The sequence below is a fragment of the Acanthopagrus latus genome, chromosome 12, assembly GCF_904848185.1.
Source record: "Acanthopagrus latus isolate v.2019 chromosome 12, fAcaLat1.1, whole genome shotgun sequence".
In the NCBI taxonomy this organism is placed as follows: domain Eukaryota; kingdom Metazoa; phylum Chordata; class Actinopteri; order Spariformes; family Sparidae; genus Acanthopagrus; species Acanthopagrus latus.
The window spans coordinates 10,097,743-10,630,996 of record NC_051050.1 but is presented as its reverse complement, the minus strand read 5'-3'; the positions used below and the strand labels follow the sequence as shown (position 1 = coordinate 10,630,996).

The following is a 533,254-nucleotide window of genomic DNA, read 5'->3' as shown; positions in this document are numbered from 1 at the left end:
TAACATTTGCACAATATGGAATAACCTCCCCACTGACATCTGATAATCTGACTCTACTGAGACTTTTAAATCCAAACTTCCAGCTCATTCATTCAACTTTTAATCGTCAGCCCTCACACACTGTTTTTCCGATGGGTCTGTCTCAGTCTGGATGAATCTCTTAACTTAGTGTTCAGAGTTCATGTCCTGCAGACAAGAAAAACATAGCAATCTATGAACTTCTGATAACCACTGCATTTCTTTAACTTGTTGTTTTTGTTTTCTGCTCCCTCAAGCTGCAAGCGGTGTGCTTCTCCTGTTCTCTCTCACACTCGCTTTCTCCTCCTCCTCTCTTTTCACTCAGGCTCCTCTCAGCTGGACCATCAACACCCCACCCGCATGAATCATTGCTCACTACTGTTCTTCAGTCTTCTTTTAATCTGTACTTTCCAAAATCAAAATTCTTACATTCTGATTCTGCAGAATTACACATTCTTCAAATATATTTTATTTAATCTACCTGTATCTGATATTTTGTGACTGTGAACTGTAAACACGACTACATATTTATTACCTGACTGTCATTTTGGGTGGTGGAGGAGATGGTGGCGGAGAGGTGGTCAAGTCAGTGACTGCCATCCAAACTCTTGTGTGTGAAAGTGTGAAACCACCAGATAGTTTAAAGGGACCTCTGGGAAAGGAATATGTGGCAACAGTAAAAGGTATTTTGAGCCAAGACATCATCTTTTCCAAACCTTGTCCCAAGTGTTTTTTTGTGCCCGAATTGAAATAGAACAAAGATTATGATATGGTGATGCAAAACCAAAATAGAAGAACTGTTATATATAAGAAAAATAAAGGACAGCACTCCCATCAAACTGTTTATTCTTGCCACACTGACGTTTCAGCGTGTATGCTGGCAAAAATACAGAAAAATTGTACAGCTGTTATATATGAAATACCACTATTGACAATGTACATGTAGTTCAGTGTAAATTAAAGACAAGAATATATTATGGTTGAGACATGTGTGGCACTCACAGAGACTCCCTCATACCTTCCTTTTGGTACTGTGTGAATATTAGAAATGCTTATTACAATATTGAAAGACAGATTTAAAAAAACGTGTCCTTTCAAAGTGTTGAAAAATTTAAGGTGCGCAGCTGGATGTCAAATTCTGCTTTGCTCGTCATTAGTTTGCAAGAAGCTTGTATTGCAAAAGTGTAAAAGCAAAGGAGCCACGAGCCCCTGAGAAAATGGAACACATAATGATATACTAGGAGGACAGTAACAGAGAAAAACAATTTCACAAGGTACTGTGCAAAATCACACAGCATCCACAAACTGAGGATCCCTGTGTTTGTCTTAATTTGCCCTATTGCGTGTGTGTGTATACTGACTAGAATTACATACATAAAAAAGGAAAATAGTATATTCACATAGATAAGACTCATAATTCCTACAGGAGGGCTTTGTCACTTGACATCAAACGTCACATATTCTGAAAAACACATTTTCCGTGGTCTCTACATATATAAACTGGTCTTTCCTGAGCCAAGAAACCGCCAGAATGAGGAAAGCAAGCGATTCCTGCATGGTCTGTGCAGCCCACCCACTGGTAAAATGGCGCTCCTTTCGTTACGTAATGAAAGGAGTCATTTACATAGACAGGCGTCCTCTGCGCGGTGAGACAACAGTGTTCCACAATGTTGTCACTCAGAGCTGGACACGCAAATTGCTCTGTTGTTGGTTGTAAAAATCAACATCAGTGCCTATATTCTGTCCCAGCTACAGAACAAGAGAAGAGAGAGTGGTTGTGTTTCATATTTTAAGACAGCGTGCCGGCTGCGGCTCATGTTAACTTGTATGTGTGTGCTAACCAATTCACATCGGACTGCTTCAGTAACGAGGGTCAGTACAAAGCTGGCTTTTCCTCAACACTGACCCTCGTAAAAGGATCAGTCCCACTCATACTGGACCCAGCAACTACACCCGAGCCACAGGTAAGTGTCGCCACATTTTATAAGTTACCTTTACTGTCAGCAGCATTAGCTACATAGTAGTAACTGTAACAACACATACAAACAAACTAAGCAACATATTCAGACACACTAACCATTCTGAAACATCCTGCTGCAGCCGTGGAGTCTGTACTTCTTCAGGAGCCTCTCCCTCTGGGTCTGATTTTGGGTCAAACTGGTATGGCGAGTCATAGCGATACATCCACCGTAAACATTAGCGCATGCTACCGCTAGCATAAGTGAAATCCTCTCACTCACGCAGTAATGCTTTCCAATCCAGAATGTACATTTTTATGTACTAACAGTACCAGTACGGTGCAAACTGGTTAATACACGCATACCTGTAGGAAATACGAAAGTTACAATCCGCAGACATACAAAGAATTTATAGGAACCAGATAGTGGAAGTTATAAGGTAACAGCATAAGAACCCATATTTACCAGAGGCCATCTTTATTCAGCTGACCACCACTCCACAGTGTCATACAGTCTTCAAATTATGCACAGGGGCTGACACTCTTCACTGCTGTATTTTTTTCTCCTTCTATTGTAGCGTGGAACTGTGATCCGAACACCCCTGCAGTGATGGATTCTGAAGGCTTTATTTCTCTCTCATGAACGCTGCTCATTTAAGTCAATCTAGGCAATTGCTTTTTTATGTCAGAACCCCAGGGGGACCTTCTTAACACAATCATTATCCTATATAGAAAATTGTATGAGTCATTTTCTTGCTCTCATTTTTGTCCTGAACAATATTGCTAGACTCTCTCCTTTTTTTTTCCTCTCAACTACGGTCAGTGGAGAGTCTGTCTGCTTGATTCAACTCGAATAAAATTAGAAAAAAAACAAAATGACAGTATTTGTATTCATGTCTGAGTGTATTAATCTCAGCCTGTGGTCTCATGTCAAACTGACATTGCTTCTCCTCCGTGGCAAATACAGGAACCATGCAGGATTCATGAGGGATTTTACAGGGAACCACAGGAGCAGCAGCAGCAGCAGCAGGTTCTACTGTATACACAACACCTCCAGTGTTGTGTATACAGCAAGACAATAAGAGATCGTATCATTTCAGCCTCAGGAAAAAAAAAACAAAAAAAAACATTGTCAATCACCATCACATACTATAGTGCCAACCCAAAGTTCTAAGTAGTTCATCCAACTCTGTGTATAAAAAGTTGCTCAGTAAATTAACAACTGCATAACTCCACCAGAAGTCAAAACTCTCCCAACTCTAATAAATCAAACACTATTGTACATAAATTTGAATATTATTCTTAGTGTGCATGAATTCAGGAGCTGATTCCTGACACTAGGAGTTTTGCTTTCAACAATAATCCTTTGAGCGGACCCATCATCCTTGTTGTCCTTACCAGAAAATCCAGTGTGCAGATTTCAATCATATATCACAGATGATGTTCAATGAACAATTATGTATTTGTAGTTATCTGCATGCAGTAATTTTATTTTCTCCCCAAAGCAACTTATTTTAAAGACCTAGTATGTTTTGTTTTTGGATGATTTTTTTTTTCCTTCAGTGTTTCGTACAGATTCTTGTGCATATTTTTAGCACAGCTGCTCTGTTGTTCATTATAGTTCATTATAGTGTGAAACAAATGTGTTTTTTGAGCATAAAAGCAAGAAAACCTCCTCTAGTAGCAGCCCAAAATAAAAATGCTAAACTTGAAAATAAGCACAATATGTCTCCTTTCTGTCCCCTAAAGGTTGGATGTTTTGTTTTTTTCTGAGTGATCGGTAAGGTCACACATTCTGGTTTCGTTTCTGTATCAGGTCTTGCTTATACCAATACTTTTCATAAATGGAACGTTTAACGTTTTATACGGTGATGTAATGAAAGGGAGGATTTTCTGTTATTCAAAAAATACAACATTTCAGAAAAGGCTGATGTTGTATTCCGCTAATAATCAAAATAATAGCAAATAATAATAAAGCTGGACTCCAAAAGCTGATAATACAGTGCATTAGTACCTGACAAAGACTGTTTTATGTGGCCCGTATGGACAGTCACTGCAACTCTGAAAGGCATCCATCAGTGAAATTTGTTTTGGTCACCGGGGCTTCCTCCTTTATCCTTCCTCTTTTGTTGCCGCTCTGCGTGCTCTGTGTCCTGATTAATTCGGAGGCTGTTCTTTTACCTACATTTGTGTGTGTGTGTGTGTGTGTGTGTGTGTGTGTGTGTGTGTGTGTGTTTGTGTGTGTCGTAGTGGACAGATTCCTGAAAAATGTCACGGTCGGGGATATTTTCATTTACAGGAGAGGGTAAAAAGACATTTCCAAATTATACAACACTTTGGCTCAGCAAGTCTGAAGGCTGACGGCTGGGAATTATATCCAGGTGAGGCAGATCTCTCTCAGGGCAGTGGGTGCAGATAAAGCCGTGGCACAGTCGCAATTAAGATGTAAATGGACAAAAATAATGACTGTTACAAAGCCACTGGAACATAAATATTCATTGTGTCAAAGTCATGTAGTGTGAGGATGAACAGAGAGGTATGTGTTTACAAAAAGGCTGAGGTAAAAAGCCATCATTTTCATGAGCCTCATGAACGCTGGCACAAAGAAGTGTGGTCTCTTACTATCTACGCACATCTTGTGAACTTGAACCACAAAGGTCCTGCACACACGTACCTGAGCCTGCTGCGTTAAGATTAGGGCTGTAGTGGAGGACATAAACACGCCCTCTCAGATTCTGAGATAGCATTTTATACAACTCAAACCGGGGTCTCTGCCTCCAACAACACCCGGTCATATAAAAGATTATGAGCCACACAAGTGACGCCAACTTTTTTAGTAATCCAGTTTATCCAGAGGCCACTGTAGCTGAATGTAAAATCATAATTCTCAGTTGTTCCCCCCCCACCCCCTTCACCCCGATGCTATCCTCTCATGCTCACTCACTTTGCCACGCACCAGGTGTTGGGCAGGGTGCCGCGGTGCCAGATTGAGTGGTTGCTGTTTTTAAATGCCGAGGCACTAAAAGCTTTGACTTTCTGACTTCTGTCTAAAAAATGATGTTCAACATCCACTTGCAGAGGGCCCACTTCAACGCAGCACGATCTGTAAAATGCGAAACATCAAATTATTTTTTAAAAGTGAGAGTCTAAAATGGTGCTCCAGACTGCACCATACATCTGTGCATGAATGCAATTATGCAAAAGGATTCATGGAAATCTGTTTTTTTTTATCATATTTTCCAATGTCTTCTTCAAGAAATGTAATAAAGGGCACATTTGGACTGTAGACTGAGCGATCATTCTCTATAAAACCATCATGAAAAAGTGGCACTATGACAATTTCACAGTCTTTATTGGGAAGTTAACTTGGACAGTTGAGTAAGAGAGGGTAGCCAAATGTCAAGACTTGTAAAGCTGAGCTAGTTTGCTTGCTTATGCTTGAGGTATTTAGCTGAATGTTTTCTTTTCGTTTGTTTGTTTTTTCTTTTTTTTTCTTTTTTTAGAGAAGCACCACTCTTTATGTGAGGCTCTGGCCCAATCTTAAACTGATTTTTGAATGCATAACACATTTCATTTTATTGTCTTCACTGGGTTGACATGTATGAACGTTTGCATGTTCGTTCACCCTGATTTGGAGTTTTGATTCTGTGTCACAAGTAAACAATATACCAAAAATGTTGACAAAGAAAAAGGTTTTATGTACTAATGTTACAGAGAACACTTTAAAGTACAGCAGGAGTAGTTGTGTGTGCATGCGTGTGCGTATTTTCTTTTTATGGAGAACATTTAGGGGGGAACTGATGTTGTGTTCACGTTGCAGGAAGCACACAGACACCGATGTGCCCACTGTCACTGATGGTGGCGATGATGACAGTGGTCATGATGTGACCCCTAATGAAAGAAATTACACTTTTTCAGAGGGAACCTGAGTAAGTTGCTGAATTGTTATCGCTATTACAACAGTATTAACCAGTATTCTCTGCTCTTAGCTGACTCCCACAGAGACGGGCTTCTGGTCACAGTATCCTGGTGGAACTATTGATCTCAAAGCCATTTTACCAAACTGCGCTCTGTCCTCTAATGGTTTCCTCTCAGTGGGCTTCCTTTTTCCAGCGGAAGCATGCAGTCTCACTCTGTGTACGATAACAGCCAAGGCATATTGAGCACTGGCTATCTTGATATCTATGACACTGGACTGTATGATTTATTCATATTTGATGAATTATTATTCAAACTACTAAAATATGCTTGGATCAGGTCTTACACGTTTCTTTTTCCGTGTGAGTCAAGATCTCAGAAGCTAGGTCAAATGCGTCGGATGGAGCTGTCAGAGGGTTTAAGCGTGACTCAAAGACATGCTTGTGAAGTTCACCAGTGGTGTTGGCTCTTTTGAAGAGGGATTGGATACAGGTGGCCCTGAGGCGAGAATTCCTCATGCTTCTGACAAGTCGTTTTGAGGATCACCCCATTTCTGATGGACCTCCAGAGAGCAGCTACCGCCTGTACAGTTCCAGTGGAATTTGTTTGGGTGGTGTATTTCAAGTCAATTTAATTAGTGATTTATTTACCATTTAAAAAAGTTTCCAAATCCTTTAATTGTCTGGTGAAGCACACGTTGGACCAGCTTGGCTTCAACACATTGGTAGTAGATGAGGAATTAGGGACAGTTCTGCGTGAGGTAGGCAGACAGATTGGATGTTTGAACAACATTAAATTGCCTCAAAGCCAAAATGCACTTTGTAAGAACACTGGTTTATACAGCTCTGTTGTCATTACTAATTCTATGCACAAATATTGCTGGTAATATTCATCAGTTGCTCCCGAAAGCTAAGTATGAAGAATACTGTTTTTTCTTCTTCCTGATTCGCTCTGATTTCGAGCAAAACTTTAGCAAAATAACCTTTGTTCAGAGTTGTTTAGTGCTACATGTGTGGACTATGAGAGTGAGAGAATGGGGGAAAAAAACACTGTAAATATCCTCCATGACTTGCTATGGTCAGCCACTGATGTATAAAATACAAGACATTTGTGAAAGAATGGGCCGCTCTCAGGAGCTCAGTGAATTCCAGCGTGGAACTGTCATAGGATGCCACTTGTGCAACAAATCCAGTCGTGAAATTTCCTCGCTCCTAAATATTCCACAGTCAACTGTCAGCTCTATTATAACAAAATGGAAGCGTTTGGGAACAACAGCAACTCAGCCACGAAGTGGTAGGCCACGTAAAGTGACGGAGAGGGGTCAGCGGATGCTGAAGCGCATAGTGCAAAGAGGTCGGCGACTTTCTGCACAGTCAATTGCTAGAGAGCTACAAACTTCATGTGACCTTCAGATTAGCCCAAGTACAGTACGCAGAGAGCTTCATGGAATGGGTTTCCATGGCCGAGCAGCTGCAGCCAAGCCACACATCACCAAGTGCAATGCAAGGCGTCGGATGCAATGGTGTAAAGCACGCCGTCACTGGCCTCTAGAGCAGTGGAGACGCGTTCTCTGGAGTGATGAATCACGCTTTTCCATCTGGCAATCTGATGGACGAGTCTGGGTTTGGAGGTTGCCAGGAGAACGGTACATTTCAGATTGCATTGTGCCAACTGTGAAATTTGGTGGAGGAGGAATTATGGTATGGGGTTGTTTTTCAGGAGCTGGGCTTGGCCCCTTAGTTCCAGTGAAAGGAACATTGAATGCTTCAGGATACCAAAACATTTTGGACAATTCCATGCTCCCAACCTTGTGGGAACAGTTTGGAGCGGGCCCCTTCCTCTTCCAACATGACTGTGCACCAGTGCACAAAGCAAGGTCCATAAAGACGTGGATGACAGAGTCTGGTGTGGATGAACTTGACTGGCCTGCACAGAGTCCTGACCTGAACCCGATAGAACACCTTTGGGATGAATTAGAGCGGAGACTGAGAGCCAGGCCTTCTCGACCAACATCAGTGTGTGACCTCACCAATGCGCTTTTGGAAGAATGGTCAAAAATTCCTATAAACACTCTCCTCAACCTTGTGGACAGTCTTCCCAGCTACTTAGCTATCTAACCAAAAGTTTGATCGAAGCTCTGTATCACTAGAATATTAAGTAGAGAGAATATCATTCAAAACACGGAGAGCTCCAGACCGAATGAGCATTAGATTCTGTTTTTCTGTGGGATATTTGTCAGAGAGAAAATTTTCTTTTATTATTTTTCAGATTCAAAATCCAACATCCCTGGAGTCTCAGCAAGATCTTACTTTGGAGCAGATGCACACGATTTGTTATATCTGCTCCTTGAACATTTTCTCTTTCGTAGTAACCTGCTGTCTGCCTCAGAGCTGCTGTCTCTCTCCCTCTCCTTGTCATGAGTGGCTGTCTGCAGGTGAGCCCGAGTCAGGGAGGAGCTGCACCTGCACTTCAACAACAGAATCAAGACAGAATCAAGACCCTGTTCAGCCATCGCCACCCTGCCGGTTCCTTGTTGCTTCCACAGGCAGGCACGTGCGAGCCATTTTTGCTATCGTGATTTTTCTTTTGTCTGCAAATAACCCTGTTTTTTTTTTTGCTTCTGCTGCTCCGAGCACTGCCTCCCTGACTCCAGCCATGCCTAATCCTCCTTTCCAGCCAATCCTGCTCTTCATTCGCTTTACTATTTCCTGACCCCACTAACATTTCCTCTCTTTGTCCTTTTTCCCACTCTTTTTGCTCCTCACCTGTGTTCAATTGGTAATCACCAAAGGTATTTAAGTCCTTGTCTTAAGTAGTATTTCAGTTCTGTTTGCCATGCATCTCCTGTTCCTCTTCATACCGTTGCTGTTTCCAGCTCTATCCGTTTGGTTTTCATATTTTTTGGCTTTTCATTCCTGGATTTGGCTTGCCTGCTTTTAATACAATTTGTATCTCACAATTTGGATTTTTTTTATCAACATATTACTTAAGCTTCCTTTTTGTTTCTACATTTTTGTGTCTTGCGTTTAGGTCCCTTGTTGTTTATACCTTATTAGTATTCAACCATGTGAGTGTGTGTGTGTGTGTGTGTGTGTGTGTGTGTGTGTGTGTGTGTGTGTGTGTGTGTGTTTTCATGTAATAGATGTATCATTTAACACTAAATAATAATGTGCTTTCCTCGTGTGCTAGCCCCCATCCTATACTGGGACAAGAAGCTGACTGACTCTTAAAACCAGGGGTCTCATTTCACTTAGGATCCATACTAAAAGTGTCTGTGGGCCCAACAATAGCAATTTCCTTACATAAATCCCAAGTCAACCTGGAAATATGCGCACATGGCTATGCCTCATATACCACCCTTTCCATACCCACAGTGCATTTATTCTGTTATGCACAAAATAATACCTCTCACGTTTGCCTCTAAAACATTCCAGTGCGTGGCTCAGAGTTTGCTTACAGGCGTGCACATTCTCCCATCAAGTTTGTTCTTATAGATCACAATTTTTGCGTGGGAAGTGGCGTCGGCCGTTTTCAGGCCCCATTTTGTGTGTACACAATGTTTTTAAATGAGATCCCTGAACTAAGTCCAGCGGGCAATGACAGACAGGGGGAAGGAAACCGCTTGGATTTGGAGCAGATAACCTTCTTGATCTCTAATAGACACAGGGAAGAGCAAGAGGGGCCTCGGCAGAGAGGCCTGAGAGAGAGAAGTCCTCAGTTCAAGATAAGAGAACTCAAGTTGAATGAAATTTGGGCAACAGACATCATTAATCATGGCTTGTCCTGAGGAGAGGCTGGAGAAAGAGTCAGACCAGTTCTGAGTCTGAGCATCTATTGTGGGACTTTTTTCAGAACGAGAATAGGTTGGTCACAAAGTTACTGTATGCCAGCGTGTATTTCAGCTTTACTGTATTGACAAGTTGGCAGAACAAACTCTGTCCACTAATGCAGTTATTTAATCACTCCCATTTAATTAGTCATGCCATTTTTTTCATGCTAGTAGCCTTTACTTGATAAAATCTACTGACTGCCCCCACTGGTGGCAGAGGAAGGATCTTCAGTGCTGAACCAGCAGGCTGTCATGGTGGCTAACAGTACGATCAGACTGCATGTAATCCAGACAGAAGTGACTGCAGATCAGAGCGCATTTAGAAATATCAACGGACTGTTGAGTCTTCACACAAAACCATGTCTGAATGAAACAGCTGTCCAGAGACTCATTCAAATTAAACTCCACAGCATTACACAACTGGGATAATTTGCTTTGTGAATTTGCTTGGTTCTTAGTGAACAATGGAGCTTGAAACCGAGGGGGCACCACATATTTATTAATATGGATGAATTAGGCTTCAGCCTCTCTTAAATGAGGAGATGTAGGAAGAGCATCTTCGGGCAAAGAGCCACTATTACAGATCCAGATGAGATGGATGCATATACCACCATGTGGGCTGCTGCATCCAATGGTGTTGTCCTTTGACACATACCAATTATCAGCCAATACAATGTAGAACATTTCTTGATGCACTTAATGAAGGGCTGGTTCCACCTAAAGAGAAAGGGCTGCTGATGCCTCTCATGACTGTATGTCATTATTTGGAACATTGTTGCCTTCCACCGCTCATGCCTTATTAATGAATGTTGTGCACTGTTGTTTATTTCCCACATAATATCCTTTTCTGAACAAAGGAGGAATTCTTCTCTGACAGAGATGGGAGGTATGAACACCATCCATATGACTAAATGTCCTTCCTGGAGCCATTGATTGCTGGTTGCTTGGCAATAGGTGCCTAGGACTGCCAGGGACATATACACAACACAAGGAAGTTTTCCCTTTGTACTAACATCCAACACGATGCCTGACTGTCAGGAAACGAAAGGACTAAATGTGGTTTCCTAAGTATTTCAACTCTTTATTTTGTTTTTTAAGAGTATAAGGCTTCTTTCATAAATTTGGTGTAAATGGTGAAGGGAGCCATTTCACAAAGTTGTTGAAGTTCCTCCTCATGCCACAACTCTTGAAATTACTCTAGTTGTCGGTTTGCCGTGACTAATGACTGCACTTAATTATGTGCTCTGTGTCCATGACTTTCGCTTTCACACACACACACGCACACACACACACACACACAGAGACAGACCACCTTGAATCAATCATGTCAAGTAGATCAAAACAAGAGTTAGGCTTTCTAACTTTGGACATTCCATTTAAGTATAATTAATACACAATTTTTTTGGGCTTGTGCGTATTAGACTCATCCTTCGGACTATACCGTGCGGTGACATAGCTCATGTGTTTGCTCACTCGCAACTTTCATGGAGAATTGTCCATGAAATTCACCTCATTTCTTCAGCAGTTTCATTATACTTATCAGAGACAGAGCACTGCAGACTGTTTGCTTGGTTGCCGAGCTGGCAAACTGCATCGCCAGCGAAAGGTAAGCAAAGCCTCTATCGCAGCACATCAATGAAGTACCTTCACATAGCCCGTATCAGTGGCTTGCTTGCCACTGAAAACCTGTCTGCACAACTCAGATAACTTGAAACTCTGTAGAAATACCTACAGACCAAGTGCTCTTGGCTCCCAACCCAAACATACTCTGCTGAGGGGCTGAGAATGGAAAAGTCTCAAGATGGGCAGAGTCAGACAATCTAAATAAGGCAAACCTTCAGGGATCATTGACGGTGTTTTAAAAAAGCTTTAAGGCTAACTGTCTTGCAGTTTAAATGTACGTAAAAACAGCAACATTAAATGTTAGAAACAATACAGCCCACTAGCCAGCATATAATCTTGGCATTGTACATGTCTACAAACCATCTGTACCTTTCATACTTATCATGTTAATCCTCCCACATTTGTGCCATAGGTTCATTTTACATTTACTTGAGCTGTCCAATGAACAAGAGGATTGTGGTGATGTAACAGCTAGGACAGACCACTGTTTTAGACTGTGTTTCAACATTTGTATGTGAAAAACCACTGGATATTTTTAAGGAGACACTGGGACAACTTTCAGCTGTTTGTGGTGACAGAACTAGGTAAACCAGAACATGATCTATTCCTGACCTTAGTCAAGGATTAAGGTAAATTTAAAAACAATATAAGTGTAAGGCCATGGCTGACTGACATCTACAACCAAAACTGCTCCTTTTCCAGTGTGTGTCCCTGTACCGTCGATGCCTTTCCTGTTCCTAAGCCAATGTCTCTTTCTGAGCCATCGACCTTGGTTTCCTATCGTTGGCCCAGGCAGACACCTGCGATTTGATTCCCACCAGCAATTCGGCTGACACTCGTTCTTGGTTTCCCGTTGGCGGTTTGGCCAGCAGCACCCACTCCTGGTTCTTGCCAGCTCCAGCCCGACCACCACAGGGATTGCAGCTGTACTGCTTACCTGCAGGGGGGTGACGTCTTTATTTCTGGCCTCCTGCAAAGTCCATCAGAGAACTCCTGTCTACTGAGGAGTTACATCCAACTTTTTTGCCTCCGAGTCACCCCTTAGATCTGCCTCCCCCTTAGTTCTTGCCTGACAGTCATCCTCCTGATGCTCCACTTCTGTCCAGCTCTCCTTTCTTCTGCTGACTGGCTACTTGCCCCTAAGTTACATTGCTGTTCTTTAGCATTCAACCTAACTCACCTCTGTAGGGGTGTTTACACTTTTGATTAAAGTTCTCCAGAGTTCACAAATGCTCCTTGAGCTGTGCACATGGTTTATCCGCCCCCTTTGTAAGATGAAGTCTATGATCAAGGCTCTCTGTGGGGGGGAACTCCCCCGCCACAGGAAGATTAGTGGCGGCCAGCTAAGTGAGAAGATGAATCAGCTTTTTGGTGTAAACTGGTGAGACCAACTGCTGTTTGTTTGAGTGTGTGTGAAGGAGGGCTACATTCATACAACAGCTTCAAAGAAAGCCTGAGCACAGCACGACAGGGCCACCCCAAGGGAAGCTTGCTCCTTATCAGAGCAGCTTCTCTGTGGAGGATATATATATATTCAGTGTGCATGTTAGCTGTTTTGTGTGCACTGTGTGTGTTTCTGAAAAGGAATGGGACTTGCCCTTAATTGAGACCATTTCTTTCAGCAGAGGACTATTGTCTGCGTCCACAGGATACATCTCTTAAGCGTAAAAAACAGAAAACCTCCTTCGCCGTTCAGTATAATCACATCGTGAATCAATGAGGCAGACAAGGCAGCCAGTTGAATTTGAGCAAATATTCAGGGTTAATTGTTATTAGCGGATGTTTGACACTGATATGCCGGATGAAGGGGGAGTGCATAAAACACGTGCTGGCAAGAGAACAACAGGAGAGAGCTCAGCCAATGAGAGCAGGCAGACAATTTGTGCACATGCAGAAAGAGCTCAGCGTGTGGCGAGAAGGAATCTGAGCACACAGATTTATTTTGTCATTGTGTCACATGAAAACAAAGAGATTTGAGAGTGCGAGCGCGCGAAAATGTCTGGGAGCATGTAAAATGATCCTGTCTGGTTAATCGTCTGACTCTTGACACTCGAGCAACATCACATAAATGCCATGCTTCATTACTGTCACGGCGACAGCTCGTCTTTGTACACCGTTGTTTTTTGTGTCCATTATTTGTGTCTGTCAGCTCTAACATGCGCCGCCATTTCACGTCCTGCCATTCTGTCTCATCCCAAGGTCCCAAGCTCTCCCGGCTGCTCCCCATTTCCCAATCATCACCTGCCAGTACACCTGCCCCTCATTCCCCTTAATCGACTACTATATATATCTGCCTGCAAACACACTTCCTCTGCCAGATATTAATATTGTGCCACATTAGCTGCTGTGCACAGCCTTCATCCTATTCACATGCATACCTGCTGCCTTTTTATGGACTATTTTTTCCTTGCTGATTGCCAGCCTGTTGCTGGTGTTCTTTAAAAATAAAACATTTGTTGTGTTCTGCATTTGAGTCTAATTATGGTCTTACATAAAAGAGCAAAATCTTCAGTTTCATCCTCATTATTCCCTGACCTGTATCAGAATCACATTGTGCATCTCGCTGCGCTTTCAAAGGGCCGAAGATGGCTCTAGAGGGGCTCATCTTAGAAGACCATCGCTGCTGACAGTCACCATGCCCAAGAAAATAACAACACAACATAACTACGTAAGAGTGTTTGTTGAGGAACTTTGGACAGGTACATTTACCTTCCACTTCCATCTCTTGAGTACAAATTGGCCAGGGGATACCTGGTTAGCATGCTAGCATCAACATATATTTCATCATCTCGTCAGACAAGTGTAGTCGTCATGGACGATATCCTTTTAATGTTTGCTTCCAGTACAATCTGGAGTAGTACAATCTGGAATACACCTGGATGACAGGGATAATGTGAGCAGGTAAAACCCTCCTTGCTCTTGTTTTCAAATTTGGATAGACCTAAACCTGAGAGGACCACAAAATCATCCTCACTGGCTGCCGTTGTTGCATAATGTCAATTTCTTGCAATGAATAGAATAATAACACATCATTCTCAGTGTGCAAGGTTTCTGTGCGTCAAGACGTTTACAGATAAAGGATTAAAAACATAATAAAATGGACTGGAATGTCAAGCCCTGCAGATATATTTAGCACAGCTGAGGTACTGTATGTTGGCACAGAGATTCTGTCATAGAATGTGGTTGTGATTCACTAGAGGTAACCTGCATCATAAACCTGAAACCTGAAATAGTTAAGAAATAATAAAGAACACATTAAACATTAACAAGAAGCATAATATAGCTATAGGAATGAGAGAGAACATTTGAAGTTTCTCTATTCACATCTGAAAGGGAGATCACTTTTGATTAAACGATGTAGATTTTTGTACCCAAGCCTTACAGCAACAGTTAATCTGTCAAAACGAGGGGATGGTGGAATGTCTTATTTATATTTCCCCACATAAAATTAAATAGACTGTTTCCTGCAGAGGGCCAGCTTGGTTAAAATGCTGTCAATAAAGATTTGTTTCACAGCAGAGCTTTTAATTCCAGAGTGCAGACACTTGTGTTGCATTGATCTTTTATATGTTACACCTGAGCCACGGAGGTTTACCCAGGCCAGTGCGCTTAGATAGCTGGCCCATTATCTCACTGCAAATAGATGGCTCCAAACTTTAGTCTGGATTAGTGCAAGGACGCTTTGGAAATCACATCCAAGTGTCCTTGTACTTATATTATTTGTTTACAGGGAGATAAGTTGAGTGTAAAAGCACAGAAAATATATGACTCCATATTGTGTATGGTGATCTGTCAATTCAGTGGCTCTCAGCATTACAGCTGCAAATAACACAGACCTTTTGGTTCAAAAGTAGTTTGTAGTTTTGCAGGGAAGTCATTACTTCTCATAAATCTCGCTTAAACTTAAAAGATCAAAAGAATGACATGAATAAATGATGTTTTACAACTAACAGTATCCAGTCATCAGGCTACGGCTCGTCTCCCTGGTGCCTTGATTATCCAGGGGTAAAACTAGGCCTTCGCTGTGTTCAGCATCGGCGCCAATATGAGCAAACACTCACACCCAAACTCTGCCTGCTGCTGTCTTCTGTGACTAACTCGACTCTCCAGCGTGTCTTTCCAAACAGGAGTCAATTAAATATAGAGCCACTGGAGGAAGTAATTGCATCCTATTCTCCACTTACATGATGTAGTGTGATGTATATCTGCTTTTGTGCTTTGTTGCCAACTCTACAGTATGTCTATAGTTAGCTCAGCACTTTTTCATCTCAAACTGTTTTAAAATACCTCACTTCTCACAGTTCAATTTGAATGTATTGCAACTAAATTACCGTTCTTTTTTGGAAATTGGGTTTTAACATTTTTGATCATCAAGATAATCACGTAGGTATTGTTAACCAGCAACTTTAAAACTTTAAAAGCTTTATACAGTATATATATATATATATATATATATATATATATATATATATATATATATATATATTTTTTTTTTTTTTTTTTTATTATTATTATTTTTTTTTATTTATATATATATTTATTTATATGTATACATTTTTTAAAAAAAGAAATCTAAATGGGATTGTCTTTTATTCTTGAAACACTGAATGCCAAAAATAGGAAACAGGCACCACACGCCAAACAAGCAAGCTTATTTACTCCTTAAATTTAGGGCACCAAAATTCATTTGACTTAGAGGAAACATGTTCTGGTACGGCTGGCTGAGTTTCCAGCTCACATAAGCTTCATCATTTTAGGACTGTGGGAGGAAACTGGAGCCCCTGCAGTGAAACCTGCGTGAAGACGAGAAGAACATGCAAACCCAGGATGCTCATGCTGTGAGAAAAACGCTAACCAATGAACCACCGTGCCACAGTCCGCAAACAACAGAGAATCATGCCAACCACAGGAAACAAACAAACAAACAAATCAATGCAAGCATTAAAGGAACTTGGGAGAGGCTCTTGTCGAAGTCAATGTGAGCATTGTTGCAGCTTTCTGAGAGTCAATCAGAAAAGGTGAGAATCTATCGTTCCTATTATAGAGTATCTGAGATTTGAATACGACCCCTACGTGCGCTGTGACGTTAGTACAGCTTGGATGAAGGTTGGGACTGTGAGCTTTTAACACAGCAGCAGCAGCATGCTGTGACTTCTTAATGAAAGTCTTCGATGTACGCCAGGCCACAGCGTGCTAAGACGTGTTGTGTGAGTTGGGAGGACAGGCTTTTAAACTCTGTAGCCAGACCCAGGTGTACAGTTCAGGCGCAGGCAGAAGTGTATTTGCATTTGTTCATGATGTTATAGTTAAAAAAAAAGTGCACTTAAGAGCTGAATAGGATAATAAAATGACTTTCCCATTGAGTTGATATACTGTGTGAGCCTTTAACAACAGGTTCATAACAAATATTCTCCTCCCCGCCAGGAGGCATTTCAAAATAATCTGTTTAAACAGCCCATCAGATACCTGCGGTGAATTGACCACAATAAGCATTCATATCAACTGAGATCATAAGCTAATATCCACTCGGAAACCTGCTGAGTAAATAGCCCGCTTCAAAGATAGTCTAGCCCACAGAAGCTTTGTGTGGCATTTAAGATCAGATAAAACGTCTACTTCAGAACTGGATGGGGTTGTGAAGCACACCACACTGCCATTTTAACTGCAGGTGTGTGTGGTAATTGCTGCTGAGGCGTAGGTCTGCCCCGACCGGATTTACAACACTTAAATCGATTGGCATATTATGCACCTAATTAGGAATTTTGTTTGTTTGCATATCCCTCCGAGACAACCCGAGCAGCTCTACTGCAGCGTGAAGTTAAGCTCGGAGTGTCTGACACAAAGGCTTGCTTTCAGCGCACTCTCTCCATCAACTCCCACCCTGCTGCGAGAAAAACAAAGGGGAGCTGCACCGCCTGCTTTTTTAGAATATATTATATCCTCATAAGTAATTACATTTCAGATGAAAGCGACTAACAGACACTTTCTGAACTACAGACAATTTTGTGGTCTATTTTTCGTGGCCCTGTAGCCACCGATCACCTCAAGGGATCCACGAACAGTGTCGTGTGTGTCTTGTGTCTTGTCAGTGAAGAATTGGGCCAGTCAAGCGAAATGTTGCATCTGTGTTGACACAACTGCTAATTGGTCGGAGCACATCCTAAAATATACTAAGGAAACAATTCTAATTAGAATGTACAGAAAGATTTGCAGATCATTTAGATAAGTTAAGTCCATGCAGGTAAACACTGGATACACCTCTGAACACACACTCCCCAAAACACACATTTGTCCTCATCTGACCAGCTGACTACACTGTGAACAAGGCAATATCAGTTAAATGGAAAAATGGGAAAACAGATAATCTCAAAATTACCAAGTACTTCAGTGTAGTATTCTTATTACTCTGTAATTCTGAGGTAATCAGTTTTTTATGTAAATTCAGCTTTTAAAATTGACAGTGTAGCTCACTGGTAAAGTCATTATTTAATGATTATTAATATATAACCATATTAATATTATTATTATTGTTTAAAATTCAAATGTCAAACGATGGTTTGACATTTAACAATAGATGTATAATTCATTGATTGTAATAATTAATTCAACATACCATGGGGAGTAATTATGTGGTCACGGTGTTGACGATATTGTATAACTGCAGGAGTCCATTAACTATTGAACACGTTTAAAGAATATTATTATAGTGTTAAAAGGGCTAAACGAGTATTTCACAGTTGTTTGGTTGTAGTTGTGAAGTTTCGTCCAAATTTTATATATGCTATTTAGTGCCAAAGGGGCTGCGGAGTAAAAATAAGTAAGACACAGTAATCAGTTATAATAAGTCTGATGGTTATAACCTTTATATACATCTTTTACTCACAGTTTTCATTCATTATCCCCCCACTCTCTGATGCCTGACAGGTTTATGTATTTTACGGGATTTACAAAAAGCGAAATTCTAAAACTTAAAGCGTTATTATGTAGAAATTGGCATTTTTACCCGATGTGGCACCCCCCCACAGTTTCAGAGTCCAACACCACTGTCCTAAATAAAAATCTCAGGTCTGCAACAATACCAATAACAATTCACAGTACCATCAAATTAATTTCAAAGCTGTTAGACAGATACATACTGGGTGCGGTCTAATGGATGATTTTAACGTTTATTTCTCTCTCTTATTACTATTTTCGCATTCTCTGACCCCCCCAACACATTTTTGTGTTTCATGGGATTGGTAAAGAGAAATTATAAAACTTAAAGGGTAACTCCACCTATTTTACACATGAACTGTGTTTCCATGTCTTGAGGAGTACTGCTGCATACCTGAAAAAAAACATTATAAAGCCTTTTGTGGCTCCAGAGGAAACTGCATGCAATCTGATAAATTGCCTCATTTGGTAGCTTAGTTCCATTATGGCTAACAAAGGTTACAGGTTCTGAAAAAGAAGAAGAATGTGTGGAATATAAAATGCGGTATCTGGTCCATCCTATCGGTTTTAATCATTTCTTTTTAATGAGTCCTTCGGTGTTAGAGGAGTGTACTGCTTGAACATTTGACTACAATTGAACCAGGTGCCTACGTGACCCACAGTGCAATTTACCCACTGGCTTATAACCACTAGAGGCAATTTATCAATTTATCAGATTACATGCAGCTTTCTCTTTAGCCACAAAAGATTTGATACTATTGTTTTCACATATGCAGTAGAGCCACTCAGGACCCGTCAACTCACATTAATGTGAAATATTTGTGGCGTTTCCCTTTAATTTAATTTCAGATCTGTTAAAAACTGCTAATAGTGACACTTGATCAGCTTGAAGACTGATGTAGCCCAGGGACTTAATTTATAATAGGATCAACACGGGCAACTATCTCATTCTAACCATGTTCTAATGATTAATTCCAATTCCAATTAGCCGGAGTGCCTGTTTATCCTCGTATTACGTGCTCTTTGCAGTATTAACCAAAATGAAGTTTCCAATTAAATATTTCTGATGATAAATCAATTTCTGGCCGGAGTCAAAGAAATTCATTTAGCAAGGTGACAAAGACATTTTCAAAACAGACTGTCAGAACACTCACCGTACGCACAAACACACATCTCCCCTCAGCCAACCAAACTAAATTAGAAGTAAAAGCAGAGGACCTGGTTTAAAGTGTGGCCAAAGGTCTCCAGGTCCTCTGATCTGTTAATCACTTTTGGCAACATCTTTTCATCTACTGGACTAAAGCATCTCACAGTCTTGTTAAAAAACTTAAGTTACTTACTGCCACATAAATGCATCACACAATTAAAAAAAAAAAAAAAAAAAAAAAAAAAACTATATTAGAGAATCAAATCTTCTCAAGTGTCGAGCGGTAATCATCAGGTTTTAAAGGAAGGTTGCGGTGTGTCATGGTCCTGCTTTGCAACCGATTCATATCCAATTTTCTCTCTACGTGTTTCATGCTGCCTTTTTCTGTCATAAAGGCCCTGAACTGGCTGCTTTTAGACTTCCATCACTATTACTGTAACATAATGACTTTTTTGAATTGTGTTATAACTGTGGCTTTTTAGCTTAGATAAGCAGTTCCAGATCAAAGAGAGCAAGGGAATTGAAACTCTGATAGCAACGAGTCATGTCCAACAAAAACTTGCAAAACAAAAAGAAATGATGAGCCAGTTATCCCTCCAAACAGCTGATAAAGACAGCCATTAAACTGAGTCGGAGTGGTTTTATTCAGTCCACCAATCTGAACCTCTTATTATTTTACAGTTTACTACACGGATCTGTTCATTTGTCATCAGAGACCGTTACGTACGTTTGGGTCTCAAGGCACTTTCAGATTTTGCATCAGTAAGATAAAATACCTTTTGAGCAGGTCAGGCCAAACTAAAGATCTTGGCAATATTCATTGGCAGTCCATCCTCAAGTTTAAGATGGGGAATGAATGCAGCTGAGGTTGCCTAAGATTAAACACACATGCAGACTCTTTTGTGGGGAAAACTGTCGTCATCCCCTGTCCATTCGAATGCTTCACAAGACTTTTCATTCTCCACCTCTTGGCACTGAATGAATCATGACTGTCCTGTATCTGAAACAAAGAAGGATATAATGTGACCTTGTTCCAGCACTGCAGAGCTGGGAGCATGTAAGCTGTAAGTGTCTCAGATCCAGATAAAATCTAGGAAGTAGAAGTGTTGACTGAGGGGTCTCACAGGGTGACTTTCAGGAATCCCACTCTCTTCTTCACTCTCTGTAAAGCAACAGCTTCAACTTGGTATGAACACTGGCAAACCTGTAGGTAGACTCATCCTTTCAGATGACTCAACTTCAGCAACTTGACAGACTGACGACGGGAGCTGCAAGCTGGTTGTGCGCATATAGAAGAGCAGCTTCACATGCTGCCTCTCATCTGACAGGAAGTCTGTGATCTGACTGCAGGGGAGGTCAGGCACACCCAGCTACTGGAGCTCGGATGATGGTTTTAGAGAGACAGAGGAAAAACACGGCTAATTTCATTATTACTTCAGCCAGTCTGACCGGGGATGGATAGGATGGTCCAATGAGTCGCTGATGTGGTGTCATTTGTTTGGTTGGAATGCCTCTAAAACCATTCCGCAAGCGGATTTCAGACTTCAAATGCATTTACACATAGCTAATTTGTAAGATCCGATAGCTATTTCCCTAAGTGTTTATGAGGTCTACAGTAAGTGTCAGAACTTCAGATGGGGGAGAGAGCAGTTATCATCCCATCTGCTATCAGACTGCTCCCACGTCATAGCCAAGCAGTTTGATTGGATGTGGATAACCAAACCTTATTCATTACACTGGCAGATCAGAAGCAGGAATAGTTGAGTCCTGAGTCCTGTGTACTAACACACAGACTATTCCGTCACATATGTATGAGGACATATTGCTGTGGGTAAGGATCAGTTATCTCCCTCTTTTTTTTTTCTTTCTGATCAGTCTACACACCCCGGGTCATGTGTGCTTCACGCTTGATTCTATAGCCGCCAATATAATCTGACAAGTATGATTGGCTGTCGGGAGGTGGGGGGCCGCTGGCCGACACTGCTGGGTTGATAACTGCAGCCCGGGGGCGTGAATTGATTTCGGAAAGAGTGACAGATGTACACTCGTTTGATTGAAGATTGCATGGATGTGTATTTTTCCCACATGCAGGTGTGTTGATTGCATTTCAAAGGTTGGCGAAATGAAACCAACTGGTTCATCCTTTGCAAGCTGAGATCCTTTGTGATTTGGTGTTTCCTCAAGTACAATAACTGCACTTTTGTTATTTTTGCTTTGAGGGCAGTTGACTGATAGAAGTGATGGACAAAACCCCCCCAAAAAGATAACAATTTTGTTGGTGTGCACAGGACACGAGGTACAGCATGTTGCCACCCAGGGTTCATGGCTCATGGGGCAATTGTAGTCAGCTGTGTTGGTACACCTCTTCCACATGCAAGGACAAATCAGAGGGAAATCATTCTGATGTGCATTTGGAACCTGGAAGGTATTTATGCAGATGTCCCTTGAAAGCTATCCGACTTTTCTCAGTGGCACTTGATGGCCCCACAAAGATGGAAGGCATGTGAGGACTAACATGAACATGTATCTGTTGTGCATGAGATATAGATGAATCTACAGCTGTGTTTCAATGAGAGTGAGATGTATGTAGAGGGACAAATTGTCCTACTCAAGAATGTGTTATATATCTATATATCTTATTGTGAGTTCTGAATTACAGAAATCTGCTCATGTTTGTGTAATTTCTGAGCTCGAAATAAAGATTATATCCCTGTTATGTGCTTTTAGCAATAGTTCAGCTTTATTGGAATTATGTTTAATTGCTGAGTGTAAGATGCCTGACAGCACCACTTTATCTTTTTACAGCGTATTTTGTTCTTGTATAGATTAAACAAAGAAGATATTTATGCATTAGTTCAACATTTTATTGTTTTGTTTTCAACCTTTCGGGCAGATTCAGGCTAGAAGTTTTTATGCGTCAAGTCTTCATGCCAAGCTAAGCTAACCATGGGTCACCATATCTTCAAACCTTCAAGCTTAATGTTCACCAGAAGTTCATGCACGTGCACGCATACGCTCTAATGTGTTGACCACAGCCATTTTAATCAGGCTTGGGGGCAAGTACTTCAGCGCTAAGCACACCTAATGCCATAAACGTAGCATTTTCATGGACCGCTTCTTTATGAAGGGAGGAGCTATCCTCCTGGAGCTATTTAGAAAAGGCTGACTTGGTCTTCTGCATAACAGCTAACTGTTTGCATACAGACACGTTCTGCAGAAAAAGCCACAAGCATTGTACGCTAGTTTATGACTCCTAGGCTACCAAAAGCCTTGACACAACACATTAGTTGAGACAAATCGTGCCACAGTACAATATTATTACTATTTTGTTAATTGTGGTGAAAATCAGTACAGTTTGGTGGCATATTTTAAAACCGAGACATTTTATGTTTTATAGATACTTCTATAAACCATGACAGTCCCAGGCAAACTTAATGTAAAAACTTGAGAGCAGTGTTGGTCTTTCTGTCTAACTTTCAGCAAGAAAATGAATAAGCATATCCCCTAAAGAGTCAAACTACCCTTTTTTCTACAAGATTATGTTGAAAGTCAAGAATAACTTGAGAGATCAACACTTTTTGAGTGAGAGTTTGGGTCGGAGCAGGAAGTAAGTCTCATCAATGATTCGCAGGAAATACTGAAGAAACTAATTTATACAACATACAGTGGAATGTTTACCAGCTGCGTCAGCAAGGCTGTTATTATTTTCCCCTTGTGAATGTGTGTGTGTGTGTGTGTGTGTGTGTGTGTGTGTGTGTGTACCTGTATAGCTATCTTTGTGAGAACCATTTTGTGTTAAGACCTTGGAAGTAACTTTCTGTCAAAATATGTGAAGTTTTCATTATATGTTATGCTATGGGGTAACACACATGAGCATGCTGCAGACTGCAGCAAGACTATAGTATATACATACATACATACATGGGTTAATAACCATTACTATTAATCAGCTATATCAGAATATTTAGCTATACGTTCATAAATTCTGTCTGAAGTGGTGAAAGCATCAAGCTGTCTTTCAGAAAATAGCTAGATTAGTAGCTTCATTACTGGGTGTAATTACACTTGAGTCTGAAGGACAGCTTGGATGCTGCTTTCACCCTGTCAGGCAGAATTCATGACCACAGAGCTACACATTCAGTTAACTCAGTTAGCTCCTAATGGCTAGACATACAAGGCTCTCTCCGCCATCACCACTCGGAGCAGGGTGTCTGTGTCTCTGTTTGTGCTGGTTCTTGTGAAGTGACGGACAGACAGTGAGAGCCCACACCATCCCCTATTCAGGACAGGCTCCAACACAGATCTCTGTTCAGGATTGGGAATAGGGATACATTACATGTTAACAGACAGACTAGATGCACAGTTGGGGGAAAATATCATTCACTTTAAATGTCCAACAGCCCATCAAGATTTTAGTCCCGTCCTGTCTCATCACTGAGAAAACAAAACATGCATTTCTTTAGCTCATCATCGCCGGTGTTACACCCATTGGTTTCTACTTTTTTAACTAAACTGCAGTTTACAAAGTGACGAGTGTTGTTGTGTTTTGGTTGTCCACTCCACACTGATGTCGCCTCTGATTTTGCATGCTGAACACACACTGGAACCTGAATGGAGGTGTGGGGGAGTGAGTGCACTTGATTGATGTCGGTGCGATGTATGGGCGAAGACACAGAAAAATGCGCTAACAGCTCAGCGTAGGAGGAAAGTTGGAAACAACATGCTGTATGCAGCTCTCATAACAAGGTGAGTGGGATGCACTGATGAACATGCAAACCTGTAAGTGTGAATACATTATTTGTATCAAAATGAAAAGAAAAAAACATGTCTGTGTGCACATAGGACAAACTGAATGTGGTGCAGGGAAAAAAAGAAAAAAGTGGCGCTACCCTAATGCATGCGATATTGGAGAGCCAATCAGAAACATTAGACACTGTTTTTGGTTAGTCAGTAGAGCTCGTCTCCTATAGGGAAATAGAACTCAGCAAGCCAGAGTCATCATTTTCACACTAGATTTTTTTTTTCTTCTCTCACTTATGCTTCTCATCGTGCTGTTGAGTAGATTAGGATTTACTGACACATGCTGAAACTCTTTTCCACTGTGCACATAGGTGCCATGAAGACAGATGAGGGAAAGAATGGGAAAGGAGTTAAAAGCTACGAGGTGGGGAGGGAAAGAATTCAGAGTATTTGCTTGTGTTTTTTAGCCTAATGTAGTACTTTGTTGAATGGAGTTTTGTTTGAATGGGATCAAGCAGGGAAAGCTGTTACCCTAAAAGCTGTATCTATCAAGCGCTGCGCCCTCACGCTCTGCTGGGATACCGTGTACAATGATGCACTTACTTTACTGAGAATTGTGCCTCCTTAACTCATGAATCCTTCAGAACTGTGGCAGCTAAAGGAGAAAAAGTGGCTTTAAATATTGCAGTTACAAAGATATTGTTCTCACATAAGCAAAAAAGAAAAAACACAGACCAAAACAGCAGAGTTCCCCCCAAATATTAACAGCAAACTTTATAAAAATGTATCACTGTCAGCCACAGTTAAGCAGTCACGAACTAATTTAACAGTAGCAATTGTGTCTTCTCTGTGACAGATCACAGGTCAGTAAACATCCTCCACAGCTGTCACAGGGATGAATAGACGCCAGTGATGAGAACGTAAACACTCATGGATCAGCAAGCGCTAATGGCCATAACTTTGTTTAAGAGATTGCCTCAGCAAGCAGCATTCAGCATTAATTGGCACACACTGTTGGAGTTCTGACTTTGTGTCGGTGGATGTGGCTCAAAGTCACAAACCAGGCGGCCTCTGGAATATCCTCCAATAATGTTTCTTTGTGTCATCTAGTGTAACACCTACAGGAGCTACAGGAACACAATATAGGCTAGGGAGGTATAATAGAATACAGCACAAACACTGGCATGAGGGGTTGTTGGCTGGTTTGAGAAATAATACAAACAAAGCTAGGCTAGTAGGCTAACTCCTCAGCTTATGTGTATTGTATGCAGACCATTTCAAAATAAAGCAGCGTCAGGCAGGTGCAGACAACATAAAACAAATCAAACTGGCTGATAAACGAGCATGTGGCAACATTTGGCAGTTCCGGGTGTTTTAGTTGTGTATTAAAATCCAACAAAAGCTGTCCTCTCTTATTCCCAAATGCCCAATGGATTCACCCCAGATGCGCCAATAAAATTTCAACTCTGTGAATATATTATTTAAATGGACTTTAAAGCCCTGTGTTTGGAAATATTCCAAGTACTTTGAGGTCACAAAATGCCATTTTTCATCACGGGCACCTGGATATTTAATCAGAAAAACACATGTTAAGTATCTTGCTCATTTTCTCTCATTTTCAGCGATTATTAAATTTGTAATTTGATTGTGTAAGACTATATTAGGCAGACCCCTTGTGTTTTTCAGGTGGTACTATTGTCAGCTGAGCAAAGACAACAGCATTGTTTCTGTTTCCTCAAAGCAGCAACCACCAACAACACAGGATAAAATGTGAATTGTTCATTCATTTAGTCTGTAATGGAGAGGTAAAAGCAGATAGAAGCGGTGCCAAGTCGACAGCCTGACTGGATACCCAGTCAGGCTTAATTTTCCCAGGAGGTTTTGTGCCTAGTCGCAGACTAAATTGCGTTGTGAAAGCGAGGTTGATAGGGAACTGAAATCTAAATGATGATGGCGTCATTGTTCTACAGCCATTGCAATGAGCATTTACTTCACAATGACACGTTAAAACAAAACAACTTGTCAGTATAAGTTTTAACTTGACACTATACTCCTGTGTTTATGCAAGAAGTGAAGAGTTTGCTGCTACGTTCCTCTGAAATGCCACCCACCCACATTCATCTTTGAAAAAAGAGGTCCTTGTAATAATGAGCACCATGACAATTAAGTTTTACCCGGTTGTTGAAAAAAAAAAAAAAACAGTGAATTAAATTAAAGTACTATTACCATTCATGAGAATAAGAGACACAATAAACACCTAATATCCTGCTGCTGAAAGGTGGTGTTGGAGATTAGTTTTAATCAACATACTGAGGAAACATCATATTAATGGATCCATTTATTGCACATAATAACTTATCGGAAAATACAAACAATCAGAATAATTTGGAAAAAAAAACCCAATAACAATAATAATTATTGGACACATCAAATAGATACAGAAAGATTTAACCACTGATCAAAAAACGGGAATGAGATTAAATATAGAACCAAAACATAAAACAAAATGTGCCTAACGACAAAAGTGGCTATGTGACACCCACAACAATTCCTGCTCCTGTGAGACTCATCAGTCCCTCTCCCACACTGACTTCCACCCTGTCAACCACACTCCCCGGGGGACATGTGTCCCCCTGGAGCTCCATCACAGTCAGCCGGAGACAAAACAAGCTGAAACCAGACACCAAAACCCAACAGCCACTGGGGAACGTACCCCCTAACACGGAGTCTGGGGATGTCAGACTTTCCTCTACTTTTCATAAAACAATGCTAACCGTGAGTCAAGCTGGTGTCATCTCCCAGTAACTATGGTTTTTTGGTGAACTCCAGAGACACCTGTGTGTGTGAGATAAAACTGAGACTATTTTGGATTAAGGTTTTTTTTCAGATATGTATCAATGGACGGTGACATTTTTAATTAAATACGTGCGATTCAAAACATATTTAAACTTCACAAAGACGCTCTGACCCAGGCTTGGATTTGGAAGAACAAACACTCTTTTGTTGTTTGGCAAAAGGGATTCAATCTATTTATCAACTGATGAAAGATTCTCAGTAATGTCACAAATGTGGCCCTGACAATTATCTGCTCTTCCTAGATATTCAAAGATAAATATTTTAAGCATTTCAGATGTTTCTGAAACACTTTCTCAACTGGACACACACATACGGTCTGGTGAAACAGTCACATCAAAAACGTGGAGCTGCTTTGATAATTAGACGCACAGTTAAATTAGAAAAACAGGAGCTTGGCCCTTTTAATTAACATTATAAAAGCCCAGTAACACACAAGTTTGTCGAAGAGCTTATCTTGTCTTTTACTTGTATGAGCAATTAACACAAGGGGAGGTTATAATTGAAACTTAAATAATTTCAATTAACAGAACACATACTAATGAAAATAAGTAGATGTTAAGATAAGAAAATGTTATTAAGCATTTGAGGCCAGATTCCATCAAAATAGAAAAATGGGTCGCACTTTATACTTTGTCTTGAATGAACACGCTGTCACACCTGAGCAGAGAAGGCAGACCAGAATGCGGTGAACAGCAGGCAGGGAGATCAGTCGATGATTTATTCGGGATGAAGGCAACACAAGGAAGAGGCAAACTCGACAGCAGGATCTGAAAACACAACGGGATCAGGGAAACATGGTTGACTCCACAAAGGCTGAACTAAAGACAACTTAAATACAAGTTTATAATGAGGGGATGAGGTGCAGGTTGTGAAGAGCGAAGAGGTGGGGGGGATGAGTGGAAGAACACCAGGAACAGGGACGATGCTGATAGGCAGGAAACACACTAGGAACACACAGAACACAAATGAAATGAAACTGAAATGCTAGTACCATGAATCTTGTTTGGTATTTCTAGTTAGTTAGTCATTAGTTAACAGCTATTTCAGCCTTAACAACAATGCAATGCATTATAAACAATTTAAGATGTTTAAACAAATAATGTTAATAGATGAACTACACAGCAAATACTAACCATTGTTAAGCAAGTAAGGGTTGCTTGATAAAGATTTTTTTTTTATTTTCATTGTTTGCAGTAAAATAACTATTAACTTATGTTTAATTAAGTATAAATTTATTACATAATCATCTAATGGTGGTTTTTATGAAGTCTTACCCAAGAAGGAGATCCACATTAGCCAGGCGTTACACTCCACATAAATCTGTGAGTAATAAAAGAAACAGCCTGTACAGATGGGAGATCCACAGTCTGCTGCTAAAAAGAGCTCACTTTATATCTGTAAGACAGCAGACTTCCATTCTCCTCGCTCCGTCAAAAATAAATGACTTTCCGGGCGGCACAGGTGGGAGTCGTAATAGAATGTAGACACAGTAATGGAACATAGTAATGTGAAATGGTTCTATTTCATAACAATGCTGCCCAGCCCCTTATGAATAAGTCTAAAGTGAAGAGGATAGAAGGCAAGGATTTTCAGCCTGAGCTTAGCAGATGAGCAGGCTTATTGAAAGTAATAACCGTGTGAGTGAAAGGTCCAATGAAAATGGCCGATATCCAACTAAATTACTAATTTCATCAGCTCCTTCAGGTGAGAGTTCTTTTTCTGAGCGCAAATGGACTGGGATAGAAGCGGCGGCCATCCCTGTGTCATCTGAATGGGGATTCTGCAGCTAACTAATACAAAGGCATAATGTAGACTGCATGGAAATATGCCTCACATCATGATTTTAACTATAGAGGCTTTCTCCTCCTGAGGGCCAGAGCCCTCCATGTGTGAGTGCGATTCTCACCCTGCGACTACCGTTGCTCGCCAATTTCAAAGAAACAGGGCTGTAATGGCCTTCATTTATGACTCACAGGGGTTCAGGTAAAGGTGGAGCTGAAGACAGTCAAACTGGGAGATGTCAATCTTGTTATTTTTCAGCATCATTTTGAAACTGAGGCTCCTGCTATGACACACAAAGGTCGACTGACCACCATGGTGGAACGGGTCGCGGTGGTCAACACCTTTTTTCTTTGCAACTGTTAAGGTTTGGGTTGAGTGTGTGTAGAAGGTGGCAAAAAAATAACAGCACGTAAATATTGGTACACACAGTGAGATGTAAGTGGATTCCATACCTTATATAAGTTTGGATCGCGGAGAGGGCCGAGGAGCGCAGATAGGCCCATTTATCAAACAGGAAAATGATTTCAGCTAAAAGTCCAAGAGCATGTTTACCCCTGATAAAACTCAACAATTTGGGCTGGATGGGTGTAAACACACTGCAGGAAACAGTCCTTAATGCCAACAAGAAAACTCTACAAGAGGAAGAAAAATAAGTTGGAAGACATAACATACAGCTAAGAATATGCAGAATTAGGTTTGAGACAACAGAAATGAGAAAGTGTAGAAATGTCCATGGACAAAATAAAGCAATAAGCTGGCATCCCATGTTAACAACATATTGTATGGTTGCTGTTTCGCAGCATATACAAAAACAACTTCACTTTGAGCTCTTTGCAGTTTTCTTATGTTGACTGTGATGATGCTGACTCAAAAATACACATGGGATGAAAATCCATGCAAAAGTAATGCTCAATAATTCATTATTCCTCTCCCCCGTGCTTTCATTGATGGATCGCTGTCATTACCTGGATAGGACAGAGAAGAGAAGTAACCTCCAGAAGAGGATATATTCTTCTTCAGGACTTCGAGCATGAATAATAGATAATGACCTTTTTCTATGCACTTGCTTTATCTGCAGGTGTCCAACTTTAACCAAATGCATCTGAGGTTTGGGCTGTAAAAACACAGATCTGGACATAAAAAGAGCATTTCCACACAGATAAATAATCCAGTCATTACTAAAACTCAGTGGAGAACAAGCTGTGCGCTTATGAATTTATAATGCGGACGAGGACCGGGCCAACATATCCATGTTAGCCCCACATGGGTTAGTGAAAGGCTGGCAGCTTGGCAGCCCCACATCCAGCGTTTTCCTCTTGAACTCTGACACAGAGAATTAAAGTTTCATACAAAGTTTCATACAGACTGACTGTAAACAATGGATCAAAACAATTTCCTATCAGTCGTACATGATTGATGGTTCCAATAAAGTCTCAGACTTGATCCAGTCAAGGTCCATATCGGGCGATGCACTCTTGTTTTGGGTCTATAAAGTAAAGTAAAGCCTTAAATTTTGCCAACCCAATGGATAGTATATAATGTTTGCAGTTTAGGTTTCTGCTAACCAAGCATATTTTAAAACTTTACATTTCTTGGTGTTGCATCTTGATTTTTCTTTATGTTTAATCTGGTTATGTTCAGGCACAGAAAAACAGGTAGCTTCGTCGATGGCCTTGACTTCAAACTCTTACGTGCTCTGCCCACCCAAGCACATTAGCAATATGATGTTATATGCAGCTATAGGTTAGAATTTCAAAATATAGGCTGAGCAGTCAAGTTAGCAAACTAACAGCCACTAAATGTGGAATCCCCAACATTTTATACCAGTCAGTGGGGTGAATTTTGCTGGACATTCGATCTCTGATGACAAAATACTTGATGTTATACATGATAAAATATGGATTATATGAATCGCATATTGCACGCTTTAGTGGAAAAAAACATTTGCATTGTATTCGAAAGTGTGCATGTTTTTCCACATCTTTAAATGTTTCCAAATTAAAAAACCATAGAGTTACATTTATTATTAATAATTAACACACTACAACATGAATGGTGAGCAGCATTACATCTTATAGACATTGGCTGTTAAGTTTAAAGCAATTATACTTTTTTAAAATATGCTCAGAATTTCCATATCTGCAGTAAAAGCACACATAATGTGTCCGTTCATCTGTGTGTGCAGTTGCAATTCCTGGCTGGAACTTGAAGAGCTTTTGATTTTCACAGCGACGTGGCCTCAACATGTCGGCTCGTGTTACTGCGGGAAGTCTGTGGCGCTGAAGAATTAATCGTAGCATTTTCCTTAACAGCGAAGATCAAGACACTCAACCACCGGTGAGAGTGTCTGACATTAGGGAGGACATGAAAAATTCATGAACTCTCATCTCCCTGTTGGACCCTTGGCATTTTGCTGGCAATTCAGTGCCCTCGAAAAGTAAGATGAAAGAAAGTTCTTATGTCTCTGTTTTTTTTTTCCCACTCCAATTTAAACTCTGACATGTAAACAAAACTATCAAATATTTCAAATGATCTGAATCACCACAGAAGCTGTGAGGAAGACGAGGGTGTGGGATCAGCATGCGTCAGCTGATTTACACTATAAGGTAACCTCGAGAACTTGACTGTTTGACATTCCAGTGTTGTTGTAGACTTTCACCGACTCTCAGAACATTCCTCAGCAATTAAGTCCTTCAGAACATTAAGAACATGTGTCTCTTAGGTGGGAGTGCTAATTTCAAACCATACATATGTCACTTTCTAACTGGAGTAGACACTGGAGCAAGAGGAAGTCCAAGAGTCCCCCGTGAGGTGCTTTCTTCATGTTGTGACAGGCAGAGTTTGATGCCGTCCCCTGGGTGCTCATGGTGAAATGCGGGAACCAACGTCAGCCCACGAGATGATGGAAATTCAGCCCCTTTTAAATCCCAGGGGTTTTCTAAAGATATGCATCTAAAGTGTCTGAATGTAAATATGTGCCGACACAATTTGGATGAAAGTCCTCTCCTCGGTATGACATCCTGCTGCGGTCCTCATAGTCTGAGAGTAACCAACAAAGCCGTCCAGTCATTACTTATGCATGCTGGCATGTGCAGTCCCTTTGCGAATGAGGTACAAGCCTTTAATGTTCGCATCTATGAGATGATGTTATGAAGTTAAGTCATACAGCCGGATTTAGTCAGATGAATTTGTGTACATGCTCTTTGTGCTGTAGTTGGTGTGTGTAAAATACTCATTGAGACACACTCGAGTTTAAATACTGTACATCTTTTGACTAATATTTCAGACTTGTAATTATTTGTTATTTGTCTTTTTTTCCATCTGCCCTTTTCTCTATCCTTGCAAATGTCCCTTTGTTTCTGTTTGTTACTCTCTTTTAGTGCTTTTATTCCCTTTTGATTGTTATATGATATTGATATCCAAACCCAATCATCAGAATAAATGTTGGCATTGGATCTTTCTGCAGAGCAGAGACACAGACAACTTTGTCAATCATTCATACTCACCAAAAGTTTTGGAATCAGTCCATCAGATCACTCTGTTGGGAGCTATGGTTGCAATGGCTGTAATGTAATCCTTTGGGGCAACTTATATTGTCAAAATTACATCCACTGACAGGTCGAGGTATTTATTTAAGTCTATGACAAAGTTGTGGTCCAATTATTTAAAAAACAAAGCTGGTCTGTCTCTGTAGGAATCATCTCCATAATGTTGTCAGACACTTAGGTTGCAATTTAGGTTGAGGCACAATAGCCAGTTGGTGAAGGTTAATAGAAGATCATGTTCTCACTTAAAATACCCAATTTTGCCACAAACATGGCTGAAATATGTCCAGATGTTGTCAAACAATCCAGTCTTATCGGTTGACAGGGGAAGCAAACCTTAGTCTCTAACCCCGAGATTCCACCAGATACGTGGCCGCCGTGTTGCGGCTCCAATCCGGTTTTGCTCTGTCGTCCGGCAACCTCCAACATTTGCATTTAAGTCTCCCGCGGCGCAGTACGGTACAACAACAGGAAGTGTTCTTGCTCCAGCATCTGCCAGAAATAGAGGTCCTGGCCTGTGTTTCCTGTCATCTTCATTCCTTACCTCACCACTGTTCTGTTTTGTTTTTTAATTGTAGGCCATTATTTGCGTGATGATGGTGCAATGAGTAAGAACTTGCTCCATGCCAGATTCATAGTCATAGTAAAGGTCTCTTTATTCAGAAGTGCTAACCAGGGGCAGTTACATAATTCTTTGGCAACAAGTCAAATAGATGCTTGTCAAGCAAGCAACCTGTAGCAACCCACACAGGTACAATTCATCATTTATCACCAGATTGAGCCAAGAAAGTATTGGACAGTGGCATTTTGTCCATGGTTTGAACATTAATATAACATTAATTGGATTTAGTCAGTACTGTGATTGTACCTATGAAGTGTAATACTTATTAAATATACATTGCTTTGTGTTTTTATTATTTCCCACAGACACAGATGACATTTCCACCACCCACAAGGAAGTAACAAAGGGATGACATATGCTTATAAATCAAAGCGAGGCCTTCCTCCGAGAACCTTTACATCATTCTTCTTCTTTTGCATGCAGGTAACACATGTACCTGCCCTTGTGCCTAGTCTTGCTTGAGGGTGTCGTCAGTCAAGGGGATAAGAAAAGAGGAGGGCAAAGATAGCGATCAGGTCGAACATATTTCTTTCGTAGAACAAAATAGTGAGTCAGGCAAAAAACTGCTTCACTGAGTCTTCACATCTCTAACCTGGTGGTCAGTTCAAGTCAAATGAATGAAATATGTGTTCTGTGTAAGATACATGTTACTGAATAAGATAACTGAATAAGAATTTGAGGATCCTGCCACACATTTTTTTTTCCCATCATGTCTGTCTTCTATTCTACCTTCAAACAAAAAATACTAGAAGGATAGCAGTGTAGGAAATGAAAGTGATTACTGTGATTACTCATTTAATCAAAATGTAACACAAAAAGGACTTTGATGTGTTTGAAACCGAAGACGGAAAATCTTTTTTTGCTTGCAGTATCTTTCTTTGGATACAATTTTCAAGCAGCCAGAGCTGTTTCACAGGCTTGTCTAGGTTTGTAACTTCCAGGCATATAAATGTCTGCATTTGTTTGCATATCCTTAGCCCACCGTTTCACATCACACAAAACAGATTAGGTTGAATACATTTACCCATGTCTAAATAGTTGATTTCGCAATTCAGCCGAACATCTCAGGGATCCTTTTTTTTTTTTTTTTGAATGAGACCTCTGTGCAAATGGAAACATTAATACCACCATCCCCGTGCCGTTTCCTGTTAGTCCCGGTTACAAAGAACCTAAATACCTAGCCCAGCTTTCCTCTCAACAATAAGCTTGCACCGCTGCAAGCTTTGCTGCAAGTCCCAAGTGAGTGCTAGAATCATAAGCTTTTAAAATGTCATCCTGTTGGCTAATCATCAGTGCACCTTAATGAAGGGAAAGAACAGGCTTTGCTGTAGTTTTTCGTAAAGTAATCATAGTAATTATGTTGTGTGCTAGAGATAATACATTCATTACACATACGGTATGTAACATTTTCTTTATTGAAAATAAACAGAAGATGTTTGCTGAGTGTAATTACAGCTGCTGCTCAGAGCCAGCTAGCTTTGAAGGAGAGAGCCGGTTGCAGAGCCAGACCTTCTGGAGGAATAAACACCCAGAGTCAACCAGACTGCAGCAGCAATCTGCAGAGGTGACCGCACTGAGTGTTCCGGAGTCTCAGGTGAGTGCTGACTTCACTGATTGACCTGTGTGCAAACAAACAGATACACTTACCCTCTGTGTGTCATTGCTTGCTATCTTGCAGCTAACGTGCAGTGAGGTAATCTGGCTGTTAAGGGTGATGACAAAGGACTTCCTTCCTCACTAGATACCAGAAGTTATAGTGACGGGCTACCAACTGAAACTCACCCTTACTTTGAGCAAACATTTCTCTGAATATGAACATTTTTGAAAATATGTTTAATACCGTGAGCACACAACTTATCAAAATGACAAAGGCCTAGTTTTAATGCAGAGTTATTACATATTATATGTATACATTATTACATTATGTAAGAGTTTGTCAGATGTAATGTGCTGACTGCAAACAAAGATAATTACATCATAGCAATATAATGTCATGAAGTCAACTGTATGTAATGCTGTGATTGGAGGGGAGACACTACTCACGCTATTACAGGACACTGTACTATCAACATGATTTTAAGTTAAGATGATTTAAACATTATATTTGTTGCTTTCATTGTAGAGTTTGTAAGAAAAATAATTAACAGGTTAAATGCACCCTTTTTTTCAGGAGTTTACAATAGAAAGTAAGATGGGAGGGGTAAAACAATCAGCTGGTGTGGTTACACTTTCTGTTAAGAGCTAAAGCACTAGACAGTGGCAAAAACACAGGGAAACTTTGAAGTCTTTCTTTGATCACAGCTAATACGTTGCTAAGAGGATTAAACTGTCTTATTAGATAGATTTTCCTCCGAGGGGATAAATATAAATCCCCCAAGTCTCAGCAGAGAAATCTGCAACCTTTTTGCAACCTGCCACACATGGCAGCATTGATGAAAAATGCAAACCCTGCGCATTAGGTGTGCCATTGCTTGTCATGCATTATACAGCATGTCAGAATTCACCGGTGACAAGAGAGCCGAGGATCTATAGTCCTGCCAAAAGTATTTGATATTAATATTTCATGTTTGCACAAAAGTGAATGTATTGTTCAAACGTGTCAGACGAGAATTGGGTTGTTTCAGTGAAACCTCCCTGACAAGCCAGTGCACACAGCTGTGTATATTTGACTCTTCTCACCTGCTTTAATATCCATTGTTGGAGGGAGATTTGACAAAAAAATCTAATCTCCAAAATGGAAGCCAAAATCGACCATAAAGTGCTCGGGTACACAATTTTAATTTGTTTATCTACAACTCCATAATGACTCGCAAACTCCATCTGCTGATAAACATTATGTGACACAATCACAAACTCCAGCACAGCTACTAAATGAACCTTGAAGAGAGAATAAGTCGACTTGTGTTTCTAATATCGGGAAAGAACTTTGTGATATCTTAACAAGACTAGCTTTTCTGTTCCCTTTGGGAGGCACAAAGAAGACTTTACAACTTAAACACCAGTCATTTCCACATGTCTATATATATATTCATTCTGTCTTACTTTTTACAATGACATCAAAGAAAGTACTTGATCAAACGTCAAACAGTAATCATTGATCAGGCTATGTCTGTCATGGCATAACATGGTGGCTGAGTCGGAAACATTCTCCTAACTTCTGAAAATTTCTCAGTAAAATGTGTTTACAGAAACGTTTAAGTCAGCAGTAGTTTGTTTGCATAGTTTATAGGAGTTTCCAGAAACAGTAAGTTGCATTAGATGTCCCTGAATTCCCCAACTTGAGGAGCAGACCATGCGACACCTTGTCTGTCAAAGTACAATGTCACGCAAACAAAAGGCATAGCAAGGCTACTTATAACTACATTGAATGAAAAAGGTAGGAATGACAGTTCTTGTGGAAACTTACCATCAGTCAGATCCACTCAGGATATCCTCCCCAGATCCACGCTCTCTTACAAATATGGTCACTTTTCTGGCTCTCAAAAAAAACAAGATGTCAAGACTTGTGGTTTAATGAAGGTGGTCAAAAAAAACAAAAATTGTTCTTGGCCCCTAGAAATTAGTGCTTGTCCAGCTCCCCTGTGTTGGCCGGTAAGCTTATATTGCAGCCCAAACAGACGTGCCCCTCTGTGAGTGACAGGCTGAGGGAGACGGGGCAACATGGACACGTGTCTTGTTGCTCCAGGTGTCATTATTATTTAGTTAGACAGTTCAGGTTGGGAGGCGAGTGGATTTTGCTGGGATTAGTCTGAGGTTTAATGAACCTCCTGGGTTCCTGTGATTATTTCACAGAGAGATCTCATTGTACCAACTCAGGTTAAACAATGTGTGAAATTAATGTATAAATATTAATGACCCTCCTAATGGAACCCCACTAATCCACCTGGATTTTGTTTGCGGGGTCGGCGTAGATTAGATCTCCTTTAGGCTGTGTCCCAGGTGTTCATTAGGAGCAGCTGATCGATGCATTGATTAAATCTCACAACAGATATATTTCAGATTCTTATCAGCCTCTTGTCACTGCCATCGAGGCCTTTGGTTCCATCTCTAAATGAGGTATAATTACATACACACAGGGGGAGAATGATCCACAGATGCAGGAGAGGTTGACTAATAATCACAGCTGAGTGTACCACCAACCAGTCTCAGGGCCAAGGCCTGGTCACAGGGGACTGCTTTTTCAGACTTCTGGCTAATTGGTGAAGAAGGATTATACACAAAATTCATGTAAACAACACAATGTGCAGGTACTTCTTCCTTTTCTTGAACCCATTAAGTCTCAGCAAGACTTTGCAATCTTCACTTTTATTTTGCTGCCGTCATCACAACTATTTAAAGGTAACCATTATAATAATCAGCAGGGCATACCACTGACTATTTGGACCTTTTCCTGTGGCCTTTTCCCATGAAGAATTGAAATGCTGTGAGACAGCAGCTCTTAGCAGGATTAAATTGGTGCTGAGCAAAGCCCATTTTATCCTGACCACTGCCTCAGGATGTATAGATGCCGCCATGAAGGCCAGACTTGGCATTTTTTTTCCCCTGAGCTGCAGGTCGAAGATCTTTCATCACGGCAAACATTAGTGAGCGCACGGACGACGGGAGCACTTTTACCTCCGCTTTTTAAATGGGAGGAAAATTTGGTTATTTCACGAAATGGCGAGCAACGATGTCACGATAGATGCTCTGTAATTACAGTGCGGCTATGCCATGTTATTGATTTTCCATTTGCATGAATGCTTCCAGCAGCATAATTTGGAGACATAAATAGAGGCAAAAGGGAAATGAGAAATAAACAGCGACAGAAATGCAAACACAGAGTCAAACCAACAATACAAAGAGACAACAGACGAATGGACCAGCGGATGAATAGAGACAGATAGCAGACTGGTATATAGGGAAACATTGTTGTCTTTTAGAAGACAGGCTCTGATTGGGTATCATTGTATTAATGATATATACGACAGTTTGGTAGCATTGACTGAATGTGGTCAGGGCGCAGCAAAGATCTCATTTTTTATCTTAAACTGGTTGGAGCGAAATGGAGCGGCATCTTAACAGACTCAGACAGACCACGCTGCATGGCAGCACGGTGACATATTTCAAACACTGGACACCGCCGAGGGTAATTCAGTCATTCTGTTTTATTCTCTCCAACATTTATGACTGGAGGCAGAACTCGACTTGGTGGCCTGATGACTTGTTCAATAGCAATAAATCGTCGGTTCGAATCGAGCGGGAGCCGCGGTTTCGAGGAGAGGCTTTAAACTTGCGTAATATAATCCAATTGGTCACAATAACACATTTGAGAATGTGGGACAGGTCATTTAGAATGTCCATTAGTTTAATCGCAGATTTTGCAGCGTCGGAGACATCTCCCTGAGTAATGGTAACAGGACGTGTAATTTTGAGTTTATGAATCGCCAAACTCCAGAGGGGACAAATGGTAGTGAGTTGGACCAATCGCAGACATCGTTAAGACTAAAATAGGGAGAGTAGTTTGGAGTAAAAGTTTTTTCAAAGAGATGTGATAAAAGTTCAGGATTATTTCTCCCCAGGTGCCATATTTCATCCACAGTCAGCACGATGTGATTATTCATACATTTACACTTATCATATTTCACAGTCCATATCCAATAAGTGATGATATGAAAATGCAATATTGCTTGAGAAATGGCACTGCTGGTACAGCGCAGAGCGCAGAGACAGACGGACGGACGGACACGAAAAAAATGGTGTTTTGACTGTGTCAGCCTTCCCGGCTTTCGCGGGAGCGTCCCTGTTTTTATCCCTTTCTCCCACTGTGCTCCCCATTGGTTATTTTCTCCCGTTAATCTCCCAATTTCATAGCGATACATATCAAATGAGTGTTTCTCAGTTTCTGTGTGGGATACGTATTGTGGTACCTGGCAATCCAACCCACAGGTGATCATGCAGGAATGACCCAGCTCGTGTGTGTCGATGCTAGCTGCAGTCCCTCAGGTTGTCTGCTCCACTCAGTTTGTGGCTGAAAAGGGATCAAACAGGACCCACAAAGAAGAAATATGCTTCTTTATATCCATAAAATAACCAATGAGCATGGTTTACGGTGAACAGATATCCCACCTTTAAAGCTCACCACACATTGAAACTGACTGAATTCAACCACTCCTGCGGTCGCCTCTCATTAAGACAGCTACGAAATAAGACCTCTGCAGCCCTTTTGACTCTCAAAAGATAGATTTTGTTTCGACTATCACTTTAACCTCATGAAAGATGATTTATCGTCTTGCACCCACACTCCATTACATTGTTTGTACAAAGCAGTCAGCATATGCTGCACAGCTGCTGCTGTTGGGAATATTCAGCTGAGGAATTCATTTACCACTTCGGTTCAACTCCCTGTGACAGGCGTGAAAGCTTGTTTTGTTCCCCGAGTGTAAAAGCGATGGAGGCGAAGTTCGGCTGCCATGCTCTGTGGCAAATTGATTATATATGAGCTGCAATGAGGCACCTGTTCAGAGTATCGATTGGGAGACAATTGCCCCGCTCAGTCCAAGGTAAGCAGGCGACCCGTCTTTGCTTTAATGAAGTGACAAACATTTTGAGCTTGAGCCCTGAATCCCAAATCAACCTCGAGGCTGCGAGTGGGAAAGCGGCGCAGGAGGTCAGGTGGACTGTCTTTAACTGCCCACCACTGGCCACATATTGCTTCCTCTGTCCTTCTTCTTGTTTTTTTTTTTAATTCCGCCTACAGAGCAAATTGGAGCTTGGTGTTCCAAGGTAATTTGGTGGGCTAATCTGCAATGTGGCTCTTTGAATCTCATTTTAAGGTCTCCCGGTCTGTTGAACTAACATGCTTTGTCATAGAAATAATGTCACCGAATTGCTTCTGTAATTTGTTGTGCGCTGCAATTTGTTTGTCGCCCAGCTTTGTGGCCGAGGCGTGCACATTACTCCTCACCCTCTGTTTCGGTGAAGACTCTGACAGGCACAGATGTGAGATACATCGAGAGCATTACGCTGCCAGCCCCGCTCTTTTTTTTTTTTTTTTTTCCCCCCTCTTCCTCCTCTACCTCCACCAGCAGCTTGTGAGGAATGATCACTTGTGTGGATTGGCGCGGGGTGCTGCAAGGCGTCATATAGACAGGCCAGTAATGAGGATATGATTCCACAGTCCACCATCTGGACTGAAAGAGGATGGGAAGGAGGAGAGGAGAAAATGAAGAGGTGAACGGGCGGGGTAGGGTGGGGAGGGGGACAGGGATGTGAAGATGAGAGGAGAAGTGAAGGAGGATTTAATGGTGTTTGTGTAGAGCCACGGTCCCCTGGCTCTGTCTGGACCCTGAGGCCACAGAGGCAGCATCTGCTCCCGGCAACAAAGGAGTAGGAGAGGCAGAATATCATTCAGAGGAGAAGAACACTATTGATTAAAACCATCTCTTCATCCTGTTTTTCCTTCTATCATCTTACCTTCACAGCAGTGATTGCGATTCAGATGGAGGCAAGAGGGAAGGGGGAAAGAAGAAAAAGACATACGTGATGGGTAATGCACTACCAAAGTACCGTGTTTTATATTGCTCCAAGCAGCAACAGAGTAATATAACACATTTCTCACAGGATTTGCAGTAATATTGTGACAGTTACTTAGTGCAGAATGTTACCATCTGGAACATTCAAAGCGGCTCATAATGATATAAATGTTTGAACTTTTGTCAATATGGACATGCTTTACCTAGTAAGATCTGTTAGATCCTCTGCAATTGAGTCTTTCAGTTCATATGACCGAAACCATAAAAACTGACGAATGAGCCATTTATTGATTTGATTTGCCGTCGTGATAAGCCAAAGAGACACATGAACGTTTCCCTACGTTTGAAGCGCTCATCCAGTTGTAATTTGCATTCATGCTTTAATAATTTATGTTTCTTTGATCCGTAGTGGTCCACTGATAAAAAGAGTCAAAGAGGCTTTTACATTTGAATGAAACCAAGTTGTGAATACTGTCATGTGAAGTCCATCGCTCACTGTGTGCCAGTTTTGTCCGTGCAGTCTTGTATCACTGTACCTTTTTTCTGTGTCATTTTCGCTACATGACAGCCCCCGGAGTCCAGCAAGCGCTCCCTGTTTGCAAGGCCATATATATATATATAAGTTATGAATGATGGTAAATGATGGGTTTTGTAGTCAGCAGAGACAAGGTTCATCTAAAGCCAACCATCCTTCCACAGTTATAATAATGAAAGTCATGCAAAGGTAGTGTCTACATTACTCCGCACATACAGTAATATTATAAAGAATTCTACTACCGTACTTTTAAGTGATAGTAACTAGTTATATGTAACTCATTACAATTTAGAAGTAACTTGCCCTGCGCTGATGATATAGTAGAACACAACAGAGCCACACTGCAACAAAACAAGCTTTGGTTTCTATTACTTTGTGCATTAATATGCAGCTACAGCAACCTTCAGTCATGCAGTAAAGCGCTCCACAAGATTTTGAAGGCTTAATTTCAGCCACAAGAGCATTAACGAGGTCTAGCACTGATGTCCGGTTCATTTCAAAAGCAATGGAGGCGGTGGAGGTCAGAGGTCTGCCCAAGCTCGTCAAGTTCTTCTACACAGAAATTGCATGGTTACCAGGGTAACCTCGGTTCCCTGAAAACCAAGTATCAACCACTGATTGATTGATGATCATTACAGGTAGGTGATAGGTTTTCGATTTGGCGCCTGAAAATGTTGAATTGACACTGAAAGTGTCACCGAAACGCCAAAGCTAATGACAAGAGCACACACCTAGCATACAGTATTCTCCCAAACAGCAGGTATGAGTAGTCTTGTTCTCTGCACTAAAACCAGGCTGGGTCAAAGGTAACGTCAGGTAAGGTAACATTAGCTGAGGTTAGCGCATGTCAGCCATCATTTGGCTCTAACAAAGAACAAAGGCCAAGTCAGCATTCTGGCTCTGCGCTGCACTTGAAAATCTTTTATTCATGCAAGGTGCAAGTACATACACCTATATACCATGTGGAGGTGGATGAAATGCTACACAGCTCTCATCACAGCACAGAGCAGCAGCTGGAGCAGCCCAACAATGGCTGAGTTATGTGTCTTTTAAATGGCATGTCAGAGAGACTGGTTCACTGAAAGGTGTGCAGTATAGGAGAGCAATTAGCTTGAGCCGAGGAGAGCTTTCTGACTGAACCACTGGACGCAGAGTGAATTCCAGAGATGTTGGATGTGCGTTGAACAGGCCATACTGGCTGGCAAACTGTGAACGAAGGGTCATAAATTGCAATGCAGACTCATTGTAAAAGTAGAATTATTTTCCTTTTTACATATATCTTTATCTGAATATGAAGATGAAATGTCTTACCTTGTTTTTAGCGTCTTGAGCCTGTCCGATACAAAGTTGTGAATGACAATAAAAGTAATCTTGAATGTAAAAGTAAATCTCTTATTGTTGTTTGGGAGATCGTTTTTGTCCATCAGCTGTTTTTTGCCCATGTGTGGCACAGAAAATCATTGTGAACGCTTAAGTAGACGCAAAAAGATTCACCCTTCAACACGAGAAACGACTGGTAGAACATTTTTTCGAAACATAGTAGGCGGTGCCTGCTCAGGACTGTGAGAGTTGACCAATCAGAAAGAGAGGGGTTTTAAAGAGACAGGCACTAAAACAAAGAGATAGGCTTTAAAACAGAGTGCTCAGATAAAGGGCATTTCATGTTTTTTAAACATTAAAGCACATAAACATTTTCTAATAGACGCTTAGTATAAAAGCACCACACTGAAAATGGCCGCATTGCAGGACATTTAGATTAAGAGCCTATTTGTCATCTGTGTTGGTCTTGCAATGATAAAGTGTTCATAGCAAGTGACCATATGAGAGAGTGAGCAAACATTGGAAATACTGTAATCACCAGTGCCTACAGGGAGCAAATCAGTCAGCAACTCCTGAGCCTAGCGTAAGCAGCAATAGGCGAAATTAATCATCTGGAATAAAGTAAGGTGTGAAATTTCAATTTTTCATTTTTAAACACGACACAAAGAAAACAAGAGCAGCAGTGATGATTAAGCACACAGTATCTGACAGCTAATACATTTGAGATCTGATGTATGTTCCAGAGAGGGGGCCGAGTGGGCAGACAAATAAACTGCTTCCATCCATGGTTGGTGCTCAACAAACGAAGAATGACGCCAGAAGGCAGGCAAAGTCGTGATCTCTGTTACTGTAGTGTTAAACCATGACAACAGCTATGAATACACATGCTTCACATGCTACACACTCTCTCATATTCTTTTTGGTTTAGTTGTATCATTCATATCTGCCCGCTGACTACATGGCAGCTGCCCCTGTCAGATACTGATTTATGACTTCATTCTGTTGTCACTGATTCGAAAAGACACAGCTCTTGTGACGGGAGCTGTAGAGCAGACTTTTAATTGCTTTTGATTGCAGTGTAATTAAATCATTAAAACTGCAAAATGTTACAATGCAAGCGGAAATCACTGAACACATGACACACTGGCACTTCGGTCGATGTTTCTAACAACGCGGGCAGGCAGGCGAGCGAGCGCCGACAAATTGCAAACCAAAAAGTTGCGATGCTAGCATCGGCTAAATGACAGAAGCATCTATCACGAAGCGTTATAAAGGAGCCGCACATGTGCGCTGTCTGTCTCGGGCACACAAACACTCATTGACGCGCACAAAGACCTGTGCACTTTGCTCAGCCATTGTGTTAATCCCAAATGTTGTTTCTGAAGAGGACATAAAAACCCATAACACCAGCAGCTGTTCTCTGACAATTTGTCCTTTGACTCTGACATGACCTGCTGTCTAGTAAGTATGACTAGATCTGCATGTATGTGTCTGTGAGAGAGAGAGAGAGAGAGAGAGAGAGAGAGAGAGAGAGAGAGAGAGAGAGAATCTGATAACTGAACTTTATAGTCAAAAACCCAGTCCTGATCTGATACCAGTGTATTCAAAAACATACGATATTATTATTATTATTATTACTATTACTAACAGCTGCATCATGATTAACCCAGGCATGTCACAAGTCACTTGCCATTTAGATATATAATACGTAGGAACTCTGCTTTTAAAATGTAAAGCAAATAGATCTTACATTATCCCAGACGTTTCCAACAATGTTCAAACAAAGAGAAGTTGACTTAACTTTATGGTCACCTGACACTAGGCCTACTTCCTGGATAGGGAAATCTGCCAATGAGATTAAACTGAACATAGATAAGAATAAATAGAATATTTAACAAATAGTTAACATTTTTGTGATGGTGTAAATGTTTGTAAATAGACCCAAAAGGAACAACCACGATGGAGAAGGTTTAAAGGTGATTTATCTGACAATTGATGAATATAGTGCGGTTCAGGGGTAGCTCGTTGAAGTGAGGAGAGGAGAGGGGTTACCCCAAGCTCAGGAAACTCCAGGGAATGCAAAAACGTGCAGTGGCAGGGTGGTGGTGCTGCGGTGTTACCAGTGGGTGGCTGAGGTCCTGGAGAAGTTTCAGCTCAGGGAGTCCCAGAGGGAGTGTGGCTGCTGTCAGAGGTGTGTAGACAGGAGGCTGGTAGGTGGAGACTGTGGTGAGGCCAACACTGGCGGAGACATGGAGAAATGGGATTAATTCAAGTCAAGACACAAAATAGCAACTAGGTAAAAACACTTGAATCAAGGCTCGAAGGTAAACTAACACAGTGTGGCGTTGGAAACAATCTGGCAGCAAATGAGTGAATGAATGAATCATGGTATTTAACCAGGAGAGATGAGGATATTCGCTGCAGGTGTGTGTGACAAGCTCCAGCCCTCTAGGGAAGACAAACCCAGCCTCCACTGCACCCTCCGAAGCACACAAAAACACAGCAAGTGCAGAAAGTCTACCCGAAAACAGTGGTGGTTGATTAATGGTGTGGTCACAGCAAGCATAGCAATCATTTGTGTTCATTCCACTTGCTCAGGTAGTGATTATCTGTCCCAAACAGCCAGATTACTTTAGTGTACGTTTGCGAGTTACAGTACATTTACCCGCAGGCTCAACGTTACAGTACAGAAACACTTGTCAGTGGAGGTCACCTCTGCGGATCACTGCTGCAGTCAGGTTGATTAACAGGAATGAGGATAAATAAACTTTTTACTCCCAAAAGTTAGGCAGTAGTCTCAGCGCTGTCTTTCAGCCCTAGATCAGATTAGAAATAGTAGTAGAAGTTGTATTGTACCCTTCTGTTAATATGCATACAGATGTTGGGGATGCTGCTTGGAAGGTTCCATTTCTAAAAGGTAAATGAGCTAATAAGTGCATATCGCACTCAGTCTGCTCCCTCTGTAGACATAAAAAAGCTCATTCCAAGGTTAAAGAAAAAAGAACAACTTCAGGTGATTATAGACAAGAATAACTTTATGAATATTATGTTACATTCTAGTTTAGTCTGCCCTGACTGTCAGGGAAGGGTTTAAAAGGGAAAACTATGGAAGGGGAGGTGGACCCAAATGCAGTTACCGGAGGCCAGATCAAGAAAACAAATGGCGAGCTTTATTGAAAAGCTGATTGCAAAAACATGAGAAGACAAAACAGGGCAAAGTAGCAAAACAAAATCAACAAGGCAAAGTAACAACAAAACATCCAAACAAAGTACCAAAATAAAGCAGTTCGACAAAGTGTAAAAGAAAAAGGCAAAGTACAAATCAAACATGAAAATCTTGAGACCAAAAACATACCAAACGGGACAGGAGCCTGGACTGGACAGGAGCATGAACATGAACATGAACATGAACATGGACATGGACATGGACATGGACATGGACATGAACATGAACATGAACATGAACATGGACATGGACATGGACATGGACATGGACATGAACATGAACATGGACATGGACATGGACATGGACATGGACAAGAGCGTGGACAAGAGACAGAAAACAGCAAACAATGACCGGGCGAGGAGTGAGGGGAACACAGAGACTAAATACACAGACACTAAAGACATGACGAGGAACAGGTGAGGAGAGAGGAGGAAGGAAGCCAGGTGTGATAATGAGGGGGAGGAGCACAGAGGAACAGACCAAGAGTGAACAAGACAACAGACAGAGGGAGCCAGAGGGGAGAACACAGGAGAACTTAAAGGACGCATGAGGGCATGGAAAAATCAAAACATGAGACACAAGACATGGAAAAAACAAAACACAGAACACAAGACAGAAAAAAGGACATGAATCAAAACCCAAAAACCAAAACCCAGAAACAAAGAACAACACAAACAGGAGTCATGACACTGACAAGAAATGCATTGCTTCCATGTTTTCAGGCAGATTTCATGAGGCATTTAATGGCAACCCTGAAAAACAGTCAAATTCTTTTTGAAAGAGCTCAAAAAGCTGAATTTTAACTTTTAATGAGCACTTTAAATTTTTTAAATGTGACAGCATGACTCATTCAGATCCCACTGGGCTACATATCAGGTGCTTGTTCCAAGTCCTGATGTCTTCAGTGACGTCTCAATTCAAACATAATAAACATGTCTCATGGTGAGCGTGCATACTGGCAGTTACATAAGAAGAACGTTCTTTCAGCTTTAAACAGTTTTAAAAATGCATTTTGGTCTAAAAGCAATAGGATGGCAGGTCATTGTTTGTAGCCTGACAATCATTAACACGCACTCACGCTCTACTGGTGAATTAAGGACAAGCAGGACTTCAGTTTTAAATATGAAGCTAGAAAGTTAAAAAAGACTTAATTTAAGGTTATTTGGACCGATTTTGCAACATAGGAATAGACTTATTTATTAAAAGGAAAAGACTTACAAAGCCCACACTGAGCAGAGCATATTAAGATTGTAAGTCATGTACAGCAACTTTCTTACGATCGCCAAGCAATAATTGAGGACACCTAATGGCCTTGTGGTTGTAGAAAATGTTCATGCATAGAGAGGCATTACTGAGTGCTTTATAAGGACTAGAAAAGGGACAACGTGCAGCCAATTTGCGTGCTAATAATCAACTAGCAGTGGTGAATATTTGTATCTTACTATTATGCGCAACTGAAAGCTCTGCTTGGCATGTTTGCGGTGTTGGTTTGACTGAAGGGCAACATTTTAGACACACTACAGTACTGTATGTGCATGTCACACACATATCCAGGAATACACTAGTGCCTTTACAGTGCACGCAGCCGGCTGTCAGCTTCGAGTGAGGTTTTGTAGTATGTAAGATTCAGGGGACTGCGCACTTCAGGCAGCATCTCTCCTTTACAGTGCTGGCATCTGAGGATCATTTCAAACGCCAGATGCTGCAACTGAGACATGAAACAGACAGACCTGAAAAAGACATAAAACTGCTCCGTGTCAGCCGGCTGTCAGATAAGATGGAGAGAGAAGCCTTTGCTTTTCCGTGAGGTTTTTTTTTTTTCTTTTTTTTTTTCCCTTGCCCCACAAACTGTCGGTTGTGAAAAGTTTCGGTACGATCCAGCAAACTTTGGTCTCCTGAATGTTGTTTCTGCATGTGCAGACGGCTTCTTCTTCTGTCTTTATCAGAGCATCTATCATCAATCTTACGCCAAAACAATGGAACAAAATGTGGATAAAGACGTGCAGATGGATATTATGGTTGCATTCTCTTCACATTGTGCAGGGAAACAGAAGGTAGTGGATGAGGGAGAAGAAGAAGCGACATATAACACTTGAATATATATATATATATATATATATATATATATATATATATATATATATATATATATATATATATATATATACTGATTATAACCCAACTAAGTTCAAATAACCAGTGTTTTTTGGCCTTGACAGCAGCCTGTGAAGCGGGGCTGTGAAGTTGCCAGAAATCCCTCCACAGGGATCTTGGTTGCCGCTGGTCTGATAGCATCACTCATTTCCCTACAGAACATCTCAGTGATGCATTTATGCTGTGAAAATCCTCCACCACTTCATCACAAGGATGCTGTATCCACTCGAGATCCGTCCTTGTCATGTTCTTTGAACCACTGAAAGCTGGGTAACATGGAGAATTATTCCTCCGCACACATTCCACCGAGAGAAGAAATATTTGACCGGGCAGGTGGGAACGCGGCTTGTCAGAAATAATGTTCGACATCTCGCATTCAGACGATGTTTAGCTGCTGAAGTCAGTCAACGGAAAAATCTGTGGTTTCACGCCACCAACCTCGGCCTTCGCTGTTCACACAAGGCAGGTTAGATTCATGAATTCACGCTGTGTCCGCCAGATTGTACCACTGCCGACAGCAGGCTGCAAGAGACCAAAACCAGGGTTCCGTAGATTAAGAGTGGGTGGAAATACTTTGTGCACATCCAAAAAGTTATATTCTGATAAATCCCTTTGCATCTTATTTGATGGCTTTTTTGTATGTGTGTGTGTCCATGTAAACAGTCAAAGTTCCTGTTAGTAGGAATACTGATGCTTTGGGATTGTAGGTCAGGTCAGTCGCCACCCGAAAATGTCAGTGTTTGATGAGTAGGGAAAGACAATCAGCAATCTTACTAACGGGAGCTTCAAGTCGGAATCTCTGACATGTTGTGAATTGTTTGCTTTCCAGTGTAGAGTTAGACTGATACCACTGTTCTGTCTGTACAGTGATCAAGTGTAAGTCTACTGAATCTGCATTAGACCCCTTTTATGACACTAAATTACAAGTTAACCCGCAACTCTTTAAAGGCACCACTCAGCCTTAATACAACTGAATTACAAGTTCATTGAGTAATGTCTTGCTCTCTGTGTGTCTAGCCCATTTGTGTGTGCTGCTAGTTTTTTTCTCTCTCCCACACACACACTTTTGTTTAAATGAGGTTAAATGCTGTTTAAATGTCAATAATGTTAAATTAAATTCCCACCCCTAAATGCCGGTTCAGCGATGCCAAATAGCATCTGACCTGTTTTCAACCCCAATCTGATCGACCACCGACGCACATTTAACCCCCGGCACCGTCGGGTCTGAGCAGAATTTTCTTCTGCCTCGTTTTTCCTCTCTTTTGTTTGCATCTCTTTCTCTCTTTAAATGTTACTTATTCTCTGCTGAGCTCCCATCTGTCTCTCTCTCTCTCGCTCTGTACTTTTACACAATGTTCTGTGCGCATTTCCTAAAGTGTTACATAAGAAAAGATAAAAAAGATCATCCTTGACTAAAAATAGCCTTCGTCTCAAAGCCTCCTGATGGTCTTTATTAAGTCGCTCCAGTGTTTGATCTCAGCATATCCAGATACTGTCACCCACATCTCAGTTTCTACATCATGTCCTCCTGATGACATACCAGTTAGGAGACGAGGTGCAACAGTCATAATTTCTTGGTGGCATTCCCTCCATCTTTCTTTTTTCTGGGATCCCTCAGGCGGATCGCTAATGGGTTTTTCTTCGATAAACATTATTAATATATGGTAGTACTGAAGCACTGGCACATAAATTAGCATTAAACTTGTCCCACTTTTCTTTGCCAGTTGTTTGTTTTATCTGAATTTTTCGTCAAATTAATGTTTTAATGTCCAACCAGCTGTTGGTGATGGTGTTAATTCAGTCAACACATGAATGCATCCAGTGCTTCCTTGGCAGCATGTCACTGCTGGTTTATGAGTAAGAGACTGCTCAGCTCAACTTATACTCAACCTCAGTGGCCTTTATACAGAACTCTAAAGTCCTAGTCACATAAGTGACTTCTGCTGAGTCACAGTTCCCCACATTTGTTAGATGAACATTTATCAAACTTGTCACAAATAAAGGACCAGATAATACAAGACAATGCTGCTCATCCATTTCACTGTTTTTTGTTGAAACCATGATAACAAAAGTCCCCTAAACTTAATGAGGTGGTCATTTTAACCCAGACCTATGTTATGCCCACATCAGTCAGGAGCACAACAAAGAAGGGAAGTCCTCACAGTAACCATTTAAGTAAGCAATCATCATTAAAGATAACTCAACAGAAGCAAACTATGAGGTGCAAGGTCAGTGGTGAAAGATGGCCGTTAGGTGCAATGAAACTGAGTTTCTGAGTAAACTATGTAACAGCTATGTAAACATTATCACAACCAAAACAAGACCATAGGGAGTGCCCAAAACAGTACCAGTCTTCCAGGTGACATAATCCCTCAAAGAGGTGGGCGGGGCCAGACCATCAGGAAGGATCTGAAAAGAGGTGACGTCTGTTAATATATTCACGCCAATTGCTTCAGTGTTTTGTTCATGTTGCTGTTTTTGCAATTCGGAATATCACTCACATTTCACTGTTTTAAGGTCACAACACCACGTCCTGTGGGTTACTCCCTTCAGTCTGCAGAGACCAGACAGTCATCAGAGGCTTGCCATTTTCACAAACAAAGTGGAATTATAGGGCGGGAGCAGGCTGCTGATTAGGATTGGTATCGCAGGAATTACAAAAAGTGTTATCACTGGCAGGCTGTGGAAAGGGCAGTAAAGATAAAGATGTCCACTGGGCAGCAGCGTCTGCAAAAAATCTGAATATGGGGAACAGGCCAGCACATTGTGACATCACTGGGTTGACAGCTCCTTTTGTCACAAAGGCAACCAGACTGGAAATTTCTAAAGAGAAGCTTGAACATTTCTGCATCTGAGTCTGCCAAACCAAATGAAGTTCAAACTGTCTACTTAGAGAATTACATAATCTACTTTCAAAAATGCCTGAAAAAGTAAGAGTAAAATGAAATAAAATAAAAACATATTCTGGAGCGCACAGATAGTAGCTTCAGTGATATGAAAATAAGTGTGAATTTAATGACAGGCATCAGAAGAATAAAGAGAAGAGAAGGTTTTTATTTGAACCTATTGAGTCTCAACACAACTCCTCCATGCTGTGCTGCTCCAACAATGTTCAGCCACAATGTTTTCCTAAAATAACACTGTGACTTCAACTTGGACAGAGACAGGATGATTGATTAGTCAGGCTGTATCCGTCATCCTGAGTATGAACATGACTTATTATAATGAAGCAGACAGGTCATCTTGAGTGTGAATTCAGCAGACACTCAGGCTAATAATAACATGCCTGTGTCTGATGTTGGTGTTTCCCTGCTGTTGCAACTGCTGTTGGTGCTGCTTTTTCTCGCATGGGTGACTTGCGAGTCTGCGATCACATGGCTGCTTAGAGCACCTCTTGAGGTAAAGGTCACATTTTTTATGAATATTCATGACAACACCGACCTGCAACTCCTGGCACAAGGTGCTTTTGCTTCGCCACAAAGGTTTATCAGTTAACACAGTTGGCCTGTATATTGGATTCTTATGTTGCTGTATATCAAAGCCACAGTCAGAGTACAATCATTTCAGTTACATACATATTCAAACTTGAGGAGTTGTTTCTATGGGAGTTAAAGCTTATAGCTTTGGGGACTAGCGGCACAGATGAATACATCTTACTTCAAAATCTATAATACTCAAACGCCTCCATTACCATTATTCTGCTCATGCAATCCATTTCAAGATAAAACGAGGAAGGTAACATCAACAAACTAGCATGTACAAAGTTTGAGCCACTCACTGTTGATGCATCTGAGTGTTTCAGTAGTATCACAATTCAACAAAAGCTGTCTTGTCTTCTTTCTAAATGTCCAGTAGATCCATTTCAGTGAACAGTTTCCCATGCATAAATGGTAAGAAAATGGCGATTGCAGATGCATTAAATTGTTTTTATCTGTGATAAACTACAATCAAACTGCAACACAGAGTTACATTAGTTGGCCACTGAACCCCAATCTATTGATTGGCACCTCATTTGACCAGTAGGGGGCTTCTATGCAATTCCTGTAGCCTGCAACAGCCAACGAGTGATCTGGAGGCCAAAAGGCCCACTCGGTCTTCCTTCTCCTGTCTCTTGAGCAACTTTCACACCAGCCTCCAGGTAACTAATGCATCATGTAGCCAATGAAATATATTGAACGGGTGTTAAAGCCCTAAGCTTCAGTGATGTTGTAATTACATCTGAACTTGGGCCAGGTAAGGCTAACTTGCACTAAAAAAATCAGCAGAGAAATAAATAATCTGTGTTCAGACGTCTATAGATCAATGACAGAAGCACTTACGGAGCTTCTGATTCTTTGTGGAGAAAATCAGACTGTAACCTTTCAATAGCGCTGAGCACCAATACCTGTCCTCCAAATGGTTCAGGAACAGCTTTTAATTGACTTTGGTCTAGACTGGTAGAGGCGTTGGGTATAACTTTACATACATTTTGAGGCCTGGTAAGATGTTTAAGCATTTTGGTGTCCATTTTCCATGTACTAATAAATACCAATTCTGCCTACTGTTTTTTTAGTAACTAGTGTGAGATTTAATCCAGGTGAACCCAGTGTACTGGTCCTTTTATGTCATAACAAAGCCAACACGAAGCCTGTTTCCCCCTGTTGTTCTGAGAGTGTGGAATTTGTGTTGCCATCACTCTCTGTCACTTTATGCAATCTACATTTTAACAAGGGAAATAACTTGTCTTGCAGTAATGTCCCACATCCTAAATGTGTTCACATTAAATATATTCAGAACAACTTTTGTCAGCGCAGATGTGACGGTAAATATCTGAAAATGAATAAAATCTGTCTGCTTGTGAGGATCAAATTACATCTAAACCGCCTAGGTGGAGGAGAATGGGGAAATGAAATATAGAAAGCAGGAGAACAGAGGGAATCTTAAATAGAAGCTGAGGAAGGTAACGAGATAAGAAGACAGATGAAGACAGAGCGAGGGAAAGACTTGAGGAAAGAAAAGATGCAGTGAGTTTCCATTTACTTAGGGGGGAAAAAACTGATAAAGAAAGATTAATGTGAGGGGGCTGTTGATTCTTGTTCCTCGGCTTATTATATCCTTAATTAAATAAAAGTTGAAATTGTGTGCCATTATTGCAGCACTCATTACACACTAATTCTAGATTCTAGAGATACGCTGTGCTTATGGTCTGCTTGGGTTAAGAAATGGAGTTGAACTGCAGCCGCCTGCATGGCGGCCTTGTGGCCTGTGATAGCAGCACCACCATGCCCTCCATCTCCAGATTAGAAAGTCAGCTGACTTCAACATGATGGAAGGCACGCCGAAGTGTCCTTTGACCAAACTGCTCCTGATGCGTTGGACGGCACCTTGCATGGCAGCCACCGCCATCGGTGTATGTATGAATTGCGAAATGAACGACAGGTTGCTAATCCATAATCTCAGCAAGTACTACCAGACATCTGGATTATTGTGATGGAGCCTGGATAAAATCAGGTTTCACCATGTTTTTAGGTGAGCTGTCTCTGTACTAAGAAGAAGCAGTGGGGTCAAGGGGAGGACATCATTTAACCTGCGTAGGTGGGCGTGTGTGGATTTTACAGGTGTGTGTCAGACTCAGTGTGTCGCTGTAGAATTGGCCGTTTTCTGATGATCATGCGGCTTCATTCACAGAGAGACAGAGTGACAGTGCTGGCTGGGAACCAGTGACACTGTGTGTTGAAAAATGACTTGTAATAGGCTCTTACTGCGCAAGAACTCCTTGTCTCCAGCAGTCTGCCTCTGGGCCCTTCAGAGCTACCGGTGAGAATACAAAACAGAGAGAGGTATAGAGAGCAACAGATTGAGATTGATTGACTGGCAGAGAGAGGTAAAGATGCCAGGAATCAGAGCTGGACAGAAAAGGGCTCCAGAGAGACGATGCCAGTTAGAGGGAGTTAGAGCGATCACTTCACCTTTAAAGGGGAAGAGAGACGAAAGATCATTCTTGGACTCACTTCACCACGCTCACCATGTTCCAGAGGGATGAATTCATAAAGTTTACTTAAACTGGTTATCTGGAATGAAATTTAAAAATGATTTTCCCCAAACTTTGGATAGAAGCCCCTTAAGAATACCTTGTTTAAAAACAAATTTAAAGAGTGCACACTTAATTCTTTTTCAGACATGGAGGATACTTCTGACAGTGAAAGTGTACAGAATAAGATGGATTTTCCCGCTCGTGGTACAGACATATGAAGTGATTTCTTGGGTTATTAACTTCCTAACAGAAAACAAACAGTTAGAAACTAATTATATTCATTACAAATATTCTACATATACGAAGTGGAAATGAAAGTTTTATCCGACTTCAAAGCTGAAAAGAACATTTGAGGGATATATTTAGAGTGTTAAAGTTAAGAGGCTGAAAGAACATCAATCCTTAGGAACAAGATCAACATGAGCTAAAGGTTATTCTCCATTTCAGCCTCAGAGACACTTCTGTCAATAAACTGAAACTGAAAACTAGAAAATGGCTCTAGAAGGAGGGCGGCTGTAGGTCAGCGGGTAGAGCGGGTCAGCTAGTGATTGGAAGATTGCTGATTCAAATCCCAGCTCCGGGCTGACCTGAGCCGCATGTCGAAGTGTCCTTGAGCAAAATACTGAACCCCAAATTGCTCCTGATGTCTGGTTGGCACCTTGCATGGCGGCCTCTGCCATCAGTGAGGGCCCTGCGATGAGCTGGCGACTTGTCCAGGGAGTACCCTGCCAAATGGATGGTTATAGAGTTAGATTTGACAGAAACATATCTTTGAGAGCATTGCCAAAGAAATGTAGTCAACAAGCAACATATAGACAGGAAGCCTCACAGGAAGCCACACCCCAGTATTAGTTTTGAAATATATATATTTGCATTTTGCAATCACTGATCTGAAATGTACAGTATATCATTTCCATAATTATTATAAATCAATTACTGATGGGAGGAGATCAGAGGTTAATTTTTACCTTTTGGCATTAATAAGCAGATGTGTCTTATCTGCCACGTTACTGACACATTGACTCCTGACTGGAGCTGACGAATGTTGAGCAAAAGCTGCATTTTACACTTTTGATAACAATCAGCAGCTTAAATTGATCTAGTTGTGGGTTCTGGGTCATTTTTGGATAATTTCAGTAAATTTGATACCATGTTGTTGTTTTTTTTCACGCTGCTGTTTTAAATTCACATCAGCTCTGAACCTTGCCCCTGTCTGGCTACTTCTCCATAGCAACAACAGTGGCATGGGTACGATTCTTCAATAAAGAATCTGAAATCATTAAAACCAGAGGTCATAAGATAACCTTTGATCATTGTTATCCAGGAAAGTCCTGTGTTGAGGAGCATTCAGGAAATAAGTACAGGAGAACTTGGAAAATATCAGTTTACTGAACCACCACATTGCTCCAAGTCTTTGCACTTTGAGAACTTTCCTGTAATCTCAGGACAGTTGTTAAAAGTTCAAGCTCTTTCAGCGTCCTGTCCGATTGTTTGCAAATAGAGCCCCAGGTGAATTAAAGAGACTGCTGTGTGTGTGTGTGTGTGTGTGTGTGTGTGTGTGTGTGTGTGTGTGTGTGTGTGTGTGTGTGTGTGTGCGTGCGTGTGCGATGGGAAATAAAGTTCGGGGCAGCGCACAGAGTAATAACGAGAGCACGGACTCTCTGGTGCTTGAAGTGAGCATCTTCTGTGAGCCTGCTCTGTGTAATGTGGGTTTAACAGCCCTCCACAAAGCGCACGATTTTTCACGTCTGACTTCTACCGATCTTAATAGAAAATTGTTTTTGTACAGAGGAGCTCCTGTGCCACAACACTTCTCTGTCTCTCTCTGATAGAAACAGAACCAAAAGGATCCCATACTGGGAGACGAAATGTGAGCAGTCAAAAGGCCCAATCCACAAATGGATCTGACTGGCTGAGTCCCATCTGGACACCACTCAGAGACAATAAAGCTTTGATGGGGAGAACTTTTGTCTTCTCACATTTCTATGTATTTATATTGTTTTTACCTTATTTCATGTGTATATTACAGTAGAATAGCCCCACTTATTTTAAGCAATTATTGGTAAGTACTGAGTTTGAATTTTTTGCAAATTATCCTTGCCTTTTTTCTTAGCTCTAAGATACTTTAAAGGTGCACTATGACATTTTGGGGAAGAAAGAAGAGAAAGATCATCATTGACTGATTAAACTAAATAAACAAACTCTTCTTTTTCATGACTGAATAAGGTGCGTAGACACGCTGAACTTAAAGGACAACACAATTTCATACTGATTTAGTTTGTATGGACCCTGCCACCTTTCTGCCGACAGTGTGAGGACCTTATTTTCCTCTGAGAACAGCTTGTTTATTCAGCAATGGAAACATAAAAAAGAGAAAAGAGAAAAATCAAATTTCTTCTCCAAAACTAAGTTTTGCTCAACAGTACAAATATTCTGCTTGGACTATTAATATGTGACCTATAATCATATCATATAATATCCTCATGTACACTCTTATAGCTGTTAGTGTCATATTACTCTTACGTATAACTACAGTTTGCTGAACAGTATTGCACTGTTAGTTTGAGTGCAGCACCAGTGCTGTTCCCTAATTGCTATTGGTTTTTCAAGTTGAATTGCTTCGTTTTGTCTCTATCTTGATTTTTTTTTATTCTTGCTTTATTTACTTGAATAATCTATTATTTATAAGTTCTCTGTTTATCTCTTCTCATTTCTGTCTCTGTGCTGTTGTAATACCTGAAGGATTATTTTTTCCAAGTTTCCTTTTCATGCATTAAATTGAGCAATCCACATCTACCATATGCAGCCAACCCACCTCATTATGGAGTAATACAGTATATAAGTGCATCATATATATGTAAAACAAAAAAAGAAATGTAAAACTAGCTTTTAGTACATCAGTTCACATCTGACAAAGAAAGAACTAAATGTTTTTTATAACATTTGCCCAATTAACAGAACGGCACAAATACTGACATTTTTTGTAGACAGTGTTTCACAAAGTTTCAGTTTCTCCACAATCTTTAAAATCACACAATCTGTCAGGGAGTCTGGTGATCATTTGGTCACTATTTACTTTTTATCATTGTGTGATCGGATCTGAAATACATCTCAAATACAGCCTTGACCGTCTCAGAGGTGTTCACACTTGTACATAGAGCTGTCCACTTGAGATCAGATCACTCAGGGATAATACTGATACCAAGTGTGAACAGGGTCAGGGTTAAAACGTTAAAACACATCACTGTGTTCATCATTTTACTGACCCTCCTCAGTCCACGGCCATGCATGCCATGTGATGTGGACAGTCCACAGCGTTCACAGGTGTGTCTGTGCGTGCATTAACCTTTCGATAAACGAGTGGCCTTTCACACAGACCCCTGCTGGGATCAGCTCCAGCTCCTCGCGGTCATTAACAGGACAGAGCGATGGAACATTTTTTAACCAACTTTTCCGATATTTGTGCCGTTGATCCATGGTGATCATTAAAAATAAAATCATCTCGGAGCCATTCACAGTGAGCAGCGTTCTTCCGCCTCAAACAGAGAGTCTGTCCCGCGGTGCCTGTAAATGCCAGCTGCAGTACAAGTGGGCTTCCTAATGGCAAACCCTCAGAAACAGCCCAGATTGAGGCTTTTTCTTTTTTGTACCTGGAATTTAGCATAAGATGCCTTCAGACTGTTTTTGAGGCTTGAGAGTAAATAACTTGGTAAGTACTTTGGTACTGGATGTACATCTTTAGATCTTAACTATGTACAAAACGACCTTCCTCAGTTCTGGAAAAAGAAACTAAATAGCAAAATGAAAGTAAAGAACTTTAACAATTTACAACAATGTGTTTCATGCAGCAATTACTGATTATTAAGAACATTCTGATTTATGTTCCTCCAGTGTGTGATATACATGTCGCAAAGAACAAAAAAACCTTCCGCTCATGATTTCTGCCATATGTCTTCATACATTGCTTTATAGGGCAGTAATAGCAACACATAAAAAGGGCACTACCGCATATTCCCAAAAGACATCATTACCTGACATCTGAAATGATGGAAATGATTCATGTCAGACGTGTTTCCTTTCTTATATGTGATGAATGTTTCATGTGTGGAAGAGAAGAACGAAATGGATGTTTCTTTAAAGGCTCAAGGAAGTGTTTGGGAACTAGAACCAGCAGTGGCTCATAGACATCTAGGGCCTCATTAAAATTCTCTGCATAGAATTCTCACTAGATGAGACACAAATGATGAAATGCACATACGCTAAATGATACGCTGATTTATATTACCTTGTGTACTGCCTGCCAGTCTGGCTTGTTGGTGATGTGTTTTTCTTTACATGCCTCCAGCTCAACCAGCTGAATTAAGGCGTTCACCCTTTTAACCACTGTGGGCTTTCAAACTTCAGCACTGACCTTTCACTGCTGCTGTTATCTGTAACCTCTGGATCTCATGCCTCTACTGAGCAGGTCCCACTGCACATCTCATCTATCAAGATGTTCATCCCTTCACCACTATCACTGCCACCGTCTCGGCTCCATCAGGGGGCCATTCCTGTTCAGCTCATGGTGTGACTGTCCCTGTCACTTCACAATGGGGTAATGGTCAAAGGTTCCTTATCCTCACTTTTTCTTTTTCAGTTTTGACGTTATACATAAAAGATCTATGAATTGTCTTGACACAAAAAATGTAAAGAAATCCAGTGCAAAAATCAAACTCTGAGGCTGCTAGCTCTAAGCCACAGCCACAGTTAGTGATGATCATCTGGTGATATGCTGTCCCCTATATTTTTGGAGCCATCTTCATACCCTTAAACCAGTGATGCTCTGACAGTTTAATACAAAACCATGATGTTTCAGGTTAATGTTACAGAACTTACCTAGAGTTTTTTCAGTTTCACTATATTCATGAGGACTTCTGGTTTCACTGTGGAAACATCCTGGGTCCTGTGCTAGTTTTACCTAACCATCCATCCACAACTTCCTCCCTACGTGGACCTTGTTGCTCTTTATACTTCTTCACTTGACATCCTCTTTTGCTTCTTCCAGAATTACTACGACCAGTGGAGGTCGCCACCAAACAAGAAACCTGAATAAGGGTATGTTTAGACTGGCTGAATATGCATTTAAATGTGACAAATTATTTGCATCTGTGACCTTCAGTCTTTCAAAAGGAATCTTATTTTTCACAGTGGCACAGGCAAAATTACAGTTCCATAAATCAAGTACTAATGCAGGCAGTTCACTTTCTTTCCCTGGGGCATCTGTCATTTGGACAACTAACACCTTGGCCAGTGTTTTCCACAAAAGTGGCATATATCTGATCACCAAGAAACTGCGTCTGGCATGAATGTGTAATACTCAATGTTTAGACGGAGAGGTAAATAAAAGCGATGATGAATGAGGCTGCTGTAATCAGTCGCTCATCTGACATTTCGCAGTAGAGAAACTCACAGAGTTCGTGGAGGACTAACTTAAGTGTTGTGGTGACGGGGCTTGTTTTACGTCACATCATCTTTCTTCCACATCGCGAGCAGGAGGAGTGAGAGAAAGAGCGCACCAATTAGCACCACTCAGAACACTGCAGGACTAAGTGATGTTAATTGAGATGAATTATGTGCACAGCATCTTAAAAAACAATCCATCTGGAAAGTAAATCCACAGATGGCGCATGGCATGCCTTACCCCCGTCTCCTGCACTAACCAGCCTCATGAACATACTCATTATTTACTGAGCCTGACACCCGAGATGACCTCAGGAGGGGAGAGCACTGACTCAACAGTGGAATGGGCTGAGGAATGAAGAATATGAAGAGCCGCTGATGATTTACTGCTAAAAAGTATTGTGATTTAAAATGTCATGCGTTATTATTGGAAAATATCAGTAAAGGCCAAAGAAGAAAATTCTTCATCATCTTGAAGCTGTATGACTCCATGAATGCTACTGAGATTGCACCCGTGTACACACTCTCCATCCACAGGTTTGTGTGTTTACCTACTCACTTCATACACTTTTCACTGGAGGAAGCATGTGCCCAACACACATGATGTCGCCCGCCTTTTCTCTTTTGTGGTAAAAAGAGCTCCACCAGGAGAGTGCAAGACGCCATGCTGGCATCCCAGGGGAGCAAGAGCAGAACAGTATCCTGAGGGATTAGGTCCATATTGAACAATTCTGCAAGTCCTCACACAAGAAATCAAGAGTTTTCTTACCTAAAATTAAAGTTTTAATCCTAAAATGGGACTATGTAGTTTCAAATGAACAATTTTAACATAAAGGCAATAATTCAAACTCAAAAATATGTATTGTTTCTGTACCTAAAAATGTAAACAATTCTCAGAGGACAATGGGACCCCCAGAACACTGCTTGAAGCTAAGAAAAAAAAAAATAGTGTGTCAGAGTCCGTCAAATATAAACAAACTGGGTTTAATGTCAGTTTGTTTATTTAGTTTCTTTAGGCATATAAAAATCAGTCACTGAAGGTCTTTCTCATCTGATTACAATTTCTTCCCTAAAACTTCATAGTGCACCTTTTCACAGTTCTATTGAACCAAACCCCATTTTTGACACTGGTTGGTGTTTGCATTCTGTAGTTATATCTCAATATACAGATTTTACTGGTTGTTGCAAAGTTGCACATAATCTCTATGAGCAGTTTCCGAATTTTAGTATCAGAAATTTGTTGATGTCTGTTTGGTCGGGATTTGGTTGCATGAGGTAACAGAGTGTGGAGATCGACAGAGGCTGGACGCGTGAAACAAAGTTCAGTTTCGGAAGCCATCATTCTCATCGTGTGATGACAACCGGGTGTATGTATCTGCCTTTGTATGCAGATGTGTATCTGAAATCTGATTAGCTGAAATGTAGATCCCTGAGTCTTAAACTGGTAAACAGACTGTAAACGATGACCAGGACATACAGTATAATCTGTAAAATCTGGTCTGGATATCCATTATTTTTTTATCCAGATATGCTGGTTACACCAGAAGTCCTTAAACATTAGCTATTGCCCATAGAGGCTCAACCACTCTCAGACAATAGACAATGTGTTCCCAGATTAGCGTTCACGCATCCAGCAGAAATTGTCAGTTACCACTGATGCAAACAGACCATGCATTTTATTGTGAAGCAGCCACAGGAAATCCAATGTGTTTGTCGGTGTGTTTAGCGACGACCACCCTTGTGTCCAAAAATTGCACCTACAGTCACTGAAGACTTTTTTTCTTCAGTGAATAATTTTAAACTTTTGCAAGAGTAACAGAAAAGGGTGGGAAAGCTCTTGTGAGCTGTTCGGTGAAGAACTGTAGGCGACAGGCTGCACATCACCTAACTCCTCAGTAAGCAGCAGTGAGAAATAAGATTTCAGTTGCAGATACTATTGACTGACTTCTGTCTTAAAACAATGTGAGTTTATTCGGTTGTGCTGTAAACGGACACACTGACTGCTCTTCTGTTGCATTTCTGAAAAATAGCTACTGGAGGAGTGTTTGCTGTATTAAACTACATCAGATGTTATCACAGTGAGCACAGACATCGCCAAACAACCCACTATCACAGGACTTTGTAAAATAGTAATGGCATTTAATCTTTAGGATTTGTATACTTAAATAAAAATGTAACAGACAGCGCAAGTTTAAAAATGGTGCCAATACTTCATGAACAGATGTTTTATTCCCTAACCATAAAGGTCCAATTTTTTTATTTTGAGTCTTTTTTTTATTTTGAGTTTTTATTTTGTGTTAGTATTTGACAAGTTGAGAATGAAACTCAGGTAATCAGCTTTATTACAAATTGATCTTAACCAATGTGTTTTTGTTGCCTAAGCCTAACCATAGAGTGGAGTGGATGTGAAACCTGGATTCCGGTTAGAAAGTCCTGAACTTTATACTGCCCTCTGTCCATCACACCAATCTCCCTGCGATGCCAGCGCAGTACATAATCATTTGAGTTATACTGAGTCAGAGAAACCTGGTGCAGTCAAGACAGATAGTCGTGCCAAGGGTTACCATAACAATTTAAGATTTTGTGCCCATGTACACAAATCCTGGAGATTTTCATGACAATTTCACAAAGGTCAGTCATACTGTGTTGCACCAAAACAGACTGACTGAAATAATTAGGACTACAATTATAAACTGTACTGAATCATCGCTTCTGGGTTGGTTGACTATTCCCTCTTCCAACAGGCGAGGCAGCTCGTCTGTGATTTTTATCTGAAAAGTTATGCTGTATGTCACTGACTTTACACCACGAATGTGCCAGAAACAGTTGTACCAGAAAAGAGAACAACAACAGACCCAATGTAAAAGTCTGTAAAATGGTGGATAAATTATTTTGAGTGCCACAACCCCTGCAAAATGACTCGTTTGACTGTCAAAACTTGAGCCATTTGGTCCAATAATATTTGGAAAAACTCTAGAGGAGCCACACAAACAAATTTATCCACCTTCAAGTCTGCCAGGTGCTAAACCATAAGTTGGCCAGCACGGACCAGGACCAGGTAAGCTGAGCTGAACGGGAATGAACGGAGCTCCACCTCCAACAAACGTCCTTAAAAGGCCGCATCCCAAGTTCCTTCCTAATTTACGTGCCACCATCGGATATTGATAACACGTCAGACCCAGATCTTATATTTCGATTGGAACCGAGCTGAGCTGAGGTGTTTGAAACCCGGGTCTACTGCAGAGTCAACTGACCCTAGTGTAAATGCCAAGTTTGCATGTTCCCATTGCACACAAAAGCCGAAATCTTAGCAGGTTTAAGAGTTGAGAGAAAGAAAGACAGGAAAGAGAGAGAGAAAGGTCGTCAGTCATCACTTTAAGATGGCGGGGGTGGCGGTGTGTGCAGGTGCTGGTGCAGGTGTTTCAAGAGAAGTGCTGTGGTCCCCCTGGCTTGGACCCTGGGGCTGGTGCCTCTTGGAAAGGTGAGGTGCCAAGGCCGGGCTCCTTTAGCCGGGAGGAGACATTGGATCAAGCAACAGCGAGCACACTGCTGCGAACACAACCGCGATCCCCACAGCGGTACACTGTCGTCAAAGAAGGAAGCCGACTAAAGCTGGTGCCCTAAACGCAGTGGTGTAGCCAAAACCTGGTGCTGTGCAAGCCCATTTGAAACAAGGGCAGAATAATTCACAACACAGCAGAGTGTATTCTTGTTTACTTTGCTGTATTTATGCAATATACACCGACTTATCAAGGCAACCCACTGATGCATGAAAGCTGAAATGAATGTTCGGCCTCTATGTACCCTCTCGACACTTGTTTCGGAGGCGTTTTACTTTCAGTGATCTCTAATTGTTTTGTTTTAGCTGCATTCATATCGAGGCAATTCAAAACTCTCCTGTTGCCGTCAAGGATGTCAAAAGACTATGACAGAAATGGGCATAAAACAGCTCTTGCCAGCTGAAAGTTTACCATTTCCATCTGGCTATAGACACACTGTTATGTAACAGATAATCCCTGCATTTAACCTAACATTACTCTTAGTGCAGTTTTTAAGAGATGCAATGTGGAGTCCTCGTGAAATCTTTCAGAGTGCAGCGACCCGCGAAACTCCGTTCCAAAAAGAAGGCACACAACAGGCTGGCTGAAGTGACTGTGACGAAACCTGTCTGCCAACATTCAGAAAATCTGTCCATGTTAGTGGGAGAGCAGAGGCACAAAACGACGCCACAGCCCTGTCAATTCATGTAATGATGGTAAACAAACTGAAAATGGCAGCCTGTCTTCTGTCAGTGTCTTGGAATTAGAACCCACGAGGAGTGATACACTCTCCCTGCTCTCTGACTATCTGTGACTTCTCCTCTGCTCAGTTATTTTTATTCTCATAATGATGAGGGATGTGTCATGTGTGCGCCTATGTCTGCATTTCAGCAAGTTGGGTAAAACTTCCCCACCAATACTTTGCTGGGGAAAAATCCAAGTAATTCAATTTGCTGACATGGATTGGGCGCATGTTGGCAATGTTTCCGCGAAACACAGATATGTTGTAACTTAATATTTATATTGCATTGTCATGTGTCTTAAAGTTCCATTTTTGCGCTTATGATCAGGTTAGGTTTAGGCAAAAACAAACACTTGGTTAGGGTTAGGAAAAGATCATGTGTTGGCACAAAATACCTGTTTAAGCTGCATTTTCATCACCACAGTTCATTTGAAGAAGTTCCACCGTAGATTAGCGCAGTGCTCACTCCAAGGCATGTTCGAGTTTCTGATTTATGACCTCTGATTGATTAAATTGTGCGCGTTGAAAAGCCAGTAAAACTGTATATTGTAATATAGGTTCTCAGTTATAACCAAATGAGAACTCTGTCCAAGTGTTTTTTGCCTCGAGAAAGTTTTGCGCTCCTGGATGATTCTGAGTCTTTGCACGCCAACACCACCTTTCCCCACATCCACCCTTTTTGTCATTCTGCACTTCAGGTTACTTCATCCTGATCTGCATGAAAAAACAACCGAGTTAGACTGACAGTTATTGATAGGAAGAGGGAGGCGAGCGAGGGGGGCAGAGACAGACACCGAGAGGGTGAATCCATGGAATAGAGTTCACATTTGAATACGAACAGCAGTATATAATGTGTCTAAAACTGGAAAATGAACCATGTGTTTTGGATCACTGCTGTAGATGCTTATAGCTGGGGGGGGGGGGGTTCGTGCTGAGCTGATGGAGGCGGGGTAGTCAGCAACCAGCAGAGAGCCAGCCAGAAACACCACAGGGACTGAAGAGAGAGCTGCAATCAATCTGGAAGAATCACTGACAACAAAAGCAGGAGTAGCAATAATATGTTCGGAACAGTACGCATTAATTTGTCAACATCTGGGGTAGTCTACAATTAAGAGCCATACGTGAATACGGCACATACGGTGTGAGAACAATCAATGACACCAGAAAATGTCTGAGCCACAGTATGTATCAGGAAAGAGCTGTTTTCTTTAGTTTTTATTTTTTGTTACGTCTTGAGTCCCATGGGTTTATGGAAGAGTGCTAATTGTTTTTGTTATGTAATTCTTTCTTGAACGTTTCAACAAAAAAGTTCCCTGCAGCATTGTCCCTTTCCACACATCATGACGAAACTTGTTGAGAGGAGTTTCATGGAGGAAATGTTTTCCACTACATCTGCCAACCATATCACCACGCAGATCATCTAGTCATAGACTCTTGACAGCAAGATTATTCAGCAAAAAAAAAAAAAAGGACCCAAGCACAAGACACCTTGGCAGGCAGTCTGAAAACAAAGAGCAAGATTTAAAATAAAATGTAAAAAAAACTGGGATCAACAAACAAAAAGGCAGGCATAAAAGGCTGGCAACAAAACAGGAATACAAGAGATCAAAAATCCAAATACACCATCACACACCAGGGAGACACAAGGAACACTAGCAGCAATGGATGTAAAACTTGAGGAAGGCAACATGACTCGGGGTCAGACATGAAAATGCAGATGAACCAACAAAGAGTGAGAGAAAACACTGAGTTAAATACACAGGGGCTGTTTACCTGAACAGAAAAGGGCGGGGAAAAGACAAAGACAGGAAGTATGGAACAATACACATGAGAAACCTACATAATAAAACCGGAAATTGCAAACTATAAAACCAAACCATGACATGTGGATGTAAACATAAATGGTGTCCTCCTTGGCAGGGCTGTAATGTCAGCTAGCTTGCCTAGCTCGGCTAGCCTTTCATCTATGAGCAGATGCACCTTCTGTGTTTTTTAATTTGGGCTGAATTATCCCTTTAAGTGCTGTGTGGTTACAGTCATGATTATCCTGCTAGTTAATTAACTAGCTAATAAATGGTCAGGTTTAGGTACTAAAACTACATGGTCAGGTATAGGAAAATATTGTGGTTTGGGTTGAAATCACCACTTCCCTAACTTGGATTGCAAATGTACCTATGTTATGTAAAAACATTACATTACCCGCCCGTACCTTTATTACTACGGGGAGTTAACGTAACTCACTGTTGACTTCTGGATTCACACGGTGCACAAACAGCTGTCAGCTGAATGAAAGTCCTGTGCTTGTTGAACCTGACCATCCATGCCTGTCCACCTCCCTGTAAGGACTTTTCTCTCTTTATGCTACATCTCTACCTGCTTCTTTGCAGCTATGATCATTATTACAGCTGGCAGAGGTCATCACCTTCAAACAAATGTAAATACGGATGTAATCAGCTGCTTTCATAGTCAACCTGTTTGGCTGTATTTTCTTTTTAAGACAGCTTGTTTCTAGTATATGTGGGCATCATGCTGCGTAGGTGCTAAATTCAAGGAACGTGTTTAACTGCTTCAGGAAACAGGGTTGTGTAAACAAACTTTTCAAGCTGGTGGACTTTTAGAACACATTGTGTCTAGTATAGGATAGAGACAGACAAAGAGAGGAGAATTATCGATATTTGCACTGTTTTCCCCATAGGCAACCGAGCTGTGCTGCAATTTATCTTCATGTGTCTTTTTACTCATCCTCTCTGCGGCCCTCGCTCTGCTTAACTTGATGTTTCTGTGTCTGTTGTTTATCTCCTTATTCTTCACCCCCCCTCCCCCCACCCGCACACCCTTGTGTAACACATCGGGTTATATTTCTCCATCCATTGCTCTTTCCCTCCTCAATTATTTTAATGGCTGAACCTTTTTGTATTCTCTTATAGTCTTTCTCTCTGACTCTGCCTTCCTGTCCTCACCCCCGCCCCCACCAGCAGCCCTCCTGACAAAATGAGTAGATAATGAGACACGCTGTGCCAGGGTTGGACACTGTGTCACTGTCTTCTTCCTGTCTACTCAGCGTTTGGGATTATGTTAATTGCAATGCCGCCTCTGCGTCCGATTCCAATGTAAGACACGCGCACGGCATAAACACTGACACTCTAGAAAATGCCATCACATCCACATATCAAAAAACATCTGTTGTGAGTGACATTTCAAAAGAGAAGCCATATTGATTCAGATTAAGTGAGCAGCAAGTGGGTAGGTGACCCAACAGAAATGGTTGCAGATTGTTTATTTGCTGAAAGTGCAATCGCCGTGTGCGTCCCTGAAGCTAACCGTCACTCCCATGGGGTCACTAATGCGCCTGCAAGATCTGATCTGTGCATTCTGTTTCACTCAAGGCGACAGTTTACCCAGTATTTACAATGCCGTCTTACCTTGACTTGCTTTCTCTCCGTCTCGCTGTTTTCTCTGTTTTTCTCTCTGTCACTTAAACACAGATGATAGAACAGTTGTCAGCACTGGTGCAGTGTGTGTGTGTGTGTGTGTGTGTGTGTGTGTGACAGTTGTGTGTGCGGTGTGTGTTCAGCGTCTCCTCTGCACTCGCAGAAAACTTCATATTCAGGTGTGGAAATCGAAATCAATGCGCGTAGGACTGCATGTGATTGGCTGCTCAACTCAACCCTAGAAGAAAATGCTGGAGGTGTATGTTTTTGTAAACCAGAGATGAGTTGAAACTCTACATTTCTTAATGTTGCACATTTACATTTCTTTAGAAACAATTTGGTGAGGGTTAGGAAAAGATCATGTTTTGGCATACCTTGATTTCTATTAGAAAACTGTTTGATGTTTAGACTGAATGTCATCTTGTTGCCTTCTTTTCAACCAGCTGAGATGCGGTTATAGCATCAATGTGTCAGGAAACACACATTTTTGTAATTATTTTGATGATTTACTCATTGAAAGAGAGATAAAATTGACTAATGTGAAGGTGTTACAAAGTCTTAATTGATTGGTGAAATGTGATCTACATGAAGACATAATTTCAATAAGTTTGAATGTTTCATATAAAATGTCATAAATATGGAACAATATAGGCTGTGAGCTGACAACAAGAAGCTTCTAGGACATCTTAATGGACACATTTCTATATGTTCAAGTAGTCAAACTATGCTTATTTTCAGGTTTAATTTTATTTTGGATACTAGTGCATTTTTCTATGCTTCAGTAGAGAAACACACACTAGTTTTCTCATACTGTTCAGTGCTGCAGCACCATATTCGCTCTCTGTCTGAAACACTCCGTTTTAGCTCCTGTCTCTGTTAGGATCCCTCTTAATACCCACTTTGCTCTGATTGGTCAGCTCACACATGCCTGAGCCAGCACCGCTAACAGACCAGCTGTGCTAAATCAATCTTATGTGTCGAACTAGCTGCTAGGCTTATACTGGGCAAATGTGTGACAAGGTGAGGTAGTGTGATGTCACAAAGTCATGGAATTTAAGGTAAGACTGCTGGTGTTTCAGGGGCAGTGTTCTCTGAGGGGAGCTTCTGTTGGCGCAGACTTTGACCTTTTCAAGACCTTTCAGATTCAGAACAACATAAATAAAACACTGAGAGAAAGAGGGGAAATGAAAAGCATAATAGGTCTACTTTAATATGAAATAAGACATTGTGCTTATTGATTTACTGCTCATGTGCAAGTACATAAAAAGTTACAAATCTGACCACTTGAACCAAGAAATTCACAGCCTGAAAAAGCCAGGTTCACACTCTGAAGAACATTCAGTAAGTGGTCAAAAGACCATCTATGATCAGAGGATGGATGACTCGATTCCTTGATCCCTGCAATTCGGTTTGATTTTGCAGGAACTGCTATAAAAAACAGTTGAACGGCGGTGTTGCTTGGCAGCCGTTTCCAACTCCTGTCATGAGAATCAGCTCATACTGTAAAGCCTACATGTAATGTGAACATGAACATGACATGACACATACTGTAGAAATGTTAATAAGATATGTGAGACATGTACAAACTCAAACGTATCCATTGTTCGCAGACAGGTAGAATAGCAACATTTTGTCCTGGAGACAGGGCTCCGCTGCTTTTACCTGCCAAGACACACACAGACAGGAAATAGATGACACATGATATGAAAAGCACCTACAGACTATACTGCACTGCCTTATGCCAAAGCATTCAGCATCTGCTCCTGCCAACTTAAACACAGACGAGTACTTTTTGTCTCTCGGGGAACCCCTTCCTGTTTTATCTTAATCTCTGTCTCTCTGCCTTTTTATTGTATTTTTTTTTTTTCTATCAATTTCTGTGTTCAAATATAACCACCCCTCCCTTCCCAGCCTCCATCCCCACCACACACAAGGGAACTGGGGGAATTATTTCTTGTCCGGGCCAAGTGTGTTATGTACACAAACACTCTCTCCGCTCCCACAGACAGCAATGGGGATAAGGAGGCTTTGCGAAGGTATTATCATATATTACCACACCGGCTGCTGGGCTGTGAAGATGACACTGTTTCACCCCAATAGTCAGGCATAAATGGATGGATGGGTGGGTTTTGATGAAAGTCATATTCTTGAGATCCTCTTAGATATTTATCTGTGGGTATTGTTTAAACTGTTCATTCAGTAACCAGGACATGCAACATGTTTTTGTTTTCTTTTTTTACTATACTAGTAAAGTTACTTTACTTTACAAGTTGACAACTAGTTCTAAGAGGTATTTATCCAAGAAAAGGGCCTGGAGTTTGCTTTAAACCGTGTCAGGCAGCAAATAAACAAATGAAACCATACCAAATGTTGGAAGTATTACTTTTCTCACAAGGTGCTGGTTTATGACATGCTGCACACTTATTCAAATACCAAGCGTAACATATTTAAAAATCGATAAAGCTCTTAAAATGACACTTTTGAGAATATAGTCGCATCCCAGGAAACAGATCAACACAAACACAAAACACGATAGCATTTGACTGATAACAAAAAAAAAAAACACATTTCACAAAACAATCAAGCAAGTAAGAAAAGTCACCAGTGTTTCACAAAATTACATCAGGGAGACACGTTGACATTTTAGAAAACATTTGCCAGAAAATATCAGTTAATACGATTTTGAAAATGCCTGATGTAGCGGAGCGTATGACAGAACACCTTCATCTGAAGACACCAGCGGCTGCAGAGGAAAGATGAAAAGGTTTCCACGCATGGCTTCCTGCGGTGCGCGCACTGCTGTGATTGACAGCCGTGAAATTTTGATCTCAGCAGATAATTGGCGGCGGCGTCCTGCGGAGACCCACGGTCAGCGATTCAAATGTATGCATGCGTGCATATGTCTGAAAATATCCAAACGAGCCTTTACTGTGTTTGGTTATAAATTAATAGAATACTGTGTAGAAATGTACAGCTGGGTATCATGATGAGGTGCTGTACAGATTCCCTCAGAGCTCACTTGTGGCTCTTATGGATGCAGAGTGAGTTGAAGGACAACGAAAACATAGTGACTACATTCTGTCCTAGAACGTCTTTTATTCAAAGTCGCTTGTAATTCTAAGGCCATGTGATGTAGCAATATGAGGAGCATTTTCATAGAGTATAAGAGTGAAAGTGGTTTCCAGTGAAACGGCTGGTGGAGTGCTTTGCTTACACTCATGGGGAACATAGTTGGACCGTGATGGAACAACCCGGCCACCGAGAACAGGTTAGTTTGACAACAAAAAATACAGTTCCAAGGTTGCTTTCTTGCCGAGTTTGGCTCCTCAAACATAGAGGGAAGAGTCAGCAAATAGGACTGCAAACAAACTAATAGGTTAGCGATCACTTTGCCAACAAACTTTGAGAAATAAGTCAATTAAGTCCATTAGGAAAATCACCTCAGTACGGTAACTTGTCTTCATTGTTCTGGGAGGCTGCTGGGTAGCTGTCCAGCATTGAGGCAGGAGGACAGCAGACAATACTTTTTCCATAAAATATTGTCCGGTTATACCAGAATCAGTGAAAAAAAGTTTTTAAAAATAAGTTATAAAGTTGTATTTTTGCACAGCAGTCTCTGAAGTCTGTTCCCCGGAAGCTGTCAGCTGGTGATGATTTTCTCATCCATCCCTCCACCATGATGTCGTAAAAATAAAAATCATACATTTGCCTTATTGGAAGCAAAATTAGCATACGCCCCTGAGCGCATGATGAGTCATCAACAATTTTTTTATCGTTTTCCATGGGAGTTACAAACTCTAAAATGCCCACCAAGCGACTTTTTTGCAGCACCACCCACGTTGTCAGCTCATAAAGAGGAGGACAGGGCTGGTCCAAAATCCAAACAAACTCCCCCCTCTAGTTGCGACTCACAAATGATGAACTTTCGGTTTCAAATATCAAACTCCAAGCCCGGTTTTGCTTTAGGATTGTTGGCAGGCATTACAAGAGCTCTGGATCCAGGCAAAACTTAGAAGTTTACAGTTGATCATTATCATACAATACAAACATTGTTACGATACAAAAGCTGCAAATTTCCCGTTTGATGCAGCTTTAACATGACTTAACAGTTCTGGTGTCCTGAAGCGGCCTGGAGACGACGGTTTATTATCTGAACGCCTCGCCGTGACAGTAGCTACGGCAGCCTGTGAACCGTGCCCAACTGATACCAGACACACACTTTACATGCCTGCACCGTTAAGATGCACATGCACCGAGGCAGAAAATTGGCAGGAATGTGAGGGGGTTTGCTCCGATTTGATCTATGAGATGAAGCAGTGAAGCTTGTCACTGGATATAATCCGACATGACAGCATCGTCTCCAGCCAACTCTAATCTGTTAATCACACAAACACGCGGTGTTAAACGCCCCAAACGTGCACATCCGCATAAACAAAGAGGCGTACGTAAAGGTCACTCAAGTGAGACCTGATATCAACTGAACTTTTTTTTCTTTCAGTTAAGTTAAGCAATTGAACCGCTGAACCGTTACCTGAGAGAAAAATGTTTATTTGAACATTACAGGGTCACCTTTTACCAAGTTTACATAAGTATGTATTTGCCACGTTGATCTGTTTGCACCTGAGCCGTGAAATACACCTCAATTTGTTGGAAATGATTGCATAATTGACCCAAATCCTTCTACCAACACAACCCTACAGTTACTAAATTATGCAAATGACTAGCTGCCAATTCCCAGTGGACATTTGTGTGCTAAAAAGAAGCAGAGGTGAGAGAGCGAATTTCAAAGATGGCATGACTGCAAAGAAGACCTCGACAGGAAGTCACAGACGGACACAGAAGGACGCAGATTCGTCCCCGTCCCAGTGAATTCAAAAAAACGCTTCAGCTCGAGCATAAATGCGCACTTATCCTTCATCCCTCATGAAACCCGAGGAGATAAAATTGGAGGGAGAGGAGTTTGAACTAGCCTTGAGCAGTTCCCGTAAAGGGGCTAAGGCAGGCCACATCTGAGGATTGATGGCTGTTGCATCATTCGTCGAACAGATGCAAATCCGCTCCGTAAGCCCTGCCTGGGGCTGGCAAACTACGGCTATCGCAGCCGCAGCTTAAAAAGATAACGCCATCATCTACGTTTTTCCTCTCAGCTGGCAGACAGAGAGGTGTTGACCGCTGGATTCTTCACTTTGCTGAAGCGGCGGGATTGAAACTCAGAGGGGGCTCAGGCCGAAAGGAGGTAACGCATCTCGTTCTGCTGAGTAGGGCTCGCACAGGTTTGATCGTTAGATGACGGCAAGTTTTCCGGTTCTGCAGCAGTAATGGGATTCACTTTTGAAAACGGGGGAACGAGGACTCAGGGTTGAAGTTTCATCTGCATTTGACTGCCGTTGCTTTAACAAGCGAGCCCTGGTGAGCATCTTCAGAACTGAAGAGACGGTTGTCAAACCTTGGAGATGGGGCAGGCTATTAATGAGAAGACGAGGCAGGAGTTTTACATTCTTTGGAATCTCCTCCTTTCTGAAACGAGGCGACGGCTTCAGAGGGCTTTTTTAGAATGGGAAACCTTCACTGTCATTGTACAGAGTACAAAGAAATTAGTGCAGTAAAAAGACAACACTGACGAAAACAAAGCAAGCAAACACCGACAACCAGCGCAGAGCAAGTCTTTGTGGGTGTTACGACAAAACATAACAAATCAACACAAAGGCACCAAATTCATCCACGCTCGCCGCCATCTCTGCCTGATTTTCCGCTCCAGCGCAAAAAGACTTTTCCACATGAGAAAAAATGAAGTGTCACTCAGGGCCCTGTTCAAACAATCTATGGCGCACGGTCTAAAGCACATAGATTATTTAAAACTCCTGTTCAGTTGGTATTCCACGTCTATTTTCTGTGTTCTACATAATAGAGGGTCACACACACACACACTCCAGATTTGTGAGTGAAATTGTTTGGCAGCAGTCAGCAGTCCTCCTGATGAATCCTGTCACAAAAGAAAAATAATTATTTCAGAGGGTAAAAACGTAATTCTCTTTCCTCTGGAGACTTTCCGCTGCCCTGTCAAGTTTAGACTGGAACTACAGCTCTTAGTTTAGCTGCTGAAATGTGACATTTGTGGAATAGTATCTCTCTAATGAGGCAGACTTTAAATCGCAGGTTTTTGGTCGATGGCGGAGTCAGTTTCGGCTCCCTCAAGATAGCATTAGAGCGCCTGATTCCACCTCCTTTTAAGACCAACACTCGCAGAGACACACAGATCGGTGTGAAAATGACAACTGCGTCCGTCTGCAACTGGCGATGAGACTTGTGGTGCGCGACGGTTTGCACCAGGTATGAAATAGACCCCTTAATGTCTTTTCAGAGCAGTTAAAAAACATATCTTTTCTAAGAAGAGAAGGGGAGGGAGGATGACCTCATATCCAGTTCACTCATTTAAGCATAATTTTGCAGTAAAATAAACATTCATGGTCTTCCAAACAGCTAATGGGGATCTTCGGATCCCCCACAACCACAACCGCTGAATCCAAATGTGCAAACCTCCGGACTGGCAGACAGAGCCCTCGTCGACTATGGTTTTATGTATTCTGATGTTGACTGGAGTGCTCAGAATGGCTGCGTGGGTTCACAAGGGTGCAGCGGACTGAGACTGCATAAAGGAGATGAATGTGACAGCCTTTCCAATTGAATCGTTCCAACGGCAACAGCAATCCAGAATACGAGGCAGAGCATTCGGCAAACAGATACACAGTACCTGTTGTTGGGATATATGCATATCTTCATGTGCGTTGGGGAATCGATCGTATCGTTCAAGTGAAGCAGTCTGAGCAGCGTTGTTCAATGACACCCTCTGGTATTACAGAAGAACATGTTTGTCCATTTACCAGCGCTGTACGACTGAAAATGTGTGTTTTTTCTTTACATTGTTCGAGCTCACAGGCTTCAACTTTCATACCCACCTTGTGCACAATATGATTGGCATGGCTTTATCAGTAATTGTGGTCTGTCCTGTAAAATGGGGTCACAGGCAGAGTCCTGTATACCCGCCTTATCTCTGGAGCTCTCCAAGTGTATCTGTCTGTCTGTCTGGAAGCGTCAGCCTCCATTCGCAACACAGCACCGTCTGGGCCAGCGGAGGCTTTTGAATGTTTGGATTTTGGATGATTGAGGCAATCCAGTCAGTAGCACCAAACACCCCCAAATCTGTCCAGCTTTCAATGACACACTAAAGTCCCATAATTCGCTATCTGGTGCTTGTGTGTGTGCATGTATGTGTGTGTGTGTGTGTGTGGATCCCTGTGTACGACAGTGCAGTTAAATCATTTACCTACAACTGGACATTAACTAGGAGCATCCTTAAATCAAAGCTGGATTAGCATGACTCCCCTGTCCTGCCTGAGGCGGTCCGGTTGGCCACATTGGATGGACTGGTTGTTCAAACCAACATCTTGCTGGTTGGCACACCTGAACCAAGCCCTTGGCTGTCAGTTGTTCCTCTTAGGGCCCTGATGGTTCGGGCACAGGCACACAACTTGGAGCCTGGCCAGATGGTTTTGTGAGACCACAGCAATTGAGCTTGCCAGGGAATCAAACCTGGGATACGTGACGTCTTTCTCTCACCTTGAAACTGTAAAATCACGCTGGAGAATTCACTTTTTTTGATGTCTCTCCATGGATTCATGGTCTCATTCCCCACTCGTCAGATACTGATACTTTTTGGATGGCGGCCGGCCCCATCTATGACCCCGATCATCAGTATTTGACGAGTTGGGAATAAGACTGAAAAATCAACTTTTTTACAAAGTGTACCTTTCAGTACAATCATGCCAGCTCAAAATTTCGCCTTTCCATCTGGTCAAACACACGGGAGCACGCAGCGCTCACCATTCACTTCATTTTACCGTTGACCAACTCTCAGTGGATCTGTATAGTGGTATCATTGTGTTATCATTTTAGAAAGTTATCTTCCTTAAATGAATGGTTCTTTAATGTAATTCAATTTTAAAAATTAGTTATTGGAGTTGTACTATCTTATCGTCACAATACCGATTTCAGCCATATTGCCTGACCGTAATATCAAGCTCCATTATCAGGAACCCGGATCAGTCAACTCATTACGCTGCTAATAGAGGCTCTTTAATTAGCTGGTTATCAGAGCTGTAGGGGAGACAGCACGGTCCACATACAAATGCTACTTTTTATTTCGTACCAGCGGATCATGTTCCATCTCGTCCATTACCTGGTCTTTTCATGCAACTCCCGTCTCTCATGGGCTTTCTCTCACCCACCTTCCTTTTCTTTTTTTTCCTCTTTTCTCCTACACTGACACGTTAGCCACGCTGAACGGATTTAGGGAGCATTTTATCTGTGCAGACCTGTCCTCTGATCTGTCAGTTTCCAGCGTCCCGGTAGACTATTTATTCTCTGTTCCACATGAGATGATTGATTTTACCTTTTTCCCTCCGGTGGTAGTATTTTGGGGCGGGCGGTGTTGGAGTCGACTCGCATTTAAAGGGAGTTACAAAGGTTGATCGGAAACAAAATGCAAAAGTCTCCTGAACCCTAAATGAAGGAAAAATACTGGTTGCAATTACATAAAATTTCAAGTGAACATTGGCACTTATGTTTGTAACAGGGTTGTGTGTGTGTGTGTGTGTGTGTGCATGCGCAGTTTTCTTCCCTGAATTCATTATACATTTCTTGGTACTCGTGGGAGGGAGGTCAAGGCTGTCTCATTGATTTCTCCTCAGCCCTCTGTGTCTCTTGACTCACCTCAGGCCTCATGCTTCTGTCTTCCGCTGACCAGAGTTCAACGCGGGGGCCAATAAAAGAGAGAACCTTCTTGCTGTATTGACGCCAGTGATGCAAAGGTTTGAGGATTCTGTGAAGCCCTCCCCGACTGATCCTAAAAGAAAGGTTCAGTTAGACGGGGAAAGCACGAAGTTCAGCCTGAACTGGAGGCTGTTCCACATCAAACGGAGCTACAGGTGTGTGAGTGGTGCTCCGCGCTTTCTCAGACTCTTGAACCTCCGCTAAGTAGGCGACGTTTTCACCCGTGTCCTTGTGTTGGATGGTTCGCGAGCAGAGTGGCACAAAAACCATCTGACGGATCTCCATGAAACTTGGATGAAAGATGGTTCTCAGCACAAAATAGACCACATTAACTTTTGGTCCTGGTCAGATGCGGATTAAGGATGTTTGTAGAGCAGGGGCAAAAAAATAAAAAGCGCACCAGTTACACCCAAGAGGGCAGTTTATCGTGTTTATCTACCATTTGGGCTCTCGGAGTGGGGGTGGGGCCTTTTGCAGCATTTTTTTAATATGGGGTATCAAATATTTCTATCCACCTTACTCTTCTGCTCACAGCTAGGGAGGTTAGTACCATGATAAAGCATGAGAAACTGTTTAAACCGGGGGGGGGGCAGCTCTCATTTGGCAGCTCTTGCTCTGTATTAAGCAATGACAGTAATCGCTTAATATATGAAGCTGCCTGTGAAATTTATAAAGCAAAACAAAAGAAAAGAGCAGCAAATTGTTACATTTGAGACTCCGGAACTTCAGAGCCTGAACAGGGCTTGTTGGGAAAAAAAAAACAACTGTTGTAGCTGAGAGAAGTGGATGCCAGGAGGTGTTTATGTTTGCCTTGGCAGCCCCGTGATAATCACCCACAGAGACTGTGGCCCTCTGAGCCTGGATTGAACGGGGCGCACTCGACTCTACAGAGAGGCACGGGCAAGCCGGAGAGGCTTCTGCCGCCGCTGTGTTCGGGTTACATAATGTGGAACAAAAACTCCCGAGCTTTCAGAGAAATTTCTAATTCTCCCTCCAGAAATCTCAAGCGCGTCGTGCAATTTGAGACAAGTTTGGTTTCGTTATTTTCTAATCAAGTCCTCATTTCCACTTATTAGCAGATTTCTGGAGAGTTAAGAGGCTAAAGACATGCTTGTCAGGATCTATCCTCTTGAGTGATACAAGCTGTGTGTGTGTGTGTGCATGCGTGTGTGTGTGTGTGCATGAGACTGTACATGTGCATGTGGGTGCTCAGGCATGCTGTATAATCCTTCGGTAAACGTTTGTGTGGCTGACTGACGTCTCCCCTCGGCGCTCCAATAATAGCCTCGGCTTGTTTCTCTCCTTGTGTGACCCCCCTCGTCTGTCTCCCTCCGCTCAGACGCTGTCGGCTGCGTTGGGACCCATTTTGATTTACTCAGGGAGAACGGCGAACAGTGTCTGGGCAAACAGACCCACACGGGCACAACTGCTGTGTCATCCATCCATAGAAGCTGCAGTAGTAGTATAGTAAGAAAAAAAAAAGAAAGAAAGAAAATTGTCCTCTGAGGGCAAACATATCATGATGGGCTTGCCTTTATCTGTCCTTTCTATGCCACTAATGTTGTAACTAAGACATGCACAGATTAAAGATATTACATGCAACATTACCACATTAAAAATTATGTAAGAACAACTAGATATTTGCTATATACTTACTACGACTACTACTACACTACTATTACCTGTTATATATATACAGTCGTCCTCAAAATTATTCATACCCTTGTTAATTTTGTGATTTTTTTATTTTTGCGATGAAACTAATGCATTTTTGTCACGTTTGTTTATGAATTATATGTGACCAACAAGTGAAAGAACGACAACAATACACAATTCAAGAAACTCTTAAATTCATGGGTATTTTATTGTCGGATTACCAAAAAATGCCATGTTCAAAATTATTCATACCCCTGGCAATATCTCAACAAAAATGTCCCAAATGTGTTCATCTTTGTCCCAAAGTTATTTCATGATGTCTCATTGGAATGAATACCTTTTTTGTTGACCAAATGTTAAACAAGGTTAAAAAAATAGCATCTTTCCAGAAGAGTATAAATAGTGGGAAAGTGTTCAGGTCATTGTTAATCTCTGGTCATCATGGTAAAGAAGAAGGAGCTCAGTGAGGACCTGCATCAGCATCTTGTGCAGGCCCACAGTGAAGGAAAGGGTTACAAGGCCATTTCCAAGCAGTATGGTGTCCCTGTCTCAACCGTCCAGAGCATCATCAACAAGCACAAGAGGTTCAACACTGTCAAAAACCTCAGTGGGCGTGGCCGAAAGTGTAAGGTGTCCCCCAAACTTGCCAGGAGAATCTGCCGAGAGGTCAACACCAACCCACGGACCACAACCAAGGCCCTAATTCAAACCCTTGAGCAGACAGGGACAAAGGTGTCACGGTCCACCATTGAGCGAATTTTGCACAGAGGAGGTCTCCATGGACGTAAACCTCGGAAGACGCCGCTGCTCAGGAAAAAACATCTGGTAGCTCGCCTGGCCTTTTGTAGAGGTCATCTGAAGCAAGATCCCAGCTTTTGGTCAACCATCCTGTGGTCTGATGAGACAAAACTGGAGTTATTTGGCCATATGGATACCCAGTATGTCTGGAGGAAGAAAGGAGAAGCCTATAGACCAAAGAACACTGTGCCCACTGTCAAGTATGGTGGTGGAAGCATAATGCTGTGGGGATGTTTCTCTTCCAGTGGCACAGGCAATCTCGTCAAGGTCCAAGGTATCATGAAAAAGGAGGATTATATCAGGATACTTGATGAAAATGTCAAGGAATCTGCTGAAAAACTCAAGCTTGGCCAAAACTGGATGTACCAGCAAGACAATGATCCTAAACACACCGCCAAGGTAGTCAAGAAATGGTTCAAGGACAATGACATCAGTGTCCTGGAATGGCCAAGTCAAAGTCCTGACCTCAATCCAATTGAGAATTTGTGGCATCACTTGAAGACCAGAGTGATGGCGAGGAAACCAACCAACCTGACCCAGCTTGAGGCATTCGCCAAGGAAGAGTGGGCCAACATCCCACAGGAGACGTGCAAGAAGCTTGTGGACACGTACAAGAATCGTCTGGAAGCAGTCATAAAGAATAAAGGCTATGCCATTGACTATTAAATAAAGACGATGGACTAGGGTATGAATAATTTTGAACATGGCATTTTTTTTGGACTCCGTTAATAAAATACCCCAGAAATGATTTTTTAAAATTATTTTATATTGTTGTCATTCTTTCAATTGTTGGTCACATGAAGCTAAAACACAAATTTGAAAACAAGCATTTATTTCATCACTAAATGAAAAAATCACAAGAATCAGCAAGGGTATGAATAATTTTGAGGACGACTGTATATATATATGTGTATATATATATATATATATATATATGTGTATATATATATATATATATATATATATATATATATATATATATATATTATACATTTTCCTAAAAGTCATTTTGATAGATTTTCAAAAGCAATGGTGACTCTTTTTTCTGTATCTTTTTAATACATCTATAGGTACAGAATAAAAGTCACCCTTTTCCTCTAAACATGGTTTATTTGTTTTGTTTATCTCTGTCAGCTACTGACATTTGTGAGCTAATAGTTTAACTCTGTTGGTATCTGCACTTCAACACTGATCAAAAGTCTTGGTAGGGCTGTTAGCGACATTAACATTTGCTAGCATTAGCAACTTTAACATCAGTGAGCTAGCATCAGCGTCAGCAACAATAGGCAGTGCACAAACAGGCGACTGCTTGGCCGGGGAAAGATGACTCGAACACAGCAGTGTTGCGCCCCGGTTGCAACAGAAAGGGGAGATTGAATGCCACATTCAGCGGCTGGATGTTTCTGATAGCCACTTTGACTAAGTTAGCACGTTAACCGGGCCGTATTTAATTTCTGCTGCTAGGGTTCTCTCAATCAAAACAATGAAAACACAAGATATGGTTGGATGTTGTGGGATCGTGGGAGTCTTCTTGAATGTTAAATAACCAACATTGCTAATTAAAAGTTACCTGACAGAAACCTCCGCTGAACTTTTCGCATATAAGGTAATGTATCAAAGTTGAATTCAGGTTATGTTTCGTGATGTTCCCTTATGTTTTCTTCCGCACTTTGTGACATATCTGATGTTTCCTTGGATGTTCGAGTGACAAAGGACGAAATGCAGAGCTCGATTACCTCGAGTGAACCGACAAATTTCTCTGGGTTTGAACACTGCTGGAAACATTTGGGATGAATTAAGTACCCAATACAACAAATTATAACTAAGAAATATCGTGTTTTTTTAAGACATTTTACTGCACAAATGTTACATGTTATAACTTTAACCCAATTCTGGTCTTTCCCCAACCTTGACCAGGTCATGTTTGTGGCTTGGCCTAACTGTAGCCTTATGAAAGTAAAAAAAAAAAAAAACTGAGAATATAAGAAAAAATCAAATGAGGTTTCATGTTTCTAGGTACACAGTGACCAATGAAATCCTGCTGCTAAGAGCATCAGATCAGAACACACTTTTGTCCAAAAGGGTGGTAATTAATACATTTAGGTCTGATTGAACTTTAAGCAACAGATGTTACCATCAACTTCACATTTCACAACTGAAACTGAGAGCTGTCATTCAAATCCTCATTAAAGTCTAATACTTAAATTTGACTGTTTCTCTGTTGTTTCTGCTCTATTTTCTATGTATGAATATGTACGATAGTTTTTTTTTTTTTTTTTTTTTTTACTGTTCAGCACTCCAACCAGCTGTCCTTGTTTTTAAGTGTTATTTTCATTTTTGTCTTAGTGCCACATGTGCTAATTTCCCACTGTGTTTTCAGACATTCTGAAAGCTTTCTCAACCGGTGACTCTTTTTCCTTCACCTTCTTTACTTGACTGTTGAGAGTGTCTGACTCAGAGAAGAGGAGAGAGACTACAGGTTAAATAAATGGTAAAAATGTTCAAGGCCTTGTCAGTCTACACCCACTAGCTGTAATTCAATGCGCTCCACCTTGCACAGGTTTGAAGTTCAGCCCCTCATCCGAAAACGTGGTTTGTCCTGCATATTTAATGCAGGGTTTCTACTCGCCAGCGCCCACCAGAATATCCATTCATTTATCGATGATTACTGAACAGCAATTTGCAGTGTGAATTACAATGGAAACATGTGGAGGTCAAATACAAATGGATTTTTTAATCTTGCAGTTTATTAATTAGGGCCTAAGCAGGTCCCATGAGCCTCTAAGGCTCTCTGCAACATTTTGGGAAATGACCACTAGGTAGCGCTCTTTAAATTGCAGTATTTTATATTTTCATATTGGTGGGTCGGATTAACACGAAACTTTGTACAATTATTGCCAATGCCCTCCTGCGGATAACTGATCAAAGGTGTTACCAAGCCATAAAGCATCAAGTCCTTCAACTTCAACATACAATTTCCCATGTACACCACATTTATCACACATATATACGATGTCGCCCTGAACACCTCCATGCATCAATACTGTGTCATATCCATAGCGCCACCTACTGCACACAGGAATTCAGACATCCTATTAACGTGACATTTATAGCCTTTTTCCTCCATGTCATACACTACAACATGACATGCAACTAAAATGTGAGCATACACTCTGACAGCGTCGCCGCCAATCAATAAGCAAAACACAAATGTCCACAAAGTACTTTCAGGGATTTTTCATCTGTAGTCCATTTTGTATTTATGTAGGGAGTTTTTCTGACTTCAGCATACATTGTGTAATACCAGAAGGAGGAGCAGGAAACCAAAATATAAAGGAAGAAAAATGAAATACCACTTGAGGGCCAAAACGTGTTCCCACCTCTAGAAAGACAATTTCCTACAATTTACATACATTACTGTACAACTACTACATACTACAGAATAAAGCCATTTCAACAAGGAATTACATTTTTCTCTCCAATTTCTATTTTTTTTATTTTAAAAAAATGAATTGTGTGGGAACCAGAGCACCCGGAGAAAACCCACACAGGCATGTGGAGGGTGTGATAACTCCACACAGACAGCACATGTGTAGCTTGTCTTAAAGACACAGTATGGGGAGCATTTCTGATTAGCTCCTCGTACTATGGCTGCAAGAGTGTGCTGCTGTTTGGACGTAATGGTGATATAGTGCCCCCCAACATGCCCGACCACAGATGACATATGGTATCTACTGGCTGTCCGCAGTAGAGATGTTCTTGGTGTTGATGTTTGATGGCGACTGTGACAGCTTGAGTTCTTGAGGCCATCTTACTTTTCACAATCAATCCCAGAAAGTGACAGACTCTTTTCCAGGAAGACTTTTTTGGTTTGCTTGGGTGAGTCTCCATGGTGTCTTGAGTCTCAACAAGAAGCTCAAGGGCCGGGGCAGTAGTGATGGACTCCTGCTCACACGACTTCTCCTCGAGGACTTCAGCTTCCTTCAACGCCTTAAGCTCTGTGGACAGCTCAAGGTTGAGACAGATCTGAGCAGTAAGCTGAGTTTTCAGCTCCTCCAGTTGTCTCTCATAACATTCCTCCTTCTCCAGGGTCCAGGGTTGCTGGAGACTATTGATTTCCTCAGTCATCTTGTGACGGAGGTCATCCTGCTCAGCCTTCAAGTTGGTAATCACCTGCAAGTCTTTCAACACTGCGTCTGCGTGAGCCTTGACTTCTTTCTCAAGCTCCCGCTGCAGACTTTCAGCCTGCTGTCTCACAGAGATGACTTCAGATTCATACTCTTGGCTGATCCTGTCCAGTTTGTCTTGAAGAAGGTTGTTCTTCTGCTGCTCCACCTGGAGCTCAGCAGGAAACTTGTCCTGGCTGGATGTTTGGGCCATTTCCAGCTCCTTGTGTTGTTGTTGAAGGAGTTTTCTTTGCTGGGTTTCCTTCTGAAGTTCGTGTTGGAGAGTCTCAACCTGCTGTCTGACTTCAATTACGTCAGTCTCATACCTAACATGAGAATAGATAAGATGAGATTAGTATAAGCATAAACATACTACACAGTAACTACCATATGTATGTAAATAAATATGTGCAATATATGATATTTACCTGAGTCTGATCTCATTGTAGGAGACGCTGATCTGATCCAGTTCTTTCTGAAGAAGATTGTTCTTGTCCTTCTCCGCCTGGAGGTCAGCTTGATACTTCTCCTCGTTGATTAAATGGGCGACCTTCAGCTCCTCGTAATCTTTATGAAGATCCGTCTTCTTCTTCTTCTTCTGCCTGGTATTGTCCCTCACCTGAGTAGCTATCTTTCCGTTGCAGAGAGTTACATCATCGCTGTACTTTCTCAGCCGCTCCAGCTCTCTGGTGGTTTCTTTCCCCCTGTTGATGTACATTTCCTTCAGGGTTTTCTGCTTCCTCAGCTGCTCTCTGGTGTCTTCGAGCTCTTGGATAAGTCTCTCCCGAGACACGTCTGTGGGGCGCTCGCTACAGTTCTGCATTTCGTTCGGCTATTCTGTCTCAGAAAATTGCTGTTGTTGTCACTGATAAACAGATATCGTCACGTTGTTCCTCACTTTTCTTTCTCACGTCAATCATCGTTGCTTGCAGCTTTGATTTAAGATCATTCTTGTCCTCCTTCAAGACCTCTCTCAAAGGTCTCTGTCTCATTTCGGAATTGACCACATTTTTACTCTGTCAAGTCTTGGCGTCAGACAAAGAGGAACTTTGAATTTTATTAACTTGGTTTCAATCCCTCAGTGTCTTGGTCTTGATACACTGTGGTTTTGGTGATGACTTTATCTCTGTCTAGTTCAAAACATTCATGCAAACCAGAATCGTTCTGCTGTGTGTCAATCACGATCCAGTCAGCTGGCTGGATATCGCATCGGCTCTCTACTCAAGATGACGCCCTTCGAGATTTATAAAGATCAGATGTGTGAATTAAATCCAGAGTAAAGAAATCCAGAAGCAGCTACTTTCATGTTGTATCATTTGTTGATCAATCAGTCTAACATCTGATGACATCTAGAGAGATAATTCAAACTGAAATGAAAAATGTGTTTTTCAAATGTTTTATCTAAGCTTCTGTCTAAATCTTTCCTTCAGCTGTGAGGTTTCCTCTGGGTGAGAAAGAGTGCACTGCGAGGCATTAATACTGAGAAAATTCCTTCATATTTCTTCAAAAATTGCCAAATTTGGTGTGGAAAATGTTTAAATAAAAGGCATCACATGCAAACTTTCCATATTGCTGCACCGCATTTTCACATCATGCTAGTTGGAAATGGATTTAACACTGCCAAGAACATCATTGGTAACCGTCTGCCGAGCATCAGTCCCATTGGCGAAGTGAGATGTCCACGCAGAGCCACCAGACTACCGAGCAGCTTCACTCCTCAGGCTGTCAGAACTCGTCCTCCACACTCCACTCTATGAAATTGTTTATTTTTCTATGATGTAGCACCAAGGGAGCTCTCAGTTTTCGTTCTGCTTTATTGTAAAATGATAAAATAAATGGACCCTGACCCTCGATCAAGTCGATATCCTGTCTTGCAAATCCGCAGGCAGCCAAATACATCCCCTCACCAGACATTCACATATTATACTGCATGTTTACGTCCAAGAAGTTGTAGTTGCATCCGCACTGAACCTGATTTGCAAGTCGCGCAGATAAGATCCTGGACCAACCAACGCAATCTAGAGATGATGTGCGCCTACACTTTAAAGTTTGATTTTGTTTTGCCTTTAGGCGCCGGCTCAGTACACAAACTCTAAACCACAAGACATAAACAGAAAGCAGCACTGGCATGGTGATCTATAAACACAAATGAAGCTAAATTAAAGCTGCTCTCAGCTACACAATGGGGGTTAATGGGATGATGGCATTGCTATAGATTAGAATGTGGTCGGCAGCCAAACAGTCGCCATTTGCGATGTTTGCTTAGTCTTTTAATCTGGAGTAAGGCACATTACTTAATTTGCATCTTGTATGCATTTTCCTTTGCTCGTAGCCTGGTAAACAGCCCCAGGCAATTTGGCATGGACAGTAGCACGTCTCCTTCTGTCAAGTGAGATGGACTGTTTAAGTTACTCTTCAAATATTGATTCCCCCGGTAGTTTAAAACTAAAGTTCTAGCTCTCATAAATGAATTAGATCAGTGGTGCCTAATGCTTGTACTCCCATGTCTGTCTCTCGGGCATTCGTCCTGTTACAAAAGGCCTCAGAGGTTAGCATTACTTTTTAATAGCATTATTCTTCAAACTTGCCGAACTTTACAAAGCAGTGTCAAAGCAAAGGCTCCGCTTGTGCTCCTCTGCATACCAAAAGTAAAGATAGTTTCGTTTTTTGTTGTGTTTTTTTTTTTTTCTTTACGGAAGAATAAATAGAATACAAATGAGTATTACTCTGCTTTTTCCTTCCTTCCCCACCATTCATCATGAGGACATGTGTGGTGAGGAAGGACGCGGGACCCACATCTGCCCAAGACCTGGGGGATGTGCGACGCTGTCACAAGTGGTTTTGGGAATTTGTTTGGACATCGTAGTGATAGCCCTCGCAACTCTCTCCGTCTCTCTGTCCCTATCGCGCCTTGATTAATTCTCTGTGTCCATTATCTGTTTCGATCCACCTTTGCTTCTGTCCTTTCGCCTGTGGCCAAATGAATAACAGACAAGTGATAATGGTGCAGAAACGAGGGCTGATAGAAGTGAGAGCAGATATAATTAACAGGATCATTTGGGAACCTAGATAAAGCCTCAGTCTCTGTTCTTTTTGAGAAATATTATCTAAAAGAAAAGAAAAATAAACTTCTTGTTGCTTACTTGTACAGTATTCACTGGAGCAGGACTGATATATTTCCACAGGCAGATACATCACCAAATGTTGGTTTGTTGCAGATTCATCCTTGGCAAAGTACACCTGTATGTTGAGTTTGAAACTTAATTTTGGTTATCACTGATTGATCCAAATCTTTCCTCTGTAACATATACGCTAAAGCAGTTACCCTAGCGAGGGATCAGACGCCTCTAATGGCTTTTCAGGTGACGTACAAGATGATTAACTGAACGTGCTAAATAAGTTTACTTAGTACTTAACAAACCTCCCTTTTCTGTGAAATTGATGAGCCTTGGATACAGTACAAGCTTTGATCAAGGGCCTTACAGATCAGTGGACATAATTTCCCTTTAAGAGGTCCCAAGTCACAGAGTGCAGGAGTTAGATATGGATTAGGACCATGAAGAAACATGACGGCCTAATCCTCTATGAGAGGCCAAAGCAGGAGAGGTGGATGGAAACCATAATGAGCTCCTCACCCTCACTGCCAGCCCCACCCCTCCCCCAGGTAATCAGAGCATCACTTTGGGTGTTTCTTTGTGCCAAGGTTACCTGTGACACTGATCCAAGACAAGGCCGCCTCACCACACTGCGTTGAGACTAAACCGATCCAGCGTGTTTAGCATTCCGCAGAAAGCTCGGGGAGTGATCCGGAGCCTGAAGAAAACGAAAGTCTGATGGGGTTTCAGAGGGAGGCCGACTCAGTTTCAATCAGCCTCACATAACAAAAGTAAACAATTGCAATTACAGTAATTAGTGTTGGTTAAACTTCAGCTTTGCCAGACTTTCTGGCTGAAAATAGAATTGGGTTTTTTGTTTTTTTGACAATGTCAGAGGAGTTAAGACTCCTCTCACAAGACTGCCATCTAGAGTTCAAATCCTCCCCCAACCTCGACTTTGAAAGGAGATGGAGATCCCTGTGGATGTTTGTTGCTCCTATATATATATATTCCAAATCAATTGTTCATTTCAACCACTGACCTTCCAACATATAGTATTTGTGACCCTGTGTGTGTCAGACTTCCCGCCACCTGCAGTTCTCATTTCCACTCTCTTTCACTGCCCTTTTTTTTTTTTTTTTTTGGTGCTGTCACGACTGTGACCGGCGATGCTTCCAGGAGTCGATGAGGTTCATCTGCTGCAAACCTTCCTCGTCAATGTCAGTCAGTCTTGAATACCAGAGGAGCCTTGAGCCACGGTTCACGGCTTACTGTAATCATTTGCCTCAGCTGAAAATGAGAAACAGTGCTTAAAGCCTGCAGTTTCTCCTGGAGCAACTTCAAAAAAAGAGAGAAAAAAAAAAGGCTCCATCACGCTTCATGACTAAGCGCGCGCGGGTAGGAGGCTGTCTGTTTGTTTTAGAGATGCAGCCGTACCTGTTTTGGGGTCATTAATTATGACAGTCGGTTTAAAGTAATGAGATTTCAGGTCAGAGTGTCCTCTGAGGTTTCCACAGCTGGAAGTTTAAGTCTCCTGAGTGTAAGTCTGTCACACTGTGATTCAGAGCTCTAATCTGTCCATGTAGAATTGATTTGTGAATGAACTTTCCTGCAAAAGACGCTTAGGAAGTGCTGTTTTTTGCCAGATTTCTTTTTGCAATCTGTTCACAATCGATCCATGTTTGGACTGACAAGTCTCTGGAACTAACTATACATATGATTATATATGATATATTACAATAGTACAGTCTGTCGTCTGTTTTAAGCCTGTGAATAGTGCCTCACAACCACAAATGCAGACCCACACATTGGGGAAAATGCCGTTACAATGAGCTTACTCCAGTTTTGTTGACACGAGAAAGAAGCAAAATAACCAAAGAAAGAGTTGCAGAGTCATTCTGCAGGTTTTGGGTGTACAATAGATCAGGTACCTTGATTAAAAAAAAAAAAATACAACAAGCTCTAGCAGCCATGCCATGTAGTCCAGCTCTACTTTGATCATACTGATCTCCACAGGGTTTTTGTCTTGTCCTCTTAATCAAGTGTAGATAAGATAATGAGATAATGGAGATTTTTACCAACAGATTTGGGATTATTGAGGGAAACAAGATCAGTGGCAAATAAAAGTTTACTACTTTGTACTCAGCGAGATGTCCTCAACAACCTCTGTATTCTCATTCAGCCACATGTTGGCAACCACCTCTTTTAAAGACACTTGGAAGCTTTCAAATTCATGATTGGGGTATTTACTGACACACTGTAGATCGAAACATGAACGTCTCTCAAGCTTGTGTTGAACACAATCTTTATTTCAGGCACAAACCCATACACAACTTTGAGACGAGTGACAAAAATGCAAACTCATTTCCAGGTTTTAGGACTCATTCCTCCGGCACTCTATGGCTTCTCTTCCGGAATGTATTCCACAAATGATTTTGTATTGTTTGAGCAGAACAAAGCAGCGGCAGAACAAGAGACGGAGGCAATACTTTGTAGCCTTGTGACGTGAAGTAATTCTGGACGTGTCGTTCCTCCCCGTTTACGTCATAATCATCCTCCTCCAGGTTCTATTCTGCTGCTATTCATCGTCTGAAGGGGTGAACTACAATCCATTCCGACAAATCAAGGGATCTATTCATGGTGAGCTCAGGTGGAAGTGAAGCTCTTCCAGAGTGTCCCCTCATTGTCCCTCCGAAACTAACAAGAGAAAAACAGCAGAGAATTTTGTGCTTTCATTTTAAAGATGAATCAGGAGCTATTTAAACGAACAACGCTGGCTGCTTGTTATAAAAAAGTAATGAAACCAGGCGAGCCAGAAGATTGACGGAGAGAAACTCTGAGAAGCTGGAAGGAGTGAGCAGCCGTGCTTTTCTGTAGCGCCGTGTGCAACTTCTACAGTGGCAGCCTCAAACACAGAGGATTTATTAGATAAGTGATGAATAGGATCGATAACAGCACTCTGTGTCTCTCGGTTTATGGTATCTGACATATGAAACAGGCACCAGTAGAAAAGGGCAAATGTGTGGCCAGAATTTTAGTCTTAGAAACATGTGAAATGAACATTATCAACAAAAAACAACACTGACGTGATGTCAAAGATGTTTGTTTTATTGTCTTGAAGAGTTGTCTGCTGAAGTTAATATGCTAACCAGCTACCTCTGGCCCACCCTGCCTCATTATACCACTTTATACCTCATGAGGTGTGGTATAGACAGTATAGTAGTTTAGCTGGAACAGTGTAAAAAGTGTAATGAATGAGCTCACAAATAACAAGAACGTAAATATTCTTGCATCTGTGTTCCTCATTTAACAAAAAACACAACTATTAACCTTCTCAAGTCAAGCCTCTCTCATTGACCAAACACTGATGAGTTTAAAGGAGCTCTGTAACAGTGTTTATGCAACACAAATATGGATTAGTCACTATTCTATTGGCCGTATGCGATCGGACTGTATAGCGATGTGAAAAGTGATTGTTCACTGCTGCTGGACTTTGGATTTCTGCAACAGTAGCTAACTAATTAGGTTAGAAATGTAGTCCGCTAACAGAAAACTAAAGACCGGCTTCCAGCACCACACAGAAGTTCCACAGAGGCCCCAATGCCTGCCTTGTTAACGCACCATACAGCACGATTCACAGAAACTTAATATGAATAAAGTAAAAGTCATCAAAACGGGATTGTCTTGGATTGTCTTCCTACAATCACCTCTGGCTCAGTTGCCCCCCTTCATTTTTGGAGCTACGACCCTGGACAGGTGGCATCTTATACCATTAAATGAAGTCTGCAGCTGATGATTATCGCTTCATGCGGATAGCTTCCTTGAATAGCTGATCATTTATATCGATTGTAAACAAAAAGCAGGCCATCGGCGTCGGTCAAACTGATGGAGAGCACAAATGAAATGGAAAGCAGTGAAGCATTAACAGCCTTCGTCTGGTTCTTACAGGTCAACATCAAAGCTGATATCTGCCTCTGCCCCCGAGCACTGCCGGAAGACTCGAGCCAGTGTAACGTTTTGCTGATTCATTTCTCTTCTGTGCACGACATCACAGGGTAGATTCGACCATACAAGAGCCCGACTCATTTGACATTCACGTCACATTCTGATGAAGCACATGCTGAGACCTTGTGAGGTGGCCTTGCTTTTGTGACTGGCTATCTCCTTCAACAGGATATGAGTAATAGACCTGGGACTTCATTATGCTTTTTTTTTTTTCTCCTTTCTTTTTTTGGGGAGGGTTGTTGCCGGTTATTGTAGGAATTTATCGTACACGACGTGGAATAAGTGGATCTAATAGTGGGATCATAGACTAATTTCGAGCTGAGTGGGCTTTGCAGGCTCCCAGCCTAAAAAATAGATCTTGGCTGAATGAGCAGCCGTCCTTTACTTTCAGCTTGAAGAGTTCTTCAGTTGATGTGAGAGGAATCTCTAGAAAATGTTATTCTCACATTTGAGGGTTAGAAAAGGTAGAGAGGGGAGTCTCACAGCTGTTGCTGGCGATGTCTGTGAGTGCGGGGTGAGGAAGGAGCCGGCCAACAGGAGAGAGAGAGGTGTTCAGAGTCAAGGGATGCCGAGATTTGAACTTTTTTGGATGTGTCCAGAGCGAAGCACACTTCAAGAAACCCATTTGTGTGCGTCTGTGGGCCTCCAACCTCAATTTCCTGCGTGTCAGTGGTTTTGTGCCCCGCTGTGCACACAATTTAATTCACAAAACACACAATTACAAGAGTGACAGAGAAGTTAATGAGCAGTGTTGTGCTCCGCTGAAGGACTCCCAAGGGTAGATCTGATAGGCGTTAACAGCAATCAGAGTTTTTTTTTTTAATATATGCCATCAAGTGATAATGGATGTGTGATGAAATGGAGCATCCCTATGATTGTGCAACATTGCGTGAAGTGGAGAAGGGAGGTAAAATCAATGTTTCGATCGGCTTTTTAAAAAACTCTGCTTTCAGGCAAATTTCATTTTGATGACTGGTCAGCGGAGGCCGTGTTGGGCAGCAGCGCATCACTTAGCAACATGTTATAGTAACATGATTATTTGAGGGATTACAATTTGAGACGTGGGAGGCCAAGTAGCCTTACTTTTAAAATTGAAGCGTCTTATTAGCTCACTGATTGGCTTTGAACAGGACTTGAATCCTGGTCGCCCATGTAAAAGCCTCAATATTAGCTAGCCACATTTGGGCAGTATGGTGGGTGCTGGGTGCATAGTATTGTATTCCATTCTCTGCCATTTTTATGTTTTTCTTCCCCAGTCATTTCTTGCCAGTTTGGCAGCTACCAAGACTTTTTGATGCTGACGAAACACAGATACCACGCGATTGCAGTGGCGTTGTGCTGCTGGCTGACAAACCTTGTTAGAAGCTGGAACCATCTGTTTTACACAGACATGAACAAAACATTTTGGACTTGACATACATTTCAATATTATTAATTCAGGGTCATGTTTTTAAGGAAGTTGGAGATTTTAATTCTGCACATGCTGCAAGTTTTAGATGTATTATTTTGTAAAAATAATGTGTCAGTGTTATCAAGGTTATCAGTTTGACCTTTGAGCCAGCTGCTGGTAGTAAATACTTTAAATGTGTAGTGTGGCTGCTCTGTAAATACAGAATGTGCCTTGCGATGTGGCACAGTTATAGTTGTCTAAATGCACAAAACCTACGATAGTTAGATCTAACTGCTACTGATAAAAGTAGTGGTAGTGGTATTTTTTCTAATGAGTAACAAATGATATAACTGATATATCCACTGCAGCAGTTCTCAGGGGGTTCCAGAGGGCTCCCTGCCAAAGAGGGGAATCATTCATTTTCACTTTGATTCCATCAAAAAGTAAAACAACAACAGAATCCATCTCATCAGACGGGGGGTCCGTGGTCGAATTTGTAAGTTTAAGGGGTCCTTGACGCCAAAACGTTTGAGGACCACTGCTCTACTGGGTCTGTGGAGTGAATACTGCCTCAGATCACTTAACACGAGCAGGCTAATCAGAGGATCCTCGGTGCTAAATGTGAAAGTGTGGAACGGTCAAAGTAATTATCTCAAGGAAACTCATCTCCCCACACTCTCCCAAAGAGTCATTTCTCAAATCTAGTAGGTGAGATGACACGTCTGTGTTTTGACTGTTTAACTTATTACTACAGTTAATTGCTGGTTAACAATGAATCAATACACCAAATAATGATTTATGGTCAGTTAATGAGCTCACAGTTTGTGACTGATGACTCTGTTAATAAAACAAGAGTGACTGAATGCAACAGGACATGTTGTGTTAAGCATTTCATTTAGAAGTTATGTTTTAATATTCTGTTATCAAATACTGGATTTAATGTATTTATTCCTGAGCACATCCAGGCAAGTGATATTTCCCTGCTCTTAATCTGAAGTCTTTTTTTTTTTAAGATCAAGCAGTAAGTTCCTTCTTCGCCCAGTTTCTTCACTGACATTTAGGAATTACAGATAGAGAATCCATCATAAAGAAAGCAGATATATCCAATTCTCCCTCCACAATGCTGTGTGGCTGTTAAAAAAAAAAAGGTTACGCGTAGGGGCAGGATGTGCTTTATCAGGACTGGAAACTGTCGCTTTCTTGTCCACGCAACTTCTCTGTGATATGCTGGAGGTCATTTTGGGAAATACAAGAAGTCAATAACTGAGGCAGAAGTAGACACGAGATAAAAGGGATAAAACATAAACATATATTACACCACCTTATCCCAGAGGCCTCTGGAATAGTCTGGACATCGGAGATTTATTATATTTACCGCCCAGAAGACAAGCTCGGACTTTTCTATTTCCAGTCAAGCCTCAGTGGCGGTGTTGCCACGCTGCGAATCACCCCGGCAGTGTTTAGCGCCGCGCTCCCCCCACCGAGCTTTACACGATTATATCAGATCCAGCTTTTAATCATGAAAGTGGAAACGCAATTAAGCTGGATTGCACTGAGCGTAAACCTCTACCCCTGCCTGCCTGGTTAATTAGGTGGTTCATGTGAAAGGGGGCTTACGCACACTCACTCCACGGTTAGCTCCAACGCCATCGCCAAAATCAGCACATATGTCTTGTGATGGCGTTTTAATAGCCATTGGAATTTTTTCTCATTAAAAAAATAGTCAAAGGGGGAACAGGGGATGCAGCAGAGGTGTGGATATATTAAATTATGTTTGCCCTTCTCTGCCCACCTTGTGTGTGTGTGTGTGTGTGTGTGTGTGTGTGTGTGTGTGTGTGTGTGTGTGTGTGTGTGTGTGTGTGTGTGTGTGTGTGTGTGTGTGAGAGAGAGAGAGAGTAGCGTAACAGGACAACTTTAAAAAAACGGTTCAAATCCTTATCAGGCTCTGAACGATCATGCAAACACATTTATTTACATACCTGTTTCAGATGATGCAACCTTGACTTCCTCATCTTTTATCCCATAAATAATACAGTGTGAGCCTTACAATATTACAATATGTATTTTGATTCTAGTCATCTCTAGCTTTGACTTCACAGGGAGAAATCGTGACATATCGCAGCTGGACCCTTTCCCCCCGCTGGCGTCCTGCACGGCTGCTTCACAGGGGACATCATCATCTGCGATGTAAAGAAATTGCTCTCCAGCTGCCTGCCTGCCTTCTCCTGGGTGTGCCAGTCCGGGAAATCACCGCTAAGCACCGAGCCTGGCAGCAAGCATGCATTATTGATTTACACTGAAAACTGTTAACAAGAAGGGGTGTGGGCCTGGGCTACTCCACCGCTAGATCACAGAGTCAAAACTGCCAGGTGGAGAAGTTGGATTCCCTCTGGGGCCACCGCTGGCTACTGTTGATAAAAGTGTCTGGGTTATTTCGTGTTTCATTCAAACTTTTCCATATGTAACATTTATATAGCAGCTGTATAGCATATGTATATCAACAATTAATACATGGTTCATAGTACATCATTAACTACAATGTAGTACTAATATAAGTACATTCTAAAAGTTTTCAGTGATATATTTGTCAAAAGATAAAGAATCACATTTGTAAGAAAAGTTCTTTTTTAGGTCTCATTCCCCAAAGTGTACTTTTCTCACAAATGGGACCTTTAAGCAATGTATAAATATTTAATGAGTGCTTGACAGTACAGTATAATATGGCTGTAATCTAAAAGTAAATGGTTCTTCAATGGATTTAAAACTTATGACAGCAATTCCTTCCGCCCACTCACCAGAACAAATGCCGGCAGTGAATGTTTTCTGCAAATGGCAGATATGTTGCAACTTTAAAACGTCCTCTTGTTGCAACTTTTCTTTAGGTTCCTCTTTCAGTTTTATCTTTTCAGAAGACTGTGCTTATGGTCTGGTAAGGTTGAGGCACCGGAGCCACTTGGTTAGTGTCAGGAGAAGATGGTGTTCTGGATTGAAATGCCGGCTTTGGTCACCACAAACACGGCCTGAGATGTCCCGAGGTCTCCTTCAAAATATCCAGTCATATGTTGTGACGCAGTCTTGAACTGTGGTCACTGGCTTGGCAGCCTTCTGCCCGATACTCCACCATCCTCCCCTCCAACTCTGTATATAAAAGTCAAGTCATAGACATGTAACGTGACTGTGATATGACACCTGTAGAAATGTCCAAATCTTATTCAGCCTTTGACACAATTCTATATATATATGTATATATGCATATATAGAGAGAGCAAGAGAGAGAGACAGACAGAGAGAGAGAGAGATGGTTACAACAATGTTACATCTTCAAGCAATCTTCAACTTTTCTAAAATTGAACTGTTCTATTTTCATATGCTTAGAGGGGCAGTTGAAGGAGGTATTATAGCATTAAATACATTAAAACATGCTAAAAATGTCCCTCTAGCTACTTATTGCTACATTGTTGTGTGTTACATTGTGCTTATGAATATATTAACTCTAATTACACTAATCATAGTTATAAATGTTAAGAGTTGTCAAAAATAAAGTGATGTATGTGTTTTATTCACTCCGTGTGTTGCTGCTTGAGTCCTTCATCGACACCAATGCAATTCATTTTGTGCATGCTAATCATGGGATTATATTTTGATAATCTGGCGTTTTTAAAATATTTTGTTCATAAATTAAAATCATCCTTCAGTTATAAAACTGGGGTCATGCAAAGGCCTTGGATTAGTCAGTCCTAATTCCTGTAAACAAGCTTTGGATTTCATCTTTTTTCCTCCTGTTAAGAACTGCCTTTTTGAGCGACTCACGGCGTCTTGCCTCTGCTTTCCGAGACGCTCGACATCTGCTGACTGAGCCGATTCAGAGTGACATGACAAGAGATTGTCTTTGCAGAAAGGTGTGTGTCCCCCGCTCGGCCCATGCATTACAGCGACACGCCGCAAACATCTTAAGCTCCATCGCTGTTATATCCCGCAGAGGCACATTGTGTTTGGATGTTTAGGCCGGGACGAGAATTCTGGCAGAGCGAGCTGGCTGCTACATCTGTTTTAGCTTTAGTGTGGACCCAGCAGACTGCTAATTAGTAATTAGCAGCTCATTACAGTTTGGACAGAATAGCAGCCAAAAACAACCAAATTACCTGTGCAAGGCACTTTTGGTATTACCGGCCTGTATGAGGATGTGTGCATTGGCCACCCATTTACAACCTCATGATGAGACTCCTTTTGTTTATGTAGTGTGTTCCTTCATTTTTTTTGTTTTTTTTTCATAAGGGCTGAAAGAATATTGCAGCAGGAGTGGTGTTGTTCTGTGCAGCATCACTGGCGCAAAAAGAAAATAGTCTCCTTTACTGACTCACCGAGTAAACAACCTCCTGATTTGCTGACGTTGGAAATATACTGTAAGATTTATGCTCATTATTAAATGTGGATCTCTCAGAGATCCCGACTCAAGCTGAACTGAATCACGCAGAAGTGCTGATCATCACACTTCTGAAGTCTGAAGAGAAGAGAGATGAAGCACTTTTGGTCTTCAGATTCTAATGTTGCAACTACCTCTAGTGGTGGGAACAAAGAAATGCATCCAATAACAAAAGTGAAACAGAAATTAAATTCATATGAATACATTTCATAAATGCAAAGGACACACTGCCCCTGAAGAGACATATGTCTCTCTCCTTAATAAATAATGTGTGCACATGATAAATAATGTATTCTGAAGGACATCACTGAGGTGCAGTGAATGCAAGGGTGAGCTTCATGTTGAACTCCTGTGCTCAAGCCCCTGTGAAATGACTTGCATCGAGTCAAGCGATCGGCCCCAAAGACAAAAGTCTGTTTCTGCTCTGACCTCCCCTCAGAGAGATATAACTCTTCTCACAGGTTGGATGGTTTGTAAAAATCAAATGTCAGAATTTCCATATTTTCCAAATTTCTATTAGTCCCAGACGCATTACTGCAGCCTGATAGGAGCTGATACTGAATTTTGGGATTCATATCATGTGACTTCCATACGTTTGTTTTGCTGCCGGGTTGTATTGATAATGTTTTCATTTAGCTTTTAAAAAAACGGGCCGATAAACATAATCCAGTCAAATGGTTTTAATGATATTACTCCTCTTCGTCTTGTTGACATTTGGTTCAACTTTGGACCAACCTTACAGTATATTTTATTAGACAAAGAGATAGAGAAAGAGACACTGAACAGGTGTTTGACGGCAATGTTACTTAATATCGGCTAGTGAGCAAACATCCTGCCACACCTTGATGACTGTGATCCATCTGCCTTTAGGTGTGTGTGTATCTGGGATATGAGCTACACAACTTGCAGCATTCTTTGAGTTAAAACTAGATTGTGACTTTTATTTTGAAAAGCTAAACTTCACAAAAACAGTATCACATTCAGAACACTGTAAAAAGGCATTTTTGAAAAAGCTTTCAAAAAGCCCCCTGGTGAAATGATGGATGGTAGTATTGTACAATGCACCGTGAAGCTCTCACTGCATTATTAATGAAAACCAGCGCCTGCGATCGGACACACAAGCGTTTCGCTGTGTGCGTCACTCATGTGAAAAGGCCAGGCTGTTGGTACCTGAAGGATCTGAGATTCATTTCTCGGCAGAATCTCCCTCTGATAAATGATGCAGACGCAGTGATCCCTCCATGTCTTCAAGCAGACTTACTCAAATCTGAAGTGAGAAGACAGCGGTAGACTCAGGCAGTGCACACTGCAACAGAGAAGGCGGCAAGCAGATTGTAGAGCTGTAGATCTTCACCTTCAAATATGCTGTTTTTGGCTCATTCGTTCTGTAAAATAATAATTCATCTTAAAATCTCTGATCTAGGTAGCCAATAATTAAAAGGCTGAGCTTAAACTACTAAGATCATCGTCATAGCTTGCTGCTCTGCACACCTGAATCAAATGAATTTCCTTGGCCTCAGCTGTGTTCCCCCTGCCGTGATTAAGGGTCTGTCAGCGAATGCACCTTAGTTTCAGTAAGTCAGCATGTAGAGAACAAAGGTGCTCGCTTTCCTTTTTCACAGTTCATAAGGATTTTTTTTTAATGCAGGTGAGCTTTTAGTACAATGTAAGGCTTTGGGTGTGGAAAAATGACAAACTCCCCGAGCGAGTCATTTCTTGACTGCAGCCGGGATCTGTCTAAGACGGCAACAAATTACATCCGAGCGTCTTTTCGCCATCAGTGCAAAAACAAAAAACAGGATATACGAGAACAATGAGAGCATCACTGTGTATTTAAAGCATGTCGGTCTCCCCACGTGCTTCGTGCAAACAAGAGATGCCATTGTCACAAGTTGCAGATGTATAAGTACTAATGACCACTGACTTGGATTATATAAACAGTACCAAATGGCTGGCAGCTTGGTTTGGCAAGTAATGAATGTAATGACTATTGTTAAGACACTGAGACACTTTTCTCTTGGCCCACTTCAAAATACCCATCATCTGTCATCATCATCATCATCATCATAATCTATTCAATTTTTGGTCACAATGCCCACTGAACAGCAGAAAAACCGAAACTGATTTTTCCCACATTTCGACTTGATATGTTAAAGAAAACCTAACAAACAACACTAATACAGGCTGCATTCTTTTTAACTATACTAGCCATGACATTAGTGAGCCAGCACACATAACAGCATGACCCAGAAAAAAGTAGTGAAGTATCCAATTTGCCAGAATAGACTTTTATTTCACTGCAGGCATTCTAAAATGTCAAAGCAGGAAAGGCACAGGTGGAATTAATTAAATTAATGATGGATCTAAAAATGGCGGCCAAGTTGCCGCTGGCAACACGTGTAGAGCAAGACGATGTGGTACACTGAGCAGGTTAACACAAAACTACATGGTATTCTACTGTGATCGTGACAAACTGCGACTTTCTTGACTAGGGAGTTTAGTTTACATCGACAAACATCGTATGTGTAGTTCATTGCACGATTCAAATGAGACGAAAAAAGTATTTGTCTCTCACAACTGTATGTAACCGAAATTAGGTCCCATACGGTCCACCGGAAGGGGCGTGGCTTTGGCAAGTAATGATGACTAAAATGGTCATTTTAAAAAGCAGTGAGGACATTTCCCCAACCTTCCCAGTGTAAATGACACCAGTGAATTAGGCTACTTATAACTGCTACTTTAAATGTTAACTTCCTGATAATAGGCTGCACTTTCAGGACACTAGTTTAAGACTTTGTGTTATAGTTTTGAGCTTTATTCAACCAAAATAATACTTTCTGATTCATTATTTATAGTTTTAAAGGTTGATTACAACCAAATGATATTTTGATTAACTATACTTACTACCTGAGTATACTTCTTCCACTGCTTCATGTACAGTATTTGATACCACATTAAACAGAGGTCAATTGCTCCACGTTCCCGTGCTGGCTGCACATTGAGGACCACAGTTTCAGAACCCTCCTTTAATACTTTTTGTTAAAGTTTTGAATGTTTAATCCACCAAAACGATACTTTCTGATTCATTATTCATACTTTAAAGGTTGATTCCACCCAAATAATACTTGGTGACTGATTATTTATAGGCTTAATATAGGCCAACTTACACTTTGATTCCCATTACCTGTAGTGGAGTGGGCCACTGTCTGGTATTAGGCCTAATCAAATACGTGAATACTTATTCCACCGCATGTAGGCCTGCTGCAGTTATTAACACATTAAACATTGACACATTTCTCCTCCTCCTACCTGCTCTGTACCTTGGCCCTGTCGCGCGCGGAGCTCTCAGGTGAGGGAGGCTTGTTTTGCTCAGCGTGCTGTGTCGGGAACGCGCATCGTGGCCGCGCCCTTTATGATACAGGTGCGCTCGGCCCAGCCCACAGCAGCACGGGGAGGAGGAGGAGGAGGACACAGCGCAGGTAGGCGACAAGGTCGAGCCTCACCGTTAATACCGAAAGTGACCGAGGGACCGAGGTGATATGATGTCCCGCCTGTCTTTGTCGTGATGGTGAGGCGGGAGCATGGCGGCGGTCAGTGTCTCAGCAGCAGTTAGTCGCAGTTCAGAGACTGAGCAGTTAACACGGCCAGTGTACATCCAGCTAGTGTTTCTTTGTATGGCGGCAGCGTATCAAAGCGGGCTGTTGAGAGTGTATCTGAATAGTGTATATTAGTGTGGCAGGTGCTGACAGAGTTCAGACGGCTGTTTATGACGAGCTACAGGTGGCCATTTTAATGAGTTCCCTCTTTTTTTGTTTAACAGAAGCAGCAGCAGAAGCGAGGTGATATGACAGAGACACCAGAGAGCACAGTCAACATGGAGGAGTTCTTGAGCACGGTAACCTCACACACATACACACAGCCTCTGTTTGTTTATCTTTTCACATATCCAGTGGGCTGATAGTGTGTGTGTGTGTGTGTGTGTGTGTGTGTGTGTGTGTGTGTGTGTGTGTTGTAGGTGGGGGAGTTGAGAAGCCTCATTGAGAAGACATCTCGTCAGGCAGAGGAGTTGGAGAGGAGACATGGCGCCATCCTCTCTGCTCCCACCCAGGACAAGAGTGAGTGCAGAGAACTGCAGCACCGTGAACAGTGTGTCTGGATTGGAGCTGTAAACATGAGCTGAATATGTTTCTTAAGATGGCAGAAAAGGAGAAACTCGATGCCTCCCACTGTTGTGCTGATTGCTCTGAGGGGACTATCCCCTCCTTTAGGGCACTCACACACACACACACACACACACACACACACACACGCACACACTGTTGGGAAGACAAACAGTAGGTCCAAACTGCCTTCGACAAACACACCTTTGTCTGTTTGTAGAGTGTATTGGCCTTGAAAAGGATAAACCACTTCAGGACAGGTATAACCACACCACACAAAGGCGATTTTGGGGCTGAAGGGTCTGCCTCACATACCGGGATAGTGATGATGATGATGATGATGATGATGCCAATGTTACAGCCACAATCACAACATGGTTGCTTTGTTGATATGGAGAGCTACTGGTCTGTTTTGGTTGGCTAAATTCAACCTGAACTGGCTGGTCGGGGTCATCTTGAGGTAAAATAAAGCAGAGGATATTGACGCCGCTGTCAACCACCTAATAAGCCTGTTATAAATCCAGAGGTTAGGGTTATCTTTACTTTCAATGCATTTGAGGGAAGTGATCAAATATTTTTATTTTGTATCATTGCGCGCCGTCTTCCCAGCATCACAACAATCACAGCATCATCTCATTTTCTCAGTTTTCTGTGCTCGCAAAGCGTTACTAACCAAAAATGTCTGTATTTATCATCCTGGGAATGAGGCTGGACAATCAGCTGTCTTTCTGGAGCATTTATGGACAGCTGGGACAAATCCTACTCATTATACCTTTTATGTTAGTTGGTTGAAATATATATTTATGCAAGAGGTTCCTTCGGAGAGGTACTATTTGCTTTAATACTTTGAGTACAGTTCAGAGCCTGTACTTTTCTACTTTTACTTGAGTAAAAAACATGTGCCCTTTGCAAGCTCTGATTAAATCCATAAATCAGACAGAATCACAACATAAAACCTAAGCATTATGCACCTGGGTGAAATTACTTCTGCTATTAAGTCAGCTTGTTATATTGTTCTCAGGAAACAAAAAAGAGCTGGAGCAGCTGAACAATGAGACCAAGAGGAACGCCAACTTGGTCCGAGCAAAGTTAAAATGTGAGTGGGGAATTTTTTAATCTTTGTCCTTTTTGTACAGTAGATATAGATTTGACTCACACTGCAGATGCAACAGTTTTTCATTCAGTCTTTAAATTTGCAACGTCTTTTGGCTGTGGTCCATCATTGTTTGAGACGATGAGGAGGAAGAAGAACTGTGCAGCACATGGCACTTCCCCTATTTCTGGGACGGCATAGTTCATGACACAGGATTTGACTTGCAAATACAAAGGGAATAAAAGGCTGCTGAGCTCCACTGAGCATACTGTCAGATTAACAACACCCAGTTTGTAGAAAGATAAAAAAAAATGTTTTTGTTTTTATGACTGCAATCATCTTTTGTGTTCTTCCAGCAATGCAAAAGGACTTTAACGTGGACGAGAACAGTCAAAGTGCTTCAGTAATCCAGCGTATTCAGAAGAACCAGGTATGGCAGCATTTGAAGTTCCTGTAATAAGCCGAGTGCATAAAGATTGCCAGCTCTGAGTTTTATTACATCCTCCGGGGGAACAAAAATCTATAGAGCCGAATTAGTTCTTTCAAAGGGGCCTCAATCTTGACGCACTTGACGAGATCACCGCTGACAGCAGTCTGCGTCGGAGATTGATGTTTTGAATTAATTCCTTCTCATTTGTGGTGCAATAATCTGATTTGAATTTCTGCTGACTCCCCCCCTCCGTCAGCACTCCCACCTGACTCGTTGGTTTGCTGAAGTCATGAGGGGCTACCATAAGGCACAAGTCTCCTTCAGAGAGAAATGCAAAGCACAAATTCAGAGACAGCTGGAGATCGGTGAGTCGACAAAATCCAACCAAAACATTAACACTTGTTCTTCCCAACACTCTGCTCAGTGTGGCGTGAATTGACTTAAAATGGTACGCCAGGATCTTATCGTGCCAGTACAGTTTTTGTATTTTCAGGACAATGGAGCCAACTCTTTTGTTTGTTTTTTAGTTAGAACAACTGTGTTGGTGTTTATATACTAATTACTCTTCATACAGCCAGAGAAGTTTTTGTGTTTTTTATTGCCTCTTTCCTGTAACTCTGACGTAAGAATCTTGGCCTTGAATTTAAATAAGCTCTTTTCAACAACTTAATCCCTTCAGAGGGGCTGAAGACTAATTTGAAATATCAGTATCACAAAATGGCCAGTTAAGTACAATATACAAATCACACAAGCTGTATTTTTTTTGATAAAAGTAAAACATCACAACATGCCATTATGAGTGAAGCATTGTGGTGTTACACAGATGTCAAGCCTGTTATCCAGATGTAAGATAATATGTTCTGACTCCAGTACAGACCCCAGCAAAATTGCATCATCCCTGAAACTGAAATCCAAAGATGTACACAAAATTGTGACTCATATCATTAATGCAATATCTGTCAAAATAATCAGCGTTGATTTCTACCCCAGTACTCGGATAATGCTCAGGTTGTTAAATCTACAGTAAACTCAGTTGAGTTTGGTGGATGGACAGTGGCACAGCAGTAGGAAGGTGTAGAGGTGTAATAACGCCATCCTGTGGCGGACATCTGAACACACACAGGGCTTCTACCTTGGCACTTCTGCTCATTTTTTAAAGATGCAACACAAGAAAATGTTGACTGTCATTTGTGAAACCTTTCAGTGAAAATGCCGCAGTCAACAGATGTTTTTTCTCTTTATTTAATGAGATTAAGATCATCTGTTGTGTTGTTAAATGTGTCTCTCTCAGTGGATAAAGTGACTACAGATGAGGAGCTGGAGGAGATGCTGCAACGTGACAATCTTGCCATCTTCATATCTGATGTTAGTGGATTTTCCTTCAGTTCTGGGCAACACAAATGACTATGTACTAGTTGATGATGCTACTGTGACTTTGTTTTGTTAATCACTCAGATATGCAGTCACAGTGTTATTGGAAGCTGTTTCCAATGTTTGCTATAAATACAGGTGATGCACTTTTCCTTTCACAGGTCAGCTCTCAAGCTCGGATCTCAAGCCAGGCTCTGAGTGAGATTGAATCTCGTCATCAGGACATCATCTGCCTGGAGTCCAGCATCAAAGAGCTGCACGAGATATTTGTCGACACTGCCATGCTGCTGGAGATTCAGGTACGATGGCTTCCTCATTTAGATGGTTGTAAAGGGAATAAACTGAACCTGGCTGATGCTGATTATGCTTATGTTCCATCAGGGGGATCTGATCAACAACATAGAGAAGAACGTGACAAGTGCTGCAGAGTACGTAGACATTTCCAAAGATGAAACCTATAAAGCAGTCGCGTATAAGAAAAACCCCTATAAGGTAACTTCTCTCCCGAGCTTCTTTAAACCCTTCAAGAGGAAAACCACTGATAAAACTGCTACTGATCAAAACACTTCAGACTTGAGCCATGACTGAGCTCCTGAAACTGTTTGAACATTGACAGCACCAAACATTCTGATCCACATCAAAGCCTGAGCTCGCAGGAGCACACTTTGGTTAATGGTACAGTGCCTGTCTGCCCCCTCCAATGCCTTTTCTTCCAAAGGATAACGAGGACGCTGTTATTTTTAAATTTAAATAATGAATTTGAATTCAACTACTGTGATAATGACCTGTCAAATAAAAGTGGCAAGATGCTGTGGATGAGACTTGAACGCAGGCTTGCAAGGTTACTGTGGACTGCCAAAGGACAAATGCTGCATACAACATAAAAAAAAAGTTTTTGAACACTGAATAACAAAGAAAATGTTTTTTAACACACCAACCCAACCAACGTTTTCAGAAGCAAAACACTTGGTTTAATTTGTTCATACGTTCTCGTACGTTGAAGTGATGTTCCTCTTGTGGCCAGTAGGTGGCATGCCAGCCTTAGCAAAAACTGTGAACTGTCCTCCGTCCCCTCTGACTTGTTTTTGTCCCATACTGTGTGTTTTAATGATGTGCTGTATTGTGATGTCATGCTGTCTATTGCTCAGAAAGAGATGGTCGGAATGTCTACTAAAACCAAGCTTAAATTAAACCTTATTGGCCTCTGTACATGTGTTACTGCCACTTTATTCTAATGGACTGCAGTGACCTCACATACAGAATCAGTCATTGTGTGTGATGTACAAAAACGCTGTCAGAGGTCGAGAAGCTGTCTATCTGTAATGTACATGTTTTATGCTCTTTCCAAGGTAAAAGATAAAGGAATTATTCAATGTGACACTGAATGATTGAGTTATTTTTAAGCCAAGCTCTGTGTGTGTGTGTGTGTGTGTGTGTGTGTGTGTGTGTGTGTTAGTGTCAGTCCACCACTTTAATTCAAAGTGAAATATCTTCAACATCTACTGAATGAATTGCCGTGGAAAGTTGTAAATCATACCCCCTTCACAGTGAATGATTGCCTAATAAGTTTTTCACCAGGGGCCATCATCCTGTCACCTGCTGGAATAATGACCTTATTAGCATCCTCTGCTGTACTTGCTGCTCGCATGCTAACATGCTAAACTAAAAAAGTAAGGATGGTTAACTACACATGCCAAATAGCAGCATCTTAGCATTGTTATTATGAGCATTTTAGCACCTTGTGAAACATGTAATTATGAAGTATTTGACCCACACCTGGAAGTAGTATCGAAATGTCAACAAGAAAATAGCAAAGACTGTTTGAGATTGCCAGCTTTGAGAGGAAAATGCTCTCATGGAACTGTGCCACACAGAAGTCCTCCAAGTGCAGCATTAAAGAGTATTTTGTGTTGCTGCACAGACAGAGGTGAAGGAAATACTCAGAACTGTCATTTTTACTTAAAAAGTAGCAAGAGCACAGTGTTGAAATACTATCCTGTAAGTTACTCATGTATTAAAATTTTTACTTAAGCCAAAGTACAAAAGTATTAGCTTCAAAATATATTAAAGTGCCACAGTAAAAGTCATCAGATTGAGGCGATGCAGTCATTTGTTCCTTTAATGTTGAAACCATTAAAGGTGATTTAACCAGTTAATCTGCTGTGTAGCCTGGGGATCAATACAGTATTATCTGTATCAGATATATTGCATCTGATTCATTGACTGGTTGCATTATTTTGTATTAAACTAAATCTGCAAAGCAGCTGGTCACGAAAAAACTGCCTTATAAATAATAGTGAAATGAGTTCAGTAGTTGCCTCTGAATTGTTGTGGGTGCGATATATAAAGTAGCAGAACACGGAAATAATCAAGTATACCACAAAATTGTACTTGAGTGGATGTACTTAATTGCTTTTGCCCTCTGCATACAGATGGGTGACAAAGCAGAGTGAGTCCAAAGCAGAAGAGCAGCATCAGTTCTCCATGGCATCGATTTCCATAGAAGTCTCTCGAACTCTCCTTGCGGGGGAAAGACGCGCCCTTGCTCAGTGTTTTGATGCTGGTAGAGGATGTGACATCGCCTGCAGACCCATTTAACAATTCGGTGATCCTTTTGTGCTCTGTAGATAAAGCTTACGTAACAGCTTATGTATAAGTTATGATCCTCCACTCACTTATTCAGGGTTTTTCCCTTTAATTTGTCATACGTCTCTTACCAAGACCGAGATTTTATTTGATCGGGAAACAGCTTCAAATGATTCCTTCCTGGGTGTGATTCTTGGTTTGATCTGACTAGGGGGAGGAAAGGCAAAAAAAAAACAAACTTTCAGACGAGCTCCCTCCTGCATCATGGGAACGCTGCCAGGATGAACCCACTGACTTATCTCTCAGACTCTCTCTCTCTCTCTGTCTCTCTCTCCCTCTCTCTACCTCCAGGATAAGATTTCACAGCACCTTTGCACTTTGCTGAAACCACTGCTTTTCCTGCTTTTAAGGATGACAATGTAATTTGAAGACAACAAAAAAAAGGGAGACAGAGACGGAGATAAGGAGGGGAAATTAAACAGACACAGGCCTACGTAAAAACATGGTTACTTTATTGGTTGTGCCAGGGTGGTGAAGCCCTTTAAAACATTTAGGGCTCGACCACAATTTAAAAGGGCTGAGTGATGTGGGGCTGCATGAGGAGCGGAGCCCGGCTGTCTGCTTTGATCGACGGGCCATCCCTCAGTCTGTCATTTACACAAACAGAGTGTTGAAAGTGGCCCGTCACCAAAAGAACCATTAAACATTTCCCCAGTTGGAATGCACTACAAGGATGGACAAACGGTTTTGGGGGGAAAGGTGGAAGGAGAAAAAAGGTGGGGGAAGAGTCTGTCGTTCTGCCTCCTCGCGGAGCCTCCGGAGGCAGGCTTACTTCTTAGCTTTGCCCTGGGCAGCCACGGCCTCCATGGCCTTCTTCACGGTCTCCTCGTCACCGAGGAAAGACATGGGCTTCACGGGCTTCAGGTTGGCATCCAGCTCGTACACGATTGGGATTCCTGTGGGCAGGTTCAGCTCCATGATGGCCGCGTCGGACATACCTGGAAAAAAAAGACAGGCGGATCAGCAGACGGAACAGAGGGAATGTAATGGATACAGTAACAGGCTGTCTGGGGCCCAGCTAGGCAGACAGGAAGGACAGGAGTCTTACATAATAAAAGAAGTCAGCAGGGAAAATGTATTTATAACTTGACTGTATTATTTATCTTTTACTGCAATCTCTGACTTATGATCTACTCCCCCAACACCTACCAGTCCTTTCTGACATTTACCGTTGCCCTTTAGGCTCTCTGGCTCTTCCTTATCCACGTCTGGCAAGTACAACCTTTCTACATAAAGGTCGTGACTGTAACGGGAACCAAGCTCCTGACCCTCTCCCCTGTCCCTGAGCTTTAGCATGAGAGTCCCTGAGAGCTATTTCTGTCCACTGTAATCCACAACAGTGTGTGTGTGTGTGTGTGTGTGTGTGTGTGTGTGTGTGTTTAGGCAAGTGTCTGATTATTTTAGGCCTTGGCCTTGTATGCAAATGCACCGAGAGACATTTTCAAGTTGCAGTGTTCCGCACATTTCAATGGGATTGTATCTGCCTCACCTCTTCAGTTTTTAAGACTCCACCAGTTTTGCACATTAAAGTGTGTTTACAGGTCATGGGGATAATATTACATATGTGAAAAAAGCAGTATAAAACATTATGTGGCTCCAGAGGAAGCTGCGTTTAATCCGATAAATTGTGACTACGTTGCACTGTGGGTGATGTAGGCACCAGGTTTTGAACACTGCAGCTCTACAACACTTTTTTTTTCTTTCTTTTTTTTAAACTGGCACCAATATTACCCACAATGCAACTCAACTGCTGAGTGACATCACTCAGTCAATCTATCTAGCTTCCTTATGGAGCCACAAATACCTTCCTGCTACTTTTGTTTCACAGGTGCATCAGTTCTCCCCAAGTCCTTTCAACGCACTTAAATGTGTAAAAATGGTGGAGTTACCCTTTAAGTTTTCTCCCCCTCCACACGGTAAGGCTCACCCTCCAGGTGCTTGACGATTCCACGGAGGCTGTTGCCGTGGGCAGCAATGATGACGTTCTTTCCCGCCTTGATTTCAGGCGCGATGACGTCATTCCAGAAAGGCAGGGCGCGGGCGATAGTGTCCTTCAGTGACTCACACGTGGGGAGCTCACCAGGCTTCAGGTTCTTGTAGCGCCGAGACTGGAAGGCAGAGAGGAACAGAAACTGTGAGTTTACTCCCACAGCGGTAAACACAGAAGTTACATAACAGAGAGAAAAGGCAGACTCTAAATGTGTTCACGCCAGTTGTCTCACCTCGCTGATGATTTTGTGGTAAGGGTGGTCCTTGTCCATGGGTGGAGGTGGGATGTCGAAGGAGCGGCGCCAGATCTTCACCTGCTCCTCGCCGTGCTTCTCGGCCGTCTCGGCCTTGTTGAGACCGGTGAGGCCTCCGTAGTGACGCTCGTTCAGACGCCAGGTGCGGATCACAGGCAGCCACATCTGGTCTGTGCCCTCCATGATGGTCCACAGGGTCTTGACGGCGCGCTTCAGCACCGACGTGTAGCAGATGTCGAACTTGAGCCCGGCCTCCTTGATGGCCAGGGCTCCGCGCTTGGCCTCCTCCACGCCCTTCTCACTGAGGTCGGCGTCGAACCAGCCGCAGAAGCGGTTCTCCTGGTTCCAGGCGCTCTCGCCGTGGCGCACGATCACCAAACGATGGGCAGCAGCCATGCTTACAGAGTGTCTCCTGAGTGAAGCTCCAACACAGAACCCTCAGCCCTTCTAAGTTGCGCGCACACTGGCCCGACCAACAGTGAGGCCAAGCCAGCATACCACACTCTTTATATAGCAGCCCAGGCAGGGACAGCACATAGCAGACAGGCCTCCTGAGCTCCCCACCTGTGAGAAGCACTCATGCTCTGATGGGCACACAAGTCCGGCCAATGGAGCCAGACCTCCGCTGGGCCGGTTGGACATGTGGTGGCTGGGAAGGCCAGAGGTCAGATATTAAGCCAAAATAGCAACATGACTTTTAAAGTGAGATCTGTGGAACAAAAGTGTAAAGATCAGAGTTGGCTGCAGAGAGGTGCAGAGACAGTGTGGTCAGTGAGAGAGAAGCTGCAGCTCATTACTTCACATGTTTAGTAAATATCAGGGCTTTTGCTGTGTGTTGTAACAATGACAGCGAGGCTCAAACAAGTCCAGTCAGTTTTTTAACAGGAAGATCGACCGGGAACATGTTTCCAAAACACAGCTGAGCTAACAGCTGCATGCAGTGTGCATTCATGTGGTTTCTCTCACTGTGCACAGAGCTGCTGCCAGCCAAACACATGATGCAGCTATCTGACTACCACAGCTGCAGCCAGCACTCTTTCTACTGAGAATAATAAGGACTGTTAATAAGATTGAGGTAAAAAAATAAATAAATAAATAAATAAAAACAGGGTTTAAGATGCAGGAACAGCAAAGGGCACAAAAGGAGTGTATTATAGTTCTTAAGTTTTCAAAAAATAAATCCAGTCTGAAGATATTGAACACCTCTCTGATTCTTGATGTCCTGAAAAATCCCCATATCTCACCCCAAGTCTCTGTGTTAAAACTTAAACAGGCAGAGGGATTGTAAATATAAAAGTGTCGTTTCTGTCCATCACCTCTAGGAGACGCTCTCGTACCATTTAAGGGTTTTTACATGAACCATGCAACATGTGACACTGTGCTAAGTGTGTAATTTCAGTCAGAAACCATTGTCCAAATATACTGTGTTGTCAGTATATGTGTGTACGAGCACTAGGCTGATTCCAGACTGCTGCCTTCGGTAGTAGCACCACAGTAAACATCATGATTTGAGTTACTGTGGAGCCTTGAGTTGAGGAATGCCTTCAGTTCCACCCCACTGGAAATGTTCGAGACAACAAGTCGGAGCCACATCTTCTGCAGTATCCTTCATGATGGTGCTGTTGGGAAGCAGAGATGCGCTCCAGTTTACAGAATAGAGATGAAAAGCGCTGATGAAGCTTGAAAACTACGCCACAGGGCCAACGCTGAACTGTCAGACAAGCTCTCCTGCCACTCCAATCGAATTATGGATCCATATGTGGGGTGGGGGGGGGAGAGATAGAACAGTCCAAAAATATGATATTAATGTAATTCCGGGCGGAAGGCCAACAGAGAGGAAACTAACAGGGATGATGCTGCAGGGGAAAACAAAAAAACCAAAAAACACCAGATGGATCTCTGTGGTGAACTTTATGGTGACACTGATGAAAAATATAAATGAAACACAGGCTCCAGTGTTGAAATAATGGAGAGTTACTTCCCACTTCTTTGTGCTTTAGCCACGTGTTTTTGTTTTTTGGCCCATTTAACTGTTCTGCTCGGTCTCGCTGCTCTCGTCAGTCCCTTTCGGCAACCATTTTCCAGCAAAGAACGAGCTGATAAGCCAGCTGTGCGCTACGTGCCATGCACCAAACAGCTGGCGGGTGAAGACGCAGGCTGGCTGTTGGCTGTTTTCTTCAGCAGGTGGTGGAGATCAGAAAGCAGCTTTAACAAACTCTGGCCTGAAATCCAAACTCTGAGCTGGCCAAGCCTGAGATAATAAGTATGTTAAGTATGTTACCACAGCGAGTGTGTATGGGAAGCCATATAGGCCAAAACTGCATACTGCAGCTGCACATACATATAGCTATATACTGGTATGGAGCACTTGCACATACATGCATACTCTCAGTAGTGTATATGTGTGTGAGAATGCATATATGTGCAAGTATGTAAGTATGAATGTAAAAGTGAGTATGTATATATGTATGACTGAGCATGTGTTTAAATAAAAGTGAGCCAGAATTGTTATTTCTCAGACATCATGTTACACTGAGTTTGGTGCATTGCATTCAGCTGTTTTTGGACCCATGACAGATCAGTGTACCCGTACATGGGAGTTGTTTTTTTGTCCAGCTAACTGTCATGTTATATTATGAATACCTGTTAAAGAGAAATCTGACAATAAAGCTCAGCGGACTTAGATGTAATTGTGTTCTTTATGTAAATGTATGAAGCAGGCTGTGTGCGGTATTGTGGCGTCCATGTATCAGTCAACATGTTTGGATGTTTCTTCTGCCCTCTAGTGGCCAAAAGGGGAACTCACGTGCCTCTGATGTTTTGATAAATACTCACAAAGCAGGCTGTTTCACCTCCACCACAATTGCCACCACATTAAAAATTCTAAATCAAAACTGGAAATGACAACATATTAGGGCTAGAAATCAGCTCTGTAAGACTTATCGGTCTGCTTCCATCTCCTTCATTCCCCCCACCGGTCCTGTAAGCATCTTGTCTGCCTTAAAAAAAAAACAGCCCCGGTGCAGAGTGTCAGACTGCTGCTCAGGGTGGGAAAGAGAAGTGTACACAGGGGAGTTTGTGTGATCGCAACTGTTACGATGACTCAGCCTGCAGCAGAGTCCGTGCAGCTCCCACTGAAGTCCCCCACCTCTTCCTGCCTGCCTGCCTGCCTGCCTGCCTGGCCTCAGTTTGGGCTACACCACTGTCTGTGAGCACCGGGGGCCTCTGCTGCATAGGCAAATTACTAGAGCGTTAAAAGAACCGAAGGATCGTGCACATACGCTCCCATAAAAAAGCATGTGCGCAGATATTGCTGCAAAGCACCGCAATGTATGTTTATGCATGGAGCTGAAAGGCAAGATGACACACAAACACACACAGCCAATCACACAAGTAAAGAAAATGCATGTCAGCAGTTGGGTGTAATTGACCTGCCAGGGTGTCTGTGCTGCAGATGAGAGGGACTGTTTGTCTTTTTTAGAAGTGAAAGAACAACCGGACGAGAAGGCGGAAAAAACGTCTTCGTTGCTGATTCTTTCAAAAATGAAGAATACCTCTGTCTCTTTGAAAAGAGCGCAGAACATGAACAGTTGATGAGCGACGCTCGCGTTCTCCAGTGTCAAACCATAAAGGAAACATGCCTTATTTACATTTCTTGTGACACTGGCACAGTCAGTGCAGTGTTCTCATTCATTCTTGCTAAACAGCCATTTTTGTTTCCACCTGTCTATGTGAACTCAGATCATTGGTGCCTTTAGTTTTCTATAACTTCCTTCTGCAGAGTCAGAACAAAACAGACATGAAAGAACAGGCACAGAATTACACTACAAATTAACCAATCTCATAAAAAAAAAAACAGCAGAACGTCTTAATGTACAAAGTATTCCCACCTCACACACGTTTACCTGCTCCATGTTGTGACCTCTTACCTTCTGTCTGGGTGGGATTTTCACCACTGCAGGTCCTTTGAGGTCGTGGTTGCAGTTCTGCTCTCCGCCAGAGGGAGAGATGCTGTGTCACGATGGTTAAATCAGGACAACCCCCACCTTCTCCCTCTCCCTCTGTATCCCGCAGTGATGATGGCACGGCAAGTATGTTTGAGACATGTTTTTTGTCTTTTAATACACACAACACCAGATGAAACACAGCACAGCAGTTATTTGCAGAGCTGCTCTGGTCAAAGTCTACATTCGAACTGTCAGTGTCAGGACAAGAGAAACAGAGCATGGATCCTATTAAGATGTAATTTTGCCACCTCTTTTCTGCTCTCTATGTTTAACCCTCCCACTCTGGCTCCCGCGGCCCCTCTCCCTCTCATCTCTTCCCGTTGCAGTGTAAGCCCATCGAGCCTGCATTGTCAGAGTTTGGGGAAAGCGCTTGCGTCAGAGCTCGCTGTCCCGCTATAAAAGCACAGGCTGCTGCAGCAGCAGGCAGTTGAGGCTTAAACCTGAGCCCTGCATACTCCTCCCCACACACACACACACACACACACACACACACACACAGAGGAGAGGGAGAGCAGCCTGCGCTCCCAACAACAACTCAGCCATGAGTAGCCTGGGATATGACCCCTACTATTCCACTTCGTCGTACAGGCGCTGGTTTGTCGAGGCTCCCCCTCGGGTGGTGACCAGAGGGAGGACCCACTCCGTCTACTCGTCCCACGCCTCCCCGCTGTCCTCCTCCCGTCTGCAGTACTCCTCTCCCGGCCGGGTGCTGCTCTCCTCCTCCTCACAAGCCTCTTCCCTGGAGCTGGAGCTCAACCAGGCAGCCCAGATCAGCTCTGACTTCCGTGCCATCCGCACCCAGGAGCGCAGCCAGCTGCAGGAGCTCAACGACCGCTTTGCCGGCTTCATCGAGAGAGTGCGTGAGCTGGAGCAGCAGAATCGCGCTCTGGAGGCAGAGCTGCTGCTGCTGAGGCAGAGGCACAATGAGCCGTCCCGCCTGAGAGCACTGTACGAGCAGGAGGCTCGGGCCCTGAGAGCGGCTGTGGACGAGGCCAGGGCAGAGCAGCAGGCTGTCATGGGACAGAGGGAGCGTCTGGAACAAACCCTGAGTGCTCTGCAGGGTCGATATGAAGAGGAAGTGCTGGGCCGTGAGGAGGCAGAGGCCAGGCTGATGGAGGCCCGGCGCGAGGCCGACCAGGCTGCCTTAGCCAAGGCTGAGCTGGAGAAGAGCATCGAAACCCTGCTGGAGGAGCTGGCCTTCCTCAAGAGGATCCACGAGGGCGAGGTGGCCGAGCTCCAGGCCCAGGTCCAACTGGGGGTCCAGGTGGCCGTGGAGTCCGAGGCCGCAACTCCTGACCTCTCCGGTGCTCTCAGGGAAATCCGGTCCCAGTACGAACGGCTGGCAGCAAGAAACATGCAGGCAGCAGAGGAGTGGTTCAGAGGGAAGGTGGGCTCCATGACCGAGTCGGTGGCCCAGCACAGCGACGCCGTGAGGAGCTCCAAGGACGAGGCGGGAGAGTACCGACGTCAGCTCCAGACCCGCCTGCTGGAGATCGATGCGTGCAGAGGCCTCAACGAGTCCCTGGAGAAGCAGCTGCACGAGATGGAGGAGAAGCAGAGTGCTGAGATTGCTGCTATGCAGGTCAGTGGCGGCTGCAGGTGCATGAATTCTGTTACAATGTCTTATTAATTATTCAGATCTTCTTTTTTTTTAATTTCCTTATCTCCCATCTAGGACACCATCGGAGAGCTGGAGAGTGAGCTGAGGGGCACCAAACAGGAAATGGCCCGCTACCTGAAGGAGTACCAGGACCTTCTGAATGTCAAGATGGCGCTGGACATCGAGATTGCTGCGTACAGGTGAGAGGCGATGAGGAATCACACTGGATTTCCAGAGATCAAGCTTCTTACTGGTGTTGATTTAAGCATTTGGATGTGGGGCAATGATACCCAGTTGAGAGGAGACACAAGTTTAGATTTCGAGGTTGTCCACAGAAAAATATATATATATATATATATATATTTGCTAATATCTAAGAGTCTAAGAGTCAGATAAATGAGCTAAGACTTTTCCCTACCCTGTACAGGAAGCTGCTGGAGGGGGAGGAGTCTCGCTTCAGTGTGGGAGTGGCTGGGGGCGTGTCCTCCCTGTACACCCACAGCCTGTCAGCACCCTCCTACGCCCGGCCCGTCTTCTCCAGCCTGAGCTCCGGCACCACCTACCTGATGACATCACGCCTGCTCAGCTCCAGCACCACCGAGGGGATCATCTCCTCCAGCCAGGCCCAGCAGGCAGAGGCCGGCCCACCCGCAGAGGAAGAGGGGGAGCAGGAGGAGGAGGAGGAGGAGGTGAAGGAGGCAGAGGAGGAGAAGGAAGAGGAGGCAGGAGAGGAGACAGAAGAGACGAAGGAGGAGGCGGAGGAAGAGGAGAAGGGGGAGGAAGAGGAAGGAGAGGAGGAGGGAGATAAGGAGAAAGAAGATGAAGAGGAGGCTAAGGAAGGAGATGAAGAGGCTAAAGAAGGAGAAGAGGGTTAGGAGTTTTTGATTATATTCTATAATTGCTTTTTGATTGAGGTCATTGTGATAAATATCGATACAATTCTCATTTATACAGGCGGCGATGAGGAGGAGCAAAAGGAAGAGGTGACAGAGGCCGCTGAGGAAGAGGGGGAGAAAGAGGAGAAGGGAGAGGAAGAGGAGGCCGAGGTTAAAGAAGAAGCACAAGAGGAGGTGAAAGCAGAAGAGGCTGAGGGCAAGGGCGAGGACGCAAAAGTAGAAGACAAAGAGGAAGAGAAGGAAGAAGAAAAGAAAAGCGAGGAGAAGGAGGAGAAAGAGGACAAGGCTGACGCCAAGAAAGACGACAAAGCCGACGACAAGGAGGCCGCTCCGAAAACAGACGACAAGGCTGAGCCCAAAAAGGAGAAAGAGGAGGCGAAAGCAGCCAAACCGGAGGCTGCTGAAGAGAAAAGCACAAATGGTAAAAAGTAAGCCTTCAGTCAAGACTGTCCATTAGCTCAATAACCAGTAGAGGCTCCTTCGCTATCCTCTCCAATCTGCTTGTTAACATGGTGCTCAATAAAACAGTCCGACAGCCATTTACAGCAACAAATCAAGGCTAACTGCTTTCCAATACCCAAAGTACATTAAGGTCCGTGTGCACACTTCCTCAGGAGTGTAATGTGTGTAGTTGCCGAATGCAAAATGTGAGTGTGTGAGTTTTTGGTGGTGAAATAAACGCCTCTTAAAACCATGTGTGTCGTCGATTTGGATCATAAATAACTCTTTACATATCAGGTAGATGATTTACAGTAAAACCCGTTATGTTCCAAATGTCATTTGTCATTCTTTTCTTCCACCTCTCCTAGTCAATCAGGTGATTAGAATATATTTTGGATCTCCCATAGTGCTTTTATGGATGCAAATGGGAAGTATAATTGCAATTTATTCATTGAGTTAGGCTGCTGGCTAATCTTTTTAGCCTGTAATTGACAAATTGGAAGTAAAAACATGCCGAATAAGCTATTAGCAGGTGCTCCTCGTAATGTACTCACTGATTTGCTGACAAGTATCACCAGATCAGTTTGATGCTGAAGTAAATCCAAAATCGTGAACATTATCAGGCAAGTTCTGTGGCTACAAAGAGCATCTTTTTTTCTGTTACTTCTAAGTGGTTTTACAGATGTTTATTCACAGTGGACATGTATTTAAGAAACTGTGTCATGTCTCTGTTCAAATTTGACAGCGTTATGACTCCCAGAGGAGGTCCCAGAGAGCCACGTTTGACACAAACTGTGGAAACTGGCACTGAGGGTTTCTAAGTAGGCTGCTTTAATCTCCTCCTTTAGCCGTGTGTCGCAGCTGCTGCTGCTGCTGCTGCTGCAGCAGCCAATCTGCACTGACCTCTCATTGTTTTTACGCCCTTGTCTTTCAGCAAATGAAAACTTAATTGGTAAGCTGTCAAACACACCTTCACTTGGCTTAATAAAGCCAGAGGTCTTGCAGCTACAGCACTGATTTGTTTGGCGTGACTCGTAGCTAATGCTGGCTAATATAAGCATCTGCATTTATAACACCCTACCCGTCGGTGTGAAGAACTTGCAAAGCGTAGGGATAGGGCAAGGCTGAGTAGTAGTTAGGGCAGGATGTGTATTGGAATTGGGCCTTTAAGACACTGACAGAGCCTTAGACATAATCTTGTTAAAAGTTTGTTAGCTGATTTGATAGTAAGCATAATATAAATTGCTTCCATGCAACATTAACAATTTCCAAAAGAGTCATAACATCAAGTCATTTTCTGTGCAAGTTTGTTAATATTAGCTTACATTATAAACTACTGGTCATACCAGATTTATTAAGGCTATTGGTAGATCCCAAATCCCTGAGATTAGTGAATTGAGAAAGTACATTTTATTGCAACTTTTCTTTTTATGAAAGAAGGACAGAGATTTTCTTTTTTCAGGAGCGACAGTCTCAGTTCACAGTAACATGAAGGTGAAGGAAAGGTAGAACAAAGGACGAAAATGCTATTCTTCCCAACCTTTTGACCATCCATCCATCATCTGTGACAGAAACCTAGGGCCAATTAACCTTCCTGCAAGTCTTTGGACTTGGCTCTGTTGTGAGAGGAAGCCGGGGTACCCGCAGGGAGGCCACGCAGACAAAAAGGAGAACATGCAGACTCCTCACAGAAAGCCCCCAGCTGGAATTGGAACCCGGGCCCTTCTTGCTGTGAGGCAGCAGTGCTAAACGCTGCACTATCTCTGCCATTCTCATCAAACACTGCTCAGGTGTTAATGTAGCTAACATGAGACAAAGTGACAGTCACAGTATGCCATTAATGATGTATTTGCGTGCTTTCTAACAAACTGAGATAAATTATGCTGATTACTATAATGTGAGGGTGTTCTGTTTTATTACACATTTACATAACTGGCACCTGGTGAAACTGATTATACCTTCATACAATGTGACTCATAACTTTGTTGCTGCTATTACCTCAAATTACTTTTACAGAGACCAGAAGTAGCCATGTATCATCTCCTCCTCTCACAGGTACAACGTCTCTAATCCTCCCTGATGTGATAAGAAGCCGTGCACATCATCCTCTGACCCCACGGCGTCACAGCACAGCTGCTCTGTGATTTCACTCCCGTGGATAGACATTAACTGTGGACAGTCTGCAGCAGCAGCAGCAGCAGGCTCTCTGCATCAAGGCCGGAGCCCTGCTGGTGAGTTTAAAAACAACTTTAGACGTCGACGCAGCACTGTTTCTTTGCTCACAGCCTCTGTGTGATAAGGTCTTCCATCATTTATCTGGATTTATGCTCCTGCTGCTGACAAAAAAACAAGAAAAAGCCACATATTTAAACCCTTTTTGGCAAACTTGCTCAGCAGCACATCGGTCAGAAGTGAAGTCAGAGAAATGTCCCTCAGCGATACTTTAGCTGATAGGCATTGAAATTAAACTTTTCCCATCCTGTCAGCATGGTCAGTCAACACTTATCTGTATTAATATCCACAAGACTGTCATGAAAATGATTAATGGCGGCACATTACAGGAAATGAAAGAACCTTTCTAAAATGAGATGAGATAAGTCACATTCTCAGCTGATGACACGATAAGAACATTTGTGTTACGTTTAAGAGCTGCTTTTCATGATGAAGTTATTTTTGTGTGAATTTTCATTATTAATTTCTTACAGCAGACATGAATGTGACTATATGAATGTGATATCTTCAATCATTCTGTTTAATGAGATGTGTAAATTATCTGGGTGAAGGACCAGACACAACTGTTACATTTACTGTTTATCTATTACACCTTTAAATACTCAACTTAGTTATGAAATGAATGATTAAAAAATAATGAATATTATATTACATCTTTCATCCCCTGTGTAATCTAATGTGGTCAGTTAATTTCGCCATGATTATGAAAAAAACTGTATTGATACAACACTTGTGTAAACATGGTAAACAAATAACACTCAAATGTGTTCTTGATACAAACAGGGGGCATATCACTAGAGCAACCACTAACTGCTGCTAAACAACTAGTTAGCTCGGTTAGCCATGTAGTTAGTGGTCCCGCCTCAGACGCAGAGGGATGTGGGGGGGTGTTTATGTTTACACAGCTAGCTAAGAAGCTTTGATTTAGGATGGGCCGAGGCCAGCTGGTTAGCATGCTAACTTTAGTAGATATCTCTGCAACACAGTACATGAGCCTCATAATTTCACGATGTGTTGATTATTTCAGTACATTTTTTTAATGTTTTCAACGAGATCTATATTGCACCTTTAATTTCACCTTTGCTAAAAGTGATGTCATGTTTAAGAACTAATGAGAGCTTTCTAAACCATTTATTGAGCAATGTTTTACTGTAAAGCTGCAACTGATGTTCATTACAAAATGATTAATAACTAGTGTGTAGTTCATGTATATATCTATCTATATCTATCTTTACAATTGCTTAATAAATGTTTTTAAAACATTTGATTGTTAACAGTGAACTAACTAGTATCTAAAGTTTACTGTATATTATCAAGTGTGGCCTTTAATTTGTGTGAACATTTTTTTCTATTTTCTATTACGAAGATTACATAGTATAGAGGATAAAAGATGTAACTACTCTAATGTAATGTTTAATACCTTTGCAATTGCAAAACATACAATAATACTTTCGCACAAAATGACGAGACACAATCTCCTTTTTTTTTAATTCATTATGGCATTTATTGAGCAAATGCTGCTGGGAAATCGTTCATGATGAGTAAAGTCATGGGATTGCAAACAGTAGCACCTCATTTATTTCTGTATTTAAATTCAAGTCCATCCTATGCATACAAGAATGCACAAATCTGCACATTTACAGTGTTTTTGTTTGTTTTTGTTGTTTTTTTTTTCAGTTGCACTCAGGTAAACATAACAGACACTGATAAAAAGCATGTTTAAGGCTAAGAGTTTCTTCACGTTTTCGTTAAGCTTGAACTGCTTCAGTTACTGGATGTATATGGTCATGTGTTTATCATATCGCTGCCTTTCTCTTTCTTCGCTGCATGTTGTGTATTTGTCATCAGTTTTTCTTTTTGGCTCAGTAGGTATCTTCATGTGTCGAGTAAGGCTTCTTCAGTGTGGAGGACCGCTCTCCGCCCGCCCAGTCCCCCCTCCTTTTTACTTAAACTCAAAACTTTTAACAACAATCACTCTCACTCTCCCACACGCATCAAATCTAGACCCTCTACATATTTACTCTTTTTACATCGTATTTCTACCATACATACGGATAAGAGAGGATGTACTCCCCTCTCCTGAGCTAGCATGCAGAGACCCTCCCCCCCCACGCCCTCCCTCCCCGTGAGCTCACCCTTGAACTGCAGAAAAGAAAGAAAAAAGAGGATAAAACGTCTCAGTCACTCGCTCCTGACCGCGTCTGCAGCGAAGCCCCATGAAAGCTGTCACTCAACATGCATCTTTTTGAGATTCATAGCATTTAAGTTTTGGCTTCTCTCTATGATTTGTTTCGTATGTTTGAGAGTGGTTATTTTTATTACATCGCTCTAGCTGTATGATTTTTGTTATGTTAGTTCAGGATTGATTGCTTGTCTTCGCGTCCTCTCCTCGGGCCCCGCTCCTCCTCCCTCTGGATCAGGCGTGTGGAGTCAGTTGCCCTCGGTCACCTCCTTGATGGACTGGGTGGAGTGCTTCTCCGTCTTCTTGGTGGCGACCATCTTCTCGACCTCCTCCACCTCCTTCACCGTCTCGGTCACGGTGACTGACTTGGTGACATGCTTGGAGCCGTCCTCTCCGGTTGTGATCGTCTCCACGGTTTTGGTGATGACCACCTTCTGGCTGCCATCTTCCTTGACGGGGCTCTCGTCCACGCCGTTGGCGATCACGTCGGCTTCTTTCTCCTCGTCCTTCTTCTCTTTCTCCTCTGGACTCTTGTCCAAGTCGCCGTTCATGGCCACATCTTTCTTTTCTACCTTCTTGTCGTCTGCCGGCTCAGTCTTCTTCTCTGATTTCTCCTCAGCAGCCTTAGGAGCCTCAGGCTTGGCAGTCTCTCTCTTTGGAGATTCAGCTTTGGGGGATTCAGCTTTTGGGGACTGAGGTTTTGGAGATTCTGACTTAGGGGACTCAGCTTTTGGGGAGCTGGGTTTGGGGGATCCAGCCTTTGGCGAGCCTTCTTTGGGGGACTCGGACTTGGGAGATGCTGGCTTGGGAGATTCAGATTTAGGGGACTGAGGTTTGGGTGATTCGGACTTGGGGGATCCAGGCTTTGGGGACTCGGGTTTTGGGGAATCAGGTTTTGATACTTCTGTTTTGGCAGCCTCTTCCTTCTTGGGCTCAGGCTTGGCAGCTTCTGTTTTCGGAGCTTCTGTCTTGGCAATGTCCTCCTCTGATTTGTCGTCCGCTTTCTCCTCCTTCACCTTCTTCTCGTCTTTTTCACTATCGTCCTTTTTGCCTTTGTCTGCGTCCTCTATCTCATCTTTCTCATCTTTCTCATCTCCACTTTTGGATGCTTTGTCACTGCCGGCGTCTTCATCCTGATCGCCACCCTCTTCGGCAGCAGCTTCCTCCTCTCCTCCGCTGCCCTCTTTGTCTCCGGCCTTCTCTTTGTCAGGGGAGGCTTTGGACTCGGGAGCTTTGGAGCACAATACCGTCTCCTCAACTTCCTCCTCCTCCTCTGCTCCCTCTTCTCCTTCCCCCTCATCACCTCCCTCTGCGTCATCCCCTCCCTCACCTTCTTCTTCTTTCTCTGCCTCCTCACCGCCTTCTCCCTCCCCCTCGCCTTCCTCATCGCCACCCTTTCCATCCTCTTCCTCCTCCTCCTCCTCCTCCCCCTCTTTAGCGGGTGCGCTGGCACTAACTTTGGCTTCTGTGGCAGCTACGACTTCCTCCTCCTCCGCCTCGCCCTCGCCCTCTCCCTCCTCAGCCTCACCCTCTTCTTCTCCTCCCTCTCCTGCCTCTTCCGCCTCCCCTTCCTCCTCCTCTGCCTCCTCCCCTCCGTCTCCGAGCGTGGCGGACAGCTCTTGTGCAATCTCTGCCAGGGCCTCGTCAATGTCAGACTTGTCATCCTCGACCCTCGTCTCCTCGATGATCTCCTCCACGAACTTGTGCTGCACCTTCAGCTTGGTAGCTTCTGATTTGGGCTTCGAAATTTTGGTGGTGGTGACCGCCTGGCGGTACGGGAAGGTGCTAAAGTGGGTTTCCTCGCCCTCGAGGAGTTTCCTGGGGACACCAAATGTGAACATCGTTAGTTTCAAGACAGAGAAAAGTAGAAACTGTGTGAAAAATGTGAATCCTTATCCTGTCTTGGGTACCTGTATGCAGCAATCTCGATGTCCAAGGCCATCTTGACATTGAGCAAGTCCTGGTACTCGCGCAGGTGACGAGCCATCTCCCATTTCGTGCTCTTGAGCTCATTATCCAGCTGGTGAATGGTCTCCTGAGGGGCGGGGGGACACAGCACACACAACAAAAGATCGATTAAGTGTCGCAAAACTGTGCAAGGCAAAGCTTCAAAGCATCAGCGTCCAAAGATTTTGCAAACTTTTGAAAAACTAGCAGAGTTTATAAAGTCTGTTGCGCAGCGAAGGCTGTCGCTCTAATATATTCTGACGCATTCTGGTTTTCTTGAATGCCTCTGTTTTGTCAAGGGCAGCCTCCACAATTGTCAATATGCTCGCCCACCCCCACCCCCACCACCCCTAAATCTCAGTGGTGTGATGCAAGGACAGAGCCAATGAAGGCATCGACCCCGTGCCTCTGACTCAGCATCACAAAGACAGAGAGAGGGAGGGAGGGAGAGAGAGAGAGGAGAAAAAAAAGGAGACTGCTGCAGTGTCTCCCTTTAACCATTTCCTGACAACTGGAAATCTCTCAAGAAACTCTGCCCTGAGCTCTTTGTAAGCGCAGAGATGAGCTCATCGTTCAGTCGTTACGCAGCAGAAAATGTCTTGACACAGACTCTCAACCGTGACACGGACACGACAGTCTGACCCTCGTCACTGTCGTTAATTAAGTTTGCTGTTTTTCAGTCCCTCAAATAAAAACTACGTCATCAAGACATTAAAAAATATATATATTAAATATCAAGCGCATTAAATTAACTCCGTCATCGTGATAGTAAGTTGTAAACACACATAGATGTCAGTTCAGTCACAAAACATTAACTAAGTGACCGGTCTAACAGTAAACAGTCTATCCGCATCTCTTTACGCACGGCCCCGCTGCTGCGTGTCTTACCTGCAGGCTGGCCAGGTCGCTGTTGTGGCGGTCCTCGATGTCATTCAGCTGCCTCTCCAGAGAGTCTCTTGTCCCGCGGATGGACTCCAGCTCCACCGTCTTGGACTGCAGCTGGCGGCGGTAGTCGGCGATCTCGTCCCGGGCGGACTTTATGGCGTCCTTGTTCTGCTCGGCTGCCTCGGTGAGCTTGGCGTAGCGGCACATGAACCAGCCCTCCACCTGCTGCAGGTTCTGGTTGGAGTGTCCCTCCAGCTCGCAGCGGATCTCCCGCAGCGCCTCGGTGATGTTCGCCTTCTGGAGGTCTTTCCTCTCCACCGTCACCTGAGACGCCTGGATCTGAGCGATGAGCTCGCTCACCTCTTCCTCGTGGTTATTGCGGATGAAGGCGATCTCGTCCTGCAGCGACTGAACTTTCTTCTCCAACTCGGACTTCATCAACTCCGAGTCGCTGCCGTCCTTCTTCAGGACGCGGATGATCGCCTCTGTCTCCTCCCGGATGCGCGCCTCTTCGTCGAAGCGGTCCCTGAGCCGCTGGATGTCCTCCTCGATGTGGTCGGTGTCGAGCTGGATCTGCGCCTTGTCGTGGTTGATCTGCTCCAGCATGGAGCGAAGCTCCTGCAGCTCCTGGTCGTACAGGTCTCCCAGCTGGGAGCGGGACACCTGCTTCTGCCGCAGTGCCTGGATCTCCGCCTCGATCTGCTTGTTCTGCTGCTCCAGGTAGTGCACCTTGTCAATGTAAACAACAAACCGGTCGTTGAGCCCTTGGAGTTGCTCTTTCTCGTTCGATCGCTTGTAGTCTCCGTTCAGGATGGAGGTTTGGGTGTAATCAACGCTGTCGGCGGAGCTGAGCACCGTTGAGCTGTAAGCTCGGGACACCGGCATGTTCACGCTCCTCTTGTAAGAGGTGGTCATGGTGGAGCCGGGACTGGCCCGGGACCAGGACTGGGAGCGAAAGCCGCTGGAGGGGGTGCCGCTGGAGCGGCTGTAGCCGTAGCCGGTCGTCCTAGTGTCCATACTTCTCCGGAAGGGGCTCCCTATAGTGTCCACCGGGTAACTCATCCGGTCAGACTACCGTAGGGGATGTGCGCAGGAATGAAAGGGGGACGGTGCAGGAGGTGGAGGCGTGTATGTGGGTGTATATGTGTTATGTGTGTGTGTGTGTGTGCAGGTGAGGGGTGTATGGCTCTCACAGCGGCTGATCTCTTCTCCGCCCGCTCCTTTTATACTCGATGTGAGGCCGTGCCGCTCACGAGCACTTCTATTTCGTCCATTGATGGAGGAGGAGGGGAGGGAGCATCGCTGCCAGGCCGCCTGCCAGTGGTCCCGGGCCCCGTCCGGTGATGACCACGTGGGCTGGAGGCGCTGGATGGAGGTCCGATTTAATAAACAGATCTGAGATCAGATAGATAGATAGATAGATAGATAGATAGATAGATAGATAGATAGATAGATAGATAGATAGATAGATAGATAGATAGATAGATAGATAGATGTTAACTTGTCTGTCTGTATGTGTCCCGTCACTTCAGCACCACGGACAGCGACAGGTAAAATAAGTTGTCAGTTGTTTGCTGCTCTGAAAAACTATGAATGATACTATGATTCACTGAGGATTAGAAGACTTTGTCATCACTTACAAAGAGGGAGCTTATATCATATGAATAACAGCCATATGCACATGGAAACCTCCTCATTTGTGCCTTAACATGCAAAGTTCAATAAAAACAAGAAAACAAAAGTGGGACAATTCCATGTATTCATACTTGCTAATAAATTAGGATACATTATTATAAAGAAAAGAAAAAAACATTTTAATAAAAACATCTATAAAAAAAAAAGAAAAGAAAAATATTTTATTGTGCATCTGCATTTATAATTCTCACAGTTTTCCTCAAAGGGGCAATTTGTGGTTTTGGAGACGAAATTCAAGCTCAATTCAAGCTTTGAATATTTGCAATATTATCAAAGGTAAAAACACAAACTCAGAAATATTCATTTTTCTGTGACTGAATGAACAAGCTGTTCTCGGAGGAGAAAAAGGTCCCCAGAACAGTTTGAAGGTGGCAGGGTCCGCCAAATATTAGCAAGGTGAAATGAAGTGGTGTTGTCCTTCAAGGTCAGTTTGTTTATTCATTTCATTCAGTCATGAAAACAAAGAGAGTTTATTTATCTAGTTTGTTAAGATGTTGATTTAAAAAAATGAAGATCTTTTTTTAATGCTGCACTTAGGCAGGCACCAATAACGTAAATAATAATAATAATAATAATAATAATAATAATAATAATAATAATAATTAGTATGCAGGTCATTTAAAAATGTTACATTAAAATGTGTTTCTGTGTAATAAAACTCAGATCCAGTCACTGATTCACATTGTTTTCCATTTATGTGTAGAAATTGATTAGACTTTGATCATGTGTATCTTCAGTGAAATATATATAATCTATGTGAAGGTCAAGTGATGAAACACTATGAAAATGTCAAGATTTAGTAGATGATCGTTCCTGACATGAGCCAGACGTGTAATTTGTTCCGTCTACATGTGGCTGCTGTAAAACTGGGCCTTTTTCTAATCTCTCTACTGGGGGGGAGCTCATGTTCTGAATGTACACTCCTGCGCACTGTATCCTAACGTCTGTGCGCACGTCTCCACCACTGTCTGTCGGATCCTCACTATTGCCAGCGCAAGGCCACGTGGGAATTGTGGCTGATCCATCCCATTTTCCGAGACGTTGGAGAGAGACGCCTCGGCGTGGTCTGCCCGCCCGGTGGTTCCGACAGGCCATTGATCTGGTATCAATCTGGACGCTTCACTCTCATCTTGGGGTCGCCTCGGGTCAATGCGAAACGATTCCCAATGGCCGGAGGTAATGCAGCAAAAACAGCTGCATTAGTGCTTTTCGAGGATCCATTACCTAATGCATTCACATGCAGCGACAGGTGCGGCCAATAAATCCGGCCTAACGCCAGCTGATGAAGACGCTCCTGCACAGGTACCACCCTCTAAAAGTCTGCTTGTTGTGGGTGAAGTCGCGGCTGGAGGAGTTGTTCTGCTTTTCAAACACTGAAAGAGACGTTTTCCATTAATCACCTGTCCACATTTGCTCGCCCCCCTCATTGGCTTTCCAGTGCGGGCTGAAGTCAAGCAGAGCTAATGCATCAAGCGCGGCCAATTTTAGATCGCTGCAGAGACAGACAGGCAGACTGAGAGAGAGAGAGAGAGAGACTGAGAGGGAGAGAGAGAGACGGCCACAATGACTTTCTCCCCCCGCCCTGTGTGTGCGTGTGTCTACCTATTTTAAGCACTAAAATGTATCGCAAATTGTTATATACTACAGGAGCTGCGCGCACAATCGCCTGCTGACGTTACAGTGTCCTTGACCGCCGCTCCGCGGCTCTCTGCGTCCAGGCCCGTCCTTCCTGCTGGCTGCAGGGATTTAGATGCATATATTTCATTGTTGGAGCTGTTTCTCAGACCCTTTGATGTGCTTTTGGATGTCCCTATACGAGGGCGGCGGTGGTGTGATGTACACGGCAGAGTGTATGGGTGTGTGGGTTGGGCGAACAAAAAAAAAACAAAAAAAAAAACAGGGGAGTCATTCAACATCAGTGCTGGGCTCCAGCGCACTGCAGAAGGGTTGGAGTGTTTTCAAATGGCACTGCAGCAGAATACAGGCTCTCGCTGGCAGGAGAGCCCATCCCAGTCCGCCCCAGCCTCCAACATGCAGGCCCGGACCACAGAGGCAGGGCGGATATACAGTCCATTCCCTCTGAAGGAGGTCAAAGCGCGACATGTTCGAGCTGATGCAGAGAAGACAAGGACGGCGTGACCTTTAGTTCAGCTTATATACTGTTGAGTGGCACATTGTACGGAGGCCCAGAGTTGGCAACATTTTAAAAAATGATAATAAGCAAAGAGATAAAATAAATGACAGAACGAATTAATTAATATTGGAAATAAATGTAAGCATAAATTAATGTATCAAATCTGACATAAATTCATGTTACATACTTCAAATTACAGCTTCCTCATTTGTGTAGTAATGCAAGAATGTAAAAATGATTAATACACGGATAAATACAATGGAAAAGGGAAAAGGAAAGTAAATTATAATAAAGTAATAAAGAACTAGAGAAGTTTAATATTTATAAAATGAAATACATTTATGTAACATTATATAAAATAATTGATTAATTGCCACATTGATATGTTTTTTTTTATTAATTTAATGCTATATAAATCCATTCTCTTGAGCCATTTATTTGTTTTTCATTTTGGTCCTCCATACATTTCAGTAGCAGCGTTGCCATGGTTGTTGATAGAAGGATAATAAAGCATAAATATGACTCACATATTCCAAAAGCATCCATTGAGAGTCAGTAGTATCAGGGTCATGACAAAAGATTCCAGAAATGTTGACGTCATGGGACGTCTAAAAAAAATGTCTAAACTTTGGGTTGATTATTTTGAACTCGAACTTTCATTTTGAAATGAAATCATTGTATTATCACATCTATAATTATCACAGTTTTTGTAGTCAGAATCAAACATACTGAGTGGATAGCTGACTTATCCAAATAAATCACTTTTAATTGCAGAATGTAAACTCGCACAGGCTGCTCCTTATTCCCGGAAGCCAGTATGGAGGACTCGACCTCAGTCTCCTATGGACCTAAACAGTATTTGATTCTACTTAGAGTGAGGCTTTGTAACTTTAGCAGCCACTGTGTATATGACAGTACACGCTACATACTGTAGTGTAGCACAAATGGAAAAGACTCAAAGTCAGCAAGTGACTAAGTAATCTGAGTTAAAAAGTAACTTAGCAGCATTAGCTAACATCAGTCACCATTAGCTACCTGTGATATCAAACCAAACATTAAACCCACTTTTCATTTTGTTGCTCCGTCGAAGCACATTTTGTTGTGTGCATTTACTCGAGTGAAGCTTTGAATTGAACTCAGGCATCGACTTCCTCCACACCTGCTGTGATGTGTCCTGCAACTAACATGGCTGCCAGTTTCACATCTGCCCCTAATATATTCATGAGACACAGAGAACGTCACGAGCCATTGGAGAGGAACAGTGACATTGAGACTGAGAGAGAAGCGAGCGAGGGGAACTTTGATTGAGATTTACGCTGATGATGCTGAGCCATCGCTGCACTGCATGTGTGTGAGTGTGTGTGTGTGAGGCCTGAAGATTAATGGTCCGTGTCATGGGTGTTGCCAATATTGAGACTGCTACACATGTAACATGGTTTACACACAGTGTACCCAAGCGATTATAGTTCAAATCAGAACACTGTTGTTTTCTGCATAGTGACAGTATATCAATGAGTGTGGGTGGTTTTTTTTGTAAACATGGGCAAAAGTGTGTAAACGCTACACCCACACCTGACTGTTGAACACCTCGAGAGAGAGCAATTGGATCCCATTCAACCACAAGAGCATCGAAGTGGTGTATTTTATGATGCTTCTTGGTGCTCTTCCTACTCTTTCTCTGTTATAGCACTTCATGAAAAAGTCCTGTTCTGTACCACCACTCACTGCCTCTTCTTTATGGAAGACGGTGTTATCTATCTATCTCCTTCATTGGACAGTCCCCTCTGTCTGGTACAACAACTGGCCTGAAGCCACATGACTACATGAGCAGCCCGCCTTTGTAGGTGCTCCACTGGCTGATAAGTGTTTAGATGGATATGATTGGTTAACTTTTTCACCTTTTCAATTTTCTTTTCCTGTCTTCATTGCTTCATTACTGATATATGTTTCATGTTGGGGCTGATAGACACAAGCTGTTACCCAGTGGTCTCATATTATAGTTGTCAACACTCCACGCGTTGCTGGAGTTTTGACCTCTTTGTGCCCTCTTCTTATGGACTAGTTTAATGGCACCAAATGGGAAAATGATTGCCACCAGCTGTATCTCAACAAACTATCTACTGATAAGCACATAACAGTAGTATATCATATGATGTGGCATTTAGGGTTTTAGAGGGTTTAATCCCAAAACATGAAAAGCAGAAGAAGAAGAAGATGTGCCGAAGTGAGGAAAACAAAGAGGACGGTTGTTGGTGCACGCAGATGGCCAGACACAATGACTTGACACATAGACGGCCATAAATACTGAGCTGCTCAGGACACCAGTGAGGACACTGTCTACTCTTTGTCTGCCGCCACTGTTATCTGTTAAATTGGATCTTTTTCCTTATCACTGCTGCCCCTCTCTCCTCTTTCTCCATCCTGTTTTATTTCTCGATTACTTTTCTCACCAAACGTTTAATTTTTCTTTCTTCTGTGTCTTCACTTTTCTTTGCCATCTCCTCCAAGTCTGTCCATCTGTTCCCAGCAGCCCCCCGTGACTTCCTTCCTCCCTCCACTCTGTCTCCCTCCCGCCCCCTCTCTGTCTCTCCCTCCGTCACTGTCTCGTATACCCTAACGTTTGTCTCCTCTCATTTACCGTGATAACATGATCGCTTTTCTGCCCTCTGCAACACCAGCATCCATCTGTTACAACTGGCATCACTTACCATCAGTTAAGCACGAGCAGTTGTCACTGAAGTTGTCTCCCACAGGATTTACGTACATGCTGGATATCAAGGTCACGAGTGTGACCTGATGCACCACTATGCCTGAGGAAACGTCTTGCAAAACAACAGCATGAGGTTGACACGAAATGTTGACTGTTAACTAGGGATGTATACCGAGTACCGGTACTTTTTGGTACTGGTTCCTAATTGGGTTGGTACCAGGGTACTGTTAAGATTCTGGACAAACGGTACTGTTATCGGTACTTTTTTTTTCACTTTTTTTGATGATTTTTTATCGTTTTTTGACATGGGTAGTTTTTGAACATCTACAAACTGTCACATAATTACGACACTGCCGCCGTCGACAGGTGATGACACAGAGCATCGTTGGTTCACTCCAATCGATCATGTTGGCGAGGGCCAAGTGCTCGAAGGTTTGGGCACACTTTATCAAAGTAAATAACACTCGGCTTCATGCAAAGTTAGCAGCCTGGCTAATGCTAAAGACTGCAGCGCTGTGGCAGCGGCACCCAGTTTAGTTTCTGTGATGCCAAGTCACAGTAAGTTTGTTCTAAGTTTGTTGTTAAGTTTGTTGTCATTACACCATCGTTTTTATCACCACTGATATGTTACGTTAATCCTGTAAGCGGCAAGAACCAAGCAGCAGCTACCACAGCTCCGCCGGCAGTGCAGACAACCCCATTCACAACCGCCAGACAAATGAAGATGACAGCAGAAAGAATGCATGAATGCCGTAGTTCATTGTGAAGGATCTCCAGCCCTTTGCTACAGTCGAATCCAAGTGGTTTAGGTAAATAGGCAGTAGTTAGTCCACTTGATGTGAGTGTGAGCACTGTAAGCTACTGTTAATCAGATATTATCTAATTTTGTATTGCTTCTACCATGATGATGATTGTTAGGGAGATGACCAGAGCCCTTAACCCAGGTTACACCGCCCCTTCACTGTTCTGTTTGATGTATAGGTCTGTCTGTACTTACAGTCTCTTGGGTTGAACATGAAGGGGTTTTTGCCATCTCCCTAGTTTTCTTTTTTTTTCTTCTGAGAAGTATTTGTAATTGCATAACTTCTGTTCTGTTGTGGCTATATTATTACCTTGTCATAATAAAAAAAAAAGGTTGAATCTTGACATCTTGTAACGTCGTTATTTTTTAAGCAAAATTACATGTTGTAGTATAGATGAGAGTATCGATAAGTATCGGTACCTATAAGGAGTATCAGTATCAGTATCAATAAAATCCTAATGATATACTGTACATCCCTACTTTTAACTGTTTGGAAAGTTGTACAACGTTGCATATTTTGCCCTGCTTGCGTCACCGTGCTTTTGTTTGTGCAATATGTGTGCACCGCAGAGCCTTTCACACCAGAGGATTCAGATTATTGCATGTTCAGCTCCCATCTGAGGTTTGTTGTATATTGATTCACCCTTTTTTTCCCAGAGGCCTTCACAGCCCTGCTGATGCACAAGTCAGCCAAGAAATCTATATGTGGGTTGTCTTTTGGGTTGAGAAATAACTTTGCATTGAAACACCACACACTGAACCGCCAACAAACTGACATCTCAATGGCTGTGTCGTCTATGTGAGCCTGGAAATGACTGTAATATTCTCCTTTCCCCGCGGCTTAAACCTCATGGGACCTGCTGATGGGTCATCGTGCGGCCAAACGATGTGAAAACACACAGAACTCAATTTAAAATTCTAGGTGAGATCCAAAAATGTCCAAATTTCAGGAAAAAATGTTGAAGGTAATGCTCAATGTTGCATTTGATTAAATGGTAGAATATAAAAAAACACTGTCAAGACTGTTCACAAAGACAAAAAAATCACATGCATGACTTCAGTATTGTGCTGTATGATATAAATCCAATGGAAAAAATGGTAAGTAAATTTCCTAAAACAGATGAGATCTTCAGTGGTTAGCAGTGTCGCCTCACAGCAAGAGGGTCCTGGGTGGAATGGATGGAGGTAATGGATGGATGGAAGGTGGGCACATCATTTTTTTTTCTGCAAACATTTCACTACAGTCCCCACGTTCATCTCAGTGAAGGAACATGTCAATGGATCACTTACTGTATGTATATCTGGGGTGAAGATATCTCATATCCAAGATGTCAAAGGTCAACTTCACTGTGACATTATAGTAGCCAGCAACACACACCACAACTCAGGAGCAGCAACCTGACTGGTGTGTGGAGGTATACCCGCAATGCGGCAATTCTGGTTCCATATGCAACATTAAATGTCCACATTTATTTCAGAGAGAAATGTTGTACTTTCCACTCCACTTCATTTACCTGACAGCTAATTACTTTGCAGATTAAGTAATTTTACTTACAAAATACTCAACAGTGTAGAAAGAAGCTAAAAAAAAAATAGCTAGTCCAATATTGTAATTAATACATTAACATAACACTAAATTTAGCTTTTACTTTGACACTTAAAGGTGATAATGTTGAGGATGATTTTGTGGACAAATAACTTTGTAAAAACCAATACTTCTACAGAGATTGTCACAATAAAACTAAATCTCTTTTCTTTAAAAATATGAATTCCAACCATGGTTCTGGCTTCTAACAAGGTTTGTCAGCTGATAGTATAACGCTGTTGGTATGACGTGGTCTCTGAGTTTCATCAGCATCAAGAGTCTTGGTAGTTGTCAGGTTGTTGTTCTAATGTTAGCTAGCTAGTGTTAGCAACGTTAGCTAGAGCAACAATCTGGCAACAACTTGCAGGGGCGGTGTTGTAATGCATGCCATAGAAGGGGGGAATAAAATGTCACATTTGCTGCTGAATGATCTCAATAACATCTTTGGATTTAAGTTTAAGTTGCCACATTGGGGGGAGGGGGGGGGGGGGGGGTTCATGGATTGTCTTTGCTGATTTGACTTCAGACTGCAGCATCCTGCTAAAGGTCAAAGCTCCCCGTGGCTGCTGAGACGGATGGGCGAGAGGTGTAAGGTGAAGGGGATCAGATGGAGAGCTAAGCAGGGTGTGACAGGCTGTGGATAGCTGTGTGGGGTGATATTAGTGGGAGGTCTAGAGAAGGCAGTGATGATGTCATGTATAGTGGCGGGGTGAAAAAAAAAAAAGAGCAACAAGAGCGGAGGTGTGGGGGGAGGAGGAGAGGAGGAAAGGAGGGGTTATACTAGGATCTGCAGTTTATCTGCAATGCATCAGTAGCTCTCTCTCTCTCTCTCTCTCTCTCTCTCTCTCTCTCTCTCGGGCAGATGCAGCATCTCTTCTCGTAGGTGATCCTCTGTGGACGGCTAAGTAGCCACAGAAATAACACTGTTCCACATTCTCCTCGCGCAGGGAGAACGGCTGGCAAAAGCCCAATAAATAGTTATAACACACACACAACCACTGTGACAGATATACTCACACACACACACGCACACACACACACCTGCAAAGAAACAACTGGATCAGACAGATTTTAAAGGAGTATAGTTTGTGTGCACAAATTAACGGGGAAAACAAGTTGCACAAACACACAGATCAGTTGCTCCTTTGTAGAGTTTTGAAACACTTCCTGACAGTAAAGTTGTGTCTTTTAGTGGGCCGCTTCCTCAGCCGGGGTGGGGGGGGGTATCAAACTTTCAATAAAATGTCAACATTAGTTTCCATCTGTCACCTTCTAATGATGCTCTGCCACAACAACAAAAAAAGCAAAGTGGAGAGCATGATTTAAATCTGTCGTCACCCTGAGTATATGTAAGCCAAATTTAAAGCAAACACACACTTTGTATTCCACTAACTTGTTTCCTTGCGTCCCGTTGATGAATGGAAAACAGATCTGGCGCTGAATACCAAATGATTTATATTGTTGTGCCTTATGCAGCATGTGGTGCTATCTGCTGATGAATGATTCAGAGTCGAGCCTGATAATCGGACTGCTTATTCATGCGATGTGTTGATGATAATGCCTGCTCTGACCTCCAGTTGCATCACCATCGGCTTTACCCCGAGAAGCTTTGAACTGTGAGCCAGCTACTGCGCTGGTCTTTGATCACACAGGAGCATCTCCATTTCATTCCACTTCATACTTCCACTCAGCTGCAAATTCTGAAGCCAATTTTTTACTTTCCACCCACCTCACGTATTTGTGAACATTATGTAAATTCAGATTATTAATTGGAAATATAAATCTATAAATCAATGGTCATAAATCACGATGTATTGTTATGGATTAAGCTCGACAGTGTGGAAAGTAGTTTAAAATTGCCCCACCTTCACTAGCTCCAACATTAGCGATGCTTACAGATGAATGCATCAGTATTTATAAACCATTAATATAACACAGTATACGATTCTGCACAGCAAGCACTTTACGTCTGTCATTTTAAGTTTATTTTATTAATAATAACAATAATAATACTTGGGTTTTGAATGCAGGACTTTCAATTGAATCCACTCTTTTTTCACCAAAATTTCAATTTAAAGTTGACTGTCGCTATGTTAGCTTGTTAGCTCAGTTAGCCGTGCAGCTAGCCGAACTACTGGAGGAGTGCTGGTGTTTACACTGCCAGCACGGGAGCTTTGGACCAATGGGAGAAAGAGGTTTTCAAGCCCCAGGCTAGCTGGGTAGCATGCTAACTTCAGTGGATATGTCTGCAACACTATACATAGCTGTCTTTGACATAAATTTATTCATGTGTTCATTGGTTATTTCATCACATTCTGTTCATAATGTTTAGAACATTTTAAACTAAAATTCTTACATATTGTCATTTTAAAATGTTACTATAGTAAATGTATGTAGTCGCATTCCATCAATGGTCCCAACATTTCTAAAATGAGGTGTTGAACTTTTGACACACAAAATTCTGTCTGCACCTGCATTATCATGCAATAAAAATGATTGCAATAAATTATTCAATAACCTTTAATAAATTGATGGATCACCTATCTACTATTTATTAATTTTGTTTTGTTGCCATATGCAGTTGTTCCAGTTGAGAAGATTAGTAGTGCAGCAATCTTAAAATATGCATTCAAACTTGGAATTAAATCATTGAGCTATATAGTGCTACTCTACCACTAACCATTGTTCATCTTTGTATGGTAAAGGTGCTCAAACGGCATAGAAACAGTGCCTTGCCATATGTAGTATATATAGCCTGTATGGCCCTTTCGACAGCCCTCAGCATGCTTGTGTCGTTCTCTTCCTCGCAAGTTGAGCCCCTGTTGTCCCCGAACCAAGCACGTCAGCATGTATTCTGGGACTGTGTAAGTTGTCAATATGTCCCCACGCCAATGTCATCGAGACAAATCCGTTTACACATGTCGCACTTTGCAAATAAAGTGACCTGATGTCTGGGGGGGAAGATCCTGCGTTGTGCTGCTGCAGCTGCTGCAGGAGGCTGTGTGGATGCTGCTCTTCAGGGTCATTCAGAACAAAAGGAAGGATCATACAGTGTGTTGAATATGCAAACGCAGTCATATGCACAACGCGCACACGTGGTTGTGCTTCCATGTATCCTGGACACCCTAAGCATTCCCTTTCCCTATTTCACCTGTGCCCTTCCACCCTTGGGATGTACACCACCGCTCTTTTTACTTAACCTTATCCCCAAAGTTAAAGGGCCAACATGTAAGAATTTTTGCATAAATTATTCAAAAATGTACTGAAATTATCAGCAGAATGTGATGGAAAAACAATTTTGGCATAATTTCAAAGTCAACTATGTATTGTGTTGCAGAGATACCATGCTAACCAGCTAGCCTCTGGCTTAAAAACTTCTTTCTCCCAGCATACCAAAGCTCCCGTGCTAGCAGTGTAAACACCATCAATCGCCCAGCAGTCCTGCTAGCTGCATGGCCAACTGTGCTGACAAGCTGACAATAGCTACAGACATGGATGTATAAACAGAATGAGCAGCAGTTAGCAGTGACTCTGGTGATACGCTGCCCCCTATTTGTTGGGAATATGAATTTAATAGGCCGCAAATTCGTACCTATTGCACCTTTAAATCAAGTCCTCACCCTATGATTCAATTATTTATGCAACAGGGACATTCACTTTTCGTCCTGAAAAGGAAGGTGAATCCCCGCGGTGTGACCATGTGTGCAGGTTTATGTCCCCACAACATGAATAATACATTTACACACACACATGCACACACGAGTGCAAAGCAGGTCGGCTTCTTTCTATTTTTTTTACCCCCTTTCCGTCTTTCTCTCACATGCTGACAAGGTCTTCCCTGGTGACGAGCCTTAAAGGATTTAAGGCTGAAGTCAGCAGCTTTGCTTAGCTGAAGGAGGAAGTGAACCATCAGCGGAAGACAGGCGGATTGAACTGAATTACCCCCACCAAGGTTGACCCCTGTTCGATTACTTCATCAGTGTTTTTTTCCCCCCCCCCTCCTTTTCAGAAAACTAGAACATGTTCAAGCACAGTGGTGGGCTCAGGATGTTTGAGAGGCAGGGTGAAGTGATTTAATGGTGCGGGGGGGCATCAGAATGCAGAAAGTCAGATATATTGGGAAGAAGACAGGGCACTTCACCATGTGTTGTTCTCTCAAAAGGGCAAGCCTGGAGGGCACTTTATGATGTTGTATTGACCATATGGGCATCCACCACCGCTCAAGCAAACTAAACAAACTCTGTCACCTGACATTTCTAGAAAGAGAACAATCCAGTCGCCTGGTGGGTCGGCTCTAAGGTCATCAGGTCCTTGTACCCTCAGGTGCCGAATATCTGAGTCATGCACACGATGCCCTCATCACAAGGAGGTTATATAGATGCCAACTCTACTGATGAGACAAGAGCTCACTCTGTGATAAGCCTCTGTGAGCGAGAACACTGTAACTGTCAGGGAGTCTGTCTTTTTGTTTACAACTCTCTTTTCCCCTTTAATCTGTTCAAGTAAATTATGGATCCTGTCTTCTCCCACTCGGGCAAAAGCAAAAAAATGTGTCATCTTATACATATTTTGCACACTTTAGTTGTCAGTGCAACAGGAAAAAGCATCCGAGCCCCATATATCCATCTATCTCCAATATCCCGGACAATCTTCAGTGGTCTGACATCGCATTTTTTTTTAAATCTGCAGAGTCTCTCAGCGCCCTCCTTCTCTGCAACCCTCCTCCCTCCTCTGCTGTCTCCGCCTACACAGAAGCAGATTCACTGTCTCTCTTTTTATGTCTGCGTCCTCCATCATTTTTCAGACGTTTTAATGTTATGCCCTCTGTGGATTGTCTATTGGGTGCTCGGGATTCAGGAAATTACCTCAATGCGTATTTTTCTGATGCACCAGGCACAAGTATGACGAAAACCAGACTAAGAATTGCTCGAGAACATGTCTGACAGACTGTCTGTGTGGTCATATGGGGTCGTGAATGAGATGCATGACGTGAAAATATCGACCTCACAGACGCTGAACCCTGTCTTTCTGAGCACTTGTTTCATCATATTTGAACACATACTGTAGCAGATGAATAGTAGTGTTTCGGACTGACTGCACAAAGTTAAACAGCTTCTTCTGCTCGACTTGTATGACTCACCTGAAGCTAACCGATATGAGTCATCACTTGTTGTACAGCACCTGTGTGCGTTTCTGTGGGGGTGTGTGTGCACTCAGTTCACTTCGGTTTAGAGCTTTATTGCCCCAAAAGAGAAAATGCTTCATGCAGCAAGACAGCGTAACAATTTAGAGTATTAAAAGTGTGTGGACATTTACACTTCAACACCAATTCCAGTGCAGCTCTAGCCCATTCTGGTCTAGGATTTAAAAGCATCGTGAAGAAATGAATTACTGAACTTACAGACAGCAACGTGGCTCGAGGAATGGCAACCTTAGCCGATCAGTCCATCACTTTGGCCCAGATTCAAGACTGAAACGACTAATGGACAGAATGACATGAGATGTTTTTTGGCTCCCAGTGGATGAAATCTGAAGAGTTGTTGTCTGCTGCCTATTGATCAAGCTCAACCAGCAGGTCAAATGTATTCCTCATTCAGTGCAATTGAATTTGACGATGGAACCTGCAGGTCTAAAAAAGTGAAGCCAACAAGGAAATGCTTTGCAACTGAATGCTTTCGAATAGCCAGCAGGAGGCAGCTCCACTGGTTTCAAAAAGAAGTATGACTACATAGAAGTCTATGAGAGAATGACCCTACTTTTCACTTGATTTATTACCTCAGTAAACAGTTTTCTAATGAGTTTATATGTCAATCGCGAGTTTGAAGTCTTCTGCGAAACAGCATGTTCATTTTGTACATTATAATTGTTATAACATTATATGCTTTAGGGCGGGCCTATTTAACGACTTTGTTAGAAGGGCTAGATTTGTAAAAAAAAAAAAAAAAAAAAAAAAAAAGCTTGGAACATCAGTTGAACAGGTCTGCATTAGAGCCTGGCTCCTTTGTGACTCACGTCTGGCTCCACAAATCTAATATGGCGCCGGTGATCCACAAGATGGATTTTCACAAACTTTGTTACAACTATTCATCAGTCCCAGGCCATCCAGCTTAATGACTTGGTGACAGCCTGACATTTCCTCAAGCTCCACTGTGACATTTGTGGATTATCCCAAAAAATATCAACTACTGGATGTATTGCCATGAAATTTGGCCCCAGGCATTCAAGCTACCCTCAGGATGAATTGTTCTAACTAATGACATTCCCATTAAGCATCAGTTCCCCTTGATGTTATATGCTTATTGGCACATGGTAGCATGCTAACACCCAAAGCTATGATGTTAAACTTGGAAATTATTATATCAGGTTGAAAATGGTCTTGTTTCTCCTGACAGGACCACGAGTATAGTAAGCTACATAGTGTTACTCCACCTTTTAAGTTGTTGCAACTCTAAAAGCTTTGATGAAATGTTTGAGAACAAGTTGGTAACTTTTCAAATTGAAAGGTTCCATACTGAGTGACAGGCAGAAAATAACCATGTTAGAACTTGACCCCAAGATGAGAAAACTGAGAACTGCATTGGATATCAGATTCATTTCCTGGAAGAAATGGTCTCCACTGGTTACTTATAATGCATGAGAATTGTTTAATACGCCTCCCTGGAAGCCTTCGCCACAGGATTAGTGTCTTCATTGGAGGAAAAATGTGTTTCCTGCCTTCTTCTTGGCTTTCATGAACTCTTTTGCGCCTCGACCTCATAAATCACTGGAACACAGTTTTTACTTTGTTTCCTTTGAGTCGTGACAGTGGGGTGTGTTTATGTGCTGCTGTAGGACCGTTAACATTTCTTTTTCCCTCGGCGGGACAGCCGCATATTCTTTCATTTGTGCCATTTCTGTCTGATTTATGCGAAGGGCACCTCTAAAAGCTCTAATAACTGCACCAAGAAAGAATTCAACTGTCTGTGATAACACCTAATGTGTTGGTCGTAAAGAAAAAACACCATGGTATGAGTGCACGGGTGTATGAGAAAGAGAGAACGAGGAGTGTGTATGAGTAGTATACTGTAGGTCCACCCGCAGTTATTTTAAGCCGTTCCAGTATTTCTCTTAGACTCTTCAGCTAGCTGCCGGAGAGGCAGACTGGGGCGCAGAGAGAGGAAAGTGGAGTCATGCTGCAGAGGCTGAGCTGCAGAATCATGATACAGCTGAATGAGGGAGGGAGAGCGGAGGGAGGGGAGAGGAGGGGTGAGAGACAGCGAAAGAAAGAGAGAGAGAGGGAGTGGAGGGGAGAGTAAGGGAAAAGGAACGTTAAGGTTTTGAAAGGTGTTTAGTGTGTGTTGTGTGCAAACTATCCATTCGAAACTCATTATGTAGGCTGACTGTATCTGTTGCTGCAGCATCAATAAAACATTGTTGCAGTGAAGGGGATAGTCTCTGTCGGTGCTGTCGGACTGCTGCACTCAACAAGTCCTCCGATCTGAATGTCAAAATCATTTGTGACCTTCAAGATGACTCACAGGACCTTTTTCTCATCTACCACCACCGTAATTAACATCTGGTCGAATTCAGGCAACTGAAGCTGTTTGACGCAGACTATGGATATGGTAAGATGATCGTTGGTGCATTTGGACAAGGGATGGACACAGTGGTCAATGGTGTCGATGTCAGGTACTTTGTGTGCCCAACCACTCCGTGTGGGTGGGGACAGGTCGGGTATTTGGCAGATGAAAATTGTCAGCGTGTTTGGAGTGTAATTGGGCAAATCTCAGTTCTAAAGTGAAGGCTTCTATCCATCCATCCATCCATCCATCCATGCATCCATGACGATGGCATCAGGGTATGCCAGACGTCCCTTTCCCCAGCATCGATTTCCAGCTCCTCCTGGGAGATCTATACCTATCAATATATAATCCCTGCACCAAGTTCTCCTCCCAGATGCCTGGAAAACCTCTAATTGGAGGCATCCTGGAGCCACCCTAAACACACTGCCAAATCACCTCAGCTGGGTCTTTTCGATGCAAAGGAGTAGCAGCTCTACGCAGAGCTCCATCCTGGAATTAAGGTTCTGATTCAATTCTGATTCAGAGAATGGCCGGGGTTGAATGAGGGTACATTTATTTACAGACAGTAATGGGTTCAGTAGAACAGCATCAGCGTGGGGCGCCTGTGGCCAATCCTACTAAGTACCACTTAGTATTCTGAGACAGTATGTAATCCCTCAAGTCAGTGTGGCTGCCTCCAGAAGATGTGTGTGTGTGTGCATTAAGCACATGTGGCGCGACAATGTCATCAATATGCCCCAAACATCGTGTGGCAGTGGGCGACATCATGCCACCAGTGTAATAACATAACACATAACACGCCTTGTCATATCTTTGGTGTTTAGGAGATGGAGTTAGACATGAACATTTGGCTGGACCATAACAAAGCAGGGGCAGCCCACTAAACGCGGCGAAATTGGGACGCACGATCCAATATGGTTGTGTTGGTGTTGTTCCTGGAACATCCCAATTAATGTTTCTCCAGGACCATCGCTAAAACCGACCAGTCACATTTTGTATTGTCGTAGCTTAGCAAACCAAGGGGAGAAGACCAGAAAAATACAGACATGTGAGAAGTGATCCCTTCAAACACACATTTAACGTCAGAGAGTTTATTCTAAGCTAAACCATGTTTTCCTAAACCTTACCAAGTATCTTTTGTTGGTTTGGGTTAAAATGAGTGGTTCCGGTTGCACATACAAATGTAAATACGTAGTCTCACGTAGCCAGACCTAATCTCGAGAAAGATGAAGAAAAAATTGTTGCTTGTTTGAGTTCTTAAAAAGAAAAACACACATTAGTCTTTGGCACTGCACAGTCAAGGATGGAGTGACAGTTCCTCTGGAAAATAGTACTGGGGGAACTTGTTCCGCACATTTGCACTGAAAACGTTGGACAATGGCTGACAAATCACAGTCTACATCCCGTGAGCCAGAGGAGTGAACCGATCATAGAGTGTGTCATTTCCAAACAACTGGGACATTTTTTTCAGACTATTGGGGTTTCAGAAGAATGTCCTGTCACCAAGGAAGTTATCCCAACAGTCTGTCAAGTGTTCAAGCTTACCCATTGGCCTTTGCTCTTCCAAAATGAATAGGCTTTTAAGGAGAGGGATGGGCCGTCCTCAGCTTTGTCTTCAGGGGCTCCTCAGCAGCTCAGCTCATTTACTGCTCATTCCAAATCTATGCTATCCAAGAACAGAACTCAACTTAGGGTTGGGGTTAATTAATGTTTGGGATAGGGAATGTTTATGACACCAAGCATCCTCACAAGCACTGATGTACAGAGTGTGTGTGTGTGTGTGTGTGTGTGTGTGTGTGTGTGTGTGTGTGTGTGTGTGTGTGTGTGTGTGTGTGTGTGTGTGTTGAGTGCTTTAATGCCAGTGACTGACAGCTTTTCCCATGGTGACTGTGCTAAAAGCCAAAGTTGAAGTAGAAAAGTTCCTCTCCGTCTTTCTACATCCGTCTCTTCCTTCTGTGCTCTTCATCCCACTCTCTATTCTTTATTCCCTTTATATTTTTAGTTTACGATTTCCCCCATCGTTTTATGTCTGAACCAGCTCTGCTCATATGTCTTATAAATCAAGACAGTCTTAGCTCTCTCATTAAAACTATATGTGCATTGATAATGGCAGCTCGGGTTGATTTCAAAGTTAAGAAAGGCTGTCATGAGATGCAGAGTGATGACGCATTAAGGAAAAGGAGGGACGGATGGGAGGAGGACGGGAGGGTGCTTCCATAATGGAGATGACTCATGGTTGTTGGAGCCTTACATCAGCGCTGTGTCTCTGCTTTGCTCCAACATGAATCCCTTGAAGTTAGTGCAGCCCTTTCTTTGTTCTAAATGAGCTCCTGTCACCTCCCCCTTCTTCACTCGATCACACAGCCACTCCCATTTCCATTTGTACAGTTAAATGGCTTATATAAACAATGGTTTTCGTAATGATTTACACGGGTTAGTGCTTTTTTTTGGTCAGATAGATTTCCCATCAGCGACGACAAAGTCTATATGAGATTAGAACACCACAGTCTTTTATAAGCCCGCCCTCTAAATAATTATAACTACAAATTTCAAACAAGGCTGATTAGTATTGATTTGGAAGGAATCATGGGAGGAAGTTTGTTTGCACTAATCTCACCTCAAAGGCAGATTGTTGGCACTTATTTTTTTTTTTTTTATAAATTAAGACCAAGATAGAGGCTAGATTTTGTACTTTCATGTCTTCTTAATGACTTGTAGAAATCCTTGATCTTTGGAGGAACAAAAGGCAAGAAATATTAAATACAGTATGGATAATCCAGTATTGTATGAACTATACTACCAGCCTCCTGATTTTCCCTGGAGCCTCGCCTTTTCACTGCCCCCCCACCCCCACGGTGTCTTTAGCTATCACAAACTGTCATTGTGGTCAGCTGTCCACTGTGAGTCAGAGACGGACAAAGAACAGGAGAAGAGAAGTGCTCGACGAAATGTCGGAAGAATTCCCAGTCCTTACGGAAAGTTTTAAAGGAAAGGGTCATGCGTTTTGTAAAAATCTGCCGCATCAGTTCCTCTGTCCATCACGGGGGTTGTTCTGTTGTCAATCACTGCTTAAAGGCTGACAGAGACAAACACAGGGCAGCGGCGTGCACACACTCTCTGGGGCATATTGGAGGGGCGAATTATTCTGCATTCTTTTTGAAAATTCTTAGAAATTGAATTAAGAAAGTATACAAAAAAAATTGTTGCAGTGTACTTAGTTACATTCATGCTTTAAATGCGCCCTATGTAGTTTGGGAAAATAAATTCTATCTCAGAAAACTAATGTTTACGACATTATAGGTTAATAAAAACTCTGAAACACTTTGATTTATTTCCATAACTGAATAAACAAGAGGTCCTCAGACTATAATACAGTCCCCAGAACTCTGTTTGGGGCCTGGAAGTTTCCTGCAAATATTTGAATAGCATAAATTTTAAAAAATTCTCCTTTTTGTGAAAGTTTACTATTTGTTACTTTTATTCAGTCGCGAAAATCAATTAATGCATATTTCTGTCACACTGAGGTGAGGGTCATCCTGTCTTGGGTTTTCTGTCTTGTGAATTTCATGTTTTATTTTGAAAAGTAACTCTCCTCTCGTTTCAGGTCACTTGTCCTTCCTCCTGTGCCACCGGTCTGACGTCTCCCCTGATCCCTAATTGTTTCCACCTGTGTCATCCCTCCTCATGTGTATATAGTTTTTGTCCTCCCCTGTCCTCGTTGGCAGAGTATTTCGTTTGTTTGTCGTGTCGAGTACAGCCTGTTGTTTTGTCACCCATTCTGATGAGAATTGTAAGAAACATCAAAATAAAAGCCTGTCAACACCGTTCACTGCCTGCATCTGAGTCCTCCATTATATCCAGGTCTGACAATTTCTGTAAAGCTGCTGCAAGTTTTGCTGTTGGTTTAGTTAACTTCACGAGTGAGGGTCCCACTCACTCTTTTTGCGTTCAGCTGCAGACAGGACCACCTCTTTATGGAGTTCTCTGTCCTGATTGGATAAAGTTGGCAGGGATACCAGGAAAAAGTATTTTCTCTCTACTGCATGAGGGGGAGAAGAGACACGCTACAACAGTGATTACGGTTGGAATACAGACCTATTTAACACTATTAAACAACATAAAAATATATCACCAACAGCAGCTTTATATTTCTTCTCCGAGACAACACAGTGCACCTTCAACTGTCACCAGATCACAGGGAACAAAGAGGGAAACTCTTACTATGGAAGAGCCACCAGTCCTCCACACTGGTCTGGCAATCCTCCACATTTCTGAGGTTGACACGTGTGACCTGACCAAATAACTGTAGTAACTCACAGCAGGCTAATCGCTGTGGTTTGGTTGCTGCCAGTATGCAGGAAGATTCCTTCAAAAGAAACCCATGCATGTCTGAAGTCTCCCACATTCACGGCATGAGGCTGCAGTTTTTTTTCTCTCTAATCCACCAAACTCCCTTTTTCATACTACAAACTGTGCTGCGAGGCAGTCAGCCTGGCAGGGTGAGTGTAGTATCACGGTTGAGTAAGCCGTCTGTTTAGTGTGGGTCACGGAGCTCAAAGTCGCACAAACCCGACTGGTGAATGGCGATGACTGAGCTTGACATTGCATATTTCATGAGACCGACAAAGGCTGCGGAGGGCTCATGCACGCCGGCGAAATGTGGAAGTGTAGAGCCGGTGCACGTTCAGAAAAAAACGCTCTCACAGTCATCTATCCTGTGTATGAAACGACTGGACCCAACTCGGCATAAAAAAGCATTTCAAAATAAAATACATCAAATTATGAATAACACATGAATGCAGAGGCTTAAAAGTGCTTTGGAACACTTGATTGTGCAGCATGCTTACAGGTTGATCAATCCGCTGATCCCTTTAATTTATTTACTTTGCATCATCCATTTATTGAGGTTTTTTTTTTTTCTTACAGTAAGTGGCTTAAAATTTACTGGACAGCAGTCGTGTGCGGTCCAAATAACATAAATAATAACATAACATTCTGTGGGTTTTGCTGATTACAGTTCTACTAAAAAAGCACTTCAGAAAAAGCGTAGTTAGATATTCAGCTTCTCACAAACACAAACAGAGCCCACCAAACTAGGAAAGTTTTAGTATTTTAGTATTTTTGGTATTCAGTATCAGAGATACAAAAGGACAAACCTTGCAGACACACATTTTCGAGAACATTATTCTATAAGGACGAGAGAAGCAAGCAGTAAAACACCAAACACTGACAGAAAGAAAAAAATCACAGGCTCATCCTTCCCCCCCGGGTTGCCTGACTCACTCTGATGTCTCACAAGTGCCAAAATGCTTCGTCTTGAGCCATGAGAGACCTGCCAGCTTCATCAGCATATCTCATTTCCTCTGAAGAGGGAGAGGGGGGACGAGGGGGCGAGGTGTGCCTGGTGGGGTGTTTTGCATTTTGGGTGTGGCGGATTTTCCCCTGTGCATGACGAGCAAGTTTCCTTCCCAAAAATTCTTTCTTCCTTTGTGCAGCTTTGTTATTTTTGTCCCTCGTACATGCTGTTGTTTTCTGAGAATCAAAGATGAAAAGAGGCTCCAACTAGAACTCCTTGCATACAAAATATATGAAAAAAAATAATGAAAGGATGTAGAAATGTGAAAATAAACACCTTGATCCTCCAGGGAAGTAATGTCTACTTAATGTATGCATTTGTTTTCTGTGTGATTGGACACATGCCTGTACATGCGTGTGTACTGCTGTACAGTAGATGCAGTGATCTCAGTAACCGTGTTCTAGTAGTTGTCTGTATACCTCTGTGGGTGTGACGGTTAAATTACCATTCTAACCCGAGGCCACAGCGAGCCTCTGTTTAGCCTGCTGGAGATCTCATCAATATTTCAGAGGCAAATTCAGTGGTGAAGCAGGTCTGACGCAGACAGTCTTCAGTGCTGTAAACCCTGAATTGTAAATGACTGCATCAACAACACAGAGACCGGGTGAATCTTTTTGTTTCAGCCAGTGCCAACTTTACTTACTTTGCTCTAAGCAAGTTTTTCTCACAAATATAAATTTGCTGAGAGTTATTTTTGAAACGCTGACATGATACACAAGTGAAACAGTTTACTTGTAGTTGACGCAGATGTCTTATATCAGATTTCTGGTGTTTGGTCTCTGCTATGTGATACATTCACTTTTACAGTCCTGTATCACACTGTTATAGTCCTGTACGTTATAGTCCTGTACGTTATAGTCCTGTACGTTATAGTCCTGTACGTTACAGTCCTGAATGTTACATTCCTGTATGTTACAGTCCTGAATGTTACAGTCCTGTATGTTACAATCCCGTATGTTAGAGTCCTGAATGTTACATTCCTGTATGTTACAGTCCAGTATGTTACAGTCCTGTATTACACTGTTACAGTCCTGAATGTTACAGGCCTGAATGTTACAGTCCTGTATTACACTGTTACAGTCCTGTATGTTACAGTCCTGCATGTTACAGTCCTGAATGTTACAGTCCTGTGTGTTACAGTCCTGTGTGTTACAATCCTGAATGTTATGGTCCTGTATTAGACTGTTACAGTCCTGTATGTTACAGTCCTGTGTTACACTGTTACCATCCTCTATGTTACAGTCCTGTATATTACAGTCCTGTATGTTGCAGTCCTGTATTACACTGTTACAGTCCGATATATTACAGTCCGGTATGTTACCATGACTACTCACATGAGTAATTAAGACTCATGGGTATGTCCGTAGCCATCTTCATACTACCTTCAGACAGACAGACAGACATCTTGCCAAGCCTGAAAACCACTTTTGCGGTAGTTCCTGCAGCAATAGATGTCTGTGGGCTCGTGAATGGAGGCAAGGGGCATAAAGTGCATGTAAGGGGGGGCAGGCCCCTACCTCAGGCCCCCCTGCTCGGACCACACCCATCTTTGACCCAGACCTTTGTGTTTATCTCAACTGCACACCTTTAAAATTAAAGCAAAACAGCCCTCTAGTGTCAACCTCTGCACATACATCATTCTACGCATAAGGCTCAAACATTCAACAGTAGGAACACAAAGAAAAACAAACTTTTGACTTAATTATTTTAAGAAATATATAGTTTTTGTCACAAAAGTATTTACAACCAACTGAAGAACTCCAAAACTGATGGAAAGGGACAGAAATTGAAGAGACAGCAAGGTCAGTGCATACGAAGTAACATAGGGCTGAGTGGTTTACATAACAAGTAAGTGAATCATAAGAAATGTCTGATTACACACAAGCATCAACCAAAGTCATTTTGGACTTTGTTTGTTTTACACTCATGCCATTTAATCGCTCTCGGGCACGCAGTCCCCCCTGTTTCTGTCTCTGTCTCATTTCCTTTAAAAGCACACATAGCTCTCCTGATAGCAAAAGCAGCACCATTATCAATTACTCGCGTCTCCTGCACCAAATAACCCCCCCTGCAGACACAGCACATTTCCCTGGCCCAGGGAGAGGGGAAAAAAAGGGAGGACGGAGCAAAAGAGGGAGAAATGGAGCAAGAAAGACTGAGAGGAATGTAGGGAGCCTGAAAGACAGGGAGCGGAGGATAGAGAGAGAAGGAACGGAGGAGGGGAGTGGAGGAGAGGGAGGCAGAGGCAAATATAGTGTCGGGGTAAAAAAAAGAAAAACTGCTTAGAGCATTAAACATTATATTGCCGTTCTTGAAGGTGGGTTGGCTGATAAGGGAGCTACTTGCACATTATGGCTCTATAAATTAAAAGTGCGACAGCCGTGCTGAAATTTCCTGCTGCGTGTGTGCTCGGGACGTGTCCTCGTTTGAACTTGCTTGTACACTCACATGTCCTCTTTGTTGAATAATTCAGGAGACACTTAATAATCATCACTAATAAATGATAGATTTGTGGTTACTTAAACTTTATTTAATAGTTGTGTCACTGTTAGGGGACAATAAAATGCTTCGTAAACCGTCTCTAAGACATTGTAAAGGTTTGTAAACATCTGTAAAAACTATGTTACGACCATCCTAATAATAATGTTGATAGAATAAACCAAATGGTTTGTCATGGTTTGGATTTGCGTAGATTATATCCTCATATGTCATGTTTTCATTTCCATTTCCTGTCTTTGGATTTTTCCTGCCCTTTTCCCAGCTCACCATTAGTTACTAGCCCCTGTGTATCTTAGTCTTTTTTTCTGTTTTTCGTCTTTCGTTGCTCTCTTCGTCAACCAGCCTGCCTCCACGTTTTGCATTTGGGTCCTTTTTTTCTTGATCTTCATATCATTTATTAACCATTCATGAGGTATTATAAATGCCAGTCGCACCTTTATAATAAATAGTTGATTGATTAATACTTTATAAAGCATTACGTTGTTTGTTGACAGGGAAATTACTATCAACTAAAGTTTAATTAATAATAAACATACCATTTACATATTTAGCATATTTAATAGTTTGCAGCATTAATAAAGCTTGATTTATGATGTGGAGAGGGAAACCAAACTAAATATCCCAAAAGTTAAACTGACAGCATGAAGGAACCTGATACGTGAACCCGGTGACCCCACAAGCAGGAAATTCAAATTAAGCTTAATAAATGCAATAAGGCCTCATGGTTTAATGTTTTTTAAAAAAGGGTTCTGAAGAGGTGCTCTTAAAGTTTAAAAAGCAAAAGTGTTCATACTACTAAAAGTATTCATCAACAGTAAATAGCTCTTTGCTTTTACAGTGTCATATAATGATGATGATTAGTATTACTGCTGCATATTTCTTATGTACAATAATGCACCATATTTATGTTTTATAAACTATTTCATATGTTTTTGCATTATTTGTCAAATAAAGTGGTTAAAAACATGCTTAATTACTCTCCGCCACTGAATTCATAACCTCAGATATAAACCTCGCTATAACCCTGTATTTCCAGCCATGACTCAGACTTTACTCGAGTCCTTCAAGAGAAATTTTACCACTTTGGAGTCAATCTGGTCTTTCACAAAGATTCCTACTTGTTTCTGTTCTTCCTGGCATTTTGTGTTTCCTTGTGCCGAATCCTCCTCGCAACACATTTACCAGACTCCCTCTTTGCATGTCTCATTGTTTCCCCTCTCTCCTTTGCCTCTTTCTGCCTCCATCCATGGGCTAAGCCAACGCCCAGTTGCTGCAGTGCAGCTCACTTCCCCCCGTTTCCAAAAATCTCTGCACCCTCCCTCCTCTGATCTGAGAGCACCCTGTCTTTGCCTCTCCGTGTCTCTCTCTCTAGCTTTTCGCCAGTGTCTCTCTGCAGTGAGGCAGAGACGGGGCAAAAGGACAGTGAAGTGAGTTTTTTTTATATATATATATACCACTCGCCATCCCAAAACTGCACTGGCCTATAAAAATGAAGAGAGTGCATATCTACAGTTTGTAGCAAAAGTTAAGTCAATAAATATGTTGTAAATGGAGAAAAAAAAATGTGTTGAGGGATGCAGAACTCCACCCATCACTGTAAACAAGCAGTTTAATTTTTCTTTAAAAGAAACACAGCAGGATATAAAAGTCTTACTCTTATATTCCTTGTGCCTCCCTCATCTCGTCTCCTCTGTTAGCGAACTTAATGACCCCAAACAGACTCCTGCAGATCATCTAAATGTCTTCAATTTGTTTAGGGTTCAGAGCGGTTTGTGGCATTTTTTTTTCTTGTTTTTTGTCTGAGACTTTAACGACCTTAATAACTTTAATGAAACACTATTAAACTGCTTTGTATTTATCAAGTGCTCGCCCCAGAAGAAGTGTTAATGTGTCGAAACGGGGTTACGTAAGCCGGGCGCTGGGAGTAATTGCAAAGTGAGGAGGCACGAGGCTCAGACTGCATCATCTGATGAAGGACGAGGGCCTCGCAAAGAGTGATGTTGGTGGGATTAATGGTGGAAAAAGGAAGAGATGCTCCTTCAAAAGACAGAGGGCCTGATTCTGACATGATTGGCTCTGTATATCAGGGAATAACTGAAAATGAATGTAGAATTAGGAAAAATTGTGATAGGAACGTAAACATTCACTAAAGTTTTCTTTATTTGCCCTGTTGAGCAATGTGACAATCTGAAAGGATTCACATGTATAGACAAAAGATCATGGATGGTGTAGTAAACCAAAGGCCAAAGGATTCCAACCTCCTTCATGATCAACAGGTGGTGGCATTAACACTAAGAAATATAGAACACCAGTTTATACAAACACATGCATTCTGTAAGACTGGAAATGTGATTGACATGTGCCGGAAAAAAAGACTGTATTTTGCCAAGAGATATGAATATAAAATATATTGGTTTTGGGATGTTTTGTTTTTCTAAAACCATATTTACATTCAAATACTCAAAACCAAAACCTTAACTTCATTTACAGTTCATTTTAATCATTTTAATCAAAGCTGCTTGCATCTGTGAGTTTTATTAATAATCCGGTGAGATGACCGTATGTGAAAGTGGGTGTCACTCATAGCGAATAACTTGCAACAACCAAACTCAACTGTACAGCAACAGACATCAAACTGACAACATTAGCAAGTAGCTGGATAGCATAGTGGAGCAGTAAGCAGCTAACTGGGCCACAGTTCATTCTGTTCTGGTGGGCTGGATCTGGCCATAACCTGGACAGCTTCTGATTTATTTGGTTCGACCTTGGCTGACATCTGGCCATGTTATGGCTCAGATCTAGCAAATGGGAGCAGACTGTGAAGAAGTGCCATCCTTTCACGCAGTATGCAGGCCAGACAAGGATGTCTGGTACAATGTTGCCATCTGGGATGTTTCTTTTCGTCTGCTGTATGTGTAAATAGGCTGTTGTCTGCATGCTTATGATGTGTACCAGTGTACCTACAGGTTAGCTGGCCCTCATCTTCTTGCCCCCCCCCCAAGGTCTGTCTCTTCAAATCTTACCCTGTACACAATTTTCTTTTCTTTTCTTCTTCCGTCTGCATCAGGAACTTTTCCTAGATGCCTTTATTACTTTGTGTGCATTTCCATCACGTTGCAACATGTTTTTGCTTTATCCTCCACAAGGGTTCATACCCCATTGGGAACATTAAGGAGATCTTGACTTGCTCAGATTCCTGTTTGTTTTGTTGTTGTTTTTTTCTTGATTCTTGTGCTTTTACTGCTAAAGAGTAGTTTGATGTTTGTCTTGTTTTGTCTGTATTCAATTATCATTGCTGTGGTTTCACTGTAGATAGCCATGTCTGCACAGGGTGTTTTATTTAGAAAATTGACCGAATGCTCTGTGCCATTCCGCTTTCCTGTCTGGTTAAATCTGCTTCAAAATATCGTTTTTAAAAATCCATGAATGCATGTTTAAACTCAAACATAGAAACATAGAGTGTAACTGTGTCATATCTCACGATGAAATGAGGATAAACTGAATATATATTGTTACTTTAGCTCTACTTGAGTTCAGGGTCCCTTTGCTCTTGTAGTTCAGTGGGTATTGTGATAGGGTCACATCATGTGACCTTCCATTATATCATGCAATACCCCGTCCCATCCCATCATATCCATCATCTCCTATCATATCCCGTCCCAGTCCATCATGCTCTGACCCTTTCCCATCACATTATGTCACATCCCATCATGTCACGTCGTGTCGCATCGTGCTGCAGCATGACTTAAACTGACGACAGGCATTTGCTTTGTCATACTCTGGGCGGCCATTTGCAGAGGATCAGACCCCTACATCTCAGTTTCACCCCCTCCTAATCTATGGAACAAGGTATTTGCCGTTGCAGTTTGCAGGAGCGCTGCAAAGCAAACACATTTACTGTAATGTAACGCTTGTAGAAAAAAGAGGCAGAGTCGATGAGCATTGATCGGGAGCAGAGCGAGCCTTGTCCTCAAGTGCTCTTGAGCCGCTCTCCTCGGGCCGTGCCAGGTAATCCAAGCCTCAGAGGTCGGCAGATTTTCCCGGCAGAGTGAGGGAGGCGAGGCTGCGGGGTAAAAAGATGGAAAGTTAATCAACACCTCTCAATGTACCTCGTTTTTTCCCCACACGCTAACAGCAGGAATTATGCTGCTGCTGGGAGGTGCAAGTTTGAGGCACAAGAAGCAATCTAATAACGGCGTTTAAAAGCTGATAAAGATGCAAGCTGCACTATCATCAGCTGCTTACTGAAAGGGCTTTGACAATGAAAAAGGAGACTGTGTTATATGCAATGCAGAATCGCCATGCGCGCTAGTCTCCTCATCAGCATTTCGGGCCCGAAAGAGAGAAAGTTTGCATTATTCTCCCCTGACAGGAAGCTGGTCTGCAGTATTGTGGCATCTTGGCTTCCACAGGGGTGACTCTGAGATAATTTCTGGGTGTCTGCCAAGTGCTTTTCACCCGCGAGCACTTTGATTCTCACAGAGAGGGTCTGGCATGTCCAGCTCCAGTGATCAATGGTTCCTAATGGAGGAGCGGTCATGGACAGCATGAGGTTTTAGAAGGACACAGAGATTCTGGGCCTTTTTCTCAAATCAATCGCTGCAGTTTCATTTTTATGATGCATTCAGACGCACAGGGGTCATCCCGAGAATAAGTCACGGAAGTGCTTGACCGTTTTGGAATGAGTTTGTTTGCTCTCTCGTCGAGGGGTGGATGAGAAGATCAGTGTTGGAGTGTGTGGAGAGAAACGTTATGCTTAAGTTAGCATAAAGATGAGAGGCAGGGAGGAAACAGCTCGCCTGCATCCATCCAATGATGATGACAATCTGTCTCACAGTACTGACAGACGAGCTTATTAACACGTTGAAGCTCATTTGTTTAATCGGTGGCAGTAAAAGTGAAAAAAACAACAATTCGTGGATCAGGTGCTAAACTATGTCTCTAGTGTGCAGTTAGCTCCTGGAGTTGACATCATTCTTGACACCACTTTCGATGATGCCATGCCATAAATGTATTATTTAGTCCCGCTCAGTCAACGTTCAATATTGACGCACTTGTCAGGCAATATAGATGGTAAACGATACAGTTTCACAAAGTTGCACCGGCGTCCCCTTTATCGTCATCCTCCCTCCCTGTCACACCCAGTGTCCTGCCATCTCTTTCAGTTGTCCGACCCAATCAAGCCATAACAAGGCACGCTAAAAGCACATTTAATAAAAAATCTATATACCGTGGCACTTCTGTAGGACCAAAAGCCTCGACAGCTGCGTTGCCATAGCAATAGTACATGGGACCTGCAGTTACTGCAAGTTACTGTTGTTCAGGGTGTTGAGGAATTGGAAACATTACCTCTGAAGGACTATGAGTACAGTTTAAGTCAAGCATAGAGTCTGTATCATTTTCTCATGCTACATGGACTTCACTGCATCCCGCCGAAACACACATAACCTCCTTTAAAACATTACATTTTATCAATTTTCTTTTCACTTCCAGTCTTGATGCTAACTGTCTCCCGGCTGTAGCTTCATATTAAACACACAGTATGTCATTAGTAGTGTCTCTCAATTAACACAAACCATGGGACGTGTCTTCATTTACTGACTTTTTTCCTCCTGTGATTCCCTGGGAGTATTAGTGAGAGATGACCGAATGACACGCTCCGTTACCTTGACTGGAATGACAGATTTCTCTGGGTTCTAACACTGTTGGTAATATGTGGCATAATGTCCAGAACTCAAAATACAGACCAAAGATCAAGTCCTTTTAAACATTATGATGCAGAAATGTTACATATTGTATCTTTAACGAACAGAAGAATGTGACATTACTGCCAACCATACCTTAAGAACACTACTGATGAGTTTACATCACTCCTTTATTTCAAACAATGTACTGTATAATCATCATGTCATAGAATTCTATTAAGAAGTTTTTTTATTCTTTTGTTATTATATTTGTTTGTTCTTCCCTTTTTCCAGGACTAACCATGGAAGTTAATAGAGTATCAGGATGATTAACGCACCTTTCCATTCCCCTGTGGTGCAGTGTGAACTGCTGAGTTAACTCAAATGCCTTTTGTTTCACTGTTTATCTGCATTGGTGCCCTTATACAGCCTATATGTTCTGCCCTGCTGAGCAGTGTTTAATGGGGCCAGCAGCACAGTTCTTTGAAGGATTGGGCCATGGCTTATCGTGATAGGCTGCTCTATTAGAAGTGATGTTACACGTATGCCACACTATTTTGTTGTGTTTTAAGTGACAAGATGACACCCCTGCAGCAAAAAGAAAACAATAAGAGACAAAAGAGAGGAACAAGATTAAGAAAAACTCAATCAGAGGGGTTTATTTTTTTATTTATTTTTTTATCAATTCCAAGCACTGGCAGCAAAGTTCAGATATTTCACAGTGTGTGCTCCCCTATCTCCTCACTGCTTTCTCCTCAGCGTCCTGTGTGGCAGATGAATATTTTGAAACTTTGCTGACACCTACAGCTGAAAGTGTGTAAGTGTGCAGAGTTGTGCACCATCACATTAGCACAGAAAATGTCAGGCTGATTGTTTAAACCAGTGGTTTTGCACACAGCGCTGAGCATGTCGACATAATTTACCCCATGAAGCCTTATACTAACGTTAGGGGAGCAAACGTACTTGAAATCTACTCTTATGACTAGATATAGCTCCCAGAAGTCATATCTGTCTTTCTAGCAAACACATAGATGCGCACAGTGATAGAAGTTCTCACTTGTCAACATTTTGACTTGTCTAAGCAGGAGAAGCGCAGGTGGAATTCATAACATTAATGATGGCTGCATTCCACTTAGGTCAGCTACTTCCAGGGCTCTGGTACTGCGCACACTCACTGGGAATGGAGCCGTTGTTAACATCACTGGTCACACTTGTGCTTTTCCTGCAAGGTGTCTGCTGTGAAAAGGATGTATTGGCTGCAGGCATGTCCACCTGAGCTGCCCATGAATTGAATGTGTATTCCAGGAAACAGGGTGAGAGAGGGGAGCAAGGGGCCCCAGGTGGGGACTCGAGTCTGGGGCCGCTTGCTGCGAGAGGACAAAGCCTCTGCAGATGGAACGCCCTCTCTATTATCTGAGCTAATCGGCACCCCCAATGATCACTCACTAACAGGGACTTGCAATGAGCCTTTTGTACGCACATAAAAAGTCTCAGAGCTTTGACTTGGGGAGAAAAAAAAGATGTTCTGGTCATATTTTGCAGTATTAATGTGTTTGCTGAAGGTGCTGCACCTACATTTTTTGTTGAATTAACATTCTTGACAAAGCATGGAGAACAGTTCCACTCTTCTCTCTAAGGGTACAGGAGTTTGAGGTAATCACATTATCGAAAGACCCATAAGAGAACACCTGATTGATAAATCACCGGGCCTGCTGACACGTGAAGGTGACGTGACCATCACATCAAGGTGAGGAGAAGAGCACGTCCTTTGTTACAGCAACCTACACAACCTCCTTTCTTATTTCAGAGATGGCTACGGACTTCAGATTGGACACAGTGGCTCTGGCTGTCTCCCAGAATCTTTTTTTTGTGCTGAGGAAAGTGCAATTCATCATGAAGGGCAAAGACCGGTGGATACAGAGTCCCCTTTGGAGTTGGGCCAGATGGCGTGTGACACAACTGGAGAGACGCTGCAAAACAGCATAGGTCGTTTCAGGGACGGAAAACAAGCGTGTTCCCATCACGTACATGGCATAGATATTTGTGTGACAGCAACGGCAATAGTTATTAAAGTGCACAAGCCCACATTCTTGTTGTCCACTCACTTCAGCATTTTATTTTTCTCTGAAAAATTCACAAAGAAAACACTTAAAAAACATATGAAGATATACTAGATCCTTTTCAGAAAAAAAACACATGTTGATATGATATACAAAATGTAATCACAACTTTATCTTGATGTATGATTACGTGCCTTTAGATTTAATAAAACAGAAAGACTCAAATATGTTTTTCAAGCAAAATCAGGCATGAAAGGCAGGGAAAGGCTTCCGAGATCAAACTTGATGAGCGGCAATAACAGCCAGCCACCACCTGATGGTGATATAACACAGTGGAGGTGTTCAGAGCTGTTGCAGTGCAGTTTGAGGCTTTTAAACTGCAGTGATGCACTTGTTAAATCTCAGCACTGTGGAACCATGAATCACCACACAAGGCAAACAGTTTAATCTACTCAAGAATGTAGAGCGTGACACGCTAGCAATAAATATACACATTCACGCTTACACCATATGGCGACTGATGAAGCAACTAAGGGAAGAGAGAGATTACACATAATTCACTCCTGTGACCACTGCGTCAGGCACTCCCCAGGTTTTCTTTTAGATTTCATTTTTTAAGTGTTCGGCTGTTGAGTCATGGTCATGCAATAACCTTGGGAAATCGTCTGCAGCGGGCTAAATATTCCCAAAAGCACTCAGGAGAAAATTGGAAGTGCCTTTATCTATTTTGCTTATAAAATATGTAGAACACTGCCTAAAGATATCAGAGTGGCTGACACAGCAAGCTGTTTTTTAAAAAACAAAAAATAAATAAATAAATAACTTTGGTAAATCTCAACAGTCAGTGCAGTGCTTTAATTCAATTATTATTAATATCAATGATTGTTATTGAGTGCAGGCGGTTATATATTGTTAAGATGAAACGTGTCACGATTATGTCAGTTCCAAGACAGGTCTGCTCATTGAAGTCCTGTTTAAGAGAAAGGTCAAAAATAAAAAAAAAGGCTCAGCTCGTCTTCATCAAACCTTGTAATACACAGTTTTAACTAGTTTTCTGTGGCTTTGTTGAGCTCTCTCTGCCTACGCCTCATGTGATTATCAGGTCATTGCTCTACACTTTCACCACACAACATCGTCTTCAGGTAACAGGAAATGAAATGTTTTCCCTGCGTCACCACTTTCCATATTTAGCCCGCCACAGTTTGGCCAAGGAGCTGGTGGAATCAGATCTGACCCAGCGCTGGTATTGTCATTGCTTTCATCAGTGTCAGATCTTAGCACCATCTGCTCCCACTCCTTGTTTTTTTTTTTATTATAACTGTACATTACATCATCAAGACTGAAATATTCTCCACCATTGTCAGCAGAACTCCAGTGTCCTGTTGTTATCTGTGAACAAATACATGCAGACTAATGGTTTCATTTTTAAACTATTTATTTATTTACTTATTTTAGAAGTAGGCTGTAGATTAAAAGTCTTCTTGTGCCATCAGATTATGTGCACATCGCACCCATGGTTGTATCACACTTGCTGCTGCCCCACTGGTTTGTTGTGCAGTGACAGCATGACTTGTGTCATGTTTAAGGCTGCGTTCACTTGCTCCTCGGATAGCCCCACTTTCAAGTTGGTAAGCTCATGATGTGTGAGCAACGTGGACGCCAAAAGGAAGTTGTTCTCGCTCAGAGTGTTCAACAGGAAGAAAACACAGTTGCTGACATGACTTTCCGAGTTGTTGTTTGTAGCAACTTCTTACGACTTGAGATGGCAGCCGCGTAAAATTTCTCAGTTGGAAATAGGTTTTTACGATCATTCTGACGGCAAGTGAACGCACCCACAGGGCACAGCCAGTGACCTGACCTTCCGACCTTCATGGCGCCAATGGCTCTCTATGTGTTTACATCTTGTTTGGACACTCAGCTAACCTTGAATGATATACTACATTACACATTCAGGGGTTTGCGCGAAGATTGTGGTAAGCAAGTTATAATTAAATGTATTTGCATTGCCCATTGGTAATTGGTAGCTGTCATGAAAGCCTTATGCTAGCTAAAGTTAGCTCATGTTAAGCCAACATTTTATTTTTTAGTTCACAGTCTGCATAGAAAAAAGTAAAATTGTCACAAGAAACACTTAATTACTTATATAGCAAACACTGACTGTTGACACCTACATGTAACTTAGCTAAATTCTAAATTAAATTTGATCAAACTATAACTAGTCCATGTTTGTTCCTCTCATGTAAGGTTTAATAGACTGGCTAGGTAGCTAGCGTTAGCAGTTAGCTTGCGATGCTGGCTGTTTACCTTATCTTTGGCAATGCTGGAAGTTAGTCACCTCTTTCAGCTAGCCAGCAAGTTGGCAGTGAGATCTAAGTTATGTGCTAGTTAACAGTGCAAGCTAGCTACTTGCTGTAAGTTATGTTGAAGCAACTGCTAGCTGCCTAGCGTTTTTGAGCTGCATGCTTTATGGTTTACAGAACTAGTCAGTCAAGCCCCTGTCATATGTGTGGGAGGGACATTTTCATGTTAGCTTTCTTGATTTTTCAGAAGAGGCACAAAGTGTCCCAGTTTTCCATGTCAGTAAGTGAACATGCACAACACCACAGCCTGGCAACTAGCTCATCTAAATTGAATGCAGCTATCAATAACTAAATTCCACCCTTGCCTTGACGTGTCAAAATGTCCTGCCCTGAAAATAGTCCATACCAAAGCCATAATATGCTGCACTCAAAAAAATATTAGCTGCTAGCTACCTCACTCCTCGGTACCACTGCCCAAAACTGTTTGCTAATGTTATCGAAAAATATCTCTCACAATAATATGCATATTACATTTATTTCCCTGGTTGACAAGGATAAGCGGTGTGACTTTTTCCTGAAAATGTTGCTCTAGTCATGTAATCGTAACAATTAGACAGCATAGCAAACAACATGACCTCAGGCCTTGTGAAAGGAGTTAATGTGGTAATGCAAAAACATCCAAACACTGGAATGATCTTTTTATTATGGTTATTCATTCAAGTGTCTAAGTGGACTGGTCAGCTAAAAGATTCGTGCCTGCCAAAGTCCATTTGACACATTACTGAACAAACCTCTATTGGCACATCAATACTGTGCACAGAGAGCTTTCGCCTATTTAGTATTTATGATTCACGTAGGCTTGAATTGACACATGCATCTCCTGGAGGCATATTTTTGTCCAATATGGAAGAATTAGTTGAGGCCATTCTGCACTTCAAGCAAATCCAGAGCCCAGTAGACACTATTGCACTAGTCTGTGTATCGCCTCTTGATAGTAGATCCATTAGCAGCACGCAAATGAAAATGCAAAGCTGTCACTCAGATAAATGCACAGTCCACACACAGTTAGCAGAGGGCACAAGCAGTGTTAGTTAGGGGTTACGTTTTTTGGCAAAGGGAGAAAATAATCTAGTATATTCAAATAAAGCTACAATATGTTTTTTTTTTATGTCATACAAATTGGGTAGCAGTGATGAAATGGATTTGGCATTAATCTGTTGGCAGATGGCTTCTATGGATATAAAATGCATGTATTCCTAGTCTTGTCACAGGGTCTCTTTGTTGAAGGCAAGGCTGCACGTTACATTGCAACATCATTCTGCAGAAAGATGATGGTGCAGGGATGGGAGGAGGGAGTATTTCTGCATTTTCTAAAATATCAAGATGTTAACATTGAGATGATTGTAAATGCCTGATAGGTTGCATTATTGTTCTTTTGCATATGAGACATTGCCCACCTTGACAAATAATGCTTTTTGAAGGTATTGAATTAAAATGGAAACTAACAACAGGACATATTCTATACTTCATGCAGAATTAAAACAGGGCTGTGAAAAATGCTCATCACAAATTCATACATACATGCACTGGTGGTGGTGGCTGCCATGCAAAGTGCCAGCGAGCACATCATGAGCAGATTTGGGGTTCAGTTTCTTGCCCAAGGACACTTCAACAGGCAGTACAGCGGAATGGAACTAGTGACCTTCCGATAACAAGACTTTGGCTCTACCCGCTGAGCCACAGGCATATCTTTCCTTTGGACATCAATACAGAGACTAGTCAACATCTTTCTGCCTGTATCTTCTATCTCTTTACATCCTATTGTCTGTTTATGTCTTGTTGACTCATCTGCTGCTGAATTGCAGCATCAAATAGCCATACAGGCCCTTCTGATGTGCTGCAAAGAGGGAAAGTGGTGGAATGAAAGGGGAGGGAGAGGACATGCAGTTTTTATGAAGCATTCATGTCGTTGATGTTTCCCTCCCTGTCTGCTTCCAACACTAAAACATGAGGGAAGTGGGTTAGTGTAGGATTTTAATGTATGGCACCATGTTGCCTTGCGACCATAACATCAGCCTTTTATAGTCAAAAAGTGACCAGTCTGTGCAAAGAATCATGCTGCAGGAGAACAAGCTCTCAGATGCTGTGTATTAGATTAGAGATGATATTCATTTCTGTTTTACAAGCTTCCATCTCTCACTACTCTTCCCTCTCTCCATCCATTTCCAGGAGGGAGGTGCCACAGACAAATCATGGTCAGAGAGAGGCAAGACGTGAGAAAAATAATCTGGAGGCATTCCACAGCTTTGGCGCCCTCATCTTTTGTCCGTCACTTATGCAAGATAAGACAACAGCTCCTGTGAAAGAAAAACCATTCGCAGGGAGGAAAACTGTGGCGAAAGAGGTAGAGCAGCATGAAGAGGAGGACATTTGACAGATAAAAAGAGGGAGCTCTGCAGCAGGATCCCCACCGTGCTGAACACAGGACTGCGTGACTGGTCTGTGCAAGCAGAGGGAGGAGAGAGGAGAGAAGGGTGGAAGGTAGGAAAGATAGTAGGGGGAGGGGAGGCAATTCAGCGCAGTGCAAGCTGACTGGATGAGTAGCAGCCGCGGCACAGGCAAGCAGCATCAGCACCACTGGCTGTAGCATCTTTCTTTGTGGCTGCTGGAGGCTGTCTTGTGGCTGCTGTAGCATCAAAACCATCCACATACATACAATTCTGGACACAGACGTTCCCACTGCCTGCCTTATACACACACATGTCGTGGTGGCCACCAGAGAAGAGGTAGTAAGCGACGGGGCTTGGGGGACAGAGGGAAGAGGAAACAGGGACGACTGGTGGTAGTGCAAAGGAGAGGAGGGCTGGAGCAACGGTGACTGGAGCAGCAGCAGCAACAGTAGCAGCGGCACCATGGCGCAAGCTGCCAAGCAGCTCCGCAAGACCAAGGACCTTGCGGAGGCCGCCGCCGCGGAACAGAGGGAGAAGGAGGAGGAAAAGATAAAAAAGAGGAATCGATCCAGGGACCGCCGGCGCAAGGTATGACCGTGCTGTCTCAAGAGAGAGGGGAGGTGACGGTGTTTCTTGCATACGTCTCTCACTTTCTACCTGCCTTTCTCAATCCCTCTAGCTGTATCTCTCTCACTGCATCTATTGTGCTAGACTGGCGAGCATGCAATTACACATGTATAATTACACAGTTGGTCCTGTGGCCTCAGCTTGTGCCTGTGTGTGTGTGTGTGTGTGTGTGTGTGTGTGTGTGTGTGTGTGTGTGTGCGTGCGTATGTGTGTGTGTGTGTGTGTGTGTGTGTGTGTGTGCATGTGTTTGTGTGTAGGCTAACCAGTCATGCACATATTCTCTGGTGCAGGTCGTGTTTGCTCGGTCGGTTATTGGGTATGGGGGAAGGAAAAGGTGCCTGGTGGTGATTTTTATGCCGTTAGAGGTGTGACCGATATAGGCTGTTGGTTGAATAACAGGCAGTGTCATTTTTCTTTGAAATGAGAGGGATTCTGGGGGATTTCAACCTGACATGGGTGCAGCTCATTCATATTAATGCAGTGCAAGTTCAGTGTGCTGCACGTACATGTATTATTATGCATATAATCACATCACCTTTACCATGCTCTAATCTTTCCCATGAAGCTGTGTTGGTCTCAGATCTGGTGTCTTCCCCCATATTACAGATTTTTTTCACTGGGGGTGATGTAAAATGGAGGGGGAAGATGGAGGTACACTCTAATAATAGATAGCAATTTTAACCCATCTGTATATATTTTTGTGGGGCATGTTTGTAATACACATATTAGATATCATGACTATATGTTATACTATTTGTAATATTTGTTGTGTGGACTATTATTATTATTTAAATCTGTTGTCACAAACTAGGCACGCAGGATATCATCCTGTGGGCATGAGAGCTCTCATTTACTCCTCCGCCTTACTTCTCCCCTGCACTCTCCCACTCTGGCTGTGCCTTCAGGTGCAGATTTTATTGGTTGTGGCGCTTGCACTCACACTTGCCAGCAGTGAAATTATTTATGGAAGCACATATTCTGTTGTGAAAGGTACTTGTTGAATGGATTAAAAAAAAGAGAAAAACTTTTATGAATTTTGTCCCTGTGGAATTTGTGGCATTATGACATGTACTGTGGACTCGGTGTTCGATGCACAAGCCAGCTCTCAGTTGTTTTCTGTTCTTGCCGCAGTATTTCTGTGTGCACAACATGCAACAGAGGATAGACAGGTCTTTTTATATTCACTTTGTGAGATTTGTGTGTGTGTGTGTGTGTGTAAAACAGAGAGAATGAGCATTTGTCAGAGTGACAGAAACACAAAGGAAAAGAGCCAGCCCAAAAACTTGAATCTGCAGTGAGAGCTGGGGTGCTCATGGAGTGTAATCTCTTTCCTTTAGAGAGGTTATTTAATGTTCATTCAGCATAAGATACGTTGTTTGCCCAGACCATAAAGCTAAGTGTCTCAGAAGCCACACAGTAGGCTTTAAGCAGCATGTTGTCAAAAAAGTAACTTACTTAAAAAAATAGCTAAATAGCTTCTCTGTATTATCTGCAATTTTCTATGAAATCATACGTTTAATCAATTTTCAAATCCCTTGTTTAAAAATTTACAAGTCCCACACAAACAATGGAATTGTACAAACACCAGTTGTTTAGGGATTATGTAACTCCATCATAGATTGGGTAACACCGAAAACAGCATGAATTGTTTCTGTCATTTCCTCCTCTTTTTTGTGACAATGCCAGAGAATTTGGTTTTGGCAACTAAAATGTAAGTTTGGCTTAAGTTTGAATAGCAACTATGATTAGACGCTCTGACTTTGTTAAGATAGAGCAGTGACTTGATAATTGTTACTGCAAGAGTGAATGCTGAACATGTTGAACAAAGAACTGATGGAGATAAAATAGAGACTTCTGGTAGAAAGTCACTGGATGTGGTGGGTGAACACTGGGGTGCATGTATCCATACAAGATTGAAGCTAAGGCAGTCAGGAAAACTTAACTCATACTTAATAAGGAGATAAATTACACTTTTAACTTTTGTCTGCCGACCTTAACACATAGCACATGATGAAAAGATGGCATGCATCATAGAAATGTAAAATCAATTCATGAGATTTGGCCTTGACAGATGACAAAAAAATGACATTTAAATTGTGGTTGGGCATCATGAAGATGTATATTCTCTCTCTGAGGACGGAGTTGTGTCAAGCTCAGAGATTTGCTCTGCTGTTTCTCCAGAGATAGATAACTCAGTTGTTTTCTTACATCCAGAGAAAAAGATTTGTAAGCCAGGGCATCTCTGCAGCACTAAAAGATGTCGTTATGATGCGGTTTTGTCACACATTCGACTTTTATCGAAAAATCCTGCAATTTAGATGTAAAACTTAACCAAACAATTATTCTGATTATATTTTGACTATGATGTATACATTGTTCTGCTAGCTACACAATATAGTTGTGAGCAAGTATGAAAGATGAGTGTAGGGCTGGTGCTGCTGCAGGAAAGTAGATGTTTGTAAGTAGGCTTTGTTGTGTTATTTTGTGCAGGTGACATCTTGTTGTGTTATTTTATTAGTAAGGTTTAGGGATACACTTCTTCTTAAACACCCTTTTATGCCTGCTAATGATACACATATAGTATAAATAACTATATTTAAACTGATTACACTGACATGACATTTAAGTCATCATGATCAGACTGAAAAAGTAGGTCACTGAGCCCACAGTCAGTGCAGACCAAAGAAATGCAAGAATATTAATGCTATTTTACTCTACAGAAGATACCATTTGAGATTTAAAGGCACTTTGGGTGCTGACTTAATGTTACTGAACTGGACTGGCCATCTTTCAAGATTTCATTAATAGCCAGTTGATCCAAAACTATCCTCCATCTCATCTAGCTCATTTTAAAAGGCTTGGGATGCCAGTAATTTGGCCTCACTGTAGTGTTAAAAATCTGCAAACACAAGCATAAAATAAATGCTGTATTAAGCAGTCTCTCTTGTGGCCTGTAAAACAAATGTGGTTTCCACTATATTCCGAATAGTTTTAACTTAGCATTATGGAAGAAAAATATTTGGGTTTTCAAGGGTAAATCAGCAAAAACTCTTATGTCTTTGTATCCTTGCAAATTCTATATAAGAAGGGATGAAAAGTAATCCATAGCAACAGTAATGCTGTATTGTTTTCAACAGGATTTCACAGCTTAAGGTACATGTCATGCTGGAATAAGGAATAGTTTGTAGAGAGCAAAAAACAGTCTCTGCTTCAGTGCTTCTGTCTGAGTAGCCTCCCTCCTTTACTCTCACCTCAATCATCAACCATGCCACTTTGTCTCTCTGTTCACTGTGTATCTCTCTCTGAATCTGTCTTTCTTCCTTCAGTAGATTGTTGCCATGTACCCAGAAGGAGTGAGGAAGCAAGTCAAATAGGCAGAGAGGGAAAGAGGAGGCACGGGCAGTTCTTAATGTTCTGGGGATGTTAATTAGCTCCATTCGATGTAAATCAAACTCGGCAGCATGGCCTCTCTCTTCCCTGCACCTCCCCTTGCACAAAGGTTATCCACTACCGTGCCAAAAAAGATCCTATCATAAGGCTGGATGGACTGGACAGTAATGTGGTTAGGGAATCTGCAAAGAAAATGCAGGGACATTCTGCTGGCTCTGCTTACAAAAAGGTGCATGCACGCAGCTGCAGAGTCCTGGGTTTGAAATAGATCCACGACCTTTGTCATCTGCTTCTGTCGCTCCTTATCTTTTCCTGTCTCTCTTCACTTATATCTGAAAAATGTAAAAGAAAAAACTTAATCTGTGACAAAAGTACAAGAGCAGAAATATCACTGAGACTGTTCTTGACTCACTCGCTGTATGGATCCCCATCTGGCTACACTGTGGCTATTATGTCTAGCGTCATTGATCACAGCTCCATGTTTACCAGTCACTAGTCACAACAGTCCAGTGACTTTCATTGATTTGTGCTGCTATGAATTAGGGATGTCCCACTCAGGTTTTTGTGGCTCTGATCCTGATCCAATACCTTTACCATAGAGAGCTAGAAAGAGTATTTACAAATGCAAAACTATACCAACATGTGAGTGGTATCAGCCTGATAAAGGCTGTAGAATTAAATATCCAAAATCCAATCCAATACCATTCATCAAAATTGATGAAACCCAAATTTGACCTATAGACTATGGGTTGACCTTTGTGATAAAGGAGAGCAGCGCTGACAGCAGGTATAGTAAAGTAAAGGAAGGATCAGATTTTAATCTGCTTCACAGGTACAGACAGACACCTCTGCAGACTTGGTCACCTGAATTGCAGAAAAGAGTGCCCAGATTTTAAAGATAGCAGTGGTGATGATATATACTAAGAAGGACATTATATGAATGATGAAGTTCATGAAAATGCTTTGTCATCTTCACATGACTTTACATGACATTTATATTTATTTTTTGTTCTCTGCAACCAATGGGATAGACTAATTTGGGACATTAAACCTTTTATTGTAGTACCTCAGTTTGAGGCTCCTCGGGTCTGTGCATTTTCCTGTTTCCTCCAGGGCTGCACTTATTACAGTGGATCCAAAGATCTGCTAATGGATAGTGTGTGTTCTGTGTGTGTATGTGTATGTGTGTGCCTGCTCATGTTTTCAAAGGAGCTGTATGTGTACACGCATGCACACACAGTTTGTGTGAGTATGAGTGGAGTAGCAGAGCTTCAGGGTATCTCATTCCACTTTTATGTAACCTTATGGATACCCAACCCCAATCAGCCAAAAACTCTCTTCTGCCTCTGTGCCTGCTTTTGTCCCCACACAAAACAATACATGGAACAGTTACATCAGAAATACTTTTAAGAATTGCCTAACATTGGTAATTAAAAGTTGTAGATAGGGAAATATTTTTTATATAAAGGGAAAATGTATCCTTTTTGGCTGTTTCTATATTCCAGAGCTTTGGATGCAAACTAATAGATCATTTAGATAATTTCTCTCATCTCATCGCACTGCACAGTGAAAAGACTCACATCCAATCCTTTTGAAAAACAGTCTATAAACAGAGCCATTACTCCTCTGTCTGCTGTGAACTACATGAACATTTTGATTTGGATTGATTTTTTTCAGAGCAGACAATTGGAAACTACAAGAAGTAGATAACACATTAAAGCACAGACTATTGTGCTCGCAAGACATATGACAATTTTCTACTATACACAACAGCTTTTTAGGTATAAAGGGCGGAACTTTTTACTAATTTGCTGCCTTTGACCATTTCAGGTAGTTTTCTCTTTAAACATTTGTCAAATCATTGCAGATCTTGTGGAAAACAGAATTGCATTCTTAGTGTGTTTAAATACAGTTTTGTAGACCGCCCCCGATTTGATGAAAGTTGTTTGAAAAGAATATTTTATGATTCTGCATGCATTATGGGAGGTAATGGAGTATGTTGTGCCTCGAGAGTGGGGTTCTTTAGGATGTGTCCTAGAATCTAAGGGACTCATCTATGTGATTCTTCCTTTGTGCTTATTTAGGGGTTTTCTTTGGGAAACTTTTTGCCACGAGGGGGCTAAATAACTTCAAAACAAGGTGATAGATTCATAGAAGTTAGGTGTTACAGCTAATGTGTTAGCAAGCAGGAGAAGCAAACTAACACAGAGCAACATTTACGTTCATTCAGAGTAGTATGACTGGTACTGGATACTCAGGGCCATTTCCAGTATCGATATGAGGGACTAAGATTGATATCAACATACAGATTACGTAATGGATGATATTGAATATACTTTACTGTCTAAATTTACATTGGTACACTGAAACAGTAAACTTTACTGCATCATGTTATATTAGACTTATATATCTGCGGATATTGACCAACATGTACGCTGATAATGTTTGATACCAGTTAATCTGTGATTGGCCAATATTGGCTGACCTACGTATTGGGTGGACTCTCATTTAGAGTTGTGTGTATGGATGATATAATTTCAGCCATTTTCATCTTCTTGGTAACTTCCAACTCCTGAGAAATGTGTATTTAGCTCGCTAGATGCTCAGTGTGCTTCATCAGATAGTTGCTGAGTACCATGGTTTCATCAGAGCTTGTTTTCTGGAAAAGTGACCTAGAAGAGGTTAAAATAAACAGGTTGTAAAGCTCTGTAAAAAGCTGCAGCGCTTGTGTAGATGTTGCACATGTTAAGTTAATGAGAGCAATTTGCTGATTTATCGGGTATTTCACAGATATTGAAAAATAGTCGATAATGTATATTTCACATTATGTATGATACATAGAGGGCTGATAATGTATCTCTTTCGTATACAGTATATCATGCATCTCTGGTTTTCTCAATAGCAAAATAGCGTTATCTGAGTCACTGTTATAAGTACTATAAAAATATCTGGTCTCTATTGCTGCTATAAGATATCTTTAAAACTTAAGTTGCTTTAGTTGATTAGAATGTTTGTGTGTTGAGTTGTACCGCATAACATTTCTGGTGGTTTGGTATAAAGTGAATTAGTGAGTCCTATTACATTTGATCGATTCTTGTACATTTTTAGAGACATATTTTTTGAAAGGCAGCGTAATAGTGCTGGCTGGTGTCTTTTCATCCCCTTTGAGGAAAGGGAGGGCAGGATGAGCCAAGGTCGAGCAGTGCAAAAGCAGCACTCAGCCCAGCCTGAAGCAGCCACAGGCTATATTTACCTGCCAGCCTAGGATTACACTGCATCTGAGACCAGAGCTACCCATCTATCTACACACCACTACTGTGTGCTAGCAGAGCACCTGCTCTGATACTGTATCTGATGTTGGCCCGGATCTGTACCTGCTCAAACAACACATGAAGATTCCAGAATAGAAGCATGATGGTCGATATTTATCAGACTGCTTTGAGGGCTTATCGTTGACTTGACTCTGTCACATATTTTGATCTGGAGATCAAAGTGATTTTAGATAAGCAGGCCTTGTCAGACACCTTTGATAAATATCCTGAAAGTTTCTTTGGTTATTCTCATTGTGGTTGCATACCTGCAATTCTGGTACATGCCTTTAATGTATTTACGAGAGAAAATTATATGTATTTCATCTAAAAAATCATGAACAGTCTCAATAGGTGCTGTCGCCTTATGCAGGGATGGATAGATAATGTGTTTTCAGAGTAATGTCTGTATGAACAATGAAACACAAAGTCATTTAAAGTCAAATTCAGTCCTAAAATCCTGTACCAAAGTTACAAACCAAATATTAGGGGTGTACCAAAATATCGATACTATGATATATCACAATATTTCATCTTGCAGCACGTTATTGATACACTGCCGCCAAATATCGATATTTAAAAATAAACGTACAGCCGTTCTAAACAGATTCTCTCACGAAAACCTGCTACATTTTTGATTTATAGAGTCACTACTTCAAGCCTCCACATGATGGCGCTTAGCATGAATATGAGTGGGTGCTGCGGTAGAGTATTCTTTGAAAGGAAATAAAAAGAAGAAAATGGCGCAAGGCGGAGGATTAGCAAACAGCAGAGAAAAACATGTGAAAGATGCACTGTCGAATTTCAAATCTAATGACTGGGCCCACTTCGGCTTTTACTATACTGACAGTGGAACAACACTTGATAAAGAGTTTCCAATCTGCAAGAACTGTCTCGCGAAGGTCACGGGCAACACAACGAACATGCATAGCCACCTTGTCTGTCATCATCCTGAGCTTGCTGTGGAGGAGAGGACTGTTTGTGGTGCTAATGCTAACGTTTCTGTAACCCAGCCGTCCTACGTTCTCCAGACACTGGTGCTAACATGGCAGAAGTCATTTGGAAGGCTACGGTGGAGTGGAAGCTTACTGGGAAAGAGCCAGTGGGTGTCACTGACAACGCATCTGATATGACTGTTGCTATTGAGCTAACTGGATACCAACACATTCGGTGTTTTGCACATGAATTAACCTCGCTTCACAGCATGCCCTGAAAGTGACAGCTGTTGCTCGACTTATTGCGAGGGTCCGGAGGATTTCCATGTTCTTCCACAGAGGCACCGCAGCCACCGATGCCCTGAAGAGAAACCAAACGATGCTTGGACTGCCACATCACAAGCTCATCACAGATGTTGCTATGCGGTGGAACAGCACTTATGAGATGCTGGCCAGGCCTGGAACAGCAGCCTGCAATCTGTGCTGCCCTCTAGCACTGAAATATATGTGCAATCTGAAGTGCAGGTTTAAGTTAAACTTTACACTTTAGTTAAAATGTGTGCCCAGGTTTTCATAGACCGCCTAGTTGTTTATGATATTATAATGCACTGACTCAAGTGTTTATTTTTCATATGCAGTAAAATTTGCCAGTTTTTGTAAAACGGTTTGATTTTGCTTGTTAAGCAACACTGATATGTGTCCATGTTTGCAGAGAAGAAGTTGTTAATACTAGCACTGAAATGTGTATTTTCTGCATTAATTTAGTTTTTTATAATTTACTGTTTTTGCACAGACAGAAAATATTTTGGTGAAGCATTATTTTGTATTATTGTTCCCGTAAAGACTTACAAAACACAAGGACATTGGACAAGTAGCGGTCAGTGTGTGTTAAGAAGAGCCACTGTGCAGTATAAACTTTGTTTTATTTGATTGTCATTCATGTGAAATTGATTGACAGTGTTTTGTAATTCCTGTGAAATGGATTCAGTGCAGTCAATAAATTGTGAATTTTTTAAAAGTGACACAGATATCATGATCTATCGCGGATGAAATTTCTTGCAATATATCGATTATCACAGAATCGCTGTATCGCAATATATTATCCTGGGCAAAATATCATGAGTATCGTATCGCGAGGTACCTGGTGATACCCAGCCCTAACAAATATGCTGATCTCATTTGTGATCCTTAAAAGGATGAATGGAAAGCAAATTACTAGGGTCTGAATATTTGGATTATTATAAATACGTAATTATTTTAGGTGTATCGTGTCTTTCAGAGGGTCTTGGCTTGTAGCCCAAACCGAGCCCCCAAAATTTGTCGAGCATTTTTTACATGTTTCCCTGCCCCAACACACTGTGTTGTCATCGAGCTCTGCTAAAGCCTGATAATGAGCCATTAATTTGAGGCGGATGCAAACATCTAAAACATGCAGGACAGGAGGCATTAGCTGCATTAGTTAGTTAGTTTCCAGAGCTAACTAGCGCTCCTGCTAACAATCTCAACATAGATTTGTCATTTAGTTTGTCATTTGCTACGCTCTAGTTATACATACTTAACAACAAAATATATTTTGTCCTGGAGCCTTCCTGAATAGAAGATTTCTGTTTTAGGTAAGGTAGGTTTAAGATAGCCATTAGTTACTAGCCCTGCCTAGTTGCCTTTAAATTTAAACATCTTCTAGTATTCCTCTAGCAATAGTTGAAAGAGAGTCACTGTGCTGATGGTCCATTAGATCAGTGTAAAGTTGTAGATCTGCCAGCCTGCACCTGTTAATCAGAGCATCCATCACCATTGTTAGCAAGGCCAACCAATGTGGCATGCAGAGGGGAGGAGTAACAGCTGTAAATCTTTTGGCAAAATGTATCATGACCCTTGGGTCAGCCGGCAGGCCAGACTGAAGTGACGAATGTTACCATGGTGATTACGGCATGACACTTGCATGTGGAAGGGTGATGAAGGGCCGAGGAGATAGATGAGGGCATGCCTCGGTTGGTGATGAGATGAGACTTCTAACTTGCTGCACAGATTGTCAGCTAGACACAAAATGCTGCAGCGAAAAAAAGTTTGTTGCTTCAGCTCTTAGACTGCTCTGCATGGTCCCAGATTTATGTGGATGCTGACGTTCATTTCAACTTGCAGCGCCTCTGATGAGACGACATCAATAAGAAACATGAGTCAGACAGCAATTGTATTTCAGATTTACACTGCATTCCAAGCAGCTCAGACTTAACATAAAAAATATACAACACTTACAAAACACGTCAAATTTACATAATTGACCTACATGTGATATACACTTAATACTAATGATGCAGTCGACTCATCACACATTATTAGCAAAATCAGTGTGTGAGGCCTTAATTCCTAAGAATCATTAGAGGAAGAATGAAAGTGATACAGACTGGCACCGTGCCACACACACTTATATGCCCACATAGAGCGTGCGCGGCACACACACACACACACACACACACACACATTCACACACACACACACACACACTTAGAGCTGAAGATGGGCATTATGTAATAGAATTAGTGCTCCTCAAGGTCTACATGGATCATGTGGCCTGCAGGAACCCACTAATGCACTGAAACAGCCGCTCTCAGGCACACCCTGATTCCATCACTTTACTCTGCTGGCCTAAACACATTTTACTGTATCTGTGTTGGCTAATGGACACAATGCCAAGTCAAGGATTTCATATATTGGTGATGCTCTGAGATAGTTTCATGATTTGTTGCACATTCATCCCATTACTAGCCATAGGTATGATGCATTTTGAAGTGCTTGAAATTGTAGAGCAATTATATATTTGTCTTATGCTTCAAATTGACTTGATAATGATCTCAGGCCTTGAACATAGCTGGATTTGATCTTTATTGAACATCTCTTTGAAGATTACAATGGTTAGAGGTGAATTCAATTCAATTCAATTAATATTTTTTGAAAATTTCCATATTAACTTTATTTGTACTTATGCATATTAGTACGGTAAGCTTCAGCACAGCCAACCTCTGCTTGTGGCTTTCAAAAGACCTGATGTCCTTTGTATTTGTATTTGTATTATCATATTAACAAACACATTTTCAGGTTTAAGACTATAGGTCTGTTTAGAATTTGGGATATACTGATATTTTGATGTGACTGATTTGTGGTGTCACCCATGTAGCAGTTATGATGACCTTTTTGGGATTGAAAAGTGATGTATGATTGGAAAATGCTAATTTCTTTTGCACTGAAAGTGGGTGTTTCTTGACAAGTAGTGTCATCTTTATTTCACCCACTGGGGCGTGCATGTGTAAGTGGTTTAATTGGTTTTGTGTGTGCGTGTGTGTGCGTGTGCAGGCACATGTGCATGTGTGTGCATTATAAGGAAGGGTATCATGTGTCATTTGGATTGCTGCCTGGTGGCAGATGGAATGACCCCTCTCTCTTCAGGCTCATCACTCAATAACTAATCCATGCTGGTGGATCACACACTCAAACACACACACACACACACACACACACACACACACACACACACACACACACACACACACACACACAGTCGGAATCAAAGTGATTGGTATGAAGGGGAATACTTTAGACAGTGCTGTTGTTCAAATTGTAAAACACAAAACCACAGAATATAACATCAACGGTTTCCAGGTATCCCTGCAAAGACTGGCTGCCATTCATTCATTGATATCACTTCACACTCCCTGATGCGGGAGAGCTTGCATCAGCACTCATTGATGGCAGTCAGGCTAGTGACATGAGCGAGGGGAGAAAGGCAGCTACAAGGAAACTCAAACTGAGTGTTTGTCTCCTCAGTTGACTGTAAATCCTGTCATCCCCATATTACTTCCCCCTCTCTTACTGTAAGTCTGTCATTTTCCTCCCTCTGTTTGTATGATCCTGTGTTTCTGAATGGGTACTTGTCATTTTGCCCATGACATGTGGAAAAAGACCAATCAACAGTGCTGTATGTTTTCCGTGCACCATCCTCCTCCGCTGTCTACTGTACAGGAGCAATGAGTTGGAAAATCCACACTGAATTTGTATAAATACTTCATTGCTGATTCAATTTTAAAGTCTAAGATGGAAGAAGGGAAAGTGAAGCGACTGTTTGTTCTTTCACCAGGCCCTCAGCACTTTCGTCCGTCAGCTATCTTTCTGTCTCTTTGCTTATCTCTGCTCTTTGCAGTGACTGTCTCTCTACATCCCACCATCTTTCTCTCCCCTTTTTTCTTTTCACAAACATCTCCTCCTATCTCCATCCACCTCCTTTAACCTTTCTCATGCGTTCTCCCCTTCATCTTTCTCTTTTTTACTACACTAACACCTGATTTTTAAGGTAGAAGCACAGGCGGAACACAGTTGTTGAGTTGATTACATGTTCATGTGTTTAAGTGAAATGTCGTTTCTCTAAAGCAATATGTGAAAATGTATCTTAACCAGCAAATGATTGAATGAATTTCAACAGCCATAGTGAGCTTTTTTATGGTTATGTTTAGACAATCAGCACTTGGTTAAGGTGCTTTTGTTGTCTAAAGCTAGCATGTGCTACATCAACATAGCATTTACTTGCTCAGCAATTATATTTCCCATCACAACATAATGAGGAAAACAAACTAGAACAAATTATAAACAAATTAGTGTAGTCTAAATATGATGAATTATACTGGATGTTGTTAATAACCTCACTGTCTGCCAAGTTATCACAGTGTAGCCCCCTGTGAGTCCAATGTTCATCCTATAATCCTATTTTGAGCTATCAAAGTTTGTATCACATTGAAGTTCCTGCTAGCTTCAAGTTTAATCTGCTGATGAGGGCCTTGCAAATAAGTAGTGAGTTCCAGAAACTTCCAGAGAGAAGACCCTTTGCAATATTTGTACCATCTTCAAGGTCAGTAGTGACCCCGAAGGCCCAACTGTGTACACCTATATATGCAAAGGGTGCTCCAATTTACCAGCCATTGATCATTATCTGCCAGTTTTAGTTTAAAAAAAGTTTGATAAAATTTATCAAGTGAGGCAAAGAGATAACACACGCTCGGGACAAACCTGCAGTCCTAAATGCCTGCTGTCAGGACCTTGCAAATATGTTGTGCTGATTTAATCAAGGGTGTACTGCATATCTGTGTTGGCAGTAGGAGAGCTACTCAGCTGTAAGCTGTTAGCAGCCACAGAGCAACAGAGTCATCCAGTGTGTTTGGCTAGGGGAGCAGAGAGCTAACAGAGCTAATAGCGTACACTGGAGCTAAAAACACTGCAGGACTGAGAGGTAATTTTCAGAGAAACATGAAATAATTAAAAAGTAAACTGCACTCCAGTGTGACATCACAACAACTTGACATACTGAATTACTTAGCTTCATACAGATTTGAGTTAAACCCCTATGTGAATAGAGTCCATATATATTCTGTTGTCCTCGTCCCAAAAGCCTGTCAAATGTCTTTGTAGTCAGGATTCAAAATGATTAAAAAGCCATTTCTCTGGAATCCCTGACATGCTGCTGTAAGTCAAACTGACTCATTTATCAAGTCACTGCCACTGTCTTCAATATCAGGCACATTAACTGCAATACCAAAGTTGGCTGCTAACTGTCAGCCTGGCCAATTCCCTCATAGAGAACCACTGTAAAATATCATTCAAATACATATGAGTTCTGTTTTACAGCCTCTAAAATCATTGGAAAGATCTCTAATCAATGTAATCATCAAGCTGTCAAGCAATTTAGCACACTTCAAAAGTCTGTATCTATTGTCTGCATATAAGCAGCATTAGAGCATGACCAGCATAAAATAATCAGTCTCTTTTTACCAGTGTGTGTCTGTCTGTGTATGTGACAGAATGCTTTAAGGCAGTGCTGTCACTGACTGGTAAGCACATGGTGGTCTTGCACCACATGAGACCAAATATTAATTTACAACTTGGTGTGCAGATTCAGCCTCATTAACTGATATGGAGATTCTTCTCATGAAATTCCCAATCCTTTTTAATCCTTTCATGTCCCTGCATCCATCCATACCTCTGTCCTCCCTTGATACTCATCCCTAATGTCATGATGATCAAATCGATTGATTGATTTAAAAAGTTGGCGATTAATGTAATAGTTGGCAACTAATTGGTAAATCAGTAGATTGCTACAGCTCTTCAGCAATCCATTAGCAGTCTAAACACAGATTTAGAGGCTATGTACAATAAATACATGTAAATATCGGTTTTGCCAGCACAGCTTGTGAGTCATATACTCTGATTTTCTATCATTTAGAAGATATCGAGTTAGCAGGAACACATGAGCAGATGGAAATGTAATACTGGTCTGGAGGCACAGAGTGGAGCATGTTATGATGATTTCAAGTCATACTGTTTTTTTTTAATTGCCCAGCCTTAGAGGAACTTAATGACAAAACATTAAAAGGGATAATGCAGACTCTCATGACTTTCCTGGAGGATCATCTCTAGCTTGGCACCCTCTCATCGGTTTGTTTACTTCCTGTTGGCTTCTGTTACCAAAGTCACAAGTGCGTGGAGCAGAGCCAGTGAGAAATCCTCTCACCACTATTGTCATTTGCTGCTGTTGCTAGATCATCCGTTGTATGATTCATTCACAGCAGTGCCTCTGGTCAGCAAATACACTGATTCAAACCAGCCATGGGGCACAAGCATGATGATGCAGATGCTGGCGCGGTAGTTAGCTCACAACTGTACATCACACTTTGTTTTTTGCTAGAAGGACATGCATGGACCACTGACTTCATTGATTTATTGCATGTGTCTTGAATTATTACACTTATTACACACAGACACTTGAGGTTTTAGACTGCTGTTCTCTGTCTCACATCGATGAGTCATACAAACACATACAAGCTGAAATATTTGTGGATCGTGGCCTGGTTGTAATTAAGCAGAGACTCTGACTCAGCTGTTTTAAGGTGCTATGACCGACTGATAGGGTGACAGGGTGTGTTTTGCTGGCTCTGCACCAGCCTCCCCCATGGGGAACGCCAAGGTGAGAGGACACCAACGCCCAGACACACCACCTCTCAAATATGCACATAGCATACATATTTAAAACACCCTCTTAATCCTATAGCTTAACAAATTGAACCCTCCTCTTCATTAAAATTCAAGGCAGCAAGCTCACTGAGCCATGCAAAAAGTCCACGGTGATTGATTACACTATAATTTGCTTTCCCAGCTGAAAATGGAGACAAAATGAAACTTGTCATTGTAATACAGCATGTAATCGTTACTCAGTTTACAAATCTGTTTTTGTTTGCTGTAAAAAAATTTTCACCTTGCACACCTCAAATTTCTCTGATGCAGTTCATCTTTGAGCGAATATAGAAGGCCAAGAACAGACGTAATCACCTCGTAAGAAAGTTCTCTCAAATTTGCCAGAAATCCTTGGACAGTGGGTAGTACTTCTGTAGATATTTATACTGCATGTGCATTACAAAATTGCCCTACAGGTATCAAGAAATACATAACACAGCTGGTGTGTAACTTTGCAGAAAGGATTCGTCATGGTTTTCAAATTTTAAAACTATACAAACAAATAGTTTTTGTCTCGAAAAAATAAAGGCTGCTTTTTCTGTTATGATATATAGATATATAAATGGCTAATTTACGTGACCTTTACGTATGAAAACAGATACTTCCATTTCAAACGAAATAATCGTCAGTGCACAAATAATTATACATCGACTTGGATGTTAAGCAATACAACCACAAGAGGGTGCCACTCAGAGTCAATAGGTCTTTCAAGGACCTTCACATTTCCTTCGCCACCGTACAGTTTCCTCCCAGCTGTTCTATAGTAACTCTTTCATTTCTGTGCCTGGGGCGACTAACCTCATATCTCAAAAAGCTCCACCATTTAAACAGCTTTTTCCTCATATTCTTGTCTCGCTTAAGCTATTCACTATACTGGAAGTACTGCTCTGTTTGTCTGTAACAGTTAGCTTTCAGAAAACGCAACAGAATGAATGCAGAATACAGACAGAAGGCTTTGTTATTATTCGTATGCATGTCTAACATTGAGTATAAATGAGCCTGAAATTTCAATAAACTCAGGTTGCAGTGGATGAGTGTTAAAAGGTCAAGTATTCACTGCAGCAGAAAGACATTTTCTGTTAATGAATCCATTTTAAGTTACCAGCTTTGAGCCAGGCTAAATTATTCTAAAGAAACAAGTGCCCTCCCAGATTTTTGAGGTTCATAGGGAGGAGTGCTTCTTGGACTCAAATGGAGTTTGTTACATGTACTCGTTGTATAGGGATGCATGTGACATAAAAATCATAGGAAAACTTGAAGGTGCTCTCCTTTAAACTATTAAAATGCCTTGAATGTCAAAGCAGTGTCACGTGAGACACCAAAAACAAACTCCAGTACACTTCAGCATTAAGCATTTGTCAGGAGGCCAAAAATATCTCAAGAAACAAAAAGTTGTTTTTTCTGGTGTCCCAAACAATTATTTTTCAAACGATTAATCAATCGATTTTTTCGATTAGTCAACCAATCTAACAATTCATTTTTCCATTAATCGAACCATTAAGTTTTCAGTTACCGATTATTTCACATTACCTTTTTGCTATTGGGTTAGGGCTGTGTTGCTCCACAGTGCTCCTGTTGCGGTTGCTGCATTCCGCTGCCATTGTTGTTGATTGAATTCTTCTTCTTCCAGTTTAAACTATGGAGTCTACAGTGATTGGCGACTAGCGTTCTGGTGCCTTACCACCACCACTGGACTGGAGTGGGACAAAGGTTAATCTAGTAGCCTAGTTGTTTGCATAGACCTAAAAAATGGGTGAATAGATGAATAAGTTGATTTTGTTCTGGTAAGTTTGCTCAACATACCTTAAACGTCCAGTTTCTCTTCAGATTGTATGCTAGGGTCTTGTCTAAACAGTACGGTTATTTCCCTACTGTGCGACCAAAAGACGTTGGCATAATTATGGCAGTGTTAGCTTCCCTACAACTGGACATGCTAAAAATTCTTCTTACGGGACTCGAACATTACGTACGAGGTAGTTGAGCCTGTTTTGCCTTGTATTATTTATGTAGAAATTACAGAAGCTACATGTCGGCACAGGATACATGTTATGTTAAGTTACTGGATTTCCAAAAAATCCCAAATGAATGGGTGTTCAATGGGGCTAGTGAAGGCTTGATTTTCTCAACCTCTGCAGGTCCTACAACTTCCTGATATTCGCCTACCCCCTTGGTTGTTTGGGACAATGCGTTGACACAAATTATTCATGTCGACAAATTTATGTCGTCGATTTCATCGTGCCAGCCCTAGTATTATTGCTTGAAATGCTCATACCTGCTTTGCAGTGCCATATTCCCTAGTGCCTCCTTAATTAGAAAGAGAGCTCTTAATACTTAGGTTGTCCTCAAAATGAAAATAGTTTATTCCAACATGATGCAGTAGTTACGGTCTTGGCAGCACAGTAAGCACAATTGTGAATAGAGTATTCTAAGCATGCAGGCATTTTATTCCAAAACGGACTCAGCATTTTAAAATGTTCTATTTCTTCTTCAAGCTTGACATTTAAGGCTAATATGTGGACATTTTTAGCATGATAGACTACTTTTATAGACAAATATCACATGTTTGATTCACAGCACAGACAACAACAGGCATCAGCAACTGATGAATGATGAGGATGATTGATGGCGCTCTGAAGGAAGTGTAGCTTTCTGCAAATGCAGTGTGTCAGCTTGTCTAGCCTATATTTTTAGCTCTCCCTGGTGCATACAGTTTATTATAGCATGAGCTTTGGAAAGGGCTCAGTGACTTCTCATAGAGACATCATGAGACACTTGTCATAGTCATGTTGTTACCCACTGTGGTGCTTGTTCAGCTGCTTCTGTTTTGAATAAAGCTTCACAATGTATTTTATTTATTTTGTGTTAAACTAAGGGCACAGTATGTTCTATATTAGGTCTAGTTTAGACTCTTGCATAAGTGAAAATGAAAAGCTGATGTTTTGGAGATATCAGGGCCACTTTACTGTCTTGTTGACTTGTCTTGAAAGAGGCATTTCAGTTCATTCAGGGGGCTCAAATTTCCTGTGTCAGTGTTTATGTCACAGTAATCGTCTGAGCGTTGGCTTTGGCCCAGGGCTCTTTCTTCAATATGTTAATAAGTTTAGTATCACAGTTTCTCTGTGTGTCTCTCTCTCTCTGTGACTCACTTCTCTAATCTAGACTTCATGGAGAATTGTATTTAGCTTGCCTCTGGGGACAAGTCACTTGCTGCAGCTTTAAATTGACAGGCTTTGTGTTAACCCCTACTGGACCTTGTGCTTCAGCTCCTGACCCTGGCATCAGGAGTTTGTCCCATTGATGAATGGTTCCTCTTGGGCTAAGACACCCCTCGTGAACCTGCACAGAATGCTGAATCATAAGGAGTTGGCTGTATCGACCGGCCTGAGGGAGTGGTCATCCCATCCCATGAAATCCATCAGACCAGCAATAGCAATTTGTGGCTGAGGACAATGCCATTATTCTTTGTTGTGGGATGTGAAGATAATTTTGTGGTTCTGGTTTTCTAAGTGGTAATTATGTTTCTTAATATGATATTTATGATTCCTCTGTGCTCTTATCTGCAGTTCATTTTGAGTATAACATTATAATACCAGTGTATAGGGCTGCCCAATAAATAGAATTTTCACATTCATCGCTGTATGAACATGTGCGATAAATGCATCACAAAAGACTGCTTGACACACGATGAATAAGGAAGATCATTTTGTTTACATGCGCCATGCATGCACCATGAGCATGCCAACATTTAGCCTATCTGACGGAGCCCTGGATACAAGGGCCAATCAGATGAAGCCCTAGCTATCCGTTAGCTACCCTGACAAAATTAAGCGGCATCAGTTTGGTGGTGATTGCCAGATTATGATCGCTGAGGGAGGAAAGAGAAGCCATGAAAATGTGGTCGAGGAAGACCTTGTGGTGAAAAGAAACAGCACTTCTGCTACATGGACTTATTTTGGATTCAGGAGAGACAACGTGTTACAAACACAGGTACTGTGTAAAACATGCCTAGCAGTTTCTAGAGGAAACACAGCCAACCTCCATCACCACCTGCAATAAAACCATAAAGACCTACATGAACAATTCAGAACTAATTTTAGCCATCATTAACTGTATAGTTAATGATATGCAAACCTCAATTTAACTTCTATTTATCGTAAGTTATATCGCCATCGCAATATTGAGGAGTATTATCGCACATCGTAGATTTTCCTCATATTGTGCAGCCCACAAGTGTACAGGAGCATGATCAAGGCTCATTTTCACTATTGTTAATACTGTTGCTGTATCATTGTTTATTTTTAGAAGTAGTCGTCATATTGGTGGTTGTGAACTCACAATAACAGCTGGGCGTAGCAGTGCCTTCCTGCTATGTTGTCTTATAGCTCGTCTTGCGTTTGTCCTCTTCGACTTTTCCTCCTTCATCCTCCATCATCCCCTCTGCGCCCCGTCCCTCTCTCAGCGTGTCGCTCACTAGAATGACTCTACACCCACTGGGTGATTAGTGATGACCTGCTGTCACCAACACAGACATACACTGCGGAGTCGACACACTGTGCTCATGTCAGTACGTACAGCTGCCACATGTATACAAAGACACATGTATATTTGTAAATATATATACATTTAACTTGTTATTGTTTGTGTTCAAAGAAATTATTCATCTTAATGTGTAGAGAACAAAACAGACGGTACAAATAACACCTCTGTTCGCTCTTGCAGTACTGTCCTTCATACAGTGTGTTCTTCTGTATTGTGAGGATAGAAGCTGTATAGGATGCTCAAACTATTGGTCCTTTATTTTCCTCATCAGTTTATTATGTAATACAATTATGTATACAGAAAACTGTAATCAAAGCATTAAGTCCCACACTATTTGCATATAATTATAGTGAAAGCTTTGTGAGTTGTGTGAAGAATTGTGTTTTGTTATTAAACTGCACATGATTAAGCAAAAGATTACACATTCATGCAGTGTTCAGATGGTTTAGAACAGACCCAGATGTATTTTCACATATACAGTAGGGCTGACCTAAATGCTTCAAAGCTTCTACCGTTGCCATGGTAATCAACGTCCAAATCCGTATTTGAATGCTTAATGATGTTGCATGGGCCGCACCAAACTAAGCACTGATAAAGAGTGGGAAATGGAGCTCCTCCATGCTGCTTAATTAGTCTCAAAATCTCACACATAAAAAACATGTCCACGAGCTGAAACTCATCCTCACAAGGGAGCCTCTCTGCTCCACGTGCACAAATGAGAACAGGATTGTGCAAACCATGAACTCGACCATGCCTGTGCGTGCAACAGCTCAACAATTGCTCACTCGTCAAGTTGACTTTTAGACAGTGACTGATTTGTTCTTGTCTTTACCTCTCTTCGAATATACACTGGTAACACTGAAGCTTCAAATCCCCCAAATTGATGTTTGGGACAGCCCTAGGATGCAGCGTAGTCTATCTGATACACAGTCCTTCTGAGAGAACCCTGCTCTTGTTTGAGGTCCATGAGTCTTGCCTCATTGTGTATCTGTCCCCCAGCTTGCAGCTAGGAAAGAGAGGGAATGATAGTGTAGGGATTTCCATCACCAGCTGTGCTGCAAAATCTGGGAGATAAGCTTTTAGGGCTGGCCATGTCAGATATTGTTGCTTTGCATTTGTGTTGGATGAACATGTATGTGCAAGTATGGAAATAAAAACTGTGTGGTAGGAGGGAGGTCACGGCTCATAATCTGGACACTATTGTTCATGCTGTCTTGGTTTGTGTCTGTTGTGTGCACTGCATACTGCAAGCAGTGATCTGACACGTGCGTTCCTGTGTGTGTGGTGGAGTCTGTACATCCTGCAGTGAGGAACATATGTCAGCTTCAGTGACTGCCTGTTGACAGCAAGGCTGTAGATGATGTAGCATGTAAAGTGTTTGTCCACGCTGACGTGTCTGCCCATGAATTGAGTGCACAGGTACACATTTGCGGATTAAAATTTGCGACTGTAAATCTGGATGTTTTTGGGGTGTACGTGCATTCACATACAGGTTTTTGAGCGTGTGTATTTGTCTTGTGCCTGTCAGTGTGCTTGTGTGAGTTAGTATGTGTCAGCTCCAGAGCCCTCTACAGTCCTGATTCATGACACGGGTGATTTGGTAGTCAGTCAGTCAAAGTCACGATAGAGCAGCAGCTCCTGCCCCCCACTCTGAACCCCCTACGCCTCTCAGCCCATCTATCTCTTCCTCCCAGGCCACGATCTCAGATACTCTGACATATAGCATCCAACTCAGGCTGCAACTACTGAGTCATACTGCAGTGACCTTTAAGAGACTTCCCTGTTGACTTTTGTGCTTAACTCGCATGCATCTAATCCAGTTGTGGTTTTGTTTATTTTATTGTTGCTTTGTGTGCATACGCTGGCTTTCTAAATAAAATTATATTTCATTAATGCTTTTGTAAGGCTTTAATAGTTTTTCATGTATCATTCAGAAATAGGTTTGCACATGTCATGTTAAAGCATAATGAAGGGAGGAGGAAACACATCTCGGCTTGCTTTTATAGTAACAAGCATTTATGAATAAAGAATGAAAATTAAGAACCTTCACATATGCTTATAAATACACATGCAGGTATACAGATCTTTATGAATCAGTCAGCCTGAGTGTGTTATAGTAACATGGCTATGGACAGACTGCACCATAGTACTCTTTTATGTCTCAACAGTTTGATATAGTAACGTTAACATATGTAGGTTTGAACAACACTATTGTACACACGTGATTTTTATTGCATTTTATTTTGTACATGAGTTAACCCAGTTCATACGGTTACACAGAACATCAATAATAAATGCTGTATCAAAAATTAAACACTGAACTGTTTGTTCACTGAGCTTGATAATAGCTAGAATTCTACATATCTCTGACATTGTGATGCAGACTTTTTTAGTGTTAAATCTGTTTAAATTATGAATATTAAACCCAATTAAATGGCCTCAAAGCTAAGCTTAACAATCTTTTATACAAATAAAAGTACCATGTGAAGATTTTGTGAACCTACAGGACAATATGCTCAGACTAGATTAACCAAAACCAAAGCGTAATAGCGACGGCCTCAGTGTTGGCCTGAGATCACCTCAAAAGGAACAGATGACAGATGGATGGGGGAGGATGGAGTGATAAACTGACAGCGCTGAAACAAGAAGTGTTACAACAGAGAGGCTTTTCTTCCCAATGGGCATGTGAAATCCAGTGCGTGTGTGTTTCTGAAAAGAGAAGACTATAAAATGAAAGATTTTGCTGTTATGATGAGAATTTCATTATTGATGGCGTGGATCCTAACTCTTAATCTACACAGCAACTGATAGGAGGATGAATTGATGGATGTACCATAGACTGGATATAAAAATGTACAGTAGATACAGTTGCAATCCTCTTATCTGGAGTCAGTGACCTTGATTCAACGTTTTTGAGCAAGACACTGCAGCCTCCCCACCGGCTCTGCATCTGACCATGACCCCTGACCTCTTCCTGTGGAGGAAGAGCAAGTAAAAAAGAAAATCTCCCAGTGGAGATTCGTTGGTCAGAGACATCCATCTCCCCCATCACACACAGATAGGTTGGCTCTAACACGAGCATCGTAAAGAACCAAACACAAAAACACAGAAGGCAGCACAAAAACAGCCTTATAACTTGTCATGTTAATCTTGTGTGATCTCAGGCGTCAGCTATGTTATTCAGGATTCTCCTCTCATCTTCTCTCATTCTTCCTTCCTCCTCTGTCATTTCTCCTCTCACTCATTCATTCTCTCATTACCCTCTTATGTCCTCTGTGCCTTCCTTTATTTGGTTTTACACTATCAGACCACCCACCCATCTTCTGTATGTCCTTCCTGTCTTTCTCCTCCTTCCTATCCATCACTCTTGCTCCTCCCTCTGCTGACTGCTCCCTCCTGTCTTAGTGTTTGTATATTGGCCTTATGGGAGACAGCGCAGTCGTTGGCCATGTGCAGTTGAGTGCTTTGCATTAGTTATGCACACATGACTCTCAGACACAGTGGCTCCCTGTCTTCCTCATCTTCTTCCTTTTTACTTCTTCCTTTATCTGTGCAGTTTTTGTTTGTCTTTATGCACCATTTATGAGTTGTTGGGTTTCTCCCTTCCCCTTTTGTGAAGGAATTTATTGCATTAGAACTACAGCTTGCCTCATGAACCCAGTATTTGAATTGTATACTATTTTGTTTTGCATTGTTTCTGCAGTTGATTGGCGTAGCTTAGCACAAAGACTGTAAGAAGGTGAAAACTAGCTGTGTAGGAAGTCATATTCTTTAGACAAGTCAGATAAATTCTGGTCAAATATTGTGTGTTTATTGATTTTTCATACAGCTGATTGAGACTACAATTGTCATGCATCCAATGGAATCGAACATTATAAGTGTTTTTTTTTTCTCCCTGCCATAGATCAAAGAAATACACAAATGAAGCCCAGCGAAATGGTTGAAACAGCATGTTGGCCACTGGATATCTTTGATTTAATAGACAGATATGAGAGTGATATCAATAGTTTTGTTTTACCTGAAAGCTCTGCAAAATATAGAAGTGTAAAAATATTTTGTAAAACACTGAAGGTCTGCTTTAAATTAGATTTTTTTGGGTGTTGAGTGCAAAACACATGATTTATTCTCAGAGCCCTCTGAATGAACTGTCTGGTTTTCCAAAGAAAGTACTGGCTGATCAGATATAGCCCAAATCAACTTCTAAATCATGTGGAGCTTGTTTAAAAGCACCTACCTCTTAAAGCTGATTGGGCAATCACATACATCTTTTCTCAAAAGACAAGTTAATGTCACTCTGGCCAATCAGCCCAAAGCCTCTTAGCATATTGCCTCAGAGACATAATACAAGGAGGACTGCACATGCACCTGGTAAAAATAATCTTCTTGTTCTAGATTACCTGCTATACTTCATGTAAATGAGCCTCTTTAATGAAAATGGAGGCAGCACTCTGAATGGAATAGTCCAGGGCTTTTTTGTCTGGTGTGTTTTTACAAATATCCACAAAGGTACATTTTACGTTTCCTCAGTCTTTAGTTAGTATAGTACCAATAGGTGGTATTTTGGCTTGCTTGGTACTGACGTTGTCATTCTATTGCATTAAAGATAGGGTGGCTGTGGCTCAAGATTGGAGCCAGCAACCACTCCAACAATGGTCTCTGGCTTGGCAGCTGTCTCTCAGTGCTATAATGTTACCTTCAAGAGCTTAACATGAAAGTCAGCTCATATACATTAGCAAGTAAAAAAATTAGATGTATCTGCTGTTCTCAGTAACATACATTTTATTCCAGCAAGTGGGTAGTATTTCTATTAATCAAACTAATTGTTTGAATTATGTTAACAGTTCTCTCTCACTGTACTTACACAAACAGTAACTAAAACTCTTCCTCCCTGTGTATTTTCTCTGAAGTGTTGCCATTATGTCACTAGACCAACAGCTGACACTCATTTAGTAAAGAATATTAATGAGAAATTGTGTGCATTCAGAGCTGTTATTAGAGGAGTTAATTACTCAGTTCCAAAATGACATTTCGTGTGTGTTACTAAAATGCCCTCTCAGATATCAGTTGTGCTGGCAGGGAACTTGACTTCTGTTATGGACACTGAGACAGGGAAAGGAGCCCAGAATGTCAGCACAGAGTTGTGACGTCAGGAGCAGACTCTGAGGGACAGCTCTTCCCAGCATGCTTTGCCAGTAGTATTTCTGCAGTGCTCATGAATATTGAACAGTTATGAAAAGAAGAGAGGAGGCAGATAGAGGGAGAAGGAAGAAGAGAGAGGATGCGAAAAGCTGTGTGATAAGAACGAGGGTGAGGGAGAGAGGGAGAGAGGTTAAAGGAGTAATGACAAGAGATGGTTGGATGTGTGTGGATGTTTGGCTGAGCAAATGAAGAAATGCTTGTGAATTCAGGAGTTCAGGGCTGCCTTACCTTGTGTCACATTTTATTGTCTCTCGCTGTCTTTCTCTCTTGTGGCTCCTTTTCTGTGCTGTAGGCACACATGCTCAAAGCACAAACTGAGTAGTAAAGAAAAGGAGTGATAAATCAAGGACTAGGAAAATGTCCATGGCCTTGTCCGCTGGTAAAATCTTTGAATGGCAATGAAATGTTCAGTGAAAATGTGTATTTCTTTCCAGGCAATGCCTCTGCAATCAAAGGGATTATTCTCAAGAGATAGAAGATTTATGAAGTTAGGTTTTCAACTGAGAAATTTAAATGGAAGTAAAATAAATTATGTAGTTCAGAGGGGGATGTTAAAGTGTTCATTTTAGGCTGCTTCACGCTCAAACCAAGAGTTTTGGTATCTACTTAAACATGCATACTGATTATGTTCAGCATCTCTCCAACACATCATTCAGCATTTCCTGACACATGAAGTAATTTTGAATTAATTTGAAATATTTTGAAAAGATTACTGATTTAAGCTATTATCAAGGCAGAATGCAACTCATGTAAAATCAATAATTTTCACGCTCAGGAAATTTGTATAAATGTGTGTGTGCAGTAGTTGTGTAGTGTATCTGTTTATAACCACTCTCGCTAACTATTTGTGTGTGTTCATGTGTTCATGTTGTTAGCATTGACCTTATATGTGCGTCTTTATAGAATGTAAACGTACATATCATATAGTAATGCCTAAGTGTAAGTGTACAGCATGTGTGTGTGTGGGATGTGCATGCAGCAATACTGTATGGATTAAAAAAATGATGGAAAAGCATGCTCTGATTGTAATGGTTTGTGGAAGCAGTGGCCTGACAGAAGCTATAAATATTTTAGATGCGCTGTTTTAGCACCAGGATAGAGAAGACAACAGGAAGATCCTCGTTATGATGTGTCTCATCATTGTTTCTCGAGAGAAGAGGAAATTTAGTGCGCTGCAAAATATATTCATCTCAACAAATCATTTAATCTTTTATTCAGGCATCAACGCTTGTTTGTATTTTTAAGATAAAGCGCGGCTTTGTGTCAAATGAGCAGCCTTTTGTAGATGTGGAGCTGGCTGCTCAAAGACATGTTGAACTGGTTGGTTGTATTCTTAGGCTACTCTATTCCCAATATTTGTTGGTGTGTCATCAGGATTTTATTCTGCACCTCAGAAAAGAACTCAGCAAGAGAGGAGATAACATGCAACACTAAAAATAGCTTGCACTAAGATACATTACCTGCTGTATACAGGCATTTGTTTGGTAGCAGCAGTGTCTGACTTTGCTTAACAGACAGTTGTTTGGTGTGCACTCACTGCACTCTGGATAGACTTTAAGTACTTTTGTACTGCAGTACTGTACTTAAATACAAATTCAAGGTTATTGTACTTTACTTGAGTATTTTCATTCTTTGTAACTTTATACTTCTTCTCCCCTATTATACTGTTTTCTTCACTGCATTTGTCTGACAGCTGTAGGTTAGGTTAGGTAAGTACTGGTAACCAGTAGACTACAGTCATTCTTGTCCAGTCAAAACAATGTACATGCAAATTTGGTGATTTTGAATTTGAATGCTTGTGATGAATTAAGTTTTTATTTAGGGGCTATTATCCTACTTCTAAAAATAGATTATATATTTAAAACCATCTTGGTCCGGTGTATAGTATTTATTAGCATCTGAATAACCCCCATCTTATCCTCCTCTACTGTGGCCACGAAAAATGCAAAAGCCTCTCTCTATGGCCAGCATTTGGTTTGTCCTTTCTGGGCTACTGTTGCAGCATCTATGGAAGAGGACCTGCTCCCTTCGTAGATGAAAAAAAAGGCTCACTCTAAAGTAATGAAATAACAAAAAAAAAACTTTTTCTGGTGATTATACATTAACAAGAACATAATTATAGATACTTTATTACATATGGATCTTTCCAAATCCACCTCAATCCCACACACTCTTCCTATAAGTAAATAATCACAATACTTCCTCCAACCTTATCAGTTTTAAAAGACATGACATGAGTGTGTGATTGTGCAGTCTGCATGGTACACATATCGCTCTGCAGGATTAGTGTGAGGATTCTGAGCAAATTCCACTATATGACATCAAACGTCTTTATGAACATCTCTCATTAGAAAACTCTACAAAGTAAGCTCATCTGATGTCTCACTGTTTGTTAGACCTAAGTCACAGTCAAACAGTCTTTCTTTGTACAATGTGGAGAGGTTCAAAAAGACAAAAAATAATCTCTTTATATTATATTTAACATAATATTTAATTTAGTCTTTTTTAAGATTAAGAATATCGGCCCACCGATAAATTGGTCAGGTTCTAGTTAATGTGTTATGTGTAGAAAAAGTGTTCCAGACTGGTGTTTCATTGTGATTATACTGATCAGCGTTTTTCTCTGAATGTGGGTCTTCCTGCCAAGGTAATGTTTTATAGTTAGAAGCCTGTGTCAAGGGAATAGGGGACTGGCTTGAACAGCCGTGGAACCAAGTGCAAAAGAAGAAACAGTGCCAGTAAGATTAGAAGTGATAAATTAGGTGACTAAATGTGTTGAAATGTGTCCCTGTGTTGCACTTCGCAGGTTTCAGCAGCCTGCAGGTTTAAAGGCTTTTTTCTCTGCGCATCTGTGGTCGAGGATGTCATTAAAACTTCCAGAGTTCGAGGTTGATGTCCCACTAGAACATCCTATGATAAAAGGATGAACACTTCTGATACTTAAGGATGATTTGGGCAAATCCCAGAATGGCTTCCACGATGTGGCTTTTTCAAACAGTGTTATGTCTGTGTACTTAATGTTTAACTCATGTACACATACATCAGTTTTTCCTTTTTTGAGATAGATTTGTCAGCAGGGACCTGCACGGTGTCTTCTTCTTCTGTGTTTCCTGCTATCAGAGCCTACAGATCATGTGTAGCATAGCTTCATGTGTAAAGCTACCCTCCACAGAGGGACTTGGCATTGTTATACTCTGTGTCTGGTCCTGTTTTATGTGTGTGTAAGTTCGCTTGAGAATCTATCTGTCTTTTGTGGTAGAAGTGGGTCTTTGTTTAAACCCATGAGGGTTCATTACTGTGATCCAACTCCCTCCCTGTTGGTGCCAACACTAACAAACTGTGGCATCCATGCTGCTATTTTTAGTTTAGGTTTCTGTGCATGTGTGTGTCTGTAGGTAATTTGTCTTCATATGCATTGTTTCTTAGCATTATGCGAATGAGATCTTTGCTTGTGCTCGCAATGACAAACAGTCCCCATTTTCCCATCTGGGTGTTTAATCAGTGACTGTCCACCAATGCTTGTACAATGCAGTCATAATAAATGTGCAATACTACTGGCTGGATGTCTCTGGAGAGATGTTATCTGACAGGATAGAGAGACATTTCTTTGTTTTTTTCTTGCTTGCATCTCTTTCTCACCCCTCTTTGCTTTTAGCATTGCATAGACAAACTGTCTTGTGTGTATATTTGATCAGGTTTTCTGATCAAGCTTTATAGAGCCCACTGATCAAACTTTTTACAATGTATATTGACTGATAATGATTGGTGTCAATCGATCAGAGCACTTGTACTGAAGGTCTTTCGCCAAAGCGGAGCTAGCTGCAGAACAGGAGTAAGTCACCTTTTTTAAACTGAAATCATAGAATGAAGATATGACAATTGACTAAATTAAGTTTTATTTAGTTGTATGCAGATACAGCCACTGACAGCTCCTCCATACTTTGCTACATTTTTCGCTTTTTTGCCAAATATGTTTTTCCTACATATGACAGAAATACATTCATCAAGAGCAGCTGACTTTGCCTTTGTCCATTTGCCCAACTCTAGCTGCTGCTGTTTACGTGCCCCCTGACAAAATTTCATGGGTGTAAACGTGTAGATATGTATGGGAGGGAAAGGTGAGACCTGATTGGCCTTAGTCCTAGTTAATTGATTGTAGGTGGCCTGATTCTTAATTAAAAACGTGGCCTGTAAAATGCTTAAATGGGTAACCAAATATACTTGGCCGGCATAAAATTTATGTGTGGGAAACACAGGTCATCTTCTATTTCTGCTGATTTCAAAATAAATGAAATTAATATTTAAGGGTTTTGCTTACAAACTTTTATAAAGACACCATCTGCCTATGCCAATTGGCAGTAGTGCATATAATGTAGTAGTAATAGCAGTATTTCTATGAGCACCTACCGAGTAACATTGGGCAAGAGATGAGATTTATGTTGAACTGTGAGAAGAAGTCTTAACTTAAAGTGACACAGGGACTCACTTCAGAATGAGAAGTGACAGGAGTTGTCACTACAATAAGAACAGGTATCCAATGTTCTGCCAATGAGTTCCGTCAGACAAAAACCCACAGTATAGAAAACCCTCAAGTGCTTCCAGGACAGAGAGTTTGTGATGTTCAGAGATTGAAAGTCTGTATATATTGTATTTTGTCTTTATCCCAAAGTCCTCACTGCTTATCATTTACAACAGTTTAAGCAGCCTGCACATTAAAATCAGTCAAGTAATCTCATATCAGTGTTTATTTGCCACTTGAATTACTCACAGGTAAAATTAACACCAATAGCAGCTTGTTAACAGCTTATATTTTGATCTAATAGTAATAACCCTGTTATCTGTGTGGCTCAGTGCTAAAATATGTTTTTTAAATAGCATGAGGTGTTACTCATCCTGTTTGATTGATTTCTATCAACCAGCTTCTGTTACTGGCATAAAACCATTTATGTGGGTTTCAGCATTCGTGTGTGCCCATGTACAGTAGGTCTGTTTCATAGTCTCTGAAACAGTGTGTGTGTGTGTGTGTGTGTGTGTGTGTGTGTGTGTGTGTGTGTGTGTGTGTGTGTGTGTGTGTGTGTGTGTGTGGCAGCTTTGCTTTACTATTATTATCTACTGTTCCTACCTCTTCTGGCTTTTGTCTTATCTACATGACTATTTTTGGCTCGGCGCAAAGTAAATGAGTGTGTGTTTCTCTGTGTGGATATTTAATTGGATTTCAATTTGTGTGGGTTAGCCACACTAACACACTGAGATGAAATGCACAGCACATGCTGGGACACAAGGTGAGAGGACAACAGGATTATAAAATTGAAAAAACAGTGTGTATATAGGATAAAGGATATATGTGATTTATGTTTTCATTCAACATCAGTGGTATAAGCTATGTGTTTATAAGACTTCATAGTGTCAAGTGTTTTTATGCTAATAAGCAGTCAATGTTTTGTTAATTTCTAACTGGAGGGATGGCAAATTGGAAGGTTTAGGACTAAGATAATACAGTTCTCTATGATCCTCTTGGTCCTCTGCAACTAAACGGTGCTACTTGTCACTTTGATAATGAAGGTGAAACTACCCTATAGAATATATAGCTTACAATATAATTATGAGTGAATATTTATAGTGCATAATTTAGAGGATAATATAGACAACACTGACAGAAGGGCGAGGCTGAGAGAAAAGGGAACAGTAACAATCTCATCTTCTTCTTCTGCACAATGGACAAGGTTATGGATTTCTCCATACACATCGCAGTGTGACCTCCACTGATAGCTATGTTAGAGGCCATAGATTATAACTCTTGCAGAAAACCTTGGTCAGATGAAAAATCAATGAGTAACTGATTTATCAAAATAATCTCTCTGACACTTTCTGTGTTACCAGGAGATGAAGGTGGGGGGGTGGGGGGGGGGGGATCTTAACGAAGGGGATGCATTAGGGTCATTTTGTTAACAGTGGGGCTAGCATTTTACCTTATCCCCCTTCGCCTACTTCTGATAAGTCTTCAAAATGTCGCTACACACCTGTAACTCCCAAAGAAAATACAGTTGGATGTTCTAAACTGCAAGTCAAAATCTGGGTGACATTAAATAAAACTTGAATGTTTGAATGTGGCACCTAACACCTGTTGCTTCATTGAAACGACTTTACATGTTGCTTTTTTCTGTTAGTATGTCTGCCATTAACTGTCTCGTCTTGTCTTGGTGTTGTGTTGGCTGGTGTTCGTTGTCTTCTAGGCTCATGTGGTTCAGCGCTGACTTGTCCATCAGGTCAGTATGATGGGTTCTGAGAGGCTAGCCGAAGCCTGAGGAATACGGCTCTGTAATAAAAGAGTAAATAAAATGCTTGTATACATCCTTGTGCACACTTCAACACATTGTTTGTCTTTCCTCATGAACTGCACTACGGTTTCATAGGACATGGCAAAAAATCTTACCTTTTCAAGTCGTGTGTGTTTACACAAACAATGAATGTTTCTATTGGTATTCATAGGTGTAGATATTTTCCTCTAGATTACATTAGTGAATCAGTAGAATTCTTGAATATTGTAGCTTAGTGGTTCTGTGTTGCTTTCTGTCACTTCTTTTCATGTCCTTGTGTTCTTTGTGCTCAGGAAAAACTACTGTGTTGTTGTGGCATTGATGAAACTATGTGGTCACGCTCATTTTTGCTTTTCCTGTCCTGTTGTGTCTCAACTTGCTATTCTCTGTGTGTGTTGTAGTTTAGACTGGTCAAATGCGGTGTCGTCTTAGTGAAGCTGTGTTCATATGCGTTACTTTTACAATTCATTCCTTTGGTTTTGATATTTGTGATTGTCTAGATTTATAAGCTGCCATGTGTGTTTGCTAAAAGTTTTTACTCATGTGAGTTATCAGTATTTGTATAAGTGGCTTTGGTTATTTTTTGCTTATGTTCATTTTTGATGTTGGAAAATCAACCAACCAACCTACCACTCGGAGGGATGTAGGGAAGGTTTGAGGGGGTGGTAAAGGATGAGCTTTCATTTGAGTAACTGGGTAAACTTTACCCAGAAAAAAAAATAGACCAGCCATGTAAAAAACAGAGGTGAGCAGTGTGATGACCATGGTAAGTGCAGCAGTCACTTATTCCCATATGTGTTTTAGCTGTGGGAAGGAAACAAATGTGTTACATTTTAAATGATCAGTGATTTTAGTTAATTGATTTAAACAACCAAAAATGGTGATGGTATTAATAAAAGGGAAAGGGAGAATAAAGTAAAATATGTTAACCAGGGAAAGAGGGGAAATGGCCAGAATGAGAGTAACAACAGGAAAAGGAATATCAGATTTGGATAGTGGTAGGATCATTTGTATCAAATGATGCATAGTGAGAGGTTTTCAATGATTTGATTATTTGGTGTAACTGACACCATGATTACAAATAAAGGAGAAGTAAAGTGCCAGGATAGGATTTACAGCTCTAATATCAGTGATAGAAAGAAAAATGAATGGAGGAGAAGAAACCAGTAGAGGAAAATGGACTCCAGTCTGACAGAATCATGAACTCAAACTGGTACAGAATGAGATTTATTGATACTTCTTTGACATTTTTTATTTTGGACAGAACATGCTTAGCTCATGGCTCATGTTGCCGCTGCCTCAATGCACACGTGCGCACAAACACACAAAATGACCAACAATCTATAACAAACACAAATTGCAGCATAAATGCAAATACAGTGGTGGTTCACAAAACACAGGTGGGAGAGTCAATGAGAAAAGGAGGAGGGCTGCAGGTGGAGACTGCGATCAGTAGCACAGAACATATAACGAACACAGAGAAGAAGAGAAACCTAAATGGAGCACATTGTGAAATATGAAATGGCTTGAGCATACAATACTAAACACATAAGGGACTGCATAATTTGACAGAGACCTAAAACCTCCAGCACTAACCCGTTAGGTTGTTGAGGTGGAGAGACTCTTGTCAGTGTCTGTTTGAAGTCCTGTCTCTCAGTGCTGTCAGGCTCGGTAACGTCTGGCTCTCATGTTCAAAGCAAAGGGATGAGTAAGTGAAAAGATCGTGTTGCCTCACAGACAGAAAGTGGTGGGCTGCAGGAAGATAAGAAAATAGAGCAGAGAAAAAAAACATTACACAAAAACATTAAAGGATAGTATTGTAGATAGTATGTTAGTAGTAGATAGTATGATAATATTCACACTATATTTGAATATACATCTGTAGTCATCTTCAACAGATATCAGTTAATGAAACAGCATGAAAAAAGCCTTGTATTCACTGCTACCTAGGCTTCTGATAAAAAAGAAAAAAAAAACAGAGGAAGGACCAGAGACTTACTTTCTGCCAAAAAAACAACAAACAGTCTAAATTAAAGGCCTATGTTGGTAATGTAATGTTAATTTTATGACTTATATGACCCAGTGACAGGCATAAAGAAACCAAATGTTCCAAAAGAAGCCAATGTTCCTGCTCATGGTCTGGTTTGCTTATGTAGGTTATAGATGCATAGGTAGTATATTGAGACTGTTTCATGACCAGTTAAAAGTTTAAAAGTAGCATGTTTAAAGTAAGATGATTCACAATATTTGTGTTTTTTGAGCAGAAAGAAGGATTGAGAATGTGTCCTGTCAAATGAAAAGTGAGGGAAATTGCAAGTGACAATGGAGCTCAACTGTTGAAGAAATATTGAGACAAGAACAATAATAATGATCGGAATAAATTTAAAGGAAAACAGGGTGCTGAGGAAAAATAGGACCACTAAGTGGATAGAAGTGGGCTGTCAAAAATACTGAATGATCTTATTTCTTTGACAAATAAAATGTAATGCAGTGCATGGTTCAGAGAAACACAAGAACATTGGCTCCTGATGCATCAGCACAGATGTGTGATGTGAAGAGAGAAAAAAAATCACTCGGTGTATCATTCACTGGAAAAAGGGTAGGAATATCTTTCAGTGATTCAGTATAATTAAACCACTTGAGAATAACAGCTCAGACAGATACATAATTTTACCAGTGACAGGGTCGCAGAGGGGGGTAAAGAGTACAGTACGCTGTGCAGTGTTTTCTCTTCAGGGCAATGGAAACATTTCAATTGTGCAGGTCAGCTTTATTACACTATTGGCTGATGAATGAATTCAGAGGTGGGTGTATAAACACCAACACACACTGAAATACAAACTGCAGGAGCTTTTCCTCTGAGATCAGACGCGCAGACAGCGCAGCTCGTGGCGGAGTGTGCTCAGCTATGAATGCCTGCCAAACTAGCAGTGTGGGCGAAGCTTGACTGTACAGAGTCTGACATTTCTAGCCACTTACAGAGGGCAGGAGGGCTGATGAATGTAATATTGTATTTCCTGCATACAGACTCACATATTGTCTTTAAAGGTTTATTATATTATTGTAATGGATCTAGATGACTGAGGTGGAGGACTTGTAGGTAACTTGGAAGTAACACTGGATGTTGAGCAAGTGATTGTGTTTTATTTATAGCATATGTATATATTTCAGATTGTTGGTGGTGGAATGAGTGTGGTATTACTATGAAAAGTATCTATATTCATGTTCACATTCTCATCTTCGTCCTCTTTGTTCATTGCAGGCAGATGCAGCCACCAGCTTTTTGCGTGCAGCTCGTTCAGGGAACCTGGACAAGGCTATGGATCACATCAAGAATGGAATCGACATCAACACATCAAATCAAGTAAGATAGTTTCACTGAACTCAATGGAACAGGTCTCAAACAAGCTGTATGTGTGTGTATGGGAGGGTAAAAAAGATGCCACCCACAGATTTCAATTAACAAACGAGTAAATCAAATTGGGGCTCATCAAATTTAATTACAAGATTTGTTTTGTGTTAATAGTGCCAAACCAAAACTGGCAGCCTGCAGGAGTAACTGTTCTCACATCATAACAAATATTACTTTTTAGATTTCTTGAATTTTAATATTTCAAGGAGCAATTTGTATGAAATTACTTTAGCAAAATGAACTAACAATATTGATTCAATGTGAAAGACTCCTATGTATTGTGTTGCACAGATGTCTCATGGAGTTAGCATGCAAACCAGCTAGTCCCGGTCCATTCTGCATCAAAACTATTTTGTCCCGGCAAGTGGTGAAAGATAGCTGCTGTATTTTCAACTGGGAGATGTCAGCTTTTATTGTAATAAATGAACAAATTAAATTCAGTACTATACAGACAAATACAACCATGTACCTCTTCCCTTTTATAGCACTTAGATGAGCTTAATTGTCTTATTAACATACATGATTCAAACTCAATATAAACAAAATAAAGAATGGTTTATCTTTCCACAATCAACTCCAATTTGGTTGAAATGTATTTATTTACTGGTCCAAATTGCCTGTGGTGACTCCTGCTGTGATGTGGCATCCCGGTCCAGACAACCTGTGCCGTGACTGGCTCCACCTCTAACTGAGCCATGAGCTTGTTAACTAACGTTGGCTAGTTACAGCCAAGAATGGCTAGCAAAGAGCAGCAGTCTGCCGTGAGTCTGGTTCTATGCTGCCCCCTATGTTTTTGGTGCTATCTTCAAATTCTGGCCTCATTTTATGAATTACCCCTTTAAACTAATTGTCAAATGTGGATGTTTCTGCTTTTATGTTTGTGTATTGGTTTATATGCAAAAAGTCCATGCATGTTCTCTGGAGGAGTCAAAACCCAGTCTAAAAAAGTGAGATAGGTGAAGTAGAATGTGAATACAGTAATGAAACTTTGACAGAGAAACCTTACACAGCACTAACTAGAATGACACTAGGATGAATGCATACATTCACCAAGGCCCAACAGTCACTTTCTGTACTCACTCAGAGATACCAGCCACCTCAGTATGCCTATTTTTTCATCAGGATCCATGCATTATTCACTGAATATTAACAAAAATGTCAAAAAACACACTATCTCACATCCTCCAAGTTTCATGGAAACCTATATTGTAGTTTTTGTGTAATCATAACCTCTATAACATAAGTTCCCTGACAGAGGTTACAGTTTGCTTGCTGTGCATGTCAGTTAACTCTTACTGAGACATACTGTCAGTTTACCACTGAGACAATCACATAATCCAAAATGAAAGACTAATGCTGAACCCATTCACACTGTAGCAGCAGATCAAGGAAACTTTATTGCTGGAGCTGTTAATGTTCCCCAGGAGAAATTTCCAGTTGTGCAGGTCTAAGTGATATGTTTTATACACTGCAGGAGAGGGGAAAACCATTATACCTTACAAGTTCTTTTCCTTGAAACCAACCTCCAAATTGATTAATTCATGCCCAGAGGTGCCATGTTGGAAAAAAGTAAAGAGTTATGTCTGGTCACACTGGTCCCTGGTGCCTTCTAGCTATCTTTCATTCTGACTGTGAAATATTGTATCTTGAGAACACTAACGTCTGTCAGACCATGATACTCATTACGTCAGGTATCTTCTGTACATTACTTAACTAATATTTAGATACCTTTACTCTGTGATTTGATTAATTTACCATTCATTGTATGAGTAGCTTGTTCTTTCTGTCAAGGGAAATCATAAGCATGGAGCTCCATGGAATGGTGAATATAACCATATAATATGAAAAGCCAAGATGAGGCTAAAGACCCGGAAGAATAATACAAATTTGCGTAGCAGAACTTTTTTTAAAAATATTTTCTATCCCATTAATTATGTCAGCATCCCGCAGACTTATCTTGTGAGCCTTTGGAGGGGCCTGTCCCCTAGGTTGGGAAACACTGGATGAAACTACGTAATAGTGTATAAAGTACATCTACACAAGAATGGATGCAATATTGATCATCCAATGATAGATTGCCAAATAATATATCAGTCAAACGGCCAGTTTTCTGCAGAACCAGTTTTACTTTTGATAGTTTGAGCTGACAATATCGTACTTTTACCTGTTGGGGAGAACTTTGTTATTGCTGTTTTTCTACTTTGACTTAAGTCAAAGATTTAAATTCCTCTTCCATTAATTGGTATGTTGCGCCTACATGGCCTGTCCAGTTTTGTCAGTTGTTTTGTGTATTGGTCAAATGCTGGTCTCTGATGGTTTTATTTCTAATAGACCTTGCATTGGGTTAGTCACTCAGTTCATTATCTTGTGCTTTAATCCCACCGTAACAGAAGACTGTTTAGTTGAGCTATCGTACAATCAATATATAGTAATGTAAGTTCAAGTGTGTTGCTGATGTAACCAGTTAGAACTCGAAATGATGATGAGGTCTTAAAATGTATGGGAAGGGTCTTAAAAGAGGTATTTCATTTAACTTCAGTATTCCTGCATATACCCTGTATAAGATATATTATCAGAAAGGTTTGTTCTGGTAGAGTATGGAGTCCCTTGTTACCCTACTATGGGAAAAGTTAAAGACTTTTAACCAAGATTGAGACAAGGAACTTTTTTTCCTTTGAGAAATAACAGACTGCACAAAATTTGGTGTCAGCCTTAAACTTGAAGCAGGACAATTTAATGCATCACATAAAGTCTTTATATTCTCAGTGGAATGCCATTCTGCAGTCAGCAGCAAAGGGGGTAAAATAAAAGACCAAAAAGAGAATTAAAAATTCACGACTCCTAGACCTCCTGATTCTCTGTCTTTGTGTAAAGTGGAGTGTATCAATAATTAAGTATATTAGATTATAGTTCCCTCAATCTTCAGCCCAACTGTCTGCTCTCTTACACCTTGTTGCATCATGGCCAAAACACAGCAAAGGTGATTGAGTATCATGAGACATGAATGTAAACGTGTGTGTGTGGTAAGGACACATACACTCGCTTGCCTGTGTGTTAAGGACTGGAGTGGAGTGGGAGTGATGTTTGGTGAATGGAGGGACAAGTGCTTTTATTCACAGACAAAACACTGTCAGTGAGATGGGCATTAAGAATCGCTTAGCCTTACACACACACACACACACACACACACACACACACACACCAGGGAGAAAAAAGACAAAAAAGAAAGATGACTTTTAAAATTAAAGCAAATGTACTTACACTTTGCCCAATTTCCAAGGATCGTTAACATCTTTTATTAAGATTGTAATCGCCTAATAATTACTCTTGATATGATCTACAAGAATTGCCTTTCATACCAACAACCATGTGGTCATTTATATTTCTAAATGCCCTATATGCATTTCTGTAATATGAGTTATGTCACTTCCTTTCCTTTTGCAGTTGTTTCTTTTTTAGGTTTTTGTTTACTTTTATATTGATGTCTTTTTAGTGAGGACTGCGATGGGATTTTTATATGTGATTCATGTCATTCTGCAGAAATAACCTGTCCCTGCTAAAGCTAACAACCTTGCAGTCTGCCTCTCCCTCACTCTCTCTCTCTCTCTCTCACTCTCCTCTTTGTGAGGGCATCTAACTATCTACCACTGTATGTATCATGCACAGATGAAAGTAGGTGTGTGCAGATGGGCTGTTAATAGACATAAAAAGGTGTTGTTTTTGTGTTAAAAAACAAAATAAAATGTTGCAGTGTATTTGCTTTTGTCCAATGTGTGCACAGCAGACGTGCTCACACTTAACAGTGTATTTAAGTGCCCCTGATACACAGTTTGGTTCCCAGCAGTCTGCGCATGCTCGCAGAGAGACTGTGTTACCAATTTGAATTGAGTGACACGCAGTATGATGGGAAGCCTGAGAACAGCCTGGATAACAGAGACTCCTGGTGGCTAAAAGTGTTACAGCAGTTAAGACTTTAATACAACATATAGCCATCCAGCCAGAGAGACAGACCGTCAGACAGACAGATAGACGGACAATGCTGTCCCCCTCAGCTCTTTTCCATACTCATCAGTCTCATCGGGTTGTTCATTTTGTCAGAACTGAGTCCTCCAGCTGTCATTGTGGGTTTATCATTTATTTTTATAGGTACAGTAACCAGAGGAGTGATGTTCTGCACAGCTGGAGAAAATGAGCATATGTTGCAGTTCTCACAGGAATGCAAGACTGAGGGATACTGCGGGTGTTTCTTTTTCTCATCATTCCTCTGTATACTTCAGCGAAATTCTTTCATCTAAAAAATATGAACACGGGAGTTTGCCGATGTTCAGCAGGAGAAGTCAAACATAATACAGTCTGGTCTCATAGACTGCTGCTTTAATAGCAAATAATTCTGAAAGGTCCTGAGGTACTGAGATGCCAGTGGTGAGGACAAGGGAAACATTGGCCAAGGATGGATTTGGTATGAATGTGTAGAGATCTTTGCACAGATCTGATCCAGGAATTGATTGAGGTGGGTAAAATGTGTTAGTGCTACATCTACGTATATTAATTACACTCATTTGAAAGACCCCAACTTAAGTCATTACGGTGCCCTGAGAGATGTGCTATCACATTTGAGTTAATGTGGACTGTGATTATAATAATCCTGGATATTAACAGGATCATTCTACTATTAATGATGCTGTAAGATTTTTCCTTAATATGAGTTGTTGATAAGAGAGAATATTCAATCCTGTCTCTATGTGTTGCTTCTAGCTCCAGCCTGGCTAAATCTCTCTGTTTTCTCCCTCAGAATGGTCTTAACGGGTTACACCTGGCCTCTAAAGAAGGTCATGTTAAGATGGTCCTGGAGCTACTACACACTGGCATTGAACTGGAAGCCACCACCAAGGTACATTGTTTTCTCTGTGTACTTTTCATTTCACACTGAAATGTACAACAAGGAGTTTTTCACCGATAATGAGACAGTCTTAATTTAATACTGATGTCTCGTGATGACCTACGTAAGCAAACATAGCCTAATTCTATATAGCTCTTATTTTATAATAAGTAATACAATTAAAACCTTTTTTCTGGTATGGTGCTGAGGATGCCTCTGGGTGTCTCACAGCCTGAGGTAAGAATCTGCTTTGAGTCTGGTGGTAAGATCTTAACATCAGCAGAGCCCACAGGGAAAGTCAGAATTAACCTTGTACCTGCTCGAAGTGAATTAAAGCACTTTTAGTTCTCACAATTTCCCCATGTCTTTCTTGGACTTATCATTTTATCGTGTGAATGTGCCTTCAGTTTTACCTAAGACATGCCATAAAACATAAGTAAAAACATGCATTCACTATAAAAACATATATGAGACAATACATACTTTACATAAAAGAGGAACAAAGACACATCTGGGCAGTAGACCTTCTTAGAATTCACATTACATAAGTATGTAATTCACACAATTTTCACGAAAATTAACCATCTGTGCACAAAACTACAGCAATGTCTCAGGAGCACCATCTGTAGGTGCAGAAACTACTTTGATTTTTTACTTTAACTGCACTTGGTACAACAGATTTCTTGTAGATATTTCTATTTGCCATCAGTCGCTCTGCGCTAACTCAGCTGGACTGCAACTATAGACCAAGCATTTTTGCTTATTTAACCAGGTGCAATACCTCTTCAAAGCTAGTCATGCATTTTTTTCAAAGTTTTTATCTATATCAATACTTTCAGAATTATTTAGCATACTCATTACATCATAACTGGTGCCTTTTTGCTGGCGGTGTGGGCATTTTGCCATTAAATAACAAAATTGTGCTACTTTCGCTGTCACAGTTTTGTCTTGTACGCTGAAATACACATGCTGTATCTCACTGTAGAAAACTAGGCCATTAGGTTTCAGTTATTTTCCTTTCACTCACTCAGATTTTTCCCCCCTCTCTCTCTTTTGGTGTGGTTTTGTGTGGGGCTGTGTGTCTATGTGTACTTAACCTCCAGAAAGGGAACACAGCCCTCCATATCGCAGCACTGGCAGGGCAGGAGAAAGTGGTGGCTGAGCTTGTCAACTATGGTGCCAACGTTAATGCCCAGTCACATGTGAGTCACTGCAAGCTGTGTGCAAGAGCAGAGTGTGAAAGTCTGTTTGTGTGTGCATGTGTGTGTGTGTAACACATCAGCGATAGAGATGTCCATCTTTTTTTACATAAGGTGTTAATAAGGACGAATGTGTGTAAAGATAAATACTTGGCAAACATCAAATCTTGTAATATGGCTTGAGGCCCATATTATTGTTTGTTTTTAACTATACATGATGTTTCTGTGCACTAACAGAAAGGGTTCAGTCCTCTCTACATGGCAGCACAGGAGAATCATTTAGAGGTGGTCAAGTTCCTGCTTGAGAATGGCGCCAATCAGAGTCTCCCAACAGAGGTATGAGTTTTCTAACTGGCTGAGGCTTTCCAGACCTGCCATACTGATGATTAGCTATCAGCTATTACTGTAAATGCCAAAGCAGTTATTGACTATAGATATGAACAAACATGATGTGATGATTTTCTAAAGGACACAAGGCCCATTTCTCAGTTTCTATGTTGTGCAGCAAATGTTATTTGATATTTAGCATTTTAAAAGATGGAAAATTGGGTTGTTTAAATGTGGACTGTGTGCCAGGAGAGCATCTGCTTTTACAATGTCATCAAACTGTTATCACTCATCCCTTTCACTTGCTGTCCCTGCTCTCAGGATGGCTTCACTCCCCTGGCAGTAGCACTCCAGCAGGGCCATGAAAATGTTGTGGCGCTGCTTATCAACTATGGCACCAAGGGCAAAGTCCGCCTCCCCGCACTGCACATCGCTGCGCGAAACGACGATACGCGCACCGCTGCAGTGCTCCTCCAGAATGACCCCAACGCTGATGTTCTCAGCAAGGTATATAGATTCACTGAGAATGTGAGATTGTGTTGTGGTTAACTTAGTCAAGTGTCACAATACAGACAGCTGACAGGATTACATTTACAGAAAAATTACAGTTTGAATGCCGTTTCCTTGATAATAAGAACACTCATACATTAAGAGAAGCAGGTGCCACAGCTTTATTATCAGAAGAATAATGCTGTTTATTAGAAAATATGATCTTTAGAGTGCATAAAATTTTTTAACTAACTATGTCCCAAACTGTCAGTTTGCATTATGCATATCATTTCTACCTTGTTTCGTACTAGTGGAATAAACACTTTTATCCTCCCACTTTTCCTGTGTCTCTTTCCATGTAGACTGGTTTCACACCTCTCCATATTGCTGCCCACTATGAGAATATGAGTGTAGCCCAGCTGCTACTGAACAGAGGAGCCAATGTAAACTTCACCCCCAAGGTCAGTTGATCTCAGCTGCAGGATCAACATTTTGACACTTTCCCTATATATTTTGTTGTTTGATATGATTATGAAGAGTCCTGACTTAGATCTTGCCCCATGCTTCTCTAGAATGGCATCACGCCCCTTCATATAGCCTCCAGGAGGGGCAATGTGATGATGGTCAGACTACTGCTGGACAGAGGTGCACAGATTGATGCCAAGACTAAGGTAGTGTACCATTTAGCTCTACTCTGCTTTGTCAATTTGTCACTTATACATGTCTAAAGCCTTTATAATCTGTTCCCCCCATCTGTCATCCTTCCTTTGCTCATTTCTGTCTCTCGCATCGTTTAACATCTTTCCAATTACTGTCCCGGTGTCTCTCTTTTGTAACTCGTCTCTTTGTAGGATGAGCTGACTCCTCTCCACTGTGCAGCCAGAAATGGTCACGTTCGAATCATTGAGATCCTGCTGGAACACGGTGCTCCCATCCAAGCTAAGACCAAGGTGGATGAATTTAAGTACTGCAACTGCTGTGGTTGTCTTTCAGTTATTACTCTCCTTGTGAACTCTGTACTGTTTTTGATTTCTTATCGAATAATCCAACTATTGAGTGAGATTCCATCAGAAAATCTGCATATCAACCATGTTGCTAGAAATGCTTTGATCTGACTTTTTTTAGCACTACACATTGGTCATATCCCCTCAAGGACTCATATTGTGCTATGCTCAGCCCAAGAAAGTACATTTTATTGACTGAGCGTTAAGCATACACCATGATGCATGCACAGGGCTTTATTTGGCAACATTGAGAAATCTATCTCCAACTCTCTTCTCCCTCCCTTACTTTTCCTTTCCTCTTCTTACAGAACGGTCTTTCCCCCATCCACATGGCAGCTCAGGGGGATCACATGGACTGCGTCAGGCAGCTACTGCAGTACAATGCTGAGATCGATGATATCACACTGGACCATTTAACTCCTCTTCATGTAGCAGCCCACTGTGGTCACCATCGGATGGCCAAAGTCTTACTGGACAAGGGGGCCAAAGCAAATGCACGCGCTCTGGTGGGTTTTTGGATTGTTTTGTTGTTCATTGTAGATGACTCTCTAAAATCAATCAAGATGATCATAGTGACTGTTCTTTGTCTTTTTGATCCGTATGTAGACAAGAAATAAATGTTGCAATTATGTTATTTCACAATTCACTCTTATAGTTTAATTGAGGGTGCAATATGTAAGCACTGGCCACCTGTCGAAACTGCTACTGTAGCTAGTTTGCTCAGTCAGCTGTCCAGACTAGCAGCTTGGAGCACCGCAGGCTCTTGGTGTTTACAGAGCTAGCACAGGAGCTCACTCTCTAGCTGCTAAGCAATACGAGTATATAGACGTCTTTCTTAAAATTCTGTTGAAACAGTTTGTTAGATTTTGAATGTTTCAACTGAAATTCTTACATGTTGCACCTTTAAAGGTGTGCACATGTATATCTTTTTAACTGAAAATGTTCAAAAGCTTAAAAGTAAAAACAATCTTTTACACCCATCCCTCTTTACACAGATCATTTTCACATCAAGCAGTTGCCATCAGTGTAGCGACACAACACAGGAATCAAAAATAAATACTTTAAAACTTTTCATCAACAATCTTTGGATGAAAAATCTTAAAGTAATTCTAACTTCAGGAATTTGCACATGAAGCCTAGTTGTGACCTTTTTCCACTGTGTTTCCAGAATGGCTTCACACCTCTCCATATTGCTTGCAAGAAGAACCACATGCGGTCCATGGACCTGCTGCTCAAGCACTCTGCTTCCCTAGAAGCTGTCACAGAGGTGAGTCCATGTGACCACAAGGGACAGAGTCTGAACATGAAAAGTGGCAATGACAAAGAATTACTTATCTTTTCTGTCCTCTTTCGTCCAAATCTGAGACTATAAACAAGTATGTCACGTAACTCCTGTGTAATGCATTGATGTTGAGCCTTGACTCTTGTCTATGTGCAGTCTGGTCTTACTCCACTTCATGTAGCAGCATTCATGGGCCATCTGAACATAGTGAAGAACCTGCTCCAGAGAGGAGCCTCACCCAATGCTTCCAATGTGGTAAGAACTTTTTTTTCACCTCAATCTTGGTTTCTTATCCTTTTTCCTTAACATTTGTCTAGATTGTCCACATAAAGTACCTCTCTTAATTCCACTCTGAATTCAATAATTAATTACTTGAGAAGATTTAATTTCATAGGTCAAACATTAAACAATTAGGAATAGATAGATTAATTCTCTTTTCACCAGCACAGGAAGCCATTGTTATTAAAAAGAATATTGCTCATATTGCTAGACTTCTCTGAACTGTGGACCCTGATTTGCACAAGGATTTGTTTAAAATATATATCTGTAAACCTGATGACAAATTAAAGAATAAAATTACAAATATTTTTTTTATCTGTATGGCATACACTATACCCATAAGTACAACACAAATTAAACAAAAATGCACTGTTCAGCACTATGTAGTTATTGATGAATTGATTGAAAGTTTCCATTACATTAGTGACTTTTTACAATTCTCTACACCAGAAAGTGGAGACTCCCCTCCACATGGCCTCCAGAGCAGGACACTGTGAAGTTGCTCAGTTCCTGCTGCAGAATTCAGCACAAGTAGATGCCAGGGCAAAGGTACGAGCTATCTAGTCATGTAAACAAGCTTTTCGTGTGTACTATATGTTGTTGCCATTCAGTATATCTGAAGGAGGTCATTGCTGCCTTGTAATCTGCAGAAAAAGTTTCACAAAACATAGCTAATTACCCTTTTTCTCTCTGAGTGCAGGATGACCAGACACCCTTACACTGTGCAGCCCGCATGGGCCACAAGGAGCTTGTCAAACTTCTCCTTGAGCACAAGGCCAATCCCGACTCAGCTACAACTGCGGGCCACACACCATTACACATCTCTGCTCGTGAAGGACACATCCACACTATTCGAATCTTATTGGATGCTGGAGCACAGCAGACCAAGATGACAAAGGTAGGACAGAAGCCGTGACAGGAAAAAATGGTTGCATCAGCATTAATGCTCAATTACTGCATAAACATCACAGGTTTGACTCACTGGATGCCTGTGAACTGTGTGCTGAGTCACTGCTGCTCACTCACGTGTTTGTGTCCACATAGGCTAAGTTGCTGCTGCAGTTAGGCTCCTGCCTGCCCTGTCTATTTACATGGAGTTTGATTTTGATAATTATCAATAGATATGATGATGAAATAGGATGCTTTTCCTTTACCCCTCTGAGAGAGTGAGAAATCCCAAGGGGGAATCAGAGGGGGGAGGCAGAAAAGTGAAAGTGAAAGAAAGTAACTGCCCCTCACCTGTTCATATTGTGTGTATTGAATTTATTTCTGTGACATATTCTACAGATATAGGCATTAATAATGTGTTTAAATGTTGGTAATCTGTGGATGACTGTCTACAGGTCGTTTTCAGGCATATTTTCAGAAATAGGTGATTCCTAAGACTGCAGACCACGTGATGCAGCTGCCATGCTTGACATGCGTATGGGATACATTAAGTTATCCAGTAATATATAACCTGTCATTTTTCTGTTTTCTGTAATCCTCCTCCATTTTTATCACATGTTCAGAGATGTATTGATGTTGGATGTTAACAACAAATTCATGAGATAGCCCAGCCTTCCCTCAAATCAGTGTAATGTACAACAATAATAACCACACAATATCTCTTTCCTAATTCTGTTTTCTTTTGAGCAGAAAGGCTTCACTCCTCTCCATGTGTCCTCTAAATATGGGAAGGTGGATGTTGCTGAGCTCCTCCTGGAGAGAGGAGCCAACCCTAATGCAGCTGGGAAGGTGAGACAATCTGTGCTTCCTGTAGTTCAACTCTCTGAAGAGAACAAAAACAATAAAGCACTCTTTACAAGGCTGTGAGGAGCCCACATAGAGATGATAAACCATGGTCATGTTTCACATATATATATGTGTTTCTGTGTGTTTTTGTGTGTCTTTATATATGTGTCCATGTGTATGTGTGTGTGTGTGTGTGTGTGTGTGTGTGTTTGTTTAACAGAACGGTCTGACACCCCTTCATGTGGCCGTCCATCACAACAACCTGGATGTTGTTAAACTCCTGGTCAGCAAGGGAGGATCTGCACACAGCACTGCCCGAGTAAGATGCTCACATATACGTGTGCACATACTCACATAGGCACACAGCAGTAGGCCTGCATAAGACGTTATGCCACTGCTATAAAGTTATATTATAGCATAATAATGCAAGTATACAGTATGAACATTTAAGTGTTATTAGTATATTGGAATACTAGAATATCTTAAATGTATAAAATATAAAAAAAATAACTAAAAGTTGAATATCAAGACAATAATAATTGTGATTCAATGAATATTAAACATTTGACAAGTCGATAAATTATTGTGAAAGACCCAAACAGCATGCCACTGACACACATACCAAAACAAAAGAGTGTGTGATGTGCCCTGATGCACGTGACAGCTTTTAGTTAGTTTTAATCTAAAATTAGATATGAACGGTGTTAAGATAAACAATGGATTAATGTCCCTGTCTCTTGCCACAGAATGGCTACACTCCCCTTCACATAGCAGCCAAGCAGAACCAGATGGAAGTGGCCAGTTGTCTGCTGCAGAATGGGGCGACGCCCAATGCCGAGTCCCTCCAAGGCATCACGCCCCTGCACCTGGCTTCACAAGAGGGGCGACCTGATATTGTTGCCCTGCTCATCTCCAAACAGGCCAACGTGAATCTGGGAAACAAGGTACAGAAATACAATGTAGTGAAATGCTTTTTTTTAAATCACCTTCGAAAAATATAGTAATTTTTAAGAGAATCTTGAAAATGCTGTTGGAAAAGCTAAATTTTCATGTGTCTGGTCCATTCTGTCTTGTAGAATGGATTGACCCCACTGCATCTTGTGGCTCAGGAAGGTCATGTGGGAATCGCTGACACACTGGTCAAACAAGGAGCCTCCATTTATGCTGCCTCACGGGTAAGTTAAACCACCTCCACTGGTACATGGAATTATAGAAACGATATTATTAGCTGGCGTCTCTCCTTAAAGATTACACTGAAAAATCAACCTTTGGTTTTTAGAATCAGATGGGTCAGACCTACACTATGTTGTCATAGTAATAAGGCTATTCTCTTATTGATAATTTTCTCTACATAATTCATTCATTAAGTGTAAAGATTGCAAGGTCTTGCCTCTTCAAGAACTAAGGGTTCATCTGGCAATGAATACGTGGATCGCAATTTAATATCATATAATATTAATGATAATATATGAATATTCAATTTTACAGCATGTGGTCTTTTTACACTAGCTTATCAGATGTTTTAGAAATGTAAGCTTTATATTAAATCTACCAAGCAACTAAAAAGACAATATAAAAATGTAACCTAAAAGTAGGTGATTTATCTTGTAGATTAATATATTATCATTTCTGAGCTTGTTTAATGTTTGCTGCCTTTATAAAATGTTGCATTCTCCTGATTATAAGAATTTGTACACAAGCATTGATGAGCAACAACTGTCTCTCTCTCCTTGTCCCAGATGGGCTACACACCCCTTCATGTGGCCTGTCACTATGGCAACATCAAGATGGTGAAGTTCCTTCTGCAGCAGCAGGCCCAAGTGAACAGCAAGACAAGGGTAAACTATATCTATGTCACCTGTATAATATGTCTCAGCAAATCTGACTGCATTTATGTTTTATTCACTTGTTAGACCCTTGATGTTTTGCCTCCAGTGATATGTTATCCAGCATGAGCAGAATGGCTGGAGCGACACCGGTATAGTTTTGAATAGTAATGTCTCTTAGTCTCTTTTTTAGTCTGACCATCTTCTTTTCTTTTTTTCCCCAGATGGGCTACACCCCTCTGCACCAGGCAGCTCAGCAAGGCCATACAGATATTGTCACCCTGCTGTTGAAACATGGAGCCCAGCCCAATGAGATTACTTCGGTGAGCAACCCCATATCCTACACCATGTTCTCAGTTGTCCAGGTCATGGTTATTCTAATTGCTATATCATAGTCTAGCACTTAAAAAAACATGTGTCCTATTGATAATGATGAAATAAATAAGGATTATTTGAAGGCCTCCCTCTGAGACAATACCTACTAATGTGATTCAGGTGGGTTGACTGAAATCTTTTAATATAACCAGTAAAATACACAATTCAAGTTCAGTGGTTCCAAGGTCCTGGAATGGTGCACAGGGGCATACGTTCATATGAACATCATGATCAGAAACATTCGATATAATGTCCAATGTTAACACCATCCCATATTTTTTAAAATAAGATTATCAGTACTTTACTGTAATATCTATCATTGTATTGTATGATATACACGAGAACCCCCTTTCCGTCTGTATGATTCTGTATGATATGTTTGCAATGTGTATATTACATGTGTGTAATTGCTAATTCCATATGGAGAGAAATCGCATTACCAAAGCTACAATAACACAACACAGTCTGTAGGTTTGAACATCAGTTTAGTTTTTCCGCTTGAAAAAGTATGTATGCACACCATATAACAAACTTTTTTTGGTTTTGAAGATGGTAAAGCCACTAAATGTGGCATTCCATCTCCCACCTTCAGCTGCTTTCACGCTACAACACTGCTGTTGTTTGCAAGCTAACATTGCTAACGCAAGCTAGCAAACGTTAACGCTAATGCTAGCTAATGGTAATGTGGCTAACACTAGTTAGCTAACATTAGGGCTGTACAGTATGACGGGCGCATACTGTAGAACTCAACCATTCTTGCATTTTTTCCACAAACTGGCAACTATCGAGATGGTTGATTGCTGACGAAACACAGGTACCACATGATACCAGTGGTACTATCCTGTTGGCTCACAAACCTTGTTAGACGCTGGAACAAACCATCAGATTTCTTATACAGAGATAAATAAAACAATAATTTCAGACCCCACAAACATTGTAAAGTTATTAATTCACAATCTTTATTATATTTTTAAGGAACAGTCTTTCTTTTTGCACATTTCTGCAAACTCTGTAGATAAGAATATTAAAAAAAAATATTTATCAACAGAAATTGTATCAAAATGACTATTGAACAGAAACATCTATTGGAATATTTTGCATGATGTTACTCATCTTTCTCTGTATAGAATGGGACATCTCCCCTGGGTATTGCCAAGCGGCTGGGTTATATCTCTGTCATCGATGTGCTGAAACTGGTTACCGAGGAGTCGGTCTCCACGGTGAGCAACACATCATGCATGGTTCACATGGTTACACCAATACGCAAATAAATATCCTTGAGGCGCCATGACTCAGATGTTCAATCAAACGAATGTCTTGTTTTTATGAAGTTTAGCTTCCTCACCTGCATTTTCTACCTGTTCCCCTCTCGCTTCTCTCCATCGCTCTCCTTCCTCTGTCTCCACTATATCTTGCACCCTCCGTCTGCTCCTCACAGATCACTACAGAGAAGCATCGGATGAGTTTCCCTGAGACAGTAGATGAGATTTTGGATGTTTCAGAGGATGAAGGTAGGCTATCCATTGTGATTATTTTAAATAAATCAACTGTACATCTTTGATAGTTAATTTTCAGCTCTGATTTGTTCGATGATGACTGTATGGGAGGTACACTGACACATCACAGTGCCACCATGAATTTCAATAAGTGTATGACTGTTTATGACACCTTTTTTCCATTTGTTTTTTTAGGGGTTGCCCAGCTTACCTTAGGTAGGAGTGTGTCTGTATCTCTGGCTTGTCCGGTCGGGTGACTCGTGAACTTGTGCCTTCATTGCCAAATGCCCTTTTCTCATTTTCTCTGTGTGTCACTAATTGTCTTTTCTAATCAGTTCGTCTGACTCTGATCTCAACTGCAGCCCTGTCTGCTCCTCTCTGTCTTTATCTCTTCTATCGTTGTTCTCTTTTCCTCTCCCTCTCGCTCAGAGATTTATTTGAAAAGAAAAAATTTGTCAGTTTTTCATCAGCATGAAGTCACAACATTTTCCTTTTACCAGCGTTCAATGCACATCTGTCCGTGGAAATCATTACTGACAGAACTCCAGTATTTAAGAGACAAATGGCTCCCATCCAAATCCAGCTATTTTGAAAATGAGTTCTCCTACCATTTACTGCCTAATTGATCAAAAGCTGATTACACACATGCTGTGGCCCAGCTGTGACACCCACCTGCGAACAACGCGTACAGTTGCTGTTCAAGCAGTTGTCTTTTTTCCTTTAAATTAAATCAGTGTAAATATAACAGCATTTTAACATGCAAGCTCCATTGTAATCTATTTTGTTCTTGTTGTACTTGTTTAATTGTATTGTTTTGCTTCTTCTTTAACATTTTTTGTCTACCTGTGCAGCTTGTCCTACTGAATATTTAATTGTCTGTGAGCAGCTTTGTCATGTCAAGTGGTTTATAGTTTACTATTGTTGTTATGATTATGATTTCAATACCATTCCTCCTTAATAATTGAGGTATTTTCTCCTACACAGAAAACAACCATCACCACATGTGATTTCATCTTTAATGGGCATGCTCACTATAAAGCTGTCACCAGGTGCCTTGCAGTTTGCTGTCCATGCAGTGTCCTAAACCGTGTTAATCTTCACTGTCTTACCAGTCCTCTTCTTTCACTTCTTTTGGTTTCCATCGGCTCTGGTTGTTGTTGGTCTGACTCCATCGCTTAGAGTAAAATATTTCAGATTGCTTTGCGCCATGTTTTTCTGTAGTTTCATGAAGGTAAAGGGATGGGAAGGATGGTGGTGTTACGACTTTCATCTGTGGAGAATTGAACCAAGTGACATTATTTTGATTCAAGTGGAGGCATCAGCCACAGTTTTAAGATACTGTCACTCATAGCAAAACAATATAACAATACACATTGGGGGAAAAAGGTGAATTCCATTGGCAGAGTATTTTGTGACTTGAGAACTGAGATCAGCATTATTTTCCCCTGTTTTCCCCTGGTCGTGTCCTTTTCTCTCTTTTGTGCAAACCTATTCTTTGCCAGTTTTTCGTTTTTCCTCTTTGCTCCTCTTCCACCTTTCTCACCACTTTATTTTTGCCTACAGGAGATGAGTTGCTTGGGATGGATGGAGCACGCTATCTCAAGCTTGATGACTTCAAGGACCAAGATGATGACTTCCTTTCTCCAAAGAAAACCCTTAGAGACTTTGAGGGTGGCATGGGTACCACGTGAGTTTTGATTTTATTTTCAGTATTTTTAATTTGGCAGAATAATACCCAGCTGTACTCTTACTATACACTATTCTCACTTCCTCTTCTACAGGCCATATTCTCCTGCTATTCCCAGGATCCCGTGTGTCTCCCCAGAGACTGTACTATTGGATCAGGTAGGCTTAACACATGATGTTGAAAGGATGTCTGACATTTTGTAAGCAATTTTTTTTTTTATCCAGTTGATGACAGATATAAATTTGAACCTTCAATGTTAAAAACATATTCTGACATTTATTTTTATCCCTCTTTGGGCTTCGATTAGATTGTCTCCTCTTTTTCTGATTTACTCTCTGCCTGTTTCTGTCTGTCATTTCCTCGAATTTCTCACACTCCTTTCATTATGCTGTATTTTAGTACCTTCTCCTCTCTCTCTGACTCTTCTCTGTCATTCCCTGCTGCTTTTGTCTGTCTTTAATCTATTCAGTCATGGTTGTTTCACTGCCTCTCAAATTTTCACTGCATGTCTATTTTTCCTCCTCTCTGAACTCAGCACACCCCCGTCCCCCTGCCAAAGGAGTATGACGAAGACTCTCTTATCCCAAGCAGTCCGGCTACAGAGACTTCAGACAACGTCAGCCCTGTGGCCAGCCCCATTCACACTGGGTCAGCTCATAAACCACTTTGCTGCTTGTTAATCCTCATTTTCTAGTTTATTTATGTTAAATTATGTTACACATTGATGTCTCTTGCCAGGCTTCTCATAAAGAACGGATACTGGCAGACTCAATGAGTTAACTGTATTGAAAATGTATTTTTGAAGAACAGAAAGCATGCAAGAACAGCACAGATGATAAAAGGGGAAAATATGTGGAAATTCGTCAAAGAACACTGAATTTACACTCATGTATGATGTGTGTTAGAGGAACGGTTCTTATTTCTGTTTATTTTGGCAATTTTGCAAAGTTCTGTTTCCATTAAATAATAATTGATGTAAGTATGATGGATAATTAACAGTAAAAAACACAATTTTCTAGAGGAAGAATGCATGTTCACAACTGAGAATGCTGGACTTTGCTGAGTCATCCCTCATTTTGTGCTGGTGATGTAATTTTGGCACCAGAGTCTTCATAGTACTGGTCAGGCAGTAGATTGAGTTCCCGCCCATACACCTGACAGCACGAGAGGCTTAGCTGTCAGTCATGATCTCACGCTGCCTTGTTTTTTATCAGATAACAAATCAAACTAAACACTTGAACACACGTCAGTGTTATGAAAAGGATGTAAAATGGCAGTATTTGAGGTGTACTTTCACTGAAGTTAAAGGGGGAGGGGTTATGACCTATACTGCAACCTGCCACTTGGGGGTGATTGAGATGTTTTGGATTTACTTTCAAGGAGCTGACATGTTGTCCGTCTTTGTACAGTCACTTGATGATATGTTGTTGACTATCAGAAACTATTTTAACTGTGCCCAAGTTCACACATTGAATCCAGGTGGGGATCCTCCAACAGTTTAACAGGTTTGAGTTGGCAGATGTGGACTTGACTCCAATCAAAGGCTGCAGATGAGACATATCTTTATTCACAAGGGGATATATTATCTCACTTGGTGCACATATTGTGTGTAGGCTATTTGTTACAATATAATGACAAGCTATAATATAATAGTGATCATAAATATGTTATTAATCAAGAAGGGCTGGATAATCAAAGTGGTTACTATAATCATGAAGGCATAAAATTAAGATACTGCAATTAAGGTTTATTAAGTCTGCCTAGTCATAATTTATGCACAGCACAATGAGTCAGCTTCTGATAAACAGAATATAAAGTGAGGGTGTTAGGGGAGAAAGAGTCACTCTGCCACGCACACACACACACACACACACACACACACACACACACACACACACACACACACACACACACACACACAAATGCCTGTATGAAATATCCTGTCTCATGCAGGATCAGACAGCATGAGGCTCTCCTCTAAAATCTTTTCATGTCATTCTTGTTACACTTAGTGGCCACTCCACATTCCTGTCCTCCCCTGCTGTATTGAGACAATCAAATGAAAAGGGCACCCTCATAGTGAAGTGAGGTCTCTTTTATGAGTCACTCAGACAAAAACCAGATCAATTCAGAAAATTCAGCTGAAGGGAAAGCCAGAGAATTTAATGTGCCTGTGGGACTCAATGCTAAGTGGATGTTGATCATAATCGGATGAAGTTTGAATGTGATGACACAATTGTCTGAACCTTTTTCTCCATTTGTGGGATCACTGTTTTCACTCTCAGCTTCCTGGTGAGTTTCATGGTAGATGCAAGAGGAGGCTCTATGCGAGGCAGCAGACACCACGGCCTGCGAGTTATCATTCCTCCTCGAACCTGCACTGCCCCAACACGCATCACCTGCCGTCTGGTCAAACCTCAGAAACTGACCACGCCTCCCCCACTCGTGGAGGGGGAGGGACTAGCAAGCCGTATCATCTCTCTAGGGCCCTCCAGTATGCAATTCCTTGGGTGGGTAAATGTTGTACTAGTTTTACTTCATGTAAAAAAAAAATGATGATTGTGAAGAACATTGTGTTTGTTGTCTGTAAGTCGATAAGTGGATTTATGTTTGCAGCATGTGGCTATTCATGCAAAAATGTTCCTGCAAAGATATTTTTCACTTTGATTAAAGTAAGATTTGTAAAATAGTTGTAAAGGGTGGTTAAGATGATTAGCAGAAACTATAAGTAAAATTGACTTGACAGTGACAGTAATGTGCTGTTATCATGCTTCACTTGAAATTAAATAGTAACATTCATAGTGCCATCTAGTGGACTTCAAATGGTTTAATTATGTCAAGTAGTCACTGGAAATTATAGTATATTCGCCGCAACAATAATGGAAAAGTGCAACATTGGATATTATTGTTTTTCTTTTTATAAACAAAGCTACAAAACCTTTTTTTTTTTTTTTTTAACATTCCCAATCACATTTTGTGTGTGTCATGTTTTTTCTAATATCCAACAAATCCATGATGCTCTGTGTGTTAAACAGGTCTGAAACTTCATTCAATAACCAGGTTTAAACACAATCTTTATGTTTCTTTCACAGGCCTGTAATTGTGGAAATCCCCCACTTTGCCTCACTGGGCCGAGGGGATCGAGAGCTTGTGGTCCTCCGCAGTGAAAATGGCTCAGTCTGGAAGGAACACCGCAATCGCTATGGTGACGAAGTGCTGGAAACTATCCTTAATGGCATGGATGAAGGTCAGTGTAATGGTAATAGATAGCTGTCAGAGAGACATGCATCAGTCTTAATCTTGATATATGACTCTGAAGTGACAGAAGAAGGGCACAGGGAGGAGATCATTTTTTATGGAAAGTAAACTCCATCTCACCTGGTCATATGTAATAAAACTGTGTCTAGACTTGGAGAGTCAAGAGGAGCTGGAGAAAAAGAGAATCCGTCGGATCATCTCCACAGACTTCCCCCTCTACTTCGCTGTGGTTTCCCGCGTTCAGCAGGAGAGCGATCTCATTGGTCCAGAAGGCGGCCGGCTGACCAGTAAGCTGGTTCCCCACGTCGAGGCCATCTTCCCAGAGACGGCTGTCACCAAGAGAGTGAGACTAGGACTACAGGTAAGGGGAGGAGCTGAAATTTGGAGCAAGAATACAGTAATGGGAGAACGATATGAGTGAGCAGGAATGATTGCAGAGTTTAAAAAAAGTTTGAGCCTATGCATGTCTGTTTGTGCTGCGTTTAGCCACTTTGAGTTGAGATTTGACAGATCTTACATCCTGAAGTTGATGTCCCTCTGTTTGACAAATAGGCCTGAATATGTAAGAGTTGTGTAGTCATCTAGAGGGAATTTATTGTATTGCTGATGGATGCTTTATTCTAATTTTATTGTGTAGCCATTTTGCATGTTTTCTGCATTTACTTTAAATTATATTTATGTTGCAAATGTAATTTTCTTTCCTTACATTTCTTGTAGGTGGTTTCCATCTAGTTACATTATGCATGAACACAACAGTGAACCTGGTTTTGCTGAAAATGAATTGAAACCAATAGCTACTTCAACAGTTGTATAAAATCACTGTATATGACATAAGGTTTATATCACTCTGCATGTTCCGTTGCCAAGAACTGCGCTACATGACGTAAGGAGTATCAGTATCTCTGGTCATCCTATACAGCACTGTTTCTAAATTAGCATTTGCAACACGTGGCATCTGTCCTGCCAAACCACAGCTTTTGGCAAATGTGTGGCTAACTGTCATCCAGACCCCCACAGACACACATATGGGAACTCATACACTCATGCTGACTATCTCTTTTCCCACAACACCTCCACTTGGTTTTGTTTTTCACGACAGAATGATTACGACAGATTATGGGCTCAACATTTCAGGTTTTTTTTGGGTCACTTCAAGCACTGATTTGTCACAGCACTGATGTTATTTAAGGAAATTTTGCATGAGTTTTTTTTTTGTTTGTTTGTTTTTGCTTTGCCTCATGCTGCTCTGTTTATGTTTTCCTTTTATCCAGCCATTCATCACTCCTCAGTTCCCTGATTTAAGTTGTGAGCCACACTGACCGAGCTGGTGCACTGATCTGAGTTGGGTCAGGTTTGAAATATGAATTGAGTGCATGTGTGAGTATGGCTGCGAGTTTGATGTTTCAGTCTATTGCACGTGTTGCCCAGTTTTGACCTTGTGTACTTTCTATTTCCTGCCTATCGTGTCCTTCTAGACCACCGATATTTCCTTCAGTTTTTGTATTGTGGTTATTCCTGAGTTTTATACCCTGCCTTCTTCAGCTCCATATCCTTTAAACCATCTGTTCTGACATCCTCCTTTTTAATAACCTTTTCCCCACACCACTTCCACCTCAGGCACAGCCAATCCCAGATGAACTGCTGACACGGCATCTTGGCAACCAGGCGACCTTCAGCCCAGTGGTTACCATCGAGCCACGCAGACGCAAATTTCACCGTCCAATTGGGTTGCGTATCCCTTTGCCACCATCCTGGAGGGAGAGTCCTCGGGATGCCGGGGAGGGTGACACCACCAGCTTGCGCCTCCTCTGCAGTGTCATTGGTAGGATCTATTTGGAAACATATCAAAACGAAAGATTCTGTGAAGTTTGGCTTTTTCAGAGCTACAAAAATTAATTGATTAACTGTCAACAGTAAAATGAATCACCATGGTAGTGGACCAACAAGACATTTGAGGTTGTTATATGGGGACATTTTTCACCATTTTCTGACAGCTGACCAGACAACTAATTGATTTAACCAGAAAAATAATCAGGACTTTAAATTGAATTTTTTGGATCTAGCTATACCAGAGAATGTGCTGTAGAATTATGTGTAGAGGCTTCTGTTACATTGGTTATCGAGGCATGAATGACACAGTCTGGCTGTTGTATGTCAGGTGGCACAGCACCAGCTCAGTGGGAGGACATCACTGGAACCACCAAGCTGATGTACGCACACAACTGTGCCAACTTTACCACCAATGTTTCTGCAAGGTGAGTCAGCTTTTCTTCCCGTGCTCTGAATGTCACTCAAGTTTCTATCTAACACTTTTAACCTTCTCTTTTCTCTTCTTCTATCTTAACCAGATTCTGGCTGGCAGACTGTCCACGCACAGCGGAGGCAGTGACTTTTGCCAATTTGCTTTACCGGGAGCTGATGTCCGTCCCATATATGGCTAAGTTTGTCATTTTTGCAAAGATGAACGAGGCGCGAGAAGGACGCTTGCGTTGTTACTGCATGACAGATGACAAGATGGATAAAACACTGGAGCTGCATGAAAACTTCACCGAAGTGGCCCGCAGTCGAGACATTGAGGTCAGCACAGGGGCAAAGGAAATTGCTAACTTCAGACAAAGGGAAAGGTGTTATAGCAAGCAGTAGGGGTCATGGCAAACTCAAAATAGTTCCCTGACAGGGCAAAAAGATTTCACATAACTATAAGAATAGTTTTAGTAGGAATTTAATTCCAGCTTCTCAGAAGTAATACTTAGTAAATGCATTTTAAGATGCACTGCAAGAAAATAAGCACTTTTTACTTGCATTGCTTCCAAAACCTCCCTATCTTATTAGACATGATCCTGCAAGGAGACAGTTCTCTGCAGAACAGAGGAGTAGGTGTTTGTGTCTTATAACATCAATCCGCTCTCTGGTTGTTTTACAAGAGTCTAGTCTTTGTGAGATTCTCTTGCTGTTATGACTTATTTTGTCCCCCTTACCATTTTATGAAATGCTCCATAGCTGATGGAGGGCATGCCGCTGCACCTGGAGTGTTCTGGAAACCTAGTGCCCATCAGGAAGGCCACCCAGCAGCCCCGCAGCTTCAGCTTCCAGGCTTTCAGAGATAACAGGCTGCCTGTCTCTGTCAAGGTCTGTCTCTACCTAACTGTTCATATGCCTGCTTCTTCTGTCACTCGCTACATATTCATACTGTACTGTGGTTTTGTTCGTTCAGTCGTTGGATTCAGTGTCAAGGATCCCCTCGCCAGCTAGTCAGTGTTCCTGCTGATCACCCAAACAACCTGTTTGTACTGTGGTTTTTGTGTGTTTGCTTTCCACTGTCATATCTCTCAGCCAGTCTCTGAGTTGTCTCACCGTTAGCATTTATAGTTAATAAAATACAAATAACTCATTATCTAACTCATTCAACATAACAGCAGCATTGCGCCAAGAAAGTTCAACTGAAAACAGCTGAAGTCTAAGATTAAAGTAAAAACTGTAGTGTAATTTTATGCAGTTTGAAGGGAAACTGATGGTAATAATGTTGATCATTTTGAATATATTGATACATTTCTCAATCTGTTTATGTCTGTCGATAAACAATGTCTATATTTTTCCCAGATTTTTTTGGTTCCGTTCTGTTTCATTTTGATCAAATTTACCTTTGATGAATGCATGATAATGAATACCTCCCTAATACGTAACGTTACAGTTTTGTAAGTGTGTCCCAAGGTTACAGATGAATCACTTCTTACTGAGCCTAACTTTCAGTCATTTCTCATTTCTGTTTAAACCTCCTCTCTTGCCAAAACTTCATACTGTGCGTTCCCTTTTTCATGTCTGTCTTGTTAACATATTTATGTAATTTTTTTTATTGTTGATTTTGTTTGGTAATCCATCTGTTTGTCTGTCAGTGTGACACGCACTACTGATCAGTAACAGCTAGATGAATATTTTGATAAATAAATCTTCATCACGTCGTAACTAAGCAACAAACAACTTACCTTTCTACCTGACGACTCACTGGGGTAATTGTTTGCATGTCCTGTGACTCCCTCACTTTCTTTGCCTGCCTTCCTATCTTGCGGCCTTGCCTGTCTGTACGTGTCTGTCTCACTGTCTCTCTTTCTCTCTCTCACGGTCACTCTGTAACTGTCTGGTCTGACAGACGTCCAGGTAAAATGTGCAGGTAAATCTCTCCCTCTCGCCTGCCTGTGGACTGCTTCCATCCCTGTTTCCCCCTGCTTCTCGTCCCATGTTACTGCGCCTCATGCTCGAGACATTGTGGAGGGATCTAATACCCGTTTTGATCTGCTTTTTTTCCTCCTATCCTGTCTCTCTTGCTCCGTTTCCCCTCTCTCTTCTTCTCTCATATGCTGTCTCTTTCTTAATTTCCTCTTTTTCTACACCTTTGTTCTCCCTCTCTCTTCCACTACTCTATCTGGTTTGCTCCTTTTCCTGCATTTTCTTTCTTCATATTCTCCATCTTCCTCTGTCCTTCCTTCACTCGCTCCATTCATCACAGGTCAGAGATAGCAACAAGGATGCCGCTGGGTTTTTGTCCTTTCTGCGGAAGTGCACCAAATACGAGGACACACAGCATGTACTGTGTAACCTTAACATAACAATGCCACCATGTGTCAAGGTAAGGTTTGTAAACAACTCCATGCAAGCACACATACATAAACCTTTGTGCTTGAGTATCTCCAGGCAACCATGTGCATGATGAGACAAAGGTCTGGAAACATGACCAAATATGAAGTTTATGAAGTTTATGAAGTTATTCTAAAAGGTTCAATAGAAATGAAGGTGATTTTTGATGACATTATTTGTGGACATACTTTCAGCTATAATAGCCTACAGGTGATAGGACAGGTACTTTTTCAGTGCCCTGCCAAAAAACCAGCATGAAAAGTATTGCATAATCAGGTTGGAGATAAAGGCACCAGCAGATATACTAGCAGACATTGACCCAGAAACTGTATTAAATATACATTGCCATCATGTAGAGATGAGAAAAATAATTTGCTAACTGCATTATTGTCTAATGTATTCTAAAGATAGGTTTGTCAAATACAGTTATTGTCAACACACAACATCCCTGTAGCTTGATACAACAGAAAAAGGCTATGTGCTCTTAGTCGAAACTGTTCTATAAATTTGTTTTTATCATGAGTATTTTGGAGGTTTATTTATCTTTGTATAAATTGTTTTGGATACAAGCACCTGCTGTTTTAATTAAAATCATAAAGCACCAGTGTAATTTATAAGGATATGACAATTTTACTAGGTAGGGTTAAGTTGGAGGCTCTCCTAATTGAAAACAAATAGACTATTTTAGTATCACTAAACCCACTATGATCAATTTGGACATTTAGTTCCAAAGCATATATTATGTGTTTTAAAGGTGTGGTGGATTCAGGTTTGCTTTGTATACTCGATAATTGTTAGGGCACTTTGAAGTAGATGAAAGTCCGGTCTATTAAGATGTATACTTATATATTTCATGCTCATATTCATGTACCTGCAGTCCACCAAACGATAATGTCCTGCAGGCTACACATTTGGGATTAAAGGTATTCTGTTGTTTTATTTTATTTTAGGTCGTTGGAAGTGAGGAGCGCAGACGAACTTTAACCCCCCTCGCCCTGAGGGAACGCTACAGTGCACTGAACGAGCCGGGTGTGGGTGAGTCCTTCTCTGCCTGAACTTCAGCCCTCTCCTGATTTATACACAGTGGAGATGGGCACTGAATGTTGCATTGACCCTTTTTACCCAAAACCCTTCGCTTCCTACTCTGCCCTCTCTATTTCCCCCTACTGTCTCGCGTGCACGCATGGCACAAAGACTGAGCCTTGGATGCAATGCACTGCCCTACAGTATGCCCCAGAGTTCTTTGCAGTGCAGTTAGAGAAAACCATATTGAATGTATGACCAAAAGAGGATCGGCAGTCACCAACATGACCAAAATGGCTCCATGGCATATGGCAAATTAGCCTTTTCTTTCATGACTGTCTTGATAGCTATGACAACAGATGAATGACATTTGTGATTGGTTTGCATGGCGCTGGTGTCTCCACTGCGATTTCCAATGGCATGGCAGCAGAGACTGTTAGCATTAGCATTGTAGCTTAGCACCGGGAATGGGCAGGACCTCGCAGTGGAGCTAGACAGAGGAGTCCTGATATCGATTGGCCTGTGGTAATTGAACAGAGTCAAGATGGCCGATCTTTAAACGTTAATGATGACAGGGTGGTTGAAAGGGAAAGGCCTTTTCTGTCTATCAAGGACACAGCGCTGCTACATTGCACCTCAGTCCCTCTGTATTGGTTACTGAATGCTACTTTGATTGGTGGGACTAGCACCTGAATGAACCCCAAATTCTGACCTCCCCTGTCCATATGGTGTGCTTAACCCTGAAGATTATTTCGACAAAAACAATGTTGTGGGTATTGCTTATTTCTTTCAACAGAGCAATGATTTTGTCAAGGTAAGTATTGATATTAATAATTGTAACAGCAACTCGAGTCAACATCAAGGCTTTGAGGACACAGAAGATTATTGAAACCCAAAAATCGAATTGCAAAAGTTTGAGTATTTCAGCATTTAAGTATTTGTTAATAGCATATATTTGGACAGCCCAGAGTAATCTCTCTACTAAGTCTCAACATAAACCCTGAAAGTACTGAATACCCATAGACTGCTTTGACACAACATTTTACAAGTGAATTACATAATCAGCTCCAACATTAGAATCACTTACTCAGTATTGTGTAGGTCCTCTTTGTACACCCATTGAGGTATGGACTACACAAGGCCTCTGAAGGTGCCTTGTGGCATTGGGATCCTTAAAGTCCTGTAGGATGCTGGAAGGGGCAGCCATGGATCGTACGTTGTTTAAGCACACCCCACAGATGTTTGTTCTAGAGTTGGTTAAAGCCAAATCAACACCTCAAACCAATCATGAGCAATTTTTGCAGTCTGGCAAAAGTTATCCTGAAGTTATCCTGCTTAAAGAGGCCATGGTCATCAGAGAAAAAAACATTGCTTTTAAGGGATGTATTTGAGCTGCAACAATGTAGGTACACAAGGTTTCCTGGTGAAGTCTCTTCTCCAGGTCAATGATGCACACACATCTTGGAAGCCACATGATTTAAAGGAGAATGTGGTTCATCAGACCAGGCTTTCCTCTGCCTTTTTCTCCATGATCCAAATCCAACTCTCATTTGCCCATAAGTGCTTTGATAAGGGACAGGCTTCAGCACTGGCAGACCAGTCTGCGGCTACACAGATCCAGATGCAGCAAGCTGCGATGCACTGTCTGTTCTGGCACCTTTCTATCAAAGCCAGCATTAACTTTGTCAGTATGTTTTGCAATAGCAATAGCTCTTTTGTGGCCAAGCGAGCCCTTACTTCAAATTCACGTCAACTGGTCTGGGTGCCCATGACTATCGCTGGTTCTCCGGTTGTCCTTTGATGGACACTACCCACAGCACACCGCAATTTGGCCCTTGTCAAAGTTTCACTCAAGTTCCAGTGAATTTGGCCAACTGACTGTTCACCTGCTGCCTAATATTTACCACCCCTGGCATTGTAACAATATTATCAATGTTATTCACTCTAATTGTCAGTGGTTTTAATGGTGCTGATTGGTGTGTAGAAAGCTGAATGTCACCTGGACTGTCCAAATAAATTGTGACTATAGTACTCTGTATCTATTTCTCATTAGAATCAGAGTTACTTTTAAGTCTCCTTAATTCAGCAACTATACACCAAGTTTTCTTGGTGACACTATAATTTTCCTTCTTCTCTTTAGCTACAGTGAATGCTATGGAGAGGACTGAGATCAAGATCAACATCATATCTGAGCAGCTGGGTTTGAGCTGGGCAGGTTAGTCATTTAAAAGACCAGAGGAGCTATCCATCAACAGCATCTGTCTGTATTTGTGTGCTGTGTATTTATTTACTTGACTTGTCTGTTTGTCAGAGTTGGCACGTGAGCTTCAGTTCGGTGTTGACGACATCAATAGGATCCGTGTGGAGAATCCCAACTCCTTGCTCGACCAAAGCTCTGCTCTTCTCAACCTGTGGGCCGGCAGAGAAGGCAAAAGGGCCAAGAGTAAGTGAAGACGACGCTGTTATTCATCACTTTTTTTGACTGTTCAGATGAACTAATTTTAGAGTACTTTTTGACTCCCCTTCTTTCTTGAATCCCTGTCCTCATACACATATTTCTCCACTTCCCCTCCTTTCTATCTGTCTCCACACCCCCAACAATGTTTTTTTCTTTCAGTGGAGAGCCTGTACACCGCTCTGAAAAACATAGATCGTGCCGACATTGTAACATCTCTGGAGGGTCAGGCTCCACAACCAGCACCTGGAACTTTAGAGGAAGGTGCCTGTCGACTCAGCGATCGCGACTCCACCCTGTTGTCCCCCAGTGTCATCAATGGTAAGTATCACACACACACATATTGAACACCCGTTGCAATATTCAGATTATTTATCAAAGAACATTTATGTTACTCCATTAGATTTACGACAGCAAAAAAATGTATCATTTATTTAGTCTTAATACCTTACCTCAAAGCTAATCAATACATCAGGCAAGGTCAGTCAGAGGCTAGATCATTCCACTATTCTTATTTAAGTTTTGAATCAATTTTTATGTTTTTTAGTTCATCGGCTCAGTTCTTTCCATTCCCAAATATAGTATTTGCACATTCAGATTAACGTTTTGCATGGATATACTGTATATTCAGGAAAAAAGTATTCAGTGGTTCAGGAACAGAATTTTACAAGAATATTCACTGAACAGTTCAATAACTTTATTCATGTCTTCATGACTAAAAATCAAGACGCTTGATTAACAATTATTCCTCCGGGATTTATTTCCTTGGATACTATAAAAGATGTATTAGTCACAACAGCTGCTATAGTCAGCACCTCAAAAAATCGCCACAAATTTCCTCAGCACAGGAAGGTGAGCTGTTGTCCTCATATTCTTTCCACCTCTGAAAACATCCCTGCTTCCCTGTGAGTTTAGGGTAACAGCCATTTTACCTTGTCTCTGTTGCTCCACAAGAGGTCACGGACATAAGGCCACCGCGCCTTGTGCACAAGCCACGAGTTATTAGACCCCCGTTTTTCAGAAGGGGTAAGTTGAAGTTAAACTCGGGGCTGCATGGTGGTTTGCTGCTCATGCCATGAACTTGATGATGATGATGAATCTCAAATGATGTTTTTGAGGTCTGAGGAATGGTGTCATTCTCCCACCATGAACCCCAGCCTTTTGCAGCATGCACTAACACCGCCTCTGTGCATTCCTCACTGGGGCACAAGTCATTTTTTAATTTTCCGTTACACTTTTTCACACTTCATACTTGAGCCCTGAACATGATGGTTCCTATTCTCTTTGGTAAATATGAGAAACGAGGATAACTCACTTTTACTGTTACTGACGTGATTTTAAGAGTTAACTCAGACATTTGTAAGGCCAAACAGGCCGACACATAACATACGGGTAATTTCTGATTTTCAGTTAAACATGTTTGAGATTGTTTAGATTACTTGTGCGTCCGTGTGTTTGTGTGAGTGTGTGCACACATACAGCCCATGCCTGTGTGTGTGCATACATGTGTATGTCCGGGATGGATACACTAGTCAAAAGTGGCAGTAGTACACAGATGATCTCTGTGTTCTGGGCCTTCATACCTTGTTTCTATCCCTTCCTCTTTCTTTCTCTATCTTTCTCTGAGAACAAGACAGAATCTCACTTCAGAGTTCGATCGACAGCGGACATTGTTACAATGTTCTTGCCGTCTTGGACTTTTGTCTTTTTGCTCAGGACAATCTCTGTCTGTTCTACTTTCAGTCTTTCTCTGAACCTATGACATGTCATATCTGCTGCCCAGCCGCCCTGCTCCTCCTCCTCTTGCTCCTCCTCCTCCTCCCCTTTCCTGCTCTTCTTCCTCCTCACAGCTCTTCCTGTCCGACCTCTGACCTCATATGACCTCATGTTGACCTCTGGGCCTCCTCCTCCTCTCTTGTCATCTTATTTTCCCGTGCTCCTCCCTCGTTCAAACAAGCAGAGACCCTCTCCTCCTCCTCCTCTCTCAATCCAGCTCTGTGTGTGTACTACAGTTTGTGCATGCGCATGCTGCATGCTTTGCTGTTACGGTTTCTGTTTGTGTGTGTGTGTGTGTGTTTGTAATTTTGTGTGTGCGCGTGAGTGTGTTCCAGACCTGGGCTTAAGTTAATAGTGGCTGAGATCATTAGAACTCAACTACTTCCGCTTGCAAGGAATTTACGTGTATGAATATTTAGTCTCTATACAAGCAGTGTTTAAATGACTTGCAAGATAAACTAGGTTCAGTTCAATAATTAAGATACATGACAATAAAATTCTACCCAGGTCTACTTAAGATGTTTTTGCTTGTGTGTGAGGAGTTTCCTGAACATAATAAAGTTTGCTGTTTGCTCTTTTTGATTCTGACATCTTTGATTCTGTGTGCATGGCATGCTTTCAATGTATGAAGTTCTATTCACAGTGTAAAATGTTTTATTTGTTCAATGGGTGTATTTCAGTCTTGTTTTTTAATGCTGTATTAACAAACAAAATGGGTTGTTTTGTGTTTTTCCCTGTAAAAAAAAATGGTGTGTTGTTTAAAGCTTCGCTGTAACACATGGTCAGCTGTGTAGCACATAATGTTCAATGTACAATGTTGCTGTGACGTTATGTCTTTCATACATGGGCACAATAACTAATTGTAAACGATTCTCAGCGTTTGATAAATGGGATTCTAGTTTATAAAAACCCACATTTTAAACAAGTTGGGATGCAATGTAGAATAACAAAAAAGGATAGTGGATTTGCTACAAAGACAATATGTTTAATGATATCAGCTTCATTGATTTTTGTAAATATATGCCTATTCTAAATATGATAGCAGCACTACGCTTTAAACAAATGGCTTGGGAAGTTATGAAATACTCTAAAAACACCTGTTAGGAACACTCCACAGGTAAACAAGTTAATTGGTAACAGGTCATAGCAACATGATTGGATATGTAAGGGGCATCTTCGAAAGGTTCGGACATTCACAAGCAAGGATGAGGCGAGGTTCAACACATTCACGTATACAGGAGCAAGTCTTGGTAACACTTTTTAAAGCCATTGTTAGGAAAGAGTTTGCATTATGTTCTACACAGCATCCCAACTTGGACATTTTATCTCTTACTGAAATAGTATTATTAAACTATGTGCAAAAGTAAAATAAATTATTTTACTGAAATTTTGACATTCAAACTAAGTCAACACTCAACAAAAAAAAAAAATCTGTGTTTTGCCCAAGTCTGATGACAGACTCATTGTCAACATTGTCTGAATGTTATCTGCCAGCAGGGATATTGCTGTGAGGTGTGTTTGTGTATTGATTTGGGTGTGTGAGATTTATTTCTGTTGATTTGAGGCTCACCTGTGAGCCAAAACTGTGTGTCCTCATTTGTATTTTAACATGAGTGCCGTATTGTGTCTAGGTTTACGTGTGTGCGTATGTGTGCGCGCATATAGTGGTAAAGTCAGTGGCGTGCTGTGTGGCGTGTTGTCCTCTCATGTTTTGTTTTTCTCTGTGGAGTTTATTTGTGCCTCACTTACATCTTGTGCCTTTGACACCACTTGTGCGTGTGTTTAAATAGCAGGAGTGAAGGGAAAGGCTAACCCAGATTCATCTAACTCATTCTGACTCTCATTCTAATCCTGACATTCATTCCTCCCTGCTCACCTCATTCTGACGCCACCACTCATCTTCCCGGCCCTGTACCATCCCAGAAACACACACAAACACTCACACACATGCCTACTCACATTTTAATACAGAAACGACTGTTATTGACACACTAAAGAGGTATTTCACCCATTAAAACAAACCCCTTTTTTACTGGTCTGACTTCCTATGGATTCAGTTTTAAGCCATTTGCAATAATCAACTGTGCGATTGTGTTTATTATAGAACAGGTGTTGATACAGTTCAAGACACCTGCATTAGTTAATCTATCCTGGAAGCATTTTAAATCAGAGAGAGAAAACACACTTACTTGTAGGTTAGATAAAGTGGACTTTGCTAAACTGTTGCTTTCAGTAATTTTGTGTTTATAGCTAGAGCTTATTGATATAATACATGAGCTGTTTCTGAACAGACAAATGTCAGCTTTGCAGAAAATGTAACAAATTCTTGATATTTAGTTGTAATGCTAAACTGTCAGGTTAATCATGGACAGCAGGTTGGTAGCAATGCCTCTTCCATAGCTTCACATTTTGGTAGTTTCCATGTGGTGAATATGTTGACAGATTTTTTAATGAATTGGACTGTATAGTAAATATACTATAAATATAGTTGTCTCAATGATCCCTTATTCTTTGCAGTTCATCAGACAGGTGAGATGTAAGTCACTAACTCCTGAGAAATAAATACTGCTAGCTTGACTGTTCTTTGTATGGGCCTAGATAGGTTAAAGACAGGAAATAATCATGTTTTTGATTGCAAAATCCAAATACAAAGGGGCATGTTATAAGCAACATTTTAACATGTTCAGTTTGTAAAAGCTGCCTGAAAAAAGATCAACTGTAAGGTCTTTTCTTTTGCCTCACTGTTCATTGTCTGGGCCTGGTTGGCATAAGGACTAGAAATGATAATCATGTTTTTGGTGACAGTATTTTATTTCAAAGGGACATTTGTCAATATTAAAAGCAATATTTTAAAAGCTGCCAGGTAAAGTATAACAGAAAGGATTGTTTTAAAACCTTAAGTTTGTTCTCACCCTAATGCTTGGGTTACTCTTTGAGATTGTCCTGTCAGCCAAAGTATCATAAACAAGCAAGAGTTCCAGGTTTTTACCTGTTAGCTTGATACATGTTGTGATATCACACCTTGGTGGTTCTAGGCTCTGAAGCAAAAAACCACATCCTAACTTTGATGTGGGTGAAGTACTCCTTTACTGTCTAACAATTTCACCTTATTTCATTCATCTTAACTCATTGATGGAACAATTTATTAGACAATTTCCTTACAGTCAATCCCCAATCCAAAGCTGTCACATGTACCAAAATGTCTGAGGGTGTGAACTTCAAATATCACCAAAGATATAACATATTGATAAAACTGTAAGCTTTATTCACAAAAAAATTCCCCAAATATGAATTGAATACTGAAAATATTTCAGTTTCTATTAAATAATTGAAAACATTTAAAATTCACGTTTGACTTTAGAGGCATTACGACATTATGTTTTGATAAAACATGCCACTAAATCAAATTCTTGAAAAGGGAAAAGAAGTGAGCAAAATTATTTATGTTGTCTGGATCTCAGTTATTGTTAAAGATATCAAACGTTTGAACCTACGTGATGTGAAAACTCAGAGATAAAGTGATCTCATCATTTATAATGTACTGTAAATATGAATTATATTGAATTACTGTAATATACCACATATTTGCATTGGTCTGAAATTGATGTTACAAAGAATAATAGAGAAATAAGTGTGTGTTTGTGTATCAGAAAGTCTGTTAATGTGCGTGTGTCCTTGTGTATTTTGTTAGTGAATAACATTTGGGAATAAAACCAAAGTAGAACAAAACTGTTTTGTTATGAAGCCAACAGTATTTAATGATTAAAAAGTGTTGAATAGTGTTTGATAATCCAACAGTTAATAGTCTGACTCACAGGATCTAGACTGATTGTATGAACCTGCCATTGGCCGACTATCTCAGTAGGCATTCTTCCTTCAGCTATCTGTATGCCATTTTCTGACTTTACAGGAAGCAGCAACAACCTTCAAGCTAGCCATAAAGTAGCAAGTTACTCTAACCCAAACTGCTTGCTAATGGTACAAAAATAGCCACTTTAATACCGGTACAGGTGATTTATCCTAAAACATTACCGTGTCACTTTCAAATAAAATGTAGATCACTTTATATAATACTGTTAATTGCAAAAAAGTCTTCCAACTTAATACCTCTGTCTAATGTGTGTGTGAATTAATGTGTCTTTATATGTGTGTGTGCAAGAATGCTTGTGTGTGTGTGTGTGTGTGTGTGTGTGTGTGTGTGTGTGTGTGTGTGTGTACAGTGACCTTTATTTGGATGCCTGGGGTGCAGACATATAAATGCATGATGCTGATGTGTAACTACAGGAGGATGCAAGAGCAACAGTAACTTGCATTTTCCTCTGCAGAATCTGCAAGCTGCTGCTGACTCCCACTCAGGAAGGTGATATGGGTTGGAACGATAAAAGAGACGTAACATTACAGCTTTGTTACTTGTAGTGCAGCAGCTGGGAAGCTTTGTAGAAAAAGAACATTGTCTAATCAACCGTCTGAAATAGTTTTTAATTTCTGGAAAAGTACAGCACCCAGCCACTGCCTTGATTGGTCAACACCAACAGTGGTCTAAAATGCTTTTTTAATGTGCTTTTGATTTCACTGTTGGCTGTGTGTAAATAACAGCCTAATGATCAGCCTTTTAATGAGCTGCAGGTGCAAACAGGATACTAAAATCCAACTGGAACCCTTTACTCTGAAAATGAATTAATGATATTGTTATATCGTGCCAACCCCACAGTCATTGTACTGTATAACTCTGGACTCATCTTTTTTTAGCTTGTCATGGAGCACAGAATACGTTCTGCAGATTCACTGTCTGACAAACTAGAGCCCTGCACCATTCACCTCACAGACAGTGGATGATACACTAAACGCCTTTGACCCCCACCTCACTCTTATTGCTGTGTCCCAATGACAGTAACCTAAAGTTCATTAGATCAAACCCAGAAACAGAAGTAAATGTTCCAAGTATTTAGACATCGATCAGACAAATTGAGAAAATAAAGATGAAAGATTCTGATTTCAGAATGAAAGACAGGTATTTTTCTTGTGTTCTACCTTTCACTCTGAAAGCAGTATAAAACATATTGGCTGGAATTTATTGGATTGCTAGTTCTGATTCAATATAGACATTTTCACAGTTAATGAAACAGATTTAAGGATGTCCTTAATCTTTGGCTTCATATAGACATTTTAGGCTCTTTCCTGTTTTATTGGGACAGGGCTGAGCCCCACTGTTTCCTCGTGAGCTGGAGAAACAGTCGATCCACCACCTCCCCATCCTCCCTCTGGCTGTGCCTGCGTGGTGTTAGTCTTTCTCTTGTCTCGCCCTGTCTTCCCTCCAGGTTATGGGCTGGTGCAGGAGGAGCTGCTGTCCCCGGCCTCCATGCAGTACAGCTTGCCCTCTCCACTGGGAGCAGAGCCCTACTGGCAGGAAGTCTCCAGCCTCGAGTGTGCCCCCATCGCCACGACTGAGGAAGACACATTAATGGAGATGTCTGACGTTCAAGTGTGGCCGGCTGGGGTCAGCCCCTCACTGGTGACAGTGGAGGACTCGTCACTAGAGGGTAGCAGCCGGGCTGATGACTCAGAGGGTGCTACGCTGTCCCTTCCCTGCAGCTTGGGTCGCCCAAGCAGTGGAGCCAGTGGAGCCAGCGGCTCTATCATGGAGCTGGAAGAGGAGGAGGAAGAGGAGGAAGAGGAAGGGGAGGTTGAGGAGGAGGAGGCGCCACATGAGCCAGCATCTCTGCTGGCAGAAAGGGACAGGGTGAGGGCCAGTGGCGCTGTCCCTAAGGTCAATCTAAACGGGCAGCTGGGAGGTCAGAGGTCGGATGGAAGGAGAGGGGAGGCCCTCGCAGCTGGAGGAGGAGCAAAAGGGGGAGGTGGCGGTATAGGGCTGGGTTCAGTGGAAGGGATTTCTGTTGTTGCAGGCCAGCAGGTGTATGCCCAGCGTTGTGAGATGTCGGGACTGAGTCGGTCTTCAGAGCATAACGGCGATAACAGGTACGTTGGCTGACGAAGTGTGTTTTACAGCCTGTATTCAAAATGGTAACATATCTCCTATATGACTCTGGTTTTCTTTTATTTTTTTCTCTTTTCCTTTCCCTTATTTGCATTTTGCCATCCAGAATGGTAGGAGGTGGAGCATTTCAACCCTACTTACCAGACATGGACTCCCTGCAGGGCTGGGTGGGCTCGGTGTCATCGGGACGTGATGTGCCAGGCTTGCGTGTGGCCCAGGAGGCTCTGCTGACTCCGGTGTGTGACACGGGTTACTCTCATGTGCTGCGTGGGCGTTTCCTGCAGGGCACACAGCCCTTTGACAGGGGGCTGGGCTTCTCTCACCAGGAGGCCGGCCAACATTCTTGGGAACGGGAGCCAAGGCGGGGCCAGGTCAGGTTTCCACGCCGACCACCCGCCGCTTCCTGCGCCCGGAGGGGAAACATCTCTATCCATCACTTTTTTGAATTGTCAGATGGAAGACAGTCATTTAGTTTGATTTATTTGCGCACGACCATCAGTATTCACTTAACAACTGAGGAATCATCAAAATTTTATATTTTGATGAATCTGACCAGATTGATGTGTTGTGTGGTGCAACACATGGGGAATATTTACCATGTCTAATACCTTTTCATTTCTTTTTTACATTTGTGATTACAAACAAGTTTGTTACTGGACATATGTGATTACTATGAGCTGTCGTTTATATGTAAATTGTCTTTTACAGAGAGAGGAAAAAGAGGACTACACTGCTGAGGCGCAGTTTGTTTCTGAACACGGACATATGCTTGCTCGAAAAGTGAGTCAGTCATGTTTTCATCATTTACACTGAATCATATTCACTCACAAGCACTGTAAACCCGAGCAGACAGAATTTTACTTTAAATCAGTCACACAACCTGGCACAAAGGGTGGGAAATTAACAGGAGCCACGAGCCAAATGATATTTAGAAATATTTTGTCCCCGTTAGCAGATTTGACAACAAACCAACTTCTGTTTATGGTAATTTGGAATCTATAAATGAAGAAATTGGACATCCATATATTAAAGGTCCCATATCATAGAAGGTGAGACTTCCTGACACAACTACATATTCAACCACACACTCTGCATCACTGCGGTTGCAAAAACATTGGCAGATGTAAACAGGGTGGGCAGCAGTGCCTGGTCGAGCTTGTGAGAGCTGACAAATCAGAGCAGACTTTGCTTTTGTGGACGGGGCTTTAAAGAGACACTAAAATGGAGCATTCAGAGAGGGTGAACAGAGGTGCTGCAGTAATGGACAGTATGAGGAAAATAATGTGCTTTTTGAACATTAAAGCATGTAAAGATGTTCAACTAGCAATGTAGACATCCAGTATAATATGAAACTGAAAATGAGCATAATATGGGACCTTTAAAGACAGCAATTAGCATTGGTAGAAAAGAGAGACCTTTCATCACAATTGTCTTCTCTGGCAAAACGCTGGCAAATTTGTAAATTGGTTTGATATGTTGAACGAAGTGTTTCAGACAGTGATGTGTTTCTCTTCCAACCTGATTGGCTGATGAATTTCTAAATGTAAAGCAGTGACAGCCTGTGAAATTTCGGGGACCGCAGCGAGCCACAGTGGCCGGCCGGTGGACAGATGAGTTAGTTTCCTGCTCTGCTACATGTAGAGGCTTCAGAAGTTAACCGGTCCGAGTGTTGTTTCCTTCCCTCCTCCCTCCCTCCTTCCTCCAGGTGGGGGTGGATGTGAGAAAGGGTGCTCAGTCAGTGCAGCGCACCAGTCTGCGGAGAGTTAAACACTGAAATACACATACTACCCAGTCCTCCAGGTACGGGACACACAGCAAGCACTTGTGAATCCCAGTGCTTGGAATAAAGCCTGTATGGCAACATATTTGGACTCTGTTAGAGCTCAGTAGTCTCTACATGCTGTTCTGTTCCATTTATGTTCAAAATTAGATTTGGCATCCATTATACTTTGATAATATTTTGGGAAGGCCAGTTTCATTTAGCCTGTGTTTTGTGTGTTAATGGTGTCTCTCTCTGTTTTCTAGGACCGGAAAGCCACTGCCAAATCATCATCCACAAAAACACAACCAGAACGCAGATGGAAATGAGGAAGGGAGGAGGAAGAGTAAGACAGAGACTAACAAGTGCAAACTACAAAATGACAAACACAAAATCATCCTCAACATGTGACCATGGAGTACCACAGAGAAGAAGAGACGGAGAAAGAAAAAAGAGGAGTTCAACTTGTAGTTTTATAACATTTGTAAAGAAAATATTAACTAGACTAAGGCATGAAGATCTCTTTTGTTTTTGTTTTTTTACAAAAAAAAAACATAAATGTCAGTAAAACAACCAAGAAAAAAAAAAGCAACAAAAAGTGCTTCCTGTGAACTGTAATCGCATGATGACTGCTGGTGCATGCCCTTTGACCTTTTGAACTGTCATTATCTACAAACTGAAGGGGTACAAGGTGCGGGGCAGACCCACACATGGGCCTCAGGCCATTTTAAGGACCTCACCCCCCCCCTCCCTGCAACTGGAGCAGCAGGCAAGTTGAGTCCAATAACACTACAGCCAAAAAAAAAAAAGTCCCTCAACGGATGGTTCTGTATACAGCTAAGCCTCTGCTGAGCCTACCAATGCTTCTTTCTGGACCTTTTCCCCTATTATTCTCTATGTGATATATGCACTCTATGCTACGTGGACATGTGTCAGTGCGTGTATGTGTGCGTATGTGTGCGTGTATTCTTCTCTACCGCATGTGTTTCTTGCTTCTGGCTTGGCGCTGAGCCCCCGCCTCATGATTGGCTCGCTGCCCCCTGTGATGTCATGGTGCGCTCAGTGCTGGAATGAGAAAGCCGCTGTGCTCCCCTGCTCGTGAGTGTTCCTGTCTGCGTGCGCTGGCGTCTTTTCCTTTGTAGGTGAAGCTCGTTTTCTTGTTATCCGTTCCTTTGAAACCTGTCCACCGTGGTTTTCAGCATTGTCTAACCTCGGTAGGGAGCTGAAGCTCTTTCACCCCTCGTGTTTTCAGGGAAAAGCGACGGGGAATGTTTCCTTTGGAAAAGGGGTTTGATGGCTTAATTGCATTGTGCAGCAGCTCTGCAACACAAAGATCGACGTTTTCCTCCCTTGTGACCTTTTCTACCTTCTTCCGTCATTTCTCCCAGTAGCGCACATTCCCTCAACTCACCTTTTATCAGTAGCCTCAGTCGATATGCAGTAAAATCACAGGCCTCTCCATCAGCATCTAAAGCTCCTCCATCTAATGTTAAAAACTTTGAGAAAAACGTTGTGTGTGTTTCCTCTTGATCTGTTTGCAACGGCTGTAGGGCCTCACAGTTGGATTTTGGTCGATTCATTTGAAATGGTGAAATCATGGAGGATCTGTTTCATGTGCGGATGTAGTGATTTGGAGGAATTCAAATGTGAAAGTAGCACAATGCTACTACAGCAGGTGATTGTGCTTGGAGCTGTGCAGCGAGGACAACAGGTAGCACTGTGATCGTCTTATTAAACACTGACCCCAGACTCGTGAACTGTGAAGACACACAAACATTTAAACACACAGACAAAAGCACATCCACAAACACACATGCTTACACACACACACACATTATCAGAAAAAAAACATGTCATCATTAAATAACTATAGCCTGGTCAGAGTGTTGGATTTTTTGGAGTATGCTGCAGCAATAATACTTAACAACAAGAGCACAGACAATGGACGCCGTGGTTTTGTAAATGTGCATGAAGGAGCTGAAACTGAAAGGTGTAGCTGACTGAACTCCTCAGTGAAGACAGAAACTCCATCTGGACGAACAGCAGCTGAGTTTGACATTGGGCAAGCGTGCTGTTTCTGACGGGAGTCAGAGAGGACGCGCTGATGCGAGGGAGGATGACTCAGCTGTGGCAGTGTTGGACTGCAGAGGCCTGAGAGGGATTATTTGTTTTACAGCACTTAACGTAGCAAAATATAAACCAGGATATGTTAACTTAATACACTGATACCTATTAAGGAGTCTGCTGCTGCCGTATGGTGGGAACCACTGAACTCCGTGTTGTTTTTCTGAGTAATTTAAGTTGTAGTTGTAAGTGTTTCACTATTTTCAAACATACACTGGCATCACTGTAAACCACCCATCTCGTGTTCCTTTCATCTCTGAAACACTTACTTTATGCAGAAACCTGACGGCAGCACTATAAAGGGGGTCATGTCATAGTAGCACACATTTCCTGGAAATCGAAACAATATTTAAGTACTGTAAATGCTACTGTAGCCTGAATGACTGAGACACTGGATGAATGACTGAACACATTCGTTTCACATCACACATATGCACATATTTTCCATGCCCATGAATGCCTCATCCGATATAGCACATGTTTTTAATTACATATCACATGTTTTCCACTGTTACTCCACTCAGGTTTTCAGTTCTGCTCAGTCAGAATCAAAAATGTTTCTTTTTGATTTTTGTTTTTGTTTTTTAAGTTCTAAGTCCTCCTCTCAAAAGACGAGCGCAGGACACAAAGTGACTGCTTCTGAGTAAGACATGGGTGTTGGGGGACATTTAGGGCGGGGTGGGGATTCACAGAACAAGGGAGTAATTGGTAGGGCATTAGGAAGCAGGATGGTGTGTGTGTGTGTGTGTGCGTGCGTGCGTGCGTGTGCATGCATGCCTGCGTGTGTGTGGTGGAGAGATTAAATAAGACCAAAAAGGACACAGAGTATTGTGGTCATTAACCAGCTCAGCTCCAGGAGAGGCGACATGACAGTGGTTGCCTCTGTTGGTTATGTTTTACCCAATTTACCCCTAGGAGTGGTGAACTTAAATGAAGCAGCCAAGTTTTGAATCCACCAAATTAAGCAAGGCTGTTTAATTTGATTAATGTGCAACTAATATGTGGACTGCAAGACAAACCACCGGGTTTTTGACCTGTTCTGTAATCTTACCAAAGCAGCTTTTCTAGTAAAGTCCAGGATTTAATTCTGAGCTTTGAATCAACCCACCAGAGGACTACAAATACACTCTCTCTTTAGAATAATGCTGTCTAAATCTTTTTATTTCATTAATTTGTCTCTATTTGACATCTTGTACTGTATCAGTACAAGAAACGGATTGGATATACATATTTTAAAGAGAATTGACAACTTCATCTTGACGATCTTGTGTTAAAGTGATAATCCTTAAAATTTTAATCACATCAAACCCCATTTTTGACACTCTTCATGGCATTTTCTTAACATCCATTCAGTATCTCTTTATGAGGAATTGCCTCTCTGCCATATACAGTTGTATGTTTCATTGCCTGTGGCGGACATGATGCACAAGACAAAAAACAGTTAATTGACATGTCTCAACTAATGTGCAAGACAAAATTGGATCAGTATTTTGGAGTATTGACACCTTGTTAGTGTTCACGATGATTCTTACCAGCATATACTGCTGGTTGTGCTTTAAATAGATCCAGGGGTTTCTCTCCTTTGTTGTTTTGACAAAGAAGCCACTAAGGCCAGTGCTACTGAAAAAATGTGTTGGGAGAAAGCTTTCTTATTGAGACTTTCATGTAGGAGATACAATGTGTAGAAAAAAATTTAAAAAACAAACTTTTTTGTGTTTTGGAATAATCCAGAATGTAAAGCCGTCCTCATACCTAAATAACTGAATAGGTTGAATGTCATCAACACCAAAAACAACAGCTATGTTAGCAAGTTAACACAAACAGGACAGGAACAGCATCCTGTGTAAGTTTTACCCATCCATCCCATCCTCCTCCCCACGTGTGGACATTTTCCCTCTTTATACACCTCCTCACTTCCTCTTCCCCTGCATATTTACCACCACAAACCACAGGTGTCACTACATCAACCAAGACTGAAATCTTAAGGATTATAAGCTTAACTTTGAGTCATTATCCCCTTATTTAACTTATCGTTAAAAATATCAGTCAATTTTAAGTCCATATCAAATGTTCACATAAACCCCTGAGCTACATAATGTTTTGAGTAGTTTAAGATTAATGGAGAAATTCTGTTCCACTCTGAGGTGTTTATTACAAGCATGATTTAAATTTACTGTCAGAGTTAAACTAGTCAGTGAACCTCTGCACTATGATGAACTAAACTCCACCGTGTTTGTGTTGTACTCAAAGTGTGTGTGTGCGTGAGTGAGTGAGTGATGTTGGATGAGGGGGAAGAAGAGAGAAAGTTTTTTTTTCCAGGCTTGTGACTTGAGAGGACGTGTAAACATACGACGATGTATTTAAAAAAAAAAAAAGAGTATTGTAAAATTTTAACTGTTGCGAAGAATAGAGATCACCTATACTCCTTTAGAATGGATACATGACAATGTAAACGCAATATCATATTACTCTATCCTAAGGAATGCAACTGCGCACATGCACAAAAAAAAGATGTTTTTATGAAAATATATGTATAAATATATGACAAAATATATTTAATTAGAATGCTATGCACCCTCATAGAGTTGTTATGGATGTTCTTTAAGCATTATCTAGACTAGGCCAACGCCCACATCATGTGGAATGTAGAGGCTTTGTAGCTATGACCACTTGTTTTCTTTTCTTTTGTATTGTCCTGAAGAGAGGATAAACAAACGTGAATATGTATACAAGCCTTTCAATCAGAATCATTCTGACATGAAGATATGTATAGATCATCTTACCCTGTACACCAGCTCAAACCATTTACAAGAGTTAATAAACAAAGATGTGACATAAATGGCGTATGTTGTCTTTGTGAACAGTATAATTATCGTGTAATCGTCCTACATGTGCATTAACTTTATTAGATAAAGTGAATAATGTTTATCATGATGTGACAGTGTAATGTTCTGTTGAGAAAACTTTGGGACCTGGCATTTAATGTGGATGCAACTTGACACGCACCACCCAAACAAACGCCACTACAGCCAGGTACCCCTCATGGCAGCAGCGCCTCCTGATGGCAGTGGGCACACAGATCTGCTTGAGGAGCATGACAAAGATCTCCAAGCATTGACCCAGCTTCCAAATTCACCAGATCCCAAACTGATCAAGTAACCAGCTAAGGGGGCCTCAGAACTCAAAGGATCAGCCACAGACACCAGGGAACCACCAGAGGTCCTGTGTTTACGCCTTGATGCGTCACAGCCAAGTCCTATCAAATGTGTGGACAGTGGACGATTGAAGCCAGAGGGAGGCAGCAATGCCTGGCCAAAAGTCAGTAAAACCACAGAGAAGAAGAAGAGCGCAGCTCCTGGATCAGGAAAAACTACAACTCCCACGTGCTGTGACGCCCCCCTCTCTCAGCCAATCACAGCGCTACGCTCTACGTGACGTTTTGAAGGAAGTCCCAGGGTTGTTTTGGACGTGCGGTGACCACGTGTAGCAGCAGAGGAAACTTCTCTGCGGACTGACTGCAGTTTGGCAGCTTTATATCCTCCACCAGGCTCATAGCCACTGCCCTCACCCGTGGGTTCGTCCCAGCAGCGCAGAAACACCAGAGCCGGTCCTGAGACAGAGATGTCAGCGGGGGGTCACACCACCAGCAGCCGGGCCATCCCGGCCGTCAGGCGGGTCGCCATCCACGACTCTGCTCACATGCCCCAGGATTACTCCACGACTCCTGGAGGGACTATGTTCAGCACTACACCAGGAGGTAACACACTGGGGGGGGAATCAATAACACATTAGATACATTTCAGCAGGGAGACAGCAGCATGTGAGATGTAAAGATTTTTAGGGCTGTAAAGTGTGTTTAAACAGATATAATGGGCATTTAAAGAGGTAGTAGATGATGAAACACCTGCATGTTGAGCTGCAGACAGGCAGTGCAATGTAGTTACGTTTTTGAAACCCAGTAGGTTTTTTAACATTTCGCCGCTATTCCACCAAATGAGTATTAATAAATCAGTATTATTTGGTGCATTGCATTACTTTTGTATGTCACATTCAAAGTGGCTGAGTTTGACATGTAGATTTCACACTGTTGTTTGTAAATTGTAGAACATTGCAGAGATGTAGGGAAATGTTACTCTCATTCAAAACATCTTTTATTTTATTTCACTTCATCATGTGTTAATTGTGAATAAAGTAAAACAGTTCATGGTGGAGGAGACACATGTGACAGCCAGGCGACAGACCTCAGCCCTGTCCACAGTGGGTCATGTTTCCCTGTTAATGTTTTACAGTGTCGGGGCTTTCTGGAGGCTAAAGACCAAATCCTGCATTCTGCTAAATGCATAGCTTCATGCAGATTTATTTGCTCATTTGTGTCATTGGAGTCGGTCAGTGCACAGACATGATTCATATGTTTTCCTTTCAGTATAGTCTCATGTGTCTGATGGTCACTGTCCTTCCTCGAAGGCTCATCAAGGGGATGGACCTGTTGATTTCAGAATCAGAGTATCTGTGTTTAGTGTCAGCCGACTGTAGCAGAGGTTTACTTACACAATCGAAGACTCAATGGTCAGCCTGCTCTCAGCGTCGTGTCCTATTAATAGTCTGGTTATTACAGCAGGCTGTTGTTGAGCTGCAGCAACATGTTTACTAGCTGTGGCTAAGTCAAACCAGTTATAGTAAAGTAGCACAAAAAAGCTACTGATTGTTGTGTATATTATCAATACAACAAACTGTGTCATTATAAATTACAACCACTATTTAGGAGAAAGAAAAGAATAAAGCATGAATTGGTCTAATTTTTGGTATGAATTAATAAAAGGTAATAATTTAAACACAAGTGTTAATCAGTCAACGTGGGAACAGGACAGGTGATAGTCAGGGCCCAGGACCCAGAACAACCAACTATGATGACTCTAAGTCAGTACCACTCTAGTCGGCGCACAAAGTTTTGTGACCCATTTCTTCAGTGTTTACTCAAACAGCTACAACCGTGAGATCCTGGGAAATCTCCAGTATGGTGGCAGAATTAAGCAGAACATGTTCTCTGCTTGCGTGTTTGTGAGAAAGGTGACGTAGAGTCCACATGTTGCCAGCTGATACTGTGTTCTGTTCCCACGTCAGCAGGCGCGACAGATTTACACAGATAAAACAGAAGTGGGACAGTGAAGGTGAGTCAGTGTCCCTGATATGGATGACAGAAATTAGGTCATTGCCCATCATGGGCATGTACGGACATGTATACAAATGTATAGATGTGTTTTTGTTTTTTGTTTTTTTATTAAAGTCCATTTTAATTTAGTTGTTTTATACTCATGCTTCCAGTATTTGTAAGTGTTCGTATCAATGTTACAATGTTTTGTTTATGTTTTTGCTACAAATGTCTAATGTTCATATTAGCAGCAACATTTTACTGTTTTATTGTGTTTGTTTCAGCGATTTTTTACTCTTAATGAGTCTTTTTTTTGCATGTCAGCGGCTGAAAATGTATTTCATTTTTGCTTTATTTTAACAACTATTTAAAAGTGTCCAATGTTTAGATCATTAGTCAACTTTTATTTTACATAGCTTGTTTTGTTTTATCTACTATGATCTTAAGACAGGTATTTAATGTTGATGTTAGCTGTCAAATTTTATTTTATTTCAACATTTAACTGATCTTTTTTCAACTTTTTAAAAGTGTTTGATGATTGTTTTGTTTTTAACTTGTTAAACGTCTTTAAAGTAGCTTTTAGCTGCTGTTTTTTGTTTTCTGTGTTTCAACTTAGAAAGGCTACATTTCAAGGTTCGCAGATTCCTTTTATTGTTATTTAATTGACTTAGTTTTATTTCATTACTTAAATCAAAGGCTTTTATCAGAGTTACCTGCTGTGGTAGACTTGTGAAATCAAAACATTTTGGATCCCACAAAACGTTCAATATGAACACAGTTGCTCCAAATATTGATGATGTGAAATTTTGCCATCGACAGCCGGTAACTTTGGATTCCTCTGCTGCTGTCGCCCACAGGTACCAGAATCATCTACGACAGGAAGTTCCTCCTGCAGTGTCGGACGTCTCCTCTGACCCGTACGCCTCCCAAACTGCCCGACATCCCAGGAGTCACCAGGCCGCTCAAACCTGAGTCCTCCGACAACACAAAGCAGCCTGAACAGACGGCCAGCAATAACAACGACCACCTCCATCCAGAGGAGAACGCAGGTAAACGCCTCTGTGGTTTTAAATAGTGAAAGGGTCAGATGGGTTTCAGCACTTTTTTGTCTGTTTCCCCTCTGCTCAACATGACTGTCTTCTCTTTTTCTAGAAGATGCCCAGTTTGAAATGGACATCTGAAGAGAGGATGACGAGGACAAAAAGTGATTTACAGCGTTGCTTTTTTTGTTTACTTGGATGAAAGATTGTCGGCTAAAATGAGAAGCCTTGTCTTACTAAAATGTAATCCACTTTCAGATTTGTTCTGAAAACAAGATGGCATTTTTTTTTATAATGCTTAATATGTGTAAAAAAGATTTTAAAACACTAACTAATGCATAAAACAGTTTCTTTACTATGACTTTGTATGATGTGTGAAATATTTGACATGTAAATCAAAGTCTTGTGACGATTAAACCTTTAATATTTTATGTGACGTGACTTATTTGATGACTTTTAGGCATTTTTTCATCTGTGAAACAGGAGGAGCAAAAAGGTTTTGCTTGGTGAAATTTATGTAATAGGTAATTTATAAGAGGTTACCAGTCACCTTTATCATGGGGGACTTGTAGAACATGTGTATAAAAAGAATCCAAATGTCCTGCGATGCATCTCAACATCAGAGCGCTCACCCTGCAGGAGCCCCGTGGTTCAACGACTATTTGAACCTAAAACATAAGGAAATACAAACTCTACTGCTGCAACTGACAGTATCCACGAGAGCATGAGAACAGTCATATATCAGAAGGTTAAAAATGCTGCATAAGAGGCTGTTAAATGTTAATGTACTGTTCAATGTGACTTGCTGATTGAGACATTATTCCGTCCCTCAGACTGACAGTAGATTACAATTCAGCCCCTTGTGGCTGAAATTAGTATTCCCAAAGGATGTTGCACCTGCCAAGATTTCCACAGATGAAAAACAAACTTAGAAACTTTTCACCTGTTTTAAGGTCATGAGCATGGTAGAAAAACAGTTGAGATCAGACTCAGAAAATAATCAGTGGAACTGGACTCTCCCCTGCCTCTCAGGGCCTCCACAGAACTATGTGTCATTAAACTAGTAGTTTGGTTACAGCTTGCTGGTAGTTCAACTACACTGATATTTGCAAATGGATTTAAGTTAAATTACTTTTTTGTCATTTTTATATTTTGGTTTAATTTCACCATTGCATCTCTACTGTAAGTCAAAGCTGCCATTTCTCACACCTTCACATGAACAATAGGGTATTTTCAAGTCTTCCATGATTGGTATTTGTTAAATCACATGTTGTCAGTTTGACAAGTCAAAATGTCTACTGTAGAAAAGTTTATGATCACAAATCTTTTCTTTGTAATGAGCGACTTCAATGAAACTCTTGCATCAACACAGAAATGAAAACCATCAAACACTTTGTTCAAGATAAGAAATAATTTATTGTATTACTGTACATAGTAAATATACAAATGGGTCAATGTGACCCAGACATTTCAGTAAAGTAAAAGCGCTTACACCTTTCAGACATTTGTCATTTCAATAAGATCCTTAAAAATTCAGTTTACGAGCATAAAACAACAGTTTGTACAACTGTTTCTGCTATAGTGCTTCAGTCAGGAAACCACAGCCTGCTTCTGTCTTGACCTTGTTTTGTTTCAGTCACCTAATTTTCTACAAAAAGTACCAACAATTTTACATTCCGTAATTCCTTAAATCCATAATTTAGAGAGCTGTGTCCAGGATAAACAGTAGTTCCCTTCTCTCATATTGTGCAATGCAGCAGCAGCCTCTGTCTTTAAAGTGCCTGTGGACCTCCATCCACTTTGTGCCTCTGAGCAGCTCAGGCCCATGTCAGTAGGTTCCTCTGGGCCTGTGGCTCAGCGGCTTCAGTCCGTCTGACCTTTAACCGAAAGGTTTTCAGGTCCTTGGATCAGTGACAGCCGCACTCCTCCACCACCATGTTCTCGTGATGCCTCATGATCATCCTCCCGTTCTCGTAGTACAACATGGAAAGCGGTGCCAGGCGGGTTGGCACGCAGGAGAGACACGGCACCTTGTCTGGGTGGTGAAGCCTCAGCAGGCTCTGGAGAAAGAAAGAGAAGACATTATTGATTAGAGCACGTCTCTTAGGTGTACTGAAGGTGCATCCTGCTGCAGAAAATACAATACAGTAAAAGTACAGAGGGTTGTCTCCTTACCTGCATGTATGCGTGGTTAGATGGGGTGAAGGTCTCATCTACTGGTGTCGGACAGTTCCCCTCACAGCGGAAGGCGTTGTACCGTTTGGGATAGACAATCCACTCACTCCAGCCGATCTTGTCAAAGTCGACCCACATGTCCACCTTCCTGCAGAGAGGACCCTTCTTCTCCTCTGCGGGGCCGCTTGCGGGAGCAGCTCTGACCCCTCTCCGTCTCTTCTGCTGGGTTTTGTGGTGCCTCTTGGCCCTGCCGGTCCTGGAGCTGTCCCTGTCCAGGCTGACGTACTTGGAGTGCTCAGCCGTGCGGATGAGCGTTGGCATTCGCTGGCCGCTTGGGTTCTGCCTCGAGAAGACCACCATCATGACCCGGTCAGATGTATGGTGCTGGACTCCATCCTGCTCCCGCTCTTCCTCCTCCTCCCCCTCCTCCACCTCAGGCTCCTCCGTCCTCAGAGTGGGGTGCTCCCGCCGCAGCCAGCGACGGAGCACCTCTGTCATGTTGAACACCCTCCAGGAGGACGGGGAGACCATCGCACTGGGATGAGCTCTCAGGCGGCCCAGCAACAGCCTGTTCTCTGGGCAGTGCATGCCGGAGCAGTGGTCCCTGTGGGAGTGGTAGATGTCCACCGAGGCTCGGGAGGACTCGGTGAAAGCAGGCAGGCGGATGCGAAGCTCAGCCAGCTGGACGTGGTCGCTTGCAGACATGGAGGACATGTCAAAGGTGACGGACCACCTCTTGCCATTCTGATGGCAGCCTGAAAGAGTGAGGAAAAAATCGATCAGCATTAATTTTGACTTGTTTAGAAAAAATTCACTTGTCATCTGACTTTGGGCCAACAAGACTGATTTTTTCATTAAACAGGTGATGATAGTGAGTTGCATAAATGTGATGAGCCAGATGATTAAATTAAGGTGAGTGAACTAAATTAACACATGCACAAAGGAAAACTAATCCCCAGTTAGTGACCCAGTCCTAATGCACAGCTGTGCACAGCAACGTCCCACCAAACTCCATTTAAAAAAAAAAAAAAATGCCATTTTAGTGCTGAATACTCACTTTTAGCGACAAGGCTGATGACAGAGTCGGAGTCGTGCAGTGCCGGGTTGTCCTCCGTCCGTGTGTGAGTGCTCACGCTGGCAGGAGGAGAGCCGGCCCGGTCCTCGGTCAGCATGGTCCGGTACAGCTGCATCATGTAGAGGGGCAGCCTGCCGCCCTGATGCCGCTGCACGGAGCGTCTGGAGCCGCCGCCCATCCCACGGAGCAGACCGTCAGGGTGCATCCCGGGAAAGGGCTGGCCGAGAACCAAATCCACCAGAAGAAGAAGCGCAAAAGAGAAATCCACGGCTAGTCCCTTCATAACTCCCAGGTTGTGTTGTTGCTCGTCTACAGGTAGATCCACGAATGGTCCAGGTGAGAGGCCGGCTCTCTGTTTATATAATCCCGCCCTCTCTCATCCCTGAAGTGATGTGTCAGGCTGGATGGATGAAGGGTGTGTGTGATCCACGGGACACTTAAAGTGACAAGCTTGTTGTGTATCGAAACCAATTGGCCTTTGTAGTGTCCGAGGTGTGAAAAGTGTAAAAGCCCAGCGCTCTGATTGTTGTTCTTGTGTATATTACAGATCCCTTTGATAAGAAGCCGTGACAATAATATTAGTTAAGGAGATTAGGAGCTGCAGCACCGCGCTGTGATTAATGGGAAAGTAACGCAGGAGTTAATCAGAAAAAATGACTCTCTGCAGCTGAGCTGTTATAGGAGCATGCTGGGGGCAAGTTCAGGTCAATGTGACACACGGACACTGAGCATAAATATATGATTTTAATTACTGGTTCATTTATATTGCCTGTTTAAGCTTAAATAGCCTCATCCAGTGGGTTTGTAGAAGGCTGGACCCCAGAATATAACAACTCTAATAATGGACTGAACAGGAGAACTTTTTCAAGTGGGGTAATAAATGTCAACAATAAACATTAATAGTACATTTCTTACACATTTCTTCAAGAACTAGACATTTATTTTAACTTACATTTCTGTTAATATACTTTTGAAAAAGAAAACTTAGTAATGTTCTTTTAGAGGCAATGGTGGAAATTTTATTTTTTATTTTATTTGTATTAGATGTACATTTGTACAGGGCTGCACAATTAATAGAAATATGATCAAAATTGCCATATGACAAGTGCAACATCCAAACTGCAAAGCTGCAATCAATTATTGGATAAACAAAAAAACAGCGTCATAATGAAATGAAATGTAACAAAAGACATTATTATTTTATTTTATTCCTTCAACAGTTTTTTGTTGTTGTTGTTGTTGTTGTTTGTTTTGTTTTTTTAATTAGAAATTTTAGTCTGTGATGAACTAATATTTAGGTGAGTTTAAGATCGATTTCCACTGTGGACAGCTTCAATGAGAAGAGTCCATGCAGCGCCATCTGACGCGCTAATTGACAGCAGCATTAAAGGGACACTAGTGACGTTAACGCTCGTTATGAGGCCCATTCACGAGTCAAACTGCACACTTGACCTCAAAGCAGAGAAGAAAACGCTGATGGCCGACTACAAAGCTTTGATTCCGTCTGATGAACACGATGTGTGAAAGGAATAAAGAAAAAGTGCTCTTTGTCTTACATGAGTCCGTTCATTGAAAGTTCTTTATTGTCACAACACATCAAACCAGCTTTGGTTGTGAACTTTGATTTGCTGCACATTTTGGGCGATTGAAACCTTAATACATAAAAGGAATTATTACATCAAACCACTACAAAGAAAGAATCAAAAAAAGCAGTATTATCATATTGACAGACCACGAGTGTAAAGAAAAAATATATTCTAATACGTCTGTTTGCACCACAAGCACATTTGTACTTGCACGGTCGTGGCCACAGTTGAAGACACTGAAGAAGTTTCACTGACGCACTTTAATAATATGCTTTACTGGTGATGTCACGATAAGCGCTATTCTTAAATTACTAGCTCAGATTAATCATCACTAACAAGATTAATATTAATAAGATAATAATATACACTGACAAATCCTCATTATTACTGAGCTACTTTAGACTATAAGAGCGGGAATTATCTCCAACTTCACCTGATGCATCACTAGTGCCTACATGTAAGTACATCACTCATTATAATCCAGTTACTTTAGAGCCTATCGATAATCCTGAAACCGACCAATCTGCATAAGGAGCACTTTATTCAATTTTCAAAAATTATTAGGCCTATATATTGAAAATACTCGAAGTTGAGAAGAGGACTTATTTCTATCAGTATAGGTATGGATGGATGACTGATGATGATAATGAATTAATCCACACTGCCGCAGAACAGCTGCTTCGGCCACATAATTTAAAAGAAAAGGCAATAAAAGAGGATAAACGAATGATACCATACAATACTCGGTTCCGTGTGTAAAGCCACTATAGCATGATATACAATTTATATCATGCTATGAATCATTTAGCCATACATTTACATACCAGTTATTGCGTTCAGCTAATTTTATATATATATATATATATATATATATATATATATATATATATATATATATATATATATATATATATATATATATAATTAGCTGGACGCGTCCTCTGACCGCACCTGCAGCAGCTCGAGCTGATTAAAGCGTTTCCTCTCAGGTGACGCAGTTTGTCCCGACGAGCAGAACGGGCCGACATGGATTTGCCACTCTTCATTTATTCGATCTTTCTGGCCAGTCTGACCATTTCCAGAGGTGAATGTTCTTCTTCCTGTTTTCTAAGTAATTTGTGTGACCTTATTTCAAGTCCCCACGTGCGTAAACGTCCTCCTGATCTTTTTCTCTATGACAGCATGAACAAGTCAACATGGCCGCCATCGTCACACACTCGAGTCAGTCTGTTTTAACTACAGCATCATAGTTCGAATTAAACACTTGTTCATGACACTTCAGAAGTTTTAACTAAAACATATTTGGGTAAAATGAAGTAAAAAGTAGTTTGTAGGACGCTGTTGTGTGTTTGCCCTCACTCAGGCTGGATAAAATTAGACCCCTGCTAACCTGCTTGTTAAAGCTAACTTTCATGTTACCATGTCCTGTGTGCCATTTTAGCATGATTTTGACAAGTTAAACACAAGACCTCTTTGGTCTCTCATATCCAGGGTTCCTCCTTAGTAAATTGGTTTGGCTACATACATAACTTTATCTACTTTTCCTGTCAATAAATGGACAATTGTTTAACAGTTATGTTTATGATTAGCTTAATTTCTAATTGATTATTGACAAATCCTGAACCCTACATTACACCTATGGTCACTGGCTCATCTGGATTCTTCATGATGTCTGAAGCTGTATAATATTGCTTAAATAAACAGGGGAAATTCATCATTTTACTTTCTCCTGTCTGTCTCTCCATATTTCTTAAAGGTCAAATTTTGGGATGTCATCAAGGCCAATGGCAGTGTGATGATGGAGGCTGTATCCCTGATATCTGGAGATGTGATGGAGCTGGAGACTGCCTGGATGGATCTGATGAAATGGATTGCACTGGTAGGTATGGCTCCCGTGCTTGGGACAGAAGCAGTGTTCCCAAATTAATTAAGATGGCCATGTTTTCATCCATCATAGTCGTTTTCTTGTGCGACAGAAATGATTTATCCCATAACAAGGCAAGTTTTAATAGAATCTGTAGCAATAAGGGCAGATTTATTTGTTTTTAAAATTTGAATAATCAATCTACATTACAATGACAATTGAAAGGCCCGAAGTTGTATAGAAAAAGGTTAAGCAAAAAACGTTGCTGATTTTTAGTCATTTTTACATTCTAACATGAGGTTTGATAGTGTAGTATCAAGGATTGTGATATAACCAGTGTTTGGTTGTGTTGTTTCAAACGAAATTCATGCTAAGAGAAAGCCACCTTAATCAAAGGAGCATTAAATCCCTCATGTATATTTGTTCAATAAACCCATTCTTCCCCTTCTGTATATGATGATTTTTCTCTCTCCCAGGCTCTTCTGAATGTCTGCCAGGTCAGTTTTCCTGTGTAGACTCTGTCGGCTGTGTTAATGCTTCGGCCCGCTGTGATGGACAAATCCAGTGTCCCACCGGCTCAGATGAAGAGAACTGTCCAGCTACTGAGAGCTGTTTAGAGTCTGACTGGACATGTCAAAACAACATCTGTATCCCAGCAGAGCTGCGTTGCAATGGACTGAATGACTGTCTGGACAACTCTGACGAAGACAACTGTGGTGAGAAGGATGGAGGGTTGAATATTGCGCCACAGGAATGTTTGATGTATCCATACGTCTAAAATGCCATTTTATGTTCTGCATTATCTTATTCTGGTGCTTTGCTATGTTTTAAGAATCTAGCTCAGTTCAATATAAAAAATGTAAGGGAGGAGTTTAAATCAACATATATTTTTTTTATTGAGACATTCTTCGTATGTGTTTATATGTTGTATTGTATTGCACTGAACAGAGATGCACCTGTGATTTCATTGTAAGATGAGCTTACAATGACAATAAAAGATTTTTTATTTTAATTCTATTCAATATGTATATACATAAGAAAATCACAAAAACTCCAAGGCTCTAAATTTTTGAAATATTAGAAATTCCGTTATTGTCTAGATGATCTTAAAAACAAAATCAAACATGAGATCTCTTTGACTCTCTGATGCAGACTTGGTGCCGAAACATGTTGGAGTTTGTGGCGGTAAATTTTATTGGTTAACGCAAAAAGAAAACTGAGTGAGTTGGAGTGTCTTTGATATATTTGGAAAATTAAATCACAGTGATTTATCTCCACAAATCACATGAACAGTGACATTATTTTGTATCTTATGATTTCATGTACATCAATGTGAAGAATTCATTATGATTGAATTAAGTCTAACAAATTCTTTGTTCGCTCTGACCTTGTGACCATGTAGAGTCAAAAGATGAAAAAATGATCAAGTCCTGATCGTCTCTCCTCTTACAGGTCTGTGTGGGGAGGCTGGTATACGTTGTCCTGAGGGGACGTGTCTGTCTGCTGAGGAGAGGTGTGATGGACAGGTGCACTGCTCAGATGGCAGCGATGAGCCTATAACCTGTGGTAGGTTGGACACAGATTACTGATGGAAATTGCTTATACTTGACTGCAACTCCATCTCCAAATTATGTGATACAGTATATTGCTTTTGGGGCTCCTCCTGCAGGTCGTATTTGCTCTATTAACAATGGTGGCTGCAGCCATGTGTGTGTCGATGAAGACTGGGGAGCTCTGTGTGCCTGTCCTGATGGATATAAGCTTTCTCCCAATGGAGCCGTCTGTGAAGGTGTGTGTGTGTGGGATGACTAGACTCGACTTTTCAGTTTTATTATGGGGGTAACTGCCCTTTGCGGTATCATGCTTATGAAAATAAAAGCTATCATCTCTCCTTAGATTTGGATGAATGTGCCCAGACTTTTTCTCCCTGCATGCATCACTGCACTAACACTGTTGGATCCTACTACTGTCACTGCAGAGACAGATTCAAACTAGATGGAAATTCTGCATGTCTGGCTACAGGTAATGATATGTTTATCTAAATCCAAGTTAGTGTATTTAACATGTTGTGGCCATTCCACCTTGTTGTTTGGTAGCAATTTGGCTGCACCTTGGGGGGGGTGTACAAATTTAATGTTGTTTTAGCGAGCTAGTCATCAGCTTTATTGGATTATGTAATCCTCCTCTGGAATTAGTTTTATCCTCTCTGAAAAGATCAAACTTAGCAACAAACAAGTTCAGTTGGACAAAAGATAATTGACATGTAAATAGGGTTCTTTGATATGGCCGACCTTATGACAAAGCAAAAAAGAAAAGATCAAATAAATCAACAGAACTTGACAAACAATCGAGCAGGTAACCTCAAAAGGGAATTACTTAAAATGTTTTATCACATGTTCATGCAGGTTCTTTTTTTGTCCAAATATTGTCCAAAAATGTCCTATTTTATTCTACACGCTTGAAGTGATAAGGAAGGTAATTCCCTTTCAGTAACTGAGGGATGTCTAACTTACAGGAAGTCAGACTTACTCAAAGATGGTATATTCACACTAATTGCACCCTTCTCTGTATCTATAAATATCTCCAGGTGATGCTGTCAGATTGCTAACAGCGCAGAGGAAATCAATCGGGCTGTTGAATGTGAAGTCTCAGCAGTTTGAAGTTATCCAGACTGCAGTCTTTGACCTGGTGGCTGTGACTTTTGATGTTGCCCGAGGCTGGTACTACTGGGCTGACAACCAGGGCAACATTTACAAGAGTGATGGACAGCACAGCTCGACGATCTACACTGGTTAGTTGACCCAACATGATACTGCTTTTTTTTTTTTTAAAGGTTTTATGGTTATGCAGCTTATTGTTTGTTTTTTTTTTATTTATTTATTTATTTATTTATATATATATATATATATATATATATATATATATATATATATATATATATATATATATATATATATATATATATATATATATATATATATATATATATATATATATATATATATATATATATATATATATATATATATATATATATATATATATATAATATTTTCTATACAAGTTGTATGAATTATAAAGTGATTGAACTATGTATGACCAATAGGCCTAGAGACTTTTTGTCTTGTTCCCTGTTATAGCATTGTCTGCTTCTCATCACCAGTTGAATTGTCCACCAGCTGTATCTAGATTAGCTGGGGGTTTTTTGTTTGTTGTTGGAAAAAAAGCAAAGAGCAGAGGAAAGTCTGGATACAACTTAGTGAATTATTAAGCTGACTTGTTTATAAATATACACATACATGTGTATATATTACAAAAATATAAAAAGTCCCAGACTGTCACCTGATATAGAATCCCTTTGTTCCATATCAAAAGTTGAACCCAAAATGAAGAGGGAAAAGAGACCAAAACCTCCTTAATATCTCAACAGGGGAGCCTGGAATCGGAGGTCTAGCCTGTGACTGGCTGAATGGAAACCTGTTCTGGACCAATCAGAAGACAGAGTCAATCTACATGCAGGCAGCTGATGGAGAAAGTTACACTTCTGTGCTGAGCAAGAACATCCGCCCATCAGAGTTGGTGCTTATACCTGTGGAGAGGTATGTCTGACTTTCATTCCATCTGAGTACTGTTTAATTTGATTTGACATGAAAATCACGTCGTGAAGATTAACGTGGGTAGTGCTGATTAAAATACACTGCTCTCTGACTTCCAGTTTGATGTTCTGGATCAATGCTGGCCACGGGGACAGAGTGACAGTAGAGAAGTCATGGATGGATGGGTCAGACAGAAGCTCTCTGATGTCGCTCACTGCTCAGTCCGCTCACAGTCTGACTGCTGATGTTGCTGCCAGGAGGCTGTACTGGATCAGTGATTTCAAGAAGGTGAGTTAAGGAACAAAACACAGGTAGACATACATCAAACAAGCTGGAGTATGAATAGAATATCATAACACATAACGCTTCACTTAATTAGCATGATGAAAAGAGAGTACCATGACCTAAACCCTGGTAAACCCTAATAATCTCTTCATACAGTGTGAACATGAACTTATTTAATTCAGTCCATAGAGACAGTGAAGGTGGATGGGACTGGCCGTTACACCTTCACAGGACTGTTCAGCAGCAGACCAGCTCTCGGCCTTGCAGTGTTTGAAAGTTCCTTCTACTGGATGGATGACAGAGGACTGTGGCAGGTTCCACAGAAACAACCGGATCAAAAGAAATTCCTCTTGAAATCCACAGTGCCAATATTCGCAGTTTACCACAAGCTACAACAGCCTCAAGGTATTTAGTAGAACAACAGATAAAATGGTAAGGCAACATTGTTCTGTCTTCCACTGATATGATATAATTTTGAATAGAATCCGAAGAAAATTTACATGACAAAGGTTTGTATTTTGCTCATGTGTTGACTAATACTATATTTCATCTGTTTAAAAAAAAACAACTTTTAAACTCTCTCAAAGTGTAACTGTATCTTCCTTACTCACCTCAGTAATTTCTTTTACATCTAATAGTAGTACTCACATGTCAAAATGTCTTGTCTCATCATCAATCAGGTTCTTCAGCATGTACAAAGACTCCATGTCAACTGTGTCAACTAACTAAAGGAAGCCCCATGGGATTCACCTGTGCTTGTCCTAACTCAAAAGTACTGTTGCTTGATGGGACATGTGAATGTAGGTTTACCATATCCTTAATTTGCCTATGTTACAAATGCCTTTTATGCCACCTTTGAAAGATGACAAATGATATAAATTGTACTTGATCCTGCTCAAGTTTAGATTTCTAAATCAATATTTCAAACTCTTGGATTAGGAATGTGTTGAAGTCTTTTACTCTTCTCTTTTTTAAAAGTTTTTCTTCAACTTCATTTGTTTTATTTGTTTCCAAAGATCCAAGGTTTATATACGCTACCATCACCCACATCAACATGTTGGAGTTTAGAGGCAGAGTCTCCACTGATACCCAGCTCTTTGCCACTGACGACAGTATCCTGTCATTCGATCTGGACTGGTACAGAGACTGGCTTTACTGGGCAAACCAAACTGGCCATATCCAACGCATAAGTCTAACTGAGGCCAAGACTGAGGTGGTCCCAACACCTTTGCCAGGTAAGTGGTTTGAGCTTTTAGTGCAGAGGACATGTTGCTATTAAAGTAGAACTGAGAAAATTTTTTATCACTTAGTGATTTGTTTGGACTGCTGGCAATTCTGATTTGTTTCTTAAATTAGATATTTATGACAGACTGTCCGCACTGTTATTTGTAAGTGATTGAATTTTTATGGAATAATGTTGGTAACGTGGTAGCACGAGAAAAACAGATTAATTGTCTCACCCTTCAAACAATTAGGCCTAAATGTCATGTGACAGAGGAGGTCTGCAACAACTGACTGTTCTGCTCTTTTTTTTGTAGCTTGTCTGATAAAAGTCGACCAGAGGAAAGGGAACCTGTATTGGGTGTCATGCGACCAAAACAGCATCGGCACCACCACAGTCGACAATCGATACTCACAGCAATTGTACCATACAACAAAGGAGATTCGAGACATGTATCTGGACTGGCTGAGGGGTGGCCTCCTGTGGCTGGAGGAAGAGCAACTCCTTAGCATGACCTTGACGGGAGGCCAAGCTGAAGAGCTGCTGCACTTAGCAGGAGGTGTTGGGGGGAACATCGCCTTCGACCTCAGGGCTAGTAGTCTGCTCTGGAACTCAAAGAGGGCAGGTCTGTAGATCAGAGGGAGAAAATGGGGTTTCTTATGTTCAAATGTCATAGAAGCTGAAGTTATAACAGAAGTTTTTTTTTTTTTTTTTTAAATGAAGAAGGCATTTTATGTTGTTGTTGTTGTTGTTGTTGTTATTATTATTATTATTATTATTATTATTATTATTATTATTATTATTATTATTATTATTGATTTACATCTAATTAATTGGAGCCCTAGAAAATAGAACAAAATAAAGGTACTTGCAGACTTTAATCACATCCCTTTTTAACTGCTCATATTGTGCCCACAATTCTAAAAATATTGGAATTGTGATCCTGCTTGATTGGAGCTGCCAGTGTTAGTAGAATCTTTCATAATTTTTTGATCAGTATAAGGACAGAAATAAATGATGCTTTCAGTCTGTCATTGAGCTCCAATATCAAGAAATATCAGGCCTAATTTCCCTACATAAACACACTATTTGAATAAATCTGACTTTGGGATCCAATATTTAAACAGTACAGACCTGTTGAATGAGTTTTGGGTCCTTTTTTTTTTTTCTTTTCCCAGGTTTAACAACAATGAGTTTGCTGCAGGAAAGAAGCCACCAAGCTGGCAGGAGGTGGAACATTTCTGGCTCGGTTATAGCTGCCTTTGAGCCCTTCCTGTTGTCACTTTCTGACAATGTTTTGACACTGTGGGACCGCCGCGATGGGAGCGCGATCCAAGACATGTCTGTGGGAGGTCAAGTGCTGAGTGTAGTTGCTGCACTCAAGGACGTCCGTCCAGGTCAGACCACTAAACACATTTATACAGACACATGCTGTCTCTTTATTTGAAATTTCTGTCCATGCTGCTTAGTCTTTATGTCAATCCCATCATGGGTCATGTTAGCTGCGCAGTTAAACCAGTTTTAGAACTAGATATTCAGCACTTGCAAGGAGTCAAGAGTTCATTGTAAACTTTCTCTAATTCAGTTAAAGGTGGATGATGATGATCCACTGACAAATGTTTTTACTTTGACAGGCTTCTTCATTTTCTCATTTTCATTGTAATAACTTTCCATAGTGCCTGATACTCCAGTCTGCAATGAACCCTCTGTGCTGTGCCGACACACATCAATCTGCCTGTCACAAGTCCAGCTGTGTGATGGGAATAAGGACTGCCCTGATGGAGATGATGAGGACTTTTGTGTAACCACATGTCCATCTAAAGGTAAAATATCAATATATCACAGTTTGTCACATGAGAGGTAAAGTTCCCCTGCCCTGCAATTTTGTTTTAATCTTCTCTTTTTTGCCTTTGTTTACAATTTTAGATGATTTCAAGTGCACGGACCGTAGGAGTTGCATCTCCAGGAATCTTGTTTGTGACGGTCGTTCTCACTGTCGTGACAGTTCGGATGAGGTCAACTGTCCAACCGTAGCTTCTCCTGCAGCTCTGGCAAACATCCTTAAGTGTCGCACGGGCTCAAGGCTGTGTAAAGACGGCACAGAGTGTGTTTTATACAGCCATGTGTGTGATGGGGAAAAGGATTGTCGGGATGGATCAGATGAACAGGAATGTGGTGAGTTTCCTAAGAAAGTCATACTTATTGGAAAAATTGCAGTAACGAAGAATAACTGATGCAATTGTAAGTGTAGTGGAACCGATAATTTAACTGTACCTTGTAATCACTATTTGATGTTGAAGATGCTACAGATCAGAAGATGACTCCAACATCAAATATTCTTCCATTCAACGAAATGCTACCTGTCACCACACCTCATGCTCCGACTGTCCCAGCCTGCAGCAGTCCCTCTATGCTCTGTCCCCGTTCTTCTGTTCACCTCTGCATTTCCCCAAGCCAGTTTTGTGATGGACGCAAAGACTGTCCTGATGGCTTTGATGAACAGAACTGTGTGAAAAGATGTTCCTCAAAAAGTGAGCATTGAGATGATGTGTTCTCTGAGGTGGTGATAATATACATTTCCTTGTCTTAAATGTTATTTAATGAAGCATGCTCAAAAGAGCTTTCAAAGCATCCTGAAACTTGGAACAACTCTTATTTTCAATGATTTTCATCCAGACAACTTCCGCTGCAAAGACCGTAGGAGCTGCATCTCGAAGAGTCTGGTTTGTGACGGGCGTTCTCATTGCAATGATGGCTCAGATGAGGTCAACTGTCAGAGCATAGCACGTCCTACAGCCCTATCAAATGTCCTGAAGTGTCGCATGGGCTCCAGATTATGTCAAGATGGCACAGAATGTGTCCTCTTCAGTCATGTTTGTGATGGCGAGAGAGACTGCCGTGATGGATCAGACGAAGAAGGATGCAGTGAGTCTGGAGTTTTGGATCCGGTCCTATATTTATCTCCACTATCACTGATGTAATCATCATGACAGTGATTTCTTTTTTTCTGTTGTGTTGATTATTTTTTAGATGCTGCAGAGGTTGACCCTACCACAGCTACCACAAAATTAAATGAATCCCCTTTATCTTTTGAACCTTATACTGATCCTCCCACTGAGCCGCCCTGCACCAGTCCTTCAGTTCTGTGTCCAGGTTCTTCTCTATGCATTAAACCAACACAGTTTTGTGATGGAAAGAAAGACTGTCCTGATGGATCTGATGAGAACTGTATGAGAAGATGTCCTTACAAAAGTAAATCATTAAGTTATTATACTTGATTCTTTAAAATTGAGTTTTCAATAGTTGACATTACACAAGAAGTAGTTTGAACCAATGCAACAATCTCATATCTATTGTGCGAATTTGAAGTATAGTTAACAAGTCTCTCTAATTTGAATTTCTTTTTACCCTTTGAAGCTGACTTCCGCTGCAAAGACCGTAGGAGCTGCGTCTCCAAGAGTCTGGTTTGTGATGGTCGCTCCCATTGCCACGATGGCTCAGATGAGGTCAACTGCCCGAGTGAGCGCACTCTTGCAGCTCAAACAAATGTCCTAAAGTGTCGCATGGGCTCCCAACTATGTCGAGATGGCACAGAATGTGTCCTCTTCAGTCATGTTTGTGACGGAGAGAGAGACTGTGGGGATGGATCAGACGAAGAAGGATGTGGTGAGTGTTGATTCATAAGTAAGTAAATGTAGAGGTGTGTGTAGGGTGGTGCACTTTGCCATTTCTTATAACTTAACAACTGGACAATATCTTGGGTGACACTCTGCACTTCTCCAATTAACTCTTGATGTCATTTTTCTAGGTGATTCAGACACTGGCACTATACTTGCAGAAAATCTCAAATCAGAAGTATCTCTAGCACCTGCCAAGCGGCTCACTGACCCTCCTACCAAGCCACCCTGCACCAGTCCTTCAGTTCTGTGTCCAGGGTCTTTAATATGCATTAAACCAACACAGTTTTGTGATGGAAAGAAAGACTGTCCTGATGGATCTGATGAGAACTGTGTGAAAAGATGTCCTTACAAAAGTAAATCATTAAGTTATTGTACTTGGTTCTTTTGAAATTGAGTTTTCATTAATTGACATTAGACAAGAAGTAGTGTGAACCAGTGCAACGATTTCATTTCTATTGTGTGAATTCAAAGTAAAGGTAACAAGTCTATTCAATTCTAGTATTTTATTTGAATGTTCTTTTTACCCTTTGAAGCTGACTTCCGCTGCAAAGACCGTAGGAGCTGCGTCTCAAAGAGTCTGGTTTGTGATGGTCGCTCTCATTGCCACGATGGCTCAGATGAGGTCAACTGCCCGAGTGTGCGCACTCCTGCAGCTCAAACAAATGTCCTAAAGTGTCGCATGGGCTCCCAACTATGTCGAGATGGCACAGAATGTGTCCTCTTCAGTCATGTTTGTGATGGAGAGAGAGACTGTCGGGATGGATCAGACGAAGAAGGATGTGGTGAGTTTCTTTGGAAATGTTTCTTCTTTTCAGAGTGAATAATGTATAATAAATCTCAAGATGGATTTTAGATGAATTTGTTGTGCTGTGGCATATGATGCATGCCATTTTTCTGTCAGATAAATCAAACTTTTACATGTAGTTTGATTAGTTGTGGTGTTGCATACTTAAAATTACAAACGGAAAATGGCTATATTTATATTCCTTTGCTTGCTTTGTAAACAAATGCATGCGCTGGCCATATAATGTCCTTTATCACAGAAGGTGGTATTTCTCATCCTGCTTTTGTCCACAGGGGTTGCCTGAATAAACAAAAGGTGTTCCTTGTAGCTACTTTAATTTGAAAAAGACTGTTGCTATCATTGTCACCTAGGAATGTGTTTTTTTTTTTGGTTTTTTTTTATGGTAATTGCCAGTGTAATCGTATGGCAAAGATCATTTGATATTTTGAAATGAAACTATACGCTTCATCGTACTGTTGTGTTGATTTAATTTTTAGATGCTGCGGAGACTGACCCTACAACTGCTTCAGACAACTTCAACAAAGCCCTTTTACCTGTCAAACCTTTTACTGAGCCTCCCACTGAGCCGTCCTGCACCACTTCTTCAGTTCTGTGTCCAGGTTCTTCTCTATGCATCAATCCAGCACAGTTTTGTGATGGAAAGAAAGACTGCCCTGATGGATCTGATGAGAACTGTGTGAAAACATGTCCTTACATAAGTGAGTTTGCAGATATTGGCCTTACGGCTCAGATTCTGAAACGCTTTTGTTATTTTGCTGCTTTTCCGTTTGATATAATAAACATTGTTCTCCTCAGCTGATTTTCTCTGCAATGACCGTCGGAGCTGTATCTCCAAGAGTCTGGTTTGTGACAGTCACTCTCATTGTCACGATGGCTCAGATGAGGTCAACTGTTCGAGCAAATCTCCTCCCGCAGCCTTGAAGTGTCGCATTGGGTCAAAGCCGTGTAATGATGGCACAGAGTGTGTTTTATATAGCCATGTGTGTGACGGAGAGAGAGACTGTGTGGATGGATCGGATGAACAAGGCTGCCCAGAAACATGCAGACAAGGTTTCATTTCAAGGACATTTACCCCCCCGTTTACTTGAAATTAGTATTTGAAGAGGAGCTTCCATTCAGATAGTCAAACCTGTTTTTTTGTACTTCCGTCACAGGTGAGTTTAAATGCTTTCATGGAGGTATGTGCATTCCTCTGGATCAAGTGTGTGATGGGAAGTCACAGTGTCGCGACCAGTCTGATGAACTAGTCTGCAGCGACCAAAAAAAACGCTTTGAACATCACTGTGGTGACGGCAGCCGCTCCATCCCAAAGAAATTTGTTTGCGATGGAGAGAGAGACTGCCTGGATGGCTCAGATGAGGTTGGCTGTGGTAAGTCTTTAGATCTAGTTTTGTCGTTGTCATTCACTGGTGGTAGGCTATTTCCACACCAAGTTTTGAAACACAAGTTTGAAAGCTGTGATTTATGTGTAGATGTAAAAACAGTGATTGGAATGATTGAAAAGTAATTTGAACTTTTACATGGACATGAGGTGCTATAACTTTAGTTTTTCCATTTCCAGACCCTATTATTGCTACATCAACAGAGTCTCCTGTTCCCACTTCGAAGTCAAGATGCATCACTCCATCAGTTCTTTGTCCAGGTTCACCACAGTGTATCTCTCAAAATCAGCTGTGTGATGGACAAAGAGACTGCCCTGATGGATTTGATGAGAACAACTGTGTGTTCCAATGTAAAAACCAAGGTAAGTGTGAGTCCAGCCCTGACAACAGGCACTGCACAGATAGTAAATATTTTACGTCTCTGGCAAACTAATGATGGTATGGACTCTCTGTGGGAGATTTTTTAAGACTGCTCCCAACTTCAAATGATCTTTAAGCGTGCACATAATGATATCCATGGCAGGAGACTTAATTTTAAAGGTACTTTAGAAATGCCTAATAATCCTCTCTGTTCCTCATATTGACGCCTTTTTCTCCCTGCACCTCAGATGATTTCTTGTGCAGTGACCAGAGAGCGTGCGTCCCCAGGACTGAAGTGTGTGATGGCCGTGCCCATTGTCCTGATGGCTCAGATGAGAAGCGCTGTCAAACAGCACATCCTGCGGCTCCCCGTGAGCCAGTGACAACAAAGCTGAAAATATTTTTAAAACTGTAGATAGATGTGATTCCAGGCACAGCAGTTGTAGTTCTTACAAGATAATATGCTGTTGAACTGTTACCTCTCATACCTGATGTGTTTAAAAATATTTGTAAATCAGAAAACAAATCTTGACTGGACTGGTTTCCTCCCCTGAGCTTACATTTTAAGCTCTACATTTTCTTAACCCAGTTGAGTGCATCATTTTCTCTCTGCTCTTAGCGTCCATCAACGGGCTTGGTGCCAGATCAGCCCCGGTGAGGTGCCGCACAGGTTTCAGGCCTTGTAAAGATGGCCTGGAGTGTGTTATGTACAGCCACGTGTGTGACGGAGAGATGGACTGTAAGGACGGATCAGACGAAGAGGGATGTGCTGCTCAGTGCAAAGCAGGTTAGATTTGTCTATTGTGCAGGTAAAAGCAGCTTAAAGCAGTGCCACAAAAGCAGTGCTAAGGGATTTGCATGAATCTGTTTTCAGCATTGTCAAAGCAGCGCTACAAACTCTGGAATCACTTGTTTATTTGGGGCAAGCACACAAACAGCTTTTTCTGTTTGGGGACGTTTTCAGTTTCTCAGGTGTCTCTAAGGATTTGCTGAAATGTATTTCTAAATCAAATTCCTCATTAATCTAGTTCTAGATTTGAAAACCACCAGATTGTTGTCAGTAAATGGAATATCATGTATGAACTGGATTTTCTCTTTGTCAGCTGAGTTCCAGTGCAGTCATGGAAATAGATGCATACAACCAGAGCAGGTGTGTGACGGACAGTATGACTGTCAAGATCGATCCGATGAAATGGACTGTTCAACTCTGACTAAGGGCTGCCATCACCGCTGTGATAACAACACTCGCTGTATACCTGATACTTTCCTGTGTGATGGAGAGAGAGACTGTGCTGATGGATCAGATGAAGCAAAGTGTGGTAGGCAATGTCCAATATTGTAATGGAACCCATAAAACTAGCAAATCTTATGATAAATGTTTCTAAAATGAAGACAAAATGGTTTTAAAAACATTTTTTTTTCCAGGTTTAGTAGCCTGTACAATTAACCAGTACCGCTGTGCGAGTGGTCAGTGTGTGTCGGAGGCTCTCAGATGTGATGGCTATGCTGACTGCAGTGACCGTACTGATGAGGTGGATTGCACAAGACCACCGCGCTGCCCACCTCAACTGCGATGCCCACACAGCCACTTGTGCCTGCAGAAAGAGTGGCTCTGCGATGGCGAGGACGACTGCAAAGATGGGTCTGATGAGAAGGTAAAAAAAACTACAGTCTGAGTGAAGTAAATCTGTATTAAACAGTTGAGGGAGTCTTTTCTTGCTTCATGAACATTTATCATATTTTGATTCATACTGAAGCTTTGCTGGTCAAACAAAAAGGGTTTTATGAGTGAGTTCGGAAAACGTGTGTGAAATTTGGTCTTGTGTGTCCAGGACTGCGTGTCACCACCAGCAAAGTGCAGGGAATACCAGTGGCAGTGTGGAGACAGCAGTCAGTGCATTCCTCTGTCCTGGAGGTGTGACGGGAAGAAGGACTGTCACAGTGGAATGGACGAGGACAAATGTGAGCATGTTACTTCCCAAATATTGACACCTAATCTGGGTTCATCACTGATTCAAACACTTTAGTGGGTCTATTCAGGCTTGTTTGAATAGGATCAGTTATATAATCCTTTCCAAAATGATTAATTGTTGTCAATTATAAATCAGCCATTTAATTTTCACGAGTATTCAAGTGGATCTGCTCAATTGAGCTGTAAAATAAAGTGTTCAGGTGCTTTCTGTCATTAGTCATGCAGCCATGCTGCAATTTTGAGGCATTCTTAAGGTCCCACATTGAAGAGATTTGGATTTCCATGTCGTTTTTGTTTATAAAGAGGATCTAGGTGCTATGAAAATTATTTTAAAAGAAACCTCAATCAACGGAGTAATGCATACAGCTCAAACTGTACCTTGAAACAAGCTGTCAGGACCTGAAATCATGACCACTCACTGCCCTCGGCCACATCCCCAACACGGCTGTGGTTGCAAAAACGCCAACAGAGCTGATGTGGAAACACACTAGCTGGTGTCATCTCAGGCCTCTGAGAGCTGACCAGTCAGAGCAGACTGAGCTGTTTTGCGAGAGTTGTCTTAAAGAGACAGGCATTAAAACTGAGTGTTCAGACAGATGGTGTGTTTTTTAACATCAGCATGTAATATCTTTCTAGTAGAAATATTTGAATCTGGAGAAGAGCATAATTTGGGGGCTTTAAGGGACAGAAGTGAAATGTATTTTAATCACCGTAGAGTCCAATTGAATCTATGCACATGCATTCACAGGCAGCCAGAGAAAATGCCCTTCTCACCTGTATCAGTGTGGCAGCGGTGAGTGTGTGGACCCTCGCCTGGTGTGTAATGGCTTCACCAACTGTGCTGACAGTTCAGATGAGGGTGCTGGATGTTCTCAACGCAACTGCTCCAGTCTGTCGGCTCCTCAGTGTGACCACCAGTGTGTCAGCACCCCAAATGGCCCGGTCAGCACAGAACAGATTGTTTCCGACTGAACCTCAGCATGCTTTGATGCAACAGCAGCATATTTCTCTTGACTCTTTGTCCCTTCTTTTCTGTTCAGATGTGTTACTGTGCCGCAGGTTTCAGACTAGACTTAAGTGCTGTGTCCTGTGTGGATGCCGATGAGTGCAATGCTGTGCCAAATACCATATGTAGACACACCTGCCTGAACACTCATGGATCATACAGCTGTCACTGCTACCCTGGATTCTACCTGGAACCTGACAACAAAAGCTGCAAGACCAAAGGTACGTCTGTCTTTTGTGTATTCCGTAAATCATGTAAATTTAATGCTTTTTAGCAGCTGACTGCTACTTACTTGGCGAATGTTGAAAGGTTCCTGTACTCAATTACAATATTGACAGTTCGCAAACAATTAAGTCATCAAAATGCCCATATGATGGTGGTAGTAGTAGTACCAGTCTTGCAACTGAATGGGATGGAGTACCACAGATAATCAATGTCATGCTAATTTGGGTTTCCTGCTAAATGCTCCACAGATTTATATCTTTAGTTCCTGAAAACCAGAATTAACTTTGTAAATCATTCTGAACTTGTTCAGATTAGTCTATTGTTGGCCAAGCAAATGCAGAAGAACATAAACTTTATATATGGGAACCTCAGCAAAATTGTATTGGTCTATGTCACTGGTTCTGCATAAAACGTACTGATCATGTTTGTATATCTAGACGAACCTTTGCTTCTGGCATCCGTGCAGTCTGAGCTGTTACTACTGGGAATCCACAGCAGTGCCTTGCGTCTTCTGTCCTCTGCCAGTCGGCCAGTCTTCTCTCTGGATTATCACTGGGCTCAGCAGAGAGTTTATTGGCTGAGTCCTGACTACCAGAGCATCCGCTGGGCCGACATGAAAAGCTCAGGCAACACAGGGACACTTATCAAAGGTATGTCTGTCTCAGGAATTCTACATTTGTGTGATGAGGATGTGTGATTATCTGGACAGTTTCCTAAATCAACAAGATTTGAAGAAACGGTACAAAAAGCACATTCATTCCATTCGCTCATCAGAGTTTGACTTTGACTCATTTTCAGTATTCAAATGAAATCTTGTCACAGGGGTCAAGTCAGATTTCATCGCAATGGACTGGGTTGGTAACAACCTGTACTGGGTGGACGGACTTGTGGGCCAGATTCTGGCTGTGAAACTCAGCGATGTTACAGTGAGATCTCAGAGCTACACTGTGGTCCTGGGTGAAGATCTGGAGCAGCCAAGCTCATTGGTCCTGCTGCCACACCAAGGGTAAGGTGCTCAACCTGAAAAATCCTAAATATTCCACATTTTGCCATTACACATATTCTATAATCAACACTTTCAGATTGATGCTTTGGTCTGAGATTGGCAGCAGCCCTCAGATTGAGCGATCAGGAATGGATGGTTCGAAGAGGAAGGTGGTGGTGAGTCGAAACTTGAGCTGGCCAGTCAGTCTGGCCTATGACCTCCTGGACAACAGGGTGTATTGGGCTGACGAGAAGCTGCGTTGCATCGGCTCGGCCTCTCTGGATGGAGACAATGTCAAGGTAAGTAATACCAGCTGATTAAACATAAACAGATAACATTTAAAGTTTATGCATCATTTGAGGAAAATGTAGGCATAATGTAGACTGTCCTTCTCTTACTAGATCCTCCAGTTAGCTGAAACACCAAGTCCTTTCTCTGTGGCAGTCTTCAATGATCGAGTCTTCTGGTCCGACACAAAAAGAAGAACCATCCGCTCAGCTGACAAGAAAACGGGCAAAGATCAAAAGGTTCTTCTGAAGAGACCAGGGCAGCCGTTTGGACTGAAAGTGAGTCTTCAACTTATGATTCTGAGGAGCTTAATTAATTAAACATATTTATATTTTATGAATATATCAACGCTGGCTGTAAACTTTTCAATATCTGAGAGGTTGCAACTTACAGGAGCCTTAAATTTCCCTTCTCTCCACAGCTGATGCATGCCCTTTCCCAACCCACAATATCCAGTCCCTGTGATAGGCTACAGTGCTCCCATCTCTGCCTGCTGGCCCCAGCAGCGAAAGGCAGGTCTGGAGCACCGGCGTTGACGGGAGATCGAACTGTGAGGGAGCCAACAGCAGTTTGCCGATGCCCGAAGGGGATGCTACTTTCCAAGGACAAGATGACCTGCTCCTTGCCTACGGAGTCATCTTTCATATTGCTTTTGTCTCGTACAACAGTCTACCAGGTGAATGATCTCATTGTGGTTGCAAGACCAGAAAGATCTTGCCAAGTACTTTTGAGAAACTAATTTAAGGTTTCGCTAAGATTTTCTCTTCTCTGGCAGAATTTGACACATTCCTTGTCCTGCTCATTTCCTATGTTATCCTGCCCTCTACTCCCCAACTTGAAGATTTACTTGCACTCCATGCATCGTGATGGTATTGCTTTGAAAAAAATGCCCATCAGCCGAGATTTAGCCCTCCCTGGGGTAACTGAGGCCTCGGGCCTGGACGTGTCCATCCAGGAGCTTTCTATGTATGTGGCGGATGCAGAACAAGGATCTGTGGATGTGCTGAAACTGAGTGGCCCCAGGTCCAGACAGGGACTTACACCCGCTGGACAAGTCCTAAAGCTGAGGGTAGGCTTAATCATCACTTTGTTCAAGGGTGTGCTTGATCTCAGGTATAACCCAGTCTGATCGTGTTTAAAAAGAGATGCCTTCATAATCCACTACATTACTTTTCAAAACATCTCAGACAACAGGCAGTTTCAGGCAGGTCTTACCAAGTAGTTACTCTCATTCAGCTTCACCCTGCTGAAACTTAAATTCTGGCAACTAAACTTCTCACAAGGATGATTCAGTCACGGCTCTGGCAGTTGATTGGGTGACCTCCAACCTCTACTGGAGCAGCATCAAGAGACCCGATCTCCACGTGACCTCCCGCCATGATGGCTTCACCACCTCACTACTGCAGGGATCACTGAAGGTGAGGGTTTTACTGATCATTGTTATTTTCTGCTCATCCATCTTCACCTTTACCTCTGACATTAACGTGGCTCCTTTATCCCTCCATACATGTTTAACATGTTTAACATCTTTAACTACAGCAGCTGTGTCTTTTGGCTATCGTATAACCAATGCATCAGTCAGGCTTGAATTGATAATATAAAAATCAAGACCTCTGTACAACAAGGCAGTATACTGTATTCATGTATGCTCTTTTACCTCTGACATTTGTTTTTTGTTCCTTTTCTTGCTTGTCTTGTATTTGCTGCTCCTGGTAAATAGAGCTCCGGTCTTAATTGTCTTTTCAGGGCACCACATCCATCGCACTGCATCCCCCGTCAGGACGTCTTTGCTACACAGCATTAGCTGTACCAGGAGGAAAGACTCAGACAGATGTAAACTGCGCCTGGATGGATGGCCGTAACAAAGCAGTTCTGTGGAGGAAGTCGAGCATCCCCACCTCGCTGGTCTTTTCCAGTCAAGGGAACATGATCTACTGGGCTGACACAGGTGCTGCTCACTATTGGGGTGTCGTTTAGCTGGCTTGGTAGAGCAGGTGTCCCATGTACAGAGGTTTGACTCCTGGCCCGGGGCCCTTTGTTGTGTGTCTCTCCCCCTCTCTCTCATCCTGTTTCCTGTCACCTTTTCAGCTGGTCTATCAGTAAACCCATAAAAGGCAAAAAAAAAAAAAAAAAAAAAAAAAAAAGCTCACTAATGGATGATTTTTGCTGGCTTACCTTACAGCTGGTCACTCTTTTCCTCCAGGTGAAAACATCATCAGCTCCATTGGAGTGGACGGGTCAGGATATAAACAGTACAAAACAGGGCCAGGTCTGCTCATCTCTTTCACACATACAGAGAACATCCTCCTCTGGGCCACGCTGGACAAAGGTAAGGATTGAAGCACTTGCTGTCTGTACAACTCAGCTTTGAAGTCTCACACCCACAGTGTCTTGGTATATTCTTTTTTTCACGATTATACCTTGCTTTTGTTGTTTTTTTTGCCAAATAACTTTATTCATCCATCTTTCTTCCCTTCAGGCAGCAGATGGCATCACAGACTAATGTAACAATTAATTATTTAGCTAACCTCTTCATAGGAATCTACATTGTGTGACATCTTTAAACACCCACTTGTAATCACTACAGTTTCTCCTCTTCATTACGTTAAATATTAATTTTCAGTCTTGGTGATGGCAAGAAGTGTTTCCTTACTAACTACCCAATCAAATCCTCTACTTCTGCACCTAAGTAGTTGTTGAGGTGTTATTTTGTTTTGTTTTTCCAAACTGTGTAGATGTAACCAAACTGTGGTTCAGCGATGGTCTCCAGCCCAACCAACTGTGGTTTGAGACAAAGACCAATCTGGTGGAAGTCAGAGCCTACAGCATCGACAGTCAGTCTGGTAGGTATCTATCTGACTTCGACACAGCACGCTGAGTTAAAAGTGAAAGGCCTCAATCTGAAACAGGGAGTCGTGCTGGTAAATAAGTGCAATTGAACAAGTAAATACCAGGTTTTAGGCATGTAAAAGGAAACAAGGACTTAAACATACTTACTGTTCTCAATCTCAACATTCAGTCTCACTATATGAAGTGTATTTAGAGAACTGCTTTCAGCAGGAGGGCTCCCTGATGGCCACTAGGTGGCAGGTGAGGCTTGATGGGAGTTAGAAAATTCCAGAGCAGGCTGGGATTGCAAAGAGTTTAAAAAGGGAGACTGAGACATATAACTATGACACAAATTAAGCAGTGAGACTAAAAGAGAAATATGCAATAGTATAAAATAATACACAGCTAAGTAGATCCCTTGAATCACAAAGTCCCATAAACATAATTGTGTGTGTGTGTGTGTGTGTGTGTGTGACACTAGCTTTAACATTTAGTTTTGCAGTACATATAAAGTCTCTCACTTGTGCTAAAATTTGTGTATCAGTAAAAACATTGTGTATAGTTTGTGTCCCATCAGTAGTATAATGAATTACAGAGGTGTTCAGAAAATTTAGAATGAGCAAGCAAGTATCAAGCTACTCTAGAGAAGTTTTTGCTGTATGTCAGACACACAAAGGGGATGGCATGAATTAGAACATGCTTCTAACAATTACAAGTTTCATCCAGCTATATTGTGCACAACAAGGCTGCCATAGTGCTGATTTACCAGCAGCTTGAACATGCTGTCATGGCATGCATCACATGGAAATTCTGATTGATGAATTGTGTCATCAACTTATTGTGCTACATAATGCAATTGCAATGCTAACCAACAGGCTTGCAGCACCCAAGTCATCATTATTTGTAAAGCAGAAGCATGTCCAACCAGTTTGCCAGTCACAAATGATCCACACATTTGTATTTATCCTCTTCAACAGAAAGAGCAGAAAACATGTGTTATCAGACACTCTGGGCAGAATGAAAAGAGTCACTTAGGCTCAGTTTGAGTTGAATAGATGGCAGGGTGATGTGATACCTGCAGAGAGAGATGGCTGGCTAGCTGTGGGAGATCCCAGTCTCTTACTGTGTGTCCGGCAGTGGGAAAGAGCCATGATTAATTGAGCTCACACACACATCAACAAAACTACCACTTGCTTATTCTCTTTACCTGTTGCTCACTCATGTTGTCTAAGAATACAAAAATGCTTTTTCAGAGCAATGTTTATCTTGTTTAGATGAATCAAAACACACACGGATACCTAAAAACATGATCACTGAGGCTTTGTTACCAAAGATTTGTGCCCCTTTAATTGCATAATATGTGTACAACAGGATCTACAATCCTTGGAACAACTGACCAATCATATTGTAATATTATATTATGTTGGCATAAACTTGCACATAAGAACGTTACCTTTTTGCATAATTCTTCATTCACAAACGTTGACACGCTCCTGTTTCACATCCTGGAGTCAAATTAAACTTGTTTTCTCAGTGTGGCACTGACGTCTTTGCTCACTGTACAGCCACAAGGCCCTGACTTGTTTGTACAGTCATAGCAGACCATAGATTGACATGGGAGGAGGTCTAATTCATGTCCTGGTGTGCACCATTGTTGATGCCTATCTCATCCCTACTCAAAGATTATTTGAAGTGGATGAAAATGAAATGAATGGGAAATGCATGTCTATTTAACAATTAGTTGTCCAGGAAGACTGGCGGTATTTGGGGTCTCTTTCCATCCACTTTGATTAGCATCAAGATTAAGGTACACATTATCTTATTTGCTCATGCTTTAGGTGTGATAATCTGTAACTTTTATTCCCTCCAGGAGAAGGGGTTAAAGATTTGTGTTCCCTAATCTAATGCTATTTTACCCATTTCCCCCAGGAACTAATACCTGTTCCAAAAACAATGGCGGATGTGCCCAACTGTGCCTGGCCTATCCTGGTGGTCAGATATGTAAATGTGGACGGGGCTTCTCCGCCATCAATGATACCTCCTGTGCCCCGCTCCTCAACTGCCCCTCTGAGCAAGAATCCTGTCTTGATGGCAGCAAGTGTATCAGCAGCAACAAGATTTGTGACGGACATGTCGACTGTTTGGACCAGTCAGACGAGCAGGACTGTGAGTTTTAGAAGGCATATAAAACATTGAAAAGGTCCTCTCAGGTCTGGCTGTAGTTACTCCCAAGTGCACAGTGGTAAGATGCGTGCACTGTAGGAAAATGTTTATTGTGGGAAAAATGGTACTTTTCAATAACATGTACAGTAATTACTACATTTTCTGTCTCTTCAGGTCCAAATACAAACTCAGCCTCTTTTGGGCCCAAAACTAGTGATGGTCGTTCTCCCCTGTCTTCATCTTCTCATCCCAACATCCAGAAGAACTCAGTTTCCTCAGTTAAAACAGACTCCACGTCCTGTGATCTCCAACACTGCCACGGTCAGGGCAGCTGCATCACAGAACGCAAAATCACTCGCTGCCAGTGTCTCGCTGGTTACAAGGGAGAGTTCTGTCAAGAGGCTGAAAGTGGACAAAGTCACGTGGGTGTGATCCTGGGTGTCTCCTGCCTTGTTGCCTTATTGATTGGTGCTGCTTTTCTTTTCACTAAGAGGTATTGAACAAAAGGAAGAGTGTGATATTCTGAAGAGACTATTGGAAACTTCAGACACACTGCAGAGCTATATTGTGCTATGTAACTCAGTGACTTATGCAGTACGTTGCTTTTTTAAAATCTGATTTTAACAGGAGAGCATGGGTGTCCATCAGAAACAGATCAACAGAGAAAGAAACTCTGATGGCCAATATGGGCCTGCCATGTGAACACTACGATTCAGACTCTGAGGTAAAACTTTGTGCCAGTGAGTGGAAATTAATTTTGATAAATGCACAGAAACAGGAACAATATTTAGAATATTAACCATTTATTCTCTAAATGTGCAGTTGATATTGGTTCTCAATTATCAGTCACTAGTCCAGTCATAAATATGGAGACAGTATTTTAATTTTAATGTTCTTAATGCATTTGATTTGAAGTCTTGATTTGAGCGTGAAAGTTCTTTATTGACACTCAGTTGTAGTTAAGTGGATTATACAGTCTTGCTTGAATAAATGTTGCCGTTTTGTTTTTGTGCTTTTTTTTTTGTGCATTTTAATTTGCAGGTGGTCCTTTGTCATCCAATTACTTAAACTGAGTGCATTTTGAAAGGATATTATTTCTTCATTATTTGGCAAAATTTCAGATTAATGTCTCTGCTCTTTTTATAAATCAAGAAAAATGTATTTTCTATTCCCCAGGAGCTGGACTCCCCGGTGGATTTGAAGAGCCCTCCGCTAGCGTTAAGGTCATTACAGCTCAAGTACTCAAGTCCTGTATCCTAAAGCCTCCAATAAACACCTGATGGCTGATGCCTTGGACTGTTGGAATATACTGCTTTTATGACAAAAATGAATGGGGTCTGCAGATGCATTTCTGTGATAATGAATTTAACATGCCGATGGACAGTCTTTTGTGTAATAAAAGTGATCAAGAAATGAACCGAAGACCACACTCGGCCTGTTTTTATTCTCTAACAAGGAGAACAACTTCTGAAAGTTCTCATTGTTAGGGTTAGGGTTAAATGTGGGATTTCCTCCCTGTCTTCATATTCTTTGTTCACAGCAACAACTGATCTAGTAATGAGCCTCAGCCTAGACAGTTCACGTCCAGCTTACTGCACAGTTTTGCAAGTCTAATTTTTGCATGGATAGTCAAAGTTCATTTTTAGCTTTTATTAATAAAGTGGTTATCTAGTTTTAACTTATCGAAGGAGCTCTCTAGGTTCAGAGGCAGACGGACTTGTCATGTTTAATCTCTTCAATCCTGCTTCGTGCCTATCTGACCCTCTTGTCATCTGAAGCTTCAAATCCCTTACGGTATCTATATTGTATATCTTACTAATGCCTACTGTGATGACACTATTTCACTATTGTTATGATGGTGCGTGTCTGCTAAGGCCTGTGTTATCACTACCTGCAGTAGTTTAGCTCAGCAGAAAGACTGAAAACAGCAGTTCCTCTCAGAAGCAGGGAAGTATTCTACACAATCCAGGCTGATGGTTAATACTTTGAGGAGAAAATGTTTAAAGCACAATGTCCTCCCTAGGTACATACAAAATCTCAGCAATTACATCACAGAAAACCAAACAACTCCTTTCAATCTTTGTGCCGCCAAAATGTTCAGTTTTCCTTGTTAGTCCGTAGCTGTTTTGTAATCTTACATCAGTTTCGATAAGATATGCTTCCTGGTTGCATTTTGATTCCACAGAAACATATTTGGCATGACACTAACCCTTTGTTTAAACACTTCCACCTATATTGTCATAGCACCGCATTCTGCTCTATTAAGACAAAGTGAAACAGAATGAAAACTGACCATCATTTAATCATTGTATCCCAAAGTGTTTGAGATATTGGACAGCTTTTCTTTTTTTTTAATACTCAATTTGTGTCCAATCTTACATATGCAATGTGAATATCTAATTACAACTTTACTAACAAATGTGTGTATGTACGTTTAACTGAAGTTACACATGCTCCTCTGACTCCACCTTATGCTGGAGCTTGAGAAAGCAAACATAGAGTCTCAGATGTAAGCTCATAGTATGATATATTACGCAATTTCTGCCTGTAGTGAACTCCCCTGTTGACTCACACTCAGGTGAAACATCTGAGACCACAGTAATGTGGAACACAGTATTACTGTAGACATGGTTGCCTGCACACTTGTGGCTGCTGTTTAAGGCCTATCATTTCTTAAAGGTATCCAACTTTTAGTGTATTCTGTCGTGTGTAAATATCAATGAATATAGATTTTTCTCTTTGATTTCTCTTGTTCTTCCCCCAAAACTGCATACTTCACCTTTTTAAATGTATCAGAATCAGACTCATTTTAATATTCATACTTGTGTCCTATTTTATTTATGCATATAAAGCAAACAAGGTCTTGGTAATCATCATTAATGTCATGTCTTAAATAGCATTTTACCGTTGTTACGAGGTGTATGTGTTTGTATTTTGTTTTTTCATACTGCACTGAAGTATACATGAAGTTAGAAATCACTTATTACATGTTTGATTATACATGCTAAATGGGTGGGACTGAAATAATTAATGATAATCACCCATCATCCTCCAGGCCTTCCTGAGGACTCCCAAGGCGTTTCCAGATTGTTACACCAGATGTTCTGGTCTGCCCCGTGGTCTCTTGGCAGCTTTGCAGAGAAGCATCTGGAGGTGTTTCTTAATCAGGTAAATGTAAGAACTGAAGCAGAAGTTTGACAAGTCAACAGCGGGCTGATGATCAGAATAAACAACAATTTTGCAACAACAACAAACCTTGACTGATCTGTGCTGACTTGTCTTCAGTAAGAGCCAGTCATTACAGCAACACAGTTCAATATGCAAAATAAGCTATTTTTGACCAATATTAACAAGTTATTGTGGAAAGAAAATTTTAAAAGGCGCTATTTATTATAATCAGTGCTATGTTCTGAAAAGAAAAATCCCTTTCATTGATGATGCAGTCTAGTTCAATGGGAGACAAGTTCCTAAAGACTCACAAATGCAACTATGTTCAGGCTGGTTCTGTTTAGTTGTTAGCCAAAAAACAACAACCCTGAAACAAAGAGAAAACGGCAGTACTCATCTCTTCTTGATTCTGGCAGATTGTAGCTAAATTAGCTGCTACCGCTATCTTTTTCTTTTTCCACTGAAGGCAGTTGACGTGCATTATGGGAAGGTACTATGTTTTGACTAGAAAGAAGAATATGTAGAGAATACAAGACAATACGTTTGGTTCTGCTGCAGCCCCGGCTGTGTTGTGTGGTGCGCTTGAGGGGGCCGGAACTAGGGAGCTGGGAAGGATGAAAGGGGCCATATTCCATATTCCACAACATATTCACAAGCCTCCCACCCCGACTTCAGAGGAAAATGGCCACTGTATGATGATGGCACTCAAGGCAAAGTCAGATATGCTTCAGATCAATACTGCCATTCATAAACACATTTTAAAATCACACCTAAATGTATTTTCTTCTCTTATGAGGACAGTCACACACACACACACACACACACACAAACAGATAACAGATATTTGACCAGCAGTTACACAGACATGCCAGTCATGTCTGCTCTTGCCAGAGGAGTCTTGCTCTAACCTGCCCCTCCCCTTCCCACCATCCCCCACTCATCTGGCAAACACACCCACTGTATTCCAGTAGAATAGTCCTCAGGGTAGAGGTGTGTGAGCGTCTATGTGTCCCATGTAGTTTTGCCTTCTGTTCTGGGTGTAATGTGAGTGTCATATCAGAGCCATATTTACTTTTATCCACAAATTGTCCAAAAAACCCAATTCTCTGTTACTTTTTATTTATATTTATTCTATGCCACAGTGCCTGAAAGCTACCATGCAAGTAATGTTTATTTTCCCCAGGGATGCCCGAGTAAAGAGTTTTGCGAGAAAAAGCTATTCACTGAAATATATGGCTGGGTTGCACTCCTCTTATGAAATGTAATGTTGCTTCATCAGTGTCAGGGATATTTGAGGTGAGCAAGAGTTTGTATATGACTCAGCCCATTTAAAGATAAAGCAGAGGGAGGAGGAGAAGATTTTATGTGTGTTGCATTTGTTGGGGAGGCCCAGGCAGGTATTCACAGGTTTCAGCTTTCTTCCTCTCCCCTCCTTCCTATTGTTGCAGATTCCCACACTGAAAGAGGAACTTCGCGACTCTTTTTCAAAGGACCTGTAGCACACACCCAGACAAACACCTTGGCGACCCAACAAGACTTCAAACTCCACAGTCTGCATTTTAGGCGCGGGATCTTTGCCTCTGTGAGTACATGTTTTTCATTCTGTCGGATTTTGTTGTGATCCTTCGCTGTTTTACCTGCCTTGAAGCCAGCGCTGAGCTCAGCTTGCCGTGTTGATGCGGAAACCTGAATAATGGGATGGTGAGAAGTGAGATTAAGACTACCACTGCTGCTGTTAGCATTCCACGCCGTGCCATACTGGATAACGATCAGTCTTGTCTCTTACCTCTCATTCACTTTTCAACACCAGTGTTTTTACTGTATAGGAGGCAGTGATCCAACACCTTTGTTTAACTGAGTCTGACAATATATTCCAAATCAGTCTCCGTATACCTAAAGTTGGTGATGACGAAACAACTGCAGTTCCCAAGAAGAGTTTTTCCTTGTGTTTCACATATGAGCCGCAAAGAATAGTCATGTTTTGTCCTGTGCTACATGGTCAGTCTGTCAAATTGTTTCCCAACCTTACTTTGTGCCTGCAGGCTACAACATGTCTTTGGTCATTTGTATGTTGAAGATTTACCAGTAAAATTTGGTTGCGAGCCAGGCGCTGCACAACAGGCAGCTCACAGTGTCATACTCTTATGTGGGCAGTGAGAATTGTAAAATTATACCCTCCTGTTTGCACACAATATATTCTTTAATTTTGTTTTTTGTTGATTTTCCTGCTAGAATGATGATAGAATCATGTGAGCAAAACTTTGTGGTATAAAATATATAAATGTTTCGAGGGAATTGTTAAGATACGTGACAAACGTCACATTTCGTCAGTTAGGGACGACTGAATAGGTCGATTGTCAGCATCTCCCAGAACAACATATATCAATGTTACCAAATCGAATTGTGGTACTGTTGCAGTTTAGTTAGGGTTTAGGCAAGAAAACTACTTCGCTGGACCGCAATAAGCTTTGATTTTCAATTCATATGGCTGTTTTTCTGATGATGATGCTCAACTAAAATGCCACGAGGAGAAAGATGAACATGAATTGAAAGTGGTGAAAAGGCAAAAAGATCTCAACTTAATTTTCATCAAGTGTCTCTCCCCCGAGATAAAACGTGCTTGAAATCAGGTTTTAAAAGCTCGGTCCAACAAGGCTACATCACTGTGTCGACAGTCCCTCTCACAGGGTGAGTGCTGGAAACTTTGTGTCTGACAACATATCCCCACCCCACAGGCATTAGAGGCTTTCACAGAATGTTTGCAATGTTTATTTTTCCTACATGTTGGAGGACAGCAGTGGTTGCTTCACTGTGTATGAAGAACATATTCAGATTCATCTGTAACATTCAGTTGATTAGCTGAGTTAAAGGAGAGCAGCTGAAAGAAACATGCAAACATGTTTGACTGAGACAGACCTCAGGACATCTATTTGAGGTAAAAAGGCTCTGTTTCTCTTCCTCTTTGTCTTTTAGGGTGTGGCTTCCCCCCATTCATCTCCCTCCTCTCCTAACCTCCGTCCACTTATCACCCATCCTTTAATAGTGCCCTGCATACTCCCTTTCTACAATGTCCTCTCCTGTGCCTCCTCAACCAAGAGGCATCGACTACAACCTGCCCACCTGTGGTGAGACGCGGTGCAATAGCCACGGTAGGTGTGAGAATTCTCCTGATGGCGGCATCGAGTTAGTTTGTGAGTGTGACCTCGGCTACCAGGGAAGCTCCTGCGAGGACACGGTCAATGGGGCGTTAAGTCTACCGCTGACCCTGAGTGTGCTGGCCGTCATCATCGGACTGCTGATCCTGGCTTTCATCGTTGCCAAAGTGAGGCAGAAGCAAAAGAAGAGGAACAGGTACTGAAATATCTTATTTGGGCTCCCTCCATTGAAAGCTTTCCCATGGGTTGTTCTTGAGAAAACAGTTATTTTTTTCCATTCAAGAGTGAGATGAGAAGAATGACATTGTCCTTGTATGTTCATATTAACAGAACAGGAATCAGGATGCAGATATCATAGCTTAGCATAATAGCTAAAAATGGGGAGGAACGCAGCGTCCTCTAAAGCTCTCTATCACGCTGCAAAACGAAAACACTGAATCATTTTTATTTTATTTTTTTTACTTGTCTACTATAAATCCCACACACTGGACATTTTTGCACTCAGTGTCTAATGACTCTTTCGTGGTAAACAGTAAGTGACAAATCTGGTCTGTTTGCAAACAAGGTAGAAAAAGAGAAGGATGATTAGCGTCAGAGTCATGAAAGTCACCTTGGCCGAACACAAGAGAGTAACAAAAACCTCATCAACAGAAAATCCAAAGATATACTGTGAATATACCAAAAAGACATACTGTTTACATTTGTAAATATGTCATTCCTCATTAATGATAAAGGTTTCATCATGTGGCTGAAAATGATGGAGGAGCAACAACGGCAGCAGAAAATGTTCATCTGTCAATTGTGTGTTTTTGTCTGTTCTTGACAGGAAACGTCTGGCAGAAAAACATGGCTTCAACGTCGCTGTGTGATGTGGATAAATCTGCATCATCTGAGGTAGGCAGTCGGCCATTCAGTATATTCATTTACTAAATGCTTTCCACTTTGGGAAGAAATGTTGTTAGCTGGGAATCAAATTTAAAAATAGACATCTGACTGAAGTATAGAATGCAACGTGTGTAAAAGTTTCACAGTTCACAATTTTTTCTTTTTATTTTAAATTACTATAAATCGTGATGAAGTCCTGGAACTACATCCTTTAAGGTGCCGCGTGGAGTTTTCATGTGAACCAGTGTTATTCACTGAAACAAATTGTGTGTAACCGTGAAGCCATTTCCTTCCTCATGGATCATTTCCAAAGTGATTTTTAAAAATATTTCTCCTTTTCCTTTGCTAGCACGTTGCTGCGATCGTAGGTGTGTTGCCTCCACCAAAAGTCTGTGAATAGCACTGACCATGTGTACACATGAAATCAAAATACATAAACAGTGCTGCTCCATAGCACTACTACTAAAACTCCACAGGGTGTCTTTAACATATGGATTTCTGTTGCCTTTAATCTGTCTAAGTGTGATGTCATACACTTTGCTGCCACCATATTATGACTATTAAACTATTAGACTATTAAACACAGTAAAAATAATCACCCTCTCATTGTCATCTAGGTCAACCACCACGTTGTTGTCCTTTGACACTGCTGAGCCTCCATCAGCGTTCTTCTTCTGCAAGCTTACAGCACAGCTTGTTGAATGTTGTGTGGACTTTGCATCAGATCTCCTGCTTACGGCTGCTGCTCCATGACTGATCATCCCAGGAACTCAAACTGATGAATGGAGCTTAAACCGACTTATTAATGACACAGCCTGTGCAGTAATAATGTTTTACGTATGTCATTTAAAGATGGGGGAAACCTTACAGTGCATCCCTACACACATTATTCACTGAGGGCAAATGGCGTGCAAGTACACAGCTCATAAGCTTTTACTTTAGACACTGTGTTTACAAGCATGTGTGTTACACTAACATTTTATTACAGTGGATTTGTGGCATTGAGTCTTCACCTGCAGAACACAGCAGAGGCTTTAAAGGGGCACTATGTCATTTTGGAGAAGAAATTGTAATCAGAAGAAAAAGACTTTTAGTGATTTATTTTCATGACTGAATGAACAGACAGCCTCTAAAGGACAAAAAAATTACTGTTTTACTTTGTTTATATGTGGCGGACCCTGCCACCTCAAACAGTGTTCTTGGGACCTTTATTTTCCTCTGCGAACAGCTTGTCTATTAAGTTATGGAAAACATATATAATATATCTGAGTTTGCATTGTCACCTTATGAATATATAATATTAAGTTTTGGATGTTGAATTTCTGCCCCTTTAAGCTGAAGTTGACATAATGTGCCGCTGCCAACTCTACAACAGCAAACATTTGGGAGATTAAAAAGTCAGAAAATATACACTTCCATTTACTATTAATATGTAAACAAATATCACTTTTTGTAACTGATTATTTGCTTATTAGCACAGTCAAACTGTTTTAGATTTCCTGCACAGCACTGTATCCATCAGCAGCTACTTCTTCACAGTCTGAATGCAGGGGGAAATGGATTCTGTCTATACTTCCTTCATGTGCGCAAAATCTTGTTTCCATAGATAAGCTGAAAGCGCTCCCTCACACTGGCTCTATTTAACAAAATAATGCAAATGTTCAACTGTCACCAACTCTCCTGGCTTTGTTTAAATGCAGAGAAAGCAGAGGGGACTCTTACAGAGACAGTGAGAGAGTCTGACTGCCACGTTGTGATATGTGTGTCGCTCAAGGTGTGAGAGAACATGAGGTGTTTCCACAGGAATCCATTTCATACAGTGTAAGCCAGGAACCAGATTTGATTTGTCATGACCTTTTGAAGAGGACTTAAATCAGACAGGATGCACTTTCAGCAGCACGGTGTGGTTTTATTCTGTTGTTGTCATTCATTGTTGCACTTTGCACTTGCCAGTTTATCATGGAATCCTTGCTGCATTTAGGCTCTTGCTAATTTTTTGTTGTATTTGTGTGTTTAGACATCAAACATTATTATTATTAGAGGATGTCTGTAACTTGAAATTAGAAATCTGACAGATGCCAGAAAAAGACTGAGAGTAAGTGAGCACAGAATTAAAGAATTAAAGGTCAGCCAACTGAACTAGCTGACAGCAGTTATCAGCCATCAGCTGTTCCTCTGGCTCTGCTGCCCCCTAGTTACCTGGTGTGTAAGTTCAACAGGTGGCCAATTCTTACATATTGCACGTTTAAATTCACAAATGCAGTTGTGTCTCGAGATTTGCTCTCTGCTCTCTGCTTACACTGTCTATGACCTTGCAAGTAGACTCTGCTCTCTGAATCTCATAATGTTGTCACATATAAACCTCTGTGCCTCTGCTGATGTCTCTAACTCACAGCTAGTCACAGTGGTCCTTGTGAACAATATAGTGCTTTTTATCCTGTATTATTGACTGAATAGCTCTGCTTAATGCACATTTTTCCTTTTTGTACCTGATGATAACTACAAGCTGCATAACTGTTTGTTTATAATCTTGTCTTCCTCTTAGTGATGCAGTTATTTCATATATTCAGACATGTATCTTATGTATGAACACTGAGAATGTCAATTGTGTATATAAATGTATTGTAAGTGGCTGAACAATTTGTTTCTCGTTCTTCTTTGTAGGAAGTGATCGATCAGGGGTGACGGAAGAATTTCTGATACACCTTGGATGGTTTTTTTGAAAAATATGCACAGCTTTTTATTTGAGATAATGACAAATCTAATACATTTCCGCACACTGAGTCCTCAGTTAACACCAAAATATTCTATCTTGAGTCTAATCTGGCACCTACAGTAAACATCCTTGACAATCACAGCAGCATGGAAAGACAAATTGGTTCGGTACCTGTTCCACATTTGCAAAGCTAATTTTGTACAGAGCTGACGCGAAACGGGATATAAGACAGTTTAAAAATAGAAAACCTTTTTTCATATCTAGGTACACACCAATAATTCCTAGAAAATATTCATCACCAACTGGCTATAGTCGTACTATTCAAAGCGACTAGAATGAAACACAATTTAATGACCTATTTTTAAAATGGTAATTAAGCCAAACACAATAACAGCTGTCAAGTGTGCGCCAAGCATGGATGACAGGACAGAAATTTAAAAATGAAGCAAAACTGGATCGGGGAGGTGTGCACATGTGTGGGTTTCGGGTGGCTGTCACTGTTTGTTCTCAGGGGGAAAGTACTTTGTGTTTTCTGGGTAAGGGCACTTTCTGACCTACGTTTTCCCATCAAGATAAACCACATTTTGTATTGGTGTGTATTCCAATTGTTTTACCTTTTCATCAGTCAAATAAATAATATTATTCAAATGATATGTACAGGACCCAACAAATCTGTGTTTGTTATGTTTGACAGCAGAATCATATGGTGTAAATAAAATCAGTTATTCACATCACCCTTATTACTTTACAGGAGTTTTGTTTCTCAGATAAGATTTGCAGGTTTAGCCATTTTCCTCTGACATCACGGTCATGCTGGGAGGCTCAAATTTTGTACTGTTGTGTTCCAGCTTGTACAGTTCAAAAACTGTATGGAATCGAATCAAATTGTCATAATTTGACCATTTCCTGATTGATCAGTAACTGAAAAGACGATGGATAGTGAAAATCAGGAGGAACATCGGGCCATATTTTAAGGTTAATGACACACTTGTCGACCCATTAGTTAACAGCTAACTCTGGCATAAAGAAAAGGCATTAATTCATTCTAAAATATGAACGTTTGTTTCTGCCAGAAGGTGACTTTCATCACTTTAAAGTCAAGACAAAGTTGATGTCACACACTGCTGTAGAGTATCAGTGAATAAACTCTGACAACATGTACTGCTGCCTCGTTAACCTCCTTCTGGGATCCGGTGACACGACAGTATCAGCTTTAATGTTTACAAAACTCGACAGGATCCGAGCCTTGGAATGACAGTCATGCAGACTGACGAGCTCACAGTCTGTGTTATGACAGAAAACATAGATCTGTTACAACAAGGAACAGGAGGGATCCGCCATGAGGACCACTGTGTCAACACCTGCTTTAATATGAATGACTTGCATGTTTGATTTACAGAAGGAGGAACACACTGAAATGATGGCAAAACAAACTGCAGTACTTTGCATGTTATAAGCTCCATTATTACCGAGGAACTTCACTGTTTACAGGCATAACGTGAGGTTTATTCGGGAGCCCTCCTACGAAAGTGTCTTATGTGAAATTTGCCTTTTCACATGTAAAAATCACAAGTGAACTGAATGTTTTCACATGTGAACTCGCATTGTATCATGTGAGAAGAAAATAATGTAGACATTTTCACAAGTGATTGGCTTTTTTTCGCATATGAATGACAGTTTCCACAAAATGAATTTTAATTTCACATGGTGGCACGTGGCAGGTTGGCTAGTGATCCGAAGGTCGCTGGTTCAAATCTCAGGCTTTCCCCCAGGCTGAACTGAGCTGCATGTCAAAGTGTCCTTGAGCAAGTTACTGAACCCCAAATTGCTCCTGACGTGTGGTTGGCACCTCACATGGTGGCCTCTGCCATCAGTGAGGGCCCTGCGATAAGCTGGTGACCCCATAAAAGAAATGAAGCAGTTACTGACAATGGATGGATGGAACATGTTGCTTAGAATTTTAACATGTGGAAGGAAAAAGTCAGATGTAAGCGTGTGGCATTTTCACTTCCACATAAAACATTTTAATTTTCTCATGTTGATTCCATATTATTTATTCACATGTGCTAATGCTTTTTTCACATGTGGAGATAAAACATAGCACATAAGATTTCCATGAAATTTGTTTTTTTCATACACTATATTACCAAAAGTATTCGCTCACCCATTCAAATGATCAGAATCAGGTGTTCTAATCACTTGGCCTGGCCCCAGGTGTATAAATTCAAGCACTCAGGCATGCAGACTGTGAAACAAGACATTTGTGAAAGAATGGGCCGCTCTCAGGAGCTCAGTGAATTCCAGCGTGGAACTGTCATAGGATGCCACTTGTGCAACAAATCCAGTCGTGAAATTTCCTCGCTCCTAAATATTCCACAGTCAACTGTCAGCTCTATTATAACAAAATGGAAGCGTTTGGGAACAACAGCAACTCAGCCACGAAGTGGTAGGCCACGTAAAGTGACGGAGAGGGGTCAGCGGATGCTGAAGCGCATAGTGCAAAGAGGTCGCCGACTTTCTGCACAGTCAATTGCTAGAGAGCTACAAACTTCATGTGACCTTCAGATTAGCCCAAGTACAGTACGCAGAGAGCTTCATGGAATGGGTTTCCATGGCCGAGCAGCTGCAGCCAAGCCACACATCACCAAGTGCAATGCAAGGCGTCGGATGCAATGGTGTAAAGCACGCCGTCACTGGCCTCTAGAGCAGTGGAGACGCGTTCTCTGGAGTGATGAATCACGCTTTTCCATCTGGCAATCTGATGGACGAGTCTGGGTTTGGAGGTTGCCAGGAGAACGGTACATTTCAGATTGCATTGTGCCAACTGTGAAATTTGGTGGAGGAGGAATTATGGTATGGGGTTGTTTTTCAGGAGCTGGGCTTGGCCCCTTAGTTCCAGTGAAAGGAACATTGAATGCTTCAGGATACCAAAACATTTTGGACAATTCCATGCTCCCAACCTTGTGGGAACAGTTTGGAGCGGGCCCCTTCCTCTTCCAACATGACTGTGCACCAGTGCACAAAGCAAGGTCCATAAAGACGTGGATGACAGAGTCTGGTGTGGATGAACTTGACTGGCCTGCACAGAGTCCTGACCTGAACCCGATAGAACACCTTTGGGATGAATTAGAGCGGAGACTGAGAGCCAGGCCTTCTCGACCAACATCAGTGTGTGACCTCACCAATGCGCTTTTGGAAGAATGGTCAAAAATTCCTATAAACACTCTCCTCAACCTTGTGGACAGTCTTCCCAGAAGAGTTGAAGCTGTAATAGCTGCAAAAGGTGGACCGACATCATATTGAATTCTATGAGTTAGGAATGGGATGGCACTTCAGTTCATAGAATGAGTAAAGGCAGGTGAGCGAATACTTTTGGTAATATAGTGTATGTGAAAACAAATGTCACGTATGCACTGGGCATTTTAACAATTGTTTTTCACAAAACTAATTTAGTATCAAGAAGTAAGTCTGCTCTACTGCTCTATGGCTTTGAAAGATGTTCACATAGGTTGCATTATGGGAAATGTAGGACGCTGGAATTTTGGAGCTTGCCCCACACTACAAGTCAGGAAGTCTCTGATGCACCAGTTCGCAAAATGTTTAATCCAGGTCTTGTTGGAGGCTCACAAGAGCTGGATGTCAATACTCACATGTTCCCGCTCTGATTTCAAACCACTCTCTGTTTCCTCCTCAGCAGACAGCGATACATGCATACTTGTACACTAAAGGTAAAAAGATGTGATACTTTTTTTTATGCTTCGAGAATTCTACCGGCAAAATGTAGCTTTTTTGTGGATGGACACACAGAGGAGAGCTTCTCAGGGACCCAGGTGGAGGCTATTAATAAAAAACTGACGTGTTTTGTCACACCCTGAACGCAGCATCCATCCTCACCACACCTTGGACTGTCGCTGTATGAGTCAGAGGAGTCAGTGTGGCATTTTTCAGACAGGAGTGTTGAAATCCGAAGAGAAGCCAGTTAATACACCATTTTATCTGCTGGTGAAGTAGTGTGAGGAAGTGATTTAATATCAAGATTTCATGCACAATAACCTAAAAATGATGAAAAAGAACTTCATTTTCACTCTCTTTCAACATGTCCTTGCTCTGTACCTCATTCTCGAACACGTTCCTCTATTTGCCAGTAGTGGCAACACACTTCTGTCACCGGCCTGAAGCTACACAGTCTATTATCATATACCAATACCGACTTCAGAGGAAACAAGACGGCAGGGAGAAATTACAAGCTCTTTCAGATTAAAGGCCTGTCCTAGTGTCAGCCTTATCACAAGCTGATGAAGTGTAACTACTGCTCTCTGGAGAAGCGGGGGCCTCCTTTCAGCGCAGAGTGAAGAGTAAATACTTGGAAACGACTGCGATCACTGTAATTGGCTGTTATACAGTCTAGGGGAGAGCTGGGTGGGATGTGCCACTTTTGACATTTGATAATTTCATTGTAAAATAAAAGTGTGTTTGTATTTACATCTACTTAAAGTACAAGTATGTACATTTTGCCCTTTAAAAAGTGTCTCACTCTACATGCAGCACAGTCGTCGTTGGCTGTGGCACTCAGCAGGTCCTGCAGGGTGAACGGCTTTGCTACTTCTGGGAGGGTGAATTTGACCACAAAAGAGTCAGCGGCGAGCCTCAGAGGGACAATTGCTGCACTACAGTGTCGCCTTGTTTGAAATGACGGGGCCAGTTTAAACACAAGAGGCGATGTTGTCAGACAAGACGGGTAAAGAAAGCAAACCTCTCAGACCGGTCAGGCTGCATTGCCTTGTGACAGTGTGTGTGTGTGTGTGTGTGTGTGCTTCTGACTTAGCAGATCGGCGAGGGTGGTAAAAGCAAAAAAACACATCGCTGTAGAAGAGCCCAGACGGTGTTTGAACAGTGTCCATAATGACTTCTGCCCTTCACCACGACAAGCTCATGACAAACCCATTTGCCACAGTGACCACAGGGTTAAAAAAAAGGGTTAGGAAGAAAAGGCTCTCAGTCATCTGTTATTATGAAACAGTGCACATTTATTCAACAGCGCTTGTATCACAGAGCGATGACAACAACATCGATCAGGTGTCTGTCCCACAAGGTCGGCCATAATTGTAAAGTGCATAAGAATACAGTATTTACATCAAAATCGAGAGACAAGACTGATTTTTTTTTTTTTTTTTTTTTTTATGCATTGAGAGGAGAAAAAAAAATGCAAAAGGTTCCTTTAACATGACTTTTTACAAACATGAGTCCAAGCATCATTTGCAGAGTGTAAAAGGAAACACAGCCACGGTAAACTTCAACAGATCACTCTCTGTTATTGCTCCAGGCATACACCTAGACTGTAGGATTATAACAATGTTAGCATTAAATCTATTTAAATCTTTATTTTTTCATTTTTACTTCTACTTTTTTTACACTCATTGTGGATAGAGAGTAACAGAATTTCAATTCTCTGTATGTCTTGCACATATTGCAGCATTGACAATAAAGCCAACTTTGAACTTTTGAACTTTTGATTAATTATAAGGCAGCAACGAGTCTCCACATTACACCGTCACACGTTTAACCCTATTAGAGACGTTTGCCTTCAGGTATCACCATCAATGGAACGCTTTAAAGGTCTGAGACTTCACTTTATAGTGACTTTACAGTGGTTTCATGTCGACACTGGAGGCTACTTGATCAGTTGGTGTCACTCCAATACTTCTGCAATGCTCCTTTATGGCCTGAAGATGACCTCACATCAGTCCACCGCCTTTGAAGGTGCACTGTGTAGGACGTTTTGCTCAGAAGAACAAACTGAGCCTTAAAGGAGAACACAGTCTCATTCAGCCTCGCTTTGTTTTTATGTGTGGCGGACCCTGCCACCTGTTCTAGCCTTGTTTTCCTCTGAGAACAGCTTGTTTATTCACTCATTTCAAAGATAAATGTGTGTGTTTGTACTATCACCTCATTAATATTGTAAATTGTAATAATAATTAAAAAAAAAATCTGAATTTGATTTTCCTCCTCCAGAACTATTGCCCCTTTAAACGTCTCCACGGTGTGAGTGCCTGCTGGTAACACGCCAGAACATCATGGTTAGGTTCAGTTTTACTACAGCGGACTGAAAGTCGTAACGTCATAGAGTCATTCTGTGATCACCACCTTCTTCCTTTTGCACATCTGTCCTACAGTGGTTGTACCTCTCCAGATGTGGCCTCCCCCTCATAGGTCTGCATCGTAGGGTCTGCCGCTGTATGAGGTGTTGGCTGAGCGGGCCGCGGGGCTCTTGGCCCGGGGGAAGGACACGTCGTCCTCCAGGGAGTCCTTGGAGTATGGCACGCTGCTGGCCGCGCTCCTGGCCCGGTTCAGGCTCGGCACCTCCACTCGTCTCGGCGGCGGCTTCTGGTGGCTGAACCTGTTGCCGATCACCTCCTCCACGCGCCTCTCGCCTCTGTTCTTCCCCCCGCAGCAGCGGCAGATCCCGATGAACATGACGAAGCCGCCCAGGATCTCAAAGATCCCGCCGATGTAGCCCAGGATGATGCAGTAGCCGACGCGCACGTCTACCAGCGGGGACACCGAGGAGACCCCCTTGAGGATGTGGGTGTACCAGGCGATGGGTATGATGGTCATGACGCCCGACAGGAAGATCAGCAGTCCGCCCAGGCCGGCCACGGTCCAGTTCGGGTTGTCCCTCCAGCAGCGGACCCCCGGGATGGCCACGGCCAGCCCGATTAGCGTCACGATCAGGGAGGCCACCATCAGACCCTGCGCGACCTCGATGATCTGGTTGCCGAAGTACGTGGTGTCCTGCAGGTTGCACTGCTCCCTGGTGTTGGTCGTCGTGGCCCTGCAGATGTCCCAGATGCCCTGCTGGATGAACTCGTCGGGCGGGGTGTTGGGGAGGTTGTGGAGGGTCCTCCAGTTCGGGGCCACGGTGGCGGTGAGGTCCAGGATCCATCCGCAGGGAGCCAGGACCATCCCGAAGATGAAGATGCCCGGCGTGCGCATGGATATGCGGATCCACTCCTGCGTTGATCGCCTCGGCATGATCGCTGCTGCTCTTTGCTGCTGCTGACCCAAACTCAGTGTAGTACTTCAGACAGGAGTGAGTGTGTTTTGACAGCAGCAGCTGCTCTTAACAAACGAGTCGGGCTAAACCAGTGGGCGGGGCTTGAGCCTCACCTGTCCGCCCCACAGTCCCAGAACAGAACAGGTGAGGCGCAGCCGGGATGGGAGCTTTTTTTTTTTTTTCTCTTCTTCCTCTCCAGCCACTGCAGAGACGTGCAGGAAGGAGTTTCGACCGAGCTTTTTTTATGCAAATGTGTGTGAGAAGGGATACAGAAGAGACAACGATCTACATTTTTTTTTTGTCACTGAGCAGTCTCTGGTTTCCATGTGATTAAAAGTTATCCACTCACGTTAACTCGTCCGAATCGTCCTGGTTTCATGTGCTTTTCATCTGTGAAATAAAGGGTTGTACTCTTCGAATACTTTCAGAAACACTTAGCAGACAAGCAGATCTTGACTGACTCCTCTGAAAGATTAAAAACAGAAGGAGGAAGTGTGTGTCAGACAGGGGCAGGACGAGGATGTTCGGGGGCCAAAAAGCACCAGCTGTGTGTGGTGGGGCACCTACATGCAGACAGTTAGACTGTTACGTTTATTCATTATATATAAATATATAAGATTTCTATTATAGATTTCACCTTGGAGGGCATTTTGCCACATTTTGTCCACTGGAAGGGCACCCAACGGTAGCAGTTATCAACAACGTACGTGGATTTCTTTCATCTCTTTTTTGACTAAAAGACATTTCATTTTAAAGTCTTATTCAGCTGGAACATATCAAATCATAGCAAGTAGTCCTGTTTGAGGGGTTTGGTGCAATTAATACAATAAAACAGGAAGACACAGACTGTATTGGACTGCAGAAGAAGACGCAGTGTTCAGCACAGGGCTCGCATGGATTGTAGACTCTTGTATATTCATGCCACTGTGGCTGTGTGTGTGTGTGTGTGTGTGGGAACCATTTTTAGTAAGAATGTAGCTGAGCAGGAATCCTCCCTGACAGCAGCCCAAATACCTTTCTGCCTCTCTGTCTTTGTCTTCTCGTCATCCCTCCTTCCTGGGCTGCTATCTGCGTGTCTGCGTGTTTCTATTTATCTCTTTGTCTGCCTTGTTTGTTTGTTTTTTTTTCTGACAGACCCTGCTCTCTCTGAGGCTGCCGCTCAAGTCTGTGTGGTAGGCAGGTGAAGTCCACGGGTGCGTGTCAATGAGACTACAGAAAAAAGATGAACACCCGTCACTGCGTCAGTGTGTGCAGACCCTGAAACACCCAACGTGAGAGTCCAGGACTCAAGGAAACTGAAAGAGTTGAGAACAGCTATTAAATGCCCAGATACTACTCTGCTGGAGAGGAGTTTTCAGGCTGTAAAACTCTGTGTGGGAGTGTCCTTTAAGAGTCATTCAGGACCCGCGCGAGATCTGAGTTTCAGGGTCGTCAGGGCCACTTGTTGGTCGTTGATCTTGTCTCCTTCAGATGTAAGTGGACGGCAGAGTCTTGACCTGAGGAGTCGGCCCTCCTGTGCTGTGCCATTTGTTTGCCATTCGGTCCTGGCTGCAGTGAACACCATAAACTACATTACTCTGTATGTGCCTGGGTGTTTTAATATGTGTTATAACAACCTATAAAACACTGAAGGAAAGAAAGAAATGAAAAAGACTAATAGGTCTCCTTGAATAAAGTTCTACACTTTGCTTTGATATGATGTTTATTGAAGAGTTTCTGAGGGAGTGACGATTGTGCGATGTTTTCTCGTCTCCTCCTCTCCGTGTGCTCAGGATCTTTTAGAGGTTTTGACAGAGGTCCAGTTTGGGTGGCCACAGGTTTGAAGTGCTCCCCTGAATTGCTTCTGTTCCTTCTCCTTCCTCTTCTTCTCTGTGGGCACGGTATCAGCCCGATGGTTTGGGGTTCTGATGACCCCCAGCTTGTGCTCCGGTGGGCGATGACAGTCGAACAGCAAGTATTGACCTGTGTGTGTCAGGTTTTCTGTTCACCTCACCGTTGAAGCTGCTGTCTTCTTCAGTGTGTACTGCACAGTCCATGTGAAGTTGGTGTTACTGTCTACAGCACATATTCTGTGAAGGTTTTCACTTCCCTTGCTGTGATTTTGACCCAGGTGCCGTCCACCTACCTGAACCAGTGGCTTGGAGCAGATTCTGTGAAAGTTATCAAGGCTCTGCTCTCAACCTCTTCCACGTAGAGGTTGGCCACCACTGAAGATACCATTGAAGAGGCATTGATTGATGTTGCGATGGCCCAAAAATGGCAAGTTCAGTTCCAATCATTACTACCTATCAGAGCAGGAGAATAAAATCACTGACCTTCCAATAACAAGACCCTGGCTCTACCCATGAGCCACAGCCACCCCAGTGACAAGCCTAATTCAGCTGATATGGTGTAATATCCAAAAAAGAGATGTTATTTACACCCTCGAGTCACAGTCGACCTCGTGCACCCGCTTCAGATGGGGTGCTAACGCTCTTGGCTCAGCAGCTGCAGTGAAAATCTCAGCTTTAAAAATGGGTTTAAATAACGTCCTGACAAAACATTTTAGGATCTCGCAGCCTCTGGAGACTTGAATCGCAGCGGGTGACCTGTGTGGAGCCATTTTCTGTTTTTTTTATTTTTTCATTTTTGTTTTCACTCCTTTAAACAAGTCCCCGTCTGCTTCAGTTGTTTAACAGAATGCTGCAACTTTGTCGTTTGCTGTGAAGCTCCAGAAGTGTTCTGTGGACTACGAAACTTCAACCGGCTTTCTGACTAAAATTACATATATGAGTGAACTTATCTTTTAAAAAAGAGTTTGTAACAGCCTTCCGAGCGATTTCAGATTAAATCCATCAATGCCTCTGCAAAGTTTGTGCACATTCCATTTCTACGCATCCAACATTTTTTTTATAGCTCACTGAAGGTTTGTCCTTGAGCCTGTAGGTCATAGCTTACAGAGATAGTCAGCGATTGGCTGAGGTCAAATACATATTCAACCGTCGAACAAGAGAACAACAAGCAGTTTTCACACACTACATGAAGTGCAGATGAAATCCATGAATGCAAGGCCTTGACTTGCGAGGGTGTGTTTATTCCTCCAAGTGTGAGGAATGTGCGCATGCAAGTCATTGTTGTTGGCTGGACAGATTTAAACCGGGGAGTCACAGAGCACACGAGCCGTTGGGGTTGTTATGATTCGTTTCTTCGAGGCCGGGTTTGAGCTTTGACACACACTGAGCGGTTAAAAGGAAGCATGAGTGGTATGTCGACCAACCGACCGGGCAGAAATGTGCGTTCCCATCACATGACACCACCGTCCGGTTTTGTGACTTCCACGAGCTGAATCACTGCCGCAGCAATTGTCACTGCATGGCACGTGATCAGCTGTCACGTCGTTGCTTTGCTTGTGGCACACTTGGACATGGAAACCACAGGGGATCTGTTGTGAAACACTGTACATTTCCATATCTGATTGGCCTTTGGCTGACAGTACTCCCACTATACAAGGAACAGCATGGCTGTCAGATGTAAGGTCCAAAAAACAGGACGGTGTCAGTGTGCCAAAGCCTCGAATGAACAGAATGTGTCTGTGGTAGCTTCATGGCTCCATGATAACTTCCAGTGACTCGCCAGTTTCATCTTGAAGCAAAAGGTGTGAATGTTCCCAAGATGCACTGGGGACGCACTGGAGATACCTGAGACCACACTGTTCAAGCAGCGAGAATATGAATGTCCTGCTCAGCTAACAGCCTCTTCAAAACCACAAGAAGAAGCTCCAACAACAGGCATAACGGATTACATGCTGCCGGAGGTCCATTAATTGTTGGGCGACACACATCACAATTCATTGCCCGATCCATTTACAAGGTGCCGCAATTAGTGGATATGATTCATGGAAACAAACAAGATGTCAACACCACCGCTGCAGTGTAATGGATTCCTCATTTATCATTGGAGGAGCATAAACTGTGTGCTCCGCGTGCGATCGGTTCTTTTTACTTGAGAAATTGTTTTTTTTTAGTGAAAGCTCAGCAGAGACGGGGACGTTTTTGACCATGTGTGGTTGGTTTGAATAAACACCCTGATGATAAAACACTCTATTTTTTTCTTTCTGAAGTTCACTTGTGGTTTAATCAGATTCTTAAAATGTTTTTAAACTCGACTTCACAATGCCGACTATTCTGGAAGCTGACTCAACACAATGATTTGAGTACATGACAGATACAAGGCTCTACCTGGTTTTGTCTGCTACAGCCTAGTGGCCACTTAATGTAATTACTATAATATTCTGTGAGTGAACTGTCTGGCATGAAAGAAAGTTATCCAATACTGAAAAAACTAAACTGAAGAAGCCTCTTGAATGAGAGACGAGCTGTCCGCAAGAAACAAATCCAGTTGCCTGAGATGTAGCACTCAGGGGAGCTACTTCTGGTAAGTGGCTCAGTATCTCAGCCAATTGCCACAGTGTTTCTGATGGTGAGATGGTGCTTGGCTCAAATCACAGCCTGGTATGTGGAATTTTCATCAGTCTTTGGGCAGGCTTTTTTCAGGTTTCTTTCTCTCGCAGAACAAACGCATGCAGCTCGGGTCGAGAAAAGGCCACATTCAGCAACGGGCTAGTGCCAGGCTTTCCGTCCAGAGTAAGAAATAACGCTGTTTTCACACAACAGGTCGCAGGGGTCGACACAGATACGACAACCCTGACACTTCTTCAGTTTCGCCAAGGATGTGCAGCTCGCATGTAAGTGAGGTGGAACAGGCTGAGTCACCTGTCAATAAATCAGCATTTTTCTTTGACACTGTGTGGTTGAATTTGAAAGAATGATGCAAACACATACATTAAAACAGGTAGAACACCAATTAAATCAGCTGCTGGACATTACAACAGGTAAGCATTTCTGTAACTGCACAAAGACAACCAGAAAGGCTGTTATTTCATATGTTTTATTCAAAAACATGATGTTTAGTGGCACAAGCTGTCTGTGCGCTATTGTAGCTACAGTCTGTCTGTCATCATGCTGTTGTTTAATGTTACGCAGCCTTCTTGTTGTATATAGTACATAATGAATAATCACATCCTCATAAGTATAACAGTTTGTTTTCCATCAGTGGCGCAGCTCCTGCTTTTCGACGCTATTACCAATGATGTCCACCAGATGGCGATATTGTATTCATTCAGGCCTGCTGATGACACCCAGCTCCCCCACCACATCACACTGGGCTCAGTGGCATGAATGCATGTTGTGACTTTGTTGATCTGGAGGTGACATGAAAGCTGAAAAATAAAAGTGATATTCCTTCGACGATAATAACTAATAATGATAATTTTGAGTCCAAAAGAAAACGACTATTTATCAATGTAGCGAGAAAAAACAGCATTATAAACACAACCAGGAGACAGAGGGAGTGAAGAGCTAGGCCTACTTTAGCTATTGTTTTGAATAAAAGCACAAACCTCCTTTTCAATCCCCCCAAACCCTAAATAATCAAAACTAAATAATAATAATAATAATAATAATAATAATAATAATAATAATAATGAAAAAAAAACTCTTATATTCAAGTTTTTCACAGACTCACTTTATATTTGTGTGAACTGGAGGTAAATAAACCACACATAGATATTTAGTCTGCCAACCACACAAATATTTTCACCAAATAAATTATACTATTTTATTCTTATTGTCCTGATATCCCAGTAAGGCTTTCTTAAACCCTTGCTGACACAGGGTTCAGTGGATGTACCTCAGCCCATGTGTTATGTGTTTTCATATGCAGACCGTGTGTACACAGATGGACGTGATCGGAGCGGAAGTGTGACTCTCCTGGGCAGGAAGCTGTCAGCAGTGTTTTTGTTGCTAGTGGGGACTGTTGTGTTGTGAAAATGGCGACGCCTCGTCGCACCTCTCAGCAGCAGCAGCAGCAGCCAAACTCCCTGCTGTCCTCCCCGCCCCGCGGCTCCTCTCTCCCCGGCACCCCGCCTGGCTCTCCGCCGGCACCCGCCGACGATGTCACCCCGCTTCCCCACCGAGGCGCGATGGAGAACGCGGCTGACGGTGAGGTAGCCCCTGCCTCTCCCACCACCACCTCCCCAGCTCTGGCCCTCACCGCCAGCAGCAGCAGCAGCAGCGGCAGCAGCAGCAGCACTAGCAGCAGCGCTAGCTCTCCGACCACCACCGAGGGTAGCGGGACCAGCCCCGGCTCTACGCCCGACTCGGGCAGCGGCAACCCGGGCAGCGGCGGCAGCAGCAGCAGCGGCGGCGGTGGAGCAAACGGGGCGTTCAGGGAGCTGTTTGAAGCCTGTCGGAACGGGGATGTGTCGAGGGTGAAGAAGCTGGTGGATGCGGTCAATGTGAATGCTAAAGATATGGCAGGACGGAAATCGACACCCCTGCACTTCGCTGCAGGTAAACCACGAAAGTCACGTTTTAAACAAACCAAAGTCACTGCGGAGAGTGGCTGGGGAGAGCCAGAGGAGCTAACAGACATTAGCTACAAGCACAACTGTTAGCTGCATGCTTCACCACTATGGGGTGACCTCAGAAAGACAACACATTTGACATTCAACAACGATGAAAAACACAATTTTCAGTCAGTTGGAGTCAAGTATTGAATATTTAACCTGCTGGACTCACTTTTTTCTCAAGCAAACACCTAATGTTTACTTCTGCTGTCACGTCCTCCATCACTCCTTCTGCAGGATGATGAAGTCACTGTAATGACAACAACAAAGTGTCTCTGGGAGGCATTTGACTTAGTCATTTGTTCAGATCTGCTGCAATCTGAATTACTTGAGCTGCTATAACTCACCCTGCAATTGGAGATGAAAAGATGACTTGCATTTTAATTTGATCCAAGGTTGGACATTGTGTTAAATATATAGATGGTGACGTACCTAAAAATAATCTTTAGTGGGACAAGCTGCTATTTAGGTTTGTTTGTGAGCCTGCACACACATCGGACAGTTGGTTTGCGTGTGAAGAGATCGATGCAAGGCCAACAGAAAGACACAACGCAGCTCTGAGAAATCCCTGTTTCTAAAGCATCATCTGAGGAAAAAAAGTGGTTTGAGATATGAAAGTCTATGGTGTTATTTAGACACAGACATTTAAAACGTCAGCACAAGCTCAACATAGACTCAGTAATATCAACAACAGATTTCATTTTTTCATTTGCATCCTCAACTGTACTTGTTTGTGAGTCAAGGAAGCCCGCGGATATAAATCAGGCTTGTCGTTCCCTTTAGCTCCAGACTTGCCTGTTTTTTTAATTACTCCGCCAGTGCAGACAGAACAACAAAAACAAAAAACATGCACAGCTGTTCTACTTCCCGGGCCTTCCTAATCCTCCGCAGCCTGAACAAGAACAGATTCCCTCGAGGCGCACTGCAGGTTTGTAGTGAAGACGTAACAGGCTTCACTTCCCAAACAGCTGCTGCGAGTGCCTGGCGAAACCTAATGATCAAAATACATGAATAGAAAAAAAAAAAAACAGTTTAGAGTAGGGAATCAGACATACTGAAGACGTGAGACAGGACATACGATGAACAGCTTTAAAGTTGCTGATGAGTCCCTGTGCAGGAGTTTCTTACTGTTGTCCGAATTGTTTTAACATCAGTCTCTCCGTCCTCTCTTTCCCCTCCATCCTCCCCACTCTCCACTCCCTGCTCTGTCTCTGTTCCTGTCTCAGGTTTCGGCCGGAAAGATGTGGTGGACCACCTGCTTCAGACGGGCGCTAATGTGCACGCGCGGGATGACGGCGGTCTGATCCCGCTTCACAACGCCTGCTCGTTTGGCCACTCCGAGGTGAGACTTGACAAAGAGTCACTGTGACCGATTTCATCCTGTTGCTGCCGTCGTTTTGCTTCTGTGGTATCGTATGTCACACAGCTTGTGAGTGTGACTAACTTGACTGTAATTGAAGGTGCAGCATGTAAGAATCGGCCACTTGTTTAATTCATTTTCAAAACAGACAGTACAGTGAAGTGCTGTTAACTGTAGCCACCATTACCTTGTTAGTTTTTAATGTATTCAACCAACATTCCTACACATTGCGCCTTCAAGTACAAAGGCAAGCAGTCTTCCTGAGTAATTCAATGAATTCAACTCTATACTTTTATTATTATTATATTGTACTTTTACCCCTCTCCTTACTACATTAGGGCTGCAACAGTATGATAACAGTCTCAGATTATATCACTGTATATACAGTGTTATATAACTAATTTTGTTATTATTAGTCACAATGAGATGAAATCAGAAGGTTTTCTTGGTTGAACAGATGCTTTATCATAATTTCATCCTGACAGACATGAAACTCAAACACAACAATGCTACAAGTCTATCCCTAACCCTAACCCACTAATATATACGATGTGAATACATTAAAATTGTAAACCATGAATAGGAAAATGTACACTGAATTCGGACTGTCGACTTTGTTGCAATGACCGCTGAAGCCCTACACCACATGTGTCTGACAGCTTTCCAAATGACAATTTTTCATGCTCTTCCACTCCATCACCGTACTTGACGTATGTTTGAGATAAACTGAAGGGTTAATGTGTTTAACCCTTCAAATTCTCCCACTTCTTTGGCTAAATAAACTTTTAATAAACCACCTTGTATAGCTAAAAAAAAAAAAAAAGGCATTTTCCCAAACCAGATACAGGCTGTTTTTCCATAAGAAGACTTTTTCTTTGGACTATACTGGGACACCACAAATGAAAAGACAACTTTCCAGTAGTGGTAGAGAGCACATTCCATGGCCAGAGGCTTTTTCCTTGCTGCAGCAGCCCAGGGTTCGAGTCTGACATGCGGCCCTTTGCTGCGTGTCATCCCCCCTTTCTCTCATCCCATTTCCTGACATCTCTCACCTGTCTGATCAAAATTAAGCCATGAAAGGCCAAAAAATACTTTTAAAAAGTTAACATTTTACAGATACATGGCTCTCACAGGACAGTGACGGTACAAACAAAGGGTGATCTTACTGAATTTAATGCATTGTTGTAGATTAAACTATCCAATTATATAAAGTAGTTAAAATGAGCTCAGCCATAAAGATCTTTAGCAGTAAAATTCAACATTAACATTCACACAGCAGTAAAATTAATCCAAAAACATAATGGAAACACTGACAGGGACCATTTTATTGCACATCAGTACTTCAACTTTTAATACTTTGAGCACATTTAGCTTATAATACCTATACTTATAATTTGACCAAAGAAAGACTTTGAATGCAGGACTTTTACAGATATGCATTTTCATTTGTGTTTGAACTTTCCGACACCATAACTGTTTTAGTGTAGTTATGTGAGACACTTCGTGGGCAATGATTCGTGCTAAAGTAACATAAATCAACAGCGAACAGTGAAGGTTACTGTGAGTACCCATTAGACACAAAGGTGAAAAATGCTCTTTCAACAACCAGCTCGGAACAAAGTAGTCCCAAACAGTTAAAACTTTAGCAGAATTTAAATTATTGCTGGTGATAAAAAAGTTTGGGAGGCAATTTTGTGCCCAAGAATTGGTGTGGTAGTAAAATCCAGACTGGACGTAGGAGTAAATTGCAGCCGGTGTTGTTATGAGAGCAAAAGTTGACTCTGTCTAAACATGCAAATCAGCTCCGTTTGCCTCTAAACTATGATGTGGATGCTCAACCTTAAAGATCACACTGAGGAAAACCTGAACATTCACTCTCATTGCTCCGTCTTCCATATTCTGGTCATGCCTGTGCTTTCATGATGTGCTGGAATATCTGTGACGGATGGTCTCATGCTTTTTGTCCTCGCGGCCATTAACCACGGTGATCAATCTAATGTTTACAGTTTCGGATGTTTTAGAGGCTTTTAGAGCTTTCCAGGAGAGCACTTTGCGACCTTGTCAGAAAAGCGGCGCGCTTAATGCAACTGCATGATTGCAGCGGTGATTAGCATCGCGATGAGCGTAAACACTGTCCAAGCTGAAACCAATTATTCAGTCGCTACACAGCTGAGTGAAAGTAGTCGTCAGCTATGTTGTTGGGTTTTTTTTGGTGACTTGCACACTTGAACAAAAGGTGTAGTGCGTGGCAGTGCTGAGGTGAGGTGTAGGAGTATCTTTTCACATGAGATGCAGTGCGAGATTGACGAGCTGATTGAAGTGGTATCGATCGGACTGCTGTTGTTGGGGCACGGAATTGAACCGCAGTGCTTTTTTAGACCACCAAAAAGTGACAGTTTTAATTTTTGGCTAACCCAAATAAGCTTTATAGCATTACGTCTTTATTATGGTTTCCCCGTGAAAACAGAGGGGCACCTGGGATTTAATGTTTTTCTTTTGATGCCGCGCAACGATTAAATCCAGATGTTCTGTGTGTTGTTTTCAGGTTGTGTCCCTGTTGCTGTGCCAGGGGGCTGACCCCAACGCCCGGGACAACTGGAACTACACGCCACTCCACGAAGCTGCCATTAAAGGCAAGATAGACGTCTGTATAGGTAAGCACAATAAACGAATGCTCAAAATGTTGTAGCGTGTGTACAGTATACATTAACTGGATGTCTGATTGCATAGTGAGTCGGTATGTTAATCTTACATTATCTGGTTGCACTTGGGGCTTCTTCTTTGTTTCTGTTGACGGAGTCAGATTGAATTAGTTATGTGAACAGAAGAGAAGCAGAAAACATCGACACTGGTTGCAACAGTGGTTCCTTGAGTTGCGTCATTCCTGAGGGGACAAAAAGTCAGAGTTTCTTGGGGCATGGCAATATAATGATATGACATGGTGCTGTGAGGTGAGACTATGGAAGCCCTTTGTAATAACCATCTTTAATAAAAGGTACATTTGAAAGCAAATGAAACCCAAGGAAATGGTTATTTCACTGTCAACAAACAATTAAATGTGTTCAAAACACTTTTTAATGGTCATCCAAATATTGTTTTTTTATATATGGGTACAAAGTATTGTTAACAATTGTTTAATGCATTGTTTATGAAGCGTTCCATTGTTTGTTAACAGTGAAAATACTACACAGAACCCTTTTAACTATAAATTTGCCATTCGTTAATGATGTTATAATTTAGTGTTACCGAGACTGTACTTTGTATTAGCTTTCGTACATTGTTACATTGTAATATGGCATTAGTGTTGTCTTTCCCTCGTTTGAAAGGCTACATTTATTAAGTTATGTATTTTTCTGACCTTACTGGACTGTTCTACTTCTTCTTATAATATATGTATTTGTTAAATCATAGTTTCAGTGTGTGAATATTTTGTACCAGCAGTCATCCCTACAGTATTGTTGTTAAAGATCCGATTTGATTTTGTTGCCCACTCCTAGCATTTAAAAAGTGCCTTGTGGGGATACATATGGTGGTGGTGTATTATTTATTTCTTTATACCAGTATGTCTAAAATCCTTGGAAGAAATACACAATACGTTTATTCAGAACCGCAGTATTGTGGTGCCTGCCTTATTGCCGTATTGTGGCCAATACAAAGGCCTAACTTCACTGTGACACGTGTGTTTCTTTATTTCCGGTGGTGTTTGTGACAAAGTTTGAGATATTAAATCCTCTGTTGATTTTGAAGTGTAGTGTTTCTGACCCTCTGAAGTCATAACCTGGAGTTCTGTATAATCGCACAGTAATTTTAGAAACTGTAATAAACCACCCGCAGACTGTATGCTATTATTTTCCATTAGGCACAAAGCAACAAATAACCTGTAAAGTGCAATTACTGTGTCACTGCTTATTCTTAAGCCCACACAGGGGATCAAAGAGCATTGATTTCTTTCTGTTTTACAATGTATAAGCTCCCACCGACATAGTTCTCATTTAAAAAGTGATACAGCACCACAGGCTCGGTTTAGAAAGGACATCAGTAGCAGCAGTTGATCTTTAAAGGTGGATTGAATAATAGAGAGACTGTATTGCCGTTCCCCGAGGAAAATCTGAAGTAGACGAGAAACGCTGTTGCAGGAAAAGCATCTGAGCTGTACATTTGTAGGATAATCTTTATGATCTTAATGGAAAAGCATCGCTCAGTGTGAGGAGTAACAACAAAAGACTGCAACGATGGTCGTCGTCACCTTGCTGCCAGGATCAGATTGCTTAGAGCAACAAGGAAGGAAAAGTTGCTCCAGTCGTTCGTATTTCTCCAGAAGCTGCTGCAGAGCGTCTGCGCTCTGAAGGACTGCATAGCAGCAGAGGGCTGTGTGGAGCTCTGATGATCAACATAAGCACAAACCTCACCCTGTTGTCAGGCCCGAGAGCAATTATTGATTTATCAATAATTATGAATGCCACTGATATCGAGGTTAAATAATTCATCTTTGCTGTCGGACTTCATTCAACCATGCTCGGTGTTGATTTTTAATCAGAGCAGAGATTAACATTAACATCAGTCAACAAGAACACTTAATTAGACAGGAAAATGAGACATAAACATGAACTTAAGTTTGAAATACACCAGAATACAAAACTACAGAACACAAAGAAAGAATCTAATTCAGTATATGTGATCAGATGTCATGCTATTTTAGTTATGACTCCACTTTTAGGTACATAAATTCATTAGCTGGTTGTTTGTGTCTTCGCTCCAGCTTTTTGTGACCTCTCGCGGACAAGAATGACTCCGACAAAGAGATTTGAGAAACTAATACTATCATACTAAGAATTTTCTCCCAGGTCTGAACAAAGAGATTGAATACAATACCGAGAGCAACTACAATGAACAAAATGAAATATAATTCAAAGTGAACATCAAGCTCACCTTGTTATCATCCATCCAGGAATTTGGTTGTTTTTTGGCAGGATTTTTGACATTTTTTATAATTCCTCAGGGTATAATGCATGGACCTGGATGTGGGAAAAAAGAGGCGAACTTAGATATTTATTAATGATTGAGTACTAAAGGGATTAGGTGGAGATATGCTCTCTACTAAGTGCTATTCGGGTTTCTTGTTTGTTTTTCTGTTGTTAGATTCTATGATTTACTGTCATATTGACATGACATCTTACAAAGTTCAGTTGGCAGATCATCACAGCTGCCTCTGGGTCGCCGTCCATAATGGTTCTCTGTTATTACGGCTGACAGTGTAACATCACTAGTGTGTAATTTTGATCATTCCTGTCTCGTCACCCTGACAGCCGCCCATGAAACACTTGGCTGAAGCAAGATGTGTTTTAATGGCACTTCTGTAATGGCATGTTGTAATCAGCTTTATCAAAGTGTTCTAATGATACAACTGCTAACACTGCCAAATGTGTCATGTTTTGATCTGCAGCATGACTTTAAGCATCGCTGTGCAAAGGTGTTTGAATTGGTGTTGAAATAAATGCACTATTCTTAATGAAGATGTGGTGTTCATTAGGTCGAATCGAGCAAGTTTGTGTAGTTTGATATTTGGTGAATCTGACGTATGAAGGAATTTAGATCAAAAGACTCAACGTTCTTCCATGAGGACCGTCTTCTTGGAGTTACAGTCATCGGGGTATAGATGGAGCAGGTCAAGCAGAGGGTGCTGTTGTATTGAGGCCACGGTAGGGTATGTCTAGCAGTTTGATGCATGATGCCATTTACAGCCAAACATGGCGATGAATGATAATATTGTTGGATGTCATCTTATGGGCTACCACTATAACGTTACTAAAAATTCTTCATCGTCCTGATGGGGTTAACTTGTGAAGGGGTACACAGGTACTCATTGAACCAGAGTGACATCAAGTAAGTGCTATTTCCAGTAACAAGCTTTTACTCACCAAAGGAAAAAAAATCTGCCCACATTTGGTGCTTGGCAGGTGTTCATTTTGGACCCTGTCTGTGTGTGGCAGTGTGTGTGAGGCAGGATGCACCCTGGCGTTGGTGTGGGTGGCGGCTTCATCACAGCACTACAATGGAAGAAGGCTCAGTAGTCGGTAGGGCTGGGTATCGTGGCCAATTTCCTAAATCGATTCAATTTCGATTCATAAGGTTCTGAATCGATTAATCACGATTCGATTCGATTAGATTAGATTAGATTTGATTCGATTCGATTCGATTCGATTCGATTCGATTTCGATTCAATCTTCTCATAAATAATGAAAATGGCTCAACTGTGTTACAAAATACACTTTATTTTTTATCTTCAACAAAACAGGTTTTAAGCTTGTGAATTGGACATTTTAAACTAGACCTGTAAACAAAAAATTCAAGTTTCAAAAGTGCAATCTTGACAAATAATTCAACTACAACATTCCATCACTGTTTCTTAAAGTGCAATAATAATAATAATGGTAACAAAACTAAAAGTAAACTTAAACTGTCCAGTCAAGCCCTGTTATTGTGACTTTGTTCTCACTTGGTAATTGTGAGATTTTTGTTTAGGAAAAGGAGCTCATTGACATGATCTGGGGTTAGGCAGCTCCTTTTTGCGGTGACAATATCACCCGCAGTTGAAAACACTCTCTCTGACGCAATACTGGTCCCTGGGACGCAAAGGTATTGCTTCGCCAGGCGAGCCAACAGTGGATACTCCCTTTCATTTGACCTCCACCAGGTCAGAGGATTTTCATTCAGCCCAGCAGGTTGTTCTGCCCTGTATCTTCTGATTTCATCTCCAGCCTTCATGGCTGGAGTTTTATGGCCATTTTCCTTTGCTGTTGGTAAGTAGACTGCCCCAAGAAGAGACTCCAAGGTGCTGGATTTCTTGGGCTTCTTGGGCGAAGTCGCTTCCCCCATCTCCTCAGCTCCTTCATCAGCATCATTACCATCAGTATTTTGCTGTTGAATAAGACAGAAAAAAAAACAAAACCAGAAATAAATAGACTGAAAATCATTCATGAACTCTTTTAAATTATATAATATTCCTTATAATCCAATAGAGAATATTTTAATTCTCAATGAAAACATTCTTATTAAACTGCACACTTTTAAAAAAAATACTTACATCACGTGCAGCAGTGGCAGCCTCAGTCTGCAGTCTGGAGAAGGTGTCATCTTGCTCTTTAGCAGACAGGAATGGTAGGGCCTTAAAGCGAGGATCCAGCGCTAATGCTGCATACAATATGTCCTTCTGCACATCATATCTTAAAGACATTTCATAAATTATTTTTGTTATCACAGTATGAGGATAAACATGGCATGCAATACAAATATACAATCTCACACATACAAACAAAAAAGTGCATGTATTACGAATTACTAACTACTACAAGTAATCAGTAAAATGAGGAAAAAATGCACATAAAATACAAAACTTTGCTTTTGTAATGTTTTGATTTGGCCTACCACTGACGATTGCACACACACACAGAGAGAGAGAGAGAGAGAGACCTTAGCATACCTTGTCCTCAAGTTATTCTTTGCAGCAGCCTTCAAGTCCCTCACCACGGTGGAGTCTTCGATGCTGGGGGTCAAGGCCTCCTGCAGCAGGGCGAGAAGTGGGGCGATGACGGACAGAGTTGGTTGCTTGTCCTCCGACATGGCCAGTGTAGCTTCTTTCATTGGTTTCAAGACCCGCACCAAATCTTCTGCAATCGTTACATCCTCCTCTGTTAAGGTGCACAGATCTTTTTCATTCCTGCGCACGTCTAGTGAAAGGAGAGTGGCAGAGATGGCTGGCTGTTGTTCTAAAAAGCGCTCCAGCATGTCCAGTGCACTGTTCCACCTCGTCACAACGTCTACTGTTAGCTTGTGTGCTGGCAGTTGAAGCAGCTTCTGTTTTTCTTTTAGTATGTGGTTTGCCATCGTACTCCGATGAAAGAACGTTGCTATACGCCTCACTCGAGCCAGCAGACGTGACACGGCTGGGACTTTTAGACCTGCTTGTGAGGCTAAGTTCAGTGTGTGCGCGAAGCACCCGACGTGCATTAGCTGCATTATCTCCACCGCACGAACCATATTTGCAGCGTTGTCCGTCACGACTGCTGGGTCTTTGCTGGTCAGTCCCCACTCCTGTATGGCCCCCGTCAACATATCGGCTATATTAATAGCAGTGTGGCTCGTGAGAACCTCGGTGGTCTGTAGCACATGAGACATGAGGCACCACTCGTTGTCGATGTAGTGAGAAGTCACTGTCATGTACGACTGCGTTGACAGTGATGTCCAGGTGTCACAGGTTATGGCGACCCTCTCTGCTGACTGCATTTTCGTTAGGATGTCGTCTTTCACACATGTATACATCATTGGGATAACAGTTTCAGTCAGATGTTTACGTTGCACCATAACGTAGTGTGGTTCGAGCACCTGAAGGAGTCGCCTGAAGCCTTCGTTTTCCACTACCGAGTACGGGCGTAAATCTTTGCAAACAAAAGTTGCGATGGCCTCTGTTATCTTTATGGCTCGCGGCGAATCGGCTGGTAATGTTAGTGATTCCCTCAGTTTCTTTTGTTTTGCCCCTGACGGCTTGTTGTCGGAAGCGAATGTTAGCGTAGTGTGATACCTCGTTAAGTGGTTTCTGAGGTTTGTAGTATTTCTACAATAACTGACCTCCGCTTGGCAGATCTTGCAAACCACTTTGGTTTTATCCAGCTCTTTGTCCGGTGTTGTTTTAAATCCGAAATGGTTCCAGACGTCAGACTTCAGCTGGGACGGCTTGCTGAGCGGAGTTTTACTTGCATCGGCCATTGTGTGTATGCACGCTTGTGAACGTGAACCGGGCATAAACGCGCCGCGGTTTCGTCGCGCGCGAGACCACTGGGGTTCATGGGGAAAAAAAAATCGATCTCATGCCCTATGAATCGATATTGCAAAATTTAAATGAAATCGATCTGAAATCGATTGAATCGATTTTTTTACTCAGCCCTAGTAGTCGATGACTGTTCCATCCACAATCATTCACGGGCCCAACACGAGGCCATGCTTAGTTTTTATTTGACTCTACAACAATGTTATTGTGACACAAAGTCGGTAGGCCTATATGTTATTCACCAATGGTTCAAAGGTTAAATATTTTCAAGATGCTTTAAAAATCTGGCTCATTCACTCAGGTAACAGATTTGGTTGCCCCTTGGCACAAAGGACTGTTATTCTCAAGTCCTGGATGTGAGAGTCCTTGACTGCAGGAACAGACGGATGCTTTCATGCATTGGCAGACAACAGTAAGAAAACAGGTACAATGTAAAGATGACTCGATATATCCATTCATACGCGAAATATCTGATTTTGTGTCGGAAAGTTAGCTCTCAGTTGATGTAAGCAATGGATGAAAGAAGTCTGAGATGAGACTGTACTTAACAGAGACGGTGCGCTGTGTGAAATGGTTTGCAATAATGTTGATAATTTTCAATGAATTAGAAAATACAGTTTATAACTGAGGTCACATAGTTTTCTTCTATGAATACGCGTTCTCTTTCATAGTATTAGGTTTTTGATGCCTGTTCGTGCTAGTCAGAGAACCGGGGTTATGGATGTAACCTAAAGCTTTGAACCAGGTCTTCACATATCAAATAATGCAGCACAGGCAATTTATATTTTTCCCACATGGAATGACATAATCTTTGCCTTTGAGTGCTGAAAATCACTCCTCAGCTGGTTGTGTGTTGTTTCAGCACATAAAGCTTTCAAACACTCGCCTGATGAGTCCAGTGCCTGAGCATTTTTGGTGAGGTTGAAACACTCAGAGGGACCTCCTGAAATCTCAAAATCATATTGTATTTGTTCGTCCTAATTTGCATTACTAGGGTTAAACGTTTGTTCAAGCAGCTGACCATGTATCATATTTATGCATGATTTGCCATCCTAGCTGCACAGTTACAAGCAAAACAAGGCATGTCAACAGAATTCACATGACCTCCAGCAGCTTGTTCACTGGGCAGAGCTTTTGGTCACCATGCCAGGTTAGAGATTTGGCGGCGGGGTCAAATCAACTGTGAATCGACTGTAACTTCAGCTCAGCACGACGGGCGCTCGATCCTCTTCTCTGGTGTTCAGACAAGTCGAGTAAGAAGAACGTAATCTCTCATTACCAGACCTGCATGTCTTGAAGCTCAAATCTCGTCAGCAAACTTGGGATAAGACGATCTCGGAAATCCCAAAGGAGTTTTTAAAAAACATTGAAAACGAGTGACTGTTCGGTACACAGTGTCCTCAGTTCCACTGTGTCATTTTACTGGTTGTGGTCATATGTGTTTGGATTCCTCTGGCTGTCAGTGCGGTTGATGAGATGGCTGGATGTTATCTGGTTTAATTGGATTGAACTGCGCGGTGCCCGGCCCACATCTCAGGGGAACTTTCGAAGACACATGTTAAGTCGATTGCATCGGTTAAATTGTGATGAAATATGAATGAAAATTTGAATTATTGATTATTCTCTCCACTCTTCTGGTTAAACATTTACATATAAAATTACAGAAGATAGTGAAAATTGCTCATTAGAATTTGCTCAGTGCTTCAGGTGAGGTCTTTAAATTGCCAGTTTTGTACAATAAGCAGCACAGAACCCAAAGATATTGAATTTACAACGATGTCAAAGAGTGGAAAGAAGCAAATTTGTCACATTTGAGACATTAAAGCAGTAATTGTTTGTCATTTTTCCTGGATAAATGAAAAAAGGCATTAGTTATCAAAATCATTACCAATCACCCACATTTGATATAAACACTCTGTTTCAGATTCATTTGTTTCTCCGCAGCCCTCCTATCTCATTTCTTGCTGCTCATTTTTACTGACAGCGACAGCACGGCGCACTTCCTTGTCTTTATTATGTAGGCTGGAGGTTAGACTTTTGCCCAGATAAGTGCCGGCAGCTCTTTGCCTAAACGTTCGCCTGTGTAAAACTGGCAAAAGGCCGCAAATGTAAATTTAGACCGACTAAAAGCTCCCGTGGAATTGAGACTGCGTAAAAGTCTGCTGGTTGACTTGTTATCTGCTGCTCTTATTCTGTGGCAGCGCTTTGTCTCCATGTTGGGAGCAGTGTTTCCCATTTGCAGTTTTCATATTTGAACTCCTCAGATATATATCTGAATATCTCAATTTAATTTTTTCCCCCCTAAAGTTTCTTGTGGGACGTCGACACTGCAGATAGTTAAAGGATAACTGTTGCATTATGACATTGTCCTGAAAACTAATCCTGTCCGAAAAGGGGATTTAGTCTGTTCAGAGAGGGCTCTGGCAGGTATTATAGCAGAGCCGTGCCCATTAGAGACAAAACCACAAACAAAACATTATAAGTAGACAAGTGTAGATGAATCAGAGACGGTGGTTCAGACTGGATTTCTCTGTCTGCCTCACTATGTGCGTATCTTTATTCTCTCACCATCGGGTATCGGCATAAGTGTGTTTGCTCACTTGTGTGTGTGTGTGTGTGTGTGCGTGTGTGCGTGTGCGTGTGTGTGTGTGTGTGTGTGTGTGTGTGTGTGTGTGTGTGTGTGTGTGTGTGTGGGATTGGTGCAGAGCTAAATCATATTTTTTGTTGAGGGTTGAGTGGGTGACTAAAGTCTGCGTCAGTGCCGGGGCAGAGGCACACACATGCACACATACACACTAACACACACACACATGCATGCGCGCACACGCTCTCGCCTCCTCTCCCCTCCTCTCTCGCCGGGGCTGATCAGGGTGGTTCGAGGTGTACACAAGTCAAAGGGCATGTGCACCCGGGACCGCTCAGCAATCACAATAGAGGGAAGTTAAGTAGAGAGGAAGCCAGTTAGAGTATTGACACTAGCCCCCCCAAAAGAGATTATTTACCGAAAAAAGAAGTGAGCGCAGGCAGTTTGTTATTCAGCTCAGACCTGTTCTCTAGACGCATGACTCTCCTCTCCTCTCCTCTCCTCTTCTCTTCTCTTCTCTCCTCTTCTCTTCTCTTCTCTTCTCTTCTCTGCTCTTCTCTGCTCTTCTCTTCTCCTGAAATTCTCATCTCCTCTCCTTTGCCCTCTCCTTCCTTCTCTTCTTTTTAATTATATTTCTTTCTTTCCTTTCCTTTACCTTCCCATCCTGTCCTTTTCTTTCCTTTCTTGTTCTCCTCTCCTCTGCCCCTGTTTTTACTACTCCCTACTCTCCCCCCCTCCCTCTCCGCCACACAGTCACACAAACACTCTTGTTTTGTTTTTGCTATGCCTCCCCTCTTTTCGTCCTCTACCTCTCCCATCCTCTCTGACTCTCAGCCCCCACCCGTCCTCCCCCCTCCCCTCCCTCCTCTCCTCTCCCCTCTCTCCTCTCTCCTCTCATCTTGCTCTCCGCTGCATCGCTCAGTCAGTCGGAGAGGCGAGAGTCTCTCCACTCGCACTGCCTGGCCAGCTCGTCGCTGCTGCTGCTGCTTCTGCCGCCGCTGACCGCTCCTCCCTCACTCGTTTTTTTTTTTTTTTTTTTTACATATACTATTTTCTCAGCTTAACTGTAGCCTCCCCCAGCTCCTCCGTGGAAGTGTAATGTGTTTTGTAGCCAGTCACGTAGACGCTTTGTAAGGTCCGCTGTTTCTCTCCGGCGGTGCTGCTGTAGCGTAGCTCTCGCTGCTCTTGTTGTGGCATGTCTGTTTACATCAGCAGCATGGCTCGCAGGGCAGGGGCAGCCAGGGGCAGCCGAGGGAGCAGCGCTAGCAACAGAGGAGGAGCAGCCGGAGGAGGAGCAGAGAAATATGAAGCAGGACGTGCAGAGGTGCTGCCAGGAGAGCCAGGAGGCACGACCAGAGGAGGAGTGATAGCAGAGGAGCAAGGGGCAGAGAGCGGAGGAGGTCCAGGAAGATCAGTTTATGTAGCAGGATGTGGTTCAGCAGCAGGAGGAGGAGGAGGAGCAGTGGGGGGAGGAGGAGGAGGAGGTGGAGGAGGTGGAGGAGGAGGACTAGCAGGAGGTGTGTGTCGGGGAGTTTGCATGTCAGTCCAGGAGCTCAGCTACTGTCTGTGTCTGCCCTGTTGTTGTACAGTGTTACTGCAGCATGGAGCTGACCCCAACATCCGCAACACCGACGGCAAGTCCGCCCTGGATCTGGCCGAACCGTCCGCCAAGGCCGTGCTCACAGGTCAGTTTTTGTGTATCGTCTGTCACACACATACACACACACACACAAGTCCTTACACGTCTGTGTTCCGTCCGTCTCACTCTCTGTTACGGATCGCTTGTTTATATCACCACTTTCAACCAGCACTCATCCCCTTATTTTGTCCAGCGCTCCAGGCGGTATCACCCGTTTTTCCTGCTGTCAATCTATCACCCCCCTCAGTTCACAAGGCCGCGCTACTTGCGCGCTCACACTTTACTTGTTATTCAGTCTTTGTGTCCGAGGCTGTACACTTCACATCACATTTTCTTTATTTCGCTCCTCTGTTACTATCCACGGGTCAGAAGTGTGTCAGTGTCTACTCTCGTTCCTGATCTTATTTCTTTCTTTCTCCTTTGACACCTCTTCTGGCTGAGGCTGCGCTCACTAATCAGCTACTCAATAACCTTGCTCTCTCGTGCTGGATTTTGGTTGCCATTGTTTTCCTTCCTTGCATTCCTGTTTCTCTCTGTCAAGATGTGAAAAATTGAGGGATAATCAAAGACACGCCTTGCACCCCATCGATCACACTCTACTGTGGCCTCATTGAGGGGCCAGGGATAACCTTTGCTTCATCATCATCATCATCATCATTGTCCCACTTTGGTTCAGATCAAATGTTCAATGTTTTCCATTTAAAGAACTGGAAAAAGAGGCTTTTACACCCTTAAAAGCATCGATAAAGTCATCGGAGAGCTTTAGTGGCCGACATGGGACACGAGAACTTTGCTGCGCAACCCAGACTAATTACTGGTTCTTTCATTGTTACAAGTCCTTGAAGGCAGCAGGACTCATTACACTTGCTCAGCGTTAGAGGAACCACTGGGATGCAGTTAAAGCTTTTAAACGAGGAACTAATTAAAAATATATGTCTCTTAAATAAATTATTTTTAGAATTTCTTTTTCAATTTCCTCTCAGTTGGACAGCTGCAAATACAGACCAGAGAGAGTTTACGCAGGTTTCGGTTTGCTCTTCATGAATCTTCTCGTCTATGATGTGGCAGATGAGCGTGCTGCTGTTGTGAGTGACGGCTGATGAGTAATGAGTGCTTTTCTCACTTTTTCCTTGGTTGGAAAAGGTTGAAGACATGGGTGTTTTTTTTTTTTTTGCAGTGGTGGATGAGTAAAGAGAATTTAAAATTAAAAACCTCTTCCTGGGCTCGCCGTCTCTCTCTGTGGTTATCGACGTAGGCTCCATATCAGTTTTCGCAGCACCCCTCCTGTGTTTGCACCATCAGCTCCCCTCGTTAGGCTCTGTGGTAAATGAGATAAACTTTGAGATACCACAGCGAGGAGCTGTGCAGTGTCAGAACACGAGGGGAGGGATTCGCCGCAGCCACACTGAAAAGTGATTGTCCTTGCCAGCTTGAATGGAAACGAGGTAGTTCGGTGCCAGAATTATTGAGTGTTGCTGCATATGTTGCAGTTAGCCCCTTCAACCTATCTCAGTATCGCCAATGAGACAAGTTTTACAATGGAGCCGTCAGGGACATGCGATTTATGTGCCGTAGAAGTGGAAGATCGAGCAGAGCAGTAATTCAACAGATCTTATATATGATAGAAAGTGTTTACCACACATTGCACACTCTTAAGTGTGTGAGTGTACTGTATATACTATATAATGACTGAGGGCGACTCAGAGTGCAAACAACAAACTGACAGACTCAAACACAGTGATGCTTACAAATTGGAGTGCACTCGGCGCAGCTTTGTTGTGTTTGCTGACACTCGGCACTAGCAGAGGTCATGACAGAGCATCAAAGATGTCTCCAAACCGAGGATTTGAACACGGAGTCTATCTTACTTAAGCAAGTGCCGAAACAAAGGTGTGAGCGGAATCTTTAAATCAAGAGAGAAACAAAGAACAATTACAACAGCAGTCCCAATTCCAGCGTTGTGTTATTTCAGATTCGTTTTCAAACTCTGAGGCTCTGAGGGAGAGGCATGAGGCAAAGGTGCCGCATGAGGTGAAAGGGCCAGGTGCCCTGATAACAACAAGGATTTATTTATTGTATCTTTTACCTGCTCAACTGGCGTGCTTCCCAACAGTCAGCGCTCGCAGCAGCAGCAGTGTGTTTGACACACAGCTCATGGAGGTACTCGAGGTGCTACTTCTTCTTGGAGTCAGATCTGAGCGCACTGACATGATACGCACATTTATAGATTCAGTGTGACCTATGCTTTAAAGAGATATTATCCGGGATGTCATACTGTGAGAAACGTCCATAGATCGGCTTAGACATCATAGAAAAAGATGTTCCGTGTAGCCTCAGAACCTGCCTTAGAAAAATCTTATTTTAAAAATGTCTTAAGACTCACTCAACACCAGTAATAGTCTTTACACCCATGAATACATTGCAAACAGGAACTGCTAATGGCTAATTCGGCACACGTAAATGATGCCAATCTGCAAAACTGTGAACACATACAGACTAAAAACCTGCAGCACAGTTGTCTCTGCTTTGTCTAAGGCTGGACCCACGGCTCCAGGACTATAGTGTGTGACTGCATTTACATTTTTACCTGTTTGAATACTGACACTGTGTTCAGTGTGCAGCAGCTGCCTTCGCACATATTCATTCATGAGACTGGGTCTTTTCCCGGCTCACTGGGAGCCAAAAGTAGACTTCACCAGTGACCTACTCAACCCTGGTGTATTTTTAAAATGGAAATAGATTTTAAGCAGATGTATGATTCCCCATTTGCTCACTCTAAGAATCTTCAACCCCTGTGATGGAAGAAAAGAGAGATTTGGTATTGAAAACATGTTTTCATTTGAATAAAATGGGGGGCCTCTTGAACACATTTTAACTTGTCATAGCAGGGAAAGCACAGCGGTAATTAATAAAACCAATTCATTAAGCCATGCCAAAGAGGCAGCATGTAAAAGACCAGGTTGCTGGCACTGTATCGCCTCACTGCATTGCAGCCTTAATTGAGGTTATAAATTACACGTGTGCCTTCCTGAGACATGTCAAAATGTCTTGAAAAGGAGCTTGTCAGGATGTCGATATTTACAGTTGGAGTATAGTCCTTACAACTCACACAAACATGACAGAATACTCATAGCTTCACTCAAGTGTACAAGCCTTCTAAAGGAGCAGATGGGTGCGTTGTGAAATTTTAATGAAAAAGACAACAAGGAGACATTAACAAAGACGGCTAAATGTTATCATCCGTTTGCAACATCTGCTGGTTCCAGCGATGCGTTCAGGTGAAAATCGGCAGCCTACACAGCAACCAGTTGATCCATAACACCGGCGCTCTCTGTTCTGTGGTTCGGATCAGACAAATTCACAGCGTCTTGTTAGGAAGGTGAATTACGCTGTTAATGACCATCACTAATTAGCTAAACTAGCGTCCTGTTGCGTTGTTTGCTCGCCCACACCACCGCAGAGTGATTCCACTGTTGTAATTAACTGTTCGCTATGATGCATTTAACACAGTGCTCTTAAAGATGGATTTATTATCGCTCAGGCGTATACGTTTTCTGTCCAGGAAAAATCCCTCAAGAGCGTAAATGGGAACATATACGATTGTGTTTGTATATCTGCAGCCTCCGCATAGGTGTCTACAGTGCCACCCTGCCGGCGCCTTTCTCCTCCCTGTCCTATATGTTCTGTGTCTACACTATGAGTTTCTGCTCAATTCCTCATCTCTGCCGCAGGCCCAGCACAGCTTTCAGCTTCAGTCTGTGGTGATGGAAGTTTATATTGACCCATAAATTAGCTCCACTGCCCTGCCACATCCAACCGACTGCTCTCAGAAATGATAGACTCTAGGCCTGCTCCCTGTGAGCTGGAGATGCGAAACTGGAAAACAGAGAAAATTAGTTTCCCTTTTTTTCCAAAGCAGCTTCAAACAAACCCTCGCGCAGCATTTTAATTATGTCTTTTTGCCATACAGTTTGTTTTCCTGATCAGGGTGAACATGTCAGAACAGGGCAGGGCGGTGTTGATTCACACTCCTCAGATTTGCCATTTTACACGCTCTAACAGGGAGTTCTGCAGTTCCGAATGAGACATCAGTGTTCACACCACAGCAGGGGCCAGACTCGCATACACAACTGTTTTTCCGCGTGTAGAGGATTTGATGACAAAGGCCTCGTCTGTGTGCGACATCGACATTATTTGCAAAAAGGACAAGGAGCTAGTAAGGACAAGCTCCTCCAAACATATTGTGTTACCTGTTGTAATCCACTGTTGCAAAATAAATGAGCAATTAAGTCGGATAGAAAATGTAAATTCATCAACGCTGCCAAAAAAACCTTGAGGTTAAACTCTCCTAATTACTCTATTGTGCTTTTATATTGTAAAAGCTCAGAGAGTTTCAAGTTAATTATATTGTTCCTTATCAGGTTACAGAGGAGGGCATGCACAGATTTGCTATGAGATTAGTTTATCGCTAAATGGTCACCGGCTCCTAGGGCCAAATTCGGATGTCCCGCGGTACACAGTGCTTTATCAGATGTTGGAGCGGAGCTGGTCTGTTCTGACCTGATTTATAGCCCCGCGTCAATGTGGAACAAGTTGAGAAATTCGAGACAAAGGCGCATTTTGTGATCAAGCCAACTCATTTTAATACAGCCACGGGTCTTCATCACAAAGTCAATGAAAGAAAGTACATTTTGGGTTGCGCTTATAATGAATTATGCACAACACGCTCGCCTGTTGTTTTGACGGACAGATCCAGGATCTAAATTGCAATCTTATTTACAGTTTTCAAGTGACTGTAGACTGTGGTTTACTTGAAATAGCCTCTGAAGTTTACCATTTGCATTTCCAGTTTTAATAATGTTTTACTGCGTTACAGTGCTGTGGTCAAGAGCTTGTTAGGTTTCGGCACATAAACGCTTAGCTAGGGTTAAAGCTTGCCAATTGATCATGATTAGTTTTAAAATACCAAAATGCTTTGGTCGACACAAACAGGGCTGTAGATGTCTCGAGGTCTTTATAATTACAAACGGTTTTGTTCCGTCAAACACGGCTGGAAATTGTCATGAGGTCTACATATCCAGTTATGTCACGCTGAAAGGCCGCAGTGTCTCGTCCCTGTGGTTTCTCACTTACAGATGTGATATGATGCTTATTGTAGAAATGTCAATATGGCACACATGACATGTACAAATGTGTACATATATCAGTGGTTTGAGGAAACTGCCAACATTTCATCCTGCAGATTGGGTTGAGTAATGATGTGAAAAGCCCTTCCGAGGAGCTAACTTAGGAAACAAAAGGATCACCAGGAGGATTCTACTTAACATCCGTCTTTCCTGACGTTGGTGATTGATTTTCCTCAGGCCGGCGAGCAGTGATTAGGACACTTTTCATCAAGTTGTTTCTGCCCTTGACGATTCTTACTCTTCTCCCCTCATCTCTCCGTGGCTTTATTTCCTCACTCATCAATTACGGGGTTGTTTAATGAGCTTGCAAGTACAGCATGAACTCCATCCACCCCTCACCCTCTACATCAGCCTCGGTGTCGCTCTCTTTCCATCTGACGCAACGTCTATACTCTTTGTCCACTTGCCCCCTGCCGTCTCTCAACCGCCTCAAGCTCTGTGCCAATCAGTCTTTCCATCTTGCCCCAGTGACATTTCTGCCTGGAATGTCTCACTCTGCCTCATCCTCTTCAACTCTCCGACAGTAACATGATTCCAGTGTTTTATCAGTCTATGAAGTACCCATGGATAAGCTGTTGGACCTCAGCTTACCCTGAAAAGAAGGCTAAGGCTTTGTCTGCTGCATTTAACGGCAAATACCTTAAAGATCCTTCTAATTAACAGACTCTTGAGACATACTTTAACTGGTAGAGGTAATTTACATTTTAATATCTCTTTAATTTCTCCGGTATCGTGCTCTTCTTGTCGGCATCTTTAGATTTAAGCTCTCGTAGCCTTGTTGGTTTTTGTCTCAAATAGGAAACAAACTGTGTTAAGGTTTAGCGCTAAAAAAAAAAAATTGATTATTTTACAGAGATAAACACCTGTAGAAGAAGAAGAAGAGACTTCACTAACTTCCGCCTTCAGGCTAGATAACAGCATGAGTGACAGGCGTGTGTGGGTTGATCTTTGAGCCACCGAGGGGGAGGAGGGCTTGACTAACAGCACATGTACCACACAGAGGTGTAAAGGTACATGTTGTGCTGGGACTGAAAGTGCTGTACAAAGCATTGACAATTTTATGATAAGAAACAAACAACATCAAATGAGAATTTGAAACAGTCTGCAGGAATATTTTGGTATTTTAAGCATCAAGACTAAAAGTCTACATCCATGCTAGAGTCTCTGTGAGGATGTGTTTAGGTTTAGTAGTGCTACAAGCTAAATGCTAACAGCAGAACACTAATATTCTCATAATATAAATGCCAACATGCTGATGTTAGGTGCAGTGTTTTCCATGTTGACAACCAGCATTTAGATCGATAACATGGGAAGATGTTCCTTCTGGGTAAAAGCTTTAACAACTGTAACAGTGCTAATTACTAAAAATGAAGCCTTGAAAAGGTTTATGTAACTGCATGGCATGTGGCTCACTTCAGATGTTTAGCTTAGAGAGGTAGTTTGCCCACAGTGAGCACATAAGGCCACCGCAGGTCCCTTCAAACCAAGATACGTAACCAATTCAATGTGTTTCCCACACATACACTTTATTTTGGCTGGCCCAAGTATATTAGGCGGTCCATTTTAGCCTTTTAAAGGCCTACGTTAAATGTTTTTAATCCATCCAAGAGAACAAAGTCTGCAACCGATTAACTCGTGGGCAATCTGCCCCTTCTCTTCCCCTCCCTTCTATCCGTCAATCACACATGCTTTACAGAGAGGGAGAGACAGATACTCTCTCCTGGCAATACATCTCTCGACCTTTCCTATTTAATGTAGGCCTACTTATGCCATTATTTTGTACAACCTTGCAAGCGCACCTGGTTGTTTTGATGTCGTTCGGTGCATGTTGGTTTTGACCGGCACTGTGCCACTTGGATTTTGTACAAAATGTTGTGAGGAACAGCAGACAGGACAAGGTCAAATGAATACTGTTGCTTTAGATATGAACGTTTGAAATGTCTCTCTGAAAGCCTGTAGATTTGGACAGTAAATAAAATGAGGACAGAAAAAAAAAGTGATTATTCATCCCCATAATTATTATTGCTGCATAATAAAAAGGAGAGGAAAAACACTGGAGGGGATAAATAGAGATGGAAAAGAGACAAGAACAGAGAGAGAGTGAGAAACAGAGTCCATTAGCTGCTATTAATTACCACTGATTGGTATTCACAGACTAGCTGCTTCTGAGCCTCTGAGAGATCAATTCTCCACTCTGGACCTCAGTCAACACACGCACGCACACACACACACACACACACACACACACACACACACTGGCTTGCTTATTCTGTTTGCCTCTCTTGTTTTAACTCTTACTCACACTTTTGCACTCAAAATTCCCTCTTTTATTTAATTTACTCTACAGGCATGCTAAAAAAGTCAGCTTTCTACATTAAGATGTAACATTCGTTCCGGCATGTACACTGCGTCGTGTTTGATACCGACATGGACTCGAAGTGATAGATGTAACACTTGTCTGGTACATTCCCCGCAGTGTCAGACATGTTTTAGAGTTTCACAGCAGGTTCTCTCTTGCAGAATAATGATAATTTATCACTGGAAGGGATTTAATGCTGTTAATCTGACAAACTGATGACAAGCGTTGGCCAGAGTTTTCTGATGCCACGTCTCGTTCTCTTTTCGTGCTAAGGCTGCTCACTCAAGCTTAAAAGACATGAAAACGTACTTGTCTTTTTTTTTTTTGCGTCAGTGCAGGTGCGTCCCGTTGTGAGTAGATCAGCGGGTGGGAATTTGTTCTAAATTGTGTCTATAATTCTCTGCTGTTTTAAACTGATTCAATCTGAGTAAATGTACTTTAAAGTTGGAGACCTCCAGTGCCACTGTTAAGATAGCCTTTGATCCTTCTTTTCTATTTTTATTCTTTTTGATGCAAACAGGTCGTCACACACTCACACACACACACACACACACACACACACACACACACACACACACACACACACACACACACACACAGTCAGTGTTGCTCAGTATGGGTCGGAAGGTGCAAGGCAATATCTGTGTGACCTTTTGTCAGGCTGCTGCTGATAGAGGGTTAGGGGCTAGGATTTCCCTCATGGCCAAAGCAGTGGATCACAGGACATATAGGATGGTACAATACAGTCTTTGGATTATTGGCCTGAAGTCGCAGCAGTTATTTTTCTCATTAATAGCGTGTTTGATTCTGTTTATGAAAGCAGCAGAGAACAGAAGGAGGACCATTTCTAAGTGACTCATATGAATAAATGATAAATGTGAGTATTTTTCCATTAGCTTTCTTTGATGACTCCTATTACTTTTACCACAGCAGTGACCCAGTTGCCCCAAGAAAATCAATTGAGTCTTTGCGTTTCATCTTATTAATTCTGTAAAGCACGTTTGAACATTTTCAGCTTTATAGGCTAATCAATTTCTTGAGTTGGATAAACAAAGCATTAGTCTCACTTACACAACCCGAGTGGTCAAAGTTGGCCTCACACTTGGATTTAAAACTCGAACAAGACTTGACTCCGGGCCCCAATCCCAATACACCCCTTGCCCTGCATAGTCCTACCCATTCACTTTGTACATTCACATCTAGTGGGTGTCCCAATAGAGGGGTAGGGCAAAGTGTTATGACCTCATTGCCCTCCAAATAGAATTTTTTTTCAGAGGCACACTTCAAACTTATGGTTACGAGTCTTTTCAAGGAATTTTGTCAGTTAAATAGATAGTTAATAAAGTCACTGTTTGTCATCAAGATGGTACACATCATCTAGTTTTGTGTGAGACCGTTCAGTGAACTACATTGTCTCGTTCTACAGACATCACCAACACACAGTGAAGAAGGTGAAAAGCACAACAAATCTTGTCATATTGACAACTGCAGTAATGCAAAATAAGTTCTGCGAGCAAACTAATATACAGGACAAGCGCTTTAATTTTTCAGTTATTTTTGGTGACCGTTCAATGAAATGACATCACTAATGCAACTGTTGGCTCTGTATTCTTTATGATAACGGATTTTAACAGTCTCATATTCCATCAACTTTATGACAAACTGTGACTTTCTCAAATTGAAATCTTATCTGTTAGATGGACAAACATCGTACGTGTGAATCATGACACAATTCAGGATCAAAAAAATATTTCTCCACTCACTACCATATGTATTTTTTTTGTGATGACATATGAGGGTTTTGAGTGGTTGTCCAATTTCATCGAGGGACATTTCACCCACTACCATTTGTAACTCTGTTCTGAGGGGCAAGGGGACACAATGTGGCTTAGGGGTAAAAGTTGGAAATGGGATTGAGCATTAACACTGGAATTTTGTTGTCATATTCCTACACTATTTGCCATGTCAGTAAAAACCACTGTCACCCAGGCTTGGTTCAGACGTGACATGAGATGAAGTTTATCTTCCCCGTATTGATGTAGGTTTTCAGCCCCGTATCCAGCTGTAACTTGGATCTTGCCTTGTCTCCAGTCTGTCATGAAGGCAGAATGTAGAGACCTTGAAGAGGCTGAGTGAACAACTGCAGAATTAAACAACTTTGAGCAAGTTTTTTTTTGTGTCAAGAATCCCCCCCATCATCTTGTCATAGTTAGCTTTTCATCCTGAGGAATGAGTTACGGACGGCAGTAATAGGCTGTCAGCGGCAAAGAAACTGCAGCTGCAAGGATGTGCTGATGTGAGAGGGACGGGGGAAAAAAAAATCTCTAGAGAATAAAATGGCTTCCAATCATCCTGCTTTGCTACAGTGCAGAAACACTTTTCTCTTTCCCTCTGCTTTGTCTTCATTTAGCCATTATTTTTTGCCACTGTTTTTTAACTACAGGGCGAAGTTAAAAGATGAACAAGTTCCTGTCTCTAGTAAATCATGTGGGGATATTGTTTTTTTTTCTTTGAACATTCAATGGGACGATAATTTACAACAGAAACTGTGGCTCTGCGATCATCGACTTGCAGCTGCCCTCCATTCCCAAAAAGCAACTTACTGGACTATTGACTGCAGTTCCTTGTACAACAACATTCCTCTTAATTACCACAGAAGATTACCATACTTTAAGCAAGAATATTTGAACTGGCGACGACTTGTGAACTCCTTGAAACTCTCCCAGTGTCTCCCACCGGGCAGATAGTTCAGCAGAATTCAACTCACAAATGGTGCCATAACTTTCCCCAGACTCACTAGAGCAAAATCAGTGAAGTCATGTGGTGTGACTGGGATTTTCCTCTTGGTGGAATCTGGACACAAGACCTAAAGATAAATGCAAGGCTGTACTCAACATTTACGGCTTCAGCAGACCCTGGACATTTAGCAAACGGCCAAAGTCGTACATCAACCCAGACCCACAGTCACTACCGACATTAGAGCTAGAGGGCAGGTTTCAACTATTAATACTGTTTCATGAGACAAGTGGAGGAGGCCACTGATAAGAATGGACAAGGGGGAATTATAAAGAACATGAAAGGGAAAAGAGTGAAGATGAAAAAGAGTTCTATCAAGCCAGTAAGAACATACTGCTTTACACATGCTATCATCTGCAACAGTTCTTCAGCTGATGTCTCAGCACCCCAAACGTAATCACATGATTCTACATGTGGGTGCCAATGATGTTTTCCAAAGAGCAATCAGAAGCTGAAGCAGGATTTCACTGAACTGTTGGGGTTAGGGTCAGTGCCCAGTTGTTTATTACCTGTTCACTGTCAGCGATCACCTGAGGGGTCAACAGGTCTGCAGACTTCTATCACTGAACACATGGCCCAGCAAGGCCTGTGGTCAGTAAGAGATCAGCCAAATTGATGACTTTAATCCCTTTGCGGGGATGTATTCATCTCTTCACAGCAGAAGTGCCTCTACCCAAGCAGATCTGCAGTACTGCTGGACCATTTTTTGATTGCAACACCCATCGTCTAGGCCTCGTTTCCTTTCCTTGCCTCCTCTCTTCACGTCTTTTCCTCACCCACCCAAGATCCGAGTCGAGTAGGTAGAGAAGAGACACAACAAGAGAGGAGTTGTGGTGACAGACATTTCACAAAATGAGACATCCGTGCTTTGGTGCTGTCATTTTGAATGTCAGTAAAACATGACATGGTTTGTAAGGGTCTACTGTTGTATTTTATCATCTGTCAGATGAGCATATTAGTGTTCGTGACTGCTTGTGTGTTTACTTCTACTCCAATTCACAACATGGCATGATGTGACATGAGCAATATCATGGTGAAATGTTATCAAGGGTCGCGGTTAGAACGGCGCCTTGCGAGGTTCTCCACAAACAGCGAGGGCAGAGCGTTTCATTGTGCCTTTGCTCATCTTAAATGATTAGGAGCTAACCTATGATGTAAAAGAAACATTTTAAGAGTCCTGCCATGGTTTGTATATTCCAGCTGTGTGTCATCAATCCAAAGACCAACGCAAATGATCCCCTCGTGCATCCTCGACCCAATCGGCAGAACAAAATTTGTGACGTACGTTTCTGCAAACCATGGATATGTTGAATCTTTACATTCTTAATGTTGCCACTTCACTTTCCTTGGATTTCATTTTCCATTTCGTTTTGTGACATCACTGTGGTTATGGTCTGGTTAGATCTTTACATAAAAAAACACTTCCACCAGGCCTGTCTCCATGTCGGCCATTCTAGACAACGCTCGTGTATCTATGGTTACACCTAGCCGTGCTTCAGTAGCATCCCAGAAGTGGCTTTCTGTGCAGACTTTGTATCTACATCACAAGAAAGATGGAAATATTAACAATAAACACACCTAAGACAAAACAAATTAACTGTGTCACCGACTCAACCATGGTAGAAGCACAAAATAATAAATAAATGCAACTCAACAACATGATTGCGATGCACTGCTTCTGAAATGCTACAAAAACATTGAAGCACAGTCTTGGAGTGTGGTCATTGGCTTGGCAGCCTTCTTGCCTGTACCTCCACCACCATCTCTTCCACCTCCACATATGATAGTCAGGTCATAAACATGTAATCTGAACGCAATATAGCATGTATTGTATGAATGTCACGTAGAAATGTGAAAGTATGTGTGATTTGCAGAAGCATCAACTGTCAGCATTTTATTCCGGCGGCTCGGCTGGCGTCCCTGCTATCTGCTCCTCTGTCAAGCCTCCTTCCTCCTCACTCCTCGTCCTCGACATGCATTTCAGGAATCGAGACATCCTTCACGATGCTGCGCTATCGATTTCCGAGTCACATGCAGGAGGACAGACGAGAGGGGAGACGAGAAGGCACAAAGTAGAGAAATGAGAAGAGCCCCAAGGTGTTGCGCTTCGACACACAGCAGCCCCCAACACTGAAGCTTCAGTGTCAGCATGCTGACAACCAGCGCATGGATCAGTCTTCCAATTCCTCCTCCGTGTAGTCTCCACTCACCCCTGCCTCACCCCTTTTGGGACTCACTGACAAAATGGAAGTGCCGTTTTTCCTTTCTTTCTTTGTTTTTTTTCTTTTTTTGAGGCATAATGTGAAGCACTTTGAATAATGAAATGCGCTCTTCAAATACGCCTTGTCTTGTCATAACTGGAGCTGGTACTAATCAGATCCTTTCACTGGCAGACAGGTTTTCATCTCTTGCAATCAATTAGGGGCTTGTGTCCACCCTGCTCTGCTTCTCGAGCTAGCAGCGCTGAACAGAAGCTTGGGGAAGCGCTGTTCCCTCCTCCTGCTGTTGCTGTGTGACTAGCACCAAAAAGGAAGGCAGATTGAAGCGCGGTGTACTTTTAACATAAATTGTGTGTGTGTGTTTCCATGTCCCTGCAATGCTATTTCGAAGAAGTGCTGTCAGGAAATGCCTCCGCTCCATTTTACGTAAAGAGAAAAGGGAAATTGTTGCTTTGAGGAGAGGTCTGCGGTGGGCAGGCAGCTGTAACATAGCAGAAAATCAGCCAGCGCGCTCTCTCACAAGGGCTGCCGGAAAATGATGAGAGGTTTAAGAGTGCGAGGGATGGGGAGGGGGCTGGGATATGGAGAGAAAGTCGGTGGACGGGGTGGGAAGAGAGAAAGAGAAAAGAGGAAGGATGCCGAAGAAGGGCACAAATCAAGAGAAGGAGTGAGGGAGGAAAGATGATGATGCTCTGTGTCTTGGGTGACAGGCGAACAAAGAGATGAACTGATGCGACGTCGAGTGAATGCAAAGAAACTGGAAGAGTGGGCGGCCTTGATCGGTGTGTATGTTAGGAGCCTAATCATGAAGACAAAGAACCGCCGTAGCTGCTCTGAAGGCTTCGTCCTGCTAATGCAGCGGGAGCAAAAACAATCTCGCACCTGTGTGCACCTTACAACGCCTGCGTACGTGGAAGGAGAGAGGATAAGTGTGAGCTCCTGTGGCTGCAAGGCCAAGTGTGTAGCTTTCTTCCTCTTATCAGTGACATGCTCATTGATTACCACGATGACTGCTGTTCGATTGGTCCCCGGTGATGAATGAGCCCCAGCCCCATTTCCAAAATGACCTAGCAAGGGAAGCAAAACAAAGTGACTTTTTTATTTTTTGTATTTTCCAGTGTGTCTCTGTGTGTGTGTATGGATGTGTGTTTGATGCACTCCCAAGGTTCCCTCGCCCCATTTGGGCCACTTTCCTGCAGCCGAAATTGCCTAGTTTTCCACCCGGCCGCACAGCTCCACAACTCTTGTGAGTGAGTGAGTGAGTGAGTGAGTTGGCGAGGGCAGTCGGCCACTCCGCGGGAGTAAACTGACAGAATTTGGTTAATGAACTCAGCAAAAGTAAAGAAAAGAGAGAGTACATACTAATCCGCATCTCCTGGATGTGGAAATCTTTTGAATTCACTGAAGGTTTGGACGAATTTAATACTAGCCCAAAGACGTGGCCGACACTTTGTTGAAGTGTTTGCAGATTAAACATTTGTATGGTAGGTTTTCCAAAAGACGTTAGGAAAAAAGTTTGAGGGTTTACTGAATTACCTTCGGTGAAATCAAACAGATTGTAGCTTGGTGTACCTCGCAGACACAGTGAAATGCTTCTTGCCTTTTATGTGTTTCTTTGATTTATGGTTGAGGAATACAAAATGATTTAATCGAACTCGCTGTCCTCAGGAAGCAACACATTTTTACACTGAAGACATTTGAGGAGTGTTCTCCATTAAATCACTTATCTATTTATAAGGAAAAGTTGTTGAGATGTAATATAGATAAAAGGTTTACTGATTGAGTTATGACATATCCCAAACATTAGAATAATCTCTTTTCATGATCTACGATGAGTCACTCTGTGGAGCAGCCTGGACTGCTGAGGATCAGATGTGGAGGGCCGAGTTGTCTGCGGTCTGTTGTTTATCTCCGCGGTTGTTGCGTGACTCCTGTTTGCGTGCCACACTCAGGACAGCTGCGATATGATCTCATCTTATCCATATTAATTTGTCCGCAGTTAACTTGTTTTTTGTTGTTTGTTGTTTATACCATTTCTCATGAGAGGCGGAGGAGTGGACGATCCTAGCTGATGTGTTGTTGTGGCTTTTTTATTATTATTATTTTTATAGGCATGCTAACTACTTTCCTGATAACATCACAAATTAACATTTGGTTTGTTTGGTTTTTTTGTAGTCCATATACAGCAAAGCTTCTCGCAGCCCTTGGGGCGTTGTTGCTGAGAAATTGAGTTTAAAATCTGGTTTTAAATCATAGCAGGGGCTCTGAGCAAGGCACTGATCACACAGTGTAGGAGAAGTAGGAGTAATGTTGGCGTTACAGAAGGATTTGTCTTTAAAGAAACCATTTTTCAGCAAAGCAGTGGAAGCCTCTCTGCTGGCGTGACAACCGTGTTATTTCACTGTATAGATAATGACTATCTTTTTCTCACTTTTCATTTTTGCAGTGTTTTTCAACGTGGAAATCAAAGTGCCATACGGTAAAGATCAAAACATTAGCATGCACCGTGTAGAACAAATACCAGTGCTGGGCGATACAAACCATCGATAAGTGTAGAATGGTTGGCAGAAAACACTCAATATACATTGATAATTCCTGCAGTTGAGGTCTTGAAATAAAATCCAGTCTTCTTTGTCTTTGATCGAAGCAAGATCGAGAAAACAAGCAGTTTCTCTCAAGAATCATCTCCAGACCGGTGTCAGTAACAGCACAAATGTCCACCGTATCTGGCCCATAATGTTTCTGCGCTGACAGTTGAGATTGACGACAGTTCTGATCTATTTGTTGTCGGTGGACGTTAAACTCTCACATTTGTTCAAACGACAGTCCCAATTAAGCCATAACAATCCTTGGTGTTGTGAAACTGTGTTCACATTAGAAGTAGAGCCTGGGGAGGAAAAAGTGTTTGACACCTAATTTTGGGCCAAAGTCATAAACCCTTCAAAGTGTTTATTTAATCACATTAGACAAGTGATGTTATAGATGCTTTTTTTTTTTTTAGTTATGGCTCTCTCTTCATTCATGTAAATAGTGCTCTGAATAACAGCCTCGTGGTGATGTCAAGATGGCTGCTAAGTGGTGAAACTTGCCTTGAAGGACTTAAGTGAAACTGTTGAACACTCTATCAAACAAACTTTTTTTTGCTATGATTGATAAATTGCCAATCGTAGGTAAATATTGCTATAAGTTTATTGCCCAAGCTTTCAACAAACCATAATCTGTGAGTCTGAAGTCAATAAATACTTATTTATAAATAAAAGAGTCTGACTGGTATGTAGGTTTTAGGAGTAAAAACGTCCAATGTTAATGTATCAGTAGATGTACTCACATATTTTATTTATTTATTTATTTTTTTGCAGTGACCCCTGCAATGTGGTTATCAAACAAAAGTGTGTAATGGAGGCATGGTATTGGTCAGTTTAGCAATAAATGTTAATGTCTAAAATGACATCAATGAACTGAAACGGTAACCCTCACTGGAAATGTTAATAATTATAAATAACCCCAAGAATACCCCAGAACATTTTCATATCTGCCAGCCTGCCAGCATGTATACCGATATATTGGTCTGACATATGCATTACTTTGTTCAGCAACTCCTGCTTTAGTTAACATTATCACTGCCTATGTAATAACACACAAACATTTTGGTGGATGACATACTTATGGAACAGGAACAAGGATACTGAAAACGGAATGAGACATTCGTTCAGGAGAATGATGAAGGCTCACTTAAAAGCACCTCTGGCTTCACCCACAGGAAATACTTATTGTTTATTACAGTTCATAACAAGTCATTTGGCCGGGCCCCGTTACATCACCGTAAATTATAAAACATCCCCGTCCCCTGGTTCGGAGGTATGCACTGACAAAAAAGATCCACGTTCTTATAAAACTGCAAAGTGAAAGAGGATGGAGTGGGTGGCCATTTAAAAAAAAAAGAAAAAAACACAGTTAATCCTGAGCGGTTCTCTTTGGTGCGCTGTGTGAAGCAATTAATCACACAGTGTAAGTGGTGAGAGTGTGAATTGAGCTGAGCCAGCCAGCAAAGGGCCCAAAACACCATCTTTTATAATTTCCCTTCACCTCCCCCTTATTTATTTATGTATGTATGTATGTATGTATGTATGTATGTATGTATGTATGTATTTACCCACCCTCTTTTGATTGGTCTCGGCGCGCACACAGATCCACTTACAACCTCAGCAGTTGCGACCTTGCTGAGGTTATAAGTGGATCGCTCAACTCCCTGACTCAAAGCCAGTTGTTGTATAACAGCAGATAAACCGCTTCTACAATAAATGATATTTGATTTAAACACACACTAACTCTCACAAACACACACACACACACACACACACACAGGCGGACAGCTGGGCACTGAGGCGACTCATGGTCCAGTCAGCATCATTCAGCATCATCTGTGCTTGTACAGCCACTTGGTACACACACACACACACACACACACACACACACACACACACACACACACACACACACACACACGCACGCATGCACACACACATAGAGTACACGTGGTCCTGTCTGCACGGTTAAGATATATATAGCATTGCGACTGTTTGACATTGACTTGTACTCACCTGTGCACGACCTTGGAATCACATGCATGTAAACACACATACAGGTGCACGCACGCATACACACACTCACAAAAAGGAATATATCATTTCATGCATAAAGCAATTGGAATTCAAACAGTGATCACCAATGTCTACTGCACTCTGCCAACGGAGTGACACAGAGACACACCCCTACACACACACACACACACACACACACACACACACACACACACACACACACAAGCATACACATAATATCATCATTCAGGAGGCAGCGAGCCTGTCCCAAGCTTTAACCTGTCCTTGTCTCTTCTGTTTGGAGTCAGCAGGATTGTTGACACCAGACACACACTCAGACACACACGCAGTCAGACTCAGATGCACTCGTACATACTAAAATACATACATCCTCCTCCGTCCTATATAAAATCTGCCTCTTTACAGATGCAGCCAAACACAGGTTTATGCTGCCAGTAATGAAACTGATATTTCATTAATTCTATTAATAAATTACATTTGGGGTGTTTGGATGACTTTGTGACTCAGTTGTCAGTCATGTTCTTACTCTTTCTCACTTAAAAGATGTTATGGAGATAAAGCCAGTTCCTCCATTTCACATCTTTCTTTGCTGTTTTCTTCGCCCCTTGTCATCGCTGACACTTTGATGCGTTAGCTGCAGCTGGGGTAGGGGATGTGTTAACACATAATTTTATTCTGGCGCCATCAGGTCCAGTAATTTGATATTGTCCTAAAGTGCAAACACAAGGACATGATAAAATGCTTTTGCGCCAACTGTACTGCAGGATTTGTGTCTTCGGAGACTCTGGGTGGTTATATTAAAAAAAAAAAAACCTGACTTATAAAAGCCCAACTTAAATCATGTTTAAATGTTCTCTTAGTTTCACAGTGACACAGATAATTAATTTCACCACAACTTGTGAGTCTCATCCCTAATTACAGACCAGCTTTGAGTGCATACATCACCTCTGTATCACAGAGTGCCGACACTCTACTTGTCAAGTCGGTCAAAGCAATTTGGCTTTTATCTGCTGTTTTTTCATCATTTTATCATTAATGGACAATGATATGGATTTCCCTCGATTGGGTTGATAATTAATGAGCATATATCAAGCACCCTTAAAGATAATTATGTTTGATGTGGTGCCTTAAGTGTGTGAGGTGAGGTCTGGTGAAGTAGCGGCAGATTAACAGCTGTGCTAAGCTAATCTTGTCCTCGCTTTGGGTGTCTGTATGTAGAGAGAAAGAGAGCGTAATTAATGCTGCTGAGTCACAATCACTTTAGCTCTCAAAGCCTAAATAATATTGGTAGCAAACTCTCACTGAGCAAAAACAAAATGTTTATATATATTTATACATCTCTCGTTGCCCGCAATTCATTTTGAACGCCTTCATTTGCGCACCAAGCGTGGCAGCAGACTCAGCAAAACATAATGACACAGAAACTGTTTTCGTTTAGGTGTAAGTTACACTTAATTGAATTGGTAGGCTGAGTCACTGCCTTCCCGTCATTAGTCATAACTTTCCCCTTTGGATTCATAGACTTTAAATCAGCCGAGGCGTCGGCGAACGTTTTGATGTAAAATGCATGTCTGAGGGGCGGAAACTGTGAGAGGGCAATCACTTTAAGATGTTTGTTGTTGTTGTTGTTCTGCGGCGCAGAGAGGTTGATGAGTTTACAGGCTCTAGCTGTGACAGATATGAAAAAAAGCTGGATTTTAAACCAGTACAGTTCAAAGTGTTGACTGGTTTAGAGTTTGCATGACTGAAGTGTGACCAATTCCGAAGACTTCAAATAGGAGTGGGTTTGAGCCGTCCTCCCAACTCTAGTGCATTCTCTCTAGGAGGATAAACAATCCTCCAGAATTCCTACAAATGTTTCCCATCAGAAGATGAAAATAAGCTAAATAAATATAATATTATGTATAAAAAATAGCTGTGTGTGATGCACTTTGTTCAGTTACGGAAAAAAATGAATATTTCTGAGTTTGTGTTATTTCCCAATACTGAGTTTACATTTCTTCTCCAAAACTACATAGCATCCCTTTAATAGTGCTGATGGTAATAATTATGATACTCATAATGATATTGTAATCTAGACAGCTGTAAGGATTGTGACTGTCAGGTGTGTAATGAAAAACGATCCTGTCTTGGCACATAAATTGGTTCAAAACTACACCACCTAATTTAGTGTCTTGATCTCTCTCTGTTCGTCTCGCTCTCCTCTCTTTGTATTCATATTTTTCTATCTCGGCCCCCTCTCCTCCATCTCCCCCCCGTTTCGTCTTCCCCCTGCCTGTTCCGCCTTAGCCTCCCTAACACCAATTATACTGTGTCAAATCCATGCATGTCAGTTTCCAGATCCCTAATCATCCCTTCTCTCTTTCATCTGCAAATCCTTTGTTCCTCCCTCCTCCCCCTTTTTCCTTCTCTGTAACCTTTCTTCTGCGCTCCTCGCCCCACCCCGCCCCTCCGTCTGCGCCGTGCACACACGGCCCATCCTCCTCATCCTCTTTCCATTTATCTGTATCCCATTTACCTCTCCATCTCCCTTTGATTTTTTTTATTTATTTCCTATTTCAATTTTATACCTCTCTCTCATTTTTTTTTTCTTAGCCACTTTCATAGATGAACTTTGTTACGGAAATGTCCCGACATATTTTGCATATTGGGTTTTTTTTTAAATGTGTGAATAAGCCCTGAAGTCACTTTTCAGCAGAAGTTGCAAAGGTAATCTTACCAGGTCAGACCTTTTCATTTGGCTTCCTGCAAAGTGCATTTACCTTGATGACATGCTGGAGCCCATCGCCTGCAGCTCTGCATCAAACACCTCACTGTGGATTCTTTTTTCTTCTTCTTCTGCGATAGATAAGATCTACTGACCATAAGTCAGCTAATATATTCATATTTTGTTGTATAGCCCACTTTTTTATGGAGGAACAGCACTGCTTGCAAAGTTTTGCCAGCTGCCGTTTCACAGTAAGTCTCTGCATCATGGAGAAAAGGTCATTAAAATTAATTCCCAACCTCAGTAGGCTTTGCCCAGTGACTTAGTTTGCATAATATAATATTTTTTGGTCAAAATATGAACATTTCCATTATTTTCAATTAGATAAATGCACAGACCAAGTTACTGAGCTCAAAGTAAAATCATTCCAAAATGTTACTCTCCCAAAAACAAGAAATAACCATGCCAAGTGTTGATATTTACATGCTAAGCTAACCTCAACCAAGCTATCCATCTCCTAGCTTTAATTTGAAAGCAATTTTGCACTTAAAGATCAGTTTACTCATCTATTACCAAGTTTTACAATGTCTTTTATGGCTATGAAGGAAGCTGTCCAATGTTTCCAAAAACAACCCTGATGATGTCCTTGGGGTCTTATCAGACTGGGTGCAATATTTAAGAATTATAAGAAGAAAATCCTGTGTGACAAGGAGTTTGAAAGAAGTGGACATTTAGGAGACAGAGAGAGAGGGTCTGATGGGAGAGTATACCAAGTTGTATTATGGGAAGTGCAGCAAGTATTTATGGAACTTGACCCATGCTCGAGAGTCATTTCCGCCTCTGCTTTCTCAATTTTGACTCTTCTTTTTATTCTTATCTCCCTCATGTGATTCCTACAAGTTTAAGATCTCAGGGTTTTTTTTGTTTTTTTAATGATCTCTTCCACACATGACGTTTACCCAAAGAACAAAAATTTAGTCATGATCTTCTCATTCCTGTGTGGATGGAAAGTCACGTGAAATTTTGCAGTGCAAAAAAAAAACATTTCTGGGGCTTCACAGCAAAACAGTGTTTCAGCATTCTCCTTAACAGCTGATGCAGTTGGGGACTTGTTTTGAAATGTAATAAAACCACGGGAAAGGAACGTAGAATGACTTCATGTTTTTCAGTAATTGTGATTGTAAAACTGGAGTGGAAAACTGCAGAATATGGCTAATTTTTATGTTCCTAAAAAGCATACAAAAATCTCAAATGAATATCTTACATAGAATTCCAACATTTACATTTTGAAATGGCTCCTACCCTTTCGCCCTCATTAAAAATTCTTGAATATATGAATATACAAATTTTTTTTTATTTGACATGTTTGACTGCTGGACACAAGACATCTTCTTTGTCACCGTAAAGTCCGTTCTCCATGTTTGTGCACTGGAGGCTTACATTTTCCACATTACAAAAATTGTGTATGCTGAATATTGGACCCTGATTGACTTTCAGTGTATTTGTGATGTCACAAGTCATGCTTGTAGGCTCCGCCTCTTAGAAATTGGATTTTTAACAAGCACAGACAAAGTGAGTTCTGAGCCTTGAATGTCAAACTGATCTTCTAGTCGAAACTCTGCGCATCCGTCATTCTACACAGTGAAGCTCAAACATTCAACTGAAGGAGCAAGATAAAAAAAAAAATGTTTTTGACTACGGGGGGTGCTACGATTATTAAGAGATCACCAGTGGATTATCACAGCAGACTGTTCGGAATTTTTTATAATACCTTTAAATCAAATGTCACACCAGTGAAGGAAGACCAGGAAGGCTTTACATAAACAGATAGATGAATCCGGCGGTGTTACACGTGCCATGTCTGAGATGAGCCTCCTGACTCCCCCCACCCCTGTCTGTTTCCCAGGCACATATGGGAAGGTGTGTGTGTGTTTTGACTGTAGTATCGGGGGGGCAGGGCTAAGAGAGGGAGAGGGAGAGGGAGAGGGAGGTAGGGGGAGGGGTTTGTTTATTTCTGTGTTTTTTTTTTTTTTTTATGGTAACTGCGCCTCCTGAGCCCACTTGGGGGAAGGAAAAGCAGGGAGAGGGAGAGAGAGACAGAGATGATGGAGAACGAGGAAACGCGGTTAGCAACATGAGTGGCGGCCGAGAGAGGGGAGACAATCGTGGCAAAGGAGGGAGGGATGGACGGACGCACGGAAGGATAGAGCCAGAGCGCGTGTCAGTCTGCCGCCCGTCGCCCAAACAATGAACGTGCTGTGGTCGCTGCCGGCAACGCATCGTCACTGCAACCGGAGCCAGAGGGGTGCGCACACTGAGCGAGAATGGCAAAAAGAAAAGAGAGAGAAGGGAGGAGGGGGGGAGGAGGAAGGAGGAGAGATAGAGAGGGATGGTGTCTCCCCCCCCCTTCAATAGATAGATCCTTCCTCTGTGTGTCTTTTACATGTGTGTGTGGCTATGCGCTCTCTGTTTGATCATGTGTGTGTGCGTGTGGTCGGTGTGTATTCGCGGCCAGTTGTCTGACACCATGATCTTCTGTAACCATCTAGGTGAATACAAGAAGGATGAGCTGTTGGAGGCGGCGAGGTGAGTACCAGACTCTGCATGCTCTTTGTTGTCATCCTCTTCCTCCCGTGTTCTCACCTTCCTCTGCTTTTTTTTTTCCTACTCTGTGACACCCCTTCATGTTTTTTTTTCTCTCTCCTGCTTGTTTTCGCCTCCTCCTTGTTCACCTGTTCAGGGCTTTGCCTTCTCTTCTTGTTACTCACTTTTCTTCTCTGCTCCTCCCCTGATCATCTGTCCTTTCTCTTCTTCTTCTCCTATCTCCTGGTCCCCATCTACACTCTCTTCCTTTCCCACTGTTTCCTCTCACTTCCTCTTCCTATTTCTTTCCTTTTGTCCATCTTCTCCAGTTTTCTTTTTCGCCTCTCCTTCCCTCTTCTCATCTTTGCCACCTCCCCTTCCTCTTCTCTGATTCACTCCTGTTTTCTGTTTCCGGTCCCTGTTTGTTGTTTTTTTTTTTTCGACCTCTCTCCCCTCTCAGCTCCCTCTCTTGTTCTCCATTTCCTGTCTTTTTCCTCTCTCATCTTTTTCCCGTGTTGCCTCCTCTTGACTTCTATCATTTTCTCTAATTTCCGGTCTTTTCCCTCCTTTCTTTCCACTTCAGTTTTGTCTCCTCTCCTCTCCTCTCCTCTCCTCTCCTCTCCTCTCCTCTCCTCTCCTCCACTTGTTTTTTTTTTAATTCCATTATTTGCTGCCGCCTTCAGTTTTCCTCCCAGCTTGCATCCAGTCATCTCCCTGTCTGTCAGACTGTTTATCACTTGTTCTTTCTTTCCCCTTCATCACAACACACACACACACATACACACAAACACACATACAGACACACACACAGCTCCTAAACTAGACAGGTGCTCCATAGCTAGAGAGCTGACTCCATGTGGGCCAGGGACACTTGTGTATTTTTTAAGGCATGTTATGGTTGCAGGCAGCGCATGTGGGCAATGAGTTTGTGTGTGTGCATGCGCGTGCGTGTGTGTGCGTGCGTGTGTGCTTGTCTCATGCATGTGGAAATGGCATAGCTTTCGTTTGAGATTGTGTGTGGGTGGCTGAGCGCTCGATGCCTCAACAGCCTTCCTCTCGCTCCCTGTCTCTCTCCGAGGCATACTCACACACAAACACACATACATACACTCACACACACACACACGCACACACACACACACACACACACACACACACACACACACACACACACACACACAAGGAAGCAGCTGGCCTAGCGGAGCAGTACCCCAGTGTATTATGGGGTCAGCAGGCTGTTTCAGTGTGAACTGTGAACTCAGTGTGCCTCTATCACAGCTGAGCCTCTGACTGGCTCATCACCAATGTCATTTTTCAGAAGAAATTCCTTTTGTTTTTTTTACAATATTTTCTTTATTTTGGAGTGTTGTGTTCGGTCAAACAACTCCCACACATGGCTTATGGGATATTGTTGTTTTTCTGCTTTATTTTTCTTGGCCCGGATAGCAGTCATCACAGTGGTATAGATAATAATACCCAGAGCTGGAAAAATGCTTCTTCATAGTCTGAGTGTAACGCAGTGACTCGATGCATTGACTGGAAAAACAAAAGCTCACTAAAACTCTGTCCAGTCAACCAGATCTGTCCCTTTAAGTCTTGATCGTGAGCCTCTTTTATGGTTTCTTAGCAGTAAATATTGGAAAATGGTTTTTGTTGCAATTATAAAGGTTAGTGCTTAAAATATATTTTACATTGTAAGTTGAATGGAGTTCCTACAAATGTACACAGATGATGTCAAAGGGAAGTCAAGGGAAAAGTGCAGGTAGATTTTTCTTTTGGCGAGAAAATCTTTAAAAGCTATTTGCAACACTGACAGATAAATGTTTGTACCACAACAGCCATGTGATTAAAAAGCACGTAACTGAAAGATCTCCCTAACTGACTTTGAGTCATAAGTCAGAAAATCAGTGGTGATACCGATGCTCTTCCATCAGCTCCATAGCTGCAAAATGCTCCACTATATTCTCCACTATATACACCGTGACATCAAATAAGACCCCCCCCCAAGAGATCAAGTTTTCCAACCACTAGCTTATGATGTTTTAGCAACCTCAGAAAAGACCACACGATAACAATGCACTGCAGTCTAGGCCTCCACCAAGAAACCGCCATCAAAAAGCCACAAATAATGTTCAGAACAGCACCAAACTTCAGCAACAGTACAAACAAGGTCCCAGCACATAGTTCAAGGCATCAAACATCTGCTAGCTTAGCTAGATTGCTATTGTAAAGTGAACACAACTCACCACTCTCCTGCAGCAGCCTCTTGTTGTGGGGAAGTCCCTGAGTCGATTACCGAGTGCAGTTAGAGATGTTCAATTCAGTTCTTTTCCCTGTCTGCTCTCGATAATAACTGTTACAAACTGGTAGACAAGACACATATAAACTTTGATTACATTTCCATGCTGTAATAATCATACATTTTCATCCTTGAGCTGCGGAACTCTACTACACTCCGTAATCGACTTGGAGGGAGAGTGGGAGCTGTGTTCTCTTTTCAGTAGAAATCTGGCAAAGCTAGCAGATGTTTGATGCCTTGAACTATGTGTTGGGACCCTATTTGTACTGTTGCTGAAGTTTGGTGCTGTTCTGAGCATTATTTGTAGCCATGAGTGGCTTTTTGCTGGCGGTTACTTGGTTGGAGGCATAGACTGCAGTGTATTGTTATCGTGCGGCCTTTTCTGAGGTTGCTAAAACTACGTAAGCTAGCGGTTGGAAAACGTGATCTCTCGGGCTAATACATACATAATTAATTATAATACTTTTATATTATGTAAATTTTTTTTGTAATATTGAACCAAAATCAGCATCAAATATTTTTTTTTTTATTGAAAAGAACAAGTAACTGAGTAAGTTCTGAGCTCTTTTGCTAAAAAGCGTCTGCCTGCTGTGTTTGGAAATAGAAGCAGAACAAGAAAGTTGCAAGCAATAAAAACAAAATGAGCTGCGATGCATTTAAATGCTCCCTTGTGCCCAGGAGAAGTGCAGAGTGGGTTTGTACTACAAGCACCTGTCATATTACATGCTGTTATTTGATTCTTATGTAATGAAAAAGTTTGGATAGGAGTAGCTTTACCAAAACCTGATTAGTCTATTGTCTAACTATGTTAACTTCATGCCATTAACATGCACCTTAAGAGATTTGAGAGACTTTGATAAGATGCAGGTCTACATGTGGAGCTGTGGAGAGCAAATTCCAATTTGCCTTGGCAGCACATATAGATGCAACGCCAATAACGCCTCTCAAATAAAAATTGTAATTGAAATGATCTGGTCACGCTTCCAGAGATTCTCAGGAATGCATTTTCATTTTCCTTCAGGTGTGAAAAAAACAATAGATATTCAGGCATGGTTATGAGCGCTGTCCCTTGTGGGCCACCGTAGATCATTTGTGTGAGATCAGACCTGCCCTTAGAACATTCACCACAGAGAAGATGACAAATCTTTTTCTGATTGAACCCCTGAAACACCTCAGCGAGACAGAGCTAGACAGAATCAAGATATGATATACGACCCTCCTCACAGGATTTGCAAACATGGCATTATTACAGTCCTGGAGCTGGTGCATTGGTCCAACTTAAAGGGTTACTCCACCAATTTTACACTAAGAGTACTACTGCATGTGTGAAAACAGAAGTAGTTCAAAGGCTTTTGATAAATTACATCCAGTGTTGCTCAGTGGTTAATTTGCATTGTGGGTAATGTCGGCAGCAGGTTTTGAAAAGTGGCTTACTTGCTTAGCATTGCATCCTGTATCCCTTTCGGACTCATTATTGACAGTTTGAAAATAGGCTTTTTTATTTCATGAATTTGAACTTCTTTTTAGAACCTAGCGCACACATTACCCAAAATGCAACTGCCAGTTAGGGACATGCAATTGCATTTTTTCACATATGTTTATATAAACACTTGAATGTGTGAAATTGGTGGCAAAACCCTTTAAATGAACGACTGAATACGACTGTCACACCTGGTTAGGTTGGGTTAGCTTAGCTTAGTGTGTAGACTAGGATCAGATGGAAACAGCTCACTGCTGGTGGGTCAGGCTTCCAATCCAAATCTATATCCCAACATGCTGACTTGATTCATATCATTGTTAATTGACTAGATGCTAAGTTGTGCTGCCCCTACATCTATTAAACAGACAAGGTGAAACACACATACAACCTGCCGTGTCCTTCGTCCTTGTTAAATCCTCAAGATGTCTTTTGCATCAAAATGAAAGCTGTCTCGTGTGGGGTCGTGGGCAGTAGTAGGTTGACAGTTGAGCGAAAATAAAGAAAACAAATGAGAGAACTGAAAGGAGGAAGCTGGGCGGTGAAGGTAAAGGTGCAGAAGATGTAACTGAGGGTTGAGCGGGAGGGCAAAGGTGGACAGCTGGGATGAGATGAGAGTGAGAGGATGTGAATGTGTAAGATGCAGAGACAAAGAGAAGGAAGGAGTGAAACAAAAAAAGCAAAAGCGGAGAGGGAGAGGAGGGGAAAACATGGGAGAATAGAAGAATAATCCTTTTCTTTCCATGTGACAGCTTCTTCCTCTATAGCTGTCACAGGGATGATGGCTGGACCGGGCCGCTACCTTGGCAACGCTTTCCTTGTGGTCACCCAGTGCCAGGGCAGCGAGCCTAGGAACCAGGAAGCGCAGGCCATCAGCAGAAACCAAATGTTAACTCTTCTCTAGCTAGGCTTAATTGTCTTCTCTAACAGATTTTCCATAGCTGGTAACAGCCAGGTTATCAGGAACACACACAAATACACACGCCATCCGATCCAAACATTTCTATACGCCTGTCTTTTTCTGTGGCTGAAATTCCTCTCTCCCTTCAGTCCCAAGCTTCTTATCTCACTCGCCCTCATTTTCTCCCCCACAGTCTCCTGCTGAGGAACAGTGCTAATCCTCGTGGCGTTGGATGCTTTCTGTCTATAATGTGTGTGTGCGTCTCTGTGTGTATATTTCGCAGGAGTGGAAACGAGGAGAAGCTAATGGCCTTGCTTACTCCACTCAACGTCAACTGCCATGCGAGCGACGGGCGCAAGGTAGGAGCAAAGCACGATCACTGGCATTTTCTGCACCTTCGGGAAAGTCATTAGGGTTACGAAAACCATCAAACTGGCGCCGAAAGGTTTCATCATTTATTTTTCCATCGGGGGAAAGTGAAACGAGGCTGTCGGCCTCGGTTGTATCAAATGATCAGTTTGCGCCCTTTCTTGCCCGTCAGTCATTGAAGTGGATGAAGACACAAAACACGTCAGTGAATAAATTACCATTCATGCTGAACAATAGCAGTAACACACAAAGCACTAGTCAGACTACCACAAATATGATGATGAGAGCAAATTGTGCATTTTAAGCGTTGGTTTTAACTTTTTCAGCTGATTGAGGAGCACACAGAAGGTGGAGGTTTTTCTTTTCAGTTTTTGGCTGTGACTGTAGTTCACCTGTATTAAGATTAGTTTTGAAGAGTTAGGGGAGCAGACAACATTATTTTTGCAGCTGCTTCGTAGTAAACACATTACAGCAGAGAGTAGTGAGTCTGCTCGTAAGAAGTACAGGAAAGCACCACCCACAAACATGTTTTACATATCTCCAATGACAGCTTCACTGAGTGATTTTTGTTAAAGGTTTTGTTAAAAGGTTTTAAAAGTTCATTGTGTGAAACTGAGCTTCTAACGCACACACAACGCAGGCTACTCCTCAGTTTACACTATAATCCAAAAAAGCGTAAAATGTACCACTTACCTTCCTACTACACTATACTATACACACTTATTTATACATTTGGAAAATATCTACATGTCAGAAAGTTAGATTTAGAATAGTTTGCAAGTCAGGTTCAGCCATAAAAGCTGACCAGTGAATAGATGAATTTCCATTTTTGGCGTGATGACGTCTGTAGTCACCTCGCTACACACTGTTATACACTTGACGTGGGCATTGTGAAGGAAGCTGTGCAAATACGTATGTGCAGTGTAAAGATAAAGATAAAAATGTTACTTTATTGATCCCCCTTGGGAGAAATTTGCAGGTAACACAGCAGTACAGGGGGAAATAAGTAGCAGCACAACAGTAAGTTTCAAAAGATAGAGAAGATGATAAAGAAATAAGAAATAATAGTGCAACTACTGAAAGCAGGTCTTATTGGCGGTACTAGAACTGTGAAACATTGAGAGTCTGGTGTATGCGTGTGTGTAAACATGAGGGAGAATACAACACACACAAAAAAACTGAATGCGCATAGAGACAGAAGTAACTATGTGGAAGGTCTGATCATCTTTTTCTGAATAGATTGCTGGTGAGAGCAGGCACAGATCATCCTTGAACAAATGGGACTTCACTTTGTTCTGCAGCTGTCTGAATACAGCCGTGGTTGAGCCGAGGAAAGCCTGGTTAATTAAGAGCCACCCTAGAGTGGGTTAATCTCAGGTACTGCGGTGCACAAAGCCGGTCATATTTAAGAGGTTCAGTGAACTAGAATGAGCTCGATTTCTTTGAGTCTCTTGTGCCGATCACCTCTGTGTTGGATAGAGTGCGTAGCCTTTTTGTAATTAGCTGCATGTTTTGCTTGCTTGACAAGTACCAAAAATTGGATCCGAGTTTTAACAGCCAGCGCCGAGCTCGGGAGTTCATTCTGGTGTTGTTAGATTTCAGATTGTGGAGGCTTGAAATAAAAAAAAAATAAAAAAACGCTGGACGTGTTAAATTAAGTGGTCTGCCTGACAGATAAAAACTTATAATGGAGATTATTTTTCATCCTCAGGGAGACCCGAGCCTCAGTTTGAGCTCACTGGCATCACAGCAGCAAGTTTAGCTTGTGACTGATTAGTTCATCAGATGAATAGCTGGAAGAACTCATTTCTAGTTGTGTATTTTCCAGCTTTAGTCGAAGTGCTCCCAGTAGTCCACCATATCAGAACCTGGCAGAAATAAAGACGGCTGCTGACTCTTAGTTTTTTCTCGAGAGCTGAGCAGGATTGATCTCAGCTTGGCTGTGGACAAACAGATTTGGGGTCCGTCTTGACTTCAGTTTCTCTCAGGGGCTTTTCTGACCATCGTTCTTGTCAGCGTACGAAAGTTGCAAAACAGTGACGTAGTATGTCCACATGTGACTGGCAGAAGCTTGCGGCCATTGGACGCTATTGGAGCCAAGTTCAGCCAATAAAAGGTCCTATTGATGCCGATTAATCTGCTAAATTGAATTAGTTAATGTCTCTTTACAACATTTAGCTTATCACGTGAGACTTAACTCCCCATGAAAACCCCCAAATTGCGGCATATTAGTGGACGTCTTGCACCACCTTTTCAGTGGCAGCACTAGTGTAAAGTGTGTTTGTAAAAAGCAAGTTATCGTGAAGAGATCTTATTGGTCAGACCCATTTCTCAAAGAAACAGAGATTGCTGTAATTTATTGCCCGCCACAGTGGAACCCATTGTATTTTATTGGTTGCTATGACAACTGCCAGCATAACCAGGAAAGCAAAGGGAGCATGTTTTTTTTTTTCTCTGTGCTCTCGGGAACCGTCACATAAATGCTATAACAGCCTTGAGGAGGCTCGTTCCTATAATCATGGGTACTTCAGTGTTGTCGATGATGCTCAGCTGCAGCTTGTATCCATCACATCGGCATCATACCCGTAATTGTGAGAGAGCGTCCTCTGACTATTATCCATGCAGGTGGCCTCCCGGGGATGTGATACCCCCGAGGGAAAACCGTGTAATTTGAAATTCTTCGGAGACTCGGGGGACAAACATGAGAGATCGTCGAGAGAGACGTTGAAATTTAACGGCTCATAAGTGAATGAATGCGACCATGTCCGGAATATGAAATCTGTGCTCAGACATATTCTGGAATGACCTCTCCTGCACAGTCTGTATTTGTAATGCTCTTTAATTGCTCTGACTGAAAGCACTCGTGCACAGTAGATGGAATATATTTTCACGCCGGTGCAGTTTCATCCTCGTTATGGTCTTAGCGTAATTGAATAGGGTGATGGAGATTTACATTCCCACTGCTAACAGAAATTGTCGTGTGAAATCTGCAAAATAGCTGCAGACGTTAGGTAGAAGCTGAGGGACAGCGAGAACTTGTCATTCTTGTCCTTTGACTAAATCCACTAATGGAAATCAAGACACCAGGGCAGAGAATGGATAAATGCTCATCATGTCAATACATAAATATGAACAAATGAGTTGAATGTGAGCAGATAGCAAGCTCTGAATGGATCCAGATTGATTTAGTTAAACTCGATCAGTCATAACTCAGTCAAATTGAAATTTTTACAATTTTCTCCCTTTTTTTTTATCATGGACACATTTCACAAAGTTTATCGTCATCTTTTTATGACTATTTATGCCCATCTTTTTCAGTAAAAGTCACGCAACACAGCCCAATGCATTTCTAATAGTCGGATTTCATCTCTGGACAGATGGCCCTTGCGTGGGTCTTTACAGTAGGAAGAAGCAAGTATTTGTTGAAATTGGTGTTTAATGACCTGAGCAAATAGATAACAAGGGCTCAAAAGTTAGAACATCTACAACCAGAATGCACTGTGCCACACCGGACCAATAAACGCCAATAGGTGATGTAATGCAAATTCGGCAGGAACAGTAAGGCGACCAGCTGGTAACAAACAGTGTCACATCACAGCTAAGCAGCACACTAAGATCTTTCTGAAAACATCTTAGGCCAGAAATAGATGATGAACAGGATCGTGTTTGCTTAATCAGCACTGCCTTGTTTGTATGGTGTGATCTACGGTGAGTTTTTTAAGCCTCTGTTTTTACAAAATAGAAACAATATGGTGCCACATCCAGTTCTATAACTTTATCTATGGCAGCTTAACATTGTGCTACAATATGTTTCTAAAAGCATTTTTTGGTGTCTAGTTTTGACAGTTTGATCAGAGTTTGGTTGGAGGCCCCTCAGTCGATTTAAGAGAGAGAGAGGCAAAAGAGTGGAGGGGCTCTGGATGCGGGAAAAAAAATGGACTGAAGTTTACAATTGTTCATTTGCATATACTTCCAAAATTGTGGAGACACAAAGCTGCTTGAAAATTGGTTCCTTTTTAATTGTAATTTCACACTGTTAAATCCTCCTGCTCCATTTTCCCTGTTTATTTCCACCTGAATCAGTCACACAGCTGTCGTTTGTAATGGGTTAAGATTTACATTTAAATCGTTTTTTGAAGAAGGGGTTCAGATACAAATAATGTTTTGTTATATGAGTAGTTAAAGCAACGTTATGTTGAAATTGGCCTTTTGTGCCATTCGACACCCCCGGCAGTTTTTTAATGCGACACTAGTCATGAATACAAGTCCCAGGTCTGTAATAATTTGTCAGATGTAATATAGGTGGTAACTACAAGCAAACTCATGACGTCATAACAGTGTTATGTGTTGAAAACTTGTATGTTGAAGTAAACATGACAGTGACGCTGTGATCCTCACCGAAGTCACATGGTGCAGAAACAAGACAATGAACTATCAACATGATTTTGAAACTGTTATGTTAAGGTAAAAAAATTTACATAATGTCACTTAAAGGAGCAGTAGATAACAATTTAAGACAGAGCGAGAGGCAATTTAGACAACTGCTGACAACTGCTGTCACTGTTGTATATGTGTACGGCCACCCAACCCCAGCATCTAAGCACTGATGTGATATGAGGACAGACTTGGGACTTAAAAGTGAGTATAAGTAACAGAAAATTAGATTAAAGTTTAAGTGCTGATGTGATTTAAAGTGAGACGGATAATGGAGTGATGTTGGATGACAATGCACGCATAAACACACACACACACACACACAGTGACACTTACACATACAAATTGTTATGAGGACACTAATGATAATCGGGGACAAAACAGAGCGTGCAAGATTCCTAATGATTGATAATAATGACACGTCCCTTTAAATTAGACAACAGCCACTTCTTCTTCCTCTCTCTCTGCCTCCCTCTTGTCTCTTCCTCCTCGTCCTCCCCCTTCCCCTTCTCCTCGCTTTAATTTTAATTAGAAGTGGCACACGCTCTTCGTCTCCCCTCTCCAACCACACATGCAAACGCACAGATCTGCAGCATAAATGTTGATTGCGGAGGGCCTCTTGGGGAATTAAAAAAGGCTCTGCTCGTTCAAAGCATACGCACACAAGGGGAGAGGGAGGGAGGCATATAGTGTGGGGCCAAAAGTATGTGGACACCTCTGACCACATACTGTAGCTCTGCTCAGGAACGGCCTATTTTTTCCAGGTTTTGGTGGGGGAGGATTTTGGTTTTTCAGTCGCGAGGATGCTTTCACATCTGTACATTCTGGAACAAAATGTTCAACAGTGACATATGAGTGTAACGATGGTTTGTCCACCTATGGTTGAGCACGTAGTCTCAGGATCTTCATCCTATATAAAACAGTTTTTCTCTCCACAGCTCTAATTCTAGTAAGAGCTTTTTGTGTGTGTGTGTGTGTGTGTGTGTGTGTGTGCTCTCCAATGATTGAGGGCCCATCAGAGTGGGATATTATTAACACAGCTGAGTGGAGAGCGTTATCAAGCTGCCTCTGTTGAAACCTACCGCTCACTCCCACACACACACACACACACACACACACATACGTGTTTTCAGGACAAATCAGGACGTGTGACAAATATGTGAAAAATGGGAACGTGCCTTTCCCAAGGTCCTAGAGGCTGGGGAATCGAAGTGTTTCTTCCCCATGCTTCCAGGTATATGCCCATCTGTTGAGATTTTGGCTAGGGCTATCTTTTGGCCAAACCTGATTTTAATGCTACTTGTGAGGACATTGTCAGGTTTATGTGACTTATGGGTGCAGTAATATCACACACTGTTATTTCATGTTTAGGGTGAATTGTGAAACCCATGGATACACACAAAATTGTCATGTATACATGACTTATTAAGACCAGGAAAGGGCATGGTCTATATTTTCACCTTGACTCCTGTTGTTTATGTTTGAAATACCAATATAATAGACACAGGTGTACAATAGTCATGCTCATCAGTCAGGTAATGTCTGACAGAAATGTCAGATATTCATATGTTAATACAACACAGTAAAACTGAGCTTTGTAGAGACTTAAAGGGAGAAATAGCTAAAAAATGTGGTCGGTCGACTTATTAAGTCTTACTATTGTATTGCATTTATGAATTTTGTAGTACCTGTTCATGTGAGTAAAAACATGGAACACTTTCTGCCTTTCTTTCTTTTTTAATTGGTGGCAAAATATGTAAACTTAAACAGAACAGACCACAGCAAATGCAGAAATCTTGCCTCCAGAGAATTGGCACTGCAACTCATCACTAAAGTGCTATGACTGCTGCTCCTCCTCCTGAACTAAAACTTGTAGGTTTCTCTGAACCAGTGATCTCCCAACGGTGTGCTGTAACTATCCCCACTGGCATGTCCTCTAACACTTTCTTGGGAGCAAGAGATTCTGTGATTCTCAATTCATCACTACAAAGACTTTTGTCTGAGGAATTGACACTTGAGTCTGGAACATATCATCAGTATCTTCATAAGGTGTGCAATCTGAAGAATCATCAGTAGAGATCTGAAGGAAAATGGAGAAAAAGGCATTATTACATCATTATCATTCCCCATACAGTTGTGCATAATACGACTTGAAAGTGATGAGTCATTAAAAACATGAAATTGAATTGAATTGGATCCCTTAATACAATCACTACTGTGTCATATTCATTACCTGGTCAAAGCTTGCAGAGTTTCCATCACGAAATCCACCATCATCGACCAAGTGATGTTCAACCTTTAAAACCATCATTAATACTGTAAATACAAATCAGTGAACAGATAATTTCTCCCCAGTTATATTAAAGTGAAGTGATTAAATGATTTACATAATCCTTTGAAAATATTTTCCCTCACATACCTACCTACCTATGACATACTATTAGGACAATAATCCCTAAACCACAACACGTCTCTGTGCGATTTGATGTTGATGGTGTATGATTATAAAGGACAGTGTAACAAATATTTTGAGAGAAAAAATCTTTTGCAACTTTGTCTTTCAAACATGGTGAATGAAATGGAAAAAACAAGTGAATGAGAGAAATTCTGCTAGGCCCATGGAAGTTCTTGTAAAATAAATACCTTGAAAATAATGAATTTGCATATGACCAAATGTTTGTTTTTTGCTTTGATTTGCAAACTCACAGAATTATTCATTCTGGTGAACAGACTCAAAGTCATCTGCCTCTCTCTCTCAAATATCTTTTTCTTGGCCTCATCATAACGTTCCTCACACCAAGCATGATGCCACTTTACATTTTGCAGATGATGGCTTGCTTTTGACTGTCCATATCAAGAATCAAGTGTAAAGAACTATAGTCTTAGTTAAGAGTCTACAATATTTTCTCAAAAAGTAAATATCCCCAGTCAAAGAACATAACATTTTTGAATGAAGGAGAAGAAGGCAGCTGTCTTACTTGCTTTGCAATAGCTGTCAGGTGGGAGGAGGCTGAACTTAAATGAAATGACAGAGATTCATTATTTGTTTGAAATTACACAGAACTCTAACTGTAAATTATGATGCAATTAATTACACTGTAAGTGAAAATAATAGTGGTTCTAACTTCTTCTGTTGTTGTCAAAAAAAGCTCTAAACCCCACACTGATGTAAATCGATCTACTTCCCCAGCAATGCAATACTGACATTGATGATATTGTGAATATTTCATACAATCTAATTGTTTTAAAAGGCATTTCAAGGACATTTCGTGTAGGCACTGGAGCCAAGTAAGACACATACTTAATGGCAAATAGAATAAATTAATGTGTAATTACCTATTGGAAGGATGAAGTGCATCCCTCGCTCACTTCTTGGTCTGCAGAGGGTTGAGTCAGAACCTGAATACTTGGTGTCTGCAACAAAACACAACAATACAGTGTCAGACATATTCACTAATAAATGAACAAATGATCATATTTGCTTCAGTGACCATAATCTACAGGAGGATCTAGGCTCATTATGACAAACTCTATAGAAACAGCTAAAACTGTACAGCATCTGCTACCCAACAATATGAGGACATGTAACACACACACTGTACAGTCGATGGCTCAGACAATATGAGGACATCACCTGAAACACACTCAAGTCTGTCAAAGCCTAAAACAATATGAGGACATGACGACTGAACACATGTAGAGTCCATGTTCCTGACTTTTAACTTCTTCTACTAATGTCAAAGAAAGCTCTGAACCCGACACTGATGTGAACTGATCTACTTCTTAAGAAATACAATCATGTAAACTGATCAGAAGATGCTGAATGGACAAAAACATTAGCAAAAAGGCTTAAAAATAAAGAATTTAGTAAGAATAAATATCAATTTGATGCTTTAACGGGAAGTCAGAGCTAACAAATGGTATAGCCAATTACTTTCTGTGAAGCTATTCACAAAGAAGTAATGTTAACAGTGATATTGTGAACATTTTGCACAAACTGATTGTTTAATACAGTGAAAGTGCATGTCATGTATGCACTGGAGCTAACGGAGACACATACTTAATTCCAAATACAATAAATTAATGTGTAATTACCTATTGGAAGGATAAAGTGGATCCCTCGCTCACTTCTTTTTCTGCAGAAGGTTGAGTCAGGCTCTGAACACTTGGTGTCTGCAACAACACACATCAATACAGTGTCAGACATATCCTGTACTATAAATCCTGACCAATTAATGAACAAATGATCACATTTATTTCAGTGAACATAATTCACAGGAGGATCTAGGCTCATTATGCCAAACTCTATAGAAACTGGTAACACTGTACAGCATCTGCTACCCAACAATATGAGGACATGTAACACACACTCTCTACAGTCGATGGGTCAGACAAAATGAGGACATCAAATGAAACACACTCTAGTCTTTCTCAGCCCAGAACAATATGAGGACATGCAACACACACTCTACAGTCGATGGCTCAGACAATATGAGGACTTCACCTGAAACACACTCAAGCTTTTCACAGCCTAAAACAATATGAGGACATGACGACTGAACACATGTAAAGTCCATGTTCCTGACTTCTAACTTCTTCTACTATTGTCAAAGAAAGCTCTGAACCCCACACTGATGTGAACTGATCTACTTCTTAAGAAATCCAATCATGTAAACTGATCAGAAGATGCCGAATGGACAAAAACATTAGCAAAAAGGCTTAAAAATAAAGAATTTAGTAAGAATAAATATCAATTTGATGCTTTAACGGGAAGTCAGAGCTAACAAATGGTATAGCCAATTACTTTCTGTGAAGCTATTCACAAAAAAGTAATGTTAACAGTGATATTGTGAACATTTTGCACAAACTGATTGTTTAATACAGTGAAAGTGCATGTCATGTATGCACTGGAGCTAACGGAGACACATACTTAATTCCAAATACAATAAATCAATATATAATTACCTGTTGGAAGGATAAAGTGGATCCCTCGCTCACTTCTTGGTCTGCAGAAGGTTGAGTCAGGATCTGAACACTTGGTGTCTGCAACAACACACATCAATACAGTGTCAGACATATCCTGTACTATAAATCCTGACCAATTAATGAACAAATGATCACACTTATTTCAGTGAACATAATTCACAGGAGGATCTAGGCTCATTATGCCAAACTCTATAGAAACTGCTAACACTGTACAGCATCTGCTACCCAACAATATGAGGACATGTAACACACACACTCTACAGTCGATGGGTCAGACAAAATGAGGACATCAAATGAAACACACTCTAGTCTTTCTCAGCCCAGAACAATATGAGGACATGCAACACACACTCTACAGTCGATGGCTCAGACAATATGAGGACATCACCTGAAACACACTCAAGCTTTTCACAGCCTAAAACAATATGAGGACATGACGACTGAACACATGTAAAGTCCATGTTCCTGACTTCTAACTTCTTCTACTATTGTCAAAGAAAGCTCTGAACCCCACACTGATGTGAACTGATCTACTTCTTAAGAAATCCAATCATGTAAACTGATCAAAAGATGCTGAATGGACAAAAACATTAGCAAAAAGGCTTAAAAATGAAGAATTTAGTAAGAATAAATGTCAATTTGATGCTTTAACGGGAAGTCAGAGCTAACAAATGGTATAGCCAATTACTTTCTGTGAAGCTATTCACAAAGAAGTAATGTTAACAGTGATATTGTGAACATTTTGCACAAACTGATTGTTTAATACAGTGAAAGTGCATGTCATGTATGCACTGGAGCTAACGGAGACACATACTTAATTCCAAATACAATAAATCAATATATAATTACCTATTGGAAGGATAAAGTGGATCCCTCGCTCACTTCTTGGTCTGCAGAAGGTTGACTCAGGATCTGAACACTTGGTGTCTGCAACAACACACATCAATACAGTGTCAGACATATCCTGTACTATAAATCCTGACCAATTAATGAACAAATGATCACACTTATTTCAGTGAACATAATTCACAGGAGGATCTAGGCTCATTATGCCAAACTCTATAGAAACTGGTAACACTGTACAGCATCTGCTACCCAACAATATGAGGACATGTAACACACACTCTCTACAGTCGATGGGTCAGACAAAATGAGGACATCAAATGAAACACACTCTAGTCTTTCTCAGCCCAGAACAATATGAGGACATGCAACACACACTCTACAGTCGATGGCTCAGACAATATGAGGACTTCACCTGAAACACACTCAAGCTTTTCACAGCCTAAAACAATATGAGGACATGACGACTGAACACATGTAAAGTCCATGTTCCTGACTTCTAACTTCTTCTACTATTGTCAAAGAAAGCTCTGAACCCCACACTGATGTGAACTGATCTACTTCTTAAGAAATCCAATCATGTAAACTGATCAGAAGATGCCGAATGGACAAAAACATTAGCAAAAAGGCTTAAAAATAAAGAATTTAGTAAGAATAAATATCAATTTGATGCTTTAACGGGAAGTCAGAGCTAACAAATGGTATAGCCAATTACTTTCTGTGAAGCTATTCACAAAAAAGTAATGTTAACAGTGATATTGTGAACATTTTGCACAAACTGATTGTTTAATACAGTGAAAGTGCATGTCATGTATGCACTGGAGCTAACGGAGACACATACTTAATTCCAAATACAATAAATCAATATATAATTACCTGTTGGAAGGATAAAGTGGATCCCTCGCTCACTTCTTGGTCTGCAGAAGGTTGAGTCAGGATCTGAACACTTGGTGTCTGCAACAACACACATCAATACAGTGTCAGACATATCCTGTACTATAAATCCTGACCAATTAATGAACAAATGATCACACTTATTTCAGTGAACATAATTCACAGGAGGATCTAGGCTCATTATGCCAAACTCTATAGAAACTGCTAACACTGTACAGCATCTGCTACCCAACAATATGAGGACATGTAACACACACACTCTACAGTCGATGGGTCAGACAAAATGAGGACATCAAATGAAACACACTCTAGTCTTTCTCAGCCCAGAACAATATGAGGACATGCAACACACACTCTACAGTCGATGGCTCAGACAATATGAGGACATCACCTGAAACACACTCAAGCTTTTCACAGCCTAAAACAATATGAGGACATGACGACTGAACACATGTAAAGTCCATGTTCCTGACTTCTAACTTCTTCTACTATTGTCAAAGAAAGCTCTGAACCCCACACTGATGTGAACTGATCTACTTCTTAAGAAATCCAATCATGTAAACTGATCAAAAGATGCTGAATGGACAAAAACATTAGCAAAAAGGCTTAAAAATGAAGAATTTAGTAAGAATAAATGTCAATTTGATGCTTTAACGGGAAGTCAGAGCTAACAAATGGTATAGCCAATTACTTTCTGTGAAGCTATTCACAAAGAAGTAATGTTAACAGTGATATTGTGAACATTTTGCACAAACTGATTGTTTAATACAGTGAAAGTGCATGTCATGTATGCACTGGAGCTAACGGAGACACATACTTAATTCCAAATACAATAAATCAATATATAATTACCTATTGGAAGGATAAAGTGGATCCCTCGCTCACTTCTTGGTCTGCAGAAGGTTGACTCAGGATCTGAACACTTGGTGTCTGCAACAACACACATCAATACAGTGTCAGACATATCCTGTACTATAAATCCTGACCAATTAATGAACAAATGATCACACTTATTTCAGTGAACATAATTCACAGGAGGATCTAGGCTCATTATGCCAAACTCTATAGAAACTGGTAACACTGTACAGCATCTGCTACCCAACAATATGAGGACATGTAACACACACTCTCTACAGTCGATGGGTCAGACAAAATGAGGACATCAAATGAAACACACTCTAGTCTTTCTCAGCCCAGAACAATATGAGGACATGCAACACACACTCTACAGTCGATGGCTCAGACAATATGAGGACTTCACCTGAAACACACTCAAGCTTTTCACAGCCTAAAACAATATGAGGACATGACGACTGAACACATGTAAAGTCCATGTTCCTGACTTCTAACTTCTTCTACTATTGTCAAAGAAAGCTCTGAACCCCACACTGATGTGAACTGATCTACTTCTTAAGAAATCCAATCATGTAAACTGATCAGAAGATGCCGAATGGACAAAAACATTAGCAAAAAGGCTTAAAAATAAAGAATTTAGTAAGAATAAATATCAATTTGATGCTTTAACGGGAAGTCAGAGCTAACAAATGGTATAGCCAATTACTTTCTGTGAAGCTATTCACAAAAAAGTAATGTTAACAGTGATATTGTGAACATTTTGCACAAACTGATTGTTTAATACAGTGAAAGTGCATGTCATGTATGCACTGGAGCTAACGGAGACACATACTTAATTCCAAATACAATAAATCAATATATAATTACCTGTTGGAAGGATAAAGTGGATCCCTCGCTCACTTCTTGGTCTGCAGAAGGTTGAGTCAGGATCTGAACACTTGGTGTCTGCAACAACACACATCAATACAGTGTCAGACATATCCTGTACTATAAATCCTGACCAATTAATGAACAAATGATCACACTTATTTCAGTGAACATAATTCACAGGAGGATCTAGGCTCATTATGCCAAACTCTATAGAAACTGCTAACACTGTACAGCATCTGCTACCCAACAATATGAGGACATGTAACACACACACTCTACAGTCGATGGGTCAGACAAAATGAGGACATCAAATGAAACACACTCTAGTCTTTCTCAGCCCAGAACATTATGAGGACATGCAACACACACTCTAAAGTCGATGGGTCAGACAATATGAGGACTTCACCTGAAACACACTCAAGTCTTTCACAGCCTAAAACAATATGAGGACATGACGACTGAACACATGTAAAGTCCATGTTCCTGACTTCTAACTTCTTCTACTATTGTCAAAGAAAGCTCTGAACCCCACACTGATGTGAACTGATCTACTTCTTAAGAAATACAATCATGTAAACTGATCAGAAGATGCCGAATGGACAAAAACATTAGCAAAAAGGCTTAAAAATGAAGAATTTAGTAAGAACAAATATCAATTTGATGCTTTAAGGGGAAGTTAGAGCTAACAAATGGTATAGCCAATTACTTTCTGCTAAGCTATCCACAAACAAGTGATGCTAACAGTGATATTGTGAACATTTTACACAAACTGATTGTTTAATACAGTGAAAGTGCATGTCATGTATGCACTGGAGCTAACGGAGACACATACTTAATTCCAAATACAATAAATCAATGTGTAATTACTTATTGGACGGATAAAGTGGATCCCTCGCTCACTTCTTGGTCTGCAGAAGGTTGAGTCGGGATCTGAACACTTGGTGTCTGCAACAACACACAACAGTACAATGTCAGACATATTCTGTACTATAAATCCTGACTAATTCATGAACAAATGCAAATGCTAACACTGTAAAGCATCTGCTACCCAACAATATGAGGACATGTAACACACACACTCTACAGTCGATGGGTCAGACAAAATGAGGACATCAAATGAAACACACTCTAGTCTTTCTCAGCCCAGAACATTATGAGGACATGCAACACACACTCTAAAGTCGATGGGTCAGACAATATGAGGACTTCACCTGAAACACACTCAAGTCTTTCACAGCCTAAAACAATATGAGGACATGACGACTGAACACATGTAAAGTCCATGTTCCTGACTTCTAACTTCTTCTACTATTGTCAAAGAAAGCTCTGAACCCCACACTGATGTGAACTGATCTACTTCTTAAGAAATACAATCATGTAAACTGATCAGAAGATGCCGAATGGACAAAAACATTAGCAAAAAGGCTTAAAAATGAAGAATTTAGTAAGAACAAATATCAATTTGATGCTTTAAGGGGAAGTTAGAGCTAACAAATGGTATAGCCAATTACTTTCTGCTAAGCTATCCACAAACAAGTGATGCTAACAGTGATATTGTGAACATTTTACACAAACTGATTGTTTAATACAGTGAAAGTGCATGTCATGTATGCACTGGAGCTAACGGAGACACATACTTAATTCCAAATACAATAAATCAATGTGTAATTACTTATTGGACGGATAAAGTGGATCCCTCGCTCACTTCTTGGTCTGCAGAAGGTTGAGTCGGGATCTGAACACTTGGTGTCTGCAACAACACACAACAGTACAATGTCAGACATATTCTGTACTATAAATCCTGACTAATTCATGAACAAATGCAAATGCTAACACTGTAAAGCATCTGCTACCCAACAACATTTAACAAACACTCTACAGTCGATGGGTCAGACAAAATGAGGACATCAAATGAAACACACTCAAGTCTTTCACAGCCTAAAACAATATGAGGACATGACGACTAAGCACATGTAGAGTCCATGTTGCTCACTTCTACCTTCTGTTGTTGTTGTCAAAGAAAGCTCTGAAACCCACACTGATGTGAACTGATCTACTTCCCACGAAATCCAATCATGTAAAATAATAAACAGATGTTAAATGGACAAAAACATGAGCAAAATGATAAAAAAAAAAAAAATATATATATATATATAAGATTTAGCGAAAATAAAGATCAATTTGGTGCTTTAAGGGGAAGTCAGAGCTAAGAAATGTATAGCCAATCTCTTTTTGCTAAGCTATTCACAAACAAGTAATGCTAAAATTGATATTGTGAACATTTCACACAAACTGACTGTTTTAATACAGTGAAAGTGCATGTCATGTATGCACTGGAGCTAACGGAGACACATACTTAATTCCAAATACAATAAATCAATATATAATTACCTACTGGAAGGATAAAGTGGATCCCTCGCTCACTTCTTGGTCTGCAGAAGGTTGAGTCAGGATCTGAACACTTGGTGTCTGCATCAACACACGTCAATACAGTGTCAGACATATCCTGTACTATAAATCCTGACCAATTAATGAACAAATGATCACACTTATTTCAGTGAACATAATTCACAGGAGGATCTAGGCTCATTATGCCAAACTCTATAGAAACTGGTAACACTGTACAGCATCTGCTACCCAACAATATGAGGACATGTAACACACACACTCTACAGTCGATGGGTCAGACAAAACGAGGACATCAAATGAAACGGACATGAGGACATGCAACACACACTCTAAAGTCGATGGGTCAGACAATATGAGGACTTCACCTGAAACACACTCAAGTCTTTCACAGCCTAAAACAATATGAGGACATGACGACTGAACACATGTAAAGTCCATGTTCCTGACCTCTAACTTCTTCTTTTGTTGTCAAAGAAAGCTCTGAACCCCACACTGATGTGAACTGATCTACTTCTTAAGAAATCCAATCATGTAAACTGATCAGAAGATGCCGAATGGACAAAAACATTAGCAAAAAGGCTTAAAAATGAAGAATTTAGTAAGAATAAATATCAATTTGATGCTTTAAGGGGAAGTTAGAGCTAACAAATGGTATAGCCAATTACTTTCTGCTAAGCTATCCACAAACAAGTGATGCTAACAGTGATATTGTGAACATTTTACACAAACTGATTGTTTAATACAGTGAAAGGGCATGTCATGTATGCACTGGAGCTAACGGAGACACATACTTAATTCCAAATACAATAAATCAATGTGTAATTACTTATTGGACGGATGAAGTGGATCCCTCGCTCACTTCTTGGTCTGCAGAAGGTTGAGTCGGGATCTGAACACTTGGTGTCTGCAACAACACACAACAGTACAATGTCAGACATATTCTGTACTATAAATCCTGACTAATTCATGAACAAATGCAAATGCTAACACTGTAAAGCATCTGCTACCCAACAACATTTAACAAACACTCTACAGTCGATGGGTCAGACAAAATGAGGACATCAAATGAAACACACTCAAGTCTTTCACAGCCTAAAACAATATGAGGACATGACGACTAAGCACATGTAGAGTCCATGTTGCTCACTTCTACCTTCTGTTGTTGTTGTCAAAGAAAGCTCTGAACCCCACACTGATGTGAACTGATCTACTTCCCACGAAATCCAATCATGTAAAATAATAAACAGATGTTAAATGGACAAAAACATGAGCAAAATGATAAAAAAAAAAATATATATATATAAGATTTAGCGAAAATAAAGATCAATTTGGTGCTTTAAGGGGAAGTCAGAGCTAAGAAATGTATAGCCAATCTCTTTTTGCTAAGCTATTCACAAACAAGTAATGCTAAAATTGATATTGTGAACATTTCACACAAACTGTTTTAATACAGTGAAAGAGCATTTCATGTATGCACTGGAGCTAACTGACACATACACTTGTTTCCAAATACAATAAATTAATGTGCAATTACCTGTTAGAAGGATGAAGTGGATCTCTCGCTCACTTCTTGGTTTGCAGAAGGTTGAGTCAGAACCTGAAAACTGGGTGTCTGCAACAAAACACAACAATACAGTGTCAGACATTCTCAACTATAAACCCTGACTAATTAATGAACAAATGATAATGCTTGTTTCAGTGAACATAATTCACAGGAGGATCTAGGCTCATTATGCCAAACTCTATAGAAACTGCTAACACTGTACAGCATCTGCTACCCAACAACATTTAACACACACTCTACAGTCGATGGTTCAGACAATATGAGGACATCAAATGAAACACACTCTAGTCTTTCTCAGCGCAGAACATTATGAGGACATGCAACACACGCACTATAGTCGATGGGTCAGACCATGTGCACATCACCTGAAACACACCCAAGTCTTTCACAGCCTAAAACAATACAATGATGTTATTCATAACTCATCTGCTGATCAGGCTAATAGATCAGTGTAAACCCTGTGCAAATGTCATTAAACATTAAATAACTTTAACAAATAAAATTAACCTACCCTACAAAAGTACCAACAAAGCAACTTAAAAGATAGATACTGCTATAAAATCAGTATAAAACTGTACTCTACGTGTACTGAACAACTGGTATCATCAATTTGTATTAAATAGGAAAACGTCTAACACTGTCTTGTGCAAAAGAAAAAAAAACAGTTAAAACACCTTGACTGTCTCTGCAATTAAAGAGGAAACAGTTTGTTTGGAGAATCATCTCTTTAACTCAGGTTTGCAATATTATGAAAAGTTATATTCAGCAGCAACTTCTGCTATCTGTTGTTGACAATTAAGCAAAAGTAATTAATTACCAGTTATGATACACCCCTTCCAGTTTGTTTGAGTCCACTGCCTGTTTGAATACTGTTTAGCTAGCTAATTAGCCAACTTTACCTCATGAGGTGCGTGTCGAAGGTTAAATGTCTCCTGAGCGCTGAAGGTCCAGGATGTGCCGTTCACCAAGAGCTCCGCTGCGTCACATCCGTCTCAGAAGCTTTGCAAATAGGTTGATTAGCTAGCTAATTAGCCAACTTTAGCTCATGAGGTGCGTGTCGAAGGATTAAATGTCTCCTGAGCGCCGACGGTCCCGGATGTGCCATTCACCGAGAGCTCCGCTGCGGTCGTATCCGTTTCAGAGGCTTCGCAATTATGTTGATTATATTGCCAAATCAGATGCTGCGTCACTGACTGACTAACCATCCAACGCTGATCTCAAACGTAATCATTGTGTAAAGCTGGTTGCCAGCCGCAGTATGATCAAACGGAAACAAAAGTGAAACCTAATATAAGACTGAACTGTGTATATAACTCCTGGGGGGCTTTTATTTTGAAAGAAAGAGATACAGGAAGAGGTTAATGCAGGAACTTCACCAATCACGGACTTTCCTCGTCTTGTTTACAGTCGAAGCTCAGCAGCACGCACCGGAGTTCAGGTAAGGACAATGTTTCTAAGTTGCTGAGAGTTGTCACAACAATGTTTTGCAAACTGCTGTTATAGTTAATTTGGTTCCGTTTGCATGGTAAACTGCTCTTAAACAACACTTCATAGGCATGTGAAAATGTCCTCATTTTTCCCAGTATCCTGATTGTGGTGTGTTATTTAGGTGTGGTGTTTTAAAAATGTCCTAATTTGTCATGAAAACAACAGCAGCACTCCTGGACCTCCAGATGAACACACAGATTATTGTTTTTTTCCTACTTTTTTAAAAAAAGGTTGCATAATGTGTTGTTCTGAAGGATTTTACAGAGTGACATAACTTAATTACCCACTTTTAATGACTAAACTAATTACTAAATGAAGCTGGCACTGTGTACTGTGCAGTTTTTAATAGTGTTTTAATAGTTGTTAAACATCTGCACTATGTACAAGGCTATATTGTAAAAGCTATAAGGACATTTTAATTTAAAATATAATTAATGAAGTGTTTGCTATGTCAATCAATACTTTTAGGTACACAAAGGGAGGAGAGACTGACCCTGATGATGACCATATTGAACTGGATGACAGCAGCAGCGGCAGGAACCTCCCAGTTCAACCTGCTTTTGCTGTACCTAAAGGGTCCTAAGGTAGAATACTAATTAACTAAAAATGTTACTAACCCACCATATAGTAATATGTGAATTCTTCTTTTATATTGCATGCCTGCTGGAATGTTGTTGTCTCTTAGAACATTTTGGGTGACAACAAGTAAAGTTTGACCACCTCAGTATGTTATTTCAAAGTTGTCACAGTTTAAATATCCCCTCCAGAGGTGTTATGAGATTGAATAAAATACTCTATTTTGAAAAGGTAAATTATCTTGTCAAAATTCTTAATTTCATTTTTACAATATTTGCCTAAATGATATACTTTCTTTTATCCCTGTCGTACCAGGGAGCATCACAGACACAAAACACAAATACTATATTTACATTACTTTGGAGTATTTAAAAAATATATTTGACACACTCAAAGGGATTTTGTAAGGCCACACTACTCACAGGATATCACGTTCAATCTCTGTGAGCACATGCTTCCTGCCTCAGCCAGTGCAGTGGACTGTCCTTCATGGTAAACTTATTTTCTGGACTGCAATAAATATATAAAATGTATCTTACGTTTTAGAATGTAAACATTTGAATGCAATAGGAAAAGGCTATGGATATAAACAACTGGTGCATGCTGTGTAAAATGTAAATAAAAACAGGATGCAATGATTTGCCAATCTCATATACCGATTCTGGCGCTCTGCTCCCAGTGTTCCCCTACTGTTATACTCTTTCTCTTGAGCAGAGACATCAGCACATCAGCAATGAACTTTCTTCATAGATAAGATACTGCAGCACATTCTGTGTTAATAGATTGCTGGAATCTGTCCCTCTGGAACGTCTTCTCTCAGTTTCAAAACAAGAGCATGATTTTATATCCGAGCTGCCCTGAGCAGAGTTCTCCACGCTGCATGAAAAGTGGGATATTTGGCAGTAAACAGCAATGTAAATTACTGTACACGTTGACAACTCAGCCAGGAGTCAACAATTTGAGGTGAATCCAGCTTATCTCTATCGTTAGAGCAGTGGATGATGCACTTCATTTGTCATTGCTTGTTCACTGGTGGCCATGTTCACTCAGCTTTCAATTGCAACATACAATCGGAACACATGGAAGAAACAGAGTTCCACTAACATCAAACTAATCAAACTACATCAAACTAATATTAACTAAATTAATTAATCATTATAACATGTACATGAACAATATATTGTGGGTAAATTAGCACTTTAGATATCTTTACTGAACAGAACCACTGGTACTTACCTCACCTGCCAGTAAATGACCATGAGCAAACAAGCATGCACCAGTTGTTTATATCCATAGCCTTTTCCTATTGCATTCAAATGTTTACATTCTAAAAAGTAGGATATATTTTATGTAGTTATTGCAGTCCAAAAATTTCTATATGTTTACCATGAAGGATAGTCCACTGCACTGGTTAAGGCAGAAATCATGTGCTCACACAGGTTGAACTTGATTAGCCCTGTCAAATACAATTACAAAATACTGCAAAGTAATGTAAATGTACATGTACATGTTAACACATTCAAAATCAAGTAAGAGAAGTACCATGCAGAATGATGTATGTGCAAATTTTGACCCTTGAAGACTGTTTACGTACGTACCCAAGTACATGCAAAATCTCAAACACACAATTGTGGGAACAAGAGGAAAAACACATTTTTGATTTTTGAATTTCAGTATTGATCATGAGGATTAACTTCCACAGACTCATTGTGAAACTTTTTATTTTTCCAGACATTTTTCAAACAAGAGCTGCAGGTCCTGCACAACAGATCCTGAAGACCTTCCATCGCACTCAGCATGGTCAGCGTATTCAGCTTATACATTCTCACCATGAAATTGAGAACAATAACACCAATATCCTAGAATCTTATTAAGAATCTAGAAGATTCTTGTTATTGTTCTCACTTGCACTGTGAGAATTTGAGTGGCGCTTATTCTGCTCAAGACAGATTACTATACAGAACATTGAGATGTTTACTGTACAGAGCTGAGCACTAACTATTGAATGAGAGTATAGAATATTGTTGTTCACTGTTGGAATTTGGAAACTTTTCATGGGAAACAATGGGAATATATGAGAATGTATAGGAATTAACAGAAATAATGGGACATTTGCAAAATTTCTGGTTAGCATTTAAATGGAATTTAAATGTAGTTAAAAGAAATAACTTGCTTATATCTTGGTTAAAACAATGAGATTTAATACAAATTCCGTTGAATTACTACCCTGTTCTGTGCATTCCTCAACACATGCACAGCTAATTTCTAGAATCCTGCATGCCACAGCAGGACTATTGAAGCCACATTACTGCATGCAAGTTTAACAAGCAAATAAAAGTAAATCAGATATGCTAATGTAAGCTCACTAACATCATTTCATTGACAATTTAAGAGCTTAGCTATCATGGTGCTAGTTAGCACAACTGACTGTGATGTGTTTCTTCTGCCTTCAGCTGGCCTTTTTTTAGACAAGAATGTAGGTTATAGTATGGTTTAGCATACTGATTGAGGAGTGTTCATCTATTCATCTAGCCCTTCTATTCATTTATCCAGCATATCCAGTGCTTGGGGAAAAAAAACATACTATAACAGTTGTGTATGTTGTGCCTGGTGTTTGACCACCATATCATCGCATCAAAGACTATTACTTGTATCTTTCAGAATCCTGCTCCAGGCAGTGGCGGCAGCTGCGTGTTCAAGGAAAGAAATTGGACTGTGTTGAGTTAGACCTTACACTGGCAGTTGGGGCATTGTATAGCAATTTAACCCACGAGATATAATTTTGACCAAAACCAAACCTATTTAGAACTGAAAATAAATAATTCCACTCCACTCTATCAAAAGCCTTTTCTGCATCCATAGTAATTACCATTTCAGGGTCTTGTGATTCTGGCTTGGACAGTATTATGTTGAGCAGATGGAGTATATTGCAGATGCAGTAGACCTACCAGGCATACTGGCCTGCCTATAACTTCAGTCCAGTTTTCATAGAGCACCAAAAAAGTTAAAGGAGATGTGTAAAGAGACGTCATGTTTTCACTTACTGCTGAGATCACGGTAGAAACACACCAATTCATCCGCGGTGTCAAATATGTGCGACTTTCCATTAACAGTGACCTGTTACTGTGCCGGGTAGATCAACCCCAAGGGTATCCCATCCTTATAAAGGAGAGATCCTTGCAGGATAACCCTGGGAGGAGACGCTCTGTATTTTCTTTGCCCATAGCTGCACTCGCTCTTTCTGGATGTATCTGTGAAAGTGTACAACAATGGGCTGGGAACCCTGTGCTGGCATTGGCCCCAGACTGTGGTGAGATCTGTCCAGTTCAAAGCTAGTATCCAGTAAAGCGTCTCTGGTGCCTCCCTGACCAGCATAATCACAAAGAGTCAAGCATCGGTCCCCTCTGCTTTATCTGTTGCTACACTGCTAGCGTCTGCCTTGTTAGAGTCTTTATCGTGCGGGCTGAAGTGTTGAGTCAGCTGAGGGTGGCTTTTGCTGCATTTCCCGTGGGATTTACTCATTTCAGCTCCAAAAATGTTACGCTGAAAAGGAAATAATTCAAAACGTGGGTGTAGATATGTTAAAGTTACAAATGGTCAGGAAGGAAATGCCAGGCTTTTGATCACTCTGACGCCATTAATGGAAGTCAAAAAAATCTCCAGCAAATTTTTAAAGACCATTTCAATTGTTTAGCTAACTATTTATATATCTGTGCAGAGCATTGCATTAGCATTTTTTTTTTACAAACTTTTCTATCATCTTATTCTACAGAACAATGTGGATACATTTTACCTCAGCCAATGCAGAAGGAAAGGCTGTGAACAATTCCATGCATGTTTGCTGATGACAAAAGAAAATGTTTATATTTATGCTTGCATATGACACAGTTCGTATGAATTACCCACATTTCCCATTAATTCCCATTTATTATCATGACAAGTTTCCAATTTGCAATATTTCCAAAATTCCCCAGTTTAACTTCCCATGGAAAGTTTCCAGAAATGTTTCCACCCCTTTGCAACCCTACTGCTTACTGTGCATAACACATGTTTACTATAGAGTTGAAAAGTATTGATCCTAATTATTAAAAATGTAATAATTCAAATAAATATTGCAATATATGATTATTACCAGTGCTGTAAATTGTGTTGTTCCTTCACATTACATTGCACCCACTTAACCTGCCTTAGGCTACTGTTGGTGAGATTACTTACTGCACCTTAGACCCAGATGTTGATGAGAATTATTATTATTATTTGACTCTAATTGTATGGGTTTTGTGTATTGCAGTAATGCCTCAACTGTGTTAGTGTGTCTGAACAAAGTGACATATGAGGACCGGATGAGTGACGTCACTGAAAGTGTGTTAAAAGTGTGTTAAGTTCCAAAACTGGCCACTAGTTGGCAGAGTCAAAGGTGAGCAAAAAATGTTAAACACACTTACACACTTAATTTCCGAAAATTGTGATGTTTCAGGACATCAGAGATTTTTGGTCTGGGAGCATGTTAGGAGGTTCTAGAACACTGTAGAGTGCTCAGAAAAATGAGGACGTCAAAAATGTCCTCATTTTTCTCAGTGTCCTGATAGTGTAGGTGTGTTATCATAAAAATGTACTGATTTGTCATGAAAACAAACACACACACACACACACACACACACACACACACACACACACACAGACACACTTGCTCCTGCAGACATTGCTTCCTCAGGGAAAAAGCCTGTGCTTTCGAACTGCCTGCTGATCTTTCTCAGACACACACACACACACACACACACACACACACACACACACACACACACACACACATTACATACGGGCCACACACAATCATTTGCTGTTTTGAAACGTTTCCTATAGGCTTCAGCCAGACCGACTGTCAGTAGTCGCGCTGCAAATCTAGTTTTTCTGTTTGTTTTTCAGGGAATACATTTCATGTTTTGGACTCCGCAGAGCACCGTCTGGTGTTGAATGTGTGTTTGTGAATATCGTGAGTTTTGGATCTATATCTTACCAGCGAGAATCATCGCACCCACTCGCGTCCTAGCTGGCTCAAACATCAAAGAGACAGACAGCTGAGGAGCAAGACCAGGATTCAGATTCAGAGAGAGAGGGAAGAGGAGAGAAAAGACTTTCATTGAGGCCTTGTTTAAATGTTGATTATGGGAGCTTATCCTGCTGAGAGCACCACGCTGACTGACAGTGGGATTCTTTTTGTTTTTTTATCCCTATCTGGTGAAAAACATGTATCTTCAAAAGTGAACTTTCAGGAATAAAGTGGATATTTTAACTTTCTGAAAAGACTGAAACCCCTTTTATAATTGGGGGCCATTTGAAAAAAATTGTTTTTAAGATAAGCATGTGAATCACTGAAATGAGTGGCTAGTACTTTGCGAGACCCAGAACTGAACTAAATAGAGTAAAAAGATGTCAGACAAATCAAGAATATGACTGAATATGTCCAAAATAATCATATTGTAAACAGACATTACTCTATTCCTTTTACTCAGACACAGTAACAATAAGTTGGACCAGTCACTTCTCTTGACATGTATGGATATAGCCATCTCGTGGTATACCCGTGATGAGAAACAGGAATGTGATGAGGAAAAGGAAGGTATAAATATAAAAAAATACAGAATTAAACTTGAATGCATACCTCCACTAAGGCCAAACAGTTGCCTTTAATTAAATCAAGCCTAATCAACATCAGCCTGGATATCCCTGTATCATGTCTAACTCACCAGATCTAGAATCTGCATTAAATTGTATTAAGATGGATACCAGCCACCTAAATACACCAAATATTTTTCATCAGGCTCCACGCATCACGAGAAATGTACTGGAAAAACATTCCTGGATCCGTCCCTTCATCTGGACCCACACCAAACATTAACGGGTCTATTCTGGGCAGAGACACATCCTACTTCCCAGTTATGTGGAAATCTGTTTGGTAGTTGTTGTGTAATCCTGGTCACCAACCAACCAACCAACCAACACACACAGATGAAAACATAACCTCCTTGACCAAACCACTGAAATGAGCTAATGACAGTTGAATTGAAGATATTTAGAAATAATTTATTAACAGAATCACTGAACAGAGTAGTTTTTTTTCTTACTTTTACTATAGTTCAGAAGTTGATTCAGTGCTTTTACTTATAGCAGAGTCTTATTTCACACATCTGTCTGTACTTCAGCTTGAGTGAAGAATGTGTGTGCTTTCGCCACCTCTGGAGTCAGCCATGTTTTGACTTGTCTGACGTTTTTACTGCAGTTTGTCAGTTGCGGGCCACCAGAGTTTACATGACAGCGCTGTTACAAGGGAAAGTTGCAGGCGCTCTTTGCTGGCATGTAAGGTGCGCTGTTTCCTGAGGCCCTTTTCATTCCCAGTGCTGACATCCCTGTATTGAAAAATGCGCCGGCTTGCCTGGAAACCCTCCTTAGATATTAAGCTCTCATTTGTTGGCCCCCTCTTGGGTCCTGATGACTCCACAGATCAGAGCCGAGCCTGTTTGGCTCTCGTCTTGGTGCAAGTTCACACTTGCTTACAAATACAGGAGAACAAGGTCGTCGAAATGTCTGAATTGTGCTTGACAGTGAATTTTTCACAGGGAGAATCTAAATGTAACCCGATGCCCTGTCTGAAAAACGATATTAGACTTCTCCTCTGTTGTGACAGAGATTAAAAATATCCAGAGGCATCTGTTAACTGATCAGGTGACAGATGACAAATAGGGAAAGGAAAAGTTTTAATAAACCTTTGTCAGTGACAAATTTCATCTCTTGCTCTTATCCAAGCCCTTGGCATGTTGTTGCACGGGAACAACGTACCGACTGCAGCTCTCAGGTGTCCAGGTAGTTTATCAGGAAGAATCCGCTGTAACAATTTTTGTGTCCCCAACTTAAAAATGTTAAATCAGAGGTGCAGTATGTGAGAATTGGCCACCTGTTGAATTCTTACTCAAAACAGCATATCACCGCAAGAAAAAAAAACATTACAAACTTTGGGAAACAGCTATGCATATTATAAATCATTCTTACCTTCTTGCAAATTCAGTATTATTTATATGTTCAGATGTTTCTTACCTTGTAAGAAGCGTCAGCTTCATGTCTAAAGTGCATCCAGTTCAATGCCTGAAATGCGTCGTACCTCCTGGCAGCTTATAAAAAAACAAAGTTTCACCATTTACACAAAATGAATTAACGAATATAACATATCGACAGTAAACTTGTCCTTTACAAGCAGCATTAACTGTAACTAATACAGTCTTCTCCAGTGTCGTTTCTGGGAAAATTTATCAGACGGCATTAAAAACACACAAAATTTTGAGACTTGTTGCATTAAGAGAAACACTGTACATAACACATTCTTAACTAAGCAAATGTTATATCTCAAGCTATTTCTTTCTTTGTTTAAAAAACAAACTGGTTTGTTCCAGTGATGTTCGGTAGGTGTATAATTGTAAGATCACTCAGAAAGTCACTCGAGGCACATCTAATGGCAGGTGTGAATTAACTTGTTTGAAGCTTGTGGTCTCAGGACAGATGGTAAAACCAGGTCCGAGAATTGACCCTTGAGGAACTCCATTGGACAGATGGGGGAGCAATCAGAAATCTTGCAACCATTTCCGTCCCAGATCGCAAGTGAGAGCGATACTTTCTGTTGCTTTCAAGGAATGTTTTCCTGAAGAAACTTTCCAAGCTTTAAACTTTGCATGCAGCCCTCAGCTCCTCAGAAAAAAAGTCTGTGTTTGTAGCTTAGAGGCAGAGCTGATTGACAGGTGATGGCTGAGATATCAGCGTGTGTGTTTCTGTGTGTCTGACTGTGCAAGTGTGCACAGGGAGCATTAGATGAAAAGACTAGCTGTAGGTTATCTGTCTTCCGAGCTGTTGGCTGGGCTGAGCTGTCTTCACCTTGTAATGTGTGTGTGGGTGCGTGTCAGTCAGGAGAATAACACACTGATTTGCTAATATATTTATCGATCCAGTCATCTGACACCACTCATCTTGTTAGTGCATCCACTTGCGGATGTGCAGCCCTGACCTGAGTACTAAGTTGGCAAAGTGTCGAGCACAAAATAGATTTAACACTATGTAGTACGGATGTCGCGATCCGCTCTGCAGGATCGGGATTGGAAATTTTTAACATGAACCCAGGCCCGATTTTTTTGAATATCCTCGAGACATCCTGCGACATGGCCAAAAATATTACAGAGAAGGTTACTGAATTAATCACTCTGGATAACCAGCTCATCTCTGTGGTAGAGGATCAGGGTTTTCTTCATCACCTGGAGATTTTGAATCCCCGGTGTGCCCTACCATCTCGGCATTACATAATGTTAGTTATAAGATGTTATTTAAGGCTAAGTAGCACATCGGGACTCGGTATCGGCATTTACTAAATATGTAATATATGTAGTTTGACACTGAAGTTTTACTCTTAAATTCAAAAAGGTTTTGTTGCAAACCTGAAGCACCTCACAAACATTTCTCATTTAATTTGACTAGATTTTGTTTCTTTTTAAACCTCATCTTCTAAACCTTTATGTAATTAAAAAGCCTTTTTTTAAATTAACACAATGACTACACGCACTGATGTGGGGGCGTCTGTTTGAGAGATTGACTGAATCCTTTATTAAGTTAACTTTTCAATAGGGACCTTGGGAAAACTTGTAGTTTCAGGTTTCTTTGTACATTGGAGGACAGAATGACTGCTGATTATTTTCAGGCACTAAATCTGAGTAGAAACAGCAACAGTTTGCTTCAAACACATTAGAAAGATGTTTTAATGCATGTGAGTCTGATGCACGACGACACTGTCCTCCCTCTGAACTCCGCACCACAGGAATAGAACCGATGACTTACCGAGGAACATCAGGAACTGTTGATCCATTATCCAGCACAGAATTATTACATCTGTTCAAGGCGTGCAGCGAAATACAACAGTTAGATGAATGTGTGTGTCAACAGGGCGTGTTCTGTGTTTCTGCCATTCTGATGATCGATTGGTAAGAATCCACACATCAGTGACATTTTTTTTTTCTTCCTCGGCAGAAGATGTTTATAACCCCAAAAGTACATTTTTATGAAAAGGATGGCTTGTCTTGTGAGAAACAGATGGATGCCCTTTCCTGATCGATGCTCACGGCGAGGCTGCAGACCACATCGTAGCACCTCTCGGTTCAGCTATTTTTTTCACCTACATTCTGCCGTGGTTTTTTTTTTTTTTTTCTTCCATTGGTTAAAATTGAATTTATATGTTGCATAATTTATTCCCTGGAATCTGTAGGAGCCAGGCAGTTGCACTGTGATATTATGAGCAGTTTAAATTGTCTCAACGCGTTGCTTTCCAATAACTTGCACAACCGATGCCCCAAAGGGTTGCAGTATACAGCAGTCAGCCCTGAACATGCTATTAAAAGCAAGAATGTCTTTGACCTTACAGTTCTGTAGTCCAACTCACATATACGCTACTGTCATAAATATGCACAGCTATACATTTGTTGTGATTATGTTGCTTATGATTAAAACATAGCAAGCCTAAAATGTTGCTAAAATCAAGCAAATGAAACAAAACAAGACATATAGCAAGCCACCAAGCCTCTTCGACTCATGATTGTCATGATTGTTGTAGAGGCTGCTGACCCAGGTTCTATCGCTCCCGCACCCAGCCTGGTTCTGGTACCCATTCCGGTGCCGCTCCCCAACAGCATTCCCCTGTCTGGCCTTACAAAAAGCTGCTCCTGCTGGTGGTCCGAAGCTCCTGCTCCTGCCATGCAACCACAAGCTCCCAGTCAGTCTGAACAGAGTCGGCTACCTGCAGGGCTAACTGAGCTGACTGGCTAGCGGCAGCTATAGTTAGCAACAGCTGGCATGTACTTAAGCGACAAGTAAAGCTATCTGTCCATTAAACACTGTCAATCACAGAGTTGAGGCAGTGCAGCTGAAGGATATTAGATGACAAAAAAATAAATAAATAAATAAACCCAGAATATGTTATCTCAATAGATTAAGATCCATTTTGACCAGCAAGTTGGTGGATTCTAATATAGTGCCATAAAGTGTTACAAACTTCTTGCAGGAGATTGTACACGCCCACCCAAGTGACACAGCTCAGGAACAGGCCTCGGGTGCAGAGCGAGAATGACAGAAGCGTGATTCATGGTATTACAAGTCAGCCCACCCTCAGAAGGATTTCAAAGTAAAAGAAAGTAGATAATGTTGTTTAAGGAATAACCATCAGAGGCTCGTGCACTCATGCAAACGACACCAAACAAACCAGCCAGATGTGGCTGCTCGCCCCCCTGGATAGATCATTACTCATCGCTATGGCAACTGCTGACAGCTAGCAGTCACCGTTGTCATGGGAACAGCTTGACAGGCTCGTAAAGAGAGCAGGAAAAGAGAGACCGAGGGAGAGGATGTAAGAGAGGTTAAAGAAAAATGGAAACACATAACAAAGAAGGAACTAGCACAGCAGCAGATTACACACCCCATGTGTTTTTAAATGATGCGTTAAACCTAAATGTGTGGTTGGTATTTTTCATAGTCTTATTATTTTTCTGTGGTGTTGTTTTTGTAGAAAGGGGTGTCTGCTGTAAAAGCAGTAAAGCTAAAGCAGTATCTTATAGACTGCATCAGTTTGCAGCTACCATTCAGATGCATAGTGTTTCGTGCTGGGAAGGGGTATAAATAAAAAGAAGACAAATGCTACATGGGGAAGTCAGAAAGAAAGATTAGTATTTTCCATCTTGGCTCGAACATGTCCTCCGCATCTCTCCTCGCTTCCTGCTTCCTTCATTTTCCTCCCATATGTCCCTCCTTCATCCGCTTATATTCCTCCTCTCCCGACACCCCTCCACCTCACAAAAAGGCTTTTAGATGATTAAAACACAACAGAGTGGGGTTTTTTAAAAAAAAATTTATTGCTATTGTTCACTTTGAGTCTGCCACTGTGAGTGCCGATTGCATCTGTTTGAAATATAGTCCACTAGGTTTTTCACTTTAGAGCAATATATTCAGTCAGTCCTCAGAGGAAGAAACAACCATCGAAGGGCGCCAAATATGAACTACATCAAACTAACAAATGGGTTTAATTCTTCGTCAACATTCATTCACAAAAAAGACAAAGACCTTTTTAAAGGTAAATGAAATTCAGTGTAGCATGCCAGGAAAAACAACACAGAAGAGAAAAAAAACCTTGGCCAGATATAAATAATAAGATTGATGCCACTAATGTCTGCATGGTAAATGTAGCTAAAGCAGGAGGAGGGGTAGCTTTGCTTAGCATAAAGCTGTATTTTAGCTTTGGACATAGCCAGGCTGTTTCTGTTTCCAGCTTTTATGCTAAGCTAGGCTAACTGAGTATTCTACAGAGTTAACTCACACCTTTCCTATCATATCATGTATCCAGAAGGACACTGGGTCACATTTCAAGGTAGAATTACATGTGTGGTAACCAACTAGGTAATGTTAGTTGTTGTCTGATTTGAGTTACCTGTCCTGAGTTTGCCTGCAGGGAAAAGTGGCCGCCGCGTCAACGTGGTCTGTTGAATGTATTTCGAAATAACCAACCTAATCTTATCTATTTCTGCTCACAGAACTGCAGATGCCCTTTTGGCTGCCTTTTAAGAGCATTCATAAAAAAAACATATTTTTTTGTCTTCTCTCCCATCTGAAAGGTCGCTATGATGTTATGGAAGAAGTAGACTGTCTTTGTTTCACAAACTCAGTGGACTAGAGAGAGAAGAGGCTGTCCTGGTGGGTTGTTGGAGGATGGTGGATGTAGGATGCCTCAGATAAATAATAAATGGCTGACGCTTTTGATTATTTGCACTATTGGCTTGTGGCTTCTGAGGCCGTAAGGATCATAATAAAAGTTTCAGCTGGAGCTGCTTTTAAATTACTTAAACCCGAATAAGCTTATGTGTGAAGAATTCAATACAAAATGCACTGAGGCAGTGATGATGTTTATGTGTGGCAGAGGGATCACACACACACACACACACACGAACACACATATGTATGTACCCGTTCCTCTTCTCACAAGCTTGACAGATTGAGGAGGTGGAGCTTAATCAGTCTGACCCTGGCAACGACATCATGGTGATGCAAGAGTACGTGTGTGTGTGTGTGTGTGCGCGCGTGTGTGTGTGTGTGTGTGTGTGTGTGTGTGTGTGTGTGTGTGTCTAAGGCCTAACTCACTGGTGCTAAAGCTTAAAAATGTACCGAGGACCTGATTAAGTTTTACACGTTTGTCGTTTTTTTTCTGTTTATGTATATTCAGAACAATTTGCAGTGACACGTACACAGGCACAAGCACACTGGACGCACACGCGCACACATTCACACAGAACGACGCTGCATTTGAAATGAGGATGATGACTAACTGTGTACGATGTCCTGCTCCTTGCAAATGCTGCTGTCACATCCTGTAAATACGAGTGTACCAGCTGTCCTGCCAGCTCTGCCTCACTGCTGCTGCCGCGTCTCAGCTCGACTCTTGAGTGAGCAGCAGAGATCACCAAAGATGATCTATTTTTCAAGGTCTCCTCAAGCTGGAGTCTGTTCTAAGCGAGATGACACCTGGAGCTTAATTTTTGACTTTTGTCAGATTAAAGAACGCCCTTAGTTGCGACAGCCAGTGCCACTTTTCTGATCAAAGTTGGACTTGTCTCCTCTGTGATAGGAGTTCCAGTATCGTGTCCGTGTAACCTTTTGAAGCTACTGTACAGTACTGTGTGCTGAATAATATCAGACAGCCAGCAGTGGGAATATAAGTGTTTTCCTCATTTTGGAAACAAGTGCTTTGTAAACAATTTTATACTTTTGATGTTGCTAAGGTTTTGCATCATGGCTTATGAAATTATGTTGTGGTCTCTATTTTTAAAGAGAAATGTTTCTCTTTAACTGGACCTTGAACAACTTTGTTAAGAGCTTTATAATAGGAAAATATCTATGACACCAAGAAATACTGATGTTCTAAAAATAAAAGAAGCATTTTCTGAACGCAGCAATCATCAGCTGTGTTAACATTGACACTAATATTCCACTTACAATCAGAGTAATAGCCAAATCAGAGTAGTGCCTCATGTAAACACCTCATTTGGAAGATACTGATCTGATCTGAATTGATTTTCAATCAAGCGAGGGGTGCCGTAAACCTTTTTGTAATTCTGACAATAGGAAGATGTGTGTGCCTTATACTCATATCTGTTCTTTGTTGTTGGTGCAAATATCTTATCTGTGCTTGTTCGACTCACGTGAGGGTAACATTGGTGACATTGCTTATATATGGACCTAGCAAAACAGAACTGATCTATGTTGGAAATATTAAGAGATTTAAGGATTAAATGCTGCGATCATCAAGAGGCTTTGATACATCGACTTGTTCAGATAAGAGTGTGTAAAGATGGTGAAGTCCAACCAAACGCGGAAGGTCCATATTGAAAATTGGATGAACTGGCGGATGACAAATAAATAAATTGCATTTTCTAGTTAGAACAAAACTTATTTTTCTGTTAAATATCCACATTCGCAGCGAATGGAACTACAAAACAGTTATTTTCTGATCAGTTGCTCTGTTGCATGCATGCGCTCATCTTATCTGATCACTTTATTGAGCATCCTTGCAAACAATAAAGTTAGAATCACTAATCAGAATGACTAAGAGATATTGTCCATTTAACCACATCAGTTGTTTGATTTCGCTTTGTTGATGTTTTTATTTGGCAACACTGATAGCAGCTGACATCCCAAAAAATGCTGGTAAGTCGCCTGTTCACGGCTGGCTTCCTCTGCTCAGATTGATGCTCTGTTTTTGAGGTTTTAATTAGCTTGTTGGATGGATATCGTGTTGATGTTTCGTCCTAAGATCTCGGTGAAGTGTGCCACTGTGCAGCTGTTAAACGTCACGAGTCACAACTCCTGGTCACCTCCTCTAAGCACCTTCCCTTTACTCCCCCGACACGACTTGACGGCGTTCTCCTTTGAGTGCGTAATGTGGTCGTCAGCAGAATCGCTTGCATTGCAGTGACATGAGTGTGTGCATGACGTGAACGAGTCTTTGCACTTTCACACCAGATCCCAGGGCGTGATGGCAGTGTGAAGGGTCAAGAGTGGCTCCCTTATTGACAATCAGCGAGCTAATCGATGTAGCCTGCTCAGGTCACAGAGAATGTAATCTAAAACACTGTGGATGATGGTTTTAGCTTTTGAGTTATATGAAAGAAAAAAAAGAAACAAGCGCCCCTTCTCATTGAAGTCATCTTAACATGATGCTGTCATCATGTGGGATCTCGTCCTTACATCACTAAAAGCAGCTGAAATGTAGTCATCAGACTCAGGATTGATACTGACATTGTGAAGTGGTTTAGGTATTAGCTTTGTTGTTTCATGCAGTGAGGTGTACAGGTTTTAGATTTAGAAAAAAGTGCGCACTAGTGTCAGATCAGTACTCAGGTAGCAGCAGAAACTGATCCCTACCTGAAAGCCCCTCCCCCGCCTATTTTATGTGCTGTAGTTTTGAGATCTCCGTCTCTGAGATTCTTCCAGCCAATCCAGCAAAATGGAAGTGAACTGAATCATCATCTTATAAAACATCAAATGAATGAGCGAAATGAATTTCTGAAAGTCAAATGTCCTGTCTCCTGAAAATGAGCAAAAGAAAATGTGCATTTATCTACAATTTCATCATTATTTGGAGTTGTTTATTATTCAGACATCCATGTTATGGTAATTCTAAGTGCTGTATCGTAGGCAACTCAGTTTCTTGAAGATGTTTCACCTCTCATCTAAGAGGCTTCTTCACTTCTAAGTAACTGGAGAGGAGTCGGCTGGCTATTAAACTCTGTGTGGGAGTGTCCTTACAGAGTCCTTAAGGACACGTGAGCTCTGAGTTTCAGAGTCGTCAGGGCCACTTTTGGGTCAAATTACTGACCTTCATGTTGGCTGCTAGGGCAAGGTGAGGTGTTAATGGGTGTTATGCTGTCTAGGGAGGGAACTCAGTGCTGCATTGTAGGTGGGCGATAAGTAATGTCGTAGGCCACCCCCTCTCTTCAAGGACTTACCAGTTGACACAGAAGGACCCACATGAAGGCCGGTTAAGTCAAGTTTTTTATTTCCATTTCCATAATCCATAGACCTCGCTGCAAACAGTTTTCGGTGTTTTTACCGTTGGCTACTGAGGAAACAGATGGGAAGGTGACGGTACATGAAAACCACTAGACTTAATAGGAAAAATAGATATTTGAAAATGCAGTCACATTTGTGGTTCCTTCAGCATGTACAATTTTAAAAACGTTTCTATGTGCCTGCCTCATGTTGTAGCTTTAATCCCACTGCTATTCACAGTGGGATCTCGAGTACATCCAGTGTTGAAAAATGACTTTCATATCATGAGATAGAGGCAGGATTTCCATTACATTTTTCCCTGCAACAACTTCCATTCGTCTGAATAATGGGATTGTTCTCACTGCCACCAGTCCGATGTCTTTCCAGCGTTTTCTTTTTTAATGGTTTATGTTAGTGACAACTTAAGAGAGACGGGAAAGTCAGGGGAGAGAGAGCGAAGGACTGAGCCTTGACATGTGGTAGGCGCTCTACCAGGTGAGCTACCAGGTTTTCGTCTACATTGGATGAAGAATGGCCCTTTGCCGAGGGCATAAAAAGGACGCCTTGCATTGAGAGCTGAAGCCATCTCATCTCAGTCCCATCTGAAAGCGTTCAGAACTGCAGCCTTTCATCACTTATACTGAGGAAATAAAGTCAGAAGTTATCACCCTAGACTGATTCAGTGCTGGAAGAGCCCATTTCTCTCTGAAAAGTCTTCTCTCAAGAAACGTTCATACATCTTGCCGCTCAGTGGGAACAGAATGTCTTCTTCCTTTATTCCACTCCGTATGTACAGGATTGATGTTATGAAATCCTGACGATAGGCTGTCACGCTGTAGAACGAACATGTGGACTAACATTGTTTTGTATTTCTCTCTTCCCCCCCGATGTGTCTCCTTCTTCCCCTGCGTCCTTTCTTTTCTCATTCCTTTTGCCTTTTTTTTGCTTTTTTTTTTTTTTACCGCCCTCCTGTCTCTCCAGTCTACTCCACTCCACCTGGCAGCAGGATACAACAGGGTGAGGATAGTTCAGCTGTTACTACAGCACGGAGCAGATGTTCATGCCAAGGACAAAGGGTATGTACAGCTAAACTTATTAGAATAAAAATTTAATTTAAAAGATGACAGGATTTTTTTTTAGAGACCACGTTTTGAACGGGGCATAATGTTATCTCTGTTCTGTTCAGGTGTCAGAATCTGTTTGGTGAAGGTTTTGTGAGTCGGTCCAACACTTTGTTCCAAATTACACCCAAACAACTATTAGACTTAGACATGGTTTCCAGAGGATTAACATCTGGGCCTGGGTGATTCTCTGACTCTCCATGCAGCACCGCCATGAGGTTGTCATTCGGGGCTTTGAGTAAAATTTCTCCACAACCGTTCAAGGGTTTATTGTAGATCTTCAGGATACATTATAATTACTGTGGTGATCCCTTATCTTTAGTACAGCCCCATCATCAGGTCAGAGTTCTAGGTAATCTGTTGCTCCTGTTCATGCTAAAGGTGCAACATGTGAGATCTTCACAGAAAACGTTTTAAAAAATTCACTAAAATTATCAACACAATGTGAAGAAAATTAATAGTTTTAGCATTGTGAGGGGTTTGTATTGTTTTGCAGAGATATCTACTGAAGTTAATATGCTGATAGAATAGAGGTAAAGAATCAGAGGCTTGTTCAGTTTTTCAACGGTTCAAATTTATATTTATCGTTAATTAAAATTCAGTTTTGTGTTTTTCCCCTCCAGTGGTCTGGTGCCTCTACATAATGCCTGCTCCTACGGACATTATGAAGTTACTGAGCTGCTTCTAAAGGTGCACACACACACACGCACAAACACACACACAGCTCAATAATTACTCAAGCAGTGGCACTGACTAATGATTAATAGGATTGTGTTTTTGCTATTGATAAAGTTGGAAATCGAATTCAGAAAAAATCCAATGTTGATTCTTCCATTGTTGATTTTGCCATTTAATTAAAAACAAGAAAGAGCTGTTCCATCTTTATTCCAATATTAATCAGTGTTTGTATGGACTCTGAGCTTAGAAAGATCCAAAACGAACTAAACTTTGCGGCGTCTCTCTTCTAGCACGGAGCGTGTGTGAACGCCATGGATCTGTGGCAGTTCACCCCTCTCCACGAGGCAGCGTCTAAAAACAGAGTGGAGGTGTGCTCTCTGCTGCTGAGCCACGGGGCCGACCCGACGCTGCTCAACTGCCACAGCAAGAGCTCCGTGGACATGGCGCCCACTCCCGAGCTAAAGGAGAGACTCACATGTGAGTGTGGCGCCTCATTTGCATAAACTGCAGCTGCAGTATGTACAGTGCTGCTGAATGTGACATGGTGCTGAATTAATTAATAGGTTGTTTGAGGAAGGGTGTATTTACAACAGTCATGTTTGTTTGAATTTATTTAAGCATCGGGCAGTTTAAAGGGTGAATCGCAATCTAGCGAGAATGTAGCTATTGATGTCTGGAGCTGAAATCAAGAAATTAAAGAGAGACAAACGCAAACAGCTTATAGCTGATGTGCTGGAACTAGAGCAGTGCTCATATGCGGCTGGGTTTTTGCTTTGTTCGAGTGATGGTCCTTAGCTACCAAGCTCTAAACTCTTGTTAAAAGATAAAAGAACTCCAAGTCCTGCTTAGCTTGTAATTTGTCTGTGTAAATTGAGTAAATGCAAAAATACTGCACTGGCCTGAATATAAGACAACCCTGATTTTTTGGGGGGGGATTATTTGCTATTTTTATAGTTTGTCGGGATAGTAAACTTAACATCTCCTGTTTTTGATACTGTTGGTTGTAAAAAGCGTGACTTTTGAATATGTTAACTTGAGCTCAGGGTAGTAGTGTCTTGAAGACTGATCAACAAAAACAAAAGAACAGTCAGCTGCAGCTCCCGTTGCCTTTTTCTTTTCCAGCTCTTCATCATGACTTTCTGTGTGCTTCTGCAGTAAAGATGTGTGGAGAGGCTTTCTGCTCATTTTCATTTATCAGGAATTAATTTTCGCCTTTGGCAGCAGATTTACACAAGCTGTCAGAAACTCTTTTAGGTTAAACTCTGCCAACACTTAGAGAGCTGACTGTCCCTAAAAGATGCTCTTTAAATGACCTTGAAGTCCTTTTACAGTCTCAGGTAGCGTTACTGCATATATGAGTAAAGTTGAATGCAGCCTTTTGGGACTCGATAAAGAGTTGCACACAACGTTGTGAATTGCTTCAAGCGATGTCCCTCGAGTCTGCATCAAATGGGCCTGAAGACTACAAGTTTGAACAGGAAGTAGATCTGGAGGTGTGGGGGCCAGACCACTGCAGTTCACTCTGCAGCTCTATATTAGCCGCTACTATGCAGCGGACTCCCATTCTGCTACCTGCCTGTAATAGCCCCTAGGACCTGACAACCTTCATGCAGAAAATGGCAAGTTCCCCCTAACACTAATCCGGTTGCTAACAGTTAAAACCTGAACAAGCTAGCAGGTTTTAGCATTCCCTGGACACTATTATGGAAAGGCACTGCCGCTGCATCTTGGGTTTAGCGCCACCCACGAGGTTATGCTGCGTCAATTTTAGTCATTCCTTTTAAATGACTGTCGTCATGTTATATTATCTGCGTGCCCAAATATAATACTGTGCCCACTTTCCAGAACAGAATTTTATTTTATATTTAGCAAAATAATCATGATCCAGGGTTGAAGGTAGTAGAAAACCACCTTGCACCTTCACCGATGTATTAATAAACAAATGAGAAAGTGAACTCCACACACGCACTCTCAGTTGCCTTAAGAAAGCAAGCGGGGTTCAACAAAACGCAAAGAATACCAAAAACACTCAGCTGTGTATGTATTGATGTATTCAGAGCAGACACATGCAGCAGCATGAAAAACACAAATGCGTGGAGCTATTCATAAAGCCTGCATTTATTATTTTCCAGCCTGACAGTGAGTCACATCCCTAACTCCGGCCATTGAATTGCTTTTATACAGAAGCTCATTCACAGAAGCAGCGCGCCTTCACCTCAGGGTACGAGGATCAAGACCTGTTTCATAAACCTTTTACTCCAAATATCCTTGAACAACTGCACGTCATGTTCCATTCTGATTTCAAGCTGATTCAGGGCAGCGTGCAGTTAACCTTCTCCCGATGTAGTTGTACTCCTCACAACTGTTTCTTTTTAAAGATGCCGGTTTGGTTTTTGTGTAAGTTTTATCCGTGCTGCCGTAAAACCTGCCCTGTTCTCTTACTTGAACATTCAGTAGATGCACGATATTCAATGAATTCGACATGAGGAGCGCCACAGTTGAATCCATGCAGTGGTTCCTTTACATCTACAGCCACCACGGACTCAAAGCAGACAAGCTCAGTCTTTGTCTTTGGCAGAAAGCTCTCTGCAACTCTTTGAAAATTAACTACAGAGTCAGCTCTCTCGCCGTTGCACTTGTTGCTTCATCCGCTTAATGATGCGGATGGGAGCAAAAATCAAATGCAGCATCAATCATGAGCCATCTTATGTTGGTGTGCAATTGCAGGACAATTGCTCCTGTGGGCTATTTGTTCTCTGGTGAGGTTTGTGTGTTTGTGTCTCAGTTGGACCTCAACTCCTCACAGAGACACAAACCTAAACCTGAAGATTGTTGTTTTCAAAATCGGGCTTTTCTCTGTAGTGTTCTGACAGGTATTGTGTTGTAGCACACACCTCTATAGTGGAGATTCGTCTGCCTGTAGGGCTTGTGTGAGAGTCTCTGTGTTCAGTGTGGGGTTCGATCGGAGGAGTTAGGACAAAAGCGTCTTTTTTTTTCCTGGGGTAAAATGTTATCTGACAGCACAGACTTGGATAAATACTTGAAATGGAAATCCCAAAGAATGTAATGTAAATGAATGTCACTATCCAAATCAGGTAATACTGCAATATTTACGTATTCACAGTATTACAAACTACGTGTCTGTGGGGACGTTCCCTTAAAAAATGCTGCATTAAGTTGCTAATACCAGCCGGAGATGCCCCACAGCTGCAGCTTCATGTTAAAAGCATTTAATGGAACTTTGATTTTCAATTATGAAGCTTGTGAGTAAGCTTGGCACTTAACCACTGACATTGATCAAAAATGCGTCTATGACAGTACAGTACTACAACAGTCATTTTCTGACAGGGGATCAGTTTTACATTCTAGCAGGGTGTTATAGAACATGAAGGAGCAGTCACAGTGAGCTGCTGGATGAAGACAGGCCGCACACCTTCTGTAACCAGCCACCTCGAACTCAGGTCGGGTGCAGCAAGAGATCAGACCGCAGTCTCTCTTGAAGTGATAAAAAAAAAAAAAAAAGTACAGTGATAACACTCAGCCCATTGTTGTCTTGAATAGAGATGTGGAATACAAGATTTGTCTGCAATAGAAAATCAAAAGAAAAAATCAATACAATTGACAATTTGATTTGATTGGTTGCTGTTTATCCGCTGCATTTCCTGTCTGAAGCTTGACTCACAGCACTCACTGTTGTCTCTCACACAGTCTTGACATGAAAGCAGCTGTAAATGAGGACGGAAATCAATCTTACATGATTGTAAATACTTTTCAGTAATGTAGAAAATGGGCAGTGAGCTACATACAACATTCAAACTGAGCTAAACCACCTAAACCAAGAGGCTCAGTATCCTTTGAAAGCTCAATATATGATATATTCACAGTACACTCAAAACAAACCATTGCGCATTTGAATTCAAATCGAAATTCTCCATGCACAGGGACCTAACAAAAACATCATGCTCATAATCTCTGGAACTGGAAACGTTTTCTCTTCAGGCCTCTAAAAAAATGCTTCAAATGAAACAATCAGAGAAGAAGAACATTGCTTTGGTTGTCCACGCTAAGGTTGTTAGCTGTGATGAAACATAGGCAATTCTTCATTTTAAGGGGTCACAAACCCAATAGTTTTTGGAGGCACTGTGGCGGACTAACGAGGATGAAAAGTGATTTAAAGTTTCTCTCGAACAATAGACTGCAGAGGCTGCTTCTGTTGTTGAGTCTCTCTCTTCGGACCGAGCTCCCTTGATGATATGACGTCTGTCTGGCGGTCTTGCCATTCGACCGAATGTCTGATTAAAAATGCGCGAATGCTGCTGCTCGGTCAGTAGATGGACAGGCTTTTATTAAGCCTGAAATGCTGCCGGAGCGACATTATTTGTTGTTTGTAATTTTTTGGCCCTCTGGGGGGATAATCGCTTGTTTCCGCTCCAACTCCAGCACGCAGACTGTTGCATCATAAGTAATTAGCTTGCTAGTAAGAATTTTGAATTAATCTTTCTGAAATATTAGTATGCTGCTGGGTCGCTGAGAGTGAAAGAATATATTGGTTGAATCCCGGAGAAGCTCGTAACTCCAGTTTTGGTCGTCTTTCATTCAGCTGAAGCGTCAGATGCTCCTCTGTGGGTTGGAATACTTTCAACCCTGTCAAGATACAATTTTGTCTGTTTTCTCCGTTCCTGACATGTTGACATTTTTGTTTCTGTGTGTTTGTGTGTGTGTGTTCAGATGAGTTTAAGGGCCACTCGCTGCTCCAAGCTGCTCGGGAAGCTGACATGGCCAAAGCGAAGAAGACCCTGGCCCTGGAGATCATTAACTTCAAACATCCACACACACATGAGACTGCGCTGGTAAGATGCGAACACACACACACACACTTGATTGTGACTCCTACACTGGTGCACAGATGCTAAGATGACGTTTCTGTGTCTGTGTGTGTGTGTGTTAGCACTGTGCTGTAGCGTCCCCGCACCCGAAGAGGAAACAGGTGACGGAGCTGCTGTTGAGGAAAGGCGCCAACGTGAATGAGAAGAATAAAGAGTGAGTGCCTTCGACATGTGATTAATTTGTCGTTATGCAAAAAGAGGTTGCATCATGAAATGAAAGTGCTAAACACAGAACACATAATTTTTGAGAATCTGAATGTGACTGAACCTGATCTCAGTGCTGCGAAAAGGAAGAGTAGAGCACCCGATGCTATTGATAAGCAGGTTTTGTTACTTAGTGATCTCATAGAAAGAATGATGGTTTGGGAGACACATATCAACAGGGGAAGAAACTTTGAAGCGACAACGGCACGTTTTCCATCGAGAGAATGCTCATCCATTCACTCTTGTTTTTCCTCTTTTTCTATCACTCGCCCTCTTCTCCTTCTTTGTCTCCTCCATCAGTGGGGGGCTTATTCTTCCACCTTTTCACAGTTCCCTAGGTACAGCGGCCAGGGAAAATGCCTCTTCCCGTGTTGTTTGCACAATGGCTTCCTTTGTGCTCTAATTCGTTCTTGTTTTTTTGTGAAATAAATTGCGCCCAGTGTGCTGCCCGAGTAGCATAGTGCAAGGGAGGGATTGGGGAGCCAATATGAACCCATATGGCCATTACACTTTGCAATCAGCAGTTACTTCAGAATAATTTTCTTTCCATTCAACATAAAAACTTGCCTGTTAACAATTTAAATTACAAATTCGAAATAAATACAACCAGAGCAGTTTCTACAAAGTATATACAAGTATATTTTAGCAACCCAGTCACTCGGTTTCTTGTTAAAATGAAAAATATCTCTCATTATAACACAGTAGTTACTGCAGCAATATATTACCTTAATTGCTTTGATTGTATCGATTTCGACGTTTTAATTAAAACTGTAAATAGGTGAATTTTTTGCTCTAATGGATAATCTTTGTCATTATAACGTAAATAGATCAAACACTGGATGAACATGCTTCTAAACAGTTTTACTCACCTTAATCACCTGTTTTTCTCTCCTCTCTGTAGTTTCATGACTCCTCTCCATGTGGCAGCAGAGCGTGCTCATAATGACATTATGGAGGTGCTGCAGAAACACGGTGCCAAGGTTGGTCGTATTTCTTCATTTTCATCTTAAGCCAGCAATCTATTTATGCATCTCTTTACTTCCAAGTGTAATCCCTCTTAAATATATGCAAATACGCTCTTCATATTCCTGTATAAATCTCTCTGTTTGAATATCCGTCTGCTTATCCGTACATGCATATAGAACAACATTACTCCGGATTTATTTAGTCTGTTTGGTTGTTTGTATCTGGTTCTCATCCCCATGTACAGAGCTCTCCAAAGCATTTGATTCACAACACTGAGTCAGAGTACATGAAGCAGTGCTCTTCTGATGTCAGTATTGTAACAGTGAATCTGTATCATAACATGTCTTTGTGTTTGCAGGTGAACGCCCTGGACACGCTGGGTCAGACGGCTTTGCACCGCGCGGCGCTGGCGGGCCACCTTCAGACCTGCAGGCTGCTGCTAGGATACGGGGCAGACGCCTCGCTGGTGTCACTGCAGGGCTTCACTGCAGCTCAGATGGGAAATGAAGCTGTTCAGCAAATACTCAACGGTGGGCAAACCTTGTGTGTGTGTGTGTGCGTGCGTGTGTGTGTTTGTGTGTGTGTGGGAGGCTGTGCAGATGTGTAGGTGCTGTGTTTTGGTTGCTATGCGCCAGCTAGCAACAGCCGGATTATCAGAAAATGTTTCGAAAGGTCAAAATTAATAGTGTGAGACTGAAGGTGCAGATTCAATCAACCAGTGAACAAACAGCACAGTGCCTTTAGCTGGTCTCAACTTTGGGACAAACATTATTAATGGTTTAATTGTTATGATTATTTCGATTGAGGCAGATCTGATCTTTTGTGGACGCACACGTGTGAATGCTTAAATTAATAAACAACAATCTGCTAAATGGCAGATGTGGGTGATTTTAGCACAAGTAGTTTGACATTTTGAGAAATTAATTTATTAGTTAGATGCAAGAGTGAGATGAGGAGACCAATGCCACATTTATGTCTGTTGAATTTGAAACTAAGCTACAACCTGATACAGATGTAACGTGTTAACTTGGTGGATGTTTAAAACCTTCAAAGACAGCCAGGCTAGCTGTTTCCTCGTTCCAGTCCAAGCTTATCTTACCAGTCGCTTCAAATCAAATTTAACCACTTATTTTTAACCACAGCAGAGTAATCGTGGAAGTGTGAAAAATCCACCTCCAGTGAACGGTTGTCAATAGTTCCATTTCGTAAGGTGGCAGTTGATTAATCACTTGCTCCTGTCGGTTATTGTTGATAACAGATGTTGTAACGTGCAACCCTGTCTGCACCAGTGGTCCAGTCCTGTGACACATCCCTTGCATTAGTGACAGTCTGGGTGTTTTTTGTCTAACGTCATCTTCTCTCTTCACCTTTGCAGAGCAGAGATTTACTTTCATGATCCTTTGACGTAGCCAGTGTTTCTTTAATGTTCTCCTGTCTGTTCTGCTGTGTAGAGAACGTCCCGGTGAGAAACTCAGACGTGGACTACAGACTTCTGGAAGCTGCTAAAGCCGGAGACCTGGACACAGTCAAGGTATTACTAATGTCATTTGTCATCCATTGTTAAGAGTTTTTAGTTAAATCAATGCGAACAAGTAAGATGTGTTGATATTCAGTGTATTGTGTATAAATATGAAACATATAGTATGTGGTATCTCTCAGTTGAACATTGTAGATGAAGGCTCTACTTCCAGGTTCATTGCAACAGTCTAACAATTAAAAAGAATCAGATGACTTTAAGTAAGTCAGAAAATAACTAAAGGTTGTTTGGGTCATTAAGGGGGTTCAAGGATTGAAAAGAGACAATTTATTTCCCTCAAAAACAATCAGCGTTGGTTTTATTTGAAAAAAGACCATGACCTCACCAGCCTTGGTGTGTGATGACACCAGTCCTGGGAAATAATCACCTCTGCGGGAGCAGAAATCTTTTTAATTGCCTCATTATGGTTTAGAAATAATACTGCAGAATACCATGCAGAGAAATGTGTGTGGACTTGACCAGCTGCGTGACTCAACATGAGTTTTTAAACCGGGGAAAATTCCAACTACTAGCAATTCTCAAGTTGTGCAGACTAGAGCTGAACGATTAGTCTACTAATACTACTAGAAAATAATGATTTATTTTTTTATTTTTTACTTTGTCACTAATGATGGTAAATGAAAAAAAATTGAATAGTTGCAACCCTAACATGATGAATATAGTAGTTTTATTGTCCCTAAATCTGTAAAAGCCCAACTGTTCAATCAACAATGAGAGATTATCATTCATGATGAAGTGAAGCAGTGATACATAACGAGGACGATGAACTAAAGATTCTTATTTTTTGTACCAGGTAAATTCAACCCAGTCGCCAGCATGAAATGATGAAAGGTTTTTGTAAACCACTGATACCTTCACATTTGCACGTCATAGGCCAACAGTGTCATATTGACATTGACTGTTTTTGACATTTGTTAGCGTTAGCCACTGGATCTTTTTAATGAGAACCCAGGAAGATTTCCAGCCATGTTTTTGGTGATCCTAAACAGGTGTTTAAGCCGAAACATCATCTTCTCTTAACCCTAACCAAGTGGGTTTTGAGCCTAAACCTAACCAGAGCTTAGGCACACATTGAAAATTTAACCTTAAAAAATGTAAAGTTGCAAAATAAAGGTACATAAAGTTACAACAAATCCATAGTCTGCAAAAAAGTACATTTCCAACATTTACTCTGGTGATTGTGTTGGTAAATTGGACAGGGTCTTATGAGAATGTAGCTCAAGTAGTCCAGACCCTTTATTTTTAAACAAAAACAGGACGAAATGTTCTGACCTTTTCACCGTTCTGTTGCTCTTACGGCGTCCTGGTCAAAGCCATTTTTGTCAAATGTCAGGTAGATATCAGATGTTTTCTCTTCATGCCTTTGTATTGTTGTTCACATTGATTGCAGCAACACTGCAAACATTTCTTCCTGTTAAAGGCCAAATTCGGGAAAAAAAAACAAAACAAAAAAAAACAAGCTCTTTGAACCGCCACTGTTAGCAGTTTGATTTGCACCGGGCCCACTCGTGTTAGAAATGTAGGCGCTCATGATGCACTGTATTATGCCTCGGATAAAATCCACCCACCAAATGTCAGGACCGGGAAGATTCGCTAAAGTATTTGACAGTAGTATTTGGTGTCAAGTGAAAATCTGTGTCTTTACCCGCGGAGACAGACAGTAATGGGGTTATCGAGATGAAGAGGGTCTGTCAGTGTGTGAAGCGTGATGCCTTGGCAGGTTGGCAGGGGATCGAGGCAGAACAGACGATGAGCTCTGGTCTGGCTTTCTGTCAGTCTCTTGTTACCTGACACACACGCGCATGCACACGCACACGCACATGCACACGTACAGGGACTTTTCTGGCTCAGCTGCTGATTGACATTTTAAGAACAAAAAGGCCTTAGCACTGTTTCGTGGCTGGTTCCTGTCATCTGTTCACATGTTGGGTAGGTTCAGGCTGAACTGTTGGACAGACAGTCGCCCAAGACGACGGGTCAAAGAAAGACAGACTGTGTCTCTCAGGAACATTTTCTACATCATTCAAAGCATTAAATTACTAAGTGATGTGCTCAAGTATTTCTTGTCCTACAGTACAGAAGCTGCAGCTGCATTTACTGTATCAGATAACACTAAGAAAAAAAAAAAAATCCCATGAGACATAGCAGCTATAATCTATCATTTTATAATAAGGTTGTGTTTAATGACACTGTGATAATGTGAGTGGGGTCGCTCGTAGCTACCAGTCTACAGAGAATTATCAGCCTCTTTCACCTTTATGGAGCTCTTCAGAGTTTCAGCTCATCGTTCAACTGTCAGAGATGCAACTTTATTGTTTTATTTCATCACTCTCATTTTTAGGGGCGTGACAGAATATCGATATGATGATATCGCTTAATCCTATGATACACTATCAATACACTTTTTTGAAAATGGGTCTAATGCTCGCAGCTACGCTTTGACTCAGTTGTCAGACTCTCTGAAACCAAGATGCAGCAATCCTTTTTGCCTTTTTTTTTTTTTTTTTTTTACAGATGTTGGTGATGATGGTTCAAGACAAGCAGAATCACTGTATCTTGACATTATCTTTATCCTGATAGTATCGTATCATGAGTTACATGAATGTCATTCCCATTCATACTCATTTTGTCATTGTGTGCTGCATTAGGAAGCTCTTAAAGCCTACTGCACACTACCTGTTCAAAACAGCAGACACAGTTAGTGTCTAGCTGGAGAACACTGTGGCGCATTTAGCAGCCAAGGAGCCAGATGCGTCCTTTCGGAGTGGGCAAAGACCAATAAGATCGTAACGTATCGTAGCATAGCATAGAGTTTTGTAGTTTATTACCTTCCTTGTAGTGTCGTACGTTCGAGAAGCTTGAACCAGCAAATTTTCTGACTTCATTTGCTTTACAAAAAACAATCAATCAATTTTCTTTCAATCAACTAAAAGATTTATTGACTATATGACGCAGCTCCACATTGGTTATTTCTGATATTACTGCTCAATACGGAGTCCTCTTTGCTCTCTCTGAAGGGAAGTTATCCAAGCAGACAGAGTGTACTTGTCATGTCAGCTCATATTGATATAAATGTCTTAGAAACAAACACTCAGACGCTCCGGAACAAACTGGAATTGATTCATAAATGACCCCATGTCATCCTGACCTTACCAAAAAGTCGCCATAGCCTTCTGTGTGAAGCCTAATGTCTACACTTTTAATCATACCCGCCAGCTTTAATCAAAACCAACCACTTAATTTTATTTATATTCCTCGAAACACAGCTTTAATCCGCAGAAGGTGCTCTGCAGCTGCAGTGAAGGATAATGGCTTAAGACTGAGGAACAAGTCTACCAGCAGGATGTTTGATTGCATTTCCTGTGAAAAAACAGCATCCTGGAGAGTGGAAGTAAACTTTAAACTAAATTCCCCACCGTTTGTCCTCTTACGTGTGATCCCAGGTGTAATTGGGTGTGAAATAAAAGAAAAGTAGCGCGGTTATTTTCTGTGAGCAGCAGGGCAGCGGGTGTCGGCCTCAGTTCAGCAGAACTGCATTATCTTTCTCAACTTCAGTTAATAACTTCAGTATTGTTGCCGCAGCTTCCTAAAACCACCCCACATATTTCATTTCACAGACATATTTTTCATCATAAATCATGATGGGTGGGCAGAGGAACAATGTTACTCTTTTCTCTGTTTGTGTTTATCCGTCTTGCTGTTGCTGCTCTCTCAGAAGTGCCGCTTGTCTGGTTTGATACTAATGTAGTTTGTTAACTGTGTTTTTAGGAAGTCGAAAGGATGATGTAAACTTAAGAGTTAAGGGTGTTACAGAATATCTCGCCTTCACCAGATGTTTCTGCTGGTTATATAAATCCTACTTTAGCAGCTTACACTCACAAAAGTGCATTCAAATTTCATCAGCTGAACAAGACAAAGTATTTATACTAGCAATGCAAGAAGTTCTGTGACCCTGTACTTTGGCATAAAGGTGCTTCAGGCTAAATGCTAAATTTGCTGATTAGCATTTGATACAAAATGCAGCTGAGGCTGATGGGAATGTTATCTGCTTCGGAAGTAATTGTTCTTAACTAAAGTATCAGACAAATTAAAGTTTTCACCCAGTGATTGCAGTAAATTAAAAGTTAAGGACTCACAAAGGTGACTATAATGTGGCTGTGTCCAACCTCATGTCAATCCATCCAGTAGCTGTAGAGACATTTGAATTAGAACAACAAATGTAAACGTCATGGCAGAAGAAAATTAAGTCCAATGGCTGTTCAAAGTTTGAATGCAATAGAGCATTTTCGTGCGGCAGTCATTTTCTTCAAAACACTGGCAAGCTCCACTAACGTACAGCAGGTTCTGTAAAAGAAAGGAATCTGACTAATTGTTACCTGAAAATCTGGAGAACTGTCAGTTAATTTTGATTGGTGGTTAAAAAACACATAATTTATAACCCGTTAGCTTCTGCAAGACAAGGACCAACACCAGCATTCCACCTCTTCCTTGCTAACGTTAATGTTAAAGTAGGAAAGGCGTAAATTAATTCTGAAGTATCAACGCACATTAACGCACATCTTGGACACTTCAATTTAAGCCTGAAAGTGAAACATGTTTACCAGGAAGTGGTTTAATGCTTACAGCTATCAAGTATGTTTTTATGTTTTACTGTGAAATATTAGCTGATATCCCCCCAGATTTTAACTATCCGTCATCTCTTCACTTGCTGCTCAGTCAGGAAGTGGTGAAATTATAATTTGTCAGAGATGTTTCAAAGACTTGCAACCTAAGAAACTGCAGCGTAACATTATCCCAGCAATCGAGCTTCCTACTCTGAGGGCGATGTTGTTAAGATACTTCAAGCTGCTCCTAGTGTTTGAAAGACTGAATTATTTAAACTATGAATTGTTTCTAAGACTACACCTGAAATATTCGAGGCAGAACAAAGAAATGTCCCCTGTTCATATTTATATGTAAATTACTTTCAGTGATTTTATCCAATTATCAGAGAAAGATGATGCGTCCAGTTTCCCCAACAGCTGCTTTTTTTGTTGTTCTCTCAGTGTTGAGATTTTGATTATTTACAACGATTCATCATCCGTCTTCAGTAAGAAAATGCTGTTACTGCATTTGAACATTAAAAAGAAAACTCATTGTTCTGGATGAAAAACGCCTTTGATGAAAAACTTTTAAATCAAATCCTTCTCCAAAGAAAGGGTTTGAATCTAAATAAGAAGAACGATAATGAAAATAAATATTGATTGCAATCGCTACGTGATTGGTTACCAGCCGTGGAGAATAGATTCATTTCTTCACAGCTCTTTAATTTGAAGACAAAAATTCACTTTCGTCCCCCCTCTTTGTCCGTTTCTCCGTCTCTCTCCAGTCGTTGTGCACGGCTCAGAATGTGAATTGTAGAGACCTGGAGGGACGACACTCCACCCCCCTTCACTTTGCTGCTGGCTACAACAGAGTGTCTGTGGTGGAGTACCTGCTGCACCACGGGGCCGACGTCCATGCCAAGGACAAAGGGTGTGACACTTAAGTTGTTTGAATTGTGACTAACATAAAATTAAACATTTACAGACAGATTTTGGTCCATCTTTTGTTCGCGTGATAACCTAGAAATAACCGTTTGTTTTTGCCATGACAGCGGTCTGGTCCCCCTCCATAACGCCTGTTCGTATGGTCACTACGAGGTGGCCGAGCTGCTGGTCAGACATGGTGCCTCAGTCAACGTTGCCGACTTGTGGAAGTTCACGCCGCTCCATGAAGCCGCTGCCAAGGGCAAATACGAGATCTGCAAACTGCTGCTCAAGGTAAGACATGCATTTACATTAAATTCATGTTAAAACTTGGGCCACCTCAGTAGCAATCAAGTCTTGGTAAAACTCAGCGGTAGTCACTACCTTGGAAATCAGACTAATGCTGCATGAGGCAGCTCTTCAGATAAATAAAGACCCCTCTTATCAGCCTAAATCAAAGACGGTGGAAGTAAAGGGAGGGTATTCTGGGTTCTCTGGGCATGTTTGTCTAGTATTTTCCAATGCTTTATTGACTGAACAATGAATCGATCATGAAAACTAGAAGAGTGTTGTCATAAGAGATCATCTCCGCCTGGCCTGACCTAAATGAATCATTACATATCCGGTATGAAGTAAATCTGCAGACACTATTGTTCAAAATGAGAGTAAAAACGTGGTGTGTTTAATAATAGGTAGGCTTTGATTTTAGCCTAGCCGATTGCCGGAAATGCCTTTTGCTGTGTTGTAAGGTATATTGTGAAATGTCAAACACTGCTGAAAAGATGAAAGACTGAGCTTTAGCCTGAGAAGAATCGTATTAATATTTAAGTGAATTCACACCAAAATTCGGTCTCAAGGTTCCAGAATTCGGCGTGAATTGATCTAACATGAAAAAGAAGTTGGTAATACTGAGATTCCAAACTGAAGCAGTGGTTGATCATTTGTGACTCTGAACAGCAGGAGTGAGGAGTCAATGGTGGTGTATAACAACACTGTCAATAAAGACAGAGGTCCTTGAGCATAAAGTCATACATTTTTTAAAAAAAAGATATGAGGCTGATGGATCCTGTAGTATGTAGGCTTGGGCCAGTATTAGATTAATTTGCAATATGTTTCCCAATATCAAACAGCTGGTATGGCTTCTTAGGGATTTTATTTTGAAAAGAAAATTGCGCAAATTGGTGTTGTGACAGCTCACACTACATGCATTGATACATGACAAGATCAGAATGAGACCGGCCTGGCAGAAGAATATTGGCCTGATGTAGCAGTATGCATGGAGTGCTTTAACATACAGACATGCAGGCCAGCTCATATGGCAATATTTGGGATATTTAAAAAGAATGGTGAGCCAAGGGATTTAAATGAGGCTATATGTCATCTGTCATGTCATGTCACCGTATTGCGATTTTGGATATTGGCCAAGCTTAGCAGTATGGTAAATTTGCTGTGGACAGACGCGACCTATGGCATTAACGCCTCCAGGATTAAGCTTGTTGAAGATATTAACTGTTAGTTGCATGCTTGATAATATCTCCTTCTAAAGGAGCAGTTTCTACACCACACTAGGGAAGTGTCTAGAGACAATCGAGTATATCACATGTATTATTTCTGTTGTCTGTTTGGCATTAAACACCACACCAGCCACATCTGCTAACATTAGCATGCTGATGTAGATACCATGCCAGACTTAAGGGTACGTTGAAGTCTGCAGGATTCAAATATTGGGATACTGCAGCCATTTTCTTGATCTGGCTTTAACCCTAACCCCTCTTACCCTCCTGTACTTAGAGCTTAAGAGGAAAGTATTTACAAGACATGACAAGACATTTCTCAGTCTCAGAAAACTGCCCTGCCGTTTAATGCTCTGTGTGAATATTGTTTGCTGCTCGGTTTGTACAAATCAACAGTAGAGATCAAAGTCGTTAAGAGTCCTGAAATTGGCTCATCAGACGCAATAGAAGTTATAACGTGTCATGCTCTCGGGGATAAACTGACCCAATCAGACTACAGGGCTGAAAATATCTGCAGTGTGATACCTGGTTGTCACGTCTCGTAGTCTAAATGAGTCCTGTGAAATGTCGCAGTTTCACAGCTGAATGTGATTTTGTTGTTCCTATCATAATCACCTCCAGACAAGGCTCCATCACCGCTGTGTTGTTGCCATATGGCGCGGCATAAATTATTATTAGATCAACACTGTTCAGTTCATGCACATGAATGCACGCGGCGAGGCAGGCACACATCCGCTGCAGGGATAATGTGTTGCTTCGAGACTTAGAATTAAAATTCCTTCACTGTTGTTGCACAGTGAGATCAGGTTTGGAGCAATCTCTACCAGATGCACTGAAGAAAATGAAACAAGCGCATAACACTATTCTATATACTTACAAACACAGAATGTGGTAAAGACTTAAAAGGCTTCCAAACAAGGCTTGTATGAGGATAGTGAGAGGCAGAAGAATATTGCTCATGGTCTGTGAGATGGTGAGATTGACAAGGTCAGGCTTAGTAGTACCAAAGTAAAAGTGCGATGGTGCACTGAGTGTGTGCGGATGTAGTGGTGGTGGTGTGGTGGAGCTGCTGGGATGACAGTTGTGGTTTGGGGCTTTGGTTGGGGGGGAGGGCAGTGTGAAGGAAAGTGACGGCTCTGGGGAAAAAGCCGTTTCTTAGTCTGACTGTGCAGCTGTACAGAGGAACCCAGGTACAAACATGCACTGGCTTTGTTTGGGTCGCAGAAGTGATTTCCTGGAGCAAGCCTTCAGGAAGATGAGATCCGGTGACTTGAATTAAAACTAGTTGATAATTGTTGATGTCATTTGTGAAGTAAAAATAACAAAACCCAGTACTGGGTGGTGCTCTGGTGTTTGGGGTCACAGATGAAGAGGACTGTTTCCAACCCTGACGTGAGTCTGGTCTGCAGGTTCACTATAGTGCTTTGAGCACCAAATTAATGAGTTTATGGAGGCTAATTCACACAGAACATTAGTGTTTTATGTTATTGATTTACCTTTATTTAACCATGTTAGCCCCATTGGTTTCATGGATCTCTTTTACAAGTGACTACTGGTTTTCTGGTATATAGTATGTTGACCTGATTGCAAATTAATATTGATCCAAACTCTGGAAAAGAGGGTTTCTCTTCTTAAATCACTGTGTGATTATGAGGGGGAGGACTATTGGTCACTTGTGTCGGCATAAGATTACAGATAATTAATGAACACATTCTCGTACTGTCCAGTGCTGCATCTCTGTATACCCCCTCTGTATGAAATGCCCTGTTTTAGCTCCTGTCTCTTTAAGGCCACCCTCCTGAGTACCCAATCAGCCCTGATTCGTCAGATCACATATGCCTGAGCCAGCATCGCTAACAACAACGGAGCAAAAACTAGCCAAACTAGCTTCTAGGCATAAAATGTGTGAGTAGATATGTGTTGTATTTGTGACATGGTGACGTAGTGTGATCACAAACTGACGCCTACTGACGAGGCGTTTCAGGAGCAGTGTTGTCTGTGGGAGAGTGGAGCTTCTGTTTGCACAGACTTAGTTCTTTTTCTTTTACATGCACAGTAACATACATGAACACTGAAGGAAAGGACAAAACTTAAAAAGCACAACAAGTGTCCCTTAATACTTTTTCTTTTGGTTTTTGTTTTTAATTTGCTTCTGTTGTTGGTAACTTCACTCGGTGAGATGTTAACGATGCTCATGAAGCCCGGTCAGCTCAGGACTTCAGCGCGTGTCCAAGAACACCATCTGCCCCAGCAGCTTTGTTTGTGTTCATCCAACAAAAGGCTCTGTTATCTTCATGGGGGTTTTATCACAAGCGATTGTTCATCCTCGTTTAGTGTAACATCAATGATGGACTTACCTTTGAGTGCAAAGCGTTTTTTTTTGTTTCATTCAGCAAACCTTGGCGGCTGTTCCCCCTGTCATTAGCTCTGTTGTAACATACGCGGCAGCACATGAAGCATGTTCCACACTGTCAGTATGTGCGGCCTCATGTGCAGATAAATCCCAGTCGGTGCTCTCCAAACAGTCCTGGAGTTCAGTGATACAGCAGCTCCCCTCAGGCCAGCCTCTCACTTATCTGATGGTTGCCATAAGAGGTCCTGAGGCAGAAGTTAGAAACGCAGGCAGATGATCGATTGCTCAAGGTGGTGGGAAGGTTTGGCATTTTTCCACTCTGGTTGGAAAATCCTTGCAAATTTCAGTCAGATTTGAAGCTTGTGTTTGTGATTCCTGCGTACACATGACAGCGCCCTCATTTCCCCTTTATAACACTCGCATGCACACAAAATAACAAAGTGTTCCCACACTCTGGTGTTAATCTGCCACGGCCTCAGGTTCTAACTGTTCTCCCTTTTTGAATAAACTATTCCAGAATTCCTTTGTCTCCTCTATTTGCTGTCAACTTTCTATTGTCCCTTTTCTGTGTTGGATTTGTGCCCGAAACAAAACTGCTGCACTCGCTTCCAGTACTCTGATACTCTGCAGGAGATCTTGTGAGACGTACAAAACGTGTATTATCATTCTTTATGAGAGTGCGAGAACATTGTGAAGTTCTCTGGGATTACAGAACAACCTATCTTGTTAGCACTTGTTAGAAATGTGTGAGCTCGCATGACTTCTGATCTCTGGCTGGATGTGTTATCTGCTTGCAGGAGACCAACTTTCAGTCAAACAGTGTGAAATCATTTTGCATTAGCGTTTCTGTTGATGAGATTTAAGCTTATTCAAGTATCTTTCTAGTTTCTAGCTCTGCTTGGGGTTCTAGCCATGTACGGTAGTTGGTCATTGCTCCACATTTTTGATGCCTGATTCTTCCTCCAGCGTTAGAAGCAGACTTACATTTTCAGTTCTTAGAGAAATATCTCAACATCTGTGGGAAGGTTTATCATTAAAATTTAGTTCCAACATTAGATGTTTCCCTAAAGTTGAAGTGTAACCCTTCCAGTCTGTTTTGCAGTTAACAAACCCCTCCCTTCTCTTGGACACAGGTTACTGACTGTTGGAATATAGATCGGTTTAACACTTATATTAATACAAATATATAACTTAGAGCAGCTTTAACTTTTCATCCAGCACCACAATCAGGTCCAGCTTTCAACTTCTTCAATAACTGTATGACAAAATACACCAGTTAGAGTAATTCTTTGAGAAAGTTAAAATTCTCTCATTTCGAGCCTCCATTTTCCTCACACAACTTTGAAAGTAAAATTAATATCTTTGGGTTGGATTGTAAACAAAAAAATGAGGGTTACAGATATAACCCTGGTTCTGTGAACCCTGGATGACCCCAAGGGCAGAACTGCTCATGTGAAATAGAATAGAACAAACCAATTGAAAAGGTCATCTTGGGCTTTTGGAAACAAGGGTTGATTTTTCTACATTTTTCTGACATTCTATAGTCTAAACTATTTGATACATTGAGAAAAAAATCAACAGATTTACTGCCGATGAAAGTATCTGTTAGTTGTGGCCTTATAAAGTACATATCAGCCTCAGCTTGACTCTAGTGCTAATTTGCTGCCAATTAACACATTTTCACATTCTAACATGCTAATATAAGAAAGCAAACCTGGCAAAAGCTTCACCTCCTTAGAATCTGCATGTTGGAAATGACACTTAATTAGATCTAAGCACCACTGTGCTCAAGTACAGCTACACAGAGCTGCTAGCATACTGGCAGACTCATTACTGTGTTTATAAATGGATCAAAACTGTAAAATGCGTTACCTCATACGAACCAGACGACTGTTCACCAGAGAGAGTTTACAGGCTCCAAAGTGTTTCACTACACTACAAAGTGTCGTGAACTAAATATAGACTGAATCCAGTAAAACCCGCTTTTACTTGTATGGAAATGTCCCAGTTATAATTTATATGGGTCTCTATTCTAATTTTCCTAGATAGAGAATAAATTACAGCGAGAATGTGATTACATCAGCAGCAAGAAGATAATAGAAATGTCGAAGTAGGGCAGGAAAATCATAACATGCATAGTGTAAAAAAAAAAAAAAAAACTTTGGGAAAAGCAATAAAGCCATGAGAGACGTGTTATGGACATTTTCAGGCCAGCAGCAGTGGATACTCAGGGGAGTGGTCCCACAACATCAAATTTTAATGAGTGGATTTCAGAACCTACAATGAAATGACAAGTTAAACCGTAACCTAGGAGACAGTTGAGCGATGAAAATGTCTGCTCCCCCCCTCCCCCCGTCTCCAGGGTATGTGGTGTTTTCCACTTCACTGACTGTCCTGTCCTCACCTCCCTTTCGTCTCTCCCTCTCTTCTTCTCTCCGGTGAATTACCTTCATCCACTTCCCACTCGTCACTTGTCATCGTTTCTTCGTGCGTCTGAGTGGAACGCTTCCTGCGGGGCTTTAAACGATAAGGGATTTCGAGGGCTGATATTTTGTAAAAATCAAGTTGTGGGCCAACATTGAGTCATTAAATCGAGTCTCTGTTAAGATGGTTTAAGCTCTGCATTTCGATTTATAAACACGATTTACCTTAAGGATAAATGTGCACATGGTGGACAAACATTCTCTTAAACATATGTCAATGTTTGTGGATGTGGGATTCAAAATTCTCTGAAGCTTCTCAAATTTGAAATTTTTTTGTTTTCTACTCCTCTTGTGACAATAAACTGAATATCTTTGGGTTGTGGACAACCAAGACATTTGAAGACATCACCTTTGGTTTAGGGAAATTCTAATCAACATTTTTTTCACCATTTCCTCACATTTTTCTCCTCCAGCACGGGGCGGACCCCACCAAGAAGAACCGAGACGGGAACACGCCTCTGGACCTGGTGAAGGACGGGGACACCGACATCCAGGACCTGCTGAGAGGAGACGCCGCGCTGCTGGACGCTGCTAAAAAAGGCTGCCTGGCCCGGGTGCAGAAGTTATGTAGCCCCGACAACATCAACTGTCGGGATACACAGGGACGCAACTCAACTCCACTGCACCTCGCAGGTAACGCACACATGCACACATTCACATGTCGTTTTCAGCACACACCCCAATGAATTCTTTGCACACACACTAAAACCAAGGATAAAGCTAGAGGTTTTTAGTTACTGTTTGGCTGAAGTTTGTGGGATTTAAGCGACTTTGGACTTGTTCTATCTGCTGGTGCCAATCACACTAGCCGCAGCTTTCCCAGAAACAGCCGACCTCCTGGGATATTGGCTCAGCGCAGTGCCAAGAACGAGGCAATGAACGCGATCCAGACAGCTAACGTCTGGAGGACAGAAACACTTTGGTGAGAGACAGGCAGGCCGGGACAACATTTTTCAGAACAGTTATCATTGAGCGTAAAGCTTAGTGTCACTCAGTTGGCTGGTCTGAAACCACACTTGGTTCACAGGTCAGTAAATATGAGATCTTAAATATCGCCACCGGACAAGGTTATGCAATCGTTGACCGATACCACTTTCACACTGGACAAAAAAAACCTATGAACACACACCAACATCCAGCTCTTTTTTTTTAAAATATGAACAGGTAAAATCGGTATTCACGCCCAAGTCAAGTCCCAAGTGTTTATCATCTCCAGCTCCCAGCTCTGATGAAAACACAACACCCGGGTGGATGCGTTAATTGTGGCCCTCTTGTCCTCAGATCAGGCAGATCGTTCAATTGGCACTGAGTTTGAAAGACAAACTTAATTAAAGATGCTGAGAAATGAACCACTGTGACTTCTGTGGCACTACGCCTTGTCAGCTGCCTAATCACCATGCCACATGTGCAGCTCTCAACAGACATGTCTCACTCCTTAGCTGCTCCCATCATCAACTCTGGGAAAAAAACTGTCTGATTCATATTGTTTCAGATTAAAACACATGTTAAAATCTTCTCCCGGCAATTAAAATGTATTTAAACTATTTTAAGTGGGTTTACCCAGATGAAGAAGATAGATAACAGCATTCAGTATACAAGCTAATTTTGCTGTAAAAGTGGATATCGTAAAAGAGCCTGTGAGCACAAGTTTCATGAACAAAGTAGCTTATTGGTTCTCTATGAATAGTTAAGTTATGAGTGTGTGTTCAAGTAACACACTTTTACTTGGAGGCAGTTAATTATAATGATAAATAACTTCAGTTTTACAAAAAAAAACCAATAGATGTAACACAGTAGGAATAGTAATAACATTAAAAGAATATATTCAAAAATGGAACAGAATAAATTATAATAAAAACAGTGTTGACATAGTCAGATATACGCTCAGCAACTCTAATTGAGTTGTTGCTCAGAGTGGAATGTCTAAAATATAACTGGGAGATACATATAACAGAATATAACAGACGGCGCCTTCACAGTTATCTGCAGGATGTTCAAATCAATTCCAAAGGGAGCCAGATGTTCTCTTCTCCTACCCGTTGTTAAGAAGGGCAGCAGCCTTTTTGAATAAGCTCCAGACGTGCAGCTAATTTTCTGTCTGGGGCAAAAAAAAAAAACAAAAAAAAAGTCATCAAGTATTGTAATTTCTTGTGAATGAGAGATGACTCAGCCGTGAGTAGACGGGGAGTGGGGAAAGATGGCGTGCTCTGAGTTAATGTAATTAAGTTGTAAAAAAATGTTGTGCCTTCCAGCTCATCGCCACATTGGGAAGTTTCAGCCTTTTTTCTATCGTTGTACATGTCCAGCCAGCCAGACGAAATGCTGGAGGTTTAGGGGGTATTGGGCTGGTAAAAAGCAAATAATAACTGCAAATATCAGTATTTATCATAAATTACCAAGAGCATTTTTATCACAGTTTATCATATATATTAAACTAGCAGTTACGATATAATGTAACAACCTTGGATCCTTTACAAACTTCATGAAGTTGCAGAGATGGCAGAGATACTGCAGCTGCAAACACAGACTCGTGTATTTATTCAGGTCTGCAGCCGTGATAACATCAGCTTCGGAGATAAGAGGAGAGAAACAGCAGCTCACGGGCGTAAACACCGTGCACAAATCCCTTCAAACCTCGCCTCAAATTGCAGGGTCAATATTTATTTTTTATCCTCATGCTTATCAAGACTCTCATAAACTGATGAGCTCAAACTCTGACATGAATAACGTAGAGATTACCTGTGAGGTCAGGTGAGGGTAAAGCATCGAGTCCTCATCGTTAAACAAATCGCCTCACAGCAGAAAAAAAAACCTGTTGTCACGAATCAGGTATTGAACCGGTGTCGTCATGGTTGAATGCCTTTGCTTTTCTCTCAGACTGCTTCATGTTGTGCCTCCGGTGTTTTCTCCATGTAATCATCCTCAGTGTTTTGGGGGTTTTTTTCGACATGAGCGGGCGAGCGCCCGTACGATGAATTAGGAACATTTTAATTAGAAAATGTTTTGAGGCATGACAGGCACTTTTTAAAGTTAAGGAACTGCTGAAAAACATTGTGAAGGTCTGTGATTCTTCAAAGATCTGACCACTTAGACACACACTCCCACGCACCCTCTGCCTTCATGTACTCTGCTTGTGAAAAGGAAAAGATGATTATACGCTGTCACGCTGCAGCTGATGAAGGCTGACATGTCTTTCTGTCCCTCTCTCTTTATTTCCTCCTCTCTTATTACCTGACTATCTTTTTGTTCATCCTCTTTCTCTCCATCGATCTCTCCTCCGTCATCTTTTATTTTCCGCCCTGCTTTGTTTTCCATTACGACCTGAACCCCCGCGTCGCGCGCCAGCTGGCTACAACAACTTGGAGGTAGCAGAGTATCTGTTGGAACACGGAGCCGATGTGAACGCGCAGGACAAAGGAGGGCTGATACCGCTACACAATGCTGCTTCATACGGGGTAAGACACACAAGCTGCAGACCTGAGATCAGTTCGCAAGTCATTCTCATGTCGCTCTTACTCTGATATCTGTTTATCGTATATAGTTTTTAGGATGAAACTTGAATGTTGGTTAAATATGAACTCTTCAACGTAGTGCCGGCACAGTTTTGCGTGATCCAGCGTCTTGAAGAGTCGATTCATTGTTTTTTGATTTCAAAAGCACAAATGCAAACACTCACATGTTCTAGCTGCTTGAAATGAAGATTTGGTGCATTTCTTTGTAAATTATTAATTGAAAGGTATAATTTGTATCGAATACTTGTTTGTTCAAGACGATTTACGAGCAATTAGAAAAAAAACACCATCTAGGAACATTTGATTGTGGCCATTTTACACTACTCTCAAGCACTATCCTTCAAACTAAAGCTGCGAATCGTGCCTCATTTTTCCTGTGTTAAGTTTGCAAACTGTTCTTGACACATTTATAAATTCTTATTGGAACCAAATGCATCCATCTTAAAAGGACAGTTCATCCCAAATCAAAAATAATGTTTTTATTCTTACCTGTAGTGCTACTTATACATCTAGATTGTTTTGGTGTGAGTTACTGAGGTGTGGAGTTACCGGCCTTCTCTGGAATATGATGGCACTCAGAGCTCAAAAAGATGCATGATGAAACCTCAACATCAATCTCTCTTTCCAGAAATCACGACCTGGTTACTCAAGATAATCGACACTCCTTTTTGTAAACAGTTTCACGTTTTCCCTCCACACAGAAGGGAATGTAAATCTTCAGCGCCTGATATTTACATTAGCGTCCTCCTCAGCTGTCTTGTAACTCAAGACAGCTTAGTTAGCTTTCTTAGCTAGCCTTTTGTCCAGGGGGTTTACTTCAGTAGAAAGAAAATAGTTCCTTCATGAAACTGCTCACAACGAATTCTGTGAATTATCTTGAGTAAGCGGCTGTTGGTTTGTGGAAAGAGACACTGCTGTTGGGTTTTTGAAATGTGTTGGGCTCACTCCAGCTCCGCAAGCCGAGTGCCATCTAGTTCTATTATATCTGGGAGACAGACGTCTCTACAATATCCCCCAAACTCAGCTACTCACACAAAAACAATCCAGATGGATAAGCAGCACTACAGGTAAGAGGAAAACTATTCATTTTGGATCTTGTTTTGAACTGTCTTTTTAATGCCAATGGGGATTGGGAAAAAAATGCAGCTTCTGTCTTTTCTCATCCCTGCAGATACTTAACATTCTATTTGTAATGCGAGACAGTATTTTTCCCATTGAAATGATAGTTATGATCATGAAGTACGCGCTCGTAGTAATCCCTTCATCTTGAGTCCTCGGTTCTCTCTCCGTCACATTTTTCCGTATAGACAATATTTTGCTATTGAAAGAGTCATGAAACACATGTTCGGATGAAAATTGGATGAGCTCTGCGTTATGGAGACACACTTGCGTACACACATTTTAGCGCTCCCCCCCCACTGGTACTCAAAACCAAGCTACATTGTGTTTGACGCTAAGACAAGAGGTGGAGACAGGAGACGAGGGAGAACAGGAAAAGAGGGAAAGGGAAACCAACATCGTGATGGAGTTAATAATTCACACGCGTTCTGTTCCAGAGAGTCCCGCATATTACATATTCTCTGATCACGATTTTTCTATCAGTCAATCAGCGGGCGTCACATAGTCGCGCCTGTGGATTTGCTTTTATCGCTTGTGTCTCTTTTCCTCCTCTTCCTTCATTCCTAATCTCTCTCCTCTGCACTCCTTTACATCTCTCCTCTTTTATCCTCTGTCTCATTCACTCTCTCTGTGCCTGTCATCACCCCCCGCCTCCTCTTCCTCACCTCTGCCTCCTCTCCTCTGTCTAGCACGTGGACATAGCCGCCCTGTTGATTAAGTACAACACATGCGTGAATGCCACCGATAAGTGGGCGTTCACACCGCTCCATGAAGCGGCGCAGAAGGGGCGGACTCAGCTCTGTGCCCTGCTATTGGCCCATGGAGCCGATCCCACCATGAAGAACCAGGAGGGGCAGACGCCCCTGGACTTGGCAACGGTACAAAGGCTTTCTTTGAGACGTTTCAGTGTTCACAGTTATTTTAGGGAGCCTTAGAAGTGTCATGAGTCAGCAAATTGCAGTATCTGTCATGGTCCTGATTAACTGTTCAGACAGTTGAGCATCATGAAGACAGTTTGCAGATATTAAGATGGCGGAAGTGTAAGTCCAAACTTTTTACACCCTAATGAGGCTTCCTATCCAGCAGCTTGAACACACAGTATGTCGCTGCAACTTGCGATGTCAGCCAACACTCCTGCTACGGTTTAGGGATTAGAACAAAAAAAAAAACTGGTTGGCTAAGAAAAATATTTTAATCATTATTTATTGTCAATTAGACAGATCATTTTTGCTACTGCCAAAAAAAAATGTTTTGCATGTAGCATTATCTATACTTTGTCATTTGTTGCCACAGTTAGTCTGGCTTTAAAATGATTATTCTCACATGTTGTAATTTAACAGTTCTGTGACCTGAGATAGAAGATGCCTTGATGTTTTTGTTTTACTTGGCTGAGGGTCAGACAGTAAGGTGGCTAGCAGGGATAAAGTCGGAGTAAAGGAAATAACTATTAACCACTTCAGCTGCTGGTATCTCCATAAGTTCCCACCAAATGTTGTAAATGACTTTCACAAAGCTATCAACTATCAACAAAGGAGAAAATACTTGTGATTTCAGCCCCCACACGAAATGTGTGTAACAATACATAAACAGCATGTCTGCGTTCATGTCATCATTCTGTCTGTCTCTTTCTCTGGCAGGCTGATGACATCAGAGCACTGCTGATTGACGCCATGCCACCAGATGCCCTGCCAAGCTGCTTAAAGCCCCAGGCCACTGTGGTGAGCGTCCACACACTAGATACAAGTACAGATGAGTTCAGATATAAACAGATGATAATTTGATTAAACCAAATCTCCTCTTTTCCGCATTCAGGTGAGCGCAAGTGTGGTGAGTACAGGTGCGACAGGGGGCGTGGTCATCTCCCCCTCTCCCTCCCCGTCCTGCCTGTCCGCAGCCAGCAGCATAGACAACCTCTCCACACCCCTGGGTGACATCAGTGTGGGTGGGGCCACCGGACCAGCAGACGGAGCATCTGGATCCGACAGAAAGGAAGGAGAAAGTACGTACAAATCAGAAGCTGGTTCTTTCTGCTGCAAAGGTGTCACAGATGTCGTTGGAATGTGTCTAACAGCTGACATCTCTGTGTCTCCACAGCTCTGCTCGACATGACCATCAACCAGTTCCTGAAGAGTCTGGGGCTGGAGCACCTCAGAGACATCTTCCAAAGGGAGCAGGTACTCACACACTGTTTTCAATGTGTCTGGAAGAGGAGAAAAGTGATGAGAGCAAAATATGTGAGGAACTGGAGAGAGAGGGGGAAAAGTTGGAAGGAGATTCAAAGTGAAAATGAAATATTTTTTTAAATCTCTCGGGGTCACTGTCCTCCTCTTTGTTTTTGTTCCATTTTACATCAGTGTTTTTTTGCCCTTCTAGCGGCGTGACTCCAGGGATGTTAATGTCATTCTATTGGTCTACCACTTTGGTCCGGACCGAAATTTATCCACAACAGATGGATTGTCATAAAAATTGGTTCAGACATCCCCATTCCCCTAAGAATAAACTCTAATAACTCTGGTGATCTCTTTTTTTTTATCTTTTATCTTTTATCTTAAAAAAAAATGTAATTTGTCCAACACTTTATGGCTCATTATGGCTACGTTTAATACCTGCAAAACTAATTACGCTCCCATGAGTCTGAGCTGTAACTTGCAGAATGTTAGGATGCTAGCATGCTAAACTAAGATGGGCGATTGTCAGAACATTTCAGCCTGGTTGATACATGTTGTAATGCAGCATCACAGAGCCACAAGCATGCCTGTAGAATCTCCCTCTTTTGTCGAAACACACAAGCAAAAACAAGAATAGAGAGAGACAGAAGAAATAAACAGATGGACAGAGTGTGAGAACAATGAAGGAGAAGAGACCAGCGGCGTAGGGAGAAAGATGGAGAAAACAGAAGGACAGACAGGCGGAGACAATGAGACAGGCGGCTGACAGAAAGAGGAGAAAACAGACTGACAGGAATAGAAAGTTCGATTGAAAGGTGACAGCGGGCAAAAGGCTAAACATGGATGGCAGAGCAGAGTGTTTGTGTGTGTGTATGTTTATTCTCGGTGCCCCTAAAGGGAAACAAGCTGTCATTAATATTCAGAGGAATAGTGATACGGAGGTGAGAGTCAGCTGGGTGTTTGTGGAAGAGTCCATTTTCATCTCAGAGTAACACAAAGAAGGACTCAGAGGTATATACAGTGGTTCAGCATCAGTCCATTTCATACATGTGATTGCTATACACCATAATTTTTACTCTTTAGGCAGAAATAACAATATCGTTTAAAACTGGTATTAACTGTGTGAGTCCCCCTGTTCCCTCTGTAAAGCCTTACTGATGACTTGTTTGTTGTTGTAGAAAAGGATCAGAGGAAAACCTTTGTCAACATAAAGGTAATGGAACAGTTTAACTAAAAATACAGGCACTGGCTCTTATTTCTAGGGGTGTGAGAAAACGTCAGTACACAACATATCGCATCCTCTTGCGATACATTATTTTTATTGAAACATGCAGGCTTCCTTAACAGATTACTCTGACAAGCTGAGGTGTGTTTACGGGTCTTGAGGAGTACCGCTGCATATGTGAAAAATAAACTGCAGGCTCTGGAAGAGGCTGCGTGTGATCTGACAAAATTCCTGAATTGATGTCACTCAGTTGGTGAGTTGCATTGTGGGTAATGTAAGTGGCAGTTTTTGAAAGGTTGCCTACATCACCCACAATGCAACTTTGCAACTTGGCCCCAGTCTGGGCAACATGTCACGATTGCATCGTATCTTAAGTTGTATTATTATTATAGAAAGAATTAAACAGTTTTGATAGATCGTTTGGGATTAGACGTTATTTATTTGGATGTTCCGTGTGGATTGTTCTGATGCTGCCTTTTTCACTGCTGTGATGAAATTGTAAGATGGCAGCTTGATGCTGAGAATAAGGCCGATTTTAATAGTTTTTGGATGCTCACATAGAATTGGATGTGACGTAGACTGAGAGATCTAGAGAGATCATACAGACAGCAGAAGTAATAAGCTCAAGTTTTTTTTTCTATCTCTTTGCTGTCTGAAATGAATCAGGCTTTTTTTATTTTTCTTTAAATGTATTAACTTTGTTCCAGACACATTTTCAGTTTGTTTTGCCTCTCTCTGCCTGCTGTCTGTCTCATTAAATCTGCCAGCAGAGTATTTAGGCAGTGATGATTTAAACCTGTAGCCGTGATCACAGCAGCACGCAGGAAAGTAGGTAAAGGTTAGCTTTTGAAAAGCCCAGTTATCTCTTCCTGCAGCGTGGATCTCATCTCTGGTCTCTCCGAACAAACTCGCCAAACTACACTGTCATCAATTTGCATATCAATGGCTTGATTACTGCCTTTTATTCATTGACCTTTTCCTCGTGCTGCCTCTTTCTCTCATTAATATTTGTCAAGCCTGTTGTCTCCTCAGTTTGTCTTAGATCAGTGAACTCAGTATTGATCCGTGGTGGTTTTGATGCCCGGTTGTCACTTGACCTTCTGCTGCGACCTTACTGTAAATGTTTGTGCGAAGTGCAAAATTAGAAGTTCTGCAGGAAACGTTACTGCACAAAATGATCATCAAGTGTTATTTCACCGACATCCTTTTGGCAGCAGACACCGCCATGAGCAGGACTGACACATGACTTCATTGTGGTTTTGGGCAGATATCTCTGGATGTGCTGGCAGACATGGGTCACGAGGAGCTGAAAGAGATCGGCATCAACGCCTATGGTCACAGACACAAACTCATCAAGGGCATCGAGAGGCTGCTGGGTGGCCAGCAAGGTCAGGAAACACACACACACACACACACATACATAACATGGTGCACAGTTGTTATGTAGAAATAATATTAGCCAACATGTTTGTTTTTAGATGTACTTGATGAGCTTTTGGTGACATATCATGTCAGTCCATCTGCAAAAATGTAAATGAGTGAATATTTCTTGAGAAAGTTGAAGGGTTTTATTGTTGACAGGTTGCTCTTGAAAATGTGTTGCCAGTCTTTTTATGGAATAGTTCAAACTTTTAGCAGTTACTTGTTGGGCTGGTAACTGAAGCATGGATAACAAAAATAGACTGGCACCAGCATGATTGATCTTGGCCATGGTTATCAAGTTAGAGCCCCTCAGAGGGCAAAGGTCATCCTACCAGACCCTCAGCATCCTCTTCATGCAGAGTTTCGACATCAGGAAGGACGCACAATTTTTCTGCAAGGGTCAAATAAAAGTTAGTTAGTGAGTTAATTTGTCCCTTCAAGCTGTAGGTGTAGTTTCTCATGCTCACACATTTTAACAAAGTAAAACATTTTAACCTGATAACGTAATGATGCAAACACAAAGAGGTGAATTCCTGTGAAAAGTCAGCACAGCATTCACTCTTTGTTTGACTTATCTTGTCCCTGATTCACTTTTGCAATGTGTGTTTGCAGGTGGGAACCCGTACCTGACGTTCCACTGCTCCAGCCAGGGCACAGTGCTGATCGACCTGGCACCAGACGACAAGGAGTTCCAGTCTGTGGAGGAGGAAGTATGCATTGAAGTCTACTTTACTGTCAATGCTGCCATTTGTACAGGAGATAAAGAATACTTCTCTACTATTCCAGTGTTCTGGCGTATACAAATACTGAAGGAAAACAATGGGGGTTAAAAAAAATACTAGGATAAAAACAAAATACTACTGCAGAATAGAAGTAACAAATACATAATGGTTAAGCTGGCAGTGCAGCGAGACTAACAATGCCCGACTCAAGAAGAAATTGGCTAGTGCTGATTGTTTTTTTTTTTTTCTCAAGCACAGATACAGCACACTAATTTTTCACCTCATTATCTGTGTGACTTTATTGCAGGTTGGTCAAATTATTGAATGATTTCCGTAGGCGGGTTCTTAATATTAAATCTGAGCGTGTCCATCATCGGTAATTTCAGCCATCTGGCAAAGGACACAATACTCTATACAAGAAGCTCCTTATCAGCGGCACTGCTCCACTGACTATATTTCTCTTGAAAGAAGTAATTCAAAGAGACAGCAGATATCAGTCTGAATGGCTTTAAAATTAATGAGGATCTGTCAGATGTTAGCAGACATTTAAACAGGTAGTTTCAACTGTGATTTCTACTGGAGAACTTGAAAATGACTGATGTGAGGTCCCTCTGGACTGTTTCTACCTTTGACTTGTTAATTGAGGTGGACACTGGATGTCGCTTGCACATTTTTTTCTGAATATGAGGACATTCCCGGGGTGCCGAGGTAAAAAAAAAAAAAAAGTAAAAATCACATTCATGTGACACACGGAAGCTGCATTTTGTTTTATCAACACAGTTTAACCTTCTCGCTGACCTTCTTTGCATATGTGCGTCATTTTGATTGTTCTTTGTTTATCTTCTCCTCAGCTGCAGAGCACCATCAGAGAGCACCGTGATGGCGGCAATGCGGGTGGAGTCTTCAGCCGGTATAACATCATTAAGGTGTGCATGAAATACACACACACACACCCACACACACACACACACACCAGGAACCTAATTACAGAAGCTTGTAACTGATGTTAGCCTGTTGTTAACCGACATGACGGGACGAGTGCCAACTGAAGAATCAAGTATACTGTTCTTGATAGGATGATAACATAACATGATCTCTGAGACAGCTTGATACACAGCCAGAGTATTAGGAAATGCTTCTGTTACAGGAAGCTTCAGTTAGAAAAAAATCTGTTTTATATGATACTTATGAAATTAACTTTGTGCTATTAGTTTTGTGTTTGTTGGATCACTTTGTCAAATAGATTTTGATTCTTCATTCACAGCACACGTCACGCACACACACTTCTCTCTTTATTCCGTTCTTCATCCCTCCCTCTGTTCCTCCCTGTGACTCTGCAGATTCAGAAGGTGGTGAATAAGAAGCTGCGGGAGAGATACGCACACAGACAAAAGGAAATTGCGGATGAGAATCACAACCATCACAACGAGCGAATGCTGTTTCACGGTAATTTTACACATGATATCACTTGGCACGCCGGGTTTCCTCATCATACATTATGTATCAAGTACTCAAATAGTTCTCATTGTTTCATACTTTCACTTTTCGTGACTCGTTCAACTCCTCTCTACCAACATTTGAACATTGTGCTTTTTTCAAAAGTTGTTGAACTGACGGGGAAACGGTCAGGACACAACTCTAAGGACCGCAGCCGAGTTTGGTTTCTTTAAAAGCTGTAGAGCAGAAAATCCCAGGAAGTCGTCTGGCTTCTGTGATGCCTGAACCAGAGTGTCTGAAAAAAAAAAAATAGCACACTGTTCAAAGTCCGTTAGATCATGGATTTCCCAGGGTAACACTTAGTCAAACAGTATCTGGATCTCTCTGCCTTATGTGCATAGTTTTTATACCTCTGTGCTTGATTTGTTTGCGCTTCACTGTCTGGAGAAGAGAGCTGCTTATGAAAGGAAAGGTGTGCTAATTGCAGCAGATGATGAATGCAAACTTAACATCAGAGACACTAGTTTTTACGACAACTCTTTCAATTATTATTCGCTGCTTGACTTTGGAGATTTTTTTCAGTGGAGGCTCCAGAAAAGGTTGTAATACTTGATGTTTTGAAGCTGATGCCAGGAGAGGAAGTCACTCAATGTCCTCTGTCATGTCTTTGTGTTTGTTTTTTTTTCCTTCTGCCAGGTTCTCCCTTCATCAACGCCATCATCCACAAGGGCTTCGACGAGCGACATGCCTACATCGGCGGCATGTTTGGCGCCGGGATCTATTTTGCTGAGAACTCCTCTAAAAGCAACCAGTACGTGTACGGGATTGGTGGAGGCACGGGATGCCCCACCCACAAAGACCGCTCCTGCTACGTCTGTCACAGGTGAGACGTGTCGCTAGTTTAGGTAAAACTGTTCTCTCAGCCAAAAGAACCACACGTTTGTACAGGTGTTTCAATTCCATACTAACTACTGATTCCAACCAGGTTTTGAAGAAGTAATTCATTCACACTACTATAACGACGACAGTTTACTCAAGAATGTGTGCTTTCGGTGCGCTCTTATCATCCCACGATATAATGCAGAGGCAAAAACGTTTACATTTTAGGTTGATAGTGACAGAGCATCAGGAACATCTTTTAAAGATGTTTTTAAATATTTTGATCTTTTGCTTTTGACAGTTATTTTCCAAGGACGCTGTTTCATTTAAATCCATTGGTGTTACATCATTAGAATACTGTATATACTGTTATTAAGTAGTATGAATTAAAAGAAAAAAGGGGTAGAGAGAACAGGGATTAACAACCAGAACCATTGTTGGTGCAGGAAACACTATGCAGGAGCAAAATGACACTTAATGTAACATGTTATTACTCTGAGTAAAAATGTATTAATTGACAACTATTTGCGCACCATCTGAAATATAGTCTGTGTACGTCGGAATACGTGACTGTTGGTACCGCTGACGGCAACATCCTGTGTGTTTGGCATTCCAGGCAGATGCTGTTCTGCAGAGTAACACTGGGCAAGTCCTTCCTTCAGTTCAGTGCCATGAAAATGGCCCACGCCCCCCCAGGTCACCACTCTGTTATAGGACGACCGAGCGTCAACGGACTGGCGTACGCAGAGTATGTCATCTACAGAGGGGAGCAGGTGGGTGCACACAAACACACACACACATTAGTATTATGACTGTAAATAACCTTGATTTCTCTGAAACATGCCTGGTTAGGTCCTTGAATTTGATGGATTTGTTTTTCTTTCAGATCTATTGATTTATCAGTTTGACTACATATCAGAAAATAAAAAGAACTGACTGCAGCTGAGATAAGTTTGATATTTAGTTTTGCTCTGATGTGTCCACAGGCTTACCCAGAATACTTGATAACCTACCAGATTGTGAAGCCTGAGAGTCCGGCCGTGCCTGCTGCCACTTCTGAGCAGAAGTCCTAAAACACAGTCATAGCTGGATCCTAAGAAAGCCAGACTGCAGTGGACTAGAGCTCCTCGCTTAGAGGACTAGAACTGAACTATGAGGTTGTTTAAAACCTCGGACCCAAAATGAAGGTCTCCGGAGCCGAACTTGAGGTGGGTCGGGGGGGTAAAGTGTGGACCAAGCCTCGGACGACCCTCAGGGAACAAGACGTGGATGTATCTAGCAGAAGACGAAAAGGAGGATGAGGAGGCAGTGTCTTTGAGTTTCACGGGACAGCACACGCTCAGTGCAAAGCAGCAGACAGCAAAAATCCATCAGATTCTTTAATTAATTGGAACTAATTTAGCAGGGGAAAGAGAAAATGGTTTGATCAACATTCCTGGAAATGTACCAGTAAGCTAATTTTTAAATTTGCAGCCCTCTGGCTTGATCCTAAAAGCAATTAAGGAAGCAATTACAGCAGGACACAGTCCAAAGCAAAACAAACATCCCTGATTTTGCACCTTTGCACTGCTTGTGTATCTGCCCCCAGTTTTTATTAATGTGTTGTTTTGGTATCGTGTTCTCCATCAGCTTTGTGCATCATCCACAGCAACAAAACAACACCCAGGGGCCACTTCCAGGAACAGCGGTTGTTGTGCTGCGAGAAACAGAAATCCAGTGCATTTTATGTTACAGCTTGTCATATTTTTCACCGATGAGGCTCATGTAAACAAGACACAGCTCTCTGTGTGTTTGCTCGCATCTTTTTTCTGCTACAAGCAAAGATGAAGTGATGAAACAAGTGCGAGCGGGGCGAAGTAGAACAGATTACAGCGGACAAACACCCAGAAGTCAATAAGCAGTTAACTACCAGGAGACCACAATCCACTGCTGCTACCAGACTTTACCGCCACAGACCAAACTGGTTCATGTAAGAAGACAGCTGCTGCCAGCAAGCCTCCGAATCCATACAGTTAACACAAACACAGACATCGTTTCTAGAGTTTTCAGAAGATGTTTTTCTGGTTTACTCGACCAGTGCTTGGTGACAAACAAGCAGCAACCACAATAACCGAGTGTGATAGGCTGAGACACCTGTCAATCAAGCCAGCAGACCTGCTTAAAGGTACCATATACCGTATACCACACATTTCTCTTGGATATGCATCAGGAAATATCAATGTTTTAATGTTCATGAAACATTACATTTTGCACAGTCTCATACTGCAGCACCTCTATTCGCCCTCAGCCCTTCAGAAAATTTAGAGGTTTTCTGTTTCAATGTCAGCCTGTGTTTTGGAGTATCTAGAAGCCATTTTAAGATCCACATCTAACTTCCGCATTGGCTCCGACGATCAGATCAAACATAGCGGTTGCTGCTTGATTCAAACCAGCTCAGATTAAAGCAGTTCAAAATCAGTCTTTTACCAGAACAGGTGGACCACAAGGGGACCAGACTGCGACACTGTTACATGTACAGACGGGAAACAAAGGACAAACCTGACTGAATGAGCTGAGAAACAAGAAAAAAGAGCAGGCGCTTTCGTATAGGACAGAAGAAGTCATTGAAAGAAGTGAATCAGTTGGAGGAGAGAAGGACGTGCTCCAGAGACTATAGAAGGTTTTTGTTGTTTTTTCTGTGAAATTGTCACCCGACTGTATCAGCACTAAACACACACATACAAACGCTGGACTCTTTATCCGTGTTACATTTCAGTCAAAGCTGCACTTGGCGATTCAGACAAATACAGTAAGGAAAGTTGAAACTTGAATACCAAATGACCAGAAAAGACAACAACACAAGAACTGGTTTAGGCTGAAAAGGTTGACTTTCCAGAGATGTGATTGATTATGAACCTCGATGTCGTCAGTTGCAGCTTTAACAGTCACTCCTCTCACTTATGTGTACTTGCATCTTTTAGTTTATGTTTTAATGTCTCCCACATTTTCCAAATGTTGTTGTTTACAAGAACCTGCTGCCTTTTCAGCCCTTTCCTCGCTTCCTCTATCATGTGATTCCCCCTAGTGGTGCAACGGAGGAATTAAAAACAGGAGTCCTGTTTGTTAGGAAGCCGTCTTCATTGGAATTTATTTCTACACAAATACTGTTTATTTTTGTTTTTTTAAGAGGCATATTCCATTTTGTTTCTTAATTTTTCCCCATCCTTCATCTTCACACTTTTGGGTTTTAACTCCTCGAATGTTACAAACGAATGTGAAAGGTGAGCTAAGTCACTATATCTTGAAAAAGACATTTATATGACCAGGTTGAGTTAGAGGATGATGGGTATGTTGTACATAAATATGAGCTATCACATATCTGGTTGTACAAACAATTTTCAGTGACACACTAACATCATAACAGCCTGGTGATATTCCACACACTACGTACTGTAAGCTGACCATGACTATGTTTTTTCTGTCAACAGTTTATTTATGATTATGTTTGAATAATGACACTGTACACCACACGGGACCACACTCGAGTTTCATGTAAATCGTGTCAAGTTGAGCAGCGCTGACAGTCCAGGAAACTCCTTGAAACTGTGCATTGGCGAGGGAAGTGGCCTTAAGAATTTTAGATTGCCTTGGAATCGCTTGTTTAGAAAATCCAATCAGTTTTTGACCAAACTGCTCCGATTCTTATATTTGATTTATTTTTTAACCTGACTTTGCTCCTCAGATTTCAACTGATTTGCATTTTTCAAGGTGAAGATGACGTTGGTCTGAGCCGCATGCAAACAGTTGTCAACAGCGAACCGAGCCCAAAATCTTCACACGATGAATACAAATATCTGCCCCTGATACTTTTAAACAAAACCTTTTTTGTTGGACTAGTTTTAAGTGGTGAAGTTTCCAACATCAGCACTTTTTTGTTTGCCACCCTACACACTTCATCCCAGTGAGCGATAACAGAAAGGATTCGAGTAGCAGCACATTTCAGCAGAGAAAATGACAAGGAAATGAATTACAACTGAAAATTAAATGAAGAAGTGGACAAGAGCAACATCAACTGGTGACTAAAGTAAAAATGAGGAAAAAACTAATACGCTTGAAATGAAATTGTAATTGGGGAAATAAGACTGCAATACTGGGGCACAGTTAACACAATATATGACCCTTTAATTTATGCGTTTTTAAGACATGACTGAAGTTATGATGATGATTTTAAATGTTTCTTTTACACACACGATGTCATCGGATTAAATTATTTGTTTTTCCTCACAAAGTGAATGATTTAAAGGGGCAGTATGTAGTTTTCGGAGAAGAAATTCAAAATGAGAATTTTCATTATTGCGATATTAATGAGGTTATCATACAAACTCAGACACATTTATAACTGAATAAACAAGCTGTTCTCAGAGGAAAATAAGATCCCCAGAACACTGAGGCTGGAAAGGTGGCAAGGTCCGCTACATATAAACAAAATAAAACAGTATGAATGTGTTGTCCTTTACAGTCAGTTTGTTCATTCAGACATGAAAACAAAGACTCTGTTTATTTAGTTTGTTTAAATATAAAAACCGTCAGTCAGTGAAGATCTTTCTCTTCTGATTATGTTTGTCCCCCAAAACTACATAGTGCCCCTGTAAGAACTGACATTTCTCACATGCCCTGAGCTCAATTTATATTTTCAGAACAGGTTAATGACAAACAAAGCAAGTTTAAAGCCAGAAATATATATTTTCCTGTTTGTCAGCACTGGAGCAAAGGTTTCAGGTGAAGTGTCAGCATCACAGCGTTGCTGTATATGGAGCAGGTGGAGTTTACGGTGTCGACCTCATTAAGGTCAACAGATTTACTAGCAGAGAGCCGCGGGCTTTGTTTTAAATGACACTGTAAATAAACTAACTCCAGATGGGCCTTTTAACGGCTCCTTTATGGATCATTATGAGTTTATTTTTCTTGCTTTGTGTCCTTTTCAACTTTTCAAAGACTTTTTTTATGTGATAATAACTATTTGAATTGTGTTTTAGCTGCTCTGTCTCTACTTATCTGTCTCAAGGGCCGGGCAGCCATCTTGCTGTAAATAGTTTGGAGGGATGTGGTTCAATCGATTCATGCCTCACCTTCTGACCCGCCTTTTACCAGGAGCAACCAGTTTAATTAACACATTTCTTCATCAGTAATGTTTAACCTCCTGTTGTACAGACGGTTGTACAGCGCTGCTGACCAGATAACATGTGGAACAGAGAAACTCCTCACTGTTGTACAGAAGAAAATCTTAATAAAAGAACTTAACAAAATGTGCTGTTTTTGTGATTTTATTTCATTCTTATTCCAGTTTGTTAGACCATGTGGTTATTTAAACATACTACAAGGAACTTCTAACTGATTATAAAACCTATTTGAGTTGTCAGTGCTGACAATGAGGAAGGAAGCTGCTCTGGAGTCTGGTAGTACAGCACTAAAATAAACTTTTCTTTGCGTCCCCATTGTCATTTTACATTTATTGGTCTCAGCCACAAATAGATACATCACTTAAGCAGCATCGCCTACCTGTCATGTACTTCTGCAAACCAGATTGAAATCTTTGGTGGCGGGGCTCATACCTCTTTTGGCGCCTGCTTCCCCATGACAATCACGTGAGATGGATCACATGCGAGCCCAGTTGCAGTCTGCAGAGCCATGAAAGCAAAGAGCTGAACCCACAGCCCCGCCTGCACAGAGCGGCGTCAGCTGTTCATTCAAAAATTAATCATTTCATGTGTCAGAACTGCACCATCAACACTGCACCTCCTTGGGTCCTCAGCAACAAACCTGCCAAGTGTGAAGTAGATCAGATGAATGGCTCTTGAGATACACAAATAACACACAGACAGATACTGTTTGTCTTGTCTGTTATTTGTAGTTAGGTGTACTTTATAATTCATCTTGCCTCTGTATTTATGTTTGTTAATTCAACTCCACTAAAGCAGGCAAGTCAGGGTCGTTTCAGTGTTGGCTTTGGCTTAGTCTGCCAGATAAACTGGCTAAAAATAGGTAACTGTTATTTGGTCAATTTTGATTATTCCTCATTTTTTATATTTTCTGACCTTCTGCTGCTATTTTAATGTCAAATTATAGCCGAGTTCTCAGTATTGTGAGATCTGGCACAAAAGGAGGGTTTATCTCAACGTTAAAAAAAAAATCTAAGGACATTAATTTCCTTGTCTGAGATTAGTGAGGCACTTAACTGTCTTGAAACTCCAATTCATCCTGTTTCCTAAGCCGTTCAATTGATTTTCTGTGTTTGCGAGGAGATGAATGGCCATGAGAGTAAAAATCGTTTGGTAACTCAGCCAATCCAAGAGCGGGAAAAGACGCTGCAATTCATCAAGCGAAACACCCATTTGGATGGTTAATCTAGATAGTGAGAAAAAGCTAATTCATCAATAACCTCGCGGATAAAGAGACCCAATCAACTGTTGTGGTAATCCATGAAACCACTGGAAGTCTAAGTATATGAAACAACAGGGGCGTCAATATTTTTCACCTCATGGTACTCATTTTAGCATTGATGGGGTTCAAAAACAGCAAATTCGACAGATTATCTAAACACCAAAACCGAGATGGCGCATTCAAAAAAATCAACAACAAAATAAGCCCTGATTGTTGTATTTCTGATCAATACAACTAAATTACAATGATGAGTGCCTCACGACAAGTCACTGTAGTAACCTCGGTAACAAACAATATTCTTCACATCGCCCTAGACGGAGTTACAAAGTAATCAATCATTACCAGGTGCAACAATTTTGCCATGCTGCCTCTCTGAAGCATGATTAGTTATTATTATAACTGCCTGGTCACTTAAAAGACACTTTTGCTAACCAGTAAACACAAAGACAAATCTAAACACCGGAGCTAGCATACAAGCTAACAAGCTAGATTTTTAAGCTACGTAGCTCGACTGCAACATTGTATGCCCATATGCGCCACTGCGAGTATTGATGTAACCGCCACCACCATAGCCTTGTGGTTAAAACATAGAATGAAATATATATCAAGCAAAAACTTGTCAACCAAATGTCGTTGTTGTCTGTTCTCCACCACTGTTCACAGTTTGGGCTTGAAGGTATCTGACCAGGTAAAAGCAGGCACTGCACCTGCGTGGGGGAGGGGCACTGCCCAGTAGGCAGTGGAGCCACAGACATTGGATTTTTACACAGCTGACCTGTATCTTATCATAATGACAATTTTAGCAAATCTAACAAATAGATAGTTAGAGACTACAGCAATAAATGACGATCAAAGATGATATGGATGTTAACACCTCTGGATTTTCCTGAATTTTTCAGGAGGGCAAGGAAATTATGTGTATTGACACAGGTGCTCTGACTTTTGGACTCATAAATCTCTGTTGTTGTATTGTATTAGCTGGGAGTCACACTCCCACATGATGCTGTGTTAGTGCTGTGCTCATGTTTTGCTGCCGTCATCATCTGAAAAAGGCTGAAGAGCACAATTAAATGTCTCCATCACTAGATGGCGATGCAGGATAACAGTACTTACCTCATGACTGACCACATGCAGCGCTCCCTGGTATTTTAAATGACAAGGAATTCACATGCTGCTGCTGTTGATAGATTCCCATTTCATCACCTTATCATGTGTTTGAGTAGATGTCTTCATATGATCGAAGAAAACCCAAAACCAGTCTTCCATGCTTATCTTGCTAAATGAACAACTGTAATGCTGGAATCACAGCTGTATTCTTTATCTCTGGGGAGAAACACCTGAGCTACATATACTATAGTATTTGTCTTATATTGATCAATGAAACAATTAAACATCATGAGCCACTTATTGTCTCACTGATATTGTAATGGATTAGATTATTTTCAATAGGTGTTCATATTAATGTGTCCACCCCCTCGACTGTATTTGACATTTTGTCTTTAAAGTATCAGTTTACCCAAAAATTGGAAGTAATGGGGAAGAAGCCCCAAGAAGTGAAATCAAATTGAAAATACATTCTTTACACCCCCAGTGTGCAGTCAATCTGTTGTTTATGTTTTAAGACGAGTCCTCATCTGCCTCAGTTGCTCTGAAGCTCTAGGAATGAGACTACGAAACCTCATCCGACTTTCCATTAGCATGAAGATGAGAACACAATGACCTCATTTTCATTTTTGGGTGAATTTATCCTTCAATCACTGAATAAATTGGACATATTGAGCCATGCAAAGTTGATCATTAGCTCACCGATATTGCATTGGATTGTATTAGATCACACAGGTGTCACTGTATTGTGTCCAGCACTTGACTGTAGGTGACATGCTGCAGTTTGTCTTGAAGCTCCAGCCTCCTCGTCTTATTTTTGACAAATTAATATATAATAAACTGATACTTTCTTTGACATTGTTATGTCATCGCTATGTGATTCCATGAGTCATTCAGTTACGTCTATTTTTTCGTGAACCACATTCGCTAAACCTGGAACTCTTAATATGTGCACGTCTACATTACCCAAAATGTAATGTAAAAGTGAACACAACTACAGTATGATAATCACCATCTTCATGTAATTGTGTGTATTCATACAAAGAAAGCACATCCAGCTTCATTAAGAACATTGTTTATTCAACAGTGGATCCTCAGTAATAAATAAATGCACAGGTCATCCATTCCACAATAAAATTGAGGGAAAGTTGTTTTTTGTTTTTTTCGTTTTTTATATAAATGTCCAAGTGGAGGATTGATATTGCCATGATGGGTAAACAGCATTGACCAGACGGAGAGACAAGTCTAGACAGATGAACTAACACAGAGAGGCAGACAGGCTGACGGACAGACGGACAGACAGGTACCACACAGATGTGTACAAAGTATTGCGTTTCTCACTGATTGGCTCTCTCTTCTCTGTCGCTCTCTCTCTCTCTCTCTCTCTCTCTCTCTACGTGGACAACATGTCTTTATGCAGAGTCTAGTCAGTCTACCATCACCATGATGTACAAATCAATCATAAATTATAAATACAGTATTGCATCACTTCAAAGTGCTACAGAGATAGGTGCCGACAATCTTTTAAAAACTGAGAAAGGTTTTGTTTTCTTTGAAACCGTCTGTGTGTGTGTGTGTGTGTGTGTGTTTTGTGCGTACATCAGGACCCGGGTATAAAAGCAACCATGGTTGGACTTTGTGCCTTTGGACATCTAGCACAGAGTGTAGAGCTCAGCCTGGCCGAGAGCAGAAGCAGTACAAACGTTGTCTCAAATTGTGTTGTTATGAAGATTTGATGTGAGTACAGTATTGCATGACTTCAAAGTGCTACGGAGAGAACTGCGGACAAGAGTTATGGTTGTGTTGTACGTACGTCTGTGTGTGTGTGTGTGTGTGTGTGTGTGTGCACATTAGGACTCAGATATACACTGAATGAACTGACTGAAGTCTACTTCCTGTTATTGGATTATGGCCTCAAAGCACAAAGCGGTCTCTTTTGTCTCCATGATTGTGTCCGTCTGCGACTGGACGCGAGTAGAGGCGAAGAGGGTAGCTTTTGCCCTGTTGACATTGTGGAATAAGAGTCTGTATCACACTGCTGAAATGCTGAGATTTGCTTTTAAAGTCTAACATTCAGCAATCTGTTTTCTAGCAGCTAAGAAAAAAAGTGTGCCACTGGCAAATCCAGGAACGCCTCGATCCATGTGATACCTTTAAGAACAAGGCACAAACATCTTAAAAAGGAAGCCTCCGCTGGCGATGCACATTTTAGCCCGTTTACTGAAAAAAACAGCAAGGATGAATTATTAATAATGGATTAAAATGTGCAAAAACACCAGCATGTCTACCAGAGCTACTGTGCTCCAAAGTTTACCCTCCAATCCAAAACAACTTCTGTTTATGAAGGGGTTTCCTACAGTGTGTATCATGGGCCTGCAGTGGGGTTTCCCAGTCCGTTAGCAAGGGGCCCTGGCCTTTATTTGGCATCTTATTTTATTTATTTAGCCCCTCTTCAGTGAGGAGATGAGGCGCAGAGAAGAGGGGGTGGATGAAGATGAGAGGCAGAGATGAGAGGATGAGGAGGAGGAGGGGGAGGAGGGGAGGAATATAAAAGGATAAAAAGAGGAGAGGAAGGTGTGGGGGAGAGACAGAGAGAGGAAGAGGACGTATGAAAGGCAGGAAGCTCCGGTCGGATCGCCGGCAGAGCACCTGTCACTGAAGAGGCTCCTGCTTTCTGTCACCCTCTCCTCCTCTCTTTCTTTCCATCCATCTCTTTTTGTCCGGCAACAGGACGGACACCCAAAAGGGGGAAAGAGCGGGTGCTTAAAATTCCTCCTTCCTTCCTGTGTCCATCTCCTCTCCTAAAGACCTGTTGTCTCCATAGCAACAGACCCTGTCCTCATACTGAGCTTATTCAGTTGGTAGTCATGAATGTGTGTGTGTGTGTGTTCGGGTGTGTGTGTGAGGCAGAGAGAGAGAGTGTGTGTTCGCTGCTGCTCATGCCTCTCTGTGTCAGTGTTTGCGTGTCAGTGTGCCTCTGTGCGTGTTGTTGTCGTTTTTGTTTTTGTTTTTGTTTTGTTTTTTTCCAAGGAAGAGGGTCAATAAACGTCAGTCCAACACTCCGTCCACACTCGTTTACTGAAACAAGTTCTCTTAGCCAGTTCATTTTTGGTCAGGGGAGCGTTGGCTGGTTTCTGAACTGTAAAAAGTTTTGTTTTTTTCAGTCTTTTGAGTTTTAAATCAGGCACCGTGATGCTTCGCACCTCATCGCCCTGGAAGCATGAGCAGCAGTCAGTAAGACCAATGGCAGCCCAGTCTGTGCTCAAGTTAGTTTGTTGAGGGGGAAAGGCTGCGATCGGCCGTCCATCAGCAGCCTGGAGAGGTCGTGATCGGGCTGTGGTGAAGGTAGGCTGAGTTCACCACAGAAACAGGGAAGTTGAAAATGAACGGCGAGGTGGGCGTGGCTGACGTCGAGGTGGCCGTCGTTGAGGACTTGGGCCCGAGCAGCGGGCTCACTGTGGCGGCTGCTTCTGCGGCGCACGAGGTGGCGAGGAGCTGCGACTCGAACTGCAGCAGCTGGCCCATGAAGCTGAAGTTGGGGGAGATGATGCTGCGACGCCTGCGCACAAACTCAAAGGCTTCGTCCAGGCGCACACGCTTCCTCTTCATCAGGTAAGCCAGGCAGATGGTGGCTGAGCGGGAGATGCCTGCTTGACAATGGACCAGCACCCGCCCACTGGAGTCGCGTACTGAATCTGAAGAGAGAGGGGGACAGAGGTCAGAGGTTTCCATGGACAATTAATAGAATTAAATTTGCAGGTCTGACAATTGCCATGGACTTTTGGAATGGACCATGGAACTTTTCACTATGCAGTGAAACATCTACAGAACGGATTGGAACTATAGTTGGTGCTCACATTCATGGTTCCCAGACAATAAACCTAACCAACCCAACTAACAAAGGCAGACTACGGCAGGTCATTCTTTTGCCATCTCAGAAAAAAAAAAAATCTCTTTGGGATGACTTTGGCAACCCCATAGCTTCTTAAACCTCTAGGGTCATCACATTTTATTAGTATTGTAGTATGTATGTATGTATGTAGTATTGTTATACTTAGTCGGTTACCACCAAGTTACCATGGCTGTCTGCCTCGAATAAGCAAGACAAGACACCTCAGAATTCAAACCTCAGCTCGATGTCTAATTCCAAGCAGTTTCTAACGCTGGCAAATCCACACAGCACAACATGAATTCTGTACCGAGGCTTAGCTCTCTTTTGTTTAACCCTTATCAATCAACCCGTCACTTAAAAAATAAGTGCTCTTCTTCTTTTCTTTTTTCTTTTTTTACAGCCACAAAGTATTTTAAACACAACAGATGTACAGTGACGCGTCGCCTCAAGCCCTTCTCATTTCCTCCCCACCACACTTTCATGCCTCTCCCCCTCTCTGCGCAGTCAAACTGGTTACTAACCTCAAAGTGAGAAAGCAGCAAAATCACATTTAACTGAAACATGCAAGTGCAAAAAATTTGAGTCATCAGCCTCTTTCACACTTCCTCCCCTGTCCTATTTATGTCTCAGCCTCCTTCAGCGTGTTTGGATGCATACTTCCTTACTGGCAATAACCAGATTTAGGTAATAGTTTCAAGCGTTTACGGTAACTCAATAAGTTGGAATGATTAGTTGAACAATCGCACTAATATGGTGGAGAATGTGTAGTGTGGCCTGCAGGAAACTGAGAGCACACAATCATAAGAAGACAACTGAGAGACTTCATTTATTGTTTTTTCGTATCGATTAATTTAATCTAGTGTTCCACCACTGCTGGCCATGCTGCAGTTTGAATCTAAAATTACCGCTTTGAATCCAGCTCACCCCACGACCCTCTCTGAAATATTAACTGCCGATTCGTGATCCGCCAACAACCACTCCGCTCTGCTTTTTTTTTTTTTTTTTTGAGACTGTCTACATTGTTTCTCCCTCAAACACAAATAGACAGATTTCAGGTAACTCCACCACCACAGCGTCTGTTCACTCGGTAACAGTGGATGAGTCAGACTCTGGTCCCACAGCAGCTAACTATGACGCATACCAGCACCTACACACACACACACACACACATACAGAGTCATGAACATACACTCACAGCACGGAAAGCACACACAATGTCTAAATGCCGCAGCACGGATATGCAAAACGAAAGCGAATCTTGCACTTGTCTGTATTATAATATACACAAACGCAAATCAGTCTGCAGAGCAATGATTGATTGATATATCTCCTCATTACAAACGCTCTCTTTTGTCTTTTCCTCGATTGGATTATGTCATTTTAGTCGCTGGGTATTTTTTGGGGCTCTTTGTCTGCCTCTGTAAAGTCTGCTGAAATGTATATGATAAAGGGGTTTCTTGAAAAAATTCATTTCAGACTGATTCCCAAGAATAAATGTCTGATTTGTCATCGTCTGCCTGCTCTATATGCAGAGTGTATCCAGCACATGAAAGCTTCTCCACTGGACCGGGGAAATTCTTAAACTCAGACAAGAAGTGATGGACTTGACATTTACAGCCCAAAAAAATGTCTTTGACATGTACAAGCAGACACTGGAACAGAGTGCACAAAAAGACTTAATAAGCAAACCAACTTAACAAAGATACTCTCTTTAGTGTGACCTAAAACTGATGATAATGACCTACAAATGAACCACATAAAGTACAAGCCTGTCGTAGCCTGAAGGAAGCTCGTTTCATCTGCGGCTATCCACCACGGGATAATTCATTTGTTCTGCTAAGTTACCACACACACACACACACACACACACACACACACACACACACACACACACACACACACACACACACACACACACAAACTCACACACTTACTCACTGACCTATGAACTCAATAGCTTCCAGGAACCAGCAGCTGATGTCTTCTTTATGGTTGTCCTCCACAGGAATACATTTGTACTGGTACGCCCCTTCAAAGTGGTTGGGGCAGTCGGCGGACACGTTAAGCAGGGCTGAGATTCCTATGCTGTCCAAAACCTCTTTCTTTGAGGCATGGAGGGCGCTGCCAAGGTAGAGGAACGGGAGGATCTCAACTGGGCCACCCTAGATGAAAGACAGATGGGAGGAGGATGATAAATTAATGAATTAATGAATTAATTAAGAGGCTTTTTTTTCTATTCTGGGCCTGTTTGTTCGTAATTCATTCATTCATTCATTCATGAGGAAACATCTCCTGACCCAGCCTAACTTGGAAAGCCATGTTGGACATAAATTACTTAAATGAAAAAGAGCTTATATGACGAGACAAAGAATTCACTGTCTCAGCAGAGCAGCAGGGGCCAGACACCAGATGACTTTAGTATAAGCGTGACCTCGCTTAAATATTTTGTTAATCACATTAGCCACGCTCATCATCAGACAGGGAGAGCTTAGAACCCGTGTGATGGGGGTCATTCGATATGAGCCATTTAGTTTATTTCACGCTCGTTATTTGCCCATATGGAAACTCACTGTAGGAGCTTGCGTGTCTGATGAATTAATGTTGATCCTGATCATGTTGGTAAAGAAACCACAGAGTTCAGCGGATGTATTCATGTTTCTGATTTAGCGATAAGTACAGTATATTTATCTTGGTGATCTAACATTCACCATACTCTCATTCTGTGTTGAGGACACGTTGTTCTCTTTCTGTAATAACACTTACCAGGGGAAAAAACAGTTCTGAGAAAAATATGCTCCACAGCAACACTTTCTGAGAAAGTACAGTGTGCTAACATAAAGAGTACAGGAAATACTGCTACTTAATTAGCATAGTATTGACTCAGGACATGATGGTTTGTTTTTCTGGGAAAAAAATTTAAATATGTGAATATGCGTTTGTCCTTTCTGGTTTTGTTGTATTTTGGTTTAAATACAAATTGCTGGCTGTAACATGTAAATGCACACAATTAAAAAGATGGTTTCATGGTTAAAAACTTGCAAGGAGTGTCATTACATACATAATACATACATACATACATACATACATAGGTAACAGATTTATAACATATTCTTGTAGGTAGTATATAAAGAGGACACACACATACACGTGATACTGACATTTACCTAAAGTGACTTTGCCTTAAACTAGTATTGAGATAATTCTAGGCTGTTTCACTGAATTTAATTTTTTCTGTTCGTTTTTGCTCAGTTAAAGTTACAAACTTTTTTTTCCACCTCTGTGTATGCTTTTACTTTGAGTGTAATTTATTTCCCAATTGTTAATAGATATTGCAATAATATTGTTATTGGGAATTCTGGTAAATGATACAAGCATGCATAAGCATGATATTGTAACAACCCAAAAGGCAATTATTAGAACTTGTTAGAAGGGTGAACATCACTTTACTGTATTGCAGCCTTTAAAACCAAGAAAAGAAAGCGCCTACTCCATTTCATCATGTAACAATATCCAAAATCTAAGATTTTACACAGTTTCATATCACAAAAATTATCTATATTTTCCCCAGCCCTCCACATACCAACCAAATTTTAAAGCCATTTTGTGTTTATATTTAAACACATGAAGTCATACTCTAATGTAAAAGCGCAAGTGTTGTTTTCCCCTTTCAATGGATCTGAGGGGGACATCCTGTTTGGCGGTCTATACCGGTAGTGAGACTTATTGACAAGGGCCCTGTCTGTTTATGTCACTGCCGCTGACGAACTCGGTCCTGACACAGCATCAGGAAATGATCAATACTGCTAAAAGATGTAATGTGAGGATGGGGGTGGACGGTGAGAGGGGGGGGGAGCAAGTGAGTGAGATACCCATCTTGCATTTCTGTGCTGCGACAGCGATCCTGGAATGAAAACTCCACCTGACGGTTTGGCCGAGACTATCAAGCATTTTTCTATGAAAAACATACAGAGGCTGGATTGTCTGCAATTCTCTCCTCATGCGTTCCAGGGGAATTAAACCCACACACAGCATGTGACTGTGAGCGTTGCATAAAATGTGCAGGCTCAAACGGCAGATCACTGACCAAAAAAACCAGGCCACATGGGTCCCAGGAAGTGACACAGCGGTGAATCAATGATGAACTATGACCTCCAGTGCAGCCATATCACAAGCGATTTAAACAGAAAGAGGATTCTGAGAATATTTCCTCATTAGTTAGCCGTTACTAACACAGCCTTCAGATTGAGGAAAGGAGTGTGTAAGTGCACATTCACTGCATGGGGAAATACAGTCGAGTGAATGTGGGGAAGTGAATAACAGTCGAGCTGCAAAGCAAATAACTTCCAGCGTTTGCACAATTACAGCTCTGTGTAAACGTGGGCAAGTGAAGATGACTTTTAGTGGATAAAACACTGAAACAGTTGACTAACCTGACATGGAAAAAAAAAAAAATCCCATTTGGATAACACGTGAAGACTTTAGATTAGATGGATTAGATATCAAAGACAACAATGATGCTATTTCTTTTCTGTTGCATATTATTATAAACTGAATGCTTTCAGTCTAACCGAGTGAGACATTGCTTTCATGACTGAAAAATTCGCTGCATCCTTACAGTACATCATAGTAAAAGGATAAAATATCATGTAAAAATGCTCTCATGTAAAAAAAAAAAAAAAAGATGTCTTCTCTGATGTTGTGAAGATGCAATAATTTCACTAAATAAATTACATGCTACATTTTTATGAAGAATTCTTGTCTGCACTACATAAAAAAGGACATACGACCTGACACCGACGTGAACATAGGCCTGAATGAGTTTGCCCTAAATTGATATTGCAATAATTCGCAGCTATATTTAGACACACAACATGTATCTTGATGTTTTGAAATCTGATAAAAAACACTTAATAAACGCTACAATAAAATAAAAATTCATCTTAACTGTGACACCAAATAATATTATTTTCAGGCTCTAAACGTGTGTGAGGTTATAATGTGGGCTTTATGTGTTTTTACCTGGTCGTGGTGTGGCGTCCCACAAGACGAGCACCCAGAGTCGATGCTGGACTGGCTGGTGAGGGGCGGTAAGGATTTGGTCTTTAAACAATACTCTGGGTACTCTGAGAAGAACCTGTCGTAGCCACCTGAAACAGAAACATCATGATCAAACGTGACACATCAAAAGAAGTACTATGGTATATCTCTAAATTAGACATGCAGACTTTGAGACCCTCCGGGAGAGTTATAGAAATAGAGAATTATTTGTTTTGTATACATAAAATGCTACAGACGCATACTCAAGGACAACAGAAGCGTTGCAACCTGCACATTGACATCCCGTCACAATCCGTGCATGGATTTACTCCTCTGCATTCAGTGAGCCTGACACAAAGTCTATTAAACTGACCCCTGTCCTTGTCCATCCTGTGTCTACTGCCATGGATTTGAAAACAATTTCATCATCCCTCTGCAATTTTCATTTTTTCATACATCTGCAGACTGACTGTTTCTCTCAGCACCTTAGGGATCAAACCAGATTAACTGGGGGAAATGTCATCTTTGGGAGCCACATACATACACTCATGCGCTTTAAGGCATCTACGTCATTAGGATGCACAAAAAAAAAGAAAAAAGAAAAGAAAAGAAAAATGCGCCACAGCTTGCAGCAGCTTTGGTTGTCAGATTTTCCTGCAGTCTAAATATAGTCTGGTGTTTAAATCGAGTGTTGATTTTTTTTTTTTTTTTTTTACAGCCTCCCATCTGTGATATATCCGAGGCAGACTGTTTTGTGAAAGGATCTTGTGTGTCCTGTGAGTCCCTCCAGTTTGATGTGGCTGCTACGCATCAGCATTACCTCATTCACTCAGCTCACGGCCATTGGTCTATGCGTGAATGTGTGTAGCTGCGAGTGACTGAGTGAGTGTGTGTATATTGTGAAAAAAAATCTAAAAAAATTTAAATAATACACCACTGCATACAAATAGAGCAGGCACAGACGGCAGAATATCTCAAATTTTGGTTTATAGGCAGCTGCAAAAATGTTCTTCTCTAAAAGAGGCAAAAACATTATATTGATTGTGTTGGATGAAAAAATAAAATGGGCTCTGCCCCAGTAAGTCTGGTGTCATCTCGAATTTGATATTGTTTTAAAAATGTTAACAGAATAATTCTAATGCTCCGAGTGAATGTACTGTTATGATTATTATTTTCATTGCTTTAAAAAAAAAAAAATAATAATAATACAATTCAGGAGGTAAATTTAAGAAGCATAATTTAAAAGCTGAATTTATGATAAATAAAGACAGTCGCGTTAATTCAAGAGGTCCCCGTTTTTACCTTTTAGCAGGTATATGTGAGTGCCGGAGGCGTCCCTGTTCAGCGCGTTGAGCACCACCATCAGGGTGCTGTCCTCCTTCACCGTCTCCGCGTCCGGCGTCCTCTCATCGTACAGCACCGCGGCGGAGTACATCCCGGAGCGGAGGCGGCCCCGGACCTCCTCATCCCCGGCCAGTAACTGGTCCATGCTGAGCACGGCGCCCTTGGCCCTGCGGCGGACGATCGTGTTACAGCGGGCGTTGACGGCGCCGCGGATGTGTCCCGCGCTGTAGGCGAGGAAGGAGCGGCAGTCCAGCAGCAGACACTTGCCGCTGTCGTCCTTCAGGAACCGCTTGAGCACCGGGCAGTCCATCTCTCCCAGGTCCTCCATCGCACTTCGTGTCAAGCTGCGTGTGTAAGCTTCACTGTGGCTTCTCTCTTGTCCCTCTCTGTGCCCCCCGTACCGCCGCCCTCCAAGCCTGCGGATCCTGCGGTGGATTCGCCTTGTAGCGTCTATCCGCGTATCGTCCCGCACATTGCACCCGCACTACTCTCTGTACGCTCGGCCCGGTCACCTCTTCCTGTCTCCCCCTCTCTCTCTCTGTGAATGTACCTTCTCCGGGTTGTTACTCTTTTTTCCTTTTTTTTTTTTATGAATGGGTGCATCGCGTCACAGCGGAGGTGACGTCAAGCGATAGCAGCCTATCACACGGCGCCCAGTTTCCCGTCCCCTTTCCTCCTCTGCCGTTCATTCATAAAAAAAAAAGAAAGAAAAAAAAAAAACAGACATCAATGAAACCAGAGGTGATGGGGTGGAGACTAGACTCCATGAGGCGTTCAGTGGAGTCTTTTATTTTTCTCTTTACTCGGATTACTTTTTCCTGTGATTTTGTCCCTTTTATCACTTTCATTTGCAATGACTCATATTGACTTCATGTATTTCGTAATTTGTATTATATCTCTTCTGCCATTTTGTATTAACTCACCTCAGACTGAGTGTCCTTGTGTTTATTCTGTAATACTGCCTCCTGCTTTTGCAGATGCTAGTTGTCATTATTGTTAAATTTAGTATTATATTTTAAGGGTTGCTTGTGACAAAAACAGAGCTAACAGAGCCGTGAATACAGGACTTAGAATGGTCATTTGGCCAGAAATACAACATCAAAAGAATGCAAATGTATATTTGTTTCTCCTGGATGTGATAGCAGGCAGCTGTTTGCTAGAATTTAAGCAACTTCATAAGATAGCATTAGCAGTGTAGGCTATCTGTGTTACCCTGCTTTCATGTTTTCTGCCCCCTTGTACCCAAAAATCAACTTAAGCAACTTTAAGGTCATATCAAGGAGCTGCGGACTGCTTGAAAAAAAGTTTTTCAGGCCCAGGACTAGCTGGTTAACATGTAACTTTGGTTCAGAATACACACACATCTTTAACATAACATCAATATTGTCACATCGGAAAATTCTTTCATACTGCACCTTTGAGGTTCAGCACCATTACCTCACCTATAAGGTAATATCAGTCTGGTTGTGGTATAATGGGATGAGAGATGTGCTGGACTGCAGGTGGGTGTGCTTACGCATAGTATGTGCGCACACATACGTTTGTGTGTGCGTGTGCACATACGTCTCAGTGTGCATCTTTGTGTGTGGGGGTGTGTAATCCTACAAGCGGAAACGCAATTTGCATCTCCTATCACACAGCCTTAGCGAGTGTGCTCAGGTATTTGCATGTTGATCTCATTTCCATGGTAACGAGGGGAAAGAGAGCAGCACGGCAGCAGATGAGAGGAGGAAAACGCAGACACCCTGACACAAACAGGCTGGCTGCAAAACAGGAAGACACTCCAGCTGAAAGAGACAGACAGATGAACACACTGCACAAAAAAAAACCACATCGGTTTAATGCTGCATCACTCCCAGGTAGACTTATTATGATTGGGTCAATGTATGTGTGTGTTTGTGCTAATACATGGGTAGGCAATACAGGTATGGATCTGTGCTTGTTAGGCTTTTGTGTACAGGCCTGTTAAAATTGAATATTCCAAGGTGTAACTAATGCAGTACAATTTGATCTGACTTAAAAATAAATAAACCAATGCATAAATACATAAATGAATAACTCAACTTTGAGCAAAATCTAGACCTCAGTAGAAGCAATATGGCTGCCAACTCATTGTTGGAAGGCAACAATTCAATCGTGGAGGTATTTCTATGAAAACTGGACAATTTTTTGAATGATGATTTTAAAGAACAGTGATAAATGATGCACCAGGCATTACTTTCGTCCTTGGTATGGCTCAAACTCCCAACACACTGAATCCTACATTTCCCATTTCATTTTTCATTTTGCTGCGTTTGTATGCTCAGCCCACCTCCTGAATTTTAGAAGTTGTTCTTCCGACATTGGCTGTATTTACATTCGTAAAGTCAGACTATGGCAGCAAGGTGGACGATGTTGTTGCTCCGATTTGAAACTGGTATAAACTAAATCTCGTAAGCCATGAAAAATATTTCAGAAATATGCATGTTACCATCAACATGATGTTTAATTTTGACTGCCATGTTTTAGTATTATATGATGTCAACTTGGCAACTTGTGTACCAAGTTTTTCTCTGACTTTGTGAGTTACGGCTTCAGACTTTATCGATTAATCCAACACCACATGAATGCACTATTCAACCTTCCCTGCTCATAACTTAGCCAAAAGACTCAACTGATATCACTTGAGTTATTTTCTTAAATCTCTAGAAACAGCCTTCTGCATATAAATGCAAAATGTGATGTCCAGGAACTAGGTCTTAGTATCGGAAGCATTCTGGTTTCCATTTGTAGTTTTGGGGTAGTATTGACCTGTCGTGTTTGAGCGGGAATTTGGCTGCAAGCATGTAAACAATTTGTGTCGACAACAGAAAAGGCTAAATTTATTTAAAGTGAAGGCTGAAGTCTTGACAGGGATATCTGTTAACCAGATTATCTGCTGGCCAAAGTGGAAGACCGGACACACTGGATTCAAAAATACTGATGCTTTGGGTTGGTTGGGCAATACCTCCATATCTCTGGTACACTACTGGAGGGGTGAACACTGTACAGCCAAAACATGTTGCCCTATCTGGTGCTTTGATAAGGACGGTGAGAAGCGCTGTCTTAATGGAACTCAGTCAGGTGTTTTGGGTTGAGATATACATATTGTCTAAATCATGCAAAAAAAGTGCATAATTACAGAACTATATGTGTATAAATTGTGTGCATGTGAAAGTGAGTGTTAATAGTTGGAAGAATCAATGCGGCAAAAATAAATCCCGAGTGAAAGGACCTTGAACGTTAACACTGAGGTGAGCGAAGGTGAGATGGAAGATGGCAGACGAGACAGCGACGACGCAGAGATGAGGTGGAGGAAGAGATGAAGGATGACAAAGAGGAAGGAGGGGGAACAGATGATAGAGTACGAAAAAAAAGAGGTGATTACTTGTGCTGGATTGCAGCCTCTAGTGCCCCATATTAACACACACACACACACACACACACACACACACACACACACACACACACACACACACACACACACACACACACACTACGGAGCATTACTACCGACCCCAAACAATGCCTCGCACAGGAGGGATGGTGCTGCTGCCGTAGCAACAAGGGAGAGGTGTGGGAGGGCGGAGACAGCAGGCAGGGGGCTGCAAGGGGATTGGCTGCGAACAGACTCCGCACTGATGTCATCTCTCCCTCCCTCCCCCCCTCCCTCTGCTCTCGCCTGTCCATCCATTCATCCCCTCACATCGCTCGCTCGCATGTCGTCATCCGTCAATACAGTGAGTGAGAGAGAGAAAGAGAGGGAGGGTATTTTGTGAGCACTGCACACGTCAGTGTTGGTAAATATCTCTCGTCCTCCTTTTATTTTTTTTACTACATTTTTCTTCTCTCTAATCTCTCCCTCCTTCACCTTCATCATTTTGTCAATGTTTTTTTGCTACTTAAAAGCACAGTGCATGTTGCAGTAATACATTTGGGTAAATGCCCTGGACTCATATTCCTGTGTTGACCCAAAGAACGGAATGTTAACACATTAAGTGAAAACATACAACACAGAAGCCTGATCTAAAATACATGCACACAAACAGCAGAAAACAACAGGAAGGGTGACAACAGCAACACAGACAGAGTGACAGCAAGGTGACGACAGCAAGGAGCAATCTGTGGCTGTGGCTCAGATGGTGGAGTGGGTCATCCATTTCAGGGCGGGCGGTTCGATCCCAGACTCCACATGTCAACGTGTCCTTGAGCAGCAGGCAAATCGCTCCCGGTGGCAGAGACAGCACTTTGCATCGGTGTGTGTGGTGAATGAGAGGCTCATTGTGGAGGTATAAAAGTCTAGTGACCCATTTCTTGGAATAGTCCAACATTTTGGAAATACGCATATTGGCTAACATGTGTTACAAGATTGATATCACATGCTCATGCCTGTACAAATAACATGTACAAAGTAATATGCAGCAGCTGGTTAGCGTAGCTTAGCATAAAGACTAGAAGCAGAGGAATAGCTAGTGCGCCTCTGCCCGAAAAAAAAAACAAAATCTGCCTGTAGCACCTTTAATTCTCATTAATAAGTACAATTTTGTCCAACCCTTTACATATCATTTCCAGTTGTTATGCTTAACTAAGCTAACCATGAGCTGTAACTTCAAATTGAAAGTGGTATCAATCCTCTAATATCTCTTGGCACATATTTCTCAAACAAGTAAAAGTATGTAATGTAACTGCGGCATTCTGTTTTTAATATTTGTTATTCATAACAGTGAGCAATAGCACAGTGAACTGCTGCTGTTTTTTAATGGAAATCCTACAAACAGTGAGTACAAATAAAGTCCACAAGGCAGGATAATTAAAACACCAACACACCAGAAAAAACACACACGCACGCACACACACACACACACACACACACAACAGACATGAATGAGCGTGTATTTGTGATTCATGTGTATGTGCTCTAGATCTGTCCCACTCCCTAATCCCATAATCCAGTGGTTAAGCCTTGACTGAGTGCCGCAACGTTTTCATGAATGAGTTTGTGTCATTTGTCATGTGTCTGTGTGAGTGTGCCGACAGAGGCAGAGAGAGGGGGCTGAAAGAGAGAGAGAGAGAGAGAGAGAGAGAGAGAGAGAGAGAGAGAGAGAGAGGCAGATTTTTATGTATGTAAAAGAGGAAAGGGAGGATGAATATGTGGGAGAATGACAGATAGATGCTGCACAGACGGAGGGGAGAGGAAAATAAACAGAAAGAAATAAAGGCAGAGTTGAGCTGTGGAAGTGAGCGAGTGGCGTGATGGGGGTTGTTACCCTGTTTGGAGCAGATCCATATTTTCTCTCTGTGCAAAGGCAGGGATGGCAAGCAGGTTAACCTTTTCCACCCTCCTGGTGAAATAAAAACAGTAATAACCCACACTGGCTGTGATATTTTGCTCAACAGACTCCTAGACTATTTTGGTATGATTTATTTTTAAAAATACGAAGCATCTGTCACACATATTTAAAGGCTGGTTTACCCGATTCACATTATGCTGCCTTCTCAGTACAATGGCGGTTAGTATAGTTGTGTTTGTGCTGTTTGTGCTGCATTAAAAACAGAAAGCTGCACTATAATACTAATAAATACATCTACAGAGGTACAGAGAAAGGAGCAGAATAAAAGTATCTATGACTTTGAGTTCGTAACTTAAGTGTTTTTTTAGGGTCCAAATAGCTTCTTTTTTTTTTTTTTTTACCTCTGCGTACCAAGATTCTTGGTAGTTCCCGTAATAATAATGTCAAAATGGCTGAGTTGTACAGTTACTACCATCAGCAACCTAACATACGTTACCCTCTGTTAGCAATATTAACATTAGCTAGCATTAGCAAAATGAACATTACAGCTAGCTGTGTAATGCCACATACAGTGACTGAATGTTATCAGTAACACCTTAATCAGCAATGTTGCTTTACAGAAATAATGTCCCAGCGAATGAGGACAGCAACAATCTGCCTGGCTTGATGCTGCTACAGGTAACTTAGAAAAAATTACTTTGGGATTTGAGCACTAATAATTCCCAACCTTGTGGCTTGCGAACCCTTCAAACAAAATAATGTGTACTTGTGTCCCATTGCCACTGGTTGCATATGTCCCATTAATGTCCACCATGTTACCTTTTGTTTTATTTAAACAGTGTTTAGCAGCCTGAGAAGTAAAATTACTCAGTAAGACACACACAAGAAAGAATATTGATAGAGAGCATCAAAAATGATTTTGAGGGGCTAGTTTCCTTCTGCTTTCCTATTTCCTATCATCCCATGGCACTTGACGATTATACTGAAAAACATCCCTGGGGTCCAGATGCCCATTGCCTATTTATGATACTTTAAAGTTTTGATTCAGGTCATCTGTCAATCATTGTAGGTGCTGCTTAGATTTCTGCTGCCTTTTACGCCGATACGCTGGAGTTTTGGGGTTGATGTCATGTTTGTCCAGAGCTGTTTGTGGAGACTGTGTGGGTTAATGAGTAATAAAACAGGTCACCAGCTGCTTATCCCCCATTTCAATGAATCAACCCACTGAGCACACACACATGCACACAGATGTAAGTTCACTGCACTGAATCCCTTCCTGTCAGGCGCTCACATGTTAACCTACTAAACCGAAGGCTGCAGACTCTCTGTCGACACACATGCACGTGCCTGTTTGCCTCTTACGGGGCAGTCATTGTGAATGTGGATGCTCCTCCTCAGCCTTGGGTGCAAACACTACAATCCTTCAACTTATGATTATTTTATTAGGAAACCAAAAACGTACAATGGGAAAAATCAGATTATAACAATGGAACACAGAAGGAAAACTGAAGTGTTCAAAGTATTAGTACTGAAGTTCAACCATAAAGAAGATGCTGGTAGATGGGTTTTGCTACATTTGAAGCCAAGCTAGCTATCTCCTCCTGTTTCCAGTCTTTATGCCGGGCTAAGCTAACCGTCTCCTGGCTGAGATGCCATAAAGAGAGAAAAGATGCATCAGATAAAGAGAACGCTAGACTATCAATCTTCATCTACCTCTTTGCAAAAAAAACAACTTAATCTATATCTCAAAATGTTGTACTAACCTGCTGTTAGCACTACAGGCTAAGTTTCTGGCACTTAAATGGTGCAATATGTAGGAATTGGCAACATACCTAAAATTAATAGAGAGCGGTGTATCCTCAGAGTGGCTGCTAACTGTAGCTGCCATTGATTGGTTCTCAGTTAGCTGTGCAGCTAGCGGCCTGGACTCAGCATTTTGGGACCAGGGAAATGTATGTGTTTACACTGCAAGCGCAGGAGCTTTTAACTGTTATGAGCCAAGGCTAGCTGGTTGGCATGCTAACTTTGGGCAAATAATCCTAGAGTAAAAATGACTTGACGGTAAATAATATTTTCTGTCCTTATGCCTCTATCTCTTGCTCTCTCACACACTCAAATAAAAAACAAAACAAACAAAAAAAAAACACATGCGTTTCTCATTCAAATCTCGCTCTGTGATTTGAATAGTCAAAGTGGCACAGGATGAACTGGTGAGCTCATATTCAAACCTATTCATATTTTACTCAAACTTCTGTAACCCCGGGGCGTACGAGCAGCCAAACATTCCTGTGACACCTGTAATGGTCACACTGTGTTTTCAAGCCACGCAGCTAATACAAATCTTGTTGGAGTAGATGAGAACAGGAGAGGAGTTGGTGATCACTGCCTTGAGCGAGCTGAGGTTTTTAAAATACCTTTCCTGTCATAAATACTGTCCAACAGTTCGGGCACCCGTCCAGACCACTTGTATTTGTGTTTGGCAGTCTGGGTAATGTCCACAGATGCCGAAAAAGAAAGGTGAAGGCACAAGCAGATATCATATTTGGATGATGTGACGACGCTTACTACTAACGGTCCTCATCAGAAAAACAGCCATATAGGCTGATGATGAAAGCAACTTATTATGACCCATGTGATTATAGTAAATATTATAGATACAAACAACAAGCATAGCTACAAATGAGGGGAGGAGGTAGTTAAAAGACTGAAAAGTCCTCATAGGGAGGAAGTCGGCGACTGATGGGCAGGTTAAATAAGTACAGAACTTTCATTCAGGTCTTTCTGTGTGGAGTTTGCATGTTCTCATGTGTGTGGTTTGTCTCCGGGTACTCCTCCCACAATCCAATGAGGTGTAAAAAAGGAGTTATGTTAATCGGATACTCCAAATTGTCTGTAAGTGTGAATGTCAGTGTGAATGGTTGTTTGTCCCTATATGTCAGCCCTGTGATGAACTGCTGACTTATCCAGGGTGTACCCCGCCATGGGCCAATGTCAGCTGGGATCGGCTCCAGCCCCCCCATGACCCTGAAAAGGATGAGTGGTTTCAGATAATGGATGGACTCCCACTGCCATTTATTTCTTTCGATCATTTCATTAGATAAAAAGTTGATTCAACAGTCAAGATAGGTCTCCAAAGTTGGAACGTTGATGAAACAATATCTACAGGTTTACTCAATCCAGCTGATTGTTCTGCCAGATATATACAATTGTGTGACCAGCTGCTTTTACTGTCAATGTGAGAATAAATGTTTGTGTTAAATGTGTTAGTGTAGAGGTCTAATAAATAGTTCCTGTGTTAGTTCTATCTTACACAACAAACACTTATAGGTCATTTAGCTTACTTTTTCCTCAGTGCAAGCAAAATAGCAGTATCTATATTGGCTACATTTTGTGAATCAATGGTAGACAAGAGAGTTTCGCAAAGACCCACTCTCTCAGAGCTCCTCTCAGCGCGTTTGTGAATGAATGACTACAAGTGAAGACTGTGACGGGGATTATCTGCAGGTCAAAGGCAGGCAGGACTAAAGCACGACTTGTGTGTTTTGTGTGTGTTTGTCTGACATGTGGCACTCTGAGCAGAACAGACACGGGGATTAAAGACAGGAAACAGACTGGCCTTGATAGCCTCGCCACATCTGTACACAAACACACACAATCTCTCCTGCAGCTGGTCGGTAAACCGTACATTTAATTTGTGGATGTGCATGATAAAATTGCACCTTTTTAATTGCTAATGTGCACTCCAACAAGCACGCACAACCTGGCAGCGCACGCTTGTGTGGCTGTGCTGCGTCCGGCTTTGACCCACGTTATTCCTGACGTCATCAGTCTGTCAGGATTTTGTCTGAGAAAGTGTGACAGAGCCATGAAACTGTGGTTACTAAGGCAACGAGCAGGGCAAATATGGCTGGTGATGACAGGTAAAGACACACATATACACAAGCATACACACACCTGTGTGTATCCTGATAGCACATGAGCGTTTATTAGAAAACGAATGTGATTAACTCATGTTGACCAGTGTCTCATGTGACTATGTTTCTACTCACTTCCCAGAAAGGAAGAAGACGGGCAGCTGACCAGTGATGGAGGGTACAAAGGGAGGAGGGGGGAGGAGAGGAAGAGAGGAAGACAGGAGATGAATGGGGGAGGAACAGGAGGAAGCGGAGTGTCCTTGTTAATGTGACACGGTCACATTTAAGTGATTGAATTTCCTCTGTGTGAGTGTGTGTGTGTGTGTGTGTGTTTGTGAAGAGTGTATAGCCATGAGTCAATTGCCCAATTGCTTGACAGCCAACATGACTACAGTTACGCAATACACAACTGAAACATTTCCCTCACTGGCCCTCCCCTGTGTGTGTGCTGGAGGCACAAAATGAAACTCAGAGCTCGAGGTGTTGGTGAATCATATTAAGTGTTGCGACATTTGACGAGCTCGCTTCCCACTCACTCTGTACTGAGATCATGCAGCAGAGAAGTCAGAGTGAAATGTAAAACCTTAAACCTTGTGGAGCGTTGTGAAGGAGCCTGAACCACACTAACATTTGCATGCTTAGTTTACCTACATCTGCACAGTGGGTTGGATGTAGTGTCACTGTCTTCAAAATTACTGCCTCTGTCTGTATCTTACACATTTAAATGTAACAGATTAACTTATCTTTTGTCACGCTGTAAACCAGTGGCGGAAAGTAATATTTACTCAAGTACTGTTCTTCTTCTGCTTGACTAGATTTCAGAGGCAAATAATGTATTATTTTACTCTGCTACATTTATGACCGCAACCAGACAGGTTGTATTTTTACCCGTGTCCATTGTTGTATGTTGCTTGGTTGGAGACCAGGGTTACACAAAAGAGAACTCCATGAAACGTGGATGGAAGCTGGGCCTTGGCCCAGAATTGACCCTATTAACTTTTGGTGTGGATCCAGATAAAGTGTCAGATCCAGGACACTTTTGTCACTTTCTATAGTAATTGGGAGACAGGGCGTTTTTTAACATTGTCATTAATTTATCAGGGAATGCTGTTACTAATTCTGCTTTGAAAAAAAAACAATGTATCAAATCTAGCTGGAAAATGTTTACATATATTCTAAAAGAACTGAAGATCTTTACATTAGCATGTAAGCTGATCAACTGGTAGTGACATCAGGTGAATCAACTGAAAGGCTGCTGGTTGGTGAACAGCAATAGATCCAATAACATGAAAGCACTTGAGCTGAATCCCCTAACATTAATTAGTTCCAGACCCGATAGACCTATGTAGGCAGCTCATGGATTTCTTTTTCACATCGCAGGATATATAGCCTAGAAAACAAACACACATTATGTAATGTTGCCTGAACTCACAGCGATGTGTGAAACCCACTAACAATAGCCTGCTAACCTGCCAGCTGCTGCCCACAGACACAGTGTGGGTGGACATGGTGGATCAAACAGTCTATTGTTACCAGGAGCTGCTCATCAGCAAATTCAGGTGCAAACACCACGCATGAAACATAACCTGTTAAACTGAGCTAGCAGCTGTGTATTCAGCTGTATTTTGGCAAAAATTATGCTGCATATGCTTTTATTTTGAATTGGTACTTTAATAGTAACTCAACTGTTATCCACTGTGAATTTATAACCTACAGGCAGAGTCTGAGAGAAGATATGCTGTAGTTATGGTATTTTCTTTAAACTAACTGTATTATGTCTCATTGTCGCGGTACTTAAAACAAATTACGAGAGTTACAGAAACAATATAGTGACAGAAAACATTACTAAAATTCATTGTTGAATGTTAAGACATAGAGAGAGGAGTGTGTGTTTGTGGGAGCAACATTCCTGTCCAAACCAGTTTTGCATCGGAGTTTGAAAAGCGGGAAGCAAAGCCTTCTTCTGTCATTTGACCCCTGACGATGTGATTATATAACCAATATTTACTGCCAACTGAACCCTTCTCAAACAGGCATTGTTGTTTAGTTTTATTTGCACAGTATCTTCATCTATGTTGGCTGCTCCCTAACACGGGTGTTGCTTGTGTGCAAGTTAAAAACTGAACGAGGCAGGCTGAGAATTGGGCTTGCTCCCTGCAGATCACCAGTTTGAATCCTCGGAATGATAAAAATACAGAGAGGATGGAGGCGAGAGCTGCACAGTCATGACTCTGATGCGTCTTATTTTTTTATTCTGTGAATCGATGTTTCAGCACATAGTAATGTCTTCGGGATAGAAAATAGACACGCGAATCGATTGCGATGACTCAGGAGACAACTAAGAGCATCTTCAGTCCTATAAAAATGTGTTTTATTTTAGTGTTGACATTTGGAGGAGGTAACTGGAGGACATCTTCATATTGTTTCAGGATGTTCATCATAACACATTGCTCTTTCTTCAAATGAATATCGGATCGGGATGCTGTTGTGCATTCACCAGCAGACCTGCTGCTCAGCTCTCTCTTCTGTGTCCGATCTTTACCTGCAGACCAACACCTGACTGGGAATTTCTCCATTAAATCCTAGCTGGATATGGGAAATGCTGAGTAAAATCTGTACATTAGGCCTTGCTTATAGATTTTTTGACTTGTAAGAGTTGAAATATTCAGGTGAAAATATTCTAAATAATGATGGTTTAATTATATTTATTAACTCTAATGTAAATACATCCATGGCAAAACTAGTCTGTTGATGTAGTACAAAGAGTGACACGGTCCACGTAGGGTGGGGCTGATGGTTAGGCCGAACAACACAGGACTTTTGATCTGGAGATAGCTGTTCCATTTCCATTTTACATCTACATTTATGGCATTCATCAGATGTTTTAAGCCTTTTCGCCTGTCATTTAACCCTGTACCCAAGTCATGTGACCTTGGTCGTTATGGTAACAATAGTAAGGTCAGCTTCTCTGTCATTTTGACATCAAAAAATGTGGCTGACGTGGTGAGACGGTTGCTGTTCAGTTAGATTTAGGCCTCAAAACCAGTCAGGTTGGTTTTGTTAAAAAAAACAACAAAAAAAACAAAACATGATGCTGATTAAAATGAGTATGTTGAGTAACGTTACATACGTGACCAGAGTATACAGTGTGTTACAAACATAAGTTCAAATAAGTTTACCCCCTTTCCCCGACTCTTCTCCCAATGTGCACTTTCTCTTTTAACGACATAACCTGACATTTTCTTTCTGTATGACATACAGAAAGAAAATGACAAGCAAAAAGCCAAAATTGTGTTTTAGGATAAAACACAAAATTACTTTGGTGTTTTATTTTGCTGCTTTATATATTTTGTGGATGTGGAAGTGACCTATGAGCAGTAGTGTAAGACTTGCATTAACTGTTGCATTAATTGGGCTTTTCTGTTAAAGAACATACTGTACATGCCGAGTCAACTTCATTCAAGTGTGACTGCTCTGTATTGTGGCAGGTTACAGCAAAGCCACGTTGTCTGACAATAAGATTATCATTCTCTTTAATCTGATTGCACACTACCCTGTTTTCTGCTTTAGTAACTTCCAACCAGGCCATTAAATATCATTACATTTTCAGATGTGAGGGTCGAGTCACATTTACTGGACCTCTCAGCTAATCTCATTGCATTGTGGCTGATATGACATGATATTTTGCTCTTTTAAAGCACACTGCATTATCCACAATGACTCTGCCATGGATACCCATTGTCTGTTTATGCTGCAAGCAATACTGCCCATGCCCTTTGCTGTAACACACAGTCTATAAATAGCCAACCCAAGGTAAAGAGCAATGTTTGGGCAATATTTACCGGCGAGTTGGGCTGTTAGAGGAACTTACATAATGCCGAGGGCGGATCTAATTCTGGGAACCAAAGATGGTTTGAATGATTTTACTTTTTTGGAGAGGTCTGTATCATCCATATCAAATGTGTCCCACTAACCAGCTCTCATTCAGAATGCAGGGGAAATGACTTCCCCTTCAAAATGTTTCCCATGAATTATGTCTATAGCCTGTCACGCAATTGCCTCAGCACTGTGCTTTTATGGCACTGAAACTTGCGGTTGCCAGGAAACACTTGGTAATATTTTGGGCATGTTGTCTAATGCTGGGAATATTACCCATCTTCACTTCACATCCTGGAAGACACTATTGCGGGCAGACTTTTAATACTTTATTATCATACTGTATCTTCAAATCCTAAAAGGACCTGGAGGAGGTTATAACAATGGAAAGTTCACTGGAACTCGCAGTCCTACTCCTACTCATTCCACCAGGAGCAGCCGAACACCAACTCCATTCATCAGTGTCGAAGAAAATGTGTTTTCCTTTCCATCATCAGGAGTATCGGGACTGAGAGAGTTTTGCTGTAACTCCCCATGTTCCAACTGATGCCATTTTTGCTAATGTTGCAAAGACAAATGTCTCCTCCTACACTCTCAATACAATGAGTTCCCAGGAGAAAAAAAAATGCATGATGTAGTATTGAACTGGGACAAAACTCTATAAAGTGTGACTAGAATTGTCGAAAAAAGTCGTCTTTTTTTCTGTATGTGTTCAGTTCAGAAACTCGATTTGACTATAACTGAACCCAGATTTGGGGAGTGACCATCAAATGGAATCAGAATATTTTTGAACCTCATACAATCATTCAAAAACAAAAGTTACATATTTTTAGGATGTGCAAAATCCATTCCAGTGTTAAAAAACACACAATTTCAGATATATTTCAATGACAAATGGAACTATCAATATTATTATGGCTCAGTGCCCCACAGTGGTAAAAAGTACCCAAAAGTCATATTTGTGTAAAAGTAAAGATATTGTCCATCTATTGGAGGGATCGGTGGATCGATCCCCAGCCTCTACGCATCAAAGTGTCTTTAGGTAAGACAAGTTCACTCCCTGAACTTTGCTGTCCTGAGCTCATGCGCATTTTCTGCATTCACAGACAGTAAGTATCCATTTCACATGAGTTGGCTGGCTGAAACCGTGAAAGTTTTAAAGGCGAACACTGGAGTAAACTCAAGATGATAATGCGTGACTGCCAACTACGTGACTCAAACTACTCAGCTGGACTACCACTTCACTTGTTTACCTACTTGCATGAACAGTTCCTTGTGTGTAACTGGTGGTCAGGAGTGAAAGGAAGAAGTATTAGGAAATGGCCTGACCTCTTAATTCAAATTGTGTGAGCACGGCTAAAGCTGTAAAAGAAAAACAGCCCCACTATTGTTGTCTCTGTATCGGAGAGTGTTGGGAAGCCAGCTTTGCTAAAAGCTGAGGATAAACATACTGAGCTCTGGAACACCAAGCAAACGGCACAGATTGAGGGTAAGTATGCAGAGTGTCTGGATCGTGCCCTGCTCAGTCACTCTGTCCTGCAATTCTCTGCATTCATTTAATTCAGGTTGCCGTTTGCCATAGATAAACATATTTCCAGAAATTATATAAAGCACATCAACACCGCACTGTTGCACCGGGTGACCTGTCCCATCTTCAGCACGAAATTGGACATTGTAGTTTTCACTTTTGATTTTGAGTCAACCCACTGATGTTTTAAACACCAGCCCACCGAATGTGTATTAATCCGCCTCTGAAAATAGTCCCCAACAGATGCAGGATTTTCTCTTATTTGGGGAATGGTAATAAATGACACTAAAAGCTACAGTGCCCAGCATTTTGAGAAAAAGATTCCCTACTTTTGTAATTAATGACAGATGAAAAGAGTTTTCTGTAAGTTTTGGTCCTCTCATGGGGTTTTCCATTCAAACAAGAAATATATAGAATAACGGCTGTTGCGGGTGTGTTTGGTTAAGATAAGATTTTTTAAAACCAAAGCAATGGAGACTTGGTTATAATGCATGTGTTAAAGGTTAAAGGTGCAATCTCAAGAATTTTACCTCCTGTTTCCACATCTTTGTGTTTCTTTACCTGCTTGGTGATACTGGATATTATTTATTTAGGCTATTGTTTTATCAGATAACTCCTATAGCTCGCGATAAATTTTGCTCTACTTTTGGGAGCTGACGTCTCCTATTTTATTGGTTTTAATTTGAGTTGTGCAGTCAACAAGTTCACTGTTTTACAAACTGTTAAACTTACACAATATATGAGACTTTGAATGCACAGATAAAGCTTCTTAGATAAATTCTTTGTTAGTTTGAGTCTTTTCCTGAGATTTGTAAACACTAAGAAAAACAGTTTTTTTTTACATCAAAAGGTCAAATTCAAGAAAATTGAGAAGCGGCTACTTGTTCAAAAAACTCGGCTGTAAATTGTTAAAATTCTGGCTGAACTGTTCCTCCAACACAGCCCTACACACCTCCTCCCCACCTCATTCCTTCCATTCCTCCTTCCCCTCTTCTTCCTCTTCCCAAGCGGATGTCACCGGAGACGGAGCCATTACCCCGGCAGGTCAAGTGTTGTTCCGTGATGTTGAAAATTAAAGACGGTGGTCCCAAAGCGAGTCGGGGGGGGGGGAGCGGTGCGAGAGACAGAAGAGGAGGACGAGCGGTTGAGCATGTTTAAAAGACAGAGTGAGAGTGTGCCAGTGAGAGAGGGAGAAGAGACGCTTTTTACTCAACTGTACTCCCAACCACTCATCCGACTCCCCCGTTTCCTCTCCATCGCTCACATTACAACTGCAGCATCATGGAACAACCCTTGGGTTTTTTTTTTCGGGTTAGCAGAAAACCCCTGCGTCACATAGATTCTACAATTTTTTTTTTTCTTTCCCCACGATGTTGTTCCAGCATCTAACTCAGCTAAAATGTATGTCTGATGTTTTAAGACGCTGGCGGAGCACCACAGCACACAAAATAGGCACAACAGAAACATGAGGAAGGTATGTGCGTTTAAACATGTATCTGAAAATGACAGCAGACATTTCCAAGCTTGCCTTTTTTCACATACAATGTCTGCGAATCAGCTGCCAGCTCTCTTCCAGCAAGTGTCTGTTGTTAGCGTAACATCGTGGCATTTTGTTCGGTCGTGAATAGCACAGCACAGGATATTCCAATAAAAAGTGAAGGTGAAAGAAGGGTGTTGTGTTTTTTTGTTAAATATCACAAAAACTCCACTAAATGGACACCCTCGGGCTCGTCCATATACTGTGTAGGTTTACATATAGTCACACGATCAGTATGGACAATATCTACACTGACAATACAAAACAATACTGCAATGTCCATGCTGCTACGCTACGTTTTGATGAAGCAAGTGTTCATTTCTTCTTTGTGTCTGAAGGCCAGTACGTACGATATCTAGGATAAAGTTATGATCCCTTGACGCTCCATCATCAGTTTAAAATTTGAATTCGTCCAGTTCTTCGGTATGAAAAACGAACGCCATTCCCATCAGCCGTACGTTGAGTCTTTTTTCTCCTACATTTCACACCCTTCATTTTATTTTAGCCCTTCTTGTTTCAAAACTAAATGTGGGCCATCCCACATGAAGACCTTCACCTCCTGACGTCAGTGCTGTTGACGGAGGACCGGACACTCTGTCCGCACATCCATAACAGGAAGTTCATTAATATTCTATTGAGCTGAGTGACCTGAAACTCAAATGCTGTCACAGTATATCCGGCATCGAGCTGACCGCTTCTCAAATTCTATCAGAGACACTTGCATCACAAGACGTAAGACCGTGTGCTGCTACAAATGATAATATACTCATATTTGAGTGCTCTGCCCCTGATGGCTCCCAAGTGAATCTGAGCAGCGGTGCAGAGTTTAAGCAGCACTGGGAAGATAAATGAGACAATTAAACAGTGCTTGATGGCACCTCAGTGACTAATGGCTTTCCCTTCCTGCTTGTCCGAGCACAGACAAACACAATAGTAAGCAGCGAGGAGTGTGCGCGCTGAATTGTCGGACGCATGCTAGTGTGTTTTTGGGATTGTGAGTGTGTCTCTCTTTGTTTGTTTGTTTGTTTGTGGGCTCCAGGTCTGTTGCTGGAATTGCCAGATAGGGAAACACTTGCAGGCTTACATATGAGAACAGTCGGACTGAGTGTGCCAGGTGTTTTTGGGGAACGATCTCAACCCCGTGTTGTGCATCACGTTCACAAGCTGTGTCGTGAAAAATCCGATCTCTTTCTAAAAAGAGGGAACTGCATAAGAAGTGTGCGGAGACGGTTCACTTGCCTGAGCTTTTTGGCTCTTATGTAAGCTACAAATTAAGAATGCTAACTACAGCAACTGCCCTGTGAACAAATAGTAGAAATTGTGACACATTAGCTCCAAGGAACAAATTGTAATCTGACTCAATAAATTTTGGGTTTACTGGTCACATTAAAAAAAGTTTAATTTACTTCTGTCACTAGGGAGCAGTAGGTTGTAATTGCTGTAGGTGTAATTGTTTTCATTGTTGTATTCAACATATGTGTGGAAACAAGAACTACGTAACAATACAGTTGTTACACCTATCCCCACAGTGGTCATAGTGTAAATACAATATCAAATCATTTGGCAAGACACTCAAACGACCCTCGGAGCAATGTGCGTCTCATGGTCCACTCTTATGAATGTTATGTGGCTGTTTAAAATAAAATAAAATCGGCTAGCAACAGCTGTTATTATAGCTGACAAAATAGAAATAATGAGGACCACTTTTTGTCTACCACTGTCCAAAATCAAGGATCTTTTTTAAAACTTTCAGTGCATTCAGAGTGGTAATTCTGCCACGTAAACTTAGTTCAGCATGAGACTGAACAGTGTGACATCAAGCTTATGTTATCAACACATTACATTATTACTGAATAAATACTTTGCGAGAATATGCTATATTAAGACCTATGTTACTGCCAAAATACTAAGGAGCTGTCGCAAAGTTAGGTCATGTGTGTTTTTAGCTCTGTACACTGCATTATCACAATGAGTCGACTGTGTCTGCGGAAATGCGCTGGTTGCGTGTGGCACACTTTGTTTACAGGGACTACTACTTGTGTGCGTGTGTGGCAGGGGCCGGGGATGGAGTTTTCCTGCCTTCACTTCCTGTTGTATACCCTTTAATAGGCTGACGGTCCACTGGGAGTGGACAGATAGGCCAGTCATGTGGTAATTAGCTCTGCTCATTAAAACTGACCTCAGGCTTTGTTCTGCCATCTGGATACACTGTCCTCCCTCCTGTTAGACAAGTGTGTGAGTGACTGAAATGATTTGCTTTTTTTTTTTTTTTTTTTTCCATTCCAGGACCGGACATGACTCCACCTGTAGTGTATTTCTATGATTTGCGGTTATGGATCATCAGGCAGACATACTGGAAGCCCTCTGTTCTAGGAGAACAGTTAGCACTTCCAACTAATCTGTCAGAGCATTATGAATGTAAAGCTTTTATTTCTTAGTTTCCAACTGGATGACCTGTGGATGTGATGAATGAAGGATCGTGCGAACATAACCGGCACTTGAGTTTCCACAGAACAGCGTCTAAATGCAGGAAAGCGAGAGCCCGCCGATTGAGCTCATCACAGTCTTGGAATGCAGTAACATTACATTCACACGAGCACATTCACTGGGCCATTGTTTGTGGGTACATGGTCAGCTGGTTTTAAATTATGGTTTTTTTTTTCTTTTAAATGTGAAGGGGTGGACCATCAGGAGAAGCACAGATGGCTGGTTTAGCCTGGAATGTAGCAAAGATGCTTCGTGAAATGCTGATTTGTTCATCTCGTGACCTAAAAGCCAGAGGATGTTTTCCCAATAGGAAACGTGTCACAAAGCTTTCTTATCTGTGGAAGTGTGCAGTGAGAGGACATCAGTACAAAGGACCAGTGTGTAGGATTTAGGGGCTATATTCTATTATAATCACCTGAAATTGAGTCATGAGTTTTCATTACCAAAGTATGAGCCCTTCATATTAACTGAAATATAGATTCAACAAGCTTGCCTTGCACACATACTGTTCAATAACATGTACACACAAAAAACAGATGAGTGATAAATAAAAAAGGAGTAAAATACAATGAAGTAACATAAAATATGCCAAGGAGTTAAATCATCATCATAACCACACTGCTCGTGCCCCGGTATCTCAAATTGCTATAAAAAGACGTTAATCACATCCTCGATGCACAGCCAAGCCTGTGTTTGTGTGAACTCTTGCAGATTAGCAGCTACAGTGAAGAGTTTGTCTTAAAAGAGGAGTGTAAATAAGGTCTTCAAATGGACTTTTGGAAACTTGGATTACCCTGGACAAGCTGTATGGACTTGTTTTCTTCTTTAATCTTAAAACAACTCCTCCCCTACATCAGTTGTTCAGGAGAACGCTGCAAAGATATTTTATGGTGAAGCCCCAGAAGGGGAGTACAAAACTTCTCCTGACTTTCCATCTGTGTGGGACCGAGTAAATGATGACTAAATTTTCATTTTTCGGTGAGTTGAAAGACAAGTGTGAAAGTGTTACCTTAGCTGTATTGTTAGCTGTGTTTAGTTTCTCTTTTCTTTACTATTACTAGTCGTGTGTTCGGATTTCTTTGAGACTAAGATTCAGGCGGCAGCTTTTTGCAGCAGTTGCAGTTGGTGAAGGGAGCTCTGACTGATACCATCATAAAGTTCATCATCACCCCCCACCCCCACCCACCCACTTCCAGTCTGTATGCTAAGCTATCAGACTGCTGGCTGTATTTTAATTTTCAACTGAAAGATATGGGAGTGGATCCTCTCGTCTAACTCGAGGCAAGAAAGTCAATTTGACGTATTTCCCAAAATTAGGACTACCGCTTTAAAGTCCCCGCATTCATGACCAATGTAAAGAAAATTACAATTCTTTTGGAAGTGCTTCTTCAACCACACAGACTTGAATTTAAACCAGCAGCTGCGAGGAGGAAGGAAGAAGCCACTAGTGTGGCACTTCAGCTGTTTAGTCTCCCAGTGTCCCCTCTGTGTTTTAAACAACATCAGAGGGGTACAACAGAGTAAAGGAAACAATGGCACAAATGTCAGAAGTAAATGACGTGAAACAAGCTAAAATAAAGAGAACAGCCGTGTGCCCTTGTTGATAAGAGGATTCACTGTAAGGCGCTTTCGCCCGTCGTAAACTGTTGTGAGTAGGAGCTGCAGCTAATGGACAAGTGCAGGGAGAGCAGTGAGTCATACCACTCTGTTCACAAGAACCCCATTTTCTGCCAGATCCTGTGTGATGTATGTGTGTGCAGGACAGAAACAGAGACTCAGTGAGACAAGTGAGAAATATGCACGTCTGCAGCACAATATAGTGTGTATAAGTGGGAGGATGGTTGTATGTGTGTGTGTGTGTGTGTGTGTGTGTGTGTGTGTGTGTGTGTGTGTGTGTGTGTGTGTGTGTGTGAGAGAGAGAGAGAGAGAGAGAGAGAGAGAGAGAGAGAGAGAGAGAGAGAGAGGGAGCAGCAAAGAGAACACAGTAGGTTTGTTGGGCAACTCTCGGTGGGACAAAAGCATCTTTCTGAGACACATGCTTATAGATGATAACGCAGACTGCAGGCAGCATAGCTCACATTTTATTCACGTCACACTGTTCAGGCTTCACTCAAACTGCTGTGGTACAGACAGAACATATATCTGCATATATCTTTAAGACTTTATAAAATAAAGGATTCGTTTATTTTTGCAATTAAATTCAGCCAACTTGAGACAATTTAACAGCTGTCCTGAAACTGGAATTGTGTGGTATGTTTGTTATTTTACTGCACTTTAAACTGACAATTGCCTGGTTTATGCTTCAACGTATCGTTATGAAGTAAATGTTGAATGCACAATATAATGGATATAGAAGAGTGAAACCATCAGCGTTTCCACTGGCTCTCTATAAACCTTTCCAGATTCAATTTTGTCTGCCACCGGTCACCCAGGAAATGGAAGGTTAACTGGTGATCCATTTCTACAGTATTATAGACTAAATGAGTGAATGAACTCACATTTTCTCCTGTGCTGTCCAAATGATCCAGTCATCTTTGCAACACCAGCAACAACATATCACTTGGCTGCCTTTTTTCAACATATTCACTTTAGCTGCAGCAACCACAGCAAAGCAGTTCAACTAAGAACATGTTTCGCTTTGGCTACAGTTATTTGAAGGGCCTTCGTAAAAGTGTCTCATATTCATGCAACCCAGTGTTTTGAATAAATGTTGACAATGTACATTTTTGCAAACCACGGTTATGTTGAGACTGTATATGTGGCAACTTTATATTTCTTTAGGTTAAATTTTCCATTTTATATTTTAACAATGCTGTGCCAATGCTCTGGATAAGTTAAGGCACAAGAAAGAAATGGCTGAGAATTGTTGAGAGGTCTGCTTAAAAATATCCAGTGGTACGATACCTACAATTGTTGCACTGCAGTATCAAACTGCAGTCTCCAGCTCGTAAGCTGATATGACAAAAATGTCAGTATGGCACGTTGCCTCTGACACGTACAAATGTGACAGTATCAGTGGTTTGCGTAAGCATTACTGTTAACGACATTTCATCCTGAAGACAGCGCTGCTCACATTACAAAAGACAAAGGAAAAAAAAATAGCACACAGGCACACAAAAACAATGAAACCTGATATTTAGAATTTTCTTTTTCATTTTACTTACATATCATAAAAGGGACAAACTGTCCCAAACCAGATGACAACATAAAAAAAACAAAAAACAAAAACATTTTAAAGCATAAAGATACAAGCAAATAAAAACAAAATGTGATATGATAGAAGGAATGTGTACAGCACTATGATGTTAATAAATAACAAGTGACATATTTTTTATCATCTAGATTTTGATCCATGTGCCTACAATTAATCAGGTTGCTAAGGTTATTTTGAAATGTCTTCTGGCATCATTTACATGTGATTCAGAGGGTGTGTGTATCACTGCCAACCGCTCTCAAAATATAACCAGGTTAGTATGTGTGTGTGTGTGTGAGACCTGCATACTAAAAGGGAGCAAGTCAGTGACGGTATGACGGAACCGTTGCTAAGCAGTGCTGGTTGAGGGATTACCCCCGTGTGTGCACGTGTGTGTACGCGTGCGTGCTCCCTTGGATTTATGTTGGTTTGAATCGTGAAACTGCGGTGTGAGGAACAAAATGGAGATTGTAGCGTATAAAAGCTGCCTTTTTTTTTTTTAAGGCAATTGAAATTTTTGTTCATAACAAATTCCGCCGTGAAAAATCGAAAGAAAAGGAACACGTGTTTGATTCATCGACGAGGAAATGTATAAGACGGGCTCAGCGAGCTGTATGGCGAATCTTTATAAACTGTAATAAATTACTCATTAAAAAATAGACAGAAAATGCTGTCTAGCGGTGTCACATTCAATGATGGAAGAATGAGTCATTTTTTTGTTCTTGTGTTGCAGCTTCATCGAAGGAGAGCTGCAGAGTGTCTGGCAGAGGAACACACAAAGTGAAACCAGCACACTCCTCGGCTTTCCCGTGACCGTCACTGTCTTACACGCAGCGGGGGAAAGCCTCTGAGTTTGCAGGCTTCCCTCTGTGTGTGTGTGTGTGTTTTCTCAGGCTACAGTTTCAGTGCTTCTCCCCCCTTCAGCTCATCAGTGGGTATACCACTAAACATACTGTGCATCCCTAGCTGGTGTCGCTCCTGTCAGATCTGGTCTGATCCAGTCGGGTGAAGGAGATGGTGGGGGGGTTGGCGGGGCGAGACACAGGCAGCCATTTGTACTCGAGGTCCTGCGATGGAGGGTCCAAACGCCAGTCGTAGTGCTTTAACAGGTACGTGCACGCTTCCTGGCAGCAAAACACAAGAAAAACTGTTTTGTTTTGCGTCATCGACGTCAATGGAACTTGCGTCCTGCCCGAAGGATGATGTCTAAAGTTAAAAGCGGTGGGGGTGTTCAGTCATATTTCCAAATCTTTCTACAGCAGTGCAAAAACAAAATATTAAAACCAGAAGGAACTTGGCAGAGCGAGAGCCTCCGCCAACGCTGAACAAGTCTCCAACTTGTAAAGCTACAGCCTCCATCACGCTGCATGTCTGTTTTTATGTTGTTTTCCTGGTTCGAAAATAGCAAAGCAACGCAACACCTTTCAGCAGCCAAGCTGGAACAGAACATTAGGTCCTTGGGACATGGTTGACGGCAGAAATGACTCAAACCATAAACACTTTCTTTATACATGTAGGCATTTGACAGTCAATAAGTGCTTTTTCTAGCTGTGCACAACTCCCATTTTTTCACCCAAAAGTCACTGGTTATCATCTATTTGTGTAAAAGCTGAACTTTGGTGGCACACAACAGAAATAACCTGATTTTCTCTTCTATTTTACTCCACTCAGATCCCCATGGCTGGTGATATCACAGTCGGCATTACCCATTGGATCATACTTAGCCAAAGAGGCGACCAATTGCATCCACCAGGGTCTTTCGCCATGCCTCCCTCGTCCTTATGAATGAAGATTTTCCTGATAAAGGGGGAGGAGCGGGATGAATGAACAGGGATGGAGGAATGGGGAAAGGATGATGAGGGTGGGGGAGGAGGAAAGAGGGGAGCGGGAGGATGGAGGAAGGAGGCGATGAGTCACATCTCTGACCTAGATCCCCGCGGTCTACTTTTTACTCTGGTCACGCCCTCGCGTGTGTGTGGTGGTATGTGCAAGTGGTCAGTCTGCAGAGAGCCGATCGGCCAGACGGCATGGTCTCTGAGTAAGAACACGGCAGGTTGCAGTGAGAGATGAGGTCCAGTGCGTGCAAAATAAACCTCAACCAGGTGATGGACAGTGTGTGCGTTTCATGTCCATCGATACACGGCAGTGTTGGGTCAGGCGGTGCTGCTCAGCGTCGCAGAGAGCAACTTTTGTGAAGGCTCAGAGAGCTAAGCTAACAGGAGCATGGCTGAACCCGTTGCTCTGAATGACATCATGGAATTAATGTTGTTGACAGTGATTAGCTGACAGCAAGTGACGAGCCTGCGTCACTGCGTCACCATCAATACAATGGATGAGAAAAAGAACTAGACTGGATTGGACAATATTGAATTAGATAAAAAAAAAAAAAAAAAAGTAAAGATAAATAAAAGGGGAAACAATAATTTAATTTAAATCAAATGAAATTTGCTGACATACAGTATTAAAGGAGATTCAGAGTTTTATTTTGGGCTGCTACTAGAATAGGTCTAAATGCTTTTAAGGCTCAAAAAACACATCAGTCTCACACTCATACTGTCCTGAGCTGCAACATGGTATTCCCCCTCTGTCTGAGAAGCCTCTGTTTAAGCTCCTGCCCCTTTAGGGACCCGCCTCCACAGGAATAAAGGCGGGTCTACTAACGAGGTGTTTCAGGAGCAGTGTTTTCTGTGGGTATGAGGAGGTACAGTTGGCAAATACTTTATTTATACATGCATAGGAACCTATATAAAACACTGAAGGAAAGCAAAATTAAATGTATTTAGGAAATAGGAATGCAGTGTTGTCACAGATAAGTTGACACTCTTTAAAGCTCTGCATCACACAGCGTTGTTAAACAGAGCACACAACCATTTAGCAGTGTTTTTGTGATGAATTTACACAAGAGTTTTGGTCCTTCTCCATCAGCTATTAACATTATTTTATCAACCAGCCTCTGGATGTTATGAGGCCGTATGAATTGCTGTTATTCAAGTTATTCAAATAACAATTTGTTGGATGACCTGCCAGCTGATGTCAAAGTTATTACTAATTGTGCCCACTATCAGCTTTAACAGTATTAAAATAGGAATTGACGACTGTCACCCTCAATATATACACTATATATACACATGGAAGATGTTTATCCATTGTCCATTTGGAAAGTCATAGTAATGTTCTGCCTACATTATCCCATCCAAGCCACATGCCTATAAAATAAAATTTAAAAAAAAACAAGCAGCCTCTAGTTATCTAGAATAACCAGTTCTCAGTAATGAGATATGATTGTCCTCCTTAACAATGAAGAGACCTGAATGAGGAGAGAGCAGATCATTAAACGGCATTGGACATTTCACCTGAGCTCTGTTCAGTCAAGCCTAACATTAACAATGACTCATGACTGTGTGTGTGTGTGTGTGTGTGTGTGTGTGTGTGTGTGTGTGTGTGTGCGCGCGCGCGTGCGTGTGTGTGAGTCATCCCTCACTGTTGCATTTTGGATAGCTTGCAGTGACATCCCAATCCATATTGTTTTTGTACACGTGCCTTGCTGTTTTTGCCCATTAACAGTCTGGGAAGAAAAAACGTGAATGCCGCCTTAGTGACTGTAATTCACCAGAGGTGGTTAAATAACGTCCTTTGCGCGTGTCAGTTAACCCTCTGACTCAACGGAAGTCAACTGCTGAGATAAGCCCCTCATGGGCTGAGTGTTGCAATCTGCTTCATTCCCCCGTGCTCTCTCATCAGGTCTGTCTTGCCACATTTATTGAGAAACAGCAATGATGAACAGATGATGTGGCAATTAATGAAGTCATAAATACTGCGGAGCCCACTGGCTCAAAATACAACAGAACTACATTTTCTTTGGTAAATTTAAAGTGTTGCTGCAGAAATGATCACAGTGTTAGCATGTCAGGCCTTCACAAGCCTTTCAACAAATCATTGAGAGGCTTATGAACTTTGCATTAGCCAACCATATATTATAAAACAAACCCCTCTTCATGAAGTTTATCCATTCTCTGAGTATGTAAGCGTTAAAACAGGGTTTTATAAGAATGAAATAATAGTCACATGCATTTTCAGAGGAATGGGCGGCTGTTTGGGAGGGAGTGCCGTAGGACAAATTGGCTTTTGGTTGAAATTTTTTTTAGACTATTGAGGTTTTGGAATAATGAGCCACTGGAGCGAAGGTATGGCACCTGACATCATCTATGCAGCTATCAAGAATAAGAACCTTTGAGTCTGGATTTATGTGTGATGAGAACATGATTGAGTTGATTGTTTTTACTGTATAATTTGCTGTGTGAAAACAATATGCTTTCAACAGATATCAAGGGAAGTGTGCATAGTAGAAGTCCATTAACTGCACAGTATGTTTCTGCTGTTCCTGCTTATTTCTCCAGCTAACCCTAACCCTCTCAACAAAAACAATACGCTGACAAAAGATGGAGCTTGATGCCATTGTGAAGTATTGTGGAATCATGGGAGTTGCCGTTTTTATTCAGCAACAGAAAGCGCAGCAAACACCAATGAATAATGTTATTTCTTATCAAGAGCGACTAACAAAAATATTGGTAAACGACAGCTAGATATTTCACCAACTCTGACATTTCATGGTTTTTTTCTTTTATAGGTTTTTATATTTTTTACATACACATCAGGAGTGACAGCGACCAAAAGGGGCAAGAGAATATGACACTTATCATAGGCAACCAAGTGAAACACACCATTACCTCAAATAAAATAACAGATTTCTCCTGGTTTGAAGCTTGTTGAAAATATAAATATTACATACTGTGCCTTTAAGTGTGACGTTATTGGTTACAACAAAGAAAAGCAAAGATTCAGTCTCTTTTCCCCTAACAAGCTTTGACTGTGACATTTCCAGTTTAAACCTTGGGAATCCAGTGGCTCACAGTGGTTGTTTTCAAACTGGTGTCACCCTCCACTCCCTGGTGTCGAGGCTCAACACACAGCTGTTCGCACAGGGAACCTCCTCACATGGGACATAAATCTCTGTCCTTCCTGTTGTCATACCTGTAACACACCTGTCCTGTTCTGTAGCCTTCCGTGGGCCATGTTTGCACATGTATGTGTGTGTTTGTGTGTGTGTCTCTGGAGTATATAGGCACTGGTGGCTATGGTGAGTTCTGCGTTGGGGACTATCAGGTGGTTCAAACAGGACAGTCTGTACCGGAGCTCTCTTAGCTATATATAGATATATCTCTAATAAACACACACACGCACACACACACACACACTGAACTAAGCATTTCATCATTCATACAAGCAGTGCTTCCTGAATGGTTGGGGGATGGTTCACCTCTTTCTGTCATTGTTGGTTTCTCTTTTATTCCATTAAGTGTAAGTTAAGCTACAAAACTCAGGAATGCTACCGGACAAAATCCACATCACTATGATGACTACATCGATGACTGACTGAAAAAAAGTCCTTCTGGTTATTTCAAAAGATGAGTAGGGGTTTTCCCAGAGACTTCTCTCTGCTGGTGTCCCCTTAGTTTCTAAATTACCATTTTTTCTCCCAACAGTGAGCACTTTCAGTTGCACTTAAAATTATATCATATAACGCGGAGTATCCCATAATAATAGTGACATCCTTAATTCACACTATTTTTAGTCTCAGCATACACATATACTGAAGGCAGTCTCACGTGCTGCTGTTGTTTTGGAAGTAAAGGATTCCGTAGAGACTTTCAGCTCTCATCGAAAAAAAGAAGGTCCCCATGAAAGGAGGAATTTCATCATCTTTTTAAAGAAGTGCTATTTTGTGTTAAATATTCTAAATCTATGACTACAACAAATGGCCAGGTATTATTTAAAACAGATAAGGACACTAATAAGGAGGGTGGATGAAGTTCAGTTCATACAACATTTGGTGCCTACAATATTTTTACATGAGCTCTGTTTCTTCCTACCCCAAGAGAGGAAACACATTCTTCACTGACCTTTAACTCAGTCCAGTAAACTTCCATTCAAATATGACCCAGAGGCACAAAATTAAAAGTGACGCGCAGAGGCTGCGACTAAACCACCGATGTCTCAGCATCTCAGGATTTTAACTTCTTCTTTGCATCTGTTTCAGTAACTAAAAATCACATATTAAACGTCTGATAGGAAGTGAAAAAGACAACCATCTGTCATCTTTTACCTCCCTTGCCAAAAAGAAGACAATTTTACAGACTGAATGAAAAGTGGCCCAAATTATATTGTGTGTGTGTGTTTGTGTGTACGTATGTACATATTCGCGTGTATGTGTATATATTCATGTGTGTCAGTGTGAGGCAGTGGTATGAAGAAAGAAAGTCACCTTAAGGAAGACATCGGTAAGTTTAACTCCAATGCAGTTTCTGGCCCCGCTGCCGAAGGAACAAAGGAAGTGCTCGTGGCCTGCATTCCTGCACATACACAAAGATTTACAGGGTTAAACATACACACAAAATGTCAAGAGACACAAAAATCAATATCCTGGCGAGTGTTAGATGAAAAGAGAACTTTTTAAGAAGTATCGTGTACACATCAGAGCGCTCAAGCCCCTCATTGAGGAATCTCTCAGGACTGTATTTAAATTCCATTCATTGTTTGTTCTCTGCAGAATAATGACTTCATGCCCTTGTTCCCTACAAAACTGTCAAAGAAGGCGCTGTTATCCACATCAGATGTGACGCCATGATGGTCAGACGTCACACCACTCAACCAGTGATTGGATCCAAATGGTGGCCAGTGGTCACTGTTCATACAAGTAAATCTTGTTCATCTTTAATTCATGCACATGTGATCAAATCTGGCACAGTAAGAATGTCTTTCATACGCAACACTGTATTCACTCCTAATATGGAATACAGTGCAGTATTGTCTGAATATGTCCATCCATTTATTTTTAATACACTTTATAGACTTCTATCAACACAATTAATATTTCAAGCCATGCTTGTGTCATGAGTCAGTCAGTCCACCAGTTTAGTCCAGACTGAAATATCTCTTCAACTATCAGATGAATTTTCATGTATTTGTTTGTACAAACATCCGCCATCAAGTTATTGTTACCAAATGTTAACATGGTACAAACATTATATGCACCACACATCAACATGTTAGCATTGTCATTGTGGTTATTTTAGCATGCTGAGGTCAACATTAACTTTTCTATGAATAAATATTTTACACTTTACACGCTAACATTTCTATATTACACTCAAATTATTCTTTTAAAGGTTTGTTTGTTTCTTTCAGTAACATTAAGATGACCTTAGGTTCTTAAGGTTACCGGAGAGGTTACTGGGGAAATGATTATGGGTGATAATCACTGACAGACCCGCTGAGCTTTCATGGATTTAGAAGCGTTAGCCCAATGGGCTCATCAGTAATAGTAGAGTTAGTAGTCATCACTCAATAAAGTGAACCTAGACCTTCATGAACAAATAAGATGTTATTTATAAACAAAACATTTCTTCCTTTTTAATTGAAAATTTCAGATCGACTGTTTGCATGGGATGGGATAAATGGGATCTGGTATTTACATGCAACAACAAATTTTATCTAATCAGCTGTGTGGCACGTATGGAGAATGAGATCGTTCCTCCTTGTTGTCTGATATTTTAGAACTTTTGGTGAGTCTTTCAGCAGCCTCCTGTCCTGAAGACTGTTATGTACTTTCAGCTATGTTAAGATGCATAATGCAATTTAAAACATGGATCGACTTTGCGCAGACTACAGTCAGTAGACAAAAATTCCACAGAGTGCCTTTAAGAGCCAAGTTCAAGGACTCAAAATAGCACCCGTCTGACCTGGAAATGCATTTTTGTTTAAAGCGCCGCGACACCAAAGAACAGGTCTAAAGGTGCACAGTAACGCAACATGAGCCTGAATCATTTTCACTACTTGACACATGTTGCCTGTCTGATTCTCTCCGCCGTACCTGCTCTAACTCCTCTAAAAATATGCTCAAAATAAAGAGATGCTGGTTGTTTCCAGCTGACAGGTTTGTCAACAGCCTGTTAATGCAGGCCATTTCTCCCCTCTCACCACTAATGCATCCTGTCTTCCTGAAACCTGAGCTCTGATTAAAGGCAAACAGGAAGCATTAGTGGTGTGTATAGTCTGGGCCCAGTGTGTGTGAGAGGGCTTTGTGTGTGTGGGAGACAGAGAGAGAAGGGAGAATATTAGTGTTCTCTGCAGCATCTGTCTAATGGTTTAATGTTCTATTAGGCTCATCCTGAAACAGTAAGATGTGCAGCGTACAATGCAGGCCTGTAAAACTGAGACACACAGAGAGGGGAAGTCTTACCAAGCACACCAGCAAAAGGCTACATCAAATATGCTAAGTGGATGGGAAGTAAATTAGACACGTATAATCCGTTGTACAGTATAATTAATTTTTCTACTGTAATGAGAGAGCACTCTGACACGCTAGCACTGAGCTCTGGGCCTAGAAGACATTTAAATTTGCCAATTATCTAATGAAGTCTTAGATTTAACAGAGGTGCAACAGCTGAGCACTGAAACGTTTCCATTTCTGGCTCCATGCTGTTGTTTACTAGTATATTATTCCTTCTGTCCAAATGAGATGCAGCAAAATACTGGACTGTCATGTGCAAATGAGCAATAACATAGAACTTTAGCAAGCAACACACAGAAAAATAAAAAGTGGAGTGATGCTACAGAAAAAAACATCCACAAAGCAAGAGGTTTTTTAAAGACGCCCCCCCCGTATGAATTTCTCTGCAGCTGATTTCCTGAGATTGAGTGAAGTACCAAGTAACCACATTCTAATCTGCAATCACCTATCAAAGACTTGCTGTTCAAATGAAAACAGATGTCAGTATTTTTTGTTGACACGTAGGAAACTCCCTGCTCTCAGATTTATCCAACGACACGACCCGCTGCAGTAGCTCGGATTTTTATCTGTGTTTGGTAGCGTTTCCGATTCATTTATCTACGGCCAGAGCTTGTGTGGGCGTTTGGCTGATAGGATGTTAACTTGCCAGCTCCGCTATTTGCTTCCAACTGGAAAAGCACACAGACACACACACACACACACACAAACACGCAGGATGACCGGGACACACACAGCCGACAACGTAGGCAAACTATCGCACCGAGACACACAAATAGACGATGTGGTTAAAGTGTAGTTATTGTAGGTGGGCTCGTTATGTAACAGGACTGCAGTCATTTTATTAAACAGCCAGGTGGCAGGGAGAGGAGCCAGGCAACTATCAAGGCAGACAGGAAAATAATCGCCAGGAAGACTGACAGATGGAGGAGCAGAGAAAGAAGCAGGTAGGAGGAAAGGGAAAGGGAAACAGACCGGAAGATAAATGGAGGCTTGGAGGAGTAGCTACAGCAAACACACACACACACACACACAGTTAATGTATTCATCCTGAGGGAAATTCACTAGTTAAGGCTGATAAAAATCAAAACATCGCATCTCCTACACCAACAATTACCTCTTAGCCTCAAGCCAATCGGTTCCTCCTGAAGAAGTGAATATCAGAAATGTAAAAATGGGTCACAAACACAGTCGTTAACGGTCCTTCTAAAAAATACTAAACAATTTCCTAGAACAAGTGGACAAGGGACATGTTAGTAATCAATTCGCTGACGAGAACAGGAAGTGATGCATTTGTTGGGGGCTGATTTTAGCAGGTGAATTTGGAGCACTAGCAAGTATTTACAGCAGCAGGATGGTAATAAACTGATCCAGAAGGTTTTCTTACACAGAAACATGATGAGCTGTCCTTGGAAAGTGATTGGAAAAAAGAGGGCACCTTCAAAAATGACTTGGCAGATGACTGGATGAACCATCTGTCTATTACAGGCTTACTTCAACCTATCAGAGTGAACCAGATTTGGTAACTCAAACTCTTGCCACAGTCAGTCTGGAGAAGACTGAAAACACCTTTTGCATTGCGAAAATCCTTCAGTGCTGTTCTATGCTAGCAGCAGCAACGCTAACCTGTTTAGAAGAAGTCACTGCTGTTTTCAAGAGAACCCTCTTAACACCTAAACCATGTCACCTGGGTTCAGACAGAGATGCATTGCTTGCAGCCTGGCAAGATGGATTATTGTGTGAATGCAGCTGCCTCATAAACTTAACGATCGGTATACGTGGGCAGGATGTGTGGAAAGGATCTAGACAAAAGCATCCGAGGCACATGCCTCGGGCCTCCTTGCAACTAGGCACGGACAGAGGGGAAGGAATATTGACTGCCTACATTAAAATAATGTTTAACACACATTTTAAAACATTTTTCAAAAAATAAACCGAAAGGAATCTCAGATCCATACCTTCAATTATTACATGTGTAATTATTCATTTCTTGAAACAGGCACTGTATTTTTTTCTATAAATACATGACTAACCAAGTGCGTGTGAACACAAAAATATAAATAAAAAGGCTATAATATATAGTAATGGGCATAATAATAATAATAATAATAATAATAATAATAATAATAATAATAATAATAATAATAATAATAATAATAATAATAATAATCATGTGCCATTTAAAACATTATGACTGTCAAGCAAATATCAAAATGTGCACCGGGGGGGAATACGTTCGGCCCAGTGTAATCGATCCATTTAATCCGGCCCCGCCTTTGTACATTGTTGTTTAGAGTCTTTTGCAAAGGTGTGGCTCAGTCTTGATAGATTTTGACAACAATGGAGATCTGCTGCATGGCTACACAAACAATACCCTGTCAGTAAATCACTTCATTCTTTGATTTCAAAAGGTTCGTTGTGAGAAAACGTATTCTCTCAGGCACAGAATCTGACATTACAAGATGCGGCCAAAGTTTGACGCACGACAATTTCAATTTTTTCCCATATTCTCATTGTAGTATATTTTTAGAATACCTTTGCTTGATTTTACATCATATTGTCTCCAGGAAAGTCTCCTCTGACTCATTCTTTAACCCCATCACATGTGTGTGTGCACACACACACACAGGGAGCACAGGGAATCCCCATTGGTAAAAACGGGTGTGAGGTGGCCAGTTACCATGGCAGCAGCTACCTGTCTATTCATTCAGATTTCTTCCTTCAGCAGTGTTCTGTTGCCTTTATGGCACCTATTCATAAGGTAACATTGTGTTTCATAAAAGGCAGATAAATGCATTGGTTAATAAAGATTATTTTTTAGTTCAGTTTATCTATACTAATGTGTGCATCATACATCCATTACATTGCATTACAGTTCCCTTAAATGAAATAATTGTGGGATCATAAAGATTAGAGGGGTAAGGAATAAAGCTTTGCTTATCTATTAGATCACAAAGAGGATGTTTCTGCTGTAGCAAATATACACTTACAAAAAATATAATACACTAGTACACAAATCAAAATCCTCACATCGTGACCAGCAAGAGACACTGAGAGTTTGTCTATAAAGATGAATCATTTCTCAGTCTTGGAAAATGGCTGCAGCAGCAAAAAAGGGAAAGAAAATAAACGGAGCGTAGTCCTTCCTGTGAAATTGCTCATAATGATGTTGTGTGTGCACATGTGTGTCTGTTTATCTTATTTATTGGTCAGCTTAAATAAAACTGGTCTTATAAAAGGTGCTTACTTTTAAATGATAGAGGGCCCCATACAAAAGAGGGATCTCCCTTGTTGTGGACTCCACAAAGAGTTGTTGCTACCTTGTTGCCGTGGTTAATGGGGAATTCAAATAAATAAATAAAAACACACACGCACAGAAAAAAAAAAGAAGAGGGGTAGGATCTTCTCTGACTCATTTTTCTGTATCCCATCCCACTCCACAAGGCATTTTTCTCCCCCACCCTGCACACACACACACGCACAGGGGGAATCCCTATTGGTAAAGATGGTGTCAGGTGACCCGTTTCCATGACAGCAGCTGCCTACATACATACATTCATAGATTTCCCCCCCCCCCCTTTTGCTCTGTCGCCTGAATGAAGGGGCATGAATGAGAATAAACAGGTGAATGGAGGGTGTGTATGAATAGAAAAACCCTTGACAGAGGAAGTGAATTAGTGCAGGAGCCAGGGTCAGGTTCAATTTTTCCCTGAGCAGGTAGCACACAGGTGCGAGCGACGGATGTTGGCTCAGAGCTGGTCTTCAACTGTCTCTTTGTGTATCTCTTTTGTGCTCGGAGGCCAAGCACATCTGTTGATTTTTCGTGGCTGGTCCGTGCTGCACGGCACATGTGAAAGTGATCAGGTCAGATTTGTGCGCGCAGGCATTGTTAATCTATCTGCATTGGTTGCTATGGTAACAACACAGGCGTACGCTAACAAGCGTGATTTTCCAACACATAAGCATAAAGCAAGCTGCAGTCTAGACCCCCAGAAAAAGTTGATCACTAGTCGACTGTGTGTGGAAGGATGAAACAACAGAGGACTTCTGCTACATCTGTCTTTTTTTTGTCTGTATGGGTTTCATGAAAATGTCTTCATGCATTTCTTAAATGCTTCCTCTCTGTACCTCCTTCCATTTGTTAGTGTGTTTATGTGATACCACAGTTAGCCCCAGTAAGGGCCAGGAAGGGTGTGTGAGCAGAGCAGCACACACTGTAGACGTTTTTTCTATCAATCTTCAAAGGATGAACTGCGTATAATGTGGTCCCAAAAAGTTACAGGTTCAGTTCCCTGAGAAAATAGCCTGCAACAGTACACAGTGGATGTGTACATGAAGACAACAGCATCAACAGTAAGACAGCAAAACTATTTCCAGTCTTGAGTACACGCTAATATGTTCTTCACCTTTTGTGATTGTTCATTATATATACAAAATGACAGCGCTAGACAGAAGAGATTGTTCTTTCAAAAGTACTTTTTTGAGATTGCTGAAAAGTTTTTGACATCCTGTGACACCGCTAGAAAGAAAGAAACCCCTTTACATATGGCTCATTCATTTACTGGAGTTTTATTGTACTGAAAAGAGTAATGATATAAACTAATATGATTTTGCACTTCCATATGGAACCTAAAGATTTATGTGTATGCAGAGGTGGTCTTCATCTGGAGCTACACAAGTGTACACGGCAATTAATTCATTTAATGGATGTGAGTGCAAAGCAGCGTTATCAAGAGGTAATGTCCCTGAGTTTAGACGTCTGAGATGTCTAAACCGATCACATATGCTAGCTAGAACATTATCTAATATTTATTGGCACAACTTTGTGAAATAGGCAATGTTGGAGGCATAAACACATTTGGGACTATTGTAACAAGGCTTGCAAGCTAAAAGCTAGCATGCTTGTGAATCGATCTCAGGGTAGCTCTCAGCTTCGCTTTTTTTTTTTATGCAGCCACTGGGTCATTTACTCCTGCCTGGCATTTTGACCTCAGATATTGTACAGCTATGATAACGTCCTCCATTTAAGACTCTCCAACTCTCTGTTTCCTCAAAGGTCAGCACTGTCAGGATGGTTTGCTGCTGACAACAGTTCAAATTTGTTTCAAATAATTGGTTTATTTTTACCTTCACAAGCAAATCCACCTGCCTTTTTGACCATGATGAACTTCACTGGATGTGATTTAACTGTTACCATCTGAGAGTCATTCACAAAACACACATTTCAACAATGTCCGAATTGTATAAAAAAAAAGGGCCAGTTAGCATCCAGGGAGCTGATTTTGCTGAAAATAACATGGTGACTCCATATTGTCTTTCTTTCTTCTGACCAAAATGCTCTGAGATCACATGCAAAGGATTTTTCCAAAGAATGGATTTGCCGTGACTGACAAATTGTGATGTTTAAGGTTGCAACATTTCACATCCTGAAGTTGGGTTACAAGTAATTTTGAGACATGCTGACTACAGACAGACAAAACTTTAACCCAGAGAGAGACACGATTTCTTTGTTTCTGCAGGGGTCAGAGAGTTCACTGCCTGTTAGAAACTGTGTTTTTATGCATAGCACTCCCATATGTGTGGGAAAGACTTGTCATAAATACAAATGGACATAAAATCCCACAATATAGTGCCCACATACACTTCAATACACGTTGTTTCTTCATTCCTTTCTCTTGAATTTATGACCACTTTTCCCTTTTCTTATGTTTTCGCTCTCCTCATCATTGAGGTTCTTTGTATCATGCCTCCATTTCCATTACAGCTTCTGTGTGTTCTGCATCATATTATTTTCACTAAGTAAAATAAGTCTAAACCTCTTTACTGTGTGGAGGAAGCAAATATGACACTTAGGTCTATTTCTGCACCAACTTCTAAACTTAATAAACTCAGAGTCTGACCTTCCGCTCCATCTCTCTGGCAGGAAGCTGTCGGGCTGCTGGAACACTTCTGGGTCGCGGTGGACAGACTGACTGATGTATATCGCACCATAACCCTTTGGGACGTGAAACCCGGCGAGTGTGGAGTCCTACAAACACAGAGGGAGACATCACATTGTTATAGTTTATTAACATCACCTGACATTTAATTCTCTTTTACTTTATCTACACAATATATCTGGGATCATGTTTGTGATGATTTACATTTTCATGCAGCTTTCCAGTAGCTGACAACTGAATATATCAAGTTTGGGACATGTTGTGATATTTCTAACTGTTTGCACTGAGACCTACATTAACATCCAAGGGCTGGACACGGAGGCTGTAATGACTGGATGAACATACTGGCTCAGTGGGCTTTGAATGAGTTTGGGGGATTTTGAAGCACATATGTGAGTAGTGTCGACGCACAAAAACAGAATAAAAAGTCTACAGGGAACATTGACGTGACACAGCTCTCGGGACTTACTATTAATACTCCTTTTAAGTAAAATGAATGGGGAGACTTCTTTAACTCTGATGTTTGGCCTGAATGATTCTTAAATTTCTTAAAAACAAAAATTCCCCGAGTCTGGAAAAAGGAGCCACCTCGAGGCAAAAAGGCCACTTCCACAATTGTTGCCCTTTTTTCTTCATCTTTTCACTCCATCCATTAGCCGCTGCACTAATGGACTGCCAGAGAACATGATCACTGTTTCTCTTTCTTGCACCCTCGTTCTCATTTTTCTCTCCGCCTCTCTCTGCTGGAGTAGAAAATCTTTTACAAATCTCTTTCTTTCTCCCGCTTCGCACAGAGAAACGCCTCTGCCCTTGCCGAGTTCATTCTCTCTCCCTCTTGCTCGCTCGCTCTCTATCGCACACACACACACACACAAACACATTCAGGTTGTTTCAACTTTTGCATATCTTAGTTCCACCTGGATGGACCTTCTCCTTTTTCCACCTGATAGTGAATACTGATGATCTCTCTCTGTGTTACACCCCCACCTGCACACATAAACACCTCATCAGCTCTTTGCACTTCCCATTCGACACTTCCCTTTCTGCTTATCCTTTTATTAGTAGCATGTCTGAGGTTTTTACCCGGAGGTTTTACTTGGGGGAGGTGCAACTGTCACTCTTTCCGATTATGTTCCCTGTTGATTATTCCATATTACAACACCACATTGGTGTCATAATCTGATACATTTCTAAATGAAGCAACAGAAAGGACTGCATGTAGTATCAGTGTGTCACTGATTAACTGGAAGAAAAAATATTCATTTACTTACTTTATTAGTTCATTATAATTCATTGATGGAGAACAAGTACTTTTCAACACAAACAAGCTGGTCAAATTGAGTCAGCATCAATATTCTAGTACTCTTTCTCCCACTATAACAAATCCATCCTGCTTTCTTTTCATTTTCACTGTTTTATATCATGGACTTTCTGCACTACATGACTTCAAAAATGAAACACAGCTTTTCTTTGAGTTCTCTCGTCTGTTAAACTATCTGAAACCGCACACGTCACAAACTGACCCACTGAAGCCGACAGGAATCAAAGTGTGCTGGTGCCTTTCCAAGAAGTGACAAATGACTTTCCGCTCGGCATCACAGTGTCACCAGCACACATCGCTCGCACCCCCCCGCACCATCTACCCACCATCATCACCACCACCAGCCCACCCCACATCCTTTCCTTCCGGGGAAGCGGAGCCGATCAATCACAGAGACGGATCAATGCCTCTGATTGGGCTGTTGCGTAAGGCTGTTTGATGAGGTCACAACAATCAAAGACAGCCGGTTGCAGGAGGAGGCGGGGACACTGCGGGCGACCCGTCCTAGGAGTAAGCAGCCAGCCAATTGAGAAGGTGGGAGTCTATTGGCTGACAGTGATGGTGTCAAACCAGAGAGCAATCATTATAATTAATGAAAATCAATGTTGTAACAAATACAGAAGAACTACAGGATGTAAGACAACAAAACAGATTACAGGAAGGAATAAACCTTTACTGATAATGAGGCACCTGTCAACAAAGCACGTGGAAATAATGGATGCACTTGTAATAAACAAGGGATGTACAAAATAACAGAGACACTGGGCCTACAGCACCAGCTCAGTGAATTTCAGCTGAATGCCTCTGTGCTGTAATTGGTCCAATAACGTTTCATATGTCATGTTGCATTAAAACACATACACAGCTAAAATACTAATAGTTAGAGCCAATGAACAAAGCTAACAGTAATGTAGCTAACTTTGTTTCACTGTAACTCCTGTCTCACCTGCAACACTGCAAATTATTGTAATTCTGCAAAAGAGAGAAAGTCTTAAATTTTTCAGTACTGTGCAGTACACAGAGGAGAGAGAGGCTCCTCAGCATAAGACACTTTCAGCGGCAGTAACATGTCGCCCTCTAGAGGAGAAAAGTAAACACAGAGAACGGCAAACAAAATCCTGGCTAAGTGTCATAATGACCGTCACACATTCTGTACAGTAACGGGAGGCATTTCATACAACTGGGTTATGGAAAAAACAAAAAGAGCAAAAATAAGAGCAAACAGAAGCAAATAAAAAAAGTATAAATGTTTTGGCTATATCTTTTATGTAGCTGAGGATGCAAATGTTTTTGTTTAGGCGTTTTAACAAGGCTTGATCTCTCAAAATCAGGTAATAAATACTGAATACTTATTCAGTATTGTGCTGAATACTTATTCAGTATTTCATGAAAAACAATAGGATGCAAACGGTCCCACCTGATCAGCTATTCTGCGTCCACCAATGAAAGGAGGCCAGAGTCTCTGAACCTCCAGCAGTACCCCGTGCAGGTAATCAGGGTCTTCTATCGCTCTCCGGCGCATCTTCTCATGACCACGGAAGAAAATTTTGTTTGTTAATTTCATTTCTAGCTCAAATAAAACAGAAAGAAAAATAAGTTAAAAGGCAAAGTTTGTGTACCTGTTCGTTCCCACTGAGTTCCAATGTGAAGGAGGTGAGCAGTGATGCCAGAGCTTTCGGTATCAGAGCCGAGATGAACAGCAGCAGATGCTGGGAGGCAGAGCTGGAGTCGGGCAGTGGCAAAGAGCGAAGAGAGCCAACAAAACTAGAGAGAATCGTCAAGACAGAAAGGAGAGAGCAAGATTCAGATTAAGATGCTATGTAAAAAGATAACAAGTATGCATGCATGGTTCCAGTAAACAAGTAAGAACATGCTGTAACCATAGATCAAAAGCCTTTACCAGCCTCTGATTTACAGCACAGAAGGAAAGACTGTCTGTGCAGTGTCGTATTGAGTCATCACAATTTTCAGCGTGGTACTGTTGCTGTATTTTAAAGGTTTTTCAATACCCCTGAACTGACCAGCTGGACAAAATGCATTTTCAACTTGGTATATAAAAGAGGCTGAAAAACACAAAATGCTGTGCTTGACTGACATAAATTTACTTAATTTCTTTATTCCCCCCCCCACATAAAAACTTGTGCAACAAGTTTGTGGAAACAAAACTACTGGTAATCTACAGGCAGCAGAAACAAAAAAGAGAAGCCAAATGTAATTCTGTTGGCTGGCTAAGAACCCAGTTGTTCTCCTGCTTCTACAGTAATTCAATCAGCAGTGACTTTGAGAGCAATACCCCCGTGTGTGTGTGTGTGTGTGTGTGTGTGTGTGTGTGTGTGTGTGTGTGTGTGTGTGTGTGTGTGTGTGTGTGTGTGTGTGTGTGTGTGTGTATGCAAAAGAAAGACATAAAGACAGAGAAAAGGGGAAGAAGAGATGCAGTGGGGCGGTTTCTTCTCTCTCTACTGTGTGTGTGTGTGTGTGTGTGTGTGTGTGTGTGTGTGTGTGCATTTTTAAAAGTGTCCAAAAGTCATACTTGAGTAAAAGATATGTTATGGTATGACTCTGTTAAGTATCTGACATTTTATGTGCTGAAGTATCAAAGGAATTTCCTGGCAATAAATCTACTCGAGTATCAACAACAAGAACACTTATAAGTAAATTACTATGTCAACATGTATTTATGTAAGTACTTCTAAGTGTGTCTGTGTGTATGTGCTTGTTTAGGAAACAATGTACAGAGACGTGTGCAGTCTCACCCCTGTGTGTCATTCTCCAGTTTGTCTTTGATGATGGCCATCAGTTTGTCTCTGGCGTCCAGAGCGGTGGAGAAACCGGACGACCACATAGGAACCTTCACGTTGACCGGAGCAGAGATGAGACCTTTGGGGACAGACGAGGCGGTGTTCAGCAAACACACAGGCACGGTCAAGACCACGTGGGAAAAAGCTCTGTTTACTGAACCGAATGAAAAGGGGAAGAGGTGGATTTTGCAATAGTGTATTGCAGAATGACAAGGTACAAGGTTCATTTAATCATCATTTAACAACACAGGGTTGAAAAACGAAATGATTGGTTTACTGGATATGTTTCAAAGGGAATGAGTTACGGTGTTTATGTGTATGTGTATATTGTATGGCTTTGTGTCTCTACCGTGCCAGTGCTCAGTGCAGAGCTGCACGATTTCCTTGTAAAGTTCAGGCTGCTCCTCTGCTCGCACATTCAGGAAAAGGCCCAACACCAACTCTGTCCCAAGACGCTTAAAGGCAGAGTACACACACTCTGGATTGCCACTGCGCGCACGCACAGATCACAGACAAATAAGACCAAAAGCAAGGAAATACAATTTTAAGCAACCTAACTGTTATGTGTCATGTTATGTACAGTTATTGTGTACTTTTACTGCATATAGAGCTGGGCAACGGGGCATCGGAAACATCTTATGTTGATAAGTCTCTGTTCTTTTGTTTTGAGTGATTTAATGAGACCCGTGTGATGTTGTTCTGCACGGATATAAATTAACAAAATGTTCAGTCTCCCCTCAAAAGCTATATCTAAATAATTAACTAATAACCATAAATGTATCAAGACTATTTGAGTAATTGCTTTGAGTGCTTAGTGGAGGTTAAGTGTCACCTAAGAGAGAGGTCCTTCAGACAGCGCTCACATACACTGTGGAAAGAAAGAGGGAGAAACATAAATAGACACACATACTTCAGTCTCAGGCAAGAGTTTGAAAACATGTCCTGGCAGTGGATTTTGATAAATTCTGTTTATCATAAAAATAACATAAGCTACATTCACATGTTTTTCCAGCGTTTTATCATCATGTTACAATATTATTGTAGTTATTGTTGGCAGTGACAGGCATTCAGTTCTTGCTCAAGAAACCTTCAACAAGGGTGGACAAATGATCTGACCACTGTTGCAGCCATAAAGGCTTTGTGCAAATATTCTGGCATCATCAACTACATTCATTGAGCAAGGGGCAGAAAATAGACAGTAAAAAAAATGTACTGATGAAACCTCAAGACAGTCTGAGAGGAACCACAGTCGTAAAATAAAAATCAACACAGACTTCAGCCCAAACTAACATCAACAAATGATGTGAATTCATGCTGAAAGACCATTCCAGCAACACTAGTTCCCCCACCTGGTGATATAATCGCTTGATGACTCCAGACACCCTCCTGTGAACAGGCTGGTGAGAGACAGGCGGAGCAGGCACGCCTCCTCACCTGCAACACACAAATACAAGTAACTCATATAACTATGTGTAACAGCTTAATTTAAGCTTATTGTTATGGTAACAATTTAGTATTACATAAGTGTAGGGAATATATTGATGTTAATCAGTGGTTCCATTTTGGAAAATGGAAGTGCCTAAGATGTTTGAGGTCTTTTTTGTGTGTACATGAGTTTACCATTAGTGGTGACAACGGTGTCACCATACATGTTGGTCATCAAGTCAGTGGGATCCTTAAGAAACAAGTTGGACTTCTCTGAAACACATAACATGAACCTTATTACAATATATGGATGTCCTGTATAAATAGTGATCACACATCCAGCACCTAGTCAAACACACTGTGTAACAATGACTGTCTAGGTGCTGCAAGTGTAAATAGACTCAGTAAATGAAGAAATGCACAGTTATCAGATACTGAGCATTAAAAGGAACCGCCAGGGCTTATTTGATGTGTAAACAGAGCTGAAGAAACAAGGTGGGCAGAGCCTTTTTCAGGCCTGCAAGAACTGACCAATCAGAGCTGACTGTTTTTTTGAGCGAGAGGGGCCTTAAAGAGACAGGCGCTAAATGGAAAGTTCAGACAGTGGGTGAACACCAGTGTTGCAGGGATGGACATTATGAGATAAATAATGTGCGCTCAAACATGAAATCATGTCAGCATTTTCAAGGAGACACACAAAATGAAAAGCATGAACCTGAAAATGAGCATAATATGGGACAATTTACATTAGTTTTATTTCCTTTAAAGTCCGATTAACATCCTCTATCTGTTTTGGGGTTTTTTTGTTTTTTTTTTTAATCTAGTTATCCTGTTAAACTATTGATTTTATTTGGGTATGACATCAAGTTATATGTGTAGCTATAAAGATTTTGGGCTTCACAAATGTTATTAACAAAAAAAATAATGCATTGAGAGGTTTTAATTTCCTTCTTTAAAATTTAGTCTAAAAGGTCACTGTAATACTCTTATTGCTTTGCATCGTGCTTTAAGGTTAGTTTATAGCAACTTTACTTTTGTGTTTTATGATGTTTATTCTCTTTTCCCCCCTCTCATATTCCTACATTTTCTTACTTAGCTCTCCTGTAGCCTCTATCAATATATATGTCATATGTTGACACTAGAATTAGGACAATTATTGATCCATCATATAGTTGCTATTTTTCATAAATGTTAAAAATGCAATTTTACATTAGCTGTGGTGGAAGTCTATAAAAACCTAATCTGAGTAATATCCTCCTTTACCCCCTTCCAGCATCATCACGAGCCTGTCCCATGACAGGTCACACTAATCCTGGGGGAGAATTTGACTTCACACAGAGGAAATTTACCCATTGTTCCCTTACTTGAGAGCAAAATCTGACTAATTAGCCTGACTCAAAGTGGTCACTGTGAGCTCACTAGAAACTACAAATACACAATTTCCCTGTGAGAATACAACCTGTGATGGAGATAATTAAAACAATAACGGTAAATCATCTCATAGAATTGCCAAATATTCCCATTAAGTATAAAAATGTGTGAATTATCATTCAAATATTAATGACCATGTCTGTTCTCCCGTTGCTTACAAACAAGTAGGTCTACCTTGAGCTTTACTCTTGAAATGCAGGCGCTCACCTGTCACACACACACACAAACAAACACCAACACATAGAGAGAGAGGGAGAGAATGAGAGAGAGATAACACACCACACAGCAGCTCTCTCATCCCCTGCACGGAGCAGATGAAGGCAGTGGGTCTGTTCAGCAGCCGGCACACAAACACTCTGCTCCGGTGTTTCTCGATCCTCTGCCGGCAGAAGATCACCGGATCCCGGTAAAACTCCAGCGACTTGTCACCGAGCACCGACACACCTGCATTTCCTGGTAGTTTAGACATTCAGGGCCGACGTCGGAGACGGAATAACGCAGAGTTTCGGAGAGGTGGATTCGGCGAGGGATGTCGACCACGCTTTGTTCAGACTTTCTTAAGACTCGGTCCTGGTTCACAGTTAATCCCGCTGTCAGCGCCCGTAAATATTTCCCATCAGCGTGGCTCTGCCGCAGTTACCTGTGTGTCAAATTACTGCTCTGTCATTGTTGGCACGATCTTTTCGGAGGTAACCCGAAGTACCCTGCTGCACCGAAGAGTGACGCGTTCAGGCGCTGTCCGTAATTTAGGCTTACCTGTTACTGATGCGTTTGTGTCGGTCTGTTCACACAGCTAAAGTGGCTGCACTGCCTCCTCAACTGGGCCTCCGAGTGTTTAGGGTACTCTTAAAGTGCCCGGACAGTTTGTTTATTGATGTGTGACCCAGTTTGACTTTTTTTCTTTTAACCAACGTTTGTTTCCTAAACTTATTCAGCCTTGTCACCAATCAACAATTCAGACTCATTTTATTCAGATATTTAGTTTTTATATTTTGTTGTGTGTAGACATGAAAACGTAAGCTGTATAATGCAAATAAAAATTACAATGTATTTATGTGATTGATTGTTCAGTGTTACAAGAATACGAGAATAGATCAAGACAAAGACATACTTTTTAAAATAATCCATATCTCTCACATTCTGCTCATTATCATGAGATGTGACTTTGTCCTGCTTCTTCTCACAAAATAGTTTTATTTCATGTTGTTTTATGTTCTCTCAAAATGACCTTTGAGAAATGTCCTTGAAAGGCTTGTCCCATTTGAATCCATTTAGATATTGATTCATTTTCCATTTAGAATTGGAGACTGTTCTCTTTCCAGTTGAACTGCATGCTTGACAGTAGCCATATTTTCCATCTCACATTTTCAGCTGAATAAAACCCCAGAACACCCTAGAAAAATTAATTGGAATTGATGAATTGAAAATCCAGGCCCATTGACTGTCTGCATTTTTCCTACAATTTAGTAAACATTACACAATCCTTCCCCAACTACCTTCCTCAGAATTTAAGCCTATTCTTGTGTACATTGTCCACATATGTTTTTTAAAATGTCATTTCAGAGACAAGTTCATCCAAAAATGAAAATTCAGTCATGTAGATGAAAAGTTTATAGTCCACAAAACATTGCTTGAGCTTGACACTGACAGTGTTGCATTATTCCCCTAAAGAACTGAAATAGAAGGGGTCTTATTTAAAAATGCTAAAAGAAAAGACTACCTGCCAAATTACTATAAAATTAAACTGGATCATGTAGGCTAGTCAGTGACTTGGCTATAATTTAGTCCTTCACAATAGCAAACAAACTACATGGACATTGAGTTAACCGCTGAGCATTCCTTACAGTATTTCATTAAATTCTTGTGAGTTGAGTTGATTTAAAGTCCCTATATACCCTTACTGAAAAACAAACTGTGACTTGGTTTCCCCACATTATCTAGTACTATGTAGCTTCAGGCTAATGTTACGTTATCCCGTAAAGTTAGGTTAGCCACTAACCTACAGTGCGACTAGGCTAATGGTTAGCCTGCTCACACAGTTGAACTATTGCAGACAAAATCTCTTCTCTACATGTGCAGAACACATGGCTGTTCCAAGTACGTTATACATGCGGCAGGTGGACATAACGTTGTTTGTGTTCTTTTACAGTGGCCTCACTGAATCCATGTTTAGTTATTTGCTAATTCCTCATGAATGTTAGGCACGTTTGAGTGGTCTAAATAGATGTGAAATTGAATGTTTTCAGTGCGCATGCATTCAATTGTTGACAACTGGAGGTTGTAGGTTTGAATCTAGACATGGTTTCTGACAAGAAGTTATGCAGGGGCTACCTAAGGTGTCTTTGCTCTATGTATTAAATTACTTTTTTGAACAGTGTTGTATGAATTACAAAAAACTCAAACTGGAATAATGATCGCACTGAACCTGCTGAGGAGACACAGGTGGTACTTTGGAAAGCAGGGGGCACTCCTGAGGACCTGGTTTGACTCTGCTGTGGCAACGGCCTTTTTCAATAGACTGGTCAGCAGCATCATGACTGCTTGACAGTCTTGACATGGTAACCAAGAAGTCTTTGGGTGGTATTCATATTGTTTCTACTGCTTTTTTAATTAATTTATTATTAATATTATTTTTAAATTTAATTATATATTTATGTCTGGGGGGTTTTTTGGTAGTTATTCATTACTACTGTTTTTAAGTCTCTATATTTGCTATCCTTTTTGCTGCTGTAATATTGTTACTTTCCCCATTTTGTTTTGAGAAATATCAGTTGTGATATTATGAGGCTAATCATTTATAGAGGCAATTTTGGAATTCAGCTAACTAATTAAAATATTAATTTGCAACAGTTTCTCCATCTCAAATGTGACACTACATTCTAATATGTGGTTCCTTCGTAGATGTGAAGCGTAACAGGTAGAGTCATACGTGCATTACACATTGATATTCATGCTATTTAGTGAAAAGTGTTGAGTTTTAGTTTTTGTTTGAAATCTGACTGATGGTGTTGTGATGATTAATGATTGATTAAATGATGCATTGATCGACTAGTTGATTCATTCACTGAGTGATTGATTGATGTACATTTGTTGTAATCAGGTACAGTCAGAGCATATAGTGTCTTCTTGATGCTGCCACCAGGGGACACCAAAGTCTAACAAGTGTAAATCTGCAGGCCTTTGCTCACTGCCTTTAGTTCGTTTGGATGTGTGCACGTAGAACAGACAGACGCCTTGTGCTCTGGCTTGAATGACTGTACTTTAGGCTATAGCCCACTTCACCAATCAGAACATGACTGACTAATAATAGTATTAATATAAAACAAAGAAAAAAATCATCACAATATCATCAATAATTAATCATCAGCATCTTGACATTTGATGTTTTTTTGTGATAAAATTCTATAATTAAGAACCACAACTGCAACCAAATACAAGTACGCCTCTCTCTCTCTCTATGTCTCTATTTCCATCCTTCTCTCCTTTACCCCATCTCCATCCCCTTCTCTCCTCTCTCACTTTTTTCCTCTCCCGCTCCCGCCCCCCCTCCCCCATCTCTCTCTTCATCTCTCCCCGTCCCCTTTCTCTCCCATCTCTCCCCCTTCCTCTCGCCGTGTCCCCTCTCTCTTTCCCTCTTCCTCCACCTCTCTCTTCCTCTATCCATCTCTGTCTTCCCCCTCACTCTTTTCCTCCCCCTCCCTCCTCTCTCTCTCTCCCCCGTCTGCCCTTCTCTCTCAACCTCTCGGTCTCTCTTCCTCTCTCCCCCATCCTCTCTCTCCCCTCTCTCCCCTTTCTTCTCTTTGTTTTCCCCCCTTCCATTTCTCTCTTCCTCCACCTTCTCTCTCTCTCTCTCTCTCTCTCTCTCTCTCTCTCTCTGTCAGTGGCACGAGGCGGTCTGTCGTCCAGTGTCACTCATCAGCAGCTCGTGCAGGTCAGACCGTGTGCACGCGGCAGGAGTTAGCTCTCCGCTCTTGCAGTCGGTTCAGCGGCACCATGAGAGGTAGCAGCACACCTTGGAGCGACTGTGTTGGAGCAACGGAGGCGAGGAGCCCGGCACAGGTGAGCGCGCTACCTTGAAATAACTCTCAAAGTTTGACACGAGGAAGAAAAGGTATTGGAAATGTGTTTTTTTTAGAGGGGTTTGAATGTGGTAGAAGTTTAGAGTCACGTTTTGCTGCGTCGAGCTGCACTTGAGACGCACCGTTAGCTAGCTAACTTATTTTTCTCTAATTACCCGCGAGCGAGACGGACAGTTGTGTTTCTCTCCATCCCAGGACTTCTGCGCGTTATTATCCGTTAGTGTCACAGTTGTTCATCTGATAACAACTGTCCATATTCCTCCTCGTTAGACAGGCAGCCGTCAAGTCAACGCACTTAGTTTGGGTTGTTAATTTTATATCTGTCATTTACTGCTGAACTAAAGTACTTGTAATACAGTTTCATGGATTATAATCTTTATACAGTATAGGTCCATAATATACCAACCAACCCGCAGGCCTCCACATAAAAAATACATTTGAACTAAATGCATTTGATGGCTAGTATAAGTTACGTTACTTCATCCTATATACTATGAATTTACCTCTCAATATAAACTTATTTCACCACATAGAACAGAACACTCAGAACATCTATATGTACAGCTGATACTTTAATTAATACATACCCAAATATAGTGTGCATGTACTGTGTATCCTAACATTGAAAAAATTCAGTTTTCTGCTACTTAATATTTCCTCTCCACTCTATTTATTTGATCACTTCCGTTAGGAGTTGCCTTGCAAATTCAGTTTATTCAGTGTTCATGGGCTATTTGTTGTGATGCCTTACCAATCAGATGTTATTGTAGGTGGGACATTGTGTGAGAGGTTACTGTATCAGAGCCAAAGTAGCACATTTTTAAATTTTGTTCGGCAGTCTGACAGAAAAATCACTGATACCGCTAATCACGAAATGCTGAATATCAGCCCTGATAATCGGCCAAGGTCGATAATCTGGCCACCCCGAATATCTATAGATATAAGATTAGTATCAGATTAGAAGGAAAGGTTCATTTGTGAACAGGAGAAGAAGGCTGAGGACTTAACAAAAAGACAAAGATACAGTTTTCGGCTTAATTTTCGAAGAAATTTTAAGAAGGTTTTCCCCAGACTAAGTGCTTAAATGTTGGTTTATCTTAAAGTCATATCTTGTGTTTTATGGCAGGTGTATCCATCTAAGCATATGGATGGGTAGACATGCAGCAGATGTGTGCAACAGGTGAAAAAATAGCCAGTTGTGAGTGGACAAAAGGAGGAGAAGGAGAGGCCAGGGGCTTCTGCCCAGTCACTCCTGGGAAAGATTAGTAAGAGTTTGTTTCACATCGACGTCTCCGAAATTGTTTGCTTGCTGTCAGGACACATGAAAAGGTCTGCTGTTGTTCAATTATCGGGAACACACTGAACTGATTGGTGGCATTTCATTGCGAACCTAATGCAATTTCTCCTTCCTTGTTACATTATTACAGTATAGTTTGTGTGTTAGGAACATGAACCACACACACACACACATACACACACACACACACACACACACACACACACACACACACACACAGAAGCTTTATGTACTCACACATACACATGTAATCTATTGATGCAAATCCACGTGCTGCTTTATATTCGGCTGCTTTTCAATAGATTAAGCTTTTAATTGACTGTAAACATTGTAATATAGCTGTACAGCTGTAACTTCCCTGATATAAGTAGATTGTGCTGTTTACACTCTGAGAATATGAGTGTGTGTATGTGTGTGTGTGTGTGTGTTTGTGAGGAGACAAAGCAGTAAAGAGAGGGATCAACAGTGAGAAAGGCAGAGAGACAGTTCTTGACAAGTTGTGAAAAGCGATTTCTGATTCTGGGGAAAGTTGTGAATAGAGTGTAATGTCCCAAGCACAAGTAGACTGACATTTAAATACTGTAGGGTTCTAGTAAGTAAAGGTGTAGAAATCATTTACCTTCAGTACTGAACATGGGTTTTTAAGTTTTTTTGTTTTTTTTTAATTCCTTGAACTTCATGCAACCTACCTTAACACAAGTTTACTGAAAATAGTAGTTGTGTTTTCCAGTCTCACTGAGGTATACCACCTACCTTGTTTTATGAGTGCACGGCTGCACTCAGTTGTCCATAAAATAACCATTTTAGGCAGCAAAAAAAAAAATGCTGGAAGAGAAGAATTCACAAAGATATGTGTCACACGATACTGTGGTGGTGAACAGAGACAGGAAGATCATTTACAGAGAGGAAAATGAGCAAGAGCAAGAAAAAGAAGATTATGCATTGTAGATACAAATAATATGAAAAGTATCCAGTATCACAAGGAAGTTCTGTCCGTATCGGCTCTTTCCACACCTCATTATCCAGTCCATCCACCGTCAGTCCATCATATCAACCTGTAATTAGTATCCTCTCTGTTTATACAAGTGTGTGACAGTGTAAGTTAATATAATGTTTGTTTCTAAAGTTATAAGAAAGCGTTCCTGCTCCGTCATTATGCTCTAATCACAGCTGTCTAAACCAAACAGCAAATCACATAGACCTACTGATGAGACAAAACACAGCCCTCCTTATTCCTCCTCTCCTGTCTCCTCCTGTCCCCCTTCTCTTCTCCTCACCTCTCCTCCCATCAGTAAAACAGTGACAGTCATGTCTCCACTGCAGAGGTGTGCCACTGTTAGGGGCATAATGGGGAAATACTGCCTCCCAAAAAGCCCTGTCTGTTCTGATTGGACTGCTCTTTACAGGCCTGAGCAGGCATCATCCGCCCTGGTTACCTCAGCACCCATGAATCAAGTAAGGGAAATCTGTATACGGCTTTGAACACAGAGCCCTGTTCATTTCTACATAACGCTGAAAAAGTTTAATTGTGTGGCTTCTTTTGACTTAATTATCGGACCAGATGTCTCAAATTCTGATTGTGAAACAAGTCATTTCTTTGAGGTTTTGATGCTCAGTACACAATATCTTCCATTATGGTGGGTCGTTATTACATGGTTTGGCCACTATGTCTAACGGCCTCAAAGCATCAGGTCTGCCATCACTTTTTGCAAACGTGGCTATGCTTGGGACATTGCTTAGGGCGATGACTGTATTGTGGTGACATCACAACCTCATTTAGGGTCTGGCGACTTATTTGAATATGACTGAATATGTGCTATATGCATTTCTCTTTGAATTGAGCATTTTGATACATTTGCAACATTTCTATAGCACCTGGCCTGCTTCATTATCAAAAATACATCAAATGTAATACATTGCAATAGTTCAGTGACAGAATAATGTTTCAACATGCAATAAATTGTAGATGTGTTGAAATGAAGGTTGAGGACAGTTAAAAAGGTATTTTGCCAGTGAAATGGCAGAACTGGACAGGGGATTTAGATCCTCATTCACTGATCTTACTTGAAATATTTTCTGTTTCAGTGAGGTAATGAAACATAATCAAAATGACAAGGCTGCTCAGTTAGACTACCGTGTTGACCCACAGGCCGTAGCCTGCAGTCTTAATCTTAAAGCATCACATATTACAGATATTAGGAAGGGATGACTTACATTTTGTCAGACTGGAACATGTCTAAGCTATCACAGGGGATTCAGCATTTTCAAACAAGGCTGCTGTATTGGTGTCATCTAATAGCAATTCCCTAGACCATTGTTTAAATCCCCTCCCTCATAATAAATCATTTTCCTTGCTGTCCCTTGACATGACTCCTATTCTCAGTAAATCTTCTCCAAACCTACATTAGCTTGCCAACATCTTTTGGCTCGTCAACATGTCCAAAACATATTACATGGCGTCCACATTGTGTAATCCTTTAAACACACATCATTGGTCCTGTTCAGCATCGAGACTAAAAACCAACAGATCCTCATCACTCAACTTCCCTTGAATTGTTTCCCAGGAATAAATAGTCCCAACTGTGTAACCTTGGGCAGCAACTGGGCAAAGAAAAATAAGTGAAGGCAATTTGTGAAAACAAGCAGTCCTAGTGAGTCACCATTATTACACATTATATTATTATTTATTTATCAAAAGTTCAGTCTGGATAGACTCGAAATTGGATTTTGATTATTTGGGAAGAAAAAAGGCCCTACTGCTTCATCCAAAAAGTGAAACCTGAAGCAAGGCACAACTCCAACACTCACTGTCACAGCCACAAACAGACTGAAGGCCACTCTCTAGGAATGGGCATCTGTAAATTAATCAGGTGAAACAAACTGGTGTTGAGTAATAGTGAATGTGATAGTGAAAGTGTCTTACACCTGGCAAATGAAGGATTCAAGGAAAACTGATTGTGTGGATCTGCCCTGATCTCTTCCTTAGCTAGAAACAGTTAACTTTTGTCACTCACTGTGCTGTCCTTATTAGCCACTCCCTGTAGACATTTAAGAGAGAGCCTCCGCCTTCATGCTAAATTAGGCCCTCTGTACCAAAGCCAACTCATTAGCCTGATTCCCAGGGCTAGCCTGTCCTTATTCATTATCAACGTCACCTCACCTACCGCAGCATATCCGTCAATAGAGATAAGTTATCTTATATTATGGCCAGTAGTAAATTCAACACAGTGCTGTCAACATTGATATAAGGTCTTTGTTTTGGTCCTTTTGCAGATATAGCTGTTCATTTTAGTCCCTATGAGAAACTACCAGTGACTGATTCTACTCCAACCTTCTGAGGTAAACAGAACAACACCTACACCTGAACAAGTGTGCCATTGCTCTACAGGTGGAGGTGTAGAGAAGAGACACTTAGGATTGTTATAGCAACCAGAATGTTAATAAATGGGTTTAATTTGACTTACAGACACCTACTTTTATACTTCCAAAAAAGGGATACAAGGTAATCCAGCAGTTGACTGACAGTTAACAAAAAGTGGATTTTGGACTATTGGATGAAAAAACTAAAAAAAAATGTCACTATTTCTAACACTTTATCATCTAAAAACGTGACTCAACGTTGGTTATAGCCTCAGGGTTTTGGTTGTTGCCTTACAGTTGACCTATTCAGAGGTTGCGGTATGAGGATGTGTTGAAGAATACAGTAAAAGTAGAGAATCCTCTTTCAGAATCTCTGTATACTTCATACCAGAAACAGAGTTTTCTCACCTAATAAAAAAAACAGTGTGTCTGTGTCTTCAAAAAGTGGGCAAACATGTTAATGATTGATAACCAATGATGGGAGCTTTAAGGTGAACAACTGCTTAATGGGGAATATGTGCCAGATATTCTGCAGACCCTCTGTATCTGAAACTGTGCTGACATTTCCTGACCCCCTACAGCCAGAGAGTCTCCAAGCTACTCCCTTGTGTGTTGATGTTCAGCTGTCATCCACCAGTTGTTTGATGCTGCCCCGTGTCTATGATCACGTACTGGTTTTATTTCCCACATACCGCCAAAGAAACACAAAGCTCAGTTCCTCCTGATTTGCCAAAGTGGACAATAATCAGCTGTCATCGTGCGCGGAAGTGAAACCCAAACAAAACCTATAGCCCATCACACTGATTCATCTGTTATGTATATTTGTCTCTTAATGCAGCGAGAATTAAATTACAAGATTGTGTTGAAACATTATTGTTGGCCCTCTATTTTGGCTGCAGGTTAGTCAATAAGGGAAGCAGGGTGGCAGTATAAGGTTTCTGTTTTAGAGAAACAAGGAAGATTTGTTTTATCTGATTGTCTATCTCAACCCAGACACCAGAATAAAAACTTCTGTTCAATATTATAACATTTAAAGTGTTGTATGTGCAGACAGGAGTTTTATTTAAACATTTTGATAATTATGTTGATAGGAGGACAAAAGTCAATTTAACCATTATACATCCGTGAAGGAGCTACAAGGTACTGACAACACACAATTTGTTGTCGCTTTTAGTATTTAGATTGTTTGATTAGGTGGTCTGGCCTTAGAATAATAAGTGCTAAGACTGGGTGATAAAATCAAATATCACAACAATATTTAATTACTTTTGTAACATAGTCAACACAATTTTTGATAATCATCAATAGTGTAGTTAGAATGACTAAGTGGGTAAAGGCAACAGTTTGATAAGGTCAGAAAATTACATCTCTTTAAAACCAAGACATACTGCCATATGCCATATTACCATATAACAATATCCAAAATCTAAGATGTACAGACATAAAAGACTGTATTCATCCCTGACTGGGAAAATTCACTCTTTACAATATAGTATCACAATACTTACTGAATTTCAGTGTAGTGGCCAGCTCTAATAAGGTGTCAAATCAGGTTATTATTTCCTTTCGGTAGTGCTCATGCAGAACAGAGAGAGATTGGTGTAGACACTGGTGCTATGAGGAGGTGGATAACTGATCCATCCTAACTAAATCCATGGGGAGGCAGGATGCTGGTTATGGCCCTGGGTAGATGCTTTATTTCCACAGCCTACCTGTCTTTCACATTCATGTATGTGTGCAAGCACATATTTGCTGGTTCTCCACTTCATTCTGCAGTCATTCTCCGTTTACCCCCTCCATCCAGTGAGCTGGCACCCTTATTGTGACGAGCCTGGCACACTCAGTTACCTGCTCAAAACTCATTACCCTCACCCACATGGCTTTATTCAGAAGACACGCTCCATCCACTCAGGGTAGCATCTTGCTCATGTGTGCAGCTGGCTAGTGTGTGATTAAGTGCATCACTGTGAGCACATGAAAAAGTTAATGCATCTTTACAAAGGGAGAACATTATGATACATGAAGGTTTTTTTTATTATTTTCATTTACAGTAATGTGTGTGTCATCTGAGATTAGGTTTGAAGTTTTGTTCAACACAAGCCCTTTTTAGTTAGAAAAGGCGGCACATTTGCTCCAAGGTAAGGGCAACAATGTGCCGGCCTGTCTTTCTAAAACCGAGGTGTAATATTCCTCCTTTTCCAAAAACCGCCACTGAGGTAGGTGTAATCATGTGATGTGACGTGAAGCTCAAAGTCGGGCTGTGAACAGTGACATAGAATTTGTCTTCAAAATAAGAGCTTTACATTGCTCTATAGGAGTTTAGAACTGGGTTCTTAGCGGGGGGCTTTTCATTTGAAAGTAGCGACCCTCTTTAGCTTGCCGACGCAACAACAAGCTAACACAACCAAACAGCTACAGAGACCGAGGAGACGCTGCATCTCCTGGATCTCTGCGGCTGTCCCGTTGCTCATCTTAATGTCCACGGATGAAGTGATGGACTGACTGCTGTGATCAGCTGTTTCTTGGTTTTAAAAAACTTCCCGGCTGTGGGTCGCACAACAGTACAGGTCATTGACACCTCTGCCCACCTCACGCAGAGGCTGGCACATTTCCACCTCGTTTTTAGATAGCAGGCGAGGCAGAAATAAGTGTACCCTCCGAGGCGGAAAATCGGTGGACCAAAACAGACCCCCAATTTGCCGCCCTCTGTCTAAAACCACGGACCGAGCAAATTGGCGGCTTGGTGCTCTTGGCTACAGAGTCATCGCACAGCAGGATTTAGCTTTGGTGTAACTTTTTGTGTAGCTTAAAGCTGTTGTTTATTGTTTATTTTGATGTTTAGTTTGGCAAAAAATGCTCTTGCTTTGGTCCAAATTAAAAAGATACATGAAGCAAAAGATTTGATATGATGGGAAATAATTTGTAAAAATTATGTGCTATGAAACTGATCAATCTGTTTCTTTATCCTAGCTGCTAAATGTGGCCTTCAGGCTGAGAACAGTGTTGGATGCTGCCTTGTTATGCTGATGCTTGTTGTTACACAGAGTAGTAGTTTTTGTAAAACCTACCAGATGACCTGTCCTGTTTGTACATCACATGCCTCATATACAGAACCCACTGTATGTGGGTTTAAAAGCAGCAAGTTGAGCAGAGGTTGTCACGTATTTGTCTAATCTTCTTTCCATACATTAGATCCTGGTTTGAGATAATGACTTAATGCTCAGCAGACTTTGTCCAACAGGATCTGTCATGACAGCAACTGTGCGCTGCTGTCACTGCAGAAACATCCTGTTGTCTGAGACTTAAAGACATATTACTCCGCAAATGTCTATTTTTTTGGTGACTGGTATAACAACATTGTTATAGTTTGTTTTCTCTGTCTCCAACGGAGAGATGGTACACAACATGTTAGCTTGGCACTGGATGTATTTGCTTCTACTAATCACAGAAGAATCTGGTGTGACTCCGGTTGTTTATGCTTCCAGAAGTTTGGGCTCTGCACTCAGCTCTCTCCTCCAGAGCTGGCCGGCTCAGAGCAGCAGCTGCCTCTCCACACCTGCCAGGCCCTGCCCACAGCGCACTAGGCAAAGCCCTGCAACACACACACATTTTTCACTGAAATCTCAATATTTGCAAGTCACAAGAGAATCACAGATTTGCATAATTCGTGTCTATGAAATGTCAATTTGTGTGATGTGTGCAGTTCAGGTCTGACCACCGATGCACCTCTGTCATTCATTTTATTAAAACCCACCCCATGTTAGATAAACAGTCGCGACTGGCCTGACACAGGCCAGGCCCGGTCACAATCTGTCTGAACATACAGGGTTGCCAGAGCAAATAAAACATTAGCTTGGTAGATTCGTCTGGTTGCCTGGCCAGAACACAAATGCTCTCCCAACGGCAGATTATGAATTTAATGTGTTTTAGTCGCAGTCAAGAGTTTACTGTGGCCTTCCTAACCAACCAGAGAAAATGTGTGATTGTGTTTCTGTGTGTGTTTTGTGTGTTGGTGTGTTGATAGCTGCTGCTGGTGGGGAGTCATTTCATGGTTTTGATTGCTGTCCCAAACCAATCCGTTCTTAATCAAACATTGCACTTTTGTAATTTCGCCCATTCCTCTGTTTCCTGCTGCTGCTTTCAGTTAACGTCATATGGTAGAATCAGAACTCCCTAAGTTTGTGTGTGTGTGTGTGTGTGTGTGTGTGTGTGTGTGTGTGTGTGTGTGTGGGAAAGAGAGAGAGAGAGAAGAAGAGGGAGACCAGATGATGTTTTTTGCTTTTGAGTGATGATTGCTCAGTACAACTGACAGGAGTTCTGCTTTCTGTTGTGTACAGCGCTCTTTAAGTTCTGCTTGTCAAACAAAAAAGTGGCAAAACAGATGTCATCTTTCCACAGGCTTCAAGTCAGGTTGAGGTGGGGAGCCTTTTATCTTGTCTTTATTTTTATTACAATATGACTTCAGTATATATTTTAAGATTCAGGATCAGTTTTCACTGAAGTGTGAAGGATGTGATTTTTGGATCCTAGTGAGCATCCACAGTGAGCTGGGAGGATTTTTTAGAATTCAAGAACACTATAGAAATAGTTTGCTGGAACAAGTAAACTTTCCTCATTCATGTTATACGTATGTCTCTAATGTTGTGAACACTGAAGCCAGCCAGAAAAATATAGATTAGAATGCAAGCAAAGAGGCAGCAGCATCTGTGGTTAAGTCATAGTCCTGGTCGATTTGGGGACACCTGTGGTTTCTCCGTTGACTTTCCTCACAGTTGGGACCAGTTAGCAGCAACAAGGTGCATGGTGTGTGGATGGCTGTGAAAAAAAACATAATTCTTCTGGGCTTCTGTGCGAGGCTCCAAATGTATTTGAAAAAAACAGAGATTTTTGCAGATCGTAACATATGAGTAAACAACACCTCTACCAGTGAGGCCTTATCATACCAGCCACTTACATTTGGCAAATGATTAAAGACAAACTCCAAAAATATTGACTGACGTCATTTAGCACAAGATTCACTGTAGAAAATAAATACAGTAATAGTAGCAGCAAGGTAGACCAGAATCCATTACAGATCTGGTGAACAGCTTGAGGAGTGCTTATTTTCTTAGACGGATGCTGTCACACTCTCCACCTGCACAAATTAAATGCATGATGGTGAATCACCGAACGAAGCAGAAGTGTACAGAATCTGGAAAAGTGGAGCATACATTGTAAAACTTAATAAATTACGTGGATTTGTGTATTTTTCCCTTAATGGACAAATCTGGTGAAATGTGTCAGTTTAGTCAAAAAAGAAATCCCACTGAAAGACGTCTGTTTGTCATTACAACTTCTCTGTCATGTCTGGGGCCCATTTATGATTTACGTCTGCAGTATGAACTAAATTCATTGGCTTCTACTGAGAATGTAAATCTTTAAAAAGGCTTCAGTAATATTACTTCTGTTTTCTGTGGTGGATAGATACACATCTGCTGCTCTCGTGATTATTTACGGAACCAGGCAAGTGAATTTGGGATTGAATAAACAACAGTAACCATGTTTATGGCAGTAAAGTGTAACGATGTGGCTTCTGGATGGGTTTTAAATCATTTTCTGACATTTGTTGAGGTCTATGGCACAGACAAACACGTTTTATGAGCCTTTAGCAAAACAGGCAAGAAGGGTTAATTCACATGGCGTTTAGAGCTGCAACAACAAATGGATTCATTGATCAGTTGATTGAAAGGAAATTAATCACCAACTGATCTGATCTAACTGTTCTAATCATTTAATTTGTATTTAGTTTCTTCTGCCAAAATGTCAAACATTCTCTGGTTCCACCTTTTTAAATGTAAGGATTTGTTGCTTCTCTTTGTCATTTATGGTGTTAAATGAAGATTCTTTGTTTTGGACATAAGATGATATTTGAAGGAAAAAAAATAGTTTTTAAAAAGAATAAAATTAATAGTGAAAAAAAAAAATGAAAAAGATTTCTCAAGACCTTTTATCTTTTAATTGGGCCTTCTAATGGACTGCATATTAACACTAATCAGCAGCTCATTCAGAGACACTAACAGACACTTCATAGCGCAACGTCTGGTGACAGCATCTGCCCGGGCAGTGGTTTGTTTAAGAGCCAGCTTTCCTCCAAACTCAAACATATAATATTACAGGAGGATAGTCTGCAGAGCATGATACCTCTCAGTCTCCGTGGCAACAGGACCAAGGACTCCTCCTCCACATACAAACAAACAAATGTGCACACACGGTTCAGCCCTCTCACAATCTGAGGTGTGAGATTATGTGAGAATTATTTACTTCTCACCTGACTAGAAAACAAGTGAGAGGAGAGTTAAAGAGCATTTAATTTGCTGCATTTGTTGTGTTAACTGAGATAAATGGTCACCACACATACTACCCTTTGATTAAATCAACATTATTTATAACTTTTAGACTTTTGTTAAGTTACAAATTATCTTAGCAAACACTCAATGTCAGTTGGCAATTTGTCAAGGCTCAGCACATTGCAAATTATTCATGTTTAGATTCTATAATAACCATGTCACAGTGAGTGCTAAAAGTGGTATTGAAAAATTGTTAGACACCAACAGAAGATGTATAAAATGGGTAAAATCATTAAATTATATAACAAAGGACTTTTCCAGTCAGGAGTGTCCTGTGCACATGGGAGGAGGGAACACTCAAGTTCTGATGTTAGATTAAAAATAGCTTTACGGAGTGATTCCAAGTACAATAATTCAAGTGGTAGCGAGGAAATGTGCTTCAGTATATTAAGAGAACATCTCAGTGTCTGCTCTGTGATCTCCTGACACTTATTCAGAATTGGAGGCTGATATATAAAATGGTCCTTTCACAGCGATAACACAAAAGAAATAAAATGAATGATTTCTGAATTCATTTTTGCACCTTCTCCTCTTCATAGTTGTCCACTTTTTCTGCCTTGGTGAATCACTCTAACGTGTGCATTTTCAATTACACCCTTTTACGTCTTTTTAACAGCACCTGTTCTCACTGTCTGTCAACACAAATGGAGGGATTTTGTAGCAGTTGAAGGCAAGGCTAGTCTGATCATAATGTGATAGCATCAAGAGAGAATCACATCTGCCCAGGAACATCTTAGACAGGAAAATACACTTTGTCTTGAGTCAGATAGATTCATATTTTCAGACATGCATCAGATAAATGTTTTCTGCAGCCCTGTAGATCAGGAAGCTCCCGAAATGTTGAGTGAGGATCTTCTAATTACAGCTCACGTCAAGATGAGTCAGACCGTCCTCTTACAGTGTCTGTCTACCTGTTTGTTTTTGGTGATAGGTCAGTCTCAGTTCACATCTATTTACTGTGTCTGTCTGTCTGTCTGTTGGTCTAGTATTGACTGTCCGACCAATATAGATAGAAACAACTGTAGATGGGACTTGAATCGATATCCTTTGTAATTATTCTTTGTTCCCCCTGACTATATATTGTTTTTGCCTGTCACTGAGTCTGCCTTCTTAGCAATGTTACATTTTGGATGGATTGCCATGACATTTTAAGTAATTGTAATATTGCGCCTGGGCAATATATCGTTGATATGAGAATATATATTTTGTAAATCATTATATTGTGATATGGTGTAAGTGTTGTAAAGTGATGTGATATTCTTAACTTACCAAACCGTTTGCTATTTCCCCCGTAACCATTTGTATCCACATTACTGATGATTATTTATTAAAATCTCACTGCATTTTGGGAAAGAACATACCTAAAATATTGTCGCAATATTGATTTTGAGGTATTTAGTCAAAAATATCATGCAAATATGCAAATGTTACTTGCATGCAAAACTAAGTGATGAACTTAGTTTACAGTCTGATGGATCTGAAGAGAGTATATATGGCAACACATGGTACAACTTACAGAGAGCAGGGTTACTTAACACAAGTCACCTTTGTCACACTGTCTTAATAATTTTGTGGGCTTCACTGTGGACTTTACAGGTCATAAAATAGTCAAAAAGCAACATGGTCTCTCCCTGCTGTCTGCTCTCCTGAGTTCATTTTGTTCAGTTCAACCCTGTGTCGTCCAGATGTGAAATGGACACGATGAGCTGTGAAAACACGCCTCCCTGGATGCACATCACACAGGAGAACCCTCAGCAACCTGTCAGAAACACGTCTCCTCTCCCTTCTCACTCTTCTTTTCTTCCTCTCTGAAATTCAGATTGAGCAAATATTTTCTCATTCCTTACATTCCGACGTGTGAGTAACCGAGTGAGCAACCAGTACGGTAGTGGGTAGTGTTAGTTTTGGTGTTCGATGATGATTTCTGTGTGTGAGAGGGGGAGCAAAGAGCATAATGCTTATTACAGTTTTTCGACAAACCATTTAAGATGCAAACAGTAATCAGTCATTTTTCAGCGTGCAATTGAAAACTTGGTGCTGTAATGAGAATGCAAAGCCGAACACCGTCCAATCTGTGCACCATTGTCGAGCTAAATTATTCCTTCAGCAACTTGACATTTAAATATGTGTACTGTGTGTATAATAAGTGTTTTCATGTCCTAATCATGGTTGCGGGTACAGGCTGAGGTGGCCTAGGGGTCAGGGGCCCCTAAAGGCCTCAGTGTGCTTTAAATTAGGTTGTTTGTTAGCCAGGTGCTTGGAGGTGCAAAATTTTGTTGATCGTTAACAAAAAACCTCTGTACCTATTCACATAGTTGATTCAGTGCAACACCATGAATTAAGTAGAAAACTGCTTAGATATTAAAGTGGATGTAGCACTGTTAAAGGTATAAAACGGTATGTGATCACAAAATGCAAGGCATAGTGATCCTTGAATTGTCATTTTTCCAGCCTTCTTGATCTCTTGCATTTGTTATGTATTGTGCTGGAGTGCTGAGGCTGGATGTTTCAACTATTTATCACCACCAAACTTCCAATTTCAACTTCAGCATGTAATGTTTTGGTGTTAGAACTGACTGAGGCTGGTGTTAGGCGTGTCCTGTACAGTCTTCCTGTTGCTGGTGGAAGCTTACTCTTTATTATGACGGTAAATATAGGATGTACCTGAGGTTTAAACGGAAGTTTAAACTCTAGCTATATGACTAGTCTGAACGTAAGAAAACACTCTTTTGTGAACAGTCAGTAAAACTGAGCATTTACCTGTTATGTTGCATGTATTTCAACGTAGATGCAACAGTTAACAGATGTTAATTTTAGTGACAGATGCTGTGTTTGCTAAAGCAACAGAAGACATGACATTTCAGTGCAAATTCTGTCAATATAGGATTGAAATGTGTACATTAGTAAAGCAAATGAGTATAGGGTCAATAGAGTAGTATTTCTGGCAAACTAGTTGAGGATAGCAATATTTAATCCATAAGCCATGTTTCTTATTACTCAAAGGTGGGTGTTAGACTTTTATTCAGATTCTGCTCATATAAATTTGATAGGATTTTTTAAAATAGAATTTCTAAAATCTGCCCATGCAAAAATTCATGGGAAATTTCTGTACAAACATTTTCCTGCCAGTGTGGCCAATAACCTTACTGTACAAGACTTTCTTGCCAAATGCAGAATCTACCCACATTTAGCACACAGTCTTTTTCTGACTCATATTCTTACTACTACATTTACTCTAGAATTTGTTAACTAGGAAAAACAGGACACATTATATAGTTAACTGCAGAGCTGATATCAAACTGCATCGCAGTTTTAAAACATGAATTGCAACAGCAGTCAACGTTGCCATGGCAACAGTGTGACCCAATTTTAATTGATTTTTTCTAAATAGTTGAGCCCCTGTAAACATAAGTTCCACCCTTGGGTACATGTACCCCTGGTTGAGAATTGTTGAATTAAGAAATCATCAAACACCTGTGTAGGTGACCAACAAGGTGCATTTTATAATCTGCCCAAGGTCCTCACATGGTAAGAAAAGAACATAGTGTCTCATTGGCCACTGTAAGTACAGATAATAGCCTTTGTATGTAAATACAATGAGGCTTTGGTCTAATCTATCTAGGTTGTGTTATCTCTCTACTCTCCTCAAGGAAGTGAAGCCATTAATATGAACCATCCTGAATCCTTCTCTTCACTGCTGTTTCGATATCAAGTTCAGCTCCATTTTGGCGACATTTGGAAAAAAGCGGTGTGTTTTTACAGACCCTAGAGTGTGAGGATCAGTTCTTCTCAGCCTTTTTTGTCTGTGCAAACCAGCAAGGGGGTCAAGACCAGTCTGGAGGACGTGCACATTAACTTCACCATTCAGGCAAATCAAATGATTCTGTTGCAGGATTCTAGTGAGCAGTGTATTAGTTAAACTTGAATCAAAGCCGTATAGCCACTGTCACCAGGTCAGAGAATTGAAAATGAACTGGACTGGATGATACACCAACTATAAATGATAACCTGCCTTCAGAAAAAGGTGTGGTTGACCGGATCGCCGGCTGTCACAGTCTGTCAGGTGATGATATTTACCTTCAAGTGCAATAAGAGCACAGGCATCATAAAAAGGCTGAGATGCAGCAGATGTTTGTAATAGGTGCTTAAAGCTGATAAGGCACCCTCAACTGCACTGATGGAAGGCTCTCTGCTCTGCAACAGCAGATACTTACTGTAAAATGACTCCAGCCATGTTCAACCTTTGTGGTTGTTTGCTCTCACAGTGGTCGATTCTGACATAATCCTCACAGTTACTTTGAAAATACAGAGAAACAGGATGTACTTGTGTCTTACCTCACTGCAGTAATTGTCTGAGGTTTATAATCTATTTTTAGCCATGCTAGCATTGGATGGTAATGTTTGCTCTGAAGGTCCATCTGTCTGCTGTCCACTTTGGTCCAAATTAAAATATCTCAACATATATCTCAACAAGTACAAAATGGATTGCCATGAACTACTCAACTTTGCAGACATTTATTGTCTGCACAAAATGTGCTACAGACATCAGAAGTCCTTATTGCAGAAGTTCAAATCAATGCCACCATGAGGTGGATTGGTTGTATTTTAATGAAAAATTGTGACACATACTGGATAGATTTCTGTGAAATCTGTGACAAACATTCATGTTCCCCAGAAGATGAACTACAGCCGTTAACCTTTTCATCTAGTATTATAATCAGGTCAAGGTTTTAATCTGTCTCATACTTCAGTTAATAATCGCTAAGCTAATGATATTGTCATCGCCCTTAGCTGTGCGCCATATCTGGAGCCAAATAGCAAATGTTGGCATGCAAAAAAAAAAAAAAGAAAGAGCCATATGAAAGTATTCACTTTGTTTCAACAAAATAAAAATAAAAACTATTAAGGACCACCTTGGATGCAGGTTCTTTTTTTCTTAATGCAGCTGTATTATCCAGGAAAATATTAGTTAAGGCTAAGTAGTAGATCGGGACTCGGTATCGGCATTTACTAAATATTAAGTCTGGGATATGGGTAAAAAAAAAACCTGATCAGCACATCCCTAGTAAATACATACTTATATTGGAAATGTAAGCATGTTAGCATTCTGATGTCAGCATCCATCTCTGTGTGCAAATTTCACCTAACATAACCAGTAAGTTAGCATCAATTGTATGTTTTTAAGTGGAAAATCACCACATATCATGTTAGTAGTAGAAATAGTTGTTGTAGCGTAGTGCTTTGTAGTGATAGAGGCATTAAATTGATGATAGAATAAGAACTTGAGTTTGAGCTCAATCATACCTAATTTAAAATGGGATAGCCTCTTCAGTAGAAGAATTTTCAAAAATGCTACCAAAAAAAACAAAACAATGAAAGATGAGATATTGAATAAGTCAGCTTGTTGTTCCTACCTTATCTGCCACTACAGACACTGACCTTTATAACTATGTGCTGTGGAGTACTAGAACATTAAATTTGGTTTGTAATTAATTGAGTTGTAATCAAAGACGCAAAAACTTTGAAAGCTGTAAACTAATCTGAATCACATCTAACTGATTTAACATAAAGGAGCAAGGTGGACATTGACCCGGAGTCAATGTTTTGACCTCCCTCAGCTGTTTGTAAACTAAACGTCGTCTTGTCACCTCAGGCTGTTGTTGGTCAAATTGTTACGTATACCTCATTTACCAGGGAAAATACGGGCTGTAGGGTCAGCTGGACTGTCCTCAACAAGGCCAACCAGGATCTGCTGGACCTCTGCCTGCCCCAGAGCTGCTCTTCAGGAGCTTCTTCCCTGATCTTTGACCTCCCTTGACAGGGCAATAAGAAAGGAGAATTTCCCTTGTGGTACAGACTCAAGCATGGTGTTATTATTGCATTACACAGACAAACTAACATGCTGATGGAATCTGGCACACACAGCTGCTGCCTGTTGCAGCCTGTTTTTCTTATAAATATCACACACTTTCAAGCTCTGATCCAGTTACTTATTTGAGGGACAAATACCGCATTTTTGGCGCCTTGATGTTGCCACAAGGTGTACAAACATCGAGAAATCTACCCCGTTTGGACACGCAGGCTGGATACTATTTTCGGAAAAACGCAGACTTATTGTGAGAGCCAATACAATTACTGAGTGTGTTTTTGTGTGTGTGATTGTGTCGGCAGGGCCAGAGTATGGGGTGATGAGGACTATCCTCAACTGACCTCAATGCAGATGACCAGTGATGGCCACAGCATCACCTCAACAGTAAGTTATTCAGATGCTTTTGTGTGTCAGGAAATTCATTTTTTAGAAAGCCTTGTGTATTCAGCTGCTTTTTTAGCAATTTATGCTAAATATATGTGGCTTTCTAATGTATGAAAAAAAATGTCCACAATGATACCACTAGGATTATTTGTGCAAAACCCCTGTTCATGTTCAGCTGCAAAATATGAAGTTACAATACTGTCATCTACCTTAAATAATTTGATATAAGAGGAGTTTAAAAATACCAACTGAAAAGTTTAATCTTTTTTTGCAGTTTGTTGGATGACGTGATAAACACAGAACAACAACAAGACCAACAACAGCAGCAGGAATTCCTGAGCTCACTGGAGACAATTGTTCTCACCATCTTTCTCTCCATCATTATCATCATGACAGTGTTTGGAAACCTGCTGGTCATGGTGGCACTCTGCAAGGACAGACATCTAAGGTGAGCACACGTGTTCCTGTAGGGCATTCTAGGATACAGTGTTTGAAATGCCATGTACAACAATAACAATGCTAGTGTTGTCTCTGTCATAAATCTGCTGTCATAGCACATCAGGCAGGTAGGGTATGGTGTTGAGTTTCTGTATTTTGTTCTTTCACATGTGAATGAAACCTGTTTTGGAGTTGTTTCCTGAGAGTATGTGGTGAATCACTCAGACAGTACTGTCTGACTAGACAGGTTAGATATTTGGTACCTTTGACCTTACCTGACTTCTCTGAAACCAAGGACAAACTTCAAGAAACTGGTCTTTGAATGAAAATTCTATACATGAAATAATCAAGTAACAAAACCTACAAACAGACATCAGATAGCCTTTTTTATATGAAAAACTGGAAACCTGCCAGCTGCCTCATATTTCTGTGCAGTCACCCTGCCAGTTGGCAGATTGCCCAAACTTTTAAAAGTTGGAGAGACACATTTATTATAGTCATATGAGACAGGGTGGTAGAGTACATCATACAGTATACCATACATTAACTGTCTCTGATGACATTTGTGGATAATATTTCATGCTAACTTGTCTCTTGTTGTCTCTTCTTAGAAAGAAGAAGACAAACTACTTCATTGTGTCGCTAGCATTTGCTGACTTACTGGTTGCTGTGGTAGTGATGCCCTTCGCTGCAATCGAGTTGACCACCGGACATTGGCGGTACGGAGAGATCTTCTGCCTGGTCCGAACGTCTCTGGACGTCCAGTTGACTACGGCATCCATCCTGCATCTCTGCTGCATTGCATTGGACAGGTTTGTGTATGTGAGAGAGAAATGATAGGGGGGATTTGAACCTCATTCATATGTTCTCATACTCTGAGTTATGTATATGGATCCTAAAAACACTGTAATTCAATACGCAGATCCCACAAATTCCAAAGAAACATTATGAAAAAATAAATCATGTGCAAGCACTGAGAACCACTGATGAAAGAGACACTTCAAAGAGAGACTCCTCCAAATAAGTTGTGTAGAAAAGGGCAATAAAATAAAATGATATGATAATGAAATGGTGTTACATTTGTAATGATACATGATATATTTTGCAATGATGATGCAAAGAGTAGATAAAAGTCTTAGATAGAAGATAAAAGTAAATTTAATGGGTGTGAGAATTTAGTTGGTTGGGTCTTCCAGGATCCAAGATTATCACCTTATTCCATTTAAAGGGTCAATTTGTAAGATTAGTTTCAACCCATTTTTCATTATAACAGTATTGATGTTGAGTTTATCATTTGAAAAGCTGTACACTACACAATATGTGAGTGTATCTCTGTGTGTGTGTGTTGTTCCAGGTATTACGCTATCTGCTGCCAGCCGCTGGTCTACAGACACAAGATGACCCCGGTCAGAGTGGCAGTGATGCTCAGCGGCTGCTGGCTCATTCCCACTTTCATCTCCTTCCTTCCCATCATGCAAAGCTGGAACGCCATCGGCATAGAGGATATTGTGAGTCCTCTCTCTCTAAGATCGGAAATCAAGGAGTGGGCAAGAGTTGACACAGTATGAGCTCAAAAATGATTGCTGGTGACATTATTATTATTAATAAAAAAAATGTCCTTTGTCAACAAAATATACTGTAAATTTTAGCACTAGTATCACACCAAAGAGTTTATACAGAGAGAGATGTTCTTTCTGCTAAGGGCAAAAGCTGCATAAACCTTTCCAAGCTAAAATTCTCTGTTTCTAATAACGTTTCCAATCCCTTGAACAATGACAAGGTAATGCAGTGATCACAAAACAATTCCAGTCCCTGTGGAGGCGCTCTTGCTGCAAGCAAAGACGCCACTTCAACAAGCATTTTCTGCTGGTTTGGATATGTTTTGGCGTGAGGTTATTTCAGAGCTGCCCCGAAATGAGCTGCAGGACTCCCAGAGGCAGACGGGGATAGATGAATTTATTCGGCCAGAGTTAATGAAATACATGGCTCTTTTCTCTGTCTTCCAGTCAGGCAGCATCCAAAGAACAATGTTTTGTTTTTAAAAGCTGACTGGATGTCTTGAAGTCAGAGAAAATTGCACAGAACTTTAAATTACTTACGTCTGCACATTGAGACCAGGTTTTAGTTTATTATTCTACATGTTGTGTGTACGTTTCTGTCTCTGTGGTCATTCATCTGACTCTCAAAGTTCAAAAAGATTCCCATAGTACTCCTGTTCTTTCCCAAAAAAGGAATTGTTTGAAACTCAAACTTCTTCTCACTCCAGCTGTCACAAAGCCACAAGAACTGATTCAATAATTGTGACACAAGGTAAAATATATGGTACAGCATGTCTGCTTGGTCCAAATTGTGTCGAGAACATTTTCAAAATAGAAAGAACAAGTCTGTTCACTCCACTGGAGCAAGGGGTGACCTAAAGTGACCTACAATGCTGTTTTAGTGTGAACTAGTGCAAAATGTGTTTGGAAAAGGTCTAAAGGTTACTAATTTACACATACATTGTTTGTTTAATCCATGCACACAAACATGAAAATAACAAAGAGCTGATAAAGTTCTAGAGCTGGGCTAGCAGTTCACCATTGCTTCCAGTCTTTATGCTAAGCTAGGCTAGCAGCCATCTAGTAACCGTCTGGCTTTAGTTCCTGGCTCACGAAAACAAAACATATTTCCACAAATACTGAGCTGTTTACCTATTAACTTGAAAAGCCATGTGTCTAGTTTTGACCTTGGTCATTTATTTGATACCTATAAAGTTGTCTTTTGGTCACCAGTCTGTTTCAACTAAACATATAGATTACATCTGTGTCTGTCTCCTCTCCTTCCCAGATTGAGGAGAGGCGAGCGTTGACAGGCTCCAATGACACAAGCTGTATATTTTTGGTCAACCGGCCATATGCCCTGATCTGCTCAGCAGTTGCCTTCTACGTCCCATTAGCCCTCATGGTCCTGGCCTACCAGCGCATCTACGTCACTGCCATGACCCACGTTCGACAGATCGAAACACTGCAGCGGGCTGGCTCTGCCCCTGTCACCGGGACTGCTCCTGTTATCACCGTGAGGTCCTCCACTTCTTCTGATCCATTGGAGCACTATCGCCTCAGGACAAAAAAAGGCTCCTCCTCTTCTTCAGAACACGCCCCAATAGCGAACAGCCGCATGCGTGTTGAGACTAAGGCGGCCAAGACGCTGGCTATCATAATGGGTTGTTTCTGCCTATGCTGGGCGCCGTTCTTCATCACCAACGTGGTGGACCCCTTCATCCACTACTCGGTGCCCTGGCAGCTGTGGACAGCCTGGCTGTGGCTCGGGTACATTAACTCAGGTTTGAACCCCTTCCTGTACGCCTTTCTAAACCGGGCGTTCCGGAGGGCATTTCTAGTGATTCTCTGCTGTGGGGATGAGCGGTACGCACGGCACGGGAGCTACTCCTACGGACACACCCACAGAGCATGCTCTCCTGTGTCGGTCAATGGGACGTCTATGGCACTGAGGTAAACACACAATAATGCTCAGCTCACACTTGTACCAGTTTCTGTGAATATAGCTTCTTATTGAAAAGAACAGCAGTTTTTGTTCAGTTAGAGGACATTTTGAGACATTCAGCTTTTTATATCTTAAAGGCAGTCTCTGAGGCAATGCAGATTTAGCAATTGTTGATAGAACTGAGTGTCGTCAGGGTAGCATCGGTAGGAGATGCCTCAGGATGATTTGACGTAAAGGCAGCACGAAAATAGAAAATGAAATGGGACCGCAGATGTAGCTTTGTGCGACCCCACAGGATAGATTTGTTGGAGAGGAGGTCAAGTTACCTATGCTGACCAAAAACTTTGTGAGTGTGTGTGTGTGTTATCTGACTATCTTTTCTGTTTAAAGTAAATTAAAAAACAGATCAAGGCCTCAGGTAGGAAAAGAGGTTAATTTATCTCTTTTTGCAAAAAGAGATGAGTGTGCATCACCAGTGGATAGTCTGATTGTGGTACATCACTGTAAAAACAGATGTTAATAAAGTTTTGTTTTCTTGCAGTACTGCAGAAAGTTAGACCAGTTGGCCCAAAGAGCTGGAGCATTGCATCATTGCTCTTACAAACTGCAGAAGTCTGCATTTATAGATACAAATGCAAGGTGGCCTCCTGTGTAAATTACTGATTGGCCGAATAGATTAGGTTAAAGTGCTGCCTTAAAATGATAATGATAATTTGATTTTGTTCTGTCTTTCTTACATCCTGGCCAGTAGATCAGAGATTAGTTGCACATCAACACCAGCAGCAAGACAGAATAGCATAATCTTGTTTGAATTAAGTCATTATTTTTCATTTAGTCCATGTGTCATACCCTAATGTTTAAATAATAGATGTGAACATGCTGTGCCTTCTCCAGAAATGAATGTCAAAATGCTCTAAGCAGCTGTAGTGTTCTGCAGATGCTCTGGACTTGGGTAAAATTAATTTCATAGGTGAATCACTCCATTTTGGAGCATAGTATTTACTCATGTTGTGGATATGTTGTCTTCTCAAATGTTTTCTGTCTTTTATCATATTTCATTAGGAAACATGAACTAAGATAGGCTTCAAAGGTAGAATTCACACTTTGGTCCATGTTTTGGAGCACATGCTGTGTGTTTTGCAGATGTGCACAGTTTTTGAACTTCCTTTAACTTTTAAGCACGTGTAGTAAGGAGTAAAACAGTATCAACTGGGGAGGAAGACATAGAAATATGACGACACAGACTGTAAAAGCATGAAGCAGGTCAGAAGACAAACCAGCAGCAGCAACATCACGGTTAGAGGGGCTGAGAGTGAGAGCCGTTCATCTTATAAAGGCTTATAAAATGAGTTTAGTCAGCTGTTATGTTTGCCTTCTGATTAAAGGAACTGACTTCATCTTCATCTTCATCTGACTACAATCATCTAATATCAGAGCAGACAGGAGCATGGGTTGCTTGTGTTAACCTTTAAAGCGGTGTCCAGGTAATGAGGCAGTGTTCTTAATTGATGATACGCTATCTATGACGGCTGGTGGCATTTTAGGGTCTTGAAGGGTTTTTCCTATTTCATATTCACTTTTCATATTCTTGCAGTCTCTTGTAAATGCGTTTTGAGGGGCAAGGAGACACTTGGAGTAAATTAGATATGGGATTTAACCCAGGTGTATTATCTACGTGGTGTGCATCTGGTGATGTCAGAGTCACTCTGTTAATCCACTACTTTGGTCAAGACTGAATAGCTTTGTTGTCTTTTCATTTCATGCCGCTATCAGGTTGAAATTTGCCATGCATTTTTGCCCCTTGTAAGAAAAAACTGACATCCAAATTAGCCTTGCAGCTGTAATCTGTGTTTTCAGTGTTAGTTATCACATATTAGCATAATAACACGTTAAACTTGAATATAATGCATTAGCAGGTTAACGTTGATGTTAGTTGTAATCTTAAAGCGCCACTAAAACTCAAGTACAACTTCACCAAGCTGCCAGCTTGGTTGTAGTCTTTTTTTAGTCTTGTCTTGTTGTTATTGGCTAAATATTAAGACCTTTTTTCATTGTTTCAAATTGTTGTTAGAAAACGAAATACTACAAATGACACAAAGTTGTTTTTAATAACTGAACATTAAAATGGCTATTAAGAGACATAACTATTATTATGTCTTGTGTTGTTTTTGGACTGAAAGGATCTTAGGTGCTTTTCTATGAGTACTATGCCTGACCGTAACCTTCATCGGCTTTGTAGTAATTACTTTTATGTAGACGCCCACTCTAAGGCTACTTTGTGTTAAAGATATGAGTCATGGAGTTGTAGTTTTTTGAGCTTAGAGTCATCTGATGTGTTGAAAGATTATTCAGGAGGGATCAGTTTAGTTTTTTCTTTTCTCCAGATCAGAATATTTAATTAGATGATAATGTACAATGTCACGGTAAAAGTCCAACAGTCCTTTTTCTTTTAGCAGGATTTCTGTTGACGTTAATGGTGGTGATTTATGTGACGTCTGTGTTTGTGCTCTCAGCTCCTTCGAGTGGTGATGATGGAGGAGGTGACCTGCTTGTGTCTGCACTGTTTAACTTTAACACAAGTACTTCACCGCCGCAGAGAAACAGAGGCAATCGCATACGCACTTGCACACACACACAGAGTCAGACACAGCTGATTTATTTATTTATTTCTACAAGATTTCTACATGTGAGTGGGACCCTCCAATGTTGTCTCACATGACACACCGCACACTTCTAAATGTGCTTCCTTTTTTATTGCTTGTTTATTAGTAATGTGTGGTTTCCACTGTACGTATGTAGTTAGTAGAGAAGAAACCTGCTGACCTGACCTTCTTTACTACAACTTGTATAATGTGTGTATAGTCTGTGTGTCTGTTTCTGTGGTGTCTGTGTGCATTTTTGGGGCTTTCCGTCTTTGTGTGTAGGAAACAGAAAAGGCAAACAGTGTTAACTCCAATCTGATGTCCTCTCTTAAAAACCGTCTTGACAGAAAACAGACTCAGACAATCAGATTAAAGCCGGCAGGATACTGGAAACCGAAATTACTGGGTGAATCCTGTTGAATTATTTTGTCTAGGTGTTTAGGACGGAGTGGGCTGGTGGATGGTGTGTGTGTTTGTGTGGGTGTTTCTCATCTTTAGTGTCCTTTGTCTTTTATTCATTTATTCTTTTTATTGTGCTTGTGGGCACACATGCTAAAATAGGTCAGTGGACTTGAACCAGATAAAAGGCAGTAAATAATTTATCTGTTCTTTTTAAGCAGATTAATTAAGTAGTGGTCAGTCCACCATTTTTCATCTTTTCAACAGCCTTCAGTTTTCTTTGTTGTACAGTTTCTTCTGTGGTTGGAAATCGATTTTGAGTTCCTACTGAAGCCTTGCTACAGATGAATACAATTAGTTTGTAGCAGAAGAGTATTTCCACTTGGTGCCTACAATATTTTTTAGGGCTGTGAATAATTATTATTTTCTTTATTGATTAATGAAATTGTTTGAGTGTATCAATTTCTTGATCAATCGATAAAGTGTTAAACCAAAAAATTACAAAAAATTGTGAAAAATGAAGGCATAAATTATGACAACCTGAAAACCAAGAATTTGGACATTTTTCAGAAAAAAATACGAAGAACTATAATAATAAATATTGATAATAGAAATAGACTGAAAATATTACATTTTTGATAACTAATCGATTTAATGGACTAATTCTTATAGCTTTTTGGTATTTTTTGGTCATGTGGCTTAGAGGTTTATTTTGCTCCAAGCAATCATTCACTATGGGCAAAGAATATGACGTAGCAGTGGTTGTGTTTTTGTTGGCAAGCTTGCAAGTGTCATGTCTTTGCAAGTTCCTTTTACTGAAAGCACCTCCAACAGTTTGTGCCTACAGGGCAGGAAAACAACAGGAAGACCTCAGGATACCGTGGAAAACACTGGGTAAAAAATGAGCCTATTAATTTGTAACAGTCCAATTCTTAAATCTTTCAACTAATCCTGTTGTCTTGAATGTCTTGGCATCGATGTGTGGAAGGCTTTAAAAACATAATGTGTTGTGAGTTTTGGCTTATGATTCACTACACATTTCTGCATTCCTGAAACAGCACCAGCGTGGTCATTTTCCACTCTGAAATTCTTGAGGCCGTTATCCTGATTGGTCCTAACAACAAACTGACACACACACACACTGTAGTGGCTCACAGCTCCAGCAGTGGATAGTAGACACTTGTTTGTGATTAGAGTCATAACAAAGACCTTGTGTGTTGTGCCCACTAGTCGAGAAAGTAGAGAAGACATATCGAACCATCTGAAAGAGGTTAAAGCTGTTGAGTAAATACAGTCACATCGTCCCCTGGGTCCTTGTGTTGCTCCAGTCAGTGGACAATGTACAACTTTGTTTTACAGTAATTGCCTTTTTGTTCCCGGTTGGCACATTTACACAAAGATGACGGGCAGACAAATTGATGGTCAAGGTTTGTTTGTTTACTCACACTGCTGATATGACACTGGGAGGAATCTTCGGTGGAGGAGCTGGACAAAATATTTGGTTCAGCTTGTATTAAAGTTTAGCTTTAGTTAATTCAGCTAAATTGTTGTTTATGGTAAAGCAAAAGGTACACCTACTTGCACCTTTAACTACCTCATGAAGGACAGTTGTGTTGCACATTGCATTTGAAATTCAGAAATGTCTCAGCATATTTCCCCTTCAGATGAGCACAGTTGAGATATTACTGGGATGTGTATTATCCGGTGTGTTTGCTACAATACTAGTCAGTTGTCCTACATGAAAAAATTATCATTGAATTGAAGAAAAACACAAATAAAATTTTTGAAAGATCCAAAAGATGTAGGGAGAAAGCAAATAGTTTCAAATTAATTCCCAAATTCTCGTTAAAATGGGACAGTTCACCCCAAAAACAAAGATACATATTTTTGGTTTTACCTCTAGTGCCATTTATGATCTAGTTGTTTTTGTGTGAGTTTTGGGGATATTATGCATAGAGATGTCTACCTTCTCTTGAATATAATGAAACTATATGGCTAGCTAAAGGGTGAACTGTCCCTTTAAAGTCGGAATAGTTTTCAGACCACAAAAGGTCTCTGTGTAAGTGATCTCATTTCTGAAATGATTTAATTAAGCTGGATATTATATTTCACATTCTGGGAACAAAACAGTTGCCTGCTTATTCTTCAACATATAGGTGGATCACAGCCTCACGTCTGCCTTTATTGTGATTGGAAGATATGTAATTTAGCTGTACTTTAAGTTATTACTGAGCCAGTGACCAAACTTCAAACAAAACCCCTTATTAAAGAAAAACAGAATGCATCATCAGCAGTACAATGACTGGTTCTGTAGGTGGTTAAAAGCCAAGACTGTAAATGCTTTGTGTTTGTCTGAATTTTCCAAGTTGAATCTCACTTCTCCTCTGGTCTTCTGTAGTTTCTCTATGATGCTCTCAGCTATGTCATCTTACCTCCTTCAGAGCAGCTGACATCAGTACCTCAAACAGTGTGGGCTGAATGTGTGAGCTCAAGCTCATAAATAAAATGGGAGTGAGTCAAACAGGAGTGAAAGGTGTTGGTTTTGCCTTAATTTGCACAAAATTACAAACTACATTCCTTTTACAGGAAAACCTGCGCAGGTAAACGGGTACAGTCCTGTGTCTCTTAAAGAAAATGGTTGTGATAATAAAGGAGCCCATAGTTAGACATTTTAGGGATGCCAGGAAGTGCTATTATTATGCTTCCCCGAAGTTTCAAGTGTCTGGTGAGAAAAATAACAAGCGATAGCTCAGAATGTCAAACTCTTCCTGTAACAGTAAATCAGGTACAGTGTTATCCTTCCTGACGCCACCTTCAACTCAGCAGAGAGCTCACAAGTCATATAGAATCACATAAATAAAGCCAAGCAGCAGCGACGGTTATCAGCCACAAACAATCAGGGCGATTGTTATGTGATTCAATGTATCTGGCAGTCAATGCCAAAGCAAAGCACAGCTGTTAAGCAAATTGAAAAAAAAAAAAAACAGCAGAATTTGAAGTCTCTCTGGAATGAAGGTCACATGGGAGACGAGAAAGATGAATCTCAGGGCCCTGCCATACTCAATTTTTTTTTTTTTCCATCCACACTGTTTCTGTGTTTTGATTGTTGAGATAAGATAAAATATTCAACTCCATGTAGGGAAATAGGGTCTACACAGAGGACTTCAGCAGAAAAGGAAACTAATGAGCTATGAGTGCAAAAATGTAAAACAAAATAGTTTTTGAAACACTAAAAGAGACAGGTATCAGACACAATGTAAATGATTGTAGCGTTATATTAATGGCACACTCTAGCAATTTTTACACAATGTATATTGTGTAACTCACAATGTCAAACAGTAGTAATGATGTACATTAGTATGTATATTGTTTTCAGTAGCTCTTAAGGAAATCTGTCAAGTCCAAGTCCAAAGTGGCAAAGAAAAATCTGTATAGTATACAATTTTTTGATTCCATTGTGTTAATCAACTTAAAAGATAATTTTGCAAGTCAAGAAAGTTGCATATTGTTCCAAAGACAGTAAAGTACCACGTAGTTTTGGGTGAAACTGCTCAGTGAACTACATCTACAACACCCACATGGCTGTCACTGTGGCACATTTCTGAGTGTTAATTGGAAAGTCTCTTTTGGGTATTATACTTAAACAGTTTGATGTCAAACTGCAACATAATTGACTTACAAAATGATAATTAAATTGATAAACATTGTTTGTGTAATTCATGGAACAGTTCAAACACTGACTGCAATAGAATTTAATATGATCCACCCTTTGCAGCTATTACAGCTTCAACTCTTCTGGGAAGGCTTTCCACCAGGTTTAGGAGTGTATTTATGGGAATTTTTGACCATTCTTCCAGAAGTGCATTTGTAAGGTCACACACTGATGTTGGACAGGAAGGCCTGGCTCTCAGTCTTCACTCTAATTCATCCCAAAATTGTTCTCTTGGGTTGAGGTCAGGAGTCTGTGCAGGCCAGTCAAGTTCATCCACATCAAACTCTCTCATCCATCACTTTATGGACCTTGCTTTGTTCACTGGTGTTCAGTCATGTTGGACCAGGAAGGGGCCATCCCCAAACTGTTGCCACAAAGTTGGAAGCGTGGAATTGTCCAACATCTCTTGGGATGCTGAAGTATTCAGAGTTCCTTTCACTGGAACTAAGGGGCCAAGCCCAACTCCTGAAAAACAACCCCCCTCCACCAAACTTTACACTTGGCACAATGCAGTTAGACAAGTACCGTTTTCCTGGCAACCGCCAAACCCAGACTCGGCCATCAGATTGCCAGATGGAGAAGCGCGATTTGTCACTCCAGAGAACGTATCTCCACTGCTCTAGTGTCCAGTGGCGTTTTTTACACCACTGCATCCAGCGCTTTGCACTGCACTTGCTGATGTATTGCTTGGATGCAGCTTCTCGGCCATGGAAACCCATTCCATGAAGCTCTCTACGCTCTCCTCTTGAGCTAATCTGAAGGCCACATGAAGTTTGGAGGTCTGTAGCGATTGACTCTGCAGAAAGTTGGCGACCTCTGCCCACAATGCGCCTCAGCATCTGCTGACCCCGCTCCGTCATTTTACGTGGACTACCACTTTGTGGCTGAGTTGCTGTTGTTCCCAATCGCTTCTACTTTGTTATAATACCACTGACAGCTGACTGTGGAATATTTAGGAGCGAGGAAATTTCACGCCTGGAGTTGTTGCACAGGTGGCATCCTATCACAGTACCACGCTGGAATTCACTGAGCTCCTGAGAGCAACCCATTCTCTCACAATTGTTTGTAGAAACAGTCTGCATGCCTAGGTGCTTGCTTTTATCCACCTGTGGCCATGGAAGTGATTGGAACACCTGATTTCAATCAGATTGATGGTTGAGTGAACACTTTTGGCAATATAGTGTACTGGAGACTCAAATGCAAGATTTTAGCATAGAGAAGTTGGTTGGTGGAATGCACCTTTAACATGCTCCTGTCAGTGATTGGAGACAGATGTTTTCAGTCTTTTGGGGCAAGTCCGAGTCTTTCAAGGCCAAGGTTCTTGTCCAAGCTTATACAAAACCTGCCTGTTGTTTTTGAAACTTGAACTTTTTTCCTTGGATGTCTCCTGGCAAATCAAGTCTTGAACACATAATGTCTCGTGAAAGTCAGGTCGCCTTCAGTCTCTTTTCTTTTTTAACTTAAAATTAGTCTTAGAGACTAAGACTAAGCTGCTTCTCATCTCGTGAAAATAGTGTCCCAAAATAGATCTGTCCATCTTGGTTTAGGATTCATGGTTTCATCCTCCAGGAATTGATGTGATTATAGGCTAGCTGATCATCCTCCGCTCTCATATTGTTTATCTTTCACATCATCAGGAGAGGAGTGTCTGACCTTTCTTGTCCCAAGATGCCGGAGCTGAGCACCGCCAAAATTATTTAAAAAAACAGGAACCTTGAGTATTATCACTCCTCCTCCTCCTCCTCCTCCTCCTCCTCAGATTGTGGTTGTCCGGGCTGCATCCCACTCTGCAGCTGTGAAGGTGTGTAAATGTATGAATGAGAAGCAGGTCACTGGTGAAAAAGTGCATGTTTTTTGCCCACAGACACAGTTTGGACAGACAGGCCAGAGAAGTGTAAACACTCCGGTCTGTGATTTATTATGAGACTTGTTTGATTTATTATTGTTTGATTGAAACCTAAAATCCGCCAGCTGCTCCTCTCTGATTCTCACTGTTACCTCTCTCTCTGTCTTATTATTACTCACAAGGTTTTTATCATCTGTTTCTTTACATATTTTTTGTTAAAAATTGGTGTGAAATATTTGTCTCGTTACTATTGTCACTCCTCTCTCTTCTTACTCCATCTCTCTTTCAAAGTTGATCTTTTAGGCTAACCTTTTTAAAAAATGGAAAAAAAAAAGAAAGAAATTTCTCTCGGAAGAAGAGTTTGAGCATTTATGCCTTAAATTTAGAAAAGAGGGGGAAGAAAGGCAGATTAATTATGTGCAATTAAATTGTCACCAGGATGTCCCTGACTTTCTCATCTGAGCTCTTAAAAAACAGATTCAAGTCTGTTGGCGTATTTTCAACTACAACAAAAGGATACAGGAAAAGAAAAGAAGGGGAAATAAAATATGAAAAAGTTGCATCTAAATAATAATAACTAAGCAGCAATGACTAGAGACTCGGGTTTAAGACATCAGCTGTGATTCTGAATGAAACTCATCTCTCCGTCCGTCTCTGTCTCTGCTCTCCTGTTACAGAAATATTGTTTCCATGGTGACAAATTGGACCATGAATGGGCCCACCTGGGCTAATCAGCTTTTTGAAATTTAATTAAGGAAATCTTTTTTCTGAGGGACAAAAGGCTTTGTTTTTTTGAAAAAAAATATTTTAGGTACTGATGACCTTCTGGGTGTTTAAATGACAACATACTACTCACTGTTCACACCTGGGCTCACCTAGCCCTAGGTAGCTTTAATTACATGCTTACCAGCTATAAATGGCAAGTGTAAATACGTAATGTTAATACAATCTAAATTTGGCGGCTGAATTCTATTAAGATGCTTGAGATCCAGGATTCTGGATGACCTGATGTAACCATTGTTAACATTATCAGTTACACTAGTGAGTTTCCTACTGTGAGAAGTGAAAATGTCTGCTTTGGGCAGCAGAAACAAGTTGTAAAGACCAACATGTTATTGCCTTTTAAGTTGATATGACAAACTCAGCGTCCGTCTGGTAGATGTATAGTTAAGCCATTGTTAATCAAAGATCTACCAGACGCCGAGCCTAAGTCCAAAATTCACTCTCCTATTTGTTTTGGGATCCACCTACACTTGAACGAAATATCTGGCTATTAGCTTTTAATTAGTGCTGAACACAGACAGTGTACCAAAGATTTATGGAGGTTCATGGCCAAAAGACCAAAACAATTAGCTTAAAGATGCTGAAATGCTCTGTAGAGTTAAAGTGAACTGCAGAGTCGGGTAATTGATCACATTTTTTTTTTAAAAAGAAGTGCTTTGTGCACTGGTTTAGAGTCTAAACACCACAAAACCCACTGTGCTTCCTAATTTCTCATTTAGATACATGGAGATGTAGAATAAAAACTTGAGCTGTCACTTATCATATATGCAAGGTAAAGTTACTCAAGAAATTCAGCATATTCCTAGAAGAAAAGGAGTCTAACAGTCAGTCATTCATTCAGGCATCCAACTTGCTGATTTGTCAGACTGTGATCAAAGTCCTTCAGACTTGTGGAAAAACAAATGCAAAATATCTGATAAGCAGAATGGCAAGAAATGTGTTGTGCACATTCATGCATTAGTGAAAAACAACTGAGAATTAGCACAAATAGGATACATGTCCGAGCTGATAAGCAAACAGGAACAACATGCACTGTGTCACGAGCAGATTACTTCTAATTGATTTCACAGAATATCAAAAGAAGATGATCCACAGCCAAACCGCCTCCAGGACTTCACCTCAGTTGACAGTTGGCCTGACAGATAGATGTAGCTGAAAACTCAACTGAACAGGAAGATAAGTTCTAACTAAATTCAGCACCTTGAAATATCACGATTAAACTTTGCTATCAGAATCCCTGCCAGGCTTCCGATTGGGCTTCTGACGACTTCCACCATCTCAGTTTTCCATTCTTCTGTGAGCAGACTTGCTCCCCTAATGTTATGTTTGCAAATTCTGCACTCTACAAGTTTTCAGCAGGTGCCACCAACAACACAAGGTGGATAGATACTGTATGTGATGGTGAATAAGAGCGTGATCACACCAGCAATGTATTGAAACAAGTCCAGTAATGTCAGCTTTGTTGTATTTTGGTGTGTTTGGTTTCATAAGATGTTTACGGCCTCATATTTTAGGACTTGTAAGCAGAAATCCCATGAATCATAAGCAGTTTATCTAATGGACAAAGTTTTGAAAACCTGGTTTTAACATTTTGGCAGCGAATGGATGAAACATATCTGATGATTCACTTTATTTCTGCTTAACTTTCCAAGCACTGGCACCTGCTGCCAATCACGTTAGCGTCAATCTTCTGCTGCCTGTTTTGAGTTACTTTCTGTAGTTGTGTGTGAATGATGTGTTTGTTTCTGTGTTTGTCTCGCTGTTGTTGCTTTTATTTTTGTAAACCTTCTGGGGAAGAAAGCTGGAGGAAACAGAATTACTGATTTTTCAAAGAGTTGCGGAGATGGTAGTAGGTGTGTGTGTGTATGTGTGTGTGCATATACAGTGAAAAACTATTTGGTCTTGTGTCAGGCTGCTGTATGTCGTCATACAGCAAATGTTCAACTTTACAGCAGAACATTAGAATTTCACTGGTGTTTACCTTCAGGTGATCTCACATACTTTACATTTCTCCGTCCGATCAAAAGAGAGAAAAATAACAGACTCTTGTCTGATACAGATATCATAACGGCTCAGTTTAAATCACACATAAATGCTGGCAGTCAGCAAGTGCGTTGTGCCGAGCTTATATTAAATTCGGGGATGAGGTTCAGGCATTCTTCGGATTTGTTTGTTCATTTGTTTTCAGCGCTCTGATCATGTGTTTTTACTTTAAACTCTGTCTGCAGAGCACACTTTTCCCCTCAAGGAAGAGTGAAGATGTACAGTAATTCAGGTCAATTCAGATCAGTTAAATTGTTTTCTAGGGGAACTGCTTGGACGTTGTGTTCTCGGTTAGAGCACCATTCGCCTCTCCCTACATGTCAAACATTTACTGTCCCTCGTAGATGATTCTTCATGACCTATGAACTGTCTGTGTTCGTGCATGTGCAAGTTTACTGTACGTTTTACGTAGGTTGTAAAATGTACAGGTAGCTACAGTTGGTTTGAAAGATTGATGGATTTACTCAGCAGAAAAAAAAATACAGACATAAGGACATATAGTGAGAAAAGGGCAGGAAGACAGAGTGTGGCTGGGACAGGTGGCAGAACTATCTCAGTAAACAAAGATGGATGTTTATGTCTGACGTACAGATTATGAACTGTGCTTTGCTCACATTGTGACACTGTGACACAATGGTACACCATTCCAACATAAGCACATTTTAGCCAATAGTCTCAAGTTAGTGTGTGTGTACTGTATTTATTCAGGTAAACTCAATGGTGTGTTTTATTAACAGCCAGCATTTCACAGAGCTTAGTTTAGCCTCAGCCCTCTGCTGTCGGTTTCGGAGCTGCTCCTCTCTGTTGTCATGCACTTTACTGAATTCAGTGAAGTCACTGAGGAGAGACAGAGCAATTCTTATTTGCTTTCTTGCTTCAGACTCTCTCATGCCTCCCTAGATTTTTTTTTTGTGTGCTCTAAGCCCTTCAGTGAACCAGACATTTAGAGAGTTTTCGTAAAAAAAAAAGTTTTTTTCTGATATGTGTTTCCTTAGCAACAGCAAGCAGGTAGGAGAAAATGATGGGCAGTTTTTCTTAACTCATGGGTTAGTCACTGAAGTGGATCACTCTTAGATTTCACTGTAATGTTGTTAAAAGATGAGACAGAAAAACATGTGACAGTGATAAATGATAGAAGGATATAGAAAAAGATGTCCATATACAGAGGACCATAAATGTCACGGAAATAGCAACTATACAAGAAAAATGTGTATGTATACAAATCATCGTATCAATCTATAAATAAAAAGTCTACAGTCTCATTGTTATAAGTAGTTCAAATTAAAATTCAAAAACAACAACAAAAAAAAAAAACAGAACACAGACACTTGTAGTCCTAGTGTTTAAATTGAAAACTCAGCCTAGCACAGCATCTTCAATGTAGATAACTTAAAGATAGATTAATGTTCCATTAGACTCTGTTTTTCACAGAGTATATTGGGATGTTTTCAGATGATGATTCACTGAATGTATCATATAATCAAACCTCATTTATTAAGTTATGACCGTTGGGAAAGTAGTCGCAGTATGTTTTCCACCTGTGGAAAAACTGGACAAGTGCAATTCATGTGGAAAAACTATGCTGCATGCCTGGAAATGTTAACAAGAGCACTCTGTTCCCCGTAGTAGTGACAGTGCTCTTCTTTTTAAACAGTTAGTACATGATCTAGCAGTATTCAGACATTTTTTTAGGAAGTATATGTTCTAAGAAACTTTGCAATGTAAAAATACTAGACCATACTATGAATGAAGAAGTTAACAAACACAACCTTTTATTTAGGAAACAACAGGTACTACATGATAAGTTCATTTAAAACCACAGGAACTTCCTCTTTTGATTCTTTATTTGTATGACAATAGGGACTGCATTCAACAGAATTCACATAACTAACTCTTTCATTGCTACAGTCGCTGACCTGCAGAAATTTGGACAGATTTTGATGCCATCAGAAATGAGTGGCAGGCACCCCGTCTGCCGAGAGCGTGGATGAATACCTGCAGTAATCTGTCAGTGCTGATGTTGGATTGGATGGATTTTGGCTGCACACAGCTTGTGACTCATGAGGTTTGGCCAAAAGATTGAACATAGATAGTATTTTTTCTCGCATGTGTTTTTTGTCTTGACTTGTGATCGGCCAGTGGTTCTGCAGTTCTTAGAGCTCAGTTCCAATGCTTCTGGTGCAGCCAGATAAAACTCTGGGCTAGGCTGCATGACAGTCACTTCGTTTTATTTTAATTGAGTTTTATTAGATAAAAACTATCAACACCCCGCGGGTATGGACTGATTGAGGAATTGGAAAAGCTATTGGAAAAGACTGACTGAAGCTGATGAAGCTCCATGGAAAATGCTATGGCTATGCACACACTCACAGACCATATAGATGTTTGGGCAAAAACAGAGAAACAAATGTGTAAACTGAAAAACTGCTGACCAGGTTTTTAGGTCGTTTCTTCTTCTTATTCTTCTAAGTTTAATCAAACCAGTTTAAGCTCTGCAATTAAAGTAAATTTTCTAACAAAAAAGACAACTAGCCACTGTGTCACTCTGGAAGACGTGTAAGGCCAGTCTGGGTTAAGTAATGCTGCTAAGTAATTATTAGCAACGAGATACAGATAGGTTTAAATATTGGCCAAGATTTCATCCAACAAAAAGGATACAATGAAAAATGACGTTGTTCATCTGGACGCACACGCAAACAGTGTCTAAAATGGAAGCAGCAACTCACTATCAGGTGATCCATCTGTGAGCAGGAAGTGAGATGGGATGGAGAGAGAACAGGACCAAAAGTCAGTCAGAGGAAATCATTTTCATTCTTCTCTAACCAAACAAGCTCTGTTTGGAGAAGGGAAGGATTTTTCTTTTTTTTTTCTTTGTCTTTTTTTTATGCTATATGATACGAATCAGCACTGACGCACAGCAGACGGGCAAAATTAGTGACTCATTCAAAGCAATACAGGTAATTGAAATATAAGAAAATGTAATAAATGAGGGAAGATATGCTAAAAGCCTATATCATAGTGGTTAAACATGTTTCAAGGTCTAAATATCACATTTGTTATGATAAATTATATATTGCCAACACAAAACCTCATCAAATTAATGAAAATCTAATTCAGTTGCAACCGTACTTGCCAGTACGATGCTAATAAAAATACCTAATTAGTGGAGACTGACTTATAAGAACTGTTTGGAGATGTGTCCAGTCATTGCATGAAAAATGTCCTTTGTTGTGTGTCTGCTGCTGTGTTATCCACAGCAGAGTCACAGGAAACCAAACATGAAATGCAGAGGGTGTTCTGTCCTAGAAACCCAGATCAGCATCAAAAAGAGGAGGCTTCAGGACACCCTTGTGGATTGATGCTAGAGCATGCAGTTTGTGGTTCAGTCGGTCAGAGTCAGAGTTTGTTTTCAAAGACGTGTTTGTGCACACAAATTTAATTTTAAAGGAATCTTCTGGCCATCTTGTCACTGTGCGGTCAGAATTGTTTTTATTTTCCAAAGAGCAAAGACACTTCAGTGAAGCATCTTGTGCTTGTCAGATCATATTTTCATGTTAGAAGATGACCCCTTCTCTGTCGCTCTCTGTCTTCAGTTTACTGAGCTGGTGGACTAAAATGTTCACACATAATAACACCAAAGTTATAAACTTGTATCAACTTCTTTAGACCTTTCTATCACAATTTATTTCAGTTAAGCCATAGATTTTGACTGATGTCCTGTCATGCTCTTGATTCTTTCATTCAATCGGATCTCAGGATGAGAGATGGGAAATCTCCAAATTTAGAATGACATGAGGTTTCGCAAAGAAATGCCTCTGAAATCAGGGGTTCTTGGATGAGAGAAGCATCCATCTTACGCTTTTACCATAAGGAGCAAAAGCAAAATTTAGCATGTTGGGAGGAATTTACATAGTTTATAGTGTAGAAAGAGGGAAAAGTAAAAATGTGGGTCTCTAAAAGGCTTTAATGTATTATTGATATGGTCTGATCTAACATGTCAAAACAAAAACAGATCTAGTTTAATATGCAGCAGGGTAGAGCTCTTAACCCTAACTAGATCCCAGAATACTTGGATTACACTTCTTAAGTTCATCTCTCCAGCACTGAAGCCTCACTGCTCCAGATTCCAGAGTATCAGAATTAATTCATGCTGCCAATTAGCTAGTGAATTTCCCTCTGGTGCTGGAACTGTCCAAGCAAGCTGATGGAGAAGGCAAAGGAGGCATAGGGGGAGAGCTATTGAAACAAGGGTGGCGGGGTCCACCTTTTCCACCAGGACATGAGACGGTTAAAAAACGGGCATTCATTTTACTGAATCAGTCAGTAAAAAAGCCTGCCTACCTTGTAATACAATCAGATGCTTTACTCTGCCTTTTCATCACACTGAGATCAGGGTTTCTGGCTTTGGACAGGTTCCAGGCTGCTAGCGGTAGCCATGTTGCTAACATGTATGCAACAGGAGGGAAATTCCATAGGGTGCATGCTTTAAGTACATTTATTAATTCATCAATTGAGTTAGAGTTGCAACTATTTTGACATGTACCAGTTTGTGACTAAAATTACAATACACAAGGTCTTTTTGCTTCAGTAAATGATCACGTTAACTTGACACAGTTTGTAATTAACGCATGTGAAACCCTCAGTATGGTCTCAGAGCTGGTTAGAAACTAAACAGAACCATCTCTTCCAGTAATATCTGCCAAACCTCATTCCAGTCAGTCAGGCGTAATATCACCACTACATCCATGGCCAGCCTGCTCCACTGCGATCCTGTGAGAAAACACAGCTTATCTGCTGTCCCCATCAGCGCTCCCTCCTAACAACTTCAGCTCCCAAAGCACGCAGATACGAGCAAAATTTGATTATTTAATGTCCCTGAAAGATATTAGCACAAAATTAAACGAATACAAACCTCTCCTCTATCTCGTGTCGATGTCTGTTAAGGTCACGTTATGGATCAGGTGTTGTTTTGTCATAAGTCACTTGTTGCACGGGACAGAAGGGAGAAGGGAACTGGGGATTTTGGCATTTGGAGAGGCAGACGAGGAAATATGAAAGGGTGCGTGGGGGATTACCTCTCATGGGGTCTGAAAGTGATAACCTGATTGTACCTGAGACGTTTTCTCTCACAAATGACATGCAAGCACAGAGATCAATTAGAAAAGTTGCTTGTACAGCGTATGTTTTAATTCTTGGCATAATGATTGATGAGATTTCAATTTACTGGAGCCTTGCATGAATCCTGCACAAGGACTGTGGCTTAGATACAGTTACAACAGCAGTTCAAGCAAAGACATTTTAGAATTAGGCATTCATGAGACCTTGGGGTGGGAAGCATCCTTTATTAAATTCCCATCAAACTTAAAGTGAGGGACTTGTCTCCAGTATTTTAAAGCGTGTCTCTTTAAAAATCATTCACTGTAAAAGAATGCAAAACCTTTGTTGTCTGTCAAATGTCCACATCTAATACCAAGAGCAGTCCATCAGAAAACAATCACCAGGCTGAAGCAGTAGAAACATTGGAGCCTACATACATAAACAACTGTGTAAACAATAAATAAAACAATAAATATTGTTTCAGAAACTTTGTCTGAAATGCCTGCTGCCAGTTAAATTCCCCTCTTTCCCCAAAAGAACAAATCCCTTTAAAAATCAGGAGTCAAGGAGGACTCCTTTCTCACGATCTTTTCCTGCACATCTAGCATTTTGATGCATGTTTTGATCGACTGGAATTCAGCCACAGATCAAACCAACTGACAGATAACAGCAAATCTGGCAGCATACAGGCACCAGATGCAGTTAGGAACAGCAAGAACGTGACCTGTACTGGGGCTGTTTTTAAACTGGCCTTTTATTTCTGAGAATTGCTTCTCAGACATGTGAGGTGTGAGGACTGAAGAAATTGTAACAGCTTAGTATTTGATGGCATGGAATGTGCAATTCAATGTAGAATTGAAGAAGATATTTGTATTTTATTTTATTTTCATTTATTTTAGCCATTTGCACAATCAGAACTAGAAAATTAAGCCTCTGACCAGTGTCATATCTTAAATGTCTCATATAATGCTTATTTTAAGGTTTATACTTTAATTTGAAAGGTTTCTATGCTTTACATACTCTCCATTGCTGCAGCACCTCTATGCACTCTCTGTCTTCATTAGAGCTGTTATTTTTAATCTAGCGATTATTTTTTCGATTAATGTAACGATACATTTTTCAGTTACCAATTATTTAACGTTACTTTTTATGCTATTTGTTGCTCCTCGGATTGATTGAATTCTTCTTCATCCATTTTAAACTATGGCGTCTACAGCGGTTGGCGACTAGTGTTCTGGTGTATTCCCTCCACCACTGGACTGGAGTGGGACAAGAGTTAATCCAGTAGCCTAGTTGTTTGCATATGCCTAAAAGAAATGGACGAACAGACTAATAGGTTGATTTTGTTCTGGTAAGTTTTGGGTTTTCAAAATAATCCCAAATGAATGGGCGTTCAATGGGGCTAGTGAAGGGTTGATCACTTACGGATATTGGCCTACCCCCTTGGTTGTTTAGGATAACCCAGCCCTTGTCTTCATGCTCTGTGTTTCTTCCCTTTCCAAGCGATCCCATCTTTCGACAGTTGAATGCTAGAAAAACTTGGGTTAGCATTAGCAGTAACTTGAAAGTGAACAGTAAAAAATGAGGTAGATGTCAGTGAGAGTAAGGCTGGATCATATGCTGCATCACGCACTTTGAAACAAATGGGTGAACGGGGGCAATCTGAATCCGATCTGAATCCCTGGGGTCCCTGTGGATGGTGGACCCTGCCACAGTGAAAACCCCAACATAAAGAAGACCATAAACTGTGTCAAAAATGGGTTTCATGTCTGAAATGTTCAATCCAAACTCTCGGTGTTTCTCAGCTGTGCAGTCATCACCCCTGCAGTTCAGTTCAGGATCAGTTGCTGTGTAATCAAGAATGGAAACGGAAACATATTTGAGATCCCCTTGAGAGAAATTGGTAAAATACCACAAGTTGGTTCTCGTCTTTCTCCTCCAGACCACACTGGAGGATTCACCATTTCCCCCACACATTTTTATTTTGATCAATACTGACAGCTGACGCAGCCTCACAAAAATGTTTCTCTTCCCTTAAACTAAACAAAATGATGAACACTTCCCAAAGTGCACATGTATTGCAAGAGAAATCCCTCTCACCTTGGCCTTTTTATTCCCCCCCTTCCAGCTGGACAGTGATGAAGCAGAAAGTGAGACAGATTAGAGGAGACACAGGAGGGAAGTCTCTGGTGGGAGTTAACCACTAAACTGTCTGTGGACACAGTGTTAGCCTGCGGTTCCTTCATGAAACTGATGTTAGAAGATTTGATTAAAGTTGTGGGAAACTTCCAACACACCCAGCCCCCCCTTCTCTTTTTAAATGTTCTGTTACGGGTGGGAAAAAATAGCCGCTTTTTCTATGACATGACCCAAATTTAAGCTGCACTGCTGCTGCCGCACTAAATGTCTGCAGTGAAAAAATTTAATGTGTATGTACTTGAAGTGTCATATATCATCTGATGTGTGTAGTCAAAACGTCTGCTTAGCCCTCGCAGATTAGATTTAAGGATAACATGTTCGTGTTTTGCTTACGAACGATACCATATATGTAGGTCCAGCAACGTGACCCGTATCTCAACTTAATGTGAATTCATTTAGGATGATAAGAAGTCTAAACATCTTTATCAGTGCTGTATAAGTCTATTTGGGCAGACTGTACGTCTGAATTTAAAAGTGAATCCGTCTTGAGTCGCTGGATGAAACTGAATCCAAAAACGCCCCCAGATGACGGGGAGAGCATTCACCTAACGATGCTTAATGAGTGATTAAATTCGATCTTCGTCCCTACAAAGACATGTATTTTTCTCATGATGTCAATCGGGGTTGGATCTCTAGGATGAGGAGGGTTTTTGGTTTTGTCTCATAAAGAGCGATAGTCGGGGAACAAAAAGGGATTTTGAAGGAGGGTCTATTAAAGGATTCCCGCTTCACAATCCAATTAAAATAAACTCAATAAACATCTAATCTTTCTCAAGGCAGTAAGGACAGCTGTTGCTGGCAGAGGTTTGCTGTTGGTATTTGTGGTCCCAAAGAGAGGCTGCCAATATTCAAGTTTCAGACTACTTAGTAACTCATGTTGAAGAATGCAGTACAAACCCTGGATTCAGTGGATGCTAGGGGGCACAACGTCCTCTGAACACACTGACTGACGCAGTTTACCACAAACGTGACCCTCAGAGTCGCATACAGACATTGTGTACACTAAGCTAAAGCTACAGCTAATGCTTTATGTTTTGTAGTATGATGTTTGTATGATTAAGATGTTCATTTTTACCTTGCATTGGAAAAGTTGCTGCTATTGCAATTTCCCCCCAAACAATATTAGCCAGTTTTGTGTGAGCATCAATGTAGGGTTAATTTTTTTCTTTTTTTTCTTTTTTTTTCTGTAATCCGGATGCCTGTTCCCTTGGATTTCCTCCTCAGTGCTTCAGGCTGCTGTTGTCTTACACTGATCCCTCCCCTGGTGGCTATTCTCATCCACGACTGTGTGACAGACAGACAGAGACGGAGAGCGAGCCGTGTTTAGACAGTAAACACACTGGCTGTACAGAAAACACACAAAACAGAGGAGCAGAACTTAGAGAACATTTGTGTTTATATTTCCCCCGTCACCTCCTCAACTCTGGACATGCCTCCATGTGGGACTGTGTGTGTGCGTGTGTGTGTGTGTGCGGTCATTGTAGTAAATGGTCTGATAACAGATAATCCTGGGGACTTACCACCCGGACTTCCGTTCAGGTGCGTGTTTGCTTGTGTGCGTGTTTTGTAGTAGTGACGTGCTCATGAGGTCCTGCAGTCTGTACACAGGAGGATTAAAGATTTTTTATTTGTCCCAGGATGAAACATAAATTCAACTTTATTTACAATTTAACGGGAGACACATCGGTGGAACTACTCTTTGTTCTCTCAGCAAAGCCACCAACTTTGTCCAGTACAAACACATACAGGACAAATATTTGAAGTTGCTGCATTTCTTTGTCATACCTGTGTGTTTGCAGTTCTTGGAAACATTTAAAATGTCATGGCTGTAAAGCCACCATAAAGTCATGGTCAAACATCCACTTGGGTTATAAACAACTACATTTTGCTTCTGTTTTCTCTGGTTCAGTCTGGTTGGTTATAAACAGACCAGTGAAAACATACAGTAGATCACTAAATATTTTCCTTCTTGCCATGGTAACTATGTGGATATTTTTAAAATGATACTTACTAAATAAACTGTCACTGCAAAAACAAATGCTAAAATGTCCTTTGGCCATTTTAAACTCCAACTATCTGCTTCTAAGCTCCCTCTTCTTCCGCTGTCTTTGGTGAGGACTTTGCTGCCTGCTTTGAGAAGAATGTGGACATTGGTTCCCAGTCGCTCTTTATTCATTTCCCATGCCTCCCTCTTCTTGTATTCCCACTGACTCTGCCACAGAAACTCTTCTCTGCCAGCAGAACTATCATACAACTGTGTCTTCCTTGACATCAACCTCAACCTCGCAACATTTTCCAACCAAAACAAACGTATTAAATCTTTTTTTGATTGTTTTGGACAGATTTGAGATTATTTTTCAGGGGGGCACTTTTGCCTTTAAGGCTTGATTTAAGTTGACTAAATACGTCTCCGTCTCTTTTGTCAGATTGTCCTTCCTGCCAAACCGGAGCTACAGCGACAACGGGCGGACGATACTGGCCAACGAGCAGGAGTCCCAGGACTCTCTCGGACCCCTATGAGGATGTCTTCACAGAGCTGTGTGGGGGACCTTTGAGATGGTCCTCGTTCTCAACAGCCACTGTAAACTGATCTGACCTGTTAATGAGGATTACCTGGATATTCAGCTATGATCCAGCATCATCCTTGACTTTGCTACATGTGTGATGATGCTGTCTGGGGTAATCCAAAGGTTAGAGGCATCAGACAAGTGCTGAAAGGCAAATCGGACTCCCAGTGACTCTGAATGAGAAAGGGAATGATGCGTAATAGTACTGAATTAACCTAATAGTTATACAAGACTTGTGCCAATGTTTCCAGGTCTGGACTTTGCCACAAATCTCCCAAAACAAGAGCAGACTACAAGGCAAAAATGCTGGACAAAGCAAGAGGCCTCTTCTGCTTTTTTGCGGCACGTTGTGAAGGAGAAACGTCATTACAGAGTTAACTGCCAGCTGGTGACACAGGTGACCGCAGGTCTTATTAGATTCAAGTTCAGTTTATTGTACAGAAGTTTGGATTCTTGCCTTTTACAAGCATCGATGGAACACTGAAACTGTTGGATGTCAAAAGTAGACTGTTTTTTATTAAAATGGTTTAGCTCATGTTTGTGTTTCCCTTCGAAACACCAGTTTCTGAGTCTGAGGATGTGAAATTAGAAGACTGTAAAGTTTGTGATGAATTACAGCGTCATAAAAACCCTCCTATCATTGTGATGAAACACTTCCCTAAACCTGTCATGGCACATAACATATTGTTGCACTTACCTCGTGACATCTGTCGCATCTCTGACGACACACAACCGTGAGTGGTTCTGTGGTGCGGCTCTATATCACCGCAGCATGGTGGAAAATGTAATGAGCAGTGCTAAAATCGCACTGCCACACGTGTATCTGGAAAAGTTGAGAACAGCTTTCTGGTGTGGGCAGAATTCCTTAAAATGCAGATAATGTGTCGTGTAAGAAAAGAAAATGCTCCCGCTATGAAAGAATTAGACAACTTGACACAGATAGAAAGAGGTTTGCTTTTTAATGATAGCAGGCTGTAATTCATAAGAAATGTGAGAGTTTACACAAATCCTGATCCTGAAGTGATTACATCTATTACAATTGATGAATATTTCAAAATAATTGAATATAACAGACAAATTACAAATGAAAAAATACAGGAACATTTTTTTCAGTGTCCAGTTGATGCTGCTGCGACTAAACCGCCAACTCATGATCTGCATTTGGAAATGCTCATTTCACAGTTTTCTTTAAAGATTGTTACAAAATAAACATTTATGCACTGACGCACATGTTTCTTAGAACAAGTAAAAAAAAAAAAGAATGTGTTCTCTCCTCGGTGAACTTGAAAAATACAAAATCAAAGCATATTGATGAACTGTTTTAAAACTCTTTAGGCTGAGGTGGATATTGAAGGTCTGATGTCACTCAAATAAAGAACACAAGGCTTGTCTGCGTTAGTTGATGGTCGTGTTTTTAAAGCTGCAGTAAGTGTTTTCTGACAACTAAAGGGCAGAAAAATCCAATATTCGCTCAACTTTGAGCTCTAATTTCTTACCAGCCACTCAGTTGTGCGCTCTGCTGTTTTGTTCTGTGCTATTTGCTTTACTTGCAACAGCTTCCTAGCCAGGTGAGCCGGGGCATGGAAAAAACAAAATATGGGAAAATGTGGCTAATAACAGCTAAAATCAGTACAGAGCTGCAGGGCTGGCTGTGATTCTCAGTGGGTTTGGCAGCATTAGCAACATTTGATTCAAAGGTAGATTGAAGAATGTCTTTATAGCACAGTCTCCTCTCTCCTCTGATGTTTGCCGCTCAGTTTACATATCTGAACTCCGTCTGTCTCACTCTCTCTGCCAGACACATCACATATAGGAGACTGACACGCCGAGGTGTGAAATTAGCTCAGACGCCTACAGTCATCACTGAGATCTGCCTTTTCCATTTTGAATTCCCTCTGCGTCTCAGGCTTATAAAGCAACAGTCAACTCATCATTGTTCCGTTTTTAATTCCCCATAGCACAACTTCAGCGTCCGGCCTCAGAGATGACAGGCTCGATGAACGTCTTGTTACAATGTGACAACCTTTTAACAGTGCGCTGCTCCCTGTACTTCATCGTTTATGTGTGTGATGGAGATGATAAATAAACTTGAGATAGACTGATTCACTTCTGAGGTTTTTCGTTTCTTACCTGCAGCATACGAGGGAGAGCCAAGATGGCAAAAACAGTTTGGATCTGTCAGATGTACCAAGTGTTTTGAACCGTGTGAATTTCTCCGTGTTGGTTCAGAGTCGGTAGAGTCGTGTTGTTCCGGCTCATCAAACCTGCATGAATCTATCTACTAAATTATGTATTGGCCGGTTGCCGGGCACGACAAGAACAACAATGGCAACGACATGTTGTAAACTGTGCATTTGCATCGCATTGTGTGGCTTAGCAGTTAGCAAACAGTGGCTTGTTCACACATTCAGCACCCACAGAACAACATTATCATTCAGTCATGTTCCTGGACACCGCACGGATGGGAGTCTTAATAGTCATTATTCTTTTGAATCTGTTTTGGTCTCCACAAACTCCAGAGGGAAAGATCACTATGTTCATGAGCAACGCCGCAAATACTAAAATTGACTGGTATGGATTCGATATGTTGACACAATTCTGGCTTAATTTTTTTCACCTGGTAGAAATGGGGAGAAGAATGGGTTATTTTACTCCATTAACCCAACAGTCATGTAGAAATTGACAACTACAGTATGCATCATATTAAGACCCCTAAAATGAACTACATGATCACCCTGGGGGTAAACTCTATATCAAGAACCACCATCAGATGCGGTGAATGCTCTTTAACTGACACTTTAAAGCCGTTTTTCGCCATTTTAGGTGGGTAACTATTTCAGTCTTCACACATCCTCTGGTGATGATTTACACATTCTCACCTGAGCTCTGATTCGCCCCTGCCGGTACAACAATATGAGCACAAGGCGGCGGTTGATTTTATCCCACGTTGGCCTGTCACACATTTGAACAAACCTTTATTACTGTTGGCCTGTGGCAGGCAGCGATTAAACACAAAGCCCCTCGTCAGGAAGCCCATTCGGTAGCGGCAAACGTGATTATCCCCAATCATTCCCTCCGTTTGCTGCGAACAATCTCGGAGCTGATTTGCTGGGCCATTAACCAATCAGGAAAACTCCAGAGGAGGAATTCATTATTCCGTGAGCCCTCTCGAAACTCCCCGACTCCAACGCAATCTCTGCGGGCTTACACACCGTCTCGAGCAAGAAGATCTCAAGGCTTTGACTCAAAGCACAGCAGTGCCGCAGCTGGACCTGGGTTTTTCTGAAAGCACCTCGGCTCCAAGAGGAACACAAAATTATTTTTAACCCCGTAAGACAAAGATCCAGTATTTTATCCTTCTATGGGCTGCCACAAATTAGTCATGCAACGTTTTTATTCCTGTGTGAATCCGAACTAATCGGCTCTTCTAACAGAAACGTCCACCGAAAAAAACAATTTGCTCTAGGGTTTAAAATGTGATTTTCTAATAAAGCCTTTGAGGGGATTTATTACTTATCTCCTTCCATGTGGAGGTAAGAGGTCAGCCTAGACATCAAAGCAGTAAACCTGGGCCCGGCCGTTCAGGAGGATTCCCAGAGAAAAGCTCAGGGAAGCAGATGTGAGCTGCTGCTTTTTCATCGGAGGTGGGAAAGTTATCCAGACGTACATTTGCGAAGCCAAACAGTCTTTGTTTTTGTAAAACTGAAAAATACTGTTTGCAAACACCTCCGGTGAAGCATAAATCTGACCTATGTGTTGCTGTCCAACTAAGTTTCCTGGCTCGACGTCTTCTTCTTTGCCTCATCAAGGTGAGCCAGGTCATAATTCTGCCGTCAGAGGCCAGATGGTGGAAAACACCTGCTGCTTTACTTGACAGCAGGTGATACCAGCCTCTAGACAGCCTAATACGTGGACGGAGCATTCTTTCCAAAGTCCAGCAGGGGGCGACTCCACTGGTTTCAAAACTTACAGCTCTATGAGAGGTTATGAGAAAATGACATCAGTTAACAGTTTCCTAATGAGTTCATGATCTCAGTCACCAGTTTCAAGTCTTCCTCAATGAAACATTATGTTCATTTTGCAAACTTTAGTCCCATTTGGAGTGAAATACATGACAAAGCAGAGTCTGCTTTAGGGCAAGGAGCATTTCCCCAAAACCAGACCAGCAACACTAAGGGCATGTTTTATAAAGAAAGGCCTGTAGAGGTAAGTGTTTGATCTGGGCTATAGGTTGCCTGCCTTGTAAGAGGCTCTTTATATTTATTCTACGGAGATCCAGTGAAAAATATCTTTAAAGTTAATTTGAATGTTTACAAAAAAAAAAAAAGAAACAAACCAACAAATAGTAATATCAATGAGAACACCAAAACTCTGACTAGCTACATCACATGGCAACTTATGAGAAGAGCCTTTATGGTTGGTTAATTTATTTAAAGGGTAACTCCACCAGTTTTACATATAAAGTGTGTGTTTACAGGTCTTGTACTACTGCACTGGGGAATAAAGTAGTATAAAGCCTCTTGGGGCTCCAAAGGAAGCTGCATGTAAAATATCAATATAAATCTCATCATTCAGTTTCAAGTTGCATTGTGGGTAATGCAAGGCACAAGATTTTGGTCTAGCATTTGAATCTTATGACCATATTGGACCATTGTGCCTACACTACCCACAATGCAGCTTGTCCACTGAATGAAATCACTGGAGGCGATTTATCAGATTACATACAAAAGCCACAAAAGACTTTTTCCACATATGCAGTAGTGCCTCTTACTCCTGCCTGTAAACCCACTTTAAGGTGTAAAATGGGTGGAGTTACCCTTTAATAAATAACACTAGGTAGGCAGTTATAGTGGACAAAACCAATCCAATCCATCCATGGAACGACAAACATGGACACACCCTGATTGCAAATGCTGCATAAGCACCTCAACAGTCAGAAACTTAGACTATTAAATGCTTTTACAAAAGACAAACAACTGTATGTTCTGATCAAGAAGAAGAAGGAGAAGACGAAAAAGAAGAATCTTTATTTCATCACGTCACACAAAGTACATCATAGTGAAACTGTGAGCATCAGCTGCTGTGTGTCGGTTCCGACACCCTTGCTGCATCTCTCATTACAACCACCAGATGCTGCTCCAACACAAGCGTCTACACTCAGCTCATGCAGTCAAACGCCCATCTCACCTTTTGACATGTGCTTGCTGGAAAAGCACAGGTGTGAACGCTTAGAGATTAAATGATTCACCTGCAGCTTCATAATACAGAGCAATGTACTGAATGCACATAGGTACACGTAACATTGGCAAACTTTGCTGTCATCTGTCATTTCAGTGTTCCAAAGACAGGTGCAAACAATGAGCGGTTCAGTCAAGTGAGCAGAGAGGAGGAGAAGAGGAAGCTCTCCAACAGCACACACTCGTTAACAATGGAGGGGAAAAGAACCTGTTTTAGGTTATACAGTAGGAGGGTTGAATTAGAGAAACAAACCTGAAAGCACCTTTCATAGGATTTAGACTAGTTTTGCCTATAAAAACAAATAACAGCTGTTTAGCTGATATTATCATGCTTAAAGGTTCAACATGTACGAAATTTATTTGAAAACATAAAAAAAATCCTCAAATTATCAAGAGAATGTGAACCAGTAACAGTTTTGATGTTGTGACAACTACGTATTGTGTTGCAGAGATACGCTGAAGTTAGCATGCTAACCATCTAGCCTTGGATCATCACATTGCTGTGCACCAACTCTCCCCTGGTGCTGCAAACTGCCTGCTCCAAGCTGCACGGCTAACCAAGCTAACTAGCTAACGGCAGCTCTAGTAAGCAGGCCTCAGTAGTTACTCTGGTGACGTGCCACCCGCCATTTGTTTGGAGTATGAATTCGACTGGCGACCATATCGCACCTTTGATTAGCAAGCGACACATGTTACTATTTTTCATGCTGCCTGTAACTTTCTTACAAAACAAGCAGCTGTAAACAAAGGGAGCTCACAGCAATGCATGCAGTGGCTTGAAATGACCATGAAAAGGTAAATAAACAATATTAGTTGCGTTTTTGTTTGGGGGCTACCATGAGCTGGTTAGCTCAGGCTAAGCTATGCTTGGTATCAATGCAGAGGGTTAGCATCTCTAGCTTCAGGGGAGACCAATCAAGAGCATTTAGACACCAGGTGCCGTTAATGATCCTGTTACATGCCGACTGTTGTGTTATGTGATGTTATATTATATGAAAATATGATGTGAATTGTGACTACACTATTAAAGTTGGTGACAAAACATGTTATTTTTTAATCAAATACACTTGGACTGTTGTTTTGGTACTGTTAAGGACTTTTGACCATAACAGTGTTTTATTAACTTTATACAGGCAGTTTAAATATGTCACAATATTTTCCTTTATATTTCCCTTTGGCCACCACTTGTATAAAAGTCTAGTTCAGCCCCTGTGAAATATCCACAGGAGATGTACTTTTTAAATTCCAATGTGTATTTGGTTGCAGTTGTGAATCTCATTTACAGCTTTTTATCAGAAAAATATCGAATGTCATGATGCTCCTGATTAATTACTGATATTATTGTGATGATTTTTTTTCTTTGTTTAATATTAACACTATTATTAGTCAGTCATGTTCGTCAATCAATTAATCAATCAATCAGTCAGTCAATGCATCAATCAATCATTAATCATCACAACACCAATCAGATTTTAAACCAAATACAAAAAAACCCCCCTCAAACTTGAATCTTTTCTCTAAATAGTGTGGATATCATACAGCTAATGCACTTATGACTCTGTACCATTTATGCTTCACATCTACGAAGGAACCACATATTTGAATTAACTGTCACATCTGAGATGGAGAAACTGTTGCAGTATTTTAATTAGTTAGCTAAATACCAAAAATGTTCCTATAAAAGATAATAAGTCTCATATCACAACACAAATTTAGCAATATTACAAAAAGGTTAGCAAATACAGAGCGAATCGTTTAAAAACACTAGTAAAAATAACTACCAAAAATATTAGACAGATATAAGTAGTCACCACACGTCTTGAAAGATGTGCATTACAGAAAGGCAGACGGAGGCAGAATACAGGCCTTTCACAAGGCATGGATCGAGAGGACCCTCTTTAAATACATCATTCTGAAGAAAGATTTAAAGTGGTTTCATCATGATGAGTAATTGTTTTAATCTATTGAAAATTTGACTGCAAATATATCTATAGAGGTGACTACATCCCCTGTAGTTCAACTGCCAGCAACTCGCACAGTAGGTTAGCAGTTAACCAAACTTTAGCCAAGGATAACGTGACATTAGCCTTAAGCTACGTAGCACTAGATTAGATTAATGTGGGGAAACCAGGTCATAGTTCGTTTTTGAGTAGGGGTTTTTAGGGACTTTAAATCAACTCAAGAATGCTATACTAGAGCTCAAGATAAATTGTAATGAATGCTCAGAGATTAACGCAATGTCACGTTATCCTTGGCTAAAGTTTGGTTAACTGCTAACCTACTGTGCGAGTTGCTGGCAGTTGAACTACAGGGGATGTAGTCACCTCTATAGATATATTTGCAGTCAAATTTTCAATAGATTAAAACAATTACTCATCATGATGAAACCACTTTAAATCTTTCTTCAGAATGATGAGTAATTGTTTTAATCTATTGAAAATTTGACTGCAAATATATCTATAGAGGTGACTACATCCCCTGTAGTTCAACTGCCAGCAACTCGCACAGTAGGTTAGCAGTTAACCAAACTTTAGCCAAGGATAACGTGACATTAGCCTTAAGCTACGTAGCACTAGATTAGATTAATGTGGGGAAACCAGGTCATAGTTCGTTTTTGAGTAGGGGTTTTTAGGGACTTTAAATCAACTCAAGAATGCTATACTAGAGCTCAAGATAAATTGTAATGAATGCTCAGAGATTAACGCAATGTCAACGTAGCTTGTTCACTATTGTGAACGTCCAAATTATAGTTACTTAGCGCTGACTAGCCTACATGATCCATTTAATTTTATAGTAGCTAGGCAGGTAGTTGATTTTAAACTAAGCTACCACACGAGAATGGGGACAAATAGTCTAAAATTCTGCCTAACACAATCTTGAGGTGTAACCAGGCTGTCTAATTTTGTACAGGGACAGATAACAATGAGGAGAAAGGGAGATATATCAGGCTTTTTCTTTTTTTTTTTAAGCACAGATCAGGCCCAGGCAGACCCCACGCCCAGTGTCAGCAGTCAGTGTGGTCAGACAGAAGGACCCAGTCTCCCACCACCAGGTCAGAGCTTACAGAGATGGTAAACTGCATGCCCAATTCAAACACTGAAAAGTGTAGCCACTGTAACGAAAGGTGATTTTGACAGATTAAGCCCAATTTTGAATGTCGATTCAGCTTGTAACATCAAATTTTGTGTGTGATGTTATTTTATTGCTGTTTTATTATATTTTATTTTAAAGGTATCGATATTTTTACAATGCAGTTTCATCAGTTGTTGAGAGTGACACGCGTGTTCTGCCCAGACTGATTTGCGATGTGTCCAATCATGATGCTCTCAATACACAACGCTGGCATCTGTCTTTCTTAGCCATGTCCCTGTGAGAATGACTCGGCAGCAGGTATTTTGTGTGCATGACTTTTCCTCTGTTGCAGCTAATCTTCCTCAAACATTTACATTCCTGACAGATAAGTGGTTTCTCAACTGAAGGAGTTAATGAGTATTGAAGTAGACTTAATGAAGTCCTGTGTCTGCTCTCGGAGCCCTGTAACCCTTGAGAAATGTTGGAGGGGAGGAGAAAGTTAAGTGGTGGAAATGGTCTTCACCGATGTCAGCGATGCTCTGCAGATGGTACCGCTGATGTTCTTCCTGTCCTGGGCCGTTCATGAACCATGCCAGTTTGTGACGTTTCCAGTCAGGATGTTTTCTGTAGCTCCTCTGTAAAGCCTGACCAGGATCTGGCTCCGGAATTTAGCCTTCCTAAGTTTCCGTAGGAAGTAGAGCCTTTTCTGTGCTTTTCTAACCATGGTGGTGATGTGTGATGACCACTGCTCCACTGACGTAGATAGGGGAGTGTTTCATTGCTGCCTTATTTGTAAAATCAACAATCAGCTCCTAGTTCAGTGTCCACCACCCTCCAAGATTGTGGATGTTTGGATTTCAAAGGTATTCTCACACATGCCAAAACTTATCTATAGAAATCCTGTGGTATTGCAGTGTAATCCTGTATGTCCGGCCACCCCAGTGAACCCTTTTATTGTTCATCAGAAAAAAGCCATTATATCATTTGAAGTGCATGTTCACAAATGTGGTGCTGAACACTGAACACAAACAAAATCAACATTGCTTTGTTGTGCAACAGGCTTATTAAAAATCTAAAGATCCAGAAAGGATTTGAAACCTCTATCTTGTTACCAAAACTGCTCCATAACCAGAAATAAGATCAGCTCTCACGCAGTAAATATATCTGTGTGGTGTTTAGATAAGACCACGTGCATTCTTCTTTCTCCACCCTGTAATAGTTTGTCATTGGTGGAGATAGTCTTTAGTCGTGAGGCACTCCATAGAACAACAACAACGAAATGATGAATGGCAGCAGGTAGCCTGCAGTGTTAACTAAGGCAGCTAAATTAAAAATGGTGCTCGCTGGGGTTAGTCACATTTTATGTTAATCTCTACGCATTTCACTTGTCTGGCCGTAAAGTTGAATTATCCTGGACAAGTTGTAACATTATTGTAAAGCCTTTAGTGTTTCACTCACAAGCTTTGTTAGTTAGTGAACTGACATTAGCTAACACATTAACCCGGCATCGTTCAGTCATTACTCTGCTGCTTCCTGGCCTCCAGCCGGGCCGACCCAACATGGCCTGCTAACAGATCTGCCACGAGCTGACACAACTGACTGCCTGTTAGCACTGACTTAACATTAGCAAATGTACATGCTTAGTCACGATTAGGACTTACAATTAGCCAACTGAGCGAGGCATTAATGGGAGGGTGGAACACCTTTAAATGTCTCTCCAGGATGTTTGTATTCTTCCCTCTGAATCTGTAGCCACAGGGCGTCTCTCAGTCCCTTCATGACATTGTGTTTTCCTTTCTTATGATTCTGTGTGACTATAGATCTTCTCTGTTTGGGACAGCATCACTTAGCTAGGATTCTGGGAATATGCACATCAATCAACACCAGTGAAACATTGTATTTTTCGGCAGTGCTTGACCTTGTCACACATATCATACATCTCCTGAATTCCTGCTACCTGGATTCACACTGGATCCTCTTGAATCCTGCTTGCCTGACCAGTTCTCTAGGACAACCAGCACTCTGGAGATAAGGGCAAAGGCACCAGAAATGCACTGGTCTAAGTGTCAGTTTACTAAAGCATTGACCATATGTTAAAAAGACACTATCAAGCTCTCTCGGTGTAATTGAGTACCAGTGTATTGCACAGCAGCACACGTATAGATAGATAGTCAATAGATAGTAAATGAGTCTGTACAGATCAAGATCAGTGTCAGTGCATTAGATAACGCAAATGATATAGCAACAACAGCAACAACAAGAGGAAAGTCTCAGCTGTTGTTGTGGAAAGTTTAAAATGTGCAGCGTTGGCCTAATGGTTCACGGCTGCTGGTTTGAGATAATTAAATCTGCAGAGGGAAGGTGGAAAAAGTTGCGCTTGTTCTTCCATAAAGAGCACTGCTGTGGTTGAAATGAACTTAGTCTGTAATATACATTTTCATTTTAAAAATAGGCTGAATCATTAACTAGAGCACTGCAGTTTTAAGCTAACGTCGCTCAAACAGATGGAAACCTTTATGCAGGGTCTATTTTCAGTGGTGTAGTTATACACATTAGGCACTCTGGTGAGTATTTCGGGCCACAGGATAGTGCAAAATAAACTCCAGTCACTGATGTCTTTGTGGTAGTTTTTGGATTATAATGGAGCACAGATATGCTATTTATGTTGTGCTTACACAGGCTTGTAGCTCTTGGTTATTTCATGAGATAAGATATCACCAAATGCTAGATATCACAGGCTGATACCACTTATGGTGTAGATTTGGTGAGTAAACATACAAACCTGTCAAATTCATACTACAAACAAATAGGGGCCAGCATATCACCAGAGAAAACTGCTAACTGCAGCTAACTGTACCTGCCATTAGCTCCTTAGCTCAGTTAGCTGTGCATCTAGCGGTCGGGGCTGGGAGCTCAGAACAGCTGTTATTTCTTTACAGGCTTTTGATCATTTTAGTTGACTTTTGGGTGTTTTTCAACTAAAATTCTTACATATTGCACCTTTAAAGGCATCATTAACTAAGCTTTATTTACCTGGTAAAGATTTCTCAATAGCAGAGAAAGTACATAAATATGGATGGACAGTTTTTGCTTTTATAATAAGCTGTGAGGTACACACTTTGAACAGCATATAACTTTAAAAAGATATGATTTGATAACTTTATTGCATCAGATACCGTGCAGAATAGATTCAATGAGCTGAAAACATTTTTCAGAAAAATTTAAATTAATACATTGTTCTGTCATTGATATAATACAGGAGTGGAGCAGGAGTTAGGAGAGGATGTCATCCCTGCACACATAGGGGCTTAGTCACCATGGTAACCGTCACCCACTGCCAGCAGTCCCTCTCTCCCCTCCCCCTCTGCTCCGCTCCAATCCGCAGACAGCAACAACACAGGGGGGTGCTTCTCCCATCATGCTTTGCAGGAGGAAGCAGGAAGAAGCCAGGAGCAGTCAGGGAGCAGCAGAGTGGACGGCGGTACAGAGGGAAACAGACTGATGGTGGAGGCAGAGGCACCAGTCAGGGAGGCATGGCCCATGCTACCTCCCGTCTGCATTCAAGCTGCTCCTTCTCTCCAGGTGAGTCCTCCCTCGTTTCACTTGTCTCTCGAGCTGTGTCCAGAAATCGTGATGTGATGAAGATGACATGCCAGAAGGATGCTGCCGGTGGATTTAAAGGGGCAGTGCAGTTGTCCTCTGAGGTTGAGTGGGGTTACTTGCCTTGAAGTGAGGAGTCAGAAAAAGGAAAGAAGGCACACAGAAACTCCTAACATCCTACTCTGGTTTGGCTCTATCATCTCAAAGCAAAATGTCTGTCACATTGTGCGTGGATAGTGTCAAAAAAACCTAAACACATATACTGTACACACACAAAACACACATATACCAAATAGCAGCCCCCTCCCCCTTGATGTTTCAGTAGCTTGTTCCTAATGTGACCCTAAGCTTAACTGTGACTGACTCTTTTAGATGGACATAAAGAAACTGCCATGTCGTCACACTGACAATGACGCCATTCATACAAGCATATAATGCACAGGGACACACCCACACGCACATGCACAGACCCACTTTTGTCTCATACAGTGAATGTTAATCAGATTTCTTTAAAACAGAAACTCTTTCTTATCAGTGATTGATATTAACTTGCTTGCATTTTTCCTGGAAATTATAGAAAATAGCCCCCCCCCCATGTCCAGTTCAATACAGACATATCCTATCAGAGGTAAAGCTGTTAAGTATTGGTGGTGATTGTTTATCTGGCTTACACGTGACAGTATGCTTTCAACCAGAAAGTCATCACTGATGAGCTGTCAGCAGTTCTGATTCATTCAGTGATGATGGTGATTGAGTGTAGTCAGTTCATCCTAAAGATTAGATGGTTAAGATTATTTCATGCAGGTACTCAACACCTCGAAAATGCCTCCACTGAGGCCGCTGAAGTCCAGCAGCTTCCTTGCCCAGACTGTAAGTGAGTGACAGACTGTACCAGTGTTTATACCTATCCCTCCTGTAAAATGGGTTTCACCACCAAGTGCTGCAGCTTGTTGTCAGTTGTTTTCCTTGTTTTGTCAGTTTCCCCCACTTGCAGTGAGTCCCAAAGATGATCCACATTTAACATCATATATTCTTTTATTACTGTTACTTAAAACCATCTGAACCAAATAGCCACATGTAGAAATGAGATGTTCACTTACCCTCTGAAGAGTCACAAGTCACAAGTCCAGTCACAAGTCTGTGCCAGGAGATTTTACACCATGATGATATAAATGGAAACATGCGGTTCTCTGGAAAAGACAAAAATCACAATGGAAAAGGCTGGTCAGAAATGTAATATGTAAAGTAAATGTTCTGCCAACTATAACTTTTTTTAAGCACACCATATACCCTCTATATCTCAAAATTAGGTGCATCACTAACGCCTGTTTATAAGCATTGATTTCATCGTTAGATGCTTTTATAATAAATGAGAAACAATCTATTTACTCTAGATAGACATGTTTTACCTGTTAGTTCCACTTTTGATAAGCACACAGCACTTATCCCGTCCCTGATGTGAGTGTTTAAGACAGATACAGGTTGTGTCTGTTGCAGGTCACACAGATAACAGCAGCACTTGTTCAGCTGCGGCTTATCTCATGTTTACTATGTAATCCACTCATTCCGCAAGATGTATTTAAACAGTGTGACAAGCTGACATACGAGTCTATGCTCATTTTCACTTCACAAGCATGATAGCCGGCAGCCGGGCAGATAAATGCCAAGCCTTGATCCAGGTATTTAACGTGCCATTTATCGGTGAAAACAAAAGACTGGTTTGATGACGTTGTGAGGTAGCGTGGGATCATGGGAGATGCTGTCTTCATTGTTTAACAGCCTCCACTGCCACGCCGAAAATCTATTCTGCATGACTCAGGTAGAGATGTTAACGGACGAGGTAATGTTTAAGTTTTATTCAAAGTACATCTGTTGCATTGACCAGCTTCCTCCTTCACTCTCCGACGCATCATCTGATGTTTCCACATCAGTTGCAGTGACAGCTGACCCAATGAAACCCACTGTTCCGCTGAATAAAATTACAGATCGTTGGAAAGATTTTGGACAACGTCGGTACACAACAAGTTGTTTTTAGGTATAAATGTTTACACATTATACACATCATATCTAACTGAACCTTCCAGTAACCATGAACCAAATCTTCACCCTAAAATGTAATGATTTACCACAACTGGACTGGCATTTTGTGTCCAAAAGGAAGTTTCCACAGTGTCAGTAATAAGTAGTAAGCACACACACACACACACACACAAATGCCTGTCAGTTTTTAAGTCAACGGTGCCATGGCCCACCCACGCCTGCTGATCGAGCCAATAAGAACCAGTGTGAGGGGTGAGCAAAGGGCTGCTCTTATCTTCCTATTTATCCAGCAGAGATCACTCAGATCTCCTGCGGTCTGACTGCTCAGATGACATCAGAGACAGAGAGAGGGCGGGACGTTAAGAGGGTGAAAGGGAGAGGGAGAGAGAGGAAGAAGTTAAGGCTGAGCTGATCAACATACGACACATCAGACACTTGTGGTCCTGTTTGTCCCTGCGGCTCTGACTCTGCAGGTGAGTTTGTTGAGACACTTCACTGAACGGAACTGTGTGTTCTTACCATTTGGATTTAAATGTCGAAGAGAACACTGATGCATTCAGTGTAGTTATACTGTAACTGGAGGCAGTCAGGTTGGGATTTGTGATGCACCGTTTTGAGTGAATTCACAATCATTAACTGTCGTTCAGGCAGGAAGTATTCTATAATAACCACATCTGGACAGGTGAGAATGGCAGGGTATCGTACAGTTCTGCTGTAGTTTGGATCAGTTTGACTTGGATTTCAGTGTGGAGAGCGTTACTGAGCTGGAGACATGTTGGTCAGTACATATGAAACACATGAAACACAGATATGAAGCTAAGTAACTGTTTTTCAGAAATAGTCTTTAATGAATTAAGTTTTGTATTTTCACTTGAGTCATTTTTCAATACGAACTGTCTGACATCTGTGTCACTTGAGTAGATAATTGTCATAGCAATTACTGGTTCCAGCCCTTTATGATTTTCCTCAACAGGGCACTAGAAGAAATTCAAAACTCAGGATTTAGATATTTTGAATATTAATGGGGTAAAAATACAAACTCAGAAATATATTTTTTTTTCCATAACTGAATAAATAAGTGTTCTCAAAGGGAAATAAGGTCCCCTGAACATCATTTCAAGCTAGAAGGTGGCAGGGTCTGACACATATGAACAAATCATTCAGTCATGAAAACTAAGACGGTTTATTTAGTTTGTTTAGGCAGAAAATAAATCACTGAAGATCTGTCACTTCTGATTAAAATGTCTTCCCCAAAACGATGTGATGTGACTTTAATGTCAAATATTGAAAATAATCTCTTGACTCCTGGCTTTACAAGTTCAACATGAATGTGTCATTTGCATCTTTTTAAAACCACCTGTTCTGTCTTCAAGTCAGAAAAATGTTGTTCAGTGTGTAGTCCCTAAGGGTTTTTTTTTTCAAAAGTCGCAATATTTGTCACCAGATTAGGAATCAGGTTTTTAAAGGTTGGACATATTTTGGTACTTTTGGCCGACACAATCACACTTGATTTCTCTTTAAATCTGCACATGCAAGATAAAAGAAGGAAAAATTACCTTCTGGGTTAATTAACTGCAGTAGACTGAATATGGACGATATTGTTTCTTTGCTACCGAAGACCTTACATGACGAATATCAGCTTCCTGTCACACGGTGATGTTTCATCTGTGAAGTCACGCTTTTATTTTCGCTCCTTTAACATGATTGACTGGAAAAGATTTCAGCTACACATGAATAGCGTGCTTCCCACCCTCAGAGGACGCTTTCAGGTCATTTCTAAGCAGTGCTGAGGTGCTTTTATATCACATGATTAAAGGCCGAGCACATTGATTAGAAATGGTTGACGGGCGGCTTTAATCAATTGTTTTCAGCACTGACACTAAGGTAAATTAAACCCTTTCATTCAAGAAGGTCCTCAGTGTGACTCCCCTCATGTCTAGCAGTTAATCAGGTGTGTGTGTTTCTCTCAGTGAAAGAAAACCTTGTTTCGGTGGATGGTTTTTATCTGTTGGCAGGAGTGTTAAACACAAATGCGGGGTAGCTCTTAAGTTTTCGGTCTCTGTGTGTTGTACCTCAAAGCTTATGCTCATTATTTATCTCCTGTGCCTTTCTATGTAGCAAAAAACTAAGGTTGCATCGATTTAAAGGGTCATTCCCATGCACATTAAGTAACGATTACTGTCCTGAAGGGAGTGGAAAAATCATCAAATTGAAAAAAAAAGATACATTAAACTTCAGTATGTGTAAAATAACTGCAAAATAACAAATCTGCTGTATGTAGACATAATAATTACTCAAAGTACTCCTCATTCTTTATCCCCCCATCATATCAGTCCATGAGAGCTGCTGGCGCTGCCACAGGAAGTCTAAATCACAGCACATACCAGAGTTGCTATGATGGCAGAGGCTGATAACACGTCATTTATAGTGTTTTATGATATCTGTGACATGGTTATCTCAGCTGAGACCAGCTGCTACTGAAAATAATTTGATCTTATGAGAGAGGCCCTCTGCGACCCGCCAATCACAAGCTTCAGTCACAAGTGTCATGGATGTGTTGATCTGCGTCTTTCATTTATAGAGACAGTTATAGGTTAAAAAGCCCAACCGGCTAAAAAATAATTTAGACCATCACGTGACAACTGTAGGATACAATACTGCCTTAAAATTTAATTCAACCTGACGGGGGCACGAGTTTCACTAATTTCCTGGCATTTTTAAGACAAAAACTACAAGTGTTACCCTAATGGTGGTTCGAGGGGGAAAGTCAGGGGATCACCAAAATCATTAATACTTATCATCTTGGAAACCTGGATACATTTGAATAGTTGCTGAGATCAGCCTCACTGTGGCGCTAAGTTAGGGCCTCACATACGTCGTCATTTGGCCTAGCCTCTTGACTTACCGATGACTGTTTAGAGCTAAGCTGCTATTCAAAACAAATAAATGTCACAATGTTTGCATCATTTTCCTCTTTTAGAGATTTATAGTCTCCAAAAGCAGCACCAAGACTGATTCCATTGGTGACAGGGGTCATGACCTTTAGTGCTGTCCTTATACGGACATTTCCGTAATCCTCCCATCATGCATGGCAATACGTTTATAATAACCCTGTCCTTACTCAACCTCAACCCGCATATCAGACCACAACACCATAAGGGTAAAGATAACCACCAAGGACTGCTGCACTGGTATCAGTATAGTGACATGTTTAACAAGTAGGTCAGGTGATCTAGAATCATAACTATTCATTGAAGGTTAAGAGAACAGTTGTCTACAGTTTGATTTGTGGAAATGAAATAATAATAATAAAAGCAATAAAAAAGACTATCACATTAAAGAAAATGAATAAAAATAAAGAAAATAAATGCAACAAAGCAATAAAAAGATGCCATCACACAAAAGTCTGTAGAGGTGACTCACTGATTCTGCAAGGCTCTCAGAGGCTCTCAGCCAAGATGTAATGTTATTCTGCTCCACTTTCACTTGTTAAAGTCAGTGTCTCACTCACGCTATGATCCCTTGTGTTTGGGGTCAGAGCCAGGTGATTGGGTGTGATTTCCTCAGTGCAGATCTAGAATACGACAGAAATGGCAGCAGTGTTGCTACAAAGTACAGTAAATGTCTGAACTCCCCAGAATTCAGACGCAGCATGGCAATCATGCTTAGTGTATACAGGAAGATACAATATCTTATCTCCTGACTGAAGGCATCTCCACTGATGTTGACTGTTTCTTTTTCCCTGTCTGTTCTCTCCCTCTCCTATTTCCCTTAATGATGATCTCCCAGGAGCGAAGCTGACCACATTATCTACATCCCCTCCCTCTTCCTCTCACCTTGCTGCCTCCTCTTCCCCCCTAAGACCATGGAGGAAGCCACCAAGACCACAGACACTGGACCAGCCCTGCCGCCTCTCCTGGAACGACGGGTTCGCCAGCGAGAGCCCACAGTGTCAGTCCTCAAATCCAAGCTGAAGCAGAGCGCGACATGCTCCGTGCCCAGAGTGCGATCCACCCTTACCGGGTTCTTCCCCGTGGTGCGCTGGCTTCCAAAATACAAGCTCAGAGAGTACGTCTGGGGCGATCTCATGTCCGGCATGATCGTTGGTATCATCTTGGTGCCGCAGGCCATTGCCTACTGCTTGCTGGCAGGAGTGGAGCCCATCTATGGTTTATACACCTCGTTTTACGCCAACATCATCTACTTCCTCATGGGGACGTCCAGACATGTCAGCGTGGGGATCTTCAGCCTCATGAGCCTCATGGTCGGACAGGTAATGGATCACAAGTAGCAAGCAACGATCATACAATTTGGGTCATTAATGACATGTTGGAGGGATTTTTTTTTAAAATTCTATTCCTGTTAATACTGGTCCCTGGAAAACAGGTCAAGTAAGATCATTGATCAGTTGTTGCTGGCGGTTTCTCCTTGCCTGCAGGTGGTGGATAAGGAGCTATACCTGGCAGGCTTTGATCTCAATGAGGACTCCAAAGCCTCTGTCCCGGATGTGTTTAATGCCACCCTGGGCACTAACCTCACAACTGGTAAACCTCACAGCGTGGAGCTAATGGGTCTGCAGTGCGAGAAGGAGTGCTACGCCATCAGCATCGCTACTGCTCTTACATTCCTGGCTGGCATCTATCAGGTAAAGAAACAAAGTGCTAATGCATGAGACTCTATATCTGAATTAAAGGCAACCTCTGCAGTTTTTAAAGAGTTTTCTGAAGAGCCATGTTTTTAAGTGTTGGTTCTCATTTTGTTTGTATCTAGTGCACACAGAACAATCCACGTGTATGTACAAATGTATATGGGTGACATAATACACAGTGCTGGAGATGTTACTCTATTGATTGAACCAAAAATGTGTTTCCTTGAATTATATTGGCTATAATATACATACCTATATAGTGGTCAATCTATCTGCTCATTGTTGATATTTTGTTTCTAACTATTATTTCATTTGTTTCTAACCGTCCTCTTCCTTCCTGCTCCACATCTTAATCTCCCCACCAGCTCTTGATGGCTGTGTTTCGGCTAGGTTTCGTCTCTGTTTACCTTTCGTCTCCTATGCTGGATGGTTTTGCTACTGGAGCCTCTTTCACCATCCTGACCGTGCAGGCTAAATACCTGTTGGGTCTAAAGATTCCCCGTCACCAGGGCTATGGCACAGTTGTCATCACCTGGATTAACATCTTTGCCAACATTCATAGAACCAACCTGTGTGACCTCATCACTAGTGCCATCTGTATCTCTATATTAGGTAAGACCTTGATGTTGTATCCTTCCTATTAGATTCAAATTCAGATTTGTAATTTGCTTTATCATAGAATAACACTGAATCTTCATTTTAGTGGCAGGGAAAGAAATCCAGGAGCGCTACAAGGATCGTCTGAAGATCCCTCTGCCGACTGAGCTGATAGTAGTTGCAGGAGCTACACTGGCCAGCCATTTTGGGGAGCTGAACAGTCGTTACAGCTCCAGTGTTTCCGGTCACATCCCCACAGGGTTCATTCCTCCCCAGGTGCCCAGCTTTGGTCTTATGCAGCGGGTGGCACTGGATGCCATTCCTCTGGCAGTCATAAGGTAATGTACAACAAATTTAACAACATGTTTGCTTGGCACCGATGTGTGTCTCTTATCTGGACAGTTACAGATGTAGTTTAGTAGCTTGATTACTGTCAGGCAATAATATGTTCCCAATTGCCTAGATTGAGATCTCATTGCACTTTCACCCCAAGAAACAAACAACTATGGACATTTCCTTCTGTACTGTTTCAGCTCTAGAAAAAGGAAAGTAACCGGGAATGATGGGAAGCACTCATTTAATAGCTTTTTAATACATCTTCAAATGGATTATGTATGCCATTGCTAGACAATACTTAAGTCCTAATGTAACAACACTTATGAATGCAGAAATACTGTTATCTTTCCCTAAATAGTAAAAGAACAGGAACAAAAAAAATGCTATTTTACTTAAGCTTTTGTTGAATGGTTCTTGGATGATGAACAATTGAATATGACCACTCTGAATGTTTATTTACATCAGGTCTAAAAGGAACTAAACAAACTCTCATTTTGTCTTGCAGTTTTGCTTTCACAGTGTCGCTGTCCGAGATGTTTGCCAAGAAAAACGGCTACACGGTTCGTCCTAACCAGGAGATGCTGGCCATTAGCTTGTGCAACATCGTCCCTTCCTTCTTCCACTGTTTCACCACCAGCGCAGCACTGGCAAAAACCATGGTGAAGGACTCAACAGGCTGCCAGACACAGGTGAATTTCACACTTCTGAAAATGGTCAAAACTGTTTATCTAATAATTGGTCCAAACATTTTCTTTGCTTTGTGTATTCAGGTGGAAAACATGCTTTATGGGAGGTAATAGGTTCACATTTAAAAATGTTCTCACTACCTTTATTTTCTTAACAAGGATGAAACATGTGGAAACATATGAAATGGTGTAGACCAATGCTGTTTATATCCTGTTCATGTTAACATTGAGGAAGATGTTCACTTAACACTAAACATCAGATTTGGATCTGGAGAACTTGGAAGCTCAGTTAATGCCCTGGGTTCTTTGTTGTTTTCTTCAAGCCATTTCTGAAAAGTTTTAGTGGTTTGTCAGGGCTCTTTGTCCTTCTGGGGCGCCACTGCCATCGGGTAGTGCCATTGCCGTGAGTTGGTGTATTTAGTCTGCAAGAGTGTTTAGATGGGCGTTGTGTCTCAAGTGGTGACCCAAGCTTTCCTAGCAGAACATGGCATTGTGACAAGATGATCAATGTTTTTCACCTCACATCTGTGGTTTTAATAATGTGGCTGATCTATCTCTTCATTTCTGCACTCCTCCGTCAGGTATCAAGTTTGATCAGTGCCCTGGTTGTCCTTCTCGTCCTCCTCTTCTTCGCACCCTTCTTCTACGATCTCCAGAAGTGCGTTCTTGCTTGTATCATAATCGTCAGCCTTCGGGGGGCTCTGAGGAAGTTCAAGGACGTCCCAGCTAAATGGCGTGCCAGTAAAAACGATGCTATAGTGTGGCTGGTCGCGATGTCAGCTACAGCTTTGATCAGCGTGGAGCTGGGCCTCCTGGTCGGAGTAGTTTTTTCAATGACCTGCATCATCTTTAAGACCCAGAATCCTAAGGTGAGTAATTGATTTGATGCTGATAGAGGTTTTGAAGGCTGAAAGCTGAAAGCTCATGATCTCATATCATCTGATGCCAGGTCTCCCTCCTGGGGCGGGCCCATGACACTGATCTTTACGAGGACATGGACGAGTACAAGGACCTCACGCCTCCACCTCGGGTTCAGGTCTTCCGCTTCCAGGCTCCCCTCTACTATGCCAACAAGGACTCATTTCTCAAATCCCTCTACAAAGCTGTTGGAGTGGAGCCTTTCTTAGAGATGACTAAGAGGAGAAAGGCAGAGAAGAAGGCCAAAGACATATCCACAAAACAAACCAAGGCAAATGGGGATAAAAACAACGGCGAGGTCATTATCGCACTCGTCCAAAGAGAACTGGATTTCCACACGATAGTTTTAGACTGCTCTGCCATGCCTTTCATAGACTCAACAGGCATGGCCACATTTAAGGGGCTGGTCAAGGAATATAATGAGATCAAGGTGAGCATTCTCCTTGCCAACTGTAACACCTCAGTCATTGATACCCTGCAGAGGGGACAGTTCTTTGGGAAGAATGACCAAGAAATGAGCAGCATGCTGTTTCATACAGTCCACGCTGCAGTTCTTCATGCAAACAGTACATTTGCAGCAGCAGAAAGCAGGTCAGAAGACTCTGTGGTGTAGAGCATCAGGAAAGAGAGGGAATGGAGACAAAGAGATGATTTAGGTATGCTATGTTGCCATCTTTAACAATGCCGTAGTAGGCAGCGTTGAGGTTGCCTTTTAGGAAACAATGTCCAAGAAAACCCAGGGTTACCATGAGGATCCAATACCCTTATTAGTACACTTAAAAACCATGCAACAAAAATAAGATCCGACCTGCCCAATGAGCATTCTTTAAAGTCGTTTTTCAAGAAATAAAATGCCATTTCACTGATGAAAATGTCATGAAATGTGGTCACTGTTTATTACTGCTCAAGGTGCCTTTCAATATCAGGGTTTCTTTACGATCAGCAAGAAAACAATAAGGTGGGCAGAACATTTTTCTTTCTGGCACACTCAGACTTTTGGCTGGGCTCTCTTTTGTGATCTCTGACTGAGTCATTTTTTGACATCATTGGTGCCAACATGGATTACGATTTTGCTAATGCTAGCGTACATTGTTTGAGCTTGCACACCAGGGGTAGAGGGGGCACGCGGGGCAACGGGACAACCAGTGGAGCAGGTGAGAGTCAGAAACAGCAAGTTAGGAAGTTAGGAGCACTACCAGTTAGTTGGCAGCTGAAAATAAATACACTTGCTAATGCTATCAGTAGCAGGCTTGCCATCAAGTCTGTGGCTTAAGCTTTCAAGAGTCCTCATAACGTTAGCAGACATGAGCTGTTTTACCTTACTGACTTGTTTCTCCAGAAGAGATGCCACATCTGCACAGGCAAAACAGTCAACGCAAACTGTTGTAACACAGTTATCGATGTTGCATTAGCTGTGGATGACTAAAGGCTAAGCTAGTTTGCTAGGCTAGGCTCAGAGCTGAACTAACAGCGCAGCAACATAGGCAACAGTAAGATGATTTAAAATAATAAGAAAAGTAGCTAGTCTAATGTAATGTGGACTTACCACAGTGAGGCAACTGACCAGACAAGAAGAAATGTAAAGAAAAAGACAAAACCAAGGAGGATGAAGGAGAAAATAACAGGAATCAAGTTGAAAATACGTGAAAATGATCTTTGACGAAAAGGAAGAACACCAAGTCAGCCAATATATTCACTGATCAGCAAATTCTGCCATGACAATAAAATGAAGCCAAACTTTTACAAATTTCATGCTGCAGCAGTGCTGTTTCAGATTAAGATGCAAATAAAGAAACAAAGATATAATTTTTTTTATTTTATTATTTTTTTTGTTTTAAGTTGGTTGCATTATGCACCTGAACACATTTTCAATCAATCATTCAACCTGAATGCTGGGACTCACAGACCAAAGTGTGTGTGAGTGTCTGTAGACCATTAAGGGACTCCCCATGAGCCATAGCATTAATATCAAGATATTGATATCAAGAATGAGGTCTCATAAATGTAAACACAGCGAACACTGTGACCTACATCTAATATGTATGTTCTCACTTGTTTAGTGATTAATCGATTACAGTTGATTTGTAAGAATGTTAGTTCTCACGTGGTTTTTTTTTGCCCAGGATGAGCTTCTATTCAGTTGGTGATAAATGTCTTGTTTTTTTTCAAATGACACAATTGTGTCACCGCAAAGCCGTTTTAAACTTTTATATCACTTCAAGCCTTTGGCCAAAGTCCATGATGGCCCTAATCCAAGAGTCCAGAGTTCAACCACAGAGATTCAGCCACGGTCAGCATGATTTCCTGGGTAGCCAGCTATTACCCTGGACCTCAAAATAATTTCTGAAAAGGCCAGTTAATCTCTTCCTGACCATAAGAAGAAGCGCTTGTTTGTGGAGGGATCAGAAGTTTTACATGACTCACGAGGACTCGCACACAGAGAGGGCATTGCCTTCAAACCAGGGCTCATTACAATGTACTTGTACTCTTGATCACCCAGCCAGAACAGTATGATCTGTTCTTGAAAAAAAGTAGATGTATTGACACACATCTGAGGTCTCCTCTCGGGTGCCGGATGAAAGATAATCGTTGTATGGTGCTTCTGAAATTGATATTTTTACTGAATACCCTGACGGCAGCAGGTGATGCCACGTATTTTGTCAAAATGCTTCACTGCCACTCGTTTGTTAGAAGAAATGTTTTTATGACTTGCAACTTTGTCTCTGTTAGCTCTTCAAACCTCTTCAGATATTTTCTTGAAAGTAATTTAAACAGGATGTGTTTCTACTTTCCTGCAAACAAGTTCAGATCATGTGGATGAACCGATTTTGTAATATGATGTAGTCTTTCTTGTTTGTCAATTAAGAAAATCGTCATTGTGTATTTTTCATACACTTATTTTGTCAAACACATTTTTTCCATGTATTCATTTAATGCAAATCATGATAGTGATTACATGAGTCTGTTCGACTTTCATTTCTGACGTAGTGTTGACATTCAACACTTGTATACAAACACTGCCTTACTGTTTGAATACTTGAATTAAACTGACGAGTTTTTAGTGAAGTGCATGTGTCTGTGTCTGTGTTATTGCCACTGGTTACAGATGTTGTAATGTTGGAATCTGTTAACGACAAATGTTATTTTACCATATTATTTTGCCAAGGGAAGCAATAGAACAGCTGCACACATCAATAATTTCATATTAGCAATGGATCAAATTAAATATGGGAAATGAGTAATTCTGTAGATCTCATCTTCACAGTGTTTTGGCATCTTTTAGCCAATTGTTTTTCTTTTATGGAGAACGATTTTTGAAGTTGCTTTGGAGTGTGTGGGTCCTGACAGTGGTCCGACCCTTCAGTAAAACTTACAAAATATGCAAAAGTGTAACATGGACCTTTTCTCACAAAGCAGCTAAGGCTACATTTATGAATTAAAATGTAAAAGGATGCCACCACTTGTTCAAAGTCAGCTACATCTTCAATAATTGAAATAAATTCTAAATAAAAATTTCTCCAGATTAACTTTCAATGTTCCAGAAATGATGATTAAGCAACCTGAGATGCTTTAACAGTCGACACTGTGCTGCTGTGTCAGGCTCAACACAACCAACCATTATTCCATGAGGTAACACACTCACGACTATCATTTGCTAACATAATTATCATACTTTAAACACGGTAGTTTTTCCTCTTATGCTCAAAGTCATCCTAAATGACAGCGCTGCTACAGCACTTCATGTGTCCGCCTGTACAATCCATGTTATTATCTATAGCACAGTTACACATTCAGGTTAAGGGCCCATCATCACTCATTAACTGTAGACATGCTGAAGGTGAGCTGTTTTCCTGCACCGAGACTGACAATGATTAAACATATTTACATTGACGAAAAATGAAAAGTCACGCACAAAGTTTAAAGTTAAGCTTGCTCATGGGAACACTGTGAGTGATCGGCCTCTTAGACTGCAGCTGGGAAGTGGTTTTACTCTAGCTTAGCAATACAACTAGCCTGGCCCTGTCCAAATGTAGGTCAATGACCTACAGTACCAGGGCCTCTAAAGCTCACCAATTAACAAAATATATCTTGTCAGGTTAATCTGGGAAAAAAGTGAAGTGTGGCATTATGTCCAGATGACAATCAACTCTTTTACAATCGGGTTACACGCTTCTTACTAACGAACCAATGAAAACGTGAATTGTTTTTTTTTTCACCTCCGTTTTTGTAAAGGTTATGTATTCAGAGGAGCTGATCAGTGTATTGTCACATCTGAGTCTGACATAGTTTCCCTATTTCCTGTCTGCTCAGCTAAGATAACCAGCAGCTGGTCACAATTAAAGTGAAACTCAAAAAGCAACCTAGGCTTTATTTGTGAATGTACATGAGTCAAACCTTCATGTAAAAGCATAATTACCATGAAAGAGGCACTTTTAAGATTTATCATAGTTTCGTTTTCAGGCAAGCTCATTTTCAAAGGAGTGCAGGGGGCACTTCTACGCTTGCTTCAAAATCGCTATGTTTAAAACACAAAGAAGTCTCGACACAACATGAAACTTTGCTCGTACTATCACCAGGGTCTCTACACATGAACACAAGCACTGAGAACATTGTTTGCGTACACAGAGTTTAATAAAAATAAAGTTTTTTAACAACTCACGCTGGCAGCTGTATCTTCGCCGCGCCGCCGTCATGGCAGACATAAAGTGTCGATCCCCGAGTGCGTCCTCACAGGAAGGCTTGAGGAGCGGTCCACCATTACTCTCCTTCCTGTGAAGTCGCACTCGGGGATTGACACTTTTTTGCGATTTTGATGCTAGTGTAAGAGTGCCCCTGCACTCTGTGGTTATTATGCTTTTACACAAAGGTTTGACTCACACACATTCACAAATAAAGCCTAGGTTGCTTTTTGGTGAGAGTTTCACTTTAATAGTGAAATCTATCAAACAACTTTGAGCCTTCGAGTGCCACCTCACCCTCAGCAAAAATATGAGTAAGCTAATTTCTCAAAATTGCTATCATAAAGGCAGGTCCAGTAGTCTCCTTGCTCAGGATGATTTCCCATCCCGACTGTCACACACCCTTTGCATAAATATTCATCACTGGATGACGGGATTTGTTGATGGGCAGTTATCATTTGCAGCAACTAAGATAGTCTTCATGCACAATCTTTATTTAAGTTAGGAGTGTTTATGGTGCATTTCAAGCTGCTGAGAGCGACAATATGAGCATGTGACTA

At 41.3% G+C, this 533,254-nt stretch overlaps 15 protein-coding genes and 5 long non-coding RNA genes across 38 annotated transcripts; 10 read left to right on the top strand and 10 right to left on the bottom strand.

Moving 5' to 3' along the window:
* Positions 1 to 92,767: 92,767 nt before the first annotated feature.
* On the bottom strand, positions 92,768 to 98,693 carry LOC119030492. Of its 3 annotated transcripts, none has more exons than XR_005078295.1 (3): positions 98,552 to 98,693; positions 93,615 to 93,957; positions 92,768 to 93,227 (listed from the first exon to the last, which is right to left on the bottom strand). It is a non-coding gene; the product is annotated as an uncharacterized LOC119030492 (long non-coding RNA). The 3 variants fall into 3 exon arrangements; XR_005078294.1 differs by lacking the exon at positions 98,552 to 98,693 and adding an exon at positions 96,413 to 96,720; XR_005078293.1 differs by lacking the exon at positions 98,552 to 98,693 and adding an exon at positions 96,504 to 96,720.
* Positions 98,644 to 103,674, top strand: LOC119030491 (syntaxin-2-like). Of its 4 annotated transcripts, none has more exons than XM_037118126.1 (9): positions 98,644 to 98,721; positions 99,063 to 99,137; positions 99,258 to 99,357; positions 100,424 to 100,498; positions 100,852 to 100,925; positions 101,182 to 101,290; positions 102,217 to 102,290; positions 102,458 to 102,595; positions 102,678 to 103,674. In XM_037118126.1, the coding sequence occupies exons 2-9, from the start codon at positions 99,087 to 99,089 to the stop codon at positions 102,882 to 102,884; spliced, it is 828 nt and encodes a 275-aa protein (XP_036974021.1). In that variant the 5' UTR covers positions 98,644 to 98,721; positions 99,063 to 99,086; the 3' UTR covers positions 102,885 to 103,674. The 4 variants fall into 4 exon arrangements, with proteins under 4 accessions (XP_036974021.1, XP_036974019.1, XP_036974020.1 ...); XM_037118124.1 differs by having other exon boundaries at positions 98,694 to 98,832; XM_037118125.1 differs by lacking the exon at positions 98,644 to 98,721 and adding an exon at positions 98,728 to 98,810.
* A 1,698-nt stretch (positions 103,675 to 105,372) lies between these two features.
* pgam2 (phosphoglycerate mutase 2 (muscle)) lies at positions 105,373 to 107,690 on the bottom strand. Its single transcript, XM_037117779.1, has 3 exons — positions 107,165 to 107,690; positions 106,870 to 107,050; positions 105,373 to 105,880 (listed from the first exon to the last, which is right to left on the bottom strand). Exons 1-3 carry the CDS (start codon positions 107,579 to 107,581, stop codon positions 105,711 to 105,713), a joined length of 768 nt encoding a protein of 255 aa, XP_036973674.1. The 5' UTR covers positions 107,582 to 107,690; the 3' UTR covers positions 105,373 to 105,710.
* nefla (neurofilament, light polypeptide a) lies at positions 106,975 to 114,382 on the top strand. The gene is made up of 6 exons (XM_037117777.1): positions 106,975 to 107,076; positions 111,147 to 111,276; positions 111,519 to 112,774; positions 112,868 to 112,992; positions 113,220 to 113,662; positions 113,747 to 114,382. Exons 3-6 carry the CDS (start codon positions 111,734 to 111,736, stop codon positions 114,118 to 114,120), a joined length of 1,983 nt encoding a protein of 660 aa, XP_036973672.1. The 5' UTR covers positions 106,975 to 107,076; positions 111,147 to 111,276; positions 111,519 to 111,733; the 3' UTR covers positions 114,121 to 114,382.
* A 4,107-nt stretch (positions 114,383 to 118,489) lies between these two features.
* nefma (neurofilament, medium polypeptide a) lies at positions 118,490 to 122,723 on the bottom strand. The gene is made up of 3 exons (XM_037117776.1): positions 121,379 to 122,723; positions 120,454 to 120,578; positions 118,490 to 120,361 (listed from the first exon to the last, which is right to left on the bottom strand). Exons 1-3 carry the CDS (start codon positions 122,435 to 122,437, stop codon positions 118,792 to 118,794), a joined length of 2,754 nt encoding a protein of 917 aa, XP_036973671.1. The 5' UTR covers positions 122,438 to 122,723; the 3' UTR covers positions 118,490 to 118,791.
* Positions 122,724 to 155,300: 32,577 nt separating this feature from the next.
* Positions 155,301 to 235,447, top strand: LOC119030519 (ankyrin-1-like). Of its 4 annotated transcripts, XM_037118198.1 has the most exons (44): positions 155,301 to 155,435; positions 157,992 to 158,800; positions 192,843 to 192,944; positions 197,785 to 197,883; positions 198,975 to 199,073; positions 199,308 to 199,406; positions 199,719 to 199,904; positions 200,249 to 200,347; positions 200,459 to 200,557; positions 200,738 to 200,836; positions 201,199 to 201,396; positions 202,059 to 202,157; positions 202,329 to 202,427; positions 202,902 to 203,000; positions 203,152 to 203,349; positions 204,090 to 204,188; positions 204,406 to 204,504; positions 204,932 to 205,129; positions 205,262 to 205,360; positions 205,925 to 206,023; positions 206,236 to 206,334; positions 207,514 to 207,606; positions 207,825 to 207,897; positions 208,078 to 208,098; positions 209,446 to 209,569; positions 209,664 to 209,727; positions 210,105 to 210,217; positions 211,855 to 212,079; positions 212,662 to 212,816; positions 212,977 to 213,188; positions 214,445 to 214,649; positions 214,986 to 215,082; positions 215,176 to 215,404; positions 215,828 to 215,956; positions 217,332 to 217,451; positions 218,410 to 218,494; positions 220,623 to 220,697; positions 220,794 to 220,925; positions 221,100 to 221,258; positions 228,032 to 228,689; positions 228,815 to 228,944; positions 229,417 to 229,488; positions 230,414 to 230,508; positions 230,734 to 235,447. In XM_037118198.1, the coding sequence occupies exons 2-43, from the start codon at positions 158,675 to 158,677 to the stop codon at positions 230,480 to 230,482; spliced, it is 5,634 nt and encodes a 1,877-aa protein (XP_036974093.1). In that variant the 5' UTR covers positions 155,301 to 155,435; positions 157,992 to 158,674; the 3' UTR covers positions 230,483 to 230,508; positions 230,734 to 235,447. The 4 variants fall into 4 exon arrangements, with proteins under 4 accessions (XP_036974093.1, XP_036974095.1, XP_036974094.1 ...); XM_037118200.1 differs by lacking the exon at positions 208,078 to 208,098; XM_037118199.1 differs by lacking the exon at positions 230,414 to 230,508.
* Positions 235,448 to 236,024: 577 nt separating this feature from the next.
* LOC119030521 (eukaryotic translation initiation factor 4E-binding protein 1-like) lies at positions 236,025 to 239,211 on the top strand. Its single transcript, XM_037118203.1, has 3 exons — positions 236,025 to 236,348; positions 238,598 to 238,789; positions 238,893 to 239,211. The coding sequence occupies exons 1-3, from the start codon at positions 236,213 to 236,215 to the stop codon at positions 238,919 to 238,921; spliced, it is 357 nt and encodes a 118-aa protein (XP_036974098.1). The 5' UTR covers positions 236,025 to 236,212; the 3' UTR covers positions 238,922 to 239,211.
* Positions 239,212 to 240,180: 969 nt separating this feature from the next.
* On the bottom strand, positions 240,181 to 244,172 carry LOC119030520 (nodal homolog 2-A-like). The gene is made up of 3 exons (XM_037118202.1): positions 242,013 to 244,172; positions 240,956 to 241,710; positions 240,181 to 240,840 (listed from the first exon to the last, which is right to left on the bottom strand). Exons 1-3 carry the CDS (start codon positions 242,311 to 242,313, stop codon positions 240,688 to 240,690), a joined length of 1,209 nt encoding a protein of 402 aa, XP_036974097.1. The 5' UTR covers positions 242,314 to 244,172; the 3' UTR covers positions 240,181 to 240,687.
* A 395-nt stretch (positions 244,173 to 244,567) lies between these two features.
* On the top strand, positions 244,568 to 267,699 carry si:dkey-88l16.3 (low-density lipoprotein receptor-related protein 2). 4 transcript variants are annotated; one of them, XM_037118194.1, is made up of 47 exons: positions 244,568 to 244,700; positions 245,373 to 245,495; positions 245,957 to 246,196; positions 246,933 to 247,046; positions 247,150 to 247,269; positions 247,377 to 247,502; positions 248,068 to 248,271; positions 248,911 to 249,079; positions 249,196 to 249,364; positions 249,544 to 249,766; positions 250,042 to 250,161; positions 250,378 to 250,596; positions 250,900 to 251,208; positions 251,762 to 251,980; positions 252,260 to 252,406; positions 252,510 to 252,758; positions 252,884 to 253,114; positions 253,260 to 253,508; positions 253,614 to 253,835; positions 254,001 to 254,249; positions 254,392 to 254,616; positions 254,797 to 255,045; positions 255,545 to 255,766; positions 255,864 to 256,118; positions 256,223 to 256,438; positions 256,630 to 256,812; positions 257,059 to 257,181; positions 257,430 to 257,597; positions 257,914 to 258,129; positions 258,236 to 258,465; positions 258,643 to 258,772; positions 259,531 to 259,724; positions 259,823 to 260,009; positions 260,451 to 260,663; positions 260,836 to 261,019; positions 261,096 to 261,297; positions 261,400 to 261,564; positions 261,708 to 261,962; positions 262,128 to 262,355; positions 262,570 to 262,704; positions 263,033 to 263,234; positions 263,490 to 263,615; positions 264,022 to 264,129; positions 266,045 to 266,281; positions 266,453 to 266,771; positions 266,906 to 267,002; positions 267,455 to 267,699. In XM_037118194.1, exons 1-47 carry the CDS (start codon positions 244,643 to 244,645, stop codon positions 267,536 to 267,538), a joined length of 8,913 nt encoding a protein of 2,970 aa, XP_036974089.1. In that variant the 5' UTR covers positions 244,568 to 244,642; the 3' UTR covers positions 267,539 to 267,699. The 4 variants fall into 4 exon arrangements, with proteins under 4 accessions (XP_036974089.1, XP_036974088.1, XP_036974091.1 ...); XM_037118193.1 differs by having other exon boundaries at positions 262,062 to 262,355; XM_037118196.1 differs by lacking the exon at positions 254,392 to 254,616 and having other exon boundaries at positions 262,062 to 262,355.
* Positions 267,700 to 269,161: 1,462 nt separating this feature from the next.
* LOC119029451 lies at positions 269,162 to 276,857 on the top strand. 2 transcript variants are annotated; one of them, XR_005077994.1, is made up of 6 exons: positions 269,162 to 269,446; positions 270,895 to 271,028; positions 272,420 to 272,797; positions 273,428 to 273,495; positions 274,104 to 275,307; positions 276,151 to 276,857. It is a non-coding gene; the product is annotated as an uncharacterized LOC119029451 (long non-coding RNA). The 2 variants fall into 2 exon arrangements; XR_005077993.1 differs by lacking the exon at positions 276,151 to 276,857 and having other exon boundaries at positions 274,104 to 276,129.
* A 4,863-nt stretch (positions 276,858 to 281,720) lies between these two features.
* Positions 281,721 to 283,560, bottom strand: cldn23a (claudin 23a). The gene has a single exon (XM_037116304.1). It carries the CDS (start codon positions 283,232 to 283,234, stop codon positions 282,407 to 282,409), a length of 828 nt encoding a protein of 275 aa, XP_036972199.1. The 5' UTR covers positions 283,235 to 283,560; the 3' UTR covers positions 281,721 to 282,406.
* A 5,473-nt stretch (positions 283,561 to 289,033) lies between these two features.
* Positions 289,034 to 404,680, top strand: tnksa (tankyrase, TRF1-interacting ankyrin-related ADP-ribose polymerase a). The gene is made up of 29 exons (XM_037116521.1): positions 289,034 to 289,645; positions 290,928 to 291,043; positions 293,607 to 293,715; positions 304,059 to 304,154; positions 326,547 to 326,583; positions 331,541 to 331,616; positions 366,644 to 366,738; positions 367,407 to 367,473; positions 367,752 to 367,938; positions 372,190 to 372,311; positions 372,410 to 372,501; positions 373,453 to 373,531; positions 373,876 to 374,047; positions 374,969 to 375,048; positions 380,423 to 380,568; positions 380,690 to 380,855; positions 387,325 to 387,544; positions 390,257 to 390,366; positions 392,232 to 392,420; positions 393,180 to 393,260; positions 393,355 to 393,541; positions 393,637 to 393,716; positions 396,203 to 396,323; positions 396,970 to 397,067; positions 397,931 to 398,005; positions 398,420 to 398,525; positions 399,213 to 399,399; positions 400,012 to 400,168; positions 400,382 to 404,680. The coding sequence occupies exons 1-29, from the start codon at positions 289,123 to 289,125 to the stop codon at positions 400,466 to 400,468; spliced, it is 3,861 nt and encodes a 1,286-aa protein (XP_036972416.1). The 5' UTR covers positions 289,034 to 289,122; the 3' UTR covers positions 400,469 to 404,680.
* Positions 297,314 to 299,865, bottom strand: LOC119029589 (E3 SUMO-protein ligase ZBED1-like). The gene is made up of 3 exons (XM_037116523.1): positions 298,542 to 299,865; positions 298,146 to 298,284; positions 297,314 to 297,979 (listed from the first exon to the last, which is right to left on the bottom strand). Exons 1-3 carry the CDS (start codon positions 299,858 to 299,860, stop codon positions 297,554 to 297,556), a joined length of 1,884 nt encoding a protein of 627 aa, XP_036972418.1. The 5' UTR covers positions 299,861 to 299,865; the 3' UTR covers positions 297,314 to 297,553.
* Positions 338,054 to 343,676, bottom strand: LOC119029590. The gene is made up of 3 exons (XR_005078030.1): positions 343,636 to 343,676; positions 338,294 to 339,474; positions 338,054 to 338,140 (listed from the first exon to the last, which is right to left on the bottom strand). It is a non-coding gene; the product is annotated as an uncharacterized LOC119029590 (long non-coding RNA).
* On the bottom strand, positions 347,757 to 349,724 carry LOC119029591. Its single transcript, XR_005078031.1, has 3 exons — positions 349,381 to 349,724; positions 348,452 to 348,529; positions 347,757 to 347,821 (listed from the first exon to the last, which is right to left on the bottom strand). It is a non-coding gene; the product is annotated as an uncharacterized LOC119029591 (long non-coding RNA).
* LOC119029592 lies at positions 349,838 to 354,652 on the top strand. The gene is made up of 3 exons (XR_005078032.1): positions 349,838 to 349,919; positions 350,438 to 350,553; positions 352,277 to 354,652. It is a non-coding gene; the product is annotated as an uncharacterized LOC119029592 (long non-coding RNA).
* A 3,298-nt stretch (positions 404,681 to 407,978) lies between the features above and the next one.
* Positions 407,979 to 417,737, bottom strand: dusp4 (dual specificity phosphatase 4). The gene is made up of 4 exons (XM_037117832.1): positions 417,151 to 417,737; positions 415,831 to 415,958; positions 412,754 to 412,973; positions 407,979 to 410,614 (listed from the first exon to the last, which is right to left on the bottom strand). The coding sequence occupies exons 1-4, from the start codon at positions 417,518 to 417,520 to the stop codon at positions 410,226 to 410,228; spliced, it is 1,107 nt and encodes a 368-aa protein (XP_036973727.1). The 5' UTR covers positions 417,521 to 417,737; the 3' UTR covers positions 407,979 to 410,225.
* A 20,165-nt stretch (positions 417,738 to 437,902) lies between these two features.
* Positions 437,903 to 461,320, bottom strand: LOC119030401 (putative cytochrome P450 120). The gene is made up of 12 exons (XM_037117951.1): positions 461,054 to 461,320; positions 460,577 to 460,937; positions 459,062 to 459,139; positions 458,791 to 458,875; positions 458,274 to 458,309; positions 457,791 to 457,930; positions 457,397 to 457,520; positions 456,263 to 456,407; positions 456,061 to 456,165; positions 453,284 to 453,411; positions 445,359 to 445,446; positions 437,903 to 440,160 (listed from the first exon to the last, which is right to left on the bottom strand). Exons 2-12 carry the CDS (start codon positions 460,764 to 460,766, stop codon positions 439,999 to 440,001), a joined length of 1,281 nt encoding a protein of 426 aa, XP_036973846.1. The 5' UTR covers positions 460,767 to 460,937; positions 461,054 to 461,320; the 3' UTR covers positions 437,903 to 439,998.
* A 2,875-nt stretch (positions 461,321 to 464,195) lies between these two features.
* si:dkey-247m21.3 (5-hydroxytryptamine receptor 4) lies at positions 464,196 to 508,279 on the top strand. Of its 6 annotated transcripts, none has more exons than XM_037118163.1 (10): positions 464,196 to 464,356; positions 465,503 to 465,641; positions 467,080 to 467,128; positions 468,947 to 469,012; positions 481,591 to 481,672; positions 481,947 to 482,120; positions 482,722 to 482,922; positions 483,465 to 483,618; positions 484,937 to 485,601; positions 506,741 to 508,279. In XM_037118163.1, the coding sequence occupies exons 5-10, from the start codon at positions 481,650 to 481,652 to the stop codon at positions 506,832 to 506,834; spliced, it is 1,311 nt and encodes a 436-aa protein (XP_036974058.1). In that variant the 5' UTR covers positions 464,196 to 464,356; positions 465,503 to 465,641; positions 467,080 to 467,128; positions 468,947 to 469,012; positions 481,591 to 481,649; the 3' UTR covers positions 506,835 to 508,279. The 6 variants fall into 6 exon arrangements, with proteins under 6 accessions (XP_036974058.1, XP_036974057.1, XP_036974060.1 ...); XM_037118162.1 differs by having other exon boundaries at positions 466,966 to 467,128; XM_037118165.1 differs by lacking the exon at positions 465,503 to 465,641 and having other exon boundaries at positions 466,966 to 467,128.
* A 10,355-nt stretch (positions 508,280 to 518,634) lies between these two features.
* Positions 518,635 to 531,081, top strand: slc26a1 (solute carrier family 26 member 1). Of its 2 annotated transcripts, none has more exons than XM_037117964.1 (8): positions 518,635 to 518,772; positions 524,620 to 525,103; positions 525,269 to 525,475; positions 525,844 to 526,090; positions 526,182 to 526,413; positions 526,917 to 527,100; positions 527,679 to 527,966; positions 528,047 to 531,081. In XM_037117964.1, exons 2-8 carry the CDS (start codon positions 524,696 to 524,698, stop codon positions 528,626 to 528,628), a joined length of 2,148 nt encoding a protein of 715 aa, XP_036973859.1. In that variant the 5' UTR covers positions 518,635 to 518,772; positions 524,620 to 524,695; the 3' UTR covers positions 528,629 to 531,081. The 2 variants fall into 2 exon arrangements, with proteins under 2 accessions (XP_036973859.1, XP_036973858.1); XM_037117963.1 differs by lacking the exon at positions 518,635 to 518,772 and adding an exon at positions 521,128 to 521,303.
* Positions 531,082 to 533,254: the final 2,173 nt, after the last annotated feature.

Coding starts and splice junctions, on each gene's coding strand:
- LOC119030491 (XM_037118124.1), top strand. Junction 99,358..100,423: donor TGCTCCCACCCAGGACAAGA/GTGAGTGCAGAG, acceptor TATTGTTCTCAG/GAAACAAAAAAGAGCTGGAG. Junction 100,499..100,851: donor GGTCCGAGCAAAGTTAAAAT/GTGAGTGGGGAA, acceptor GTGTTCTTCCAG/CAATGCAAAAGGACTTTAAC.
- pgam2 (XM_037117779.1), bottom strand. CDS start 107,581: ATGGCTGCTGCCCATCGTTTGGTGATCGTGCGCCACGGCGAGAGCGCC. Junction 107,051..107,164: donor ACCACAAAATCATCAGCGAG/GTGAGACAACTG, acceptor TCTGCCTTCCAG/TCTCGGCGCTACAAGAACCT. Junction 105,881..106,869: donor AATCGTCAAGCACCTGGAGG/GTGAGCCTTACC, acceptor TTTTTTTTCCAG/GTATGTCCGACGCGGCCATC.
- nefla (XM_037117777.1), top strand. CDS start 111,734: ATGAGTAGCCTGGGATATGACCCCTACTATTCCACTTCGTCGTACAGG. Junction 112,993..113,219: donor ATCGAGATTGCTGCGTACAG/GTGAGAGGCGAT, acceptor TACCCTGTACAG/GAAGCTGCTGGAGGGGGAGG. Junction 113,663..113,746: donor GGCTAAAGAAGGAGAAGAGG/GTTAGGAGTTTT, acceptor TCATTTATACAG/GCGGCGATGAGGAGGAGCAA.
- nefma (XM_037117776.1), bottom strand. CDS start 122,437: ATGAGTTACCCGGTGGACACTATAGGGAGCCCCTTCCGGAGAAGTATG. Junction 120,579..121,378: donor GCGACCTGGCCAGCCTGCAG/GTAAGACACGCA, acceptor CCCGCCCCTCAG/GAGACCATTCACCAGCTGGA. Junction 120,362..120,453: donor ATCGAGATTGCTGCATACAG/GTACCCAAGACA, acceptor TGGTGTCCCCAG/GAAACTCCTCGAGGGCGAGG.
- LOC119030519 (XM_037118198.1), top strand. CDS start 158,675: ATGGCGCAAGCTGCCAAGCAGCTCCGCAAGACCAAGGACCTTGCGGAG. Junction 199,905..200,248: donor ACGCTGATGTTCTCAGCAAG/GTATATAGATTC, acceptor CTTTCCATGTAG/ACTGGTTTCACACCTCTCCA. Junction 215,083..215,175: donor ACCACCAATGTTTCTGCAAG/GTGAGTCAGCTT, acceptor TATCTTAACCAG/ATTCTGGCTGGCAGACTGTC.
- LOC119030521 (XM_037118203.1), top strand. CDS start 236,213: ATGTCAGCGGGGGGTCACACCACCAGCAGCCGGGCCATCCCGGCCGTC. Junction 236,349..238,597: donor GTTCAGCACTACACCAGGAG/GTAACACACTGG, acceptor TGTCGCCCACAG/GTACCAGAATCATCTACGAC. Junction 238,790..238,892: donor CCATCCAGAGGAGAACGCAG/GTAAACGCCTCT, acceptor CTCTTTTTCTAG/AAGATGCCCAGTTTGAAATG.
- LOC119030520 (XM_037118202.1), bottom strand. CDS start 242,313: ATGAAGGGACTAGCCGTGGATTTCTCTTTTGCGCTTCTTCTTCTGGTG. Junction 241,711..242,012: donor CATCAGCCTTGTCGCTAAAA/GTGAGTATTCAG, acceptor TCACTCTTTCAG/GCTGCCATCAGAATGGCAAG. Junction 240,841..240,955: donor CTAACCACGCATACATGCAG/GTAAGGAGACAA, acceptor TTCTTTCTCCAG/AGCCTGCTGAGGCTTCACCA.
- si:dkey-88l16.3 (XM_037118193.1), top strand. CDS start 244,643: ATGGATTTGCCACTCTTCATTTATTCGATCTTTCTGGCCAGTCTGACC. Junction 246,197..246,932: donor CTCTGACGAAGACAACTGTG/GTGAGAAGGATG, acceptor CTCCTCTTACAG/GTCTGTGTGGGGAGGCTGGT. Junction 257,598..257,913: donor TGCTGCTCAGTGCAAAGCAG/GTTAGATTTGTC, acceptor TCTCTTTGTCAG/CTGAGTTCCAGTGCAGTCAT.
- cldn23a (XM_037116304.1), bottom strand. CDS start 283,234: ATGCCGAGGCGATCAACGCAGGAGTGGATCCGCATATCCATGCGCACG.
- tnksa (XM_037116521.1), top strand. CDS start 289,123: ATGGCGACGCCTCGTCGCACCTCTCAGCAGCAGCAGCAGCAGCCAAAC. Junction 331,617..366,643: donor ATGCGAGCGACGGGCGCAAG/GTAGGAGCAAAG, acceptor CTGTCTCTCCAG/TCTACTCCACTCCACCTGGC. Junction 375,049..380,422: donor GAGACCTGGACACAGTCAAG/GTATTACTAATG, acceptor GTCTCTCTCCAG/TCGTTGTGCACGGCTCAGAA.
- LOC119029589 (XM_037116523.1), bottom strand. CDS start 299,860: ATGCCCGGTTCACGTTCACAAGCGTGCATACACACAATGGCCGATGCA. Junction 298,285..298,541: donor AAGAATAACTTGAGGACAAG/GTATGCTAAGGT, acceptor AATGTCTTTAAG/ATATGATGTGCAGAAGGACA. Junction 297,980..298,145: donor CTGCCACTGCTGCACGTGAT/GTAAGTATTTTT, acceptor CTTATTCAACAG/CAAAATACTGATGGTAATGA.
- dusp4 (XM_037117832.1), bottom strand. CDS start 417,520: ATGGAGGACCTGGGAGAGATGGACTGCCCGGTGCTCAAGCGGTTCCTG. Junction 415,959..417,150: donor TCACATATACCTGCTAAAAG/GTAAAAACGGGG, acceptor TTTCTGTTTCAG/GTGGCTACGACAGGTTCTTC. Junction 410,615..412,753: donor GGAAGCTATTGAGTTCATAG/GTCAGTGAGTAA, acceptor CTCTCTCTTCAG/ATTCAGTACGCGACTCCAGT.
- LOC119030401 (XM_037117951.1), bottom strand. CDS start 460,766: ATGTCTAAACTACCAGGAAATGCAGGTGTGTCGGTGCTCGGTGACAAG. Junction 453,412..456,060: donor GACGCAGAATAGCTGATCAG/GTGGGACCGTTT, acceptor CTGTGTTTGTAG/GACTCCACACTCGCCGGGTT. Junction 440,161..445,358: donor TTACCGATGTCTTCCTTAAG/GTGACTTTCTTT, acceptor TTTTGCTGCCAG/GAAGCGTGCACGTACCTGTT.
- si:dkey-247m21.3 (XM_037118161.1), top strand. CDS start 481,650: ATGGCCACAGCATCACCTCAACA. Junction 482,121..482,721: donor TGCAAGGACAGACATCTAAG/GTGAGCACACGT, acceptor GTCTCTTCTTAG/AAAGAAGAAGACAAACTACT. Junction 482,923..483,464: donor TGCTGCATTGCATTGGACAG/GTTTGTGTATGT, acceptor GTGTTGTTCCAG/GTATTACGCTATCTGCTGCC.
- slc26a1 (XM_037117964.1), top strand. CDS start 524,696: ATGGAGGAAGCCACCAAGACCACAGACACTGGACCAGCCCTGCCGCCT. Junction 525,476..525,843: donor TCCTGGCTGGCATCTATCAG/GTAAAGAAACAA, acceptor TCTCCCCACCAG/CTCTTGATGGCTGTGTTTCG. Junction 527,101..527,678: donor CAACAGGCTGCCAGACACAG/GTGAATTTCACA, acceptor CTCCTCCGTCAG/GTATCAAGTTTGATCAGTGC.